The sequence below is a fragment of the Chlamydotis macqueenii genome, chromosome 3 (genome assembly GCF_036417535.1).
Source record: "Chlamydotis macqueenii isolate bChlMac1 chromosome 3, bChlMac1.mat, whole genome shotgun sequence".
In the NCBI taxonomy this organism is placed as follows: Eukaryota; Metazoa; Chordata; class Aves; order Otidiformes; family Otididae; genus Chlamydotis; species Chlamydotis macqueenii.
Genome location: NC_141558.1, coordinates 116,738,424 through 117,309,829, shown reverse-complemented (window position 1 = coordinate 117,309,829; position 571,406 = coordinate 116,738,424). Strand labels below are relative to the sequence as shown.

The 571,406-nt window shown below is 45.3% G+C and overlaps 11 protein-coding genes and 1 long non-coding RNA gene across 30 annotated transcripts; 5 read left to right on the top strand and 7 right to left on the bottom strand.

Moving 5' to 3' along the window:
* Positions 1 to 5,060: 5,060 nt before the first annotated feature.
* Positions 5,061 to 25,026, top strand: DHX57 (DExH-box helicase 57). 2 transcript variants are annotated; one of them, XM_086743920.1, is made up of 24 exons: positions 5,061 to 5,093; positions 6,464 to 6,678; positions 7,350 to 7,502; positions 7,785 to 7,955; positions 8,712 to 9,523; positions 10,983 to 11,176; positions 11,317 to 11,438; positions 11,694 to 11,889; positions 12,649 to 12,773; positions 13,937 to 14,070; positions 14,744 to 14,798; positions 15,510 to 15,712; positions 16,755 to 16,871; positions 17,252 to 17,348; positions 18,651 to 18,824; positions 19,096 to 19,296; positions 19,661 to 19,937; positions 21,086 to 21,181; positions 21,279 to 21,362; positions 21,496 to 21,633; positions 22,408 to 22,482; positions 22,922 to 23,056; positions 24,505 to 24,705; positions 24,822 to 25,026. In XM_086743920.1, the coding sequence occupies exons 2-24, from the start codon at positions 6,473 to 6,475 to the stop codon at positions 24,963 to 24,965; spliced, it is 4,110 nt and encodes a 1,369-aa protein (XP_086600046.1). In that variant the 5' UTR covers positions 5,061 to 5,093; positions 6,464 to 6,472; the 3' UTR covers positions 24,966 to 25,026. The 2 variants fall into 2 exon arrangements, with proteins under 2 accessions (XP_086600046.1, XP_086600047.1); XM_086743921.1 differs by lacking the exons at positions 5,061 to 5,093; positions 6,464 to 6,678; positions 7,350 to 7,502 and having other exon boundaries at positions 7,842 to 7,955; positions 8,800 to 9,523.
* A 3,529-nt stretch (positions 25,027 to 28,555) lies between these two features.
* On the bottom strand, positions 28,556 to 36,286 carry LOC104486130 (serine/arginine-rich splicing factor 7). 2 transcript variants are annotated; one of them, XM_086744866.1, is made up of 9 exons: positions 36,183 to 36,286; positions 35,562 to 35,742; positions 35,243 to 35,419; positions 34,178 to 34,252; positions 33,952 to 34,053; positions 33,401 to 33,454; positions 30,889 to 30,933; positions 30,220 to 30,255; positions 28,556 to 29,371 (listed from the first exon to the last, which is right to left on the bottom strand). In XM_086744866.1, exons 1-9 carry the CDS (start codon positions 36,202 to 36,204, stop codon positions 29,347 to 29,349), a joined length of 717 nt encoding a protein of 238 aa, XP_086600992.1. In that variant the 5' UTR covers positions 36,205 to 36,286; the 3' UTR covers positions 28,556 to 29,346. The 2 variants fall into 2 exon arrangements, with proteins under 2 accessions (XP_086600992.1, XP_086600993.1); XM_086744867.1 differs by lacking the exon at positions 30,889 to 30,933.
* Positions 36,287 to 36,837: 551 nt separating this feature from the next.
* On the bottom strand, positions 36,838 to 42,597 carry GEMIN6 (gem nuclear organelle associated protein 6). 4 transcript variants are annotated; one of them, XM_086743598.1, is made up of 3 exons: positions 42,468 to 42,597; positions 39,755 to 39,900; positions 36,838 to 38,148 (listed from the first exon to the last, which is right to left on the bottom strand). In XM_086743598.1, the coding sequence occupies exons 1-3, from the start codon at positions 42,555 to 42,557 to the stop codon at positions 37,773 to 37,775; spliced, it is 612 nt and encodes a 203-aa protein (XP_086599724.1). In that variant the 5' UTR covers positions 42,558 to 42,597; the 3' UTR covers positions 36,838 to 37,772. The 4 variants fall into 4 exon arrangements, with proteins under 4 accessions (XP_086599724.1, XP_086599726.1, XP_086599725.1 ...); XM_086743600.1 differs by lacking the exon at positions 42,468 to 42,597 and adding an exon at positions 40,446 to 40,548; XM_086743599.1 differs by lacking the exon at positions 42,468 to 42,597 and adding an exon at positions 40,453 to 40,527.
* On the top strand, positions 40,697 to 49,841 carry SRSF7 (serine and arginine rich splicing factor 7). Of its 4 annotated transcripts, none has more exons than XR_015258019.1 (9): positions 40,707 to 40,930; positions 42,720 to 42,900; positions 43,051 to 43,227; positions 44,114 to 44,188; positions 44,278 to 44,379; positions 44,750 to 44,803; positions 46,992 to 47,036; positions 48,265 to 48,411; positions 49,422 to 49,841. XR_015258019.1 is itself a non-coding variant. In XM_086743594.1 (9 exons), the coding sequence occupies exons 1-9, from the start codon at positions 40,900 to 40,902 to the stop codon at positions 49,474 to 49,476; spliced, it is 756 nt and encodes a 251-aa protein (XP_086599720.1). In that variant the 5' UTR covers positions 40,721 to 40,899; the 3' UTR covers positions 49,477 to 49,841. The 4 variants fall into 4 exon arrangements, 3 of the variants coding, with proteins under 3 accessions (XP_086599722.1, XP_086599720.1, XP_086599721.1); XM_086743594.1 differs by having other exon boundaries at positions 40,721 to 40,930; positions 48,265 to 48,300; XM_086743595.1 differs by lacking the exon at positions 40,707 to 40,930 and adding an exon at positions 42,110 to 42,372 and having other exon boundaries at positions 48,265 to 48,300.
* On the bottom strand, positions 49,280 to 63,318 carry GALM (galactose mutarotase). The gene is made up of 8 exons (XM_010118770.2): positions 63,028 to 63,318; positions 62,389 to 62,543; positions 59,558 to 59,764; positions 58,040 to 58,121; positions 54,486 to 54,627; positions 54,223 to 54,397; positions 53,659 to 53,770; positions 49,280 to 49,459 (listed from the first exon to the last, which is right to left on the bottom strand). The coding sequence occupies exons 1-7, from the start codon at positions 63,221 to 63,223 to the stop codon at positions 53,693 to 53,695; spliced, it is 1,035 nt and encodes a 344-aa protein (XP_010117072.1). The 5' UTR covers positions 63,224 to 63,318; the 3' UTR covers positions 49,280 to 49,459; positions 53,659 to 53,692.
* An 8,683-nt stretch (positions 63,319 to 72,001) lies between these two features.
* LOC147601450 (uncharacterized) lies at positions 72,002 to 81,367 on the bottom strand. The gene is made up of 3 exons (XR_015258262.1): positions 81,041 to 81,367; positions 74,177 to 74,251; positions 72,002 to 72,171 (listed from the first exon to the last, which is right to left on the bottom strand). It is a non-coding gene; the product is annotated as an uncharacterized LOC147601450 (long non-coding RNA).
* Positions 81,368 to 81,745: 378 nt separating this feature from the next.
* Positions 81,746 to 111,169, top strand: HNRNPLL (heterogeneous nuclear ribonucleoprotein L like). Its single transcript, XM_086745231.1, has 13 exons — positions 81,746 to 82,054; positions 88,928 to 89,046; positions 90,291 to 90,528; positions 94,869 to 94,954; positions 97,644 to 97,740; positions 97,829 to 97,901; positions 101,962 to 102,033; positions 103,763 to 103,980; positions 104,136 to 104,257; positions 104,660 to 104,861; positions 105,921 to 105,978; positions 106,097 to 106,195; positions 107,949 to 111,169. Exons 1-13 carry the CDS (start codon positions 81,857 to 81,859, stop codon positions 108,002 to 108,004), a joined length of 1,638 nt encoding a protein of 545 aa, XP_086601357.1. The 5' UTR covers positions 81,746 to 81,856; the 3' UTR covers positions 108,005 to 111,169.
* A 25,783-nt stretch (positions 111,170 to 136,952) lies between these two features.
* ATL2 (atlastin GTPase 2) lies at positions 136,953 to 177,175 on the top strand. 4 transcript variants are annotated; one of them, XM_086743575.1, is made up of 15 exons: positions 136,953 to 137,068; positions 153,544 to 153,824; positions 158,649 to 158,783; positions 160,212 to 160,316; positions 161,456 to 161,506; positions 163,631 to 163,687; positions 164,723 to 164,815; positions 165,085 to 165,223; positions 166,374 to 166,501; positions 168,688 to 168,744; positions 169,951 to 170,022; positions 172,644 to 173,075; positions 174,560 to 174,574; positions 174,676 to 174,786; positions 175,222 to 175,342. In XM_086743575.1, the coding sequence occupies exons 1-14, from the start codon at positions 137,008 to 137,010 to the stop codon at positions 174,781 to 174,783; spliced, it is 1,734 nt and encodes a 577-aa protein (XP_086599701.1). In that variant the 5' UTR covers positions 136,953 to 137,007; the 3' UTR covers positions 174,784 to 174,786; positions 175,222 to 175,342. The 4 variants fall into 4 exon arrangements, 3 of the variants coding, with proteins under 3 accessions (XP_086599701.1, XP_086599699.1, XP_086599700.1); XR_015258018.1 differs by lacking the exons at positions 174,560 to 174,574; positions 174,676 to 174,786 and adding an exon at positions 173,421 to 174,065 and having other exon boundaries at positions 175,222 to 175,332; XM_086743573.1 differs by lacking the exons at positions 174,560 to 174,574; positions 174,676 to 174,786 and having other exon boundaries at positions 175,222 to 177,175.
* Positions 177,176 to 178,558: 1,383 nt separating this feature from the next.
* Positions 178,559 to 186,469, bottom strand: EIF4A3 (eukaryotic translation initiation factor 4A3). The gene is made up of 12 exons (XM_086743569.1): positions 186,166 to 186,469; positions 185,913 to 185,985; positions 185,027 to 185,093; positions 183,929 to 183,991; positions 183,212 to 183,344; positions 182,022 to 182,102; positions 181,465 to 181,606; positions 180,509 to 180,647; positions 179,896 to 180,011; positions 179,225 to 179,332; positions 179,011 to 179,138; positions 178,559 to 178,771 (listed from the first exon to the last, which is right to left on the bottom strand). The coding sequence occupies exons 1-12, from the start codon at positions 186,335 to 186,337 to the stop codon at positions 178,755 to 178,757; spliced, it is 1,239 nt and encodes a 412-aa protein (XP_086599695.1). The 5' UTR covers positions 186,338 to 186,469; the 3' UTR covers positions 178,559 to 178,754.
* A 14-nt stretch (positions 186,470 to 186,483) lies between these two features.
* On the top strand, positions 186,484 to 209,396 carry NINL (ninein like). 2 transcript variants are annotated; one of them, XM_086743566.1, is made up of 18 exons: positions 186,484 to 186,545; positions 188,605 to 188,729; positions 189,956 to 190,061; positions 191,912 to 192,048; positions 192,132 to 192,269; positions 192,545 to 192,683; positions 193,362 to 193,472; positions 194,111 to 194,200; positions 196,380 to 196,476; positions 196,975 to 197,117; positions 198,678 to 199,003; positions 199,528 to 199,557; positions 204,335 to 204,409; positions 205,089 to 205,158; positions 206,249 to 206,497; positions 207,481 to 207,693; positions 208,526 to 208,642; positions 208,736 to 209,396. In XM_086743566.1, the coding sequence occupies exons 4-18, from the start codon at positions 191,939 to 191,941 to the stop codon at positions 208,922 to 208,924; spliced, it is 2,097 nt and encodes a 698-aa protein (XP_086599692.1). In that variant the 5' UTR covers positions 186,484 to 186,545; positions 188,605 to 188,729; positions 189,956 to 190,061; positions 191,912 to 191,938; the 3' UTR covers positions 208,925 to 209,396. The 2 variants fall into 2 exon arrangements, with proteins under 2 accessions (XP_086599692.1, XP_086599694.1); XM_086743568.1 differs by lacking the exons at positions 186,484 to 186,545; positions 188,605 to 188,729; positions 189,956 to 190,061; ... (2 more) ...; positions 204,335 to 204,409; positions 205,089 to 205,158 and having other exon boundaries at positions 191,946 to 192,048.
* A 367-nt stretch (positions 209,397 to 209,763) lies between these two features.
* GINS1 (GINS complex subunit 1) lies at positions 209,764 to 214,600 on the bottom strand. 3 transcript variants are annotated; one of them, XM_086743571.1, is made up of 7 exons: positions 214,138 to 214,238; positions 213,984 to 214,048; positions 213,791 to 213,886; positions 213,362 to 213,452; positions 212,720 to 212,836; positions 211,823 to 211,897; positions 209,764 to 211,545 (listed from the first exon to the last, which is right to left on the bottom strand). In XM_086743571.1, the coding sequence occupies exons 1-7, from the start codon at positions 214,210 to 214,212 to the stop codon at positions 211,477 to 211,479; spliced, it is 588 nt and encodes a 195-aa protein (XP_086599697.1). In that variant the 5' UTR covers positions 214,213 to 214,238; the 3' UTR covers positions 209,764 to 211,476. The 3 variants fall into 3 exon arrangements, with proteins under 3 accessions (XP_086599697.1, XP_086599698.1, XP_086599696.1); XM_086743572.1 differs by lacking the exons at positions 209,764 to 211,545; positions 214,138 to 214,238 and adding an exon at positions 214,473 to 214,600 and having other exon boundaries at positions 211,568 to 211,897; XM_086743570.1 differs by lacking the exon at positions 209,764 to 211,545 and having other exon boundaries at positions 211,568 to 211,897.
* A 1,763-nt stretch (positions 214,601 to 216,363) lies between these two features.
* On the bottom strand, positions 216,364 to 365,126 carry SLC8A1 (solute carrier family 8 member A1). 5 transcript variants are annotated; one of them, XM_086743768.1, is made up of 12 exons: positions 365,041 to 365,126; positions 350,194 to 350,296; positions 336,144 to 337,979; positions 244,777 to 244,883; positions 242,138 to 242,158; positions 241,305 to 241,322; positions 241,180 to 241,194; positions 240,416 to 240,484; positions 239,426 to 239,556; positions 238,150 to 238,249; positions 231,898 to 232,173; positions 216,364 to 229,279 (listed from the first exon to the last, which is right to left on the bottom strand). In XM_086743768.1, the coding sequence occupies exons 3-12, from the start codon at positions 337,940 to 337,942 to the stop codon at positions 228,903 to 228,905; spliced, it is 2,913 nt and encodes a 970-aa protein (XP_086599894.1). In that variant the 5' UTR covers positions 337,943 to 337,979; positions 350,194 to 350,296; positions 365,041 to 365,126; the 3' UTR covers positions 216,364 to 228,902. The 5 variants fall into 5 exon arrangements, with proteins under 5 accessions (XP_086599894.1, XP_086599895.1, XP_086599896.1 ...); XM_086743769.1 differs by lacking the exons at positions 240,416 to 240,484; positions 241,180 to 241,194; positions 244,777 to 244,883; positions 350,194 to 350,296; positions 365,041 to 365,126 and adding exons at positions 244,338 to 244,441; positions 347,953 to 348,170; XM_086743770.1 differs by lacking the exons at positions 240,416 to 240,484; positions 241,180 to 241,194; positions 242,138 to 242,158; positions 350,194 to 350,296; positions 365,041 to 365,126 and adding an exon at positions 347,953 to 348,170.
* Positions 365,127 to 571,406: the final 206,280 nt, after the last annotated feature.

Genomic DNA, 571,406 nt, shown 5'->3' with positions numbered 1-571,406 from the left:
GTCCCCTCTGCGCATCATGCAACGGATGCTACATGGAGCAAGTGGGTTGCACTACTTACACAGTGGGCCCGAATAGGAAACCCCAATCGCCCAGGAATATTAGAAGTAATTACAGACTGGCCAGAAGGCAAAGATTTTGGAAAGCCACCAGAGGAAGAGGTGACGCATGCTGAAGAGGCCCCACCATATAACAACCTCCCAGAAAATGAGAAGCAGTATGCCCTATTTACTGATGGGTCCTGTCGTATTGTAGGAAAACATGGAAAGTGGAAAGCTGCTGTGTGGAGTCCTACACGACGAGTTGCAGAAGCTGCTGAAGGCCAAGGTGAATCGAGTCAGTTTGCAGAGGTGAAGGCCATCCAGCTGGCTTTAGACATTGCTGAATGGGAAAAATGGCCTGTGCTCTATCTCTACACTGACTCATGGATGGTGGCAAACGCTCTGTGGGGATGGTTAAAGCAATGGAAGCAGAGCAACTGGCAGCGTAGGGGCAAACCTATCTGGGCTGCCACTCTGTGGCAAGATATTGCTGCCCCGTTAGAGCATCTGGTTGTAAAAGTACGTCACGTAGATGCCCACGTACCCAAGAGTCGGGCCACTGAAGAACATCAAAACAACCAGCAAGTGGATCAAGCTGCTAAAATTGAAGTGGCTCAGGTGGATCTGGACTGGCAGCATAAGGGTGAACTATTTTTAGCTCGATGGGCCCATGATACCTCAGGCCATCAGGGGAGAGATGCAACATACAAATGGGCTCGTGATCAAGGGGTGGATTTAACCATGGACACTATTGCACAGGTTATCCTTGAATGTGAAATATGTGCTGCAATCAAACAAGCCAAGCAGTTAAAGCCTCTGTGGTATGGAGGACAATGGCTGAAGTATAAATATGGAGAGGCCTGGCAAACTGATTACATTACACTCCCACAAACTCACCAAGGCAAGCGCTATGCGCGTACAATGGTGGAAGCAACCACTGGATGGCTGGAAACATATCCTGTACCCCATGCCACTGCCCAAAACACCATCCTGGGCCTTGAGAAACAAGTCTTATGGCGACATGGCACTCCAGAAAGAATTGAATCAGACAATGGTACCCACTTCCGAAACAATCTCATAGATACCTGGGCCAAAGAGCATGGCATCGAGTGGGTATACCACATCCCCTATCATGCACCAGCCTCTGGAAAAATTGAAAGGTATAATGGGCTGCTGAAAACAACTCTGAAAGCAATGGGTGGTGGAACCTTCAAAAATTGGGATAAACATTTAGCAAAAGCCACTTGGCTAGTCAACACTCGGGGGTCCACCAATCGAGCTGGCCCTGCCCAATCTGAACTTCTACGTACTGTAGAAGGGGATAAAGTCCCTGTGGTGCACGTAAGGAATATACTGGGGAAGACAGTCTGGGTTATTTCTCCCTGGGCAAAGGCAAACCCATGCATGGGATTGCTTTTGCTCAAGGACCTGGGTATACTTGGTGGGTAATGCAGGAGGATGGGAAAGTCCGATGTGTACCTCAAGGAGATCTAATTTTAGGTGAAAAGAGACAATAATTTGAAGTGCTTGATGTTGGTTACTATACAGTACTGTATGTCATTATCTAGCTATTATGTGTCCCTCCTTGCTTCTTCCTGCTCCACGCCCTGAGAGACTTATGTTGTGTCAAAAGTATTATAGTAAAATCATTTATACCAACAAAGAATGAACTTTAATAAAATAGGAAAAATTGCAGCAGTGATGCAACCAGAACTGGCTCTTGCTACTAGCACCTACCAACAGATCTTCAGTCTGCAGACTATGAACTTGCTAAGTCACTTGCACCAGACAGACTACCTGAGGAAACACTGCATCATCTGTCCTATGCTGAGAGACTGTTATGACAGATGGAGCCCAAAGTTATGGACTGGATAAACTCAACAGACCTTTTGAAAGGATGGACCATGGACTAAGAGAGTTACATCTGTGTGTCTGCATACAAGTAGATAAAAGGAAGAAAAAGTTGATGATTAATTGGAAAGTATAGGATCTGGGCATGATGTAGATGGTATGGAATAAGGGGTGGATAATGTCCTGGTTCTGGCCAGGATAGAGTTAATATTTACCTGAGCTGGGTGGAGAACTGAAGCTGGTAGCCCCTATGGCTGGGATAGTTAACTAATTAGCTAACAGCTGGGCTTAATTTACCCAAATCAGCCAAAGGGCTATTCCATCCCATCTGACATGTTCAGTATATAAGTGAGGAGGGTGCTGAGGGGAGTCTCCCTGCTACTTGGAAGAGACTGGATGTGGAGATCTGTTGTGAGCTATTGTACTGTATTTGTATTCCATCACTGTCTTGTTTTCTTCTGTCATTACTGTTAAATTTACTTTTTGTTCAATCTCAACCCATGTGTTTGGTTTTTTTTTTTCTGGTTTTCTTTTGTTTGTCAAATCTCCTCCTATTCTCTCGGAGAGTGGGGGGAGTGAGAGAGAGACTGCGTAGTCTGGTCCCTGTTGGGGCTGAACTACGACACATGACTAGAGCCCTTATCGGTGAAGACTGAGGCAAAAAAGTCATTGAGCACCTCAGCCTCCTCTGTGTCTCGGGTAATCAGGTAATCCGTTTCCTTCTAGATAGGGCCTACATACTCCCTGGACCTCATTTTGTCCCCAGCTTACCTGTAGAAGCTTTTCTTGTTGCCCTTGACATCCCTGTACAGATTCAATTCCGTGATGAAGGATTAAAAAAATGGTTAATGTTTATGCTTACAGTATTATTTTCTTTCATTACAATATCCTTTCAGATTGCTGCCTTTGAGTCTGCTATCATATTCAGATATTATAATGGAGAGGAAAGTGACTATTTGAGATTTAGACAGGTTCCTCCTTCTACAAGGAAGAGCAAGGAAGAGCTTCTTCAGGTAAGAGCTTAGAACATTTTGGCCAGCCACAGTGTCCAATAAACACCTCTGCTGGTAGTCTCAAACGATCTTAACAATTTAGGCAGCATGGAACTGCTGTTCCCACCCCTGCAAATAACACATCTGCCCTGACAGTCTGAGGGGTTAATTGAATTTTCTGGAATGTCTTTCTGTGGATCAAGGCAGAGCAAATCTTTCATTTCTTCAGTCTAGCCATGCCTAGGGATTTAAATTTGTGCTGTAAAGCACTTCTGTGCCATAATCTTAACTCTTATCATTGCACCAATATTTTTGTAAGAGACTGAAAAAAAAAAAAAGGGGCAAACTAGGTCTAATAAAGCCACAAGATGCTGTTTCCTAATTGCAGACCCTTTTTTTTGTCTCATTTCAAGGACTGTCTCCTCTTCAGCATTAACAAAACAAGCAATTTTCCTATAGTTACTAATTAATTCATGGGCAACTCAGTAACAAAGGGCAGCCAAACAATGTCGATGGCCAGACCTCCCTTATTTCATTGCACGATGTGTGTGTGGTGTATATACATGTGCAGGAGGCCATACCTAGCCCACTGTGTGTGCACAGCCCATTCAAGCAGGGCTTTCAGAGTGGCTGTGCCATGCTGGGCACCACTGGTGCCATACTGGAGGGGTGTTTCACTAGGGCCTGACAGCAATGTCCAATGTGTTTGCAAGAGCCTCAAAAGGCAGCAGGATATCTGAAGACTCTAAGTGTCTCAACTCTTCAGACTGGGCTGTGACAAGATTCCCAGGTAGGAGAAGAGCCTGCAGCATTGGTCTGATCTTTCTCAGCATATGACTTTCCTTTCTGTGTCTTTTAAGGGTGGATAAAGTGAAATAATAAGATAAGGTGGATAATGCTCCATTCCAAACCCAGAGAAAGTGTAAAATTAAGAAATACTTAAAATTACCTTGTCATTTTGCCAGCTGCCGACATATGTAGTTCTGTTGGTGCCGGTGTGAACTCTCCAGCACCGATCGTTCCTCTCCAGCACCAATCATTCCTCTCAAGGACCGATCCTTCCTCTCAAGTACACCCTCAGGGGTCCTTTTGCACTCCCCCTGTAGAAAACAAGAGTGGTGAAAGCCAGGTATTTTAACTTCAAGACAGAGAGCATCTAGGAGGCAAAAAAATTATGAGTGTGCAATGCATTTCTTCTCTGCACAGAGCAATTTCTCCCAGATCTGACTCTCCGTCTCCTGTGGACAGGCTGCTCCCAGAGATGGGTCCTTGGAGCACGCCAGCCCCACTGGAGCAGGAGCCTTTGGATGTCACACACAATGTGGAGCCACTAACAGTCACATTAACTGTTCTTCCACCACTGCTGAGCCCCACTGTGGGGTGGTGGGGAGCTGGTGTGGGCAGAGCAGACCCCAGTGGAGCATCAGGGTGGTGGCTGTGGCTGTGGCTGTCTGCAGGAGGACCCTGAGGAAACCCTCACGTGTCAGCTTGTGTGTGCCTGGGGGTGGTTCTTACACAGCCAAAGCAGTGTGTTACTTGCGTAATAGTCTAATTTTGCTGGTAAGTTTTTTTGCTTTAAACTCCAGCCTGGCACATTTTGCCCAGAGGGGTTGTGGTGTCCCTGTCCATGGAGATATTCAAGAAGCAGTGGGATGCGGTTCAGGGCAGCCATCGTTGAGGGCCCTGCATGCGCAGGGGACCGAGGATCTCCAGAGGGGCCTCCCCACCTCAGCTGCGCAGTTTTGGTGTCACTTGTCACCGAGGAAACCATCACCCTCAACCTGGTATAGATTTTCTCCATTTTAATCCTACACACTCAATTTTGCAAAAGGAATCAGCACCTACCAATATTTTCTTACCATACTTGCCTTTGTTTGGGAATGTGAAAGACACATTAAAAACTGCAGCATCTGTCGAGAAAGAACAACCGCTATCACTGTTACAACTGTTGGCTGAAATTCAAATACATATTCAATACATATATATTCAATATATATATTCAAATACACAGCAGCTTGACCCGCACATAATTACCCCCTGCCGGAGGGGTACCGGGTGAGGGGAGCGGGGTGGCCGAGGCCAAGAAACGTCACCGGCCATGGTTGCCAGGCGGAAGTGTCAGCCGTTGCTAGGGAGGCCGACGGCCCGGAAGGGGAAGGCGGGCTCTTCCGGGTCAGGGGGCGCTGCGCCGGGCCGACGGGGAGCGGAGAGGTGGGAGCTGGGGCAGGGTGCGGGCGTCCCTGCGGGTGGGGTTCCGTCCCCAGCGGGGCGTGATGGCGGCGTGGGGAGCGGCGGGGCCGTGAAGGAGGCTGAAGGGAGGGCGGGCGGGCAGGTAATGGAGTCTGGGGAACATGGGCAGGAGGAGGGGACGGGGACGCTGCGGTGAGGAAGGGGCAGGGCGAGGAGAGGAGGTTTGAGGGTCTCAGAGTGCGGGGTGCTGGTGACCGGACACCCCTAGGAGTCGGCAGGGAAGCGGCCCAGGGGAGCGGAGCTGTTCTGTGCCGGGGGCTTCGCGCTGTGTGCGGAGGCTCCTCGGGAACGGGTGCAGGTGTCTGTTCGGCTGCCGTGCTCACCCTCTCAGCCTCCGTCACTTGTGCCGGGCTGCTCTGAGCGGGGTCAGCTTGTCTGTTAGATGCTGTCCAGTCCTCGTGGAGTTCCTACGACAAAAAGGGAAGTTTGCTTCTTTCCAAGCGCCAGGCTATTGGCGTTCTCCAAGCCATTGTTTGGACTGTAACTCATGCATGGCCACATCAGTTCTCATCCTGGCTCTGGAGGTGCCAGTGCAAAGATCTAGGTAGTAAGCTCCTGCCAGACTGTCCACAGCTGCTCACCTGTCCCTGCAATAGCTTTCCATTTGCAGGAGCATGATGCTGTGGCATGTATTAATGTTGGGCCATTCTGTCGCTGACAACAACTGATTAATGTTAATGGGCTTGTTGTGTTAGAGCTGGTGAAGATCCGTCTGTGAGAAGGAGAGGAGTGCTTCTGTTTTCCAAGACAGGTCCCTTATTATTCCCCTGCCCAGGCTCCACAGAGTGCTCAACTGTCTGGGCAGCTTCTTGCGGAAGGGAATGTGTCAGGAGCAGGTTATTTTGGAAACAAACTGTATCTTTGGCTTCAGCTCCCCTTCAGCCTTTTACTCTCGGCTTTGCAAACTCCTGAGTCAGGAAGTGGCAACGCACAGGCTGCTTTGCGCTGTGAAAGTTCCCCTGAAGTTTTGTCCTTTGGGCTCCCATGTCCAAGAAAATTCCATCAGAGTAGCAGAACTGGAGCCCTCAGCCGAAGCAGCACTGCTGGTAGGCTTGTCTTCTTGCCAGAGATCCTGCACTTTTTGAAGAGCTGTGAGAAATATTACTTTTATTTTCTAAAGCCACAAAATTTGCTTAACAGTGTTCTAGAATAAAGTGCTTTGCTTTGCTTCAAGTACATACAAATACACCAAAATACAGGTAATTAACTGCAGTTTGAGAGGGTATCTTCTCTTGTCACATGGAAAAACAAATAATGTCATATGTGCCCGGACATTTGCAGTGTACTAAATCATCTTCATAACTAACAGCTATTTTTTTTCCCTTCCTCAGCAAGAAACCATGAGTTCAGCAGGGAGGAAAAGAGGAAAGCCCAACAGAGGAGGAGGAAGAGGGAAAGGAGGAGGAGGAAGAGGAAGAGTGAGAGGAGGCGGCACCAGTGGCCATTCAAACAAGTCTCAACTTGGTGGAAATAGGAAATGTTCAACCAAAATTTGGGATGATGGAGATGATTTTTGTCTCTTCGAAGAACCAAGGCTGGAATCCAGGTCTTTCTGTTAATTTAGAGAGATTTGACATAGAGATGTTTGGGATACTTTGGGGCTGTTTTTTGGACATCTTTGATTATACAGAAGAGTGAAACAGTGATTAAGCTGTTTCAGTATGAAGCAGTTTTTACATTTCTTTTTTGATTAACGTTTTTAACATTTTATAGCTAGGAAAGTTTCTTTTTAAACATAGTAGGACCTCTGATATTCTTCTTTAGTCATAAAGTAATTTCAGAACGTCTTTGATCAGAAAGCGCTAATAAACACAGGATATTCATTTTTGTGTGTTACAAAACAGAAGCTGGGCCATGGGAAATAATCAGTTTGGAATGAATTTAGTATCCTGAATGTATTGTGACTGATCTAGCTTAGAAATTCGTGGTTTTACTGTAGTCTGAGAACAGCTTTACCTAGCAAAGTGTTTATTAAATCACTTTGGATTTGACATAGGGTAAATACATATATGCCTGCCTGTGTGTGTGCAGATGTAGACACACACATCCTGATCATGTAAGAATGAACCCAACTGAATAATCCTTAGGTGATGGACTTTTCTTATTTTGGTTTTCCTGTTTTGAATTACAACATTGAGTCCTAACATATCCCAATTTGGTTCAAGATCATTTGAGCTAGGCAAATAAGTAATTGTCATGTTCTATTTCAATTTTTAGATCAAATGCCCCTGCTAGAAGAGGAGGGCAAACAAAACAGAGACCTGAAGCAAGAATGCCTCTGCAGACCATACACATGACATCGGAGAATCAGAGAAGAGTGAAAGAACTTCTTCAGGAGCTTCAAGGGCAGGAGCTGGCTCCTCAATCAGAGTTAGTTTAAACAGGAGCACTACTTCTAGCTCTTCTAGATGAGCACGCTTTAATAGGCACACTGATAGAAATGAAAACAGTATTCTTTTTTGCTTTAACTTTTAATTTGATGTCAAATCCTGTGCTTTTAATTCTGCTTTATTCTTCTACAATATTAACTGTGGGAAAGGGGTAGCAGAATGCTCCATTGAAATGGAGGATTTAAAACAGCAGAGGCAGAGTTTTGTGTCTATTCAACAGTATAATTTTGTTTCATTTTAATTTGATAACTCTTTTTATCAGAGTAGACGGATCTGATGAAGATGATGACGAGCCTGATTACTTTGATGATGAACAGTACTGCTCAAAAGATCAGGACATTTCTGACATAATATCAAAGTCATCTGCTGAGCCAGCTGAACAGAGCATTGTGGAAAGTGAAGTGTCTTCATTTGCTGTGCACAAACTCTCCAGGTGATACTTTTCAGTGAATAATTAGTATCCTGAAGAGATAAATCACTAGTCTTGATACTGTAAACACTCAGTGCTTGAACTTCCTTTTGACTCCAGGGAAGTTCTGTATGCAGAACTGATTAATTCGTATCTGCTGCAAATTTAATCCTCAACTAGATGAATTTAAAATTAAAATTAAAATTAATAGTTTTGATGAAAGTAGATCACTCCAACCCTTCTTCGGTGAAGTTCTCAGTTCTTTCTCCAAGACAATGAAACATATTTTGGGAAAGCTCAGGGAGCATTGCTATTTTATGTATGTTTCTTCCAGGTAGGTAATGTTTCAAAATCTTGTAAGTGTTCTTCATCCATTTTGCTCAGACATGGCTATCCACTATTTTTGCTTTATTTAGGAGTGTTTTATATGTGAGAGGACTCAGCTTTTTCTGAAGAGTTTAACTTATGTAGTTCAACTGGGAAATCTAATCCTGTAACTATTGCGTTCTGCATTCTGAGATGTGAGATAGTTGCTACATAAACTAATTTGTCACCTTATAAACAACAGACTTCACAGACACCAAATTACTGCCTGCCACTGTCATTTAAAATAGCATAAATATTTTGGTGTAGGATTTTTTTCCCCCCAATAGTGGTTATAGTATCTCATGCCATACATACTTCCTTACTGTAAGCCTAATCAAGCAGATCTGTGATTATTTTGCTTCATACAAGTTTCTGTCACTTACTTGTTCCCATGTTGTCTCTGTTTTGTTATAGGTATGGTTTTGACAGTGAGCGTTGTAGGACAGTACTGAGATCCTGCAATGGTAGTATTGGGGAATCATTGGAGTATTTGCTATTGCAGTGCTTTACTGAAAGATATGGAGAGAAGATGCAAGTTTCTGCAACAGCTGCTGAAGCCAGTCAAGAAGAGTGTTTAGAACAGAGACAAGAAGAGGCTTTTGCCCTCAGGTCAATCTATGGAGAAAAATTTGTAGAAAGAATTCAAAACCGAGTTTGGATTTTTAGTTTGGAATTGGAGTACCTAACAAACAGGTTCAGCAAAACTAAACAAAGGTGTGATTGTACTAGGGACACAGCAAAGCAGACTTCAAAGGAAATATGTAAATTTTATCTCCAAGGAGGCTGCAAGTTTGGTTCAAAATGCAGATTTGGACATGAATTCCCTCCAGACCACCCACTAAAACCAGCCAGGACCTCTGTAGATGATGCTCATCTCAGACCTAACAGTGATGGTGCTGTATATGAACTTGAAGTAAGATTTCCTGAAGAAAACAAGTATCCACTCCAGGCACCTCTTGTGGCATTTTATTCCACCAATGAGAATCTGCCTCTTGCTTGTCGTTTACACATTGCTGAATTCCTCTTTAGAAAGGCCTTGGTAGCTGCGGAGTCTAATGAACCAGTCGTGTACACCTTAGTGACTTGCTTAGAAGATGAATCTGAAATAAGCAAGTTACTTAAAAATACTCACCACAAGTATAGCGTTCCTCCTGTGTCCCTGCTGGCAACACCTTTAGTAAAGCTACAGACAGAGAGTACATCTGGTTCAGATCGACTGTCCAAAGGTACACCAAATTTCCTTCTGTGGTTTCTGGGCTAAGAAGAGTCCAAAAGATTTTTTTAAAAAAAAAAAAAAAAAAAAAAGAGAGAAGGCAGAGAGCCCAATTCAGGCATCTGTTCCAGATCTATTTCTGGAGATTAAGGACACGTGGTGAGTCAGATCCATAATCTGTGCCTCAGGAAATCCCTTCCATAATAAAGCTGCAGCAGAGAGGTTTTCTGCTGTCGAGAACTGAGTTAAAGCAGCACAGACCTAATGCGTTTGGACTGGCAGAGTGAATGATGCCTATTCCCACACAATCAATAAAAAGACATTGAGAGATATGGTGTAAGGTCACCAAAATGGACCAGAGAAGTGTGCTTGGAAGGGAACAGGGAAGGTTGTTTGCAAGCTTTGGTGCGTTTGCTACTCATCAATTCAGAAACATCTTTTAAATAAAAATAAAAATAAAAATTATGAGCCTGTCCTCAAAATTAGTTTTGTAATGGTGGATTTAAGACTAAGTAAATGTTGCAAGTGGTTCTAGAATGTTGTTGGAGGTATCATCACTTTTTTGCATGCAAGTGCAAATATGTTGATTTCACAGAGGGAGAGTTGGGCTGGGCTGCATCACTTATGGCAGGGTGACAGCAACTGTGTGGTTTAGATGGCATGCAAGCTCTCCATTTCAAAACTTTTTTATTTAAGGCAAACTTTCTTCAAGAGAGTTTTCAAGAACCACTGCATCATCCTGTTTTAGAGCATCTAAATCATGGCAACCTATTTTTTTGTTACAGTGAAACAAATTATTCCACTTTTCATAGCTCCACAGAAAGACAGCTTTGTTCCAAAAATTGAAATCAGAGATTCCAAATAATCTTCCTTATGTTACAAAATCTTCCTTATGTTGTGAAATACTTTGTTTAGATAAATGTAGCCTTACAACTTTCAAGTACTGGCTTACTGTCTGAGCAAGTCCCACTTCAATTGATTGGCAGTAGGCACCAAAGTACCTAATCTAGTTTCAGCCTTGGTTTAAAAGTACTTGGCAGTCGCCTAACACTTAATGTTATGGTGTAGTTTTAATTAACTTAAGCTGGTGCTGACATTACAGTCCTGTGTACCATAGAAGTGGCTGAGTGGCAAATTGGAGAGGGGAGCTGAGACACATGAAAAATGTTTAGGAAGGCAAACCAGTTACCGGTCCGGTTCACCACGTGGCCACCCAGAGCATGGCATTGCACAGCTGATGTAAGTGACAAGTGGATTGGACCTGGAGAAGTTGTGGTTTGTTTGAAGGAGTGAGGGGAGGTTTGCTGGTAATGTTGAATGGTATGTCAAAAAACAGTCCTGCAGACCCTCAGCTCCAGTCTGATGAGGTTCTTTGTTGAGAATGCTCTTCACATGTGTCTCTTTTGTGCAGTGCTAATGGGATCCTGTTTCTCAATAACAAGAATACCTAACTGTACATTCTCTGTCTCAAGCTTCAACAGTGTCAGAGCCTGAGGAAGCAGAGAAGGTAGCAGAAGAGGAGGGGGAATATGAGCCTGAACAAGTTGTTGTGGAAAATGAGAATTATGTGAACCTCAAGAAAAAGCTTTCCAAAAAGCGTGATGTGCAAGCAAAGTCTCTGTATAATGAAAATATTAAAATCTGTGCACAATTTCGGCTGAAAAAGGTATAATGTACAGAATAGAATATCTGTTCTCATGCTTACTTTAGGGAAAGAAATATTTAAGCCACAAGCTACTGTTTCAAATAGTTGTGTTCCACTCCAGCAGTGTTCTTACTGCCGTGCTGTCTGTTTTTGTGCATCAGTCTTCTAGGCACTTCCAGTCTATGCTGTGTGAAAGACAGAAGCTCCCTGCATGGCAAGAGAGAGAAACCATTCTTGATTTGCTGAAGAGCCACCAAGTTCTTGTTGTGAGCGGCTTGACAGGGTAAGAGTGTGATTGCACAGAGGGGCTTTATGTATAAAAGTGCATACAGAAGAATGTGAAATATGTATCCATGTCATGAAAAGGTTAGGGTCATGGTCCGTCTGTGACCAGTGACAGCAGTCCTAGGTGAACTTAATATAAGGATGGCACTAATGAAATTTCAAGTGGAATGCAGTCATCTTAATTTATATGGATGGAAGGAGTTGGGTTTGTGGATTTTTTTTTTTTTTATTAATCCCTGATTTTGTTGTGCAGATGTGGGAAAACCACTCAGATTCCTCAGTTTATTTTGGATGCTTCATTGCAAGGATCTCCAAGCAGAGTTGCAAACATCATCTGCACTCAGCCTCGCAGGATCTCTGCCATTTCTGTGGCTGAACGTGTAGCCAAAGAGAGAACAGAAAAGATTGGACTCACTGTTGGATATCAGATCCGTCTAGAAAGTGTAAAGGTATATATGCTTTGCTTGTTGGTTTTCCTTTAGCTCTATAGAAATGTGCTCAGTGCTTCTGTAGCATGCAGAATCTCTGCCCTATATCTGTCATATAGTGAGATAAGTAAGTCTGTATCACCTATATTTTATATTATATTATGAAATATATTCTGTATTTTATTTCATCTCAAGTTACACAGTCCACTTCACAGAATGAGAGTGCAGTACTATTGTTTTGCTTTCTGTTGAGACATGTGAAGGAGTCTGAGAGTCTGAGTATACTTCTATCCTCTGGAAGGCATTTCCAGGCATTTGCACTTGTCTCCATTTCCATTTATCTCCCAAGTGAAGATTGAAGCATACAGCTTCGGTCAGCCAGAAGCAAGGGTTGAATTCAAACTGCTGTCTTGGAAGTGAAATTTTGTCTCAGTTGCAGCCGATTGTTTTTTCCAAGAACTATGTTAAAGAAGAGATTCACTAAATCTTCCTAGGGACGAGATCAGAGTTGTTTATCAGCAACCAATTTCCACAGGAAAAGCAGTTCAGATTTTTTGTTTACCCCTTATAGTTAGCAATGCCTCTTGGTAATAAGCAGATGCTCTTAAGTTTTAATCAAGAAAGAAAAATCATTGAGCCTGTCTCCAGCAGGGGTTCCTTGTTCTCTTTCTGTCAAACCTGGCACTCAGCTGAAACTGAATGCTTTACAGCAACACGTACTCTCTTGGCACTGTGTTAAGTTGCACAAAGTCAACTGAATGCTTTGTCTTACTGTTCAAGTCCTCAGCTACCAGACTCTTGTACTGCACTACTGGTGTGCTGTTGAGAAGGCTGGAAGGAGATCTTTCTTTGAATGGAGTCACACATGTTATTGTTGATGAAGTTCACGAAAGAACAGAAGAAAGGTAAATAATCTCTTATCCCGTGAGTAAAATGAAGAAACATAGTTAGAAGGATAAAGGTGACTAAGGTGCAAGTAACTGAAGTAGGACTTGTTGATCCTGTGGCAGTAATGTGGGATGGTGGAAGGAGTCTGATTTTAGGTCCTTGTCTTTGGGCAGTAGGAAGTTATGTAGCAGCAGCTTGCAAAGAAAGCAAGTCTCTTTAATCTGTATTGCTCCAATCTACCATCACATTGCAATGGTGTTGAAAAGAGGTTTTATATGGGGCTGGAGGGTTAAGTAACTTTTTAGCAACAGTTTTCTTGTTCTTATTCTTCCCTTGTTCCAGCTTTTACCAAATACCCTAATTCTTCACATGCCCTTTTGGGAATAAGTTCTCCTGATGCAGGCTTCAGCAGAGCACCTGAAAGGGACAAGCTCTCACCGTCCAGTCTATAGATTTTACTAGTCCTAGACAGTCTTATCCTATCCTGCTCCAGCCTCCTGCAGTTTTACCTGACTTTGCCAGGCAAAAGATAATGTCTATCAGTATCTCTGTAAACTAAATAGCAGGGATCCTTTGATGTTTTCCTTGTGAAACATTGCAATGCATTGGGTTTCTAGGAGGCTTTGACTGTGACCCATTATTCTACAGCTGAGATTATATTTTAGCCTCATAAAAGGGCTTATATCTCTCAAGGATTCTTCTTCCTTCTCATCTAAAAATCACTTCAAGCCAGTCTTCTGGGCATGCCGCAGAAGCTATAAATATGTAGGGGAGAATACTGTGAGCAAGGAAGAGTGGGTAAGTTTGAATAACTCTTCCAGTGAGGAAGAGGAGCAAAAAGGACTCATCTGTTGCTTTGAGTTAATTTGTTATCTAATATCCTTGTGTTGTGATTAATATAATTCATTTATAAGGTAGCTATAGCTTTTTGTTGCTTAAATGAATTTGACAAGTAATCCTGACACTCTAGTAAGGGACAGCCAAAAAGTAAGCAGATTGCCTTCCGTTAATTTACTGCATTATTAGCTTCCAGCCATTGTGAGAAGCTCATGCTTCTGTGATGGTATGGCTGTGCTATTGAAAAGACCAGGAAGGTGGACAGAATGGGGAGGGGAAAAAAAAGAGACACTGAAAGTTAAAACGGAAAAAATTCAGCTGTCTTTTTGCTTGTGTTCTTCAGTGACTTCTTGCTGCTGGTTTTGAAGGATATAATGGTTCAGAGACCAGACCTGCGCATTGTACTAATGAGTGCGACCTTGAATGCAGAGCTTTTTTCTCAGTACTTTCACTCCTGTCCAGTTATTAACATACCAGGTGAAAACAATTTATTTTTATTATCTTGTCACATTCATTGTTTTAAGGGTTTGTTTTCAGTATTTCTTCTTGACAAGTATTTCTCAATTCAAGTGCAAGGGGCTAATTTGCAAAGTGGCAAGATGAGGATTATACAAGAACTATGATTCCAAGGGCGTAGCAGGAAAGATCAATGAGATTTAGGAGAGAGAAGACTTGGAAATTGAGCCTTTTTTGTGCTGTCTCTATACCAGCAGAATTTTCTTCCCTAAAAGACAAAAATTACACTGCATGCACGACATGGTTCCCTGAGCTAGTTTCACCACAGCTGAGAACTCTTTGCTATCCTCGTAAAAAAGAAACAGTGAGAGGATCCAGCTGGATTTGTACACTTTTAGCCAAACGTGCCTTTTAAATTGCTAAGTTATTACATGGAGCATGACAGAAACACATAGCCTCATGGATATGTTCCTGTAAGTGCATCAGCCCTTGTCTCTGTAAGTGCATGTTACCAAACCATTCTTGGAAAATATTCACTGTTTGTCCTAGACAGAAATTGTGTTGAAGTATAGATGAGAGCTGTGAAGCCAGTGTATGACATAATAACCTGTGTGAAATGTTAACCGTCTGCTGTCTTTGTCCTCTTTTCTGCTTGTTGTGTGGCATGTAGATTTATTCTCATGTTTCCTTTTAGGTCAAACATTTCCTGTGGATCAGTTTTTTCTGGAAGATGTGATTGCAATGACGAGGTATGAAATTTCCGAACATTCTCAGATGTACTTGGCCTTTGAAGTTGCACTATTGACCTTGAGACTGCAATAGTTCTGGGCATAAATTTTAAAATTAAAACCCTTCAAATCTTCCCCATCACTGTACTGACTTTAAGCCATACTTCTTATACGGGAGTGGGTTCTAGGATCTCATGCCAAAACAAGCCTTTTTGTATTAGATAAGTACTCAAGAAAAAGTAAGCTTTGCCATGAAGAGTTTATTGGTGCTTGTGCTTTACTTGTTTCAGTGGTGGCTAGACATTGGCAAGCAAAAGAAATTTGAAGGCAGATTTCAGTACTGAAGGTGAAAAATGCAGGATACCAAACGATTCTTTTTTGTAAGCTCTACCTTGCAGTTCAGGTATCAGAGTCCTGTTACCATTTGTAGTTACTGCTGAGTCATGGTCAGCTGTTGTAAATTACTGTCAGATTGTTGCTCTGAGCTACCCACTTAGCTGTCCAGGTCAAGTTTGCATCTGAGTCTTTTGCATCACAGCTTTTAAAAGACTAACATCCCAATATAGAAGGATACCTTGACCTTGATAGTGTCTATGGTTTTGCAACCCACTTATACAAAGTTTCTCTCAGATTTATATATAAATACTTTTGATATCGTATCTATGTAGTTGATTATTAGAAGGAGACTGTTGGGATTCTTTCCATGCCACTGAATGTTCTGCTGCTGTTCAGGTATGTTTTAGAGGACAGTAGTCCCTACAGGCGCAAGACAAAGCAAGAAAACAAACAGAATGGAAGACACAAAAGAACTGCATTTGAAGAAGTAGAGGAGGACCTGAGACGTGCTGGCATTCTGGAAGGCCCTGACACAGTTGTCAGGGATTCAGACCCAGACCAAAAATTAACTCTGAAGCAGCTCCTCATACGATATAAAGGTGAGTGCCTTCTTAAATCTAATAAATTGGCATATAACATTTGCCAGCCAACATGGTATGCTAGCATATAATACTGTATGCTGGATGTATGTATATAATTCAGAGTTTTGTATTTGTGAAGTGAGCAGGTCACTACTTCTAGATGAGATCAGAAAACCCCTGCCAGCTTAAAAAAAAAAAAAAAAAAAAAAAAAAAAGAGTGAGAGAACCCATTGTTTTCTTAAACTAGAACAAACATCTTGGCTGAAAACAGTTCTTAGCTTCTGAAAATTTGCAGTTTTCAGCTACTATCTATTTTCATCCCTTTTCAGATGCCTTTTTAATTCCATCTTCTTCTCTGTACCTGTTCTTGCTGGAGCAGCTTTACCTAAAGCGCAGAATGTATCTGTCCACTTCAAGGAGGTCACTTCAGCATGACAAGCCTTCCTTGAGAAATTCAGTCACTCTGTGAATGGTTTTATAAGAGAGACAGACTTTCCATGAACTTCTCACTGTCATCATCAAAATCCTCCTTGTGCTTGGTCCTGAAGTGTCCCTCCCTGCACACCCTTATGATGATCTCCGGAGTGGTATTGAATGAGAGCCATTGCTTAAAAGCTTCAGATTCCTGCTAGACAGTTACCATCTCAGAAGAGTAAGGGAATCTGAGTGTCTTTTTGAGTTGGTGTAAGAAATGTTGGAAGAGAGAAGAGAGAGCTTGATATTGTAGTCCTGTAAGTGGCCATATAAAGGCTTGCAGCTCCTCTTACTGGTAGTATGTGCATATGTTGTTCTGCTAGTCTGGTCTAGACTGCGCACAGGGCAGGTGTGAGCCTCAGTAAGGCATGAGAAAGGGAAGGAAGAGCTGAAACAGAGGAAAGCATGGAAAGGGGAATGTGACGCATTGACTCAACTTACAGAGCTACCTCTGTTTGGTCGAAGCCAGATGCTGTTTAAAACAAGGTGTGGTTGGTTGTGTAGCCACTCTGGTTCAATGCATCCAACAGATATTTTTTTTTTATGAGAGATGGACTTACTGTGTGTCTTATTTCTTTTTCCCCAGGGGTTAACAAGACAGTGTTGAAAGCAATGTCTGACATGGACTTGGACAAAGTTAATCTGGAATTAATTGAAGCTTTGCTGGAGTGGATAGTTGCTGGCAGACATTCGTACCCCCCAGGTAATTTCGTTGTCCTTGAGAGATAAACAGAAGTAGGTTGATGGAGGCTGTGCACTTATAGACAGCCCAAAGTTGGTGTTTTGCATGCGGAGTTTCTGTAGTTACTGACTATTTTTGAAAAAAAAATGAAATTCTAGCTGAGTAACAAAGCCCCTGATACACATGGGATGGGAGAGGTAAGAGAATTGTCTACTTTTGTCTACAATTGTCTTTGGTGAGGGACTGCTGCAGCCTGTGTGCTTTTTGTACAATAATTGCAAAACAGAGCTGGAGTTTTGACATGGGCCTTCTGCACATTGATAAAATATCATGCTGTCCTTTCTGTTGAGTGATTTCATTTATTTTTTTTTAATTTTTTTTTTTTAAATCTACATGTATAGGTGCTGTGTTGATATTTTTGCCTGGTCTAGCAGAAATCAAGATGCTTTATGAGCAGCTCCAGTCTAATGCTCTCTTTAATAACAGGCATAGCAAAAGGTAAGGCAGAAAAGCTCCTAAACTACTTGTCTTTACCCTTAAGTAAAGTGTATCTTGCTGCACAAAGCCTGCTTTTATCCAGGGATAAGTAAGTGTTGTTAAATTTGTGAGACGGCTTGTGATATGAAGGTCCTGACTCCAGTCAGGGTAATTTCTTTTCTACTGTCTTATTGGCTTGCTGGTTTTGGATTTTTTTCCTCCTCAACATAAGAAGGTTAGTTTTTGAGTCTCAGAGACTCTAGTGGATGAGTGTTCTCCATTTTGTGTTCTGCATGATCAAGACTGTTGAGAACTTCACCTCAGCCCTTGTTCTGTTTCAGAATATTTACTGAGACACATTCAGTTGTGGTTGTGTTTGGCCTTAGGTTGTTACATGCGATCTCCTTGACTAAACAATTTTTACACAGATGTCTGTGGCAAGGTTAGCTGGAGTGATTTCTTCCAGTCTGGCATTATCAATGGCAGATTCTAGACAGAGGCAGAATTTTTGCTCAGCTGTATTCTGAGACCTATCCCTTCTGTAAACTTCTCCACCTTGCATTAGAACATGTATCAGAAGTAGTGTGTCCAGCAGGACTAGGGAAGTTATGTCCCTTTGTACTCAGCTCTGGTGAGTCGGCACCTCGAATATTGTCTTCAGTTTTGGGCTCCTCACTACAAGAAAGACATTGAGGTACTGGAGTGTGTCCAAAGAAGAGCAACAAAGCTGGTGAAGGGTTTAGAGAACAAGTCTTATGAGGAGCAGCTGAGGGAACTGGGGTTGTTTAGTATGGAGAAAAGGAGGCTGAGAGGAGACCTTATTGCTCTCTACAGCTACCTGAAAGGAGGTTGTAATGAGGTGGGTGTTGGTTTCTTCTCCCAAGTAACAAATGATAGAACAAGAGGAAATGGCCTCAAGCTGCGCCAGGGGAGGTTTAGATTGGATTTTTGGAAAAAATTTCTTCACCAAAAGGGTTATCAAGCATTGGAATAGGCTGTCAGGGAAATGGTTGAGTCGCCATCCCTGGAAAGTATTTAAAAGACATGTAGGTGTGGCACGTAGGGACATGGTTTAGCGGTGGACTTGGCAGTGTTAGGTTAACAGTTGTACTCAATGATCTTAAGAGTCTTTTCCAATTGAAATGATTCTATGATTCTGTGACTTAAAGGTGATATGGCAGAGAGATTTGCTGGTTTTATATTGCTTTGAATGGCTGTGGGCGGTATCTAGTACTAGTGAGGCAAAAGTTTGTGTAGGCAGATTGTTCCCAAGAGGGAAAAGGCTGGAGATGCACTGAGCATGCTGTCATATTGTCTTTCCAGGTGTGTTGTTTATCCACTTCATTCTTCACTGTCTAGTGAAGAACAGCAGTCTGTGTTCCTCAGGCCTCCTGCGGGAGTTACCAAAATCATCATCTCTACAAACATTGCAGAAACATCTGTCACCATTGATGATGTGGTCTATGTGGTTGATTCTGGAAAAATGAAAGAGAAAAGGTACTGGGATTCATTCCTCAGGGCTTTGTGATCTGGGAAACTGCTCTGTGCCTTGAGCTGCATACTTTAGCTTTCCAAAGAGCTGTGAAAAATTTGAAGGAACTTGATCTGCAGAAACCTGCTGCAAGGTGGAGGGAGCCAGTCTAGACTCAGATCAAACTGCAGGGGTGGGAATTGTGTCCATACAGAAGTTGGCAGCGTCTACCTACTTGACCTCCAGTCTGTTCACTCTGCATTTGTGAATATAAGCCTGTTTCTTGCTCTCCTGTAGATATGACCCAAGCAAAGGAATGGAAAGTCTGGAAGACACATTTGTGTCCAAGGCCAATGCTCTGCAAAGGAAAGGGCGAGCAGGCCGTCTAGCCTCAGGTGTCTGCTTTCATCTTTTCAGTAGCCATCACTATAACCATCAGCTTATAGAACAGCAGTTACCAGAAATACAAAGAGTGCCCTTGGAACAGCTTTGTCTAAGGTAAGCTGTTGTTCCTGTATTGCACACTGTGCAACCCTTTGTACAAAAAGGAAACAACACAATTTATTTTTTTTTACAACGAAACCTTCATTTTAAACCCAAGTGTGCTAAATAAGAATCTGTTCTTACAGACTGTGTGAGGTTGGATGAGGTACATTGCCACCCAGCTATTATTTCACATTGCTTCCTGACCTGAAATACACATTAACAGGTCCTCCTCTAGGAAGCGTGTTCTTCAAAGCATATTTTCTGTTGGATTTTTTGTTTGTTTTGTTTTTATAGAAGCTTGTTTTATTGTCCTGTGTATGGAACTAAGCTGCTTTTTTTTTTTTTTTCTTTGTAATTTTTTTTCCCCTTCCATAAGAATTAAGATTCTGGAGATGTTTTCTACACAGAATCTTCACGCTGTCTTATCGCGACTAATTGAGCCCCCTAGAACTGAGTCTTTGCGGGCATCAAAACTGCGACTACAAGACTTAGGAGCACTAACTCCAGATGAAAAGCTCACCCCTCTGGGATATCACTTGGCTTCTCTGCCTGTGGATGTCAGGATTGGCAAGCTAATGCTGTTTGGCACCATCTTCCGCTGCCTGGATCCTGCACTAACTATAGCAGCCAGTCTGGCCTTTAAGTCGCCTTTTGTAAGTATTCTTAACTGTGTATCCCACTTTGAAAGTGGTATGTTTTCATGTAGCAGCAAAACGATGTTGTAACTTGCAATGTACTACACTTGAGTATTTTAATTCTCCTTTTTAATCGGTTAACCTATACGTTAATGCAGTGCTCATTTCAAAAGTCCAGTTGTAAGCAGAAAACCAAAACTATACAGCAATAACAAAAGTGTTATTTATATTATGAATGAGCAGTAGAAACAGAGTGGATATTAGTTTTAATTTTAATTAAGAGGTACAGACAATCCATTTAGTCCAAATTTGCTGTAAAAATTGAAAAAGAATAGTAACAGAAGTAGTTAAAAATAATTATGAAACAGTGGTAATGATGAAGTTGACATGTCTGAGCTGTGAATGTTCAGTTCAGATCTCAGTTTGTGTGTTCACTTTCACTTTGGCTTTTTTGAATCAGCTGCTGTACTTACACGTGCTCCTTCTGTTGTTTAATTTCTACTGCAATGTACAAACTTGCATGAAAAGTCAGACTTCCTTTAAGTTTTGATTGCTGTTATTACTAGTGCAAATAGTTTGTATTGAGGATAGTTGTGAAAGAATTGGAAATATATTGTTCTAGTCATTTAATTGCGTATTGCTTACCATATTTTCTACAGGATTTTGACTTCAGATGTTGTAAGTTTCTGTATGCTGATGTAGAATAACTTAAATTCAGCTTTCTCAATGTCCTGAGTTACTGTTGCCTTCTTTCTCTCTCAGACCCAAGTGGATTTTAGACTTGCTGTGCTATTCTCTATTATAGGCATTCTCATTTGAACTTCAGCTCTGTTAACTTGCTAAGATTTGTCAGATGATATTTTTAATAGATCTTGGCATTCTGCAGCTGCAGAGGTCTGCCCAAAATGAAATATTTACTGTGAGCTGATCAACCACAAATTTACCTTTGGATCTCTTATGGTTAGTTAGGGCAAAGGGCTTAGGTGCTCTGTGGTTGACTAGGCATTTTTTAATGCCTCGTGTTTTCTGTTATCAATGGAGAAAATTTGTGTTCTAACCTGTGAGCTGCTGTGAAAATACCAAAGATTATGTGCCACACAGCTCTTGCAATGGCTTGTCTAAGTCGTGAGAGGAAGAACACACTTAATCTGTTACTGCCTGTCTAGGTGTCACCATGGGATAAAAGGGAAGAAGCAAACAGAAAGAAGTTGGAGTTTGCAGTGGGAAACAGTGACTATCTGGCTCTCCTCCAGGCCTATAAGGTGAGCCAAAATTCAGTAGCCTCTCAAAGGTATGTGATGTGCTTGAAATTCAAGCTGAAATATTTTATTAAAGGTTACATCTTATCCTCTCAATTAGGGATGGTGTTTAAGTATCAAAGAGGGTGCTCAGGCAAGCTATGACTACTGCAGGGAGAACTTTTTGTCAGGAAGAGTACTTCAGGTAAGTCAGTTTTTGTGACCTTGGCTAGGGACTAGTTGAGACACTGTCAGAGTCCTAGTGATGAAAATAAGCTACTGGAGAAGACTGTCCTTGCTTTGTGCAGCACCCATCTCAGCCCTTTGTTTGTTTGTAGGAAATTGCCAGTCTGAAACGGCAATTCACAGAGCTGCTGTCAGACATTGGGTTTGTGAAGGAGGGATTAAGAGCGAGGGACATTGAGAAGAAGTGGTCCCAAGGAGGCGATGGTGTGTTGGATGCCACAGGAGAAGAGGTAATTCACAGCATTTCAGTGCTCCATAAAGATGCTGCAGTTTTTCATTCAACTTGGGTGCCAGGTGGGCTCTAGACTGGTGGACTTCTTGCCACAGTGTGGCTTTGTAATCTCACACTGGCGCAATAGTTGCCTCCCAGCTGCTCTGTTCATCCTCCCTGTGCATCATACATGCTGGTACTGGCCTCGATTGCATGAAGACTTATGTGCCCAGGAAGAACAGGCCTAGATGTGGAACTGAGCTGAAACTTGCTCCTTTGAGACAGTGAAACACTGCTGACTTGACACATTAGAAATCAGCAAGTGGAAAGGCATGGATCTGACTCATGACCTGGCCTGAATGTTGGAGTTAGTGCCAGCCTTATTTTGGGAACAGAGTTACTTTACAGAGCAGGCAGTGAAATATTTCAGCATTGCGTACAATCTTCAGAAAGCAGTACCTCTGGGGCCAGAAATCTCCTAGAGCTGCACGATGAGGTAGTTGTAGAGTCTCACTGTGCACATTGGGACAACTTGTCCTTGCTTTCTCTGTAGCCAGACATTAGGGAACAATTAGGTTTGGCACTAAATGCATCAAGGTAGTTGGTGGCCACTTTCCTCCATTGATAGCAGCGATAACAGAACCTAGGAGACCTTAGGAGCAGTAACTGGTCCTCCCCTATAAAGCACAGCAGTGCAGCTATAGAAGTTCCAGGAATTCAGTAATTCCAGAAGCAGGGCTTTACCTTTATTGGCTTACCTGGAGAATATCTAATGTATGCGTTAATTTCACAGGCAAATTCGAATGCAGAGAACATCAAGCTGATCTCAGCTATGTTGTGTGCTGCACTGTATCCCAATGTTGTCCAGGTAAAAGAATGGTTTTTTTTTTGTTTTGTTTTCCCTTCTGCTATGTAGCATATCCACATAGCCTGCCTTCAATCTGGGCTGATTGTGGCAGCCTTGAGCCTGGCTTAGGTTGCCAAAGCTTGCTGCTTTGTGTTAGAGCCAGGCAGCTGAGCTCAAGTTTGTATTGCTTGAGACTGCTGCTGTTCCTAGAGGTTGATTTTAGTGTCACACAGAAGCCAGCAGCAAATGTTCTTAAGAAGCTACTTTAAATTACATTTTTTTAGAAGTCTGAGGTTACAAATCAACAGTCAAGGTTAGACAGCACCTGGAGTGTAATATCTGTCTCTAGTGATTTGACATGTTACTACTTGAAAACTTCTATTTTTGATAAAATTAAAACATAAGTTGAAGAAGTTTTCTGGTACTGCAGATTTTTATTACTTTTTATCTTACCATACAGGTGAAAAAGCCAGAGGGCAAATACCAGAAGACCAGTACAGGAGCAGTTAAAATGCAACCAAAAGCAGAAGAGCTGAAGTTTGTTACCAAAAATGATGGTTATGTTCACATTCACCCTTCGTCTGTGAATTACCAGGTCAGGATTCTTTTTTTTTTTTTTTGCAAAGCATACACTTTTGTTTGTTTGTTTTTGTTTTATAAAAGAAATCACCTTTGCTTGAGCAGTTGAGATTATAGTGAGGGTCCCTACTGGTTTAAAAAAATAAAAATCTTCATGATTGAACAATCCCCTGTTAGAATTGTAAATAGTGTTGCGTTCCCGAGTTAAGAGTGTTCTCTTGGACATAGTTAGACTCCACCCTCTGGAGTGGAATTAGCAGATCCAGTAACCCCTCAGTTCATGTTTTCTTAAGCTGCATCTGCAAAGCTGCAGGGAAAAATATTGCAGTTGCAATGCTCCCCTGGCTTCTTCTCAGTACTGACTGAGATTGCATGCATGTGGAACCTTAATACATGTAGATGACTTCTCCTCACTGCCCTTCGCCAGACTTTGTCTCTTCAGCTGAAATATTATTTATTGGTAAATATTTCAGGGACATACTCTGGTTTATTTCTTCATGGGTCCTCAAACTCTGAAGTTAATTTCCTTTCCAGCTTAATAGCTCATACTTAGATAAGAGCTCTTCTCTCTCTGCTGTGATGTATGGTAGTATTTATCTCATGAAGTCTGTCTCCATATCTGATGATTCATTGGTTTTCCAGGATATAAGTTGCTTAGAATAGTTAGGGTTGGAAGGGACCTTCAAAGGTCATCTAGTCCAACCCCCCTGCAAGGAGCAGGGACATCTGCAACCAGATCAGGTTGCTCAGAGACCTGTCCAACCTGGCCTTGAATGTTTCCAGGGATGGGGCATCCACCACCTCTCTGGGCACCTGTTCCAGTGTTCTACAACCCTCATTGTAAAATATTTTTTCCTAATATCCAATCTAAATCTACCTCCCTCTATCTTAAAACCATTACCCCTTGTCCTATCACAATGGTCCTTGCTAAAGATTTTCCCTCCATCTTTCCTAGAAGCCCCCTTTAGGTACTGGAAGGCCACTATAAGGTCCCCCTGGAGCCTTCTCTTCTCTCAGCCTGTCCTTGTAAGAGAGGTGCTCCAGCCCTCTGATAATTTAAATAGTGGGTTTTTAATCATTAGCCACATATTTGGGTTATAAAGGCTTTGAACTGTTCATTGCTCTTGCTTTGAAAGAGCATAACAAGCACACACATGAACGTGTCCTTAGCATGACATGGAGAACTTGGGGCCTCGAGGTAACATTGATGAATTAGCTGGTTTCTCACGAGCTTGCTGCAAAGCAGGAAGGAGCAAGGGATAACTGGCAAAGTTATTGGCAGCTCTTACATGTCAGAGACAGTCTGCTAGTCATGCAGGTGCATTTTAGGCACATTTGCTGTTCTTTGCAGCTGAAGAAGAGGCAGGGGAGGCCTGTGTGGAAGAGGCAGGCAGGGCGATATCTGCCTGAGCAGATAGGAAGAGATGTGGCATTTCTAACAAGGATGTGGTGTACATGTTCCAGACCAGGCACTTTGAAAGCCCGTACCTGGTGTATCACGAGAAAATCAAGACCAGCCGCGTGTTTATCCGGGACTGCAGTATGGTGTCAGTGTACCCACTGGTCCTGCTTGGAGGTGGGCAGGTTCACGTGCAGCTGCAGAAGGGAGAATTTGTCATTTCTCTTGATGATGGATGGATACGGTTTGTAGCTGCCTCTCACCAGGTGAGGAAAAAGCGGGATAATCTTAGGAGTGCTGCAGAGCTGTGCTTGTGTTTAGAATGCAGGGAATGCGTTTCATGAGCCTTACACTTGCCTCTGTGTTTTACCATGTGTGTTAGGTGGCTGAGCTGGTGAAAGAGCTGCGCTGTGAACTCGACCAGCTGCTGCAGGATAAAATCAAGAATCCTAGCATGGATTTATGCATGTGCCCCCGTGGGTCCCGGATCATCAGTATGATTGTAAAGCTTGTGACCACGCAGTAATGCAAGTACAGCTTTCTATAAAGACTCACTGCTTGTTACTGCCTGAGACCAGACCAAGTAACATCAGTGTCTTGATCTATTTGTTTCCCAAAACACAGCGCTAATCTCTGGAAGACCAAATTGGCAACCTGTACTACTGACAGGTTTTGGGGGTTTGGCATCGTTGTTGTCGTCTTCCCACCCCACCCACCCCCCGCCTTTTTTTTCTTTTTTTTTTTTGAGAAAGCTTACTTGTTGAAAGGTGGCTTACAGTATGCTCTGGGTAATGGGATAATGGCACATCTCCCAGGAAGAGAAGAAGCCTCCAAGTAAGAAAGCAAAGTCTATTTTTCATGAGGCATACACTGGCAATTGTGTTTTCTGGTCACAAAAATACCTGCTACCTAGCTGCTTCTTGCAATAGTCATGTTTGGAGGCAGCATGTGCGTCATAAGCTACTCCCAAATTGGTTTAAACTCACTTTTACATTTTGGCCAAGACTCTACTGAGTAGACCAGGAATCAATTTGCTTATGGTTCAACCCAAAGCCCTTAGAAAGCTGAGCGCCTTTTGATTCATGTCAAGGGGTTCTGAAATTGATTTAGAGAGTGTCCTCCAGTGAGGAGGCTGTACCTGATGAGTTGGATCAGTTCAGACTGTTCTGGTTACTGTGTAAAACTGCAGAAGAGCGTGGACACTTCCTCTGAAAGCCAGGCTTTTCCAGCCCTGCCCTGTGCTGTGAAAAAGTAGCACAAATGCAACGGACTGCTGTAGTGCATCAAAAATGGATCCCTGGGTGGCTGGTATTGCTGTTAGCTTCCTCTGGTAGGTGTTAGCCCTCCTGCTACCCTGCACAGCTGGAAGAAAGTCCCAGTTCCAGAAACTTTTAGCCAAACTCCTGCTCTGGGGACCGGACTGCTACAGAAGAGTGTGGTGAAATGCTGCAATAATAATGAACTATTGCTTCTTCCCTTCAATGTTGCTTAATTGCAGTGCTAAGCATTGCTACAGCTGTGCTGCTTGATGTACTAGTAATTACAAATAATAGCAAGTGCCTTAAGTGAGATAACTTTGCTGTCATCTGTAATAGTAAAATGAGAGTAAACACTGTTCCACCACCAGCCCTGCTTAGAAATAGCTTTCAGGCTGAGGAATGGTGAGGGAAGGGAGGCAGATTGTTGGCTCACTAGTTCAATTTAAAAAAACAAAAAAAAACCACAAACCTACTCTTGAATGTTTCTAGAAGCACCTTCACAGCAACGCGCCCTTGCCTGAGGAAGAAGACAGGTGCACCAAGACCATCATACCAGTGCAGTAGAATGCTCTCTGCAAGTATCTTCCCATAGCTTAACTTTGGTCAACAGTAGCACCATACTCCTCTGACTGCTCACCTGGATGCTTCAGGAGGGGGTTTCTGAGGTTTAGTGAAGAGTTGTTAAAGTCTGAGAATCCTGGGGTGGAGTATTAATGCTGTGCCAGTAACGGTAGGCAAATACTGTTTCTGTTCAGATTGGCTGTGGAATGAACTAGGAAGAGATTCTAATTTTTTTCACCTCACGTTGCCATAGACTTGTGAAGTGGTATCCTCTTGAGTAAATGACTTCTCAGCAATCAGGGCGAGCTGTGTGCTCCAGCAGGGTCTGTAGGAATCCCCAAGTACATGCTAACTGCCACCTGAGCTATCCCAACATGAAAATGAGGGCAAGGACAGCCAGAGATGTAGCAGGTGCTAACTGGCACCATCCACCCTGCTGTGTGAGGACCTGTGAACCATCCCAGGGCTGTGCCTTGCCCTGGTGGCAGAATGGGCAAGTCTGGGAAGGGAACAATCTATAAATCAGTAGCTACAATTAAGAGGACAGTGACTAACTGAACCACACATACACCCCCTCACGTCTCACCTCTTGAGCTGCAGTGCCAGCTGTTACTTTAGGAGGATTTCTATGTAATAGTGCCAAACAGGCCCACTTCACAGAAGTCGCATATACACCAGGGAGGCAGTGGTGGGGTTTTTTTTGTTTGGTTGTGGTTTTGGTGTTTTGGGGTTGTTTTTTTTTTTTTTAACTTGCCTTCTTCAGCAGATACACTTAGCCCCTGAACCCAGTGCCAGCCTGTGCCGCAGCTCCATTTCCCCACTTCCCTTTACCTTTAAGGGTAAAGGAAGTCCAACACCCACCCCCTGCAAGGCAGAGCTGCAGCTAAGCTACTTTGCTCCTCAGGAGGAGCCTGCAAGCCCTCCCTGCAGAGACAGAACCAGAACTGCTTTTGAAACAGCAGTGAGACCCATGTTAAGTACAAACTGCCCACAGGCCAAGCTCTAAGAGCCACCCCACCTTCAGCAGCAGCTGAAGAGCAGTTCCTTCTCCCACCTCCCACTGGTGCTGCCTTCCTAGACTGCTGACCAAAGCCTGGCCCTAGTAACCCTCCTCCCAGCCTCCCTCTACCCCCAAGCACACGGATGCAGCCCTAACCTACCCCCTTTCTTGCACTACTCGGATACTCATATGGGTGGAAGGACTGAAGAAGAAAGGTATCATTAAATGAGTTTTCATCTACAGGTTTATTGTGGAGTCAGCTTGTTTCACCAGTACAGAGTTTTTAAAAAAAAAAAAAAAAAAAAAAACCCCACAAAACTACACCCCGCCCCTTTAAAGCACTGTTACACTGGGGTAGTTTTACCATTTATGCTGTAAACTGCAGTGGGGCAGGAGAAAGGGAATCCAATAAACGCTGTCCCCAGCAATGTTTAGCAATGGCTTTTGCGTCACCCTAGTTTAAATGCTCTTGTTTCCAGCTCTCTCTTCTGCAGCTTATAACGGACTACGGTTGTAATAAAGTGTTAATCGCAGCATCATCAGCAAGGAAAGCCACTTATCCTACCAAGCACCAATACACTGAAATGTACAAACATGGGGAAGAGAGAGGAGGGTCAAGACAAAACAGATGCTGTCACACACAGCAAGAGGCTTTGTGAAGTCAAGTCTTATAACTTTTTTAATACCTGGACATCTTGTAAAGCAACACTGACCAAAGTCCATTTGAAAACCTGGGTCCGGGTGCTCATGCACAGCTGCAGTGCTCTACTCTAACAGCAGAGTATCAGCCCACTGCTGACAAATTAGAAGCCCCAAGAGAACTATTGTTCCTCACTGGCCTGTAAAACAGCAGCAGAGGCCAGAGCACAATACAAGGAAGATTTTTATGTCAAAATCATCTGGCACATCAGTTTCCTTACAAGTCTGATAACCGCCATTATCAGCTGCAAAGCCAAATCAAACTGGCAAATACCTTGCACTGGTTTGTCATACTAGCACTATCCTTTGGTGACTTTTCTGTGGTGAGATGGGGACCATCAGTACAGAGGCAGCTAGAGTCCAGCTTCCCCCAGCATCAACCAGGCCCTTGGTTACACTTCGCTGCCCAAGGAGACGTGACCAGGCCGATCAGGTCAGACAGGTGTAACATGAGCATGATTCCCCGAATGTACTGCTAAAGGTTCTGCTTGTGACCTTCAGTCCGTAAGAAGAATATCTAAATGTATTATCTTCTCCACCGGCACTGCCAGTTTATCCTAACTATCACAAAGTAGTATTGTTTGGACAACCAGGAAGTAAAACAAGATTTCTAAAAATATTTACTTCAATAGTTTACATTCCAGAAGTATTCCAAATACTTTCAAGTGAGAAGTTCATTGGTCCTTTACTCAACGGGACAGACAGACCATTCACCCATTCCTTGTTTCTTCCATCTGTAACACCCTTTGCAGACATTTTTCTAAGTCAAATCATCAAGCATACAGGCACCTCCAGACAGGTTTTCAGCTTCACTGAACTTTGAGGAGGTGCAAATAAAAAACACAAGGTACACATCACTGTAACATTCAAGACTGAATAACAAGGATGACAGCTGGTACTAGAAACCCCTCCCTCTCATCAGTGCTCTGTAGGAATAAAGCCCTCCAGCAGGCACACCCTCACAGGGCAGCCCCTGACTGGCTGCTGCACTGCGCTCAATTTGCAAGCGCCTGTAACAGCCTGCCTCCTGCTTTCCACCATAGCAGGAGGTGACCTGCTTCAGCGACCCAAATACTAAGAGAAACAGTAGGGTTATCACAAATTATTTCTTAGTTAGAAACGCACAGTTTATTTCAGTGTGCCAATAAAAAAGCCCCAAATTTCCAGACCACAGAACATTAACACAACAAAAGAGTTTTGCATTAGTCTACTAGTAAGACTTAAAAGATCCAGATTCATGCCAATTGTTAGTCAAGAGAAACAGCCTTCTAGGACTAAGCCCTTACATTTATAAAGACACCACAAAATCCCTTATAATAATGTAAACAAAATAAATTTTCTTCTTAAACTTTTAAGTTTGAATCCATCCTTTCAGGACCTGCACTCCTTCAAGGGCTTCCTGATGGTGAATGACTGAAAGGAAAGAAAAAAGATTAAGAGAAATTCCTACAGCAAAACCAATAGAAACGGCATGCTACTCCATGTTTCCTCTGCTCAGGAGCCCTCCCCCTGCTTCATAATGCCCCTCCCCACACTGTTTTCATTTACAATTCATGAAAAATGAGAAAAGTGTTACATTTTTACACCTTTTTAAGTAACAACTGCTTTAAGCTTGAAGAGGCAGGCAAAATAAAGAGACGTCAGCTGCAACAGCCAGGTGAGACATTGAGCCTGCTCAGAAAGCACCTTGGAGCCTGCACTCCAGCTGTGCAGAAAAACAACTGCGTAACACTCTGCCATAACCTACATGGTTCCAGTTTAGAGCTAGCCATAAGGAGCTATCTAAAACTACGTAAATTCCAGCACATACTTCTCTGGTTACATAGGAGAACTTGCTTCTTACTTCACAGTGCACAGCAAAACTTGGTAGCTCTGCAGCTGAGTGAGAGCCAGCTGTGAAAAGCGACCAGCAGGAATTTAATCCTACCACGTATTCATCGTTTGCTCCATACCTTACATTACTCCCTTCTTCCCCAGATTTTAAGTTCCCCAGGAACTTTGAGATACTTCTCACTTGCCCCCATTTTCTCTTGTCCTTTAAAATTTCATTGAAGTAGGTTACCTTAGAGTTATGATCATAAAGTTCTGACTACCAGCAGTAGGAAGTGCCTGTAACAATTCATCTTTTCATAGTTCACAAATTAAGACAAGTAAAAAGCTTTCAAGCTTTTATCATTGCACAAGCTCACTTCTATAGCAACCACTCCAGATACTAGTTCTATGTAACTGTATGGCACACTCTGGTTTTAAGATATTCCTACCTTCTCTTTGGAGATGGTGATCTGGACTTTGAGCGACTGTTAAAAAAAAAAAAAAAAAAAAATCAGTGTGGTAAGCTTGTGTACACTCAATCACCACTTTTGACCGTTTAAAACAGCAAGAACAGTTTGATGTTATTAAATACATTATAAGACACCACCCTTAACACTGCTGATAGCAAGTACACCCAATTCCTTTAAGCAGGAAGCTGCAGTTGAGAAAGGAAACTGCTGAAAGCCAGAGCCCTCAAGAAAAGAGCAACACGCAGCTTCAATGCAGCTATAGAACAATCACAGTAATCCTGCAAAGCAGGAGCAGTGAATCAAGTAGAAGAGAGTCAGGAAGACTGAGAACTACAGACAGTTGAGAACAAAGGTAGGGAAAGATATCCTCAAAACTTGCCAAAAACACTCTTTGTCACAGTCATGTGTTAAAACAAAAACCTGTGTCCACAATCCTTCTGGAAGAATTGCTTACTGTCCCACAAAAATCAGCTATTAAAAAAATACATAAAAATAAATGTATGAAAAATATTTTTAAGAAATATGCTATTGAAAAAACCAAAAACCAAACCCCTCTTCCACATGCAACTGAAATACTGGTCCAAGTAGAGGTTTTTTAATCATGACCAAAAAAACCCAAAAGAGTGCTACTTGTATTTATACGCTCACCTTTTAGCAGGTAAGCCAGATTTAGATCTACCATGGGACCCAGACCTACAACAGGAGAAAAATAAAGCTCAGCAAAGCAGCCAGTGACATGCACATACAATGAAAGTTAGCTAAACCAGCAACAGCAAATTCATACTACACAGCATCACAAACCAGAGAGGAAGGCTCTGGTGCTGCAGGCTTTTCTCATGACACTTCAGGAGAATCTTTTAGCTCTTATTCCAGAGAACCCACTTATCAGAAGACAAGAGTACTTATCAGAAGACAAGAGTAGGTGCAAGTAGCTCCCCAGCAAAGCTCCAGCTACCACTTTCACAAAACAGAAGACCTCATACCAGGCTCCCAGACTTTTCCCCTCTGGCTGCAAGTACGGCTCCCGTAAAAGGGAAGAATGTTTCAAAGCGTCATCTGAGAAAAATCTTTTAATAGCACACTAGCAGCTTGGAATCAGCCACAGGTAAGCATGTGTGCTGAAAAGTTGACACATTCTTCAGCACAAGTTCCCAGTGCCACTTTTATTCAAGTATAACACAGTTTTTTCACCAGTTATCCCAATGAAAACAGCACTTTAGTAGCTAGACACTGAAGAGAAAACTGATCTGTAGACTATTCCCAGTTCATCTTATGAATTAAAACGTACTCAAACAGTGAGACTTTCCTCCCACATTTATCACACTACTTTACAAACTCAAGTATTTGCTGTTACTTAGAAAATATTTGTCCTCCTAGAGTATCAGAATTCAGGTATGTGGTATTACTGAACATCAGAAAGCCCAGTGTTCAAGATAGTTGCTTAATAGACTTGGCCAAAAAAGACAGACACTTATTTCTGCTCAGAACTGTTTTTAAAGGGTAATCAAGATTCACTTTTACCTGGCCTATTATAGAAACTTACAGAAATACCACGTGGGCACTGTTGATTTAAGTTAGATGAAGAGCTACGTGCCGCTGCTTTGAAACCCTCCTGGTAACTATGCTAAGCCATCATCCACCACAGTTCCTAACACTAAAACCAGTAATTTTGTTACTGTATCACAGTTACACAGGATGGAGTTGCTCACAACTGCCCAGAACTTGTATTCTGTAGCATGAGCATGACTTCCTTTGGTAAAATTACTTCCTTTGGTAAAAGATACAGTAAGGCAGCACACAAGAGCATCATCTTACTACAAAAACAGTTGGCAAATAAATCCTCTTTCTGAGACGCACAGCAACAAAGCAAGACTGCAGATCAAACGCTCTAGAAGCGGCACCAGCTATGTACAGTGTTTTACTGTATTAGTAGAGGACCAGCACCGGCTAATACAGAAAAGAGTTTTCACCGTGCTTCCACAACTCAGTACAGAACTAACACTTCTCACCTCACAGGTCTGCAATTGCAGACCTATGCAAAGTCACCATTGCTCAGAAACTTCAATAGAAGTATCAAGTCTTTCACACAGGACCATGACTGCCTCAGAACTAGAAGTCACCAAGCAACATTAGCAGTATCCAGACTCTTCCACAGGAGCAGCAGGCAATTTGAGCCTGGCTAGTCATCTCCTGCATTACAGGCCTGTGTAAGTCAGGAAAGCTCCAATCATCATCATCATCCTCCCTTTAAAGCCTTAATGTGCAAGTCCTAAAGTAGCAGGCAGACCTCTAAGAATCATTTTTCTTCCCCTATTCTAATGCAAAACAAAGGACAACTTCTTCCAACTAACTAGCTCTCACGTCCATCACATTTTTATCCTACTCTTCCACTCTTCTTCCAACTAGGACTTATGATAGAGGAAAACAATGCAGGAGAATTCACTCTATATCCATTTTCCTCAACTTCCATTTCAGCATGCAAAACATCCAGATCTACAAAACCAGGGTACATGTCAGAGAAGTCCTTCAAAACACTACCTGTGGCATTAATACTCACAGACCTGTTAATTCAGCCCTCCCAAACCTCTGAAGTCAAGCATCGTACCTTACGTGATGCAGTTCTTAGCACTACAGCAATTTAATTTCATCTAACTCAAAACTGGAACTGACAAAACTGAAAAGCAAGAGGGAGGGAAAACCTTCTCGGCAACCTTCTTGCGTTTTTTTTTTTCCCTCCCAGCATTCTGGATTTAGAAAAAAAAAAAAAAAAACCAAACATGCCTGGAAAAACCTAAGCAGTATTTCCTGCATGACACAAGGTCAAGTGTTCCCTACATGCACAGGCTTTGAAAACTAGCTCTGAAACTAGCTTTGAAAACTTCTCTCTCTCTCATCTATATGCCTTGTTTATGGCTACATATACATAGACTATATATAGTAGCCACAGACCAAAATAAACTCATGTTTATTACAAGAAATCAACTACTACTTTAGTCTATGAAAAGGCATAAACTATTATGTGCAAACACCGCTATGCTGCACAACCTTCTAGCCTCCTCCAGCCAAAGTTCCCCTGGGAAAAAAAGAAAAATAAAATCAAACAAACAAACTCAAACAACCCCCAGACTATTACTGGTTTGAATTAAAACAAGTATCCTACCTGCTTCGAGGCCATACAACAGACCGGGACCTTGAGCGTGATCTGGACCTAGATCTAGAAAAAAAGCAGCGAAAGTTTAACCACTACTACATCATTCATACAGCTGCGATAGCATCTTTGACTTTTATGATACCGACCTCCGATAATTTTGTTGGAACTACTGGTTTTGCAGAACTTTTATTATTAAAAAGCTGTAGTACATTTGGCCGGTACTACCACACGCATAAAAAAAACCCACTGCCCTAGTCAAATAGGCATCATTACTCCCCATATCCTTGAAGCAGAAGTAGGAAGCCTTACGGTTAAGGTTATCTAACTTATTAAGGTTATCTAACTTCGGTAGACTTAAAAAAAAAAATATTCAAAAATAGCTGTTCCAAAATAATATGCTTAAGTTCTTAACTTCAAAGAAAGCATTTAGTTTATCTCTCAGGGATGTAACACCACGAAGGTTCCAGCAAACACATGGACTGCAAAATATAAAGTTAACTCCCAACAGTTACGTTCCCTTCAACAACACTGTTGGTGTTGGCTTAACAGAAAACACGTACCTTGATCTCCTTAAAGAACCAGACCGAGACCTGCGAGGTGAAAATGATCTATATCTGCGAGGAGAGATTGACCTGGACCTGCGGTAGGAAGCTGACCTTGATCTACAAAACAAAAGGAAGAAACAACCAAAATTACTGAAACGTACTTTTCACAAAGACTACAGAAAGGAGTGGAACAGAGGGAGCAGTAAGAAAAAGAATTGAAACACAGCAACCAGAACGCTACCTCCTACCGCGACTCCGACTGCGGGACCGAGAATACCTCCTTCCTCGGGACCTTGAACGGGATCTAGACCGGGACCTGGTTTTAGGTTAGAGAAAACAGGTATTAGGAAACAGCTGCAGCAATCAGTGCATGTGAGGCCCTGCTGAAGTCAAAACTGATTTCAGACAACTAAAAAGAAAAAAAAAAGAAAAAAAAAAGAAGAAAAAAAGAAGAAAAAAAAAACAACACACACATAAATAACCACAAAAAACCAACCAAAACAAAACAAAAACAACAAAACCACAACACTAGCATCTGTCAGTTGGAAAAATGTCTGGGCCTACTTGTCTTGAGCATTTTACTACCTAGAAAAATGTTAAAAGCTGAATTACATTGCAGAATTACATTAGAATAGAAAACACTGTAATGCGTATTTAAAATAAACCTTGCAAGTTTGCAGGTCGACCCTCTTTGGCCCAAGGTCTAGCAGATCTAGACGATCTAGAAGTATCTATAGCCGATCGCTGCATCTAGGTGTTCTCTTCAATCTAACGACGATCAAACTGACAGCCCAATGAGCCAGGGTGAGGCTTGATTGACGCAAGAAGATTTTTCTAGGTGGGAATGTGGTCAATCTGGTGTTCCTCTTTCTAAACCGGAGGGGGGCCCCAATTGAAAGCCAAATTTACTGTTACGGCGATCACCGTCTCAAATTTTCTGCCCTTAAAGAATAAGGTGAAGCTACGTGTAGATGGCTCGAGGGGATCTGGCCTCTTATGCTGATCACCTCAAGGTCTAGGAGGATCTTAAGTGTCGGATTTGCAAGGCGCCTCAGCATGAAATCTTAAGGCTCGTGACATTCTGAATCAAGGCGACTGACTCAAACGAAGAAACCTGAAAGGTTTTGACCAGGTTGATTATTAAGATATTAACATTTGATATGTATTAGCAAAAAAAAAAAAAAATTGTGATATACACCTGTTGACTTACAACATTAAAACTGGCGTAACATTCTGTTCTTTGCTAACAAGAGCTACGCAGAAGTGAACTGGCGAAGCAACCCAGCCACTGTGGCCCCACACATACCTGCTCCTCCTTCGGCGACTATAGCGGTGACAATCATAAGCATAGTGGCCTTTCTCACCACACTCATAGCATCTGTCATTGGGGTCAAAGGGGCGCCGTGCAGGAGGCCTGTCGTAACGGGAGCGACGAGGCATCCCTGTTGACACTTCCACTCTAACCCTGGAGCCACATATTATCCTGCAAGATACAGTACGTATTAATCACATGAATACTCTTCTCCCCGTGCTTCTTACACACAGAACTGATATTGACAAGCAGTGCGGGCTGACGACAGAAACTACAGACAGAGCAGTCAAGAAGGTTTCAGGCATGCACGTACTTCCCATCGAGGCCAAGAACAGCATCTTCAGCATCCCTCGGGTCTTCAAACTCCACGAAGGCAAACCCTGGCGGGTTCCTAGCGATCCACACGGTTCTCAGGGGCCCGTAGTAGCTGAACGCTCTCTCCAGCTCGCCCTTGCCCGCGCCCGTGCCCAGGTTGCCCACGTACACCTTGGTCTCTGCCGGGAGGGACGCCATGTCAGAGCCGGCGCACTGCCACGCACAGCGCCCGCGGCGCGCAGGCGCGAAGCTGGAGATGGGGACGCGCGCGCGGGACTATCGCCGCCATCGCCCCTCCCCCCTCCGCCGGCGCCGCCATCTTTAACACCGCCTCCATTTTGATGCGCTCCCGCGGAGGCCGTGCTCTCCCTCCCTCAACCCTCAGGGCCCGTTCTTCGACAGACCCACGGTCCTGGCCCCGCGGCGGCGACCGCCCGCCTCCAGAGTCTCCCTCCTCGGCCCCGCAGCGCCATCTTCTCTCAGCTGGCCGCCCGAAGGAACAGCCACCTTCTTCCACCCTCAGCGCGGCAGCGAACGACGCCGCTCCTGGTCTGGTCTGCCCCGCTAACGGCAGCCCCAACTCATTCCACACAGCCCCCGGCTCCCTATTCCACCTCACCGTAACGTCCGTAGCGCGACATCTCCCCAGCTACAGCCCGAGCACCGAGCACGACCCTCCTATGGCGGGAGCCGCCGCTGTGACTGCGCGCCGCCCCCTGCTGTCCTCACGGGGGGCGTGTCTCTGGTCGCTTGGCAACGCGGGGCGGGAGAAGTCTGCTCCTCGGGAACGGACAAGTCTCGCGAGAACGGCGGCGGGCCGGGTGCGCATGCGCATTGCGGCGCGGAGGGTGGGAGATACGCTGGGGCGGTGCAGAGTAGGGGCGGGAAATGGCTGTTATCCCGTTATCATCCCTCCCAGAGACCGGTAGCTCGGCTCACGGCGAAGGAGCCTCCCAGCTACTGATACCCTGGCGAGGAGGTAGGAGGCATTGCCTTCTGGGTAACAAGGCGTTCTCCAGCTCTTCCGAAATCTCTTGAGCTGAGTTTGGCCTGATGGCAGCTCTCAAGCCAAACAGATCCCAAGTAGCCTTGGGTGCCCCGGAGTTCCAGCACTGGTCGATCCCCTCATCCAGACAGGCAGCTGAAACACTCCTGTGTTGGCATCTACAAGCCTTTTCAGGGAGACACACACAAACACAAGTGCAGTAGAGGATTTTTAAGAAAAAGCAACATGAACCTGATGGATCCAAAGTAATTTTAAGCAAACCACAGCAAAAATGAGGAGGGCCTTTTATTAACAAGGGTTACACAGACTTTTCAAATGCATTTGAGCACACTATCATGTGGTGCTATCTCACAATAAGACAGAACAAATCAGTACACTAAGATAAATGCAGGCTCTAAAGGCTCCTGACTGGATAATCAATCTCAGGAATAATCACATAATGACTCTTGCACTATGTGTTGCCACAAGCTAGAAAAAAAACATTACAAAACACAAACTTACTGAATTGCAAGAAACTCTCTTTCTAAGGAATAAAGGTATTCCAATCACTGATGCTCTAAAACAACAAATATAGACAGGAAATGTTTTTAAAACCTGCTACTTGCCTGCTAACTTTCCCTAATAATTTTAAAATCTTGGACCTACATTATAATTCATGTTCTAAACCAGGATAACAGTTGTGGGAAGGAAAAAAAAAAAAAAACACACCAAAAAAAAGCTTTCTGAACAACTTTCTCCTCTGATTTGGGAAGTCCAAGTATCACAATTTTTTCTGAAAAAAATACATTCTGGTAAGCAGTTCAAATAAACATGCCTATACAACTAGATAATTAATTCATTTTAAAGGCAGAGGAAAACACAGTTTAAATTTATCATATATCATCTTTCACAAGACTGTTACAAAAATACTTCTTAAACTGATCTATCAGCTTAATACCAATATAGTAAACTGATACATCAGTTTAATACATCATCATTATCCAATAGCTTGCTTTTAATAAAAAAAAAAAACATGCGTGGAAAATACTTTGTGCTTTTAGTTTATACTGCTTGCTTTATCCCTTTCTTAACGTACAAAAACCAGACGAAGGTATCTAAACCCAGCATTTTTGCAAATAGTGCATATTAATAGCCAGGACAGTTCCTACCCTAAAAATGGGCAGGTAGACCATTCCTAAAGACAACTGCTTTAAACAGCAGACATCACTGCTGCTTTTCAAGATAGCCCTGTATCAAGCCTTGAACCCGAGACAGAATAATCTCATTGGAGCTGCTGCACTCTTCTGGGCCGTATGGTGGGTCAATAGTTAATACCCCTGCCACACACAGCGTTCTTCCCGATAGACCTTGCTCAGTTACAGGAATGTGGTTTGTTTCTAGCCAAGTCTTCAAGTTACTCTTCCTCTTTTCAAGTTCCTCTGGGCTGTAGGTTTTGCTTTCTTCAGGCACAAATATGCAAGAAAGCCGTTGCTTCATTTCATCATCCCCTTCTTTCAGTATTTCGACCTTCTGGACAGCGTGGCCCAAGACAACTGATATGGACACTTTTTCATTCTCCAGGAATGTTGCGAGGACAATACTGCCAAGGAAAGAAGGATGTATGAGTCACTCTACTTAACTGAAGCCTGAGAAACAGAGGCCAAGATTCTTGGAGATAAGTGCTCATTAGCATCAGGGTAACCCAGGTGTTTAGGCAATATAGAGTACCTAGCATTTTTCTTGAAAAGCATGCTGCTGTACCATAAAATACTGAAATGTGGGGCTTTGCAGGTAACTTCTGGCCCTGAATTTGGAACTACACTAGATACTACCAAAAAAGCGAAGTGTACATTAAAATCAGGGCTAGGAATAATTTCGTGCAGCATTCCTTGCTAAAGAACCTTAAGTCTTCCAACATTCCACAACATTGATACTTTCATATATTTACCCCTTTGAATGCTGAAGGCAATGGTGGCAGCTAACAACATCAGAACCTTTTAATGATAAATTATTAATACTTAATATTTGATCACTACTAAAACAGTACTTTTTAAACTGAAAACTACAGCTTCAGTGTTACAATAGGAACACATCAGAGCAGGTTCAGGCTCATGTTGTAACAGCCTGGTCTTTTCCCAAAGGCAGTTACATCCCAGAAGTAATAAAATACAGGTAGGAAGGCAGCTTGTTATACTTCTAGGATGTCTTCCACAGATACCAACAAAGAGGACCAGAAACCACTTTCTTCCTCTTGTGGTAGGAAAAATTCCAGAATTTTGATGCCAGCACTTTGCCAATCTACTGCTACCACCATTAGTAGAAGTAATGACTTTTTGAGACATGTGCAATGAAACATGCCTTGATTTTAGCCTGGGCCACCCCCAGAATCACTCACAGCTACACAGACCTTTTCTACCAAAATTATAAGCAACTCCAAGAGAAAACTGGAGTTTTGGAGCTATTCCAGAGTTAAAGCAATAACCAATTCTTCTGAAACACATAAGAAGCTGGATGTTTTAGTCTCTAGCCTCCATTTTGTGCTCATGTGGGACAAGCTCACAACCAAAAAGGTATGAAAAAGCTCTGGCAGCAAGAAGCCAAATTTCCGCCTATTCCCTGGTGTGTTCTGCCTTTCAAACTCTGTTTTCAAGTTACTCACTTGAGATACTAGAGACCTGTGGTACCACTTTCTGTCCAGTGCCCTTGCTGATTTTTCCCTGCTTCCTCTCCAAAGCAGCCACTATACCCTCATGGGTGTCTGGCTAGAGGGCAAAGAAGGGCATTGATGTGAGAACTTTGGACAGAGAATAAGGATTTCAGCACCTAAAGCATTAGAACCATTCCTGCACTCCTGCTCTTCTTTGTGAAGCAGGACTTGATATGTTATTAAAAGTAGTCCTAAACATGTTACTATCATTTAAAGTACTAACCTCAGGTCCACAATAAAGTCAGCATGAACCCAGATATTATCCCCAAACTTATTGGTCCTTTGAATGAGATTAAAGTGGATTTAGGTCAACTGGCCTAATCAATTACAATAACTCATCAACTGCTTTCTCTTAGGCCTTGCGAATTAAAAAGCAGGACACAGAGCTGCAACATGCAGGTTTTGCTCCAAATAAGTTTGCTGCAGTCTTGAGATCCTTTCTCTTCCTGAAAAACTTGTTTTCTCTTAGCTTTGCAGAAACAAAAGCTTTGGTACTTACCTGGCAAAAATTGGATCAACTGTTAAGACCCATCCTTCATATTCATGTTTCTCAAGTGCAACAACTCTCACCATTTTGTTCACATACGTTTCCCAGTCTAGAGGGCTTTTCCTCTGCCAGTCATTCATGTTTCCTACATCCAGAACCTAGAAAACAGACAAAGCAATTAGCAGAAGCAATGGACTGTCTTTCTGCCCCTCGCACCAGAACGGAGTTTGCCCTCGGGCAAGGATCTTCCATTCATCTCAAGGACAACTTGCTTTTTTAAAAAGCAAACATTCACAAAAGTGGTTTGCATATTGCTGCAGTTCTATAATATCCCACTCAGTTCACTTGTTTAAAAAACACAGCCTCAAAAATTACTGTTCTGCTAACTTCAGACTTTCCCGTTGCATTAAATATTCCATTTATTGCTCTGCCCTCTTACCAAACCTTGCGGATCTCTGTCCCTTGAGGGCAGAAGTCTACTGCCCGTGCTTTGAGTACTGGCACATCCCTTGTGTCCACGCCCTTCCACTGCCTGTGGATGAGCGTTATCCACCCGCATCCCGGCTCTAGCCTCATCCCCTACGGCGGGGCGAGCGGCAAGCGCGGCTCCGCTTTCCCCCGTACGCGTTGCGCTACCGCTAACGACAGCAAAGCCGCCTCTGTCTCCGCCTAGGCCCGCACAAGCGTTTGTCTCCCCCCGCGCCCCGTACCCCTCCGCCAAAGGCGCTGGCGAGGCGCGGCGCAGCAGCACAAAGGGCCGCAGGAAGCTCCCGCCTTTGCCAGGCTCCCGCGCTCCCCAGCGGGACCGCCGCTTCCTGTTGAGACCGAACACCCTCCCCCGGCAGCGGGGGGGGGGGGGGGGTTTAAGCAAGAAAATGGAGGCTTCAGAAGCAGGAAAATGCTCAGATCTGGAGTGCTTTATAAACAAGGGTGTGCATATAAATTATATATAGGTTTATTTCTACATATGAGGCCAGATCGCAAAACAAGGAGGTGTGGTGTGCAGCACTTAAAATACAGGCGGGGTTCTGTCTTCTGCCTCGCTGAAATTAAGTTGGGTTTGCCGATGCTCCTGCTAGTGCTGTGCGATTGCTAACGTGAGAACACAAAATCATGGCTCAAGCTTCTTCGAGCAATGTGTGCATAAATCGGTATAGATGCATGCTGTATCTCCTCCACAAAAACAAGGTAATTTTGCTCCCTGGTTTTGAGTTTTCTTTACAAGCTTTCCAGTTGCAGCTGTGAAGATGAGAAACTTGATTTCCCCCCGAGAAAGCGGCTCTATTTTAACACTACTAATGAAAAGCTTCCTATGGATGAAGCCAACAAGCTGCCATCACTTCAGTAATGTAAGTGAAAGCAAGCATGCAATGATTTTGTGAGCATAACAGAAAAAAAATATCAAGGGTATAAAATGACATGGTCTTATTCCGCAAGCTTAAGGAGGTAATTTCCTTTATTTTTTTTCCCCGTGAACTTTCAACTTCCACAGTGCCATGCAGATTATTTATGAATGGCTTACACCACTGTATTCAGCTACTGGGTTTTTTTCAGAGTTATAGTTTATTAGAAAGCAGGGATTAGCAAATCTAATTGTTTTCACTGTAAGAGCAAGCAACACAATAGGAAATCAGCTTCTGCTTGAAAGAAAAGAGGTGGAAAGAAGGAATATGGTTTGGTTTTATATATTTATACACATCACACATTTTAGTTGTTTACAGTCTAAATAGCTTCCTAACTGGTCCCCTTCTGGACCACAGCCTGGAGGGCTGTTGGCTCAAAATCCCTTTTGAGCCAAATACACCAAGCATCTTCGATTTTAATTCTTGCGGGTATCAGTACCTACTGGATTGTTGTTGGGTTTTGGTTTTGTTTTGTTTTTTTCTCCCTTTGTTGCCTGTGTAGTTATTTAATGGTTCTGAACCACAAAGCCCTTAAGTATTTTTTTATCCTGTCATCTAAGCCCTATCGTATGGTGGCAGGTCACTATCGTGGGTAGTGACTACAGCTCTCCCACGGTAATTTTAACCTTAATCAGGGTCACAAAGAGGTGTAACTCTCCCAACTCAAGCAACTGCACTAGAGGAAGGTCCTGGCGCAAATCAAGTCATAAAAACGCAATTAGGGAGACAAGAGCCGCTTTTATGATGAGCACGGCTCTGCTGCACCGTTTTCCCAAGCCTGCAGCGCCCTTTCGGGAGGATCGGCACCAGCCCGAGGCGGCGGCGGCAGGCCCCGGGGAACGGTGCCCCTCAGCTGGCTCCGGAGCTGCCTTCCCGCCGCCGTCCCGCCCGCTCATCACGTGGCTCCGCCGCCGGCGGACGCTCCCCTGGGTGGCGCAGCGGGTACCGGGAGGCCCCTGGGGCCGCGATGGGCGCCTGAGCCCACTCGGGGCTGCCGTCTCCCTCAGACGCCACCCACCGCTCCCTGCCGTCGCCGCAGCAACCGGCGCCCCACTGGGGCCCCACGCCTCACCCCGCGCGCATGCGTGCCGCCTCACTCCGCAGCACCGCGCCGCCCGGGGGGAGGAGGGAGGGGGAGGGCAGGGCAGGCGCGCGCGGTGGCGCGTGCGCGCGGAGAAGTGGTTGGTGAAGCCGTTAGGATGTCGCGTTACGGCCGCTATGGAGGCGGTGAGTTCCTGCGGCGTCGCGGAGCGGGGCGGCTGCGCGGAGGGGAGGGGAGGGTGAGGGTGAGGGGGAGGGAGGTTTGCGGAAGGGATGATTACCGCGAGGAGCGGAGCGGCCAGCGGTCGGTGACGGCGGGGAATGGAAGGCGAGGCGGCCATTGCTGCCGTTGTCGCCGCCGCCGCCGCCATTTTGCGTCAGCGGCCCTGGGGGTAGGGGTGCTCCCGCGCGTGCCGCCGCTCGTGGTGAAGGCGGGAACGGGCCGCGCAAACAAGATGGCGGCGCCCGAGAGAGGCGAGGCAGGCGTCTGCTCGTTCTCGCTCCGGCACTGAAACCTGCTTCGCTCCCGGCAGAGACCAAGGTGTACGTGGGCAACCTGGGCACGGGCGCGGGCAAGGGCGAGCTGGAGAGAGCGTTCAGCTACTACGGGCCCCTGAGAACCGTGTGGATCGCTAGGAACCCGCCAGGGTTTGCCTTCGTGGAGTTTGAAGACCCGAGGGATGCTGAAGATGCTGTCCGTGGACTCGATGGGAAGTACGTGTGCCTTTCAGATGTTTGCAGGAGCTACAGCCGATTTTAAGCCTAGAGAGAGAGAATCGGGGTTTTTACTCTGATTTTTCTCCTTTTTGTAGTTCTGCCATAAACAGTAACGATTAACTTAAAGTCATCATGGACTTGTTGCAGGGTGATATGTGGCTCCAGGGTTAGAGTGGAAGTGTCAACAGGGATGCCTCGTCGCTCCCGTTACGACAGGCCTCCTGCACGGCGCCCCTTTGACCCCAATGACAGATGCTATGAGTGTGGTGAGAAAGGCCACTATGCTTATGATTGTCACCGCTATAGTCGCCGAAGGAGGAGCAGGTATGTGTGGGGCCACAGTGGCTGGGTTGCTTCGCCAGTTCACTTTTGCGTAGCTCTTGTTAGCAAAGAACAAATGTTACGCCAGTTTTCTTTAAACTTTAATGGTAGAATAAATGTATAGGTGTATATTACAATTTGTTGCTATTTCTATCAAATGTTAATATCTTAATAATCAACCTGGTCAAAACCTTTCAGGTTTCTTCGTTTGAGTCAGTCGCCTTGATTCAGAATGTCACGAGCCTTAAGATTTCATGCTGAGGCGCCTTGCAAATCCGACACTTAAGATCCTCCTAGACCTTGAGGTGATCAGCATAAGAGGCCAGATCCCCTCGAGCCATCTACACGTAGCTTCACCTTATTCTTTAAGGGCAGAAAATTTGAGACGGTGATCGCCGTAACAGTAAATTTGGCTTTCAATTGGGGCCCCCCTCCGGTTTAGAAAGAGGAACACCAGATTGACCACATTCCCACCTAGAAAAATCTTCTTGCGTCAATCAAGCCTCACCCTGGCTCATTGGGCTGTCAGTTTGATCGTCGTTAGATTGAAGAGAACACCTAGATGCAGCGATCGGCTATAGATACTTCTAGATCGTCTAGATCTGCTAGACCTTGGGCCAAAGAGGGTCGACCTGCAAACTTGCAAGGTTTATTTTAAATACGCATTACAGTGTTTTCTATTCTAATGTAATTCTGCAATGTAATTCAGCTTTTAACATTTTTCTAGGTAGTAAAATGCTCAAGACAAGTAGGCCCAGACATTTTTCCAACTGACAGATGCTAGTTCTTTAGTTGTCTGAAATCAGTTTTGACTTCAGCAGGGCCTCACATGCACTGATTGCTTGCTGCAGCTGTTTCCTAATACCTGTTTTCTCTAACCTAAAACCAGGTCCCGGTCTAGATCCCGTTCAAGGTCCCGAGGAAGGAGGTATTCTCGGTCCCGCAGTCGGAGCCGTGGTAGGAGGTGTGCTTACGTTTGTCTTTTATTTGTGTTTGCTTCTTTTGCTTAGAAAGAGCTATCCTTGTACAACTCTTTAATTGACTTATTTGCAGGTCCAGGTCAGCTTCCTATCGTAGATCCAGGTCCGTGTCTCCTCGTAGGTCTAGGTCTGTGTCTCCCCGCCGGTCCCGATCAGGTTCCTTGAAGAGATCAAGGTAATTAGTAGTAATTTTTAATAGATTGTGTGCTTTACTTTTGGGGTTTTTTTTTGTTTTACTTAAGGGATTCAAAAAGGTATTGGATAGCAGACTTCAGAAGGTGTTGACCTCTCGAAATTAATATTTAGCATGCTTTTAAAAATTTCTGATAATCCTACTTGAATTTACAGGCATGGTACTAAGATTAGTTTTGAGACCTTACACAGCTGCATGTCCTGTGTATTTTGATGTCTAAAACATCTAATGATCATGTAGGTTTTAAGTTCAACACTTAGACATTAATCTAATTAATGCTGTAATTGTCATCACTTCTGGTTGAATTAACTTCTTTGATTTTGTTTTAATTTGTTTTAATTTTTTATTTCAGGTCTAGATCAAGATCCAGATCTAGGTCTAGATCTGTTACATGGCCTCGAAGCAGGTAGGTTCTCTTCTGTGGCTGCAGATACTTAGTAAAAATTGCTTAAAAGTCTGTTCAGGCTTTCTAACAGCTGTTAACTTTTTCAGAAAAAAAAAAGGCTGTATTTTCTCTCCACTTATTTAGGGGTCTGTAGTTTTAAAAAGCAGTGCAGGGGATTGTTCTTTCTCTTTTTATTGTGTTCTATATCACTGATATCCAGGTCCCAATAGTTCTCACAAGTACTGTTTTGATCAGGTTACTTCAACAACTACCATAGCATGGAAATTTAGAATTAAGATTTTTTTTTTCTTTTTGTTTGTGTAGCACACAGGATTGTGGATTCTTCCCATTATTTGTCAGAGAAAGCAAGATGCCCTTCCAGTAGCATATTAAGCATTACTGCTTATCACTAGGCAAGCTGTGAAGGGCTTGCTAGCGCTGTGAGTGTTAGAGCTGTTTCCAGCTCTGTTGAACAACAAAGTGTCAGTCTGCAGGAGCTGAATTAAAATTGAGGTACACACCTGTCAGAATTATTTTGTACCAACAAATGTGCTGCAAGTGACGATCAAATTTTAAAGGAACACAAGATGTCATTCCTTCTCTTTAAGTTGTAGTTTAATCCTTCCATAGTAAGTGAATGCAGTGTGTGCTTTGTGCAACCTTGTGCAGGCAGTGTGGCTGACTTAGGTTGATGGGATGTCCTTGGTGAGCTGTCTTAGGAGAACAAGAGTAAACGGAAGTTCTGCTCTTAAGGAGATGGTACTGCTCTTGCCTCAGACCATTCCCAGGCCTACTGTTCTGGTTTGATGGCTGCTCTTTGAAATAAATAACACAACAGTCAACCATGAAGAAACACACAACAAAAAGGGAAGCTTTAGCTGAAGAGAGTAAGTGGAAAAACCTGTGGCTGAAGATGGGAGATTCAGTGCTGAAAGGTGGTGGTGACGTTTTCTGAGAGTGGAACAGCAAGCAATGACACGAGTTTTTAGGGAGTGGAGAGATGAAGGCCATAAGATGGCATGTTAAGAGCAGAAACTCACGCAAGCAGTCCAGAAGCTATTAAAAAGGGAAGGGAAATTCCTTGAGGCAGTAGAGCAGTGCCTTTCACTGATGAGGTACACTTTCTTTACCTGTTCCTAAAATAAGTTGAATTTTAATACCAGTTATTCCAATGTGATTTAGTCATGGCTCATCACTGTTCGCTGTCAGCGCTGAGCATAAAACAGTCAACAGGCTCTCAAAGAGAAAAACATCTTGATTTTACCACCATTGTTTTTTTTTTTTTTAGTACCAGGATGGTTTTCTGCAGTGTAAAGGATGCTTTTAGAGAAATTTCCAGACTCTATTGTGTGACACCTTTCATTATAAGTAGAGATTAAGTCACTGGGGCCGAGGAAATTTCAGAGAAGTACAAGTACAGAGAAGTGGTAAAATATTGGTGCTTAACTCTAATGAAGTCACTCTTAAACTTCCACATGTGGCAGCTGAAAGATGGTTTCTTTACAGAGGAATCAAAGGAATGCATGGCACCGAGAGACAGGCTCTTGATTCGTAAGGAAGACAGACTGAATAAGTACTATATGGTGTTTGGTGGTTTAACTGTGAAAGTGTACATCTGGAAGATGTGGAAAGGAGAACACTTCCTTTGTGAACCTAAAAATTTCAGTTATTCTTTTAGGCAGCTAGTTTAGTTTTCTTAATGTGCAGCAGTCTTATCTCAAAAACTGACATTCTTTTCAGTCTTCACAAGGGTTAAGTACAGACAGATTTAAATAAATATTTAGAGCAAGTGCATATATAAGATGGAGTGTACTGAGGAGAAGATAACTGTAGGAGCATGCTACCTGCAGCCAGTTTCAACTATAGTGGTAGATGTCACTCAAACCTAATAAAACTAGCAAGTTTGGAGCATGACTTCTTATTAGCTTTGTGAAAATATTAGTCAGAATTCAAGTTGTTCATCTGTTCCTGCCACCTGCATCAGCAAACACCAGTCATCAGCCAGGGACCAAAGTACAGAGCAACATGTGCAGCATCCATGTGAAAAACTTTCTTCTGAAACTTACCAGGAAAAGCCCTGGAAACTGGCAGGATTCTGTCTGTTCAACATGACAGTTCACTTGACATACAGTGTGAGTCTTTCTGTTTCAAATGTGGGAACATGCATGCTACCAGCTTCCCTGCTGAGCTGTGTTTTTTCTTGTTGTAGGTCTAGGTCTCATGGCAGATCAAAATCTGGCTCACCGGCTAAGAGGTATGCATGCAGAGATAGAGCCTGCAGTAATATCTAGAATTCAGTACTGGGTTTAAATAATGAACAGATCCTGGTCCTTTAGAAAAAAATTCTCCAAACATGAGTGCTCAGCTAATCTGTTTGCGATATGACTGAGATTATAAAATTTCCTCTGCAGCTATTGGAATATGTTCCTTACCCATCTCTGTTTTCATTGACTCTTTGTAGTTTCCAATATAATACTGATTTTTTTGTGTGTGTGTCTTTGTGCTCAGTTAATGTTTTCTGTCCACCAGATAAAGGGCTTCGGCTTCATTAATGCCATTAATAAAACCAGGAATCCATGATGATGATTCTTTTCTCAAAGCCTCACCTCAGTACTACTCCTTGTTTTTCTGTTAACTGAAGACAGTTGCTTAAAATTAATCATAGAATAGTTAAGGTTGGAAGGGACCTTTTAAAGGCCGTCTAGTCCAACCCCCCTGCAAGGAGCAGAGCCAGCTCCAACCACATCAGATTGCTCAGAGCCCTGTCCAACCTGGCCTTGAACGTTTCCAGGGATGGGGCATCCACCACCTCTCTGGGCAACCTGTTCCAGTGTTCCACCACCCTCACTGTAAAAAAATGTTTTCCTTATATCTAGTCTAAATCTACCCTCTTTTAGTTTAAAACCGTTACTCCTTGTCCTGTTGGTGCAGGCCCTGTTAAAAAGTCTCCCCATCTTTCTTATGGGCTCCCTTTAGGTACTGGAAGGCCACTGTAAGGTCTCCCTGGAGCCTTCTCTTCTCCAGGCTGAACAGCCCCAACTCTCTCAGCCTGTCCTCATAGGTGAGGTGCTCCAGCCCTCTGATCATCTTCGTGGCCTCCTCTGGACCCTCTCCAATTGGTCCCTGTCCTTCTTATGTTGGGGGCTCCAGAACTGGACACAGTACTCCACGTGGGGTCTCACCAGAGCAGCATAGAGGGGCAGAATCATCTCCCTCAACCTGCTGGCCACGCTCCCAGGATGTGGTTGGCCGCCTGGGCTGCAAGCACGCATTGTCAGCTCGTGTTGGGCTTCTCATCTAATCTCCATGCTAAGTGAATTGAGAATCCCTGTCAGAGTAAAAGTTTATTTGAAAACTTTGCCATTTTAAAGAGCTTCTGGCTAGATTCCCGTAATAACTCAGTTGCTAAGATGTTTATTTTTTTGAGTATAAAAATTTCAATTTGACATTTAAGCTGCATTGATGATATTCTGTTTTGACAGTCGGTCAAAGTCCCGATCACCATCTCCAAAGAGAAGGTATGTTGATCTCCCTACTAATAATGTAGACTCCGTAGAGCTGGCATTTTAGTATCTGCAGTGATCTCTGCTGAGGAGTTTGACTGCTGCTTGTAGGAAAATACTGGAAAGGTATTTTGCCTAGATCTCTTCAACGGAAATAATGTTGTGATTGTTGTTTTATATATGGTAATATACATGTGGTAATAATTCCTTGAGATACTGGTTACGTAGCAGTGTTACGTCTTGCCTTTGTCTGCTGCTCTGTTCATTTCAGTTCACTAACAATTTTATTGCACAGAGACTTTCTACGGGTGAGCTTAAAGCACAGAATAAATGTGGGAGTCAGCTTTGAGTCTCATTAAAAGCTACAGTGACATTGGGGAAGATAGAGTGGAGTAACCTGGCATAGCAGTCAGGAATGGAAGATCGACCCTGTTATGTTTACTGCTATTACTCAGATTTTTATTTATTTTTTTTTTTACCAATAAGTTGGTAAATAATTTTGTGTGTGTGTGGTGACAGAATCAGCAGAATTTTAAAATTTCTTAATAGTTCATTTTTACAACTTCTTTGTTCAGGATTTGTGGGGAGGGCATATATCCTGGTAATAATAGCTGTAGAACTGCCAGGGTGTGTCCCTTGTGTTGGTGATCTTTCTGCCCTGCAAGTTTTTTTTACATACTTTTAGAACTTCCACACTTAGGGGTTCCCTTCCTTTAAAAATGTGGCTGTATGTAGTCTAACCTCACAAAAGAGACTCGAGTAAACGCTCATAAATGCTGAGTGATCACCATTCAGAGGTTTTCACAAGCTGCTGTATCAGAACTGTGAAGAAGTATCCTGCCTCCATGAAGGTTGCTCTTAGTAGTAGCCTTTAGATGACTCTACAATTACCATATTTAAATTGTATTATAAAAATAACAGTAGAGAAATGCAAAAATGTGAAAGTAAAAAAATAAATGTTTTATGTCTAACATCAAATCATCAACCCATTAACTGTCAATAGTGATTGGTTATTTTATTAAAACTGAGTGCTTAAGAGGTGCTGGAGTAGTCTAGGTATCCTCCTGTTGCTTTTTCCTGTATTTGTGACTCCCAGATGACTACTGGAATGTTAACTGTGGCTCTTTTCCTTTCAGTCGTTCACCATCAGGAAGCCCTCAAAGAAGTGCAAGTCCTGAAAGAATGGATTAAAGTTATGAAGTTAATCTTTTAGGAAGAAAGTTATTTTGCTTACATTATTATAAGGGATTTTGTGGTGTCTTTGTAAATGTTAAGAATGTAGATAGAAGAGTATATCAACTAAAATTTGGCATGATCTGGGTCTTCTGAGTTAGTCACACCAGTAGACTATCACAGTCTCTTTTTATTGTATGAATTAACTTCCTGTGATATGAAAATGTGGGACTTTTTTATTGGCATATTGAAATAAAATGTGTATTTTTAACTAAAACTTCTCTGTAGTAACCCTGTTGCTTCTGTTAACGTTTAGGTAATTTTAGCTGTGTGCCATGTAATGTGGATAAAAAAAAGTCTAAAATGGGAATGACTAATGCTGATGTCCTCTCAAACTAGTCACATTTATTGTTGAATGGTCTTTGGTGAAAGGGTCAGTTTCTGCTTTCTTTGAAATGGAATTTAAAATCCATCTCTGTAGATGGCTAAAAATCTGCATATGCTCTTTTATTCCTTTACAATACTGAGTGAGTATTCATTTTTCTCCCTTATCTGTTCAGCAAAGCTTACTGTCTGGTGCTTGACTAGTTGTGATACCAGATGCCCAAAAACTTAAGGGTGAGCTTTTATTCAAAATAGTGACATGTTTCAAATGAATAATATCTGTAGAAACCTCTAAACGTAATAGAAATCATTAATAACTTGATTGCTGCTTTCACTTGTTGCATTTTTTAGTTCTTTAGGCTAGTACTACAAAGAGAACTTCTTAAAAGGTCCTAAGGAATGTTTTCCTTTTTTGAGGAAAGACGTAGGGTCTTCTCATATTCTTTCTAAAGGACCTTAGGAAAATGTGTTTGAGAGGCAAAAGAAAGCTGTTATTATTATTTCTGAAGGTCACTCAGACTTTCCTCCTTAAAGTGGAAGATTCTCACAGCTGACCTCAGGAATTCTAACCTGCTTAACAGAAGTTGGTATGGTTTTAAAGTTTCCCAGATCCTGGATTTTGTGGAATTAAGCTAATTTTGTACAGCAAATACACACCTGCCAGATTAATTATTTGTGTATATGTATGTCAAACACTCTCCTCATTCTGTAGTCAAGAATTGCGTGATAAGGCACTTTGTTGACAGATCACAGCAAAAGGCTGGAAGCATGTTAGACTGTGAACAAACAAACTGGTAGGCAGAGGGGAAAAAAGCAAGCATTTTTTTTTACTGCAATGGGATATCCAGCAGAAATAAAGGCCCGTTTTGGCAGTAAACAAGCACTGAAATGGAAAGTGAGCCCGGTGTGGGCTTCTTATGAAATCTGTCATGGCAGCTTGCTTCCAATGTGTAAACCACAGCAGACCATCTTAAATGAAAAAAAAATTGCAAGATTAACTTTGGTCACACCTTGGGTAAGCCATTAACAATGACTTCATGGAGTTTTTTAAGTGTATGAGTAAACAGTCCAGATTGTGAACGTGCTGTCCTGCTGCAGTGGTGTCTGGCTGTGATGCCTGGCCCTGCCTGGTGGTGCTTTGTGTCTGGGCACTCCCTCGGTGCTCCGCCATGGGGATTACTGTTTTATTTGCCGGGTGCAATGATATAAACCCATGAAATTCCACCATTGCTGCAATGGGAGGGTGGGGGGTGACACAAACATTGCCCTGCAGTGATTTAGCAGTAATGCCCAAAGCCTGTGGCTTGTATTTGGAATGTTTATCGGTTGTGCGTTGCCTGCCCAGTTCATAGCATAGCTGGCAAGAGGCACATGTACACTGCTGCTCTGGAATTGGATCAGCTTTTTTCTCTTCTGTTCTTCTTTTAAGGTAAACCTACTCCACAATAACCCTGCAGACTAGCATGGCAGCTGTACCGGTACCTGTTTTTCAGTAGCTGGAGATGCTGTGGAAGGTGGAGTGGAGGAGCCCAGGTTTCTGCAGGGGACTGGGGTTCCTCTAAACCCAGTCTTAGCAGGGAGAACCTGAGCGAGGAGGCAGAGCTGTGCTGGCGGGGGCGAGGCCAACCAGCACTTTGGAGGCGCAAAGAGGGAGCAGTGGCAAATCTGGTGTCGGCACTTCTGTGTACTTGTGACCAAAACTGAGGGTGGCTGTGCTGCCTCCCTCAGCTCCAGGTGTCCTTGGACCAGGCTGCACAGCTCCAGCTCTCGCCTGACTTTGGCAGGATCTCACCAAAAATTCCACGCAGTCTTGTTTCTGAGCTCTTGGAAAAGATGCCCAGAGTGGGGTGTGTTTGTGTGACCGCTGCTGCTGTCATCCTGGGCCCTGCATCTCTGGGTGCGGTGTGCGCACCCTGCACAGCCTGGCTGGGGATGGGGGGCCAAGGGGATGTGTACCCGAGGTCTCCAGTGTGGTAGACAATCCCTACTCTCCTAGGGGTGATGGTGTTTCCACCCCTGGTTTGCAACCTAGCGTTTCCTGGGCTTGGATCAGCTGGGCTTTATTCTCCAAATTATACCAGCCCTTAAACAGTATGAACTGCAGCCACATCACGTGTGACCACTGTGCCTGTCTGTGCACTCGGAGCACGGCAGGAGAGTAGCAGGGTGCTTGTTTTGGGGCTCAAGGTGGCAGAACTGACCATGACAGGTCTGCCACAGTGGTGAGCCCAATGGCCAGCGTGGGAAAATAATAGAAGATTGGTGAGGAGGATTGTAAATATGTTCAAGCGATTTGCAGCTGGGGTGTTGAAAAACATAATCATACTAATTGTTGTTTAGTCTTGTGTACTTGACAAATAGAACATCTGTGTTTCGGTAACACAGGCCTGTGATAGACTGAGAGGCACCCTATCAAACATGTTTGAGATTCCTGCCCTGCCGTGAGAAAGATCCAAGCATGGTGGTAAACTGCACATGTATGAATCCCTGATACACAGCAGGTTCGGTAACTCTCACTCTAATTCTCTTTAACTCGCTAGCAAGTACCGAGCTCTGCAGTGCCTGCATCCTTGCTTGCATGCCTCTGCCCAGGTGCTGCTACCGAGATCTCCCAGTTCGCGAGGTAACAAGAATAAATTTACTCTTTGCATTTCATCCATGGTTTTGTGGTTGTTCCTGCATCCTGCCTGTGTTGGCTCACACAGCCAGGCACTTCCACTGGGGGCAAGCTCATTCCCACAGCTTTGCAGCGGAGGAAGCACGCTGGAGCGCTGCGGGCCCCAGCCACAACCTGCCAGCAGGAGCCGGGACTTATGCGGCCCCTTTGGCAGCACCAAGGCAGGAGGAGGTGGGAGTCAGCCTGCAGTGCCTCACACAGGGTGACTGGCCCAAGGGCTGGCTACCTCTGCGTCCCTGGGCAGAGAGGTGCCAGCTCCCTAATATGGCGGCACTGCCACCCCTGGCTTGTGCCAGTTTTTTGTGAAACCTCAGAAACGTGGAGGTTTTCATCAGACAGGCCCTTTTTACAGGATTTTGGGGATGATCCATATTTCATGTGGAAACACAACATTAAGATGATGGTTTTCCTCTTGTAGTGGTATATTCAGGAGTAGAGATGGATACACCTGCTTCACTTCAGCAGCCAAGGCGTAGCGTGGAAGATGCTCTCGTGCAGCTGTTGCTGTTGGCTTCAAAATAGGAGTTAACCAAAGGAGCCAGGGTGGCCAGCCAGGATAATCCCAGCACACCGTCCTCCACAAAGCTATATTCTGCATGACCACTGTCTACCCGTGCCATTGCAATGCTGCTGTCAGAACTGGCAGCTCCAGCCACGAGGGCTGCCCTGTTGCCCAGCATGGATCATAGAATCATAGAATCATGGAGAGGGCAGGGCACCCTTTGACATCGAGCTGTGGGGCAGGTCAGTGGCAGGGAGAGAGCAGCAGCCAGCACAGCTCAGAGCACTTCACTGGGAGTAGCCGATGTAATGAACAACTACAACTTTATCAGACTTCCTACATGCTCCACATGAACATCACCAGATAGTCCCCTGTTGCAGTTTGAGCTGTGACAGCCATATCCCTAAACAAGGTGTTTTGAGTGCTTTTTTACTGTGAAACAAAACCTAATGCCCAGGGTGAGAGCTTTGCACAGGCAGCAGAAGTGGTGACAGCAGTTAAAACCAGCAGAAGAAGCCATGGGTGAAAACCACAGAAGAGGAAAGAAGTTCCCAAATGGCATGCAACACCCAGGGTAGCTTGAAAGTGCAGTTCAGCACCTGGCGGGATTTCTGGCTAATGTACTGGAGGCACTCACCCCTCTTGGTGGTAGGAGTCAGCATCCTCTTTCCTTAAGCGGTGTTGAACACGAGCCACGTGGTGTGGTTGTATTCCTCACCCGGCTGGAGTAGGACGTTGGGGAAGTGGGGCTGGGGAGAAGCAGCAGCATGTTGGTGATTGTGAGCACACACCGCGGGACCAGAAAGGGCCATGAGGGCACAGCCACATCCCCTTGGCCTTCCTGGGGTGGCATCCCATGGCCTCCCCCAGGCTTTTCCAGTAGCAGTGTGTAGCTGCCCGTTTCTTGCTGGCTGGCTGAGTGGGCGAGTCCTCCCCTGGTTGAATTCTGGGAAGACATGATAAGGCCCCGGTGGGGTCTTCTGCTCTAGACCCTGCTTCCTTGCTGGACCCTTGCTGGGCTGCGAGGGGCTGGTCCCCACTGTGCTGGCTGAACCCTGCCTAACATGGCAGGATGCTGTGACCTGTGCCTGCCTCAGTTCTGGTGTCTACAAAGCATCCCCTCAACAAACAGACTAGAGGTGGTGGTATGGTCCCCTGCTGCAGAACCTCAGCAACTCCCAGGGATGGGGAGATGGTTCACCTTGTTGACAGCATCGGGCCAGTTCTGAGTTTCCAGGCAGAAAGCTGAGTGCTTGGGGTACCCGATGCCACCTTTGCCCTTCAGGGAGCCATCCAGGTTGTTCCCGGTGTAAAACTGGATGCCAGGCTGGGTGGTGTGAACTTCCATGGTCCTGCCGGTGGGAGGGTGGCAAGCCCTGGAGAGACACCAGTGGAGGATGCCAAGGGGCTGGCCAAAGGGGCACCCTGCAGCTACAGGGGTGAGGGAGCCCTGCCAGGGCTTACCTGGCCACGAGGCGTCGAGCCTGCACCTGCTGCAGACAGAAGTTGTGGTCGAAGCCATCCAGGCGAAACTTCTGCAAGTGCTTCCCCAGCTCCACGGGCTGGCGGAGATCGAAGCTGGTGCCCTGCACGGCAGCCACCTCCCCTGGGGAAGGAGAACAGCAGTGTCAGCTGCTCACCCACACGCCAGCAAACACCCCAGCTGGCCCCTGCACAGGGCTGAGATCTCTCAATTTAGCGAGATGAGGGTTTTAAGCTGTTTGTCATCCTTGTCTCGCTGCGGTGCCCCGCTTTGAGCAAGCGTGTCTTGTGGCCAGTGACTCAGGCTGGGACACTGCCACTTTGTCCCCCAGCAGAGCTGGCAGCCCCGGGGAAACTGCTGTGCTTAGCTGGGACAAAGCAAAGCCAAGGAGACAGAAAACAAGAGGGGAGGGCTTGTGTATGTAACTATACAAGCTAATTAATATGAACCCAAAACTAACTAGCTATTAATATTTATATATGCATAAGATTTATATACATATACTATATCTCTAAATAAATAAATAAATGAATCCTCCCAGATCTCTGAACAAACATCCACAAGACGGCCATGAAAGTGACCCACCTGCTGGGATGGTTAATATGGGCTGTATAGTGCGGCAAGTCCCCTCCTCCGTCAGGGCATTGCTTCAGGAAAAAAAACCCCGTTTAAGACCATAAAACCAGCATTTTCTCTCAAGTCTTTTTTTAAGGCCTGCTGAGGGGATGCAGCACCCTGTGATAAAGGTCTTGCAGTAAGAATAACCCTGAGACATCCTAAACACGTTGCAAAACACAGCCATCCCAACCCAAAGGCAAGGGGTTTTGCACAGGGGAGGTGAGAGAGGAAGGGCAGGGGAGGGGAATTTTCCCTAAAGTCGAATTTTTCTACCCCTCTCTAAAGGGAGAGGTTTCCAAGGGTCAGCAGGTAGCTGCCAGTGTTAGGGATGGCGGATGGCAGCGCATGGGAATCCCGGCCCCGCTGCCGGCCCCATGTGCTGTGCTCTGCTCACAGCATTCACACGCCCAGCTCAGCTGCAGCTCTGCACCACTTCTGCTCTGCAAACCTTGAGAAACATCAGACTCCACCTGACAAACAGCACACTTCTGTGGCTTCTGATCCTATCTAAAAAGAGCATATTTACTGAATTCAGCTGTTGGGGCAGAAAAACACCTTGAAAAAAAAAATAAACCATTTTGATTTAGGCACTTACACAAAATACAGCAGCCATTGCACACAAGCGGTCTGCCTTTAATAGTTGCACAAATCTCATCTTCACCCCAGGACTAAGACTATACCCAGCTTCAAAGGCTGATTTACCCAAAACACCAAGAGGGAACTGCAAAGAGCAGAGGCAGCAAGCTGACCGCAATTAAGATGTGAAACAGCTCCATGGTGAAAGCAGTGAGGAGAAGCAGGGCAGTGGGTTTGGTATGGCCTTAAACTCTTCCCTGGCTTGAGTCCAGGCGTGACACACTGAGCTGAGCAAAAGCCGCCGGGACGGGAGACCCACTCCTCGAGGTGCAAACTGATCCATGCACGCACAGTAGTTTTGGTTCATGAACACAAACATAACTCCGGTTTTAGCAGACACTTGAGCTAAAAAGCTTTCTTGCTTTTTTTTTTTTTTTTTTTTTTTTTAAAGCCTCTCTCCCTCTTCTTCCTGAAGTCAGAAGGTGCACTCAGCAAAGCTGCCCTGCAAGAGCATCAGGGAAACACACCCTGCCATTTCCAGCAGAGCTCAGCCAGCCTACGCTTATCAGAAACTGACCTGCAGGTTCATGCAGCCCTCAGGCACACATCTCGCCCCACACCCAGTTTCTCTTCCGTTCTGCTCAGGAGCACAGCCTTCCCAGCACTTATGCCCCAGACCTCCTGCTCAGTGCTGTCACTACTGTGTCCTCTGGAGACCTCTGGCATGACATGGCACCTTGCCACCGCCCTCACCTGCCATGGCTGAGCATCTGCACTCCAACGGCCTCCATTCCTTTAGAGGCTTAGGCCAGTCAGGCTGGCTGAAAAGCCATCACTTAGGAGCAAATCTAGAAGTCTGCTTTTTTATTATCTTAATCTTATCTTAATTTTTCAAAAATTAAGCCAAATGCAGCTTGTTTTTTAAATGCTTTTCATTCTTAAAACCAACAAAATTTGGTATCAGATTAATTTTGCAATTAGATCACTCTTACTGTAACTCAGCACAGTCACTTTTGCTAAACGAAAAGTGGATGTTGGAGCAGCGCAGTGGGAGGGTTGGAGTCAAGCCACCCAAAGCAAGGTGCCCCCTTGTTAGCAGTGAGACCATTGCCAAGTGCACGTGCTCAGTGCTGGCACTCTTGTGGGTATGGGGAATCTGTTCCCTGTCCCAGCTTGTTCAGATTATTTAACCTAGCAGCTCAGTCATTTAGGGGGAGGAATAGAGTGGAAGTGATGAGAAAAAAAAGAAGAAGAAAACTAGAAACCCTGTTTTCTCCTTTTTTACCCCCTGAATCAAGACCAGGTGTAAGAGGCTGCCAGTTTGCTTCTTCACACTGAGGCTGGAGACAGCAGCAATAGCACCTTTGTTTAATTAACCTGCTTAGCACGCGAAACATGCTGTTTTCCTGAAGTGACTTTCCTCTTTTAGCCATGCAGGACATTAAAGTCAGGAAAGAAAAGTATTGGGTTTGTGTCCAGCTTCCCAGTCAGTAGCACCAGCTCTCTTTTCCCAATGAGAGGACTGGTTACTCAGCTCTTGCAGGGAAGGACGACGCTGGCCTCCTGAGCACCAGAGATCTCAGCAGCTCTAGATGTCAGTGCTGGGCCTGAGAGCTGCCCTCCAGATCAGGGAGTCTGACCAAGTCCTGGTGTGCATTGCATTTATCAACAGCAGCCTGGAACATGTTGCTTGCATCTCCTACTTTTTACTAAGGCTTAAGAAACTAATTCTCCTGCTTTCTCTGGACTTTGAGCATGAGCTGATCTCATGGAAATAAGACCTTGACATCACGTGGAAAATCCCAGTAGAGAAGTATGATAAAGCCAAACACTGCTGGAGGAAGCAAAGCAGGCAAACCCCAGCCCAATCCCAGTTCTCAAAGTGCTGAGTGACCCTCTCTGGTGGCCCCACTGGTCCTGGGAACAATGGATTGGCCTGCAGGAAAATGCTGCCCAAAGAGGTCTGGAGGGACGTGTTTTGGTCCTGTGTCACAGGCAGCTTGGACCTGGATGGTCCTGGATGGGCCCCTTGGACCCACATTGCAGCCTCCCATCTCACTCGCCTCTTTCCTGCTGCTCCTGCCTGCACCCCCTGGTCGGACCTTGGTCCACCCCCTTCTCCAGGTCTGGGGCTGGTGATGGACCCTGTTAACAGCACCTAGCTCTGCCCACTCTGCTCAGGTGCTGCAGGACTGTGCCCATGGGTGAGGGCCCTGCTGTACCTGGGGTCCCCTGGGCCATGGTGTGTCCCCCTTTGTTGGGCAGTGCTGCTCCCCAATACCCACAAACACTCATCTGTAAAACCCTCTCCACCATGTGCCGTGGGTGTCGCACCACCTACCAGTGGGGATCTTGGTGTCATCCACAGGCAGGTAGGAATCTGCCTCAACAGAAATCTCGTGGTCATAGATATCCTGTGAGCCCTGTGGAAGGATAGTAAATACTGGGATTCCTGCTGCAGCCCTTCCACCATTCGAGCAGCCCTAAGCACACTCGGGGAGTGACTGCCCACGGTGGTGCTACAGTTGATCTGGTAGTGCCTGGGGGACTTCTTGGCCATCATCCCACCTTGAACCTGGGCACAGGACGAAGGTACCAGCACAGGCAAAAATCTGCATGGGACCTGGGAGCTGTAAATCCTGCAGGGCTGAGACTTGTACATCACCAAGCACTACCACTCTGCATATCGACTAGCCAAAACATGCTGGTTGCTGAGCACACAGTGGCAGGCAAAAGGAGGAGGAAGCAAATATGGGGAAGCACAATCCATCCTCTTGGTTCGTCTCCTGCAGGACACGGGGTTGTGCTCCTCTTCCGCAGGCTCGGGGATGCTGGCAGGGAACCTGCTGGGCTGGAAGGGGAGCAGGATCAAAGCTGAGACTGCATGTCACTGTCTAATCTGATCAGAAATTTCATGACCAAAGGTCCCCGTTCCTCTGGAAACACACCTGAGTTGCATGCTGTAGGTGTTGACATTACTGTATCGCTGGGATGACGAATGGAGGGTAAACTAACAACTGCGCAGCCATTATTAGGGCAGTAGCCTGAGCAGATCTCCTGCGTGAAGGGGCTGGGATGTCTCTCACTAACACTTTTATGGGTCTTTGTCTAATGTCCAAACGTGACTGCACTGTCCCATCCTATTGCTCTGCCCAGCAACATTTTATTTCCCAGACCCTTTTCCTTCAAGCCCAGTTATAAACATGGTGAGACTAAAATGCAGCTGCAATACAGTGCCCATCTAGTTGTCAGGACCTTGAACTGGTGTGTAGGAGCCCTCTGCACCCTGCTACTGCCCTGCTCTGCAACCTTGGCCACCTCACATCCCCTTTCCATGATGTTTTTCCTCCTCATTTTGACCTGGGTATTTCAATGCTGCGCTGACCCTGGCTGGCACTACAGGCTCTGATCTCAGCTGCACCACCCCCGCAAGGGTTCAGTACATTGTCTCAGAGGCACCAACAGAAGACAGCTAAGAAATGCCAGTCCATGACTAGAGTATGCCTTCTGTACCTCCTCTGTAGTCTTCCTGAGAGACCGGGAAAGACTGAAACTCCCCAGTTACACACCAAAGAAGAGTTAATATTCATAATGGGATGTCTCTGTTCATGATGCACTGGGATAATGCATCCTCAGTTGAGTTCTGTGTGATTCAGTCCTGTCCCAGCTCGTAGGCTGCATGCAGCCCACGATGCATAGAGACAACCCCCATCGCTGTGTCCCCAGAAGCATGCTGTGTCCCCAGATCAGCATGTTGGTTCCAGCGATCCCATGGGAAGCCCATGGATTATCCCATGGCTCCCCAGGCTTTCTTCCCCCTCACAGTGTCCTTCCACGGGGCTCATCTCCCCATGCTTACCTGCCCTGCGAGGTTGAAGTATGCATGATTTGTCAGGTTGACGGGTGTCGTCTTGCTGGTCTGGGCTCGATAGTTGATGGCTAGCTCCCTGCCACTGAGCGTGTAGGTCACCCAGACTTTCAAGTCACCAGGGTAGCCTTCCTCACCATCAGGGCTGAGCCGGAAGAAGCAGATGCCATTCGGGAGGACCTGGGGGGTCCAGAGAACCTGCAAGGAGAGTACCGTTGGTGGGACAGTCATGGGAAATAGAGTGCCCAAACAATCTTTTTCTCCCTATGAAAGACTAAAAATCTATATCCCCTTTTTGAAAAAGAAAAAGGCAAGTGGGAGAAAACACAAGCACCAACCCACTCTTGGTCAGCCAGGGCCAGCAGCAGGGAGTAAGTTTTCAAATGAGCAGCCAAACGAGGAAGTTTGCTCTGACGGGGGTCTGTTCCAGTCTGTGTTACTCCATGCCTAATCACCTCAACAAGCTGCTGCCCTTCCCTCAGCTAACTTGGGGCTGGCTGCTAGGACAATGTAAATATATGCTGGGAGCTCCTGTTTAGGGGCTGGCATTGGGTTAAATAGTACCAGATGTATTGCCAGATACATGCACACATCAGTGCTGATCCAAAGAACTGAGACCTCTCCATTTGTTGCCCCAGCCAAAGACCAGGGCTCTGCTTGGAGCTGAACTTGTAAATTTACTGCCCAGATAGCCTGTTTGACCCTGACTATGGACCTGATGCTAAGCAGATGTCTCAGCCGCTTGCAGGACAGATGTGCGACAAGAGGCAGCTTTCTACCTACCTAAGGAATAGTTACTGTCTAATCAAAGAGGACAGATCTAGGGGCAGGGGCCAGATAATACTTTTGAGATGACCCTTTTCATGTCCTATGCAGAGATCATAAACTCAGGGCACTTGTCAAAAGCCAACGTTTTCACCAAACATGGGAAATAAGAGTGCCAAATGCAATAACCAGGCTGCAAAGCAGGTCCTGCACGGAGTGCAGTTCATCTGCAGCTCTCACTGCTGTGGGAGTCTGTGGTTTTATATATGAGTTTCTATTTAAGTTATTTGAAGAAAAAGCTATCAAAGGCTAGTAAGCATACTGGTATCACTATTTTTTAAAGCTAAGAGGGTTATTTTCTAAAGTCCTCCAGTCCCCGAGCAGCACGGTTAGACATTGCCGCCACCTAAGCTTGTCCGCAAGCTTCTTTTCAACAGACCACGCACTGACCACAGCACTGAGATCTGCAAGCTCAGGAAAAACTGATCAGATGGCCAAGGCAGTCACAGCCAAGAGCCGGTGTGTCTGGTTTTCGTTAGGGCTGACCACAGGTCTCTGCACAGTGACCATTACCTGGTCTTGAGCAGGTGCCCAAGCACACCCCATGGACCAGAGGACACAAAGCCCTGTCTGGGAGGTGTTGCTGACTCATCCCTACCAAGTTGGCATGCCTTCAGCAAGCAAGGGGAAGAGACAAGAGAAGAGACCACATGCCCTACCTACAGAAGACAGCCTGGGTGCAAAGAAGTGCATGTTTTCAGCCCCAGCTCACAAGGGGTCCGGGCGTATAAAGAAACTTTAAATCAAATTGTCCTTTTTGGGAGTACAACAGCTAAGTCACCTCAGTACCCCCTTTTTTCTAAGGCTGCTGAGGAGTGTTTCATCCTGGTCTGATGCCAGTTCACACTGCGCTGCCCAGAAGTGAGTTTTTTTCCAGGCACTCTGACTTTTGCCCTGTCAGCCTGGATGTCCTTTCACAAAACAAAACATTAACCCAGGAAAGCAGCTGCACCAGCACATTCACATGAGTTCCCCTGGGGAAATGGATCAGCTACTTGCTGGTTACAAATGCATTTGATCCGACAAAGTCCAAGGCTTCAGGAAAGCAGAGTTCTGAGCCTCCTATGCAACCAGCGGGGTTATCAGCAAGGCTTTCAAGACAGGAGATGCTCTGCTGCTCTTACTACTTGTAGCACATGAATGGTATCTGGACTTCAGCAGCAGCTCTTGGGAGAAGGGAGGAAGGGCTGAGCACCCTGGGGCCAGGGAAAGGTTATTTTATCTCAGGAGGTCACAGGGAAGGGCACGGGAGGAGTCACAGAGATGGTGAGGCATTTTGCAGGCCTAATCTAGTCACCTGCTGCTGTGAGTCAGAGTGAGAGCCCAGGTATGCCGTCACTGAGATGAAAGGAGCACCAAAGAGGGTAAGGCAATAACCGCATTAAACTCACAGCAGCATCCTGCTCTCCTCATACCTGGAAGTGCTGTCAAAAGCAAGCAGCAATGATATTCAGTTTCTGCAAACCCAGGACCTTCTGACTCTGGGAGGAGCTATGGGCAAATAACAGCCTTGAAGCTGCAGGTGCAACGAGTCTGTGTGGATCACTGTTCCACAGCAAACTTTATTTGGGCACTAGGACAACTATAGCACACACTCCGTGTGGCTGGCGCCTCAGGACCCTCCATTGTGCGTGAGGCTGGGTCCTCACTGACACGTCCCAATTCAAGCTCTGCAGGAGCGGGACCTCATCCCAGGACAACCCTGTCAGAACTGGGCTCAGGGCTGCAGTAACAGAGGAAGCACAGCAGCCCTCTGCGTGGCATCCAAGGATGACATACCTGAGCCCTGCTAGGCCACTCGGGCAAAGACAAGCTAACCCAGCAGCTCACAGGGTGTGCCCCCTGTTTCTGCACTCACAGCACTTTCTGGGAGCTAATTCAATTCAATAACCACCAGAAAACTTTACAGGATCGGGAGTGAAGACATCATCTCCTCTTGCCACAATCCCACAGACTGTGTGCCAGCGGACAGCGGGATTCGCCAGCCTGATTTTCACCTTGTCAAATCCCCTGGCTCCTCCGTGCAGGCTGTTGGGCCCATTGTTGAGAAACAGCTGATACTCCTTCCCGTTCACAGTAAACCTCCCCTTCGCAATCCTGTTGGCAACACGCCCCACGACGGCACCAAAGAAAGGGTGCTTCCTTGTGTAACCTGGCCGGAAAAACAGTGCATGGTTAAACAGAAGGGTTGAGACAGGACAGGGGTCTCCAGCTGTGCTTACAGGCTCAGAAGTGTCTCTCTGCTTCCCCTCAGTACTACATAAGTTACTGCAGCCTGGGTGTTTCAGAGGACACACAGCTCACTAGTAATGCACATCTTTGATTAAAATAGCCCAATGGGATCTTGTATTCTTTGCAGATTTGCAGAAAAGACCTCTGCCACTGCCAGTCAAAGCACGACACAGAGCTACCTCCTTAGAGGGGCGCACTGCAACCTGGAGCCACCAGTGTCCCACTTCCCCGACCCCCACTGAGCTCAGGACAGGCAGCAGGAGCTGCATTTACTCAGCCTGTGATTTGCAGGGGAGTCTTAGAAGCAGATCAAGCAGCGTGGCAATAAACCAGAAAACATTGCTTAAATTGCCTGATTGGTTTTTTTTAACAATTTTTTTTTAAAGAAACAGATTTAGACCCACCTTCCAAAGTGTCAAAGCCTAGGACAACATCTGAAAACTTCCCGTCTCTGCCTTTCGTCTCCAGAGCAGCGATTATGCACCCCAAGGACAGGATCTCCACTTTCACGCTGTCTGACTTTAACACAAACTTTTCCACTACTCCTCCTCCTTCCTCCGTGGGCATCTGCCCGAACACCTCTCTCTTAACTTCTGTCATTGCTCCCCAAAACCTGGTCCCTGATGCTGCCAGCAGGAGCTGCAGCTCTGCCAGGGAAGGACACTGAGGAGGAAGCAATGGTGGCTGGGAGCGGAGCAAACACAGCTCTAGAGAGCAGTCATAAAAATCACATGATGGCCTTCCAGTGCTGGGAGGAGTTATGCTGTGCATTGACTCTTCCCCGTTACGTTACCCTGGCTCGGCAGCCAACAGGCCGGCAAGCAGCCAAGCAGTCACTGAGGGATGCAGCTGGAGTGTAGAGAGGTGCAGAGGGCTTTCCCCTGAGGGCAGCAGCCCTCTGGGTCTGGTCGGCTGGAGGTGATAGAGGAGAGAGGGAAGGATGCCGACAAGAGGGAGCAAGGCTGTGGATGGCCAGGCAGCACGGCTGCCAGCCTGCATGTTTGGGCTTTCAGGGGACAGAGCATCACCACCCCAAGAAGAAAAATGGGGTTCTTCTCTCCCACTTTCGTTACACCGCCACAGTTTTCAGGGCCCTTGCAAAGTACAGCATGACAAAATGCTGGTTTCTCCCTTTATGCCCCAACCCTCCTTACCCCCTCCACAAAAGACACAGGGCAGGTCTAGCACCTGCTGACAGAGCTGTAAATCAAGCTCAGGGCATTTGCTGGACAGGTGTCATTCTCAAAGTCACATTCACGTGGCCCTGACCTTGGTTCCATTAAAAATCATCATCTTAGAACCATAGAATAGTTTGGGTTGGAAGGGACCTTTAAAGGCCAACTTGTTAAACCCCCCTGCAAGAAGCAGGGACATCCCCGACTAGATCAGGTTGCTCAGAGCCTCATCCAACCTGGCCTTGAATGTTTCCAGGGATGGGGCATCCACCACCTCTCTGGGCAACCTGTTCCAGTGTTCTACAACCCTCATTGTAAAATATTTTTTCCTAATATCTAATCTAAATCTACCTCCCTCTATTTTAAAACCATTACCCCTCGTCCTGTCACAACAGGCCCTGCTGAAGAGTTTCTCTCCGTCTTTCCTGATGGCCCCCTTGAGGTACTGGAAGGCCTCTATAAAGGTCTCCCCGGAGCCTTCTCTTCTGCAGGCTGAACAGCCCCAACTCTCTCAGTCTGTCTTCATAGGAAAGGTGCTCCAGCCCTCTTATCATCTTCGTGGCCCTCCTCTGGATCCTCTCCAACTGGACCATGTCCTGCTTATGTTGGGGGCACCAGAACTGGACACAGAATTCCAGGTGGGGTGTCATGAGAGCAACGCAGAGGGGCAGAATCACCTCCCTTGACCTGCTGGTCATCCTCCTCTTGATGTAGCCCAAGCCAATGCCTTCTGGGCCGCAAGGGCGCATTGTCGTCTCATGTTAAGCTTCTCATCCACCAGCACTTCCAAGACCTCAGGGCTGGTCTCGATCCATTCTCCACCCAGCCTGTATTTGTGCCTGGGATTGCCATGACCCACGTACAGGACCTTGCACTTGGCCTGGTTGAACTTCATGAGGTTGGCACAGGCCCACCTCTCCAGCCTGTCAAGGTCCCTCCGGATCACATCCCTTCCCTCCAGCATGTCCATGGCACCACACAGCTTGGTGTCATCGGCGAACTTACTGAGGGTGCACTCTATCCCACTGTCCATGTCGCCAACAAAGATGTTGGTCAGGGCTGGGCCCAACACAGACCCCTGAGGAATGCCACTTATCACCAGTCTCCACTTGTACATTGAGCCCAGCTGCTCACAGTAAATAATTCCTAAAAATAAATTATGTTGGCTATTGCTCCCATACCAGCACTGAAAGCTCTTGCTGCTCTTCACCAGCTCTTGCTAGTGCATCTATAAGCCCACAAACATTGGGGCTCTGGGCTTTCCTGGATGACCGGCACTCCAACATTTACCATCACATCGGCCCAGACGCTCACAGGAAAAACGCCTAAAAATAGCAAACATCGGATGATTGCTCCCACACCAAAATGCCAGCTCTTGCTCCTCCTCATTGGCCCTTACCAGCGCATCTATAGGCCCACAAACATATGGGCTCTGGGCTTTCCTGGACAACCAGTGCTATGATGTTTATAATCACCTCAGCCCAGTCGGTCACCTGAAAATAGACCTCAAAATGGCAAACATTGGACAATTCCTCCAACACCAAAAGGGCCAGCACTGAAAACTCTTACTTCTCCTCACTGGCCCTTGCCAGCATATCTGAACAGCTACAAACATTGAGGCTCTGGGCTTTCTGGATGACCAGTACTTTGACTTTTTCCATTAACTTGGCCCGGCTGCCCACAAAAAAAAAAAAATCATAAAAATAAAGAACGTTGCATTATTACTCCCACACCAAATGTGCCAGCACTGAAAGGTCTTGCTGCTCCTCACCAGTCCTTGCCAGCACATCTACAGGCCCACAAACACTGGGGCTCTGGGCTTTCCTGGACAACTAGTGCTCCGATGTCTACCACCACCTCGGCCCATATGCCCATAGGAAATACCTTCTAAAAGTATGGTACGTTGGATGATTGGTCCTACACCAAAAGTGCAAGCACTGAAAACTCTTGCTGCTCCTCACCTGTTTCTTTTGAAATACCGACTTCCCCTGTCCATCTCAGGTCTTTGCAGGCAATTTCAGTCTGTGGGAAAACCCTAGCAACATTTAAATAATGTATGTGCACATTTTTGACATCTCTTGGCACTTGGCTCAAGTGCAAGGTGAAAGACCTTCATTGCAATTTGATATTGTTATATTTTTATGAGGGCCCATTTTCAGAATTTGCTCAAAGAACCAATAATTCAAAGAACTGCCACCGGAAAACCTCAATAAAACAACGAGTGGTTGCTAAATATTAATTTCCAACACAGCAAACACCTTTAGACAAGCCAAACTACAGATTCCAAGCTGGCACAGAAACAAACCCCCCCCACCCAAGGCTGAGCAGAGGTGGTTGTGAAGCTGCACTACTTTGTTAACGATGTCCTCATGTTTGCAGTGCAACACAAAGGGCTGTTCCTGCATTTCCTTCTGCACCTTCACAACTAGTGCTCTCTATCTGAAAATAACACTGCAAGTAAACATGCTTTTTACTGCTCATCAATATCACCTCCCATTTGAAACGGGCCAGGGAGCAGCACAAACTTTGTTTGAAGTGAGGAAGGCTCCTGGCAGGTGGAAGAGAGGGCAGCCAAGTTTATAACCTATTCATGGAGTGTTTTCACGTGCAAAGCATTCCCAGAAGCGCACTGCTTAGCACCTTGGCTCCCTCAACACCTCTATCTTAATGTGCTTCTTCAGACATAGGAACCATTTCTGCTTCATAAAGACAGGTTTTCATTAAGGTGTGGGGTTTTTTTAATACGTCAGGAGCTGCCATTTTGATTTACTTCTCTGATTTACACCAGAGAAGATCCAGATCCAATTCTTTGTCTGATATAATAGTCACGCACATGCTTTCATTTTCTCACATGCCTTTAGAGAGGCAAGATCACTCAAGCTCCAGAGACATCTAAGACTGTGGAGGTGCAAAAGCAATACCACAGACAAATCCGTTCACAAACCATCCACCCAATTTTCAAGCTGACACACAAACCAGAAAAGAAACCAGCTTGCACAAGAATGAATCTTGCATGAAACAGTAAGGGCAGTGGAGCAATGTCAGCTTCAGGATTTGAGCAAGGTATTTCAAGAGTCCTGCTTCATTACCTAGAGGATTTCTCATAGTTCGCCTTAGCGTGTGTCCTACCTGTCTACCTCTGTTGAATGGGGGAGGCAGACAAGGGGAAGAGGCAGGGTACAAGCAAGTTGTGTTCAGCATCTCACTGCACTGGATTTTCTTTTTGGGCATTCCTATTTTTAAGAGAGTTTGTTTCAGGCCTTATTCACTGTGGCACTGAGTTTTGCTTACAGTGAGGGTGAAATACCAGCTCCTTGCATTTTTCTCCTCTTTCCTCTCAGAATAAAACCACAGTACTGGCCTGAACATGCCTGACATTGGCAGCAGGGCACTTCCACAGCTGGTAAGTGTTCAGAAAAGCTTCCTGCACATCTCCAAGACTTTGGTTTCACTTCTCTTCCTTGCAGCTCGGTACAAGTAGCTAGGCAGTGCACTAGCTCTCTTCTCCATATCTCCCCTTGCTCTCACTGAAAAGGTACTGCAGCAGCCTTCTGCAATGCAAACCCCAAAATGTTTGTGAGGAACAAGGATTTATTCTCAATCACAGCCAGTGATCCTGCAGGTTTAGCAGAGGCATGGCATGAAGGCAGGTTACTTGCTGCTCAGAAGCCTGGCCCCAGCTCCTCTAAATCAGGCAAGAGATTTCTGTTCAGTAGCAAAGGTGAACTTTGAAGTCAGCCTGTGAGTGAATGATCCTGCCTTTCTCTCACCAAAAAGTTAATAAAAAGGCACACTGTGAAAAAGAACAGTTTGAGTTTGTTTGTTTTCTTCTTCTTCTTTTTTTTTTTTTTTGAGAGGGACCCATTTAATGCACTGTCAACTACTGTCAGAAAATAAACTTGTTATGAGAAAAATTAGAGGAGAATTTATTTCGTTGAGATCAGCAGCTTGGAAATTGCAGGTGCCTGCAGGGCAGCAACCATTTTGCAAGGCAGAAGTGAGGCAACAGATTTTACACATGCATGTGCTATTTTCTTACGGATACAATATTTTTGTGCTTTTTACAGATGTTTTTTCTTTAATCCAAAATAAAGTGACTTTGCTTGAAAGGCTACAGTCAACTAAAACCCTCTGTCGTTCAGTACCTGCTGTCACAAGATCCTTTTTCGGTTGGTCCTAAAGCACTTCTGTAATAAACTACATCACTATATGTTCTTCCTTAATTTTGACTTTATTTTAAACCCAGCTGTGATTTTGAGTTTATTCTGGACCCAGAGCAAGACTTTAGGACTCAACTGATGAAAAAAAAAAACAAAGGACAATTCAGGTTTGTGAAATGATGTATTGTGCTCATTTATAGGATCCAACTCTGTTCTAAGTTACTCAGATCCATAGCCTCCATTTTCAGCAGAGCTGCCTTGTGTAAGGGAACAGGAGTGTGATGTTAACACCCGTCACCACCTTTGATATAGGCAACATCTCTGTATCTGCACTGTGGGGAATCTTTGGACAGTACTCCTGGGACAGGCTGCTTTGACCAGGTTCCTTGTTTTGGGGAGCCTAAGGTGTTTGTCTCAGCACCATGAAGTGGTGCAGCTTTGCACGCAGAGGCTGTTATTACACTAGCAACATTTTGATTTGAAAGTGACAGAGATACTCAAAATGCTTTAATACTTCAGCAACGGCCAATGATTACAGTTTGCTATTGTCCAAGAAGCTTCCTTATTCACTGATAGCAACAGTAATGTACCCAGCACTGCAGCTGGAGACAGGGTCTGTTGGTGCTGGTTGCTGCACTGACACGGAAAAGAATGCTGACATCACTTGTTACTCTCTCCAGCATGACAAGGCTGTAATTAAATCCCCTTTTTCCAACACACTTCCTGTAAGCCCAAGGGGACAAGCCGACACAAAAGCCTGCAGGGAGTTTGCATCAGAACACAGAACAAAAGGGGAGACCTTCCCCCCACCATTTTATGGTTTGTTTATTGAATGTATCTTCAGCTCTGCTGGGTACTTCCAGCACACAGGCTTAAAATGGAGCCTGCACTTTTTTTTTTTCTTCATCTCTTCAGGGGCAAATACATGAGCCATTGATTAGGTTATTTTAGGATCATGGCATGGTACAATTGCTTGCTGTTATTCCAGCAGTCATTTATCAGGAGCTAATTACACGCATTTTATAAAGCTCTTCAAAAAACACAGCTACCCGAGAACACTTTACACAGCACGTTTCAGATGTGCCTTTGTGCACAAGTTGTTTGTGTCTCAGTAGCAGTCAAAGAGCCATTCGGATGTGTTGGTTGCTATAGCAATTACTTTCCTTGGGAGCTAAAATAATAGCTTACAGCTCCTGCAGCTCACTGTTGTGTAGGCTGCCTTGAACCAGACACTTCCATTTAATTTCGGAGGAGGCTGGGGACTATACTTTAACATATACTGAGAGATAGACTTTCCTTTCTGTGCTTATGCAGCTAATTTTGAATCTAACCCTAGTAGAGGATGTCACCTTTAGGGTTCAAAAATAAAGGCAGCATATGAAATGGTAGGACAGCCTTGCAGCTGAGGTTTCTGATGGGGTGAAGATTTCGATTTCGTTTCCATTTCTGTTACTGAAAACTGGTAGGAATGGGACTGAGGGTCATGCTGAGATTGATTTTTAGTGCTGAGAACCCTACAAGCAATGGGTGGGGAGCTCATAGGGGTTTCAAAAGCACCTAAACAAATCAAGCAGGAACATGACAAGGAGGACAGCTCTGCATCACCATTCATTATTTTTTTGACTGGTGATGGCACTGGTGAAGTAACTGCTGTATGGACCTGCAGCTCTGGAGAGGGTAAGGAGTCTCACTACGGAAAAAAAGAGCCTTTCAGAGGAATCCTACAGCTGGCAGATGCCACCTCCTCCCTCCATTTGCAGGCACAGAACATTTCTGAGTGACATTTTAAATTGTAGTGCTGTCGGCTGTGGGACTTGCACTTGAAAGGGCACTGTGCAGAAACATTTTTCAGCAGCAGGACAAAACCTGTGCTCACCACTCTGCCTGGTCATGAAGGAGGCACTGAACAGGAAGGTCTGTAAGTCATTCTGGGCTCCTGACCTGACAGCATGGGACTTCTGGTATCTGCCAAGGAAGCAGAAGAGAGGTAGGGGCAAGTGGCACAAAAAATGATCAGACTACTTACCCTCCTGCATCAAGAAGCATCTGCAAGACTACTGCAGCTCAGGATTCGTGACCCACAGGGGTTGATCTACATAGAGTCTCAGCACCAGCAACAAGTACTAGTTTGGTTTTGCAGACAGAGACCAGCAAAAAGTGAGTAAGATATGAAAAGGGCTCAGAGAAGGGGGCAGGAGGAAGTAGGATGAAAGGAGAGAGAAAACAAATAGGGAAAGTGTTTTGCCTCACAACGTTGTCCTAGAAAATTTGCTCTCAGATGTGTACACGGCTGCATCAGTAACTGGCAGGGAGATACCAAAGGGAGATAAAAGAGGTGCATCATCTGCTAAGGGCTGTGAACACTAACAGTTCCGGTTTGAGTAACAGCAACATACAAAGATGCAGACAGTGGGTGTTTGGGGAAATCACAGGACAAAACTGGGCCTTTGGATCTGAGAGGGTGGGCTTGCAGATCTCCCCCTCCCCACCAAATTTAGGCATAGTGTACACACAGGTTTTGTGCCTACACAGCTTTGCTGCTGAAGTGTAGTGCTTTACCAACAGAGTTAAAGCAGCCTAGCAGGGAGTTATATAAGCATCTCCCTTCTCCCCAGGCAATGCTGGATAAACTACCCTTTGGCGTGCCCGCATGTTTCTGTATGAGGCTTGTATCTAACGACACTTGTGCAGCTAAAGCCAAGTGACTTTTTTTATGGAGTGGTAGCGCTGGAAAGCCAAGGGTGATGCTGACCTTGCAGTGAACGACAGTCCAGGATTGCTCTGACAACCAAGCCTTGGCCCCTGCATTTGGAAGTGTGCTCCAGAGCGCCGTGGAGGCAGGCAGAGCCTGTGTAGGCTGGGCTCAGTATGCTCACCTGTCCCTCCAGCCCAGGGCAAACACGTTGCGCCCAGTCTGTAGCGGACACCAGGCTGCTTGGAAGTCAAGAGGACATGGTTTTGGTGTTCCCAGGCCCTCTTACCCTCACAGTGTGGAAATAGCCAAGATTACTTGTGTAGTGCCTCTAAGGTCAATGCCTCAAGATCAAGGAAATCCCAGGGTAAGACAGGATGACAGACTCCGTCAAGGAAACATTGGAAAAAAATGATACTGGAAATCTGGAAATCCTTCATTGCAAGGACTCATAGCTCTTTATTTTCTTTTTTTTTTTTTTTCTATGATTAGAGAGCCAAACTTTTAATTCACAACAGTCCAATTGTGCAGGCTTCAGCTATGAGAACATTTAAAGTGTCTGTTCTGTATTAAACTTGTTGTGATGTTTCCATTTTTTTTTATCTGAGAATTTCCTATAGCCTTTTTATAAATCTCTTGGGCTAAGTTTTCTGCTATTGTATCAGAAAATTTGGCTGCATTTTTAGCCCTGGTGGATTGTGGTGTACCAAAATCTTAAAATTGTCACTGAGGCACTCCGGTAGAAACAATATTTAAGATGTAAAATCCTAAATCCAAGGGAGAAAAGAGTATTTCTCTGGCAAGAAGCTTTAAGAGGCAAAAAAAAGTAAACTGAAAGGCATAGGAAGATAAAATTTCACAATTACCTGATCCTATTGATTATTGGCTGTCTTTGAAATGTACCACCTGTATTCACTGTGGCCAACCACCTGCAGTTTTAGCAGAGTATCCAAATTTGTTTCTTTACCCAAAATGGAATCAGGTGCAGGAGAATCTTGGCTTTCCATAAACATGAAATCTGCAGCCTTCAAGGGGACTTAAAATAATAATTAAAAACATGATTCAAGTATGAGATACCATCTCAAGTTACCATAAGGTGAACAAAATAATTCAGACTGTTTCTTTTAACCACAAAAATATTACTTCTGATTTTTAAGCCATGGTTTGGAGGGAGCAGGACAGATCTAATTAATTACTTTTGATTTTTAGAATGGTCAGTACTGGTCTAATGAATGATTAATAAGAGTATTTCTGGACCCCTGGATTTTTCTTTGGGTTAATTTGGGAGTAAATTTTGTTATTAATTATTTAATATTTGAAATTTGTAATGATCTGCTAACGACTCAGAACATGCACTTTAGGAAGCCTTGTTATATTAAAAGCAAAAGCTGCAGCTACATTAAAAACTCGGGCAAGGCTGCAAAATACTTCCTCTACAGGAGAACTAGTTTGTGCCAGATAAGTATCCTTGCTGGCATAATTATTTCTTCTCAGCAGCAACTCTTCTTCAGCACAGACATCCTAAAATGAAAAAACTGAAAATATTGAAAGTTTGCTCAAACATATCATTAAAATGAATTATCTTACATCAATGTATGGTCAGTAGCCTGTCTAAATGTATCGCTCAACTGGACAATGCATGAATGCTCCTGTGAAGTGGAGTGTGAAAATACTAAGTGTGTCACCCAAGAAAGTGTATCGATGACGCCTTAAGGATACGCTTCATGAGGTGCAGCTTCCTAGCCAAGTCACTGGAGCTCTTAAAGAGTCAGCAACAATACTCCACAGATCTCATTCATATAAACAGCATTTCCTCAGGCAGTAAGAGTGTGCCAGCCAAAGAAGTAGTCGTGGAGTCGCTCAGGTGGTGAATTGTATTGCAGTTGCATAACAGAAAGGTGACTGCATATAGATACCTTACCGTAGATTCGCTGAGCCTGATTCCTCCACCCCTGCCACAATTTTGTTGTACTTGGCTGCCAGCAGCTGTAGCAGCCACCATTTAATTAGAATCATAGAATGGTTTGGGTTGGAAGGGACCTTTAAAAGTCATCTAGTCCAACCCCCCTGCAAGAAGCAGGGACATCTTCAACAAGATCAGGTTGCTCAGAGCCTCATCCAACCTGGCCTTGAACATTTCCAGGGATGGGGCATCCACCACCTCTCTGGGCAACCTGTTCCAGTGTTCTACCATCCTCATTGTAAAAATTTTTTTCCTAATACCTAATCTGAATCTACCTCACTCTATTTTGAAACCATTACCCCTTGTCCTGTCACAACAGGCCCTGCTGAAGAGTTTTTCCCTGTCTTTCCTGTAGGCCCCTGTCGTAGTTCAGCCCCAATCGGGACCAGACTATGCAGTCTCTCTCTCACTCCCCTCCACCCTCCAAGAGAACAGGGGGAGAACTGGTAAACAAAAGAAAACCAGGAAAAAAAACACGTGGATTGAGATTGAACAAAAAGTAAATTTAACAGCAATAACAGAAGAAAACAAAACAGCAGTGGAATACAAATACAGTATAATAGCTTACAACAAATCTCCACACACAGTCTCTTCCAAGTAGCAGGAGACTCCCCTCAGCACCCTCCTCACTTATATACTGAGCATGACGTCAGATGGGATGGAATAGCCCTTTGGCTAATTTGGGTAAATTAACCCCAGCTGTTAGCTGATTAGTTAACTATCCCAGCCATAGGGGCTACCAGCTTCAGTTCTCCACCCAGCTCAGGTGAGTATTAACTCTATCCTGGCCAGAACCAGGACAGCCCCCTTTAGGCACTGGAAGGCCACTATAAGGCCTCCCTGGAGCCTTCTCTTCTCCAGGCGGAACAGTCCAGATGCTCTCAGCCTGTCCTCATAGGAGAGGTGCTCCAGTCCTCTGATCATCTTTGTGGCCTCCTCTGGACCTTCTCCAACAGGTCCACGTCCTTCTTATGCTGGGGGCTCCAGAACTGGATGCAGTACTGCACGTTTGTCACAGGTTTAGATGCTGTCAGTTAGGGCACAGTGAAAGTGGAATTTTTTTTTTTTTATTCTTTTTCCTCCTTGTGAAAGTAATTGAAGCAATACTTGGGAACTTGCCCCTTTGTTGCAGTCAAAATTCTTGTGCTGCTGCCCTGCTTGGTGAGTCCGGGAAGGTGGCAAAAGTTATGCTATAGGGAAATTACAAGGATTTATGTAAAGGCTATTGCAGCTGACTAGGTGAAATGTTACAAAATGTTTGGATTTAGCCAGCAGAACATTCTTTGTAATGGGCAAAAGTAAGTGGAGACAACATTTTAATGATAATAAATAAAACTACTCTTCATGTACCGCATACAGCACAAGGACATTAGTAAGCAGAACTGCTTTGAGCTTACAAAGTGTTTGTGCTGTACAATGTACATTAAACCACTCTGAGAGCCCAAGCAAAGATATCTGTAAGACGCTGGTTCGTGCTCTAGGGAGGCAGCATCTCCAGCCAGCACGAGGGTGGGGAAACCTCTGCACTGCACTCAGTCTCACCCTGTAGACATTCTTGCTTACCAGTCAGTTCAAAATCCATCACCAATTTGCATTCCTGCCACAGCAAGCAAAGTAGTCCAGCAGCGCTGCTCCATCCTGGATGGAAAGAGACAAAGGAGATCAAGATTAGAAATAAAATACAGAATTGTGACCCATTCCTCTTTGGGAGATGCAACACACAGGAACAAAAAACGCTTCCAAAATCTCTGTATTTAAAATGGAGCAGCTATTTTAAGAGAGAGAGAGGACAGTCCTGGTGTCTGCATAACTATGCCCAGAGATGGCAGTTCACGTTGTAAGCAAGACTCAGCAGAGCTGGCTAAGGGCATGATTTGTGTCCATGGGATGGGAAAGCTGTCTAACTCCTCAGCAGGAGAAGCTGCCCCAGGATTATTTTGTGTGAGCAGCCCTGAGAGCGCTATACTGACAGGAAACCAGGGCCTCTAACCCTAGCAGGCCATGTTGGTCAGGCCTCTTTCCTCTCAGCACGCTAAGGAGACCCAATGTCCTGCTCACCCCTCATGATTCTGTGTCCGCACTTCCTGAGCTAGGCAGGACAAGGAAGGTGCCTGGGTTTCTTTCAGAGCAGTTTGCTATGCACAGAGCACAACCAATGTGCATGCAAATGAACTGTGGGTACGCTGCAAAGTCCTTGATTTAATGGGACCAGGGATGTGTGTAGCAGGTGCAGAACGCAAAGGTAATTTTCTAGGACAGCTAGGCAGCCATGGCTCTGCTGCTCATTTCACCTACACCAGAGCCCTGGAGAGATAAGCTAGCCCTGCTGCCAAGAGGGGGTGTGGAATGGCTGCTTTGAGATGCAAACAAAGCACTTCTGAGTGGCACCTCTATATGGCACTGGAGTTGTCCACCTTTTCTGGACTTTCTTACAGACCAGCAAAAGGAAGAAATTTCAGAACTGCAGTTATTTTATGCTACAGCCCAGAAGAAGCAAAACCAGCCCTGGATGAGGATGTGAAAGTACCATTACAGTGTCTGGAAGAACAAATGGTGTCTAGTATTTATGCAGAGAAAAGTGATCTGAACCTGAGAGAGGAAGTACTGACTGTACAGATATATTATGCTGTTCATCCAAGAAAGAATGTTGGTAACCAAACAAAAGATAAAGGTAAAAAACCAAACACCACCACCACCCAGCCCCCAAGGGCCCCATACATGGATAAGAGTGGTGACACTGGGATTTTTATCTCTGCTGTGGATGCACTAGTGCAAACAAGTGTAATGGCTCTTGTCTGCTGTTGCACCTCTGCTGTACTCAGGTCTTAAAAATACCACAGGATGACCTGTCAGGTTGGCTTTTTATCCTTTTAACAGAGGGAAAACACACATACTGTAGATTACAAAGAAAAAGAATTAAGCATGCAAAGTCAAAAAAATACATAATGGAAAATGCCAAAATTAAAATTGCAAATGCGGGCTGATTTTGCCCCCTCGTGCCTAACTTGTTGTGATAAGGACTTTAATTTTACAGCTGTTGGTTCATTTGCTCATGGGGCCTCAACCTCACTTGGTGTACTGGACAGGCTGTGCTCAGGTTGCAAGCAAGTGCTCAATCTCTGCTTTCCTCCCACTCGCGCAGGGAGCCCAGGCTGTGCCCAGAGCACGCTCCTCAGCTCTTCCGCTCGTAAAAGAATGACTTGTTTTCTTCTGAGTATTTTGCACTACTGTAGGGAAGTGCATCACTGCCATATGAGGTAAGCAGGTGCTATACTCTGCTGCAGAGATAGAGGACTGATGTGTAGACAGCTTTTGGCCAGGTGTATTCTTAATACTTTTCAAGGGACCCTTTGAAATGCTTCAGGCCTGATTCCACAGATAATGCAATTTTATTTCACACTCAGTTCTGAAAATTCACTCCGAGGTTGTCTGCTCAGGTGTAATAAAATGAGGAAAAAAACCATGACTGATTGTAAGCAATTGCTTTAAGCGACTTGCCTAGTATTACATTGGTCTGAGGAGAAAGAGAGCAGCATCATGGCTTCTAAACTCTGTGTGTGTGTGCACTGACTGTATATACAGAAGATCAATGATAATAAACTCAAACATGAAAACTTTGTGTCAGGACAGCCAAAAGAAAACTTAAGATTTGCTTGTGAGATTTTATGAATCATGTACTTGAATTGACTACAGTTGGGTTGCTCCTATTTTTCAGTTGCAATCAAAGGAATTAAAATATTTTTTTTCAGAAGTACTCTAAGTTTACTTAGAGCATTAAACTTGGAGTTACTTGGAGTCTGATGCTTTAATAAACAATAAGTACCACAAGATTTGTGATCCTTTTGAAAGTGCTGGTAATAGTGCAAGGCTTGGAAATTCTGCTATGTTAGGCAATGATTTTAAGTCTTTACTGGTCAGTGAATCTGACGTCTACCACAGCTGTTTATCGACCTAAGCGCACACCAATTTAGGTATTCAAGCCAATGTCAAACATCTGAGCAGTCTTAGTTTCTCTTGACAATAACTAATGTATTGCATGCTTAGTACTTCTGGTTTTTTTGATTCAGAAGTCTTGTAATGAGCACCTAAATGTAGGGGTCTATGAACTGCTGGTGGATTGAAAAGAGTAGCAAGTAGCTGTAAGTGCTGTCCAGCATAGAGGAGAGCATGGATAAACCCAAATCAAAATAACAAAAAATAAGAACTGAGAAAAAAAATCTATTTCAGTTTGTCCATGTATGTTGGTATTTCACCGTCCCTCTGCAGCTGAGGTAGTGGAAACTTCCAGCAGGAGGGTGGTCAGAGCACTAATTTCTTAGGCTGTTGAGACTAAATTCAAAAAAGGAACAAAAAACCTGCACAACTGTGCTGCAGCTGTAGATAACAAACACCAATGTAACTGCCCTTCGCATTGCTACATGCCAGACTTCACCTTAAACTTGCATGCTAAGTGTTACTTTGTGATTTCACTGACTGTTGGTGGGCTCCTGAGATTTTGGTAAAAGGAGATGAGTCAAAATTATGAATGTGGGAAAGCCACACTAATCACTGCTGTTGGAAGGGAAGCCTTAAGCCTTCAACATGCAAACTCCAGCAATGCAAAACTTCCCAAAAGCTGTTGCCCTCCCCTCCCAGTCAAGGCCCCATTCTTGCTCAGAAAAGCTGAGTTTTGGTGAGCAAGAACTACAGAATGAAACCCTGCAGCAGCAGAGCTTCCCTTGCCACCACTGTACATTTACATGAGCCACTGAGGCATCTTTACCGGTAGGGCTTAGGAGGTTGTGCTCCTCCCATCTTATCCTGCCAGCATCCCCCTCTGGTATGCCTTCTGCATTGTGCTATGGCAGAGCTGTGCAGAACTCTCGATTTATACTGATCTAGTCCTGTGATGAAATTACTTTTTCCTCAAAATGGCATTTTCTTGGCTTCAGTCCTTGGCTGAGGCTTCTGCAGTTGCATGCCCTCAGCTGCAACAGCTTGTGAGAGCAGCAGACACAACATGCCAGAGGGCGAGAACTGTGGCTAACAGCCCTCATGTTGGTGTGTTGAGAAATGTGCTGACATTTTCCCCACAAGCTGCATCTCTACTCGTGATTCTCCTCAAGCTCCAAGAAGGTCCCTGGCCTTGGTTTCCATCAAATGTGCATGTGAAAACATGCAACCTGGACGTGAGATATAATGACATCAGAAAACTGATCACTATAGGAGAAATTTTATGGGAGCAAAAAGTATAAAGGGGTGGGGGTGGGGAACAGATTAGGCAAGAGCCAGCTTAAGGCTATTAAACAGAAAGGTACAGAATTGGCTTCTGACTCAAAAGATCCTTAAAACTGCTGATGGCTGGAAACTGGAAAGTATACCTGGGAATGCTCACTCCGTGCATTCCATTTTTTACATGTTGCTATATGCACCCACTGTTGGGAGCTCTCCAGTATAAGATCCCTTGACACCTTTGGTCTGACCCATTTTTATGTCACCTCTTGTTGACTCAACTGAAAAGGTCAGATGAGGTCTTAGTGCAATATCACCCCTAACACACTCGGCACAATGACGTGTGATGGGTAAAGGACTAGTTTCACCTCACATTTGAAAGTCCAGACCATTTTTAGGTATCACCTTCTTGTTAACATCCTACTGTGAATGCCGTTACTGGATCAACTCATGCTAATTATTTTTCCCTTACAGCCAAGTGAACTAAAATTTTTCCCCATTTTTATTCTGTTACCTGCATTCCTATGGTATCTAAATACACTGGTCTTAGCACTGGAAGTGTAATGTGTTAGCATGGTAAGAAACATTCCCTGCTACAATGAGCTAATAGCTTAATGTAATATAAATTACAGTGAAGGATGTAAGAAATACAAGGCAGGAACAGAAAAGGAGAGAAAATTGTACTGGTAACAACATGTACTTCCAAATTATGTGCATAATTAGGTGGTTTAAATTTCTACTGGGTTTGGGGATTTTTCTCCATGTCATTGTTCTGCTCTTTATGTAATTACGTGGTTGTACTTGACTGCACAGTGGTAAGTAAATAACACTAATTGCTTTTCTTATTGGAGGGTAGTGGACTGAAAACGTGACTCCTGTTTATCAGCTCCAGGTAATAAAAACTGTATTAAAAGAACTATTTCAGGCAGTATTAGCACCTTTCATCTCTCTCTTTTGTATAAAAGTAGGTCTGACAAACAATGTAACAGTGAAATCCTTCTGCTGAGTCAGATGCTCAGTTTCAAACTTACATAACTGGGAATTATTTCCATATTCCCTCCCTCCTTTCATATGCACGAAGCACAGACAGAAAGAGTGATGCCTCCAAGGCTGCTCACAGTAGGATACCGTGGAAGCCTCACTGTCACAACTTAAGTATGAAAAATATCGTAACATCTCCACTGTGGAATAATTAAATACTGCATGAAGTCAGCAAAGCAGGGTCTGCTACCAAGTGACACTGGAGTCCATATGCTGCACAGAAGCATGCTGAAACTCTTCTGCTTCTTGGAACACTCAATAAATAAGAATTTTGTCAAACAGCAAGTTATTTCCTTATTTTCAGAAAAGTAATTTTAAATACATGGGGGGAAAGAAAATTTAATTATTGCAGAAAATCTAATTATTGCAGCATTTCAATGCCATTTTCTGACTATAACTCTGGTATGTTCTGTGATTTCTCAGGCTGTTATTTTTTGCAACAGTATAGTGTTAATGTATGCTAAAATTCCAGAGCTCTAGCATATAAAACTAATGTACTAGAAACTTCATCTGGCAAGTAAGCATTTATGTCCATAGCAGAAATATCAGTACTGTATTTAGAAATAAGTCAAGTACCAAGAAAAGTAAGTTTAATGTTCACAGATGGCATGTTCCTCATTGACTATTCAAACCTACAACAGATGTATGTACAGCTTCAGCCCTGTGGACTGTACACTCTCAAAGTTGTAATGAATTTCTGTTAAAAATGAAAAATATGTACAAGAAATACTGAAAGAAAAACATACATTAAGAAACAAAGACCAAAGAGAAAACCAGAAGGTGAGGAACACAGAAAGTTAAGTTAAAGCAAATGTATGTGTTTGTAGATAAGACAATTAGATTAGCTACGTGAGAGATGCAAATTAAAATAATGTCAGGCAGAATGGGAAACTGAATCTCCTCCCACTTCTTGGAGGAGTGCCTTTACCACTGGGTTTCAGGATAACAGAAAATGTTTAAACAGCAAACCATTTACTTTCTTTTCTAGCTTACTAGTACCGTTTCAGGTTAAACAACATGTTTTGTTTGATACTAGTGTAGGGTTTTGGGTCCTGCCCCCATCCCAAACCAAGAAGAAAAGAACATTTATTTTGGCTGTCTTCTGAAATACTTCCCTCCCTCTTATTTGGCTGCTCAACTGAAAAAGCAATTACTCGTACTATAGCCATTCTCCATTGACCTACTTTCAGCAGGATTCCACTCCACATCCACCTGGGTTCAGCAGCCACAGCAGCAGAAAGCATGAAGTTTAACAAAAACAAGTGCAAAGTCCTATAAGCAAAGAGCTCACTACAGGCTGGGAGCTGTGTGGCTGGGGAGCAGCCTTGCTGAAAGGGCCCTGAGGTTCCTGGTGGACAAAAAGCTGAACACGAATCAGCAGTGAGCTGCTGCAGCAACAAAGGCAAATCAGATCCTCGGTTGCATCTACAGGGGTATTACTAGCGGCGATAGAGACATGATCATCCCACCCTATTCAGCATTTGTTAGACCACAAATGGAGGAGTAATGTGTCCCCATATTTCAAGAAATACATGGACAGCCTGGAGAGGGTCCAAAGGAGGGCCACGAAGATGATCAAAGGGCAGGGCAACCTGCCCTATGAGGAAAGACTGAAGGAGTTAGGTCTTATCTTCCTGGAGAAGGCTTGGGAGAGGGGCTTCATCACAGCATTCCAGTAGTTAAAGAGTGGCTACAAAGAAGATGGAGGCTCTCACTTCACAAGAAGCCACATGGAGATGAGGGGCAACATGATTTTTTTTCAAGTGAGAACAACCAATCACTTGAACCCAGAGACATGGTAGAGTCCCATCATGGGAGGTTTTCAAGATGCAACTCGACCAGGTGCTAGATAATCTCATCTAAGCTCCCTCCCACAAAAGGTTGGACCAGATGACCTTTCCAGCTCCCTTCCAGCCTGGGCTCGATGGTTCTATGATTCTATGCAGACAGGCATGGGCTCCAAGAGCCACCTTCAGCAACACGTCCCTGAAGAAGGAACCCTGAGCAAACTCACCTACCATTTGCATTGCCAGCAAACAGACCCGTATACAACGCTGTGCAGTCCTACGAGCATATTTTAACACTGTTCCAAACCACCACGCCACTAACACAGCCCTGGGCAACTCTCCATGCTCATCCAGCTCGTAAGGACCGTGCTTAGTGAGGTATTCTCACCCGACGAACACTGGACCCCGTCGACCCACATGAAGAGCTTCCCACACCAGCTTCCTCTTCTTGGGTCAAGGGGCTACGGGCTAGGTTCGCAGCTAACGGCTCTCCGTGAGGAGGTGCCTCAGTAGCGGCCCCACGGCTCCCGGAGGGCCCTGTGACCTTGGCAACTCACGGCTGGGAGACGGCACACGCCAGCCCGGCCGCTCCTGTCGGCCCACACTGCCGGGGCCCGCACCTCGGCGCCCCCGCTCCCCGCCGCTTATATAAGCCGGCGGCGCGGGGAAGGAGACAAAGGCGGTGGGGGCCGCGGAGGGAGGCGGTCGGCGAGGAAAAGGCGCCCGGGCCGGGCCCTCAGGGGCCCTTGGCGAGGGGGGTGCCCTCCCGTGGACGCGCGCCCTCGCCGTCCGTCGCGCCGTGCGGCCGCCTCCCGCCGCCGCCTCCGCGTTCCCGAGCTCTCGGACATCAAAGAGGGAGGGAAGAGAGGCCCGTCAGCGCGCCCGGCGGTGCCCAGGCGGCCTCGCGGTGCGGTGACGGGCACGCTGACCGGCCAGTCCGCGCGCCGGCAGCGCCGGATGGGCATGCCTGCTGGCCCATCGCCTCGGCGCCTGCGCCCCCTCCCCGACTCGGAGCCAATCGCGGCGTCGGTGGCCGGCGGGGAGGCGTGACCCACTCCCGGCGCGGGGAGGGGTGTGTGCGGGGGGAGGGGGCGCAGAGCATCTTTCGGGCTCGCCGCCGCCGGGCTCAGTCGTCGCTCCCTCGTCGCCTCCCCCCGCCGGGCCGTTCCTTCCCTTCCCTTCTCTTCCCTCCCCTCCCGCGGCCATGTCGTCGTCGCCGTCGTCTGGAGAGCGGTACGAGGAGGAGGAGGAGGAGGAGGACGGCGCCTATGAGAGTCAGGCCAAGAGGCTGAAGCCCAGCGCCGCTGCCGAGGAAGGCGAGATCGAGTACAGCGGCGCGGAGGAGAGCGAGAGCCGGCGGGACAAGCCCCCCGCGACCCGCGGAGGGGGCTTCTCGGGCGGGGTGAGGGATGCGGCGGCCGCCGGGGTGGGGGCGGGGGGGCCTTCCGTCAGGCTGCCGGCGGGGAGAGGGGGCGGGCGGCTAGCTGGCCCCCTCCCCCGTCCCTCCTTCCCCCGTGGGGCGAAGCTCGTGATGCACCCCTCCCCCGTTTACCGGGGAGCGGGGGGAGGGCTCTCTCCCCGCGGGAGGTGGGCTTCCCGCTGGGGTGGGAGCCCCGGCCGCGCTGCCTGGCCGCGGCTGGAGCCCCCTGGCCGCCTCCCCCCGGGCAGGGAGGCTCTTCCGGTGTGGGTGGGCTGCTCCGCCGGCGTGGTCGGGGGGCGGGAAGCGGGCCCGGTCCTGTCCCCCTCTCCTCTGTCCCCGCGGCGGGTGTGCGCGGGTCGTTGTTTCTGACCGTGATTGCCTGGGGAAAGGGAGCGAGCTTGCAGCCTGCGAGGTGTGCGCCGTCGGGATTTTGCAGCTCTGGGATTGTCTCTGTTCCGTGGGCAGCTTGTTGCCGTTTGGGATATTGCCATTGCAAGTTTTGTGCTTGCCTTGTTGTTGAGGGTAACTATAGAAACGCAGAGCGGAGGAAGAAAGCGAGGCAGAGAGTTTCTTTTATCCTTCTGTTTTACCTTTGTGACTGGCAGCTTACGGCTGATCATAAACGATTGCCTCCTAGTTCTTTCTGGTTTCTTTTTTTCCTTCATTCTGTTGTCTAATTGTCTTCATGTTGACCTCAGTTTATCCCAGTTAATGTGTAGGACACACTGCCTTGCTGCTTTAGGTAACAAGAGCATGGAGTATGACTGTAACTTTACATTTTGGATTTTAAGAATGGCATGTGCTGAGTCTTGTGAGTAAAGAAACTGAAACAAACGTGTGGCAAGTCAAGAACATGAGGATTTTGGGGAAACTTGTGTCAGTTGCAGTGTGCCTCAAGGAGATGTGTGGTCACTGACTCTGATTTATTGGCAAAGCTATATTCACAGGTCTGCTGCTGGAGAGACAGAAGTTGTCTTGATAATAGAGATCAAACTAGTTTGTTAAGAAAAAAAACTATAACATCAAGCCCACATGTGAAAAATGGATGACTGGGCACTTTTGTTAGTAATTTTATGTGGGGCTTTTAATAGCAAAATACCAGCATCTATTCATTAGAGTTAGTTAATGTGAATTTTATTTTTTTTCCTCTAATAGTTTAGAAAAATATGCAGGAAACTTATTCTGTGACATATCTTATTCATTTTTCTCCAAGGAAAGGTTCTTAGCTTATAAAAGTTGTATGTGGTTTGGGACAAAGACATATAAGATGAAGGTAGGCTGAGAGGAGGGAACAAATGTAAGTATTCTGAGTTGCTCAGAAGAGAGCAGAAAAAGAGTAAGTGAAGATGAAGTAGGAGGACTATAGGCAGTGGGGAATTAGAAGGAGAAATGGGAAAATGGATGACTAGAATAAAAAGAGTGGTAGGAGTCTGGTAGGCTCATGGGTGCAGGTTTTTTGGTTTTTTTGTTTTGTTTTTGTTTTCTCGCAATGTGTGTCCTACAATGTAGGTGAACTGTACACTCATATAGATTATATGCTCTCTTTGTATAAAAACGGTGGTTTTGGTAGGACCCTGCTATCGAGTTGGTGGGGTCTCCTTGCTGGGCTATATTTATTGTGGCATTTTCCTGTTCCTCTGGGATTGTTTCATTTGGTTCAGTAAGCCATTTTTTCAATGGCTTATTCAATTTTCTAAACACTAATTTTTTTTTTCAAATGAGTGCCTAGAAAGTCTATATGGGAGATCCAGATGGAGAAAACCAATATTTATTTTGTTCTTCTTTTTCCTCTGTTTCCCACTTACGTGGACACTCCTGAGGTGTACCTCTTTGTTGTGGCTCATCTCAAGGCTGAGGAGCACGGAGAGCCTGGAACAGAACAGAATTTTGACTGGGCGAGTAGAGGAAGTGGTCTTGCAGAAGTGTTCTGTGGGGGAGAGTACAATTTGGAAGAATTCCTTTTACAGAGGCAATGTTGAGTGGTGGTGAAGCTTTGACAGAGAAGTCAGAATTGCAGTGTAGCAAAGGGTCAGGACACTGGGAGAATGTGGATTAAGAGCTGCATTTGAGGGTGTTTGGAGGGCCTTTCAGCTGCATCGCCTCTCCCTCCCTTGAATTTCAGTTTCGTTGATTAATGTTGTATTTATACAACCTGTATTTTCTGTAGCATCCACCTGCCTCACTGTCTCTGACATACCTATTCTAAAATATTTCTATGAAGTAAGGAAGATTATCCTGTTCTTACAGTTGCAGAAGTGAGATGTGGTGTCTAAATACACAAACATAACTACAAGCTACCGCAAGGTAAGATAGGGATGTGAACTTGCAGCTTCTCAGCTACTCCGCTGTAACTTCTTATGTGCGTCTTTTGTGCTTTGTGGTAAATGAAGAGCAGCTCACTTCACAGCTCAGTTGCTCCGTGTCTGTCACAGGCAGTTGTGGTAACAGTAGCTAGATGGCAATGAGTTCAGATCTTGACCTGTTTTGCAGAGACTTGTTCATTTATCAATTTCTTAAATGAAATACATGCTAAAAATTGTTTATGGAGTAAGTGTAAGTCATCCTCCCTTCTTTGTCCTCACTCAGAAAAAGTAACCATTACCTTCAGGCTAGTTCTCCTTCCAACACTTCAGGTTGAATCTCCTAATGATGCTGTGTGGTGTGTGGGGTTTTGTTTTGGGTGTTGTTTGCTTGTTTTATTTAAGGGATATTTGGATTGTGCTGAACAAAGATGAAAATAAATTCATGTATTTCAGTTGGAAGGGACCTACAACGATCATCTAGTCCAACTGCTAATTCTGAATCTGCTCTCATTCAAGGCAGATCCAGAATTAGCAGAAGGGGCCATAGGGCAGGTATTCTTTTCTGTAGCAGTTGTAATCATTGAAAGGACACAGTGGTAGAGAGTGCTAGGAAGAGAGATACATTAAACAAAAGAAACGATACCCCAAACTCCACATCCAAAACAAAACTAAATTGCCAGGTAGCCTTCCAGAATACGGGGTGTGATTAACCTTAAACCCCTTCTCCTGCCTATCCCCTCACCAGCCCTTAAACCCAACCAATAACAACAACAAAAAACCAGAATATAAAAAACCTGGTATATTCTTCTACTGTTGTGGAACTTCAACTTTGTCTTGTTTGCTTGGTTCTCCTGAGATGCTGTCTTACTTCACTGTGTATTGGAAATACTGTTGTCACTGCAAAGCTACAGGAATTCCAGGTGTCACAGAGAGAGGTATCTCCTGTATCTCTGTAGGGAAGAGACAGAACTGCTCAAGTCGGGCAGATGTGATCAGCAGGGATGGTGTACAACAGACTAAACAGCTTTAAGTAATGCCATCATCATGTAGTACAACTGTCAGTCAAAGAGTGTGCATGAACTGCTGCGTATCTGCTTGTGAAAGCCCTTCCTCATCAAACCATCTGCAGTGGGCAGAACTGAGATTTTGGGGGAATGTAATGTGTACCTTCACCTTGCCTTTATAGTGTGGTAATTTTAGTTACCCTTAACATCCTGCAAGGCAGTTGGATGCAGATCAGTCCATAGTTAGGCATTAATGAAGCCTCAGGCACTTATATGCCTAATAAGCAACCTTTGGGGGCGTTCCCCCTTGGTTCTTCATATTTATAAAAGCAATTTCAGAGCATTTAAGAGGGATGCAGCAAGAGGAAAAGGTTGAGAATGAATAAGATAATCTGAACAGTGAGAAATAAAATAACAGTATATTTAGGTACTTGGGGGAGAGAATATGAAGGAGGAGTGTCATCCTTTTGCACTAAGGAGAAAAAGAGAGATGGAGGAGGTATGGAGAGAAATGGTAAAGGAGCAGATGGTCCAAAAAAGACAGTACAGACTAATACAACTAAGGGGACTATACTGATTGGGAAATGTCTGGAGAAAGGATAAATGTGACATTTGTGTGCAAACAGTTGGTAAAAAAATCTCTAATCTGGAATTGGTGAGCAAGAGAGACATCATCCTAGAGCCCATGATGACTTTCTTCCTTTTTAGAATGGCAGATCATAATTTGTTATCAAGAAATCAATGATATATTTAAAGTGTTGTCTAGATTATGTAGGTCGCCAAAGAACGGATGTTACAATGCTACAGCTGTTCTTTGAAGCTGCTTCTGTTGCAGTCCTATGTATGTGAAGTAACTTGTTTGTGCTTCATCTGCTTGGTTATGTCAGCACTTCCCTTTGTGCCTCAGCTCTCAACAGGAGCTCAGTTTCAATGTTAAGTATTTCTATGTTCCTAGCTTCTTTCTTGAGGGAAACCTTTTCTGTCCTTGTTACTGGTCTTGAGCAGTTAGAAAGGAAGTCTGTTTCCATTTTCTATTTAATACTTGCATTTTCTGTCCAGCTAATGATTCTTCAATAAATTGTTATTGAACTTTCAAAACCCTGAAGCCATATATATTAATGGGTACAGCAGTAACGTTAGGTAATCTGTTCTCCCGGCATTGGTGGAGTGCAAGTGTTGTATTGGAGTTTTGCATGGGGCTTTTGTGCCATTGTGGGAGTTGGAGTTACTGAAAGACTCCTTTTGTAAGCAGAGAAATACTGGTGGTGGTTAATCTGTATGTGAGCAGATGCTTTGTTGTAACCTTTGTCTGTGTGCCAACTGTAGCACGTGCAGTTTTCAAGATCCAGTGACCATGAGATCTTGGTCAAAATCCTGTGTTTTTCATCCCCGGGAAGAAATTATAGTAGCAGTTGGAAGAGTTGTATACGTTCTGACCTTAGCTGTGGATATGCTTTACACTGACAGACGCATTTGATTTTTTTTTTTTTTTTAATGTGGTTTTATTTCTCCTTCTTTTAGAGGAAATCAAGGTTCATTCTAGATTTGCTTGATATTGCAGCTTGGTAGCTGCAAAACTTGTTTGATGATAATATGTATGTCTACCCTTCGTGAAGATTTTCTTGCACTCAAACATATGCCTGTGGCACATGTTCATGTCTTTCACCAGTATGCTCTGTGAATGTTAGTTTGCGGCTTCCTGGCTGAGGACTGACTTACGCTCGCTTCTTGTGCTGCTGCTTACTGCTGTTGGTTAGAAACTATTTTGATTAAAGCAGAGGCCCTCTGATTTGGCCATTTATAGCCTCCATGGTTTTATCTGTATAAATTGGGTTCTGAAATGCTATGTAGATAAGTCTTTTTAATTTCATGGCAAGCGACTGAGATCTCACTGTTCTGTGAGGGTTGGTGTGTGTGTTTTTTTTTTTTTTTTTATTCTACGCTTTTTGAGCTTCCGTGCAAGTTACTACAATAGCAGTAGTGCTATGACTTTTGATTCTTGCTAAATCTACTATACAACACCTTACTAAAGAATGCTTTCCATATGGTGTTATGGGAGAAGGAAATTTGGGTTGGAAAGCCAAACGTTTCTTTAGTTACAAAATAAAGCAAATTTTTTATTTGCTGAGGGTTCTGAGAATAATTGCAGCTGCAGAAGTGCAGACACCTGTATATGCGCATGTAACTTATGTAAAATGGATTTGAAGTAAGTATAAGTCTTAATTTTTCAGAGTTTCTACTATTAGAAAGATTTGTATCTTCAGTAGGGAAGCTTAAATGGACTGCTAATAAAGAAAAATACAAAGGCATATGCATGACAGAGAAACACAAACTGAAACTGTAACAGAAGATTGAACTTGCAAGAGGAGGGAGAGAGAAATACCATTCCGTTATGGTCCACTCTCTGAAAAGCTTTACTTGAACATCTGTAGCAGTAGTAGCAATCATTGTGTTTACTTAATTACTGGAGCTGAATGCTCCAGTAATTAAAATGAGAATCTCTCTCTAGTTCCAGAAAATGCTATACTACTTCTTGTGAAAAATCAACAAGACTTGATCTGTTAGATCAAATGCATTGATATAGTTGCTAAATTGAATACATCAACTTTACACTGCCATTACACGTCGAAATTTGGGTGCTGGTAATTACAGTATATTTTAGCGTGCCCTTTATCTCTAATCTTTCTTTGATTATCTCCAATTATTGGCTTACATAGTTTCATTCTTTTTTTTACTCCTGTGTATTAGACTATATAAGGTGAATTTCAGCCCTAGTTCAGGCTTTGTGTGGAAATATGAGCTGATTCCAACCCAAGTTCTTCAGTCACACAGAACCGACGCTGTAGCTCTGAAAAATGTTCATAGTGGGAATTCTGTGTGCTAATGCGTGATGTCTGAATCTGTTAATGGTAGTCAGCATTGAGGTGAAAAGGGAGAGCACGCCCATGCGTACAGGAATTGCGCATTTTTAAAAAGGTGTATGAAGAGTGTTCAGAATTAGAAAGGAGGCTGGGTTTATTTCAAGTAAAGAGCTGGCATTTTCTTACATTGTGGGGCACAGATCTGTGTACATTAGAAAAATAATAAGTTTTAATTCCGTTTACTGTTGGCCCTTGCATGTTCTTGCTTTTTTATCCCCCTAGCCTATCTCAAAGAAATATTGACATTAACAAACAGGAAGAGTATCAGAAATATTTTAGCTATTGTGCATGTTGAAGTTGGTGTTTTGTTTTGGTTTTTTTTTTAATGTTTTTAACGAATAGGGTGGAAGACCTGCAATTCAAGCAAGTGTTACGTGGCTTTTTTTTATATTAGAAAAATTTTGCCTGTGCAAACATATGAATTAAATCTGCAAAGCATTTTAAGTAGACTTCAGCAACTGGACTTGGCAATCTGCTTGGAAAGAAAAGTTGAATTATTTAAAATATGCTTGGATTTAGATGGCTGCTTCTGGACCCAGTGTAATGTCTGCCAAATATTTAATTTTAGTTAATTATAGTGATATTCCTTGTTCTGTGTTGAATTCTAAAATGTCATTTCGTTGCTAGGATGCTGGGGGAAGTCATCACAAAGTCTCTGTTTCTCCTGTCGTCCATGTCCGAGGGCTGTGTGAATCAGTTGTGGAAGCAGATCTTGTGGAAGCTCTTGAAAAGTTTGGAACCATATGGTATGTCAAGAAGTGTAAAGTCATGTCTCTGGACAAGTTGGGAGCTTTATTTAAGTCTCTTGGACCTCTTCAAGTACATTGTGGTAGCCATTTGAAATCCAGAACTTAGTTAATAGTAAAGCATAAGGATTTTCTAGTTGTGTGAAGATTCTGTGTTTCTGTATATGGCAAGTCTGGTCAAGCAGAATTGTAGACTGTCTGCTATCAGACTTCAGTAGCATAGCTAGTCCTGGCCTTAATATGAGCTGTAGCTAAACTAAATTGCAGAACAGCACAAGGGTCGTTGTCTTCATATAAGTGAATATACCAAAAGTAAGGATGGGCCACAGAACAAATAATGCTTTTGCCTATGATTTCATATGGGAGGAGTGCTTGTGATATGGTTAGGACCTTCAGAATGAGATGGTTGTTCAGAAAAAGCCCCTTCAAAAGTCATATAGCCTAAAGATTCCTCATCTGTGAACAAAATAGTAAAGGTGAATGGGTAAAGCCAGCTTATTCTCAGTTTTAAGTGCTTCTTGGAAGCATGTATTTCTTTTCAAGTAAATGCATGTATGAAATCAAATAGTTTTATATGTAGTACAATAGCATTTTTCACTGCCTTAATAGTCAAATAATTGAATTATACTTGTACCAGTAACTTAAAATAAATTAATAAAATGAAGTGTCTATAAGCTTGTTCAGGAATACATATAGGTATTTTTACTTTTTTAAAACTTAGTCAGCTGACAAAGCTTCTTGAGTTTGTCTGTGTCTGAATTTGTTTAATTAGAATACTTCTGTTTATTTCCTCTAAGGTAAGTTTTGTCTTAAAAATAGTATTTTAAATTTCTTAGCAACAGCGAAGATGTTTAATATATCAATTTTGAATGTGTTTCATAATTTGCATTTACTTTGATCCTTTACCTCATAAATGGCTTTAGCAAATTTTTTGTAATATTAATTGCAGTTCTAATAAGTTAGTAGATGATTAACTGTTCATTGTATTGGTTGAAAGTTTTTATGCATTATTCTTTTTCAGGAAAACAACTGCTTATTACTTATTTATCTTATAGCTGCATTTCTTTGTTTCGTGCAAATGCTTTAGAAGTGTGGTGACCAGGTTTGGGAAGTGCAAGCAGGGAGACCTATGTTTCTTTTATATCCTTGTTTAGAAAAAACACATAATATATGACAGTTTTGGCAATTTGGAGTTGTTTTGAGTAAGCATACAGGAAAACTTACTGTAATGTTTCTCTCACCAGCTATGTCATGATGATGCCATTTAAGCGCCAGGCTCTGGTGGAGTTTGAAAATGTAGAAAGTGCAAAGAAATGTGTAACATTTGCAGCAGATGAACCTGTATACATTGCTGGACAGCAAGCCTTTTTCAACTACTCAACAAGTAAGAGGATTACTCGGCCAGGGAACACTGATGACCCATCTGGTGGAAATAAAGTTCTCCTGTTGTCAATTCAGAATCCTCTCTACCCAATTACAGTGGTATGAGTCTTCTTCTTTTTCTTTTTTAATGAAATAATAAAAGCCAGGGAGCAGCAATCTCTGTTAAAATTTTTCCATTGTACTATTATTTGTTAAAATTGTACACTGTTAATTTGAGTCAGGAATTAAATTCCTACCAAAGCTTTACACCATCTTCACATAAGTAACATACATGTTCTGGAAAAAAGTTTTTTTTGAGATGATCCACTCTCATTGTACGGATATTTTGCAATACACGTGAAGACTTCAGTGGTCAGGATTTTGAAATGTTTAAGTTGCTACATACTTCTGAAATATTTCCAAATGTGTTGCTGCAACAACAGGAATGTAATTGGCTTTTAGGCTCTGAGTGATGTAAGCTTAAATAGCAAGTAATTTTTCTAGTAGGAGGGATTATTCTATTTCATTCTTAAGTATTTACTTTGTGGAAAGTTGAAACCTTCATCTGTTGATAATCAGCTCCACTTTGGTGGAAACTTCCTCACTTTTATTTGGGCTGATACATTTTACTTTTCAGTATTTTAAGTCATAGCATATGTACACTTGCATCCTAATTTACTGCCATTTATTTATGGACATGTGCATGTCTTTTTAAACTATACAGATATTTTTTGCTATTATTTAAGAACACATGTTTTCTCATGCATTGAATACTTGTATTTTTCATAGGAATTTTATAGTACACATTAAATTGCACAAAAGTATTTCAGGAAAAAAATTTGAAAGTCTACTTTAAGCAGACTTGTAATAATATGATACAAGCATAAGTTACTTGTTCTTAGGTAAATTTATAGGATTGTGTTGATCAACCAAAGTGTTTGGGTTGTGTGGAACCATATAACTTAATGCGAGGACTAAGTCTTGTTTAATGTGCTGTATGTTATGTTAGCAAATTGATTGAAACACTTAATATTCCTGAAATTACTTCAATCGGTCAGTTCCGTATCATGCTTTTTGCTTCCCTGTATTGTGAATGTCGATAGGTTTTTGCCTGTTGATTCATTAGTGGATGATGGATTTTCTTTCTACTGTCAGTTTTCTTTGTAGAAAAGCATGGCAAGGTATGAGTTGCTTTTTCATCAGTGTTTAGAAATATACCTGCTTTTTGCTGTGTGAACAAATCCATTGACTAAGTTAAAGTATTCTTTGTATGTAACTATAATACAAATTTTGGAAACTATGTTTCATTCATGCATTTTAAATTTCACTTGCATAGGCAGCTGAGTTGAACATAGACGCTTAAGGAAATTGATAGCAGAAGCATGGTTCTGGGCTAGGAGAATTCTTCCTGCTGCTCCCAACTCTTTGTCTAGAGTATACCAATGAGCACTAGAAGCAGACAGATTTCCAAAATTACTTGCAAGCATCAGAGCTCGTTGAAGATAGTGTAAACTCCCAGTCAAAGCAACTGGGAAGAGCAGTTGTACCCATAACAGCTTAGGAATGTGATGAGAAAAATGAAAATTTTGCACTTGGGCAACTGGTTAAAGAAACACTTAGCTGAAGAATGTCTCATGCAAAGTCTGCGTTATTTAAAAAACCAAGCAAATAAACAAACCCAAAACAACCAAAAAACCACAAAGCCCACCAACACTTCTTCCTCTTCAACACTTTTCTCTCCTTAAATATGAAGTACAGATGATAGACAAATTAGATGAAAAATTGCAACCAATTTTAAGTGGCAAGTCTGAATAACTGCATCGAACTGTTATATAGTTCTTAAGAGCTTTTATTTGAAAACAAGATGCAGTTTTTGCAGAGAAATTGATCTGCTCAACGACATCTTGTTGAAGAAGCTAAATAGTTCTAAAATTTTATTGCAGCTTATTTCCTTCATTACAGTTGTGATGTGCTTCTTTTCTAGCAGAGTTTTTTTAGAGGGGCATATGGCAGTGGAGGGCAAGAAGGGCAAGTTAACTGCATTTAATTCTTAATTGCTTTTCACCTCTTTGTGATGAGGGTTTGGTGTTTTGAAAAAGTTCTGCCGAAGGTGTCATTTGAAGTTCTGTTTCCCAGTTTCCTTATCTGTGAGTAGAACTTTGTCCGTGATTTGTCTGTAAGAACAGACATATTTGTTCAAACAGACTTTCTCAATGTGACCGCTCCTGCTGCAGTCATTACTGTCTGCTCAGCTGTACCTCTGCTGTTGCCTCTTAGGTCTCACTTACCTTCTAAACCTTCTGTATGCGCACTAGGAAGGTGCAGTATGCCTTGGCAATTGAAATGTTTTAAACTTAACTGTCGGCAGCTTCTGAGATTAGGTTGCTGCACCTCCTTTTTATGATATTCTACTATGTATATAATGTTAGTATTAATTTTTTTATTTAAAATATTTCACTTGGTTGGTTTGGTAATCTAAAGTAGCTGAATTTAAAATAAAATTTAAAAATCTAGCTGTGTGTGTCCCTGCTGGCTAATGACACTGATGGCATTTTGGGTAGAGCTGACACAACTCTTTTATTTATTTATTTATTTTTAATAAACCAACACAATTCTTTTTTTTAAAAAATAAAAAACAGCTTTTTTTTTTTTTTTTCTTTCCTTTAAATTAAGTGGCTGTGAAGAAGTCATTTGAGCGATAAATTGTGAAGGGAAGTCATATGCCTGAAAATTAACATAACCTGGAGATGGAAAGTTTTCAGGACTCTTTTCTCTACAACGAGAAGAGATGGAGGGCAGCTGTTTGTGCATAGAAAATATACCTATAAATGATCTCAGAAATCTTGTTTGTCAGGGGTTCAGGCTATTTGAATCCTTTCTAAAAATGTCCATCTTCTGAAAAATGTTAAGGTTTACAGTCTCTGCTTGCTTCATTTAACTACGCAAAACACTCACTGCTGAAGCAAGGCCACTGAGTGAGCATAGACAACGTGTTTGGTTTGTTGTGGGTTTGTTTGTTTGTTTGTTTGTTTTCATTGTAATATGCCCATATATTAAATCTTATGGTATTTTATATAAGCCAGGAGTTACCCCACTGCAGCTGTAGCCAGCAATAAGACATCCTCTTTTTGCAACTTCTTGTTGGTGGAGCGGGAGAGGGTATGTGGAGGTGTGTGTTTGTTTTGTTTTTAAGAAATCCAGCATGCCCTCCACCTGTTTGCCTCTCAATTGCTCCACTTTCTGCAGAACATAATAATAAATACTGTAATTACTTCCTTTCCCTCTTCTTCCTCTTGTACCCCAAGTAAACCTGAGGATGTACACTAAGATCTTGGAATGAGCATTTTGGAAGTATTTGGTTTAGATATAAAGAAAGGAGGGGGTTATATATAAAGAAAAATTGTGGTAGAGTGTTTCACTGAGATGTCTGTCTTTGCCCGCTAGGTTTAGCGGTGAAAATGGTTGTCTAGTAAAGCTTATGTGCTTTTAGCTGTTTGAATGTCATGTAACAGGTGAATTGTTTCAAGAAATTGCAGTTGGCAGTTCCTGTTTGTTCAGGTTCTCAAGCCTGAGTCTTGGGAATTCTTGAGTATGGGTGTATAATCACTCTAAAATAAAGTTACTTTTCTTGGCCATGTTCATGCTGGAGACTAGTTTCTAGTACTATGGTGCCCGATTGTTATGTGTGATTAGCTGTAGTTTAAGATGCTCCTAGCACCACATCATAAGCCTGTCCTGATGTGAGGCGAGCTTTTCTCCTTACTGTTTAGTTCCCCTGCAAGCTGAAGATTGTCTTCAGTTTTATTGGCTTCTTGTAATATAGACAACTACTGGTGAAACCAGAGTGTTAACAGTGAGTTCGCATGAATCCAGTGTTTCCTGTCGGTTTTCTCTGCCTTAAGTGGAGAAGCATGGCAACCACTTGCAGTGTCTTTTGATTCAGGTGAATATGATTTAAATTCTCCTTTTGGTAAGCTACCTAAGATTACATCATGGACTACCCCGCTTACTCTTCTGAAAATGAACATGAACAATTAAAAAAAAACCCTCAGATGCTCATCTTATGAAACGAAATGTGCTATAACTACAGTGTTACTTTGTCTCTCTTTGCTTTGGTAGAACTGCTGCAGTGCATGCTTGAAAGGGAGCACAGCGTGAAGCATGGATGCAATTACTGGGTTTTAACACAGTTGAAGATAATTGTTAAACTAATGTTTGCATGAGTACTTCTTACAGAAGTTTTCTCCTGTTTTTCAGATTTGACTGCCTGTACTATATTAATCTATAAAAATGCTATTCATGAATGTAGAAATTGTATAGGGACAATTATAAATGAAAAGTTAGCAAGCCTTTTCTGCGATCTTTGGCATTTAAATGCCAATGCAAGAAAATGTTCTGTGGACCTAAAGTGTTTGAAATTTCACATCTGACTAAAATATTTTTTTTTTCTTCTTCCTTAGGATGTCTTGTATACTGTATGCAACCCTGTTGGGAAAGTTCAGCGCATTGTTATATTCAAGAGAAATGGAATACAAGCTATGGTTGAATATCCTTTTTGAGTGTGATTTTTTTTTTCTTTCTTTTTTTTTTTTTTTTCTGTAGGTTCTTGACTGCAGATGGTATTTAGCGTGAGAATGTTAGAAAAATACTGTATAATTTTGAGACCAAATTATTTTTTAATTTCTGTCTAAGACATGGTAATTTCTAATTTCTATACGTCTATAAGACAAAATAGGACTTGCACATTTCATCTCTATAGGAAAATGACATTGTCAACAATTGTCTTGATAACCATGTTTATAGGTGGCCCTAAGGCTAATAATTACAGGCATGGAATATGTTGTAGATTACACAGTGCTTTATACACAAAAGTTGCATGGCTTCTGTCTGTGTGGATATTCAAGAAATGGATAAGGGATTGCAGAGATACTGTTTGACTTCTTCTGACTCTTCTAAAATAGTTCAGATATATACTGCTTTTTTTACTAGTCTGACTTTAATAAAGCATGAGACCAACTTAGGCCTCCTTGATCTGTTTATCATGTGTTGAGGAAATTCCTTGCTCTGTTATCCTACTATTTACTGCATTTGTAGCATTAAGTTGTACGTGGAATGAATGTTCAGAGTTGTTAATGTGTAACTGTGGTTTGCAAAGTCCAAAGTCTGATGTGATTACACCTTAGTTTATAAAACTCTGATAGCCCTCTTCCTCGAGACTGATTACCCTCCATTTCTGAGCTGTTATCTGGACAAAATTGTATGAAAATCTCTAACTCTTTTGTGGTTTCAGATGCTACTGATCTGGCAAGTTTTATTAGTGTGTCACTTCTGTAATATATGACTTAACTGGTGGCTGCATTGATGATTTGCCAGGCAAAAAGAATTATCCTAACTTCCATAAAAGCAAACTAATTACTGTTTATCTATGTAGAAGACTTAAACTGTGTGTTCTTACAGACAGTAGTTTGACTGACTATAATAGTGTGTCATGTTTGTGGTAATCAGTGTTGTCTGGATCAGATGACTGGTACAGTTCGGGGTTATTCTGCATCTTGTGAAAGATTAGAGAAGTTGTGGGGAGGATCCTACATGTACTCGGAAGCTACCATACTTCTGTCCTTTGAGTTAAATTCTGCAACATGCCTTTTCTTAGAAACAAAACCAACCAGCAATTGAAAGAAAACTTAGAAATGTGAGCAGCCGCAGCATAGGTAAACAGTTTGGCGGGAGGGGGGAAAAAGTGAGCTTCAAGACAAGCCTTGTCTGAAAAGTTCAAAAACGAACTCAAATTTCAATGCTAATTGCAGTACCCACTACTTTTGCAGATGTGCTTCCACAGTTCCAGCCAGTGTCAATTTCTTAGAGGTCCGGGAAGCTTAAGTTTTCTCACTCTTAAATTCCACAGTGAACCTACATCACCTTGGAAGAAGTTGGGCTGCAGGCATGTGGTAAAACAGAAGGCATATGCTATTGATGCAGACTGCTTCCAGAATTTCACTAAATTATGTGAAAGAATGGTGCAAAATGTCTGGTCTGCTGCAAGATTCAGACTTTCTGACACCATAGGTTATTGAGTATGTCTGAGATCATGGACTGCCATGCGCCAAGGCTTAGGATTATTTTCCTGCTAGTCATAGAACTAATTTTGGAGTATGTAGAGGATATGAAATAACCTACATATTGGACCCTGGTGCATGCATCTGATTGACCAGTGGATTTAAAGTAATCTGTTGTATTTTTTGATGCAAGATGATTATGTGTTCATTCAAAGTATCTCGCTTAGTTCTGTGGTTTTATTTGGCTAGCAAGCTAAAAAGGGTGTACTGTTTCTTAGTTCTTTTTGCTGTAGAGTAACTACTGAGTTCATTTTCTCTCTATCCACAAGTCTCTAGTTAATGCTAGCTGTGAGAACAGATGCATTGTCTTAAGTCATGCCTTCTTGCCCTTGGGCTCTGATCCCTTCCCAAATGATGCAGCTTGAACTTTCCCTTCAAATATTCTCTGGACTTGCTGCTAACTTTCTTTGTCCTATAATGAAAAGTACTAAATCCACCAGAATATCTCCTTCCAAACAGTATAAGCTCAGAGCATAAACAAAGCTTGCATCTATATAATCCACTCTGAAGAATTTACTAATTTATGAATGATCTCATCTTGTGATGCTTTCATCTCAATAACAGTTGCTTAACATAAGTTGAACCCATATATACGTCTTGGTAATTTTATATTGAAGTCTGTATAGAGTTCTTGTAAGGTATAGAATCACAGAATAGTTAGGGTTGGAAGGGACCTTTAAAGGTCATCTAGCACAACCCACCTGCAAGGAGCAGGGACATCTCCAACCAGATCAGGTTGCTCATAGCCTGGTCCAACCTGGCCTTGAATGTTTCCAGGGATGGGGCTTCCACCACCTGTCTGGGCAACCTGTTCCAGTGTTCGACAACCCTCATGGAAAAAAAAAAAAAAACCAAAAAAAAACAACACAAAAAAAAAACCACCCACCCCACCAACTTTAACTTTTCCCTAATATCTAATCTGAATCTACCTCACTGTATTTTGAAACCATTAACCCTTGTCCTGTCACAACAGGCCCTGCTGAAGAGTTTCTCCCCATCTTTCCTGTAGGCCTGTATACCATAGTGAAATATCAGTGGGCTACAAAAATAAAGCTGTATCAGAAGAAAGGGACGTGAATGAGACACCTGGAGGAAAAAAATCCTTAACGTAATGTGTATGTTTGAATCAGTGTTTTGTGCCCAGAAGGCGAAGGCTGCACTCAATGGAGCAGATATCTATGCAGGATGCTGCACACTAAAAATTGAATATGCAAGGGTAATGCTTGGACCTTGTCTTTTAGTTTTACTAGAAAAATATATATAATCAAGACTTAATCTTTTTCACTTTTGCTTTATTTGAACAGCCAACTCGACTTAACGTCATTAGAAATGACAACGATAGTTGGGACTACACTAAACCATATCTGGGCCGACGAGGTAGGTTTTCATGTGTTATTGCTGTAGATGTTTGGCTATACTAATGACAATCCTTTTGTACGTGGTCAGGCTGTATCGCAGTAGTCATTTCAAAGCAAGCCAGTGCTGCTGAAGGCTGTGTTCACAAGCCAGGAAATTAACCCTGAGCCTTAGTGCCCCCTACTGCCGTGTGCTTGAGCCACTTAGTTCAACAAGGAGCCCACACCTGCAAGCACCTTCGCAGTTCTCAAGGACTTGCATTTCTCCAAGCAGCTCTCTCTCTTTGGAGGAGAGGAAACCTGGTACAGACTATTCCTTACAAACTACAAACTTGCACACTGCTTCTCCTTCGAAAGAACTCTTTTCCCCTATGTTGGACGAGGCATTAAGAAGGATAGAGGACTTCAGCAGGCTGACTCTACACTTCATCATGCACCACATCGGCATCAGCAAAAAAACCCAAACAAACAAACAAACAAAAAAACCCTCTGAAAAAACTCAGACTTGCAATTCACCTTGTCTGCATACTGCATGCACCACCACCACAAGTTTTTAAAGGAGGACACTTTCAGTACTTCAGATTTGTATGGGATGAATAAGATGATAGACTGTACCCATTCTGTTCAAGCTTGTATGTATGCTGGTCTTATTTCCCTTAAAATTACAGCTGAAAAATTGATAACCTCCAAAATTAAGAACCTCTCTTGTTGATATCATTGACATTGTAATCTTTCTATTATTTACTGTATGTGAGAGTTGCATTCAGTCTTAATAGTGTAAATATTGTATAGTAGTAGGGAAATTTAATACTTATCTGTAGATAGTTGGAACTGAGCAGCAATATCTGATAGGTCCCCTCAGTTATATTTAAGCATTAAAATAGGGAGATTCGTAATTGGTATAGGCATACTGTCTCTTAAGTACTCAGCTGTAAAAATTACCAGAGCTTAACTCATGTCAGTAGAAACTATGACTTTATATGTAAAGACAAACTGCTGTCTAGCCTAACTCCTGTAAAGTGTTTATTTAAAAAAAAAAAAATCTGTAACTATTGAGTGCAGTGTTCAGTAACTTATGTATAATAACGTGTGCAATGTAAAGTTAGAAAAGTGAAGACAATGTGTCCAAGATAAGTAGATACTCTATCAAAGGCTATATGAAGACCAGGGCTTTGGCTGTCTCAAGTGATAATGCACTTTCGAAGTAATTCTGCAGAAACTTGGGCTTGTAAAACTGTTGTATAACTAAAAACTTAGCACTTGAATTCTCCAAATGAAGTTCTTGTAAAAAGTTAACAAGGGAGCTACAGTATTGGTTGCAGCTTGTAGATTATTACTCTTTGTATCAGGATTCTTCTTTTTTTTCTTTTTTTTTTCCCCTCAAATCCCTGAGATAAAGAGAATTTTGAAGAAACGCAAGGGCAAGAAAAAAATCTGAAGGTTTGAATTTGAGAAATCTGAAGAATTCATTTGACCCTCATATCTTTTGATCATTGCGGTGTAACATTGTGTATCTAATTACATTATGTAATTGGTCTGCAGACAGATATGGCTGTATGAACTAAATGTTCACGAAACTAGATAAAACAGTGGAAAATGAAAAACTTAGGATATGTACAGCTTGCTCTTTCTCAAGAAGTCTCACTCTACTCTTTTGTTTTCCTTTTGTTACTTGACAGCTTGTCTCTATTTTCTGTACATCACTCTACTACACATAAGAGGAAAAGAATTAGACTTTTACTATATATCTGTATATCAAGCTATATTATATGTAGCATGATTTTTCATTTACTGTGTCCAGATCCATTTATCTAGAAAATGGGAATATAAATTGTTGAATGAACACTGAAATGTACATTACAAAGCAGACAACTAGAGCAGGTTTGCCCATAAGCTAATCCGGGACTCTGTTTTTTTTTTCTTTTTATTTGTGAGAGGGAGAATGGTTTCATATTTCTGCTTCACCTTACTCTTGCAGCAGTGTTATTTGGTTTTTGAACGTAATGTGACCCAAACTGTAGGGATCTGACTGCAGCAAACAAGATTGTAGCCCAAAGGAATTTAATTCTGAGGACTGGCATGCTAATATATCCTTTCAGAATTTGACACCCCACCCCCCCAAAAAAAAAAAATCTTAGGATGGAAATACATTTTGCTAATGACTTAAAAAAAAAAAACAAACAAACAAAAAAACCCCACAAAACAAACAAAAAAAAACCCCAACAAACAAACAAAACAAAACAAAAAAAAAAATAACCCAAACCACCTGTTGTTAGTTCTTTATGGTAACAAATTACAGATTTCCCCATACTATTTCTCTACTGAAGTAAACTTCCTAACAAGTGCCTGCTGCTATGAACCCATATTGCATTACATTGAACAAAAAAAACCTACCTGGCTTTTAGTATTCTCCTTGTTTTTAGACAGAAAGTTCAAACTGTAGTTTGAGCATTTATTTTGGTGGTAATATCAGCATAGGCAGTGACTCAAGGATGTAATTACAAACAAAACAAAAAAACAACAAACCCGAAACTTAAATTAGGTTGTAAATAATCTTTCCTTTCAGAATTATTTTTAACACAGATGAATTCTGTGCCTGTTTGCACAAGTATATGTACTGGCAGAGTTGAGGGCCTTTGTTCAAGGAAGGAACAAGTATGGGGCAAGAAGAGAGCAGTGGGCTACACCATCATGAGGAGGAAATATTTGTCAAAATATGTTCTCCTAGAATTCTTTACTTGAAGAGTATGGTCCTTTACTATGTACTGTGTGCAATTTCAAAGGATTTAGCTCCACTGACTGGAATTCTAAACTTGATTTTTCTGAAAGATGATTACTGCATACAGTTTTAAATACTCAAAATACTTGATATGACTGCCCATTTGCTTTCTAGGCCCAAGAACCAGAAATGTAACCCTGAAAAGGGAATGGAAAAACGAAACTTGACAAAAGAAGTCTTTCATCTCTGTATTTGAAGGCATTCAATACTGTTCTCTCTTTAGGCTTTATTGCCAAAGTGAATATCTGACTTAGAACCTGTCCTAAAAATCCTGAGCAGAAAGGGCACAAGTCTTTTCATCTCCCACTGTTGTGTTGTCTAATGCGAACAGTTCCTGTTTTTCAGGGGAAATACCTCCAGCTGCATTGGGCTGGAGTTGCCGTTTTCAGCAGTCATACTTAAATTTCCTGGGAGCTGTTGTGAACTGATAAATATCTTGCCCCATCTTTTCAACATGGCTTTTTTAATTGTAAGAAACCAATTGTTGCTTACCACAAAGAAATCTGAAAGTTTAGATTCTCTTTGTCATGCAGCATGGATCTGATTAGAAAATACAGCCTTGGCTGTGATGCACTACTTTCCTCCAGTAATGTAGACCCCTTGCTTAACTTTAAGTTCTAGAGAACTGGGTTTTCTTAAAGGATTGACCATTGTTTAAGTGCATTATTCAGTGATGTTTTTCTTCAGTTGAACTGTTATGTGCTGCTGATAATGCAATAATGTACAATCCTTTCAGCACACCCATAAAATCAGTAGGTGTTCTGTAAATATGTTTGTACACATATGTAATGCTCTCTGTTTACTGATTATGAAACCATGTAATACAGGTTGTTGTTGGCTTATGCTGAAACTTCTTGAAAGAAGCCCACTTTGAAAATGTGTTGCTGTTGAAGCAAATATTATGATTCAGGTACTGTCTTTCAAAAGTACTGCATTTCAAATTTGTTTTGAGACACATAGGTAAATCCTGCTGTATGGTGTTATCTATACTAATGTGTGGTGTCTGTTTAGGAAAACTGTTGGGTATTTCCATAAACTTAAAATGTCTGCATCTCCTCATTGGCCACTGCCCCAAATCGACTTAAGTGCAATTTGTTATACGGATGGCAGTCTTTTAATTTTGGTAACCCAGGGCTACAGCTTGTGGTTTTAGACATATAATGAATGAGAAATCATTTATAAAATTTAAAAGGACTCAAATTACCTTTTTTGCTTCTTAACTAGAAGCTTTGTGTCTTAACTGGAGAAATCGAGTGCATAGTTGTGCATACTAAACTGTTTTCTTTCCCTTCCCACATGTTAGACAGAGGGAAAGGCCGCCAGAGGCAAGCTATTTTGGGAGAGCACCCATCATCATTTAGACATGATGGTTATGGTAAGTAAAATAGGATGACAGGTGTTTATGATTTCTTTACATGTTATGTGGAATTCTAAATATTCAATCAATGCTTAATGGTGGACCCCTATGGCATGACTAGTTCACTATTGTACTGTATGTGCAGTGCTGTCAGTCCACATTCTGAAAATGCTAGTGATTCGCTGAAATCTATGTGCCTTTATTGCTATACCTCTTCCTTTCATGGAGAGCATCTGGCTCTACAAATTTATTCCTTGGAAGGATGTTTCCTTTCAGTTGCCATCACTCTAGCAAGGGACAGAAAATGAAATCTGTACTGGGAAAGCGTTTTTTTTTGTTTTTTTTGTTTTTTCTCCTAGAAAATGACAACATAGCTTGATCAATGGTTTGATGCAACACAGAGCTCTTTGTTCTTGCATGCAAAGCTATGAATTCTGGACTTTGTGTTTCTTCTAATTTAGCTAATTCTGAAAAGGTATTGCCGTGTGACTGTATAAGGATGTTTTGGAATTAATGCTATAAAGTGCTGCAGTTGTTACCAGTGCTATCTGTAAATTAAGATCTACCTGTCACTGTCATGTGTTGGACCAAGACCTCAGGGCTAAGAAACTGATGTCCCCAGTTAGATGTGACTTTTCTAGTTATTTACTGTCTTAATTGTCAGATGCAATGTGCTTTTTCTTGCTTCTTTCTTTGCAAATGTATTTATGGTATTGTACAATGTAGCTTGACCTCCTACTCACTGTTTCCAAAGGTTCTTCAAATCTCCAGAATTTCCAAGTTCCACCTTGTATTCACTGATACTCTTTTTTTCATTCTTCTGATATACCCTTCTACCTTAAGTAATATGGCTGTCTCCTCCTATACCACTGTCTCCCTCTCATTACTGCTTTTTGCTGGGGGGGGGGAAGGACAAAAGGTTCCTTTTATACTTTATGCTTATGAGAATTTCACATTATTTTTGTCTCAGAAGACCAAGATCCTCTCCTTGGTCTGTAATACTGATGTTTTCTCTAAAGAGAAGTTTCACATACTAGTAATGTCTCGTCATTAAAAAAAAAAAAAAAAGCCCAAAACCCAAAGAAACCACCCTTGTTTATTTCAATGAAACCTGTCACTTTACCTGTAGTGGAAAATAGGACAGCTTCATTTTGCATTAATGCAGGGATTTAAGTATTCGTATTTCTTTCAAATGAGCTGTTTCTAGAAAGGCAGTCTTCTGACTTAATCTCTTGTTTTTGGAAACGAGCTGTGTCATCTCCTCTCCTGACCTCTGGCTAAAAGTTTACTCCTTTTGGTTTGTTTCCTCTACTTTAATATTCTTTCTCGGTGTCACATAGCTCTATAAGTAGACATGGCAATATTGTTGAAGGTTTATTTTAAATACTTCTTCTGATAGGTTTATGTTCAAATATTTTGTATGGTGCAGGGAAGATATGCTTTTTATAATTACTGAAATTTGTTTTTTCACTTGAGTATAAAAACAATACCATGATACACCTCCTTCCTTCTTGTCTGGTAATGTAAGAAGAAACTTGAAACATTAAAGAGAATAGAGGGGTTTTTGTTTGTTTTTTTTTTAAATTTGTTTTGGGGTTTTTTAAATTGGAAAAAGAAGTAATGGAAACTGCTGTAATGTTGTTCCCCCCCTCCTTTAAGTATGCATTAGGTATATGGGCTTTAATGCATGATTAAGTAATGAAACTTGCTTCAAACAGTGTGAAAGCATGGTCTTTTATCTCTGTAGGATCACATGGTCCTTTGTTGCCCTTGCCCAGCCGGTACCGAATGGGATCTCGGGACACTCCAGAACTTGTTGCTTATCCGTTGCCCCAGGCATCCTCCTCTTACATGCACGGTGGAAATCCTTCTGGGTCAGTTGTCATGGTTAGTGGGTTGCATCAGCTAAAGATGAACTGTTCAAGGGTCTTCAACCTGTTCTGCTTGTATGGAAACATTGAGAAGGTAAGGCATAATTTATTAGAAACTGGGAAACTACTATAGTTATTTTAATTGTTTTGAAAAAAGCCTGGCTGACATGGTCTAAAAGTACTTCCTAATATCTTCTAGAACTCTTGGTTGAGCTGTTGCAATGTCACTTTTTCCCTTACCTATCTTAGGTGAAATTTATGAAGACTATTCCAGGCACAGCACTGGTTGAAATGGGTGATGAGTATGCTGTGGAAAGAGCTGTCACACATCTCAACAATGTCAAGTTATTTGGAAAAAGACTTAATGTCTGGTAAATGTGTTTTATTAGATTAATGGTCTAACAATGGGCAGATAGAATGAGGTTGCAAATGAATGATATCCCATTGTTCTGTTATGATTGTTGGAGTTATCATTTCCAATTTGCTACTATTATTTTTTACTTATTACTCTTTCTAGTTTTATTTATTATTATTTTTTCTATATTAATAATGCATGTTGGGACTACATGGATTGGCTGTTAAACTGTATTCCCTAATATATCTTATCCGTCCTTTGTATATTTTTTTAAGGAAGGCGTCAAATCCAACACATCTTGTTCTCCTTCTATTTCAAATTGTAAGGAAATGTCAGCTCTGTTCTGGTTAGATCAATAATCTGCATGCAAGTCTTAATTATTTAAGAAACTTTAACTATATATATCCTTAAATCCCAGTGTTTCCAAGCAGCATTCAGTAGTTCCAAGCCAGATATTTGAACTGGAGGATGGCACAAGTAGTTACAAGGATTTTGCAATGAGTAAGAATAATCGCTTCACCAGTGCTGGCCAAGCATCGAAGAACATCATCCAACCACCCTCTTGTGTGCTGCATTATTATAATGTTCCCCTGTGTGTAACTGAAGAAACATTTGTAAAGGTAGGCAGTTGAAATGATTGTAATATATAGTGCTTTGGGGCTCTATCCTAGCTTTACACTGTGCTACTTTTAAAAAGAAATAACTGAGATAGTTACAGCATAGCAATTGGAAAAGGACTTGTTTTTAAAATAGGCTTGTAGTCTCTCTATATAGAAGCTGCTATATTTTCACAATTGTGGTGTTATTATATTTTTTTTTTAACATGAGAAACAAGATCTTGGAAATGAAGTTGAGGAGCTTAATGTGGTTTTTTTTGTTTGTTTTTTTTTTTTTTTTTGGGTGGGGTTTTTTTTGTTGGGGTGTTTGGTTTTTTGGTGTTTTTCTCTTTTCTGTTGAGAAATGAGCAGAGACTCACACAAAGCCAAATACAGGGAAAGTTAGGATTACAGTTTGCAAAAGATATACTGACTCCCTGAGATAGTTACTCTAATGACTGGTAGGATGTTTTGGAGCAGAGAGAAGCATGCACCTGGAGCAGTTTGCACAGTTAAGTCCTAAATGAACTCTGGGTGCTTAAAACAAGCAATACTGGCCCTGTCAAGTGGAGGCGGTGGTAAAACTGATGAAGTTCAGCAAGTTCTTTTTCAGCTCAATACAGATTTTATTTTTATTTTTATTTTTTTTTCCCAAGCCCTGTGTGAAAGTTAACTCCATGACTGGTGTGCTTGTAGGTACAACTTGAGACCTACTGTATTGAAGTGAGAATGTGAAAAACAACTTGTTTTTACTTAAATGTGTTGCCTGAGGTAGTAGTAATATCTGTACTCTTACAATTTCTGTGCCTATAAGATCCTATCCATCATGGGACAGCACAGACATAGAAGCCTTGTTTTCCATACTATAGAATGGTATTCTAAAGAGTTACCAATCTAAACATTGGTTTAGATGTTGGTAAACATTTATTTTTAAAATAATAATTTACCATAAATCCTTGGCAGCTCTCGTAAAGAGTCAATATATTCCTTTTTGTGTGTCTCTTCCAGGAACTTGGAATTTTTGCTGATGTGTTTATCTGCATTTTTACTGAAGTTTTACCTCTTATTTTATTTTTGTGACAGTTATGTGAGGATCATGAAGTTCTCAGCTTCATTAAATACAAAGTGTTTGATCCAAAACGTAAGTAAACTTTGTGCTGTTTGGGGAGTTATTTGAATTCCAATTTTGATAAGAGCATACACTGTCAGGAGACATTACTAATTCCCCTTCTTCCCTTTTTTATTTCTGATTTTGACAGCTTCTGCCAAAACATTGTCTGGTCTGTTGGAATGGGAATGTAAGACAGATGCAGTGGAAGCTCTCACTGTACTTAATCACTACCAGATAAGAGTCCCAAGTAAGTCAGTTTTACTGATCTTACCACTATACTTCTCTTTTTTTCTTTTTTCTTTTTTTTTTTTTCCCCTCTTATTTTCTTTCATGTTGATACTGCCTTTGCAAAAGGTGAGGCTTCAGTAGGTCAGTCTGCAGCTAAAAACTATGTTGTTCTTTTCATATATATATATATATATGCTTTTTTTAAATATGTATAAGTATACTGTATTATATATATTACAGTATACAAATACTATATATATTACAGTATTTCTCTAGTTTGGGTTCCATTAGTTTCTATCTAAGTGACACATTAATTTTTATCTAAATGATGCTCTTTCTTCTTAGTTTTTGAGTCATCCTGTAGAACTCAAAATATGCTCTGCAACTTTGAAGTTAAGGAAAGATGGAAAAAAAATTTGACTTGGGATAAAAAGAAGGCAGGCAGGAAAAGCATTAAAATCCACTGTCATGAAAATCAAACCTGATAGATAATGTCTTACTGAAGCTTTTCTCTGCATTTATTGTGAAAGATGTAAAATCGGCAGTGTCATTGGGCAAAAGATCTTTAAGTTACACAGCTTACTGCTCTGAATTAACTGCTCCAGTAGCGGGTTCTCTTTCAAATTAGAAATCATGAGGCCAAGCTGAGTTTAGCTCCAGACTAGTAAGAATGGAGGGAGAGTTCACCTGCAAAACAAGTGCACAGCAGACTACATCTGCACTGGACAATTAAGATAGTTTACTGGATTAAACGTCTGTGAACACATAGAAAAATTATATGACTTTGAATCTAGCCCAGTGTCTAATATTATTTTAAACTACCTTCTCCATACTGTCATGAATTTGTCTCCCTGTCAAGTGTTAACAGTTTAAATCTTTCCTGTACTTCCCACCCCTCCCCCACCTTTTCTTCACCTTCTCAGTAATGGACTGAGATTACTTCAGAGGCAGAATATTTTTAAAGATATTATTGATAATTTACTGTTCACAATTTCAGATTTTTCTCAGTTTGGAGAGGTGAAAATAGCAGAACAACTTACTCTTTCAACATGAAAAAGACACACCCTAATGTATAATCAAATATAGCTATCACAGGAAAAGATGGTATTTTAAAACAGGGACTGCTAGTTAAGACTTGCTGTAATAAGATTGTCTGAGGTTGGCTGAACCAGGAGGACATATCTTCCATTACCTGAAAGGCAAATGCGTCCTGCCATCCATGGGTCTTGGCGACCTTTCCAAATAGAGAGGGTTTTGTTTTATGCTTTGCTTTCTGCAGAGGCCTGAAGGGTGTGCTGGACATCGTGCTATTCTTCTCTCAGTCAAACACATAGAAATACTGTCCAGCGCCACTTTGTCTCTGATAGAAATGCCACATTCTAAGTCTTGACTTCCTTCAATATCTATGCCTTTTGTCTTTGAAATTGGCTGTTAAATACTACGTTTATAAATAGTTCATCTGGGAGGAGAGGCAGTGACAATGGTAAAGTCTTTCTTGTGTGTAGTACAGCATTTGGAATTTCTATCTACATTCCCTTGCAACCAGATCGATCACTTTGGTGTTATGTCTGAAAAAATGCTGGTAGACTATCAGTAACACCTACTTACAGGTCATCTGGTTCTGCGGGCCACTGGTGGGGGTAGGTGGGGAGATGTGAGCCTTAAATCTACAGAATTGGTGAACTTGTCAGGTTATGCAAGATAATCTTGATCAGGAGGAGAGCTATGCTCAGTAAAATGCTCTGAGTATGTTATATGTTGTCTCCTGACAGATGGCTCCAACCCCTATACCTTGAAGCTTTGCTTCTCTACTTCATCCCATTTATAGAGAAGAGGACAGCATGTTAAGAGCTACGGTCACCTTGATTTGCAAGTTTAAAACTACACTTCGTTCACAAAGCTCTAAAGTGGTTGTTATAATGTTGCCTTGTTTCAACTTAATTCTAATATCTTTTATCTTGTTTTATAATAAATGGATGTTCCTTCATAAATAGAAAACAGATTTTTTTCTTTTTGCCTCTAAGAAATACATGTTGTAAGCTTACTACAAAGTTTGTATTTTGTTAGTGTAGTATCTTCAAATGTCTAAAGAAGCACCAGTAGTATAAACAAGATTGTTTTCTTCCAAAAATGAAATATATTTGCATTTTCGATTATATTAAAGATTAGCAAGTATTTTTCCATTTGTAGTCCTAACTGGCAGATAGAACTATTACATCAGAATTTTAAATGTAGAATTTGTTTTTCAGTATGTTAAGTAGTGAAGTATGTTGCAGTACTAAAAAGCTTGTATTTATTAAATGCTTTAATCAGGTTAATGTTGCACATACTGAATTTTTAGTAGTATAGACTTGATTTATAGTTCAAAGAAAGCTAATGTAGAAAATTATTAAGTATGTGCACGTGTATGGTGTGAATTCATACTTATTTAAAGTGGTTTTGTTTTTTTAAAAAACTATTTTCCATTTGCATTAGCATGATGCCATCTATAGCTAGTCCCACCGTAGGGGCCTTTTAAAAAAATTAAAATTGCAAGCCTGTACCAGTGTGTTCATCCTCATTTTCCATAATTTAAACTTAAATCTTTGGTGTTAAACATATCCTCTTGACTTTTTTTAAATAGTGGTTATGACATACTAAGTGGTAAAAGTTGGATATGTGAAAGATTCACTGCAGTAGAAACCAAGGTAGTAAAAACAGTTAAAACAAAAAGCAATTGTCCATACCTGCACAACTCATCTGATGTTTTGTTTTATCTGATTTATCTTATATGTCTGTTATGACTATGAAAGAATCCATAGGGTGAATAGACTTGGCTAGCCTCTCACTTAAACTGAGGTAATCTAGGTGGGATTCAGGTAATGTAACTAATTACATTATGTTAAATTAACGAGGCTTCCACTTTGTGGAACATTATTTGTTTTGTCCCAGTACTTTGAAACCTCTATTCTCTCTTGTAGAATTGGAGTTGTGTCTGTCTTGCGCTAAACCCCCAGAAAAGGGAATCCAGGCAGGGAGGTATGGGAGCTGTTGTCCTAGGCTCTCAATTTCTTCCCCTTTCTGAATTTGCAGCAAAGTGTTTAGGGCTTCTTTTAGTTCTGCTCTTAATGGTCAGAGAGAAGTTATTTTATCGGATACTTATCATAAAAGTTATTTTTTTCTGTCTCTACAGATTTTACCTGTATCCATCCTTTATGCAAGGTTATTTGTGCAGTATGCTTGTCCTTGAGAGCTTATGTTGCAGTATATTTACAGACTGCGCATTGCATATGTCTTTAAATACAGACTGGATTTTCCCCATTCTTAATTTCAAGGCAAATACACCTTACCATACAGGGGAAAATGTCAGCTGTCCTTCAGGTTTTCTCATCAACAGTGGTTCATTTTTGCCTTGTGTACCTCCATTTTATTCATGCTTCAGGTAATTAGTATTTCAGGTATAGGAATCGGGCTTCTAATATGTCTGAACTGGGAACTGAAAGACAGCTGCTCTTTGGCAGCTCTTTCTGCATAGGGTTTGGAATGATACCAGCCTCCTGTCTGCTAGGTGGCACACTGACTTGCATTTTAGGGGCACTGCTATACTCTTTCAGCCTCAGTGACTTTCCCTCAGAAATTGCTTCCAGAGAGCTCCAGTGCAGAAGGCTATGTGCCATGTCTTGCTACTTGCCAACAGAAATGCTGAGTACTAGTTAAATGTTCTGTGCTACCTAGTGTGTTAACTGTAAAAGGTCTCCCCCAATCATTCATTTATCTTCCATCAACTCAAACGTTCTGTGGAAACCTGTTTCTTCTGTCATAACTTTTATTGCTATTTGTATTAATGTAGTTTCAGAAGTTAGTATGTTTGTAGTTGAGCATTAAAAATAATATTTGGTCCAGTTTGAGGTGTAGGATGGATGACCTTTAAAGCATTCAGGTTTTACAAAAAAAAAAAAGCACTTTAATGTTTCAGTGTCCTCAGTGGATCACAGCATTCAGTGCCTAAGATGCTCAAGTGAAAGACATCTTTCCTGTGGCTGCCCAGATCAAACACAGGACAGACCAGTTTTAGGTGTATCTGAGAGGACTTGATACTAGCTGGAAGTCCCAAATCCAAAATGTGCCAGGTGGGGAAGAAAAGAGAGAAGACTGAAAAATTGTTCAAGCTTCTTTCTCCTTAAAATAATAATCTCATTGATGTAGAAGTTAAGAACAGGAAAGATTGGTGTTTTGCTGTAAAAAGAAAACAATGTCTTGGGCCTACAAGGATGAACGCTTGTCCTCAGGGAGAAATTAGCTTGGTCTCCTCCTCTCACAAATGAGATCTGCGTTCACCTATAATTTTGCTCTTTAGAATAGAGCCAAAACAGTGGGGCAGGTGAAGAGTTAGTTGCTCCAAGGGGAATGAAGTTTGTCTGTCATTTGGCATATATAATCTAACGAGTAGATTAAAATTAAACCATTAAGGTCTCTGCAGCTTTTTCTGTCTCTTTTGCGTAAGCCATACAAGTCAAATAGTGAACATTGCTGTGCATATTCCCTGCTTGTAAGCAGCTGGCATTCACAGTGTATTATCTTCATGTCTGCTCCACAGTTTCTTTGGGTCTTTTTTAAAAAAAACAAACAGGTTTATTTTTTCTAATTGATCACCTTTCATTGGAGGTAAATGATATATTGAGGTGGAAATCTGTTAGTCTTCTCTCATGATATTCTCTAATCTTTGTTTATATTTTTATATTTATTTTTCCTTATATGCAAGAAATGGGAATAGTTAGTTTTTGGCTTTCAATACCACCACAGCAAGATATAATGTATCGCTAGGGTGATATAAGAAAAGATTTAAAAGAAACCATTCAGGAAATGTTTTGGTCTCCTGCTTTATGAAAGGAATGATACAACTTAATGTGGTGTCACTAAGTCTGTCTTTTAGTAAGAGATAATGTTTGGGGTAAGCTGGCTTGTGACTGGCTGAAACCCTCTTTGTTGTAATTAAATGCAACTTGCTCCTTTTCTTGCTTTGTGTTTTCTTGTGAACAGCACTTGAACTTGTTTGAATGTTATGATGAGAGACATTCAGTCTCTTATCTTAAATAATATGTCGAAGTGTGGGAATGTGAACACGCTTGCTCAATTATCATTATTTATTTATTTTCCACTTCTGGAATGTGAATCTTTGGGATTTTTTTGTGTTCTCTTGAAAATACCTTGTAACCTCCCATCTGTAGGTACTAGTGGGTTTTTTTAGCCATTCCAGGTTTTCATGTCTACCCAGTCTCTTGGTTTATTCCCTTCTGGCAATTACAGAGGTGGTAATAATCTCAAAAATAATCTTGTTTGTATTGGCATGGCTTTGGCCAGAAATAGTGTGCAAGAAAGCATGGGAAAATAAAACACTAGTTATGGGCTCAGCTTCCTGTGAAGAGTTCTTAAAGCACTCAATACCATTCTTCTGATTTTGACCTAAACTAGATGCAACTGTGCTGTGGTTGAGAGCCTCCCACCTTCACATATCTGGTGTACAAATGGTAACTTAAGAGTCCTGCTGTAAAACTTGCCTTGCAAACTGGCATATGCAACCACTGCATGGTTGATGCTATGACCAAGCAACACTCTGGCATGTTGTCATAGAAGAGCTGATAGTGCCCTCTGAATATGTGGCAAAAATGTGTCAGCCTTAAAGAAACAAACCTTGTTGATTTTCGTCCCTGGTAGCAACAGTCCCAAAGAAAGGGAAAAGTGTAAAGGGAAAAGCAGTCTGGTGCTCCACAGAGTGCTTCCCGTGTACTGGTTAGCTGCGGCGTACTGTGGTGCTGTCCTACATCATAGGTTGTGTTGCTCTAAGACCAGTGAGAAATGCCTCACTGAATAACAGCACAAGAGGAGTATGTTGTATGACCTGATTTGTTGTTAAATCCAAGAGTGAATGGAAAAATCCAATCTAAGCAAGGGACAAGTGGTGCTGCAAGGCCAGCACTAAGGAACAAGGAGTAGACACAGTTCAGTAGACCTACATTTCTCTCCCAGACTGTGGGGCTGACAATGGTGAGAGGTGGACATTAAACTGCAGCTGGATTAAGTGGTCTGATATGCAGGATCTCACCTAAGGCCATCCTATCTTAGAAGTGAGGTGTTTTTAACTTCCTTAATTTCTTCTAGCTTGTGCTATTTTTGCTCTTAATTGTTAAGACCACATGTTTTAAATTAACCTAGGCTCTTCCCAGCCTACCTTTGCTTCCATAAGGAATGGTCTGGGAGTGGACTGGAACGTGAAAAATGTTAATAGTATTCACCAGGGAAGTCTGAGTTGAGAAATACTTGGCATCATTCTTAATCTGTAAAACAAGGGATTCCCGTTTTTTTTTCCCTCACTTGTTAAACCTTATGCATGCTAAGCGAGTAGTAAGACAGTATCTTCTCAGTTATGCCATTAAAATTGACACTTGTGGAGAGGGGTGATCAGATGTGCTCATGTGATAATATAATGTTGCTAGCATACTATTTTGTTCTCTGCAAAAGCTGGCAGGGGCATAGTCTGAGATGAAAATAAGATGAAAACAAATAGCTGTTCAGGGTTTTGGATGATAAGCCCCCCCAGGTTCTGCTGCTAAAGCATCTGATTTGATAAAGGGTGAAAGAGCTTCCATTTCTAGACAGTTGTGTCATCAAGTTAAAAGAACAAAATATTTGTGTTCCGTTAAGTCTCCTAATGTGTAATACTCTTTCCTTGTTAAAAAGAAAATATTTCTTTTTCCAAGGATTATAATTCCCACAGGATGTAGAGGAACCTAATGCAGCCAGATTACTTGTGCTGTGCTTTGACCATGTCCCTCTAAAGGAAATACCCTCAGTCTCTTTTCTTGTGTTCAGAAAGCTTTGGTATCTGTCCTGTGCCAAGCCTTCCTGTTCTGGCCTTTCACAGCCAGCTCCCTGGGCTAGAGCCACGCATTAATTCAGATAGATTCTCTGCTCTTCCTCTTGACTGTTGCAGCTGCTGATGTGAGGTCTTAATTTGTGGCTTGATGTATTTAACTTTGTCATTCTCTGGTGTGTATGGACCAGCTGCAGACTGAGTGAGTCTTCATGCAAGGGAATAAGTACTGCAGGAATGTGCCAGGAAGCCAACAGCTATTAAAAAGGCAGGATAATTAACCCTCTTTTCCAAAGCATCCGGGACCCAGGACTGCAAATGAGTCCTGGCAGGGGCAGTGTAGCAGTATTCAGAACAAAACACTGAAATGGGCTTGTAGCATGGGGGATGGCCGAGGTTGGCAGTTGCTGAGAATACAGGATGTAATTACTCAATTTCATTACCTGTTTGTTTATTTTCTCTTGCCACCTTTTCTTCTTTCCGTTTGTGGTCTCATCCTTCTTCAAGCTAGTAAGAAAATTAAATTGCAGATGTTTGTGCTCCACTCAACTTGAAGTGGGTAATAGTCAAATAAGCCCCCAGAAGTTATTAATTGGAGTCCTTGCTTACTAAAACTCTCTGCTTCTGAATTTTCTGTCACTTAGGCTGTTAGTACAGCAGATGTTTCAGGAAGCACAATTTGTATTAGTTGATGCTTTCTCTACCATTTAAGTGTAAACTTCTGGCCATTTTAATGGCATGGATGCAGAGATTTACATGTAATATAGATTATGCTTCTATTTCCTCTTCTGTTAACAACAGCACTAGAACTGCTAAATCAGATTAAATCAGTGGGCTTTAGATAAGCATCCTGTCGAAAAGCTTCAGAAGAGTGTCTAAGAAATAGCCTGGTCAGACAGTGACTCGGGTCATCTTTTTTGAAGTTACTGCGTGGTTCTGTCTGAAACATAGTAACCTAAAACTTCACTAGTTTAAGGTGGGAATCCCACTCACTGCACTTCTAATTCTCACCTATCTTCTTAGGGGACGCTTTAAATCCAAAACCAATCCCTGAGTTCTGAGGATAGAGCTCAAACTGGAATATTTTATTTATACTTAAATATGTTCCTCTTGCCCAATAATTCTGTGGAGGCTTTTAATCTTCTTGTTGCTATATAGACAAAGACTTGTCTGTGCCTTTTTAAGGATCTTTTTGTGCCTCTAACTCTTCCCTTTTGTGTCCTTTTAACATGAAGCAACGAGAACTAACCACAGGATTTCATATTAGGACTGTGCTATTGACTTATTTCAAAGCATTTCAGAGTAATATATTCCCTAGTCTTGCTTTTTTCCAGCTTATAGCTTTCATCTAGTTATAATCCCCCACACACCCTAATAGTCTAAAGGACAAGTTTCTCTCTGTGATGAGAAATAAGGTGATAATACTTCCCTATATATTTTAGGATAGGACCCCAAGTTCACTGCTAAGTGTGACCTTGCTCCTTCTGGTTTCTCCAGCATAGGCTAAAACACAACGTTTATGTTGCTTCAACCTGCCCCTAACATTACCTCCAGCATATGCATCTTTGATGACCCTGTCATTTAAAAAAAAAATAAATGGAGCTCTTCCTTTTTATCTCCCAGAGCTTCTAAACAAAGCTTGTTCATCTGTCCCTTTTCTGCACATTTTGAAACTTGCTAAGAAACAGAGCAGGGATATTCAGGGATGCAGGGACAACAGAAGATAATCTTGCTCTTTTAGACTGGCAGGAAGGACCTCCTGTCCTGAGATTGCCAGCACAACTTCCATTTCTTATTACTGAAAATGGACTCAGCTTTCCAGGAACTCTGCTTTGTAGACTTTTCCGGAGAACATCCTGCTAAGGATAAACCTCCTTTCATGCGGAGGACAGAGCAGTTCAGAAACTCTGATGGCATAAGTTCATGTACAGTATGTGTGTGGGGTCAGGCTTTATGTTCCAAGGGGACAGTTCCTTCTTTCTTGTAGCATGCTGCCATCCCAACAGCCTTGGCAGGAGACCTACCACCAATAAGCTGCTCATAGCTGACCAGTGTTTGAGAGAGGCTAGTCTTTAAACTGCTTTAGAAGCAGTCACTTTGCATGTGAAGCTGCTTTTAAGCCATTTTGCAAGCACTTAACGCTGCTTCTATCTTGTATGTCTCTTGAGGTGCTGATGTTCCCTGTTTCCCCAGTTACTGTGTGACTGCCTGTGCCCTGTATTGGCCTGGTTCCTGTTAAAGACTCTGAAGATCAGTGTTCCCAACAATGTCATCCTCTTCTGTACCTGCTTTGAGCTGTGTATGAGGTTTGAGCTTAGGTCTGCTAGCTGGGAGGTTAGCTCTGGAACCAAGGAGTGTGGGAGCTTGCCCTGACACAGCAAAGCCCTAAAGCAAATTGCTCAGACCTACTAGTTTTTCTAGTAGCTCAGAAACTTGTCCACACTTGTCCTTGCAGGTTGGTGAAGAGTCTATTTTATTCATCTTTTGCAAAACGTACTGCCGATAACCCTAAATCAGCTTTGTAGCTAGGGCTATGCAACACAGAGACCAAGCTGATGACCACTGCATTTTGTTTTGTGTTCTGTCCAAGTACAGACCAAGTTTCACTGCTGCGATCTGAGGAAACAGCCGTTGGAGAGGCCGACAGTGTGTTCACTTGGGAGATACCATTCTTATCTGCCCTGTTAACAGGGAGCTGACAAAAGGAGCAAGAGAAACACGACACACCTTTGGCTCCTGACCGTGCCAGCAGTACCAAGCAACCACAAATGCCTTTGCTGCTGGCCTGTGAAGCAGATAAGCTTTCAGAGCAAGGCTGGTGTTATCTACTCCCTGTCTCTTCTCATCTGTGCACATGCTGCATCTCCTTAGCCTCTGTTGCTCAAGGAATTCCAAATAAAATGCCTCCTTTGGCTCCTGCTACCTTTGTGCCAGTCTCTCCTTGGCTGGTGCTGCAGTGCTCTGGGTCTTGTATGGCCTTTCCCACTTGCCCTTGGGGCTTTTCCCTGCACCAGTTGCAGGGTAGATTGCCCCCCGCTTGTGCTTAAGCCTCTCTTGGGCTGCGTACGGAAGAGGCTCAAAACAACTTGTGGCTTCCCAGTGAGAGCAAATAGCCCTGGCTTGTGGCAGCTGGGAGTCAGCAAGCTTCCTTCTGCCAGGTAGAAAATCAGGGACAACTTGCTCAACTGTAGTTTTGGAGCATGTGACCAGGAGAATTAGGACACAGAAGCCACTCCTTTTGTTTCTCTGTTAGTGTCTCTGGGTGGACGAGGCAGGCTTCGGGTCCCTCTGCTGCTTGCTTTACAGAGAGTAGAGGCTGGGAGGGGGCAGTGGGTCCTGCTGTTTTCTCCCCCGGGTCCAGGCTGCTGGCTCCCTGGGGCAGTGTTGGCAGGGAGAGCTCAGCAGGGCCTGCCCTGCTGGCAGGGGACAGCAGGTGGCAGCAAGAAATTCAGGTCTTTTTGCCCTGAGTTCACTGCCAGGGACTGTGTGTTGACTTCTCCCTGCTACTTCACCTGAGAGCAGGAGTCTGCAGCCCAAGGCTGGCTGCTGAATTGGGGACAGTAGAATCTTAAACTCCCTATTAAGTATGTTTTACACTGCTTTTGGTTTGTGGTCACAGGCTGTTTGAGGTTATGGGATGCTCCCCCTGCAACATCTGCACTTTATCACCAAGGATGTACAAAGCTACATCTGCAGAAGGGCTCTTGGATACTTGAGTATGGACTCTCATTGACCAGGATGGCTGCTCTGGCTTGTGCAAGGCAAATTGCTGTGAGTGAGGAGAGAGACAATGAAGAAGGTGCCAAGGGCAGCAAGCACATATGTTGCTGAACACAGCTATGCTTTGGAGAGGATGGCATGTAAGGTTGTTTGTGCAGAAATTCATCCTTGCCTTGAGAATCTTCTCTGGGTTACCCATAAATGTCTGAGTTGGAAAACTGTCTGATTCTTTCCTGCAGCCTTGCCAGCTCTGGGGTGTAAGCCAAGACATCTTTGCAACCCCTCCCTTAAGACCAGCAGTGGCAAAAGAGCTCAACTTGATAACCTGGATTTGATTCCACTTGTGTAAGCAATTTAATCCATCAGGCAAGGGAGGCTATTTCATCCCTCTTCCTTGAGGGAGCTGATGTACTTTCAAACATGCGCAAATGCCCTTGGTACTTCAGTAATAATGGATAAACGTCAGCTTGACTTAGGAAGAACAGACCTTGCAAGCCAAATGTGTTTGCTTCTACTGGGAACAGAGCGGTGCCTACAGTGGCCTGGGACCTCCGAGGAGTATTTGTTAAATAAATGCAAAGAGGTGCAGTGAGAGGCACGAGAAAAATGGCTGTCACAGCGCCACAGGCAGAGCCCAGAAGAGATCAGGGTCCCTTGTGGGGCAAGACATCTGCCTTGAAGGGCTCACAAAAAGGACACAAGGAGCCTGCAGATGTACCTGGAAGGGGTGGGACTGGGTCCCATTCCCTTTCTCTCTGGTTTTGATCTGGGCTCTGCCTGTCCCACTTATTATGGCAGGAGCACCTGGGAAATAATGGCAGAGATGGAGTTGTGTCTGCCTCCCTAGCTCCTATGCTGCCTGTTGAGCCATGCCCCATGGGCTCCATCTGCAGCTCAAGCTCATGCAGGGAGCAGCAAGCCCTGCCTGCCTGATGAGCTCTCTGGTGGATTTTTTCATCATAATGATGGGCTGCAGAAGGAGGATGCGGATGAAGGAGAAGCATTAACACTGATGGAGACTTCCTTGGGCCAGAGCAAGAGCCTGGCAAAGGCTTGGTCCTGCCAGCTGTGTGCTGTCAACCTCTGGCTGTTCTCTAGATTTGCCAGCATTATCTTCACTCCTGGCCAAGAACAGGGCCAGCTTCAAACTTAGAGAAAGATTGCTTATATCCAATAGAAACCAGTTGGTTTGATACAAAATAAACCATGTTGGATATTTTGGGGAAATTTCCACCTTCTTTTTATTTCCCATCCTCATTACATGTAACAAAAATTGGTTTTAAACAGGGTTTCAGAAAAGAGTGGTGCATCAGTTGTACAGCAGCTGTGGAGTGCAGTGAATAATTGAGCCTGCTGGAAAGCTGTTCCTTTGCCTTCTCTCCTTGGCTTCAACCTGGGCTCACTCCTGCTCTGCTTTCCTTCTGGATTTGCTCTGGTTTGATTTTCCTTCTGTCTATGCTCCCTTCTTCCAGGCCAGGACATGTGTTTTCCAAGGGTCAGCCCAGAGCCAGAGGTCACAGTCTTCTGTGTTTAACCTTGGCCATGGATTTTGTAACTCTCAGGGGAAAAGAAGAACCAGCCTCAGTCTGGCATTTCTAGCAACCCTGTGCCTGCAGGCCATGAGAGTCTCTCGCTCTGTCTCTTGCACAAGGTGCCCAGGTGCTCTGGGGCTGCTCTCTGTACAGTCCTGGCTCTCTTACTGAGGACAGGAATAAACTGAAAGTGCAGGACAGCTGCCAGCATCCCTACTTCCCAGGCAGTTGTGCCAGGCAGGGAACACTGCAACATTTGTCCTGCTGGCCTGGGTGAGAGACAGGGCCTGGGGTCTCAATCTTTTCTGTGCCAGGACACCTCCAATACCCACGACTGGGTGAACACCCCCTGCCATGCCACGTAGCAGGTCATCCTTAGCAGTTAGAGCGTTGCTCGATCAGCATGTTCAGATGGCAAAAGCAACTGTGAGCTCCTGCCCTTCTGCTCAAAGAAACATCCACTGACAGACAGCCAAAGGAGCAGCCTGGTAAACACAGCCATGTGAATATGTGATAAGAGAGCACTTGCACCTGGACACATTCCTTGGGCAAATGTTTTGCCCAGAGCTGTTAAATACCCTGCCATATGGCAAGTGCCATCCCTAATAACCCCCAGCCTTCTGCGCTTGCAGTGTGACCCCAAGCTGCCTCCCTTGGGGCTTTGTTGCCAGCTCTGGTTTGCTATGGAGGCAAAGTGCAAAGGCATCTCTTGCATCACACCGGAGGGGGCGATGGCCAGGCAGGGGCTGTCCCTGCCAGAAGCACTGCAGGACCCAGGAGCTGATCGGGTGCCGCGGCACTGGCTCACTCGTGGTGAAACCAGGCATTAGCAATGGCAGCTTCAGCCACAGTGAGCACGTTCCTGTAACATTACTGCATTCAAACTGTGTCCTTGCTTAGCTTGGCTCTTTCAGAAGCTGATCTGAGCCAGAGACCTTGCTGCCCAGCTGGAGCTGGACACCCCAGGAAGACTCAGCAGCCCTCTGCACACCAGGGTACAGCCCAAGCCCGTTTTGCGCTGCAAAGCACCAGGCATCCACACGAGGCTTTTAAGATCCAAGGACCAACTCCAAAGCAATTCTCCATTGCCTGTAAATGAAGCAGACTAACTTTGCAAAATCAAAATATTCCTAGCAAGCCAGAGCTGCTTCCTCCAGTTGAGATTTGACTCACCCAATGGGTGGGCAGTTTGCCTTTGAAACAGCCAAAATGTTTTCTGCGTTAAAGACAGCTCACCTCTCAGTGAAAGCACTGACAGCTTGTGCTACCTATTTATAAGGCAGCTTTGGAGTTAATTGTTTATGTAACATATTAAAAATACATTAATTCATCCTTGTATTCTTTTCTTTCCTGCCAAAGAAATCAGTAAGACATGTTTTCAGGTGAGCTCCGATAGCTGGTTGCTGCTGCAGAGTGCAGAGGTGTCAGGCAGGGTGTCAGCTCACAGACTGAGCATCCCTCCGTGCCGCTCACTGAGCATTGCAGGACCATCCCTGTGCCTTGCTGCTTATTATTTCCCAGCGCTTGCACATGCAGATCTTGGGCTCACCCTGCTCCTTGGAGAGCGTCACACCTCTTTAGCCCCATGGTTAATGGTTAGGCTTTATTACATTGCAGCAGCTGGCTCCCCAGCCCAGCTGTGGAAAGAGTCACTGACTTGAAATATAGGATTTTCTGATCTTGCCCTTTGAACTTGTTTTTGCTGTGGCTGTTGGTAACCTGTGTGCTCGTAAGCTCAGGCAGCTGCAGAATCCTTTATGGACTGCTGCACCCCTGAGAAGGTACACCTTTGTAAGTTGTACAAGCACGGTGTTTGATGTAAGTTGGCACATACGGCTGAAGGCAGAAGGCTCATTTCAGTTCAGTCTGGTGTAGAATTGTCACCCAATTTATCATGGACTCATAAAAGTGCTGGTGGGAAGGGGACTGTGGAGGTCTCTGGTCCAACCTATCCTTGGAGCAGGACTGTTGCCCATGCTAGCTAAAGCTAAAAACTTCCATGGATGGAGATCCCTCCTCTCACATGTCCCAGGGCTGCACCACCCTTCTGGGGAAAGGAGTTTTTCCTAACACTGTACTTGAACTGGCCAGGCTGCAACCTCTGCCTCTTGCTTCATGTTATATTGTCTTGACCTACTGGAAAGACTTTGCTCCATCCTCCCTGTATCTGCCCTCTCAGTCACTGCTAAATCCCCCCAGCCTCCTCTCCTTCCCAACTAACCAAACCAGGCATCTCTACCTCTCCCTATAGGCAGCATCTCCTGACCTCAACCAGCCTGGTGGCCCTGCTGGGTCCTTTCCAGCTTCCCAGCAGATCCGTGTTCATCCTGGTGGCTGTTCACAGTCACCAACACCTGCTGAAAGGTGGTACTTAAAGCCAAGGCAGGCTGAAGTCAAGCTCAGAAACAAACTCCTCATTGTGTCTGCTTGAATAAGGCTTCAGGAGAACCTTGTTTTGTTTGATTTCTGAATGAGATGGATCTGCACCAGCTGGCAAGTGCCTGGCAACGATAAGCAAGGCCTGCCCATGCCTATCTCCTTCCAACATTGCAGTGTCCTTCTGACCACTGAGGGCTATGGGGCACTGCCCTGAACTATCTCCTGTCCTCAGCCATGTGAAGGAGCATCTTCCTAGGAGAAACAGTTTGGAGACATCACCAGCACAAGGCTGATGTGCCCCGAGCCCCAGACTGTCCAGAGCAGCAAGCCTCTCTCCACTGCCTCCTTGGGCAGGTCCAAGGGACTGAGCTGCTCCCAGACTCCAGAGGCAGTGTGCCTGCACCCCAGGTTTGCTGCTGGAGCTGGCTCGCCATGCCCAAGGCCATCTCATCTGTCTTCACCTTGCTGGCACAGCTCATCCTGACAGGGAGAGACAAGTGCAGTGCTTTATTTAGATGGATACCAGAGAGCAGGAGAGGCTTTACACGGTCAGCCTGGCCATTTCAGCAGGGTCTGGTCTCCACACTTGAGCCCTTGGTGGGGCATTAGACTTTCTCCTCTTCTCCCCTCTGTGCAACTGGGATGTGCTGGGCAGCCTGTTCCAGCCCAGAGCTACTGGGTCTCCACTGATCACTCCTCTCTGAAGGATGGTGTCAGATGCCCAAGGCTGCTCATCTGATGTTTGAAAGATTAGATTGGAAGTTTTCCGGGTGGGAGATGTCCCAGGGTTGAGGTCAGAGACAGAAATGTAACGTCCGCCCCACTCTGTTACACAATCTGCTGTTAATCACTCAGAGTCACTACGCCCACCAGGTGGCTGTGGCTGGCGGTGGGGCTGCCTGGAAAACAGGCTGGGGTTTGCAGGACTACCGTCCCTGGGACAAGAAGAAAAAGGAAAAGCAGTTAGATACTTTCAGGTAGTCCCATGCTCAGACCCTTCCCAGCCTTGGGGTTCCTTGTTGCAAGGTGATGGAGGCATCAGCCTTGCAAGGGCATAACCTGTTCGTAAAACCAGCGGCCTGATGTTCGCAGTGGGGAGGTGGCTTTGGCCGCTGAGAGAAAAGGCTGGTGTTTATCTGCAGGATGCTGTGGCTGTATGAGTGCAAGCAGGGACCCATGCCTGTTGCTGGGAAGCTGGGTCTCCATCGGGTCTGGGCAAGGTGCAGCAGGAGCTGACAGCCATCAGCTCCCGCTGCACCTTGCCCAGACAAAGTGGAAACCCAGAGTTGAACCAGCACGGTTCTCTGTCCCCCAGCCTCACAGCTGCTCTCTGCATTTCATAAAGCTGCAGTGGAGCAAAAGCTGGGGCTGAGCCCTCATGCAGTGGCTACCAGCATGTAGGGGCTGGGCCAGTACCACAGTCCACAGGCACTAATTTCAGGTGGTGCTGCCCTTCTGGGACTAACACCCATTTAACAGCACTGTATTAATTATTTCAAAGGTGCTGCAGAACAAAGTAGCCAAAATGGGCACGTGGAGGACATCAGGAAACCTAGCAGTAATCTGTGCTAGCTGCAAATGTGTAGTCGCTCGAGACAGCTGGATGATTCGTCCTAGGAAATACAGGCCAAGTCCAGGAAGAGAAACCACACTGGCAGAGAAAGCTCCCAAAAGCTCCCAAAGCAAGGCTTGGAAGCAGCCACACTATGCTCAGAGCCTTGCTGCCCTGGGGTTGCTGTCCTCAAGCACACATTTACAGCTAACTAGCCTATTTTTGCTGTATAAATTCTTCCTAATAAGGGTTTTTGGCAGGTGGCCGTGCTCTTCAGAGGGTGAGGGAGAGCAGTTCAATATGAGCAATAAACTGGTGCAGGACAGGGTGAGCTCCTGTTGTTTTCAACTCAGAGGGTAAGTGGGAAATAGAAACTCTGAGGGATGGCTGGATGGCACTGAGGAAGCTTGAGTGATCCCTTGTTTGTGTTTTGTCCCCTGGCAGAGCAGGGCACCAGCATGGCCCTGTGGTGGTGGAGGAAGGATGCTCCGGGCTTCTCAGTTTTGCTCTGCGTCTCCCTGCGCAGAGGTGAGGATACTGCAAGTAGCAGAGCCATGCCACGAACTGTCCTGGCAGCCAGAGGCCAGTGCTCAGAACACTGAGGGCCTGGGATGATGTGAAGCGTCTCGTGCACCTGCCAAATGTCCCTCTTCTGGAGTGACAGCCACATGGCAGCTCTGGCGGTCCTCTCCTCCCAAAATGTGGCTCACAAAGCCCCCAGGAGTCATAAGCCAGGTCACCTGTGGTCCCTTCTGCTCTATTCCTGAGGCTGCCCTGGGACAGTGGCAACCCTGACCTGCCCTTGCACCATGCCCAGAGAGCCCTGCATGGGACTGGTGAGGTCAGGGTGGGACACCGGTTCTGCCAGATCACTTGCACACATGCACAGCTCACCTGCCCCAGATGCCAAGTTGCCCTGCTCCTCCCCATAGAGTCAGTTGCTCAACGCTGCAGAGCTGTGGCACTGAGTGTGCTTGCCTGTCCCTGCTGGTAGGCTCTTCGGTGCCTGGCTTCCTGTCATCCGGGGAGGCATTCTAGCTTAATGCAGCTATTTTATTATTTAATCCTGCTTGATTTTCCTTAACACCTTTCCAAATGTTTTAAGCTATCCTTTGTGGTGCTCATCCACTATTTAATCTGAGATCAAATGATTGTATCTTAATCCCTGGATCTCAAATGAATTTGCCTTTGGTTTGGGCAGCTAACCCTCCAGCCCTCTGCTACAGCCAGGCTGCATTTATCCAGGGCAGGCAGAATCAGGAAAGGAAAAAAATGCCTTCTCCCTCTCTTTCTCTTGCTATTTCTCTCTTTCTCACAAGTTAACATTATGTGATGGTTTAGCCCAAATCACCACAGTTTCTCGCTTACTCTCCCCCTCCCCAGGGGGATGGGGGAGAGAATTGGGAAGGAAGGAGAACTCGTGGGTTGAGATGAAGACAATTTACTAAAATAAAAGGGAAAACTACAATAATAACAGAATATAAGGATATTAAAAATATACAAAGTGAACAATATGTGTTTTCTCACCACCCGATGTCCCAATGACCGATACAGCCCGTCCCGAGCAGCGATCACGGAAACAAACCCGAGCAGCAAGCAAAGGAGCAAAAGGGAGCCAGCAAGGTAGGGGGAACGATGCCAGCAAAAACAAGCAGGAAGGATGGATGCCAGGAAGGCAGATACCCACCCTCGCCTGCCCCCACTTATATACTGAGCATGACATTTATGGCATGGAATACTCTCTTTGGCCAGTTTGGATCAATTATGCTGTCTGTCTTTCTCCCAGCTTCCTGCATCTGCAAATTAGCGAGACTTGGAAAGCAGGACGGTGTCCTTGGTCTCATTCACAACAACTGGTATCATCAGGGTGTTTATGAACATTCTTCACACACAAAATCCAAAACATACCAGCTACTGAGAGGAAAAATTAACTCCATCCCTGCCAAAACCAGGACACATTACTTGAGCTGCACAAAATAAGTGACATCCCCCTGATTACTATTTCAAAATAATTTTATATTTTTTCCTTGTAATGAGCCGCTGGAGCCTTCTTTTGTCAAACCACCTAAATCTGATCAAAGCCAGTGCAATGCTGTGCTTTTTGTGGCTGTCTGGGTGCTCAGAGCAAGCTGACATGGAGTGAGTGTACAGGACAGCACCTGAATCCGTTGTAGAGTCTTCCTGGAGGAGCCAGCCATGCTCTTGATGAGCTTTTCCCAAAGGACATGTGCACTTCTCTTCAGTGGCATTGGAGCAGCCGCCTTTGTTTCAACACCTTTGCCTGGTGCATGGGAGTGCGTTTCTCAGTAAGGGGAGACCTGCAGTTGCTGAAACTCCTCTGGAGCCAGCAGAGCACCTCTGCAGTTCCTGTGGCAATGAGACGAATGTGGGGACCCTGTTGCCACAAGCCCTGCTGCCTCTCCAGTAAGCCTGGGAGCAGGGCTGGGGCTGGTATGTACTAGCCTCTGTGACCATGCCTCCTGTGACCCCATGGTCCTCGTCCTTTCCCATACTCTCCTCTGTCACACAGAGAGGTTTTGGGGCAGGAGAACCTCTGAATCAGACCAGCACAAATCCGAAGACAACAGGACGCTGATCTCAGCCTCATCCTCTGGATGCTGCTAAAACTTGACTTCTTGTTTCATTGTGATTGCTCATGGCCCCTGCTCAGATGCATAGAAAGAGGCTTGGAGAAAGATTGAACACAATTTTTCTAGAGCATGTTCTAGATTTTATTGAAAGTAGATTAAACCTAATTAAATTAACATGTTAATCTAGACAGATTAAATGGCACATTCTGCTTTATGTCCTTGTCTTGGTGAACCTGAAAACACAGACAGCAGAACTGGTCCAGTTCTTCATGTCTATACTCAGCTCCAGACTTTGATTTGATGCCAGAAATTGGATCCAGACAGTTTTGTCAGTGTGTTAAGGATCACGCCCCAGATCCAGGCCTGGTTCAGAGAAGGGCGTAGCAGTCATCCCGGCCCTGGAGGGTGCTGACACCTCAGGCACCCTGTTGTAAGCCCACAGTGCTGGCAGAGAAGCTCAGGTCCCCCCATCTGACCTGGCGTTTCCTATAGGTGCTGCCATCACTAGGTTTCATGACAGCTCCTGCTGACAGCTACCATGTCTTGGAGGTACCTGAGTCCTTGGCGAGGCAGCTGCGCTAGTCCAAAACTTCTGCCAAGCTGGGCAGCGTAGTCTGGGACTGCATGGCTAAATTGCCTCCAGACCCATCCTGATGAAAGTGATGGGCTGATGCAGCACATCCAAGGGTGTGTAGGGGACACTGTGTTGGAGGGAGTTTGTCTTCCAGGAAAGGACAATGAGAGCTGCAACTCAGCTTCTCTGGTGCTGTGGGTATTCACAGCAGAATCCCTCTTGTAAGCACAACTCATCTTTATGCAGCTAGTCTAGACTTGCATGGGAAGAAACCACATGAAACCCTGGGAATAAACCACCCTCCTCCTTGTGAGGACCTGTAAATCTTGCCCAGCATAGTCGGAGTCACGTATCTGCAAAGGATGCAAATGAACTCTGCTGTGTAACTAGCACCCTTTGTGTGCCAGGGCAATCATACTCAACCCCACATGCAACCAGGAGCCAGGTCTGCCTGTGCAGGGCTCAAAGCAAAATACCCTCCCCGAGTGTAAAGCTGCACCGCTTCACTCAAATCAGTATCACACAGTGATGCTTTGCCCCATAGAGGAAGAGTTGGTTTGTGATATGAAAGATCAGTTAAACTGCAAAGACAAATATCCTCTTCTAAAAGTTAGTGCCAGTGCTGATACGAGTGTTTCCTAACAAATACCTGCAGCACACTAAGCAACCTGTCTTATTTTGTTACATTAGAGAATAAAATGTCTGTTGGGGGAGATGAATATCAGAAGCCCTGGGATTGAAAAATAAGGGACTTTACACGTGTTGGGCCAATAGGAGTGTGCAGTACATCTTCTGTGGGAACATCCCAAGGAACAGCCACTATGGAATATAAAAATTTTCCTTCCCAAGTACGGAAATGGTAACAGTAGTCGGCTCTCTGCCTAGCTTGCAGTAGGGACTGAGACCATGACTGAGATTTTGCTCTACATGACTGAGATTTTGTTCTACACGACTGAGATTTTGCTCTGACAACTGGACTACAGTCTAACAACTGAACTACGCTGTAAACAACTGCGCACCAACAAATGTCTACACAGCATTTTTCCAAATGAGACCCTGAATTGACACTGGTGCCCCTGTGACGGTGGAGTACTTTCCCTAATCCCAAATTGTCTCTGGTAATCTGATTTTTGCACGCTGCACCATGCAGAAAAAGCACTAATAGTGTGAACTAAAATATGGTATCACCAATCGCATAGGCACCACTGGGGACTCCTCCTTCCTTGACCCAAGTGCCGTGCTGTTGATAACCCAAAGCAGACACAGTTGGAGAGAAGCTGTACAGGTTCAGTGGCTGGTGCTATTATCTCTGCAAGACAGAGATGGGCATCACAGTGACAGCTGGACCAATTCCTCTTCTTTTAGGACAAAAGGTTTGGGAACCAGAGTCTGGGAGTGTAAAAAAGTTATTTCTCTGTGGTGGCTTGTTGGGGACGACGAGTATCAGAAGCCATGAGAATGGGAAAAAAGAAGCCATGGGAATGAGAAACAAGGGACTTTCCGAGAGCAGGAAAACAAGATAAAGGACACCTGGTGGTGGTTGGACGATCGCAGGGTATAGAAGCACATAAGCTGTAACAATAAATGATTTTCGCTTAGCATGCAGCGGGAGTCCGTGACTACGTTCCCACACAAATGGAGCCCAAACAGGGACTTGTTAGAAGCAGTGAAGATTAGAAGATTGTGATTCCAGTGGGAACGCCCGGCCGATTGGTAGGAAGGCTGCGCAGCGAATTCGTTACCTCGTGGAAGGGAGGTAAGCAGCCGGGAATGAGGGGGAGCGCTGCTCCAAAAAGAGACCTAGCCGAACTGGGGAAGTCTGCGCAGTATCCGTTACCTCGACTAAGGGAGGTAATGCGGCTAGGAATGACGAGAAGCACTGCTTCAAAGGAACACAAATCAATTTTAATGATTCTAACAAAAGTGTTAGAGGAACAGAACTGTGCTGTTAGTAACACTGACCTGAAGAGTTTGTTGGTTTGGGTGTCCGCTCACGTATCAGACGCTAACACCTCTAACAGATAGACGGTGGGCACCTGGGACACCATAAGTCTTGAACTATGGGACTGTGCAACGTGGGGTGACCCTGCTGCTCAAAGGTTATTACCGGCGTGGCGTGTAATGTTTGAAGCCTTAAAGAATCACGTGCAGAAAGGGGATCCAACAGCACCCGTTACCCCGTCCACTCCTCCGCCTGTGGAAACAAAGACTAACAGCGAGCTGGAAAATCCCTTTGATCCAGGTCCCATAGATCCCGAAAAGGAGCCTTCAGTCTTTGGAGCTTTGTCGTTGTAGAGGTGGCGTGTTTGTGTGTGTGTCCTTTGTGCCGACGGTGTTGTGCTTTGTTGTGTGTGTTTGTGTGTCCTTTGTGTCAACGGTGTCATATTTTTGTTACTGCTCAGTGCTGGTCTGGACGTAAGCTTATTCCAGCTGATCGGTATGTGTGCTATAGCTGAGTGTCCTGGTGTGTGCGGTGTCGCAGGCCGACCCCGTTAGAACAAGTGATACATCCAGGTTGATATTGTTGCGTGCAAGGCGCAGCGTTAAGTTGTAAGATCTTTAAGTGGAAACGGACAGGCAGTGCAAACAGAGAAATAAACAGATTACAGTCCGGAGGAAAGTAAAAACTTTCCTAGACAGGTATAAGCAGTCTGTGTGTGTGTGCATATAAGCATGCAGTAAATGGTAGGAAATAAGGGGTGAGTACTGTCTTGGTTTTAGCAGGGATGGAGTTAATTTTCCTCTCAGTAGCTTTGGGTTTTGTATGTGAAGAACGTTGATAAAAACGCTCTGATGATCAGAGTTGTTGTTAATGAGACCAAGGACACTGTCTGGCTTTCCAAGTCTCGTTCACGTGCAGGTGCAGGAAGCTGGGCCAAAGACAGACAGAGTATTGGTCATTTGGACACCGAGCGGTGAGAAATTGTACATTGTTCATTTTCTATATATTCTTATATTTCGTTATTATTGTAGGTGTCCTAGCGACATGTGATGAACTGACCGTAACCCCCATTCCCTCTTCGTGCCCCCCCCGCCCTGTCCCGCGCGAGGCGGGGGAAGGAGGTGGAGATAGTGTGAAGCCTGGGAAGAGGGAGGGGTGGGGAGAGGTTATCTTGTTCTCTTTCTCATTATCCTGCTTTGGTTTTAGTAATAAATGAATAAGTTTCCCCAGGTCGAGTTTGTTTTGCCTGTAACGGTAGCTGTAAGGATCTCTCCCTGTTCTTGTCTCACACCTCAGGCCTTTTTTTTCCTTCTTCTTATGTGCCCGGGGCCACGGCCGCTGCCAGGGGCCCCGCTCATCCGGTGGGGCGGGGGCAGCTTACCCAAAAACGGACATGGTTAACAGATACTCCCATCTGAGTCGACCAGTGGCCTTTAGCAAGAGAAAGGCTGCAACATTTGAATGAGTTAGTTGACGAGCAATTACAACTTGGACACATACAGCCAACAGACAGTTCCTGGAATACACCTGGGTTTGTAATACAGAAAAAATCAGGTGAATGGCGACTCTTACAGGATTTAAGGGCAGTAAATTCTGTAACTGAGGACATGGGACCTTTGCAACAGGGGTTACCATCTCCTTCCATTATACCTCGAGATTGGAATATTATCGTTATTGATTTAAAAGATTGTTTTTTCACTATACCTTTACGTCCTGAGGATGCTCCACGAGTCGCATTTTCTGTGCCTTCTATCAATATGGGAGAATCCAATCAGCGATATCACTGGACGGTACTTCCGCAAGGTATGAAAAATAGTCCAACCATCTGCCAATGGTACGTCGCACAGGCCATAGCACCAGTAAGGCGCTTGCATAAGAATCGCCTCATTTATCATTATATGAATGATATCTTAATTGCGGCACCCAATGATTCTCCGGTGGACAGAGTTCTTAATGATATCACCGGTGCATTATCCTGATTTAAATTGGTTATTGCTCAAGAAAAAATTCAAAAGGTATGTCCCTAGGAGTATCTCGGCTGGCAAATTACGGAAAGAACAATTGCGCCGCAGAAGTTAAAAATCCCTCAAACAGTGTTTACCTTAAACGATGTGCAGAAATTGCTGGGAGCTGTCAACTGGGTACACCCAGTTCTAGGCCTCTCTACTGAATTGCTTTCTCCACCATTCCAAATACTTACAGGAGACTCAGATTTAACCTCTCCTAGGAGACTAACTCCAGAAGCACAAGCGGCATTGCAAACAGTTTTGGTACAGATTTCCATTCATTGGCTTAAGCAGCCCATGTTGCAGTTTTTAGGAGAATTACTGTTGTATCCAGCAACTCATCTAAGTCACACTCCCATAAAAAACGCCTTGACAATATTTACAGATGGATCAGGAAAAACGCACAAATCCGTGATTGTGTGGAAGAAAAATGATGAGTGGCATCACGGCGTACAATTGGTAGGAGGTTCAACCCAAACTGTAGAACTTGTGGCGGTGGTACGAGCTTTGTATAAGTGGAAAGATGAATCCCTCAGTACTGTCTCCAATTCTGCCTATGTGGTCAATGTAATACAACGTGCTGAATGGGCAATGTTAAAGGAAATTAATCCTTTGTTGTATGATCGGTTTCAACAGCTATTGTCGGTATTACATGTGCGGGAGCATCCTTACCTTACTGTACAGCTGAGAGCTCACACTTCGCTTCCAGGACCCGTCACAGAAGGTAACAGAAGAGCAGATGCTCTCACTAATGCGGCCCTCGTTTCAAACGCACTCATGCAGGCTAAGCTGTCCCACGAATGTTATCACCAAAACTCTACAGCCCTTCATCGACAATTTAAGCTGACATGGGAACAAGCTCGGGCAATTGTGCATTCCTATAGCAGTTGCCAGAACACAATTATGCCAGCTCTATGTGGGGTTAATCCACGCGGTTTGTGCTCTCAAGAATTATGGCAATCCGATATAACTCATGTCCCGTCATTTGGCCGACACAAATATGTACATGTAACTATTGATACCCATTCCAGCTTATTGTTTGCCTCTGCTCATACAGGAGAACGTGCTCGAGATGTTTGCCAACATTGGACGTCAGCGTTTGCTTTCATGGGGGTTCCCATGCATGTTATTAAAACAGATAACGGGCCAGCGTATGCTTCTCGCGCAGTCCAAACCATCCTTGCTCTCTGGGGCATCAAGCATGTTACCGGTATCCCGCAAAACGCCACTGGACAGACCATCAGTGAACATGCCCATGGTACACTTAAAAATATGCTGTTAAAACAAGAAGGGGGAATGGAAGGGAAACCTGCAAACGAAAAGTTAGCAAAGGCAATGTATGTACTCAATTTTCTAAATCCTTGGAGTGACAATTCTTCCCCAATACAGAAACATTTTGGATCATCTACTGTACATGACGCCATCAGAGGGCAAGCTCCAGTGATGGTTAAGAATCTGGAAAGAGGTAATTGGGAAGGACCATTCCCTCTTATGACGTGGGGAAAAGGATATGCTTGTGTCTCTACAGGAGCAGTGAACAAGTGGATCCCTGCACGATGGCTACGACCAGCGCTCCAAGCTGCCTTGCGTTTGTTGGATTGTTCACAAGCTGTGTGGCAGCTCCGTGGACATCAGTCACGGAAAGTACAAACGTGTGGGTAACTATGGCTAATGCCACAGGACAGGACACCACTTGTCTGTCTGTATCATCTGCAAATAAGCCTTTCAGAACACGCTTGGGCAATCTGCCAGATAACGGTAGGACGGCAACTCTGTGTAAAACAACAGCAGCTGCGAGTGCGGAGAGCTGAACTACAAGAGATGGAACTTTTGGGATCAGTGAAGATGGACTTCTGTCTATTTATTTATTTTTTTTTAACTATTCAGGAGCTAATGTTATTAGAGGGGTAACGACTGTAAATGCTTTCCGACCTATACATCGCATGGTGTAATCACGCGAGCACTAACATATCAAAATCCAGACAGCATAAAAGACCTAAACGAAGCATACACAGCTTTGAATCTGATTGCCAAAATAATATAGAGTTTTGGAAACCAAGTGAAATTATTGCTGCTGCAATCTTTGCACCTGGTGTGGCAAGTGCCCAGGCGTTAGCTACGCTAAATAAATTGGGCTATTGGCTTGCAAAGCAAATAAATACAACTGCATCGGCACTATTAACGCAGCTAACGGATGCAGAGTCTGTACGCTACGCTACATTACAAAACAGAACCGCTCTTAGCCTGCAGAGCACATATTTGACGGGCCTTGTTGCGTGCACTGGCCATGTGTTGGGGACAACGAGTATCAGAAGTCATGAGAATGGGAAACAAGAAGCCATGGGAATGAGAAACAAGGGTCTTTCCGAGAGAAGGAAAACAAGATAAAGGACACCTGGTGGTGGTTGGATGATCGGAGGGTATAGAAGCACATAAGCTGTAACAATAAATGATTTTTGCTTAGCATGCAGCGGGGGTCTGTGACTACGTTCCCACACAGTGGCCTTGATGGCCTAAGGAGCCATTGGGAAATGACACCAAGGGGACCTGAACCCCAGAGGTGCTTAGAGATGCCCAGGTCAGGTGAGAAAAAGCAGTTGAAAGCCTGTGTGGAAACATATTTCACCATACTGGCATTTAACATGTGTGTGCATACTCCCCAGCAGCAGCGCTGGTCTCATTTTTAGGCACGTCAAAAATCACTGCAGAGCAGGCAGTAGCAGGCAGACGTGTCCTCCAGATGAGGCTGGAGGCAGCGTGCTGGCTGTAGACAGAGCCATCTCTGCAGTGGGGCAGCCTGGGGGTTTGCAGGTGTACAGCACTGTGGGCTCCACCGGAGTCAGTATCTAGCCCAGGCTTTAGAAACAGCCTCATCTTGTTGTGCTTTTGCATAACAGTGAGATGGAAATTGCACTATGTTTATACAGGCCCAAATGATAGGAGCCCGTTTGAGCAAATGCTTGCACATGAAAGCTTCAGCTGGCTACAGAGCTTCATTTCCAGGAGCAGAAGAAAACCACTTAGCCATTTAATCCTTTGAAGACTTCAATCACCCTGATAGGGAAGACAGGGCAGGATGAAGGAGAAGGCTCCCATTTGCACCTGTGAGACTGCCACCTCCGTGGGCAGGCTGTGGACCACCACCCCGGGGAGCCCCCCTAACGTACCACGCAGGCAAGCGTGGCTCCCGAGTCTGCCCACTGCCCCTCCCCCAGCTGTGCCACAGCCCCTCGATTTAAACCCTTAATCCTGAGGAGGTGGCGCAATAGCTCCTTCAGGCTGAGAACGGATTACGCCCTGTTTCAAAGGTATTTGGCACTCGGGCTGCACTGGGAGAGCCCAGTAAACCCGCCCAGCCCTGCTGCGAAAGCACCTGCAGGCAATTCCTGCAGCTGGTGCCTAGCAACATGCTCTGAGCTGCTCTGACAACAGTTAAAATTCGATGTTATTTCATACTTCCTCCCCAGAGGAGCAGCTCTTGAGTCATCACTAGGGGAAAACGGGATGTGTCTCTCACTCGGCTTGCTATAAATGAGTGGTATGTGAGGGGCTGCTCTCTGTCTCTTGAGTGTGCCTGTGGCTGCCAGCTAAAAAGGCATCTCTTGGCACGTGGGACAGCTGTAGGTTCAGAAGATTTGGTAAATTGTTTTTTCCCCTCCTTCTTGACTTGCTTTCTGCTCCTAACAGTATCTCTGCTTCCTTAGAGCTCTCTGCAGGGAAGCCTGCAGGAAAACCAGGTTTGGATCCATGCTGAGTCCCAACTTGGCTTTGCTTGGGCAAGCCCCAGGTCACACAAACACAGACAGGTAGCTACAAGCTTGAGGCTGTGCTGGGCACTCTCTAGTGACAGATGGTAACTTTTAGATCACCTGTGTGACAGATGAAGGCACCCTTGAATCTGAGGGAGGTGCTCTTAGGGAATGGCAAACACCAAGAAAAAATGCATAGGAAACTAAACTTGCCTGTTATGAGATCACTGCAGAGGTGGTGAGGCAAACACCAGCCAGCCCAGGCAGGATCAAGCAGCGTGTTTCTGCAGGGATTGGTGATGGGAATAGGAGTCAACAGGAAGATCCACTGCAGAGAGGGCAAGGGCTCAGTGGGCAGTGCAGCCTCCAATGCCTGCTGGTGCTGTGCAGAGGGGAGGAGGGCTCCAGCTGGAAGAGGTGGGAAGCTGTGAGTAGAGGAAATCTATGAGTAGTGAGGCTGCGGGGCCACAGCCAGGGCGTTTCTCAGAGAAAAGCAGGATGAGGTGCCTTGCAGGGCTTTTCCAAACTCTGGGAGGGCATGTGTTTGCCACTGGGAGCAGCCTGAGATCCAGGCAGATTTCCCAGTGGCAGACTGTTAGGAAATCTCAGGCTTGCCTGAGTGACGCAGCTCCCAGGTGGTGTCTGGTGAGAGGGCAGCTGATCACTGCCTGCCCTGGCTGTTCCCACAGTTAGTACTGGTTCACCACTGCAGGGCTGACCCCTCCTCACCTCCCCAGTCTTCTCCCTTGGAAAGCCCTGGGTGTCCCTAGGGACTGCAGCCAAGGGGTCAGAGGTGCCTCATTGCTGTGGATGGTGGGGGCTGCCAGAAGAATCACCTTTATCTCAGGCTATCTGTCCTCCACTTGCAGCTGCCTGCAGTGCTGCATAGCCTGGAGGGAAGACTGAGGCTCACCTTGTCACTAGTTTGGACTCTACAGCCTGAAGCAGATGAGGAAAGGCATTGGTAAGTGTGGTATCGCCAACAGAGACCTCTTCAGCTCATCCCAGGACCCTCAGCCCTTCAGGATGGGAGATTGCTCTGTTCCCCAGCCCAGGAGTGGTGTTCAGCATGCTTCAGGTAGGTGTTTGACTCACAGATTTGCCATCATGCAGGTCACCTTAAGCAAATCCAGCAGCGTTGCACAAGTTATCTATCAGGGATAGAGAAGCATTTTATACAGAAAGGCATAAAGAATCTGAATCTGATCTGGCTCTGTCCCGTGGGAGCCTCTGCCTGCATGGGTCAGGAATTGTCCTCTGCTGTGCCATGCTGTCTGAAGGCCAGGAGACATTGTGGTGGATCTGTTTCCCTTCGAGCTGTGGGAGGGGACAGCTCTCCCAGCAGAGCAGCTGAGCAGCCCCTACCTTGGGCAGAGCTGGCTCATAGCAATGATGACACTGGCTGTGTCGACTGGCCCAAAGTGGGTTTGGGACAAGCTTGGGACAGCAGAGTTTTTTAAACCAGTATGGCCAAATCCAGGAGCAGATGCTGTCTGTAGCGCAAAACCGTGCCTTTGCTGGCTGAGGGGACTACTAGCCCAACCTGCACTTGCAGGTCAGACATGTCCTGCTCCAGCGGTTCCTTCCCATCACAGCCTGACAGTGGTTTGTGCAGTTGCTCCCAAGCTCCTTACAGGCCAAATCCACAGCTAGCTTAAGCAGTTTCAGTGCCAACTCCTTGCATAGCCTGGCTCAGAGGAAAGTGGCGCGGGGAGTGTGGTGGAGATGGGGACGTTTGCAGCCAGGAGATGACATGTTGATAGCAAAATCCTCAGCTCAGAGAACGTCTCCTTCCTTCCTGCAAACATAAAAGGACATAATTAAGGTTGAGCTTTCTGACCTCTGAGTTCTTGACTTCTGTTCTCACATTACAGCAGCAGCAAATCCTGTTGCATGGAGCAGAAATCTATCTGTCTGTATGTGTACTATGTCAAACTCTTCTCTGTGTACACTGTTCCAGACTTGATCAGAAACAAGGGTGTTTACTTACAACAGAACTGTGAAGCTTCTTCAGTATTGGTTCCTCCCCTCCTCTTGTTTTTTAGTTTTCATATTGAGCTGCTGAAGTTTGTCAGTTAAGTGTTTCATTGTGTTTTACTTCAGGGTATTTTCCTTTGCCTGATTTCCTGTGTATCTCTGAAATACCTCTGTACATAAGAGTGTGCTCTAGCTTCTTTCTGATGTCAGGAAAGGTTTTCTTCTTGACTTGGACTGAGGTTAGAAGGACAGGCAGTGACACACTCATTTTCCCAAAATAAGTAGAGGTTGCGAAAGGCCAATGGCAATGTTTTTTTCTAGCATTCATACCAACACTTCTGTACAAAGGGGTTGAATCCTGCTTGCATTTATGCTGATGTAAATCTAGAATAATAAAGTTATTGACAGTTTCACAGCATTGCATATTTTACTGTCACAAATATCATAATTAGAATTGAATATATGATATCTATTTGACCATTGTATCCTTCTGCAGTTCTCACTTGCTGTGATTACAGCATCTTTTAGACATTTTAATGTCTTTTTAATGTGTTTTAGACATTAAACTTTCTGAGGCAAGGACTGCTATTGTAAGCACAGCACTAAGTGTAATGGACCCCAACGTTAGGAAGACTCTTATGTGTGACCTTGGTAGTAAAGGACCGAAAGCGGGATTTGGAGAAGGTTTGGAAAGCACTTCCAGGTGCAAAGACAGCCTGTTGTTTTTTTCTTCAAAAATCTGTTCTGACCTTTCCCTCCACCTCTGTTTAGGCAGAACCAAACTCTGCTTGTTTTTTAGATTGCTGTCACTCAGAAGTTGCATCTCCAGAACCAAATAAGTTAGCATAGCTCAAGACTTTGAGAAAAATGGCTTCTACAGAGAGCATTACCATGGTGAGGTAGGTTTTTGTGAAGTTGTTGCCCACTTTACATGCTGATTTTTCAGACAAATGTGGTGTTGTAACAAGTGACAAGGTCACACTGACCAATTTAATTGTGAACGCTTACGTGACCTTTAGCAATAGGAAACCTCACCTAAAACCTTTGTGCAGTAAAGGCAGCTAGCTTTAACAGTTGGCCTTTTAAAATGATGCAGTAAGGTCTGTTTGGGTTTAGAGGAACAAGACTCTTACAAAACCCAGAAACAGCAGGAATGCTTGGTCCTGTGGGAACCTTGGTGCCTTGTTGTGATTCAGAGCTGTCCTTTGTCTATTTTCAGCCCAAATGCAGCATCAGTGCCACAGCGAGCAAGAACTCATGAGCTGGTGTTACTGCCAGAATTGCAGAGCTTTCCTGGCCACCCCCGTGCAGGTGGACGCCATCAGGTAGCCTTAAGGGTTGGGCCTGGAGGCTGGCTGGCCGGCCACATTTCCAACGCGAGCGACCTGTGGAGCAGCGGGTGAGGCCTCCCGGAGGGATGCTCCCCCTGAGGTGATCCGCGCGGCCCTGGGGCCTCCTCACCCGCCGTGCCACGGTCACCCCCCTCGAGGCCCCCCTCGCCCTACGCGCTGGAGCCTCGCATGCTCCGCCTTGTTTCCACGGCGGGGTTCAGGGCCGTGAGGGAGACAGCCCGCCCCTCGGGTCGGGGGCCAGACCAGGCAGCAGGCCCCGGTTGGGGGGGTGTCTCTGTGTGTCTCTCCCGCAGCACGGAGAGGCCCTCCCGCCTCAGGCGGAGCGCAGGCCTCTTCCCAGCGCAGGCGGGAACTTCCCTCGCCCGTCCCCGCCGCGCGGGGCCCTGCAGGGGGCGGTGACGTCGCCGCCGGGCGGGTGGGGAGAGACCGCGCACGCCCCGCCCCCACGAGCGTCAGGGCGCGGTCTGCGCATGCGGCGTCCCTCCCCTCCCCGGGCGGGCAGCCGCGGGCGCTAGGACCCGCCCTGCCCGCGCTGCCGCCGGCGGGCGATAAAGGTCTCGCGGCGGAGCTCTGACGTCACGGAGAGTTAATTTTAAACCCGGACAAGATGGCGGAAAGGGACGCGGCGCGGCGCGAGGGTCCAGCCCGCCAACGGCCCGACCCGGCAGGTAACGAGGGCCCCGGGGTGGGCGGCAGTGGCGGGCGCGGGCCGGCGGCGGGGCCGCCCGTGGGGTCCCCACGGGGCCCCCACGGGAGGCGCGGCGCTGGGCGGCGCGGCGCGGCAGGATGTGTCGGCGGGCGGCGCCGGGCGCCGGGGGGAGGCCTCGGTGGTCTCCCCCATCCTCAAAATGGCGGGGGCGGCCGCCAGCCCTGGCGCCTGCCCTCGAGGAGTGGTGGGGGAGCCGGTGCGGCGGCCCCCCTGCCTAGCCCGCTGCTTGCTCCCGAGCGGGGTCACCGCGCTCTCCCTGCGCGGGCGGCGGCCCGTACGGGAGCGGGGGTGGCCGTGACCGTGAGTGCGGCCCGGGGGCCGGCGGTCGGTGGTGACCTTATTTCCCGCTGCAGCGTGGCCGGGCCGCCCGTGTGTACATCACGTGAGGAGCGGGGAGTGCGGGCCCGAATGCGGCTGGTGCCGCCCGGTGGGGCTCCCGGGGCCGGGGCGAGGCAGCCCGGGGGGCGCCTGCTTCCTCGGAGCCACGTCCGGCTGCGAAGGGAGCAGCAGCGGGCAGCTCGGGGAAGGAGGTGGCTGATCTGTGTGGGCCCGTCCCCCGTACGGACCCCGTGCGATCCCCTGTCCGTGCTGTTCTTGCTCGTAATGTACTCTCTGATGGTGATAGACGTGTCTCTGGCTTGGTGTTTAGTCTCGGGTGTGCTGGAGTCTGCGCAGTATGGTTTTTAAAATAAGGTTATTTCTCAAGAGTAGCTTAAAAGCTGAGGGTTTGCAAATCTCTCTCAGCCATGCTCCGTGTGAGGGGGGGGACCTGGGACTTGCGAGGACTGTACTGACTTGAACGCTGAGTTGTATCGCATGAGGTTTTTAGCACTGCACTAGAATGCTGGACTATTTAAACAGCTTTGTTGTATAACTGTCACTTAATTTGGAAACAGAACGATTGGACTGGGCACGATTAAACAAAATCTAGCAGATGCCATGTGCAGCTACTGGTTTCAATTGCTTCATTTGCAAGCCAAATAGAAACTGGGAAATCTAGCTGCACTATAAACTGGCAGATGTGGAGTGGCTACTCTACTGACTTTTTTAATAGGGAGGAAAAGACAACAGTTCTGAGCATGTGGAAATGTCTGATTGTGTTTAGCAGCATTGTAATTTTAATGATTTAAAAGAGTCCAGAGATTGCAGTTGAGGATATGACACTGCTTTACTGATTTGGTACTGGTTTCTCCCCCTCAGCAACTGCTGAATTTTCTTTGATGATTCTCTCTGTCTTCAGCAGTATGTAGTTTAATAATCTCAAAGCATTAGATTATTGCATAGCTTACTCAGGGTCATAAAAACACCAGCACACCTGTAATAAATATCCTTTAAGATAGCTGTGTCATCATTAGTGATGGAAACATGCCCATGTCATTGTTAAGTTGCTTGCATACTTTTGGCATGGAGCAACTTAGTTGATGGGGTCTGCAATGTACAGCAATGGATGATCTGTGCCTGCCTGTGGAAGAGCTTTCTGTATGATTAAATAAAGCAGAGTGATAGATGGGAATAGTTACAATAAGAGAAATGTAACAGGAGAGGCCTATAACTCCTCCTGTACCATTAGTAAGTGTTGCTTAACAGCTATTATGTTCTAGCTTACGCTAAAGTCACTAGTGATGTTACAGTTTCTCCTCAGTTAATAGCAATAGTTCTGTGGTGTTTCAACTAGTATTCTTTTGAAAGGGGGGAGTGGGCTTGAGGAAGGCTGTATTCTTTCCTTTTCGTGTTCATCTACCTGCAACTTAAAGACCTTTCTGAAATAGTTCTAGCATAGAACGGTTTTACTTGAACTATCATAAAAACATTCCTTTAAATACAACAGTCTTTCCTAGTTTAGGAGACAAGCAGCTGTTGTTCATGTTGGACGGACAGCAATGCTTGAGCCAGGTCTTGCAGAAGTGCTGATACTTGTCAGGTACTTTGTGCTAAGTGCAGTCCCTGAGTTTTGGTTAAATATCAGTGATTAATGTTTACTTACTGACTATAGTAATAAAGTTCCACTAACTGGAGCAAGGTATTATGATAGGTGAGGAGTTGTTTTCTCTTCTTGTCCTGATATGAACAGGGGCACTACCTCAAGCTGGCTAAACTGGATAAGAGTGGGTCTGTTGGAGGGGAGGAGGGCTGGGGATTTTCCTTCGACGTAATAGAAGAGCACTTATGTCCTCATGGCAGTATCACATCCTCTCGGACTTTGAGTTTTGCCCAGCTGCAAAAACAGATGTAATAAGTAGACAGAAATGCAGGTAAATTAAATTCTGTGATGTTCTTGCTTTGGTAGTGAACTGCAGTGTTGTTAGGTCTCTGGTGCAAGCTGGATTGCAGGCTTCAATTCAGCACTATGATAAAACTAGTTTTAACTTTGTGCTTGTTTTTAGTAGACTGTTGTGCACCTTAGCACAGAATGTAAAAGTTTCTAACTGTTCCAAGGACATTCATAAGGAAAACTGCCAAGTTTCGGTTAAATCTGACTTTTCTGTGCAAGGTGGAGTTTGAAGTTACTTTGTTACTGCACTGCAGTCGTGAACAGGCCCTGTCCTGCCGATGACTATTGATATCCTGCCATGGCAGTCATTGATTGGGAAGTTTTAAGCTTTAAAATGAGACTAAATTGTTTCCTTGTTTGTACTGTTGCTGCATGCTGTGCCTACAACGTGATCTGCAAGCTGCCAGTTTGAGCACGGTTTTCCAACTTTTTACTAAATCCTGCATTAACTTCTCAAACTTACTATACCAATTGTTAGTATTCTGAGGTTCTGTTGCTAATCTCAACTAAGTTGAACAAGGTACAAAAATATTTTCTAGGCTTCTGCATAGGCAGGGCTGTTGTATTTGTCACTTGTAAACGACTGGAAGCTTTCAGAAGTAGTAATATACATTGGTTCTTAAGACTTTACTCTTACTGGAGAATGACTGAGTCTCTTTCTCAAAACACTTTTTCAGCAACCCAAACTTCTTGAGGTGTCCAGGAGGAAAGATGGAAGTAGCTTTCCTTGTTTTTTGAAGATTGTTCTTGACATGAAGAATATTATCTCATCCTGTAGCTGATTTTAAGGTCATAGTGCTGTGTATGTGGATTTGATTTACATTAATACGTATGTGCGTTTGGGATTTGTATCTGAAACACCAGAACAAACAGATGAGCATGTTTGACATATATGTGAGAACATTGCTCAGACTGATGTCTACTGTTTCAGTTAGCTGCAGAGAGATGACTGATATGAAATGAGTGATGTCTGTTAGGATAAAGATTATAATAAAATAATTTCTAGCAGCAAATTAATACGTAATGGTGACTAATATTCTGAGAGCATTGGTAGCTAACTTATCTGACCTTTAACTTCTGTTTATTTCTGAAATAAACAAATATATTTTGTGTAGTGTTTATTTGGAGGAAAGCAAGACTTTTACGTGCTTGCTAAGCATGCTATTTGATACTGATTCAATATAAAATCAGAGGAACTCAGTAGGCTTTTGAATTTGGAAGTTGATCCTCTGTCCACTTAAGAAACCTGGAATGAAATCTGAGGAATTTGAAGATCTCTCTTTCCTCCCCCACTATTAATTCTTATTTGAGTCAATTTATATCCTAAGACTTGAAGGAAACACCCATTGTATTCTGTAGCTGTACAAATGAGTTAATGGGAGGGAGAATGATATAGGGTGTAAATTAATAATAGGCAAGTAACTGTCTGTTGGTGTTTAACTGGAGTTCTCACTCTGCAGCAAAGCAAGAATCTTACTCTCCCCTTTTGTGTTTCGGAAGGAGTGTACGTATGCCATTATAGTACCATAGGTGGTAAATTGACTTAATGAATTACCTCCACAGCAGGTTGTTTGTGCACTTACGTATCCTAAAGCTATCTAGTTAGTCTTGCTGAGAATTCCAGAATATCCATGGGGACATTACTCCTTGAGGTAACAAGACTAGCTTGTATCTCATTCTAGCGTGAGAAGAGTGGATCTTTGTGGTCATTATGAACTATGAAGCTAAATAAATCTCTTCTCTCTTTCCCATTAACTAAACAGAAAAAAAATAGTTCTGATAATTTTACAGTATTTTGTAGCTGGCTCCTCTTTAAGGTTGGTAAAACTTAAAGTAGGCTGTCTGAGACCAAAGATGGCATTACTGAGCTGTATAGCATTCAAGGCAGCATGACAAAAGTTACCTGAGTGAATGCAGGTAAGCTCGGTGTTGGAATTCCTGTTTGGTACCAGCTTGATGAACTAAAGAGCAGGACTAATATGAAATCAAATATAATGTGAAAGAGAAGACCATCTGGGCTCTCCATAAATGATTTATGAAAGACCATCTTCTTTTAAAAGAATCACCCTGCTCTCCTCTATCCTGGAGGAATAGATAAGAGAACTGTCAAAGCTGTAAGACTGCACAAAGTGCGTTTTGGGAAAGGACTCAGCTTACAGCTTGGTCACTGGGCCTCTATTTATGGCTTGTGTATGGTATGAGGGATATTCTGATATGCTTTTGCTAGGAGGGAAGATGTCTCATCTAACTTTTTTTTTTTTTCCTTGTTCTAGATGTATTTCCAACCTTATTTTCAGAGCAGACAATGAGCAAATGATTGATTGCATTTTCAGCCCTACATACCAGTGATTTCTGCATGGCAAGGTGGAGTTTGTGTGCTACTGCAGGTCTTGGCAGGTTTCTCTTGAAAGACTGGAATAGAAGCCAAAACCTGGAAGGCAGCAGAGTTGAAGACCTGAACTAATGAAATTTTGTACAGATTACAGGCTGGAGTGTAGAATGTAATTTCCAGTAAATTGATATTTGAGGGTAAAGCTTAATTTGCTCTTACGCTGTTGTTGCTCAAGTGAGATCAGAATCAGGTTCCAGTCTATAGTTAGTGTCTAAATCATAGTACGTATTCTTTTTTTTTTTCACTACCACCTTAGATATAGTCATGTTGAATTTACAAGTTCTTACTGGTCTCAGTAAAATACTTGAAGTGCCTTTTGAGCAATGTGTTATGTAATAGTTCCAGGACAACAAGGCTTTTAAAGTTATTATTTGGATTGAAAATTATAGAAACCTGTTGGAGAACATGCATCAGCTGCTTGTGCTGACATGTTAGGGCTAATTCTTGAATGTTGTATGTACTTGGAAAAGTTTTTCTCACCTCTTAGCCTCTCAAACAGAGTGGTACTACTGAGTGGAACAAGAAGTGCAGTTATTTAAATGGTCTCTGTAAGCCCAGTCCTGTGATACTACTGCCTGCAAACTTGCATGCTATGTTTTATTCCCCTCCCCTCAACCCCTTCTGCATTTTCAGGTAAATGTAAGAAAGATCTTCTGGCTTTTGATTGTGGCTGTTCATTTATCTTAGTCTGTGTAGGGTGATCTACTTGGGAAACCTTAAACAATTGGGAAATGAAAGGTGCCATCTGTCAATCCTCTGCCTGATATGGAAGTCATCACAGTACTGATTTCAGGGGAGGAACAATAGCTCAAAGTACATGAACTGCTACTCATGAAGGCAGAAGCTTGGCTTCCTTTAATGTATTGCTTAGACATAGAATAGTAGTGAAAAATAACTGTTGTAGAAAATTAGGTTAAGGTTTGATATAACCAAATCACTTTAGTGAAACAGGACGTTGTCTTGCTTTTAAGAGAAATAATTTCTTAAATACTTTGTAATTCTGAACTAATACTAAGGAATTGTTCTTGTTAATGACAGCAGCGTTGTTCTAAACATGACCTTAAAGCTGTCCTCAAGGCAGTTACCACTTATCTTCCAAGCAACAAAGTCTTAAGCTTGTCATGGGGATAAGGGATGGAATGCAGTACAAAATACTTAAAAGGAGATCATTCTAAATGCTTGTATGTCAGACTTCTTAGTACAGAAATTGTTTGGAAAAGTGCAGTTAAGTAATGCTTTTGGGGATTGGGGCACAGAACTGGGATATTTTCTAGAGGTAATAGTACTGTAAATAGCTACTGAAAACTTACCACATTTTGTACCCTAAGATTTAAAAGGCAAAAAAAAAATTTCAAAATAAAACAATGGTAGAAGCATTAAAAAGTGCAACTCCTGCTATTAAGCTTACTTTTTCTATAGAAAAATGAACACACTATCCACTCTGAACATTTAGATAGCAGATGTGATTAAATACTTGTGGAGCCTTCGGATGCTACTAGGAATCCTGCTTATTTGAGAAGACCCTTAAAATGCAGTCTGGTGCTTCTAAAGAGGTTGGAAGTTGGCTCATGTGATAGACTGAGACTCTAAGAATAACAGTCTAACTACTTTGAGTTGCAGACATATCACTGTTTCATTAATCAAAGATCCAACTGAGCTGTTCTGTAGTCTAGACTGTTGTTGACTTCTTATTTCTGTAGTGCATTAGAACTGACTAGATGAAGCTTTTGTGAACTTTAAAGAACAGCACGCTGCTATCTATCTCTCTTGGTGTTCATCTGCTAAACACAGACCTCTCTCCCCAGTGTTTGTCCTCTATACGCTGCAAGGAAGGATTTCATGCATACACAGACTGAGGACAATAAATATAGTCTACAAAGACTAAACTGTTGATTGGAGGGAGATGTTAAACATGCAGTTTTATTTCCCTCTTCCTTCTCCACTCAAGTAGAAGATGGATATTAAACCATTTTTAGTCTCAACATAGGGTATGACGTGCTGTCCTGTAGAAAAGCAGTTAGGTTGGCTAGATGTATTCAGACTAGTCCGAGAACTTGGCATAAAGAGAAGTAGTAACCAGCTCCCCTTTTGTGTTTGTTCCTTTCAGGAGGGTGGTGTGGCTTGCCTTACCGCTGGGATTATTCTTTTTCCTCTCGCCACCAGGCTTGACTGGCCAGCAGACGTTAGTGTACACATAATAATGGCATTTGCTGTCCCAGGAACATGCTGTTTAAAAACCCAAAATGCTCCTGTTCTTAAGACCTTGTTTTGGTAGCAGTGGCTGAGGTCTCTGTGTTAACAAGTGTCACAAATGATGTTAAAGAAGCTTAGGTAAGTAGGTAAGTCTTGAGCCCTTTGAACTGATACAAAGGTGCTCGTTGCGTGGAACTAAGCTATTAAAGTGTAAGTATTTTACAGTGCCCTTGTGGACTTAACTGTGGTGATTTTGAAATCAAAGTTCTTCTAATCTACCCTTTGGTAGAGACAGCTCTTAGCAGGTACAGTGTATTCAGTAGGAACATTCAAGGGAATGCTCTTCTAGTGCAGGAAGGACTATGCCAAGCTCAAGGTCTTCCCACACACACACATCCTAGCTTAAGTTTTTTACAAAACTTAAAGTAGTGTTAACCATCATTTGCAAGGGAAGGAAACCTTGTTAAGTGAAGGTTAACAAATGTATTGGGTAGCTCAGCCTAAATCTGAACTATTTCAGTTCTAGACAAATCCTTGGCAACACACAGTACGATTCAGTTACAGCCCAGTTGTCTACCCATCTTTGCAGTGTCATCATATATCACTAAGTCAGTCTCCAAATGAAAATGCTTCTTAACTGTACTTGTGATTTCTGAGAGTCTGGAGAAGTTTTCCAGCTTAAATAGGTTGTAGTCACAAAACTGAATTTTTCTTTTGGCACCAGTACCCAATCAAGCAGCTTATGCCTCCCCTTCAGTTGTGGTGGTGCAGCTGTTTCAGAGGCTGTAGAGTGCATGGCACATCACCTATGTTTGTTCAAGGTAAGTTGGTGTCTGGATCTGGGACAGTGGTGCCAACACAGGGGGCAGCAGTCCTGTCCTGTTGATCAGTACAGCTGAACTGACCCTATTCCCTGCAGATGAAGCTGCATAGCTCTGCTTTTTGTCTGTCTTAGCTGTAGTGCTCATTGGACTCTTATTGAGGTGATACAGTTTGTAGAAAACTGTTTGTATTGGAGGGCTTTTTCTGCTGTTTTGTTTTATTTAGCTGACTTGACTCTCATCAGTGTTGGATATGTGGTGAAATTAGCAGGAAAAGCAAGGTGGTACTGTGTGGTGCTGGTAATGGGAAAGAGTGGGAGAGCCCTTGTGTAAGGGAGTGGTTAAGACTCAGCTGTGCTACTTAAACAGGCTTGAGGAGGCAACAGGGGAGGGAGGAGGAGGCAGTTGCTGTCTTTGTCCTGTTGGCAGAATAAATGTACTTTGAGCTGTCGCCTTAGCAAGAGGCTTTGGTGCAACAGCGGTGATGCCTGGCAGGGACTCAGGAATTCTGGAGAGTAGGTGTGGGGCTCTGAAGTATATGGACATGGTTAGGTGCTGTGTCAATTATTATGGGTTAATTGCACAAAAGTGATATGGCAGCCCAGGCCTCTTTGTCTATGTGCTTAGCAGCAGGGACCATAGTGAAAACTACTTTTGTTGCAGCTATGTGAGAAAAATCTCTTCGTCCAGTGGATATAAAGTGAACATGTGCAAAATGTGATTGTTTTTGTTTTGTTTCAATTCTCTTTAAATGTGACTTGTGGGGCTTTTTTTCCTGTTTCAATTAGCATTGCTGTTCTGGGTATTACTTGTCTTGGCATATGTATTTCCCCTGGTCACACTTCCCTTTCATTTGGCAGGTGTGTTAGTGATGCTACCAGGTTAAGAACAGTTGAGAAGGGAGAGGGAGGAGGAATTGAAATACTCCATGAAGGTGTCTGAAGGTAGTTACTGTGTCGGTTTTGATAGCTATGTGATCTAGAGAAGGCAGTTGCTTAAGGTAACTGAGTCTCTCCCTGTATTGTTCTTCATTCTTCGAAATGAAGTGTAGCACTTTTTAATAAAACAGGATTGTGGAGTTCAGAGCTGGAAAAGCTGAATGGGAGGCTGTCTCAGCTGCAGGAACTTGGGGGTGGGAAGCTAAGTGTAAGCTGGAGGTTGGGCTAAAACATCACTTGCTTAGAAGCTTCAGATTATTAAAAGCGTGGTTTGATCAAAAAGGAAAAATTAAAGCCTTTTTGGCTTGCTATGTTTCTTTAAACTCGTTAGTGTTCCTGACTGACGGCTTGTTTATCCTGGAAATGAGTATGAAAACTGGCTCTTTGGTGTATCTCCTTGTACAGCAAAAATGAGCACTTGCTTTGCTTGCTGCTGAGCTCCTCTGTGGCTGTGGTACAGATGCAGTTAGGTGACTAAACCTGTTCTGGCTGCTAATCTAAAGATCAGACGTGAGGTAGTTGCAATTGACATATCTCGCCCTACTCTTTTCTCCCTATCCTTCTTGCTCAATCTTGGTTTGGATTAGCTGATCATTGTTTAAATTATCAGCTGCTGAGATGAGAAATACATACAAGGTACATAAAATGCATTTATGGCTTAAACCTATTAGAAAATACTGACTGAATCTTCTTGGGTGAGCAACAACCTTAAATAAAATCTCTCTAAAATATAACCACCTGGAAATGGCCTGCAAGGATCCAGATAGCCCACGTGTTCCCGAAGAGCTTTCACTGGCCGTTTCCAGAGTCCATGGTGAACTAGGGCGTTGTCAGATCCGATGTATTCTCATTCCTATCCTCAAGAAACTGGGGGATGGGTAAGAAAGGGGAGAAAACGTGAGAAGGAGACCTTGTAGTGCTTTCATCTGCCTCAGTCTTAATATTCTAAAGGAGCATTCTTTAAGGGGGCTGGAAAAGTACTGATAAACCTTCCTGTGGGTGGAGATCCTGTTAGGTCCTTCAGTGAGTGTGCCAATAATAGTTACAGTTTTCAGGCAGAGTGGAAGAAAGATGAGAAGCATGCGTTGTCACAATCCTTACCCTCCAAGTTTTTACTTGTAGCTATGGAGAAACATCTTTCTTGCTAAGTTAATGATGTGCTTTGAGAAAAGCACTCCTTTTATATATATATATATTTGTTTTGTACTTACTAGGTTGTGTCAGGGTTTGTGCTTCTTCTGTCTTAGTCTCTGTTTATTTGGTAGTCTCTTGTATTGCATTTGCTGAAAATAGCTGAGTTAACATTTTTGCTTCACCTCTTCACTGCAATGAAGTTTCCCTCTACCTTTTCTGTCCCCTTAAATGGAGAAGACAAAATGCTAGTTTGTCAGTATTTTGCGCAGCTATGGGAGAGCTGTCTGCTCCTGCATGCATGCAGACCATTCAACAAAGAAGCAATTTAAAGCACTTAAGAGTAGACAGGCCTATTGTTTGGTTAATTACGATACTTCATAGGTATCTAGGTCATCAGAATATCTTCTTTTTCCCTTTTACCCTGGCAGAATTGCAGCTTCAGGTGCTTCTTGCTTCTGCTCACAGTTTATGTAACAGTTCTAGATCTGTCCCTTAACATGCCTTTGCCCTGAAGGAACAGCGAGAGTTAAATGTGTCTTCCCCCCTCCCCTACTCCTCTGTCAGTCTTATTGGATATCCAAATAAGTCTTTGGAACTTAGCTCGTCAGTCCTATTTATAAACTGAAATATTCAAAACATTTAATTATTTCTTGCCTTAAAATGAGCTACTTGGCAGTATGTGCTAGTTAGCAATAGGAAAGCAGTGATGCGTGAAAGTCTGTGGCAGCCCCATAGCTTTCATGTCAGTCTCACTGTGAGCTTATTGCATGGAGTAGGACTGCTGGAGAAGAGAGGACAATTTTGTAACTTAGAGTGATTTCCTCACACTCCCCCCCCCTCCCCCCCACTCCCCCCAGATGTGCCAGATTTTTTTTTACCTTGTCCAAATAAGGTTTGAAGGTTAACCTAATTTTTTTTTCTATGCTCTGGAACTCAGTTCACACATGCCTACGCTTTCCTCAGTTCACTACACCAAAACAAGAAGCATTTGAACAGTTTATATCCTTTTTCTCTAAGGAAAATTTCCTAGGTGAAGCTCTGAGAGAATGCATTATGCTTAAATGTAGTGCAGCAGTTTCCTTATGATAACTTATTTTAAGCTTCTGGTTCAAGCTGTGAACTCCCTCAGGCCGCAGAGGTAGAACAAGATTTCGAGCCAGATGGTTTGAGGTTAGTATAACCCACTTCAGCTTGCCATGCATCTGTATTGAACTATGAGGGAGAGATTTAGATCACTTTTGTATGGACACAAACATTGTATCTAGAGCACCAGGAAAAAGAGTTCAGGGATGCTGTGAGCTGAAATATCTAGGGGTACTGGAAGTTTTGATTTTAAAGTTGGACTTTTAGCAAGGTGCAGGTTTCTGAACAAACAAGATACTAAGACTACCACCTTGAAGATATACAGAGTGAAGTCTTTGTAACTCCTTGTGATAGAGCAAATGGACGGAGTACTGATGAAAGTGACTACTTTAGACTTTGTTCATAATCAAGTCTTAAGCCACTAAAAAGCAAATGGGATTTAAATTTATTTTAATGTTGTGCTGCTTCTGTGTGCCATTGTCTGTGTCCAACCCACCGTCCAGAGAAGCAATTACTAGCTGTCATTCAGTGCTTGATCAGAAACCTATACTATGTCTAAAACTAGCTGAGTTCAGCAATTAGTGTGTGCTTCTTTTTTAGTCATGAAAGAATGTGAATGATGTGTTTAATGAACTCAGGCTGTATTTGGATTGGAACTTAAATGTAACTATGTTGGTACTTTATTTCAATTAATGTGCTTAAAGGGAGGAACATGCATTTAAAGCAGGCTGTCTCTTATTTTCATAGCACGGAGGTTAAGCTGACTATTTTCACTCCCATGTTCTTATACTGCAGGACAAATAGGTCATCAGCTGCTAACTGTGTACTTAGGCAAGGCAGGAATTAGCTTTTCATTTTACCTCATACTTTAATAAACAGGTTATTTAGTTGAGTTTGTTCAGTTGAAATATTGTCTGTACATACACAAGAAGCTACTGTTCTCAAAATCTGGCTTAGTGTTTCAACAAATGGTACTTGTTCTGGGTACTTAGCTGATGAGTGTCAATAGTCCTGTTGTAGTTGTTACTGAGTGGAGTAAAGAGCTTATAGGGAAACTGGCTGGTAGTATCTTCTTTTGGTTATGTTTGCTTCCATTGAAGTTTGTCTGCTTCTGTGTCTTGCTGTACAGTATTGCTTCTCTTGTATCTCCTAGCCTGTTTGACCTGGGTTAGGAGGTGATTATGCACAGTCAGAATTGTGCATTAGCTCACGTGCTTCAAGTGAATTATTCAAGTTGAAAGAAGCCAAGATGGAGTAGGGAGTGATTAGCAAACAGCCATAGTAATAAGCCTGAATGAATGGCAGACTTCAGGGGCAAGTCCAGTTGATGATCTTTTTTTTTTTTTTTTTTTTTTTTTGCATTAGCTCCAGCCAGAGTGGTAGATACTGTAGTTCAGTAGTGCAGAAGCTTCAAAGGTCAGATGAACATTTTGAAATAAGAAAAATCTAGCTATGGCTTTCTGGGCCTGCAACGCTGTGCTACAAGCTCTAGTGCCATATGCTTTGACAGATGAGAGCTTTTCTGTGTGTACTAAAAACCTGAAGTCCAGTCTTCCATTCACTTTGGGATTTCCAACAGCGTTGAGACCAACTCCATGAGTGAGTTGGATGAATCCATCAGCCTGCCTTTAGTATCCTGACAGGAGGCAGCATTGCCTGGCTGTTCTGCATGCAGTGCAGGGAGCCATCAGCCATGCCTCTGAAACAACCGCCGAGTGTAAACGTGTGAGGTGGATGTACTGAGTCCATAACTCCATTACTAGGATGGAACTGGACTTCTCAAAGTGTTAAAGAGACACTATAAAAACAAAGAAACCACCTTATAACAAAGTGTGTTACTTTGGTTGCTTTTCTAGCAGTACTGAATGTGTTGTCATGAAGACCTATATAGGGAGGCTGCCATGTGCTTTGCAAGTCTAAATTACCGTCCCGTTGGCTAGAAACACTTCAATATATGACTGGTCATTGTGTGAACGCCACCTCTTCTACAGTTAGTCCCTTTGCTGGGACTGGACTATTGCAAGAACCTAGAGCATTTTGTGGTCCATAAACTTAGGACAAATCCACTTAAATTCTGAGCTTCAATTAGTATGCTATGACCATGCTGGGGGCAGGTGAGGAAAGGGAGGAGGAGGCAAGTAAGGAGTAGCGCTTCATGTTGTGAGTTTCACTAACTCCTGGCCTGACTTGACTTGGCAGTGCTATTGGCATGCTTGTTTTATGAACTACTTAGAGAACTTCCTACAATGCTTCTGCAGCTTTTGTGGAAAACTGGACTGTGAAGTGAGACTGCTTGTCCTGACCATTTTTTGAGACTGCTTTGAATGTGGTTCTTGGAAGTGGAATGTGGTCCTTCTGCTCAGGATGCTGAAGCCTTCTAGAAAGACTTCCAAAGTACTCCAGTACTACCTGAGATTGGCTAGCCAGAGTAATGGGGTAAGCAGCCAGAAGGTAGTATAAAGGATCAAAAAGGTTGTAACATCTGCCTAGGAGCACATGACAGGTTAGCATATGCTGATTATGCTGCTGGGATGAGCAGTAGCACTTGTTCTACAGTTAACATGCTTGACTTGTGCAACGTCTGTCCTGGGAATTGCAAAGTAGTAGTTCATCCTTCCCTTTAAGATATTTTAGTCTTGGCAACTTGAGCATGAAGTTATCAAACCAGCTTTTCTGGACAGATCAACTTTCCTTCACATCTGTTGACACTGCAGTTCTCCACCCTCTAAAGTGCTTAATTCATGGCAATTGTGGTCTTTTCTGTAGGTAGTTTGGGAGCTTTTAGATATGTTAGGCTGGCTAGTCAAAAAAAACCCAACAAACCAACCTGACCTAAACCAAACAAAAAACCCAACTTGTTGCTCTGAACTTGACTTTCCGGTTTCTGCTAGTAAGTGAAATCTAATAGGAGTTGAATAGGGCCTAAGATGAATCTTCACTTAGCTCAGACGTGACAGGAGAGAACTCCAGGAGTGCAGAATACTATTAACAAGATGTTGTGAACTTTAACAGGCATATTGCATGTAAGCTCTTGATAGTACTATCTACTTGTAATAGCAAGAATCTACTTGTTTAGAAATAACTAGTGATAAAAGACCACTCTACTTGTTTACTCTGAAAGCTTCTTGGCTTGAAGAGGCTTTAGGTGGCTATACTCATGGCACTGATGGAAGGATGCTGCTACAACTGTTGCTTTGAGGTCTGCTAAGGTTCTGGTGACTTTCAGGTAGGAAAAGATAGTTACTGTCACTCTCCAAGTGAATGAAGAGAAGCTGCAGATGTGGCTTCAGACTATAGTACAGTCTACCTTAGTGGACAAAACTGATACCTTACTACAGCTGAAGTGTAAAGTATGCGTTTAAATAAGAGTGTAAGGCTGTTTTAAGTGATCAAGTTAAACTTGTTGCCTGGGGAATATGTAGAAGCAAAGGCTTTGATACATTGTGTGAATATCTGTTTGCTAAAATGCAGGCATCTCTTCCTGGAGCTATACAATCTGAATGCTTTTATCAATAGAATTATTCCCTTTATGCTTCTAGACTGTGATGCTGAAGGCTGTCACAATCTAGAAACACAATCACAGATGCTGATTTCTGTCAAAATCTTTGTGCCTCATCTGGGCTACCCTCCCAAGTTTTCTGGCCTACAAAGGATGCTACTTATATGGGACAAAACCTGTTTTGTAAATTCTTCCAAAAAAGAGGGCTTGTTTATTTTCAAGGAATAGGAAAATTTTAGGCCAAAGGTGAAAGTTTTTATTCTGAAGAGTTGACCAATATTGTGTCAATGTAGCTTGTATATTTGATGTCCTGTTGACAGCTTTTCTGTTAAAGTTACTCCTTCAGTTGTCAGACCTGCTGGTGCAATTGAATTTTTCAGCCTACTTTGTCAACCATTTTGATTTAGAGTGATGCCACTGAGGCAGCACAGATTCAGTGCTTGGAAATGTCCTCTCTGATTTGCAATGAAATGGAATGTCAGAACTGGCTAAAAGAGACAGCCACTGGAAATACTCCAGGGTCACCATGTTACCAGTTTGTCAAGTTAATGGTAATAACTCAAATGTCTCATTACATACAAAAACCAGGGTGCATTGGAGCACTGTTCATAAGTCTCTGGCTGGTGATGGTATCTAGGATGCAAAGTCTGCCAGGAATGAGCTGGCAAGTCTTGTGGGTATTGACAGAGTCTCTGCCATGGATGAATTAAACTGTGGTGTGTTCCGTGGTGCCTCATGACATATCCTGCAAGAGAACACTGTTTCTGGTCTGCTTCCACAGGAAGCATGAGGGCCATGTAACATACCTGTACGCAGTGCGTTGAGTGACTAGAGGTGGCTACTTCTTCGTCTTCGTTAAAGGAATGCTTGGAAATGCAAGCATGACTAGCAGTCCAATGTACTGAAATTCATACAATGATGTTGCCATATAAAGAACTGCTAGGAAGGTGCCTCGGTCAGGTTTGTGCACGTGGGGTTCTGATAGAATATACCAAAACATAAGTCTGGAGTTGGAGGCAATTCTGTAAGCACAGAATCACTTACAGATGCTTGATAGGAAAAGTGGAATCAGGCCAGTAGTAGAGTTTTTCTGCTGTGGGACTGGCTTTAAAGTTGTGGTACTTGAACAAGAGAAGAAACTTCATCTTGGACAATTCTGATTATTTGGCTTTCTTTTAGGCCTCTAATCCAGTAACTCCTGAATTCTGGAAGTCAGGAAGATAGGATATTGGTGCTGTGTGTCCGAAGGGCTGTGTCACCTTAATTTATCATTCATCAATAACATAAGTCTCATCTGAGTTATGGTTCTTTCAGCAGCTGGTTGACTCTGAAAGGATATTGATTCTTAAATTGTGTATAAAATATTCTCTTAACTCTTTCAAAGAGTTGATACTTACTGTTGTTGAATCTTACTTAATAATATGTCATAGGAAGAGTGTGAAGCCAGAAACTACTTCCATGTTTTTTGTTTTTCTTATCCTGAAAGTGTTAGGCCTTGCACATGCTCAGGAGTTTATCCTCTTGCAAGCAGTGAATGGGCACTCTGAAGTCTGTGCTGTACTGAGAATTGAAACAGGTGTAATGTGTTGGAATTAGGGAGGATCTTAATCTGCTGATGTATGGGGTTATGTACTAGATATGGGATTACATACATATTACATGCTGGCAAGTGTTTTTGTTTTTTTTTTTTTTCTCCTGACAATAATATAAGAAGGTGGTGATCTAAAAATTACTTTTTTTTTGGTCCTTTTTGGAGCTTATTTTAAAATCACTTTTTTTTTTCCTAGATAAGAAAGAAAATATTAAATTTTTTTAATGGAAGTTATTGTTAAGAAGCCTTTAAAAAGAGTTTTGATGCTGAAAACTGGTTTTCTTTTGTGACTTCTTAAAACATAGAGAATGCTGGAGGTCTGAAATGTAGACTATGTGCAAAGCTGGTGAAAACAGAGCTGCTGTTGATCTTATTGTCTGCACGTGTGCGTTCCCAAGAACATCACTCTTGCTGCTGGGAATGAAAGCCCAGCTCAAGGCTTCACTTCAAAGAAATGTCTAGTGCCATAAGCTCTGACATCTAATGTACTGTAACCTGTCAATTTTTACAGGTAAGCATTATGAGGAAGAAGAGGAGGAGGATGCCCTACCTGACTCAGATGCCCTGCCAGACTCAGATGACGAGGTGGATTTGGATAAGCCGCGCCCCATACAGATTGTTCTTGCTCATGAAGATGATCATAACTTTGAATTAGATGAAGAAGCATTGGAAAAAATCTTGCTTCAGGAACACATCAAAGATCTTAACATAGTAGTTGTGTCTGTGGCAGGAGCTTTCCGCAAAGGAAAATCTTTTCTTCTGGACTTCATGCTTAGATACATGTATAACAGGGTGAGTAATTTGGATTTTCCCTGCAGGAAAAAAAGTAGTTTGGTATTTTAGTCACTTACCTTTTTATTTGTTGACTTGAGCACAAATATAGTAGGTCAAATTTTTCTAACTTGTTGAGGGGTGGGGAAGCCAGCTACTCTGTTTCTACTCTGTGAAGAAGTGTATTTAAGTGACAGTTTTTTCAATATAAATTTTCTTGCAGTTATCAAGGGAACCTACTGGTGTCTTGATGTAAATGGACATGAGAAGAACTTGAATGAGGGAGTGTAGTGGCCTTCTACTTGACTTTGGGGAGGGGCTTATCCAGGTGGTGGCTTGGAGGAATCTTGCTTTGACTTGATCTCCTGAAGTCATATTGTAGCACTAGCTTCCCCATTGTTGCAAAAAGAGTAGTCTTATCAGGTGCTATTGGAGACTAAATCTGCTTAAATCTGAGGTATGGCAAAAAGGCGAAAGTCTTCTGTTTGCTGCTTGGAATGTGTCTCTGAACCTAATCCAGGAACTTTTAAAATCCTTTTAAGCCATTGGTTAATGAATGCCTGATCCAAAATTTAATTTCTTCTCTTAGTTTGTAGCTTTTGGCTGGTGTTGTCTTGTTTCTATGATACTTTGAACTCTTGGCTGATATGGAGAAGGTGGGGTAGGGCCTCCTGTGAGCATACACATCTGCCTGTCACAGGTAGTGGTATGTTTCCTTTAATCTGCGTAGTGAATATTGACAATTCAGTGTTGTTTCTCTTTGAAGCTCTTAAAGGTCTTAAATGACCTTTTTCGGTCATTGTTCTTTGGAGTTGGAATTCGTGGTAGCAGAAACTAACCATGACTGCATCTGTTTTACCTTTGTGCTAGCTGGCTTGAGAAGAAATCAAGATAAACCCAGCAATTACAGGAAATATGGGAATATTACAAAGAAGCTACTCTTAGTTGGCAGATGAAGACTTCCTTTCTCTTGCTCTCAGTAGTACCTGCTGTTCAATTCCTCTCACTGATTTACCAAGAGCTCTGTAAGAAAGATACTGAGGATGTGGTAGGAGGAATACAGAGTAGCAAGCTGGGGCTACCAACTTCTTAAGACTCTTTTAACATATGGAGGCATAAAAGTTTCATTGATATAGCTGTTCAGTGGGTAACCTTTTCTGTGTGTGTATAAACACTCTCTAATGTCCTGTTTATATTGAAAACAGGGCAGAAAACCCTTCCAGACAAACCCCACAAACAAACAGTGAACTGTGTATAAACAGAGAAGTATAGCAATCTGAACTAGATGGTGACTGGGTAGAAGTAGTCCTAGTTCCTTCCAAAAATAGGAGGCGTGAGCTTTAAGCAAATACTCTTAACTTCCATATTGTGAAATAAAACTAAAGTTAATAAAACAAAATTGATTGAAACACTGTTTCAGCCTTGTGTTCTATCATGCCTCTCTGTTCCCTTTATTGTGCAATCACTTTTTTCAGTTTTCTATAGGTGTCCTTCAAAATACCATTTATTTCACTTAAACTGAAGACGAAGGCAAACTTGACCATCTGCTGTAACCACTATCCCTTTACCAAATGTGGAGAGGTCTTGCTCTCCACGTGCTGCTTCTGGCCAGACTTTTGCATTCTGAAGCTGTAATGCTTGCAGGCCTTTAGCTGAGCTGATCCAACTCAATGGTACATCAGAAGATGCTGGACTTCGCCAAATTGTTTTCCTGCCAGCTCAGTGATGTAAACTGGCTTAGCGAAAGAGTTTGACAAGCATCAGAGCTGCTGCAAACTGATTAATGAGAGTTGGGGACAAGAGGAAAGATAAGTGCAACGCCTCCTGTTTTGAGCATTGCTAAATTCTATTGGGTCAAATGGTGTCCTCAATGGTTATGCAAATTTCAATACAGGAGCCGGAAGCCTTGGTATAGTTTTATAGGACTCTTTAGTCTGATCACACTGTATTCAGTCAGGCTTAATTACAAGTCTTTATAGTCTGTGAACTAAATATTGGATCCTGCATGAAATACTAAAGTGTCTGCATTCAGTTTGTACACTAATCAAGCCATTTGGAAACATTCTCCCCTGTGGATATTAACATGTGTGATGAAAAACAAGTTACTTCAGAATCTTATCCTCTTGTCTTAAACCAAGAGCTGGAGGTCACGTGAAAAGTTACAGTTCTAAAAATCTCACTTTTGCCTGTTGAAGTCACAGGTAGGATTTCGGTATGGGTGAGGTTGGTCACTACCTTCAGGGCATCTAATTTCAAGCACTGATGCTTAGTGTTATGATTACTCATTTGAAATGGAACAGAATAACCTGTCAAAAACCAGGAGCAGTTATGTACTCAGGAAACTGCTGCAAGGATCCTGTGATCTTTCTTGCAGTTCAAGCTTTATTAAGAGTTGGATGCAGTAACACTAGTAAATTTAGATTTAAAAGCATTTTTTTTTTTCCCCAGGAGTGTGACCTTCTTAGCTTGTATTAATCTTCAAGGTGCACTATGTACTAATTACACTATACAAATAAAGCTGCATTGATTCTTTCCTTACTGTGGAATATATTTAGAGAGGGTATCTTTTAGGTGACTGATTGTAGTGCAACTTCTAGCTTGATATCATGCAGGAACAAAATATATTTTTTTTTTTTTTCTCCTCCAATCTCTTGAATAGCTTTCAAGCCAACGTGATGGATGGAGACTGTTAAAATACGAAGTTTTAACTAAGGAAAGACGGAGGTAACAAGCTAGGCGTGCTTCAAACTGATGCAAAGGTCAGTCAGAGACAGGCTTAAGTGCATCATCCACAAGATGAAGCAGCTTCAGCTGAAGTTGTGCCTGTTAAGACACCAAAGTCTCCTGTGACATGAATTAGATGAAATCAAATGTGGTCATATCTAGTGCTCATTGAGGCACTTGTCTAAACTTTTGTGCTGCTTTGGTCTGAATTGCTACAAATAAGGATAATTTCTGGGACCAAACTGGGAAAAGAGTAGTCTTGTAAAAATGACAAAGGGAATGTATTGTTGAATAATGTAACAGATTCTTTTGAAAAAGTGAAAAGCTGCAGTCCCTTGCCATATACCTGTGAAACATGATTCAGCATTGTGAGACTGTATCCTGATGTGTACTGAATCCCAAAGCAGATCTGGAGTTTTGATTCCTACAGTGGTCAGTGGATGCGTAAGTGTCTTCTGGGATAAAAAACTCCAGGGTAAAACTATTCAGGTTTTGGTTAGTTTCTCTGTAGAGGTTTATGTGCATGACAAAAAAATCTCAAACAGGCAAAAAAAAAAAAACCCTAACAACCTGCCTGTAAAAAGCTGTGGTTCTCTTTATTTGGACACCTGTGTTCATTTTCTGATTTTTTTTTTTTTTTTTTTTTAAATTTACTCATCTCATTTACTTTTGCCATGTCTGATTCAGATAGCAGAGCTGAATGGTGTGCACTTAGCATTTGGGATAATGCTGGTGCAGAACTGCTTGATTGCCTTTCCCTCTTAGTATGGTTTGCTCTGCATACAGCTAGGCATGAGGAATGTGTGCAGGTTTTTTTTTTTTTTTTTCCCCACCACCTTTTTGAAATAAGCAGTTTCACTTATAGTAAGTATTTTTTATTCTGTGTAGCCCCTGGGTGCTCATGCTGTTTTCTGACATGTGAAGAGATGTATCTTGAGCTGTTTTCTGAAAACTGCCAGTGCAAAATCAGCAAGGTAGAGACCATAGTCTAGTGAACTGAGAAGCCTCCCCTTTGACCTTCTCAAAGAGTACACTTTCCTGGCTGGTAATCATCTCTGGGCAGTCAGGCAAATTCATGAAATGTCTCTGTTCTGCCAGCATGCTGTGCTCTAGCCTGTGAAAGAAAGGTTTTTCTCTAAGCCCCCTCATCAGTTAAACTATTGTCTGCCTACCCTCTCTTGTAGGATTTTGGTGTATATAAACCTATCACAGTGAAACTTCCTCAGGGCACCTGTTCATACTCCTTACTTACCCAATACATAAACTGCATTTCTGGGTTAAATGTGTTCATATAATGGGATCTTCTATGTGAGCCACTGCTCTGTCTTGCCTGTCCTTGAGGACTGAAGACCTTGTTATAGCACTGTCAGCCAGAAGTGTTAGCTGCGAACTGTACTTGACTCTCTGATAGTCTCTTGCAAGGTGGACAACGTGCCAAAAACTTTTAATATGGATGGGTTGATTGACATGTATCAAACTCTCAACATGACTTATTCTCTTGAATTGTAATCACTTAGCAAAAGGTACTTTGTAACTGGGACAAGTATAGATTGTAAGTCTTCTGGTCCTTGCCTTTTTTCTTTGGCTTTTGCAAGCTGGTGTTGGGAGTCTTGTGCTGGCCTCTGTTAGTGCAGGTGTTTAGGTGCTTAGTTAGTTTCAGCAGATGACCTGTTTGTGAGAGGGAAAGGAGAGGAATAAGTCAAGATTAGGTTTTTTGTTCCTTGCAGAGGTTTAGCTGTTCCTGTGGTTAAAATACATGCTATTTACAGCTGTGTTTTGGAGAGAAGGGCTTGAGCGCAAAGTGGGATCAGTGTACAAAACCGAGCTGTTGTCATTAGCTCTGAGTGCTTGAGACTTGAAAGCTGTGCACATACTCTTTAGTGGCTGAAAAGTTGTCCAACTGCTGAAATACTTGAACAAAAAGACTTGAACAACATTCCTTTATGGATGATCCTTGAAACACAGTAGAGGAGCATTGTGTTTTAATGTTTTGTACAGTGTTGTCAGTTATAGCTCTGAGGAAAATGAGAGAACAATGTGGAAGTCTGCTAAAACATAACATTAAAAAAAAAGGTATCTCCTCTTGGTTTTAAATAAGCTTCTCCTCCTCTTGTTTTGTAGACTTCTCCTTGCTGGATAGGTGGAAACACCGAGCCATTGACGGGGTTTACATGGAGAGGTGGATGTGAACGGGAAACTACTGGCATTCAGATTTGGAGTGAAGTGTTTGTAATTGATAAACCCAATGGGACTAAGGTAAGTGCTTGTCTTAAATAGGTGCGTGTAAGGATTTTTTATTTTTTTTCTTTGCCTCTGTGTGTACCTTCAGTGGCGTGGGTTTCATGGAGACAGTTCAAACATCAGTTGCTTTCCTTTTGGAAGCCTTATATCAGTGCAAGTATGAATTTTCCTGTTGGATTGTAAGATTCAATCTGCAATAGTAGTCCAATTCTGAGGGTACTTTGTTTTGGCAAAGCCTATTGCGTCCAGGCTGATGAGTGGATTATCCTGTGGATATTGTAAAACTGTAATGGCTATAAATACCATATATAACAAATGCTGTGATAAGAATAGCTCTGTAACAAACACTATTTTTTGGGAAATGAGAATGTGTTCTAGCTTCTAGCTGTGTTCTAGTGAAATGTAATGCATGGCTATAAGTACTGGAAACAGCTTCAGTATCTGGAAGCTGATCCTTCCATATAGTTTAACAGGTAGTCTGTAAAAAAAGGACTAACAGTCTATCACCGAGTTAAAGGCACTAACTTTAATCAAAGCTGGTGCATTTTTTTAAACTCTCTAAATCAGTTTAACTACAAAGTTTGGTTGTAGATGTTTATCTTCATGATGAAACAAAGTGTTAATGGTGTTAATAAATATTTACTCCATGATACTGGTGGTGTATCTTGAACTACTCATATTCTCCTGAATCATAAGCTCTTGATTAATTAACTTTCGTACCCTTTGCATTTGCAAAGGAAATATCTGATGGCCAATTAGTATGGGACACTGATGTTAAATAGTTAGTGGCTTAGGGGTGTGCAGGAAGTTTAACTGAATTTCCTGGCTAACCAAACAGTTCTCTGGCTAAAAAACCAGTTAAGTTCTGAGGATCTCTTTGTGCTCTGGGGAAAAATGACTTGCTTGTTCTTGCTTATCAGTAATTTCTAATGGAAAGGGAAGGGAATTGTAGTAGATCTCAAAGATGGGAATTGGACAGATAGAGTTTTATTATTAAGATCACTTATTTCCTTGTCATTCCAGCGTGCAGTCAGTATCAATTACCTTGTTTTCTTCTGAAAGAAGACATATTTTTAAAAGGAACCATCTCACTCTTAGCTCTAATGAGCTATGCTGAGTCAGCTGAGACTGAAGTTATTCCAGTGAGTAAGAGCTGTCTGTTACTCTGTACTGTGCCCCTGCTGGGCTGAGGGAGCCTGTTTGTGCGAGAGAGGGTAACTACTGTAGCAAGGCCAAGGATTTAAGACTGATTATATGGCTCTGTAGTTGTTGCTTACTAAGCTGTAGGTGTGTATAGGCATGTGCACAGGGAGCTGGATGAGGTTTAATAAGTAGGTGCAGGGGCAGAGGCTTGCTCTACTTGAAATGAAATTTATCCCAATGGCCTGGAGTTTGAAAGTGTAACAATTTGGTTAACTGTTGCTGCTGTTTAAAACTCTCTAGGTTGCTGTACTACTCATGGATACCCAAGGTGCCTTTGATAGCCAATCCACTATCAAAGACTGTGCAACAGTTTTTGCTCTGAGCACCATGACAAGTTCTGTCCAGGTAAGAATACCTGTGTTGGCAAGTAATGGCAGCTATAGGAACCCTCTAGCTTCAACATGCAAAGAATATCTCCCTAGCCACAGTTTGAATGTTCATCCGCATATCTTCCTCCAACTGTGATTTTAGCTTTCATACTTATGTCCTATTTTCTATGTAATATACTACGTAAGTTTTTCTCTGTGGAATCAATGTTATCCAAGGCCAAGCTGAGTTAAATTGCTGACTGAACTGGTGAATCCCAAAAAAAGATGTCAAAGTAGCAACCTCTTCTGTACAGATGCGTTACAGAATCTTTTTTAATACTTTAGATACAAGTTGGGGTGAAATAGCACTGATCAGCTAAACTTACAATTGGTGCTACTGTTAAACTTCTGACAATAGCCTTGTTCTGTGCTCAGAACTGCTTTTAAGATTGTGCCTTAAATGTGCCTAAAGTGAGCAGGTTTTTGAGCAAGTGACCTTCAGACACGTTACAACAAGAAAGTAACAGGAGTTTGTAAAACACTACTTATGCTCTGTAGGGTTGTTTTTGGTGGGGTTTTGTTTGTTTGGCTCTTTTTATTTGTTTTTGTTTTATTCCTGTGGTTAGGGTAAGATGTGGATTATTACTGCCTTTGAATTTACTGGTGTTCAGTATTTGTGCTATTGAAAGAGTCACAAGTTCCTTGGGTAAAATCAGATTTCTCTGAGAAGATTTGAAAGCAAAAAAAAAAAACCAAACCTGATGAACTAAGTACCTGGTCATTTCTGTGTTGGAGATGCAGCTACTGGATCACTGAATCCTGAAGCATTTGGACTTAGGGATGGCAAATGGACATGCCCTTTTTAATCCTCCTGTCTCACACCTGTGTGGTGATTCGAAGCATTCAGCAATCTTCTCTGGTTCCTTTATGCCTTACTTACTTGGAAAGAAGCTATTCTAAGAAGGATTAGGGTAGTCAGCAGTGGTTTTGTCCCTAGTGCTTTGTATAAGGAAGCGACTTTTGAGATGCGTTGTGTAACACCTCTCTAGTTGCTGACTTTCAGGTAATTAGACTTTTCTGGAGTGGGTAAAAATATTCAAGATCTCTGGAAGAGACAACATAAATGTAAGATAATGGTTTCATGTTACAATGTAATTCTTTTACTGTCTCTTGCAGGTATACAACTTGTCCCAGAATATTCAGGAAGATGACCTTCAACATTTGCAGGTAAGAATATGCTGAATTTATATTAAGCTGCTTCTGAACTGATAGTTTTGACACTGTTCTTGAAGTTACTACTAATGCAACTGTGATTTGGGAGTTGCCTGCTGCTTCATATAAAGCATTGAAGCTGACCTGATGCTAAAACTAGCATTTACATTAAGACCTATAACAACATTATTTGCATCAACTCCATGATGCTGTGAGGTTTCTGCTGTACCAATGCAGAGGTGAAATAGTACAGGCTTCTGATCTGTCTAAATCTTAACTTTCTAAAGTCTGTTCTGTGTATGGTAAAGTTCTGAAATTCCTGAAAAGATGAGAAAGAAAGGGAAATGGTTAGTGGAAATAATGAGAAAATTCCAATGTTTCTCCTTTTCCCTAAACCAGGAAAATGGGTGATATTTCGTAACCACTTCCTAAGGAAATGTGGGAGCTTGGGTCAGGGCAGAAAGACTGTCTTCCACCTAGAAGCCGCCTCTGTGTTTTCAACTGAGAAAGTTCTACAGAGTTTTGTTTCTGCTTTGAAACAAAAGCAGGAAAGGGTTGTCCTCTCTTTACTATGGGGTTTTCATCCTCTAATGGAACATTGTGGTCAAAGGCCATTGAATTCTGGCTTCATGTGAATAGTGCAAGAATCTTATCTCCTTAACTTAAAATCTGTAGCTTTAAAGGCTAGCTTGCCTGTTAACAAATGCCTGCCTGTGCTCAGGCCGTGACCTTGACACAGCTTAAAACTGTTTTACGTGTCTTTTGATTGAAAGGACTTCTGTCTTGGTAAGTGCTGCAAAAGACTGGCTGCCAATACTGGAAGTAGAAGAGCACTAACTAAACATAGTCTTGTGATGCTGTTCTCAGTTAACAGAGTTGTATCACTGGGCCAACACCCCCCACCTCCCCAAAAAAAACCCAACCAAGCACTGCAAACAAAAAAGCCTTAGCTATTTGAAAGCCAGGCTTTTCTCATGACTTTAGTCTTTTCACAGCCTCAGTGCAATCTGAATAGAGCAATCCCTTTCTGTTAAAGGGTGAGATTTGTGGGAAGGAAGGGAAGAGAATGGTGATAAGTACAAGCAGTGGGTGGGGTGCCCCATGCACTTAAAGTTGGGGCAAGGAATTGGGGCCTAAGGGAAGGAAATTCTGAATTTCTGTTATAACAGGAATTTGTTATTCTGAAATACTGTTAGTCTCTGGCTGCCTTTTCCATGTAGCAGGGGAGTGAATGGGGTAGGGAGATAGGATCAAAGGAGCTAGTCTTATGTGGGTGCTTGGCCACTTCAGAGGTTCTTTTGCTCAGGTTGAGAAGGGCTTGAAAGTTCATTTGTGTTAAATTAGTCTTGTAAGTTCACAGATGCTCTTGTGATCAACACAGGGGGAACTGTTCTTTTAGCCATTAAATTTATCTGAAATGTTCCAGGAGTTAGTTTTAATGGAGAAGATCAGTCGCCTAGTACTAGAGGATACTGATGTGTTTCCTCCATCTTGACTTGTAAGGGAGCTAGCATGGATCAACACCTGTGCTGAAACAGCCCGTACAGTTTGTAATTTGTGTCCTCATGGGTTGTCTGCCCCAGTGAAGAATGCTGCTGCTGCTATTATGACGGTGAAAGGAACGAGAGGAAGACGGCTAACACTTGCCTTTATACTGGAAGGCAAGAACAATTGTCATTTACGGTTGTGGGCTGAAGTAGAGATCTTGGAAGCTGCTGAACTTGGCTTGTATTTAAATGTCTGATACAGTGGCTCTAGCCAAGTTCCTTGAGATTTTCAGGAATGGATCTTTTGTGGGAAGTAAGGGGCAAACGTTAGACAAGCTTACTGTCTTAGCCTAGGAAACAAGTATTAGAAGCTGGCTTGCTGAGAAACAGTCAGCTTTCCTCAGAGAATAGCCCACAGGCCACCCACTTAGAGCTGTGGTGTGTTGACAGTTATGGAATGGCACAGTGAAACCAATGCAAATCATGTCTCCTTCCTGAATTTTACTCAGGATTGATGTTCTTGAAGTGTATTGACAATTCTCAACCCATAATAGGACTTAAAATCAAATGCTTTATTTTCTAGTGACATAGAATATTTTACAGTAGAAAAACATGTTTATATGTGGCACCCTTACACTCTTCTTTCTATCAGTTGTTTACAGAATATGGAAGACTAGCTATGGAAGAAATTTACCAAAAGCCGTTTCAGGTAACTTTATATGTTAAATGGATCTTAAGCAATTGAATGTGTAGAAAATGAGCTCGGGATAACTTAGGAAGAGAAATTAGTTGGGCTTGAAGCTAGCCTGTTCTTTACACGACTGTTTTTCCTTCCCTGTCACCACATTTCTTGGCAAAAGCATAACGGAAAAATGCTGAAGAGGATTGCATTTTGGGCAAATATAGCTTTGTGCCTGAGTTATAAGGTGTAAAACAAATGAAAATGTCAAGTGATATGCAGATCTTAAGGAGAAAAGTTTTGTACTGCCTTCTTACTCATTACTCTTTTGACATATGGTTGGTCTTTGCTGGTGGGACGTGGTTCTGAGTAAAGGTCGTGTGGCCTCTAAGAAATGGCATTGAGGAGGGCCATGTTGTGTTTCATCTGCTTGAAGCATTACTGGCTTCAGCATTAACAGTCTGAAAATGGCTAGCATCTCTTGACTGTTGGCTAGGCCAGAGAAGGGTTTGAGACTTATTCCATTTAATGGAGACAAAGACTGAAGTCACTTCTGTCTTGAAGCATCCTCCTTAGCCTATAAGGGTACTATTAACTGCTGTTACTGGTGAGTTTTGAGACTCTTGTGTCTCTAGAATATTCAGCCTGCAAGTGTGAGTCCCCGGTGTTCTTGTGATTGACCCAGGCAAGATGCGTTCTTTGTAAAGCACTTTGATATAAGAGTAATGTCAAGGTTTGTTTTCTGTCTTCAGCTGATAGGAGAGAGGACAGTGTAATCCCTGTGGGATAGCAAAAAGCAAACCCATGGAACGGGGAAGCTATCTTTTTGAGACACTTGGGTACTTCCTTTCAGACAAGGAGTGAGTTGTATTTGTGTGTTTGGTGTGTGGGTTGGTTTGTTTTTTAAATAAGCAAACACTTGCATCACAAAACTACATGACTACTTCATTTAGAGCAGCCAGGCTTAGAAATTTTTTTTTTTTACTTAAAATAATCACGTGTAGTAGAGGTTTTGACCTTACGAATGAGGCAAGCCATTCATTGCTGTTATTCTTCCTGTTACAGACACTAATGTTCTTAATTAGAGACTGGAGTTATCCTTATGAACATGCATATGGCTTGGAAGGAGGAAAAAAGTTCCTAGAGAAAAGATTGCAGGTAATTATTTACAGTAGTTCTACTGTGGTCTTCTAACTTAAGTGTCAACTTACTTTAAAGATAATGATGCGTGATGAGCTAACTCTTTGTGCTAATAAAATATATTTGTGATGTTCCCAGTTGTGTGCAGAGTTTTGGGGTTTAGAACTTGATGTTTTTAGGTTCATGAATGAAAGCTTAAACATGCTTTTGTGCTCTTACTGCTTTTAGGCTGAATTGCAGTACTGCAAAACTATTAGCAGTTCTTACTACCCTTTTGTTTTCTTCAGGTAAAGCAAAACCAGCATGAAGAGCTACAGAATGTAAGGAAGCATATTCACTCCTGTTTCAGTAATCTTGGCTGTTTCCTATTGCCCCACCCTGGTCTTAAAGTTGCAACAAATCCAAATTTTGATGGGAGGTTGAATGGTACGAAGCTTTCCATTGTATGTTTCTTGATTACGATCACTGATTTTTTTCTTTTATAATGGAAGTTTAAACACTGAAATGGTTGGCTGTTGAAATGCTTGACTGGAAAATGTAGGACTGAAAGGTGAAACTATGGAATCTAGAAGTATGCATTGTATATATTTTCAGTGGTTTAAAGGTATGGGGAGAGGCTGTTCAGTAGGGCCTGTTGTGATAGGACGAGGAGTAATGGTTTTAAAACAGAAGGAGGTAGATTTAGATTGGATATTAGGAAAAAATATTTTACAATGAGGCTGGTGGAACACTGGCACAGGTTGCCCAGAGAGGTGGTGGAAGCCCCATCCCTGGAAATGTTCAAGGCTGGGCTGGATGAGGCTCTGAGCAACCTGATCTGGTTAGAGATGTCCCTGCTCCTTGCAGGGGGACTGGACTAGATGACCTTTGAAGGTCCCTTCCAACCCAAACCATTCTATGATTCTATGATTTAAGCAGGCAGAGGGAATTGATACCTTTGTGTCTAGCTGTTGATTTAATCTGATAACTTGAGACATACTTAAAGGTCATTAAATAAGGACTTTAAAGATAAATAAGGATTCCAGAGGGTAGAATTCACAAAATTGAAGACTTTACTTTCTTAAGATTGAAAGCTTTTCTGTAAGAACTTACTAAACCGAAGTTCAGTACTAGAATGACTTTAACATAAAAACTGTAGGCTTCTCCTACTGCAGAATGAGAGGCAGTCGGGATTCTTCCAGTTGCTGCTTGTCCCTCATCAGAGGGAATGTTTCAGAATGACAAAGGCTAAAAAAATGGGTTTGCAGTAGTGAGTTGCAAACAGCTTCTGTGCTGAGGGCACAGGCCTGTGGGACTATTATGCCAGATGTTGGTGTAATTGGGGAAGTGCACTTTAACTGTTACAAGGACTATGGAACCCTGTTTTCTCAGTCTGAATTTAAGCTTGAAGAGTCGGTAGAACTTACTAAAGCTATACTATGTATTTAAGCCTTTAAATACCTTAAAAATGTAATCACAAGTTGTGTTGCTATGGATTTTGAAGAGTCACGGGTTATCAATGTTCTTTTAGGAAACATAAGATTAAAAAAAAAACCTAATCACTTTTTTTTTTCTGAAATTGGTTGAATTTTACTAGATATAGATGAGGATTTTAAGAAAGAACTGCGGAATTTGGTACCATTACTGCTTGCCCCTGAAAACTTGGTAGAAAAAGAGATTAGTGGATCCAAGGTGACCTGTAGAGATCTTGTAGAATACTTCAAGGTAAGCAAACTCATACTAATTATTTCTGTTAATGGCTTAAAAGAAAGTATTCTAATTTTAGGGCATGTTGTTCCCAGAGAAGATAAGATATCTAGGCTGACTCTCACTGATCAGCTCACATTTATTTTCATTTCATTACTCTGACTTCCAGAACTGGCACAAAACTTCCTAACAGTATAGCTCTTAGCAAGCTACTATTGGCAAAATTGTGTTGTGTTTGGTTTTTTTTCTTTGTAAATAGACTGAAATACTGTATTAGAGATTTTCTTCCTACTTTAAAATCCTAGTTTACCTGGATGTGTTGTGCTTTTTTTTTTAAAAAAAAAAGAGGGGCTAAGTGCCGTCTCCATGTAGGTTGTACAGATAGAAAACCAGATTTTAAAATGCTAGGTATGCAGTGAAATGTTCCTCTCTGGATTTTTAACATGCAAGGAAGATGCTTTCTAAACACTTGCATGTGCAGTACCGCTGTGTGCTCTGAAATATTTGTGTGTGATACTTGCAGCTGTTAGACTCTTGAGCTGTTTTGGTATCATGGTGACACCAGCAGAAATGTGATAACATAATCCCCACATCACCGGGAATTGGTGTGTGTAACTTTTTAAAATTGGAATAATTTACACAGTTGACTTGGTAGGATAAAGTGGCACTCATTCCTAAATACACTAGTTTTGTGTTACTACTTTTGAGCACGCGTGTTAAAGGTAGAAGGAACTTGGGCTGATGTTAGCAAAGAAGCTATGCAAAGGAGGAATCAGAGGCCAGAACTCTTAACACTTGTAAAATTGAAGTAATTTTTTACAAAGGAAAGATGTTATATGGGATGCAGAAGTCATGACTACTCTGACAAGCATAAAATCAACACTCTGGTGCTCGTATGTTCACTCTCTGTATTTACACGGTTGCGTGCTGCTGCTTTTTTCAATTTTCTTCTTTAATAACACCTGAGCCTATACCGTGTAGGGAGTGTGCATGCAACAGCAATTTAGAAAGGCCTGCACCCTGAAAACTGAGTGTAAAACCTCTTCTATTGGAAAGCTGCCTGATCCATGTCCTGTATCCAGTCTGGGAGCAGCCACGCAGGGTGCTGTGGAAACACTGTGGTTACATAACTAAAGAGGACTGCTCCCTTGGGACTGTGCATCTAAAGCTGAGATTGTGAAGTCTAAGTTGGAAACTGGAGGGCTTTTACTTGGAAGAAATAGCTACAGAAGCAAAGAGGGTGTCAAGGGAACAGAGTCCTGTATAACTATACATTTTTGTAGGTTGTCCTGCAACCTAGAGCACTGGGTGTATAGGGACCCTGACAACCTTGTTTTCTTCTCCTTTACAGAGAAAAATCCTCAGGGCAGAGGCTTGTAGACAAGCTGGGGGTGGGGGGAGGCAGTAGTAGCTTGAAGAAGAATGTGTCCACCCTCTGAAGGCCTTTTTGGTGTAACTTGTACAGCTTCTCTGGGGTGCTGAAATGGCTACTGCTGCCTGCTATCCCCCTCCACTAGCTTGTCCCAAAGAGCTATGCCATGAGCCATCTTGTAGGCTAGGGAAGAAGATGACATGAAGGATGTGTTCTCTTTCAGCCTTCTGAAACCCTACTGAAAGAGAAGACACCTGAGGATTGGTGGGGTGGGGAACAGAGGGATAGGCTGGCTGCTTGCTTGTATTCCAGAAGTATTTTGGCAGCTCAGCTGTGTCTTCATTAGTGCTTTGATCTGCTTTTTTTCCTCCCACACTTCAAGGGATCAGGGCATATGTGGAAAGGTAAATGGTTCTCCCAGCATTGGGGTGTGTTTGGATAGATCTCTTGCCAGAAAGGCTGTGTGAAATAGTAATCTTCACTCTCTTGTTTTGCCTGAAGATTCCCTGCCTAGCAAAGACCACCTTATGTATCTGAGGGAGCAGAAACCTGCTGTTGAGCCTGTCACTTCTTGAAATAGTGGCCTTATCTCCTCAGGGTGCTCTGCTGCCCTGCTAGGCCCCAGCCTCAAATGCACAGGAAAGTAAAGGAGTTAACACACCAGGGATAACTGTGAGAATGCAAGACTTGTATGAAAAACTTGCTTAATTGAATATTTAGCATTATTCCTTTGTAATAATCTACAAACCCTATTTTTATATCACTCTCTTCTCTCTTTCTCCTCAATCATAATTGTTCAGGAAAAAGAAACCTTTCTTTTTCTCCCATTTAGGCGTATATTAAAATCTATCAAGGAGAGGAGCTACCTCATCCGAAATCTATGCTGCAGGTATTTTTCTTTCAAATAATCTGATAGATGATGTGTACTTTCAGTTCTTTGCAATTGAAGATCCTGACTGTTGCAGGTCTGAAGTTCCCACACACAGAGCTGTAGTTCTTGAAGGAGCTGTGTACTTTGAAAGCCATGTGAATGGCGTAGCCTGGGTACATGTTTGTGTCTTCTCTCGTTTCCATCTACCAAATGAAGCAAGAGTGTATCTGACTGGTTGGATTTTTTAGCTGCTTCAATTTGTGAGCATATGCTTCCTGTAACTTGCTATTTTGTCAGTATCTTTCAGACTGTGTTTGGAGGGCTTCTAGTGTCAAATGCAGCAGATAAAATGGAGAGGCAGTTTATCGTAATGCAGATATTACCACTGTCTTGCAGTGTTGGGCTACTCTACGTGGATCTGTTAGACTGGATAACTGCATTGAGATTTCTTTTCTGGGTTGATCCAAAGAGGATGTAATCAGCTTTAGAACGATCTGAACAGAAACTGATTGTATGAAACTGTATATTGAACCCTTGAATTGTTTCAGATTAAGAGCTTTCACCAAAGTGTGGACTTTAGGGCTGGGACAGTTTTAACCATTTTGTGTTTGTAAGACTTTTGACTGCTCTGGGTGTTTTCTTGTCCTTCAGGGAACTAATTCTTCAGACTTTTGGGGGAGTTCAGAAAACTCATCACAATGAAACAAAAGCTGCTGTCATTTCTTCTACTTAGCATGCCATAAATGTGGCTGGGAGAGACAGAAGATGACATCTTGCAGCATTAGCTAGAATAACTGTCCTTGACATGACACAGACTGAAAATAGTCAGAAGCTCTTACAAATTCTGAGACCAAAACTGCACGTATATAATGCAGAAGTAATATACCAGCTTGCTGCTTTCCTCACAGGTAGTGATGTATCAGGATTAACATTTAGTAGTCTAGTGATCCTTATTTGCTTATTAACAATAGGGCAGTTGGATGATGAAAAAGCCTGTACAAGCACGTGGGAGTTTGTCTGCAGCTGTACTAGAAAGCTGAAGAAAACGTTCTCCTAGTTAGTAATCTGTTTTAATGTATATTGCTAACCTTCACTTGTTTTTGTGGGGCGTTTTCCTAGGAATATCAAGCTTTGGAGGTTGTGGGGGTATATTGGGCAGTGTAACTACATGTACGTAACTAGCTGGTAATGCTGTGATGATACATGGTGCTTAATGTTTTCTAGGCAACAGCCGAGGCGAACAATCTTGCTGCTGTGGCAGGAGCAAAAGACTTGTACAGTAAAGGCATGGAGCAGGTATGATGACGCATCTTTTTTGAACTGGCTACGTGCGAATACAGGCCTTCAGTTTTAAAGTTGTACTCAGTGTTGGATGAGAGCACATTAATAGAGAAAAGTAGCTTAGAGCCAGTACTCCTGTGTTTTCTGCCCTCTGCTCTGAGGTTAGATGTCTGATGCAGCAAACCCAGGATTCTTTGAGGCAGAAATTACTGGGGAGGTATGGGAATGGGTGTGTTTGTAAGGTACCACCTGTTAATTCCCCCTGCTGCTCTTGACAGACATCTTAGTCCTGTAACATGAAATGGGCAAACAGGTGAGGGGACATTTGGGGGACCAGGGTCATGCAAGGGCAGAGTTCTAGTGTTTATAGTCTCATGCTTCTGAATTGTGGTCATTCATTAACTGTAAAATACAAGGATTATAATTATTGTAAGGTTTTAAGATAATTCTTTTATTTCAAGGGGTTTTTATCTAAAAAAGCTGGATATGTAATTTCTTACTTGCTGCTTCTCTTGAAGATAGTGGCTTACACCACTCCAATCTGAATGTCTGGATGGACTTCATACTTCAACGTAGTGTTACGCCAAGTTTTATCATAGGAAATTCTGGGAACAGTTACGTGTCTCGTAAAGCTTAACAGGACTGTGCTTATTGTGAAACTCTACAACAGGAAAAGAGCAGTAGGTGTGATAAGCTACAAACATAGTTCCCCATTAACTAGGCTAATTGTGGTCTTAATCGCAGAAGTAGCTTTCCATTTTGAAATCAGAGTAAGATGTAATGCTAGCGGCAGATTAGGCAGTTCCAGTCGTTAACAGGCTATTTTGAGAATGCTCTGGTGGTGTAGAAGGAATCCTTTGTTTGTTTCCATTTTGTAAAATGTCTTGAAATAGTAAATGGATTGTTTATAATAAATGCCAAGTCTGCCTTCCTACCTTGATCTTTAATGGCTGTTGAAATACTGTAGTTGTAAAGTTACTTAGTTGAGGCAAGGAATAAACAGGAACAGATGTTCTCTTAAATAGACTTTGTTTCCATAGTAATGTTCCCCAGTACTGTATATTTTTATATCACTGTAGAGAGACACACAAATGTCTTGAATTGTTTTTTTTTTTATCCAGATGTCTCAGATGTTCTTAATGTGACACAACTCTGAAGTGTCTATTTTTAGGAACAGAAGTGGGAACTCTTTGGATTTAAGATGATTATGTAAGGATAGTTCTTACTGTAGCTTCTGAGTTCTCCTCATGAACCAAAGCCCTCCTTTGCTGAGTGTGCATAACCAAAATACTGTCCCTCTAATGACCTTAAATGTAAGGAATAACAGGTGCAGGCATACAGAGTGTAAGAAACAGTAGCAGTTGTTTGTGTGGTGGTCTTGATGCATCAGCAACTCCTAGTGTTTAAGATTTTCTGGGCAATGTGAAAAGACCATTTCAGAGGATGAGGCTAGTAGCTGTTTTTCAGGGAGTTTTGCCAGATGTGGAGGATTTAGATATGGAAAAAAAACCCCAGAAAAGTGCTTGTTAAACTTGAGCAAGGGGTAGAGTAAGGGTGTCAGGATCTGGGTGGTGAGGTTTACCTTGAAGAAGCTAGCCAATGAAGCCATGCATCTTGTGAGGTACTCTAAGTGATCTGCTATGTGTCCTGCTGAAGGGGTAGCAGTGGGAGAAAGTTAGTTGTTACACCACTCAAGATATTAGATGACAAGCACTGTGATAAGACTACCTTGAGGTAGGAGAGGGAGGGCTGTTGTTTGACATCATATGGAAAGCATCTTCAGTTTTCAGACATAGTCTGATTTTCAGGGTCCAGAAGAATTGGAGCTGATCTGCCATGTGTATGTGTCTGATGGCCTAGGTAATCTCTAATCATGGTCCTCAAGAGGTCAGAAGTCAGTGTTAGAGTAGAAATCCTTGGAGTCTAACTGTTTTAATACCTGTCCTGATTCATGGAGATAGTGGGTGTCCACATCACAGGTATCCATCTGAGTCCTTGGTCTTGTCCCTTCAGCAGAAACATACTCTTGAAAATTGATCAGAATCAAGCTTATAGGGACTGTCTAGGGAAGAAAAGGCTAAAGATGTCAGCAGCTAGTTCTTGTTAATTCGTATCACCTGTCAAGTTCCATGGAGTCTGCTAGTGGCAGCAGTAAACAGGAACAAACTTGAGTGGGCAAAATCTACCCTGTTTGTCCAAGTTCTACACTGACCCTCTCATGAAGATGAGTGACCAGGAGTAAAAAGCTGAGGGGAGGGCTTATGGCCTTCAGAGTTCTCCTTAAGCCAAGCTTTCTCTGCCTCCTGGTGTTCCTTTCTTTCACATTTTCATCATAGAAATCTATGTGTGGCTGATGTCCTGCCCTTCCAGGCTTGCCCAAAGGGAACATTTGAAAGTATGAGCTCAGTGATGTGCTACAGCTCTGTGTGTGATTAGACAGATAAGGCTTTTGCTGTGCCATGATGCAAAGTATCTTTAGCTGCTTCACTTGAGACAGAATTCTAGAGCTTACAGAGCCAAGAAGTTTGCAGGAGGTACCCTAATACTTGAGAGTGAGGCAGTGAGGAGCAGATTTGTTTTCTGTACAGCAGAAGATACTTGGGGTGCGATGACCTTATCTGTGATTGCTCTAACAGGTTTGTGGGGGAGATAAGCCTTACATTGCCCCATCGGACCTTGAGCGGAAGCACCAGGATTTCAGAGAGTCAGCTGTCAGGCAGTTCTGCTCGGTGAAGAAGATGGGAGGGGACGAGTTCTGTCGGCGCTACCAGGAACAGCTTGAAGTGGAAATTGACGAGATCTATGCAAACTTTGTGAAGCACAACGACGGCAAAAACATCTTTTATGCTGCTCGTACCCCTGCCACTCTATTTGCAGTCATGTTTGCCATGTATATAACCTCAGGACTGACTGGGTTCCTTGGTATGAACTCCATAGCTACCCTGTGTAATCTTGTGCTGGGGATGGCTCTTCTATCGTTTTGTACTTGGGCATATGTTAAGTACTCTGGGGAATTCAGAGAAGTTGGAACAGCCATTGATCAGATCGCTGAAGCTATATGGGAACAGGTTGGTATCTGTTTTTAATACAAAATCTTCCTTTCTTGAGCAGACATATCAAACAGTTTCTGTTCGGTGTTGTGAGTGAAAAGCTAGTCTAGACCTAATGGAGAACGGTAGGGCTGCCAAAGGGAATATGAGCTCAGAAGTGTGACTGCTTTCTTCAGTAAGAGGTGTCACACACAAATAATGTTAAATAAGCTTATGATATTATAAAAAAAGGGTTACTTAAAGGCCTTACTGGGTGCTTGGATGGTAAACAGTGGCAGGACTCTTTAAAAATCTTGTTATTTTTTTCAGAGCAAGGAGTTCTGTTTTTAAAGGTATGTTTAAAGTGAAACTTTTTCTCTATAGATGAGGTGGATAAAATCTCAGGCGGTGCAAGAAATGGGGAAGGTGAGACACTGCTGCCCTCCCTCATCTCAACTGATGGTGTGACACTGGAGGGCTAATTAGACCTCAGAGAGAACTGGCTGATGACTTGCAGCAACCAGACTGCCTTGCAGCGACTACTACAAGAGAATGTACAGCAGGTTCCTTCCTTCCGGAAGGCTTGTGTTGTCTGTGACAACTTCAGTTGGTGCAACTACTGTTGCAAGAAGTACTTGACAGACAGACAAATTCCTGAAAGAAAAGATGATGTGAGTGTAAGAATACTAAAGCTGGAGGAGAAAGCCTTTTGTACAGGAGATTTTGCTGTCTGAATCCAGTTGACATAGCTGTGCCAGTAAAGCCAATTTAGAGAACGCCTGACCAACTCTTACAAGTAGTATCGGGGGCATTCTGAGTAGCTATGTCCAGTGCCAGCAGAAGGGAAACACTTTGGTACCATTGTTACTAGATATAAAGGGCTCCCTTAAGGTTAAAATGGGTCTTACACAGCACAAGCAAATAACTGACTGGAGATTTCTATACAGAGGCTTTCTTCTACATCTGAAAAATGACTCTGTTCAAGGCTCGTCATAGGCAGCAGTACACTTGACCTATCTGAGCAACCAGGTAAGGTTGAGTTACACTGGAGCAGAAAAAGTGGATTTCTAGTAATAGGGAAATGAATGTCAGGGTACTAAATTTTTTGTTATGCCCCCTAACTAGTGATTAAAATTAAGGCTGTCCTGTACCACTGTAGCTTCTTGCTTTGGAGCTTGGGCTGAAGAGCGCTGCAAGAAAAGTGAAAGGTGTCAGTTCTATGTGTAGTACTCACTTAGTGTAGCTACTACTGCAGGATACCTAGGGCACGTGAGGCTTGATTTGACTGCTGACCTTCCCTGAAATGGGGAGAACTTGGCTTATGCTAGCAGGAGCTTGCCTTTTGTGGGCTGGAGGAAGGTGATCTCCGAAAGAGCTTGCTGCTGGTGGTGTTACAGTTGTGCATCACCAATAATATGCAAAGCACCTATAGGTCCTGTCTGAATCACTCTGATTATATACCATGTTCTTGCTTTTGATTTTTTTCTGAATCTCTGCCTTTCTTTTCCCTCTTCTTGCTTCAGAGGAATCCCAAGAAGGTGAGAAGTTACTGGCAATTAGTTTCTTTTTGTGAACTTGATTGACTTTTTCTGCTGCCTTCGAAGAGCCATTCTTCCTAACAGCTGAATTCGTGTTTTAGGTGTTTTCCAAACTCTTTGAAGTCTTTAGACGCCGAACGATTCGCCATGCTCTTACATCAGTCCCACGACAGCGACTCTCGTCCAACAATAACAAGAAGAAAAACTAGCCAGTATTTTTAACTTTCTTTCTGTATCTGAAGTGTTCACACTTACACATATAGGACAATAAGCTGGACCGTCTGGGCCGGTCTGCATAAATGCTGTAACCATACCAGACTGATGCTGCATATAGGGTATGGAATTGCACATCCATCTTCTAGGAACTGTAAAGTGGTTTGAATTCAGTGAAGTACTGCTGTATAGGAGGGATATCACTTGTGTCCATAGCATGTGACTGATTTAACCTCATTACTGTAGCAGCAAAGCTCATTTCTCTTTCAGTTCATGTCGGTTTGTGTCAGACTTCAGCGTTCTAAGTTTTGTGTGTCTTTTTTTTTTTTTTTTCCCCCCTCATTATTTCAAGTCTCATCTCTTTGTGTTTTTATATTTCATTTTCCTTGGTTACCTCATTTTTTTGTTTCTTTCCCACGTTTCTCATTCCACAGGTTTTGAAGCCCATGAGTGATAATTTGATGGAGGATCATATGAGGCAGTCTGTAAAAAACTCTATCAAAGCAGGCCTGACCGAGCAGGTGACTCACCATGCCAGACTAAAGACAGACTGACAGTTCATCTCCTCTTCAACTCTGCCCTCTCATCCTAGACATGCTTGCTGTACCATGAGAACTCAATAATAAAAATAAATAAAAATAAACCAAAGTTTACAATCAACTGTAGAAGTAGTTTAGTGTGACTGGCTTTGCAGACTGCTGCCATCACCTGGGAGGAGTAAGTTTGTCAGTGCTCTGCTTTTAAGAAAAACTGGCGCCATGGAGACGGCTGGAGGTGGGAGGGAGAGTGTCTGTTTTACGTGTAGTCCTGTGAATCGTGCACGTGTGTGTTTGGGAGGTGTGGGGGGAGAGATCTTCCCCCCCGGTTGATGCAGTCTCTGGCTTACAGTGGGAATCTGTCCTCTGCAGGAGATAATTTCAGGGAAGTGTAAAGATCAGGCCCCCATGATGTGTGCTCTCACCAAATGCACCCAGCTCCACACCACCCCCTTACCATCTCTAACGAGTGTTTCTGTGTAGAGTGTACCAAGTCGGTGAAGCCATTAGGGCCACTACATTACAATATGTATCTTGCTTTATTGCCTTTTATACCAGTGTTACACACATGCATGTATTGGTTCCTCACGCCGCCGACGGCAGAACTGAGGTGTAAGCGAGGCAGCGGGTCAGAGCCTATGGTGTCTCGCCTTGAACTCGCAGACCTGGTCCCGAGGGAGGTGCATATCAGAACCGAGCTGTCTTTTTCTGCAGTTTAGCCTTCATGTATATAATATTGCCATTAATTCTACTGGGGGAGAAATTCCATCCAAAAATGTTGCCTACAGCTACCAAGCAATGAGTTAGGATTGTCTGTACAGTGTGTTTAGTTTTTATTTTTTAAGAAATCACAGATAGGGCATGTATATGAAATATAAATATATAAATACAATTTTGTATCAAAGTTTTGTAGTTTATGGCAAAACCTGGTTCTGTGGTAGCTAAGTGCAGTCCCTGTAAAGGAATGTTTGTGGCTCATGTAAATGTGTGAATGCATCAACAATTTGAAGTTTTTTGATATATTTGTGATATTTACCTGCCTTGAGCACTGCAATCTCTCACCCCCTTGGGAAAATCAATGGGAATGTTTGTTGTGAAACTCTTGTCTTCTGTTGCATTTTAAAGTTATTTCCTGTAATTTATTTTCAGTACATGATTAAAATCAGTTGTGTATATATGAAATGAAATTTGTGCTTATTTTTAAAAGATGTTCAAGTATGTATTCTACTACATAAACTATGTCAAATACCCTGACAATTATATGAACAAATTGTCTATTGTACTTCATAGCTTTCTATTGAAGCTGATGTTCCTTTCATGCTTGTCTCTGAAAGATGACATCTGTCTAGCTCATATCGCCTCTTTGCATAGGAAAACTTCCTGGTATTCTGAAGCACGCTTCTTGACTTGTGGAGTTGCTTGTCAGCTTCTGCCCTCCAACAACTGTATCATTCTGAAATCTTGTTACCAGCTCTATTCTCACTCTTGACTAAATCAGTATCAACTGTGTGGAGTGTAAAGGCAGCTAAGGAGATAACTGCTATAGTTTCAGCTGGAAATGGCTGTGTGCAATAGCTGGGTTTTTTGCATTCCTAAATGGTAACAATTTCCATCAACATTTGAGCTTCATCAGTCTCCCCTCTTGAGTGAGGGAAATAATCTGTCTAGGACTAAAGCAATTGCACTGTGACTTTTGTACCATAAAGAACTGCTGGGGAGCGGTGGTAATCTGCCCTCTGGAGAGGAGGGCTCAGCTCCAGGTGAATGATGCTGAAGATGAGGTAGGAATGTTGCATTTTATGCTATTTTCTCTCAAACTGTACAGATTAAATACTGTTATTTAAACAATTAATGCTTTGCTGATGAGTCTCTTTTCTTTGTTAGTCAGATGACTTAGAGTCATACAGCGGGCTTGGAGGGCTATGCTCGCCTTTGGTCTGGCATTCTCTGGGAAGGTCTGAGTTGGATTTGAGGCTGGGTCTTGCCCTGCAGTGATGGTGAGAGCAGAACTCTTCCCCAGCTTGTGGACAGTGAAGCTTGGAAGGCTTTATCCAGACTCTGTCCTTCTAGTAGAGGACCAAAATAGGGTGTATGGGGAAGAGTCCTGTCCTGTCCTGCCAAGAAGTTGCAGAATTTATACAAAAACTCCAACTTTGTGGGATGCAATGAAGGCAGGGAGTGTCCAAGGTGATTTTTGGGAGGAGTAAGTGTGGGAAATAAGTGATTAAGGGGATAAAAGGGGCTGATCATGTGGCAACAGGGTCCTGGTGAGAGTTCTGCTCTGGCTCTGTCCTGTTTGTTAACTCCATTTCTCACCTGCTTCTGGGAAGAGGGGACTCTATTCTGTGTGCATGGAGGTCTATGTGCTAGCAGCTGACGTGGGATCTTGGGTCCCAGGGCTGTATGTTTGGAGTGTCAGCACAGGAACAAATGGAAAGCAAGCACCAGCAGCTGCAGTGAGCTTGTGTATTAATACCAAGCCAGACAGCCAGCAAGTAGGATATGGGGCCTGGGAGCCCAGTACTGAGCAGCCCTAAGTCTGGGCTGAATATGCACCTGCTTCTGGATCAGGGCCTTCTGCTGCTTGAGTCTGGGATTCAGCTGAGGCCGATTTGTGTGTGTGTGTCTCCCTCTGTGGGAGGCAACGAGAAACAAAAGAGGCACCAAGGGCCAGTTACAGGACAGACTTGCATCTGCAGCAGGTCTGTGCAAGGGTGGACTGAACCAGCAACTGGAGTGGGGCTGTGACAAGACAAAAGCTAACTTACTCTTTCTGTTACTTCAGGAAATGGTGATTAGAATGTATTTCTCCAGCTAGCATCAAGTTCAAGAGGCACTGACCCTCACAAGCACCTGGTCAAGTCCCTGGGTTCACTGGGAAGGGAAGTACTCATCCAGAGCAACAAGTGACGTGATTTCTAGCTCCAGAAAGGCATAAACAACAGGAAATTTCTTTTCTGGCTATCTTGTAAGTCAAGTTTTCTTAGAGCAGCCTAGAGCCAGGCCACAGATTTTTTTTTTTTCCCACAGATGGCTAATCCTTAGAGTCAAGTTAAGGAAGCTAAAAAGTACAACAGGTACCATGGCACAGGGATAATAAAAGGGTGGCAAACAGGAAGCCCTGTATTTTATGACCTGGGATACACTGAGTGTCCAATGTGTTTTTGATTGTGCTAGCCAAGCACAGCAGTATCTCTAAACTCCCCACCTGTTACTATCTTGGGTTAAAGTAATTAAGGACAGGTTATGGTAAAACTACTTTTTTTAATTGAAAAACATGGGTAGGAGTAAAGACATTATTTACACAAGTTCCCAAGTGCAGCTCAACTCAAGAACATATGACCAGCAATATGATAAAAACATCTGGGTCCAAAACAGAGTTATGGAGGCTACCAAATAGTATGAGCACAACTCCCCGTAAACATGGTCCTTCAGATAAGATCAGCAACTGAAAGGAGAGAAAATGAGAGAACGTAAGTATGCATCCAGTGTGCAGAGAGCCACAACCCAGCAGTACAGGGCACCTACTGCTGTTCCCAAGTTCTTCCTCAGAGGAAGCAAAGATGTGTTGGGCTTGGGAGAGAGGCACGTGGCAAAACAAAGCATCTGCATTCCTCTTTCAGATGCAGCACACCACTTCCCACCTGGAGGAGGGCAGCAGCCTCACTGGTGCTAGCCTGCACTCACCATTCATGGGCATCTCATCTATCTGGGTGGAGTAGTACTGCTCGATGTCTCGAAGGATGCGGATGTCATCATTCTTCACAAAGTTGATCGCTACACCTTTTCGGCCGTATCTGCCTGACCGGCCAATTCTGTGGAGACAACAGGAAAGAAAGACTGGAGCCACCTTGGGGAAGGGTAATCCAGCCACACCCCTTTATGTGAAAGCCAAGCTTACCTGTGTATGTAGAGTTCTCTGTTGTTGGGTAAGTCGTAGTTAATGATCAGGGACACCTGAGGCACATCCAGGCCTCTAGCCCAAACATCTGTTGAAATAAGGACTCGGCTGCAAAGATAAGGAGACAGTTATGGCTGTTCCACACCACTCAGGTGAGTGTGAGAGCTGAGAAGTTGTAGTCTCCAGCACAGGGAATCCCCTGTTTTTCTGCGCTCCTCCCTCCCCACAGCACACTGGCAACACCCACACTTCTGCTGCAAGGAAAGCTGTTCCATGCAGCATCACCAAACTTCAGTGAAGACGGACAGTACCAAGACCACTTTCATCTTTCAGAAAGAATATGATGCTCCTAACAGTTTAAAATACAGGACAGAGCCCAAATATTTTTTTCCTTAATTTAAATGCAGCAACTCCTAACCTCTTCAGTGAAATAGAACAGACTAATTCTATGCCTGTAAGTATGAGCAGCCCTCCTTGGAAAGTGGTAATCTCGCAACCCTGTGACACCACAGGGGGACAGATGAGAACCAGAGCTCTTCCTAATTTGAGCTGAACAAGGCCTTCAGAGGGGAGAGGTTTTATGGGTTTCTGAGGCCCGTTCCCTTCAGACACTAGAAGAAATCCTACCCTGAGTTAGCAAAGCTGTAAGCAACGCTGTTTAAGGCATTTACCTTGCGCCAGATCTGAACTCTTTCATAATGGACTCTCTCTCCTTCTGTGGCATGTCCCCGTGCATGGATGAAACTGTGAAGTTGGCTTCTCTCATCTTCTCTGTGAGCCAGTCTACCTGTGCATACAGCCAAGCAGCCTGGGTTAGCTCTTTGCTCAGGACAGCCAAATGCACTAGTTGTGCTTGGAGAACGTTTGCAGAGACATATCCCGGTAAGGACTGAGAGACACTTTAACAAGCATTCTGGAGCTAAAGGATGTAAATAATCCTTATAAAGCATCACCTATATGATACAGGGCTCCACAAGCCCTGAAAATAAAGGAATTAAGGGCATTTATTCAGAAAGTATGGTTTTGGTTGGAGGATTATAAACAATTACAAGAATAAACACATTCTTAACTAATCAGTTCTACTTCTCTAAAAAGGCAAGGATATCAGGTCTGCCTATAACCACTTGTTTAAGCTAGGCACATCCCAAAGACAAATGTTTAATCTCTGTTCCTACTAAACTATTTCCAAATGGGAAACAGCCAGACCTCTTAACTAGGTTTGTCCTAGCATTTTCCTCTGAGCCACCCTCTGAAACTAACATGCCCATCCAATGGCTGCTGTACCTTTCTCTTGGTGTTACAGAAGATGACAGCCTGGGTGATGGTGAGTGTGTCGTAGAGATCACACAAGGTGTCAAACTTCCATTCTTCCCTCTCCACAGCCACGAAAAACTGCTTGATTCCTTCCAGGGTCAACTCATCACTGTGGGGAAGAAGAACAGCACAAGCCACCACAAGCAGGTGAATACACACAATGCAGTTAAAAGGGCTGGGTGTGCTTCAGCAGAGTTCCCACCTCTGCCCTGTGTGCTATGGGTTGCTGGGTTTATACACGAGTCCAGGTTGTTCTAGGAAGTCCTTGGAGAAGTCTGCCCTAAGGAGGGCCTCCAACATGACCCATGCAACAGAGACTTGTCAGCTCCAAGGGCACCCTCTCTGCTCCAGACAGACAGCTTCAAAGGGAAACATTTCTGTTCTCATTGTTTTTACATTCAACCTTCTTGATAAGAGAGGCTGAAGAAAGCTGAACGGGGCAGTCAGTGTAAGAGATCGGGCAAGAGGGAGGGTCCTCCTGTCAGGTTGCCTACACTTGACTCCTGCTGAGTTCCAGTGCATGAGGACCTGCGACACCACCAGACATATACTACACCTCAAAAGGCATTCAGGATCAGTTAGCTGAAGGCTTTTTTTGGCTTCCTGTATAATAGTAAATTAATGGAAGAGGCCTATAAAAATCCTCTGGAGCAGCACAGGAATTGGGTAGGTGTGAAAGACGGATTTCCAGAAGAAACATAGGGAGGATAAGGGGGTGGGGGGCACAATCAGGCTGAGCAGCAGGAAACAGAACTGGACAAGGATAAAGTCAGAGAGATGAGTCAGCCTCTGCTGGAAAAGAAGACATGATAAGACAAACTGCAATGGTGAGAACGAACCTGAGAGAGACTCTGCACATTTAGATGAGTTAATACTGTGAACTGCCCAGGGCTGGACCAACTCTCTTTCCAAGGAAATTCACTCACCGTTTTACCAAGATGCGAATGGGGTCTGTCATAAATTTGTTGGTCATCTCTAGAATTTCATGAGGCAAAGTGGCACTGATCAGAACCACCTGTGTAGCTGGAGGCAAGTATCTGTACACATCATAAATCTGCTCCTTAAAACCTGAAAAGCAAATCAAGTAGCACACGACAGTTAGCACATCTTTCTCCCGAATATCCTGCCCTTTCACAATTTGATCTGGAATTCAGAATTGGGCCTATGCTATGAGATGAACATTAATGAGTGAATCAGTAACTCAAAGCCAGTTATTGCTCATCTCCTCCTAGTTTTCCCAAACCCACTACAATGTGACTGTGGTACACAGTAAAGCATGAAAGGCAGTACTCCAGAAAACAACACTACAACTATATCAGACAAGGCATATTTAGTAGTTTAACCCGTTACAGCCTATAATTAATGATAATCACCTAACTTTGACAAAACCAATTGTTTTTAGAAGCAGGACTGCCAGCTGGGACACCCTGGAATCTCAAAGAGGTGAGAAGAAAGGAAGTAAAAGGGAGACAAATATTTTTACCTTTATTGAGCATTTCATCTGCTTCATCCAAAACCAGCATTTTGATGGCACGAGTCCTTAAACTTCGACGACGAATCATATCTGTAAGATTTCACTTTGTAAGATGAAAAGGCTCTGAAAGCAAGTGAGCCTACACTGCTCCCAGCCGCTGTCAGGGCATTTCGGTGGCGGAGGGACAAGCACTTCCCCCGTTGCCAACAGAGACTGGTGTTTGGTGATGGAAGGCACACCCAAGGGCCACAGCGTGTCCACTGCACCCTGCAGTCCAGGGGGATGTCTCTGCAGCCTGGCTAAGTGAGCACTGACTGCAGAGAAGCTCTGAGAGTCCAAGCCATGGGATGCTATTTGCTAACAGCACAGGACAGGTGACCCAGTCTCCCACAGTAACTGCAGCTGATGTGAGAAATGCAAAATGCTACATGAAATTTTTGTCAACAGACTGGGCAAATCCTCATCCTGTTTGAAAGAGCACAGGGCTTTGTGTAATCCCTTAATACTGTGATAGAAAAGTATTTGCTATCAGTGTGCTGTTCAAAGCCAGCCCAGGTCAGCAGCTGCTAATTTTCTGGATTTTTTTTTGCTTGCGGACTAGCTCTATATTCTTCCAGAGACAGAAGCTTGTGTAAGAAAGTGCTACCTGTTTCTCAGTGATCCAGGATACGTGAGCTTAAAGGCTAACACCATTACTGTGTTAACTGCCATGAACAGTACATACAAAAATCTTCATGCAATGAAACCAGAAAGTACCAGCTGCAAGTGCACCTGATTTAACAAAGAAAGAGCTATGGGCAGTACACAAGAAAATGTGGACCTAACTTTTACATTCAAATAGACCCAGCTTTAATCTCCTCCAAGATTCTGAAGTATTTCCTGGGACTGCAGTATTTTTCCTTAAAAAATACTCTTTGTTCGTTTGCCACCATGTAAAGAAAAACTTCAACAATGAAAAGCAAAATATAAACAGAGAAAATCCAAATACTATCCCCATCGATTTCTCTCTAGTCTTTTCCAGATACTACTACAGTAAATTTTTACCTTGTTGTACTTCACATTAGTGTTACATCAATGTTGTCATGATAAATGTAATTTTCATGCTATTCCAAATCTCAGTGTACGAAAGTTGCAGGAGGCTCCCATGGCTCAGCTCAGGTGTGAACCTGGAGGTGATGCAGCCTCCCACATCTCCTTACCAAACACGCGGCCTGGAGTGCCAGCAACAACATGCTGCCCGTAATCCAGTTTTCGGATATCTTCACCCACGTTGGTCCCTCCAATACAGGCATGACACTGGACATTCATATAGTCTCCCAGAGCAAGAAGACCCTGTGTTGACAAAAAGGACTGGCTCAATTAACTGAGCTCCCATTAAGTTGAGGCTCTGAGGAACCTGATCGAGTTGGGCATGTCCCTGCTCCTTGCAGGGGGGTTGGAATAGATGGCCTTTGAAGGTCCCTTCCAACCTTAACTATTCTATGATCCTAAGTTTGTATTTGTGAAGAGATGCAGGTCTGCACAGCCATACAGTGCTTTTTTTTTTTTTTTTTTTTAAAGAGATGCAAGCACATGCAGCTAGACAGATTTTTTAATACCTGTTCCCCAAACCTCCTCAACAGCAGGCTTTCAAACACTGGAAACTCAGTTACCCACGGATCGCAACTGCTTTAAAAGTGCTGTCCTTAAAAATTCAGTTAGGAATGTCTAAAATCTTGGACTGCTAGCCAGTCTGGTCATGTAAGCAAGAATGGGTACAATGCAGAAAAGCAAAACAACCCTTTATCAAAGTTTCTTATTCCTTTCAGGAATGGAAAGGAAAAGCAGAAGCTGTGGTTTGAACTCGGCTGGGGAACACCTGAGAATCAACCCCAGGCCTTGTGAGCGCTTTACAGACAGCAATTTAAATGCTCTACCTTCTGAATCTGTACAGCCAGTTCCCGAGTTGGTGCCAAGATCAATGCCTGGGTCTCGCGAACCTGATTAAAAGAGGTGATAACACGTCAGTTAATCAGAGGGCAGATATCATCCAAGCATAACAGAGATTATGGATTCCACAGTACTCTGAAATGTCGTATCTGAAGGATTAATCATAGAACTTCGTGCTAAAACCTAGTGTTCGCAAGGGTCAGTCCACCTAGAAAGCTGCTTTCACATTTAACAGCCTCTTAATGAAGTTACTTTTAACACAGCACTTACGCAGTTCTTCGATAGCTCATTTTTCATTGCAACCTAATTTCTGAAAACAATTATACAACTGTGTACTTTTCTTGCACAACAGAAACAAATTTAAATCACATCAATTTTGTATATTCAATTCAGATAAAAACCTGGCACTGAAACATTGCCTTGGAATCCTTGTGGAAAGTGCCATGTTTGAAAAATATTATAAGCACTTTACAGAAATGAAGCATAAAGTTGACCTTTTCATTTAGAACATGCAACATTTATTTTGATGTCTCCAGGCAGTGACAAGTGAATAACAATCCAAGCTTTATTTAAGAGGGTACTGGCCCATGGATAATCACCTTATTCAATAGCATCTACACATTCAAGTTATACTTAAAAAAAACTCAACTGGATGGACACGATACCCCTGACTAGAACAAAAGCAAACATTTGTCGGTCAAAAATCTAGGTCTGATTCTGTGCAATCAATGTGTGCCAACTGTTCAGACAAGTTGCTGATACTGTTAGGACTGTCTGAGGACAGTTCTGCCTGCTGAGAGATTAATTTAGCCCTCTAATAAGTATGTGACAGAGGTCAGCTGTTAAACCCAACTTTATAATTAAAAGACTTTATCTGAATTTATTTTTCCAAGGTGGGTTTAAGAGTTAAATCATTACAGAGTAGACTCTGGGGAAATTTTCAGTCAGAAATTTGGAGTTCACTGCTCATAATTAAAAGATTTCAATGTAAAGCTTCATTTATTCACTTCAAAAATGAAAGCTTTTATGATGAAGACTCTACTGATTTAGTTAGAAAACATTCTTAGCATGTTCTATGAAACTACCTGTATATCCAGGCACTGCAGAACAGAGATGGAGAACGTTGCTGTCTTCCCTGTTCCTGACTGTGACCTGAGAAACAGATGTTTGGTGAATATTCTGGATCTCTGGACAAACAAACAAGATGATAGGCAATTTCAATACATTCCATCCCTCTGCTCTTTGCCACTCCTGCATCACAAAGAAATCAATATTGCCAACAGTGTATCTGACAGAGTTTTGTTACAATCCCAGTGTAATCTGCAGACAAGCAGCTTTGAGAACTGCAATATCAGGGACAGAGCACTCCATTGCAGGGTCTCCAGCTCTTACATGCTTACTCCTTATTAGACCAGTACTTTAACATCCTGCAATTTGTCGTGCGTAACTTTTTTTTCTTTTAAAGTAAATGGTAGATAAGCCATTATAATTTGGAAGGCTAGCAATTCCCACTAGTGACCTAGAAAGGATTTTTTTTTTCCAGTGGGATGCACACCCTTCTTTGTCCCTAGAGACATAATAGATCTTCTTCTGTTTACTTTTTCCCTTGATTGAGACTGCAGTTATCTCTGTACTTCCCTGGCTTTGATGGAAAACATTCCCGAGCATCTCAGAGCCCTATTCACTGCGAATACATAATATCTTGGCAGAACCTTTATTACAGTGACATACCTAAACTTAACAAATTTTGACATTAACAACTGCTAGGAACACAGTCTATGTGCACGTTAGCCAATTTCACCCCGTATGACTTGTGATGTGATTTCCCTAATCCTGCCAAGCAGCAGCCGAGGACCACGGGTGACAGATGTGGCTTCCAGCTTCAGGCAGCGACTGTGACAGACACCCCTCTCCACCCTCGGGTCTACTCCTCTCCCACCCGCGAGCAGCCCGCGCCCCTGCCCCACTTACTGAGCGATCACGTCCCTCCCCTTGATGATCTGCTTGATGGCTCTCTGCTGAATGGCCGACGGCTTCTCAAAACCTGCGGAAGCGGCCGTTACCGTCAGTGGCACGGACACCCACAACCGAGTAGGCCGCGGCTTCAACGCGCAGGCGCGCCGCCCCACATCCGGGCACCACCACCGACCGCGAATTCCATCCCCCCCTCCCCCCTTTCCCCTTCTCCCTTCCCTCTCCCCCTCGCTGCCGCCTCGCCGCGCACCGTAGGCGTAGATGCCGCGCAGCAGGTCCTCCCGCAGCCCCATGGTGTCGAAAGTGGGCGTCACGTCCACCTCCTCGCTCGTCTCGAACTCCACCTTCGTCATGTCCTCCTCCTTCATCAGCCGCTTCCGCGCCGAGCCGGTCGTCCCGCCAGATCCCGCCGACCCCGACATGGCTGAAGGCTCTCCCACCGCCCAGCCCCTAACGCACCGGCAACGCCGCTGCCGCACGGCGAGAGACCGCCCCCTTACGCATGCGCAGAGGGGAACGCGGACGCGGCGTGCGGATACACGAGAGGCATGGGCGGGAAGGCGGACGCGGCGTGCGCGTGCGCAGGAGGAGTGGGCCGGAAGACGCGGCTTGCGCATGCGCGGCTTAGCGGTGAGTGAGGGCGGGGGTGGCGGGGCCGGTGCGGCCTGGGTTCCGGTCAGCACAGCCGGGCTGATACCGGCCCGAGCTGATACCGGCACTGTGCGGGCGCCCAGTAGCTGGGATCCAGTGTTCACAGAGCTAGATCTCTGAGTTTGCTTTTGAGGCAGAGGGTTTGGATGTAGGCATGCTCCACCCCCTTATCCTCCATTCCTATCTGTGGTTCAGCAGGACTTGGGTCTTCCATCTTTTCCCCTTTTTCTTCTCCTCCTAGGATGATTTTTCATGCTTGAACGGAGGGCAGATTTAACCCTCATCCTGACATGTGGACCTTGGGTATTTGTCAGATCTCTGAAAAAACCTTTAAACTTTTGTGGGAAAAGGCTCTCTTCCGCTTGGCAGGGCACTCTTGTGTGTGCTAAGCTAAAATGTTTGACGTGGTAAAATTTAGTTGTTACAAAACCACAAACGTTTCCAGCCCCAGCATGTCTGGGGAATAAGGGGAATAAGGAAGACTCGGGTTAACTACAGGCTGGTCAGCCTCACCTGTGTGCCTGGCAAGGTCATGGAGCAGATTGTCCTGGAAACCATGCTAAGGCACATGGAGAGCAAGGAGGTGGTTGGTGGCAGCCAACATGGCTTCACCAAGGGCAGATCGTGCCTGACCAATTTGGTGGCCTTCTACGACGGGGTGACGGCATCGGTGGACAAGGGACGAGCAACTGACATCATCTACCTGGACTTGTGCAAAGCTTTTGACACTGTCCTGCATGACATCCTTCTCTCTAAACTAGAGAGACATGGGTTTGATGGACGGACCACTCGGTGGGTAAGGAACTGGCTGGATGGCCGCACTCAGAGAGTGGTGGTCAACGGCTCAATGTCCACGTGGAGACCGGTCACGAGTGGCGTCCCTCAGGGGTCCGTGCTGGGCCCGGCCCTGTTCAACATCTTTGTCGGCGACATGGACAGTGGGATAGAGTGCACCCTCAGCAAGTTCGCCGACGACACCAAGTTGTGTGGTGCCGTTGACACGCTGGAAGGGAGGGATGCCATCCAGAGGGACCTTGACAGGCTGGAGAGGTGGGCCCGTGCCAACCTCATGAAGTTCACCAGGCCAAGTGCAAGGTCCTGCACCTGGGTCATGGCAATCCCAGGCACAAATACAGGCTGGGCGGGGAATGGATTGAGAGCAGCCCTGAGGAGAAGGACTTGGGCGTGCTGGTGGATGAGAAGCTTAACATGAGCAGGCAATGCACCCTTGCGGCCCAGAACGCCAGCCGCATCCTGGGCTGCATCAAGAGGAGCGTGGCCAGCAGGTCGAGGGAGGTGATTCTCCCCCTCTACTCTGCCCTGGTGAGACCCCACCTGGAGTACTGTGTCCAGTTCTGGAGCCCCCAACACAAGAAGGACATGGACCAGTTGGAGAAGGTCCAGAGGAGGGCCACGAAGATGATAAAAGGGCTGGAGCACCTTTCCTATGAGGACAGGCTGAGAGAGTTGGGGCTGTTCAGCCTGGGGAAAAGAAGGCTCCGGGGAGACCTGATAGCGGTCTTCCAGTACCTCAAGGGGGCCTACAAGAAAGATGGGGAAAGGCTGTTTAGTAGGGCCGGTTGCGATAGGACGAGAGGTAATGGTTTTAAAATAGAGGGGGGTAGATTTAGGTTAGAAATTAGGAAAAAATTGTTTACGATGCGAGTTAAAGAACACTGGAACAGGTTGCCCAGAAAGGTGGTGGAGGCCCCATCCCTGGAAACGTTCAAGGCCAGGCTGGATGAGGCTCTGAGCAACCTGATCTAGTTGGGGCTGTCCCTGCTCCTTGCAGGGGGGCTGGACTAGATGACCTTTGAAGGTCCCTTCCAACCCTAACCATTCTATGATTCTATGATTCTATGTCTGAGCGTGCCTGGGTGAGTCAGGCTGAGTGCTTCACATGAGTTGTTCCCATTCTGGTTGCGAGCCGCTGTGTCAGGAGCCGCATGTTTGAGCGGAACCAGCAGGTGTGGGGTGTGTGACCCCTGCCCTCTGGCAGATTGTGACTGATACTCTTTCCTCGTTTTTCTTATTACAGAGCCAGAATGCAAATAGAGAGCCTGAAAGTGATAAAGGCCATCATACCTTGCTGGAGGTGCAAGGTATGATGGCCTCCCTCCTCCCTATGTGCAATGTATTGGCAAGCCATCAGGAGAGCACATGGTACAGATCCTCTGGGATTTGTAGGGGAATGTAGGAGAGGGGCATGGTGCTAACGTGCCTGGATTGAGTCTGTGACAAGGGTGTCATGCTGCTTGGTCCTAATCATCCTTGTTGTGTCAGTAACATTGACTGTCCTCTTTCACTGTCCTAACAGAGATGAATAAAGATACAAGGAGCTTGGTCCTCACAGTATTGTTTCACAAATAGTTTTGGGGAGGCTGTTTTTAGGATGGCTGACGCGTGCTGGGTTTTCATCTGGAAGTCTGACCTAGCCTGCAGCTCCCAGTGGGTGCCCGTCCTTGAACGTGGCTGAGACTCATGTTGAGGCCTTCCCAGAGGAGGTAGGCACAGGAGGCAAGGCTTTCCTTGGCCAGCGTTTGGCTGAAGGAGTAGAGGAAGGAGGTGAGCAGGGAAAGGCTGGGAGCTGGCTTTTTGAGAGAGGGATGGGCAGTGAGTTCTGGGCTGTGAATATATACAGTCAAAGGAAGCGGCTGTCAGAAGTAAGCTTTGCCTTCTCTAGACTGGAGACAGTGGTCCTGAGCTGGCATACCCCAGCACTGCTGCATTTTCTTGGGGTCACAGATGGCTTCCCCTGGAGAGGAACTGATCTGTAGTGTCTGACTGAGGCAGGGTTAGGTGGAAAGCGAACTCTGGAGGCATCTGGGCTTAGTCCTCCTCACAGCAGGGCTGATTTTGAAGTTAGACCAAATTGCTCAGGGTTTATCCAGTCTAGATTCGAGTATCTTCCACCACGGAGACCCTACAGCTTCTCTGGGCCTGTCCCAGGACTGCAGTGCACTCAGGAGGAATAATTTTTTCCTTATGGCCAGTCGAGGTTTCTCTGGTTGGAGCTTGTATTTTGTTCTTTTTCTGTGTGTCTCTGCGAATAGCCTGACACTTCCAAAATGAAGCTACAGGGCGACTGCATCTCTTCAGAGTCCTAGAGTAAGCATGGGGCTTCTATCCCAAAACTGCAGCAGGATTGAAGTAGTTTTTATACCTGTCTGCATCTACTGCTGGTGCTGGTGCTTCAGACTTTGTGGAGACGATTTTGTTTCTTTGTGTGTGCATGGAAATAGAGCAGTGTTAATTTTCAAAAAGAGTTTTTAAATTGTGTTCCTTTTGCACTGTAAAACAGATGGGATTTATTTTAAGAAGCTATTTGGATGCTTCGAGCTATGTTCTTGCAGCTGGTGAGTTTCTCTTCTCTTTTACTGTTTTTTTAGGAATGCGAAGATTTATTCATTAAACTGGAGAAGGATGGAGATGGAAGGGGGAGCTTTCAGGAGCTGCAGTTTGACTTGTCCAGCCACATGACCACCTTTTTCCAAGGTATGTCAATGGCTCTCAAGCAGCCAAGACTGTCAGAACTTCATGGGGTGAGCTGAAAGGCAGAAAGATTTCTTTGTAAAAAGGATCCTGGTTGATGGCCTTGATCTGCAGCTCCTTGGAGGTGATTTGAATTAGCTTTGGATGAGGAACCATAAGTCATTGCTAGTTCCCTACACAGGACAATTCATTTGTGTTTGATGTTTCTACAACATCTTACAGGGAATCTAGACACAAATCCAGCCATCACACTTAGAAAGGTTTTGCCGTCCATTTCCCCACAAAAAAAGGAGGCTGAAGAATGGGTTCTAGTGAGAATAATTCAGACCAAGATGTTTTGTTTCACAAAGGAGTGATTTAATAGACATTAGCTGGGCATCTGAGCGTGGTGACTTGGGGAGAGTTTTCCACTTGTCAGTCGGTTTTTAGCTATGGTCCGGACTTCACCCACTATATGGTGGCCAAAAGGCTCCCTTGGGAGCTGCCTGAGTAGGAGCAAACCATGTGCAGGTGGAGTGGGATGGTAATACAGAACAACAGAGGGCTGTCTAGCCTCTTCTTTTTATGAGAGGGAGAGGGATGCATGTCCTAGCAGGGGGGAAAGATCACCCCAATTCATTGGCTTCAGAAGCACTGAGATCTCTGCACCTCTTGTGACTCAGGTTGTCCCCTTTTTAGTGCATGAAGCAAGCTTCATCCACATTTTCATTCTTTGACGTAAAATACTTCTTTCTCCTTACTGCCTTTAATGCCAAGGACTGACGAGGCATTTGCAAATATTTTTGAAGTAACTGCACTTTAACGCACTGAGGTAGAAATGAATAGCTGATTACCCTGACTGCCAGGACAGCTCCATCCAAGATCTTGAGCAAAACAGCTCAAAAGTAAATAATTGTTTCAGGTTCTTTTATCTCAAAGTCTTAAGCCAACAGTTCTCTGAGAATAGGCTTCCTCCAAACCTGGTAAGAAATCGGTGCTTTTGGAGATGTTGCCTGTTCTGTATCAGCTTTCTAGGTTCTGCTTTTTGGTTTAGCTTGGCTGAATCTCGTTTACCTTTGAAGCTGACCTCAACCCAATTTTAGCTTCTAGATCAAACAAAATGTTGGCTGGCTGTCCCCATCTGATGGTTTTCACAAGACCCTCTGATGCTATAAAACTTTCCCTGTTGGTCTTTCTGTGGATACTGAATTTTCATGGGTTAGCAGGGAGACTGAAGTGCATGGTCTGTGCCTGTCGCCCTGCTCCTTGTAGCTGTCTTAAGGGCAGCTCAGGATATCTCCCTCCTGGCACCTTGGGCTTGTTTTCAGAACATTCTCCAATATTGATGGAGTCCCTGAAGTTTCCTTCCAGTATTGAAAGCTGGCAGTTTTTCTCTGCTGATTTGGTTCCGTTGACTTACCTCTGCTGGTTTTTGCCTCAGCATCAGAGAGTGTGCAGGGAAGCAGTCCATCCTTCCCGCCAAGCTGCCTGGCTCCTCATCTCTTGTCCAGCATGGGCAACGGCACTGGATTTGCCAAACCTGAACTTGTCTTTGCTGGCTGAGCACTGGAAGAACTTGGAGGAGATCCTCAAGTTCTCTGATGCTGTCTTGTCCACTGGTGGTGGGTGAAGTGAACAGCAAGACTTTCAGGAAGCAGCTGTCTAGGGTGGAAGAAGTGGTTGCAGTCAGGGTCAAGATGGAGTGGCCACTGCAGGGCTGAGGAAAATCTGGGGTGAAAGTGATCTAAGCCCATCTGTGAGATGGGGACGGATCTCTGAAGGACTGATGGGTGGTCAGATGGTGTAACAACAGAAGTGTTGTTGGCACTGATAGAAGAGGGAGAAAGTGATTTCAGTCTGTGCTGTCCTTGCAGAGACTGAGTAGCAGCACAGAGGAGCAGATGAGCCAGGCAGAGCTGCCTGCAACTTTGGACAACACACTCATGATCCCCAGGAGGGGGCTTCATCATGCAGCCATCGCCTCCTATGGATACAAATTGCAGCGCCTCAGGTAAGGGTGCTGCTCCCTGTGAGGAGGGCCCTTCTGTGGGGTGCGTGAGATATCTCTTAATGCACTGCTCGCCATGCCTGCAGGATCCAGGTGAGGCAGATTGCCAGGGAGAGGGACAAGGCGAGGCTGGACTTGGAGGAAGTGGAGAGACGCTGCCTGCACCTTGGCAGGGAGTTGGACGAGCAGTACGTCGCTCTTGAGCACACCCAGAGCAAGCTCAGGTAGGAGAGATCCTTTTGGTGGGGCAGGGAAAATGTTTTTTCTGTGGGCGCCTCTCTGTCCTGTCCCAGTCTCCCTTTATGAGCCTCCCACTTGTTTTGCCATTGTGTCAGCGACAGAGAAGTCCCTGAAGACCCGCCCCCACGCTACAGTCTCAGCATCTCTCCAACCAAGCTCTCATCTCCTGCTTTGTGTGTGTTGAGAGGGGATGTCTGGACCTTGTGGCTATCTGAGAACATGCTCCACATGCCCCAGCCACGTTGCTTATTTTCCCCAGGGATGTTCAGGCAGAAATAGAGGCAAAAGAGCTGCTTTTGCAGCAAGCAGTCAATCACCAAGCAAAGCTGGAGGCTGATACGCAGTTCCTTCACAGCAAAGAGGTCAGCCTGCAAGGGAGACTGAACCACACGATGAAGGTAAGTAAAACTGCCCTGGATTAAACATCTTCACTTCTTCAGGGGAAAAGCAGAGGTGGTAACAAAGATGGATGGTTTATGTTGCTTTTACTGGGAAGGACAGGAGTTTTATGCAGAAACATCATCAGCCGCATCCATACTATTGAATTAAATACAGAGCTTGTTTCCTGGCTGTGACTTTATTAAACCCCCATATTGTCTGTTGGGAGTGGTTTGACCCTTGGTGACACCTAAACACCTGGTGACTGAGGCTAAAATTGTGCCAGAGACCATGCCAAAAGCAGAGACAATTATGTCTGCATGCCTGGGATTTTCACAGTGCTATTCAGTGTAGAAGTATAGACAGAGATGGCTCAGGACTTGCTGTCTTTGTTGGCTGTGAGGGAAACTGCAGTTTTGTGAAGCAGAGGTAGAGATTGAGCCTGTGGGTCTGTCTAGTTCTTATTCTGCAAAACCCACTCCTATGTCTGTCCTTTGGAGAGGTGAGCCAAACCCCAGCGCACGTGGTGTGTATCAGCAACGTGCTGTCCAAAGCAGGGTCTCCTGCGAGCTGTGCTGCGTTCGGCATGCTGATGTGCCAGTTGTTTTACAGCTTCCTGCTGAAGGCCTGTGGTTAATGAACCAGTCCTGTGATGTGAGAACCCGCAACATCAAGAGAATCTTCTCTCTTGTTTGCAGGAGAACACACAGCTGCAAAACAAGGTCATGGAGATGGCTGAGAAACTGGCAGTGTCTAAGAAGCTGGTGTTGGAGCTGCAGAAAGAACTCAACTGTGTTGTGAAGGACAAGGTAGTCTTTCTTTGTTGCAGTTAAATAGGAACTTTTCAGGAACTCATCAAAAGACTGATCCTTTTCTATGAAAACTTGTGTATTCTGAGTCAGTTGTTATGGTCTCCCCCTCTTTGAACTCTCGTGCACATTAATGATAACCTGAAAAAAAAATATTGGCTTTTAATTTAGGCCTTTTGAAGTTTAAAAAAAAAGGATGAGGAAAATTTGCAATTGTAGAAAATTCTACAAATCTGCAGTCTTCAAGAGAGAACTTTAGAGTATGGTTTCCAGAAAATTAAGGCTTTATTTTTCACAAGTCTTGAAGTAAAGGGTTACTTTTAGTGTCTTCCACTCCAGCAAGGCACCTGCTGTGATGGATCTCGGGAAAGAAATGAGTCTGTGATTTTGTTAGACAGTTTGGGAAAGCTAGCCTGCCTGTAGTCTGGTGTCTCTCACACATGAAGAAAAATATTTTTCCTCCTCTTTCTGCATCTGACGGATCCCACAGTTATTAATAGGAACCCTTCCACTGAGTCTATGGGTGTAGCACCATGACTTCAGTGATTGAGTAGAGCTTTTGCCTTTCCATTTGAAGAGGTGATAATTTTCTTTTTTGTTTTCTTTTCTTTTCTTTCTGTTTTCCTGTGCTTGTGCAGCTGGGCCAGATGGAGCCCCACAGCTTAGAGCTCCTGAACCAGAGTGAGCGCTTTGCAGAGATTGTCCTGGAGTATGAGCAGCAGTGCCAGGTATGGGTGGGCAGGTCTCCAGCAATGCTGTCATGAAAATACAACTCTCATGGTCACATCTGTTGGGCACTTTGGCCTGGGGGAGAGGAAGGAGGCAGCTCTAATCAAAGTGCAGAGTGAGGATCTCTCTTGCCTTGCTCAGAGTCCTTTGGCAGGAGGCAGGACACCCCTGTGCCTCCAGTGAAGCAGCCTGTCTCCTTGCCCTCTATAGGTTGCTGGGATACTGGCAGGGGGGAGTAGGGGTGGGTGGTAAGTTCCTCCCTTTGTGCTACACTGTAGCCACAGGCGGTTTTGTTTGAGAACCATGTAGCTCTGTGTATAAGGACAGACCATACTGGGCTCTAATACATTTCTTCTTGAATGCAAGGAGAAAGCTGTTCTTCTTTGGAAAGCATATTCTCAACTAAATTCTGCTATGTTTTTCGTTTTCCCTTCCTCCTTTTTGCCCCACTTTGACTTTTGCCCTACAACACTTGTTGCTGCTGGACTCTGCTAGAGAGTCAAGGTGAGCCTGTCCAGGTACCCGGTGTGTATGTGGTCCAGGCATTGGTGTTCTGTGTGTTCCATCTCCTGCAGGGAGCTGTACTCCTGCCCGGAGCTTTGGGCTCTCTGGGATGTGAGCACAGCCTCCATTTCCCTTCTCTCATTTTTAAGTGACTTGTGTGTCTTACATGTTGTGAGTTGCTGGGTGCTCTGCACCTTGGCTCCTGAGTTCAGTGCTTATTGCATTGCCCATTTGTTTTCAAGTGCTCTGTGTGACTGGGGAATACCACTGATTAGAGACAGTGACTTATCAAATCTCCACTAGCAGGGATTGAAATCTGCATTTTCAGCAGAGCCATTTCACAGATGCAGCAGACAGCCCCTCTTGAAGCTGTAATTAAAGGCAAATATGCTGGAGCAGTATTCAGCACAGCATTGCTCCAGGTGGCACCAGAGGGTTGAAGATGCTCGGTGCTGCAATTTTTCCTCCCATTGAGCAGCCCCTGAGTTGTCCATGAGAATGCTGATGCATGGAGAGGTTCAGCGTTCAGGTTTTGTGTGCCCCTGTGAAGGCGCCCACTCAGGTTTTCCTTTACCCTTGTTGAATGCTGTCAGCCTCCCTCCTCTGCTCTCCTCTTTAGCATGGAGATTGAACAAACTGGGTTTGCATTTATCTAGATCTGCTCAATAATATTTATTAATTTGGATATTTGAAACTATCCTAGTTCGTAGTTGCTTGCATCCCATCAGTTTCCTGGGTGGCAGCATATGGAATATAATTTGATGTCTACTCAAAGTGGACAGTCCAGAGGGAGGCAGGATGCCTTGTATGCTGTTGCTTCTGGTACAGGATGGAGACTGTGAAGTGAAACAAGCAGTTGCCCAGCTCTAGATACCCTCATGGAAGTGGCTCATTGTACTGATTTGGTGGTTCATAGTGTGGTGTTCAGCTGCGGGACTCCTTGCTGCAGGCTGATGTTGGCACTGAGACAGGACAGACTCCTGTGCTGGCCTCTGAAGGTGTCTCTGTGCTAAGCAGGCAGCAGGACGTGCCTCATGCTCTGTTTCCCATGGCATCAGCACCTTCTTGCATCACTTTATTCCTTCTACAACCTAGAAATGTTACCTTCCAGGGCCCTGTAGGATTTCCTTCACTGTAAATCCTGCTGTTGCTTTGTCTGAGTACAGTAGTGCCTGTTGGCTAGTCCACATGCCCACAGGAGTGTCTTGAGGATATAAATGCAAACCTCTGGGCTGTGTGAGGGATCCTACTGAGATCACGGTGTTTCTTGTGTGTTGGTCACTAGCAATGGTTTGTTAAGGTTAGGGAGGGGTCTCAGGAGGTCCAGCCCTCCAAGATGTCTGCAAAAGCCCCTGGTATTGTGTGCTTTTGCATGCAAGGGGAGTTACTTGTGGCTCTTCGTGCTTTGCAGTGTCTAATGATGGTTCTTGTAATAGTGATTGCAGTAATCTGGGCTTGCATGTCTTCTCTGGCTCTTCTGAAATCTCTCATCTCTGCCTGTTTGGGATAGAAGAAAATTGCTGTGCCTTATTCTCGGACTGTACTGGTGAGGGGTTCTGCTCGTCATGCTGGAAGAGACCCTGAGTGCACATGGCTGCTGGGAGCTGTGGGCACTTGACCCCCCAGCAGCCCTGGGGAGCTTTGTAATTGCATCGTAACCAGTCTCTGCTTCAGGTGCTGTGGGACCAGAATAGAGTGCTGCGGAGGGAGCTGGAAAGGCTGCATCTCCAGCTACGGGAGAGCCGGGCTGAGAGAGGGCTGCCAGCAGAAGGTAAAATGCAGGACAGTTCTTTGCCTCTTGATCTTCTCAGCAAGAACAAGATTCCCTCTGCACTGGAGTTTCCATGGGAGTGTGCAGTGGCATGTTGTGCCTGAGCTGCTGCTGCCAGTTCTGGCACTGAGCAGCCATGGGAGGGAAGAAGGTGGTGATGGGTGGTGAGGAGGAGGGAGATGAAGGGAAGGAGGCTTTTCCAACTGGAGAGCTAGTGGTGGTGACCTGTGAACTAGGCAGCTAGGATTGAACAGGCAGATTTTCATTCTTGAGGATATTGAGGAAATACAACATAATAAAGAGGAAGTAGCCCCAAACTGTGGGTTGGGATATTCAGATTGAGCACTAGGAAAAAACTTCTGGCCCAGAGGGGTGATGCAGCCCTGGGACTGGTTGCCAGGTAGATGGGGGATCTCCATCTTTTGAGGTTGTATGGACTTGACTCGATGAAACTGCAGCCATCCTGATCAGGACAGCCAGACCTGTCCTGTCTTGTAGGCCTGTCCTCACAGGGGTCCTTTCTGCCAGTGTGTTACTCTCCCAGCCCTCTGGTTCCGACTTCTGCGTGCACAGAGACGTCATTCTCAATGGAGCAGCTCCAGGAGCAGCTGCGGGACCTGAAGGTGCAGCTGGAAACCAAGGTAAGGGGGCTGGGAAGAGATGTCCTGACCTCTTGGCACAACTGCTTGGTAAGCACCCTGCTACAGCACGGCTGATGGGGCATCTGCTCCAGGAGGGTTGCTGGAGAGTTCAGGCAGGGGAGCAGGGTGTTTCCTCATCTCTGCTGGGATTATTGCATGTGCTTCCCCAGCTCACCTTCGGTGGTAGGAGGGCTTGGAGCCCTCACTGGCTGCCAAAGGCTTTAGGAAATCTGTCACCTTGCAAAATGTTTGTGTGGGTCTTGCCCCTTTTGGGGAACCAGAGGTTAACTTTAATCAGTGTTGCAGCCAGGTGTCTCCTGAGGGCATGGAGGGGGTATCAGAGCCCTGTCTCCCTGGGCTTGCAGCACACTCTTAACCTGCTTACCCTAAGGTGTCAGTGTGAGCCCAGCCCTCCCTTTATACAGCGGTGAGTGCTCATGTGAGAGACCTGTTTCCACCTTTGTTGTCCCAAAACCAGGCGTTCTTATACCCGGTATGCAAGAGCCAATCAACACACTGAGTCAAGATATTTGTATTTATTTCAATTCTGCAGAATTGAGTGCTAGGCATCTAACAGCCAGCACGCCTCTTAGAAATACAAGGGGTCTTTTATACAAAATAATAACAAGAAAGAAATTACAGTCCAATAACTGATTGTTACCCATGCTTTTCCCAATGCCCATGTTTAAGTATGTTCATGTTTCAAACATTTAGGGAGATAATCTTCATTAGCATACTCATTATTCATAAGGGGGTGTAATTTTTATCATTAAAATTACCCAAGGGCAGTTCAGGACATGAATTTTGGTTAGGGTCCAGTGTAGGCTTACATAACAAACCATAGATCACCTGCACACAATATACACTCGACAGATCTATGAACATACTGTCATCCTGACCAGGAGGCATATCCTGCTTGGTAGGGGGAGTTTCCATCTCCGTCTCCAAGGATACCTGGTCTTTCTAACCTTCATTTTGTTCCTGCCTACAACACCTTCACTTCTTTTGTGGCTGAACTGAGAGGTCAAGGATGCTTGCTGCGTTTCTATTGCAGCACTGCAAAAGTGAATCCTAAACTGCCACACAAACAGTTCAAGGAGCACAAATCCACTTGCAGATCTTCTGCCTGCTTCACAGTCCTACCTTTGTGCTCATAAAATTCTGGAGTTTCTAGCGTTTACGGGGAGCCATGGGGAGCAGCAGCTACTCACCACCACGTCTTGAAAAAGGGACCCCTCTGCAGGGTAGAGGAAGGATATGAGAAGCAGTGGCAGATTATGCCCTGGCATCTCCCTTCTCCTCTCTGGGGTCCCTTGCAAACAAGGAGAAAGGGGAGAACTGCGCTGCTTGCTAGGAAGAGCTGGTACCAACTGATACCTACTTTTTAGAGGGTATTACGCAAGACTGATTATTGCCCTAAGTTCAGTAGGGACCAGAACTGCCTGAAGAGTCTCCTTTGTTGAGAGGGACCAATAGACTGATCTCAGTCAGCTCTACTGGAGGAGAGGGAGGCTCTCAGGAGCATGATGCTAATATCCAAATCCTGTCTCCTCCCAACAGATAAACTATTACGAGGACAAAATCGAGTTAATGCGGAAAAAATTTGAGAGAGAGAGGAAGGACAGTGAGGAAAGCTTCAAGGCTGAGATTCACAAGATGGAAGACCAGAAAAGAGACCTGGAAGAAACAGTTGCAAGCTACTGGGCTGTAATTGATAGCCTGAAAAAGCAAAAATGTGTGTGGAGCCTGGAGCTGGAGGAGAGGTTTGAGATGGAGCAGGCCAGGACGGGGCAACAGCACGCCAAAGACACTTACCATCCAGGGCAGCAGCTGGACCAGGAGGGAGAAGAGCTGAGGATGCAGTGCAGGAATAGAGAGAGCCTGAGGTCTGGCACCGTTCTCTTTCTGGGGCTAAGGCAGAAGACTAGGGGCGCATGCTCTGCTCATACCAGAGCAGACTGGGCTGATTTCTCACAGGGCTGGAGAGCTGCTTTAATTTGGAAGAAAATCTGGGGAGTGTTGCAGGGCTGCAGCTGTTCAAAGTGAGATACCTAAACTCCACTTACATGAGTGCTTTTATTTCAAGACTTTAAGTTTCCCTGCATGTTCTAAAAGCTTGTGTCAGAGGCAGTGCCCAGCAAAGACTGTATCTTAAAACAGCCAGCAAGAGAAATACGAGCTTTCATTAGTTTTTTCTTATTATCTCTCTCTTTCTTGGTCCTTTTGTAGACCTGCCTCTACTTACTAATCATCACAACGTGCCATCTTAAAAGCAGAAAAAAAATGTCTTAAATTTCTCTATCTAGCCAAACCAGACTGGCTTATGGGAGAGTAAGGTTGTCACTAAATGGTTGGTCATCTTCCCTTCCTGTGCTTGTGGTGCCAGTTCTGCAACCTCCCCAGGGGCCAGAATGGCTTTGCAAAGGAGACTGGAGAGGAACTGGACAGGAAACTGTTGCCTATCCGTGCCTGCCCCCTCCTGCTTCCCAGCACACCCCACCACTGCTCCCAGGCTTTTCTTCTGCCTCTGCCCTGCTGTGCCTCCCTTCATTGCCTCTTGTCAGGAGCAGAGTCCCCTTCAGCAATATGAAAGCAGAGGATTTTGCTAGGTCATTATCTCAATTTTAGGGCTAAGGAGCTGAGATATGGGGTAGGTGTGGGAGGAAGGAGGTGACTTGGCTGAAGTCTGTGGCAGACCAGGGGAACAAACCCAAATAACAGGAATACAAAGCATTTGAGCTGTGTTACCACCATCAATGGTGAGTGGATTGGCTGTAGCGGGGAGCTTTTAGAGTTGTTGGAAAACATCTGATGGATGAGTCTTTGAGAGGTGGAAAATGATGTGGGAACTTTCTGTAATGTTTAAGTAATTGCTTTGACTTTGCAACCTAAGGAAAACTTTGCATTGCCTCTCCAGCAAAAGTACATTCTGAGGCTGGCTGAACTTTTCAAGCTGTGTTACCAAATCCAGGTCAGCAAAATGGTTTTTGTCTTTAGGAAAGATGAAGAGGTTGACCGTAATCAAGACTTGTCGTGGAGTGAACGCGAGTGTGAGGACTGCTGTAAGGCTTTGTTGCAGCAACATTGGTGTGAGAGGGGGTGATTTTCCAATGAAGTGCCTCTATGCCAACACATGGAGCATGGGGAACAAACAGGAGGAGGTAGAGATGTGCGCACACCTAGGGCTACAATCTTGTTGGCATCATGGAGATGTGGTAGGATGACTCCTATGACTGGAGCATTGGGATGGAGGGATATAGACTCGTCAGGAAGGCCAGGCAGGGGAGATGAGGAGGGGTGTCGCCCTCTATGTCAGTAATCAGCTGGAGTGCATGGAGCTCCGCCTACAGAGGATAGAAGCAAGGACAGGTAGCCTAGGAGGATTACAGAGAGGTTGTCCAAGTGGCCAGGGATCAGGTAAGGCAGGCTAAAGCCCTGATGGAGTTGAATGTGGCCAGGGATGTCACGGGCAACAAGAAAAGCTTCTATAGGTACGTCAGGAATAAAAGGAAGTCCAGGGAGAATGCAGGCCCTCTCCGGAAGGAAACAGGTGACCTGGTTACCCAAGACAAGGAGAAGGCTGAGGTGGTTAATGAATTTTTTTTGCCTCAGTCTTCACTGATAAGGGCTCTAGCCACATTGCCCAAGTTGCAGAAGGCAAAAGCAGGGACTGGGAGAATAAAGAACTACCCACTGTAGTGGAAGAGCAGGTTCGGGAACATCTGAGGAACCTGAAGGTGCACAAGTCCATGGGACCAGATGAGATGCATCTGCGGGTCCTGAGGGAACTGGTGGATGAAGTTGCCAAACCACTGTCCATCATATTTCAGAAGTCCTGGCAGTCTGGTGAGGTTCCTGATGACTGGAAAAGGGATAACATAACCCCCATTTTTAAAAAGGGGAACAAGGAGGACCTGGGCAACTACAGGCTGGTCAGTCTCACCTCTGTGCCTGGCAAGGTCATGGAGCAGATTCTCCTGGAAACCATGCTAAGGCACATGGAGAGCAAGGAGGTGATTGGTGAGAGCCAACATGGCTTCACTAAGGGCAAATAGTGCCTAACTAATTTGGTGGCCTTCTATGACGGGGTGACAGCATCGGTGGACAAGGGACAAGCAACTGATATCATCTACCTGGACTTGTGCAAGGCATTTGACACTGTCCCGCACGACATCCTTCTCTCTAAACTAGAAAGACATGGGTTTGACGGACAGACCACTTGGTGGATAAGGATTTGGCTGGATGGCCCCACTCAGAGAGTGGTGGTCAACAGCTCTATGTCCAAGTGGAGACTGGTGACGAGTGACGTGCCTCAGGGGTCCGTGTTGGGCTCAGCCCCGTTTAACATCTTTGTTGGCGACAACAGTGGGATAGAGTGGGATAGAGTGCACCCTCAATGAGTTTGCTGCCAACACCAAGCTGTGTGGTGCAGTCAACATGCAGGAGGGGACGGATGCCATCCAGAGGGACCTTGACAGGCTGGAGAGGTGGGCCCGTGCAAACCTCATGAAGTTCAACCAGGCCAAGTGCAAGGTCCTGCACATGGGTCGTGGCAATCCCAGGCACAAATACAGGCTGGGTGGAGAATGGATTGAGAGCAGCCCTGAGGAGAAGGACTTCTAGTGCTAGTGGACAAGAAGCTCAACATGAGCCGGCAATGCACGTTCGCATCCCAGAAAGCCAACCATATCCTGGGCTGCATCAAAAGAAGCATGGCCAGGAGGTCAAGGAAGGTGATTCTGCCCCTCTTACTCTGCTCTCGTGAGACCCCACCTACAGTATCGTGTCCAGCTCTGGAGCCCCCAGCGTAAGAAGGATATGGACCAGTTGGACCGAGTCCAGAGGAGGGCCATGAAGATGATCAGAGGGCTGGAGCTCCTCTCCTATGAGGACAGGCTGAGAGAGTTGGGGCTGTTCAGCCTGGAGAAGAGAAGGTTCCCAGGAGACCTTATAGGGGCCTTCCAATACTTAAAGGGGTCCTACAGGAAAGACAGGGAGAAACTCTTCAGCAGAGCCTGTTGTGATAGGATGAGGGGTAATGGTTGCAAAACAGAGGGAGGTAGATTCAGGTTAGATATTAGGAAATAAATTTTTACAATGAGGGTGGTGGAACACTGAAACAGGTTGCCCAGAGAGGTGGTTGATGCCCCATCCCTGGAAACATTCAAGGCCAGGTTGGACGGGGCTCTGAGCAACCTGATGTGGTTGAAGATGTCCCTGCTCCTTGCAGGGGGGTTGGACTGGATGGCCTTTAAAGGTCCCTTCCAACCCAAGCCATTCTTGATAAAGGCTCCAAGGGGAGACCTTCAAGAGCAACATGCCCAGAAGAGGCAGCAGTGGAAGTGGAAGGAAAAGGACATAGTCTCTGTGGAAGAAGAGGCAGCTAAAGGTGGAAGAGAAGGTTGATTAGGAGCAAGTCAAGATGTGTGACATGCTCTCTGTTGAGAAGAAAAAGAGAAAAAGAAGCACTAGGATGAAATGGCAATAGTGTAGAGACCATGGAGCTGAGGGCTCTGGTGTTGGAAGAGGCAAGGTGTCTGGAGAGCTGCCCTCAAGGGGGAAAGGAGCAGGTCCCCAAGACTCAGATGAGCAGGTAGACCAAAATCTGTTGCAACCTCAACATCGAAGGAACAGAGAAGAAATGAAAAATTGTGTGATGAATGGATCAGTGCAGACAGTGCAGATGTCTGTTGCAGTGAATGACCTGCTCAATCTAGAAGCTGGAGCCAAAGCTGAAAGCATTTGTCAAGGAGAAATGAAATCTTGATAGACAAGGGGATGTGCTTGTGAAGGAGGCAAAGAACACAAAGTTAAATGGTTTGCCTTCACACAGCAGACACAGCAGCATGTCACGACATAGGCAGACTTGATCTGGAGGACAAGAAGAGAAAAAAAAAAAGCCCTGGGAGATGGAATGGCACAACAGCGTAGGAGGAAACAATGACATTCAGGCTGTCAAAATGGAGCTGGAGAGAGAAAGGAATGGAATGAAACTGGAACTGGTGCAGCTCGAAGATGTCGTGCACTGGCTGGAAAATGAACCCAGAGTTGAAGAGAGTGGCAGGTTTGCAGAACACAGTGCTGCTGCTGAAAAAAAAAAGCAGATGCCTTGTGAAACACAAGGCAGCTTAACAACATGATGGTCCAAGACACTCTGACAGCAGCTGTGTTCTCTCTTGACACTCTATAACAGCAGCTATGTTCTGTCTTGCTGTTCCCCACGTCTTTTACTAACTGTGGGAGTGTGGTCAGAGAGCTGAGATGTCCTCACGTGGCTGTGGCTGACTATGCACTCCTCTCCTCTGCTTTGTACAGCTGTACGTGGGTGTTGGAATTGCCACAGGAAGTACAGCATATGAATCCTGATGTAAAACTGACTCAGAAAGCAGCTGCTGTGAGGACCAACCTGCCAAACAGGGGGAGCGAACGCCACACAGCCCATGTACTAGTCCTCTCGCTTGCTTGCTTGGAGAAGAGAGGAAGAACTTCTGTACTCACGTCCTCTGCCTCCCACAAGCAGTGCCACGAACTGCAATGCAGTCCTCCCTGCCAGGATGGAAAGTCAATTCTCCTGTGGTCTCCCCTGAGGAATTTGGGTTCTATGTGGACCTGGGGTTTAGCAGTAGCTGTTGGATACGACTGTCTGTTTAACACAAGGCTGTGCTTCCTTTCCCCAAGTGCCAGTATTCATGGCCTCATGGGAGACTGGGAATACCAGTAGGAGTGGAAAGATAATGAGGCAGAGAGGCTACCTTGGATTTGGGGTCATAGCTGTTGTGTCCAGCGTTGTAAAATCACAGAGGCCACACAAGCAAGCTGACTTCTCCAGATGTGGCTCTGTTGCAGCTGGGAGATTGGGCTCACCACCTGGTTATCCTGTAATGAAGTCTCAGTGTGTCTTGATGAGCCAAATCACTTTGTTTCCACTCCTTGTCAGGCCTGCAAAATAATTTCAACCAGCTGGAAGCCACACAAATTCAGGGTCTGATGCTATTTGTCCTTACTCCCCTTTATGTCTCTTCCCTTGAAGACCTCCTTCTTCTCTACCAATGTCTCTTGATTTTCCCCACATGTTTTGCATGAGTTATTGGATGGTAGTTTCTCAGATTTCTTTAGTTCTTGCTGTCCTTGCAAACCAAAAAGGGAATAGAGCAGGGACCAGTGTAGGATGTGAAAAGCAAACTGGGCTTTTGCATTGTTTTCTCACTCTACTGTCTCTCCCTGCTGAAAAGTCAACTTAGGAGACTCCAGCAAAAGCTGAGGCTAGGAAAGAGGGGCAGCAAACACGATGAGTAGGAGAGTAGCCAGCTGTGGGAGGCTGGCATATGTGTATAGCTAAAACAGCTACTCAGGTGCATTTTCTAGATTTCAGTTGGCTCAATGTGCTTTTTGTTTTCTCGTTTCTGAGCAAGTCAGCACTCTCACACCCTTCACTCCACACAAAAGCAGCCCATGCTGGGATGGGCTTGGCCAGCCAGAGGCTTGGGCAGGCCAGAGTACCGGGTCCAGAGCTGGGTTTGGGGAAGGCTGTGGGGATGGGTATGCTGAGGAAGGAAAGGATGGACTTCTTTGCTACAGGAGCCTTTTGGCCAGTGGCCTACTGCTGCCTTAGGAAGCTTGAGATAGGTACTGGGATCGCCTACACAGCCATAAATCCAAGGAGAGCTCGGTTTCTGGGGCAGATGGTCCTGAGAGTCTGCTAAGCTGGCTCTCCCAGTGTTCTTCAGCCACTGATTTTTAGGCCTCTGACAATGTTGCAGGACTTTGGATGTCCCCAGCTGTCTGTCCTGGGTTGGGCTGAGTCACCTGACCCACTCCTGAATCAGTTCAGGACCATATCCATTTTGGCCTGGCTTTGCTTCCTGCTACAGGCCAAAACCAGATGTGTGAATACCTGAAATGGGGCACTTCCCTGGGGGGCTCTGGTTTGCTGTTCTGGCCTGAAGCTGATCTTATCTCTCTCCCTGACAGGAAACATGTGAGCGAGTTGGGCAGAGAGAAGGTGGAGGAGCTGGCTGAAATAGCAGAGTTAGCAGTGCCGGTAAGAAGCCATTAACACTAATTGATAGGTTCTTGGCTGAAGGATTCAGGAGGACAAAAACTGCACATGCTTATAGAGGAGAATGGGAATGTTTGTTTCAAACATTCAGACCCAGTCTTGCTTTGAAGAACCAGCTTCATTTTATAGCTTGTCAAGTAGAGAAAATTTGTGTGACAAAAATTGCGAAGATCTTACAGAAGGGAAAGTGTTATTACAAAGTCTCTAATGAGGTTGATTTTACCTACTTGCACTCTGTCTCACAGAGATTTTTTTCACTCTCGGTCTCAAACCCACATGTTCACGAGCCCTTGGACTTGTGTGCACACAAGGCCTGGCCAGGATTGCTTGTGTGCAACATGGACAAGGGTTGCAGGCTGTTACTTCCTCACACTGTTCCTGGGATTCCTCATGACTGGGAACCAGAGCCTGCTACTTGAACTTGTCATTTGTAGTTTTCGGGGCCATCACCTGGAGCAGGGTGGGCTTTGCTGGCCCTTGCTGACTTCAGCTTCTGTTAACCTTCAGCCACAAACCTGCTGCCCATTGTCTGCTTTTCTTCCTTTGGAGGAGAGCTGTGTTGGTTGCTAGTTTTCCAGGGAGGCTAGCAGGGGAATGGGATGTGGTGTGTGTTGCTGCCCTGCTGTTAGATGCAGGCTTTCTGCTAATGTTATCTGTGCTGTGGTCTGGTCAGGGCGTGGGCCAGAAACTACACCTTGCTCAGCATTACTATTGGAGACGGTGTCCTAGGAACAATGTCTGGGGGATGGTGCGCTTTAGTGTCCATGCAGGCTGCTTTTGTAGCCCTTACTCTGCTCTTTCATCTTTCATCAAATATGCACACGGACATGTTTCCATTCATACTGTATTCTTACCAGTCTTCATATTTCTGTTACCCATCTGTACAGTCACCTCCCCAGCTTTCCCTAGTGACCTCCTCCAGGGCGATCATCTGTGTGGGCAAGGCCCTGCAGTGACAGCAGTGTTCCTGGGTGGGAACCCAGCAGGGACAGTGTGGGACAGGTTAAGTCTCTCTTGCCTCTCTTCCCACCTCAAGCTTCTGTGCTTGGTTTTTTTTCTCAACCTTTTCCAGAGTGAGAATAGCAAGGAGGAGGTCTCCCACCTTGACAAGATGCATCAGCTAAGCCATGAACTCACTGAGCACAAGGCCGGCCACAGTGCTGGCCCTGGCGCTGTCCAGCTGCAGAGTCAGAGGCTTGTGGAGGCTGAGCGGCTACGAGCAGCAGAGATGGCCGCAAGGCTGGAGCACCACCAGCAGCATGCAGCGTGTTGGATGGAGACAGAGCTGCTCCGACAGCAGCTAAAGGCCTCGCAGGAGAAGGTGGGTGTCATTCAGTTGGTGGCAGGGTGGCAGGCTGTGATGTTGGTATTGCCCTGCTGGGGGCTGTATTGCACACCTTCCCCAGGCAGAAAATACTGTCCTCTTCCTCTTTGTGAGGGACTTGCCCTCCTGCTCAGATCTGTCTGAAGCCAGTTCAGGTCCTTGCTCACAGCTGCCCCTGCAGCGTCCCCTCTGTCCTTGTCCTGTGCAAGCTAGGCAGAGGAGATGGAAGCTGAGTGGAGGTGGCTCACAGAGGAGTGCCAGGAGCTATGTTCCCCAGGGCTTAGCTGACAGAGGAGCTAGAGGAGTGGCAGGATCAGGTAGGGGCTGAGCAGGAATGACAGGGGTGAGGCAAGCCATGTCTGAGGGTAGAGAAACAAGGTGATCAGAGCAAGGGAAGAACCACCAGGACAGAGGAAAGCCAATGTGAGAAACGTCCAAATGTGTTAATATCCCTCTCCTGCCATCTACCCTGGGAACAGGCTCAGAGACTGACTTTCCAGAGTACAGCTTGCTCATGCCAGCCATCCCTAGGTAACTCTAGGGCAAAGCTGGACCAGATCTGCTTCCCAGTACCAGGTTTGCCCTTTGCTGGTGCAGGGAGCAGAGGACATGTAGTACAGGCAGGGATTGAAGCCTAGCTTGCTTGGTATGTATCTAAGAACAAACATGGCCATTGTGGCCCTTGGTGCTAGGACTGTCTTCCAGAGGATCCCTCTAGCAACTCCTACTCCTTGCTGCTCAGCAAGGGGAGCATGTTTCTCCTCCTGCAGCTCTCACTGCTCTCCATCCCTGGCTTTGGAGACTGCCCAGCAAGCACCATTCCTATGGTCCTGCTGCTCTGCTGTGGCCATGCTGGTGTGAGAGCCGAGGCAGGGTCTGAGGGTGCTTCCTAACCTTTTCCATCACCGGCAGCATACCCTGCTCCTGTCCTATTGCCGGCACAAAGCTGTAACCAGCTATCAGCCTTCCTGTGTTAACAGCTGTTAGAAGCCAAAGCAAGCCTCAGCCTGGCCCAGACTCATCACGCTCTGCAGTTGCAGCAGGCCAAGGCCCAGATGAACGACATGGTGCCAAAGAAACAGTTTGAGAAGCTGCAAACCAGCTTGAGAGAGGAACAGTGCAAGGCTCAGCAGCTCCAGGAAAACCTCCACCGGCAGGCTGAACAGGCATGCAGGCAGCTGGTCAGGACCCAGGTGAGCAGGGAACTGCGGGAACTCAGTCAAGGGTACCACGGAAGGAGAACTATTAGCCTGGAAGACGGCTGTGGTAGAAGCCACCAGAGGTTTGCATGGAGGATGCTATATCAAAAGCCCATGTGGAAAATGCACTTATCTTCACATTCAGCTGCAATTTTAATTCCTCCTGAGTCCAGTCACCACCGTGCACTCAAAACAGGAGCCCTCCCCACTCTAATCCACTTACCTCAGACTAGATACCTTGTGCCTAGCGGAGCAGGAGTTATCCAGAGAGACACTCTGTGTTAGCTCTGGCTGAGGAAGAAAGCTTGAGCCCTCTGCCTGGAGATGTAGCCTGCACAGAGTGGGGGTGGTTTTATCTCTAGGGCACTGGGCAACAAGGTGTTGAGTTTTTGTGAATTAGTCCTTTGTTTCAGGACACTGTGATTCAATTGAACAAAGCTAGGCAAAGACAGAGCAAATGATAACCTAAGGAATGAAAATGAGCAGATACAAAAACTGCATCTCAGGAAACTAGGTCTCTCCCTGGGCTTTTCTGGACACGGCTGACAGAGGGGAGGCCTTGGCTTGTTTTTATAGAAAACATTGCTGGGAAATCTGTGCCTTGTCTTAAAACCTGTTGATGCTGACCTAGGGAAGGTTGTACTGTTCTAGACACTTGTCTCAATGCTCTTTGTGTCCTGCACCACCTCCACTGATCCCCCCATGCTCTCCTTCAGGGAGTGTGAAGGTCTGTGAGCAGGGTCCCTGGGGAAATGCATGCTTCAGGATTGCCGGGGGCCAAGTGAGTGCTGGACAACCCGACATTAGGCTTTGTTGCCCGCTGCAGGAGGAACATGAGCATCTGCTGCAGGCAGCTGTGGAGCAGGCAGAGGGACTGGAGAACAATCTGAGGAGTGCTGAAGCTGTGCTGGCAGAGAGGGCAGCTCAGCTCAAAGATGCCCAGGTGAGTGCAAAAGGGGTTAGTGCTGTGTGTCCCTGCCTGGCTGGGACCCCTGCATGGGGATGCTGAACCTTAAGCCTCCTGTCCCTGCTGTAGGCCCAACTCTCCAGGAACAAACTGCTGATCAAAGACCTCCGTGAGGAGAACAGGGGGTTTGCAATGGCCCTGCAGGCAGCTGAGCTGAAGCAGAAGAGTACTGAGGAGAAGAACCAGCTGTTGAAGGAGCAAGCCTCAGCTCTGAAGCAGCTCATCAGAAAAATCACACCAGCATCTCTGAGTGGGTGATGGGGCACCTGCTGTTAGCAGCCCTGCCCTGGTCCTGGCTGGGGTTTGTCAGGTGCAGAAGGGGAGGTATGGCTGGGTTGGGAAATCAGCCTTATTCTCCCTGCTCTTGCCAGGATTTTCCTGGGTAGAAAGCAGAAAATGGAGAAACCAGACAGAATCCTTTCAGGAAACTGGTCCTTTGGATAGTTGAATTTTCCTACTGAAAGCACCAACTTTGATGCCTTTCTCAGTGGCAGAGTGTGCTCTTCTAAGTCAGGTCTGTCTCAGGGCAGCTGTCCCACAAGAGCTGCCCGCACTCTGGCAGTGTGTTTGGTGGTGGTGCAGATGCTCCCTCTCTGTGGAGGGCTGCTGTTGGGGCCATGCTGTTACGGCTGGAAAGCCAGGGTAGGAGTGCTTGCAGGTTCCTATGTCTGGCTCACTCCGAGCAGGAAAACTTGTGTTGTGGCATTAAAATGTTTGCAATATTATAGCACCGCCTGCCATCTCCAGTCTGTTCTGTATTTCAGTAGCCTCCCTCAACTGCTGCTGAACTTTTATTCCCTACAGCTCCTCTTGGGCTCTAGGAGTCTGTGTCCCTCCTAAAGCCTGAGCCTAGGATCCAAACCAAACTGTTGCCAGATTGTTGCCTCTGTGGTTAACAGGGCAGAGAGGCTGAGGGAAGCACCTTCTTTCAGTTTGAGTCTCCAAGGCTTGGGGCAGGCTTGGTGACCCCCTACTCAGCACTGCACTTCTTTAAAAGAGACCAGGAGACATGGTAAGTGAACTGTATCATCTTGCCTTCCTTCTTGGCCTTCACACACTGGCAGTGAGTACTGCTCTTGGCAAAATAAGTTGTCTAAAAGACCACAAAGCCAAGCATTCACATGAGCCAATATTAAATTTATTGATCTGCTCAGGGCGTTACCCTCTGCATGGAGGACGCATTCTTATCGTGGCGCGCCTGCCTTGCTCTGTGCAGAGCAGAGGGTATTTATGGGGGCTGTGGTTGCCACTAGCTGTGAAAGGACTCCTAGGATTTTGGGGGCTATGGAGACTATTGTACACAAGAGACTAGACAAGCCTGACTGGATCAGGGTAGTAAACCAGAGGCTGGACAAAGTCAATACAAAAAAAAAAGAGGGCTTAAAAATAGCTCAGGCTGTTGTTTCAAGAACAAAAGTGGATAAATTGGCTGTGAGCTAAAACTCGGTCTCTGCTTTTTAAATCCCAGCCTGCTAGGGCAGAGGAGTTCCCTGGCCCTGAGACAGTGCCAGAAGATGGCTCGAGGCTGTGACTGGGGAGGCTTCCGTAGTCTAGGTGTGCTTTTTTTGCCCTAGTGGGTAACAACTAAGACTTCTCTCTTTCCCTTGGGGGCAGCCCTGGTTACAATGGCCGTGAGGGAAGCTGGGCCACTACAAGGAGGGAAGCACCACAGAGGCTGTGGGCCAGCTCAGGGAAGTTCCTTGGCTGGGGCTGGGAGAGCAATGCAGTAATGTCTGGGGCATTTATCCTGTTCCTGTATTCTTCCCTAAGTGTTTGCTTTTTGACTCCTGTCAGAGATGGGGGCTAGGCAAGCCTCTAGTCTCACCCAGGGCTTATGTTTTTGGAAGTGTTATCTCTCAGCCACTACTCAAGAGTGAGCAGCTCCATTAGAAAAACTAGACTGAGAGAGCAGCTTTTCAGCCTTGCTCTGGTTTTGTGCTAACTGGAATCCTTAAAACTCTCTGCTCCCTTTCCCACCCCTACTCCAAATAGTTCCTAGGCCCTGCCAGACCAGTGCTCTGTGGAAAGAGACTTTTCATAGAGGGACAGATGCACAGCCCAAACATGCTGGGAGAAACCTTGGCCCGGTCCATAATGCAGACTGCAGTGGTCATTCAGTCAGCACCTTAAAGAAAAACATTTATAGGCCTCTGACAGGAGACAGGGCTTCATGTCTAATCTTAAAAGAAGCTCACACAGCCTAATCTGACACTTGGAGGAGAAGCTCCAATGAGACACCTGAATAACCAGTTGAGCATCACTTTGCAGGGTCAGGATGGGTTAGGCCAGCATTTAAGTGTTGAGTTGAGTGTTTAATAAACACAATGTTAACTCTTGAAAAACACTAAATTGAAGATTGAAGCAGTTCTTTATTTTGCAGCTGTGGAGCCTTTCTGGCTTCTGGAGCCCAGCTGATTGGTCTCTTACTCCCACATACACAGTGTGAACAAAGGATTGCTCCAAACAAAAATGCATTCACAAATCCTGCTTGTAGCGTGGAGTTTGGATAACAACCCCTTCCCTCCCTTTCCCACCCACCCAACTCCCCTCCTATGCCACCTCCCACTATGCTGGATTCCCAGGATCACTACATTACCAGTATGCACCCTTTGGTCACGAAGAGCTGGCCCTGGTTTGCATCATTTATAAACTCAGTGCTGATCTTCATGCCAGGTATTAAAGGCTGTTAAGAGAAGTGGCAAGGTGCCCACTGCAGAAGTGCTGCAGTGCTTAAGTCTTGCACACACCAGAGTTCAGTCCCTCTTGTGCACAGGCCACCAAGCAAGGGTTGTCTCTCCTGTCTTGCATGCTCACGACAGAATGTGCTCGAGGACTCCTTGTCTGATTAACTGTTCGCACTTCCAGCGGGGTAAAAAGTGCTGCACAGAAACACAAAGTTTCCTTGAAACCCAGGCAGACTGGATTCATGGCTGCACACAACCAGCTCTTGTTTGTTGTGCTGTATGCCTGCTGCACCGTGGTACCAGATCAGGCAGAGCTGAACTGTACTCCCGGGCCATGCAGAGAGCTTGCAGCATGTGCAAGCAGCTGTGTGTGCAGGAACTATGATGTGCTGTGAAGCTGGGATAAGCAGGGGGGTGTCATGGGAGTGAAAGGGAAGGAAGAGAATGGACCACACTCTCTTGTTATGGGTACCTGGCTATTCTTCTTCAACAGGACGGTGGTACCGTCATCAATCTCAAATTCTCCATAGTCTCTTAAACACCGCACCTGCAAAGCGGAAACACAGCTCTCAGATCATCAGAAGACACATTCCTACCTGCCTTCTGGAGCCTCAATATAGAGCAGACCTGAAAATGCAAAACTGGACCCATCCCACAGTCTGTGGACTCTACCTGATGTTTTCTTCCTGCCTCTGCTTGGAGCAAGAAGCACCAGCGAGCACCAGCCCAGCACTCCACAGAGACTACAGGAAGAGCAGCACAAGAGACAGAGTCCAGGGAACAGAAACAGCATTTCCAGGAGAACCTCCCCACATAGATACCAGAACATGCCAATGTGTTAACAGTGAAACTGTCTTAAGGAGCAAGTTGATTGCCACTACATGTTCTTTCTAAGAGAAAATCAGAACAGAGCACTGACTCTGATTGCTCTTGCTTTGTTCTGTCAATTGTGTAAAATGATTTATAGTCTCATCTATCAGAGCCCATTTAAAATAACAACAAAGAAAACTAGGTAACAATCCTTAAGATAGGAACAAGGTTTCTAGTTGATCTGAGAGTTGGTTAAGTTTCTGCAAAATGCTGCAAAAAACTTCTCACTGGTATTGAGATCGCTCGCCCCAGCACACCAATTCCCCATGGACTAGAAATGCTACCTTTCAACATAGTTTGAGCCCTCAGTGGAGGAGGGAGTAAAACTCTGGTGGGCAGAGTGTAAAGAGTAAAAGGCAGCAGCCTGTGGAAGCTTTGGTGCTCCCAAAGGCTTTGCTCAATGACCTTCTGACTTGGGATGGGGGTGGAATTGTTTAGAAAAAAAGACGGTTGGGCAAAATATTTGGTGGTTTCTGTCTGTGAACAATCTTGCACTTACTTCGATGTACAGGCTTTTAGGAGGTTTTACGTCCTGTGTAAGGTCCAGCCCCTCCTCTCCTCCTACTGACCTCATGTAGGTAGCCAGAGACTTTTTGTACCGATTGAACCACTCCACCTGCGGACATTAACAGCAATCTCAGGCAAAGCTGAACAGCTAATGCTGAAAGACAGGTCCCTGATATGTGAGATCTAATTTATTTGTGCTGTCAGACCACTGTTCCAAGTGTGTTCATGCTAGCCAAAGGTGAATACAAGCTCTTCGAAAGGGAAAAACTGCCCCAGAGGCAGAGCAATCTGGATTCAGGGTACGACGCGTGCTGCTAAGGTTGGCAGCTCTGTATGTTTGCCTACAGATGGCATTTGAGAGCAGCATGTGAAGGCCTAGTTCTGCTGGCTGCAAGTCTGATCAAGTGAAGGCCACTCGATCCTTAAAAGTGCCAGGCTTCACCTGTACTCAGTATCCATTTGGAATTGTACCCATAGACAATAAATAAACAAATCGGTATTTATAGAAAGGCATGTTAAGTGTCACGTCTATAGTGGGGAGAGAAGTCCACCCTGTTTTGACTCTACTAAATAGATAATCCATCAGGGGGAATAAGTGGAAAGAGGTGCAGAGCTTAAGACAAGGCTGACTCACTTCCTCAGCTGACATGTGAAACTGGATGGTGTTTGGCAGGACGCTGCCGTACTCCCACCTCAGTGCTCGAATCCGCAGCAACCGGTCATACCTGGGGGAAGAATCAAGGGGCAAACCCAGCATCTTCATAGCCCCGGGCAACACTCACGCCCCAGTCTGCCCTCCCAGCAGAGAGCAAAAACTTGGGCCATTCCACCCACCTCCGTAAAAAGGTGTGATTTTTGGCCTACGCAATAACTAAAACTTTTAGAGAGCGGGAGGAAAAGGCGCCTTCTCTTTGTGCTAGCGTTTGGGGGTACCAGCAGCGAGCACAAAGACAGACGGCCCTGCAGGCACCTCGCGGAGAAACCACTCGCCCGGCCCGGGAGGCGATGAACCCACGCCCCGTGCCCGCAACGGGCGGCGACAGCCCCCCCGCGCCGCACTCACAGGTAGGCCAGGACACAGCGCTGGTTTCGCAGCAGGCAGCAGTGCCGAAACCGGATGAGGAAAATCAGGTCCGTCCGTCCCGACTTCGCTTCCGACCTGGAGGATGAACCGCGTTGGAGAGGTGCGAGCCGGCGGTGAGAGCACCGCCTGGGCGTTGCGGGACGCGCCGCCCCGCGCCGGGCGTGACACTCACACGTCCGCCTGGTTCCGCTCGTACAGCGCCCGCATCTCTTCCAGAGCCTGCCGCAGCCCCTCAGCCTGCAACACCGGGCGCACTCGGTGAGAGCGGGCCGCCGGCGGGGCCCCTCGGGGCCCCTCCCGGCCCCGCTCCCGAGGGCCCCGCTCACCCGGAAGGGCGGCAGGTGCCCGCCAGCGGCGCGGTGCAGCTCCCGCACCAGCCCTACCGCCCGCTCCCCCGCCATGCCGCCCCGCCGCGCGCGCGCGGGAAAACCGGCCGCGTCCCAGCCAATGGGGGGCGGGGGCGGGGCCCCCGCTTCCCGCGGGTTCCGCCCGCCGCCATTACGTGCAGCGAGTTGTGCGCGGTCTCGGGACGGGTGCTGCCGCAGGCTGGTGTGGGGCGGGGGCGGGGGCGGGAGTCTCACGCGACTGAGGGCTCCAAACTCGGGTGGCAGAGCTAGAGCAGCCCCCCGACCCCGGCCGAGGAGGGCCGCGGGGGGACCACCTCTGCTCGGCCCAGCACCTTAAACCAGAGGGAAGTGCCAACCCTGCGCTGGGGCAGGACAAGCCCAGCTCATCTGCGCCAGCAGAGCCGAGGACACGGCAGCTTAAAATGGGGGGATCCAGGGTGAGGGGCCAAGAGCCCACCGAAAGCCGTGGGGTCTCTTCCTCTCCTGCCAGCCGGGGCTCAGCCTGTGGCTTCTAGACGGTAACTTCCAGCAGCGATGAGAGCTGGGAATGATGGGGGGCGTTACCACAGACACTTCTGGAATCACACTGAGAGCCACCGGGCGGATAAGGCAAAAATTAACATTTTTACCCCTCACTTTAAAAGAAAGAAAGGAGGTGCCTGTAGCAAAATTGGTTTCACCATTCCTCTCTTTGGTCTTCCCTGGGGTGCTTCGCAGAGCCGGCTCTGTGACAACCTCCACCCTCTACAACTCCAGCCCTTTCCCGTGCATCTCCCTTTCGCCAACAGCATCCTTCAAACCTGAAGCTTGCCAAAATGAAAGGGAGGAAAATAAAAAAAATGTGAGGCGCGTTTCTGGATGGGACAGGAGATTTTACAGCACTCAAAGCCCTGGAAAGGGAATCAATAACCGAGGACCATGGCTTGTCCTGCTCCTGGAGTTTACTTCTGTGGTCATGTTTTTCTATGGTTACTAGATGTAAGAAATGAGCAGGGTTTCATAGTGCAGTTACGCAGCAACAGTCAAAAACTGGAGGAGTGGGGAGAGCACAATGGGGCTTTTACACCACAATTGAGACACCTCAGTATGACTTTGTATGCCTGAAACATTTCTGCTCCTTGTGTTTAGGATGCTGTGACACCTGTACAACTGAGCAGGAACTGTGGCTGCCTCTGGCAAGAGTGTTGTAATGCTCTCAACAACTGTTTTATTTGGCATTTTAGGCACGGAGGGAAAATGCCCAGAAATACTCGTCAGCTGAGTGCCAGAGATGGGCTTCTGGGGGTCTGTTTCCCAAACAGACCTGTTTCTGGGCCACACGGTGCTGCAGCCAAGAGACACAGCAATGTGTCTGGGAGGGGGTCAAGAGGGGTGGCACAGCAGAGCCGGTGAACCCTGCTGCTGAGGGTATTGGGTCACCTCTTGTTCTTGTGCTGCTGCTGAAATGGATTTGTGCACTGCTTCCTTCAACAGTGCTGCATGTTTTCCAAAGGATCTGACTATGGGGGCTATACTGGTGTCTAGATGGGGAGCACATTGCTGTTAGCCAGCTGTGGAGCAACGCAATCCCATGGCTGGAAATCAAAGCTAGGAAAAGAAACCCGTGCGCAGCTTTGGCAGATGCTGTAGGAGCAGCCTTCGTGGGGAATTTTGCACGACGCAGAGTCAGGACGGGATGTTGATCTTCAGAGATGTGCTGCAGCTGTGGGGTTAATGAATGGACAAGATGCAGTTTTGTTGCCAGGGTGTCATGCAAGAGGGCAGATGGCATGGTCTTGGGACGCCTTGTGTAAGGAGAAAAATCTCCTTGGAGCCACGATTAGGAAGCAGCAGCTCTCCCCTCCCTCCTCCCGGTTGTGGCAGGGACATCTACTGTCTCCCCACTCACCCCATGGCACAGTAGAGGTGTGGGGCCCAAAGAAGCCTGTAAAGCGCCTTGTCCCTCAAGGGCTGTTGCTACAGAAGAATCACACGTGGCTTGTCATTAATCATGGTGTCCTGCAGTGATAATGGCCCATCTGAGCCAGAAAAGATAATAGCAATAAATACACATCCCTAATTCCAATTGTAGCTGCTGAAAATTGTTGCTCTTGCCGAGGGATAGAAATGTAACTGAACCTTGACTAAAAAATTCAGAGGAAGCTGCCTTATCTTACTCCTTTGCCAGACTAAAAAAGCCTCATACATAAAAATAGACAAAATGAGTGAAGAATTTACAAACATCTATATTTTGTGTTAGGAAATGTGATAAAATTAGGAAAACAGCTGAAGACTGATTTATACAACTCTGACTGTTTCAGGCAATGAGAGGTTTACATATCACAGTTTAACAAGATAAAAGGTCTCCCACAGAATACATAGATGACAGACATCTCATCTGAATTTGACATAACACAGCATCAAGTACACATGTAATGTGATGAACAGTGCCAGGTCATTCCCCAGTTAGGTAACATACAACCTCTTGAATAAGGCAATTCAAATATGACTCTTAATTCAAATCACAACATACCCAGGCAGCATGCAGGGAAAAGTCATTTATTTTGTACATTGGAATGACACAACTTGCAACATGGTTCCATTTTATGTAGTTAGAGCAACAGGATATAAACCATTCAAATAATATATATATATATTTATATTTATATATCAAGTCAACAGTTGTCTTTACTGGAATAAAGATTATCTGTTTTTGGTAAAAATAAAACTATTTGAATTCACTAATTAACAAAATGCACAGTGATCAGAAACCCAATTCTTCTCACAATTGTCTTCCCTGGTTCGCTCGCATTTCCCTGTGGTGCAGCAGCTGTGTAACCCCGGATTCAGAGAGCTCATTGCACAGAGGAACAGAAATTCACCGGCACGTGGTTCCCGTGACCGCAGACTGTGCCGCCTGCCTTACCGTGCGGTCACGTGACAGCTGCACCTGGCAGGCGGCAGTGTCCCCGTCACACTCATGCACACCTTGCGGCTTGGAAATCGCATTTCATGTCTCCTTTTCTGGGCGCCTGTCCAGTAAAACATTTACTTACACACGTGCCTGACCTTTGGTGAGTCAAAAGTTGAATTGCACGTGGAAGCCCGTTCACTGGAACAGGGCCCTCATTTCTTTATTACCAATTACTTCCTCTGGATCTTTATGATCAAGAAATTTAAGAAACTGTGAATCTGCTCAGAAGCAAAAAAAACCACCTGAGCCAAAAATTTATCTGATCTGGTGGAGCCTAATGGATGTGGCTGAGGATGTATTTCCACTGCAACAGACTTGGGGATCACAGAAGGTAATGAAGGCTTTTCCTAGCATTGGAAAGTTCTTTCAAGAGGAAGAAATGAAGAAAGGAATTAAGATTTTTCCCTATTAAAAAAAAAAGATTTGTAGTTTCTGAACAGATTAGCGTGGGCAGCTTCTCCCTGATAAAGGGCCGTTCATCCCCCGTTTAACTGCATACCTGCAGGGACCAATGCTCTTGCTAAGGTGTCACGCCCGGTGGCAGCTGCATCTCCCCTGCCCCTGTCCCCGTGTGGAGAAGGAGACAGATCTGGGCATTCCTGCCGTTGCCCGGCCGGGGCTGCTGCAGGCAGTGGGTGCATTGCAGGAACGGCTTTGGAGAGGGCCAGACCTCGTCTGGCTGAAGCCCCACAAAGCCCTGAGCAAGGGTTATCCACGTGCCACAGGGCCTGAGGGCTGATAAAGGAATCGTGCTCATAAATAATGAAAAGACAGAAGTTACCCGTGATGGGGTCCAAGTGCCCCGAGCTTGCAAAGGGGTGGTGAAGAGATTTCTCTCCTTCAGGTGAGCTACACAGCAGCAACAGCAGCCACAGCCGAGACCTTCCTGCTAGAGAACTGTTCCATCTGTCCACAAGAGGAACTACAGGAGAAATAGATTTTTCAGAGTGACTGTTACTGGATCCTGTTTATCACCGTTCGAAAGTTGTCACGTGCCTCCCTACTACTCTATTTACTGCTCTGTTAAAAAAATCATTGGCGTATTTCTTTGCCCTTAAAGATACAAAAAAGCAAATCTTTAAAAGACAGTGGGGAAAAAGGTGCTTTCACAATGACATTCAGAGCAGAAAGAGAAAAACAACATTTTACAGATCATTAGAGAGTTATCTTTGGCAGAATATTTAAAATAAATTATGTTTACAAATATTTTCTGCAGTCATATATTTATTTTGAATAGTTCACTTTCAGCTATAGGGTTACTGGTTTGCTACTCTCTATTAATAGGAAAACACCACAAATATAAAAATATATGAGCTCAGCACAATTTTTAGGCTACCACAACTGTCTCCAATGGTTTCAAAAGTTGTATATCGATACCACAGAAAATATGAAACAGGTTTTCTAACAGCATGTGTCAGGTTAGAAGATCACAGCTGGTCGCTGTTGTAAAACGCACTGGGGAGGGCGGCTGGCGCCGTTGCACGGGATGAGTATGGAAACGAGTTGGAGGAGCCGGATGCTCAGAGCCAGTCTCTGCCGCTGCCGGACATCCCCCTGCGGGGAATCGTCTCTCTCTGACCATAAGGCTTAGAGATGTCGCGCTGGGTGGTGGCTGCAGGGTTTCCCCCCTGGGCAGGAGAGGAGGGAAGTGGGTGGGCAACGCCGGGCTCGCTGTGCTGAGAGTTCCCGACAAACAAAGCTGTACCCAGTCCTGTGGTTTACCCCTAGGAAGGAAATGAAGCACGACCACGGTCTCCTGCAAAGTCGCCTCCTTTCACCTTCACACGGGAAAAGCACCCAGGGAGCAGCAAGCTTCGCCCTCGCACTGTGGCTAGATCCTAGATCCTGCCTCAGGCTTTGGCCAGGACCCCAGTGGGACAGTGACTCTGCCAGGGACCTTGAGCCTGAGACGTGGTGGCCCAAGGAGAGGATTCACCCGGCCCCAACATCCCCTCCCAGCACGTGCCACTGAGTCCACCGAACATTTCAATTTAAATATTTTGCTTTGTTTATACAGCATGTACAGAATATACAGCATTGGATAATTATTTCCCAGTAGGCTACAAGTGTCTCCCAAGATGACCACTTTTATCAACAAATATATATAAATCGACAGTAATAAAAGAGTCGTACCAACAAATATTATGGCTTTTCAAATAGTGTAGCTGCATTGTGCCATTGAACTTATGAGGAACCACGAGAGAGACAGAGAGACTGGGGGTCTTCGGCTGCTGAGCCCAGGGGTGACCCTTGGCTTTGACCCACTGGCGCAGGGGCTTCGCATTGCCGGGGCAGTGCTGGCTCATGGCGCCAGGTGCAGCGCAAGTGGCAGAGGGAAGGTGGGGTTGAATTTATGACCTAGACTGTGGTTTCTGTCTCCAGGCAAGACAGTTCTTCTGCAAGCTCTCCTTTTAGCCCTGCTTTGGAAAAATTTGACTCTGGCCAGCTGGGGTCTGCCTCCCCTGTCCCTGGCAAGGGGACCAGGTGGCACATCGGGCTGTTGGAGATCTCTCTCTCTCTCTCTCGGTCAGGATTTGCACAAGACGTCTGTGTGCCCTAGAGTGCTCTGCGGCTGGGAGAGGGAGGACGCACAGGATGACAGGTGACACAGGACGTGGAGGGTGGCTGGCCGCCCAGGCACCGGCCAGCCTGACCCGTGCTTTGGGTGTGTCAGGAAGGGTGGTCGCAGCCTCCTCCCTACCTCGCTCCCCCGTGCTGCTCCTGGGGTGATGGGGAGCTCCCCTCAGGCTGCTGAGCAGGAGGACAGTGGCTGCTGTCAAAGGAGAGCAGGAAAGTGTGAGCCATAATTTTTGGAGCACATCATTACTGATGTGCTCCCGTACAAATACTGGAGGACAACCTTGCCTCGGCAGTGCCATCCCCAGCTGCCGTCCTGGCACAAGGTGCTCGTGAGGCAGGTTACCTGTGCCCCAGCACTGCACGCCTGCTGCTTGCCGTGCCTCACAGGGTGCACCTAGCCACTAGCCGTTCCCCTTGCTTTTTAGGGGCCATTTAGAGCTTTTTCTCTCCTGTGTCCAGCTGTTACAGGGGATCTGGGCTGCCTCTCCCATGAGGAGCATCCAGTATCCCCAGCACAGGCTGAGCAGGCAGGTGCCAGCTCCCTGAGTGTCCCCCCACTCCTGAGTGGGACAGTGGAAGCAGCTGCCGATTTGAATTACATCTCTGCCAGGACAGCTATGTTTCTGTGTCCTCTCCAAGCTCATTAGCAACAGACTGTTTTCTACTCTAGAAAGAGGAACAGTTGCTTTCCCCATGTTTCAAGCATGTAGAGAAGGCTTTTGAGAACTGGAATGGTCACTCAAGCATTGAGATAACTAGACCACTTTATTACGGGGGGAAATTAGTAACGGTTCTAAATTACTGCTACTGCTGATTTTTGACTTATTCCCATCTCATTTCCCTCTTCTTCAGAATATTATGACCACTCCCTGCAGGCATCTCTGGCTGAAATCAAGGCTGATGCTCACAAGAACAAGCTCTGCCTGCAGGATGCTGAGCTGTGAGCAGCTCTGCCTGCTGCACCAGTGATGTGGAGAGCAGCGTGGAGAGAGTCCCATGGGGCACCTGCTGTCTTTGAGACGTGGGAGCTTTCCTGGCGACAGCTTTGGTCCCTGGAATCCGACTGCTTTTTACTTGGAATATCCTGTGGGCTTGTTTGTTGGGGCAGGTGGGGAGGTAGCCCATGGTGTCCTCCATATACTTTTTGCTTGATTAGCGGTGACGTTTGCACCAGATGTACCAGAGACCTTTCCAGATATCCTAGGGATAGTGGTAGGTATTAAGATGTCCATCACTGCTGAGTGGTCTTCAGGAAGTCATGGTTTTGATTTTACAACCTCATGCCATGGCTCTTTGGCACAGAGACCCAGGGTACAGATGGCTGCGTGGTACCAAACTTGGCATTTTGTGGCTTTTATTAGCATGCATGTGTTTCTTCCAGCAGGAGCTAGGAAGCTTAGGAGAATTTACCAACTTCTCCCCTCCATCCCACAACTAAAGCCATTTTGCTGGATTGCTGAACAGTATCCTTAACAGATAGTCTTGAAAGCTGGGTTATTGGCAGAGCTGTGCCTCCTAATGCTTAATGCATTATGGAAAAAAGAAGCTAGCCAAGTGTTGTCAGAAGTTGAGTTGTCATCAGGAAAAAAATAAATAATGTTTTCTTTCTTGCTAGCATAGTGACTATAATGTAAAAGGTATTACTGCAATCTTTTGCTCTCTAGAGCTGCTAGAAGTAGTGCATGTTTCCTGATTAAGAGCAAGGCAAACAGATCTCCTGCATGGCTCACTGTGTGAGCACATTTTCTCAAGAGCTCAGAAGGTGAAGGAAGCTACATGGGGCAAACAATTGAAAACACAACAGGCATCGGTTCATTTTCATCGGTACAGGGGGAGTTCAGCCAAGGGGCATCTAATCACAGCTCTTATTGCGAGGCAACACCAGGGGAACACACAAGGTTCTAGCTGAAAGCAAGGGGTAGAGGAGCCATCTCAACATTACACTGAGCAAGGAGAAATCAGCACCTCCCTACACCCCCGGGAGTCACAAAGCCACTGGTTTGCGAAAGCTTTCATTAATGCTCCCAAATAAGCCCAATAGCAACCTGTGACACATTCATACCACCAGGATCCAATCTATCCTGCGCTAGTGCAGGAATTTTACAGTCGCTCAGCAACTCTCCACATTTCTAAGTATCTCTGCAAATCTCAGCAATTTTCATCAAGAAAACAGCGCAAGGCTGTCCTCTACACAGGTCTTGCCCTGCCATCATCTGTAAGGGACTCCTCTGAGTTAGAAATAAAGGAAAAGAAATAAATCCAGCCACAACAGAGAGGTTGGGAGGTGCAGGGAGAGAGCCTGGTGGCAGTCCTCCATGTCATGCAAGGGTTTAGGAGCTCTAGGTATGGATGAGCATCCTAAGCCATTGCAACTCACTTTACTTAAACTCTACCCATTTTAAGCAGGGGCAGGGAAGTTTTGTAGGCAGGTAGGTAAGTGTTAGTATATTTAGAGCACCAAGAACTGGCTCCATTTTGAAAGAAGGAAGTTGAGGTGGACCTTGAAACCCCAGCTGAAGCAATTAGTTTGCTCTGGAAGCATAGAGGCAGGGTTGGGGTGGGAGGTGGAGTTGGAGCATCTGTAGGACTTGATAATGGCAGAAATGTTTAGTCTGCCAAAACCTCATGAGCAAAGGACAGCAGCACAATAGAAACAGCCCCTGTGGGAAGTGGCTGTAACTGTGCCTGGGTGATGAGCAGGAAGGGCTCAGCAGGCTGACGTTTGCCCCTGCTCTGTGGAAACTTGCATGGTCCTTTGCTTGGAGAGGTTCACGTCCAAGACATCTTTTGGAGCTGTTAATCTTTGCACTGAGCTAGAGGCAGTAAGCCTGAGCTAACAAGGATTGCTGTTTGGTCCAGTGAGAGAGGAGACTCGTCCCACATGGGAAGCCCCTGGTTGTGGGGCAGGAGAGACAGAGAAGGAAGAGGGTATGCAAAGAGGCTCCACAGCAGGGATCAGTGCAGGGCCAGCCCCAAGCTGGATTATGACCATATGCAGACAGCCAGTCTGGGGCCTTGAGATGGCTCAAGGCAGATGCTGGAGGACTCTGACATCAGGTAGCATATGCTCCTGGTGCATTGCTTCCCACCACTACCTAGAACTGCACAGTGTTGGAGGTGGGGTATGTGTCCTGGGAGGGGCAGAGAGTTGTCGTAGTGCAGTACAACAGATCAAGGACTGTTTTGAATCAACTAGATAAAAATACTGCCTGGGGCTGGTGCCCACAGATAGCCAAAAAAGCTTGAGGCTGTGCTATAGCTGTGCAGAAATCAAGATGCGTGTCCATAGCCATGGCAGCTGGGGCAGGAAAACATGCTGTGGCAGTGCCTAAAGCAGTATTTCCAGGTCTGAGTGGGACCCCATGGCACTTCTCCCATCCCTATACCCTCTGATGCTGGACATCCCACCAGCAGCACCCGGCTCTACCTCCCAGCAGCGCTCCACAGTGCCTGCTTTGGGAACTGTGTGCACCCCAGTGCCCTCCTTCACACTTCTAGGGAGGGGAACCCCAGGCTTGTGCTCACCTTGGGAGGGTGGGAAGGAGCCCAGGGAGGATGCAGGGCCTGCAGGAGAGAGCGATGAGCCACCCTGAGGGCACTGGGTGCTCAGGGGCAGGGCTGGCTGTTCTCGGGATGCTCCAGAGAGACAGCAAGACTCTGCAGAGACCCCTGGGGTGCTCTCAGGGACGTGCCATAGACAGCAAATCCTGCTAGTAACAGCAATCTTCTGGCTATCTTTGCTGGTAACAGCTCCTGCTTGGCCAGATGAGCCCTTTTGCTTCTCAGCATCCTTTCCTTCTGCATGAGGGGTGTTGCTGGCTGGCGACAGCCTCTTGGCACCTCCAGATCCAAAAGGCTCAAGTCCTTAAAAGGTGAGGAATCTCACTGTATTTATTGTCCCTTGGTGCTTTTTTGCAAGAATACAGATGCCTCTGGATGCTTTCCTGCGCAAGTCAATTTTTTACAAGATAAACAGGCTTTTCTGCAACTGTGCTGTGCATGTGTATGTGCGTGTGTGGTCGATCATCGCATGCTCAGCGAGCCCAGAGAGGTTCCCAGTGCTTTGCAAACTTCCCCAGATCGACCTGGGTGCCAAAGCCTACAGAAAAGTAATGCAGGGGTTTCTCCCAGGATACCATCCTCTGGCATTAAGTTTTCCCTCTTTTCTCTCTCTCAGTCACTTTCTGGCTATGGCCAGCTCTACCCCTCCAGGAATGCAGCTGAGCCTCCTCCGTAGGTACGTATATGGCCCCCAATACCATTGCACTTGATTCTTACCCAGGCATTTAAAAATAGCTGTAACAATAACACACGGGCTCTGGTTCTCCCCTCCCTGCACTACACAGCAGAAATAACACAGTGAGTTTATAGACCGCATCCAGACTCGTGACCAGAAAGAGGTCAAAGCCTCCCTTTTCCCTTTTCTTCTTTAAGGAAGGGATGAAAGCAGGGAGGAAGATGCACAAATGACTCTTGCAATCTCCCCTCTCCCCAGAGCCACCGCAGGCTTCCTGGGAATGGGTGACACATGGGCAGGCATGTTGTTTGGAGACAAGGGATTCGCATCTCTGGAGCAAGCAATTCCCGTGCTGTCCTGGCACAGGTGCAGGCAGGCGGCAGTAATTTGGGTAGGCTCAGTTGTGAAGTACTGCAAGTTTGTGGCTCCCAAAAGCACCAGGGATCTGCAGAGGCTCTGGGTCTTTTGCACCTTTTCCGTATGTTCAGGTTGTAGCTGGGATTTGCCTCTTCGCCCCTGAAAAGCTGGGCATATGGTTTTGCTAGGATGCTCAGGGCTGTCACTGCTCTGTGCACTCCTTCCCTTTGTCCCAAAGCGCTTTGCAGTGGCCTGTTGAGTTATTTGGACGTAGGCTTCTGAACATCCTTTGCACTTGCACCCTTTTCCATGGAAAGGTTTGCCTTCAGCTAGTGGGGTGATGAGAGGGGTGAGAGCAGCCGGGGCAGGCAGATGGATGAATGCTCAGGATTTGAAGTGCTGTTTCTGGCAACCTTCCTGAGCCCAGGGCTTTATCAGAGATGCATGATGCCCTTCCCTTGCGAGGGGGGGCTGGGGAGGCTGGCAGGGATGAGGAGGAGATGGGAGAGTACTGGCAGCAGACTCGGGGCCCGGGGAGTGAGACTGCCCCACGGGTTGGGCGGGCGTGAGGGTAAAACATGCCCACATTGGGGGCTGTGTTCCCTCCTGCTGCCCCTGGCAGGGTGCCGCCAGGCATGGGTGTCTTGTGGAGGAGGGCACTTTGCATTTGCCTTTGGAGGGTTTGGCTTAAAGATAAGGTTGGTGCAGAAAAGCAGGCATTACACCCTCGTGAACACAGGTGTGTGAGTGGCTGGGGCTTGGTGGAGCGGTCCTTCCCCTCCTCAGCACGACAAGGTGGCAGCCAGATAGGCTTGCTGCTCATCCACAACCAACTGGGCAAATACATATCATGCTTTGCATAAGCTTGTTAAAAATGCCAAAAAGCACATGGCTGGCAGAGAATAATTGCATAAACGAGGCTGGTGTTTATGGTGTGATTTAGGCCTTGTCCTAAGCAAGCAATGCTCCATCATTCCCTTTGGAAAGCTCTGTGAGCAGAACAGTTATTTACTGCCTGTTAAACCAAGCTGCTACACAAGTCCTGTTCGACTTGTTAATGACTTCAGCGACTGCAATTCATTCTGAAGAAGCAAACGATGAGAGTTAAATACCAACATCACCTTTTGGTAGATGTAATTACTGGGTCAGGAGAGCTGCTTTGCTTTCATAATTCACTGCCTGGGAAAAGCACACAAACGTGACCGGCTGCATTTGCGTCGGGCTTGATGAGCGTGGAAGCTTGACCTGCACTTATCCTGCTGGGCACCTGCAGGGAGAGTGTGGCCAGTGGCATGCTGGCAAAAAACATCACAGGGTGTGGGGAAGAGCTAGGTTTGTGTGAGACCAGCCCAGAGATCATGTTAAATCTGCCAGGGTGCGTTACCTGCTCTGCCACACATGCCCTCACAACAGCAGATGGGAATTTTACTGCCTCTTGGCCTCTACAGACATAATCCTACTGCAACAAAATCAGCCACCTCCTACCTCTCTTTGCTTGGTGGCATGTTTCTAGCCTGGAGCTCAAAAGCCAGACACGGCTGTTGGTGCCAGTCTGATCAGTTGTGCCGCCCCTTCCTGACCATGCACAGAAGATGGGCAGGAACATCAGCAGAAGCATGATTGGGACCCCAGGCACATGCACCTCATTGGGAGGAGCAGGGAGAGCCCCATCAGAAGAAGGCAGTGCTTGCCTGGGACCTGTCTTGAGCTGGTGTTTGGTTTCAGCTGTCAGAGCAGGACCTAGGAAGCATTGTGGGGAGGGTTTATTTAGGGACAATTCAACAGATGCTGGATGAAACATAGGGAGGAACAACATCTGTGGGTACACAGAGACTTTTCTCCTCAGTGCTGGCTGAGCTCTGTCAAGCCACATGGGTCAGAAATGTCCCATGGCACATGGGCTGGGGCATGGACAGGCAGCTGCCCAGAGCAGCCCAAAGTCCTGGTTTGCTCAGCAACCTCATGGGGTGTCTCAGATCTGCTGTTGCACCCATGGACCCTTCCCTGGTAATGCACCTGTTGCTTTCCCACTTATTATTAGCTAGTGGCTTAACCTAGCACAGGTGACCGTGAGGCTGGAACAAGAGCAGGAGCAGTTCTATATAACTAGAGGACACAAGAACTGCCAAGTACCTTGGCACAGCTCTCCCTGAGTCTAGGGCAAGCCAGCACAAGAGCAGCTCCTGGCCCCTGCATTCCCCTCAGAGCTGAGTAGGCTGCGAGCCCCAGCTGTACCGCAGCACACTGAACCCGAGGAACAATGGAGATGGAGCAGGAGGAAGGCTGTGAGATGTGGCAAAAGCGGGCATGGAGGAACCGTTGCCCCCCCAGTCAGCAGCAGAAACACAGCAGAGCAAACCAATGAGTAAAGAAGAAATGGTTACAACATAAGGGGAGACAACAGGAGGGGAGGGAAGGGTTTTCCATAGAGAATATGCAGGAGCACTACTGTATCCATCAGGAATCATTACAAACTTTATTTGTCTGTGCATTGTGTACCATTGATAAGGATCATCACAATTAGTGGACTCACTGCCTATAGTGGTGGGCAATACACACAAAGAAAAATCAATGAAGCCAAACAGATGAAAATGAAATCATTGTACATAAAGGTAATCATAAACCTGAACAACCTGCACCTGTACTTGATTCTTCCCCCAAAACAACAAGAAACAAAAAGAAAACCCCCAAAACCCATCAAAAGTGAAAAAAAGGCTTCAAAAGACCCCTCCTCCCCAACCTCATACTCCTAGAGAAAATCTTACAGTAGGTTAATTAAAATTTCCAGATTGTTCAAAATGAGTACAATTACCCCCAGCCAATTGGTTATGGTACAAGTGTCAGATGTGGTTTCCAGTAGAGTGGGAAGAGCTCAGCAGTAGATATGCAGCCTGTGCGTTTGCCTGGCTGGGACATCAGGAAGCCTGGCAAAGGACACAGGGTAAGGAGACACCGCTCAGCACCAGTGAGTAATGTCATCCCTATGCTGTGCCCAGAGGAGCTCCGCATCCACACCTCCCCAGGCTCAGCTCCCTACCCCAGCCCACACTGCTGGAGTTGGGAGGTGATGCTGACTTACACCTCCCTGTCTCATCCTTTCCATTGAATTCAGAGTTGGACAGTGCAAAATGTGCTCTTTTTCCTTGGGGGATGCTTCCCAGTTATGCTTAGCAGCGTGGGAGATCTTGTTATGGCCCTTCAGCCCTTACGCTGAATTATTCTGCCTGCAAAAGGCTGTAGGAAAGGACCAGCTTTGGGGACTGATCCTGATGGCTTAACAATCAGAAACAGGGGCTGTCACTAGACCTCTGGGGACACAGGTAATGGCAGGGGGCCAAGGGGTTTTGAGGCAGCCACTGGTTATAAAGACAGAGGCAGGTGAGGTGCTGGGATCCAGCCGTGCTTGTCCCCCTTGGGCTCAGATGCTGCTCATCCCACTTGGGCTCCCTTGTGTAAAACCTCCTGTGAACGGTGGAGGCCTTCACGCCAGCTTCAGCATAACCTGGACTGGTCGCTATGGGGAGAACCCCAGCCAAGTAGGGGGATGGAGTCTGCAGGCTCTGGGCTATGGGTTTTCCTCCCCTGAAAACCTACATCTGTGTGGCTGTTATTGCTTCTCATGGACCCAGGCACAGAGCAATAAATGGGGACAGCTTTCCCTCCTTTTACCTCCACTAAGAGGAAACAAAAAAAACCCAGCAAAAACCTATGGCAAAACTAAACTAAAATAAATAAAACCCAGTGAAAAGAAAACACTTCTGCAATGCTCAACCCACATGACTGGAAGGACTACCGCTATAGGATGCTATATACAGATAGGGTTCATTTCATTCATGCAAATGTTACAAGTACCACGACAGCATGCCCGAAGAGGTGGACAAGGCAGGAGGAAAGCCCCCTGCCACTCCACACAGCCTCGGCTTAGGACACCAGACATGGAGTTGCGACTGCGCATCCCCGAAGCACAGAGAGGGAAAGGCAAGGGGTATGTGTGGGGGAAATGCTAGTTGTACACACGCCAAAACAACAAAAGAAAACCCAACTCCAAATCAATGATGAAAACGGTTTGTGTTCTATCCTTAGAGAGCTCCCAACTTCCCCTTGTCTTCAGTCCGGTCTCTCACTTCTCTCCAACAGGGCCAGAGGGGACGTTCCCAAGTGGTGAAGGCAGGCGGATGGTAGTCGGAGATCAGGACCCTTGCTTTCCTCTCCTTCCCTCACCCACTGCTCTGTTTCTCACCAGCTGCTCTGGCCTCCCCGTACCAACACACCCCAGTTGCCTTCACATCCATCCTCCTGGGGGGCCAGCGGGCAGGAGAGAGCGATGGGAAAGGGCTCAGTGGTTATCAGCCGCTCTTGTTGGTAGAGTTGCAGAGAGGCCCCTGCCGCCAAGCTCCTGGCCAGGGCCACTGCCCGGGGTCCTGCTGGCTTTGGGGTCCTGTCTAGTTCAAAGGATGCTCCAAAGCCGCTTTCCATCAGCAGGTGTGTGAACATGGCAAATCTCTTTTATTCTTTCTCTGTTCATTATACACAGCATTATATCTATATCTATACCTATATATCACTCTATATAGATACATATAGATATATATATATTTACTATCTCTGATTGTCCCTTTAGAAGCCTTTTATGTGGCAGTAGGCTTCCAGAGATGAGAAGAATATGTACAAGAGCCAGAGGAGGATAAAGAGTGAGGATGTGAGCAGCTTAGAAGTCCGCGGCCCGCCCAGCTCACCTCCAATCTCGGGTCTCCTCCGGTAGAGTAGTACGCCCACACTGATAAAAGCAAAAATGGTGAAGAGGGTGACGGAGAAGGCCAGGGTGCCAGGTGAGACTTGGAAAGCTTGTCCATGTGCCGCGTGGTAGATGGCCGCGATGGACCAGGCCACCCCGATGCCCAGGAAAACGTTCACAGCATTGCTCCCAGTGACATTCCCAATGGAGGCATCTGCATACTGGTCCTGCGTCGCTGCTACTTTGCTGGCAAATGTGTCTGCAAAGGAAAGGTGGAGAGAAATCCTCAGGAAACAGCCAAGTAAGGAGGGACAGCAGCAGGCAGCTTGGGGACAAATGTCAACAGCATCACTTAGGGAATGAAGATAGTGGGTAAGGAGACAGGGTACAGTCCCATCTATAGGCACATCTGGCCAGAGTCAGAGTGACAATCAGGGTCCAGAAATGCCCAGGAGGGAAATCTCAATGTCCAGAAATATGAGGCTTCCCCGAGTCTGGCTCCAGATGCCTCACAGTGCTTCATGCAAGACAACTTTCCAGTGCTACGCTGTATTGGCCCCTTCTCCCACATCCACTAATTTGTTGACTTGCAAAAGAACTGAAAAGGTTGGAAAAGCTTTGTGGGAGCCACAGTCGTTTGCGTCTATCCTTCAGGTCCCTTGAAGTTTTGTATTTGTGTTTCTGTGTTTGCTCTAATGATGTCTCTCCAAAATCTTTTGCCTCACTAAAGTCCAGTGTCTTGTGCAGGCTCTGACACTTTGGTAAACAAGTGGTATCTTCCACCCCTTGGGGAGAAAAAACATGCAAGTGGGCGTATGCTTGCCCAGGTGTTCCACCAGCTTTAATATTGGTGGCAAAACAGCTGTGATAAAACTTGGCTGGCCCTTTACATGGCAGATCTTGTGTTGAGTAGACCAGCAGGACGCTGCTTTGCATCATAGGGAAGTGCTGATTTTACATCCAAAGCCACTCTGGATCTGCAAGGGGATGAGCAGGAGTGGGGATTAGCATCTGGCTTTTGCCCAGATGAGCACTCTCAGCTAAGAATGAGAAGATGAATTCTTAACACTTCTGCATTCCCAGATCACCTTGAGTACAGCCAGCATGTACTGGCTGAGAAAAAGAAAATGGTGAGGTCAGATTTCAGGGTTTTTAATTTTACAGAGTTTCCTTTATGCTTCTTCCCAGTGGGGCTCCAAGGTGAGATGGTGAAGCACACCCTGGCATGAAGACTCAGTTTCATGTAACAGGAGGGGCTGGGCATCTATAAGCACAGCAAGTGGGGCCATTTGCAACAAAGAAATCAAAAGGCTGCTATATTTAAAAAAAAAAAAAAACTAACATAGAAATGCATCTGACTGCTGAGGGAAGGAAAAGGCCTTTCCCTTGTTCTCAGCCTTCGTCACAGTGGAGCAATGGGGTTGTTGGACTATGCTGATGCCCCTGTGGTGCTGCGGCTGCCACTGCGGGAGGAGGGATGGGGCACATCTGGGGCACATTGCCAGCACCAGCCAGAGCGGGGAAACAGCTCTGGTGCACTTCTGCAAGCTTGAGCTATGCTTTTAATGCAGGGGAAGGTCCTTATCCTTTCTACTGGAAATCCTGGAAAGCACCCTGGAAAGCACCCCGCGCCTCCCTGGTATGGAGGAGCCCAAAGCTACATGGTCTGGTAGCATCTGCCGCTTCAAACAAGAGTAGCCAAATATATCCTGAAAAGAACTTCTTAAATGCCACCTTTTGTCAGCAAAAGCAGGAGGGAAGATTTTAGCTGTCAAGGGTGTGAGACAGCTCTACAAACCTCACACCTAGAAGTGCCAGAGGCCTAAAAAATGCTGCTTCTGTTTCTTGCCCAAATCTACTCTTCCTTTTGGTTCTACTGCTTCTTTTTTGGGGCTCTGCTAGCATTAGGACAAGTTCAAGATCTTTGAGCACCTGAGTGCTGATTACTGAAAGTCTGGGGGTGATGAGGGAAAGTGTGACCAACACAGGGGGTGGTCGCGTTGGGTTAGAGCCCCTTGTCTGGGAACCAGGCCGTGCTTGGCCAGCACAGCCCATGGAAGGTGAGGGCACAGGCCCTCTCACACAAGCTGACATGGGACTTCCCAGAGCAACCATGTCACTGGGACCACCTTCTCCAGTGCACCAGTTCATCCCTGAGGGACCCTTTGCTGAGCCAGCAGAAAAGGAGGCTGGCTTGCAGCAAGTCAATGTGCACTGGGAGGACAAAGTGGCATGCAGGTACAGAAACTAGTGGGTTTTTTCTCTCCCTGCTCAGTCCTCAGTCTTGGCTGTCTTTCAAGGCTGGGAGACCACTTGATCAGAGACACGTTTCCAGACATTTGTGGGGCTAGGGCCTTCTAGAGGCTTCACAAGTTACATTTTGAGCAGCTTCCCCAGCTCAGCAACCTCACCTAGATCCATCTGAACCAAGGCTGAAACTGGTCTGACACAAAGGTGTCCACACCAGGCAGAGCACCCTGAATACAGACTAGCACCTGACTCACCAGGGAGCAAGGTTAATGGAGCAGATGCTCAGAAAGAAAATGCAGGAGTGCAACACAGGCAGTATTTTAATCAAAGACCAATTTCCTACTCTGAGAGTGGATGCCATGGAGGCTGTCCAGAAATAGATACTTCACAACTTTTGCAAGGGAAAGGTCTTTGAAATAATTTCCAGGGAACTGAATCTACATCCTGGTTCGATCCTCCAGGCCCATCTGAGACTGAAAAACAACTTCCACATACACTTCAAATCTGTCCTCGGGGGTCCTGCAGAGCACAGCTGAGGACCTCGCTGTGCCCAGCTTTCCCAGCCCAAACCCAAACCCAGGCTAGGCAGAGATGGACCTTTTTAACAAACCCTGCTGTTGTCCTTACCTGGAACTGATGTCCCTAGTGCGACAAACACAACTGCGGTGACCGAGTCCTTCAAGCCAATGGTGCAGCCGAAGTGGGATGCCAGGTCGCCTATGAAAGCTGTCAGGAGGCCTATCATGAGAATGGAGACGACAAAGCAGGCCCAGCCATTCCAGTAGTCTGTCGGGGGCACGAAGGCAAAAAGGACCTTCCAGAAGACAGTCAGAAAGTGCATCACATAGTCGAAGCAGGAGGGCAGCTTCTCCTCCCCACATTCATCGTCATCGTCGTCTTCCCCTGGAGAAAACCACCATTGCCTGATCAGACTCATCCATACTGGGGGAGGTTGGGCAAAGTTCCCGTGCATATTGCAGCCCCTCAAATGCTGTGTCTGATGATTTGGGCCCTAGAAAGCCTTGATTTACAAATACCTTATTTTCTGGGCAATCATCAGAGGGGCTCCATGGCCTTTCCTAGCCCCTTCCCATGGCACAGAGAGAACCTCCAGCCCTGCCTGGTTGTAAGAAGTGGAGAGGAGATGAGATGTGAAGAGAACCTGAGAGGTGTCTGCCTGCCTGTTGTGAAGAACTTTTGTTGTGAGAGGAATGGCTGCAGATGCCAAGGTCAGTGAAGAAGGAGGGGGAGGAGTAAAGCGGCTCCTGCCAGAGATTCCCCTGCAGCCTGTGGTGAAGACCATGGTGAAGCAAGCTGTCCCCCTGCAGCCCATGGAGGCCCACGGAGGAGCAGAGATTCACCTGCAGCCCGTGGAGGACCACACATCGGGGCAGGGGGTTGCCTGAAGGAGGCTGTGGCCCGTGGAGGGCCCGCTGGGGCAGCTGTTCTGGAGGGACTGCACCCCGTGGAAGAGATGACCCACACTGGAGCAGTTTCATGAAGGACTGTGGCCCTTGGGAGGGACCTCACGAAGGAGCAGGGGAGGAATGCGAGGAGTTCTTCCCCTAATGACGAAGCAGTGGCGTGAAACAACGTGTGATGAACTGACCATAACCCCCATTCCCTCTTCCCCCTTTGCTGCTTTGGGGCAAGGAAGGTAGTAGAGATAATGTTAAGCTTGGGAAGAGGGAGGGGTGGGGGGAGGTTGTCTTGTTCTCTTTCTCATTATCCTGCTTTGTTTTTAGCAATAAATGAATAGTTTTCCCCAAGTCGAGTCTGTTTTGCCCATAATGGCAACTTTAAGGATTTTCTCCCTGTCCTTATCTCAAACCTTGAGCTGTTTTTCTTATATCATCTCCCCCTATTCCCTCAGAGGGTGGGGGGAGTGAGAGAGAGAGACTGTGTAGTCTGGTCCCAATCGGGGCTGAACTACGACAACTTCAGAAAACACAGAGCCTCACACCAGCACCTCCACCTGGGTTTAACCACCAGATACTTTCTGGGACTCAGCCCCTGCTCAGCAGCCCTCTCCCCAGGAGACGTGGGAAATGACTGGCCTCAAGCTGGCTGGAGCGGGCGAACCCACCAAGAGCAACACGTACCTCACAGAGACTCCCCTAACAAAGCTCTTTTTGAGCTTCTTTTCACAAGTACCTGTGATTGCTTCCAGCTCTCTAGAAAGATGGCTGGTTTTGGTGGCTGCTGAGCTGCTAGCTCTGGCATTTTACCTTTTCTGCAAATCAGGATCCAGCCATGAAGAACAGTTGCCCTAAAACCTTCCTGGTCCATCACTTCTGACTGTCCTTCCTTGTTGTATTTCCCTGCCCCTTCATATGCCTCCCTACACGCTCTGGCTGCCCATTCCTTTCAATCCGGTCTGACCGAGGTCACACTCCTGCACATGAAAACGCTTTCCCATTTGCACTCCTTCCAGGGTAGCTGTCAAGCACCCCAGGCCATGAACCACCTATGGGGCATCACTTGTCACGGCAAAAATGCACTTTCTTTCTTTTTATTTTCTGTCCCTGATCCAGGTCAGTGCTTCACTTCTCACCAATCTGTTGTTAATGCCTTGCAGGGGTCATTTTCCCAGCATGAGCCTGCCAGCAGTCCTGGCCCCCTCTCTGCTCATTCCCTGCTCCAGGTGTTGGCAGCTAGCCTGTCTCCAAAGCCACTTGACATCCAGCCTCCAGGGAGTCCCCATCATGCAAGGCTGACCCCAGCAGTGAGCCCCTCAGGGCTGGTGACCTCCTGCCTGGCTCCAGCAGCTCTGATGAGGCACCTTGTGAGCTCTCCAGCCAGCCTGTTCTCTGGGCGAGCTGTGTGGTGAACATGGAGCTCCCCTAGCCTGGCACAGTGCACAAGGCCAGAGTTGAGTCAAAAACTCCTCCAGCTCTTGCTCAAACCACCCCTGGGAATGAAAAGGAGGTGATGCTTTCCCAGTGAAATCAGTGGGAGCCTCTTTCTGCCCTTAAGGAACAAGGATGGGTTTCTAAGTCACAGACGTTGGGGATTCCATTGTGAGTTGTGTTAAAGACATCCCTTGCATTCAAGTTGTTGATTTGTCATTGTCTTTGAGGCATTTTTTTTCCTTCCAAGGATGTGGACCACCAGATCTCCCTGCACGGCTGTTGGCAGAAGCTCCTTACCAAGGGGAGGACACCACGTGCAGTCCATCCCCATCAGACGGCAGGAGTGAGCCTGGCTCTCCTTCCCAGGAGGACACCTTGGGATGGTGGAAAAAAAGGGCCAAGTCCCAGAGCAGCCAAGAGCACCTGGTGAAACTTGAGCCTCTGCTCTGCTCCACTACAGTCGGCGAGAGGACAAGGTTGCACCTCACCAGACACTGGGTTTAAGGGGATGATGGCTCTGTGTCTGGGAAAAGCTGCTTCTCCCTGCAGCCACAGTACTGATAAGGTTAGCACAAGCTTGTGAATGACACCATGCTGTTTTTATCTGCCCCACTGCTGGCCAGGGTGAACATTCCTCCTTTCACATCTTCCTCCACATTGCAGGTGTCTGATTGAATAACAAAATGTATAAAGCCTCCCACAGGGAGAATAAAATGGTCTTGCTGTATGCTGTGTACCAATAAGTGGGTATCAATTAACCCCCTTGTTCAAATGGTGGCTCTGTGCCATGACAACAGAGTTACTGGGGGAAGTTGCTGGTGAGCTGCTTGCTCTGTTGCTGCTCATAACAATAATTGTTTTCTGCCTCATCAAAAAGGTGGCAATGAAAAGCCAATTGGAGGATCAAGACATGGCATCCTTCCTGGGAAAGTGGAAGCCAAACGCTGTGCAGTGAAGTTTCACCTTTTGGCTATTCCCCTTTGTGATCCCACAGAGAGCACGCGTAGCACACAGAGGCAAGAAAAGGAAAAGGTCCAGGAAAAGACCCAGATTGTGATCATCCTCAAGACATTTGGTAACCTATAAGAGGAGTCAACCTGCTCTTGGTCTGGCCCAGCTCCAGTATACGCAAACCTTGCACTCTGCTGGTGTCCTTGGGGCTCTCAGCAGAGATGCAGCTGCAGGGGAGAGGGTAGCCCATGAGAACAAGGCAAGAGGGAACCTCTAATGCCTAATCTGTCTGTGGACAGGGGATATGGTATCCCACTTGAGGGCTGGGGTGAAGCTTGAGGGGAGTCAGTGGGGCCACCAAGATGACTTGAGCCTGGAGGATGTTGCCTATGGGGAGAGGTGGAAGAAACTGGCTTGGTGAAATAGGAGGAGAGAAGGTTGGAGGGGACCAAGCAACAGCCTACTGTGACTTGGAGGGAATGTACGGAGAGGATGGAGCAAAACTCCTCTCTGCACTGACAAGTGATACAACAAGGGACAATGGCCACAAACTGCAGGTTGGATGGTTTCAGGAGAAACGTCTCCTCCAGCAGAGTGGTGCAGCCCTGGGACACATACCCTGACTGATGAACATAATCTTTGGAGGTTTTTAATATTTGTCTAAATAAAGCCATAACCAACCAGGGAAAAATCCTACTCAGCACTCTGTGAGGGTACAACTTTGCACACATTGTCTTCAAAGCACCTTTGCAGATCAAGATCAACATGTAAGATAGAGGCAGCAGGAAACTTGATGTCTCTACAATAACTTGATGGAAAACTATGTGTTGCTGGGCTTTAAAGCTTCAAACTCACTATGGCAGAAACAGTAGCTAATCAGTGGCATGGTGTTATTGTTTTGGCAGATATAAATACCCTATTCCTGTGCACTGTCATGAAGATAAGGAACAGTTTTTCAGCCTGGGAAGCCTATGCTGGCCTGTTTTCTTTTCATTGCACAAAGGCTGGTACTGGCAGGATACACTGTGCTGTGCTCGTGCTGTAATTTTGCAGCAGGTATTTTAATCCTCTCTCAAGCTGCATGACAGTAGGACTGTAATGGATCTAAATCTTTATGGAGATGATAAAAAAGACTGAAAAAATGAACATGACTGCCACTGTCATCACACTCATCCAGATCTGTCTATCATTTTGTTACGCAGCAATAATGTCTCTCTTTTGAAGAGCTGGCCAGATCCTGTGAAGGTGACTTGAAATGCAGAGTGAGGTCAGATGGTGACCCAGGGGTGCATTCAGGAACAGGCTCACAAACCCCAGGATGTTTTTGCTGTGGAAGAAACTTTATGGGCTGTTGGGTGCACACTGAAGGCAGCAGCTATGGGTGAGAGGCTCCAGCTCAGCCCCGCAGACAGCACAGGATGGCATGGCACAGGGTGGCACAGCCTTGTCTGCACCAGCACTGCCCTTCCACAGACCTGACCTCCATCGCTCAGACTATCCACCAACACTACTGCCAGTTGCTCATTGGGTGGGAAATGGGGTTTTAACGCTTTTTTTTTTTTCTCAGCTGGGATGTTTCATTTTGAAGTGGGAATGTGTGACTTTAACCTGCTCTTCATGGTGGGCTGCAGAGAAAAACTCAAACCCAGACTCCAGTGTTTCAGGCGTTTTAACTTGCTTGGCACAAAGCTTGAGGAGCTAAATCCTGGCAAAAAAAAAAAGTAGGTCCAGACCTCAGAGACAAACTACTGTTCCCTAACTGCAAGGGACAGCTCATGTCCACTGAAATACGGCACATTTATTAAATAATTGTTAATCATCCTGTTAGCACTGATGGCGGCATTGTATCCAAGACATTGTGGCAACAGAACTTTCACATAACTGCAGTTTTTACATGTGTCACAGAGATGGGATCCAAGTACCAGTGATTATCTTTGCTTTAATATGGAATACAATGGAATAATTGATTCTGGCATAGATTAGTTTAGCCATATTAGCTACAAAACCTGCAGCAAGGATTGTCTTGCATGATATGTTCATGCTGTATCTGAAATAATGGGAGGCTCTTGGCTGGAGGCTCTAAGAATAACTGTGCTAGAAGAAGAAGGATCACAATTTGAGAAGAGAGCTGCTGCACAATATCCTGTCCTCATTTTCAGAAGCGGAGGATAAATGGTATGGCCATCACTTTTAATTACTCTGAGCTGGACAGAGGTTACTCTGTACAGCAGAGCTCGAGGTAGGAAGTGTGAGTGTTTCCTCATGCATTTCAATGAACAATTAGCCAGATGAGCTCAAATTGCCTTCCCCAGTGATTTAATTTAAGCTGGTTGATTTTGCCCTACTGTGAGCACACATGCAGCCCAGGCTGGGCTGTGAGGTTGAAACATCCAGCCAGTGAGCTACAGTGTCTGCAGCTGTTAAAATTACATCTGGAGGAGGCCACCTTTCTTTCATCTTCCACACATGTGGAAGGCTAATATATCCTATACTGGGCATCCTGGTAAACATGGTACTGGTGCCTGTGAGAACAGCACACAGGGAAAGGCAATTCTCCAAGAGAAGGGAAGATATGATCAGATATGGTCTGATATGACCCATATTAAGTGCTGCTGCAGCTGTTGGGCTGCTGAGCCATAACCTCCAGCCACAGGTGGCTAGAGCAGCAGGAATTCCAAATTTTGGCCCAGAGAGGGACTCAGTGGCTGTCTTCAGGGCTTGGCATTACATTGTCCTCACTGCAACAGTATGTGAAGCACCAGGGATGGGGAGCACTGCTGCTTCGCACCAGCGTAATTTATACCACTGCATTCATCTCCCAAATCTATCTCACTGAAACGACTTTTCTCCTCTGCCATATGGTAATAGCCAGGGTGTCGCTCTGCTAGGTTCTACAGTCACACTTAATGCAGGAGGTTTCCTACACATCAGGCCAGGTGATCTCACAAAAGGGTTTAATCAGCTGTCTTATTTATGCAGACACTGTAAATAACTCCACCACCGGTTCTGCCTCCTGCTGCTCCAAGACATGAACGAGGTTGATCGTAATTCACCTGGAGCTGTGGTCCAAACTCACCTGCGCTGACAGTAATAGCCTCAATAAACTGCTCCCTCCAGCTATTTGTGCCAACCACCAGGGCCAGGTTCGTCTTCTTAATGAGCTTGTCCACCGTGTTCTGTGGATGCAGATGTAGAGGACAGAATTAGGGGCTATTGGGCTGGAGATAGTGGGTAAAACCCACCAGCGCTAGTGCTTACAGCTGTGCATATGGAAATAGCTTAGTAGATTTTAAGCTCAGGTCAAGAGTCCCAGCAGTGAAAGCAAATCTAAGTATTTGCAATTGCCCTCACTGCCACTCAAAAAGACCTTTTGAAACCTGCTAATGCTGGGAGTTTGAACAATCTCAGTGGAGGTTTAACAGCAAATAGTGCTGAGATGCCACAGCTCCTGTTGCTCCCAACGCCTTGAGAAGAATTTTTACTGGGCTGCTTCAAATCATTAACTGAGACTTGACAAAGGCCCATTTGTGGAGCTGGGCCCTACCTCTCTGTGCTGCTCAGGAGCTGGAACTCAGCACCAGCAGGGAAGGTGCTGCAGCAGCAGCGGGTAGGAGATGCTCCTGGGTAGGAAGCCTGAGGCCTTCCCACACACTGTTATGCTTCAGACGGACACTGATGTCGGGCAGCAAAGTCATGGGAGGAAGGCAGCCACTGCTGCAACACAGTAAGGGTGGTCTGTTATTTTTTATACTACCGAACAATGGAAAAGCTAATGAAATGGCCAGTTTTCTGCTCTTGGTATGGCACATGCATTCACGGCAGCTTAGCTTCACAATCATTTCTTGCATTTAGAGTATTAGCCCTTTGCACTGGGAGCCCCAGGCTCGGGGCTCACTCAAGACTGCCTGTAAGTAGGACCTGGGTGTAGCACATCATTGTGAGACAAGGTAATATTTCAAAGCAACCTGCAGTATTTTGAAGCCCAGTCAGCTCTTAGGCTCACCAGACTGATGTGCTTGTATAATAATAACCACAAACAGCCTGTGAGTGGGATAGAAAGTTTGGGATCATCCCCCAAGGACCATGGCTGTAGTCTAATGGTCAGAGTGAAGATGCAGAGGGTATTTTAACGCACTGCCATCTCACTGGACTGACCCTCACTGTTTCATCATGCCTTGGCTCAGCTACCTTTCAAAGTGTTCCTTGGTCCTGCTCGGAGACCTTATGATGCCAGGAGTTGCCTCGCTTTGCTGCTATGCCATTAACATGTGCTGACCAATGCTGTGCAAACCCAGAAGAAGGGTCCCCAGCTGGAGGGGAAGAAGAACAGGGACAGGTGAAACAGACAGTACCTTGAACTCGTAGGATTCCTCAATGATGATTTCAAGCTTGGTGTGTTCCCCCAGGACTGGGCGCCCCATCTCTGCGATTCGACGCTCTTCCTCCTCCTTGCTGGTAAGTGGCTGCTTTTCTTCATTCTCCTCTGCAAAGCAAAGAGCCCGTCGGTGAGCCAGGCCTGGCTGGTCACTCTCTGGAGCTGGATTCCCACCAGAGGGGGAGGTCATGAAGCTTCCAGGTGGAAGCATGAGTGACAGAGCAGCTGAGGAGGAGGAGATCATGGAGCGATAGACAAGGTAGTTTTGCTGTGAAATGCTAGCAAGAGGTCTGCAGGTCGTCCAGCCTCAAAAGGAGTCCAGTTCACCCTCAGGGCTGGGGAATAGCTTATCAACTGGTACCTGCTGCCTCTCCCACAGAAATGTTGAAAGGGGAGAGATGATCACTAAGGCTGCTCCGTTTCCCAGCTCACCAGGTCTGCACTGGGGCATGGTCAGGACGTTTCCATCAGCCTGTTACAACCAGAGAATGCTGCCAGCAGCACTAGGGCTGAGATGGGTACAAAATGAGAATGATGGCTCTGCCTCCTTCTGAGCAGGGCTTTACCTTGGGAAGGGGCTGGCAGCCAGAGAGCATGAAACTCTTGCTATGATGGTGGGGCTGGAGGAAATAGTGCTGGGCCATACAGGTGTGAGGAGCCATCCACAGGGCATGACCTGACCCCAAACCGTGAGAGAGGAGGCAAGAGCAATGGAGTAGGTCTGCACCTTCACTGGCATTTGTGCAACCTTTGGGGCACAGAGACCCCAGGCAGCATGGCTTTTGTCACTGTCCCTGCGCAGAACCTCACTGAGCTCTCTTCCAGTCCACTCCAGGGATGAGCAGAAGGACACCAGGGCTAAAAAGGGCTGGATTCACTGGAGACAGGAGTTAAACTGTCAGTAGGCAAATAACCCAGTCAGGCCATGTTAGATTGCCATGGCCTTTGGGTGTCACGCTGTGGGTACCTTGTATGGTGATCACGGTGCAAGGAAGAGGATGATCTCTAGCCTGGACCTTCCTGAAGACAGGTTTGCCTATCAAAGCGATCAGCAGGAGATGAGCAGGAGGGGCTGTACACCTCATGCAAACTACGTGCAGTTAGTAAACTCTGCTCCTACTTCACACAGGGTTAGCGTTGCTCCCTTGCCCACTGCCCATCTGCACAGGCAACACCGCGCTGTGGGAAAGCCCTTCACCTACTGGTCAAAGGGATTGGCCTCCTGGCCAGAACCTCATTAGTCTGAGTTATTGTTTCCAGGGCTCCTGAGAGGCTGCTCTGCAACGTGTGGAACCCAGAACCTTCTCCTGCTGCACTGCTTGGCCTAATGACAGCTGCCCAGCTGGCTAATGATGGATGAGCAAACCCTAATGCTGGGTCTTGCTAGTGGGAAGGGCAGGGGCTGCGTGCCTGAAGCAGCCATGGGGTCCCGCACCTCCTGCAATGCTCGGGCACCCTGGTTGCTGCCTGGGGACTGAGGACAGGCTCCCCATGCTGCGCAGAGCCCTGTGCACACCTCCTGGGTGGGCAGCAGGGAGTCGAAGGCTGGACCAAGCGGAGAAGCCCACTCTGCTCCAAGAGATGGAGGGACGCTGCCTGTCACTTCAGGGTGACAGCTCACCCTCCCCGAGGTGAGAGTTAGCATGTGCAGCAGGCAGAGCACTCTGTGAGAGGACACGGTGTTAGGGTGACCGGCCAGGGCAGTGGGGCCACAGCACGGTGCCTTCTTACCCTTCCAGAGTTTCCCTCCAGGATAGAACAAAAACAAAGAGGAAACCAAGAGGAAAAGAGTGAGGTGAGCATATGGCCATTAAAAGGAGGGAAGGAGAGGGTGGGGGAAGAGCAGAAATCCATACCTGTGATGGTGAAGCCACCTAGATGAAACCAAAAATGAGAGAGAGAGAGAGAGAGAGAGAGAGAGGGAGAGAGAGAGACAGGATTAGCATCAGCACAGCAACATGGACACCCTGCAGCCCGCAAGGATGTAGTGGTCCTTCCCTACCCCATGGCCAGGGACTGTGGACATGGCGGGGCTGCTCCCCGACACACACCCCAGGGTTAATGTGGGGAGACCTGAACACAGGTTTCTCAACCCACATCTGCAAGCTGCCACCCGCCCCAGTATCTAATAAATGCTGCAGAGTGTGACCCTGCCCTGGGGCTGGGGGTGCTTTGGGGAATGAGGGTGGCTTTGCTTTCCTCCCCAGCCACCCTATCCTGGGGATGGCCACCAAGGAAACTCAGAGGTTGAATGGGCTCTAAATCTCCCCAAGGCTGGAGGCAAAGTTTGCACCGTCTCTTCAAAAACGATTGGCCAACTTTCCTGTCCAGCCACAAACATCCCTAAGTTACCAGGCAATCCTGTTTCTGCCACGCCTGTGTAAGAGGCAATGGGTTAATTTGCACAGCGCAGGCTTGTAACTCAGGGTGTCGGCAGGTTTACTATGGCTGTAATAATGCCAGTCCCAAAAACTGCTCCTCACCACAGTGGGTTACCGCTCATTAACATTAGTGAATTTAGGGCTCTGCTCCATGATGTAGCATTAGATATCTGATCTTACTTAAATAGTGCTGAGCACCCTAAAAGAGAATGTCGTGAGCAAAGAAAAGTGTCAAACAAAATGAATTGTCTTCCGAAAATACGCAGACGAACTGGAAAAATGGAAAAGAAAAACGAATGCGCGCTTACCAAGCTCATTCAACAACAGGGCTGTGAAGGAGACAGACAGAGACAAACACAGAAGAAGAAAAGTAAATGAATAATGAAATCAAAAGAGATATTCACAGAAAGACTCCAGATCCCAGGGCAGAAATTTCAGATCTGTAAAGCCACAGGATACCGTTAGTGTTGAGAGAAAGGCACTAAAAATAAAGGAACAGAAACATTCCATGGGATTGTGGATTTAAAATAAAAACTATTGCAAACGTGGGGCGGATATGTGATTAAAAGGTACACTCAAAAAATTCATTTTTCCCCTTTGAATTGTATGTGCAAGATCTTCCATTGGTCTCGGAGGCAGTTCTGCCCCGGGGGAGGACATAAGACATCCCATGTGCAGTGGCTACTGGCTTTGACCTCCTCCAGCTGCCTAATGGGGAGCAATAGCTCCAGCAAGCAGCTGTGCTTCTGGCATATACAACAAAAGAATAAAAGTCTGTGGCAAGGCTTGGCTCAAGGATCTTGTCACTCAATATTTTAGGTCTCCAAATCAAAAGAAAAAGCCTCTCCCTTAGTGCACCTGGTCCCTGAGGCACAGATCCCACCTCAGCTACATGGCCCAAGGGCGATATTTCAGAGATGCTCTTGTCTCCAGGGCGCCAAGCACACAGCTCGCCCCGCCTCACTGCCTCTCATAGAAAACCAAGCACAGAAAACTGGGTTAAAAAAAAAAAATCATTGCATGGCCAAAGCAGCAAATAGCATCCTTTAAAATTTTGACTTCTTGCCTTCTTGGAGATTGGACTAGATGGCCTTTAAAGGTCCCTTCAAGCCAAACCATTCTATGATTCTATGATCTTTGTGATCAGAAAAATGAGGAACTTACTTTCCTTTTTATTTTTAATTAAAAATTTCAGTTGGGATCGCATGACTTGTTACCACGATTCTCAGACCTGGGGCCTGGAAAGCATGTGAGTCCTTGCTGGACTCACAAGGCTAAGCCCATGTTGATTCCTGTAAAGCTGGGCAAAACAAGAGTCACTGAGTTGAGTTGTCCATGTGTTACTTTATCCTGGCAACGCTGGCTATGCTCTGTAGATGCTGTCGGCACCATTCAACGATGAAAATACCACGTGCAGAGCCTGGGCCATGCCAGTGTGTCTGATTTCTTAGCCCTGCTTCTGCTAGCTAGTCACTTAAACCAGCAGGAAATCTGATGGAGGGGGTGATGCAGCTGACCTAGACAGCACCTGCACTGAAGGGGAATGTGTCATCATTGCCAGATATGTTTTTAGCAGCATGTCCCCACTTAGCGTGGGGACTGCTGGGGGCCCTCTCTGTCCTGAAGAAATATTACCACCCCGTGTCTGCTGAAGCAGATCCAAGGCAGACAGACCAAATGTTGCTGCCAAGTTTTTACAAAGGCTTTAATAACAGTCTGTTGTAGGGCAACTAATTATTGTAAGAAATTCTACAACTGCTTCTTGCTCAGCCACCAATAGTTCGCAGAATTAGCCGTTGCCATTATTTTTCACTTAATTTCATAGCAGAAAAAAAATGCACAGAAAAATAAGTGAACTGTGTATATTTGGGAAGGTTTGCAGTTGGTTTAGAAATGTGATGAAAGAGGAAATTGTTTTTATTATTCCTATGAGAAGCTATTATCCAGTGCAGAGCCATGAAACTTTATTTGAGTATAACCTGATTTCTCCTAGATTGATTGCATCTTATGGTATTACCTGCTTGTGCTCTGATTCTCAGCTATTTTCAGATCCTGGTGCCAGTATAAAAAGGCTAAAATTACTGCTCTGGCCATGCGTTTTATTTCAAGCGAAGGCTATTTTATCTTCCAATAAAAATGATGCAGCATTACCTTTTACTTCTCTAGAATTTTCGACTCGATTAAATGAAGGTGTAGCTGCAACATGGCAGGGCAGTGCTCTCAAAATATCTCTAGGGGCTGGCAAAGCTTATTGTCCCCTGCCTGGGTGCTCTGGAGCCCTCCCGGGAGCATCCCTTGCTCCTGGGGGGCCCTCATGAGCAAGACGGAGTCCTCCCAAAATGAAAGAGGAAAGAAAACAGAGCAAAAAGGTGCAGTGGCCAAGCTTCAAAGGAGGGAGGGCAAAACGGCCGGGAGCCAAAGTGCGAGGAGAAAGGAGTGTGAGAGTAGGGAGACACAGAGAAAGCGGACGGCAGCGTCTCGAGAACTGGTCTGGTTTTACTCTCACACCTTTCACTCCTCGTCGTAGCCACACTGGGTCCCCAAGCACAAGGAAGAAACTGCACTCTTTCTCATACTCCTCACGGTCAAGTATTCTAAGGGTAATGAATTTCCTGTGGGAACACAAGACAAAGGCAAACACATGATTGGCATAACACACGCATGCAGTTCATGTCCGCCTCGGTGCCGGAGATGGTCGGGTGGGGGGAAGCGGCTGCACATCCTTCCTGGGGCGTATGGGGAAGGGCAGGAGCATCCTCACCACCCGTCCAGGGTCAGACCTTGTTGGGCTGGGGAAAGTCTGAGTTCAGGGGAGGTGGGAAGTGTCCTTGCTCCTGCCCTTTTCCATAGGCATTTGGGATGTGAGGTCGGTGTTGCAGGTGCCAGGCATGAGTGAACCAGACAGGGACACACAGGCTGGGCTTCAGCCCTGGACCACGTCCCCCACCTTTCTTCTCACTCATCTCCACCAGCCGGGGCTCCCCGATCTCTAGGTAGAAGGTCTTGTTTTTCTCATACTCCTCATCATCTATCACCTTGATTGATATCATTTTGCTGGAACAGAGAAGAAGAAATAGAGATTCAAGAGTAAGGGGGGGAAAAGGGAGGAAGGGAGACAGGGAGAGGAGGAGGAGGAAGAGGAGGAGGGTGGAAATGGCAGGAGAAGGGGGCTGCAGACAGAAAACAGTGGGCTTGGTAGCACAGGCTGGAGGGGCAGCACAGCCGAAAGCAAAGGGCAGGAGCCAATGGGCCGAGCTTGCCTCAGGATGAGTACGGATGAAAGGGTCAGAGCACCAGCAGCTCACAGGGTGCCACCCTCCCTTGCACGGCCAGAGGCCACGGCTGGACTGACACAGCCTGGACCAGCCTCCCCCAGAGGTGCCTTGGCCTGGGGGCAGCAAGACACTAAAATCCATGATGCAGAACAGCCCCTTGACAGCTTGCACACACCACATAGGCTTCCAGGGGCACAAGCACTGGGAACCAGCACAGACCAATCCCCTGAAAGTGCGATGCCCTGCTTAAACCAGCCCCTGTGCATGGAAGAGGCTCTGTCTTGCCAGGCACAGCCATTCCATGTGCAACATCATGATCAGCTGCTCAGTTTGGGCTTTGGAGGCTCCAATTTACATGCTTACAAGGAATGCTGGAGTTAGGACTTTTTCTGTGGAGGCAACATAAGGGAAAGACAGTCCTTCTGGTTAGGACAGGGTGAAGGAAAGCTTCACTGATGCTGAGATTTGACTTTTTTATGTCCCTTTGAAAGAAGCACATCCTTCCCCAAGTCCCGAAGGTTTAGCTCTCTGAGCTGTGCAGCAAGTCTCTCTTCTCACATGGCCTGGGGTTGCTGAATTTGCCCCTGTGGCATCAGCAGGGCAGGTCTGAAGGCAGAGCCTCTGCTGAGAACACAGCCACAAAACATGCACTATGAAAAGTGAAAGCGTTGCAGGAGGCTGTGGTCACCAGCAGAGAGATCTACTCCTTGGGGCACCCAATAGAGCAAAAAGTGAGTGAACGAATTGCTTTACCAGGGGAAAAAATTAACACAGAAGAGGTTTTCTAGTTCTTTTCTGGGACTCATGTAAGTAGCCTAGAAACACTTAGCCGAAAGCTGCTTACCAGAAGGTGACAGTTCTGGGGACTGTCTGGGGTACAAGGGGCTAGTGCATCAGGGGGAACTACTGTGGTCTCTCCTACAGTGCAAAGCCCTTGCAAAGACAAGATGGGGGGCAGAAATCCAGCAGCCCCTGCTCCTGCCTAGAGCACCCTGGTCACTGTCATGCACGTGTGGCATTGCTGCCAGGACAGGACCTCCTCCTGGCTCTGACCTTGTCCCAGGCAAGAAATAAGGCAGCAATAAAAACAAGAAATAAAAAAGGAATGCAGTGACTGTCTGCAGCCCTCTGCTTGGTGCCAACCTCCTGGCTGGGTTTTCTTTTTCTCCATTCTTGACAGCACTGCCCTTCTATAAATGCTCTTGCTTAAGCAAGCTTCCCTGTCACTCTCCCCCTGACCAAGCCTGTCTGCCCCATCCTTCGAGGAAATGCCTCTTGTCCCATCCCTGGCTCCTCTGCACTTTCCACGGGCAGCCAGCACAAGTTGGAGCAGTCCCGAGGCTGCTCTAATATATGATCAAGGAGGATCTGCTGTTCCTGGCAGGTCCCAGCACTGAAAACCCATAAACATGGAAAAAAGCCACACTCTAGGGGAGTGAAATTCAGGCCACACGGCTGTAATTTCTGGCTTTCTCCCCTCCTTGCACGTCTGTACTGCCACCGAGAGCTCCTCTGTTAAGCTGACAAGTATTTGGCGGCAGAGTCAACATTTTATTCTCATTCAGAGCAAATACCGCCAAGCACTTGGAGGAACAGCCAGGATGATTCCTTGTGCTGTTTGCTATGAGTCAGAAGTGTAGTAAGTTTGCCCTTCATGCTTATAATGAAACTATTTACTCAAGAGCAAGCGATGGCTATGAAAAGCGTAACAATGCAGCATGGCTCAGTGTAATTGTATTTTATAATAAATATCTGTAATAATTTGTTCTGTTTATAATTATTGCTGCAATAGGTTTGTACACAGGAAAAATGTTTACCAAGCATGCAGCCAATCTTGCTTTGCCTTGATGAGTAGGGGAAATTATTGTGTATTAAAAAGCTAATGAAGGATGCAAAAATGCTCTCAGCCAAGCTATCAAAGAGAACCTGACAGAATTAACAGAATGGCACAATTTCAAAAACATTACTAACAAAATCAATAATTTTCCTGACAACTCCCATTAAAATGTACACTGCACCCTGCCCCCATTTGTGAAAAAAAAAAAAAAAAAGCCTTTCTCAGGAAGTTAATTAAAAAAGCTGCCTTCATCAATTCTGAGGGCAGCAGAGGTATCAAGATGTAAGCCTCCTATGGGTGTGCTCTGTCTTGCCATATATGGCATTCCTCAAGGCCCCACAAAATAATTCTCTCTCACAAAAAAAGAAACCTGGATGTCAATTAAAAAAAAAGCTGTTCCTGATGCTTAGACCCAACACCAATAGGACTTCCTTGAACAATGTGGCCTCAGGGCTTAAAGTGCCACTGCCAGCAGGTGCTGCTAACATGCAATTTTCCCAGTGATCTTTCTCGGGTGCGGGCAAGAGCTCTGTGCTGGGTAGACATGTGCACCGCTGCTGCTTCTGCTGTACAAGGTTGTTGGGAAAAAGGGTGGGAGGAACAAACGGCAGACCCACTCTCTGGATGTATCTCCAATCAGCAAGAACTGCTGAGGCAAATTTGTCCCTTAGATGAGACTGCAATACCAGAAAAAAGAATTTCCTCCAAACGTTGTTTGAGATCACATCTGTTTGAGAAACTGCAAGTATGTGAGAATAACTCAAGCTATTCTTAGAGCATGCCTGCTCTCCATCACACTGCCCTTTGCCTGCAGCAAAGCCCCTCTGCAGGGTCCTGCATGCGTGTGGCCTTGCGGCAGGGTTTGATCAGTGGAGAAGGAGGAAGATTAGGCAACTGCACAATTTAACTTGTAATAGAGTAAGGACTGCCTTCTACAGTAGTCTAGGAGGTGCACTGATGACACCCTGCTCTTGCTGGACCCTCTGACATGGTGTCTGCCTCTCACTCCTCTCCCAGGCAGAGATTTTCTTGGATAGTGCAGGCTCTGACAATATGAGCAGCATCGAGCTGGGATGGGGCTGCCCGTGCAGGCTGTGGATTGCAGCCCATGTTCCTGGTAGCCTCACCTATACCTGCGCTCCTGCTATATTCCATGTCCAGTTTTGCAAGCCTGTTGCTTGCAGTCCTCTTTTTCAGAGGTCCGTGTTGCTGTGCAAAGCTGATTTTCTTGCATTACAACACATGGCGCGAATGAGACAGACTAGGAGCACCTGGCAGACCCAGGACAGCTTGCTAAAGCTCACAGAGCGATGTGGGCTGCAGTGCTGAGTGTGGCAGCTGAGATGTCTACCCCCTGGTTTCCCTAGGTGGACACATTGGGATGAAGCACGCTGAGACCAAAAGTCCCAACAGTGCAGGTACGTCCTGAAATTTGCATTTAAAATCTCCCTCTCCTGTGGCTCAGGGCTTCTTTCAGCACAAGCCATGGTACTGCTTGTGTAAACAGAAAGGAAAAGGGACACTGTATAGCACCCTAAAATCCCCACTGCTGAGTAACTGCAGGGCCAGAAACCAGGAGTCCCAAATCCACGAGACAGAGGGGAAAAACCAGAAGATTAAAACAACCTCTAAACCATTACACATTTTCTTTACCTTTGTTGAATCTGGGGTGAATCTAGATGGTGTTCCCAAGCTGTTCCTCAAATCCTCACAGAGGTCTAGGATCAGCTTTGATTTGTGGACAAAAGTGCTGTTTCTGCCATAATCTAACATCTCCAGGAGCTGGGTATTTAAGCCAAACACTCAAGATCCTGTGAGTGTGCAACACCACAGCCCTTGAAAAAGCTGGAATATTTTTTTCTGCCTTGTCTCTCTGTCACACTGCAGGTGGGAAAGAGCAATTTCTGGAGCATCTCCCCAACAGATTTGGGTGCATGGGGCTAGAGGTCCCTCTGCTGAGCTAGACTGTGTGCTGGCCAAAAACACCAGGCTTGGCACACCTCCTGCCTTCCTCCCTACTCGCTGCAGGGAGCCTCAGTGACACCATGGGGCAAGTTTGCAGCAAACCACCGCTGCTGCTGGGGTTTTCCTTCCATTAGTGTTAAGTTCATGGGCTAAACACCCCTGCTGTGGCATGAAGGCTGAAGGCATCCATGGTGCATCCAACTGTCTGCATTTCTTTACCAGAAGTTCCTCTTCTCTGAGTCTGTAGCCAAGGCAATTGCTGAGGGAATGAGTTTCATCTCATTTCCATGTACCAGAAATCAAAGAATAAAACAAATCTTGCAGAATTGCAGCTCCAGCTCTTCTCCTCTTGCTGACACTCAGCAGCAACAAGAGAAGGATAGTGTCTTTGTGAACATGGCATACAAATCTCTGCCCTCACTCCAAGCCCAACGCTCTCCATCAGGATATAGGTTTTTTTTTTCAAACCATGCTATTTCATTTGAACTGTAAAGATCTTTTAACAGAGCATTCCCACACAACTCTTAGTTACAATAGCCCATGGAAAACTCCTCATGGCTGGGATGCTGTAAGGGTGGCACACCGAGGGAAAAACTGTTATACCTAATCAGACCCAATAGCCATCCAGCACAGCCTCTTCTTCTCATGACTGTCAAGAGCACCTTGGAGTAGGAGGACATAAGAGCAGGATGGGCATATAGACAGTATTTCCAGTTGATGCTCTCCTAACCCCCAGATATTTGTGTCTCAAGGGTTCCCCAACCAGATCAGGTTTCTATGTATTCAGCTATGCTTTGCAGATTTCTCCCGTTTCCCTTTGATCTTGGGTATGCTTTTGGCATTTGCAGTATCCCATGTGCCAGGGCGAGCAATGTGATTGCTAATGCCAGCTCAGTGTCACAGACAGAAAATAGCTGCTCTTAGCAGGTGATGTGTGCGTGTCAGCCCATTTGCATTTTCTGGGCACATCTCTGGAAAGGGCAAGAGAGAGCACCCATATGCCTGCCTGCAAGTGACCCCAGCATTGACATGGCACTAGCAGGACAGGGCTGAACATCCCCTCTCAATGGGCAAGCAAGTTGGCTTTATACAATGGCAAAGGCAGGGCAAGAAGACTGCTAATGCTTAGAGAAAAACACCAGCTGGGGAAGGCACCTTGTGAACAATCTCATGCATGTGCAGGGACAGGTACATGTGTAACGAGTTAGCACAGTCTAGCACAGGGTGACAGGAGGAGAACAGAGACCAACAGGGGACTATTTCTCTACAAGTGTTTTTTTTTGTCCAAGGCCACATGAGAAGCTGGGCAAAGCATTGGGCAGAAGTGTAAGGAGCTAGGACTCCCAGGTCTCCTATCTTCTGCTTAGATTCAGCAGGGTGAAAGGTGATTTTCATTGCTGCCCAACATAGCTCTCTTTCAGAACTGTAGTCATGCCTTTTTAACACTGTTTTCCTTTTCTTTTTTTTTTTGAGTGAGAGAATGAGGCCAGCTACCTGAGAAACTTGCTTTAGCTTTGAAGTTGGCCCTCTGAGAACAGGTTGGACCAGAGACCTTCTAATCCAGACACCTTCTAATCCAGAGACCTTGCCCACCTCAATCCTGCTGTGCATCTAGATCAGAGAACTTGCAGCTAGGAAAGCATCATTGTGCCCAGATCATCCACAAGCTGGAGTTGGAATAGCTAGGAAATACTGCAGGTAGTCAGTAATGGTATTTCCAGTGGGCCAGGAAAATTATCATCTCTAAACACACACCCACCAGCTGCTATAGCAGTCGGTAACTAAATTGCTTATGAGAACATGGCATGCTGTTGCTGCCTGGACAGACAGACAGACACTTACTCCTGAATCAACAGAGGGAACAATGCACTTATGCAGCTTGTCACCCATCCAGCTTCCACTGATCACCCAGGAGAACTACATGAATAGCTTGGAGGACTTTCAGCTGCAGATTCACAGTTAGAACATCCAGGGCAGGCAGTTGGGAGTGGAGTCCTGTTGCCTCAGCCTGGTGCTGCCAGCCCTGACACCCCAAAAGCCAAGCAGTTCCCACCCAGAGGGTCAGCAATCATGGCGAGAGAATACCCATGAGGCATGCACATTCTTGACGTGACATTTCAAATCCACATCCATTGGTGCTGCTCATTCCAGCATGCATTCTCAGACTCCCGCAGAAAGATGCTACATTGATTTCTCATACATCTGCTTGTCAGCCAGTCACTTAATTAGCTGAAGTTAAAGCCATGAGAGACGGACGCATGGCTTGGGAGACTCCCTGCCTCCTGCAGCTCATATGAGCGCTGGGCACTGGGCAGTGCCTGTGCAGAGGGGCAAGCAGGCTACTGTAGGGGACCAGGTGCTGTGATTGAGAAAGCTCCCAAATCAGGGAAAGCTCCCCATCAGGGCTGGGCACCACCAGAGCCAGTGGCCAGGGCCACGCAAACTGATCGTGGCCACAGTGAGGAGCCTGGACCAAACTCCAGGGCACAGCTGGGGCCAACCCCCAAGATCAAGGCAGCTCTTTCTCCCCATCCCTGCCTTCACTATGCTTTGCTCTCCATCTCCCTGACTGTCCTTATCTGCTTGGTGAGCCTCCCTGGAGGCTGCACGAGCTCAAGGCCCTGTCTGTACTGCTAGAGATGCAAAGAGACCTAGCTGCTCCCATGTCCATCTCTGCAGCACACAACTCTTCCAACTGGGACACCACGGAGTGCTTTTATGCACTTATCAGCTTCATTGCTCAAATTTCTGACAGCTACTGGAAGAGGGAAGTCATCTTGTTGCTGGGTTGGAAAAGGAGCAGATCAGGCTTTTCTTCCACCAGTTGACAACAAAATTGGTGAGGAGGCAACAGCCTCGCATGCAGAGAGACACTCAGGTATGTGGTGGAGGCGTTTGTCCCAGCCGCAGGGAAGGTGTGCCTGGCAGGGGACATGCGAGAGGGCAACACAACATCTGCTCAGCCAGCACAGGGACACACCTTCCTGGGGGACAGAAGATGTACAGAAATGGACATATAAGTGACCTTGTGTCACATTATTTTAGCTGTTACCCAGTGGTCTCTGACAGACAAGAGGGTTCATTAGGGTTTCTGTCCCTGCTGATGAGATCTCATCTTTGTAAGATGTCCCATTAATCACCCATGCAGGGTCCTTTGCAGAACCAAGGCTTGCTGACATGAAATGTCTGTACTTAATGAAAATTTTGCCTGAAGCGTGCTGCAAACATAACATGGAGGGCAAAGGAAAACCTGCCTGAAGCTAAGCCTGATGCATGCTTTGGGAAGTGTGGATGTGAGTTGATCTGATGTGGCAGCTTGGTTTGCTGGTCCAGCAGCCCAGATCTGCATGGGGCTGCACAGTTCAATGCCTACCAAAACCATGATCGAGCACACTAGCCTGGGCACTGCAAAAAAAGGGAGGGGGAACTGGTTCCTCTACCCCCACCCCCTTCACCTCTGGAGCCAAAATTCCTCTAGGTGCTCTTATTTTCTAGTTTGCCCTCCACCTCTTTCTCCAAGGCCTGCTGAATCAATCTTTGTAAGATCACAGGGCTGTGTTATAATTTCCATGGATGCATAAACCAACTGCTTCCCTGGCCTCAGGATGCATTGAGTATAAATGACAACATAGGGCTCAAATACATAATGCTGGCCTGATTCAGAGCATCACTATGAGGAAAATCCTGGAAGAGGATCCAACCTGCTCTTCCTTGGCCTTGCAGAGATACAAGACGTGGGAGGTGGTTTGCAGAGACAGGAAGACTAAGAGCTGTTGCTGCTTGAATCGATGGGAGATGACAGGCACAGCTGAGGCTCAGGGCTGCAGAAAACACTTTCCAGGAGCGACAATTGTCAGGTAGGATGATTTCACATGCTAGACTGAATGCTGCTTGACTCTCTTCTAAGGAAGACCATATTGGGCAGGATTTGTCAGACCAGAAGTGCTCTTCTGGGGAATCTTTGATGTTTGCTCTGTTGTGACTGTGAATTTTTCACGCTGGCTCATGCACTCCTTCATTCGTCTGCCAATGTCACATTTTGCAAGGGGCCAGCTATGCAAAGATGCATGGCACTCTTGATCTATCTCAAAGCCCTTGGTCGTGCTTAAATGTTTCACTGCCTCTCCTGGTTTTATTTAGTGAGAGGGGGTTACAGGGGTAGCTTCTGTAAGAAGCTGCTAGAAGTTGCTCCCCTTTGTTCAGTGGACTTGGCCGAGCCTAGGGCGGACCTGCTGCTGGCCAGGGTCAAGCCAATTGGTAGCAGAATGTTCTGTGATAATGCCTCTGCGATAACGTATTTAAGAAGGGGAAAACAGAAAAAAAAAAAGGAAAAAGAAGATGTGAAGACCTTGAGTGGGGGCAGAGAAGGGGAGGCGCGAGCCTTGTGGGCCTTGCGGCCCTCACCCTCTGGCCTCCCGCCGGGCGGCCGACTGGGCCCATCTCAGCCCAGCCTGGCTGCAAGAGGAGATGAGAAGAGAACCTGAGAGGTGTCTGCCAGCCTGTTGTGAAGAATTTATTGTGAGAGAAACGGCTGCAGATGCCAAGGTCAGTGAAGAAGGAGGGGGAGGAGTAATGTGGCTCCTGCCAGAGATTCCTCTGCAGCCTGTGGTGATGACCATGGTGGAGCAGGTTGTCCCCATGTAGCCCATGGAGGTCCATGGAGGAGCAGAGATCCACCCGCCCATGGAGGACCCCACATTGGGGCAGGCAGATGCCTGAAGGAGGCTGTGGACCATCGAGGGCCTGTGCTGGGGCAGCCGTTCTGGACGGACTGCAGCCCGTGGAAAAATGACCCACGCCTGAGCAGTTTCATGAAGGACTGTGGCCTATGGGAGGGACCTCACAAAGGAGCAGGGGAGGAATGTGAGTTCTTCCCCTGATGACGAAGCAGTGGCATAAAGCAATGTGTGATGAACTGACCACGACCCCCATTCCCTCTTCCTCCCTGTGCTGCTCTGGGGGGGTGCGGGGAGAAGGTAGAGATAATGTTAAGCCCTGGAGGAGGGAGGAATGGGGGGAGGTTATCTTGTTCTCTTTATCATAATCCTGCTTTGTTTTTAATAGTAAACAAATAGTTTTCCCCAAGTCGAGTCTATTTTGCCCATAACGGTAACTTTAAGGATTTCTCCCTGTCCTTATCTCAAACCTCGAGCCTTTTTTCTTATATAATCTCTCCCTATTCCTTCGGAGGGTGGGGAGAGTGAGAGAGAGACTGTGTAGTTTGTTCCCGAGTGGGGCTAAACCACGACACTGTCCTAGGACAACTGAAGGTCTGGCCTCCTCCTCCCCGTGGCTCTGGATGTGGTAACACCAGGACAAAACAGTGCTTTGCTGTTCTTTCCCAATCCTATTTTCATGCATGTCTAGCGATGGTGTTCCACAGTCCTTAAAGATCCCAGAGTGCCTGCTGGAGACAGGATCACTGGGGGATCAAACAAAAGAGACTCCATCTAGATCAATATCTGGATCTCCAAGGACAGCATGCACAAACAGTGCAATACAAGTGACAACAACTAGGAGGGAAAACACATTTGATGTGAATTTGATCAAAACCATCCCCGGCAGCAATTGCTTAAGGCGCCTGGGAGAGCTGACAGAGTAGAAATAACTTCTCCCCTGGCTTTGCACAACCCTGCCCATGCCAGCAAAAATCCACCATTAGTCCCTAAAAATTCAGCCCTGCACTGCAAGCAAAGGATTGACTGTCCAAGGCTCAGTTCAGCCCAACATCCTTGCTCAGTATAAAACCCTGCAAAATCCCATTTCTAAGCCTGCAGGGTTCAGAGCCAAAATCTGGCATTTCCCTTCATTCCAGTTGGACCAGTTGGAGAAGGTCCAGAGGAGGGCCACGAAGATGATCAGAGGGCTGGAGCACCTCTCCTCTGAAGACAGGCTGAGAGAGTTGGGGCTGTTCAGCCTGAAGAAGAGGAGGCTCCAGGGAGACCTTCCAGTACCTCAATGGGGCCTACAGGAAAGATGGGGAGAGGCTGTTCAGTAGGGTCTGTTGTGATAGGATGAGGGGTAATGGTTTTAAAATAGAGGAAGGTAGACTTAGATTGGATATTAGGAAAAAAATTTTTACAATGCAAGTTGTAGAACACTGGAACAGGTTGCCCAGAGAGGTGGTGGAAGCCCCATCCCTGGAAACGTTCAAGGCCAGGCTGGATGAGGCTCTGAGCAACCTGATCTAGTCGGGGATGTCCCTGCTCCTTGCAGGGGGGTTGGACTAGATGACCTTTAAGGTCCCTTCCAACTCTAACCATTCTATGATTCTATGATTCTATGATTCATTCTGCCTTTCTGGGATATTCTCCTCTTGCCTGCCTGGTCATTCACATCTGTAGGTAATGAAGGCAGGTAACGAGGGTGACAGAAACTTGGCTCCAATGTTTCGTCATGCTTCATCAGCAAGATTTGCCTCAGTTCACAGAGATCTGGGTGGTGGGTGGTGTGTTGCAAGGAAGATACGTGTGCTGAGCTGAGAAGGGGTCAAGGCTGGATTTGAAATACCTGCTGGAAAACTTGAAGTGAAAACAAGCATGGTGAAGAATAAAATTGTGAAGGGGTTTGGGTGGGAGAGGACCTCTGAGTCAAACCCCCATCCCTTTTCATGATTGCCCTCATACACGTTTTCCCTAAGGAAAGCAACTGGAAAGTCAGACAAGTGCTTCTTGCTTCCAAACATGCATGTGGCTTTTCTTCACAGCCAGGTCCCCCCTTACAACAATAATTGCTCTAACCTTTCAAATAAATACGAGTTGCTCTGCCCTGTGTGCACCTGGCATAGTTGCCATGACAATGCTCCTCAAACAGGAGACATCACTCCTGTTGAAATGACTTTGGCGCTCCCCAGAATGAATTTCATCAAGGAACTGCCCCCAGAGAGGATATTTCTGCAGCCCTGTAAATCATTTAGCAAACTGTGCTGAGTTAAAGCTGACTAAACAAAACAGTGGGGACCATGCAAAGTAATAGGTCCATGTCTAATAGCATGGTTTCAGCATCAGGAATCAGGATTCAAGGAAGCCCAAAATATGTCTGCTGTGCATCAGCTGCTCCTGTGTCACCGCTGCAGCAAGATTTTTTTATCAGCCATAGCAGTCCTTCCCTCCCAGGGCAGGCACATTTCAAATCCCGCTTGCCTGGGTTTCAGGGCAAGGGAGAATTTCCCTTGTTGTTTGGGAAGACACTGGACGAAGGGTCTTCATTGCACCATGCCACTCTGCCAGAGCTGCTGACAGGTAGCTCTGCTGCTGGAAAAGCAGCTGCACATGGGAAAAGAAGGAGAGGACAACGGGATGCTCAGTGACAGCAGAGGGCATGCCACAGAAATTCAACAGGCAAACATCAATGTCGAACGCACAGGAGCAGTATCCAGCTTCATTTTAACTCCATGCTTAGTCAGGGATTCATCTGACTCCTCTTATTTGCTGTCTGGCCCCAAATATCAGCCCCCTCTTTTGAAGATACTCCCCCAAACTCTTGGAGTGGTGACCCGAATGCAGGATCAAGGCCTCCTGATGGTGTTGCAGAAATAAGCACTTCACCATCACTACATTTATCATCCTTTGCCTAGCGACACAAGTGACAGACTCCAAGCACCATAAAGTATTGTGACTGAACCATTTTGTGCTGTGCTGCTCACACCAGCATGCCCTGCTGCTCTCAACAGCTTCTCTGCCAACTTAGCAAAACATGTCTGCACGCACACAGACGTGCACACAGGTTGCAGTCAAACTGCTGAACAAAACGACACCTGCCTCAACATGCCATGTGTGTATGTGTGCAGATGTGATCTGTATTTGCAAGCACAGCACACAGCAAACATCCTACCTGCTCTCCCTGCTGGGGTCCTGCTGATGCTAACGGACTCCTAAGCCTTTTGATCTTTTATGAGCTTGTCATTGAACTTTTATTAGAAGAAATTGTAAGTAATCTTTTGTCAAGGGAGGCTCAAGTGCAACGCTTGCATTTTACCAATCTAAATGACTGGCTGCAGAGTTCATTCCTAGTCCAGACTCCCTTTGGCAAGTCACCCATGCTGGACCAGTATCGGGAGTTACCTGACTGTATAAAAGACATGAAGCCTTTGGGTACCAGCATATGAAATGCTGCTGTTACACAGGCTTGAAGTATCAGAGATGCTCATTTCTGAAGACCATAAACCAGGCCATGAGCTACATCACAGCGCCATGCAATGCCATTGCTATGCCACAAGGCAAGCTCTGCAAGAGAGGTGATGCAGAGCTACCGAGGGTAAGGCCAGCAAACTCAGAACAGGCACCGTATAGTACTCCCCAGCCACCTCCAGAAAGCAGCTGCTGCTATGACGATGCTGCCTTAAACAGTGACAATGTTTGGAGCGTTAAGTCAACAAATGATCCCAAAATCTCATCTCTAAGTTCTGCACTAAAGGTGCTGCTTGGTGTTGTCACAGTGTTTCAATCCTTTGGGGGTGGCTCTGGCCAAGAAAGAGCACATGCTGGGGTTGAGCACCAACAGTGGGGTTCCTCTCTGCCCCGAGCCCAGGCAGACATTCCAGGGACGGGACAAACTTGGCCCTAGGGCTTGGCCCTGAACACCACAGAGCAATGGAGAAAGCTGGTCTGCCTTTGAAATCTGTGTCTCTGGACATCACTTGTTTTCAGAAAAAGGGAGTAAGTGCAGGAGTTGATTTTACCTCCCCTAGCTGCAATCACAGCCAAGCCTTCAGGCAGTTTGGGACCTGCTTTCATTTTATTTTTTTCTTTCCCTCTTCCTTTCCAACTAGTTGCCTCTCCAGAGGGCAGAGGTAAAAAGTGTGCCAGCTGAGAGCTGAGATAGGGTTTTTTCCTTGCCTTTTCAAACACATTCAGGTCTTTAGAAGCTGCTAGTGATTAATTCCCATCCCCTTACAGAGACCTTTCTGACACTGCCCCAAGAAGATCAGAGGGCCATGACGTCCCTGGGCTGCTGTGTCCCGGCTGAGGCAGACGCTAGAAGATGTACGGGGCTGTGGTACTCAGGTGGAGGGTGCTGCCACAGCAAGGAGCCGTTCCCCATGCCTGCCAAAGGGTTTTGCCACTCCAGTGGCTGCAGCATCCCAAGAAGGGCCACTTTAGTAGGGTTTCCCTGCTACTGGACACACTCAAGGTTGGGAGCATGTGGGCAATTTCAAGAGCCACCGTTCACAGTGCGTGACTAACACATCATCTGTTTACTGCCAAATAAATTAAACTGTGAAATACAGCCCTCTCAACTGAAACTCTGTATAAAAACGCTTTGAAAGAGACAGCAGGTCTCCCCAGTTATACATGGAATTAAAGCCTGTGGTGGGAGCACAAAAGCAAATGCATATTTGCTAAGGATCCCTCCCAGTGCTGAGATAGGCATGAGAACCCTATGAGAAGGATGAAAAAATTCTGCTTCTGTCTCCAGTTACCAAGGAGATTGTTTAAACAAAGCTAAAATAAAGTGGAACCGAGCAGCCAAGAGAAACGTGAATGTGGAAGAGCACTTGAGTGCTTTGTGACAGCTTGCTGCCTTTACAAGCAAGTCCCTGCAGTGGGCTCGAGCTTGATCAGCAGCTCTTCCCCTTTTCCTGGGAGAAAAAGTCCATGTTTCAGCACCTGGGTGAAAATGGCAAGGAGCATTTAAAAATGGCAATACAGAAAAGTCCCTGTCCACAGAGGCCTCAGCCACGTGTCAGTCCCATTTAGGGCAATCATGGCAGTAGGACACAGTGTTTGATGTCCTCAGCCTAGACCTGTCTGATGGCCTGAACACACAGGGACTCAAGAGGGTTATGAAAAGCCCCATCATCTTCACCACTGAAGATTCAGCTTTGGGAAAAAAAAAAAAAAAGCTGCTTTGCCCATGCAAACTTTTTTTTTTTTTTCAAACATCATATTGAGTAATTCTCTCTTCCTTGTGCTTTGCTGCAGAGGATGAAACTTAGCAGAAGGATCTCTCTAGTGCTTAGGATATGCCAATCCCATAAAAACTCACTTAAATTAGACCAAGTTCTAAGACTCTAAAAGCTTGCAAAATGTGTAGGCTTCTTTGAAATGGCAGCTCAAGGTCTTGGAAGATTTCATCTGCTCTGGAAATGCTCCATCCTCTCCCAGTGCCAAGCCTGCCTTTGCACAGGCTGTGCCCGTAGCAGGGCTTTCCCTGTGCTTGGGAGCTGCTGGGGAGCTGGGAGCTCTGGTTGTGATGGGGAAACTGGCCAGCCTGGGTGCCCATGGCAGGGGCAGCTGCAGGGCCTGGGGAAATCCCATTTCCGTGCCTCCCCTACTCTTCCTTACTACTGGTCTCTGAGCTATTAATGTCTCCAAACACATGGACTCCTGCTTGGTGCGAGGACAGGCTTCTCCACAGTAATTCTGGTAGCCCTCCTCATCAGCTTGTGCTAGTTAAGCATTGATGCTTGCTGGGGCATCTGCATCTGTACCCTCATGCTCAGCCTGAGACCTGTGAGGGATGATTATCTTTTTTTTGGCTGTCCTGATTCTGACCTCGACTTAGTGAGTCAGGGATGCTAGGGAAAGTCAGAGGGAAAGGGATGGAGTTTAACTCTGGGTCAAAGTGCTTGGCTTGGTTGTACCACACCCCAACCTGCTCGTGGTTGGCTGCAAATGGAGTGATGCTACAAAAAAAAACTGCTGCTCCTGAGAAGAGCAATTTAAAAGCAGAAGCCTCAGAAGCATTTAAAGCACAAAGAGATAGAAACACATGTAAGTATTGTGCTTGGGACTTTCTCCCTTGCCTGGGTCTGGTGGGAACCACAGGGATAGTCTAGGAGCTGTTCGGTGGAAGGAGGGCAGGAGGGAGGTCAAGGGAACAAGGGCTGCCCAGAGAGTCCTCCCAGTGCAAAGCCTGGGAGGGGAAGAAAGAGAGAGAAAAACAAAGCTAGCATTAACTGTCTTCGGCTCCAGAAAGCCAGTTGGTGATGGTAATCACAGCGTTAAGAAAAAAGGGTGCTTTTAAGAAGTGTTCCAAAGACGTTATCTGTCAGGATTCAAGGAAACTGTAGCAAAGTGTAGTAAGAGGAAAACAAATTGACTGAAACAACCAGCCAGGAAATAAAGACTCCCTTTTGTATTCGGCCCCTTTTTCCTCTCTGAAACTCATTAGCTTTTCCTTCAAGCATGGATAGGTCCTGTTGTGGGCTATTAGTGCCTCAGAGAAGAGAATGAATCTCAGCAGGAGACTCCATTCAAAGAGCCTGTTTCTAACAGGCTGGGGTACCCTTCCAAATGCCCCATGATGCAGCCCCCACTGCTGTCGTTCATCACACCTATTCAGACCATCTCATCACGATACCTATTTTTTGAAAATCAGGATGCCCAACTGACCGCGAGCCTGTTTGTTTATTACAGCCAGGCAGGGATCCTCTAGTAGCCACATGCAGTTGCTGTGCTATTTTCTCACCAGTGCTCACATTTTTAAAGCTATTTAGGTGTTTAATGTTAATTTAAACCCTAACCACAACCTCTGTATCAGAGCTCAAGCACGGCCAGGGTTTCTGGCCATGAGCCTGCAGTCGCCAGCCTGAGCCTGACTGGTCTGACGCTACAAGCAGCACACCCGTGGCAGCACAGTCCCAAAGACTCAGCTGACGCATCGTGTGCAGGAAAATGCGTGGGGATCCAGACCAAATCTGGACAAAAGGGCCCTGAGGCTGCTCAGTAGAGTAAAATTTGGCCCCCTGCAGTTTTCAGGGGGCCTGAAAACCCTGCATGTTTGGACTGCATTTCAAAATGAATTGGGAAAATGTAGGCAGCAAGCAGTGAATGAGCCTCCAGCAGCACTCAGAGGATGCAGCACAAGGAGATGCGGGGTGAGTCCCAGCTCAAGGGGCACGAGGCTCATACGTTTGGCCGAGCCAAAGTGCCTGGGCGCAGCTGCTGCAGCCTTGGACTTGGGAGCCGTCTGCAGAGGTGAACATTTGCTTACAGTTGCCGTTTCCCCAGAGGAACCTTTGCAGAGCACATTAGCAAAAGTCTCTAATTTTATTGGCACTACTCAGGGAAGATGTCAGGGCATGGAAAAAGAAAAAAAAAAGCGTAGGAATTTGGAACGGTGCTGCATGCATTTGCTCAGAGAGATTTTTAATTTGCTGCCTCCTTTTCTGAGAGCTACACAATGTATTGTGTAGCATTTTTTTTTTTAAAGAACCCTCTAGTAATGGTCTTTATTGTTTTCCAATTCATAGCTGCCAGAGAGCCTGGAGGATTATTCTGCACAGAGCTATAAATGGTGCCCCATGTTAATGATTGCTTTCACTGATCTTTGGAGGAAAATTCCAGGGTGAGTTGTGAAGATGAGATTTCAATTTCTATATCTCAAATAAACAACTTCATGTCAAAATCCTAGCAGACAGGCAGAAAAGTGTGCTTCCAAGATCCCAGAAACCCAGATAAAAATGCCCAAGGTGTATTCCAAGTGGATTACAATTTACCTGCAATGGGCCCTGCCAGAAAAGCAGTGAACAAAAACGATCTCCAGCTGAAGAGCAAAGATGACCCTGCACCACGTCCTTGGGCTAGGCAGCATGCTCAGGCATGAGGGAAGACCATAGTTTTTCCTGGGGCCAGAAAATGCCGTTGTTTCCAAACTGAAACAGTTGTGCCATAAAAAAAAATCAGAGGGAGGCTGGTTTGAAAGCTGAAGATAATACAGATTGACGTCCAGTTCACACAAGATCTAGGTATAGGCACCAATTCCTCTGCATTTCCTAAGAGGCAGAGCAAGTCACACGTCAGCTCGGTTACTTCCCTGGTACACATATGGTGTCCCACAAATAGCAGGGCCATGTATATTTAATAGGGACTGGCACACACACGCATGCATGGCCTAGAGGCATGCAGGCAGAGCTGCAGCAGCCTCAGACACTTGCAGTCTCCATGCTGGTTTGTGTTGGTTTTGCCTTTTAAAGTCCAGAGCAGCCCCGTTCCTGTCTGCTACTCCTGTTGCCCATCATCAGCCAGGTAAGGGTTTGTTTTCCAGCTGATAGTCACACACAAAGGCTGTAAACATAGTGTGTGGAGAAGGGAAGGTAGCACCGCAAGTAGCACAAACCTGTTTGCTGACATGATGGGAGTTATATTCACCACTAATTGTGTCATTTATTAGGCCTCCTGTATTCGCTGTTATTCATGAATCTAGCCTTATTTCCTCAAACTGCAGGGGAAGCCATGAGCTAATCGGGATGAATAATTTTGGGGCTGGCACCCTTCACCTGCCAGCACCCCACGGGGATGCACCCGGTGCCAGGGGAGCCAAGATTTCCATTCCAGGGCTGTTATGAGCACTAGGAAAATAAGCAATATCCGGGCAAATCAAGACCAGCTGCGAAAGTCACTGCAGCCGTTGGGAAAAATCTGACCAGCCCTTAGGGTTTCCCTTTTTCTAGCATGTTGATAGCTACAGGAAACAGATACTTTTAAAAGTTTTCGCAACTGGGTTTCAGGAGGACTCGCCAGCCTTATTAAATATAATATTTCACTCTGCAAGGCCTTATTTATTTATTTATCTTGGCCCTGCCATCCCCACAAAGCTGCCTGGAAGGGAGGAAACATGGCCTCACTGAATTTCAGGCTGAAGCAACGCTCTGGGTTTGCAAGCCAAAGAAGAGGAGCCAAGTTAAAAATAGGCATGCATATATATGTATCTATATTTGCAATTATTCTTTATGGCAAGGGTTTGGGAATTTGTTTTGTTGCTTTCATTGTGTTTATAAGCCTTCTTTCCAAATCTGATACTTACAGAAACATACTTTGTTACTATATCCAGCAACCATTATGGCATTTTTATTTGCAATGTGACAGGCTATTCCACAAACAGGACTCCAGCCAGGCCTCTGGTAAACAAGAAAAACAAGGCTTGGAAGCAAGGTATATGGAAGGCTTGTTTGTGTGGTTTGTAGCTGTTTATTTAATAAATATCTTTGCAAAAGCTGGATTCCAGGTATCAATGCAACCAAAACAGATGCTGCTCAGTAAGAGCATCCAGGCGGTGGTTGATTTTTCCCACTCTCTCTGCGCTGTTTGCTCCAGCTGTGTGCTCAGATCACAAGTGGGTTCATCCTGTTTCTCTGTGTGGATACTAAAAGAGCCCAAATGCCTCAGAGGAAATGAAAGTGCCCGACTTTTGAGCTGGCTGTGCACACCAGCCATTTGCACCAATTTGCATATGATTTACATTTCATCACTAACCACTGCATAAATGTGCAGAAAATACCATTTTAATCAGCTGACTGTGGGCAAACAAAGTATTCTCTCTCACAGTTTGGAGATGGCAATCTCCTGTCAGGGCATCAGAAGTGATGTAAACTGACGCTCAAATGGCCTGGGCTTTTCCCAGGCAAGCCAAGGTGCCAGCCCACATCTATCAGGACACCCTGGTGTGCTTGTCCACTCTTCTCTGGTTCCCTCTCCCTGGCAGTGACAATTTCTTCTAGGAAAGTGCTACACGCTGCCCTGTGCTACCCATGCAGTTGTTACCATCTGGCATGTACCAGCATCTCAAAGCTCACGCCTGCAAGAAGAGGCTGGAGGCACCAAGGCAAAGGACTCATCCCAGCGCTGCCAAAACCAATGGACTGGCTCTCACCAACCTCCTCCATCACTGGACAGACAGGTATCTCCAGGGGACACCATTCAGGCTATCGGGAAGTCATACATCGCAGAGAAACCTGCTTTTACACCTGGGGATGGGCAGCTCACCAGCAGTGGGCTCTGTGGCAGCACCAGCAGCTTCTCCTCCTGACCCATTGGTTTTCCCATCTTTGCTTTGCGCTTCAGTTCTTTCTAAAGTCTGCATGTGGCTTTCAAAAGATGCCATATAAAAACCTGGGCTGCTCACAAAGTGATGTGCCCTTCAACAGGCATGGAAAAGGGAACCGTGGCTGCAGAGACCTTCTCTAGGAGGATAAAGTCGGGTGCTCATCACCAAATGGGCAGTGAATTGCAGTGATTTCAGGGGGGGTAACTGGGCCTGTCTGTCAAACTGCAGAGGACATACATGCCCCTTACAAAGCTAGCTACTTTTTGGATAGGTATTTTAAAAGTTTTCTTACCAGAAAGAAATAATCTAGCAGTGATTTACACCTCTCTTCCTGTTGCTTGGCACTGTGGGAAAGATTTCCCTTCTGCTACAGCAGTAAGAGGTGGAGCAAAGTCAGGAGAGATGGCTTTTGCCGATGCTGGGTGATCTCAGACACAGAGCCAGGACCTGCTGCAGCCCCTCTCACCAGCCCGGCTCTGCCCCTGCACCCTCAGAGGAAACAATGCTCCAGAACCTGCACCGCTGACCTGGGGGACCGTGGGGTGTTCCAGGGGGGATCGTAGTCTACTGCTGGAAGGGTGAGGCTTACAGGATCACCAAAGCACACTCCTTTCTCTGCCCTGCCTCCCTCCCCTCCCTCTCCTTGGGAAGTCCATGATTGCATGGACATTTTCAGACAGATTCAAAAACGCATTTTGGCATAGTGTGCTTATTAGACATTAGAAAGTTATAGCCTGCCTGCTGGCTTTCTGCTGCTAACCATGTGCAAACTCCACATGCAGTGTTTTCTGCAGCAGGGTCACACCTGATGTATTGCTCCTGTGTGATTTTTCAAGTATCTGATACAAAGTTGAACTACTCCAGCCTCCATAATTTACTTGAGACATCAGTCAGCCATGGGCAAACCAAGTCTCATCAATAAGTGGAATCACAGACCAAGCCTCATTCGTGCCAGCACATGCAGAACGGCTGGTTTTCCTTCCTGAATCTCTCAAAAACAGACAAACCTATTCAATTCACCTTTTAAAGGTTTGCTTATGGGTCAAGACAGAAAATGGGATGTTCTGACCAAAAGAGGAAATTTCTGGGCAAGTCTGGTGTGACTGGGTTTCCTATGGACAGAAGTGAGCCTGGGGCTGAGATAGTCAGCAGAGAAATCCCAGCTCTACTTGTGACCCACTGTATGAAGTCTCAGGAGTATGAGCCAGGCCAACATTTCGGCACAGCCTTTGGAGGATGATACTGAAGTCACCCAGTCAAACTGGCCCAGTGCCCAGTGGCCAGTGTCACCCCAGTGGGCAACAGGCCAGTTCGGCAGCTCTGTAAATACAGCCTTTTTAATGAAAGTACTGAACTGACTCTGGATGTCTGGCCTTAACAAACCCAGATTAACCAAGGACTGACCCACTCTGCTGCTATTTTTAGCTTCCAAAAACAGTCTGACCACGTGCCACCCTACACCCTCTGCCTGTGAACCCTTTCAACTTGATTTGACTCAGAAACTGATTCGACATAAGTGTTCCTGTATCTGTTACTCATCTCCAACATCCCTGTGGTGCTCATCTTCCACCTCTTTCCACGTCACGCCCGCTTTGGGCTGTATTTCGATCCATGCGAACAAGTGGGTGTCTGCAAGCGTTGGTGGACCAGTTCCCCAGGAGCTGCCTCGGAGCAACCAGGCTGCCAAGTTCAGTGGGTTGCTTCCCAGCAAAGCTACCTGAACATGCACACAGTGTCTCCTCTGAGCCTCGGGTGCTTTGCTAATCTCACAAACTGATACATGCACTGCTTCTCAGGTTTGTTTTGCCATTGACAAAACACATCTCTGGGAGCAGCAGCTGTTTAGGCTCATGCATCAAAACCACTCAGCAGCTTTAAGGAAGGGAGATCCGATGTGCCCAAACTGGCCATGAGGCAGAAATGGCTTAGCTACATTGGATTTGATCAAGCAGCCTTGGTAGGTGCCAGCTGAAATGTCCCAGCCAGCTGGAGGCACGGGGAGGTCTGCTTGTGCATCAGAATGTGCAGATCTGCTTGGAGCGTGCTGGAAAAGTGATGTCCTGCTGGGTCGAAGCCAAACTGATATGGCCCCAGTTGCCTTTCTCTCAACACCTCCAGGGCTGAGTGCCAGCACTCTGGGCAGAAATGCCATCATGTGCCTCTTCCCAGATAGGTAAAGCACTGCACAGGCAGAAACTTGCTGATATGGAGGTGTGAAATCCAGCACTGAGCTCATGCTTAAAAATGGAGGTCCTCCAGGACTTCTTATCTCTCCTGCTCCATGAAACGCAGTCAGACAAAGCTCTGGAAAAGGTCACATGTTTTTTCCCCCTACTTGTAATTCGCAGAGGAAGACAGAGGTCTTTAAAAGCATAGGCAATTGTTAGTGGTCTGGCTCTATTGTTTCCCAAATATCAGACCACCAAAAGAGGACAATTAAGTTTGGATCTGGAAGTCAAAATTTAGTTGAAAAATATACACTCAACCCGACCCCAAACCCCTTCAATGTGAGCTACAAATCCTGCTGGACTTGGAGCTGCTTCTTACTAACTAACTAACTAACTTACTAACTAATAGAGATTTTCTGCGTGGAAGGAGAAAGTTTTTTCCACTGCAATTCAGCAGGGATTTCTTTTTTTTTCCTTCTTTTTCTTTTGTCAGAAAGTATAAGATGAAAATTTATTAAAGGTAAGTATTTCCTGGAATACAGATAGGACTCTGTTGTGCAGCTGTGAGCGTTAAGCCTTATCTGCATCACAGTTTCCAGGAAGCTGCTCGCTTTAACTCCCCAATCAGCAGAAACACACAGGCCACACCTCACACATGGACACATCTGGTCTCGCCTTGCTGACGACTGTGGTCACCAGCAGGCCATCCACAAGCAATGGCAGGGAGGGCAGCTGCATGCAGAGAAGCTCAGCTCTGGCCCCAGCTCAGCCTGACAGAGGATGGCATCACCTGCCACCGGCTCTGAGGGGTTTGGTAGCACAAGTGAGAATGTCCCTTCTGACACTGGAGGCTGGACTGGCTCTGTAACCTCTGCCATCCTCAAAACTTCCTCGCTGAAGGAACAAGATGCTGAAGGGGGGGAGTTCACCACAGACCCATTTCTCAAATATTCTCTTTATGACCCAAAATGAGTAGTTTCCATCTTTGTTAAAAATGATGCATTGCTCTATGACCTAGGATCCATTTAGTGTACCTTATGCTATTGGTTAAATGCCGATTAATTTACGATCTTACTTTCTACATTCCTAACATAAGGGTCACAGTGCCCCTACAAGCACCCTCATCAGATCCTTGTCAAAATGGCTGAAACGCTCGCTTGTTGTACGAAAGCAACCTCACCGTCCTAAATCAAGATATCCTTACCTCCTCATTTAAACACACACCAGTGTAACAGACCAGCAGATGACAAAAGCTCTTTGGCTTCCTGGCCCAAATCACAACACTCACGTGCTTTTCCCCATGTCAAAGGCAAACCATGGGACTCCCATTTGTGTTGCACCACTCATCACAGTTTCCAAGCAGACGGGGCCCAACTCCATCCCACTTACATCACTCCAGCTAACCACAGATGGACTTAGCAATCCCATCCAACAGACATCATGAAATGAACTCCATGATATGACCAATCCTCTAAAAATACTGCTGTTTTACAAGGGGGAGGGCCTGGATGGGAAAGGGTCAGCATTTCTGCTCTGGCACATTCTAATCTGGCTCTGCTCGGTTTTCAGCCTGTTCAACATTACGAAACAGCAATCTCACATTGCACAATTAAACAGAAACCTCTCCTTCCTGCATGGATCCCCTCCATGCTTGCCATCTCCAAGGAACCTACAAAAAGACTTTGCAAATCCCTTTTTCTTCCCTGAGTAGCCATTCCTGTCTGATTTCTGCTAACAACCCAGCTTTTATGTGGGAGGACAGAGAATTGTACTCGGGAGGTTTGGGGAGATTGGGTAGAAATTTCCGTGCCCCTGTGAAACCAGTGCAAAATGTGCTGCTGGTGTCAGGCGTGGCAGCGCTTCATCCCCCTGCCTGTCCTTTCTAAATCCTTCCTCACACCCTCTTTCCGTCAAACGCACCCATGCTGTTTGGCTCTTCATTTAACCTCAAAAGCAGTCGGACTGAGGCTGCTGTCCCTGTCCTCACACTGCGTTCCTGCCCCAGGGGCGCACTCTCTCTCCAGCCAGGGCTGTGGGCAGCGTGGAACACCCATGGGGATCAGACCTCAGCAGACCTGGGCATGTTTTTCCCCCTGAGCATGCATGATCAGTCATCTTACAGAATGCCCATCTCCTTGATTAAAACATCTGTTTGTTATTCCTTTCTGAAGCCTGTAATTCATGCAGGGAGCAGTGCCACTTGCCAGGTATCATTGAGTAAAAAGCCCCCAGGGGCAGCGTAGCCCCATTTGACGCGTGTCCTGCCCCAGCATGTTCACTGTTGAGACCCGGGAGCTGGGGCTGCATGCACCCCTGCTCCCTGGCACTTCTCCCTTCCCAGAAGTAGGGGCTGCGGGACAGCCCTGACACTCATCCTGGGGGGGATGCTGAATTACGCCGCAGTCAGCAGTGAGAGTCGTCTCCTCGGTTCATCCCTGAGTCTTGATGTGCCAAGACAAACCAGGCCGGTCACAGAGGGCTCCTGGCAGCGTGCCCAGGGGTTCCTCTCACTTAAGTGCATTTCCTCTGAGTGCACGCCTAGTAGAAATGGAATTAAGGGAGACCATTGCTGCCCCTTCCCTCTCTCAAGGAGCCAGGTACTTCTCACGTGCTGGCCTGTCATAGAAAGGATTACGAGCTGTAATTAACACCTGGCCCACTTCCCAGGATTGTCTCTTCCTTCTTGGGAGGAAAGGGAGTTGTGCGGTTGCGTCGGCTCCGCCAGCATGATGAAAATGCCCTGGTGCAGCCGAGCCTGTGGACATTCCCGAAGTTCAGCATCAGGCAGAGGCACAGCTCCAGCCCAGGCTAGGGGAGCAGAGAGCAGCACTTGCCCCCAGCCTGCATCTCCTGCTTGACTGCAATATCAGGGAGCACCCTGAAACATGCACTGGGAGATGCAGTTCCTCTGCCCCAGCCCTTCCCCCTTGATTTTGGGGAATGTGCAACATCACTGGGGGAGTGGAAACATCTGGCTGGCAGGAGCTCTTTGGGCAAGAATGCCAAGGAGTAGAGAAGTTGTTGGGAATCAGTAGGAGGTACTCCTGCAGTGAAGGTGGACAGTGCTCAGGGACATGTAGAGGACTGCCGTAAGGAAGATGGCAGGGCATGCAACTTTTCTTCCAAGCTTGACCTGAATGCTGCATTCATGACATGATACCTTTGGAAAGATGAAGGTGACCTTGAGATGTGTTGGAGGTTGTTTAAAAAGCTCAGGAGGGACCAGCTGTGGAAGAGGAGTTTTCCTGAGAAAAACTCCGAGTATCAGGGCAAAAACACCCTATATGTTGGGCAGGGGGAGCGGTGGCACTGGTGGCACAGAGACAGGTCAGGTGGGTTGGCAGGGAAAATCCATGGCAGCACAGGCTGGAGACCACGCCACAGCCTGTGCCGCTCCCCGGGAACACTTGGAGCTACTCCTCGCCAGATCTCACAGCTTTCCTCCCTATTTTCCCCTCATTTCTCTATGCTTTTTTGCAGTGAGGGAAACCTCTTCTTCGCCTGCATCAGCTGTCAGCTGCCCTGTGACCGAAATGAGGCCAGAATGGGGTCTGTGGTGCCGGGAGGTTTTGGCACAGCAAAACCTGGGAGGGAACAAGCACACCACATCCCAGCCCCGAGGAGGGGATTATAATGTGCCTGTTGCACGTGGGACTTGACGTCCAACAGAGTTAATGCCTTCTTAATCACTCATAAGCCACTCTGCTCTGGAAGAGTAATAATAATGATAAAAAAAAAACCCTCTTCAGTCTCTTTGCTTTCTATTTTCCTGTGTGTAAATCCCAAGGCCTCCAACAAAACACCGTCACTGCTGAGTGAACTTAACCGTTAACCTACAAAGAGCCACCGATGATTATGCCTCTGAAAATAGATTTTATCCATTCCCTCCACTCCTCTTTACTGATCTAGACACAAATGCTTAGTGATTGTTACTTGGCAACCATGGTAAAAATGTACCGAGCCACAAGTGGCTACAAAGGATGAAATCACTGTCATGAAATTTCCAAAATAAGTACTGTAATACCAGAACTCTTATGCCTAAAAGGAACAAATAAATCTCTCTCTTCCTTATATATTTTTTTTAAAAGAATTTTTTTTTTTTATTTGCAAGGTACAATTTTTGTTCTTGCTTCTTTGTGAAGTTTCTTTGTGACTTGATTCAGCTTCTTTTGCTACAGTGAGTATCCCATACATTCCTGTGCGTATATAGGCACACAGCCTTTGGGAAAACACGTATACCCTCTCCCACAGTCTGGTCAGAAATACACAGTTGTAGAAGGGTTCAGGTGGGCTGGAACCTCTGGCAGTCTTCGGTCAAAGCAAGGCCAGCCTCAAAGCTAGGGCAGGGTGCTCGTGTGTGTCTCTGTATAGATGCGTGCATGTGCACACAAACCATCTGGGACACTTTCCGGACTCTTAGAAGCAAACCCAGAGCACATAATAAAAGATTAATCCATCTGAGACTGCTTTAAACTAGATATCACTAGCACAATGAAAAACTGGGATGGATACCAGTTATTGATTAATCAACTGCCTGAACCTACAGCTGTCAAATGTCCAACTCACATCTTCATAAATCCACTCTTCTATGGCTCAGCTCCTGTATTCAATGCTATGTAGCCTGAGGGATTACCAAAAAAAGGATGCAACTTGTAGGGAGATACTTTTCTAGATAACGAATATCTAAGCTTTAATCTTTGATAAAATCTTTCACAGTAAGAAAATGTTTGTGTTTTGGCTTTCATATGGAAAACTCCATGCTTTCATATCTCATTGAAAGCTATCCTCGGTATCCTGTGACTAATAAATGTTTCTCTGTTGGTCTCGCAATAAAGTGGGGAAGAAATTAATGTTCTCATGTTTTGCTCAAAGGTCCGGAGGCTGGCCAGCTTCTGGTCAGACTCAAGTCCACACAATCAGAGAGATCTAAAACCAACGTACACCAAGCTGAATTTTTCAAACAGGAGCCTCTTAAAGTTGTCTAACTTCTCACCAGGGAAATATTTAATTCCAGAGATTAAACACTCTATCTGGAGACTCAGAGGCAAAATCTAATACTGATTAGCATTTGTCTCAAAGCCTGATTATTCACACTGTTCCTCTTTTAGGGAACATACTTCTTTCAAGCTCGCATATAAATTTGTGCCCACAGATCTGCTTTCTCCTCTGATCAATACCCATTAGTTGCAACTTTTCCTCAATCTGAGTAGCAAGGGCATCTGTTCCTCTCCAGACCAGTGCTAGGTGGGATCTTAAATCAGATTCACCCCAGTTTTCAATCCAGCCCAGCACCAGAGCCCTGCATGCTGCACTGATGCTTCGGATGAGGACAAGAAGCACTAGGAGGTGCTCGTCCATCTCTGCCACGCTCCCGCTGGCAGCAGGAAAAGCTATAAGGGGGTTTCAGCTCCTGCAGTGGGAGTATCTGCTCAGCTCTCTTCTGCCTCAGGATGGAATTTTATTGGCAGTGAAGAAACCCACACCATCTCTTCCCGCAAGAAAGGGCTTAGGGAGTAGGGTCTGTCACTTCTCTAGGATACTTCCAGGCTGATGCAGGCATTCCAGCATTTTTGTAGTGTATGGTGGCTTGAATGCCCTGCTTTGCAACACAATAAGTCTTCCCTGCTCTGCTGCTGCAAAGGAATGAAAAATCCCGGTGGCAAAAACCATGCCATGAGCCCCACACCTGGTCCAGCATGGCTACCTGTTGAGGATGCTCTCCGTGCAAATGCAGCAGTGCTTGTTCAGCCAGTCACAGCTGGTGCTCTCTGCCCGAACCTGCCAGCATTCCTGGCCTCTTCCATGGCCAAGATCAGGCCACTCTCAGCCCTGCCTTGGTGCTATGGCCTGAGCAAGGAAACCCGTGAGTCCTGGATGGACCATAGTCCCTTGCTGACATCTCTGATCCACTCTCAAATGTTATTTTCCTATTTTGGCTCCTGGCTACAGTGCAAGCACAAGTCTGAAAAAGACATCTGCATCTCCCCAGCCTTCCCTCTGCAAGGGTTTGGGACTAGCACCCAGAAATCTCTGGGAGGCCCTTGCAGACAGTGAAATAGCAGAAACAGCTTAACCCTGTGAAATTAGATGATGCCAAACAAATACGTTCTTTCCTCTTCTCTGAATGCATTTTCCCCACAAACCTACCTCCCCCTTACGCCTGGGTTTGGGCTTCTGGGCCAGGCAGGCTGTGGGACAGGGCTGCTCTGATGGTCACAGTGCCTGTGTCTGGCCCACCTCGCTGAGATTTTGTTCTAGGCAAAGCCAAGTTCAAGACTCCCCAACTCCCTGTGGTTATTTCATGCTTCCTCCCCAAAGCCTTTGAAAAGTCACTGCCAGAAATACCATGGGCACAGGGAATAGCTCTGGGGCTCCCTAGCTTGGAGGGAGATCCTTTCATCTGTAAAGTAGCATGAAACAACACTGAGAAGGTAAGAGATCCACACAAACAGGGTGAGTTTTTGACTAACCTGCTCAGCCCAGTAACACAAAGGTAGCCTTAGGAAAAAATGTACTACAAAACCGTACACAGTATTTTGCATCTGTTTCCTGAAGCCTCTGTTCAGCCTCTAAACTCCCCCAGGAAATATTTCTGCTTCCTACTAACACTTTAGAAATGAGTTTGGACAGAGGCTTTCTAACCAGTGAGAACTGATGAGCCATATCAAATTTCCCATACTTAAAAGTTGATTTTTCATAAGTGCACTTTTAAAAGATTCTTTCAAAAAGTCCTCTGGCCTGCTAAATAGCATCTGCTTCCTAAACGTACAGTGCGGACATGTAGAGCTATGGGTGACTAATAGGTATTTAAGCTAGCTATTATTTTCTTCTGCAAACAGTGGCAAACCACAAATGCTAATCATACGGGATTTCATTATCTCACCTGTTGAAGACTTAGCACTCCAAATAGCTGATGCGTAGGGAGAAATTAAAACACTGCATCTCAAAAATGCAAGTTCTAAACGAGCTGGATTGGAGACTGATGACCCAAACCCACCTCAGCAGCTCTTCTGCGAGGTCAACTTGTTAGCATCGACTTGGCAAATTCCCAGCATGAGCCGTTTGTGGGTATTTAATGCCTTGACTGCAAAACAGCTGCCCTGCAGTAGGGAGAGGTGACCATACAGAGACACAACACCATCCCTGACCCCATGGCATTCTGAAGTTCTGTCTTGTCTCAAGCAAGAGCCCTTACAATTTCACACCGTATTCTCAGTGGCTTGGCAGTAGCTGCATTGCACTGAGAAGACGTGCGCATGAAGAGCCACATGTGCCCAGAAATGCCTATGGGCAGGAAAGCAAAGATTGTCCATATAACTGTAACTCTGCAGAAATAAACATCATCATACGTCTGAAGTTCAGTGTTCACCTACTACATCTCCAGCAGCCAAACGTAATGGTACTGCCTCCGTAAGTTGCTCTGACCATTCAGGAACAGGGCCAACACGCACACCTGAGCACTCCTGAGAGGACACATGTGAAACATTCATTTAAAACCATTTCCACACCAAGCTGCCATCACTGGGAGTGTTCTGAGCTCAGCAGCACTTTCAAGACTAAGCCATAACTAAAACCCATTTCCTGGCTGACAGACAATCTTGGCATAAAAGCCAGGCCCTGCCTGCCCCTGCTCTGCACTCCAAGGCAGACACAGAGAAGGAGAAATGAGATATTCCTTCTGTCCTGCAGACAGCAAAAGGAGTTGTTTCTGTGAGATTTTAGAAGGCTGGGTTTTGTTTTGTTTTTGTTTTCCCCAACATCTGGAACAAAAAAAAAGGTTTCCTATTTTAATCCCCCAAAAGCTGATGACCTCCCTGCCTCAGGGTCAGCAAATTCCCCACCTGCCAGCAAGTGCAAGATTAAAACAGCCACCTTCACTGTGGTTCTCCAGTCTGGGAGCTTTTCGAATCAGGCTATTTGCCAACACACTTCTAGAGAAAACGTGGCTTTCAGCAGGGCAGGAGGACAGCCAGGGAAATGGCAGTCTCCCCTGCCTCTTGCACTGTGCTGGCAGCTGGTGGCTGGTCTGTATCACACCAGGGAGAGAGGCACAGCAAGAGGGATGCAGGAAAGGGGCGACCAAGGTACCAGTGCCCACAGGAGTCCTGTGTCCACCTTCTCCTTCCACCTCTCCATCCTGCTCCCATTTAGCTCCTCTCTGTCTGTCTCAGCTTCCAGCTCCCTTAGGGACCAGAATCCCAGCAAGACACCAGGACAAGCAGTGCAGCAGCAGCCACTGGCAGGAGGGGACATCTGCTCAGATTGGATAAATGAGGATCAAATCCCCTCAACAGCGGGGCATGGACACAGTAGCCTGTCCAAACACCCTTGTGCAGGTGCCTTTCTCCATTGCCCTGTTTCTCTCTCCCTACCTTTCCCTCTCTTCTGCCGCTGAAGAAAAGATCAGTCTGGACAGGGAGCTTAATACCTCTCCCCAGCCTACAATAAGCATAGGAACCCTTGAATAACTACTAGTTGTCCTGGTTCTGGCTAGGATAGAGTTAACATTCACCTGCGCTGGGAGAGCAGCTGGAGCTGGTGGCACCTGTGGCTGGGGCACCCAGCTGGGATAGGTCACTAATTAGCCACCAGCTGGGGAAAGTTTACCCAAATTAGCCAAAGGGCTGCTCCATACCCTGTGACATCACGCTCAGTGTATAAGTGAGGAGGGTGCTGAGGGGAACCTCCTACTACTTGGGAGGAAACTGGGCATTGGGATTTACTGTGAGCTATTGCACTGTATTTGTTTTCCATCTCTGCTTTGTTTTCTTCTGTTATTTCTCTTAAATTTATTTTTCATCTCAACCCATGAGTTTTGCCACCTTTTCTTTATCAATTCTCCTCTCTATCCCACTGGAGGGTGGGGGGAGTGAGCGAGAGACTGCGTAGCTTGGTCCTGAGCAGGGATAAACCACCACACTAATTAAGCCAAAAGAAGACTCCTCCAACCTCCCAACCAGCGAGAGTGGGGAGCAAAGAGCTGCTCCCCTGAGTGGGAGCTCCCGGCGGCGCAGGCAGTGTTGGGGCTGGCACCCCAAACCCTGTCCCCACTGCCACCTTACTGTGGCCAGGTGGAGAAGCACAGGGAGGCTAGCTGCACCATCAGTGTGCAGCAGTGTTTCAAACTGTGCCAGCTGCCAGAAGAAATCAATTACATTTTAATAGAGGTTATGATTCCCTCCTCTCTTTTAAGAGCCCAAGAGCAGTCCATCAGGCTCTGGCCAAGGCTACTTTAGCAATTTATCTTTGTGTTTGGGACAACATCCTACAACAGGTGATGAGTTGCCCCAACCTCCACAGGCATCCTGGGATGCACGTGGACACCAGACAAAAGGAGGTTGTCTCAATGACTCTAAAACTACTCAGAGATGAAGAAAGAGCTAAAGGCAGGAGGTGTTTGGAAGGCAGCAGCTGTCGGAGGAGCCAAGGGATGTATTAGTTTGCATAAATCATTCCCAGACTTCAAGGGGAGGCTCGGGAGCCAAGGTCTCGTCTTGCTGAAGTTGCTCTCCTCTGTGGGCGTGCAGCGGAGATGTGATCAATCACGGCCACTGCAGCTCCCCGGTGACATTTCTAAGTGCTCCGCTGAGTGGAGATGAATTAGAGATGGTCGTGGTGTAACTGTGGGGTGCCCAGGTCTCTCTCCTGGGCTCCTGCAGCCACTGAGCTCCATCCTCACTCTCCTCTCAACCACATTTCCTGAGACAGATGGGATCAAGGAGATAACTCTTGTACACAGCAGCACTGGTCCTGATAACATGCTATTAACAAGAGGCGTTTTCAGACTGTACTACTTTTAGTAGAAGACTGACAACTGCGGAGTAAATAACAAAACAGATAAAACCCAAGTGTTTGTCTGCATCAAGTGCTGCTCACAGCCACGGGGCAGTGCTCAGACTGCGTGCCACATGCTGGAAAACTCAGCCATGTGATCTGATCCAGCACACATCACCTCTGTCTCAGTATTTCTGTGCCTCAGTTTCCTCTGCCTGTGACCTAGAAATGCTGCATAGGATTCTAGATGTTACTGCAAATTGCTCACCTACTGCAGATTTATGCTGATGGCTTCCTTGGTTTAAGTATGAGACATGGACAGCAGCATGACCAGTTGGTATTTGGCCTTTGGATCCTAAACATGCTCTGGATTTCTTGTGTGACCACTTCAGCCCTGTCAGTATCAGCCACCCCTCTGTAAGCAAGGAGAAATCCTTTGCCAGGTTCATCCTTGTGCACAGTGCACTCCCCAGGGCTGCAGCTGCTCTTCGCTCTCTGCTTGTCGGACCGTCTTGATCTCAAGAAGCCCTGAGCTGTGACACATTCCCTCTCAGCTCTCTTTGGAGCCTCAGCTCCTGCAATGAAAAGACGGGGGAGTTGTGTGTGCCCTTTGCTCCCACCAAGGGCAAGAACCGTTCCATCCTGCAAGCGCCTGCTCGTGGCGTCACAGCCCCTGCCCGAAGGGATGCATCCCCTGTCAGGGCTGTGCTCAGCAGTGCCAGGCACAGCTCCCAGCTGCAGCTACTTTTTACTGGATTGCTATTTTTACTGGGTAATGCTTCTGCAGATCACAGGACCTTCCACTCTGCCTTTGCCCAAAGAGCCATCAATCTGCTGGGCAGCAGTTTCCACATCTGCAAAGGAAGAAAGGAGCCCTTGGGCTGAAGCAGCACTGGGTCAGCACAGTTTGAACATGGTGCCCTCTGTCACCTGCTACATCCGTTCCCTCAGGAGCTTGGGGGGGGCTTTATTTCTCAACAGCAATATCAGGGCCACAAATCTCCCACACAAGGTGCAGAGCAGCAGGCAGAAGCACCCAGGGAGTGCGTGGGAGCCCCTCCAGGGCACGAGGAAAGCAAAGGGGCAATTCGGAACCGGCAATGTGATGGCTGGATCCAGGCATGATCCCGCCTTGCCACCCTAGCTCATCAACTGCAGCTGAGGCAAAAGACATCCCACAACAATTTATGTGAAACCCTGAAGTTGCTAGGCTGAACCAGAGGATCAGTATGGCAGAGGTGAGCAAGAAAGCAGATGTAACCTCGAACCGCAGGACAAACACAAGCGTCTCTCGAAAGCTCGCTCCTGAAAGAGGAAACAAGGTGTGAATTAATGAATCCACTGAGCAAGGATAGAATGGCACTGTTCGTGCCAAGCGCTGTGGAGGCAGCTTGCAAATGGAGAGCAGCAGATGCGGTGGGAACAGGCAGCACCCAGGGAACCGAGAGCCCTGCTGCCGCGCAGACACCCGGCCCCGGCACTGAGAGCTAAAAATACACCGCTCTCAGCATGATGCCTGGGAAAGAGCGGGATTCCCATGGCATGGCCAAAAAAGCAGGGAGCATGCTGGGGAAAACGTGCAAGTCATTAGTGATTCCCATCCAGGGGACAACTGAAATGCATCAAAGGCAGGTCCAGCCCTGACAGTGCAGCTTGAGCTGATGCCTATGGTTTGAGCTTTTGTTTGCTTCCCATTGGAAGACCCTCCTTCTGTGGCCAAACTTCTACTACCGTGGCTGACATCTGTCCAGGCTCAGCATCAGCCCCATGTGGACCCTGTGGGGTCACTTGGCTTGAGCAGCACACCAGCTCTTCCCATGCACAGACATGGCACTGCACCACTGGCGACATGGAGCAGCTCCCCCACCCAGCTCTGCTGCCCACTCGAGGCCAGGCCGACGCGGATGGGGCATGCGGGCAACGGGGCAGTTGCTGTCTATAGTAAGTATGTTTTCTATAGGGCCTGTGAGGTGCACTGTGCATGAGATGGACAGGGATGAGGAAGGAGCCTTAGGGATGGCTCAGCTCAGCACTCCTGTGGAAAAGGACCCAGCAAAACCAGTAGCTCTGCTTTCAGCTCAGTTTGGAGGGCAAGTCATTGACAATCCCCAAAGCCACCCACCAAACAATGAATCTAAACAGATGACATCTATTAAACAGATGTAGGGGATGTTGCTTATCAGTACAGGGGGTGAGATCTAGTCTCTCCACTGGAAGAAGCACAGGTTTGAGTCACTGGTAGCGGCATTTCTGAGGTTGCTGATCTACCTGCTTGGGTTGGCACGAGGGCATGCGTGCTGGCTACGACTCACTTTGTTCAGGGGCTATGTTCTTACCAATGTCAGCAATACAGGATGATGTAAGTATATCACCCATTATTACTATTTTCATTCTTGACACATGGGAAAATTAATTTGCTTTTTAAAAATGATGTATGAAGAACCCAGATTTGCCTGAATAATATACGAACCTATAATCTGGCTGTTACCCTTTGTCTGAAGCATTAACATTAGCAGAAGGCAATTTAGGATGATTGCTTTTAAGTTGTAAAGCCAATGTTCAATTAGAGCATGAAATGAAAGACTTATCACTAGTACTGGCATAGAGATTTATTCTCAAAGTATTTCTTTTCAACCATAAAGATGCTGGTTTTGTTGAAAGTGACATGTTTAGAACAAGCTGCTTTTGTCTAATATTACTATGAAAAATGGTTTGGAATCAAACATTTTTCTATTTAGTATAATGACAGCGTTTTGTTAAAAAAATTCAACACCATATTTTGGATTTCAGTTACTGAGTTTGGTTTGAGATTTCCATTCCTCTGGCAGGTCCTGCTGCATCACGGGCTGTAGGTGATACTGTTCACCTTCTCTGATGCCTCTTTTGCTAGGGCAGTGGTAGTGAAAGCCGTGGTGATACCACAAGTGTTTTAATGATCAAACAGAGCTCCCAGCAGTGTCGCATAAGTCTGAAGCTTTGTGGGACCCCAAAATGAACTTTCTGGGAATCAACGCTTTGTGAAATGCTCAGGAGCTGTTGGCAGCAAAGAAATAACTGTAAGTTTGTGGCTTGTAAAAAGAAAAAAAAAAAGAAAAAAAAGGCAGGCCCAGATGGCCCTTGGCTGCACATGAGGAAAGGCACAGGAATGGGCAGCCAGGCTGAGCAGAGTGGGGAAGCCCAGGCTCTGCTTTGGTACCTGCCAGCGGTGCCTCCAGCATGGCAGGCACAGCTCACGAACCCCTGTCTGTATGCAAACCCTGGGGCCTTCAGGGTGCTTCAAAATGGTAATTCCCTTTTTGCTTGCACCTTTAGATGGCCAAGATACTAGGCTTTCTAGTGAGATCTCAAGAGATATATGGCAAGGGATGGCCTTGTGAAGATCCAGCAACTACAGCAGGAGAAACGGTGCACACAACACATGAGGTTTCACTAGGGAAATAAAAGAGAAAGCAGTGACAAACAGCCTGCTGGTATCCAACATCGCTACACAGCAGCCAGTCTACATGCTGCACAGTGCTCGTCAAGTGACTGCTTTGTCCCAGATGTAGATATTGCTGATTTTTTTTGCACGCAGTGCCATTTCTTTGCTGCATGCTCCCTGGGCCCCAGCGTCCATTCAGTCCCGTGCTTTCCAAAGCGAAGCAGAACATGGTCAACCACTGGCTGCAGACTGGGGGTTTGCGCTGGACTAGGCATGGAGAGCAACTGCTGCAGGAATAATAAAAAAAGGGCACTTTGCTGCTTGTTGTGCATTGGAAATATCTGGAGGGCACTGATGAGGGTGAGCAAGCCCCAAGCCACATGCAGGGGACAGGCATGGTCAAGGGGGCTCAGGCCACCCAGTGCTGGTGGTATGGGAATGGAGGAGGTGCACATTTGTGCAGCCTGCCTCTACCTGATTCCTCCCAAATCAAAGAGACTCCAAAAAGTGGAGCTTAGGGGACATTGGGGCTCCCAGAGCTATGAGAAAACAAGGCCACTGGGGCCTGCCTAGGAGAGGGAAGCCATCCCCTTTGCTGGCTCCCATGGGGGGCAGCCACGGTCTGCTTGGTCCCAGGGAAGCTTGCCAGTACGTCTTGTTCCCGCTCGGCACTATTAATTTGGCTAAGCGGTCAGAGCTGGAGACTCGCCTGCACAGAGTCCTGCACTGAATAATAAGCCCCGATGTCGAGACACAAGGTAGGGCCAGGACAGAGCAGCTAGCGAGCTCTGTGAGCTGCTCCTCTCAGTCTGGTACTGCCCACTGTGCCTGGGGGGTCTGGCACTACCATGCTTCTTGCCCCTCCAAAATGCATCGCTGTCTCCCAGTTTCTTCCCCGTTTACAAGCTGTGATCCAGGTGCCCTTGTGCCTGCTCTCAGCCTAGCATCACAGTACAGACCAGAGTTCAACTTCCTGAGACTGCAGCTCACCTCTTTCTTTGATCTCCTTGCAACATTCATGTAAACAATATGCATGCAAGCAACAACACACACAGCAGCTCTCTGCTGGTATAAAATGGTCAAATCACAATAAATGGAGAAGCACTGATTTCTGCAAGGCAAAGGTCTAGACCTGAACTGCCATCAGGACTTTTTCTTCTTGGTAGAAATGTTATCCAGCCATGCTTTCATATGCTCAGGTTGGCAGTTGTTTAGTTTAATGGTAGGATATGGCTAGTTAGAGCAAGACAACTGGGTATCTGCAATTAATCCGTGCCTGAAACAGAATGAAAACGAGCAGTAAGTCTGTTAGGGTCTTAGGGTGCTGATGTAGAAATCCCAGGGAAAAGATTAAAGGAGGAAAAGGACATAGTATCTCCAAGGGAAGTTTATTTCCACAAAAGAAATTCCTGGATTCATTTATACAAAGTTGTTTCTTAAGGCTGTAGCGATTATCACTTTGCTGAGATGTTTTCCAGCCACACTTTGCAGAGGTCTGGATGGATCAGAATTACACCTTGGTTCTGGGCAGCCTCTGGCAAAAGTTTATATAGCATCAAGAAATGGAAAAAAAAAGTACTAGAAAGTTTCTTGCAGTGAGATCATTTGTCACTGAGATGTTTCACGGAATAAACCCTGGGCATGGGACCAAGAGAAGTAATTGGACTGGCCATGCTCCATGTTTAAGGTACTTGTCTTGGGCTTTTCAAATGTGAAAAGAACATCAGGTCTTTCTTCCAGAGAGCAAGGAAGAGAGGTGTTGATAGCATTTGTTTTTCGGTCTCACATATCCTTTTGGCCTTTACCCTAAAGCCATACTTCTTGGTGAGACCCCACCTGGAGTACTGTGTCCAGTTCTGGAGCCCCCAACACAAGAAGGACATGGACCAGTTGGAGAAGGTCCAGAGGAGGGCCACGAAGATGATAAAAGGGCTGGAGCACCTCTCTTATGAGGACAGGCTGAGAGAGTTGGGGCTGTTCAGCCTGAAGAAGAGGAGGCTCCAGGGAGACCTGATAGCGGTCTTCCAGTACCTCAAGGGGGCCTACAAGAAAGATGGGGAAAGGCTGTTTAGTAGGGCCTGTTGCAGTAGGACAAGGGGTAATGGTTTTAAAATAGAGGGGGGTAGATTTAGATTGGAAATTAGGAAAAAATTTTTTACGATGCGAGTTATAGAACACTGGAACAGGTTGCCCAGAAAGGTGGTGGAGGCCCCATCCCTGGAAACGTTCAAGGCCAGGCTGGATGAGGCTCTGAGCAACCTGATCTAGTCAGGGATGTCCCTGCTCCTTGCAGGGGGGTTGGACTAGATGACCTTTGAAGGTCCCTTCCAACCCTAACCATTCTATGATTCTATGATTCTTTGTCCCCTGAAATCCTGCCAGCATGAAAACCTGCTGTTTTTTGCTGTCCTGAAAGCCTTGCAACACACCAAGCTGCCTGCACAGTGCTGTCGGAGTGGGCAGGAGCAGGCAGAAGCACTCCCACATGGGAGCACTCCACATGGGAGTGTGTTGCACATACTGTTGCTGCAGCACACAGTGAAATTAGCCCTGGAGTTGTGCAAGGACAGTGTCTCCAGAGAGGCACCTCCACCACATGCCTATGGCTCAGGAGAGCCAACAGAGATGCTTTCACTACGCCTTTTGCTGGCAGCTCACCCAGGCCGTCCATCTGCCACCTTGGTCCCAAGGATGCCTCCAGACTGCCAAGGAGCAGAGAAACCCCAGCCCTTTGTGCACAACCTCCTGTCCCTCCCTCCCCAAATTCCTGATGGCTGAGAAAGGGAGGGAAGAAACACAATTTGAACACTGACAGGGTAGTGAAGACTATGGCCAGAGCTACCACCATGTATCTGGAGATAAGGAGATCACAGCTGGATCTAAAGGATGTGGGGACAACAAGCCAGCTCTGCACAAGGAGAAGCTAGCTTGTAAATGCCTCTGCTTCTCAACTCTGTGCTGCAGATCAAGCATTTGGGCTGGCACATGCAACGGACCCTGCTGCCTGCTGAGCTGAGCACCTACCCATCTCATTTCAGGAATGACTCCTGTGAGAAGCTTGAGCTACAGAGATGGGCCCAGCAAGAGGCTGAGAGGGAGCTGGGGGAGAGGGGGAAGGGGGCAGGAAAGCAGAACCACAGCTTTGGAGTTCACCTGGGACAGCCCCAAATTTATTCTTGTGCAGGCAGCCCTTGGTCTGCTGGGCTTGCGGCAGATTTTGGGGATCCAGCTCCTGTTGCAGGGGTGAGGTAGCCTAGGGAGTAAGGGGTGGCATCCACCTGGGAAATTTGGGGTTCTGTGGGTGTGTTTGGAAAGACTGAGTGTGGCTTGTCTAGGCAGTAGGGGAGAGACTGTGCTGACTGCATGCAGCCCAGCCTGGACTTGGACACTGCTTCTCAAGTGCGCTAGTCCCTCAACCCAGCAACTCCCCAGGCTCCTCTGGCATCACACCACCTTTCTCAGCAGGGATCTGTTGATTTGGGTGTTTTTTTTTTAACTAATCTTCCTTACTAATATGCGCCTGGCAGGTTTTGAGGTAAAATAACAGCAATCGGAGCCACCAGTCATGCAAGCAGTACCAGCCCTGCGATTACAGGACCTGCTGCAGTCCCCGCTGAGATTGCCCATGCTTCTTAGGGATGTTGTAAGGATCAGCATATTAAAGACTGCAGCGAGCTGATGCTGTATCAGGTAGGAAAGTACTCAAGCATAGATTAACTGCTAGCTTCAGGAGGTAATTAAAGGGACTCTGAGCCCCCCTTCCATCCCAGGCAACACAGACCACACATCTCAGCCCATGTGGCTGCAAGTGCACAAACCCTCTACCTCCTGAACTGTGGCAGCAGCTGAGACAGATAGGTTTACACAATATTTGTTTGCCAACAGGCGATCCACCATCAATATTTAAAGCTGAATGAGTCTCAAGAGGGGGATGAAGAGCCCTTCATAAGGCAGTATCTATCATTTTGGTTTTTAATTTTGCACTTGCTCACTTGCTGCACAGCATTATATGCACATCGGGTAAATGAATAACGGATAAATAATTCACCAAATTACTCAACATCTTGATTCTCCCGATCATCATGGAGATGCCGAGTGCCCAGCACAGGGATTGTGGAAGTACCAAGTGCAGGGAGATGGGTTTTGGAGGGTAGTACCACATCGACGCATTACTCAACACTTCTGAAATCCCTCAGCTAACAGCTGTAACACCACAGCTGCCCACCTGGCTCCACAGAGGGACATCAGTGCCTGTTGTCCTCCCAACACTGCTCAGGAGCTCTCCAGAGTCTCAGCAGTCCCTGAACCATGTCTCTGCTTGCTCTGCCCATACAGTGAGCACCAGACTCCCATCTCTGCCATTCCCAGTGTGCTGCAGGGATGGCAGCAGCGCCATGGGCAAGTGCCCAGGGCTTTTTGCTCCATCATCTTCATGCTCCAAGGACAGACAGAGAAATCATGAAGCCTGTGCTGAAACTCTGCTGTCCAGGCAAGCAGAAATGTCAGCCTCTGCCGCCACTGCTGAATGGGGAGGCTGGGCTTTTGTTACCCCTCTGGGTTGTTAGGCACAAGGGCCTTGGACACTGCACTTCACAGCCCTCATCAGCACCTTTTAAAGTGTCTCTTTCCCACGCGGAGAGTAAAAGGGAGAATGCTGTCAGTGCCTGCTCTAGGAAAGGCAATGAAACCAAGGGTACAATGATGCTGGGAAGCTCTTGCCGCACCCTCTTGTGAGGCTACAAGCTAGCAGCACCCCACTCCACAGCCATAACACGTTTATTCCTCCTATCCCTTCTGTGTACCAGGATGCTACCTAAGGTTTGGCAGGTCCGTACTGCTCTAACGCAGCTCTCTGCTCACCTTTCACTTCCCAGAAACAATGTTGAGGTCTGCAGGCCATGTATGCCTGCTTCAAATGCTACAGGATCATTTGCTGGAGCACCCAGAAGCCTTATCTGCAAGAAATGCTAACAAATGTGTAGCTGGATGGTAAGAGCATGGGAGTAAGAGGGGCTTTGCAGCAGGGATTTACCATGTGCAACTTTTCTGTCAAGCTTCTCTGGTGACCAGATATTCATCCTCACCAGCCAGCCCCCAGTCACACTGACATCGTTCAAGAGACCATCATCTGCTTCCACCCTGTCTCACCCACACAGCAATAACGTCTCCCAGTGCTCAGCTCTGCACAGCTGCCATTGGACTGGAACGTCTTGATCTCCGATGATGAACAATCACAGCCTAACCCCAGGGCTGGGCCACCCAAACAGGCCCTACAAGCTGCCCGTAGACAAAAGCAGAGCTACACAAAACCCCCGGAGCCCCGATGCCATGGCTGGAAAGGCTCCATTTACCCATGTTTGCTGGGTGCTGCTGTACTTGCAGCAGGGACTACTGCCACATCACTGCCCCTTTGCAAGGCTGGCACGGCCAGCACAGCATGCACCTCTGTTTTGAGATCTTAGCCATAGCCTTGGCCAGACTTCCCAGTGCACCACCAGAGAAACTCAGCTCTGCTGGAAGAGTCCCTCAGGACACTGGGGGAGAGTAAATCTGCCAGAAGTGCTGGAAAGCTTCCCTGGTCCAGCTTCTCCTTCTGGCCACCAGATATACAACTGAGCTGTCTGGGACAACCTTGATCTCCAGTCCTGCGCTGGGACCTGTCTTAATTTATGGCGGCAAATAGAAAACCAACTCCATATGTTTGGTGCAAAGGGCTCAGCAGTTCCTGTTGGAGGATGCTATATGCACAGGAGCTGATTTTCATCCAGCAGTGATCAACAGGCTCTGAACCTCTGTAAAGCAGTTTGCCTTGTGCCGAAAGCTTTACAGCTACACCAGGACTTCTGCAACCTCTGGTCTCAGCAGGATGTGTCACCTGCTCTAGAGCAATCTCAGCCCCTCTCTGCTGGCAGAAGTGCTGATCTGACAGCATGATCCTGGTTTGCTCTGGCTTCAGACTTGGTTTGTGAAATAGTTGCCTCCTCATAGCTTCGTGCATTTCTCGGTCTACAGATGAGATGTTGGAGCTTACCAGCTCCACCTGGTCAGAGTGAGCCAGTAGGATACACAGCGTGTCTCAAAGTTTAGCAACCAGGTTGTGAAAACATGAATCCTGAAACATGGAAAACAGCTCTGTTTTTTTTCTGCAACATGGTTGCAGTAAACAGTCATTTCCCAATCTTAAGCCACTTCAGCATACCCACAGCACCACTTAGCTGTGCTGGTGAACCTATTTTCAGACTGCAGACCACCAACATAACAAAGCCCATGTACAAACCTGGATCGCAAGTACCCTGTAAGATGAGTCAGAGCAAGGGATGCACAGAAATGATTTTGGCTTCCCTGAGCTTTCAGCTCCTCTCCACATCTCTTGTGTTTCTCCCAGTTGCAGTTGTCACACAGACATGCATGGAAACTCATTGCGGCAGTAAATGTGTTGCTCAGCTTCAACAGGAAATACGCACAGGAAATCCCTGGGAAGTCAGGTGCACCCAAGCCATAGCAGGGGCTAGGAGAAAGCCTTTTCAAACCAGCTCACCAGGAAAAGCCATGACCTTGCTGCGCTGCTGCAGTTTCAGCAGTAGGCATTACAGGGCACGCAGGGGTGAAATACGCAGTAAGGCGAGGAGCAAGCCATTGTTGTGGCAAGAGGGTATCTCTCAAGCTCCAGTACAGTCTGGCAGTAAAATCTGACATTTTGTGGGGGCAGTTTTTATTATCCTGTTGTTTGTTTGTTTGTTCGTTTTTTTTAAACAACAGCAAAAGGCAGGTGCATGGAGCTGTTCTGTGCCATGAACAATGGTTCAGCATGTGTGGTAGCTGAGTTCATGAGCAAGTAGAGTGATGGCTTTCATACACTCCATGGATACCTCTTTTAATGGGAAAATTCATGGAGGTGCAAATGAGCAGAGAGCAGAAGGCAGTGGTGTAAGAGACTCCTCGCCAGCCCCTGTGGACAGGGTTCTAGCAGTGACAATCAGGCCCAGGTCTCTTGCCAGCACTGTGCCCAGGGCTTTTGTTTTGTACACATGGGTACAAGCGGAGAGGAAGCAGTTCACTGCTATTCCTTCCCCCGACCGCAACCCAAGGAAGTGAAACAAGAGCCCACCATCAAAGCAAAAGGTGACCAAATCCCTCTGCCTCCTTGGTTCATTTTGTGCTGACCTTTAATAATTGCAGAAGGGGAAATGGGCCGGTCAGTTTGCATTAGAAATTCACTGAAGTGTCTGATGCTTTCTCCTGCTTATCAAATCCAAGCCGCTTGGATGAGCCCAGTGAGCAATTAGTCCTACAACCAGAAATTTTAGAAGTCCATTTGCATATAGTTAGGAAAGAAAATGTTGATTAATCTGTTCTGATACACTCCAGAAAAAGCTGTTCAAACAGCGTCAGGGAGCTCAGGCAGATTATAAATTGCTTTGCTCAAGACTGTAAATATTGCATCTGTGCCTCCCTATGTGTTTTAAAGACATCTTCATGGGCTGTGCCTGTGTGGAAGAGATTTGTTTTAATATTTTACCAAGGAATCCATATTTCATCTGTGTGGTGCTTGCGAGGAAGGGATTTTTTTTTTTTTTATTTTGAAAAGCTTCTTCAGCTGCGAGGAGCGCCAGTGTGGACGATACACAGACATGCAACTGCAATAAGCCAGGACGCTGCAGCTGCTGTGAGATGTGATTAAAAATGCACGGGGCAGGAGTAGAAAAAGAGAAAAAAGGAGAGCAAGACAAATGGAGCAGGCAATGCCTCAGCAATGAGGGAAACAAGGCACAAAGCATGGCGCTAAGCCTTGAGCCTCTCATCACCGCAACCGCGAGCGTGCCAGGGGCCAACCGAGTCCAGGCAGAGAAGGACCTTTAAACAGCGGCTGCAGTTAATTCAAGGCAAGCGCCTCTCGCCATCAATATCCAGGCATTTACTGATCAGGGCTGAGATGGCATTAACATCAAGGGATAGTCAACAAAATGTGTTGAGCCCTCCAATGCAGGATGATAAGGCTTTAAAGCACTTAGACCTGCTGATGGCCTCTCGTGCAAAATTAGCAACTGATACCACATTTTCTTTTTTCCTCTAAGGCAGAAGCTTCAAAGTTCAAACAACTTTTTGACCATGAGGGTAACAGATTCAAGCTCCCTGGCCTTGTGAAGCAGTCTTCACAGACCTGTTAGAGGTCACCCGTAGTCCCTCACAAGTTAAAAGCAATGGTTCTCAGCGCAGGGTGTTGCCCAGAATGTGCAGGTCCCCATTTCTAATGGGCAGTGCTACAGCGAGTGTTTGTTTGCAGAGCTCTGTGCTGTGCCAGCTGATGCTCTCCCAAAGGTCTGGTCTCCTTGAGCCTGGGGTCTATGGGAAAATCTACATTTTTCTTCAAATGTAGCTAAGTTTCACCCTACACACTTGCAGAGGAAAAACTGAAAGTGTGAACTAGGTACAACCTCGCAGCTCCCATGGCCAATACAATTCAGGGGTGCTCTGATCCAGGAGGTTTCTTGCAGCATCAGGGCTGCCTGAGTTGATACTCCTGCACCAGGCTGTGAAAGCTGGCTCCCCTGCAAAGTTTCTGCCTCCTGCAGCTCCTTGCTGCAGCGGGCTGTCACTACAGGTGCTCAGCAGCGTGCACAACCAGGTCCCAGTAAGATATTTGCTGGGGGAAGCAATGAGAATGGACTCTGATGCGTCTGAAGACCAGAAAGTAACTCCTCTGCCTTACCGGAGCCAAGTATCTACCTGAACAGAGGGCTCCCCTTCTCAAATAGACAGCAAAAATGTCTCTGGGCCCTGCCCTCCTGGTGAGATCATCACACTCATGCTGGAGCGTGACAAAACCCCCAACAGTGACAGCTCCAAATGCCAGCAAAGCTGCAGACATCCACTGCAGGACTGGGAGAAAGCAAGGCCCATTCTGTGCAACCGACAGCTTTTTAGGGAGAAAGTTAAGAAGATAGACTGGAAGAGCTGCCTTTTAAAGAGTTGCTAACATTTAAAGGATGCCTTGAAGAATTTTGTCTATTTTTGTGCTGTGAGCTGAGCTCTGCCGATCTAAATCCAGATCAGTTGTACTTCACGAACACGGCAGTTCTGAGTTCAGCCTGGTTAGCTCTGACCTTTTATTCTTGGGAAACATGGCCCACTCCAAAGATGGGAGGCAGCACATAGAAGAGAACAACGCTATGAAAAACGTCAGGAGTTCAGTCCTTGAAGCCAAAGAAACAGACATGTGCTTGCAGGGGGTAAAATCCACGTGCAGCTATCTGCAGTTATGCTGAGACACTGCAAGCAAATGGCTAATTCAGCAGCCAGCCCATCCATCCAAGGCAGTGGAAAGACCTAATAGAAATTATACTGCAGCTCACTCACAATGCTACCAGGGATGGATTCAGCTTGGATGTTGATACAATTTGCCAATGTGCCTCTAACAGAAAGATGCAGAACATGCTGAAGACATAGGTCAAAATGGGGCCCCATTGCTCTTCTGAGACTGCTCCAGCTTCCAGCAGCTGATTGCCTCTGGCCTTGCTGGTGATATCCGTGCAGGGTGCAGAGACGCTTGCAAGCCCTCTGTGAACTAGGCTTTGCAGAGGATGCCTGCCACGCATCACGGCAGTCGCTTGGCCAGGGTGATGACTGTGCTGCAGGATCTTTGCAGAAAACCAAATCTGAGGGCTGGGATAATACAGGCAGAGGAGGCAGAGTTCCCTTGCCAGGCTGCCAGTGGGCAGGTGGGGAACACACAGCCCTGTTCACACCGGTACCCAATCTCTGTTGAGTGCACCTTCAGCAAATTTGCAGACGACACCAACCTGAGTGGTGCGGTCAATACGCCTGAGGGACAGGATGCCATTGAGAGGGACCTGGACAAGCTCATGAAGTGGGCCCATGCGAACCTCATGAGGTTCAACCAGGCCAAGTGCAAGGTCCTGCTTATGGGTCAGGCCAACCCCTAGTATCAATACAGGATGGGGGATGAAGGGATTGAGTGCAGCCCTGCTGAAAAAGACTTGGGGATACTGGTGGATGAAAAGCTGGACATGAGGCAGCAATGCATGCTTGCAGCCCCAAAACCCAACCACATCCTGGGCTACATCAAAAGAAGCATGGCCAGCAGGTCAAGGAAGGTGATTCACTGTCTCTACTCTGCTCTCATGAGACCCCAGTACTGTGTCCAGCTCTGGACCCCTCAGCAGAGGAAAGATATGGACTTGTTTGACTGACCCCAGAGGAGGGCCATGAAGATGATCAGAGCGCTGGAGCACCTCTCCTATGAGGACAGTCTGAGAGAGCTGGGGTTGTTGAGCCTGGAGAAGAAAAGGCTCCTCTGGTGAGACCATATAGGGGCCTTTCAGTACCTAAAAGAGGCTTAACAGGAAAGATGAGAAAATCTCTTTAGCAGGGCCTCTTTAGCAGGAAAATCTCTTTAGCAGGACAAGGGGTGATGGTTTTAAACTAAGAGGGTAGATTTAGATGAGATATAAGGAAGAAATTTTTTACACTGAGGGTGGTAGAACACTGGAACAGGTTGCCCAGAGAGGTGATTGATGCCCCATTCCTGGAAACATTCAAGGCCAGGTTGGACGGGGCTCTGAGCCACCTGATGTGGTTGAAGATGTTCCTGCTCCTTGCAGGGGGGTTGGACTAGATGACCTTTAAAGGTCCCTTCCAACTCAAACTATTCTATGATTCTATGATTAAGGCATTCAGTTTGGCTGTGCCAGGCACTGGCAAGGTTTCAGAGCAGCATGGACACCAAGCAAAGCCTGTATGCAGCTGGCAAGAGCCCAGCACATTGCTCCTTGGTGCTTATCCAAGCCTTTCACTGAAACCCCTCCATGTCTTTATTGCACACCGCTGTAAGGTGGAGCAATGCTGTTATACAGAGGAGACATGAGACACAGCCAACATTTGTCTTCTGCAGGAGTCATGACAGACCTCAACATCCTCAGAGCTCACTTCTAACACAGCCTCACACACATCCGTCATGGCCGAGCTGGTGGCCTGCCTTTCAATTCTTTGATTTCAACCACAGATCATTAAAGCAAGGCAGAGCATTGCTCCATGTTGGAGCATCTCTAGGCTTGGATCAGTATTCACTGAAAACCACTGACTTGGATACTCAACTGCACCTAAAATCAACTGTTTTTATTAAGTGGTGCCACAAGACCTGCAGCTGCGTTCTCAGGAGCAGTGGGAGAAGGAAAGGTCTTCTGCTCCTACACAGCAGCTGTCCTGCAGTGTGTCTTCCAGGTACTGACAGCTTGGCACAATCTGCCCAAAATTGTCCGCATTCATCACTTTTGGCATGGTATTTGAGTGCCTCACAATCTTTACCAGCTCTCTGCGATACAGGGAGCTGCTGCTACCTGCTGGGAGCTGGTGGGGAAATGATGGGGATGGCATGCATGAGTCCTTGGAGTGGGAGATGTCCCCCCTTAACCCCTCCCTGCCAGGCTGCCCAAACCTTACTCTCCTCCACCTGTGACAGCTGGCTCCAGAGCACGACCATCTCTACCCCAGGGTAAGCAGCAAGGACAAGGAGCTTGGTTTCTGCTCCTCTTTTCTCCTAGTGTTCTCCCTAGTGTTTTAAAAGCTCCTGCTTCAATCTCCTCTCCTTGGCTGCCAGCAGAAAGCCTGCAGGGCACAGAAGGGGCAGCGGGCAAGTGCCCACAGGCACCCACTTGCAGCCTTTGGGGGACACCCATGATCCCCCCAGCTGCTGGCCATCATCAGTAGGCCCCCAGGCCCATTGAACATTGTCAATGGGCAGGCTTGCTGCTTTCTCTGCTGAACGCGGCTGGTCCCAAGCTGTGCTACCATAGCTCTCTTTTTCTATGAGAAACTGCGTGCGGCACCTGGCTACAGATGTCTGGGTGGCCACACGCCCTCCCTGGCCTCCAGCAGCCAGACCCCAAGGGGAAAGTCGAATTTCTCTCCCAAACACATAACCTTGTGCCTGGATGCACAAGGGAGGTCTCCAGCAAAGGCCAGGCACCGCGGGCAGGGCGCTGCAGTGACCTAATATTTAGTTGTGGCATCTGCCTCTGGTTTCATCCCTGTCAAGTGGGATAAACAATCAAATCAACATTAATACGGGAATTTGGTGGAGGCTTTTAGGTTCTTATCTCGCTTTTAATGATTCATTCAGCTTCCCTTGGCTCTTGCAACCCAAGCCCTCTCCATCTCTTCCTTCCTGAACCAAACCTGCTGGGAGCCACCCCAGGCTCTCTCAGCACTGTCCGGAGAAATTAAAGGGTCTTGGGCTACATACCAGCTGCGGGGACTAAAGGACTCATAAGGGGAGGATGGTTTCTCTATAGGGCCACACAGAAAACTACCGTGTTCACTTGAGCTCATTATTCTTAACTAGCAGCTCCACAGACTGGAGTAACCAAGATACTCAGCTACACTGTGTTTCATGATGGCATTCTGGCATCATCCTCGCCAGCCCCAACTCCCTCCCGCCACAAAACAGGGACGTGCCACTGCACTGTGGCCCTGCGGCCAGGCTGGTGCTCTGCTGATGTGGTAGCCACCATGGAGCGGACAGGGGAGCACAGGAGGGAGGTTTTTTTCCTGTGCTGCCCCCTCCATTCTCTTTTCTCCACCGAGTCCAGGTGGCACAGGGGCAGGAATGTCCCCATGTCTGGGGGGAAGGAGTCAGGGCACACCCCTCACTTCTCTGCCGACTGCCTGACCCAGTGGGAGGGAGTGACCTTCACCTCTGCATTGTGTCAGCCTGAGTGGCTCTCATCCCAGTTCATCTGGAGCGGAGAAACCCTCTAGTGCATTCTGCATCTGTCAGGCAGCTCTCCCTGCTCCTTGACACTGATTTATGGTCTTCTTGTCCAGCTGCCAGAGGAACCCTTTATACCAGATAGCTTTTATCTCAAAATAAGCCCTGAAAAAATACCACAGGCTTTATTTGTCATTCGCTCTGGGAAAGTTTTGAGCTAATAAATAAAGTGAAGTTATTTTAAAGGGCAGCAGCTTTCCTGAAAACTTAAACTCAGGGCTCTGACAGAAACAACAATAGCTCCATTGCCTAAATACCCATAACCTCAGCTCCTGCAAAATTAGGTTTCTCAGGCTGCAAAGAACAAAACTTTGCAAATCAAATTGCTTCACAGTCATGTAATTAGCAATTATCTCCCTGGCGGAAAATGATTCCCCCACACAATATTTGGGTGAATCATACACAAGCTAGGGTTTTTTTTAACTTGTTTTTTTGCATGTGCACACACATACAAATACAGAGGCACATCAGGATCTTGGCCAAGTTCTCCCTTTTAATCTGCCGTTCACTTCAGTGCCATTTTTCTTCAGTGAAAAAAAAGTCAAGTATGGGTCAAGGATGTGGTCTTGCTCCCTAATGTGGTCAGGTCTGGACTCCTGAGGACAGATGAAGAGCTCCTCCACAGTTTTGCGGAGCTGTTACAGTGCTTGGGCAAAGAGGTGGGAGCTTTAACTCCCCCGTGGAGGTGCGGACATGCAGGAGCCACAGCATCATGCATCACGTTGAAGGACCCTTCACCATGAGCTGGGTTTTGCACCTTCGTTTTCACAGAATAGATCAGGGCTATCACATCCTCTGCCAGGACTTGCTTTTGCCTAAAGCTCATTGGAGCAGCAGCCTTGTGAGACATTCCTCCAGGAACAACCATATTTCTCCTTATTCTCCTAGTCTTGTGGAAGCAGACATGGCCTTTCATAACTTTCCCTGCTGGAAAAGTTGGCAGGGTGATGGAAAAAAATGAATGGACCTTAGTAAATTCTCCCAGTGATGTTGGCCAAGATTAATTGAGTCCCCCTGCTCAGGACACTATTGCAACAATAAACACTCAACACAGCCATTAGAGCAATGTATATCCACACGTGTATCTATATTTTGATGGCAACTCATGAAAAACTGGGCTTCAAAGCCATTTAAACTCTTGAATTGGTTCAGCTCCCAAATCAGAAAGAAAAACACAAAGAACTAGACCACATGCTAGCATGAAGCAGCACTGCCTCCACCATTCTCTGAAAAACACAGCCTTAGGGCTTTGCCCTGATAGATAGAGTTTATATACACTTTGGATCTAATCCAGGAGTCCTTAGTCATCTCTCAAAGGCAAAATTCCTGTGGCCCTGCAAAGCAGCATGGCATTTGTACCCATGAGAGAAATGCAGAATGGGAACCACAGGAGAGTTTGTGCTTTCTTTTTAGACTGGCTGAGACAGGGACCTGTGGGAGTAATGGAAAGCCAACTGCACCTAACGGAGAAAGTAAATACAGCTCTGGCAGGCAGGGCTGGAGGGTGCTTGGAGCAGGATCACATTACATGCAGAGCTCCCCAGACATCACTTGTCAGCAGCCTGCACTGGCCCTCACCTCTATTATTTCAATACGCAGCCTGACAAGGACTGCTCCCTTTAGGTTGCCGTTGGCATCTCTGTTCGCAAAGTGAATGGTTCATGGGGTACCTAGTGCTTTTTTGTTGGGACTGATTTCCCAGTTTGAAGGGAAAGGGAAAAGTGACTTTATTGAAATGTGAGAATTCTGAATTCCACGCCCAATGCACACAGTGCAATGTCGCTCTGGGATAAAAAAACCTCATAGTCTGTTTTTATGTTCTCTTTCCCCGCTCTACTGTTTAACACTGTTTCACAACAACTCAGTAACAGCATGCATGGTACACTCCTTTTCTCCCAGCATGATGAACCAGAATTTTATATATAATACTATTTCGAGAGCAGCTCCTCTGTGCTGAATGAGACACGAGATCTCGCTAGAGCAAAACACTCCCCCTTTGGCTTGTCATTGGGTAATTTGTCACAAAGGCACTCACTGAACATGAAGTTAGCTGCATTTTATTTTTTTTTTAACTTCATAAAATGAAGGAATCTGGCTGCCCTCAAGGTGGGTCTGAAGTTGAAAGGCTACAACACAAGGCAAGCAATGCAGCAGCCTTCATCATGTTCCCCAAAGAGGATACCACTCATCTTATTTCAGGACACAGAGTGGCCAGATATCCCCACTGCTTTACATAAAACTTCTTGTGTTTTTCCTGGCCTCCTTGAGGATTCCCAAAGATGCTGTCCACGGTCCTCTGCTGACACAGGCTGTTTGGATTTGCAGTGGTGGTGTCACTTCACGGCCCACCTGGAAAACGCAGAGTCTAGCCCAGACCCTCCACAGACAGCTTTATCATCTTCAGCAGGCAGTGGTGATTTACACTCCATGAGGAGCTGGCTGTTTGCTCCCGGGTGGATTCCTAGAGAGGAATCAGATCTGATTGCATGCTTGCTTATTTGAGTTTCAGTGCATCAAGCGGGGCAGTTGCTCTGTGGGATGGGCAGCCGATAAGATGCGGGGTGGTGCAGCTCTGAGCCCTGGACCTGCTCAGCTTCATTAGTTTGCTGGCAGAGCAATAACAGGCCTTCAACACTTTGGCTTCCTCTCCTGCCCCCAGATCACATGTGACACAAAAAAATTTCCAACTTTTTTTTCAGTGTACAGAGTGGCTTTGTGCATTAACCAGATTAAATTTGGAGAGAAAGTGAGCCATCAACTGGAGGCGTCTGATGTCAGAGCAGGAAATTTGAGGATAAGCATCTAAGCGCACTCTGTGCAGCACTAACTTGTACGTAGTTCTGTTGGCTTCAGCCTGGTCCAGGCCTCATGAAAGGATGATAATGAAAGACAGTGATGAGTAGCTAAGAGATCTGAGAGAGGTTGCAGCTTTGAAAATAGCCCAGAAGTGAAAAACAAGGAGGAAGAATAAATGATCAATTTTCAAGAGAAAAAGTTCACCAGCGGGGTGCCATACAGTTGCATAGGAGGATATACAGGGCTTCATAAATTCTTTAACAGTCTGAGTAAAAAGCCCATACACGCACACACACACACACACATCTTTCCATATATGTATACGATTACAAATATGCATATATACATGTATATGCATATTTGACTCAAGCTCAGAGAGAACTGCGGGAATCTTCAAAGGCACTTGAGAAGGGTGAGGGAGTGGGAAGATGAAGTCTGAAGAAATTAATGCAAAGCAATGCACACGTCGATGGGAACAAACCCAAACTACTCCTACACACCCTACATCGTAAATCAGCTGTAGAGGCTGGTGGAAAGGACTTTGCAGCAGTCAGCTTGGTGAAGAACTCTGCTCTGATACCAAGAAAACAAAAGAAACCCTTGGATATGCAAATAGTAGATTGAAAAAAATACTATCAAACCAGCACTATGACATTCAGTAAACCTGCAGTGAGGGCACATACACGGTTTCTGTCACTCCACTTTAGAATGGGAGGACGTCAAGTAACAGGGTGACAACTGATAAAGAGGTGCTGAGATTTCCATAGTAAGCCACGCTGCGCACAGTGGACTTGCTTAGATTAAAGATAAAGCAAAGTATATAAAAGGTCTGCCTGACACTTCTCATTTATCCTTCCTTGACATAAGAACAAGTAATCTCTTGGTGAAATTAAAAAGCAATGGATTTAAAAGAAACAAAAGAATTTTTATGTTCTCACATAAAGCATGCCAGATTGTGGCACTAACTGACAAAGTATTTTTGAGGTCAGGAGATTAGTATGATTAAAGACAGAATCAGCTGTTTAGGTGGAAAATACAGTTATTTTAAATGAAAGCTTAGAAAAAAAGCTTGCAAGCCCCTGTGTTTTTATCAACAATATGCTTTCTCATTCAGCCCAGGTCAAGCAACTAGGAATAAAGAACTGGTCCAAAGGAGCTGGAGGGTTTGTACCCCCAAAGCAGTGACCCTGGAAATGGTGCAGCTCTCCCACCATGCCACTGCGAGTCCTGAACTGGGTGCATTGAAAGGGAGATGCTGGCTTATGGCAGGGAGTCAGGAACACGACAGCCCAGCACCAATGAGACCATTACTGCACTATCTTCCAACTCACATGTCCCCCTTTCAGTTTGGTTTCTGGAGGGCCTGATAAAGGCTGAAAACCGGTTGACATCTGGAAAGCTCACCTGGCAGAGTGGACCCAGGGCACCCTTCTGCTCATTTGGGAGAGACTGATCTAACCTGAATGGCCAACAGTGCAACTTGTGCTAAGAGGAGCCTGGGCAATCCAGATGGTTATTGAAACATGTCTAAAGGCATGCAAATAAGAAAGATGAACAGAAAAAATTGCCATGTCTGTGGATACAAAAAAGGGCTGAATTTACTGGAATAGAGGACCAGTTTAACTCCCTTTTCTCTGGACCATGTAAGACTCAAGCATAACCCCCACGAGGAGGGTTTCCCCAGGCTCCCAGCAGATAGGATTTCATCCATCAGCTGTTTTTATCCTACGGCAGCCTTACTTCCCCATCCTCCCTCCCTAGCTTGACTCCTCTCAACCTTGTGCTTCACGGCTGTGTGCTTTGGCCAGAAGAGATGGGTTTGGAAATGAAATTACTGCAAGATGCAGAGGGCAAGCAGGCAGCACAGGGTGCGCTTCCAGAGGTCACGTCCTCCTGGCCTTTCCTATGGGAAAGTGCTCTCTAAACCTGCTCGCACGCTTCTCCAGCAGGTTCAGAGCCTGAAGCTGACCATCTTGTTACATACTTGTGATGCCTTTCTCCAGCTGGGTTACCGTTCTGCTGCAGGAAGCAAAAGGCTTTTTCCTTTCTCCTCACTGAGACCCTGATGGTATTGCTCAGAGTCAGAAAGCAACTATCCCTGGGCAAATACAAGCAAGGTGGTTGCTCCATGTCCGTGGTGGGGATACAGAAAGGGACAAGATCAGCTCAGCTTTATGGAGGGAACAGGACTCCAGTTCCTGGCTGCTGTGAGGCGGAATCTGCAGACCGAGTCCAAGCAAACCACTCACCATGGTGGGAGGATGCTTGCAGAGTGAAATAGCTTCATTTCTTAGCTTCACGCAACCTTGGGTACATCAATATTTTCCTTTTGTGCCACAGAAGCATCAACAGACTTCATATGGAGCAGTTCTGGGATGACAGAAAGGCAAGGAGCAGCATCGCAGAAACACATGACCCTGCCAAGGTCCTGCTGTCACTCAGCACCTGCAGGACTGAGTCTGCTGGCTCTGCCCACCAGGCCATGATACCTCCTTGCTGCAAAGTCCCAAGTGTGCTTTCCAGCAAGAACAACAGTGACTGCAGCTGGGTCAGGACTTCCCAGTCACAGCAGCAAAACTGAGTTTTGCCATGGCCTAGGCAAGGTGATGCCTGCAGGAGAAGAAGGGGTGCAGAGAGGCCTGCTGGTCACTTAAGTTGGTTACTAGATCCCTTTCAATGGTCCCACTAAGGGGAAAAAGACCATAATGCTGTTCCCAGCCCCTGCCCTGAACTTGGTAACCCTGGTGGGCCATCATCTGTGGTCCTCTTCTGTTTCCTATGGGGTGACGCAAAAAGATGGGTGACAAATAAAGTCAGCTTTCTCCTGGGACTGCTCGAGCACATGTGCCTGCAGGAAATCTCCATTGCAGATCTCCCTTTGGCCTCTTTATACTCAGAGAAGAGTGGAGTGATAGCATCTATGCACAGTTTTCAGCTTCTGCTTTGTTTTCAAAGGCAGCGTGGTTCATGTGGTTCACCAGATGGAGGAGATCTGCACTTGCCCCAGCTCTCTGCAACGTGGTTGGTTTGTGGGAGAATCAGCACAGTCACCCATCATAGTTACACCATGACCCTGTGGTTTACGGACTATCGCACAGGGGACCCGTGAAAGGTGATGGAACAGGCATGTGGTGCCTTCCTGCATTGGTGCATGGGGTACCACACATCTGACGTTGCTCACCTTTACAAATAGCTTTGCTAACCATGCCTGAGCCTGAAAGTCCCAGTGCACGTGTTTCCTTCTGCTCATCCTCGCCATCCACAGCTCCTGTGGGCAGGTGCGGGGCAGCCCGGCAGGACAGTACACTGGCTGCACCTGACAGACCACAGCCATTTACTTCGGCAAAAGGCTTTTCAGCACTGCTGAAAACAAAATAACTATGCAAACCAGAGCTGGAGGGGAAAGTGAGTGGCTCCTGGTCCTCTCAAGCTACTGCTCCTCCAGTGCCACAGCCCAGGTTCCCCAACAGAGGTGGGCAATGTCTGGAGGGAAGGGGGAGCTTGCACATCCTTGATTTCTTCCCGTTGGACTCTCTTCACCTTCTTCACCATCAACAGGCTTAAACTGGCTTTCAGACAACTAGTTTGTAATTTTTTTCCAAAGGCATCCCCTGGAAAATGTTTAGAGGTCTTCAGCTCCAAAGCAGTTGCCAAACACTACTACAGAGGGGCTGGGGGTTTCCTTCCTTGTCCCCCTTCAGGGCTATTTCAACAAGGGACAGCGGGAAAGCCTCCAGGCCTCCTCACTCACCTTGCATTTTTCCTGAGAGACAAACATCCCCCCCTCGATATGGGAGCAGTTTCACCGTTGGCCACGTGAGTGGAATCATGCTGGGCCAAGACTCGGTTCCACCACTGCACCCGGCACAGGGTGAACAGCTGCAACATGTCCCTGTGTAAGTTAATGGGCCCTGGAGGGGCCTCCTAGTCCCTGGAGGATCCAAAGGGAGAGACAGGGCATGATTCATGGTAAAGGAAAACTCAGGGCTGGAACACCACTGAGAAAGAAAAAAGGCTCTGAGTTTTGCATGGACAGAGAGGAGATGCACAGACATGCATAAGAGGAGGCGAGCCAGACAGTCACACATCTAAGAATAAGCAGAGAAATCATTGCCACCAGTGGCTGTACGGTCCTCCCCATCCCATAAAACTCTGTCAGAAAAGCAGGGAAAGGATGGGGCAGCAGCAGATAAGAGGAAGGTCCCAGAGCTGAGAGTCCAAGACACTCATCTGGGATGCATGGAAGTGCAGCTGATCCTGTCTCTGGCACATCCCCAGCAATTCCCCCAAAGCTAGGGATCAGACAGACTTAAATATAAGGTATCTTGATCTTTATACAAGCTCTAACCCTACCTGGAGTCCTTTGGGAAAAAAAAAACCAACAACCACAAATCCCTTCCCTTAGGAGTAGGAGCTATGGTTTTGCATTCCTAAGCATGTCAACACACATTGGACATGCTCTCCTACAGCCCCAGCTACTATTTCTGTCCCAGTCTTTCTGCAGCTTCTTCCAGAAATGCTGGTGTGGTGTCCAATTAACTCATCAGTCACAGCTCCAGGAGCTTTGCTGGGTGCAAACTCTCAACTACATAAATAATAAATAGGAAAATTAACATCTTGTCTCTGTTTCTCTGCTCCCTTCAATTGCAAATGGATCTGATGTAGGCACCTTAATGTATACACATGCGCACACACACACATGCCTATGCACAGGCATACGGAGAAGCTAAGTGCCTGCACTCCAGTTTGATTAATTCTGCATTTGGTAATGAGTTCAGTTTGTGGCAAGGCTGTACACACAACTAGAAAATAACACTGGCTTTAATAGACCTAATTTTCATTAATCTTGCTGCTTCTCTCTCTGCCTCACCAAAGAAAGAAACTGAGGTTAATCAGAAAAAAAGGAGTCTCCTTCGCAGAGCTGGTGGGAGTTCACAACAAGACTGTGTTGGTTATTTTCCATATTCCCCTGAGGCCCATGTAGGAACAGACATTTAGTCCAAACTATATTACTTGGCTAACAAGATTTACAAGCAGTTTGAGATAATGCAATCATTTCCAAAATGAAGGAAAGGCATTCTCTAAAAAGTAAAGCTGGAAGGAGGGAGTCGAGGGCTCATTTTCTCAAAACCCATTATGTGCAGCCTGGGTTTTGCGTGTGTGTTGCTTTCAGACTATGAAGACTGAATTAAAGGCCAACTCTGTATATTCACCGCTAGCCTTTATCTGCAGCATCATTTCTCATCTTCATCTGGATTTTTTCCCTCCCTCTGCCTCCCATGAATCTTACACAAACAAACAACGAAATCTAATCAGGCTGCCCAACCTCGCCTCATTGCCACTGCGTGTTACTCCACGCATCCTTCGCTTGTCAGCAGCAGTGCAAGAGCAGAGCATGTATCAATACAAACAGGAATGCTTAGCTAATGCAATAACGCTCTCACAGACGGATGCCTGCTTTGTGGTGTGTCAGATCCCCAGAGATTGTGCCTGCTCCTTATTCACCTTAAACTGTGGAGTAATGTGATTAGCTCTCCAAAATGGCTGATGGTCATTGAATCACAGGAATCAGAGACGGAAAAACCAACTGCATCATACTACTGTCCACCACCTCTCCTATGTATGCATCCATGCATATACATGCAAGCTTCCTGTTGCTGATACAGGATCTCTCCTTAGGGCTGAGTACAGTTAGGTTTTAAATTACACCAGTGATGGGGTTTCCAGCATCTCCCTGGGAGTCTGTGAGCTAACCAGGCAGATGTCACCCACTGTACTGATAGTCCTTCCTCCTCAAATGACTAATTTTCACTTGCTCCATCTCCTTGCTATGCATCCTTCTGAGTTGCCTGCCAGAAAGCAAGAGAGCAAGGGAGCAAACCTTGCTCCTCCTAAAAATTGAAGGCAGCAAATGACATTCGAGAAATCCTTTATAGCTTTAAAGATAAACTACCTTCATGCACTTCATTTTCCAGGTTTCACGTGAGCAACAAGGTCTGGTAAGTCCACAGCTTGTTTAATATTAAATATACTATTTATTATTTACGCAGCAAAAAGTGCATGCTAAGGAGCTCTTCCAAGGCAGACGCGTCGAGCCTGGCCCCAAAAAACCTCCCTCACTCCTCCCAGTAAGGCCAAGAGGAACAAACTCTTTAAAAGTCTGGGAATCCATCCATGGGCAGCACGGGTGTATGTAGGTCATGGCGATGCAGCAGAGCCTGGGGCTGTGGCCACGCTGCCTCGGACCAGCGCGGTGGCTGGGCTTCTTCCCCCAACCTCTTTCAGCAAACCAGGGTGGTTTCCCTCTGTGCCATCCCTCCTGAGCTGCATTGTGGGGGAGTTGTCCTGCCCTTGGTATTTTCTGGTTGCTGACAAGGGGAAGGCAGCAAGGGGAAAAATAAACCATTTTGAAACAGGACAATGCTGTACATCCACTAATAAAAGGTAAAATCCAGGGTGCGAGTGCAAGGAGAGTTTCTTTGAGGGTCTGGACATGAGTGCGGGGGGATGGGACTGCAAGGAGGGATTCTTTCCGGAGACGGTGGGAAAAGCTCCAGGTCTCTTTGGAAATCCCTCTCATTTGAAGTGGTTACACAAGAGCGCTGGGCTGCCAATTAAATATAAGAGACGTTAAAGCTAAAGATACCTCAAAAAGCCTTAGATCAAACCCCAGGCAATGTCTCTTTGAAACAAAAAAGTGTATTTCTCCTAACTGGTTAATAGTTTAGACTCTGGCTAAATTTGTAGCAGCCTACAGTAAACCTGGGGCTCAGCTAAGGTCACAGCCTGCCCGCCATCCTCGTGCAGCTGCTGGGAGCACGGGACAGCCCCTTCCTCCTGCAACAGCTTTGTCCTGAGGGTGCCAGCTGCGCCTGAAGCCCCAAACCCAGCTCCATTGTGTCCAAAAACACACTGCAGCTCAGGGCCAGGCAGGCAGGCTGCCCCTCCTATACCCTTAAAAGTCCTGAGTGCTTTATTTTGGAGATGTTGATAGCAGGAGTTATCTTCCAAAGCAAAGACTGGGCTCCTGGATTAGGCCACCAGCAAGCCTTTTCTCCAGGCATGCCAACAAGACGGCTGTGACATAAACGATCGCGATGGCTTCGAGGGGGATTCGTGCTGATGCATTCAGAGTACCTCACCCCTGCCTGCCTCCCAGACACAGGAGCCATTTAGGAGGCATGATTTTTTAAAGAAAGCAGCTGTGATATTTTCCACTTGCACAGAGCAGTTTCTGGCAACTTCTAAAGTGAAAAAATTAGCAGCAACAGCCGGCACACAGTGTAACAGACTTTCAGATTACACCCTTATCCTCCCCAGTGATGAGCTGAAGTTTGGCACTTTCATGACTTCTCCCATGTAGCTTCCATCAGACTCTTCTCCAGCACTTCAGTGCTTTTCATTCCTGCACAGGCTTGTATTTGTTGATGAGAAAATGGAAATCACAGCTCCAGTAAACACATGTAAAGTCCTATTGCACCCAAACACCTAGCAGATCAGACAGAGAATGTGCCTCATGACCAACACATGTGTGCTTAGCCCCAGAACACAGAGAGATAGCTGGGGAAAATTGGTTATCCAAATCCCACTGTGTTGAAAATATATACATATATATGATGGAAGCCCACACCCTTTAGCTTCCAGATACCCAGTGGTTTGTACAATGCATCTCAAGACTGCTCACTGCTCATCCGCAGGGCTGTGATGTGCTGGGCCAGCAGAAGCTGCCTAATAAACTAAAGCAACCCAAAGTGCAAAGTGATGGAAGAAGTAGCAGGCAAAACACCGTAACTCATCAGATAATGTAAGATATCATAAGTAATAAACAGCAGCAGCAGTCTACAAAGTAGTTTATAAAGGGCTTGATGAGTAGCTCAGCTGAGCCTCTGGATTACATACAAGACAAATAATTTCATTTCTGTCCTTATGCAGTAGCCCATCTGCAGTGTGCAAGGAAACCACCCCTGCTCCTCACATCTCAGGGGCTTTAGATAAAAGGGTGAGAATAGCTGCTAAAACCAGGCAACACAAGACAAATTTTTCACTCAGTCTTGAAATAGATGAGTGATTCTGCATGCCTGATCTCTATAAGTGGGGGGAATACTTGATATGCACAGATGTGCAAAGCCCTAAATGGACACACAACCCTAAGAAGTTCAAGAAGTGGGCCATGCTGGCTGATAGCTGTTCCCAAATTCAAAACCAGATTTGGCTGGAGGCCCTAACTTACACAAGTTATATATATAAAGATGCACTGATTTCTGCCCTATGCAATACTGTTGCAATTCAGGGAACAAAACATCTGCAAGGGAGATCCATGGTGAACCTGCATACTGTCAGATGTAGAAGCTACAAGCACCCACTTTTCTGACCCCATCCAGCCACCACCTCTAATGCATCAGTCCTCCTTCCTCGACACAGCCTCTCTGGCTGTCTGCCCAGGGGGATCCTACTGCTTCAGCTTCCCTAATCCCCCATGATTTTTCCCCAAGCTATCTCCATTCTGGCTTCTCATGAAGGGTCCTCAAGTAACATACTCCCTACTTTGAATTGCATGAATCATGCTGAGACATGGACAAGCCAACAAAGAACTTGCCTTATTCTTCTGAGGGATTTGGGTCAGCATCTCTGAAGTGTTTCCTCTACTTGCAACAAGGAAACTTCTGCTGCACATACATCTCAGTCACCTGCTTCCTTGCAGGTTCATCTGCAAATGCACAGCAAGGTTGATGTGGCCAAAAGGCACTTGCCTCCCTGCAGAGTACTCGTACAGTCAGACGGATAGTGAGCTGTGTGCTCTCACCCAGGACTGACAGGCCTCTGGGAGTTCAGCCCCAATAGCCCTCCTCCTCTGCTTGCACAGAGACAGCGTATTGTGCAGGTCCTCTCCGGGGAGCAGCAGATTCCTGCAGTCTGAGCCTAGCGCCTGGCTAAGAGACAACTGAGGGTGAAGATGAACCCCTATTGGAAATGGCATCTGTGGTTTCAGAGTCAGAGAGACCAAGCACTTGGAGTGTAACCACCCCCAAACGGTGCTCATCAAAGCAACATTAATTAACTAATTGCATTTGCAATAAAACATACAGGGGGTAGATCTTGCCAGGGGAACTGGGACATTCCTGGACAGTGTTGAGTTTGGCATACATGTGCAGCTCACTCTCTGGTGATGCCCTTCCTTTCCCCCTTGCATGATCGGTGGGCAAGCAGCTCCCGTCCCCAGGCATGGACTCTGCAGCAAGCCAAGCTGCCAGGTGGAGGAGCCTGGGGCTGTGGGTGCAGCCCAGCACGGGTCGGTTCATCCCAGTGCTCCCTGTGCGGCGAGTCCTGCTAGCTGTTGTTAAGCGACAACACACTTCTGGGGTCTTGCCAGGTGAGATGGCTTCACATCAAATGGAAAGATATCAGGAGGTAACATCTTCAAAATGCTTTGGATCACTGCCTTGCATTTCAGTCCACTGTGCAGAGGCAGGGTCACCCCAGCTGCCCTCCGCCCTGCAGCCCTGTGTGCCACAGCCTGAGAAAGCCCCCAGTTGGGCTTTGATATCTCTGATATGCCTCAGGCATGGGGAGGGTGGGTGCCAGCTCACCCAAATGAGAGCTATTCCCCAAAACTGATCTCTCTCTCACATAGTGCTCTGCTGCTCGATGTGGCATAAACAACATCCTTTGGCCTCCATAAGCTCACTTGGCTCATGCTTGGCAGCAGCAGGCAGGCTTTCGGCTGCAGATTTCACCAGCAGCCCCAAAGTGGAGCTCTCCATACTATGCTGTTTCAAGGCAGCCCTCCTGCTCCAGCATCTCTTGCTCTAGATGGTTCAGCATTACCCAGAGCTGATTTTAAGCCTTAAAGGGCTGTTTTTCACCATGCCACTAAGAGCCATATACCTGGCACCCTGAGAATCATCTAGTTGCTAGAGGAGAATGGTTTGTTATGTAGGAGGAAAGGAGTGCCTGGGAGCTTCTGGTAGAAAAGTAACTTAAAAAACCTCACAACAATCAAATAATTAATGCTGGTTTTCTACACCCTGGGCTGACATTTCTCCTGGCTGGTTGCAGGTAGGAGCCCCTGCAGCAGCTGGGTGTCTGGTCCTGCTGGAGCGTGGGGTGCAGGAGAGGACTAGGCAGAGCTTGTGCCATAGCTGACATTTCCAAGCACTGTTGCATCAGCAAGGCTGGCCAGCTGTGAGACCAGGAGAACACCAAATCTAGGAAGCAGTGTGGCTTCCTAAAGCAAGGCAAAATAACAGCACAGTCCAGTCATTCCTCCAAACTCATGGCCATGAGACATCTGCTTTTTGCTGCCTTTGTCTATCTGCTTCAAAACAAAGACATCTCTGATGGCGAAGAACAAGGTGCAAACATTTCCCTTTCACCTGAAAAGCCCAAAACTGTCCGGGGAAGTGTGCAAACCCCACTTTCTCCCACTCTACAGCTGGTGGCTTGTCAGTAAGGCAAGGGGAATAAACCCCTTCTGGCTGAAAGATGGCTTCCAAGAGGGCTGAAGCAAAGGAGTATGTTTCTATTCAGAGCCACATCTCCCAAGGTCTCCAGTGCCAAGCTGCTTTCGCAGAACTTGCTTTAATTTCTCAGGAATGAAGAGAGGGAGGGGCAGGCCACAGAGACCCCCTTTCCAGGGGGCTGCCTTTTGGCACGGTGACAGTGGCCTTTTAGCTTTGAGACAGTCATAGGGAGCCAGAGTCATGGGCTCTGCTGGTTGCTCAGTTAGGTACACCTAATCCTGCACCACCAAACATCAAACATGTCAGGCTCTCCAGTTCTCTTTATTTCCTAATTTATTCTCCTAGGCAAAGATGATGGCTGGTTTGTTCCGGTGTATCTCGTCTCCAAGGCAGGTTCGGAGACTATCCCAGCTTCTGCCAGTTGGGTAATAAACCAGGAAAATAATGCATTTCAATTAGCAGAGGGGAAGGAAAGCAGAGAGAGGGAACAAGCATGAATGAGAGCTGGCGTGAACCACCATGTCTGTGGTGATTTATTTTCAATTTCACTTATTAAAATCGCTCTGGGTACAGATTGCCTTTCCCCACTTCGTCTTCATTATTGCTCCACCTGCCTTGAGACTGGGTGACACAGGCATTTTGATCAACTAACTGGAAGCCTGGCTAATTTCCCTGGTGCTTCCTCTGCGGTGTGATGAAATCACTGCTCCAGAGAGCTGCGGCAGCCATGCCCAGCAAAGCCCTTGCTTTTCCTGAGGCAGGTCTGTGCTGCAGTGCCCTGAAGCACAACTGTGTCTCCACCCTTGAGGCAATCCCTGTTTGCAATGGAATCCAAAGGCCAAGAAAACAGCAGGGAAACACATTTCTCCTCTCTCCAGATGTCCTGTCATCAGGAACAGAGGACAGGAGGATACAAGTCAGTCCCTCTGACTTGCTCCTTCAGGTACGGCCTAGGAGGCTGCCAGAGCCATGGAGAAATCAGGCTCCAAAAGAGACCTCTGCCCAAGAAAGTGCCCAACCAGGAGCAAACCCACACTGTCTCTTGAAAGGCTTCACCCTGACTGAGAAGCTGGTGCCGGCATGGACCCAGGGTCAGCAGGACTGCCTGTTCTCATGGACGCAAAAAAGTCCCAAGGTGGTTACTCCAGGCTAATGGCTTGAGACATTACAGTCCTCATGTGAGCTGAGGGTTGATATAGCACACATTTTTGCTCCATATAAGATCTCCATTTCAGTACTGCAGAAGAAAGAAGCTTTTGCTACAGTCCATAACCACCACTCCTCCCAGCTTGTGGGACCTCTTCAGAGTAGGATATGAGATGCTCAGTACAACATCTCCTACCAGTCCCGGTCATACCCTGGTCTTCAGCATTTCCTTGAGTCATACTCAGCAGGCACCAGGGCTTGCTGTGTGCTGGAGGAAGTTGAAGGCAAGGATGCTTTGCAGCACCAGAAGTTACGGTGGTCAAAGCTATCTTTCCCATAGAAAATCAGGCTGTTTCAGAGAGGCACATCTCAATCCCTCACCAGTGGAGTATCTGCACACCAGCCGGCGTGGGATCTGTTTGTGTGGGAAGCAAAAAGCAAACAGGGAGTTTCTCTCTCTTGCACTGATGGAGACCATGAGTATCTTCCTTGCAGATGGCAAGCTGCCAATGACTCCCAAACATGCTGTGGTCTGGACCATGCTCAAGAAACCATCCCATCATATTAATAGCTTCATCAGTTATCAATCAGCTTTTTTTATCCCCTGCCTTTACGTCATGAAAGTGTTAAGGGCTGGTGCTGCTCCAAAGGGATTGACTTGCTTCCACAACAGTTTTGGATTCATCTCTTCTCCCCAACTTGCTTGTCTTCCACATCCCCAAGGATTTGTGAGACCTAATCAGCCAATTCAAAGCTGTTCATGGCCAGATCCAGCAGCACTTGCCATCCTGCATTTTGGACTCTGAGCAGGACATACTGCAGCAAAACCAAATAAATGACCAACTTTACAAGTCAAAGGCTTCTTTGGAGCAATAGAAAAACATCTATTTCTCATGCTAAACTAGGATTTGTGCATCTGTCTTCAGTGCCTCACACAAGGAATTATGGCTGCCTCATCAGCAGGATTTAGAGCTGCAGTCAGCTCAGAAAGATCATGAGGCTGTATTTACTTTCTGACAGATGTATAGGTTTATCACATCCTCTCCCTTGAATATACATATGCCCTTGAATATGCGTACACCCAAGGTGTCTTTGGGCAGAACTCTGAGAATACGATTGAGAGAAGATCCTGGCCTTTTCCTGGGCAGTTAAGCTTCCTGTCCAAGCACAGCAGGACTGATAGCACAAGGCATGCCGGAGAATGGGTTTCTTCACTTGTGCAGCTTACCAGTTTGGGTCTAATTTGTCCTGGCTGCCAGTTACTAATATGACAAATACTTTAACCAGACATGTTCTTAGACTGCTCCCCTTGCTCATGCGCGCTGGGTTATATGCACACTGTGATTGTGCATCTAAAATTATGGTAGCTGATAAACGGAAGGCAGAAAAGGAAGTTAGAGCTCAAGCAAAAGTCTGCCAAGTTTCTAATAAAATTCAAAACACAGCAATATTTAAGAGCGTATATGAAGCCAACATTTGTCTGTGTTTCAGTCTGCCTTGAAATCCCTCGAGCAATCAACCCACGTGGAAGCAGCTTAAGGAATGGAAAAATCAGCCAGTCACTTCTATTTCTCATGTCTTTTTTAGTCTGCAAAGTACAATATGCAGTGGGAAAATGAGATCCAAAGCACTTACTCGGCAACAAAAGCAATTTTGGTTGTTTTCAACTTGAGAAAACCAATGATACCTCTTCCTAAGGCCTGTAATGATGGAAGGCTATGGATGCTTGACCAATCACCTATCCTCAAATATGAAAGTTTCTCAAAAGAGTGCAGTTGTTCACTACTTCCCCAAATGATCCTTTAGTTCCATTGTCCATGGGCACATGTGTTACAATCCAAGAGGCTTGTTCACAAGTCTAAGTAACAAAAAAATCACTTCCTTCCACCATGACTACTACAGTTCTAGATATTTAGTGCAGCACTCCCAAGCACAGTTTTTTAGTCAGTTCTTGTTAAATATCCAAAAGGGAAGAGGCTTCTTGTCATTTTTGCTGGGTCTGCGGTTGTGTTCTCCATCTTGTACAGACAAGGCCTGGGAGATCCCAGCTGCCAAGGTCCTTGTTCCCCCCAGTCTTGCAATGAAAACAGTTCCTCTAGTGGTGGGAGATACACACAGATACCCTGAATGAGTCAGGAGGAAGGTGAAGGTCACATTCATCTCTTGCATATCACTCTGTGTCAGCATATCCATGTGCTCTGAGCTAAGCCTGAAAGGAGAGTGCAAATGTGATTCCCTAATGGTTTCCCATCCTGGAAATTCTAGTTGTTATTCTCTGGGTGAAAGAAGGTAATAAGGTGTTCGTATCAGTCCCTACCTCGGTAACGTGCAGAACAGAGTACAAGGACTAGGCTACAGATAGCTTCCCTAGGTGGAAGGAAAAGCTTCTTGCAAATTCTTCATCCCATCTCTAATTAGATTACAGCTATAAGGAGGTCCACTCTACAACATGGGGTACAAGCTCCAGTCCCAAGACAAGGTAGGACATTGCAGTTGATAACAACCTAATATTGGGGTCAAAGGAGACTCAATTGTGGCAGCGGAGGTTTAGGTTGGATATCAGGAAACACTTCTTTACTGAAAGAGTGATCAGGCACTGGAACAGGCTGCCCAAGGAATTGGTGGAGTTGCCGTCCCTGAAGGTGTTCAAAGAACGTGTAGATGTGGCACTTTAGGACATGATTTAGTAGGCATGGTGGTGTTAGGTTGACGGTTGGACTTGATGATCTTGGAGGTGTCTTCCAACCTTAAGATTCTATGATTCTATGATTCAAGTCTCCTAAGCAACCTAATCTAGATCAAGGTAAATATTTGGTGGGTGGAGAGGGACAGCCCTGTGGCTGTAGAGAAGTAGGAACTTGGAAAGAGGCAGATAGGGCTAGAGTCATCCATGGCTGTGTAGAGACCCTTTGTTTCCCTTTCCATCTTAGGCAAGCTCTTTGCTGACTTTTTGACTCATATCAACATGTTTGCACTTTTCTCTCTTCTTGGAAAAGAGAGGAAAACAGCTCAGTTGCAAAAACAAGTGCCTCTCAGAGACCTTATTCAGGGCAAGGTGGATAGTTAGAGAAATCCTCATGAAAGCTTTCACTAAACAAGATGCTAGTGGCCCTGAGTTGCAGCTGGTATTTCCTGAGCTCTGATGATCTTAACGTTCATCCTGGCATTTGGTACAACCCCTTAAAATCACCACTTTGTGCAGTAAGACCAGTTTCCTGAATACCATAGCTCACATTTCAGCTGCTTGTTCTATCTATCAACTGTAATACCAGCTCACATTATATGAGAAGTAGTGCCCTACAATCAGAAATACCTTTGCTTGTGATAGTTTTGGCTCTAAATTTAATCTCTGAAATACGGATTGACCTTTTGGTGGGAGTTCTTCCCAGTTTTCCTTTTTGATATAAGGGATCTCAGATCCTTAAACAAGGCACTGCATTTGAGTAGAGGCCACTTGCTGCTCTGGCTTAAAGAACATTTATTTATTTCCTCTAAATCTCCACAATTCTCTTTAAAGGAATAATATTTACTATCAGAGATGTAAAAAAAATTTCTCATTAAAAGATTTTTTTACACCAAAAAACTTATCTTGTAATTATTTTCTGAAAATTTCAAGCCCTCTATCCTCCAAACAAAATGTCTGAATATCACATTTCCCCTGCCTATTTTTATAATATTATTTTAATACTATTATTATATTTCTTTTATTCATTGTTCTGTTTTTACTTAGTAGGGGGGGCTACGGTGGTAGCTTCTGTAAGAAGCTACTAGAAGTTGTTTCCCCTTTGTTCAGTTCTGGATAGGCTGGATCACTGGGCTGAGCTGAATGGCATGAGGTTCAACAAGGCCAAGTGTCGGGTCCTGCACTTTGGCCGCAATAACCCCATGCAGCGCTATAGGCTCGGAGCTGAGTGGCTGGAGGACTGTGAAGAGGAAAGGGACCTGGGGGTGTTGGTTGATGCTCAGCTGAACATGAGCCGACAGTGTGCCCAGGTGGCCAAGAGGGCCAACGGCATCCTGGCCTGCATTAGAAATAGTGTGGCCAGCAGGAGCAGGGAGGTAGTCATCCCCCTGTATTCGGCGCTGGTGAGGCCGCACCTTGAGTATTGTGTTCAGTTTTGGGCCCCTCACTACAAGAAAGACATTGAAGCCCTGGAACGTGTCCAGAGAAGGGCAACAAAGCTGGTGAGGGGTCTGGAGCACAAGTTTTATGAGGAGCGGCTGAGAGAGTTGGGATTGTTTAGTCTGAAGAAGAGGAGGCTCAGGGGAGACCTCATTGCACTCTATAACTTCCTGAAGGCAGGTTGTGATGAACAGGGGTTAGGCCTCTTCTTCCAGGCAACAAGCAGGACCCGAGGAAATGGCCACAAGTTGTACCAGAGGAGGTTTAGATTGGACTTGAGGAAAAACTTTTTCTCTCAAAGAGTGGTAAGGCACTGGAACGGCCTGCCCAGGGAGGTGGTGGAGTCTCCGTCCCTGGCAGTGTTCAAGAGGCGGCTTGATGAGAAGCTACAGGATATGGTTTAGTAGCTGTGGCAGCAATGGTAGTGGGAAGACGGTTGGACTAGATGATCTTATAGGTCCCATCCAACCATGTGATTCTATGATTCTATGATTCAGTGGACTCTGCTGGGCCTAGGGCGGACCCGCTGCTGGCCAGGGCTGAGCCAATTGGTAGCAGAATGTTCCCTGATAATGCTTCTGCGATAATGTATTTAAGAAGGGGAAAAATTTAAAAAAAAAAAAAAAAAAAAAGAGGAACGGCTGCAGACACCAAGGTCAGTGAAGAAGGAGGGGGGAGGAGTGATGCAGCTCCTGGCGAAGATTCCCCTGCAGCCTGTGGTGATGACCATGGTGGAGCAGGTTGTCCCCCTGCAGCCCATGGAGGCCCACAGAGGAGCAGAGATTCACCTGCAGCCCATGGAGGACCCCACGCCGGAGCAGGTGGAGGCCTGAAGAAGGCTGTGGCCCGTGGAGGGCCCACTGGGACAGCCGTTCTGGAGGGACTGCACCCCGTGGAAGAAATGACCCACGCCAGAGCAGTTTCACGAAGGACTGTGGCCCATGGGAGGGACCCCACGCTGCAGCAGGGGAGGAATGTGAGGAGTTCTTCCCCCGGCAAGGAAGCAGCGGCATAAAACAATGTGTGATGGACTGACCATAACCCCCATTTCCTCTTCCCTGCTGTGCTGCTCTGGGTGGGGGGAGGAGATAGAGATAATGTTAAGCCCGGGAAGAGGGAGGGGTGGGGGAGGTTATCTTGTTCACGGTCTCATTATCCTGCTTTCGTTTTAATAATGAACAAATAGTTTTCCCCAAGTCGAGTCTGTTTTTCCCGTAACAGTAACTTTAAGGATTTCTCCCTGTCCTTATCTCAAACGTCGAGCCTTTCCCTTATATTATCTCTCCCTATTCTCTCGAAGGGTGGGGGGAGTGAGAGAGAGACTGTGTAGTCTGGTCCTGATTGAGGCTGAACTATGATGACATTAATAAATTTATTATTATTATATAATAGGAAATATGTATTTCCCTGCCATTTCTTTAAGGTCTCACTGTTGCTGTTTTCTACCCATTTCTTTACTTTCCTTCCAGCATTTCATTAATTTTTCACAACTGTCAAAAAATGGGGGGAAAAGGAAAAACTGCACTCTCAGTTCTTTTTGCTAAACAGACTTTCTAAAGCTGATGAAATTCTGAAATGCTACAAAGTTACCACAGCATGGTTTTACTTTTCATTTGTCATATCAGAGATTTCTTCCCATAAATCCAAGGAATTCTGGAAAAGATGGTGATTTGAAAAGGAGAGAAGTTTAAGAAAGAAAGAAAGTAAATAATTTCTTCCCCAGTCCTCCCCATGTCTTGACAGTCCTGTTTGGAAAGATGGAATAAGAGGCAGAAAGAAAAATAAAAGTGAAGATTCTAGGTGTTGGGTTAGTTTAGGGATTTTTCCTGGGTTAATCTAGCATTTTCTTATTTCAACACTGTGAGGTTTTGCACTTTTTCAATTAAATTTCTTTTCCCCCTTCTTCAATCAGCTCTACCCTTCAGACTATGTAATAATTTTTCCTGTTTAATATTTCTCTAGTTCATCTTGCATTTGCTTCCAAAAACAGGGCTCAGCACTAATCATTTCTGGTTCTGGGAATAATTAACTCAGACAAGAGCCCTCCACATACACAACCTGCATCGCTCCCTCCTACACAGTGCATTGTGTCTGCATTTATCACATCCAAACACAGTTCCGTAATTCTTTGTGCAAGGAAAATTGTAAGACACAGGGCACCATACCCTGCCCTGCTATTTTGGTTTCCCTCTGTGCAAGATAGACCCCAAAGCCTCTGTTGCAGTGAACTGCTGTCCCTCAGGACACACTACCTCCAGGATGTCTAGGGGCGGGCAGTTTCCTAGTTACAAGGTATTTGTCTTCCGCCCCAAGTATCCGTTTACCGCTGGTGAGATATGGAGAAAGAAAGCTCTGGGGCATTATCAGCCTAAGTCAACACATAATATTAATAATCATTACTTCTGCACTGCATACTGCTTGGCACCCTCAGCAAGATTAGCTCTGCTTTTTGCATCACAACTGTACACATGCTTATTATCACACAGTTTACAACCAATGCAATTACTTGGGTGATTACTAAAAACTACAGATACAGCAGAAAGACTTTTTTTTAATCTCATGAACCATCAGAAAACCTCTAGGCCTAAAAAAACCCAACAATAAATTGATTGTCACAGGGATTAAATTATTTTTTCCCCATACCCCCTGAAGTATTTGCTGTTTTTTCTGCTTTATGTGCAGAACTGCCCTAATCATTCTGGCAGTATCATTGCCAGGCCCCATTCCTTACAGTGAGCAGAGAAGCAGGAGAGCATGAGCCTGGGAGAAGATCCTCCCCACGGCTGCAGTCAAGCTGGTGGAAAGCTCGGGGCAAGACAGGTGAGAGGTGCAGCTCAGACAGGGACATAGGGAATTGCTACCCCATAATTGCAAATTTCTGGCTATTTTCAGAGCACAACAGAATACATCAGGTCATTGTGTTACCATTGTGGCATGGCAGGGCCCTGCTTTTGGCCCCTGGATGTGGAAATACTGCTCCGTCACATGAAGGAATAAGATGCTGTGGGTGCTGGGAGAGAGCAAACGGAGAGATGGTGTACAGGAGGGAGCATGCTGCAAAATTTGGGGAGGGGGGACAAAAGCACGTGGCCCGCATGGTGACGGGTAGAGGCACAGCTGTGAGGCTGCAGAAGAGGTGAAGGACAGCAGAGATAACACGATGGTAACCTCTGTGACCTGGGTGCTCTCAGGAGCCCACGTAGTGGTGAAACTACCCAAGGGCAGCCAACAACACACTGCGTATAGAGGATCCTGCATGCACCAAGAGGACTGGCAAGCACGGGGTTCCCAGCAGAGACAGGAGGATTACACAGCGAGGAGAGTCAGGCTGGGCTGGATAAAGCTGGACTAGCACAGGAACACAAGCAGGAGCAGGCTGCTTCTTCCTGCATGTTGCCTGTGCTGGAGGACAGTAGCTGAGTGGGACACTTTTGGGGCAGCAGCTCCCCACACACGTGGGTTCCCATTCACGGAGTCTCAGGCAAACAGGAGATGCTGGATGCTGGCTCCAGCCAGATTTTCCTCACTGCCCTGAGACATCTATTTTGAAACTATTGCATATGTTTCCTTTCATTACCAGTCATACTCATTTGCTTTGAAAGGAGGTTACAAATAAGGAGAAAACCCCTGGTGAGCTAAGTGCCTGGATGGGCTCATGCCTTTGGCTGAAGTGATTTATTGCCTCCTCCTTCTCTTAGCAGCCACACAGGCTTAAAGGCTGCACAAGGAAGAGGTGCTCAGCTCTTGTTTGGAAATGAATTGGGTGAAGATCAATGCAGGGAGATGGGATTGACCCCAGTCATTGGCCACCTGTATTTTAACCTCTAGAAAACTCTTTGGAAGGGAAGTCCCCAAAAAGGGGACTGATCACAGGTCAAAACCTGCCCCCTGCTCTGCTGGCACTGTGTTTGGTGTCTGAAGCATCAAAATGCACTCCTGCTTAACATTTCTGAAAGGTGTACATACACACCAGATAAATGGACAGAGATTTCCTAAAAATCTCATTGACAGGTATTTCCCCATGTACAGAAATACCCCTACTCTCTGCTAACCCAGAGGGCAACTTGTGCCATCCTTAAAGCTAGTCCCAGCAAACAATTTATCAGGCAGGTTTCTGGCTGCCTTCAGAGAGAAGGCCAGAAAGTACCACTGGAAATTGGGCCTCCCTGGGTGATGAGAGAGGGAGGAAAAAGATTTAAAAGGCTTAAAGGAAAGGAAAAAAAAAAGGTATAAGGAATAATATAATGGAAAGAAGGAGGGAAAAAATATGAGGAAGAGGAAACAAAGTTCAGAACAAGCTTCAACAGCCATCAGGGAAGCAGAAAATAAAATGAACCTCTGTCCTCCAACAAGGTGTTCAAATGGCTCAGTTCTGTGTATCAAAAGAAGAGCTCAAACAGGCAAACCAGAAAGATGTTGTTTGGAGCAGCTTGCTGGCTTTCCCTAGAGTTTAATAATAGCAACTGTATTTATACAACTAAAATGTTTTTGTTAAAAGGCTAAGTACTGGTATGTCACGCTAGTCACTTTAATTTAAAATAAATTCTAAAAGTTCTCACTGGAAAGGCTTGCAGCTAACTATAAATATATGCAATATGCAGATGGATTTTTTTGAAAGCAGATTTATTCTTCTTCAGAGGCACTAAATTGTACAACAGTGCAGCATTTCTGTGGCACAAATTTCCAGAGGCCCCGGGAGCCAGGATTTCTAACTGATCTTGCTGCACTTTTTTTTTAGCCCTTCTGTACAGAGCAGCAGCTCTGGCTGGTTTGGTGTGGGGTTTTTGATGTGTGAAGAGATTCTAAAAGAAGAAAGAAAGGAAAAAATGAAAAAGGAAGAGCCTTGTGCAGGGTTACAGCCCTCATCCTCCCTGTTACTCTGAGCATTTGGAGGAAAAACCTGGTCCATCAACCTGTGAGCGAAAGCAGCTACCCAGACTCCAGTCCCGGGGCTTCTCTAGGTGAGTGACAATGTCCCCAAATGCTCTCTGCATTCATGACTTTTCCCTAAATGGAAATCGCAGAAAGTTTCCTCCAGGAGTGTTCAGCCCATGCCCTCCGCTGGCTGCACTCACGGCGAGAGGTTATCCCATGCATCAGGGACAGCCGGATGGCGGGCAGCATGTGGATGGCGGGCGGCATGCCGGATGGCGCACTGGACGGCACTTCCTTCCTTCCCAGACACAGGGAGCTCTTTGCTGGTGGCCAGCAGAGAACTGAGCCCAGGTGAATCCCTTGATTCCCACAATGTGAACACCCAGCCCCACCTCCCATCGCCTGTGTGGCTACACCAGGAGAAACTGCAGGAGGATGCAGGTGGCTCTTTTTATTGAACAATTCCATCTCCTTTGCAAGCCTCAGGATGGGGAAAAGGAGGTTCATCTACATTTCAGACCCCAGCTCCTGCCAACCGGCCCAGCCCTGGCCACTCTACCAGCCCCTCATCCAGACTCTGGCCAGCAGCACCCTGCCAGGAAGGGAAAAGCAGCCAGGTAGGTGCGAGCCTGCAAAGGGAACAGCAGCTTCTCCTCTTTTTGTGCTTGCAGAGAGCCTAAAAACATCCCTGATGGTCTTTGCACGTGCTTTCTTTGGCTTGTAAATGTTGCCGGAGCGTGTGACATCATACATTTGCGTTGCCCTAGCAGCGGTCCCACAGCAAAGCAACAGAGCTGCAGCATTGGGTGCAGACGCCAGCAGCACTGCAGCAGGCTTTGCAGCAGAGCTCGGCCCTCTCCTGAGGCTTCGGCCCTGAGTGCGCCCTCCAAAATGTCGTGCAGCCCCGTCTCAGCGGGCCAGCCGGAGGGCATACTCCATTCATGGGCCTTTGCCAGGAGCAAAGTTTTCATTGCAGCTGTTACAAAGGATAATTACGGTGAATTCCTTAGAAGGGACTGAAGTCAGCCTGCTACCAGATAGCGGGAAATATTTATAACAATCACTTCCAACCGCAGCCTTTCATCTAAAATCTAAACAGAAAGCTGAAATCCCCAGGCCTGTAAGTTGATACCTTGGCTATATATGGTCAAAGAACTACTCGGGGGAGAAAAAGATGCTAAGTCCCTAGCAATCCTCCTACACGTGGCACATACGAGATCCATTAACCTCTATAAAATTAACAAGCCCGTCTTGTCAATCAGCTTTGAAGTACGATTGTCATGCTGTTGCATTAAAAGCTCTGCTCTCCCAGGGATGCCTCAGCGTGCCACACTCACGGGCGTGTGTATGACAGTGCGCAACACGCCGGAAAAGCAGAGCCGTCCCCTGGCCTCACGTGCCTGCAACAGCAGTTCTGGACTACAAAACACTATTAACTATTGCAAAATCACTGGGTGACCCACTATGCTGTTGAAGTAGAGCACCGCCAAGCAGAGGCAGGGCACTTTACAATACGCTCACTGGCGAAGAGGAGAATGGTGTTTTCTGGTACCCAGGCTTACAGAAATTAAGAGAAAACCAACTCCTTCATGAAAATGGACATAGAAAATCGCAAGGCATTGAAACACTTTGCTTCAGACACTAGTAGTGACAACAACTTACCCTTTGTGAAAAAGTTCTTTTGATAGCAAAAGTGCACATTTTCCACTAAAATTTCAATTTTTTTTTTTTAAGAATCCCCCACGTGTGCTTCCACAGCAGTGGGAAATGAGCTTCACAGATTTACTCAGAGAGGTTCTTCATGTGTGACATGTGTTCCTGCAGCTGCCTGGCCCCCCTGGACTGGAGCAACAGCACAGGGGTGCTCAAGCCCCTGGTGTGGGGCACGCAGCCTGGGATTAACAAACTGGAGCGTGTCTGGGACAGTGGTGTTTTCTTGTCACCCTGCTCTGCTTTTAGCTGTGGGTTTGCTAACCTAATACCACAGATGTCAACTCTGTCCTCTCTTCTCCTTCGCCTTGCCTACATGCTCTTGAAAACCAGCATGGCAGGTTTTCCTTCCAGGGGTGAAGAACAGGTAGGTTCATAACCTCTGAAGAATCAGCAGCTTTGGCCCTGTGATATTAAGTGCTTTCTCTCTCCAAGACACTGCTGTGCACATGCACTCTACCACGGAGATGGTCTCAAAAGCAAAGAGCTGGCACTCCTGCTCTCAGTCTGCTGCATGTAGGCTTTTAACAGCTCACCCGTAAAATTAATCACAAACCAGTCAAGTGAATTCGCCAACATACATAAGCCTTGAGCTGGAGCCCACAACGCTTGGTCCTCATCAGATCAGCCTCTGCACAGGACATCTCACAAAGCAGCCTGACAGGCAGATGAACCCACGTGCCTTTGGGGTAGACGGTTTCTTTTTCATTGCAGCTGAATGCCTCCCTGCCCACCCTCAATTCATTACTTACAACTCAGTTTCAAGAAAACAGCAGTGAACATCTGAATTTTAAAAATAGAGATTATAAAAGTCATGTTTCCTTTTGTGAGATATAACATACTGTCTCAACCTGCTTATTGTTACTAGGCAAACAGCAGCAAATACATTTCTGCACATGTCCCTGCCATATGTGGTGACAAAACCATGAGAACCATTTCTATTTAAATGCAAACCCTCTTTTGTGTCTCTTTCTGTCACTCATTCTGTATCTCAGCAGGACATGGTCACAAAACCACCAACCAAACAAATTTTGAGATCAGTCCATGACAAAGCAGCAGTAATGCCAGCTAGCTACAGCATAGCAAATGGCGAGTTCACAGGACAGAAACAACCAACCTCTTTGCAGTGATGTCAAGGAAGAAGATGCAGGCTTGAGAACTGCAGTTTGAAATACAAACCGCAATAGCTTTTGCTGGTAGTTATTATGTGGGCTGTATCACAGTGCATATTTGGCATATCTAACCAGTGCCGGTGCATTCACAGCAGGAGCTCATCCTGCATCATGCACGTACACCACCACACATCCTGGTACAGCCTGGGGCATGTGCCCAAAGGGCACTGAGCCATCCTGATTTAGATCCCAGTAAAACAGCTAATTTATAAATTTTTGACACTTGAGGACCAAGCCCACAGTTCTTTCTGCAGGGAGCCTGCGAGGCCAAACCAGGAGCAGCATTATGCCTGTGTAGGCACCCACAGCACATTTTGGGGCAGAATGACCTAGGCCCGCCTGGTTTGAGGCAGGGTACAACTCTTCTTCCCCTGAGCCCATGACACTTAAAAGATGAGCACAGGAAACTGGAGTGGCAGAACAGAGGGGAGGCTGGGGTGGAAACAGGGACAGTTCGAGGAAAGACAAGAGGTCTCTGTGGGAAGAAGGAGTTTTCCAACTCCTGCGGAGGACTAGGTGTGGTGAGGAGAGACCTGGGTGCCTGCTGACCCTTCCCAGCTTCCTCATGTGCTCCAGAGCCACTTTGCTGTCAGTCTTCCTTCTGCACGCCTCAGAAGCCTGGTTACCTCTGAACACTGGCCCTCTCTGCTCCCTCCACACGCCACAACCAAACATATGGTGCTCGCAAACACCAGATAGGAAATGTGGAAGGACAGACCTGAGAAGGAAGGTGCATCTGCTAGATGTGCCCAGCCACAAGGTTGGAAAGGAAAAGAACCAAACCCCCAAACAGAGCAGCAATATTTGCATTTAGACTCACGCAGCTGCAACCCAGTCCATTACACTCAGTAGCCGACAGGCAAGAGCCATACACAACTCTTTTGGGTGAGTACGCAGGCTCCTCAGTAGAAACCTGAGTGTTACAAATATTTGTTGGGTCTTCACTCAACAGTTTCAACAGATATAACCCAGGTGTTTAGCTACTGAGGAAAACTCTTCAGGTTTATCTGCAGTCTTTTACCCTCCTCTTGGCTTTAAAAATGCGCTGCCTTTGTCTGCAGCCAATAGCTTTGAGATTTGAAAAGAGCTCCTCTTCCAAAAGAGCAGCTGTGGAGCCTACCAACAGAAGTGGCTAGATGATTAATGCTCCTGCTTCAAGGCATTTTCAGCCACTGCAGTGGCTGAGCTGGCTTCCCTCTACTAGGCTGCAGCCACCCTTGCAACTCTTCTAGCAGAAAGGGGAATTATTCTCTCTTCACATGGCAGGAGCTGCTCCTGAGGCCTCAGTGCCCACATCCACAGGGCAAAACCAAAACGGCCTTGTGTTCCCTGTCAATACATTCTTCCTCCACTCAGCAGAGTCAGTGCAAAGAAATCTCCCAAGATAATGGAAAGGAAAAAGTACAAGCCTGAAAAACAGATCTCTGATGGGAGCATTTCAAAAGGCAGCCAGCTTCCAGAGGCAAGAACTATTCTCCACCGCATCAACTATCCACAGAGATGTGAGAAGCTGGTTGACAATGAGAAATTAGAAATTAGATAATAAAAGCTCTGATTTAACTCATTAAGGTTTCTGTTATGGCTGCAGGTATGCATAGTCCCATTGAGTGCTGAATTTTATTTACGCCTGCATTGCAATCACCTTTGGAGAGCACTGCTAAGGGCACAGAGTGAGAGAACAAGAAATTGAAGGTAATTTTGTTCTGCAGCTCAGGAAATGTGAGCCATTTCCACTGTCACTGTATGCAAGCAGATCTCCACCTCCCTCATAACTGAACCTCAACCAATGTCACTGCACCTCTACAGCAGGATCATGGCCCAGGGCCTTCCCAGCACAGTAAATCTCTGCAGGTCACTCAGTGTTAGTGTTGCGATATGGATTTCTGTCATCAAAGACTGAAGTAGGCAAGTTTTGTCCTAAGTGTCTTTTCTACAAAACAAGCCAACCTCCCCTCTAAATCTATACAGTTTTTCCTCCTTCAGCTTTTAAAATGAAAAACAGGTACGCTTTCGTGGAGTTTCCAGTTCTGCTCATTTTCACTGAGAGGAGAAAAGTGAGGTACTTCTGGGGAAAAACCCTCAAACACTTCCCCAATTCCAAGTGTTGTAGGAAGGACAACAAACAAGGCTGTACAACCTCTGCACACAGGGAGATAAGCCAAATGACCTTCACAGGCCATCTCCAGCAGCTTTGATGTACATAGCTATGTTGTATTTGTAGTTTAGATTGGTGTTAGATGAAGCCTTTCTTTACAGCCTATCATTTATGTTTAAAAATTGATGTCCTCTATCTCAACCAAAATCTTCTGGCAGCCAACAGAGAGATCCTACACAGCAGTGAAGAAAACCTCACTCAAATGTTAAGGTCACTTGAGTGGCTTGGAAACACCAGTAGGCAGAGAAGATCCTCAGGAGATATGAGCTGGGTTTTCCTGGGAGAGTTTTACCCTCCTGGGTTTTGCTTCTCCTGGCAAAACTTGGAGAGAAATCTTTATGTCGGTTCCCTCTTACTGGTAAGTGCTGTGGCCGCGTGACCTGTTTTGTAATGGAACTGATGGAGAATCCAAGGGAGGAACAGGAGAGAGCAATGCTTGTGCTGGCATGTCTCCAGATGCACTGTGCTCACCCTGCAGCACGTCCCCATCCTCAGGAGGATGTCTGGGTCGGAAAGGCTTCCCCTGATGGGTCAGCAAATATTTTGGCTTCCAGCTTCCCAAGGGTTTAAACTTAACCACTTAGTCCCAGGTTTGTTACAAGCTTATCATAAACTACTGTGTCTCAGCCTTTCCTTCTCATGTCGTAGCTTCCAACCACCCTACTGCGTTAATGACACACTGTTCTTTCTGCATTAGAAATCATTAGTGCAGTGGTGTTGGGGAGATAACTGCTGCCAAATTAAGGGCCCTGCTCACAGTAACTGGTGCAAAGAGAATATAATTTTACTTCATTTTTAATGACCCAAATGCAAGCCTAAAGCTACCCGTGTTCAAATGTGTTAGCAGAGCTCACTAGTTCTCCTCTAATTAGTACATGTGCCTAAGCTCAAAAAGAAATAAATGAATAAAACTCATGCCACAAATCAAAGGGTGTTTTACCCCAGCAAGGCACTAGGCCCCACTCCCCACAGTTGTTGGTGGAGATCACCATCACGCTGAGCTCTGGGTCCAAAGCCTACATGTGGCTTTGCAATTCCACCTGCTCCTTTTTTCCACCACATAACTAGGGTGCTAGAACCAAATCCTCACTTGCAAAGAGCAGTTGCACAAGTTGCATGACTTGATATATACCTTCTCAATGTACTGGCTTTCACAAAGAAATTGAGATGCAGAAGTGTTGTTACTTCACCTGCTGAAACAGTTGCTGTTAGCAGGCGTTTTCAAAACACTTGGCCTGAAATCCATCCCCTACTTAAGTTTCCAGAGTTAATGAGTTAATGAAGGAAAGTTTGGTTCAAAATGCAACTTGAATTTTCTGTGAAGCAATAAAAAAACCAACCAACCACACAACCCCAAACTTAAATTAATTTCTTCAGACTTCCAAACTAATTATGATTCTAATTTATTCAATGGCAACTTTCCTGAAAGGTAAAGTTTTCTTCCCTAATTAAATAATGTTCATATAGATCCGTATATTTTCCCTCATGCCCAGCAAAGGAATTTTAACCCTCTGCTCCAGCTGGGAGGCAAGGGTTTAACACAATATTAAACGTGGAGCTCTTCATGTTACCTTTTTTCTTTCCCTCTCTCACATGCATGTACCCATCCACACAGAGTGTGACAACCTTGGCACCAACATGCTGACCAATAGCAGCAAAATTCAGATCAATTTAGTTCTCCCTTTCTCATGTGCAGTGATTTTTCTTGGCAAGGCCAGAGGAATTCTCTTTTCCTCATTGATTTTACTTTGCTGCCTAGTGCTAAGCCAGGGCTCTCCCTGCAAGCACACTGAAGCTGAAACTTGTGCATATCAGCTCAATGCACTTAAGACATGGATGTCAAACTCATTCTATAGCAAGAGTCAAACAGCTTTTTCCAACTAGCTGTTTTGCAAACTTGAGCAGTCCAACCTTGCTCTAAGCTTTGATGGGACTAGGAGCCTCTGAGCATGACCATGAGCACGTTGCAGCTCTGGAAGTGCTCACCAGTAGCTGAGAGGAAGTACTGATATGAACCACAGTGATTTTGGCCCCTCTTTCATTTTTCCTTCCACTCCTCCTTTTCCAATTTTCATCATGCATTCACCTCTCTCTTACTTTACCTCGCCTCATCCCCATAGATGCACTTCGTTGGTTGGTCTTTCACCTACTCTGATTGCTGAGGCATAGGCATATGCAACCCTTAGGTATATGGGCACCTTGAGGTATATGCATTCCATTTGGAGATGGCTACAGTTGCTGCGTGAGTAAGTCCATCTACTCACACCAAGAGGAAAGGGCAGTGGTGTGAATTAGCTTTGCAGCTGAGCTGCAAAATAGCTGCTTCAATAGCTGAAGGCAACAAAAGCACTGTGCCCATGAAGCAGAGCAGTGGCTGAGCAGTGCCACGCTCCCTTTGACGTATAGGTTTAAGTACTTGGTTTTTAAACCCTGAGAGTCTGACTGTATTTTCCAGAAGATCTCTGTTTTACATCATGTGTGTGGCTGTGTTAAAGCAGGCTGCTACGTCTCTCCCTTCTCACTGGGTTGGACTCTGCTCTCCTCTTCCACACTTCACACCTGAGATCTGTGACCCCAGCACGATATCAGCATGCCTATAGCCCAGCCACGAGATTACAGTGACTGGGGTGGAAATCAGCACCTCTCGCGCACCACCTGCATGGCCTGGCTGCCTTTCCCCTTTGCAAGCCGCACCCGTGCTTGCGCTCATGGAGGCGATGGACGTTCCTTCTCACAGGTTTCCTCCCAGCACAGCTGAGCCTCTTGCCCTGCATCACAGCCAGCAGCTAACAGCTTCCCAGCATCTCCACTAAAAATGCACTACTTTAGGAGTGTAATGAGCTCCCCAGGTTGAGTCTTTTACTGACTCCTCACAAATCACTGAAAGGGCAAACTGCTGTTTTGGTTCATTAGCAAGCACTTTGTAGAAATCTGTCTGTATGTTTGCAAGAGACCAACATGCTCATTCATATTAGGTCTAGGAAGACTTGACTAGAAGCAACTTAAACCTTCCACTTTCCCTTCCAGCTCTGTAGGATTAACAAAGAGCAATTCTCCCCACAAAGCAAAGTAAATTCTCAGCACACACACCAAGGGCCAGAAAGGGCACTCTGGATGCTAGTCAGCGTTTTTCTTAAAACCCCAACTCTTGGAGCTCTGGATTCAACAAGAAATTTAATTTTCACCTAAAACACAAGAAGTGAAGAATGACCTGAGGCTTTAGCTCTTGTCATGGCAGAGGAAAACATCACCAGAAAGGCATAGGCAAATAAAATGAACCTCAATGGCATCAGTATCACTTTCAGGTCTTGTAACATTTTAAGCAGCTGAATCACCAGGGAAGCTGTCTGTGACAACATCACAGATGTGACTCATGGGTTCTGCATGTGGACCTATAAGAAAGTGAGGGTAAAGACCAGGCAAAAGAGGAATACCAGGAGACAAGGATGCAGGAAAAGGAGCTCTAGCCATCTGCTTGTCCTTTTCAAAGTTACTGCCTTCAGGAGGTAGAAGCCCTCTGACACTTCATATTTACAAATTAAACCAGGTACTAGCTCCTTTGCCACTCAAGGCTGAACTAAAGCCTTCCTTTAGGGTTTGAAGTTGCTGAGGAAGAGGAATTTTGGAAAACTTCAGGCTGGTTCTGCGGTTCTACTCTGCCAGATTATATGAATCCATTCAAGCTTTCCCTCATCGTGGTTTTACTACATTAACACCCAGAAGCTGCTGTGGGAAAAAAGCTACTGCTGCAGTCCACAAAGCTTGCTGGCTCAGTTTGCAGAGTGCAACAATGAATGTTTGAACATAAGGCAGGCACTTTACAGGGAAATTAAACTGCCCTCCTAGCTTGGAGAGGGCAAGCTAAAGGATCAGAAGTCAGGGGCTATATACGTGCTGTGGCAAAGGAGCAGAGAGGGGAAGTAGCTGCTTCAGTGGCTAGAAAAAACTTGTGGGAAAATAACCTAAGATAACTTTGCAGGATTATGGAGCAAAGGGGAGCATCGCCATGGTGCTCCCTGGAGATTCCAGGAAGCCTCTGGCTGGCAGGCACAGGGGCAGGAGGCTTGTCTCCTGCACACTGGGAGAGAAGAGCACAAAGACTGTTTCTCTTTTTCTGGTCACATATGTACAACCCTCTCCAATTTCCCCTACGTTTTCAAGATAGCCTCTCCTTGCGCAGGTGTGTGCAATTGGCTGTGCCCAGCTGCATGGAAAAGCAGAGCAATCTCCCTTTCAATGCCAGAGCTTTGGGTTCCTATTATCTGCTCTCAAAGAGCGAGGACACCACACAGAAATAAGGAGTCGGTGGTCCAAGGGAATTTTCCTAGCTCTTCTCTTCAGGTGTGTTTCCCAGGTGAATCTTAATAAGCACAGCCCCTAGCCCACGACTCCCTTAAGTTCCGTTCATTAGCACCTTTGTGAGGGCTTTCCAAGACTGTCAGTTCTCAGGGGACTGAGATGCAGTGTTTTAATTGTATATAATTAAATACTGCTCCCTTATCTAGATTTCAACGTTTACTGTTGGGGCTTTAGTACCAATGCGCTCTTCCCCTCTAATTAGCTTCCTTAATCTGTGCAGCCTTGCTTCTTCCCCCATGGGGACAGGGCTCTCCTGCAGGGAAGCTTGGATTGCATCTAATTATTAGCAAAGGAGACAGACCGCAGGCGAGCACTAGCCCTGTCCCAGATATCCATTGTGAGCAAAGAGCCCAGATTGGGTGGCCACAGGGAAGCTCTGAAGGTTGCATGTGTGTGCACACATTTTGTCTTTCTGCTCCATCTGTAGGTTGCTTTGCATGTTACCCCACTACACATTTGTGGCAGAAGACCACACAGGACAGAGGCCACCTGGCTGAAGTGCAACTCACATGGTGAACACTTTTGCCTGGCTAGCACATAACAACAGGAGAGGAAGAGTTCCCAAGGTCTCATCTGACTCAATCCTGTTGTAAAAGAGACAATACACCTGATATCTGCAGTAAATTTTTGAACAGTGTCTCTAAGCTGTCCTCTGCTGTTGGCAAGAGGTCACCCACTCCTTCAAGCTACTCCTGAGTGGACCCATCTGTACTAGGAGGAAATTTTCCCTCCTGTCTAACCTGAATTACCTCTGTTCCTTCTTCAACACGCAGACACTGAGAATATGTTACTGCTCTTTATACAACTCAAGGCTCAGACCTTTCCTATGCCTCTGTCTTTCTAAATTAAACAGCTCCAGTTCTCGCAGTCTCTCACCTTGGGTCACATTTCTCATACCACCAGTCATTTTCTGTGCTTTCCGTTGGACTCTTCCCAATTTCTTCTGGAGTAGAGTGCTCAGAGTTGGACACAGCTGGGCAGAGAGAGCCTAAGTATGGCTGCACTCCTTGTGAATATCTTCAGGATGACGTCTGTCTCATTCATTGCAAGAGCATGACGCGAACTCTGATTTGGCTGCTGGGTCATAATGGCACCCCCTGATTCAGTCAGTCCCCTCCCACTTGAATTTGTGCTTGGGACTATTCTTGCACAAGCACTTTACCTTGCTTCTGCTCAGGCTATTTGCCAGCCCATCTCTGTAAATCCCCATCCTACCTTTGATAATGCTTCCAGCCTCTTCACTCTTTCTATCTGCAAGATTAAACACAAAACACCTCTTTTCCATGCCCAATAAGATCCAGTTCAGGACGAGCACCTGCTGAACACCTCTTCACCCCCAATCAATGCCACGTTTCTCTTTCCAGACAGGTTTGACCCCATCACCTCAGTGGCCCATTTAGCCAGTGCTTCCTTACAACAGTACTGAACCAGGCAACATTAAAAGCCCTACTGAAGCTGAGTGATATGACAACCACTGCTTCTCCCTTACCCAAAACGCTGAGATAAAAGGAAATTAGGTTGGCTTGATAAGATTTGTTCTTGACAAATATATGCTGGATGTTATTCATCTCCTCGTTATCTTTGAGGTACTTACAAATAACATGTTGATTTATTCTCTGCTCTTTTAGGTACAGAAGCAGACCTAATCTGGCTGAGTTGCTTTTGAAGGCAGCTCCTGAGCTTGCCGCAGATCTCACCTATTGCACAGGAAGCCTTCCAGGGGGACTGCTAGCAGCTCTAAGAGCCCCACAGGCATTCCCCTAACAACATGAGGCTGGATTTCGGTGTGCTCGCTGGGTCTGAGGGCACCATATCTGTCTGACACCTGCAGGCCTCATAAACACAGATGTCCGCACAGGGACCTGCTTCTTGGTGGAATCTGTTGTTCAGCTCTCTTCCCCTTCTTTTCTGCACTGTTAAGACATCAACAGGACATCTCCTTTCCCTCTAATTCTCATCCAGTTTATACTCGGCCTGACTCTGACCCAACACTCCCACACTGCTCTGTTACAATCCCCTCTACCAAACTGACCCATTTTCAGGTTTTCGCGTGATTCTTTCTGAGTTCCAGGTCACTGGAGAGCTCATGAGTCAAGTAAATCTCCTGTAACACTTCCCTCCTTTTTCCCCTGTGGTAGGATCATTTGTGCTTGGGGCATTAATACTGACTTTGTTTATATTATTTTTACCCTATGTAAGAGTGATACCTTATCCCCCTTAGTCCGATCACATATCCAGTTGCAGAAGAGGAAAATAAATTTCAATAACCAAACCTAAAGTGTGAATGCAAATCTGAACTAAGCAAGTACGAAGCCCTGTGCAGACTCTGGTGCCAGGTAAAACCTAGTCCCCACCTGCTCGAGCCAAAGCAATAGGTTTCATCTCAGATCCAGCCTCCCTTTCTCAATGAAACCCGTGCACCTCTCCCCGGCTCATCGCAGCTCTATTTATTCCAGACTCCCTGCAGAACAGACTTTTTTTTTCCTGCCTCATATGCTGTGACAGGGCTGCGTACTCATGTGAGAGCTGTGCAGTATTAAGGCAGCACAGCCTGGGCTGCAGAACGGTGTTGCCGGGAGGGAGAGGAGGGCTGCAGTCGAGGACACATGGCTCCTCAGAGCACAACGTCCGCAGTCTCCAGGCAGGAGTGCTTCTTGCCCATATCTCAAGGCATGCCAGAGTAAGTCGTCTGTCATAGCGCTGGTGAAAGGACCACTCAGGCTGCACGGGTAATGTTGTGGGTCAGAGGACGGCAGAGCCAAGGCCACATGAGCAGCACCGAGATGGGAGGGCAAGCGCGGGGAGAAGGGGCAGGCAGGGGCAACGCCTGCACAGGCTGAGGGGCTGAGCCATCAGCACTGTAAAGCTCAGAGCCTGCCTTCACAGTTTGAGGGGCTGTTGAGTGCTTTAACAGATCGATATATTTCTAGTCCAAATGGTTTGCAAAGGCCCAATGCATAACTATTATTTCATTCCCTGGAAGCATGCAACAGAGTTTGGAAAAGGACTCAGAACAAATAAACCTTTTGTTTTGTTTTGTTTTGTTCTGGACCCAGTAAGAAACTTCATGTCCTTCTCATGTCTCAGTCAGTGAGACAACAGCTTTGTCACCTGGTGACGGTGCACCTGGCCTCTGGGACAAGGCTCTCCTCAGGGCGTATTGGGCCTGCAGTTAATTTAGAGTCACATCGCATGACCCCAAAATAGCATAATGTGGGAGTACCACACACCAGTGCTGTAACAGGAGCAAATAACCAGAGGAATCACTCAAGTACTCCAAAGAGCAAAGAAGCTTCCAGACGACAATGTCATAAAATTTAAACCACTTCTAGAAAAACCCAGAGGTAGTATCTCTGCACTGGACTCCACTCAGCCCATCTCCATCCCTGTCCTCAGCCATCTGAGAGCATCTGCACTCAGAGAACCTTCCCCTGGAAAGGACTTTGCTCTGATAGGGCAGGCGTATGCCATCAGCTCCATCTCTCTCCTTCCAGCACCCAGTTCACTGGGGTCCAGCCTGTGCCCCCGTTCTTTGTTATTGCTTTGTTTCTCATTGCCAGACACATTTGATTGTTACTTTGATTGTGTAGCAGGGAGTCCAGACACTATGGAAATGGAACCATATAGGGGCTGGATGGTGGAGGCACATGCCGGTCATCCTCTTACTTGCACAGCAGTGGGAATATTTTCTCCCTTACGCTAAGATATTTTTAAAACAGAGAATGTCGTTATTATTTGTTGTCACCAAGATCCAGCATTGCCTTTCTTGGAAACCAGCGCAACACCTCCAGTGTCAGTGTCAGAAACATTATTAGTAGAGTTTTGATATCTCCCAAGATGTCCTCAGTCTAAATGGCATTTATGACTTGGAGAGGGCTGACCTTAACTCCAACCATGCTTGAGACTGCAAAGCAGAGAACAAACCCACCAATATCAGGGCAGCTAGGCAATACACCTGGCCGTCACAAACACTGTAGCTGTGAAAGACTAACTTTTAATCAAAGCTCATCATCTGAGAGTACTGTAGAAATAGAGGTGGTTCAACAAGACCAGATTGCGAAGGTTAAGCTAACACAGTTGTTCTATGGTACTGGAGAGTAGGGGAAGGAGTAGAGACAACGGACAGCACAGGTGTCTTTCCCCTTGCATGGCGGCGATGTGCACGTTCTGCTAGTTAACACGCAATTTTGGTGTGAGCAAAGCCAGTAAGGACACATACAAGGCAGACCCAGACGTGGAAGATTGTGTATCACCTCTGGTCTGCTTGCCTGCCAAGGGCAGAGCGACATCACATCCTCCAGTCTGGCCGATAGCACTCCATCCACCCGCAGCACGTGAGATTATGCCTCCGGGCTTAGCCTCTCCCCCCAGGGAGGGTCTGTTTCTGACTCAGCCAGTTGTCTGCCAGGTCCAGCTTCTCCTCTCTGTTCGGCTTTGGAAGACAGCAGATGTTTCTCTGCCCATCTGTACAGATGCTTGGATGCCGGCTGTGGTCAGCTGTCTGCTTTTTGTTGTCACTCTCTGCTAAGCCCACAAATGCAGCCCCGCTGCTCGACGAAAGCTACTGAGTGCCATCGACCGAAGTCAAACCTGGGGGCAAAGTAGCAGAGGAAAGAAGCCTATCCCCGAGGCAGATGCACAACTTGAACCCAGAATTTGCATCGAGCTCCTGTGTACCAACTATTTACCTCTTCCTGCTCAAGGATTTGCCACAGTACAGGATCCCATGTGCACAGGAGGGAAAGGGACAGATCTCTGCTCTGTGGACAAGACCTGTGCATCACAGCTGGTGCTAATGCTGCTGCCAGCAGTGCTCAAGCACATGCCAGAGAAATAAGAGAGTCTGCAAAGGGCGACAGGGCTTCTTCTATCCCCCACTCTCATCTCCCCAGCAAGGAGCTGCAGAGTAGCGCTTCACTCCAAGAGAAGTCTTTCCCACACCAACAAACTTTGCTAGAGTTGCTGCTTTAATTCCTTAAAACAAGCCTAGATCCTCTGTTTTATAAATTGCTACAATGCATTTAATAGGTAGCCTTTTCATAAAGGAACACAGTGGATGTGTACACAGGCCCTGATGAAGCTAATAACTGCCTCTCAATGGCTTTCAGAGAGTTATTACATATTTAAGATCCAAGCTCCCTTAATCAACCACAGAGATGCAGCTGGCAGCAGTAAATTGCCAACAACAGTTCATTACAAATAAGGAAACATTGGTTTTTCAAGGACAAAAACTATGTCAGTTCTTCAGCGAAAGCTAACCACTCTTGTCCTCACCCTTCTCCCCCCCACTCCCCTCAGTGATGTGCAGGCACAACTTGCTTCATCCAGTAACACAACCTCATCACCTAATCCCCTCCACAGGGGACATAATCAAATCAAGTTCCTAGATTTCATGACTTATTTGGGCAAACAGCACGGACTGCATGCTGTGCTCACCCTCCCCAAGCAAGCTGCGGGCAGGTCTTGTCCCACAACACCATGACGACATGGCAGAGGAGCACACCTCCTGGCCATACCCTGGGGAGGAGAGGACCAGGTCAGGCCATATGGTTGCGAGTATGTGCTTTGCAGGCGCGAGACCTGACATGGCACTTGGGAATGATTTTTTCAGTACACACCATGCCAGTGTCACTCGGTGCCCAGTCAGTGTGATATACAACAGCTTTTATGAAATTTTCCATTAAGCAAGGACAATTGGATATCTTGTGAGACAGAATCTGGCTTGAGCTAGGAAAGTTACTTTGTACAGTTACAAAGTTGGTATAGTTACAAGACATACCCTTTTGTACAGTTACAAAGTTTGTAAAGTTAGCAGGCATATCCTACTAGCAACTATACCCTTGAAGAAGAACTGAAAGACTGACAAAAAGGAAACATCCTGCCCCAGAAGGCATAGAAAGCTTGGTGGTTATCCAAGGAGAACAAAGTCAGCGAGAATCTGCAGTAACTGGGGGAAAGGTAAAGGTGGCAGGGGGAGATTGTGACCACTGTCTCAATTCAGGACCAAAAAAACTTGCCCCCCCACCCGTAAGGAGCATGTGTGCCAATTTACATAGCAAGCTAGGCTAATTCAAATACAGCTGACCAATAACAGATAGAATGGTAATTACTAACCAATGAGCATAAATTTAGGCAGGTTTTTACTAATTATGTAAAATGTTAAATATGCTGTAATTCCTTTGTGTGGTGCGCTCCCTTTGTGGAAATCCACTTAGCGCCCGACTTTGAGCAATTTCAAAATAAATTGGTATCTCGGCTCTGTGTGTGAGATTGGTGTATTGCACACCAGGTGACGAACTGCATTTGTGAGACAAGTGCGCACAGGACAACAGCAAGCATCTGCAGGCGCGTGGGTGCAGGAGAAAGGGGAAAGTCTGTGAACACCACAAGCGGCCTCATTTCCTTGCTGCCTCCTAAGAGAAATGTGGGGGCTGTCCAGTGCAACCTGGGAGATGTTAAGGCTAACATTTTAGGAGTGTTCAGGAAAGACTAAACATTGTGTGAACAAAGAGGAGAAAAAGAAAAAACAGCTCACCCTGTTATAGCTGTATCTTCCCCCCTCAAGAGGGGACGATTGGCTTTTGTCCTTCAGGACCCAAAGCAATGACACATTTCAGCTCCAGGGAATTTATTCTCCCCCAAACTCCGCTGGAAAGGGCAACAAGCCCCCATGCCAAGACCCAGTCTGGTGCGAAACACATGCTCAGCTCCCTGCCATGGGCCACGGCCAGGGCCACCTCCCATAAGATGGACACTGGGCACTGGATGCTCCTGCCAAGGACCCAAACCCTGAATCCGGGTGGCTATGTTTGAACTGCCTGCAAGTCCCACTGGGCCGGGAGAGACTGCCAGTGGCGAGGGGAAAGCATGCTTTAAAACCCAAGCTGGGGGCTGGAAGCAGGCCGAATAAGAGTTTAATCTTTGTTTGGTCTGTTTCAATTATCTCCCACCATGCCTCCAGACATTAACCCTGCGCAAGCCAGGGCTTGTGAGGGAGGGGATGCACACTGACCTGGCAAACAAAGTGGGATGGACAAAGAGAGAGATAATGTGTTCAACAATGAAACGTGAAGAGGGGAATGTTTGCTTGCTTCACCTTCAGCCTGGCTTACAGTGGTCTTGCTGCCACATCAGAAGACTCTCTGCTCTTTGACTGTGACCTACTGCAAGGCTGGCCACACTGAAGGTTTCATTTTTTTCTCTGAAGCTGCAGGCCACAGATGCAAAACTGAGCTAGAGAGGTCCATGGGCTGAGTCAGGATTTTATTTTTCCTGTTTCTTTAGAAATATCTCACCCAATTTATTTTGGAACAGAAAAGAGGAACTTAAAAAAGCAGTACCACTTGGTTCTCCCTGCCCCCCCCCCCCTCCCCAATCCATATTTATTGACATTGACATTCTTAAAGGGCCCTCGGGAGCGAGGCTATGTGGTCTCTGGGGACACCTTCCCTAAAATATCAGAAGATTTAGCTGATGTTTGTGTCACTCTTAGCATTTGGCTTCTAGATTTATGCTTCCAGAGAAATGCCAAAGCTGGCTTGGACAAGTCAAATTCAATGGGTTACTTCCTAAACCTGCAGCAGACACCTTTTATAAAAATAGCTAAACTATATATTATGAACAGCAAGATCCATTGACATAAAATCTAAAATCCTCCATGCACTCACAAGTGTAACTGCATAGGTGAAATACCAGTTTAATCAGTCATCCATATAGTTGTGTGTGCCATCTTCCTCACTGACTTATTAATGCAGTAAAAACTCTTATTTTAGAGGGTGTGGGTGCAGACATCTGGATCTCTAGTTGCAATGTTATCACTAGAAAAACTACTGTTTTTTTAACATGAAAACACACAGTTTTCGCATAGCTTTGCAGTCACATCTGGAAGAGGTACCCCTCCTGACATTTCAAGAGGACAAGGAGAAGAGATCACATCAGCTGGGGGAAGGATTGCTTCCTCCTCTAAGACAGGAGGCTGGACTTCTTTTCAATTATTTGGCATTCCATCAGGAGATAAAAATACACTGGGTAGACGAACCACAGCTGTGGTAGATGGGTGGGCAGGAAGAGCCTACAACTACACACTTCTCCATGTTCTCATTAAGAAAGCTTTAATCATTTATGGAGATGGAAGACAGGGCTGGAGTTGCCTTGCTGAGGATGGCCACAGAGGGAAGCCTCTCTCCTGCACTTTAAATCATAGCACCCTTAGCACGCCTGTGTCTCAGAGCCCCAGGTACCTGTGCAGCATCACTGAGGCTGACTTTCCTGAGACCCAAGTCTTTCCCACACAGCTGGGAACAATCTGTGGTGCAAACCCAGCTAACCCCTTTGCAAACACATTTAAATGCTGTTTCTTTCACTTGCCAACATGCACCCATTGAATGCATGAGCTGTGCTTCAGGAGCAAGGAGCAGAAAAGCATCACTCCAGGAGGCTACCAGGCAGTGCTGGGACAAAATGTTCCATAGGAAGACCAATATCTTCTCCATTATACATCTTTTTTTTTGGTAGTATCGGAATGTGATCTTTGTTTAAATGGCTTCAGCAGCTACACAGCTATTTCCCCTTCTGGAGAAGGGGACACCAACAGATTGCAAAATGAGAAAGTCTCTCGATGCTGCAAACAAACATGTTACATAATTGGGCCTTTTGGGAACCAGAGGAAGGTCTCCAGAAGATCAGGGCCCTCTCAGCGCTTTCTAATTTTACAGGGACCTACCAGCAAGCCAGTCCTCTAATAACAGAGGCTTGCACACAGTTTTCTTTCATCCTCATGTCCCCCTGCACTGCCCCACCTTTGTCATTAGAAAGGGCAACAAAGTAATCTCTTGGCCACCAGAGAATGGGAAAATCTGAAGTTTTAGAACCTTATTGACTGAAATGTTCTGGGGAATTGCACCGTTCTGCATAGCTATGATTTAGCTGAAGCACAGCACTAACAAGCAATGACATAGCAAACAGGCTTTAGCTCTAGAATCCACACACTCTGCTAAGCACATCTTCTTTTTTTTTTCCCATTAGAGCAAATTCTTCCAAGGGAAGATGCCTGTAAGCAGCACCTCATCTTCAGGATCACATCGCCCTTGTGCTGCGGGGCTGTCCTAAACTTGTGCCCAGGCAAACACAAATCTGTAGAAAACCTTCTGCAAGTCAGATGATACCATCCAACGCCTGAACATGAACTGTAGCAGCTAAGAACATGGACTAAGCAGTTTTAGACTAATACCTGCTGCCTTTCAGGCACAGGAAGAGATCGCAATTTGTATAATCAGTTTCATCCTTCTCCCATCTGAATGGAGCAAGCCCCTTGGTCAACACACAGTCCTGCAGTCACCACCTGGTCCCACCTCACTCCCAAGCCCTCATCTGTGCCAGGCTGCAAACTCCTAAGGTGGTGCTTCCCACGTGCCATCCCTCCCTGCGATTCCAGGGAGAGACAGTTTAAAGGCAATAGGGATATGATGGCAATGCCCTGCCATCTGTACAGAAAAACACACTCAGGTTTCTAAGAAAGCTGTTTCCCCCATCTCTTTCTTGCTGTGCATGTGCTGACAGCCAGTGAGAAAAGGAAGGAGAAGGCTTGCTGCCATGAGAAGGGCACACCAGCATGCTCCAGAAGGCCAGGCAGTAGCTCCGACAGGATGCGGTCACCCTGTTTCCAGCACATCCCTTGATTAACGGGCTGTTGGCAAAGGTCTGCAGTGAACAGGTCAGTGGAGGAAAGGCCACTAGCAGAGACAGTAGGCACAGCACAGCGGGTGCCAGCGCAACATGGGGGAGAAGGCACCGCCGTCTCACTGCAAAACCCCACCTCACAGACTGAGCACCAACAGGTGGCACACACGCAGGTGACACTACCTGTCTGTGATGAAGGACAACACAGAGATCCTGGAAAGAGTGATGGATTCAAGGCAAGGGGGAAGCCCAAGCCGCTCTGAGCACAGTTGCAGAGCCTGCGGCCATGTGTTTGGCTTGCCATGTAAACGTGTCACATCCCCGGCGAACTGAGATCAAATGTCAAAGTCTTCCTGCCAGTAGCCCAGTTTTACTAGTGCTGAGTGACCTGGTTAAAAAGTAAAGAGCCTTTGGGGGATATCCTTATAGCCTAGTTCATTGCATCTCTGCAGACAACTCCCTGCTTCTCACAAAACGAAAAAAAAAAAGCAGAAAACTGCATTTCTCTCTACTACAGCTATCATTCAGGAGCAGGAACAATGGCATATTGTGTGCTCCCAACCCTTGTGCAAGCAACATGCATGTTCTGGTCTCCAGATTGCTGGAGTTGTGAAGTTCTTGTTCAGTTTTTCCTGAGAAGTCAAAACCTCAACTGGTCTAATATCCTGCCTGAGAACTACAAATCACTTTTTTCTTTCCCTCTGCTTCAAGAATTTTCATGATTCCCCCCTTTATTTCATTCTCTCTGTGCACACGGAGCAGATACAAGTAACAGACAGAACATAAGATCCACCCTCGGTACTCATCATGGGTCTGTCTCCGCTCCTAAGAAAACAGTTGTATGATATGCAACACCTAAACAAACAATTAGCTCTCTCTTGACACAGCAGTGCCTTTTATCAATGACTGCTTCAAGTTCTACCCAGTGGTTTTGTGCTACAGAGTCTACTGCCAGCAGGGACTGATCAACAGACACAAACTTCGCTGTAGGAAGAGCCTGAGGCTGGAACAACACAACTCCCAATACTTGCTCCTCCCACAGCCCCAACTGGGCAAGGAAATATCTTCATGACATATCCAAGGACAGACGTTTTCTACCATGATTTACTGGGCTAATTTGTATTCTTCACATAATATACTAAACAAGGCTACAGCACTAGTAATTTTTCCACCATCCATCCAGCAACACTCAGGAGTAGCCTCCAACAGCTTTCAGCCTCTTTTTTATTTGCAAGTAGCCAAATGTGGCTGCAGTCACATCTTAACCACGAGGCTCCTCTGCATGACAATACTTTTTCAGGACATGCATTGGACAAAGACCCCGATCTGCAGCCTCTAGAAGAGGAGAAGGTGAAGTGACCTTCACCAAAGCCCTGAGCAGAGCATCAGTGGAACAGGCTGTAGCCCAGTCCCCGATGACCCCCTCAACAGGCAAGGGGAAGTAGGTACCACAATTCATACACTCAGTTTAGGTCCTTTGCAATACAGGTCCTTGTGATTGGGTGGTAACAGCAAGTTCGGTTTTGATTTCCACTCCACTGTAGAGCGGACACTATAGAGATCTGCTCAGCGCATGGCTACGGTGTGGGAGGCTGGATTCACAAACCAGTCCTACCTCCCTGCTGCTGGAAGGGTGGAGTGCCCTTCATGAATGCAGGCATCACTCTCTGGTCTGTTAGCAAAGTAGAAATGCAGCATTTCAGGCTCCCCAAAGCACATAGCGCCATTCATCGCTTACTGCAATGCGCTGGCACCCAAACACCTCCAGTGCACCTCTGGGAGCCATGTGCATTTAATTTCAGGAGAAACAGAGACAGTAAGTAACAAATAAAACCTTCACTTACACTATCTCATCATTCTGGAACTCCAGCTCCCCGCAAGTGTCTTCAAAGTCCTCTCCTCCACCTTTGGCCGAGCCTTCAATGGTTTTGTAGGGCACAATAACATTTCCTCGTGCACCTGAGGTTCGCAACACTTTAACTTCCATGGTCCCCACACTTTCACTGACGTGTGTTACTGGTTCCTCAAAGGTGAAGATGCCAGCATGGTCATCATCAAAGATGGTAACAGTGGCAGTAGATGGTGATCCCAGGCAGGCAAGAGTTGAAACACGACTGGCCTCAAGAATGCCCTCATCTGAGGCCTCAGTGCTCACACGAACATTGCTGAGATGGACCAGGAAGTTCTCGTCCTCCTCAAATATGTCATCATCGATTATGCCAACACGGATTTCCTTCTGGGTCTCTCCAGGCTTGAAGACCACTGTCCCTTCAGTGAACTCGTAGTCAGAGCCGGCATTGGCTGTTCCATCCTCTGTCCGGAAGTCAACGTACACCGTGTTGGTCAAATCGCCTCCCCGGCGAATGATGGTCAGGGCGACAGTGCCACAGTTCTCCAGACACTGGTAGGTACCCTGCTCAAAGTAGAGCTTGCTGATGGGATCATTTTCTGCCACCTCACTGTTGACCTCATGCATGCTGACAGCTTTGCGGGCCTGGTCTGCAGCATGTCTCTTCAAGATGTTGCCTGCTCCGGTCATGAGCCGAGTGGCCTGAATGCGGTAAAAGGCCCTGCTCTTCTGCTGCTGGCTCAGAACCTGATAGTTGGCCAACTCTATAAGCTGTTCAATTTCCTTGTCGGGGTGCTTTTGTTTCAGCTCCTTCAGGATCCGAGCCATTTCCCTCCTGGCTTCCTCATCATCCTGGTCTTTCTCATCCACCTCCAACACCAGTGTCCCATCCAAAAAGTTCTCCACATGAGAATTAGCAACCTTTCCATCCATCTCAATATCAGCTTTGGAGGAGGGTCGGTCACCCTCATGCTCAATGATCATGCCTCTCTGCTTGCCAGCTCGGTATTTCTTGTAGACGTACTTGTAAAATAAAAGCCTCCTGTCAGCTATCCAGGCAAACACCACACAAATGGGGAAGAAGAAGAAGGTGAGCAAGCCTTCCCAAACCTCCACAATCCCAGGAGAAGACACAGATAAAATAATGTAAAGCCAAGTGTAGGCAAAGATGCTCCAGGCCGCTGTAACAAAAAACACTCGCAAGTGCTTGATCTTCCTTATCTCTCCATCTGGAACAACGTAAACACAGATCGCAATGATGACAAACATGTTAAATGCAGCGCTCCCCACAATTGTGCTTGGCCCCAAGTCCCCTGCTGTGAAGCCATGGCCACACACTTCAATAACAGATAGGAGGATCTCGGGGGCAGATGAGCCCAAGGCCATCAGTGTGAGGTTGGAAACGGTTTCGTTCCAGATCCTCACTGTGGTTTTGCTGGTCTCACCATTGGGCTTCTTGATGGTTATTTCCCGCTCTTGTGATGTAATGACTTCAATGGAGGACATGAAGCGGTCAGCTATGATAGATACTCCCAGGAACATGTACACCATGGCTACAAAATACACTGTTGCCCGAGCAATTTTGTCACCAAATGAGGGGTCTTGGGGTTCCCATATTGGTAAAATCACACCCTTTTTGCAGATGTATGAGCCAGTGCACTCCTCGGTGTCATTCACAGGCAATTCACTGGGGTTTTCTGCATGTATGCCGTCTGCATGGAAGAGCAACACCAGCACAATGCTCAGGAATTGGAAGCTCACTGGGAAGGTGGGTGGGTGAGTGGCTCGCGACATGGTCGCTTGCACCAAACAGGTCCCAGACCTCCTCAACCTGCAGAGACCAAAGGAAAGATACATTAAGTGAGGCCGACTAGAAAGAATAGATTTTCTTCTATATCCTGTTTATTTCCCATCTTTCCCAAACATATAATCAAGTTATCCTGTTACTCAAGAAGATCCATCTAGTGAGTCCATTTGTGTTATGATTACTGTAGTTTTCCATGTACAGATCACCTACTTCAGTTATCTGAACTAGGATGGATTCAGATGCTATCAGAGGGCAAGCACCTACCCGCTTTAGCTACTATGATGTTTAAATGCCACTTTCTTTTTCTTCGCTGAAAGCCTATTTATTCAATTGCATTTTCTTGTTTCTCATCTAATTAAAGCCCATCATTCTGCTTCGCAGCTGGCAGAAGTGTTTCCCCTTTCAAAATTACAGTGCACTCACCCACTGGCGTTCAGGGTAAGAGCAGGAACAGACAGGGAAATCTACTATCCCCCTACCATTTTTAAGAAATACTTGCCATTTTTAATCGCTGTAAGCTATGTATTTCACAGCCTTTTCTTACTCACAGTCTTCCCGAGCATCTACTCTACATCAGAAATCTCTATGAAGTGAGCTCAAGCCCTGGCAAAACCTTAGTCTTAACAGTAACTTGGTCATAAGGTGCACCAGAAGGGCAGTCTTTAATTAATGATTTTGGAGCCAATCCTTCCACAGTGCATCACTTTGCACCTTCCCAAAACTGGAAAGAGCCCCATATGCATCCAAGCCTGCCTCTCTTGGCATGCTTTGAGAGGAAACCTGTCCCTACACTCTTTTCCCACTAGGTCAGCTTTGACGGCTTCCCCTTCAAGGGCCTTTCTCACTCCATTTACAATATCAGTCATCAGGCATGACAGCAGTACTTGCCCTTATCCTGCCTCAGGATTTTCCAGCAGTGTAGAGGAGCTTTTAAAGAGGTTTGCAGTTAGTTAACAGTGCATAAACCAAAAGAACAGCTGCCTTTAAGTACATAGAGATGCTTAGTGCAAAATCCCGAGCATGATCAGTGTTACATTCTCAATTTTACTCGTCAATAAAAGCCAGATTCCTAGTTATTAAAGCTACATTTTCTCCTCAAGGAGAGCCTTTGCCATACTACGCTTCTCTATTCCAAGTTAATTTAATCACATGGTACTCAAAAATGTTTCTATGAAGAGAGGAAAATGAATATGTCAATACCTTTAGTTTGCTGGAGGATACAAAATGTTGAACTGGTTTTGCTCATAAAAACCCACACCTCAGAAGGATGGTGTTCCTGGGCCCATATCAGAGACAGGACACAAGCAGGAGATCCAGTCAACACCTCCCAAAGTCCATCCTCCACAATGCCTGGCAGGTCTCACCCTACTGTTCACCATTTGCCTGGTCTGCAGTAAACACAAGGCCAGGTCTGCCCGCCCCACAGCTGCATGGGCTGGCAGACACACACCAACCCATCCACACTAAAGGCTGCACCCAGTGACAGCATCCCAGCTATCACCTGGGCCCAGTCATAGCGAATGTGAGACAACTAGGATGGCTAAGCATACCTCCCCTCTTCCTCCTGAAAGAGGGTTTGTTTCACAGCACAGCTGGGAATCAGGCTGGCTCTACAGCCACACAGCAGGCTACACATGCTGCATTGCTGACTGCAAAGTACAGCCAGGCAGGTGATCCTGGGGAGACGTGTTTACCATCCTGAACAGGGACATAAAACGCCTCCTTGAAAAAAAGCATCTGGTCACCACCACCAATCTCCTTATCCCCCATGACACAGAAATCCCTGCTCCTCATGAGGGCAGGGGCATATTACACAGGGACAAGGCTGTGTGCAAGTGAAGGACTGGCTGGAGGAAGCAATGGGTATCATCCTGCACCCACATTACGAGATCTGCTCCACAAAGATATATTGTAATGAGGAACCAAAGTCTTCTTCTCCACTTGCTTTTATTTAAGGATGCTGTAGTAGGATTATTGGGCTGGAAGAATAATACTGGGAATTTATTGATACAGTTTTACATAAATGGCATTTCCTCACCAGGAACTGTTGGTCTGCCTCCCCTCTCCCTTCCCAATTTTCTAATTAAGAAAAGAAAACGATACACAGAGCAGGACGTGATCAAGTCAGAGAGCTGAGTGATAAGAATAGATAAGATGAACAAGAAAAAGCAAGTCTCGTATATAAAGACAGATTTAAAAGAAAGGAGTTGTTTGTGCTGGAAATCCTGGTAATGCTACAAAAAAAGCTCTTACTGCTGCAGTCAGAAGGTCCCCTGATCACAGTCCCTGCGTACATTCTGCTTCCCAGAATGCAGGCTGTAGCCACCACTTACAAATCCAAAGTAAAAAATTGAAAACACGATGTTTGTAAGGAAGAGCATCTTTTCGCAGGCCATTTGGCGGATAGCTAAGTTGAAACAGATGTGTGTTCATGGTCACTGAAGTTTAGCCAGAGCATGAATTTGTCACCCAACATCTGTACTCCTGTGTTTCATGCTGCTCCAAACCAAGTCTCAGAGACATTTGATAAAGGGGCTGTGAAAACACAGGCTGACTTGATATCTACTCTGTTTATCTCAGATAGCTCCTAAGTGTAGTTTTGGGTTTTTTTTAAATATGTAGGTTTAAAAAAAAATTTTAGTGTGGGCTTAAAATATTACTCAGCTGCATGGTTCTTCACTGTCTCTTTCTAAAGGGTAGTAGTTTCAACAGAAAACTCAGGAGCATCCACCTGCCTGTGTTCAGTTAATTTTCTCCCTGTGGCAAGTCATATACTTGCACACATACAATTATTCAAAGCAACCAGGCATTGTGAAATCCCCTTGGCAAGAAGAGGAAACAGATGGTTCTAGAGAAAATATTATGCTTTGGGTCACTGATTTAGGTCATAAAGAACAGGAGAGTCCCATCACACTTTGGACCAACTCTGCAGTCTCAAAAGGATTTGAGCACTAGAAGTCTCAGCCAGAAGACAGACACCCACTAAATCAGATAAATAAGTAACTTTAATTTTATTTGCCACATGCTTCCATTTCAAACATTCTAATATAAGTTGGTTTTGGTTTGTTGTTGGATTTGTTTGTGTTTTTTTTTTTCTTTCAAGACCCATATTACATTAAACAGGAGGAAAAAAGTCTTAGAGGCTTGCACCTGAGCAATCCATGTTTCTGGCCTTCCCATCCAGCTCTCCATGTACAAACAACATGTTTCCCTCAGATGGTAGTAGATAAGAAACATGGAACTTTTCTGGAGAGTTCAGATGGGTGGGGAAAGGTTGGAGCTTTGGAAGAAAAACCCACTGGCCTTGGCAATGTGCCAGGACCCTTCTTTGAGCGGCAGCAGCATCCCCCAATTCTATGTTGGACTTTCTCCAGCATTTTGTGGTGCAGTAATCAAGCAAGATGCACATACTTTCACCAGCTTTCCTACTTGAACCAATTCACAATGAGCATTATTAACACCAGACTCAGGAATTATGGAGGGCTAGAATACAGCTGGCCACAATACGCTGGTTACACACACACACAATCAGAGCCTGACACTCAAAATATTTCTGAGAAGCAGCTGCTATAAAATTAGCAGCATTTCTTTATTCATACAATCCAAAATAAACAGCGTGGTCCCCAGAGACCCTCTTACTCAGCATTTGCACAGGGTCTCAGCCCATGGTCAGCACACTGCTGCAGGCGCAGTGGTAGGAATATTCCCAGACATATCATTCACATGATTCTCTAACGAGAAGCAAGGCTACCAGAATGCCAGCCCTCCCTCCAAACCCAACTTTGTTAGCTTTTCATTAAGGTGTCTCAATTGCATTTCCCATCCTGGCCATCAACAATAAAAGCAAATGCAGTAGCTGATTCACAGCATGCCAGGCTAGCAGCCCCGGCAAACCTCGCCTGCCGTGGTGCTCATGGCCTCGGCGTCACTCCCTCAACACCTCTCGGGTCAGATTTACCACAGCAGTGCTGGGCAGGGTTGCAGAGATATTTGCCTCCCTACTAGACATGGGAGCTCTGGGTTTTACAAATTGGTAAGAGAGAGCTCCTGCTGCCAGCTTGTGCTTCAGCCCCACAGCTCAGGAGCTGCCAGATGGGGAGAAAACTGCCTTTTAGACTCTGCTCTGACCTTTCTCCAGCAGCAACACTCCTTCAGGCTCGCTGGTTGCTACATGCAAGGTGAGCCTGAAAGCTGCTTTCCGTTTCAACAATTTGCAGCTTTTCCTTTGCAGCAGCCTCCCAAAAGTCCCATCTCCATTTGGGCACTTTGCCCTTGAAATATCCACGGTAAGACCCTTCCTACGCCTTTGTATGATACACAGGTTTATGATCATCTGCAACAATCTGGTAGCACCATTATTTTTCAGACTACTGAGAAATATTGTTACCCCAGACACTTTCACTACAGAAGAAGGATTCGGCAAGGAAGGAAGTGGCTTGCGTTCACGAGGAATGAGTGGCCACACAACGAGAGTGACTTTCCACGGAGAATGTTTTTCGCAGCATCCAACAGAAAACCTGTACAGAGCAGATGTAACACAGCAGCGTTCACACCATCACAGCCACCACCGATGATACCCAATGGTGCCTACCCCACTGTGACATCAGCTTCATAATAAACACCATTACTCTGAATTTACCACCAGCTTATGGGAGAGGGTGTCCCCACAGCCATGTCACTGGTGTATGGGCGTGGGAGCAGCACCCTCTCCCCATAGGGTGATTGATCGCTTGCTGGGAGGCAGTAGGAGGTTTGCTCTTCACAAGAGAGCGGCTGCTTTCCGACATGCTGTGGCGACACGGCCAGGAACATGTTGCAACACCACAGGGACTCCCAGCCAGCCCTTTCCCATCTCATAGTCAGAGCTGGACAGAGAGAAGCTTTTCCTAGTGAGACTTCACTGGTGCAGGGGGACAGGGAAGGCAGCTTAAGACCCCCTTTGCTGGCATCAGGGACAGGAGAGAGATGGTCTCTCTTCAGCCAGAGGGGCCAAAAACTTTGACAAAGAAGTAGCTAGTAGCTCCAGCAAGGCACAGCTAGCCTGCAAGCTAGAGAAATAGAGCCTCAAAGCAAACCAGCTACTCACTCTCCTGCCAGTGTCCCTGGTGAAAAGACAGCAACCCCCAAAAAGGCCCCAAGTGAGAGGACAGGGTCTCCTAGCCATCAAGTGCCTCCCTCCCCGGCAAAAATGGCTGTTTCAATTTACGTGCCCTATGCTTGTACCACAAGGTCAGACCTGAAGTCTCCAAGTCATAGCATCCCTTTCCCAGTTTCTCTTGCAGGCAAGTAGCACCTAAGAGTCTACTGCAAGCAATAACCAGCCTTCCCTGGGGAATGCACTGCACAGCTCACCTCCATGGGTGGGACTCATACTCACTGCTCCATCTCTGGAGGATGAGCAAACCTCTCCTCTCCTGCTAAACCTTCCTGGCCATGCTGAAGCCTGTACACCTGTGCCTCACTGAAACCAGCAATCTGCTTCACAGCAGGACAGCTTGAGCAAAGCCTGTATTGGGAAAAGACACAACCGTAGGGAAAAAAAAAAGCCCAAACAAATTGACAAGTCTCTGACTATCAATCAGTAAATCAGTCAAGAGCCTAGGTCCAGCTTCCTACAGCCGAGGGACACAAAACGGATACCAACAGCCCTGGAAGGTACAGGGTGCTTGGAGATTTGTTTAGGCAGCCACAGGCTCCGCTGGCTTCACTTCTGATCTTGACACTGACCTGTGGCACAGCTTTGGTTAAAAGTAGCTCCTGCCACCTGTGATTTTTACTCATCAAAGCAGGAGAAGGGCCCTACTGCCACGCTGGCTGTATGTCCGGACTTGTGGAGGAAAGCTGCTATGTCAAAATACCGTGTTGCCACTCAGGGCTGCACAGCGTGACAGCACTTTAAACACAGCTTGGAAAACCCTTGGTTCACAGCTCTGCCTGGCTCCTTCTCCCTTCCACCCAGCTCTGCCACTCCAAAACAGGCACAGCCTGTTGGCATCTCCTGCCCATGACCTTCCAGATCAGGAAAACGATTTCCAGGCCATCAGCATCCTGATTGCATCAGTACAAAAAACCATCCAAACCTCTCCAAATATAGTCAGATGCACAAGCCCTTCATGAAGCCAATCAAGTAAAATACATATCAGGCCACCCTGTTTTCTATAAATGACATTAAAAAGCTAGAACGATTATCAGTCTGCAACTGATTTTTCCAAGTATCCTATCTCTTATATGAAGCATCTGATCTCCTCCCACAATCTCCCCAGCAACTTTCCAAAATAAACAGATAAATAGAGAAAATAAAACATCCCCAATATAAAATTTCAATCAGGTTGGATGAATTTGGGGGCAGCTTGTAGAGACTGAGATTGGAAGTGTTTGCCAGGGAGATTCCAGCCTTGCTTTTTAATGCATGGAGACTCACTGGCAAGTCGTCCCTTTTGCCCATGATTCAAGATACCAGCAAGGAAAATGCCAGGAAATGAGAAGCAAGGGAGAAATACTACATGTCTTTCAGGGTTGGGTTTTTTTTTTGGTTTTTTTTTTTTTTCTTCACATCTCCCCTCCTGCTCTTTGCTGTCTCTAGATCAGTTCTCTATCCCTACTACTTGCTTTTGATCTCTTCTTTATCAAGCAGCATCAGGCTCTTCCCCATTACTTCTCCTGGGCTGTTAATGCCTTCCTCTGCCTGTGGATCTCCCTTGCTGGTGGTGCTATCTGCCTGGTCTCCATGAGCTGGCTTTGAGGCTGCCTTGCTGACAAACTCCCTCTGTGATCTCAGGGGCAGCCCTGCATCTCCCTGTGCCCTGTGTCTCTGCAAAATGGGAAGAGCACCTCCCCTTGAGTGTCGGGACAAGAAAACACTGCTAATAAGCCTGAAGCTCCTGGGTAGCCTGGGGAGGAAGCATCTGCCCAGAGATGCCCTGTAGGACCCAGGAGTGAGGAATTAGCAGGCCAGTTGCTCTGTCTGCCTGTCTCAGCTCTTCCCTCCAGGCCCATTTTTGCACTGGGTTTGTAGCTGTATGTGGGTCCCCGCTGCAGTGGGATGCTCTCCTGGGCTCTGTGGGAGGAAGGAGCAGAAAGCTTCAAGGGAGCAGAGACAAATCCCTGGCTCCAGCTCCCTGTGCCCATCCAGGGACAAAGAGGTGGGAGACATCCCTAGGAATGCGTGTGGGGAAAGGCTGAGGTGACTGCAAGTTGTGGACCCGGACAATCTGGACATGGTCCTAGACAGGAGCTGGGCAGGTTAGTTGGGACTGGAGGCCCACCTTGGCACGTCCGTCCATCCGCCTAGGCCCTGGCTGGTGAAGGGTGGTAGCACCTCCCAAGAGAATCACCGTCCAGAGGCACAGCTCTGGAACAGCTGACTCTAGAGGGAGCTGGACTCTAATGCTGATCAGATGCCCAAGTTTTAGACCACCAGACCTCAGGAAAGGAAGACTTAAGTCTAAGTGTGTGCTGGGCCTTAGTTGCCTATCTCAAAAGCGAGGTTAAGTACCCCTCCCTCCTCCCCAGTCTCCCCCACCTTCTCTATCTCCCCAGGAGCTCTTTGCAGCAGCAAATCTCACTTCTATTTGTAGCCAGGTTTCCTTAGGAAGCCAGGCATATGAAATCACAGTTTCCATGTCTGTCTGTCTATTCACATTGCTCCCTCCCTCTCAATTTCAACTAAAATCACCAGAGGAATAGAGATAGCAGAGAAAGCCAACTTCCTACAAGCTTCCTGAACACAGCTGGAGAGATACCACTCACACCCTTGGCAAGGGAAAGACCAGTGAGTGAGCTCAGCCCATATTGGATGCCAGAGTCAGGATGGCACAGCACCCTGAGCACCCTGCAGCAGACCCAGGTGCAGCCAGGATTTGCACAGCTGCAGGTGCCAATGTCCATGAGCTGGGAGCACATGCAGATCATGGCACCCTGAGCTTGAACAGAGCTCCAGGTTGTTCACTGTGCCAGTCACTAGGAGAGCCAGTATTGCATGCCATTTGTGTTGCCTTTGACCAACCTGTTGGTTGGTTGTCCAGTGATGCTCGTGCCTTGGGGGACACTGGATTTTATTATAGGATCGGAGTTTCATGAGCATGCTGGAGAACAGTGGCTTTTCCCTGGTAAGCCAGCAGGACTGTATATCCCCCAAAAAAACACAACAGAAAACCAAATTGTCTCCTAGATATGCAGTGTCAGAAAATTGCAACCCTGGCAGCCCCGAGAAGATCAGGACACCACCAAAGGCCCAAACAGGCATAGGCATCTTGCAAGGTGCTGTGAAGACTCTCAAGAGCAAGGACATAAGCCAAGTTCGTGCTGTGCCATGTACAGTGGTGCCAGGAGAGCAAACTAGGTGCAGCCTTGGCAGCTGCAGGAGAATGAGTATTTAAATCTCAGGAGCAATTCACAGCCAAAAGATCACAAAAAGCTTAGTGAAAGTGTGGGAGAGAGAAGCAAGCAAAGTTTTATCAGCTTAAAACTTGGTGTTGGCATTCAGGGACACTAGGTATAAAGAGCACATCTTATCTCCTCAAATATCTTGAACACAAACCCTGGTACAGAGCAAGCTTTGAGCAACGCGATCTTTTGGCTGTGAATTGCTCCAATCACACTGGCTTAGGAGTTGTTTATGCCTCCAGAGAAATAGAGCTGGTGGGATATAAGAGGAGTCAGGCAATGCATCAACTTTCCTGGGGAGAAGGTGGTGGGCGTTCATGGCTTGGTTGGTAGGTTATGGCTCTAGAAATGCTAGATTATTTCCCTATTTGGGCTAAATGCCTCTGCTGGAAAAGGGGCAAAGCTGCTACTGAAGAACTAATTGGAAGGAAAAGGGGAGAAACAAACATTCATCAAATGCACCCAAGGGAACACAAATGCCTGTCTTTGGTGATGTCCACTGCCCCAGCTGAAGCCATGCATCACAGCTCTTTTTTTTTCCCAGCCGCCATCATCACATCAACATGCAAGTGTCCCAGCTTCCCTTTTCTAAATAAAAGTGCAGCTCTTCTCTTTGTGGTGGTGAGAAAAAGCAGATGAATGCCTAGGCAGGTGTCAGGAGAGCGTACAGAGAACCCCAGGCTCTCTCAGCCCCCGTTTCCATTGCCTGACTTGTGGATTTCCAGCATCTCGGGCTGGGGGAACTGCTTCCTGCGAAGCACAAGCAAAGAGTAGCCCTGAAATCAAACACTTGCACCCACACGCCTGTGACCTTGTGGTTTTACTACAGCTTTCATTTTTAGACTCCAATTCTCCCCAGTGCTTGCTGCATTTATACGATATTTTAGCAGTTTGCTTTCACCCTGGAGACAGAGCCGAGTGCGGGGTTGCTTGGAATGGCTCGGTGGGGAGGGAAGCAACAAGGCTACGATTAAAGAATTAAACTCGAGATGACGGAAGAGCCCCAGCCATGCTTCCACCTAGACAAAGCCTACGTGATGAGCGTTGCTTAATGCCAGCCCTCAATCACACATGCTTGATCGAGGCGAAAAACGGGAATTTCATCGTGGCTGCAGGTGCCTCCGACCACTCACCTCGGAAACCGTTTCACGGCAGAAATCCCCGGGGCTGGAGGAAAGAGCAGCCCTGCCCGAACGCACGAAAACCCGCGCCGGGCGGAGGCATCGCACCCCCGCCGCCGCGCACGGGGGGAGATGACCGTCAGCCCCCCGGGGCGGGGGGGGGGGGGCGGGTTGCTCCGGCCCCACCTGCCCAGTTCTTGGGGTAGGGGGGAGGCAATCCCTGCGCCGCAACATGTCGCGATTGGTCGGTCGGGGGGGTGGGGGGGTGGCGAGCCCTATCGCCTGTCTGAACATGCCGTGGCTGGGTTGCACAAAGCATTCCCGGAGGAGCATCCTACCCCCGCTTCCCCATCGGGTCCTACACGACTCCCCCATCCCGCTTCCCCCATCCTCCTCCGGTGTAGAAACCGGCGTGTCGGCTCGCCGGGGGGCTGGCCGGGCGCTGGGCCAGGGTTGGGGCCGGGGCGGGGGTCGGTCGGTTGCGATCCTACCTGGCGGGGTGGGGGGGGCAGGAGTGGAGTCCGCCGGGGGCGGCTCAGCAGCGGTCGGGCATCGCGGCGGGGCGGGCGGCGGAGCCCCGGTGCGCGGCTGCGGCGCGGCGGCGGGCGGGAGGGAGAAGGGAGGGAGGGATGGAGGGAGGGAGAGATGGAGGGAGCGCGCACACAGAGAGGCACAGGCAGCGCCCCGGGGATGCGCTCAGCCGGCCCGCCCCGCAGGCAGCCCCCCCTCCCGCTGCATCCCTCCGCCGCGCTGCGCGGGCAAGGAGAAACCCGCCGTCCCTCCTCCGCGGTGGCCGCTTCAGCCGCCCTCCTCCTCCTCCTGCTGCTGCTGCTGCTAGAAATATTTCCCGATTTCCTCCTCGGAGCGAGGGACTTTGAAAGGCAGGGCTGGTTGCGGACCCACCCCCAGCAGCCCTGCCCTGCCCTGCCCGGGGCAGCCCCCATCCCAGCCCTGCCTGACCCCACCACTGCCTGCCCTGCCCGGGACAGTCCCCATCCATCCTCTCTCTGCCCCCAGCCCTGCCCTGCTCGTCGCATCCCACCGTGCAGCCTGCCAGGGCAAGCCAGGAATTTGCACCCTGCGGGAGGGAGCGAGCCCTGGGAGAGATGGCAAAAAAAGGAAGCAGGAGGCGGGTGGGGTGTGTGCAAGGAGCGCCTTGCTGTGTCTGTCACCGTGCCCCACAACGTTGCCCATGGCTGCCATGGGGAGGCCAGCAGCATCCCAAGGGGCTCTGGGCTGAGGTTCACTCCCCTCTCACATCACCAATGGTGTTTGCAGACAGCAACACGGGCCGTGGCTGACAGGCAAGGGGGCATATGGGTCATCTAGGGCCCTCCTGGGAACTGCCTCCCCTGTCCAGGCCAGCCACTGAACCCACAGAGCCTCCTGTCCCCACGGGAGTGTCATCGGGGTTGGGGAGGTCCTGCAGGAGGCCACCAGCCTGGCACAGAAGGACTTGCTGCACCTCAGGCTGGCCCCAGTGTCCTTCCTGTGGGCAATTCCCCTTTCACCATGCCTGAACGACTCCTCCACCCTCTGCTGGCTCCAGCAAGGAGCAGATGAACCCATTGTCCCACCCTCCAGGCAAAACTCTGTGGCTTTAGGAACTTAAAATAGGACCAAAGCTAATAACTTACACAGTGGTAGTTGCAAGTACCCAGCGACCTTGAGTAGCCCTCTATGCCCAGATCCTCAGGTGCAACAAGAATCGTGGAGAAGCAGAGCCATTATTCTAGCTCCTGTGCTCTCTTACACCTTCTCCCTCTTATCTTGTCGACTGTGCCTGTAATTTTTGTCACCACTGGCAAGACAGCAAACCAGAATTTTACCTTTGGATTTGGTGCGGTTTTTTTTTTTTTTTTTACATCACCATGTCCTTCAGCAGATATAGAAAACTAAATTTCTCTGTTCAGGATGAGGTATAAGACATGGAGGACTTCATGTGAGGTATAAGACATCACAGGACTTCTTTGTAAAGCACTGTGGGATGAACTGACCAGCCAACAAACCAGCCACTCATTATTCGTGTTGCCGCTGTTATTGATATTACTTAGTTTTGGTTTCACTTTAAGAGCTCATTTGCTACACATCAAATGAATGGCATTTCCAAATAAGAATTTGGTTTAGAAAAAAACCATGGTTTTGTGTCCAGTAGCTACCTCTGATTGTCTGTCTCACATCTTTTGATTTAAAACTCTTCAAAGGAGGGATAAGGTTGCATCTGTCCATGTGTGGTACTTTGATGGCACTCAGTTCTCCCAGCAAGGCCGTTGATATAAAATGAGCACAACTAAATGTGTACAGCATACACAGTGCTTTGCTCTGATCAGGACCTGAGTGGAGCAGTGGTTGTGTACCAGTGGCATTTGCCTTGGCAGTAGCTGCAGGATGCAAGGTGCTGCACAAGCTGGCATGGCAAATGGATAGTGTGAACAGAAAAAATTGGCATGGTTGCAGCAAACACAATCCCTACTGTTGCTTTTCACCCTGCACACTGAAATCTAATCATTGCAACAGTAAGCAGTGGAACTCAAATTTTAATTAGCTGTCAGCCATGAAGTTCTCCCTAAAGCTCTCCGTTTCCCTTGGTTATGTTGCTGACCTACTTCCCAGCTCTTTCACTGAATATGGTACACAATTCCTCCGGAGCACCAAGACATTAACTCTGCTAATGGGGATCCACTGGTGAGTTGCTCTCTGAAGAGCCAGGCATGTCCCCAGTTCCTTCCCACCTTTTTCTGCAGCTTGCAGTGTTTTCCAGTCTCCCAGTGCCTCCTGCTGAGACCCTCAGAAAGGTTGCTTCAGCTGAGGGGGTTTTGTGACATTTGAGGGGAGCTGAAGAAAACAAGAGTTTGTCAGTGTTTGTGGGGATGCTCATTACTCCATGCAAATGAACCCTTTTTATCACCCAGCCTGGGACCCAGCCTGGCACTGGGACAGAAGCAGTGAAGCAGAGATGCAGCATTATCCCACCTGCACCTGAGAGCAACTTTCATCTCCAACTTTCATCTGCTTGAAAAGTTACTGGAGGGATATGAGGCTGGGAGATGTCCCCTACTCCCTAGTCCCTCACACACCCCAATTAAGACCTTCATCTTTCACAGTCTCCAAGAGAAAGGTGGAGTTGGGCGAAAGGTGGAGTTGGGCTCTGAAAGAAAGAGTGGAAGTCAGGGAGTAGGGGACACAGTGAGCCCAAAAGATGAGAGGACACACTGTTCCATAGGACTGCTCCACACTTGCAGTGGCTATAGTTCACACAGCTTTTTCTCAGCCAAGCTAGCTGAAGCAGTAGCTGTAAAAGCACAGAGCTCTGCATGGGCTGTGAAATCTGCTGGACAAGCTGAGCAAATCCTCCTGTATTCTGCCTTGTGCTCCAGGCAAAAATGCAACAAGACTGTTCACATTCTGACACAGCAAGTTTGTCATGATGTGGGCACATTCATGCTTCGTCACGATTGTAGCCTGGGCTGTGCTGGCAGAGGCAGCGGTTTGCTCCAGCTACCTTTTCTTCTTTGTCTCTCTTTTCAGTCATACAAGCGAACACCTACCATCGCAAACACGCTTACAACCACTAATTAGTAGTCTCAAAAATCATGGAGATTCTTATGCCAATGCTAACGAATGGTTCATTCATTCATTCGTTCATGCACACCCACAGGTCTCTCCGACAGCAGCCTGCATCTCTCTGCAGTTGCTGAAGGAGGTGTCCTGGTATTGTCTACATACACAAAGCAGAAGGAGAATTCTTCCCTGCAAAGAATGGGGTTAGTGGACTGTGGAGTCTTGAGCACAGGACAGAAAGGTGCAGGCCATTCCTCCACTCAATGCCTTGTGAAAAAAAAGACATCTGAGTTCCTGCACATTTTAGAGGAGGGAGACACAAACCCTCAGGTATTTCTTGCTTGAAAAATTGCTGCCTTATATTCCCTGTAAAAGAGACAAGCGGTCAGGGCAAGGTCAGTCCTCAGCTCAGCCACAGCATGCTCACCTCTGAGCAGCTCTCCTACCAGCCTTTCTTGGCCCTGTCTGGAACATCTCCTCAGTGGGATGCTTTGGTCTCTGATACAGCTTTTGTGGATTCAGATAATGCTGGAGGATAACCAGTGAGTCCTCATTGGTTAGTTATCTCTGGTCATGGTTTTCCTTGAGTCTCTCAGGAGACGCCAGAGAGATCCCGCAGGAGCAGATGGGATGTCACCTCTGGCTTGCCATCCATCTGCTTCTCACTGCAGCAGACTTGAGTGTGCGCCCACTGAACCTTCTCTGGCTCTCCTCTGCATGTTCTTGGCAGAGACCCGGAGATCCCTGAGAGTGATGTTTCTTAAAAAGATGCTCAGAAACATAGTTTCCAGCAATTTGAGAATTCACTTTCACTGTCACCTTCAAACCTGCTTTTGCTGTTAGGAGGGTAAATCAGGTATTTAGAAATGTGGCGGATGGAGTGGGACACAGCAGTGAATTGGAAGGACAATTCTGTATGCTGGACATCATACACTTATTTTTGAGCTCTCTAGGCAGTGGCCTCCTTGGCTGTTTCCAAGTAGCTGGTACAGTCTGAGTCCTGATGACACCAGGGATGTCTGAGTGCATGACAGTTGTCCATTGACTAGTCAGAGGTCTTGGATGTGAAAGGTGTCTTCTACCACTGGAAAACTGACAGCAAAGACTACACCCCAGGGAGAAGGCAGTGCTCAATGAGATGTTTTGGCACGCCTGTGAAAAATTGGCAGCCGATGGTTTGGTCTCACTGCCATGCTTTGGGAGCCCTCAGAGTTAACTGGAGAAACGACACTTCTGTGCCGCTTTCAAGCTTCCCCCCAAGTACTTGATCTATGCTGTGTTTTATGCAGGTTTAAAAAATAAATCCAGAGCACTGATTGATGAGCATAGCATTTAACAGCTTGGAGAGAGTTTTCCTGGAAGAAGCATTGGCTGGCCAAATTTCGCAGAGCACTGCTTGTGTGTGGCAGACACAAAAGAGTATTTGCACTGGAAAACACCTGCTGCGTGGGGGTTGAAAGCAGAACTAGTTATATAGACTGGGCATGAATTTAGGGAGCTTGTAAATGGGGAGAGCTGCATGTATTTTGCAAGCATCTAGTCCACAAAACAAGCCATACACTCTTCTCTTCAAATTCTACTTCAGAATCTCAGTTTTCTTTTTGAAAAAAAAACCTGCTTTCTGGTCATTAGAGATATACAGGAAAAAAATCAATATGTGCCCAGAATGACTTCAGTGCCTGGGCTTAATGTAAGAGATGTACAAGGTGCAAACTGTCTCCTTACTCTTCTCAAAGGAGTAGAAACTCAAAAGCCTTCTGACAGCTGTCACTTGCCTCAACAGCAGTGCATGCTAATACTAGCATCTCACTCCTGTCCCCTTTTCACAGGCAAAAACCAGTTCCTAGCTTGAGTCACTGGAAAATGAAGGACCAGAGGTCTCCTGCTGAACTGCCTGTCCCTTAGCATCTTTTTCGCACAAAAAAAAAAAAAAACCGAGGCTTTGTTTTGCTGTTACAAAACTGCAGAATACAGGAACTAAAAATGCAGATGGAAGGTCAATTGAAATGGTTTTCCCAGAGAAACCAATAGTCTAGGGACTTCGCTGCCTCAAGAGGAGTGTCCTGCAAGGGGCCCCTGAGCTGCAGTGTGCCAGCCCCCAGGTAGCACTACAACTGAGCAGGCTCTAGCACTCTCCACTTGATGCTCCAGCTCTTTTCACCACCATCCCAAGGCTGCCCTGGTCTGGAAAAGAATTTGTCTGAAGGAAAAAATCCCCTCAAACTTAGAATTAAAAAAGCAACAAATGTTGTGTTCTCTGGATTTGTATTCTGCTTAGAGATTTTACGTTTTCCAATTTACTTCATAACCAGAAGTAAGTTAAAAAATAGGAGAGATGAAATAGTGATATGTAGTCACATGACTCCAGGAGCTGTGACTTTAAGAAAAAACAAAAGTGCAAATACTGTGATAATGTGGCAAGATCTAGGAGCTGTGTGCTGCAAACTGAGGACTGTGATGCTTCCTCAGCAGTGCTGGTGTCACATGAGGCCATATCCCTCATTTAATCTGTGTGCAAGGTTCCCATTGCTATCAGTGGGAGATGCAGGGTGAATCGGATGTAGTGCATGACTCTGGCTGTGGACCCTGGTTGTGAAGATGATTTGGCCTCCTCTGTACCATCTGTTTGCCAGCTCTGAGTGAGGCTGGGTATTCCAGGGAAAACAGACTTTTTTTTTATTAAAAGTGAGAAGTGACTGACCTCAGCTGCATAAAGCACCGTATTTATATTTTATTTATATATTCCAGGTCAAGAAAGCTGCTGGTACACCTTGCAAAAACCAAGCCCATTAGGCAAGAGGATGTGAAATGACTTATCTTAAAGGGAAACTTGTTTTCCCTATAATGGGCTCTGGTCTGTCCTGTCCTTGCAGAGTGGTCAAAAATCTTCCTTGCCTCTTTGATGCTTTGACTTTACCAACCTCTGCCTCATTTCACCTCCAAGTGGCCTTGCATGGCTAGGTCTCTGTGAAGCACTGACCAGCTGCCCCCAAGTCCGAGGGATAGAGTGGAGCTGGGGAACATGCTCTCTGCTGTTATCAACATACAGCAGTCAATTTTAGGCCACAAGGACCAATGGGACTGGGAATTTCTGTGCTCCTCAGTCTTCCCCAAGGCACCTTGGAGAAGGCTCCTGGCTGACTCAGTCCCTGGCACAGCTAAAGCAGCAGCATGGTTCTTATCTCCCCACAGCTTCGATGTGACTCTGATGGACAGGGACTCCCACTGGTGCATGCACAGATCTTGCTATTTTGGCACAGTTTGCTCTATTTGCATTTCTGAAGATGTACAGACCAAAAATGCTTGTCTTCTCTGTGCTGCACACTCAAGCAGTGGTGATGCAGTAACCAATGCTGCGTGTCCTAAACATAGGAATTGAAGCCCTGCAGGTGAAGAGCATTTAACCAAAAAAGAGAGAAACATAAGAAAACCAAATGTAACTTCCAGATTACTTAACAGTTATGGGTTTGGTTTTTTGTTGGAGATTTTGGAGAAATGAAACTGCACCATCTGTGAGACTGGATTCTCCTTTCAAATTCCCCGTGCTGTCACGTGCCAGTCCATCCCCCACCTAGAATTTCAAACATGGCCTGTTCGAAAGCTGCTCTGAGCTCAATGGCTTTTTCATTACTTTCTGTATTGTGATGATGCTTTTGAGCAATTGAAGATGCTCCTTTGCCACCTGCCTCGTGGTTAGAAGAGACTTGCTCCAAGTCTTTTATAAAAATCTTCTGCTCTTATGGGAAGCTGTTCCCAGCTTCTGGCAAAACTGTTTAGGTTCTGAGGATGTATCCCTGTGTTTGTATGTGCAGGAGGGACATGGATGTGTGTGCGTGTGCACGCACGCAGATGTTTCCTAATGCAGATTGTGCAAGCTCTGACTTCTTCCCTCTGTGTTTCTTCTTATTCAGATGAACTCCTGCTCTTCTGCGAGTGCTCCCATCTCTTCAGTGGGTGAGACAATTTCCTGAGTGTAGCTATCAGTCCAGGAAGACAGGCTGCTGTGGTGTTTATATGTGTGTAGGCTGGAGGTCAGGGAGACAGGGCAGAGCAGGGACTTGGGGATTCAAGCATCCCCTGGCTGCTGTGCACCTCCTGCTCTAGCAGTGAAAACAGTGCAGTGGCAGGTATGGAGGGAATAGCAGGAATGGGAAGGCATGACTGTCTGGGGAGAGAGCAGAGATCTGGCAGTAGAACCAGTCCACTTGAGTGTGGGCAGCTGTACGTTTAGTAAACCAGTATCTTAGCAGGGCTGGTGGGAATACAGGCTTTCCTCATTTATTCAGGTCCCTTCCATGTGCACCTCAGTCACTAAGAAAGTTTCTGGCCCCTGCACCTCAAGACACAGTGTGATATTTTGGTATTTGTGCCAGGGCTGTTAAGAGTATCTGGCCTTTTATTTACCATCAGTAGACTCCAGAGTTAACAGCTGTATTTACATGAAGAGTGGCATCAGGAAGGGAGGCAACAGCTGCAGAGCCACCAATAGGAAGAATCGTAGAATGGTTTGGGTTGGAGGCGACCGATAAAGGATACCTGGTCCAACCCGCCTGCAAGGAGCAGGGACATCTCCAACTAGATCAGGTTGCTCAGAGCCCTGTCCAACCTGGTGTTGAATGTTTCCAGCGATGGGGGATCCACCACATCTCTGGGCAACCTGTTCCAGTGTTCCACCACCCTCAGTGTAAAAAAATTTCTTCCTTCTGTCCAGTCTGAATCTACCTCCTTCTATTTTAAAACCATTACCCCTTGTCCTATTGCAACAGGCCCTGCTGAGGAGTTTCTCCCCATTCTTTCTTTAAGTACTGGAAGGCCACTAGAAGGTCTTTCCAGATCTCCAGGCTGAACAGCCCAAACTCTTTCAGCCTGTGCTCATAGGAGAGGTGCTCCAGCCCTGTGATCATCTTCATGCCCCTCCTCTGGACTCGCTCCAACAGGTCCATGAGAAGCGAGAGGTCTAGAAGACATGATTCAAGAGGAAACATTGCAGGAATGCAGACTGTCAAGTCAAGAGAAGACATGTCTCTGGTTAACCCTGACTGATGGCTATGTAAGATCCAACATGAAGGGTATGAGAAGCTACCAGAACCTGCAGATCATGTGAAGAGGAATAATGTATATGCAGCTGACCATCCCTGACCGGTAGTCACACTAACTACATAGCAGCATGAAAAATGGTAGAAAAGAGAAACATTGCATACAACAAAAGCAGGATACTAGCTTAATTGCTGACTGAGGTAGAAATTACCAAGGCAACCATATCGTGAGTACCAAATAAGTGTATTAAGTCAGGAAACCTGGGGCCAGGAAGGGAAAAGTAAATATAGGTGGATGGGTTGTCTGAGAGGAGAGAGATTCGGTAAAGAAGCGGAACCTGGGAAAAATAAAAGGGATAAAATCAGAATATAAGGTAAAGCAAGTGACATACTCGGGACTAATTGGGGGCTGTTGGTTAGCCCTGTGCTTAATTGTGACAGTTTGAAGCAGGGCAATAAACCTACTGTTTCCACCTTTCTTGTGTCCAGCTTGCCTTCATGGTCAGGACTTGGTGTGCTGTGGGATTAATGAGAGCTGTCTCCTTACAACTGGCGAGGAAAACCCCTGAAGGGTACAGCCTAATCCCACTGCCCTTCCCTTCCTTGACAGCCTGACTCTGTCTTTCAAGTCCCCATTTCTCCTGACTGACCTTACAGAGGATCTTAAGTGTAGACTTTGGCAATGTAGGAGTTTAACAGCTGAAGACTGATACAGGGAACCACGTGACAAATGGGCTACACATGCACGTGGCTGCACCTAAAGTCAATCGGGCCACACACATCCGCCACGTTCAGCACACCTCCAGCTCTTCAAAGAGCCCAACTCACTGCAGTGCCTTCCTGCAGATGGTTTTGGAGGGAAAGAACTAGCTAAAGTGAAGCCTCTGCACAAGTCACAGCCACAAAAGAAAGGACATATGTCAAATAAAATCCACCTCAAAGACAAGAAATGAAATTACAACTCAGGATGAAGGCAGGGAGTTTGTGCTGGCAAAACATCAGCTTTATTAAGGTTAGAGTCTTCAAACTTGTCTTGTTCTGTAATTTTCTGTAGGCTGCATATATCAAGGCACGTTTCAAGATAATCAGACTGTCTGTTTCAAAGAGAAGAATGTTAAAATCGGGTATGTTTTTATCAACAGGGACAGAAAATGTCTAGAAAATATGAGTAGTGGCACAGCTTGTAATGCTTACAAACTTGTCCTGTTTTGTAGCATTCCTCTAGGTCTGTGCATCAAAGCATGCTTAAAAATTGTCTGCCTGGTTATTTTTAAGGGAAGAATATTGAAATTAAGGGTCAAGGGGCAAAAGTTTTTTAGTGCGTTATTGTGGAGGTACATCTTCAGGCATTTTAACACATTAAGACACTTTCCAGGCACACATGAAGCAAAGTGCACACCTAGAGAGGCTTGCCCCAGCCTTTAAAAATGCAAGAACTGTCACTGAGTTATGGATCTTCAGGTGGGTCTTTGGTGATTTATAATGGAGATTCTCAAGTGTCTAGAAAGAGACTGACTAATTTTTCTAAAATACTCATTATTTGTCCTGAATCTTACCCAATAATTGGTAGCTGAATAGACAAATCATTGCCCACTAAGCTGATTTTCAATGGCAGGCAGTACAAAGTTTTCTCCGATAATAAAATGTGCATGCTCTGTACACACTGTTCCCCTCCAGAGGATCACAGAGATCCTCATACGCACTCACAGCAGAAAACCTTCAAGATTAACTTGTTTGTCTAGGTTAAGTTGGAGATATGTCACACTTCAGAGGAAGGATGAGGTTATCGTCAAGGCTCTAAAATGCTCTAAGTGTCGGTTACTCTTGTTCTCAGAAATTCACTTCAGATCAAATCAACTCAAGCCAAAAGGCAAATCTCTTAGCTATTGAGAAATATGCTTGTCAGAGCATCTCTTTTCCATAACCAGTGGCAAAAAGTATTTCAAAATAAGAGAAACTTTTTCATGCATTTGTTTTTTAAGCTGTGCTGTAGACTGGGCCTAGTACAGAACATGTCAGGAACACAAGTGCAGGACATCACACAAGAGTCCACTGTGGTGCGGGAGCTCATTGTGTTAAACCTCTGAGTAATGTACTCAGAGAGTGCAATGAAGACACCTTTCACAGCTGCATATCTCTATTTATGAGTTAACACTACCAAGACTTGGAAAACCTGCTAGAAGGTTTCCACAAAGATTTGGCTCATCAGCAACTTGGAAAACCACGCATGGCAGGTAAATGCTGGAAGTTAAACTTATATTAGCTTCTTGGTCAGGATATGGCTTCTGCCTTGTACCAGAACATTGGTATAATATGTTGCTTACATCAGAAAGGTGCCACAGCAGGCAGCAGACAAGCAGATTCAATAACATCACTATTCTGGACAGTCAATAAAAATGGAGACCAACTTATCCAGCTAAAGATAGGGCAATGCAGAACATCTGTCTTGCTCCTGAACTGGGCATTTATCCTGGGCAGGAGATGCTTTCATAGCCTTCCTTCAAATAGCTGTGCTTTGAAAAGCAGGCTAAATCCAAATCCAGGAGGTCTTTTTGAAATAACAGCTGGCAGGCCAAAGTGACTTAACATTTAACATGCTTTAAAGGACCATATGGAATAAGTTACACTAGAGTAAAACAAACACTTGTCTTTCACATCCAGTGTTATTGTTAGCAACTTATTTGACTGTGTGTATTTCTCAGCAGCGACAATGACTCACTAAATAACAGGATAATACCACGGATCACTAGCATCTTGTGGTCTATGGCCACAGGAAGGGTTTACTTTTACTGTGTACATGTTGGTAGTCTCAACACACTAGCAGCAAATCCAAATGTTTATTGCTGCATCTAGGGCAGAAGCACAAGATCTCCGCTTGAAGCCTTTCTGTAAGCCAAAAAGATAGCATGGGGTATTTCTAATATCATGCTTGCCAAACTGCAGCAAAAGCAATGAGCTGAGAATTAGATGCTGGGGAAGTAGATGTCACCTTGGTTTTGCTTCCTTGTTCCAGTGCGTGGATATGGCAAATGCTGATGCTGGGAATCGGCATGGGAGGGGGCTGTTTCAAAGAGACCCTGTTCCCATGCTAAAGCCTATAGCTTGATGCATAGTTGCTGCTTTTGGAAACAGACATGAAAGCTAGCTCATTTGGAAAGGTGAAGAGGCTGTTGGGCAATATATAAAACTGGTCCATCAAGCCCTAGGACCCTGCAAAAATCCTGAGAGAGATGAGAGCTGCCTCAAGTGGATAAGCGTGTACCCTCGGCTGCTTTAGGACTCTCTTAGGCTTCTGCCTGAGGCCTGACATGCTGAAGCTCTGCACAAATCACTGCGGGCCAGGCCTCTCCATCACCTACACTAAACTCATGTCCTGTACCTTGCTTCCTAATGCTTGTTGAACATTACAGATAAAACCCATCATCTCGGTGAGGTCTCTCTGTAGCCTGGGAGACCTAGCTGCCTGGAGGAGCATTTTCAGGTAGATAGCATCAAAGGATCACAGCCTATGTCCCAGTGGGTTAGGTTACAGGTAGCCCAGGATGGCAGCATGCCATTTGTCTCCTTGCACATTGCTCTCCAGGCGGTCTCCAGGGACCCATCTGGCTGACAACGAGGAGACCACAACCACATTCTAGCCATGTTGCAACAGAAGGGTGTCTGATACAGCTCAAGGTAGACAAGAAAGCGAAAAAAAGAGGAACATTTCATGTGCAGAAGTTTCCAACAGGGACTTAAGGAAGCCTTGGTGGGGGGATAGAAAGGCAGCAATAGTTTTGCAGGCCACATTTCTGCACTTCCCGTGTTTTGTTATTTTTTCATTTTCACATTTTCCTCTAGTTTCTTTCCTGCTTTTGCTTATATAAGAGGAAAAGAAAAGCCAGTTTGATGTTCCAATGAAAGGAAGAACAACTCTCTGGAAGAGCAGGAAGTGGTGTGCGGTGGTGTCATGTGGGATTAGTCTGTGACCTCCAGGGCACGCTGTGGTCTGTGGGATAACCTGGGAGACATCCCAGGGACAAAACTTCTAGTGAAACTCATGTTGCACAGGATGAGGGGCTGGAAAGCACTGGGAGACTGAGGATAGGAAAAAGGCTTTACACACTGTTCAATATAGTGTATTCCCATAGGAAGTAAAACAACCCAAGCACTAAATCTCCCAGCCTTGTAGGGGAAAATCCATACCTGAACAGCACTCCTTGGCAGAAGTTCCCAAGCATTTGTCCTCTTTGGGTATTTACAGACATGTCATTGTTAAGCTGAGTGGAACCCAAACTAGTCTGGGGAATATGTCTTCCCACTGTACCTTTACCCAAATCCTGACGTTTTCCAGAATCCTACTTCTCTGAGTATCATTCTTCTACCTATGCCCACCTTTCTGCATAAGTAAACTGATGTGGAATTTTCCAGAGTGAAATATATCCCTTCCCCCTCTTTCCCTCTCCCTCTCTTTTCCCCTCCCCTCCCCTCCCTTCCCCTCCCCTCCCCTCCTCTTCCTCGCCTCGCCTCACCTTGCCTCACCTCGCCTTGCCTCTCCATCTCACATCTCTGGAAGAGGCTCAGCTAAAGAGATCACAAACTGAAACCTGCATTTTATGTTAGCAACATCAGAGTTCAGCATTCCAAAGATTTGGGAAAGATCCTAAAAACAAACATCCCAAACTCAGGAGGAAGTTCAGCATTAAATATAAAAGAAATCCAAATATGTTGAAGTATGGAAACCAAAACAACTTCAGCTTTGCCCTGCAGTGACCCCATGCAATAAGAATACATTTATGATTAGATCACAGTGACGGTTGGAGCCCTAGATAAGAATAAACTCAGCTTTGAAGACTTCCAGATTTACTAAATTGTTGCTATGTTTTTTCCCCCATGTGTTGCCAGAATAATACTGAGTTTCTTAAAGGATCAACTCCAAAATGAATGTCAACTGATAAATCACCTGCTTTACCTGTAAATTGGCAGTAAACACCACCACTGCTTAAAGCTGTCATGTTGTTCCCTCCTTCCATAGCAGCACAGATCAGCAGATTGTGGGTCGGAAGAATGAGGCTCATGGCTGAAGTCCATCTGAAGCACACTGGAATAGCAGATCTCTGCAGCTTTGTCCCTAGCCACCCTGCTCGCAAATCTTGCCAATCGCTTAGAGAAATCAGTCTGGGCACTTCTAAAACTGAGCTTTTTAGCTCAGGGGCAAGCAACTTTGAATTCAGATTATTTTTTTCCTGCATTTGTAAAAGGCTTTCTCAATTTGTTGAATGCCCTATCTACAAATCCCAGCACCAGGATTTCTCCCATGCAAGCACAATTGAGCAATACTATGGTTCAGTTTGCTGGTGAGATGCTGAGTACCTGAAAACTTTGTATTATCCAGAGCTATTTTGTAAGAGCTAGACTCCAGTATGACATTCAAGGCAACCTTTATCATGGGATGGAAATTTAGGAGTAGTTCCTGTCTGTAAGTGACCAAATATGACAGCTGGATTTAGACCAGCTGAGGCCATTGAGGGTTATTTACTCATATTTGCATGCTGTGCAGTCAGTTATTATACACAGAAGTTTTACAGAGAAGAAAAAGTTTGTGATGCTGAATGGCCCAGAACTTAACACAGTGATGGCACAGTTTCTCTAAGACACAGGCTATTTTCACTTCCCATCTGAAGTTCTACTCTTCTTCAAAAAGATAATGGCCACATGTGCATAGAAGATACTGGACATATTGTTCTGCTACACATGAGATGGCAAGCAGTGAGCGCCATGGTACATGCGCATAAATACACATGTATTTATGTGTCGTACTTGCAGTTTGCAAACACAAATATTTCCTGAAATGCCACTCCTTATAGAAAACTGCCTGTCTTTGTGACTCCTCTGGTGAAATCCTCCCCAGATAGATTGTTGTCCCTTACCCTGAAGGAAGAGAGACAAGAACAGGAAGATGATGTTTTTAGAGCAAGAAAACCAAAGAAGGCAGCTGCCCATTTTCAGACTTTTTTGGAACATCATATTCTTCAGGCCTCAATTCCTTGGGCAAACCGGATTTGAATTGGCAAATGGATTTGCAGGTTTCTAGACTGGGAACAGGCAGGGCCATCACATAAAGCTAATTTCCCTAGAACATAGGCAATAAAATGTACCTGGCCAGAGAAGTGGATCAGTCTGTCAACGGGTCCCCATAATCTCTTCCAACCTTCTGACTTACTAGAGAAAAGAAAGAGATGGTGTCCAAACACCATCCTTCAAGAATCACCATGAAAATATTGACGTTTTCTGAAGGAGGAGAATATACAGTGGGCTTACGTCAAGCCAGAGCCAGTTTGCGAGTCTGAATTCAGGGAGCAGTTGCAGATGTCTGGTGCAAAGACTTTTTCAGACCTGATGTCTGAAAATTGTGTTGGGTTTTTTTTTGAAAGCCACTAAGATTTAGGAACATGAACCACTAATGTGTCTAGAAGTCCTGTGTGCCTTTGGCTCCTTGCACGAGACACACAACATGGTCTTGCTTGCTTCAAGTGTCACCAGGGCCAGGGCAGCTTTACCCTTGTCCATGGCTAGCAATAATAAGCACAGAGCTCAGCTTTGCCCTTGTTACTCATCTCCTGAGTTTTATGCCGCCCAGACTCAGCTCGACAGACTTGCTCTGTCTGATTGTGAGAAAGAGCAGAGCTCCCCCTTCCCCCTCTCCTTGCTGCACTCTGGCAAAGAACGGTGCGTGGGAGGACCTTGTGGCGGATGCTCGGAGACTGCAGCACTCATAATGACTAGTCGCTTATAAAAGACATGTTAGTGATACTATCGCTAACACTTTATTTCACTATTTGTGTTCATGTCTAGGGTCTCTGAATGAGATCCCATCAGCTTTGCACAAGGGACCAAACAAACACTAGCAATACCCATGACTAATCAATAGTAAATATTAATAATAGCTAGTACACTGATAATAATAGTAAACATTAGTGATAATACAGCCTGCCTGAAAATACTTCTGATAGAGTGAGGTAAGGAGGGAGGGACAGAGGACGGGGTCATTCACAAGGACCCTGGGCAGGTCTGCCCCCGGGATTGGGAACTGAGTGATAATTCCTGCTGTCAGGGCTCTGTCTACTGGGCCATGCTGCCCCAGCCCCTAGGCCAAATGTGAAAATCAAATTAAATGGGTCCCAACTTTTCCAGCTCCATCCTGCCATCCTCTTCCCAACCTGCCAAGCATAACTACTGGGAAACACTTTGCTCAGGGACCACACACATCAGCTAGTCTTTGTCTCTGGGACAAGAGGAGTGCATAGACTCCAAGAGATGGGGGAAAAAAAAAAGGGAAAAAAATGGCGAAAAGCTTTTATCTGTCAGCAGGCTCACAGACTCTATGAAACAGAACCATATCCAACAGAAAATGGAAGCAATCTGAGTAAGTGTGACATGCAGAAGTGTTCTTCACTAGCAATAAGAGCAAAAAGGCTTATTTGTTAATGAGTCAATAGCAATTAAAAAGCTATCTATCGACCCCAATTATGTAAAGATTAATTTCTGTGCTAGCATTTCTGTAGACAGATGATAAATATTTAAATGGTACCCGTCAAAAAAAAAAAAAAGTTTGCTTGGCACAGACAAATTTCAGCTGCAGATTAATTTTGAGTATTTTCTTTTTGGCACTTGAGAAGAAACCAGACTAAGAGAAGATTTGTATTTCATGAGTATAAAAATGAGGAATGTGGGAATATCCATGGAAATATTAGCTGAGTAAGGGGAAACAAGGACAGTACACATGGGCCCTGCATGACTCTACTACAGAGTTACAAGCAAACACTTCCATTATGTTCTTCTTATGTAATGACAAGGGAAAGCATTTTCATTCATGAATGGAAATGTTTATGACATTTGTGGTCTAGTACTTTCTCTTTACAATCATCCTTCATCATACCTCTGGAAATATCCTACAATTTTGGTCATATTCCTGATATTATTTTCATTTCTTTCTGTATAATTTCACTTCACCTGCTCTAATGTTTTTCCAGTCTATTAACCACCTGAAAAATGAGAAAAAAAGCTTTACTTAGCCCTTTGCAGGAGGAGTATGAATAGTGTATTATAACACCTGAAAGCACATGAACTGTTACCCAAATGCCATCCTGTAGCACTTAAAGAAAAATCTCACGTTTAACTGTACCACTGCAAACCTACAAGTTTTTAAGCCAAGGCTACAAAAAGCTTTCTTTGTGTTCTTTAAAAAAAAAAAAAACAAACTTCCGTGGAGAAAGCCTTTCTGCCAAGGGTATACTCTGTTTTTTTTGACAGTGCCCAGTTCACAGAGCTAACACATTTCAGTGCTAGTTTGAAGGAGAGCTATTACTTCAGTGCTTTGGAAATACTCACAACAGCACACAGCTGTTTTTGCTGGGGTCGACTTTCACAACACTGTAATGGCAGTTAAAACTGTACCAAAAATCCTTGCACAGGATGTAATCAACCTCAAATCTACAGAGAAACATTGAGAAATTGCCTTCAAGTGCCAAGAAAAACAACAGTCATTTACAACAAGCTCTTCCTAACGTCCAGTCAGCTCAACCCAAATGAGACATGTTTCTCAAAACGAAAGTAGGACATACCAAAGAAGAAAAAATCCTTGACTCTTTTAATGAATTTTTCTAAATAGAAACATACCAAGACTCAGACATTGGAAACCACCACCGATCCCTCCTGTCCCTCTGCCCACCACAGCTCTAACAGCAGACAGTCTGTAAATCCAGTTTGAGTGATAAAACGCCTGTTTTCCAACATTTTTCTCTTGCCTCTTTCAGAAACTTGGAAAGTTTCTGTCCCTCCAGCGGCAAAGCTGTTATATGTCATGTTCCTTACTCAGACAGCTTAACTGCTATCAAGCTACTGGAGTCATCCCATAGTCCCAGATTTACAGCTTTCTCAGGATGTCGGTCTAACCAAATACCTAGGTGTTCCCAAGAAATGCTTGAATCGCTTTTCACTTACCCCAGCCGAGTCTCAGCAGATGTGGGTAAAGCAGAATGGAAATAAGCCCTCATATGATAGTGTCTCTAAATTTACCAGAAAGAAAGGAGCCGGAGGGCTTGTCCTTTAAGTGTCTCTAAAGATGGTTTGCATAGCTGGATCTCAGCTTATCTATGCTTTTCTGCTTTTGCTTCCATACATGGATCTGTTCCCAACAGTAACTTCAAGCTGTCGAAAAGAAGCTATCTGGCAGCTTTCAGCTTCATCTGACACATAAATGAGGGAAAATAAATAAATAATGATATTTTCTGCCTACTCTCTTTTTTTTTATTTGCACCTCAGAACGCCTGTTATTTTTTTTTTTCTTTCTCCCCAGAGTAACATTTAGCTATTTTTTTTTTTTTAAGTAATTCCTAGGTGACAGCAAACAGAAATGACCAAGGCAGATTTCTCTTCTCCCTTTCCTGCAGGGTCACATAATTTTATTCTCAAAAATAGATTTATTTTTTTTCCCTTTGCTTTGCTTATATGTCAAGGTTTTGCATTTTTGCTACTTGGAAGCATGTCAAGGCAATATACATCATGTCTGTAGCGAGGGAAGGTTAAGAGTCAAATTTTTTTTGAGAGAGAGATTATAGAAGAGCCACGTGACTGCTCCCAGATTAGCAGCAGTAGCAGGAGTAAGCATTCCTCTGATATTACAGTAGCCACCGTGGGACATGCCTGAAACACTGAAGAGTGGAAGCTGCAGTTTGGAAGCTCCTTGCAGACGTATTTATGAATAAATTGCTCCTCATTCTCCTTCCTACCTTCTATACTTCTTAGGCTTCTATTTCAGAAAGGGCTGGTAAAGGACAAAAATGTGCACAGGGAGCTGCACAGGGAGCTCTGTGTCACAGGCCAGGAAAGTAGTCGTACAATTAACCTTAACTCTGCCCTTTGTTAACTCTGCTGAGCAAATGGGAACGTTAAAGGCTCCAATGAAAGGGCAAGACTAACTATATGTCATTATTATTGTATGTTGGTGTTGTAGAGCAGCAACTGGGAGTAAAGAAGGTATTAGGAACCTAATCGATTGCTTCAGGCTGGGCTCCCTGGATGCAAGAAAACTGGTGAAAGACATATTCAGGCATTTAGATATCAAAGGTTGAATGTAGGTGTCCATACTGGGGCTATTTGCATTGAAAATGTCGTCCTAAAACTTGGTGGTTTTGATTCATTGCAGGAGAAGGAAATTCCTTGTATATTCCCACACACAAATGACCTTGACTGTTGAGATTTTTCCTAAACATCTGCTGAACACTTGGCAGAAAAAAAAAGTTTTTTTAAGGGCTCAGCAGCTCCACTTCTACAATTAATGATAAACTATATTATTTCATTATGTTACAAATTTCCCAATTAGAGATACCGCTTCAAATGGCATATTTGACTCCTGCTGTTTGGTGTCTCAGGAATTGGAGGGGATGTGTGTGTATGTGTATAGTAGGGGATCCTGGGAGGTCTCCAGCATATACTCAGCATCCAGAACAAAGACAGCAGTCCTGGAAGCACAATCCTGCATCCCAGAGCAAGCAGAAGGCTCACAGAAGCATGAAACAGGCAGCAAAAGGAATCACTTGCAAAAGATGATTAAGCATGAAGGGGACCCTCTGGTTTCTAGCACGCCAGCCAAATCATCCGTGCCTGTCATTTGGGGTGGTGGGAAGTAATAGGAGGAAAAAGAATCTCTTCTGGAAATCTGTCCTGGGGTTTCTCCAGCTTTTCAAGAGCAGGAGCCAAGCTCTTCCTAGGAGAGTGCTTGAATGGGAATATATACTGCTATTGCCTGTCAGACAGGCTTGGTGACTCAGGAGGTCTATGCTGTAGTACAAATAAGAAAATGATTCAGCAAACCATTTAAAATCCTGCTTTATTTTAAATATTGAATAATACTTTTGACTTTCTTGGGGTTATTAATGTGATTTTATTTCTATGCTTTACTAGATTATCCAGATATGGACATGAAGCTGACACAAAGCAGCATAAAAAACAAACAAGATTTGGCACTAACATGTGAGTGTATTTGTGTTTCACAGGTCTCTTGACTTCCATGTATTGCTCCTAAGAAGTTTTAGAGCTAACCAAAATGGGCTAAGGAATGCAAGACTGTTGCTTCAATTCATTGCATGTGTCCTCCTTTCCATGAAGGAAATGTTGAAAACCACAAGTGTGCGTAACTGAAGGAAAACATACGTGACTTTGAGAATAACATGGTAGTGTTGCACTCAAAGTTTTGGTAGCCACAGGCCAACAGTGTAGGCTATTTTCTGACTTTGATCAGTCCTTCTGCCCAGCCGTCGCGTGTCACCCTCCAGGTGAGTGACACCACCCTCCTTAAACTCCACTTCCTACACAGAGTGGCCAAAGAGCTTCTCATATTTTCCATTGAGAGCTTTTCCACTTGTCCCTGCTGGGAGAGGTGAAGTTTGTATCAGGGCATGTGGGTGATAAGGTGAAAGACATTTTCCTAAAGCAAAAGAAAACATAGGCAGCAGTGTTGCCAAGCACTGAGTGGGCCACAGGGAGATGGAAATAAAACACCATTTACCTTCGTGCCTAGTGATTGGTCTCTTCCTCCCCGAAACAAGCAGGACAGAGGGAGAAAGTTCATCTTTGGTGGTGAGACACATGGAGGGCATCAGCATCTCTGCTTAGCCTGGCACCAGACAGATTTGCCGAAGCGCTGGTGCGCACAGGCCTAGGATTAGGACTGGTGCCTGTACCAGACAAGGGTGGTGGGCTTTGTCCACTGAGGCCTGGTCGTCCTGCTGAGATCCCCTCATCCACCCTGGTTCACCCCCAGGGCTGCACACCCTCCTGGGGAAAATCCTCCCCAGCTTTTCACTCAGCAACCAGGCACTGCATCTCCAGGATTTTGTTCTAGGAGGTTGGGGTTTTTTGTGCTGCCCGTCCTCTGCCTGTCACAGTAGACGCTGTAGCCTTGAGACGAAATAGAGCCTTGGTCTTCAGAGCCACTAGTGCTCTTTCCCATGCTATGTGCTGCAGTTTCAAGCCACCAAAGAGGTGTTGAAGTGTCTTTTATGAATATCAATGTGAATTTCGCAAGAGTGATTTAAATATAGCTGCCTGCTTTCCTGGGAGACCCTGTAGCTGTATTCTCACTGCAGCAAAAGCTGCGCCATATGCCCAGCATTCGCAGCCGTTTCCTAAAGACCGCCAGGGACTTGTTATTTTGCATTTGGCTTGTACAAGGTTCCAAAATAAAGGCTTGCTGGGGAGAAAGGGTGGAGGGGCAGACTGCAGCTGATGCCTTCCAACACGTTCAGATGTGCTGCTCAGGTGCATTTATGTAGCAGTATGCGCTATGAAAACTGGACGCAGCTCTGAGCAACCTGATCTAACGTGGAAGTCAGCCCAGCTTTGAGCAGGGGCTGGACTTCCGGAGGTCACTCACAACCTAAATTATCCCGTGATTCAGTAAGAAACTCAGTTTAGGATACAGTCATATGGCAGAGGAATAGCAAGGAAATATGACCTCCTAGGGCACCTGGATAATTTTCTGTCTTCCTGTTGTTTTTTGTAACTATCTTACAAACTTTTTGAGCATAGTCCGTCTCTCATTCCTTGTACATGGCTTGTCTCCAATACTGCTTGAACCTTATTGCACTGCAAGTGAAAATCCACTATTTCCCCCTTGTTTTTAAAGCAAAGGAATTAAAATGCAGTTGGGCCTGGTCCCAGGTAAAGCAGAAGCAAGTCAGGCAGCTGTTCCTTCCTTGTGTTAAGTATGTAAAGATTTGCAAGAGAAAAAGACTTTTTCTGTTTAGGGTAAGCAAATACTTCTCAAACCTGGGGAATGTCCAATTCTTAGTGATCATTAAGTGATTGTTTATTTCACCAAGGCATAAATTACTGTGCCTTCAGGACAAAGCTGATAGAAAAAATGCTAATTAGTGCTGGTCAGAAATTTTCCAGTGGAACATTTTGCTGTCAGAAACTCTCCCGATTAGTCAAAGTTCCAGAAGAACGTGTTGATTTTGCTGAATCTCCAATACCACACGATGGGCTGAGGTGTGGTGGGAGTAAGGAAAGAGGGAATACATCAAAACCCTCTTGCTGCTCCCCTGACGATTTATCTGCTTGGCTTCAGGCCTTGTGGCAATGCTAGGGATTGGAGTATGGGGCAATCTGCCATGCAGGCAACATGCTGGTGGACAAGTCTTGAAAATTCCTGGTTCCTGGAGGGGACTAGTAAATATAGAAGTCAGGGACCCTGCCTTGTCTCCCCTGCTCCCTTTCACTGGGCACCAGTCTGGGAACATGTGTGCAAAATTGCATATCAACATTTCCAAATGAGATACTTCAGTCAGCTAAATCGGACCCTTTCCTTGGCTTCCAAGAGAGAAGACTTGAATTTTGTTCTGGCATTTCTGCTGGAAGGGAAGAAAGAGCTAGTCTGATACTAGCTGTGTTCATTTGGACTTGGGTTTCTGCAGGTGTAGTTTCTTGATCCTTGACATGTAAAATCTGCATGCAGTGTTTTTTTTTATCTCAAACTTTCCTGCCTTCTGACGGAGCTGCCTCTGAAGCTGAAGAGATGAGGATCACAGCAGCCTGGTCCCTGTGATACTGCTAAATTCAGAACCAGCCACACAGACTCCGATTTGCATATAACTTGAGACACTTGAGGGCTCTATGGCCAGACTGGAACTGAAAAGCCCACAAGCACTGGGCTTCTGTGGCAGTGACTGGAGAAATCTGCTGATATAGGTCACCCTGGACCTGCACTGCAGGGCTTGGAGATCACATATGCGATCAGCAGCATGCTTAGATGGTGCATGCAGCATTGTACGTTTGGTCTTGGCTCTGCTTGTGCCTGCTAACTCCTTTGCTCCACTCCTGCTAAAACTGTCCTAGCTCTTTGGACTTCCACATTTCCCTCCCTCAAAGAACATCTGTAGAGCAGAGCACTCATGGGGGCGGTTGACATGACCCTTCCACCCTAGTACCACCGTTAGTACCACCTCTTCAGATCCTAGAGCTAGCAGAACATGGCTCTAATGCTGATCAGAATACTGCAGTAACCAGGACTAAGGATACTCTGAATTGCCAAGCATTAATATTTGATGCATTTCAATATTTAAAGAGCTTGATAAGATAATTTAAGAAACGCTGTTGCTTTTTAAATTATTTGTAGACAATTTATAATGGAGCAAATCCACTTTGAACGAACAATATTTTGGCTAGGGTAGATATATGGCTCAGGCATCTACCTACATTTACTTAGAACATCAGAGAGATGACAATTTTTAAATTCTCTGTCAGAAACCTCAGGTCTCAACAGGCCAGACTCACAGGCAGCAGAAGCAAGTAGAGGATCCAGGTGGTGTCTTAACAGTGGTTAGAATTCTGTTGAAGGAAAGTTTTGCCTTTGAAAATAAAGTAAAAGAGACAGAGGGTTTCCCTGAAAGTTTTGTTTTCATTGAAAATATTTGGGTTGTCATCTAAAACTTGAAAACCACAGCTGGAAAAAAAAAAGGAACTGCTGATTACCAAGAAAGAAGAAAAAACTCTGCTGCCTTTTTTTCTTGGTTTATTTGTTTTCCTGGAAAAATCCCGGTGTGAGTGGCTGTAGCAGTTTACACCTGGTCAGGATTAGGCCCAAAGCTGATAGCAGTGCCACTTGCTTGATAAAAGCCATATGAGTCTGCACAGGGTTCACCGTGGCAGTCCCATCTCTCATACATATCACATAGCTGCTGTGTGCCTGAAGCAGAGGGCAGGGAGGCGATGGTACAATTCATGCGATGTTAAAATGAGCTGCTTTATGTAACACAATATGCTTCAAACGCACCCAATGCACCATGGAAACTATGCAAGGGAAGCCAAGAAACCTCTGTACAATAGCACAAACAGAGACAAACAGGCTGTAAAGGACAGCACTCTTGGTTACCAGTGAGGGAACATTCTGCATAAAACATCCCCTTTGTTTCTGATTTTCCCATCATCAAGGGAGATCTCCAACATACCATCAAAAGACAAGCCTAGGAGCAAAAATTCGTACCTGCAGTGGATCCTGGAAAACAGGTGGTGCTGGTTTTACAATGCATAGGAATTTTCTCCAGCCCTCAGTGATCCAGAGACAATCACCACACTTTATTTTCTTCCCTAATCACCACTGGGGTCTAAGCCATTTCTTCATCTCCTTTCCCTCTGATACTCTTGTCTGCTGCCCACACAGCACCCTGTTCTCTCAAATTATATGAGTCTGGGTAATTAAAGAAATAATTCTCAACTTGCACTTTATGCAAAAGTAGAAAATGGAAAGTTCCCTCTTGCGTGGCTTTTCCTGCTGCATTGCTAGCTTACTTCAATTCACTGCCTCTGCCTACAAACCATGCCTTGCTTACAGCCTCAGTTCTTTGTCAATCCTGCAGACCAGTTGCTTTAACCAGCCAGCACACCAGGGCAGTGCAGGGAGAGGATTACTCTGTGGTGGTGCTGACTGTTTCCTATGAAAACCAACCCAGTGCCCCACTGATTCCTGGGCCAGGTACATTAGCAAAAGGAAGGCTGGTTTACAAGCAGAAACTGCGTATCTCATTTGACCTTTCTCTGTTCTGGTTAATTTCCGTGCAAACAGAAATGATAAGACTCTGTTTCCACTGTTGTGTCTCTTTGGATTTAGGGGGCAAATTCTATCTGTTACTAGGGGTACAGAGGGACTTAGAACAGAAAGATCCTATTCTACTAGGTTTCTAGATACAGCTATAATGCAGTTAGGAAAAGCAACTCTTTTTTTTTTTTTTTTTTCCCACCAGTGAAGCAGGTGGCACATGCAACAACTGCTATGGCAAAAAAAACCCATCTGCCCAGAAAACATAAGCAAACATGACAGAAGTGTAGCAATGCAACAGTTGAAGGTTTCAAAATGTTCACAGTCTTATGCTGGATGAAGGGAAGAGAGAGCTGGAAATAATGGAGTTGCACACTTCCAATCATGGCAAACCACCTAGGAGCAGGCACCCAAGGGCAGGTTTTGTTCAGCCATGACTGAATGTCACTAGCACAGGTCTCCCAATCATTCTGCAGCCAGAGGGGATTTTGGAGCCTTGAATGGTTGAATATTGTGAACTTCAGAAATTTCTCTGCTCTACACTTTGCTTATGGCCTGATACCTCTTTGTCCTGAATAGACAGGTGACCTCATCTTTTGGTTTCTTTGTAACCACAACCAGATCCACCCAGGCCAGCGGAGCTTCCAGGATAAAAGTGGTGCTTTATCTGAAGAAAGCTTTGTCACAGAATTTTGCCTGAAGGTGTCCGTCGTCCTGGGAATCCCAGAGGTCATTTTTAGCCCTCTGGGATTAAGAAGGAGTTTTTCATCCTGTGGGAGGAGGAGTGTGGCTCAGAGGCTCCCTTGCTTCTGCAGTGATGTCAAGGTGATGGGATATTGACAACTTTTCGCCAGAGTGTTTTTGTTTCTGTTCATCAGCTTGTTGGTGTGATAACATTAATCAGCACTTCTGTGGAAACAGTTCTTTTGGAGACGAACATTGTAATCAGGATGAAGAGACACTGATGAGTACTGCTAAAATTAAAGAGTCTAAATTCAGCAAAATTGTTTTCAGTGGGAAAACGTATTTTGATCCACAGCCACTGTTATCCACTAGCTCCATGCTAGCTTGACGAACCCAAACATGCATGCAGTTGGAGGGGGTGGCACCTCTGTGAGAGCCCCAGCAAAGATGTTCATCACATCTCACATTTTCCCAGTGGCACTCAGTGTGTCAGTGATCTCCCTCTTATGTGTCATCCAGCCAGATACTTGCAGCAAGCAGTTTTGGGTCCCAGAGGGAAGACAGTTCAGAAGCAGAAAACGTGGGCCATGCTTGTGCCTGAAGAACTGGCAGCTGCCCACTGCTCGCTGCTGTGCCTGTCGTTCCAGACACTGTTGCCTGTTGAAGAGATCCGCAGTTTGCCTCCGGTGTTGTCAACCTTGTATGGTCCACAGATGTACCAGGGCTCTCTGTGACAGTGTCCCACCTGCAGAGTAGGGAGAGAAGTCTCAGGGTGACACCCGAATGCCCTTGAGACAAGAGATGCCATGTGCACTTGGTCTTGCTATCTGATGTCTTACCACCACTAGAGATGCATGCTATTAACCCCTTAGTGGAGGAAAGGCTTTTCCTAAGGCAGCCTGAGTCATTCTTTGATCTCTGACAGCCTCTCAGAGAGTGCCTGCCCCCTGTTCATCATGCCCAGTGTATATCTCAGCTATTTGTAGGCATGACTGTCTCACTATAGAAAAGCAGCCATGCTGGACATGCCACGTGGTCCTGCTCCTCATCCCCTTGAACTCTCTGGACTGCTCACTGCTCTGCTGACCCTTCACCACACATCCCAGCAGCCTCATGCCCCACTCCATTCAGGGAAGGATAGTGTAAGACACTCTCTCAGCTTTGTTCGTTTACCTTTTACTTTAGTAAAAAAATGTCCCAATTTGGCATGCTGGTGACTTGCAGTATGTGACTGACCGAAATGAGACCATGCACGCATTTGAAGACAAAGTGCAAAACAGAAATCCCCTATTAATGCTTTCCTTTTGGAGGCTTCAAAGGTGGAAGGAGATGTCTCTGTTTTCCCTCTGGCCGCTCTGTGCTTCAGGCTCTGTTTTCTTGTGAATGTGTGTAAGTCTTGCTGGAGGCAGCAGCTACAGCTATGGGAGCTGGAAAAAGGCAGTTCTTTGCACTTCCCTGTTGCAATAGTACAAACTGGAGTAGATAGATATTCAAATCCAGAGAGTGATGCAAGGGTGTAATGTCAGTGTGAGTGTGACTAGGATCGGATATTTAGTCACATGCATGCACGTGACTTTTAAAGGCCATCTACTCGAATTCCCCTGCAAGGAGCAGGGACATCTCCAACCAGATCAGGTTGCTCAGAACCCCATCCAACCTGTCCTTGCATGTTTCCAGGGATGGGGCATCCACCACCTCTCTGGAAAACCTGCTCTGGTGCTTCACCACCCTCATTGTAAAAAAAAAATTCCTTATATTTAATCTGAATCTATCTCCTTCTAGTTTAAAACCATTACCCCTTGTCCTATCACAACCAGCCCTGCTAAAGCGTTTCTCCCAAGACTAAAGGAAGATCTCTATTTGCCCATAAACCTGTTGAGGGTGAAGCATTTCAGAAGTATTTCATAGTCTATAAAACTGAAATACAAAGCCTAAAAGTACCACTTCCTACTGCAAAGCATGAAATGGCTCACATTGCCAATGTTGGAGCCATAAAGCTGCAAGTGCACAGCTCTGGGTCATTCCAAGCCTCTGTTTTCCTACTCCTGCTTAGGAGAAGTGAGAATTGCTTCAGCCTCCATGAGTGGCTTCCTGCTTTACCATCTGTCTGGAAAGAGTGAGGAAAGCAGAGGAGAAAACAGCATTTCTTACTGCTGGGTATTACTGCTTAAACTTCACACATTGCCACTTAATATTGTTAACGCAGTTCATACAACACAGGACAGATTTAATATGCAATTAATGTAATTACTAGGTAATCATAAATGATTTCCTACATGTTCTCAGGGGTCTGAAAGCAAGCCCCAGGCTGGCAGAGCAGCAGTCCTACCCAGCATGTCCGATCAATGACTACTAATTTTTTTCCCTTCATCAAGACTATCTGCACAGAATATTTGCTTCAGTCTTGGAGGGCAGAAAGGGGAAGAAGTGAGCTGATTTTGCCTGCTGCTTCCTTTTGTACAGTCAAAAACACGCCTCAGCCACTTCTTTTTTTTTTTTGTAAGTTGATTAAATGGTGGCCTCTGGGCGCTCAGAAGTGAAAGAGTGCCTGGCCTTGGGTTAAGAAGTGGCTCTCCCCACGCACCATGAATTATGCATTTGTGGGTGGGAAGATGTTGCTCAAGAGAGGACATTTCAGGAGCATCTCAGGCATCAGAGACAACTCCACTGCTAATCAGTTATGATAGCCAGAAGACCCCTGCCATGTGAGGCACAGCACTGGCCTTCACCACATCAGCACTGCCCCCAATATCCCCACTCTTTTCTCGAGACATAAAAAAGAGAATGATATCAGTAGCCAGAGAAAAACAAGAAGATATCCTAGGAAATCTTTCTTCCCCATGAGGGTGGCCAAACATGGGCATGGAAGCCCAGAGAGGTTGTGGGATCTTCATGCTTGGAACCATTCAGACCTCAGCTGGACATGGCCCCGAGCAACATCATCCAAGCCTGACAACAATACTTTCCCACCTCAGTTATTCTGTGATTCTCTGTATTTCCAAGATCCAAAGGTTTGACAGAGAAAGTTTCTGGAAATGATGACTGTCGCTTACCCACCAGCAGGTACAGGGCAGAGGCACAGAGTCAAGTGTTTCTTTCATGGGAGCGGGATTTACCCCCATGACAGACAGCCTAATCTTTGCACTATGTTTTGTCTTTTGCTAGTTTAATATTCAGGATTTGAAGGCAGTGGATATAGAGATTGATCACTTGATACTTTAGCAGTGATTATTATGAATTCATTAATTTAAACTAATTTGGAATTTATTTTTCTTGCTTTTGAAGACTACCTTTTGATAATTTAATAACATTACTTCTAATGACTGCAAAAATAAATATCTGACAGCTCTAGTTCAGCAATATGTCATCTGTATGGATGTTTTCTGATGTATAATAATAAGTACATACTTGTTAGGAATATATGGTCTGTAAATCAAAATTTCCAAGGTCTTTGATTAATCTTTGTGAGTGGTGTAAGGAAGATTGCTTTCACTCTGTCACAAGCAATCTCTGTTCTGGGCTCTAATAGCAACCACTGGCACTGAGGTCACAAACCAGTTTCTATTCAATTCCTTTTGTTTTCATTTCCCTATAACTTTCTGAGACATTCACCTCTGGGGCTAAAATTTTCCACACTGAGCCTCTGCCTGAGGAGGGCTTTAGATAGATGTATTTTGGGAGGGAGAGTGCAGAGGGCAGTAAGAAGCATTATTTTCCCCTCCCTCCTATGGCAAGGACAGTGGGATAACATTTGCAAAGAGGCATGGAAGTCCTCCTTCTCCCCAAAGACATGGATACAACACACAGCTGGAAGGAGCTGGCAGAGACAGGCTTACAAGCACATGAAAAATATTTTATCAGGCATCAACTCAAAGGAGTCGCATGGGAAGTGGTGTGGTATAGCCCCAGACTCCATCCCTGCACAGGCAACACCTATTCTCATTTGTGGGTTGCTCCACTCCCCAGGCATATCCCCAGGATGGGGATGGGGCAGGGGTCTGTGACATCTCCAAGGGAGCATAAAAGTCTCAGAAAAAAATGCCAGGACGTCCCTGATACGAATAGGTTTTCTGTTTCTGTTTTAGTATAGACCATGAGTATCCATGCCCCGTTCACAGTGCTTGAAAAACCTTTTAACTGGAGCTTTTGGAGCAGTGAGTTTCCTGGAAGGAAGAAGTAGTGTCTGTAGACCTGTCACTCCCTGCCTGGTTGTCTGCATGTTAAAATGGATGGGACAGGGGTGTGAAGGGAAGACATGGTGCTTTCCAAAGCTATATTTGCTTGGTGCCACACCACATGGCTTGTCTACTGTGTGGCAAGAGAAAGTGGGGGGTATAGGAAAGGGATCTTGTGCTGCAAATGTAGGTGCTGCTGCAGCACAAGAGGAGGAAATGAGCATATATCTCATGCAAGGCTGCCTGTGCATACAGATCAGGGCCGCAGCCTGGAGCTTTATCCAAACGAGCTCTTGTTCCAGTGTCCTGCCCTCCCTTCCCCTGGGTATGTTGTTTCCGCTAATGAAGGTGATGCTAATTAACAAAAGCTTTTTGTAAAAGCTAGTTCTTGGTTTAGAAATGGCCCACCATACTTCCCAAGAGCATTCATATCTTCAGAACGGCTTTAGACTTTTCTTTTTCCTTCTAACCTTGTTTTTGTGTCATGCTCTGAAAAAGCCTGGTCCAGCCTCAAAAAACCTGACTGGCAGAGATGGCATCTTTGCTGATACCCCTTCTCTCTGCTGGCAAAACAGTTGCAGTTTCATGTTTGTGTCCCTGCCTGTCCACTCCCCACAATTATCCCTGGTTAACAGTGCTGCCATGCTACAGCCTCCTTGGTGTCATCTCCTGACTTGGAGGAGATTAAATAGCACAAGCAGCTGAGGATGCATGGATCTGCACCAAAGAAGAAAAACGGAAAGATTTCGTTTTTATGGTTTATTAAGTACAGTTACATACTGAGGCCTGTCTAGAAAAGCTGGAGGAGCTGGCTTTTAGATAACTTCAGTAATTTTAAGGCCACTGTCTAGGTTTTGCAGTTTAGTAGCCTGTTTTAATTCTTGATGGTCTGTTGAGTGGGGGCCATTGGCTGCTCTGTTGTGTAGCATCACGTTGTTGGTCCAGGTGGATTCCTGGATATGCTGGTAGGAAGGCACTTGTGGTATCTCTAGTCAAATGGGTGCCTTAGGGAGGAGTTCGACTACATATACAAAGTGTATGTGATTCCTGAGTCTATCCATTTCTAGCATTTATGGCTACCTGTATGGTGCAAGAACTGCAGCAGTTTCAGTTGCAGTCCATTGTAACATGTATCTGATGAGCAGTCATCTCTTAGGGAGACCTCCTGATTCAGTGCCATATAGGCAGATTGGGTTAAAGAGTAGGTACTAAAAAACTTCCAGTGGTGCCCAGCGTGTTTACGACCACGGGTTAGTTCACCTGGAAACCTGAGTGACCACATAGTACATTTTCTTCTACAGCACTAGGTTTGTCAGTTCAGATGAGAAGATGTGATATCTTCAGACATGGATTCAGCAAGACAATAAAAAAATCTGCATAAAATCCTACACTTTTTGCAATGGAATTATGCTTTTAGCTAAACTCTAGCCTTAGCTCAGAGTGTAGGAAGGTATTCTGGATTAAGCTTGTCTTCTCAAGCCCATATAGTTATTCTCAGTGGTCTAAGCTCTTAAGGTTGCCAGAAGTGTAAGTGTTCTGGTTTAAAAACATCCAAGCGATTTTATGTCTGAGCTTCCAGTGTATCTGGAAGCAGCAACAGATTCTTAATAACTTCAACTCTGTTGCAGAGCTAAACTGCAGTGTGATCCTGCTAAAGCTTCCTATCTGCCTGGAAATGAGTCAACTGGTGCTATAACAAGCATGGGAGCAGCCGGTGTGTTGTTGGCGTCAGCTGGGGTGTCTCTACAGAACGAACATATGTTCTCCCGTGCATCCACTTCATTCGCTGTTCCCTTGTTAACTTTTATGGTATGTTTTTTTTTTTCATTCTTAATTAAGAACTTTGACGTTTTGAGAAGTTTTAAGATTTTCCCTTATCTGTGAGGGTGGGGAAGGGCAGATGCTAGGAGACAGAAGCTTTCACTGATGAAACTAATGAGATTTTTCATGTCCTACCTAAGAAGGAAATTGGAATAAAGACACTAATAACTCAAGCAATGTTCTGAAAGATCTTAATGATTGGCAGGTTATTAAATTTGCATCCCTGCTATCTGGTAAAGAGGGAGGAAAATTAGCTGGAGTTACATTAGGCTGGTGAATAAACCTCTAAAGAGTCTTCAGTTTAGCTCAGAAATGGTCGGGAAGGTTGCTGGTGGCACTGGGTATTGCAGGGGACTAGATCTACCAGGCATATTACTAAGAAATCATAATAAAGAACAGAATTAGAGTGACATGGCACTCATTTCATACTGAAATGTAGTAGTGATGAAACTAGAAGGAAAGCATATTAATAAGTGTCTTAAAAGGTAAAGAAGGAATAAATGCTTATTTTCTGCACAGGGAGAGCTTGCCTGTGGAATCTCTTGCATGTCTTTGAAAGGGATCTAGGAGAAGGTGGCCAAGATTGCTGCTGATACAGACCTGCTCTGGATGGTCCAAACTGACTGAGGAGCTGCAGAATGATCTTGCAAATAAAATTCACTTTATTTAATTGCAAAATGATGTTTGTGCGTGGGGGGGGGGAGGCCTTCATTATGCTTATGTGCTCTTTGTCTCTTAATTATAATGTACCATTTACATAGAGGATCCAAGGATTTGTGCGACATTGTGTATAGCGCTCTGAAAACATCAATTCATAGCTCAGCATGGCCAAAACGGCAAATGGGATGTGAGTAATTATTAGGAAAGATATCCAGAGAAAAATAGACAACATTGTTATCCTGCTGTATAAACCCCACATGTGCCTCAGACTTGCAAATGGCATAAATCTTTGTGCACTCTGTCTCAGAGATTATCATTGTCATGGGAGCAATGAAGGGACAGGAAGAGGGGATCTGGGAACCAAGGTATGAGTGAATGCTCTTTAAGAAGAGTTTAAATATGACTGGCAAGGAAACAACTGAACAGGCTGTGATCAAGTCCTCCATGTTCATGAATAAGAGGGAGAGCAGGGAAACAGTAGATGTTGCTTCTCATAACTGAAAAATGTTCAAAGATTTTTTAGAAAGCAATATTAAAACAGATTGAAGGAAGGATCCTTTTGGATGGATCCTTCAGTGCATAATGAAGCTGTGGAGCTCCCTGCCAGAAGATGCTGAACAGACTAAAAATCTAAATGCGAGAAAGCTTAAAAAAAGAAAAATTAGAAAACTCTTCCAGAGTTGATCTGTCAAAGGCTGTTTAACACGATGATAGCTACTATGGCCTACACTGTGGGCTAAGATGATGGGCGAATATAGCAAGTAAGAGGTGAGGTGTCTCCCTGTCAATTTAGCCCTGACAGCATGTGACCACATGAAGTGCAGACAGATGTATAATGACTATGTCTGCTCTGTATACCTGCTGAAAGAATAACTTTGCTCCCTGGGTATTTTCCTTCCTGCTATTGAGTTTTCAGGCTGTTTAGAGAGGGGCCATGTCACTATATGAATTTACAGAAATAAGCATGTTCGAACTCTGTTTTGGTTGGACTCTCCATTTTAATTCTTCCAAAGGATAATGACGATGTAGCATACAAGGACAGGTGACAGTCAGATATTTGCAGTATATTTGAGACAATAAAATCTATTTTGTTCTACATAATCCCAAGAGCCTAAGTACAAGATGTCTTGCAAGTCAGCATTTTCCATGTGCCCCTGAATGACTTGGAACAAGAATGTGAAATGTGATTTAACAGTTTCAATGCTTGTCCTCAAAAGTGGAGGAATTTTGGTGGCGTGGGATCCCATAGCGTGTATTTTTTTCTGAGCCTGGGTATCTTCCAGAGTGAAAGCACTTTGCACATTGTAAGTTACTCTAGCAGTGATTGCTTTCACTGCTAGAGTGAAAGTGTGAAAATTTATTTTTATTTCTACTTGCTAATCCTGTTTTGGCTGGTGCAGCCCCTGCAAAGAGCTCTCTCCATGGGATGTGTTACTCAGAAATGATCCCTACTATTGCTGAGATTCAGGAAGCGCTTTGATCTGTTTTATTAAGTGCTTCACTTGCAAAGCAAACCTGGTGAGCATTTACTGTCTGCCAATTTGTTGGAAAGGAGGAAAAACTTAGCTTTTTTTATTTTATCCCTTTGCCTGACATCGACAATTTTGCCACTTGTATATTTACTAGTCTTCAACCTGAGAAGTTTTATAAGTTGGTATTTCTTAGTACTAGCTAAACTCCCATGGCTCAGCATCAGGTGAATATATTTGAGATGCCTCCCAGACTGTCCCTGCTCTCTGTGGTGGATGGCAGGTGAGCCAAGAGTGTGTATAGAGATCAAATGCATTATTTGACTGTTTAAAGAGGAATTTGGGAGAAGGATGGAGCTGGCTGGTGAGCTCACAAATGAACAGCATAGAAGTTGTTGTATCATTCAGTGCCCACCACCAACTTCTTCAAAAGGAAGGTCGAGTTTGCAACTGTGGACTCCAGCAACTTCCTCAGTCTGGGAGAAGTTGAGTTTGGGGGAGGGTTTTCAAAAGATCGAGACTTGTGTACCTCTGAGGGAAGAAATTGCGCTTTTAATCCCTTGGATGGGCAGCAGTTGAAATCAGATTGCTTAGTGCTTTCTGCTGTAAGGTTGTCCCTGACTCTGTGGTTCAAGGAATTTAGGAATTTTAAGGAATTAGCCTGGTTTCTCCAGGCTACCTGTCATCTTTTGGATGTGTGATTGTATTCACTGGTCTCCATGTAGCACAGGATTACTCTGTCATGGAAGAGTTCAGCCCTGTTTCTGGAGCAAGACAGACAGTGGTGGTGGCTTGTCCAAACTTGGCCTGGTAACTCTGTAGTCCAGGCAGGGCAGTTTAGCAGCTCTGCTACTATCTGTGGTCACCTGCCCCGTGTTCTGGCTCCCATAAGCATGACTGTTGTAAAGGCAATGAGCCTGGGGCCCAGGATGTGGAAGACAATCCCAGGGAGGGTAGAAGATATGTGGACTTGGTTTTCTGAGAAACAGGAAGACCAGGAATGCTAGGAGTAAGCCAACTGGTGGACTGGGTCTTTATTTGCTGTCCCCTTTCCTCCTATATGCTGTGTACTGTCTACTGTGAAAAAAAAAATCCATAGATAGATAAATCTTATAAAAAACAAAAACCAAATCCTAAGATAGATACTGCGGTAGTTGGCTAGGGTGGCAGGTAGCATGTCTTATTACTGAACATGAGTGTGGGCATTGGTGGCAGGGGTAACAAAGTCCTGGCAAACCCTCAGAGAAAGGGAGGCTGTTTGTACTGCAGAAGGTGGGGAGACAGAATAGGCTGGGAAAGGATGAGAAGATTTTGAGTGGGAAGCAAAGGAAGGGTCTGGCTTTGAGGTGAAGGCGAGGAGAGAGACCTGGGAAAAGGGTATATGGGTAGAGGAAGAGACTGTTTTACCCAGGCTAGTTGGGAGGAAGGCTAGAATGGCTTGAGAAAAGAGACTGAATCAAAGTATCACAGACAGAGATCAAATCACAGGAGACAAGCCATGTGGAGGTGAGGGTAGGTGAGCCTCTGCCACTTCAAATGTATTTTTTCTCCCCTTAAACCTGAAAGGGAATCCCTCTTTCATTCTCTAGAGCTGAATACCTATTATAGCTTCCATTTGATAAAATGGGAATAATATCACCTTAGTTAGTAGTGGTGTGGTGAAAATAGGTGCATTTGTGTGGTGAAGGAGTGTAATGACAAGCTCTAGAGCTAGGGGAAACAAGCAAATTTGCCTGCAAAGTAGGCTTTGCACTGTGTGCTAAGTAGCATCTAAAACTGTGGATGATGCAGAATGTTGAATTTTAGAATAGGTGAGAGACCTTCATCTGTCTGGTCTGAACAAGACAAAAATCTTGTAGACAAAAGAAATGTTTTCTTTAACAAAAACCTTCAAACCATCTAATACACACAGGAGGTGGCAACTTGGTGATGGACAGACTTGCAGATTTGTTTTGGGGGACTTTTTTAGTTGTACTTTGAACTGGGAGAGACGCCAAGAATCATAGGACCTCTTTCCATAAGCTCTGTTAGAAATTTAACTTATAATATGTTTTAGACATGAGAAAGGTTAAACACTTTTAGAATATCTAAATATCTCTTTTCTTCATGGTACAATAATTTATTATCAAGTCCTGTGCCTGGAGACAGAGGAACAAATTGTGCTATTTCTGCTTTTCTGTTGATGGACTCCAATTTCTATCTGGTAGCTGTTCCATATGGCTTATTACTTTTACTACCTTTTCCATATTAATAACTTCCTTGCTTTTCTGACATATATTTCTTATGAGAGCTGTCAATTCCTTTTATCTTCATCAGTGAACAAGTCTGGCAAACATGTTTATGCACTGGATCAGATGCCAGTCCTCCAGAGCAAAATGAAACTGAAGTTACCACAGCTGGTGTCTAAATCTGCTGACACTGCATTCCCTTGGGAGCAAACTGATTTACTCAGTCTGTATAGAGCTTTGTGAAGCAGAGAGCTGAGCCCAGGTCAGGAAGTGGACGTGGTAGGACCAAAGCACTATGCTGTGTGGGAGGTAGAAAAAAGACTTTAAATGAGAGCCCAATCTTACTAGCATGGAGGAAAGGATTCTTCAGATCCCCTTTGGAGTTAATGGATGAAAAGTACCCAAGGGCAAAGGCAGTTACTCCCAGACGCATTTGGAATTTAGACTACTCTTACACTTGGTTAATGTTCTAGGCTCTTTCTAGCACTGAATTGTGAAATTTTTGCAGACATAACTCTAATAGAGTTTCTTTACAGTACAGCAATTATGGTGATTGATATGGACAAATGTGACCTTGAAAGAGCAATAACGAGACAATATAGCTCGGTACTAAAGAAAATGCATTTTGAAAATCAATTTTTGAAATGAGAATTGCAAGAAAAATCGTGCAAGTGTGTGTCTTTGTGCCTGGCTCTCTCATTTTTGTCTAGCTTTTGTTCTACAAAACTTATAGCAGTGACCTCAACCACACTGACATGGGTTACCACTCTCTCAGAAGGCTGTACTGTGACAGATGTGCTTACCTGCTTATACCAGAAGGCTAGAAGTCAAAGTATATTTTGCTGTCTAGTATCTTTTTAGAGGAAGTGAAAATGTTCTGGAACACGCTTATCAGTATCAAGAGGAAAATGTGAATCCGTGATGGAGACATAGATAAAAACAGCTCAATAAAAGTTTGTGTGAGCAAAAGAGTAGAGAGCAGAAAGTAAAATGAGTAGAGTTAGACTGAACTGTGGATCTGACCCAGCAAATGTGTTTGCAAACACATTTTCCTCTTGGTGCTATAGACAACCAGTGCAGAAGAGAAATATGTGACCAGTTCTTTGTAGATCTTTGCAGATCAGCAGGGAACTGATCTGTAGCAATTTTTTCATTTATCACCAGCTTCTTTCCAAACTTCACTACCTCTGAAAGTTTGCTAACCTCAGACTGCTTTTCCTCCAGTGCTGAGTTACATGAAAAGGAATGTGGTGTTTTTTACTGATCTTTGCGCAAGATGAAATCATCGTTTGGTGAAAATGTCAAGCTCTTCCCTTCTCCTGGAGTTTCTGGCAGCTCCTGCTCTACAGGCTGCACTCCCCTCTGCTGGAGGGAAACTCTGTGCTCAGCAGGCGAGGTGCCTTGGTTTGCCAGTGGAAGACAGAACCATGCTCTTCAGTGAGGGAGGTTTTCCTTCCACTGACTTACGAAAGGGTCAATGTGAGATGGAAGATGCTGTGTCCTGTCCCTGGCAATGTGTGTATACGGCTTAACAATTGTATCTTGCTGGCATGGATTTCTTACTCTTGTCACTGTAAGATTTTTCTCTCTCAAATACTATATTTAACCTGATGCTTTGTCATGCTGCTGTCTCTGAACAACAAGAATACATCTTTAGTGAGCTAGCTGCAGTATTTCCCAGATCTATGCCATTTTGTAACCTTACTAGATTTTTCTTGCTTGTATGTATTATTGTACCTTTATCCAAATCATGGAAAGAAGATTTTATACGATTTCCATCTCTTTAATGCATCTGGATATGTTTGGAGCTGCAGTGCTCCAGGGCTTGAACTAGCATGAATCAGTGGTGATGTAGAAGACAGAGGCATACTCAGGGAATAGGAGTACTTCTTTTATTTAAATTCTCAATAAACTCATGTGTACACCAGGAAAAAGCGATGCAACATGGGGCACCAAAATTTACCCTGTTGCCAGATAATAGGCTTGCAACAGGTCTGTCTGACTCCAGCAAGACACGCTAGGTATTTTTGAAGGTGCCAAATACTGTAGATTTGTCCATTGCTCTGATTGTACTCACTATAATTGCCAGGGAGAAAAAAAATAGCAAAAAAAGACAGCATCAGTTTCTAGTTTTCTGCTCACAGAAGGATGTTTAGCCTGCTGGAAGAAAGAGCACATTAGTACTCGCTGTTTTCTGGTGATGGTACCTCAAGCTAGCAAGGGTGGGGAACACTTCACATACACTGTCTTTCCTGATGCATCCAGGTTTCTAGGAGCATCCATCACAATTACTGATTCATCATTTGCTGTGTCCAGTTTCCTTTTCTGTGATTAAAGCTCATCACTGAATGTCTAAGCATGGCAATCTTGCACAAGGACTAATGCTAAGGGAGGAAATGCTAAACTTTAGCCACTCATGCTAAAGCCACACTTTCTTTTGATTCAGATCAGAAGGCTCTATCTCTTTCCTGTGGAATAATAAGGGAAAGTCACAGTAGGACAGTGTATTTGGGATTTGGCACAGAAGACTGAGTCAGGAGAATGTGGCCTTAATTATCAGGTTTCTTGCTTTCATTGGTACAGCTCTAACCATCTGATTTATTTTAATGATGGTGTTTTTCATTAATGGTATGCCACACTCAGCAAAGCAAACTGTGCTGGAATCACCTCTCTGAGTTCAGGTGTTGGAACGGACAGACACTACAATAGGAAAATGGTGTCTTTTCACCAGAGAGATGTGCATTAGCCTGACTTAGAGACTTCCTGGAGCTTTCCTTAGTGCACTGCAAAAAAAAAATCTGTGGCACTGAAATATTTGTTTAGGAATTTCTTTAACCCATGTTTTTCTGATGTTGGAAACTCACCTGGCACATATTGAATTACATTGGAGTATTGCCATTACTTTACCGAAACTGGATTGGACTTCTTTTTCATAACATCCATTTTGATAATCTTAAACAGTCTTAGAAATTAAGAAATGACAGCACTATGTGATGAATTACAAATGAATCAGCACTTTTTACAGGGTCAGTAAGATGGCAGTAAGAAAAACCCTTCAACTGCCTGTTCTGCCTGCTTGCACTGTATTAGTGAGGAACTCCAGCATTCAAACAAAACAATGGGGAAAAGCACAAAGAGAGGAAAACAGTAATCATTTGGTATTTTCAAAACTTGGCTGGACGAGGGCATAATAAACCTGGTCTATTTTGAGGTTGCCTTGCTTTGAGCAGAGAGTTGAGCCATGGACTCTTGAAGCCAAGTTACTCAATGATTCTGCAAATTTTCCTGAGTAACTTCTCAAGCTAGAGTTGATTTTTTTTTTCCTAAAAAAAATTTCATGGCATTTGGTTGCATTGGATAGTGGAAGGAGTGAAGCAGAAGGCCAGGAGCTGTCTCTGATAGCCAGGTTTAGCTCAGTTCTAGGCTGAGGAAATCATAAGCCTGGACATGATGCACATAATCCTCCTTCTTCAGCGAAAGAGAATATGGACCTTTGGCCATGAAGGATGGCAGAATCCATGGTCGGAATGAAAACAGGAGCACTCCTGCTTCCAAGTGATCCACAGATCTTGTGTGCAAAGAATATTCCAGCCTTAATAGCAAACATTATTCAGCTGTATGTCAGCAGAATTACATCTGATAATGGAATTGTCAAAGCTAAATCAAAATTGGTCCCAAGAGAGAATTATTTCTAGGCTTTCCAAGATAGGAAAAGAAATGAAGCCATAAACATTCACTTACATAAATTTTGACTTGGACATCAAAAGTCATCTTTCATAAACATCCAACAAATACTTCTTAATAGTTCTTCATATCTGTTGGAGGTTGCACAGGGCATCTGTAAAATGCCTGAGAGCAGATCTCAGAGGATGCGTGCCACACAACGTGCTGCTTTACTATTCTTTCAGTTTTTTGCCTTCTAAACTCTCCCAACACTCCGCAGTTTTGAAGACTATCTACAGGAAGGGAAGGCTGAGCTATATTCTAGGGTTTTGGTGACACTGATGTCTTCAGGAGCTTTAATGGACTTCTCTCAGCAGGTGTAGGAGCTTGCTAGCACATTGAAGTACTTTTGTTTGCCTAATTTACTTCTTAGCATTTCCAATATTATTTTTAATGGGGAAAACATAAGATTATGGAGTCCAAATACAATGTAGTGTTGAAGTCTGACATGGGACCAAAAGACAGAGGATGTGCTCCAAAGATTAAAACCAGTGAGCATTCACTGAAGTCAATGTTGGGCCATCTGCATAGTCCATAGGGCTGAGTAGAAAGGGGTAAGAGGTCACTTGCTCCTCAGGAGAGCATTTCGAGGTGGAGAGTAAAGGCATAAGAGTGCAGCCTGTCCGGATAGATTTACAGGCCTAAGGATATATTTATACCAGCTTAACAATCAAGATGTGTGAGTTCATTTTAAGGCAGGATGTACCTTGAAATGTCAGCAGTTCTTTCTGAATACATTCAAGTGCAGGAAAGGGCTTGGATGCCTTTGAAGTGGACCATGCTTTTGAAACAGCTTGAGCCCAGCCAAAATGTGATGTCTAGGGGACTAAAAGAGGACAGCAGTGCAGTAAAAGGCACTGGCTGAAGTCTGGTCAGCTGTGCGAGTTTGGAAATGCTCTGTTTGGGGTGTGAAAGTGAAAGTTGAGCCACGCCTGATCCCTCAAAGCCATGCAGAATAATGAGAAGGCAGTAGCCTCCGAACATTAGGGAACAATTCCTCCTGCTGCATTCTCAGACCTTTCACATTTACTTTGTTTCCTCCTTCTCTGAAAACCAGTCACCTCTGTTTTCCTGTGCGGCTTCTCTGCTCACGTCAGGAAGTTAAATGAGCAAAAGCGCAACTTTTTCAAAAAAGTTAATCCTAAATAAACTCAGATTCCAAGTCATGCTGTATAAAAATGAGCACTTCTCTAATTTGCTTTAAAATTTGAGCTTATTCCCTGTAAAGGGAAAAGGGCTTTCAAATTATTGAATAATCTGGATTGGTTTATTTATTTCCTCCTGCCATTTCAAAGGGCTTAAAGTAGGCTTGTGTTGTGGATTTTTTTTCTTGGCACCCTTCTTGGGAGCTATTATGGAAATACTTTATGTACTAAGTATCAGTCTTATCTTTTTATGGTAGTCTGCAGGTTATTTGCACATCTCCTTTCCCAACTCTTTGTGCACACCACACCGTTTCCCAGAGCAGAGACCCGGGATGTTTTCCTGTCTGCCCTTCCTCTGCTGTCTTCTTCAAGGGATTTTACTGGGGCTTGCAAAGTTAACACAATGGAGTGTCCTGTCCTCAAATTCCTATGTTCCTGTAGCTGACATAATTCTCTTGAATTTTGCCTAGAATCACTCAAGCAGTTCCCAAAATAAAATCTTGATGAAAGTTTTTTGAAAGGCTTCCCTCCTATGTAGGAAGCTGACTGTACCAAATTATCAGGTCTAGAAGAGATCTTCAGAGGCTGTGCCAAAATATGAAAATGTGTCACCACCTGTAGTATCTGCACTTCAAAATTAGTATCTGTACTTCAGACAGGACTACTGCTAGTTTGGTGACAAGTTCTCTAGAGTTGCATTCATAGTACTTCGCTCCTGAGCCTTTTTCCTGATATTGCCTTGCAAGGAGTTACTTTGAGGAAGATAGCAAATTGAATTAATCCTATGAGGAAACTACATTTGGAGTGTTCGTTCACTTATTAAAGCAGAGCTAGTGTTTAACTTCTCTTCAACACAGTATTAGAGGAAAGTGAATGAATTATTGAATGAACTATCTTCAAAAGTTCCCTGAGGCTTATGTCATCCTGCACTTAACCAAAAGTATGATGCCTGCTGTGCTCAGATAATCCATTTACAAAGCTTTTAAAAATATTTAAGGGTGTACTTTGTAGGCTTCCTATTTCCACTAAACAAAACGTTGACTTCTTTTAGAAAAGCCTTTAAGAAGCACAAAATCTCATTGTTTAAAATAATTATGGAAACCGATTCCCAATTCCCAACACCCCTCTTTATTCTTTGAACTGTTTTTTTTTTTCTATAGTGTTATTTTGAATAAGTCCGTTTATCTTGAGTTTGCCATCTCTGATTACCTCATGTTGTTCAGGATGCAGTGTATACCTAGAGATCCTGTGACTCAAGTTGTGCTGAAATTGCTGGTTGCTGGAAGGTGTGTGGGGTGCTAAGGAAAGGAATTTTTCCCATGCTTTAAGGACTCCCAGCAGTGCTGATGGGAAGAATTGCTGGAGATCTGTAATCTAACCTCCTATCACCAACACTAGATCAGAGTGGCTGCAGCTTTGTCACAACTCAGCAATAAAACCTCCAATGGTGAAGATTCTCCCCATCCAACCTCTCTGGTGACCCAGATCCTGAGGAAGCCATTTCTCTGAAAGCCCAGCCTGAACCTGCCAGGCTGCAGCTTTCCATTGTTGCTCCTTGTTGCATAGTATTCCAAGACTGTGGCTCATTGTTGCTGTAAGTACCCTTCATGTAGCTATTAGACGTCTCCTATGCCGCTTCACTGACTGCTAAAGAGCAGCTTGCAGTGCTTTTCAAAACTATGTGCTGCTTGGCCACCACTATGGATAGGGTGGTGAATGTTGCCTCCTTCAGAAGTTTTTGTTCTTTTCCTGTAACTGTTGAATTTCAGACTTCTATCCCAAAATTAACAATAAGATTTAGCTCTAAGTCTCAAACTGTGTAACCAAACACTCTGCACATGCAGTTTTAGGACCCAATGATCTAGACTAGATGTTGCTCCTCGGTGAAATCTGAAGTCAATTATGTGACAGTGAATGAAAAATGTCAGTGATTTCATTAATACTAGTTTAAAACAGACATAAAGCTTACTGATTGATCCTGGATTTTTCTTTAAGCTGGATATGTTTCAAAATTATTGCAATTTGTTTTTTTAATTGATTCAAGCCTTTTCCCCCTTTTTGCCCTGTTCCCACAGAATGAGCTGTAAATATTTGAAAGTGCAAAATGTGAACTGCTTTGCTAGAAAGGTTGAAAATTTGGTCCTGCAGGTTCATCTACAGCGGCTGTTGAACTATCCAATGCGAACTTTTGGCTTAATGTCCTAAGATTTTTTGCTGTTCTAGTGCATGATAGAGGCTGTGATTAATCCGTGCTGCTGCAGAGGCAGTGGACACAAGGAAACACCTTCTCCTATACAGTAGTATGCTGCTCAATGAGGCGGTAACCAAGTTTCTTGTGTCAACATGCTACTTGCATATGCTGGGACTGCTCTCTTCTGTAGCAGGACAAGCAGCACATGTCTGTTAAGGAAAACAAAAGATGTTCTTACAGCAGAGTGAGCAACACTGATATTAGAGTGTGTGGAATTAAGCTAAAGGTAAACGTGACTTTTAAGAGGCTCTAAGTTATCCCAGTTCCCGAGGGCAAATGACTAAATGACTGCATGACTAATAAATAATTTTCAACCTAAATTGAATAATAAATCCCATGACATAAAATCTAATTTTTTGTTCTATATATATTCTGCAGTCACTCCAGTCCCTGCTATGGTCCATCAAGTTGAAAAGACGTCCAATAAAAACAACTAAGAGTAATTTGCCTTGATTTAGGATTTTCATCTGCTGCACAAACTGCAAAATTAATTGGAATGGGTGTTCACACTTCAGGGGAAGCAGATCTGATATGACTGAGACACACAACAACTTCCAATTTGTAAAGAGCACTCTGAAGATGACTATGGCTTTTGGTGTCTCAAGAGAGCAGCCCAATCCCATTTCCACGGACTCTGTTTAATATATTTTGCTCCTGGGAACAGTGGAGAAATGGAAAAATGGTGCTTCATACACAGGGATTTTTCAGTGCTTTTGGGCACTGTTGTTATTTGATTTCTAAAGGAATAGAATTAATGAGTTCTGAAGGTGAATAGGATCAGAAAAATCTATGGGAAGGTCTTCAACGCCTCTGTTAATTCTGGAAGCATCCATGACAGTGTGATGGATGCTCAGGTCTTCTCAGATTCTGGTTCTGCTTGTGAGCACACAGGTTTGGCAGTCCTGCAGATGCTTGGATGTCAGTCAGCTCCTTTCAAAACTCCTGAGGCTGTTGACATTGCAGTCACCAAAGATCCTGAGGTAAAACTGCAAAGGGAATAGATCTCCACAAGGCAGGCGATAAAGTTGATTTGCTGATGGGGAAAAGATGAGTCTTGCAATGCCATGATGATTGTGTTGCATGGGACCAGAAAACGTGTTTGTACCTTGAGATATCAAAAGTGTGCTTCAGAGGAAGAAGGTGGAAAGAAGTGCATGGTAGATCATGTGGATACCTTTGGATACACGAAAAACCTCACCACATAGGATACTGCTTTCTCACATAAGGTTGTTGAGTGGATACAACTGGAACTGGCTGCCCTACTCAAGCAGAAAAACCTGCTGAGGAGGTATAAAACATCACAATTTGTTACACTCTGGCTGGCATAAGCCATTCCAATTGTCTTCCTTTTGGGGTTCAGAAGGTCATGGTTTAATATAAAGTCACAGTACCACCTATCCAAAACAATTATTGCTAATCTTTGGCTCTCCATTTAGCTTTTGGATATTAGACTTTGGCTTTGGATGAAGACTTGATATGTCTAGTGGAAATTAGACCTTTTTTTTGCAAAACACCATTTAACTGAAAATGCAACTTTTCAGTGCAAATAGTACTTAATACTTGACTGTGCCCAGCTACGCACTTCTGATGTCTCACTATGCCTGTTTCATTTGTGACCCACAGGGTTCCTCAGCAGGCTGAATAGCTTCTGAGTTTTTCACATCCACCTGAGATTTGCAAAGCCAACCGGAAGTATCCACAGATATTTTGCAAATAAAACAATAAAACTCACTCCAAGGAGACCACAGACACTCTGTAAACTCCCTGTCAACTTTTGGGTAGTGAGGAATGTTAATTGAAAGCAAAACCACCACTGTCGCTCAAGACATCTATTCTGGAAGATTTTTCAGTTGTAATATGAAGGTGTAAGGAAGGCAGTGCTAACAGTGAAGTACAGACAATAAAACTCTCACAGCAAACAACTGCAAAAGTGCCAATTAATCTGAGCAGCAGGGGTGATGAGGTAGAGAATTCAAATGTGTTCACAAGTCTTCTTGCAACTCACCAACCCCATGGCACTTGGGAAAGGAACATCCATACCCCAGTAGGAGAAAGGAGTGCTGGGAGGTGATAAACTGTTGATAAACAGTGATTTTCCAGGACAATTATCATCTGCATTGCCTGAAAAAAGGGGCTGATATGTTGTTGCAAGTCCTCTGTTAGAGGCTGTCAAAGCTAGTGTCCCTCAGGGGTTATCAGAGGATGAGGCACAGCAATGCTAATATGAAACTAGGCATCAGGCTCCACGTATTTTTCCTGTCCAGGATCAGTTTTTTCTTAACAGCTCCCATTTCACACTTTTTTTCCTACTGTTCATCATGTTCTGGATCTGCTTTTGTCCACCTAGACTTGCATCCCTCTGGCCATTGCCCTTGCATCTCTTTCTTTTTACTGGTCTGACCCAGGTCCTCTCACAGTCTTGTTAGTTTGACCTGTCACAGACATGCCGTGTCTCTCTTGAAGGCAGACTGTTCTTCTGTTGGCCTTAGTGTCATCAGAGTTTTACCTGTGGGTAAAACTCTGCTCATTTCTGAGAGGAATTTCCCATTAAATAATCGGTAGGATCCAGGTAATGCAACAGAGTATTGCTAGTATCAAGTGGGAGTTGGGCTGGAGACCTCCAGCAGTCCATCCCTACCTCAGGGCTGTAACTTGCTGCTGTAATAGTCGAGTCCATCACAAGAAAAGAATAAGCTTTCTGCCTTTGGATAGAAAGTCAGATATCTGCTCCTGATAAGTAAGTTTGGAGCTATACATTACAAATGAGATTCTGTGATGACTCTATTTGCTCTTATGGAGTACTTTACCAGATCTGGCAATGCTAAAGGAAGCAGCGAACTGAACATATCTGTGCTGACTGAGACTGTTTTGAATTAACTTTCTATTTCTTTTTTATTTCCCTGAGGCAAAGTCACCTGAAGGTATTGGAAAATTTCAAGGCAAAGAAACTCAACACCTTAAACTTTGTATAAAATAGAGTTTTATAGGTATGAAACTGTAGGATATTTGGCAATGTGGCTTATCTCTAAGCAATAACTAAGGTTTTAAATGCTTTCTCAGAAAATCTAAAGGATTTAATTCTGGCAAAATGATGTCAACACACTGTTGGTTGCTTCTTGGTAGGTAATTACAGAGAGCAATAAATTTTTTTGAACTCCTAACAAGGGGAGAAGGATAAAGCATTGAAGTTGTTAAAGGCAATCCATCTCCTGACTTGGAAAGATATGAATCTGGCAGACACTTCAGCTGCTAGATCACGTATTAGCACAGGCATCCAAGAAGCTATAAGATTTGTGCAAATAGCTTGCCTGCACATTGTGAAGCTCAAGTGGTTTGGCTAAAGTCAGGGAAGGGACTCAACATTTGTCATGTTGAGCTATGTCCTCTTGCAGCTCCTCTGCACCTTGCCTTGTGGAGTGAATGAGTTATAAAGCTACAGTTGAGAGAGCTGTTTAGAAGAAGACAAAATGGAACTTTTCACTAAAACACCTGTGTAAGTGTAATAATACAGTGCTATGGTCATAAATATTCACCTTGAATTAGATGGAAATCAAGGCACTCCATGTGGTGTAATGGAGAAGACAGCACTGTGCAGAGACTGTTTTTTAATTTGAGAAGCGCTGTAGTCACATTTAAGATATACTTTTGCTTTTATATATGATAATACCACTTTTTCATGACACATACAGAAGGCTTAATAAATCTGGGAGAGGGATTGTTGGCCTTTCTAAGCACTATTTTAAATTTTTAGCATGGTTTGTGGTGGGGGTAGCAAGAGGACATAATGTCATTTTTTTTCCTGTTCACTTGTTTGCTTGCAGGCTCAAGGTTTCGAATCCATTTGCCAAATTCAATGAGAACTGACCAAAGGGAAGAGATCTCAAAGGTGTCAACTTAAATTATATTGCAGTTACCTCCTAGCTACTACATTACTTTCTGTATGCTTAATGAAAATTGGCATTTACATGGAGGTAATAGCTCCTTTTGGGTTCATATTCAGTTGAAAAAAGGCTAAGAGCAGTGCTTGCCCCTCCCACACAATCCGATTCATCTGTCCTATAGAAGCTATTCAAAATATTTTTTCTGAATAATAAGTTTTTTCAGCCTTGGAAATTTCTAAACTAGCTTTTGTAACTCACTAGTATTAATCATAGATGGGACTATTCCACCCTGATGGCATGAGAAGAAAGAAAGACCTTTATTTGGCTAAATGCTAATTTTTTTCTTTTTCAAGAACTGCATTTGTTGTGGGTATCATGTACTGTCAGAAACGTAAGCTAGAGAAATAGTCACACAAGAAAACAGTGAGCAAAAAAGGAATGGAAAACAATGTTGCCAGGGCAACTTTCTCATGGTTTCCAAAGATTTTTTTTTTTTTTTAAATCCCTGAAAAGGTCAGTCATACTTTTTTTATACATTATTTTTATCTGTTAATTTGGAGTTTGCTTTGCCATCGGGTGGAATGCATGGAGGTAGTAGATGACTTTTCTAGAAGGAGAGCTGATTTGTCAGTGAGTACTCAGGGTTGGGTTTGCGGTTAGCCAGGACTCCAGCAGCGTGATGTGCCTGTAAGGAACATGCTGAAGCTGTGTGGACTGACACATTGTTATGCACCAGGAGGTGCTGCTTCGTTATGATACCAGTAAGAAACGCATTCAGATGCTATGAAGGATAATTTAAATGCTGTTTATTAAAGCTAGGACTGTAAAGGAAAGGATAGTAGAATAATGCTGTGTCACTTCGGATACTGGGAACCCTTAGCTGTGTGGTGCAGCGTGCCATGCAGACCCCAGCCATGGAGAGGTTCCACCAGTTCAGACATTTGAGCTATTATATGATTTTCTTACAAGAAAACTCCATGCATCATTTCTACCATCAAACAGAAAGGGTGTTGCCATGAGAGCTTCTTGCTGCACTTTTGGGTAAGTGCAAGGCCACAAAGGTGTGTAGCTGCTGGTACCACGTGGGAGCTAGCAGCAAGCTCCTCCACCACTGTGAACAGGCGAAGGTTGTCCTGTGGCTGAGGGCCACGCACAGCACATCCTGGAGGCTACACTGGCCATGCAGCACAGCACAAGCTGTGCTCACCAGGGCCAGCTGTGATGAGGATCGCTCGCTCCTCAGTGTGCAGGGGTTTCCAAGTCAGGACCATGACATGTGCATCCCTGTAATGACGGCTGCGGGAACTCATTGCAGAGGGTATGTGAGACAGGCCCTTCTTTCACTGTTGCACTCCAGGGAGACTCTGCAAACCAGAACTGTTAATTTTCATGCTGAAAACTGTCCAGAATGTGCCATTCAGAGATATCTTTGCACTCTGGTTTTGCAAAAGAAGCTGTGATAGTTTTCGTAACTGCACAGTTACTGCAATAAAGCTGTACCAGTTATTAATTTATTTTCCTCCCAGATACTTAATCAAAAGCATTTCCAGCATACCTCACAAGAAGAGCAATATTTGTTGATGAAAGTTTTTATCTTATCCTAACATGGTTAAGCACGCTTTAGAAATCACCATTGTTCCTTCTAGGGCTGTGAGATTTTTTTTTTTCCCAAACATGGAGATTCTAAAGCAAAAATAATACTTTCATCAGTAAAATGAGATTTTCTGCTCTGATAGCAAGTGATTTCTTTACTTGAAACAATTAGCTTGCCGGAAAAATATAAGAAATTTTTTTTCTGACTGAACAGATTTAATCCTGAAAATGCAGAGAAGGGAGTTTGGCATTTATCTGAATTATGTAACCAATCCCTCAGTGGAACTGACAAGATTTTCAGGAGCACGCATGTCAGTCCCCGAATTCATTGCAAATCTTCATGCCATGTGTAAGGCCACAGAGATTTTCAAAACCGCTGAAAATTATATGTGCCCTTTCCCTCCGAAGTGCACTCGCTGTCTTTCCGCTTTGACCTGTAGATGTTCACATTTCTCTTCACACCAGTGTCTTGAGGAGTCTGTGGTGACAGAAACCCAGGCTGTCACAGATGAGAGCAAATGCAGTCAGTATATTGCAACAGGAAGTGTGCTTCCTCATCTCTCTGATTCACTCCACCTTGAATGCCAAGCTTGTTACATTCCAAGCCCACTTGAAATGTAGAAATATGGAGTCAAACTAGCTACTAGCTCGGAGTAGCAAAGCAGCTTGCTCAAGAGTCTTACCTCCAAATTTTGACCATTAATCTCCTAACAAGAGCCAGGCATAGTCAAGAAAAGATGCTGAAAATGGGAAGATTTGCAGTAGTGATGGAGACAATTCCTAGGCTAAACTGTGCATGTGCAAAAGCACTCCAAGGTACAGAGCGCCAGGAACTGAAGGCAGAGCCTGCAAAGGATTTCAGAGTGGAAAAGGAAGACAAGATTGCCGCACAGTTGCTTTGCAGAACAGTAGCTAGAATTACTTGTGAAATGAAAGGAGGAATAGCTTGCAAATTGACCTCTTGCTCACAGTATTTTTGAAATCAAAATTTATGTGCTCCTTGCAAATCCTGTTGTGCACAAAGCAAGCCCTGGTGATTCAGGGTTGCCAGCTGTCCAGTGCTACATGTGCTTGCTTTGAAGTAGTGGTGGTTTCAGGTTCCATGTCCTGCAAGGAAGAAAGTGTGTATGGGCCACTGAACCAGTGTAAAGTTGACTTTCCTGCTCTGAAATGGAAACTGCTAACGTAGGACCTTTGTGTGGCCTCAGTATCTGCTCTTAATGGTGCTTGCACAGAAAACACTTCCAAAAATCAACTGAACTGAGACACAACAGTTCCCATACATATCCTTTAGCTTTTCCCAAAGTATATCCAAAACTTTGAAAGCACATGATATGTTGAGAGCACAGTAGGAATAAAATGTTCAGCCAACCAATTGTCAGGTTTTCTGTAGGCTTTGGAGTGGTGGGCTTCAGAAATAATATTACTGGCATGTATGGTCCCTTCCAGGGCTGACATGTTCCTCCTGCAGGAGTGAACCTGACTTGTTTGTTTGCTGAATGAATTTATTTGCTGAATGGTTTGGAGAACTCATTTTGTGACTGTGAGTGTTCAGCCAGTCGTTTGCATCCTGGCTGCTGGTTACCTGAGCTGCGTGACATTATCCCTGCTCACTGCTTGGAGGGTGGCAAAGAATAATTGGTGAGGTGTGCGTCAGGTAAACAACTATGACTAGAAGTCACGAGCTTTTGCTAGGTACATAGACACTTATAATGATCCATAGGATAAACTATGACTCATGATGTCGGACTGAGTACATGTAGTCATAAAAGTCATCCAGGAGCAAGTCCTACAGTTCATCTGTTTATTTTTACATTGTTAAGTTACAAGATCTTATCTCATGAAATTATGAATAATGGAAACATGAGCAAACTTGGAATGTGGCTTCAGGAATTTATTCCTTGCAACAGCTTCCTAGACCCATTGGCTGTAAAAATCCCGTAATGTGGCTGATGTGCAGGGAAATGCACAGGCAGGTAACAGCCAGAGTGTGCCTGACATGGTCAGGACGTTTGACATCATCAGTCCTTCTGAGTTTTTTTAGAGAAATGTTGGCAGAATAGAATAAAATATTTCAGCTAGAAGGGACCTACAATGAGGAGTCGGAGTCGCACGATCCGCAGCGGCGCAGCGCAGCGAGGGGATTCCCGAACCGGGGAAGCTCGGTGGGCAGCCGAGCGAGGGGCCAGGAGCCCGCAGGTCGCGCGAGAGCGGCTGAGGAGCCCTGGGCGGAGCCAGGGGGCACGGGCGTTCCGGCCTCTGTGCAGGCATAAAGCAAACAGGGCGTGGCGCGTCGGCAAGGGTGTGGCGCGGCAGCTCGCGAGGCAGTTCGCGAGGCAGTTCGCGAGGACAGGGCGCGTCAGAGAGGGTGCCAACCCAGGGCATTTGCCGTTCCCTGTTGCTGACTCTCAGGGCAACATGGGAAACATCTGCCTGAGAGCAGAGCCTGTAGCTCCGTCCGGGAGGCCGGCACCGGCTACCCCGGCGCTGGTCGATGCCTCCGTGCAGACGGAGGAGCCCAAGGGAGAGGCTGCGGTGCAGACCTCGGGCTGCAGCCAGTGCCTGGCCCCTACTCCTGGGGCAGGGGCAGGCGGCAGCCCTGGCTGCAGGTGTGCCCAGCTGGAGGAGCTCCTGCAGCAGGTGGCTGAGCTGCAGGAGGAGGTCAAGTGGCTGCAGGTGATCAGGAAGGCTGAGAGGAAGCTGGCTACTTGGTTCCAGGCGGAGTCTGCACTGGAACCACAGCAGCGAGTCACCCAGCCAGAAACCCCCCAAGTGACACGTGAGGTAAGTAAGCAGGCAGAAGATCATAGAATGGTTAGGGTTGGAAGGGACCTTCAAAGCCCACCCAGTCCAACCCCCCTGCAAGAAGCAGGGACATGCCCAACTAGATCAGGTTGCTCAGAGCCTCATCTAACCTGGCCTTGAACGTTTCTAGGGATGGGGCATCCACCACCTCTCTGGGCAACCTGTTCCAGTGTTCTACAACTCGCATTGTAAAAAATTTTTTCCTAATATCTAATTTAAATCTACCTCCCTCTATTTTAAAACCATTACCCCTCGTCCTATCACAACAGGACCTACTGAACAGCCTCTCCCCATCTTTCCTGATGGCCCCCTTGAGGTACTGGAAGACCGCTATCAGGTCTCCCTGGAGCCCCAACTCTCTCAGTCTGTCTTCAGGAAAGGTGCTCCAGCCCTCTGATCATCTTCGTGGCCCTCTAGGGGCTCCAGAACTGGACACAGTACTCCAGGTGGGGTCTCACCAGGTTAGAGTAGAGGGGGAGAATCACTTCCCTTCTCAAATACAATGGCTATCGGCTTCCTCCATGCACTCCAGCTGGTTGCTGACATAGAAGGTGACACCTCCTCCTCGTGTCCCCGGCCTGTGCTTCCTAAAGAGTCTATATTCCTCCATCCCAATGCTCCAGTCATAGGAGTCATCCCACCACACCTCTGTGATGCCAACAAGATCGTAGCCCTGCATGTGTGCACACATCTCTAGCTCTTCCTGTTTGTTTCCCATGCTCCATGCGTTGGCATATATGAACCACAGCTCTAATCTTCCTGTGAAGTCTGACCTTGATTCATGCAATTTCTTTTTCCACTTGAGCTCCACAAGCAGTTCCCTGTGCAGCCAAGTTGTTGTTCTGCCTCTCTTGCTGGACTTACAACACAATGGAACTGCCTTCTGCTGTGCTTCTAAAAGGTGGTTCTTAAAAACTGGCCAGCCCTTGTGGACTTCTAAGCCCTCAAAAGTAGATTTCCAGGGTACTCTGCTAAATAGTTCCCTGAATACCTTAAAGTTTGCTCTCCTGAAGTCAAGGGTAGCAATTCTGCTGGCTTTTTTTCTCATTACACTGAAAATTTTAAACTTAACCATTCCGTAATCACTGTGGCCAAGATGGCCACCTACCATCACATCCCCCAGGAGTCCTTCTCTATTCACAAATAGGGAAAGTCTAGGAGGGCGTCTTTCCTAGTTGGCTCACCGAGTACTTGTACTTGTGACAAGAAGATATCTCCTACAAGTTTCAAGAATTTCCAAGACCTGCTCTTCACAGCAGTATGGTATCCCCAGTTGATGTCTAGGAAGTTGAAATCTCCCATAAATACAAGGGCTACCAATCCAGAAATTTCTCCTAATTGCTTATAGAATAACTCATTGGTGCTTACATCCTGGCTGTGAGATCAGTAGTAGACACCCACTAAAACCTTTCTTTTCCACCCATTTCTTTTCCACTCCCCTAATCCTCACATCATTAGTGCCCATGTGAGAGAGCAGGAATGGATAATAGTCTGAAGGTCAGTCTTGCAATGATATCCCTAACTTGGGCCCAAGGGAGGCAGCAAACTTCCCTGGAAGGAGCATCCAGTCTGCAAATGCGTGCTTCCATCCCATACAGGAGGGAATCACCAGTCACCATAACTTGCCATTGTTTCTTCTTGGCACCGGTCTTAATGGAGGTTTTGTTGTGAGGGGTTGGTCTCTCTGACCTTGGCAAGACTGCTAGCGCAGGCTCCTCCTCTGTCTCATCATGCGCTTCATCTGCTGTGCCCAGGGCCTCATACTCATAATGGAGGACGGGGTGGTCACGTGCCTGAATAGGAGCTCTCTCTGCTTAGCTGAGTTGGTTCTAGCAAGTGCTCGAAGCTCGGGAGAAGCAGAGGACACTGCTTTTTGCTGGGTTATCACCATGCTGCCCACTGGGAAACATACTGCTCGGCCCTCCACTGCAATCTGCTGGGCTTCGCAGAGTACTGTCCCTTGCTGTCTCACCCGATCAGTGGGTTGGTTGCTGAGGGAACACCTCCCCTGCCCTGGTCGGGTAGATCTCCTGACGCTCAAAGACCTGCTTTGGGTCCGCTGTTAGTCAGCCATCTTGAGAAGGTGCTATTGGTGAAGGGCCGCAGGGAGTGGGGACAGCCAAGCAGCAGGCTGTGGGAGACCTGCCAGCCCCACGAGGAAGGAAACTGGTTCGGGACATCAGCTGTGCGCTGCCAGCTTTAATCTGAGAGAGGCCTTACTTCAGAGATAAATTTGTTGAACTGAGCAATTTGTTAAGCCCAGTACTGGATTTGAAGAAGAGTAGTCACAAAACTTACACAGCTCTTGGTGAAACCTGTCAGGCTTCAACAACAACAATGTGGGTTTGTGATTAATCCAGTCCCAACATGCCTTCTTGATTCTCTTATTTTGGACAAAGAGGCTTGGGGTGGTCAGGACACTTGCTGAGCCAAGGCTTGGCCAAGTACCTGGTGAGGGGAGCAGCCTTCCTCACCTTGAGGAGCATTGGGTTAGCGTGTAGGGGCCTTCAGGAGAGGCTGTCTCTGACTTGGAGACTTTGCAAATTGAACAGTGGTGAACTAGAGGAAAAGTGAGGAAGAAATGCTATGCCCAGGGCTCAAGTGCTGAGCAAAGCCGAGAAAATAGATCTGCACAGTCTGACTTGCTGCACCAAGTTTTGCTGCTTCCTCAGCTGGCTAAAGTGATGCAGTGCCCAGACCTTGTCTCTATGCTTCCACACCTTCCTCATCCTCCACCCTGCCACTGCTTTTGTTTGTGCTGTCCTAGTGATGTAGAATTTATCCTACAGCAGAAAGTCTTGTCCAGGTAGTCCTTGTTTATGCCCCCTGGTGCCCTGGCACTAGGAGTACTACAGGGAGCTTTCACAAAGTGCTGTGAAATAGAAAACTGCTAGGTAAGAACGAAGCAAGTACACTTTCTTGGCAGTTTCTGGACTCAGGTGGCTTTGTCTCTTACAGCCCTTGCTACAGAATTCACAACTGCAGTACTTTTGGAGTATGAAATCGAACTATTCATGGACTCAAGCGTCTTCCTTAAATAGAGGGCAAATCCCCAGACCAGCTCTAATGTGATGTACGCAATGGCAGGAGGAATTTCTCCTCTCCCTACAGCAGGAGACAGACAAAGCATGGGGTAGCAGACTTCTGTGTGTGCACACGCATGGTGCAGGGCACAGGAGCAGCGAAACATGGGGAAGGAAGGTGGTGGAAGGATGTTATGGGGGCAAATGTTGCCTCAGACAGGTGAAGTGTATTAATTCATTCATAATCTGATTTGAGCAATACTACATCTGTCTGGGAATATCTGATTTAGGAAAGAAAGCTATTTCAGCGCTTTTCTACACACAGCTGCTGGTCCCAGAGTGAAATGGATTTAGTTAAACTGTCAAGGTATAGCCACAGCTCAGCCTTGTTTTATTCATGGATAGTTTGGCGTATCAGAAACTGAAAGAGATCCTGTGTTGTCTCATTTCTCTCTGGGAGATTGATGCTGAGTTTAAATTTAACTTAAGATGAAAACATCTGTTATTCTTCAGAGTAAATATGCTATGCTATCTTCCAATTGACTGAGAATCAGACAGTTCAGAAAACAGAAACTGAAGGCATTTTAAGACATGACTGTTTATACTTGGAGAAGAAGTAACTTGTTTGCTCCTTTTATGAGTTGTGACTAGAGGTAATAAAGACTCCTTCAGAATGTGATGATGATTGAAAATGAGTTGTAAATGTTCATACCTTTTTAGCACAAAACTAAGAAAAGGATGCTACAGACTGGCAGGATTGTTATGATCTTATGAAAAATTCACATTTGCCATATTAGCTGACTAGAGCCTAAAGCACTGTCTGTAATTGCTATTGTTATGCTAATTGATTATTTACATCACAGTTGTGCCTGGAGATCTTAAGCATGCATTTGGGTCTTACTGTGTTAGGTGCAGGCACATGGGAAATAATACAGTGAAATGCCATCTCACAACTTGTTTCACTTTCTCTGCTCCCCAGCTGAGAAGGGAGGGCAAAGGGTTGGCTATCCCTCTGACAGTCAGTTGGATGCTCCTGGTCTTGGCTTTTGGGAATTAAATTGTGGGGGTGGGTGCCACATGAGGGGCTGGGTGCCATATGCATCTTTTCTGTAAAAGGTAGCTTTGTTTGAGTCATCACTGAAGTGCTCACAGTGGTCTTGCTGGGCTGGTTGCCTAAACCCAGGGCTGATGTGAATCAAAGCTAGGGCAGCACTGCCTGCTTAAGCCAGCTTAATGCCTGGTTGTCAATGCAAAGAGATTTTTTCTTAAACATAAAATTTGAAGACTTTTTCCTGTTGCCTTACTTTCTTATGGCAATTAAATCCTCCCCTTTCCTCTCCAAGGTGTGATTTGCTGACTCTGTGTTTCCTTCTCCCTCTGTTTGTTTTCTGTCATGATCAGGTAGTTTTTGACCTTTGGAAAATCTGCAAGAGCTGAGAGGAGACTTGAATGCAGCATCGTTGAATATGGTAGGACAAAACTTTGCCATTGTGGCACAAGCACAGCTTTTGCTCTTGTTAAAGCTTCCTCTCTTTCTTCTGCCAGCTCTCCCATTTGGCGATGTCTTGATTCAGAATAATTTGTTTGCACTTTTGTTCTATTGGCAAATTTTATTCATTAGATATTATGAATACATTTATTTTTAATATGGATAATACAAATATAGTCTACAGAGATGGCTTTTGCACTGTAGAGCCCTCTATCTGTAATAATTCATATAAGGGGTGAATCTAAATTCCTGTGGCACTGAATGAGTTCAGACTTCAGTAACTAAAAGGAAGTCAACAGCGCAGTTGGCTGGTTACTATATGCACTGAAATGAGGTGAGACTAGTTTCAGAACTACTCCTTACAAAGGCTGGTGTCTCAGCTGTCCTTCCAAACCATTATTACACTTAACTAAAATGTTCCCAAATCCCAAACTTTGTTTGGTTTCAGTTCCAGTTCCCCCTCACATTTTGCAAACTTGACTTATTGTAAAAGGGTGCCAGCTCAGTCACAGTGCTGAGCAGGCCTGCGAAGCTTTTCAAGTGGAGAGGTGTAAATCCATAGTACATAACTATATGCCCAACTTCAAATGTATATCAGAAACCTGCCATCTCCTCCAAAATGCCATCTCCTCCAAAATACAAATTTCAGGATACTAAGGGTCTAGCTTTCAAGACAGCCCAGGGTAATCTCATTCTCCCCTGCTCTGGTGGAAGAAGTGACCTAAGGACCTAACCTCCCTAACCCACTGTTTGAGGGGGGATAGTCCTGCTCCAGGCAGGAGCTGGGATGAAGGACTTTGGAGGTCCCTTCCCTGTGCTGTATGGTGGGGAGAGCAGAGCACCATTTATGCCTGGCAAGGTACAAGAGGATGGGCAGCTATCTTCTCAACATCTGGAGAAAGAACTTACTGTTTCCAACTGTCCCTGCTGCCCCATGGCTACATGGAGCAGATATGTAGTGTGCTTGGGTTGTCCATGCATCATTCCCATGCAGCAGGATCCCCTTGTCTGTCTATTGCTGGCAGGTGCCTATTGCAGTTCACTGGTTTGTTTTATGTGTGGCAAAGCCAGAGTCCTTCTGGGTCTTTTCAGCCCTTTCATCTGTGTCACTGGGGTGCAGTCCTGAGCCATCTGCACTCCACCAAGAGCTACGCTCAAGATGTAGCTCTGGCATCCATCTCCTGTGTCTCCTCTCTGGTTCCCTGCCTCCTCCCTGGTTTGTGTGCAACTCATGAATCTTCAGCTGTGTGTTTTGAGATCACTATCTTTTTTTTTTATCTAGTACAGTATTAGGCTGTTGATGGGCTTATTTTTTTAAGCCTTTTCTGATTTAATGAACCCCTCTGCTCTGCCTCACTGAAGGAGTTGCTAATAGATGGCTGGCATTTACTTTTCCATTTAAAAGTTTCAAAGCAATTGTGCTCCTTGAAGGGTTAGTGAGATGCCTAGGTGCCTCTGCTGTGGCTAGGTGTAACTGGTTCCTAGGATTCCTATGCACAAAATTCAGTATTTTAAAAACACAACAGTAGTTATTGCTCTGTTATAGCCTCGCATAAGCAGTTACTAGCATAAGCAGTTACCAGTGTATTGTTTTCCCTTTGTGAGAGTCGTACCACCCCGACTACACAGAGACACCGCTGAGCAGGATGATGATCAGCAGGGTCAGAGCAGAGAAGGGAGGCAGGCGCAGCACCTTCAGGGCGTCCCCTGTTGTTCATAGAGTGTGCTCTGGGTTCTTTTTTCCCCTCTCTGCTCTGAGCTGCCTCTGTTTATACCCTCAGCAGATTCAGTGGCAGAGTACTGACCAGGTGTTGCTGCATGCGTGGCCAGCGCATGCAGCAAGGCCTGCCAAGTACATGCTCTGCTGGCTAACAGCGGTTCCTGGATTGCAACATCCTGCTCAATAACAACCCTCCTAGCTCCCCTCTCCGAGATAACAACCCTCCTAGCTCCCCTCTCCAAGGTCGCGTTCTCACAGCTGTGTGCAGCTTGTAATTTCCCACAGTGGCCCTACACAAATCATCATCTGAAATCCCTCACACACTAGGTTACTTGGTTGTGTTGCTGTTTCCCCTTCCACTAAGGTTTGGACATCCTTGCTGTGCTGTCCCTGCCAGAGGTAGCTCTGGCTTCTAGCAGTGTCTGATATTTCTACAGCCCTGTGGCAAGGGTGACCTTGCTTTGCATGCCCCACAGCCAAGATCGCGTGGAATAACACTTCTAACTGGAGCCTTTGCTCAGCCCATCAGGAATATAGTTCCATTCATTGGTCTGTGGCTAGTTTTGAGTTGACCTTGTAATGTTTCTGAGCATCAGCCCTGCCTGGCTTTTAGGGCAGTAGTGTTTGTGCCTCAGCAAGGGTTATGAGTTGCTTTGAATTATTAAACCATTATTGCTTGCTGGACCTGCATGGAGAAAAGGTCAAAAGCTTCTTTGTGGTGATGGTAGACGGTAGGTATACCTTTGTTCCTAAGAAAGATTAAACCGGTGTTATTCACCATGTGCAAAATCAATGTTCTGGCACATATGAAAAAAAAAAAGGGCAAATGAAGCAAGGTAGGTTTTTTCACCTAAAGCTGTAATACCTTCTGCCCCATTTATGGAAAGAAACAGATAATGTGTGCAGGGAAAAAATACACTCCTCCCACACTGGACCTGCACATTTTGAATCTCCACAGGTGAGATGTTAAGACTTTCTAGAGAAAATCTAAACACGTGGCAGACAAGTTTTTTGCTGCTCTGTAGAACGAGTAAGCGCTGGTGCTGTGACTCGTGCTTGCTTGTCTGATGGTCCCCTGAACTTATCATTATAAAGAGATCTTCACTGAAAGAGTTGCTGTTGTGTAGAGAACTGTGCACTCCTGACTGCACTGGTCTGATACAGTAGTAAGGAAGTCCATGCTGTCCCAAAATTCAATTTGGATGTGGATGGCTTGTTTTAGAGTATAGTATTTTGTGGGTGAATGCAGATATTTAATCCATTTTGGCTTCAGGGCCAAGGCACATTTGATTCTCTTGATGAGGTGCAACTTTGTCCCTTTTCATTTTTGAAATATGGCATGGGAGGAAATCTCTGACTGGGAATGCTTTGGAGCAAACAGGAAGATAAGGCATATCAAATACTTCTAAATCAGATGATGGAGTGGATCATAACTAAACATAGGTAGGTTTTCTGGCCAGCCACACCAAAGCCTTTGTTAGAAAGCAGATGTTTCACTGAGTGAAAAATATTTTTTAACATGGTATCTGCTTGCTTAGAGAAAATACTATCACCACTAGTTATTTCATGTGGTTTTGAATCCTTCCTGTGAATTTGCTCTGTTCCCTGTTTTGACCCATGGTTGGCACATTTACAGGTGATTACTTATTGGTGTATATTTTTTCAGTTTTGCCACTGAGACTATAGGGGTACAAACGAAGTGTGAAACACTTGCCCTGTAAGGGCAGTTGTGCTGCCGGAGACTCCTCCGATCTGTTTCACTCCAGGCAAGCACTAAAGTTCCTGTCTATGCAAATGTCTGGTCATCAGGGCTTTTATTGCAATAAGTAAGCTATTAAAAAGTCACATCCTTAACATATTACTCAATGAAAAGAACTCAACCAAATAAAATCTAGCCTCTGTACAGTCCTCATATTTACATTGTATACTTTCGATCTTTCAGGGAAAGACAGCGCCTTGGAAAACAAATAGTTGCTAGCTCTTTCCTTATTCCCTCATCAAAGGGTCATTACCCACTCTGCAGGAATTGGTCGCTAGAGGTGGGGATCACAGACTCACATTTGCACGCCATGTGTCTTATAATTGTATGTATTCCTCTTTTTCTGAATAGTGCTGTCTTATGCTCGAAGAACCATGAGACAGAACATACCACGAGGATTTCAATGTCCTACAGAATGAGCAGAAGACATAATTAAAACTCATTTCCTGCTTAAACCTGATTTCTGTCCTGTTTCCTTTATAGGCAGCTTCTGTTCTGTCATTGATGATGCCTGTAGGTAATGATGAACTACGTTCATGCTTGTTAGCCAGCCAGCACAGTTGTGCTGATGGGTCGCCAGCTGCTGTGAAGCACAGTTTATAACAGGCAGCAAGAACAATTTCTGGACTGCTTTCCTCTAGCCACACGACAATTTTCACAAAACCTGCAGGAATATAAAATCCTAGAAACATCAAGTGCTCAGTGAGATTGATTAGTGAGTTAAAATTTATTAGTGGAGGATTGAAAGACACATGAACATTCTGATCTCTTAAACAGCACGGATGTAAGGAATCAAGCCAAGAGGGAAGAGAGGCATATATTATATGTGCAATCAGGAGTGATTACTTGTGTCTTTATCCCCTTTTTCTCTCTATAGAAGATGTGATGTAACATAGTTTAAATTCCATAATCCTTTGATCAAGAATTGGAACATAATATTTTCACTTATTGCTTCTGCTGCAGAAAACATCTTAAATGCATGCTGTGCAAGAATTGCATAAGTTTATCTTGCTCTGAAGTTCTCTGAAATGCAAGTTTCATTTGTGAGTGACCTGCAGCACCTGCTAAAATAGTTATCTTACTTTATCGGGACAGCAAAGAACATGTTCTCTAGAGGATTAGAGAATATTATTTTTGTTAGTTAATAAAAATCTAGATTAAGAGTTACAATAAACTGTTGAGCCTAAGCTGCTGTGATTTAGTGTGTTGTATTTGCAGTGGTATTTAAAACTGACTACATAAAATATGCCTGCTCCTTTTAAAGGGTTGGATGGCAAATCCCTGGCCTCATATTGTGTTGTAATTGATGGGATTACTTTGTCTAAAGGCTTTTCCTCTGTGTAAGGAATTCATAACCTGATCCACTTGCATGTCATTGACTGTTCATGGGGCACATTTGCTTGCATGTAGCACCAAGTTTATGTGCCTGTTAGCCTCTGGACCAAAGCTAGTGACTTCTGGCCACCTTAGACAAGCTCTCTTCTGGCTCCTGTCCTGTCTTACATCACTTGATATATGTCCTGTACTATTAAAATTAGGTAGAGTCCAATGTTACAAAACTTTTCAAAGCTTGCATGCAGATCTTCAATCAAGTCCTTTTCAGGATACTCGAAGACAGGCTGCTTTCCTGACTTTGAATACACGTAAAAAGTTCCTTCTGAGTGTCATCATTCCCAAAACAGTTACAGCATCCCATGAGCACAGCACTCAGTCTCATCTTACTATCTTAGTTGTGTCTGGACAGCACTCCAAGATGTCCATTACTGTGACCTATCTGGGTTTGGCTAGTATTTGTTTTTCCCATCCATATTTTGAGACCTTAGAGGATATTCCTCTTCCTTCTAATAGTCTCAATGGAAAAGTTGTCTTTGATTTCAGGCAGACACGGCCTCTTGAAATGGCAGTGCCATTTGTTTTCTATAGCAAAATATCAGTGTTTGCAACCATTATAAGAATACTTTTCTATGCAAATTCCACTCAGAATACAGTATTAAGTGAGAATACAAACTGATTCAGAATGGCACTCTGCAGCCAGTCGCACTCCGATATGAATGGATGCCTCACAAGTTTCATATCCAAAATCCAGGGGTTTTTTTGAGTTTGTTTTTAAATTAATTTTGCACGTTGCTTGGTAGCTGCAAAATGTGCATGGAATGTGTTTATGGTCATGTCCAAGATTTTCAGAGAGCTTCATGCCAGTAGGCTGTGTTGATCAAAACCACAATGTGGAGTTGCACAAAACATTAAATCCTGAGTTAATGTATGTGATGTAGCAAGGAAGAAACCAGCAAAGCTAAACAATGAGCACTTTCATTTCTGTTTTGAATTACTGTAGGCTTCAAAACACATATTGTGCTTTGATTTCCACTGCAGTCTAGTCTAATAGCTAGAAATGTATTCAACACCTCGCTGTTCAGAGTAAACAAGGCAGTTTTTCAAGTTACCAACTTTTGTCTCCTTCTGTCTTCACAAACCTAGCTGAAAAACAGGTAAGTTTCTGCCAAGATGGAAGAGAAATTCTGGTTAGATTCTGTTTTTCTGGATAACACCAGAACCCTCTCCCTTTCCTGAAACCTTTGCAAGTACCTGTTCTTGTCTGGTTTAATTCTGAGTTTTCCTGAAGTTCCTGAAGTGTCTTTGGCTTCTCAGACCTTGCTTGTGGAGTCCAGCACACCCAACCCATTTCTCTTGCTTTATTAAAAAGCTAAACAAAACACCCTCCTTCCTCTGAGTAGGATTGTGTTTGAAATACATACTTTTCCAGTTTTATTTTGTAAACCAAGTGTACAAATACACTTGGTTGTCTTACAGAGTACCTTTGGGATGAAAGGGAAGAATATACCTATAATAGATGTTAAATTATGAAGAACTGTGTCCGCCCCTGAAGTGATTTTAGTGTCTAATTGCAACAGATTACGTCAAAACCACATTATTTTTACAAAAGTAAAAGGGTGATGTGAGAGCCCTCCTTATGTATGTAATGAAAATGCATAGTCATCTCTCTCTACCATTTCTGGAAAAAAAAAAAACCTGATTTTTTTTCTACTGAATTATTTCAAATGGCAAGCAAAATCTTCTTTTATTGTAAGCAGCTCAAATTATTAACCAGTGCCAGCCAGTGTGACAACTTCAGCCTTGATAAGAATCAAGAAGCACATGAGCTTTGTATCACATGATCCAGGGTATTGAGAAGGGTGAAAAGCCTCCTGCCAATCTGAATCATTATTCTGGCACCTGTAGCTGAATTGGGAAGCTCTCAGTTCAGGGTGTCCATCTCGTCTCAATAGAGGAAAAAAAAAGATATGTTTCAGTGCTATTGCTCAGATTTGCTTTATGACAAAGTTTTCACAGAGCTGGGAGATTCACTTCTGTGCTGATAAACCTAATATTGACAAAAACATCTCTAACTGTTTGCTTTATGGAACAGATATACAGGACAAATAATTTGAAAAGGTGGCAGCTTAACTTACGCAAGACAAATGTCTCTGTGCTCACTGAAAGTATTTCAAGCCTGAATTTGGAAAAGAAGAAAAAATACAAAAATTAGAGATATGCAACTTTCTGCTTTTGATTTGCTAAGGCAATGTATTGTTCTTTGCAGGAAAAAAAAAAAGTGATCCCTGAAAGACAGTGTGCCTGCTCAGCCTCTTTTAGATGGGGTTGACATGTCCTCTAAGATTAGACAACCATATATATTGTATATAATTATATAAGCAATTATGTACAGAATAAATATGAGGATTAAACACTCTGAGAGTGGCTGTCTTGTCGCAGCTTCCTTGCACTTTGAAGTGTCAGAGCAAAGGAACAGATACAGCTAAACCTTGTTGTTTTCTTCATTTTTATGATCCATCAAGGTCTGAGGTTGTTCCATTGACTTCGGGGGGTTTTGGATCAGACCCTTGCTTCCTCACAGTAGCAAGATCATGTATTTCCAGTGCAGCACTTAAAATATGCTCCTTATCTGCAGCCTGTGAACTGTGGCTGTTCTCAGCTGTCTTTGTTGCAACTCTGTCTCTCAGCTTAGAAACCCACTGCATAGCTCCTTGTAAGGTCAGCCTTTTCCTGGGCACTTTCACACAAGAATGTTTTTACGGATTGTGATGGTCAAACTTGTCTGGCCCTTTTGTGTCTCCTGGCAAAAATAGATTTAAGCCAGTAATATGCTGAAGCTGAGTGGTTGCAGAAAAGCTGCTGTCCGATGGCTTTTCTTCTGCCACAGCTGTGCCTGAATTGGCTTTGAAATGGCAAGTTCTTTCTCATGCTGGTACTAACATCAGGTTCATTTGGATGGGAGAAGAGGCAATCAGGGCCTTTTGGCACCAGTGTGGTACTCTGAGAGAGTGGTCTTGTGGTTTGTTGCTAATGGATGGAGCTTTTGGGGGCTACCATGCATGTACCAACTAAGCTGCCATCCCGTCCCTCTTAGCCCTCTTTCCTGCCAAGGCTCATTGCTATGCCTGTAAGGGAATGAGAGAGCAGTTTGAATGAACTTTGATCAGGAATCAGTTTTAAGATCTACAGTATTTATTTTCGGGTAGAATATACACACTTCTAGGAAATACATCTTTCTCATCATGCTCCAACGAATACCAGACCAGAAAAAAAAAAGAAACAGCTCTATTCAAACTGCTGCACTTCCCCTCTCTTGCAGTCCACTGCCAAGCGTAATAAACCTTGTTCTGGTATAGACTGAAGCATCACAGGCAAAACTTGATTTTATTATTACATTTCATTTGTTTTCTTGGCATTGTCTTGTTCCTGTCAGGCTCCCTGATAATCCATTTTTCTTTTCATTTTGCTGTTTTTTTCCATCCACTTATGTTTACATAGTGCCCAAATCAATCTCCTGTTACCAGTCATTCATCTCAAATCCTTCCACTTCATAGAGACTACAAATGACTTGGAAAAGTCACTTGTGTTTTATTTTTAAAGGTCATTTGCCAGTAACAATGCAACATCAAATCTGGTTTCATGCTTGGATGAAATCAACAAAATAGGCCATTTTTCTTCCCATAGATGAACTCTACACTTGCTTATTTAGACTTCAGTCTTTGGACTCCAGTGAATGGTATTTCCAAGTGCTCCAAAGGCACTTGGAGCAGCAAACTAAATGAGTAGCCTGATTTTTAGCTGTGTTTCTTCTTTTGTTTTGCTCTGGTTATGATAGTGGACGCATTCTGACAGAATTGCTTTAAATCAGAATGATCCTACTAACAGTAACTGACAGTTTAATTGATGTTTTGGCTTTCCTCTTCCTTGTTTTTGGCAGTGGCACACCTCCTACTGCACAGTGTCTAATCCAACACTCTTAATATACTAAGTTCAGCAGCACATACCTGCTATCCATTTCATTAAAAAAATGTGTATAAATGACCAAGCAATGGGATTTCTTTATGGAGTGGCCATTAGTTATTTATACAGCCAAACACATGCTCTTACAAGCGTCCAAGCTGAAAGAATGGCAGTAAGTCACTGGAAAGAAGGGGACAGTTATTATAATAGCATTATACATTTTAATGATAATTTTGAAGGGTTGCTACTTTCAGCCCCCTCTGAAGTTTTTTTAACTAATATTCCTACTGAGAAAAAGACTGAAGAAAAGATTCAGTCCTTATTAGACATCAGAGAATCTGTGCAAATACTCATTTATCTGCTCCCAGAACCACTAATTTTCTCAGACAACATCTTTCCTTTAAAAGACAGGAAATTGATGACACTGAAATATGAAATGAATACATTTTCAATATGATATATTGATTTGTGTATATTTTAGTTAGGTTTTCAAACATTTAGATTTTTAAATAGTCCTTTTGGAAGTCTGTCTCTGAAGTTGGTTGGGTTTTTTCCTTGGCCTTTATAAGGAGTTATTGACTGTGTTAATTTACTTCTCATTCTTTTCCCCTTCTCTCTCACGTCTAATTTGCAGCAGATACCTCAGCCCTTTTGAAAAGTTTTCTTTTACACCAAATTCAGCAGCATTAGCTCTTGTTTCTTCCGATGATTTCATCACGGTGTCCCTGACATTTCCCTGCTTTTGTATAAACTATTTATGTTTGAGATAAACCACTGTGGCTGTAGTAGTAAAAGTATGTTACAAAGTTTGTGGTCTGCTCAGTAATTCTTCTGGCTGCACGGAGAGGATAATTTTCTTTCATGTGGCCCACAGGTGAAACCATAAAGATGGCAAACACTGGGGAAAGAGATTTTACATGGAGCACTGTTTCCTCATTGTCCTTCTGGCTGATTTTATTTCCCATGTGAGGCAAACAAAGACAAAATCTGGAGTGTCTTCTCTCATGAGCAGTTTCAGCTGGGGATGCAGGATTAGGGGGTGTTTCTCAGAAATGAGAAAAACAGATGCTTCTGGAAGGACCCAGAGGCTGCGCCAGGCCTGCTGGCACTGTGTGATGATGTGCCATGAGCACTTCTCACTGTGAGTCCTGCTTTTTATTAAATTCTCTTATTTCTCCACAAAGAAGTAGTGATGTGAGAAAAAAACTCTCGGGAAAAGTGTTCATTTGGTCAAGACATGCAGAAAGAAATTGAGATCTCTGCTCTTTATGGCGAGCAGAATCAGGAACATGGACTCACAACACCTTTTAGATTGTATCTCCAAGAAGACACTTGGGGTGTTAATGCTGGCCCTGGATGATTGAGGGGAAATAGCATAGCTACTTCAATATCAATTCATCAGAAGTGGAAAATGTTGGTTGTAAGGAAACACCAAGCATGTATGCTGTGGGGTTGTCAGGCATGCAGGAGAGAATGGGAAACATCTGCTGAGATCTGAGCCGTGGCTTACATGCTGTTCACCATTGGAGCCCATGCTTGCTCCCTGGATTGGGGAAGTGGGCCCCTTTTCTGGTGTACAACACCACCTGAAAAGTGGATGCATGGCATGTGCTATGTGTCCAGCACCACCAGCAAACTCTGCCTGACAGCCCTGTCATGTGCCTGTGCCAGGAGAGCCTTGGGTGCTGCAGCGTGTGGTGCCTTAAGGGATCAGCAGGCAACGGCACAGGTTTTACCCGATCAGAACTTTCCTACCTCCTCTTTGCCAGCTGCTCTCTCTCAGCACCTTTATCAAAGTTCAAAATCCGAAGCTTGTGTTTCCCCGCTGGTCAGTGCTTGTGTTTGCAGATCCCAGGGGCTTGTGAGTGTTGGCTCCCTCCTCTGCCCTCGCAGATCCTGGTGGCTGTCCCACAGTCCTGGAAGAGCAGAGCTGCAAAACCCAGGGAGCAGCATTATAGCACCTTGGCACAGGGCAAGCTGGGAGGAAGAGTTACTTATGGATGAACATACCAGTGTCAGCCCACAACATCTACTCAGACTGCTGGGGCCCAGAAAGGTTATGAGAGAGAGAAATCGTATTACTCTGTGTCTCACTATTGTGCTGGAAGTTTTCCTTCCCGGCATGTTCCTGGCCTGGCTGAGGGGTGGTGAAAAAATATCCACCTTTGAAATCAGCCTGTATCAGCCCCCATTTCCATCAACTTACTTGCTGATTTTGTTCTGCTTGAGGGTTGAGGTAACAGGCAAACTTTTGTTGTGGACAAACTCATAGCAAATTTACCTTCCTGTGTTGCTGCTGTTTTGCACTGACTTTTATTTTAAAATGTGAGGTCAAGCTAATTGCTTTTCTTCCAGCATTTTGGGGTGAAAAAATCCACCTGTACTGGCAAAAAAAAAAAAAAAAAAAAAAAAGCATAAATTAGGGATATTTTGTTTAGGAAATGTAAAAGCAAAACAAACAAGAGTTTCAGGCTGCTACCGTTATCCCTCTCTGTACCAAAATGTCCTGTTGTATTTGCTGCTAGTTCCCTTTGCTGGGAATATTGGCAAATGTACTGCTTATTCAAACATTGCTTTCTACAAGGGGATTCCTGAACTAGCAGGCTGCAGGCGTGACTTATGTAGCTGAGCTGAAACAGCCCCAGGGACTTGCTCCTTCATGTGTCTTGTAGATGGAGATGGGAGAGGGGGAGGCACTGGGGACAAGCATGGTGAGTTTCTATGGATGATTTTTTGAGACGGTGTAGCATGGAGGGAGAGCTGTGCCCTGAATCATGGCGGTCTTCCTGGGAAGTGCTAGGTCACATGGGTAATCCGACTAACCAGGCAAAGAGCTGCCCACGGGCTTTAGAGATGGGCCACTGATCTCCAGGGTGGTGCAGCATCACGCTGTGAAAGGACATGATCCAGTTGCACCCCAGTGCCAGCTCTAACCCTAATTTGTGTTTTCAGCTGATTTTTTAGGTGACTTTCTGGCAGAGTCAACACAAATTGGCAGTTTCCTTCCTGAGGAAGAGCATATTTTGCAGAGATAGGTTTGAATCTCAGCTTGTTTCCCTCTCCTTGTGACACAGCTTGGGGGATCTTAGCAGAGAAACTTTGATCACTGGTAAACTAGCAGAGAAAAGGCATTTCGGGGAGATGGAAACTATTTGTGGGTTGAGTTTAGCAAGTGGTCGTGTCTGAGAAAATATTTTCCACAAGTTCTGAAACACTAACTTTCAGACAGAGCTTTAAGCAGGTTTCCTAAGTAGTGCCATGCAAAATCAGAGTGCACAGTGATTAAACCATAGACAGACTGTGGGAGGGATGATGAGTTTCACTACAAGAAAATCAAAAACCTCTTTTTTTTTGCTCCAGAGTGAAGTTGAAAATGGTTATAGGCACTTAGTAGGTTAGGATATTTTTAACGTCAGGTGTGCCTTTGCAGATTGATCCCCAGTGAGTAAGTTCCTCCTTGTGAACTATTTTGCTTTAGGCTATCTGCCGATGCTACAGGAGCACCAGACTGTGAGAATGAAGGACTTGAGAAGATTAACTGAATTCCTTTCCCCATTCTGTAGTTTCAGTTTCACAATTTTTTAATCCCATGACAAACACAGAGTATCTCAGAGCTCAGTATGTAAAGACAACTTCGATTTTGCCAGTTTTGTCCATTAGATATTTAAGTGCCATGACCATACGGTGCTCTCTCATTCATTCAGTTCCTGAGCTCTGTTTGCTTGCTCTCCTCAGCTGCTTACCTTACTCAGAGACTATTTTCTTTTATGTACAGGCTGTATTTAAAAAGCTCAAACAACTTTTCAGCTCCTTATTAAGAATTTATTTTTAAGCTATACATTTATAGCTTATGTTTTTCTTGTGCAAAGACACATCCATCACAGGATGCAAGGGTGTCATCAGTAAGAGTAAAACCATAATTTCTGACCTACAGGTTGGCAAAGTTGTAGTGTAGCTGTATGCCACAACCAAGTCTACAACATAGGTGTCCTAGAAAGCGTTGTTGTAATTTGCTATCCCACTCAATACCAACAGCTGCAATAGTTTATTCTGAGCTGTTGGCTACTGGAACAAAAAGTATGTTCACTTCTTGGGAGCTGCTAATTCTCTTGTGTTTGCGGAATTGAAGTAACTCTGCTGAGCAAAGAAGGAAGGGAGAAGTGACCTCCCTGTGCTGTTCCTGTGCTCAGCTCCGTGGCAATCTCCAGGGCAGGAGCAGGGGGAAGCTGATGTGGATGAAGAGTTGCTCACACATTTGGGGCTGCGGCAGATGGAGCCGTGCAAAGCTCCTGTGGGCATCGATGTGATCTCTATACTTATCTCTGTTTGACTTAGCATCCAGTGTTCCCTCTGGCAGATCAAATTCTGCTGCTCAGGTGGTTATTCTGTCTTCCTAAAAGCTGCTCATAATAGAGCTGGGCAGTTGTGCTGCTCACACTTTGAGCCTGACTAGCCAGCCAGTTTTCCACCTGTCTTGTGCCTAAGGTAGTATCTCAGTTGGATGGATGCACCTAATCAGGGGATGGGAGAAGCAGGGAAGGAAGAACAGGGAGAAGCAGGAAGAATATGGAGAAGCAGCATTGTCATCCTGCAGCTGCCAAGCTAGTTTTCCAGTACCAGGAACACCACTGCATCTGCCTGTGTCTTGCTTCTCTAAATTTAGCCCTGTTATTACCTCCTGGGTTAGCTCTGGTCTGTGTCTGTAGGCTGGGAGTGAGCCGAGGGCTGGAGGAGAGGATGGGATGCTGTGGGTCATAGCTCACACTTGTGTTCAGTGCCTAGCTGTCAGAGCCAAAGACCACTTCTCTCCTTACGTGGAAGAGAGGAGAAACTATGCCCACAATTAGAAAGATGTGTAGCTTGTTGGCTGTGAGTGGCAAGGTGAATGAACTCTCCCATTCCTGACAAGAAGGGGTGCAACAAAATCAGAGCTTCAATAGAGGGAATTAAGTATTTCATTCTTATACTTTTCCTGTCTTTCAGCACATTGCAAATAACAAAATGGTTAAAAATAAAGCTACCTTGATAAGCAAGCAGCTTAGGCTGGTGTTACGAAGAAGAGATCAATTAATTTCTATTCACAATAGAAAACAATCTTCAGCCCCCCTAGATCATGAGCTTCTTTGGGGACAGCATCATCATATCGGTATACATTTCTCTGGCTGGTAATCAGGATGTAGGTTTGTAGATGTGAGGATGCAAGCCTGGGAAATCCACTGTTTTGTGGTGGAAGGACAAGAATATGGTAATAAGGAATAGAAGTTATTTCCTTTTTTGTTTTTAAATGTATTTTATAGGCATGTGAAGTAGACCAAAAACTATCCACTTTCTCATTATAGTGAAAAATGACATTTATCAGCATGGCTGAGTGTTAGGAAAGCCTATTAATGGAAACAGTACAAAACTATAAGGAGATGATATTTAGTAACATGCACGTGAAGCTTTCCTTCCATTAAAATGCTGCTTCAGGCAAGAATATGTTGCTTGATTAGTTTTTTGGAGAGCAGATTTTCATTCATAATGAGAACACGCATCTCACCCACTGTTATTAATGTGAACATGTTCTAAAATGAAAATAGGAAGAAGCCAAAGCCAGGAAGCTGTTCTGACAGCTTAAAATGGTATCAGATCTTGACAAGGTGGGCTATCCAGTCTCATAATAATGTTTAGGTACCTTGGGAGGCACGTGGTGTGTGAGAGTCACTGATATCAGCAGAGCAGTCATTCACATACCAGGCAAATTGCATCATCCAGTGGTCCTGGTGCTTGTCTCCAGTGTTTCTCTACTGTCCTTGGCTTTTAGGATGTTGTGGACAGAATTGCGTGTTGCAACTTTCTAGGGGCTGTATGCCTGCTTCTCATCTGTTGGCTAAAGAGATGAGTGATTTTTCCAGAGCTTACTCAAACAGGGGGATCCTTACAGCAGTACCTTGCAAAGGGTTAGCCTTTGTTCTCCACATTGCAAATGCCTCTCTTGGTCAAGTGGAAGGTGAAATACAGAACTAAAACAGAACCCTCCTTCAGTCACTGAGTGGAAAAGGCCAACTTCAATTTATTTTTCTGTTCGTACAATCATCTGTGTTGCAGTATGTAAGACAGAGCCCATGAGTCCTGCTTTTCAGCATTGTCACTCCTCTGCTCAGTACAAAGCATGGTGATTTGCATCTAGGCACACGCACCATGCAGAGAGGAGAGCAAGCTAATTCTGTTCTGTTTGTGTGTTGCATCGGCTGTATGAATGCATCAGCTGTATGAATGCATCAGCAGCGGGAGATAACTAACATAACAGAAACTGGCAATGAAGTGAAATTGCAGTGTCTTCTGGAGAGAGGATTGTATGAAGGACTTGCTCTTCTCCTGTGGATATGAGGTTGGCAGGACAATTAGAGAGGATGAAGGCTAAACACGGATGGCAAGGAGTAAACGTAGTTTCCAGCAATGAAGGATGAAAACCCTCTGCTTCATGAGCATTGTAGGGCTGAAGTGGCATCTTTTGCAGCTGATGGGTGAGCTTGTGTCCTTCCCAATCTTCACTTTGGTTCTTCTCCCTCCTCAGTGAGTTAAGCCCTGAACAGCCAAGCAAGTCCTTCCCAGCCCCACACGGAAACTAAATCCTTTGAGTGCAGGAGCTTTGAGGCGCAGGGTTGAAGCTAAGATCAACAGGCTGGGGCTTACATGAGAAGTGAGAACCCAGATAAGAATAGTGAGCATGTCTGCCTGAACTAGCAGAGCTTCCAGCCCCTCTGCCCTACAGGGAAATACGCACTTGCTTATTAGAGGCACTAACTTTGAAATTGCTCTGCTGTCCTCCTGGAATCTGTTATTGCGGGTGCTCCCTTGAGATCTGATCTAAAAGCTCTGAGTGTTTGCATGGGGGACCGCGACTGCTCCCAAAGGTTCCTCTCTGATCGCCTCCCAGCCTGGCTGAGAAAGAAAAAAGACACCTCTCCCGCCACGCTCCCTGGCTAACAGTATGACTATGGCCAGGCTGACTAAACACAGCAGTTGAATAGTTTTTCCCTTAAAATCCTCCAGAGTTTTTTTTCCCTTTAATTATAGTATTTCTGCTACTGTATGAGTTTGGGGTCAGATAAATTGAAAATAATTAAAATTGGTACAAAAAAAAAAAGTAAAAATGAACTCTTGAGCTTAACAATGAATCTATGAATTACTGTTCTTTTCCCCTCTTGCATACTTCACTGCTTTTCCGTTTCCTTCTGACATGGAAATTTCTGTTATGGTTGCAGCCTTGCCAGGAACACTAAAAGCAGGAAATACTGCTGGATAACTTGTTCACAGGAGTTTTGTAGGCAAAGAGGTAAACTTACAGAAGTATCTTAAGGCTCAGACACATCTTGGAGCTGAATTAAGCTGCAGTTCCTCTGCTCAGCTTCGCTCATTCAGTCCTTTCCTGTGTTTAATGTGGTTGACAAAGTCTCACAAATTTAATGCAAGCTGCAGAATAATTGAAGTTTCTGCTGTTCATGTTTGCCATTTCTCCCAAAATACTGGAGGTACCAGCTCCTGTGCTTGATGTTCTCTCCCTGCTGTAACACGAGCTGCCTGACAGATTAATAGTGTGTATTTTTTTATCTGTCAATTTTTGTACTATGCTGTGAACCCTGGAAGTATTTTTATTGCCTGTTGTTTTCTCCAGAAAATGAGGGATTATTCGTACTTTTTTTCCTACCATGATAGTTCAGGTTAGTATTGACATTTCCTGGGACAATCTCTACATGTAAGCACCTCTCACAGCAATACTGGCTTGCTCAACTACAATTCTGGGGCTTTTTCATGTACTGGATCCTTTGATTCACAGGCAGAAATGTCACTCTACTCAAGCTGAGGAGGAAAAAGCAGTTCAGTCTGTCATCCATTTTCCAAACTGAAATTTTCACCCAAGTCTACAGCTCCAGCCTCAAGTCTGTCTTGCCCTCCAATATACTGTGACGTGTCTGTACTACACCTGAAATTGCACACATGTGTCTGCACAGGAAAATGAACTCATTAGGTAGAGGTCTGGAAGCGTTTAAATGCACAAGGTTGTTATCTCAAAAGACAGGAGCCCGAGAGAGCTTCCTCTGAGCTTTTGCCATGAACCAGCCATCTCCAGTTTAAAGTTTTATGGCAGCTCATGATCTCCAAGGCTTTGTGGTAGGAGCTCCTGGACTTCATCATGTAAAAAGATGTTCTGCTGGAGGGGAAAGAGGAGATATGAGGCATAAGCAGAAGCTGGTTTGGAAGAGGTTTCAATACCTGAGTGGAACATTAGCTGTTTTCCCAATTTCCTTTGAGGGTCTTCAGCTCCTTAGTGATTGTCAGAGTCAGTTCCCAACCATGTGGTGTGATTTACATCCCATTCCCCCATTTCCACCTCCACAAGACCAGGAGCTGGCTTGCAGCACATTTTAGTCTGAGACACGGGTGATAGTTGTATCTAGGGGAATGAGGCTCTGGATGGTGCAGAAGAGGAGACTCTTTAACCTAGTTCTTGCTTGTTTAGCCTCTTCTGGGCTGGATAGGCACCCAGATCTGGGGATAACACGGAATGGAACAAAGACAAAGAGAAGCTTCCAAAAGACCACCGGTTGCATTTATTACAGCATTGAAAAGGTCAGGAGCATTTTGTGAAATTGCAGGAAGGTATCAAGGTGCTATGCTGATTTAGTGTCTTAGAGAACAATGATCTGTACAAGAATTGCACAGAGGTGCACGGAGGCAGTTCAGTTTAGAAAAAAAGAAGACTGAAGAGGGATATGGTAAAAACCTTACATTCATAAAAAAGCTGCTCTTTCTCTGTAGAAGGGCCATTAATTGTTCTTTCTGTCTTCTTGGATAGGACAAGAAATCAGGAACATCATGTTTGATAAGGAGAGCTAGGGTTGCCTCACGGGCAGTTTGGCACTGGCCTAGCCAAAGACACTGCAGGATAATTTGAGTTTCACAGAGAAAAGCACTGAATGTGCTGAAAGCTCTTCAGCGTCCCATGGCTTTTGTGTTCAAGATCTGGCAAGTTTTCAAACCAAATTTGAAAAACTCTGTAGAAAAAAAAAAAAGTGAAGACAGACTGTGTACCTCAGGTGTTGTTCGTGTGGCTGTGCTCACCAGCTACTGTTTTGTGCAACTGCAAAGGCACCTGGAGTTTGATGAAGGGCTATTTCTTTTCTAAGGCCTGGGAAAATGAGATGTATGAGAGTGGTTACTGAATGTGCTCTTCAGGGAATCAGTTACCAAAACCAGACTGTTGCCTCAGGCATTCTTTCCATGTTATTAAAAACACCTGAGATCAACTCAAAACCTGAATCCTGTTTGTTATGTGTGGCCAGGGTGAAGGCAAGGCTGGTGGGAGCCACCATCAATGGCAGCTGGAGCACAGACTTTGGGAGGAGCGAGGTGCACACACACAGTCTTGCATATGGAGGTCTAAGGACGTCTCAGCCAGTGCGAGCTCTTGCGGTGACTTCAGTGTTCAGAAAATCAAATGCAAGGAAAAGAAAGCAAGTGATGAGGAGAAAAGCATGACGTGGAAGAGGGAACAAAGGGAGGGAACTGAAGACATGATAAAAAACCCAGAAATTCAAGTAAGCTGAATACTGAGATACTAGTTTTGGCCTGGACTGTTGAAGGTTGTGCACTGCTTGATTCTTAGACTTTTTTTTCCCTACTCCTGTCTCACTCTTTAATAGTTACTTGCACTGTTAAGACATCTGTTTGTACAAGGAGCTTATTCAGAGCTCAGAGCTGTGGTATTCCTAGGGTCTTGAACTCAGGACAGAAATACACACATCAAATTTAATTCTTCTAGTCAAACTGACACTCTGCAGACCACTAGGCTTAAAATATGGGCTTACAGTTTTCTTATGATTGAAAAATGAAAGTAAAATGCCTTCATTCTCATTCTTCCCCCTTCCAAAAAATACATCATATATTTAAGTATCTGTATCTACAGATATCTCTCTCTAGACACTATTCAAATAACACCCAGATATTCAAGCTTAACACATCAACGTGACTATATCAGAAAAGGGAAATGCCAAGATAAAGCGACCAGTGCTGCTTTCATATTTCTCGGCTAAAAGCAATGCCACAATGTTGGTCTTTTAACAGAAACAAAGTTGTATCCAGTGGTTTCCCCTCATTGAAACCCTCTGTCAGACTTTGAGAAAAATTTTCATCTCAACAGAAAAAAAACCAGTCTATTGCTTCTGTAGCATGGCGTAAAATCTGGGAAATCCATCCTCTGCATTCCTTGTGCCGGTTCCAACCTGCCACTCAGATCTCTGGAAAAAGGTACATATCTGCCTCTCCTTTTTTTTTTTGCTGAGGGATGTAAGAACAGCAGCAGTACGGGGCATAGCAACTTGAGACAAGGAATTAGCACAGCAACAACTTCAGGCATTTGGGGAACAATCAGCCCATTTGGAAAAAAAAATTACATAAGCTTGTTCTGGGTAACAACAGTGGAAAATAAATTACAGAGAAAAGAGAAGCTGATATAATTGTTGTAAACAAAGCCAAGTATACAATTAGAGCTACTCAAGGCTTTTATTATGAGAAAGCTAGTTAATCCAACAAAATCCTTGTTCAGCTCTTTTTTAAAAACAAACCCGAAAAATTCTGTTCCAGAGAAACAAACTCCACAGAGGAAATATGTCTTATCTACAATGAAATTTAGTAAGGGAGTATAGAGAAAAATTGGGGGTTTTTGGGGTGAGAACTTTTGTCAGGAGGAATAACTGAACATCAAATATTAACATCAAGCCTAAGAACAAGGAATCATAGAATCATAGAATGATTTGTGTTGGCAGAGACCTTTAAAGGTCATCTAGTCCAACCCGCCTGCAAGCAACCAGATCAGGTTGCTCAGAGCCCCATCCAACCTGGCCTTGAACGTTTCCAGGGATGGAGCATCTACCAGCTCTCTGGGCAACCCGTTCCAGTGCTTCACCACCCTCACTGTAAAAAAATTCTTTCTTGTATCAAGTCTGAATCTGTTTACTTCTATTTTAAAACCATTACCTCTCTTCTTATCACAACAGGCACTGCTAAAGAGTTTCTCCCCATCTTTCCTGTAGGCCCCCCCTTAGGTCCTGGAAGGCTGCTATCAGGTCTCCCTGGAGCCTCCTCTTCTCCAGGCTGAACAGCCCCAACTCTCTCAGCCTGTCCTCATAGGAGAGGTGCTCCAGCCCTCTGATCATCTTCGTGGCCCTCCTCTGGACCTTCTCCAACTGGTCCATGTCCTTCTTGTGTTGGGGACTCCAGAACTGGACACAGTACTCCAGGTGGGGTCTCACCAGAGCAGAGTAGAGGGGCAGAATCACCTCCCTCGAACTGCTGGCCATGCTTCTTTTGATGCAGCCCAGCACCTTTATAATTCTGCAGCCAGAGAAATAGCAATGTGTTTGCCACAGAAACCCGAGTGGTGAGGCAAATTCCTGGAATAAAAGCAACAGACATCCTGGACTATGATGTAATAGGTTTATAAGTAGGTGAGGTTACCTGGGTGGTTTTGCAGAGGAAAACAATGCAGTGAAACACAGCAGCACATACAATTTATGGTGTAGGGAGATGGGAATACATCCTGGATGGGCTGTTTGAGTCTGGTATTTGCAACGCCTGACTCTAAGCAGGACAGACATATTCATCTCCCATTAGGAATCATGGTCAGCTGCATCCAATTTGTAGGTCAGGAGAGATGGGCTAGTGCTGTCAGCACTGCCAGTGAGCCTGCTGTGCAGCCTGGCAATGGGTGAGGTGCTGTGGTGCCCAGAGAGCGCGCACCTTTTACCACTTCAGCACAAGGTGTGTGAGCGAGCCTGGGGAGCACCGGAGATGCACTGCAACACTATTCCAAACAGGTGGCTGATCCCAAATACATTGCAGGATGCCAGAAAATCCCAAGGACTGAAACGTCTTTGCCATCAGTCCCACAGTCCAGGGGTGAAACCCATCACTGTGAGTCCTTGGGAGCAGCTCTTCCAGATCACCTTTCACTGTAAAAGAGTGTGCATTACAGGATGCAAGGCAAGAGAGTTTTGGAATTGCACAGGACTTATTATGGGATGCTCAGAGGGGCAAACAAAGGGAGGAAAAGGGGGGAAGTGATCTGGGAAGGAACAAGAATGGGAAAATAGACAGGTAAGGGGATGCAAGGGCCAGTCGCATGTAAAGAGTTTGCTGGTCAGTACACCCCTCTGGCTGTGCTCTGCACCCCGTCAGCACGGTCTGTCTTATCTTTGTATTAAATTGTTTTCTAACCCTTTCCCGGGTTTCACACGTGCACTTAGTTGTGTGTAGGGAGATGTGAGCGCAGCAGCTGAAGTTGACCACAGGCTGGAGTGTGACTGGTGCAAGTGTGTAATCGCTAGCTGAGATCGAGCTGAACCAGCCAGTGAGCAGGTGACATGGCCTGGAAACAGGGGCAGGAGGGGCCTCTGAGAGCCAGCTCTGGGTGTGAGAGCACCTGTGTGTCTCTAGGGGCAAGAGCACAGAGGGGTTGGCTGTGGGACCAAGGGTGTCCTTGCCAGCTGCACATGTGTGATGGTCTGTACCAGCAGCTGCAGCAGGGCCGCAGCCTCGGGGACTCATATGGCCCCAGATGCCAGCAACTGGAGAGACTGGGATCTAGAGGCAGCTACAGGGCAGACTGGATGTCTAAGCCCAGGTACTGGAGGGATCCACCTTGTATATATCTGCATATATATTCTCACTAGGGGACCTTTATTCTGCTCAGCTAGAGACGGGATTGAGATGAGGGATGAGGCTGTAGGTACTGTTTGTGTTGATGAGAATGTCTGTCCACGAGCTGTGTGGTCAGCTATATATATATGGTATATAAACGTGCCCTGTCTGCGTGTGCCTACTGGGAAAACATTTTTAGGCTCACTACTGTTTGGACCTGGGGGTGTGGAGCTGCAGTAGCCTCACATCTCTCAGGCTGTTGAATCCAGCATACTGTATTTTCCTTGAACTGTACTAAGATTTCATCTTGGCTGGGGAATCTGTAAAAACTATGTAGTCCTTGCTGAACTTGCTTGAGCTGTTCTTTGAAGTCAACCCTATTTCTTGGGCTGACATGGGGGCAGGTTAACAAAGAAGACAGTTTTTAGAGCTGGCTGAGGTCCTTTGGAGGGGATCCCCTTTGGAGGGGATCCCTTTGGAGGGAGTTTGAGCCCTCTTCTCAGTCTGTAGATCCATCTTCCTTTCATGCAAGATACTCCAGGAAGCCTTGATGTGCTCATGATTTGCATTTTATGGAAAGCTGAGCAAAGTGTGCTTTGGCTTACAGTAAGCAATAATCAAGATACGAGTTTGTAGGGACTCTGAACTTCAATTTGAGAAGTAAAAAAAGAAAGATATTAAGTGTAAATGCAGTTCTGTGACTTACTGAGTGACAGCACAATTTCTGACACTTCTTACCATTTGTGTAATGAGGACATTTATACTCACAGCAGGAACTCTGTCATAGGATGAGTTTCCTTGATGCTTTCTCTAAAAAAAAACCTAGATGTGTAAGGAAAAGAGAATTTATTACAATTAGTACTGGCTGAGAACTTTTGGATGGTATCTTTACTGCCTGCGAATCTGTGGTTCATCAAAACTGAAATTTGGTGTGAACATGTTTTAGTGGTTCTTTCTCAAGGATGAATATGCCCTGCACATCCCAGACCAGCTAAGACCTTGTTGAAGTTTTCAGCTCCCTGCCGGACTTTGCTGGCACCTGCACTGTCAGGTTACAATTCTGCCACAGGCAAGACAGAGCTCCTGCTTTCCTGAAGGCCTCAGAGAAAATATAACAAATGTTTTGCCTTCTCCGACATCAGCTCACTGTCCTGATGCCCAGCAATGTCCCAAAAGCCAGCTTTTCTTAAGCCTTGCCACTCCTGAGTGCAATAGAGCTGGAAAAAAAGAGGAAGCAAAAAACCCAAGCAGGATAGTAGAGAAAGAAAGAGTGAAACAAAAACCCCAAACAGATTTCACAGTCTCCTCTGGCTGAGCAGACATCCTGGTAAATGGATAGGGTCATCCTTTATCCATTGTGCACTTCGCTTGTAGGTTGTCTCTGACATACGATTTACCATTAAATATCTGCTGCCTGTCCTTGAAGGGAACTTTATATTTCAAACAGTTTGAAAACATCCTGCTGAGGTAATCTTCTAGGCTATGCAGTGCAGCCAGCTGTATTACTGAATTGTATCTCTTAGGACCTTTTGATGTGGGGTTGTCTTAATTGTGAGCCAGTGTGTGATATATGCAGCTGCCTGCACTGGATACCTCTCAAGGAGGAAGGTGATGAGCTGCTACTGGAAAAGATCGGGTTTTTTTTGCAGGCCACAGCACCATATTTCCTTGTCCTGTAACAAGTAGTGTTGCAGCAGCTCTGAGGGCTGTTGCATCTTAAAAGGATTTTTAGATTTTTGGAAACTGAATAAGAAAACACCTGTGAAAAGCTCTTGGGGACATAAATTCTAAACCTTTGTCTGGACAGTAGGTCAAATGTCACTTTGGTACATTACTATTACTTCCAACACATATCTGGAAGAAAAATCATGGGCAATTTGACCTCAGATTTTCTGTGTGTCCAATGGCTGAAAGAAGGGACATGTCTAATCTACAACCTGTGTAGAGGAAGCTCTGCTATACTGATAAATAAAAGAAATGTCATCTCTTCAGAGGTGATGAAGAGCCCCATAACACTATCACAGGTGCCAAATAGCACAGATGCTACAATACTATATATGGCTTTCAGTTGACCTTACAAATGTTTAATTTGGTCTCTTCCATCTTGTTACTTTGGTTTGATTAATTTATGGGTAAGATTTTTAATTTTCATAAAGTTTCACTTGCAAAGATTTTCAGTAATGGAGTGAAACTGCTTTTTCTGTATTGCCTATCTGTCCGTCAGGAGAGTCTGCCATGCTTTACTGGCCTGAAGTCCTGTGAAAATCTGGCTTATGCTTAACTTTCTCCTTGAACACTGATCATTTCCTCTTAAACTTCCTCCTGGACCTGCCACTATCCCTTGCATGCAGTCATCTTTGAAGGACTCCTGAATAATTCAACAATACAAAGTGACTATTGGTACCCTTGGCTCAGTGCTGTCCAAAGAAGAGCCACACAGTGTCAAAGGCTCCACCACATCATCCTCACGTGTCCCTTCTGGGTCACATAAAACTCCTGGACCATTTCTTTCTCCATAAAAAGACCTCCAGCTTCTATTAATTGTACCTATATTCTGTATCAAGCAAGCAGTTAATTCCCAATGATTTCAGGCAGCAGCCACTTTCCCACAGTTGCCAAGCTGATGCCAAAGCTTGCAGTCAGCAGAGACAGCCCTGTGTATTGACATGAAGTATACATCCCTCTCCATCCTAGATATATGCTTATATATGCATATGCATGCCCTGTTGATAAGCATGTTTGCCTCTAAAACTCATTTTGTTGTTGTTGTGATAGGATCCTCAGAAACATTCAAAACCAGGTCGGACGGGGCCCTGAGCAACCTGATCTAGTTAAAGATGTCCCTGCTCCTTGCAGGGGGGTTGGACTAGATGACCTTTAAAGGTCCCTTCCAACCCAAACTATTCTATGATTCTGTGATTCCTCATTAAAAAATGCTCCTTCTTATAAAGCACTGCAAACTACCTGTGGGTACCATGAACTTATCGATGGAAGTTGCATACAACAGTTCTGGGACTGTTTTCACCACCAGCCTTACACAGTCACTGGGGCAAGGTGAAGGTTGAACACAGAAACACAACTACTAATCTGCTAACCAGGGCTCTGCACCACATCTTCTTTCCGAAACATTTCCAGAAAAATGCCCTTTGCTGACAACTAAAAAGGCTGACTCCAGCTTCCCCAGTGCACATCTTCCCCTGAGCACAGGCAAATTCCAGCATGATAGTGCTAGAAGCTAAGCTTCTAATAGGATTTTTGCTTACATGTCTTGTGCTGTGCAGTGAAGTTCTGGATGGCTGCAGAAGTCCCTGTGAAATACACTTTCACTGTGAAACATCCCATGGGGAAAACCAATCCCAACCTGCTGCGCTGAGCACAAGGGACTTCATGTGAACCCTGCCTGGAGTCTTGTATTGCTCCTGGCCCTTGCTCTCTTGTCTTGAAGGACAGCAGTTGATAGCAAGCATGCACACACACACACAGAGGTCTATATTCACATACACACATATTCACACGCAGAGCACAAATCAGGGAACCTGAGAATGATGCTACTTTATGTGTGTCCCTGAATCATTTACAAACTTTTTAAAATGGAGGGATTCCTCCTCCAGTATTCAGCATCACCTTCAGCAGGTTTGCCTGGAACTATGACAGAAATAGTGTAGCAGTTGTTAATTATCAGCAAAGGGAGAGGTTTATATATAAAAAACAATTATTTAAGAGAGATCTATATCTACAATATCTTATTCTTCCTGTAAGAATGATGAAATGGTTTGCAGGACAGGAAGGCAAATTCCCACATATACCTCTCCTGAATACATGAGCTGAATTTTGATCTTTGATTTGTTGGTGGTCACTAAAAATATGGATTTTACTGTATTGTAACTCAGACTTCTTCTAGCTTCTCTTCTGGCTTTTCGTTCTGCCCTGAAATTCAGTGTCTGGCTAACAGGCTTAAGCATGGCTGTCAGGACAGTAGCTGTAGTGAAAGAGAGAAAAAGCTCCAGTTTGCTTCTAGAATAGACTCTTCTGTCTATGGTAAGAAAAAAAAAAAAAAGATGGTTTGGTTTATAGCAAATGAGCCTTTCCAAATTAATTTTGCTGGGCATGCAATAGCACCTTCCTGTCACTTCAAAATAAATTCCCCCTGAAAAAAATCCCTTTTGATAAACAACTCTCAAAGTGACATTGTCAGGTCAGGATTTAAACAAGAAATCACCTGTCTGCAGCAGGCTAAAGTCAGGGAAAAATAATGATGGATTCTCTCAGCTATACGTAGCTGGTTTTTTCATCCTGGGTCCCCTTTCTTCACAGCGTGGTGTGCTTCCACGCCAGCCGCTCTGAGCACGCTTCATGGGCAGATGCTGCTGCTGCTGTGGTTAACGAAGCAGGAGGCAAAGAAAAGCTGTGTTGTGAGTGAATCATTAGAGCTGGGTCTCTGCGCTAGCTAAGCACGGCCCCTGGAAGAGCCACGTCCTTGGAGTCAGAGCAGATATCCTTTTCAAAGACATGCTTCAGTTTCTCTAGACTGGCCCACAGCTTGGCTGCTCCATGGGGAGGGGGCATCCCCTCTGCGTTAAGCGGGCTGTGTGAAATGCCACTCTCTGCTTGATACAGGATGACAAGACTTTGCAAGCTACAGCAAGACCTTTAGGCCGTCAGCAGAGGAGTCTCAGGTCTAGAAACAGGGCAGGCACCTCCTTGAGGACCAAGAGCTGCTTAGGCTAGAGCAGAATGAAGAGTGAGGGAGAGAGAGGGAGAGAGAGTGCGCAATCCCACAGTAAAACAGAAAATCTGAGTCTATGGAAACTGAGTGAATTGTTCATGAAATAATAAAACTTTTAAGGGATTTATGTGCTAATTAATAATGGAGTTAATTCTTATTAAATGGCAAATTCTCTGCTTATGCCACTCAGCACTACCATGATGAAAGCAGCTCTGCTTTCTCCAGCTCCAGGCTCTGCTAAAGGCTCTCAAGGATTATCCCCAGACGTCACACACAGAAAAACGTGCTTTCAGATTCCTTCCACACCTCTTTTCTTATCTGTACATTAATCTTAGCAGACAAGAAAGGTTAAGCTAGGAAATGTAGTGTGTTGCCCTGATGTGAAAAGTCCCAGCAACATGGCTACACGCAGTTCAAAAAGACAACAGTTTACCTCAGTTTGCCTAATAAAAAATTGTTTTTACCTTCACTTTCAAAATCTGGGGGCTGTAGAAGCTTACAGATATGGGAAGCATCTTGCAATATGAGTCTGCTCAAGTCACAGTGGAGGGTGCAAGAAATTAGCATTTTTTTGTTTTGAGATGAATAACTAGATATTGCAGTGACTTTCTTAGGAATGGAGAAGGTCTCTGTCACTTGAAATCTAGGATCAGACCTCACCTGAAGTGACATGCTTCAATTAAGAAAGAAGATGTCAAATTCAATCATATAGCCTTTAAATGGAAAGGAAAAGAAGTAATTCTTCCTGTTCTTTGATCAGACCGGAAGGTTATTGCAACTCCATGCTGGTTTTTTTTTGTCTATAAGCTGTTGGTTAACATGTTGAAGATATCCTAGGATGGACAGGTCTTTAGAGTCATAGAAAGAGATTGTTAAAGAGAGTAAATCAGTTTTTCTAGGGAAAGGAGATGTACCTAACTTCTTCTCAGAAGAAACAGACACAGTTTGAGGTGCACAAACCCTTCTTCAGAACTGAAAAGAAAACCAGCAACTTTCAAGAGAAGCTCAGGCTGGAGGTATCTGTTCTGAGGGTACAGTGTGTCACATTTTCTCTAGTGCTGAAGGTGCTTTCAGCTGCCTCCAGCTTGTTTGCAGGCAAAGCGTTTCCCAAGAGCAGTTGTACAGACGCAGCCAAGGGAGCAGTAAATTGCAAGGTGGGAAAGGAGCGTGTGAGTCAGCATTACTCCTCCCTGTCCTTCTTCACTGACCTTGGTGTCTGCAGGGCTGTTTCTCTCACATATTCTCACTCCTTTCTAGCAGCTGCTGTTGCTCAGCATTTTTTACCCTTTCTTAACTATGTTATCACAGAGGCGCTACCAGTGTCTCTGATTGGCTCAGCTTTGACGAGCAGCGAGTCCATATTGGAGCCGGCTGGAAGTGGCTCTGTCCGACATGGAGGCAGCTTCTGGCATCTTCTCACAAAAGCCACCCCTGCATCCGACCCACTACCAAAACCTTGCCATGTAAAACAAATATGTGGTGTTAGGCAGTTTTGGAGAAAGTGAATAAGGGCACCTGGGATTTAAATTTTACTCTTCAAGAATGAAATGATTTTGCTTTTTGACATTCTTGGTCAAGCAACTGACTAGTGCTAGTGAGCATCATGATCTCAAACTATTCCAAGGCCAACCGCATCCTGGGCTGCATCAAGAGAAGTGTGGCCAGCAGGTCAAGAGAGGTGATTCTCCCCCTCTGCTCTGCCCTGGTGAGACCCCACCTGGAGTACTGTGTCCAGTTCTGGAGCCCCCAACACAAGAAGGACATGGACCAGTTGGAGAAGGTCCAGAGGAGGGCCACGAAGATGATCAGAGGGCTGGAGCACCTCTCTTATGAGGACAGGCTGAGAGAGTTGGGGCTGTTCAGCCTGCAGAAGAGAAGGGTCTGGGGAGACCTTATAGTGGCCTTCCAGTACCTCAAGGGGGCCTACAAGAAAGATGGGGAGAGGCTGTTTAGCAGGGCGTGTTGCGATAGGACAAGGGGTAATGGTTTTAAAATAGAGGGGGGTAGATTTAGATTGGAAATTAGGAAAAAAAAATTTTACAATGCGAGTTGTAGAACACTGGAGCAGGTTGCCCAGAGAGGTGGTGGAAGCCCCATCCCTGGAAACATTCAAGGCCGGGTTGGATGAGTCTCTGAGCAACCTGATCTAGTTGGGGATGTCCCTGCTCCTTGCAGGGGGGTTGGACTAGATGACCTTTGAAGGTCCCTTCCAACCCTAACCATTCTATGATTCTATGATTCTATGATTCTATGATTCTATGATATTCTTGAAATGAAAGCAGCATTTTTACTGAAGTGATGAATATGCCATACCTCTGATTTTATCCACTCCAGAGTAGCTACAAGCCAGCAGCAGTAGACAGAGCTGTTTGCCTGCATCTTCTCCGCAAGTGTTTTGCAAAGGATAACCTATGTTCAGTTTTAAGTTTAAGTTAGCAATGAAGCTTTTGTTTCCTAGAACAAGAATGTGTAGAAAAGATCAATTGCTTTTGAAATTCATGGGCTCCTAATCCTTTTAACACCTCATAACCAGAGTGCACAGGAGATAGTAGGAGAATCTGGTAAAACAAATTAGCAAGAAACAATAATGAAGATTTTTAAAATGGAGCTCTGGTAAGCTCCTTAGAGGAGGACATTTACATCTTCCTTTTGAAGTTTTACATTCACAGATTTATATGCTATTACAAAACTAATCAGGATCCTGCAATGTTTAATATTACCTTTTGCGATTACTCATAGCTGCATAGCCTTTGACATGTGTCACATTCTGTTATTTTTCTTTATCAAGAGCTTCACTTTTTTTTTAATTTTCTGCAGTGCTTTTCTTTCCCACTTGAGTATTTCAAATTTATTCCATGTTTTATTCACCCACTAGTGAACTTCTTATTTCCTCTGAGGATCCTCTGCATTAAAAAAAAGCCTTTATTCATTTAACAGGGAGAGTCCAGATGTCTCCAGCTAAACTGATGCTGTATTTTGCACAAACCTATAAAATCAGGGCATTGAAAGACTCTAATCCGCTCCACCAAAAGGAATTATCTTAGTGTCGCAACAATGTAACCAGATTTGGGTTCTATCTCCTTGCTTCACTGAAGTTTTAAGTTCTCATTCAGATCAGTGGGCCTGGGAAAGTATTACTGGTTAAGGTACCAAAAGGAGTTAGGTACACAGCCCTCATTTCACTCTTATTCTATAGGGATAGGAAAGAGCTGTAGGACAGGCTTTCTTTAGAAAATCTCTGTCATAGTTTAGCCCCACTTGGGACGAGACTACGCAGTCTCTCTCTTTCACTCCTCTCACCCTCCGAGGGAATAGGGAGAAATAATATAAGGAAAAGGCTCGAGGTTTGAGATAAGGACAGGGAGAGATCTTTAAAGTTACCGTTATGGGCAAAACAGACTCTACTTGGGGAAAACTATTTGTTTATTATTAAAACCAAAGCAGGATAATGAGAGAACAAAATAACCTCCCCCCACCCCTCCCTCCTCCCGGGATTAACATTATCTCCATCTCCTTCCCCCGCCTTGAGCGGGACAGGGGGGAAGAGGGAATAGGGGTTACAGTCAGTTCATTACTTGTCACTTTACACTGCTGCTTCCTCCTCGGGAATTCCTCCTCACATTCCTCCCTGCTTCAGCATGGGGTCCCTCCCATGGGCTACAGTCCTTTATGAACTGTTCTAGCATGGGCCCTTTTTTATCACAAGGTGCAGTCCCTCCAGAACAGCTGCCCCAGTGAACCCTCCATGGGCCACAGCCTCCTTCAGGCCTCCAGCTACCCCAGCATGGGGTCCTTCATGGGCTGCAGGTGGATCTCTGCCCCTCCGTGGACCTCCATGGGCTGCAGGGGGACAACCTGCTCCACCATGGTCATCACCACAGGCCTCAGGGGAATCTTGGCCAGGAGCCTCCCCCTCCTTCTTCACTGACCTTGGCATCTGCAGCCGTTCCTCTCACAAGAAATTCTTCACAACAGGCTGACAGACGCCTCTCAGGTTCTCTTCACATCTCATCTCCTCTCCACTTCTTGTAGTCAGGCCGGGCCGAGATGGGCCCAGTCGGTTGCCGGGTGGGAGGCCAGAGGGTGAGGGCTGCAAGGCACACAAGGCTCGCGCCTCCCCCTCTCTGCGCCCGCTCAGCTGCTTCACATCTTCTTCTTTTTCCTTTTTTTTTTTTTCTATTTTTCCCCTTCTTAAATACATTTTCGCAGAGGCGTTATCCGGAAACATTCTGCTACCAATTGGCTTGGCCCTGGCCAGCAGTGCGTCCGCCCTGGGCCCGGCCGAGTCCACTGAACAAAGGGGAGCGACTTCTAGCAGTTTCCTACAGAAGCTGCCACCGTAGCACCGGCCCCCCCCCCCGCCCCACTAAACAAAACCAACACATCTTGGAATATTCTCACTATCCTCACAAGTATCCCATTTCACCTTCATGTTTGGGTTAAAATACATTGTTTATATTTTTTAAGTTGACACAGATCTCCAGGTTACAGTTGTTATATCCTAGAATAGACAACTTGTCTCTTTCTGCTTTAAAACTTCTCAGACTTTAATACATTTGGAAGTCAGAATTTGGAATTAACTATATCACTCTGACGCTAAGCCTAACGTGCATTAAAATACATTTATACATCAGATTTTCTATTTGCAGCACCAAAATTAACTTCCTACTGCTCCACAGTAACTATACCCTGATTTTCCCTACTTACTTTCCATCTTTCCTTACACAAACCTTTGCCTCCATAAAGATGCCAGTGAGCAAGATATACATGGAGCCATGAATCTCATCTCTGGACAGTGACCCAATTTATACATGTAGCTGTAGAATTGGTCTGTTTATGTGATTATGTATATAATCAGCAGTAAGTTAAATATACTGTTACTCGTGTGCCTACCTGCCCCTCAGCTTCAACAGTTAAAAAAACCAGAAGCTTTACAGAAGGCTCCTAAATCAATATGTGTCCACTTATTTTTCAAGTGTCTGTAAGTCACATGCACACCCCTGTGGCATAATTAATTGCTCAGAGTAAATTCTGTTTGCAGCATCAGTCTGAATAACCTTCACTTTCTCCTTTGCACATTCTAAAGATGGTGAGTAAGAACAAACATGCTGCTCCATTGGAGATGATGAAGCCTCCAGCTGGAATTCAGCACACCGCTTGGATTCATTCACAAAACCAGCAGGAGCCTGACCATCCACATGAGTTTTACAGTCTTTGAATGTAGGGCTTGAGTATTTGAGTCTCTACTGTTTTAGCTGCGCTCCATCTACATGGAGTGCAACAGCATGGCCTCTCTCTTCTTGCAGGGCCCTACAAACACCTGTCCTGTGGTCCTTCTTGCATAGGGCTGTAGCGTAGGAGAGGTGCTGTGGCCCTAGCCGCCAAAGCCATTTATTGAGACTTTGGGATCAAAAAGGCCCCACGAGAAGTCATCAGATACAGTCAGATACAGCCTTTCCTTGTGACTGCTTTCTACCATATAGCACAGGGTGTGAGACGTGTTTCTTGCCACATGGTCCAATGCTTGTACCTCAGACAAATGAGAGCTCTGGCTCCAGTGCATGGTAACACCCAACTTACTAACACTAATATCTGCAAATCTCCTTCCGTGGCCAAGAAGAGCCTCAGCTCTCTTGCAATACAACAGATTTTAAGAATGTGCCTTCAGCATTACAGTATTTGGGGCAACACTGTAAGCCTGAACAGCCACTCTCTGCTGACTTGAAACTTGAAGCTGCTTGATTTTTGATTGTTGAAAATGAGGCTGAGGTGGTACTGATGAATTGTTGCAGACAAAGGAGTCTCCTGACTGCTCCTGATGTGGCCTATGCATTTTGGAGGCAGTGCCTTAACATGCTGGGGTTTAGCATGGTTTCCTAGGACACAAGGCATGTGTGGTTGTACTGCCTGCCAGCCAGTTGCACCTCAGAGCACTTGAGTCTTTTGACCAATCTTAGCCAAAATTGACAGTGGTCTCACAGATACCAAGTCCCTTGAAATTTTGTGAAATGAGATGGACAGGGACAGAGCAGTCTTTATCATGGCGACAGTGAGAAAGACTGCACTGTTAGATCAGCCCCTGTGAGACATCAGAGGAGATGCACACTTGCTCTCAGGCACTCTGCTAGGCAGAACAAGCATTTTCAGAAGAAAAAAGCTTTTTGGGGAACAGTGCCATTTGTGACGTGAAACTATGCTCTGTCTTCCCCAGATCAGCTGGTAGTGGGGTACTCCAGACCTAAAAGAGGCTACAGCTTCTGAGAGCTTATGGCATCTCTAATAGCAAACAGTGGTGGAGATCCCCTGGGAGATGTCTGTGACTCTTGGGTGTGTGATGTAAATGGGAGCAGACAACTGGGCTCGCTTGTCCATCTGGGAACTAGTCACTTCAGAATATACTGTGATTTCTGCTTCATTCACTCACAGGAAGCTCTCTTTACTTATCCCACGTGTACAAAGAATATAATGTATGCAGCCTCAGAGTGGTTTTGGACAAGTCCCACGCACTGCCCCATCTACCTTGTCTCTAACTTTTGGATTCCTACCATCCAGGCACCCTCCCTCTGCATACAAAGTTGATATTGTTTGTTATGGCTTTTCTGGTCCATGTATGGTCCAACAACATATTGTAGATGCCATCTTCCCCTTGTTTCTGGGCTTTATTAGAACAGTGGCTTTGTTTTCTTTGGCAGGGAGAGTTCATATTAATGATCTGGTTTGAGTTTCATTTCTTTAATACAGCCAGCAGTCAACAGCATATGCTACCACTGTACCTGCTGACAGTGTAATTAGGTGTCTGTTTTCCCCAACAATGACCTCTCTTCCTCCCCCAAGTCCTGACCCAGATAAATAAAACAAGCCCTTTGGTTACCTCAAGACAGCTGCATGTCCCAGGTCCAGGTGGGAACGGTGTTGGTTCACTGCCCACCGTGCTTGGCACCGAGTGAGGGAGCACATCAGTGCTGAAGGAAGACAGAACTGGGGAGAAGTAGAAGAGCTCAGTGTGAAGGAAGTGGGGAGCGAGTCAAGCTGGTGGCAACTGCTGGGAGGCGGTGCAAGCTTTGGTGCAGGGTTGAGACAACAAGGCTTTCCCTGGATTTCCTGGTGCTGGATTTTGATCTGGAGGGAGGCACAGTGCAGGGAGTCCACCCTGAGCCAGGGGGACAGGATGTGGTTACAGGGCAAAGACACTCGCAATGCTGCTCTGTCTCCAGGGCACAGCATTTTGGAAATGTCCTACCTCCCACACCAGCGTGGCTGTGAACTGTGTTACTCAGGTGAAACCATGGACAGGAGTGTCATGGGCAGTATAGGAAAGCAGCACTGAGGCACCCACATGCTTCTCTGTGTGCAGATTTAGCTACCAGCCCTGTAACCATGCAAAAGCAAAATGACTGTAACGCTGGAGTACATGGCCAGCCACACCAGCTGTGCTCATCTTTAGTACACCTGTACTTCTCTAGGCACATTGCTAAACAGCCGAAGTATAGAGATGGAGTTCCTCTGGAATTTCTGTCAGATTTGGACAAAACTAAGGGCCTTGCTGTGAAAATACTTTAGGTCATGCTAATTGGTCACAGGTAATTTATTTCCCTCTGACTCTCATTCAGGCAGTGACTCTACCACAGAGTTCCTTGTGTTTTCCTTCATCAGACAGCTTTGTGGCAGGCCTGCAGATGTTAAGAAGGTTTTCTGTACAGCCACTTCCCAGTGAATTATGGACAACCAGCCCCGACTGTTCATTCTAATGCAACTTAGATGGAAAGATGGAAAAAAGCAGAGATAATTTTTCTTCCTTCTGTCTCCTAGGGGCTAAACCATAAGCACACATTGAGTGCATACCTGTAATTTATCTCTCTTTATAAGCTAAATGTTCCTTGTAGAAACTAATTTTGGAAAACAACTCTTGTTCCCAGGTTTTTTCCCCTAGGTTCTTTTTTATTGTTTCTCATTACAGAATAGATGGACTAACTGCTATTCTCACTCTTCTAGTGAATTATGTGGCTTACCTTAAAACTCCATAATACTCATCTCCTGTTGTTTTGTCTGGTGCCAGTTAACTGCTAAAATAATGATTTAGGGTGTGTTTTACTTCTTACAGTTTACTATCTTCTGTAAAACGCTCTCTCTAGAGATGAGTCATAAAACACTTTTCTCTCCCAGTTTTGCCTTCTGCTTGTGACAGGGGGCATGACAGCAAGGCCACGTGTCTCGCATGGGTTTGGAGGGCATCTCCTTAGACATGCATGACTCATGCAGAGTGAAACACCTCATTAACTTCATTCTAGAGAACTGATCAGGAGGGAAAATGTGTTTTAAACAGATATTTCCTGGGATGATTTTTGCAAACGTCAACTGCTTTGGAAATGAAAAGACTTGGAAACACCTCCATGACACATGGGTGTTCAAGTCTGGATGCCTTCGTTCTTTCACTCTGCTCTGCAGACAAGACTCTAGGATGAAGTGATGTGTCCTTCTATCTGATGTGTACCTGGAAGAGCTTGTTTGCCTCAAGAGAGGCGAATGGCCACATGAAAAATCTGTCCTCCATATGTGCATTTATGGGAAGTGTGTTCCCATAAAAGTTCCTGTGAGCTATTCCACACTGATAGGTTTAGGTTGGGGATGTTTTAGTAAAAAATAAAGTTTTGCATAAAGCAAAGTGATATAAAGAAGTGACTGAAAGCAAAATGTCAGAGGAAATGCAGGAGTTAGGAGAAAGGGGAGTACACCAGAGCTGATACTGCTATCTCCTCCAGCTTACCACACAGGTTTGATTGACAGGTAGAATAACCGCCCTGCTGTACTTTACAGCAATTTTGACCAACTGTCACAAGCATAGTGCAAAAATACTGCTGACAAACAGGCTGGGGGGACAGTAAGGAAAGATAAAAACTGAAGAAAATTTCAACTCATCAAAATTTTCCTGTGTACAGAGAAACTAGCCTATATAGTCACGTGAAACTCTGCCTAATGCCATATATGGGGAATTTGTTAAGGTCTTTATAGCCCTTAAATACCTGCTTAGCTTGAATTCACATAACGCTGAGTGTTTGCTTCATTTCTGTGCTGACTCAAAGTCAAAGGTATAAAGGCTAGAGGGGAATGTGTGTGTCCCAGTGAATTCTGTGAATTGCACCTTGAGCTTTTTAAAAGTGCTGAAAGAATGTTATGCCTATTGTCAGTTTGGATCGATCACTGAAAACTGTATGAAGAGACACCTGACGAAAGAGTCTCTATTTAGCCAACTACATAATACATCATATGCAGCTTCATGGAGAAAAATTGTGTTGCTTATATATTACAAACCTTTGTGTAATTTACTTTCTTTTCTTTCAAGTCCAATATAGGGGAGATGCAAAAGGATATGTCATTTAAGGAAGGTTTAAAAATATTTAAGAAAGATTTAAAAGGAGATGTATGGTGAGAACTACATGCACAAATATGTGTCTATATAAATATTTTTCTGTGTGTCTGTACATATGGAAACACATTTGCTTTAATCTCTGAAGAGTGTGGAACAGTGACTTGATACCTACATATTTTTACTTGTCTGCTGCTAGTACACGTGTCAAACCCTGCAATATGGCAGCTCTTCTGGGAAGTGCTACTGATAACATCATGTAGCCTTTAATTTTCATTTTTGAAGACTCAGGCATGCAAATGATTGACTGTATGATCTCTGAGTTATGATGTTTGAGGTTTTTTCCCTATGATACGTTAGCTGAGGAAATTACTCAATCAGTTGGAACCAAAGCAAGAGAGCCCGCTATTGATGCTGGTTTTGTTCACAGAGGCAAATGGTCCATCTGCAGTTGTTTTTAATTCCAGCCAGGATTTTTCTGTGAGGGGAAGATATGTTTTGTTCCTGTATGTAGGCACACAAAGCGATGGACTTCTTCCTGCTCACAAGTTGCACAATCAAGATCCTGGAAGCTATCTAATAGAAAAAGATGTTGATTTCTTATTGGAGCAGTAGTTGGGATTAGGAAAGACAGAAGAGGTAATTGGGAAACTGGATGCTCATCTGCAGGCTAGAGATACATAAAAAATGTGCTCCATTTGCAGTCATTCTCATTACAGGCCCTTTTCTCTTGTCTCTGTGACAGCTTCCAAGCTCAAATTTTTATCCAGAAGATGCTCACTGGGAAAATGTATCCAACAGAGTTAACAAGAACTGAAACTGCCTAACATCTCAAACACTTTATATTCCAGTAGTACTGGATTTCTCTTGTATATGTGTCCTCCTGACAGATATGCCTTCTCTTGCCAGATAGAAGCAATGTGCTCAGTGCATATGTGTTCCTCTGAAACACAACAAAAAATGAGGTTACTTTAGAAAAAGTCCTGTGCCGTGCCTGAATTAAAATATTGCTGATGTACGGTGTGCACAGCCAGCATGGACTAATGAGCTGGGCTGGGAGTTATGAGAATTCATTTGTAGTTGCTTTTGCGAATAAAAGGTTGGGCAGTACTCTTTAGCAGCTTTTCTGCCTCTCTTTCTATCTATCTGCTTGCTTTATTTAGGTCACACTACTTCCAGGACCACAGATGCCTATTATCAAACCTGTATTGCGGTGGGGTCCTGGAGCAATCAGATGATTGCTAAAAATGAAGAAATCATTAGAAGTATGATGTCTTTGGGCAAGTATACATTAGCTTTAACATTTCCCACTTGACTTCTTGTGGCAGCTAACCTTCCTCTTTCATTGTTTGGATAGAGTCCGGATTCATTGGCAGGTGACTGCATCCATCACTGCGAGTGTTCGGCAACACATGGGAATGTAGTGTAGGTCTGCAAGGTTGTGTTCAAGTGGCAGAGAAGCTGAGCGTGTCCTGACACTTGTCAGATTGTTTCTCAGAAAGACGGGCGTCAGGGCTGAGAGTCATGTAGGATGGCCCTGTGCCAGTTCTGAGGCACCTCGGGGGCTCAGGGTTTGCTCCAGGTGAGCAGAGATCTGCTGAGCAGGCTTCAGAAGAGAAGCATCTGTGGAGGAAAAAGCTGTCAGCAGAAGGATCTCTGTCTGATGTTTTGTATACTTTAAGCTGATCAACTCTCCAAGGGGGAATTTCAGTGCTTCACTTGCCTCATTTCCCAAGAAACCTCTAAAAAGAGGGAAAATGAGAGAGAGAGAAGCCAAAGCTTTTGACTAGTACCTACTCCCTCTGCTTTGGACCTTGTGAAATAACTGAAGGTGCTGGCACATCTGAGCTCTTATATATCCCATAAAGCCGAGTGCATTTCATTTATGTCTTACTTTTGAATATGCTCGCATGCACAATGAGCTGTGCTGTCTGCCAGTGGAGGAAACGGAATAAAAGCAGAGCTGGCCAGGATGGCATAAGGGCTGTTCCAAGAGCTAGCAAAGTCTGGCTGCATTTTCAGGAAGTTATTTAATCTCTTTGCTGTTTTATATTAAAAGGATAATGGTCACAGACAAGAACTGCTGACACTTGTCAGGTAATGATCAACTGGAGTGTCTTGTCAGGTCTGGCTGTAAGCCAAGATATGGCTTCCAGGAGTAGAGACCCCCAAATGTCTCACCTGCTTCTTCGGCAGGGCTCCAGTATGCTCCAGCTGTGCTTTTGATGGAGCTGCTGCCAACTGTCAGTCAGAGGAGAGTTCAGGACATTGCAGGCTGCACTTGAAAAATCCCATCGCAATGCATGGGAAAATAATTGTGTCCCTTTTGTGTTGATGTGGAGAAGCCATAGCTCATCTGAATGGCTGGGGTGACCAACAGCTTTTAAATTTGGGTATGGCGCAAAGACTGTTCACATCAGTATCTCACAAACTTCCCTGCAGTCAGGGAGCAGAGAGAGCTGGCTGTGCCCCAGGGGAGGGAAGCTGGGCCCAGTGTGATAAGGCGGCTGGCAGGACCTGTAAGCCAAGCAGTCTCCTGAGCTTTGCCGTATTTACCTTTAGGCTGCTGTTGTCCCCTCTTTCTGGCACAACACGCTCTTAGGCTAGACACCGAGTGGTATTTACAGACTGAAAGATACAGACAGATTTACTGGGACTGCAGAAGAAAAATGTATCCTTTGTGTTTAATTTCCTTGCTGGTGTCACATGCACTGATTGAATCCTGCTCCATGGCAGCCTCACACAACATGTACCTCTCACACCAAGGCAGGCACTTTTTTCTTCAAAATGCAAGATTAAACTAAATAAATTACTCAGAACTTTTTCAGCTAAGGCAAGATTTACCCCATGCTTTTCTCATACTTTTACTGCAGTGATAAGCAAAGGCACCCAGTAGCCTAGAGGGATATTCTGGATAATAATTTCCTGCCTTCGTAGTTGCGTGTTTTCAATTTTGCAGTGACTCTGGGATGCTCTCCTAGCATGGCACAGAAGGGAGCTCAGGCTGGATACAAGCATATTGTGCACAGTAAGGCAGTGCAGGATTGAAAGGCTACAGTATTGTTCATGCTAGCAAAGAACATGGCCCCGCCTGATGAGATATGCCTGATGCCTTGATTATTGCCCCTCTTTGGGTTGATTTACCACCTACACTGATTTAAAGGCTAGGTTGGCATCGGCCATCCTGCCCTGCTGCTATACAGTGAAACCGTGAGGTCCACAGCTTCAAAAGGAACTTTAAATGCCTTTTATACCAAAGAATCACAGCCAAGATTGCTTCTAAGAGAGCCAGTTAAATGGTTGGAGCAATGGAGCAATGTGAAGGGCTTCAAGAGTGCTGGGATACTCAATCAAGATGCTGAGATGATGAAATAGTACAAGGTGCAAAGAGAGAAAAGACTCTATACCTTTGATGAAATTAGCGGGTTTAGGAAATGTTGGGTGTATCCTGTCTCCCAAGGAGATCAGATTTTCTGAGAAAATAGGACAATTCTGGAAGAAACAGGAGATAAGGCTGATGGAAAAAGCTAGGGTTGTTTTCTAACCTCTTTACTTGTTTTGGTTCAGGTTAACCCAAGCACACTGATTCTCAGGCTTTGGTGATGCTCTGCTTTTTCATAGGAGAAGACTCTGCTCGGTAGGGCAGCCTTGCCTGAAGCAGAGACTCTGAAAACATCAGCTCTAGGGTGTATGCTTTTCTCACATACCTGTTTGCTGTGAAATAGCAGAGGCAGGGACAATAGCAAGGGCACAGCAGGTGTTCTAGGTGGTTAACCTTTGCTGTTTCTTTTTCCAAAAGTGAGGAGACAGTCCGAGTGGGAGAAGAAGGGAGCCTTCAGCAGAATGCTCACAGAGTTTTATTGCAACCTTCTGCAACTGCAGCAAGGGAAAACTGAAGCTTGTCTTTGGCTTTAAGTCCAAATTGTAGGACCCTGCAGGTCAGAGTCTGAGCTGGGAGGAGAACCTGGGAGTTGAGAAGTCTTGCTTGCTGTGAGTTTGGGCTTGTATTTCAGCTCCCCTGCTCTCGATTTCCCTTTAACACATGGGGGTCAGCCCAGCCTCCTTGCCATGGATAGTCTTTTTTTTTGTCATGAAAGTTCTTCATAACATTCCCTATATGCAGTACAATCCCTGTCTGTCACCTTCTCAATATCTCAGTACAGGTCTGGGGAGGTCTCTGGAGCAAAACCAATTATTTCCACCAGCTAATTCAGGTGGTTAAGTGATCATCAGTGTGTTTTGGATGTGTTTGATAAGGAAGGTCTGAAGCGGTAAAACCCCACTGATTCTGCTGTCCTCAACTGTACAGGATAAGACGAAGCCAATTTTTGTCCATCCCTATCTGAAGTAGAAGACAAAATGCAGTAAGGTAAAAAGCATTTTTTTTTTGTTGAAATCAGAGGAGCTGCCCACAACTGAATAGGGAGATTTTCAATACATGTTCAGAGGTGGCTGGCTGTGCCTCTGTGGGCAGCATACTGTGTAAGGAAATCTTTCTCCTCCCTGAGGTGGTTTCTTTAAGAAGAAAGCAGTCAGCAGTGGTCGCATTAAGGAGATCAGCTTTAGACCTCTGAGTAGAGATGAAAGAGGAGCATTTATTGTCTGCAAGACACTGCTTCTGATTTTCTGCAGAATCAGCCAAGTAGCTCTGCACCAGTTAAACTTATTTCAATGTCTGTGAGACTTTCTTCTTATGCAAAAGGGTTGCACAGTTCCTGTTGTCAAAGAAGAGATGAAGTTTCAGGAAAAGCAGCAGACAACATCAAACACCTTAGCAGAGGATCTGATGTCAGTCTTGTTTTCATGCTTTTCTTGTTTCAGAAGGAAAAAGGTACTGCAAATTTGAATAATTCCTAAGGAGGAGATTTATAACATCAAGCCTCCCCCTGCTTCCATCCCATCCCCAAAATGTGCAGTAGTTACTTCTGCTCAGATGATGCATCAGCTGTAAGATCAGCCACCTGTGGTTTTGGGGTGCTTTGCAATGTGGAACACTGCAAAGCATCAGGAATATGTGGTTGTAGCTGGTCCATGCTCTTTTGTTTCACTCTAGATCTGCTGAGCTTTCACTCTCAGCCAGGTTTCCACAAAGCCAAGGATTAAATATAGGAGTTTTGACGACTCCTGTCGTAAGACAAAATTGGTGTGTCATGTCAAGTTCTCCTGCTGCTACAATTTCGCAGGCAAATTAACCCATTAAGCTAGAACACAAGAAATTAACACCATACTCTGGTTTACAAAAAGCTACTGTGACAGAAAGGCATCCTTGTCCACAAAAGGGAGGCTCTTGTGGTATTTCAGCCTCAATCAGAGGTGCCTTCCCAGCAGGACATCCCACTTAGACCAATTAATATCTGGACTGGCCATGCCAAAGACCCAAGATGGTGCTGTCTCAGGTCTGGTGAGAACTGAAAATCCCACTGGACTCAGAGATAGTAGGGGAAAAGCTATCAACCCCTTTAACTGTGAGCAGAGAGGGGATTTGCGTAGTTATATACAGTGCAAACAGACACTACTCAACCTGACCTGCTAAAAGGTAGTGTCCATGGCTATTTCTCCCCATGGGACAAGTTCTCTTCTGCACCCTTAGTAGAAATGCAAGCTCAGGGCTTGCTTATTTTGTTGGGGTTTTTGTTTTGTTTTTTTCTTTCTTTTTTTTTTTTCTTTTTCTTTTTTTCTTGGTTTCCCATGCCTCACCACTTAACATCTACATTGCACTGTAATGCTTTGCAGGACCCAGGTGTAAAGTTTGTATTCAGTTCTTTAAGGACTGACTTCCACTTGAAGGTGGAGCTCAAATTCAACTTCCAGAGCATGTCAAGAGCTGTAGTGTGGTACCCACAGCAGGCAGTTGCCCTGTGGAGGATCACTCCAGAATGTGGCACTAGTTGCCCTGGTGCAGGAAACACAGAGAGATGACTCAATATCCTGCAGTATCCTGTCTTAAAACTCAAGGTGAAAAAGGAGCAAGAACTCAAGGCAGGCAGTAATTAAGGGAAGCAGTTGGCAAGGAACAGACAATTCTTCCAGCTCACACCTTTCAGCTGTCAACAGAACAAAATCCTAAATCAATACTATTGGTCCCCAGAGAGATTCAGTGGAGCTAAATTAACATAGCCTCATAAATGACAGGCTTTCCCATTCATCTCAGTCCCTAGCAAGAAACTATTCATTGCTGCTTCACTGCAGCAGTCCCCAGGAGCAGTCCCAGTCTTTCAGGTGCTCCCACACGACATGTAACACAAAACAGGGCTTCCAAGCTAACTCCAAAGCCTTTGTTCAAAGTCAAAACAATCTTCATCTCTTTATGTTTATAGAAAGGACAAAACATGCAAGAATATAACCATCTCTTTGCTTTCCTTATGACACCACCTTCAAGACCCTCCTTCTTCAGCAATGAAGATCCCTATTTGCAGAGCTGAAGGTGAGGATGGGCAAAAGTTGACTGCCATTAAATACCCTACCTGCAATAATGGGCACAGTTCTTTCCAGGCTTTTGTGCAATATGATATATAACACGTCTGTTTCTCCAGCAGAGCATATTGCCTTTCTTGCTCCACCCTTCCTCAGCGAGGACTTGTCCTCTGGCATTCTGGTGCTTTTTTCGCCTCCTGACATACAAACATGACATAATGTTGTGGGCTTTATCATGAGAAGCACGTCTTCCCTCCAGAAACAGCAAGGCCAATTGCCAATGGGATGAATGTAATCTCCGTGCCCTCATGTGTGACCTGCAATGCTCTGGTGCTCTTCTGTACTAGCATGCCAGCAGATGATCACCACTGATAGACTGACTATTGGAACCTGTAAAATAACGCATGAGCAATGTGCATTGTGATAGTTCCTGGAAACCCTGATCCCCACTCTGCTGGACACTGGAAAATTAAGTAGCCAAACAAGATGTCCTGGCCCAAAGTCTCCAGCCCTGGCTCTGCAAGGAGGCAAATTTGAACTGAAACTTCCATGTTTCAAAGACACATCTCACAGTGTGTTTGTCTCAGCGAACTCTGAGGAGGGAGATCACCTTCAGACTCTGTTTGCAGTGACTTGGTGTTCTGCACCAGAAGCATGAGAGACAGAGAGTGCAGGGCTCTTTCCAGATATCACTAAGAGGGGCTAACAACAAATGGTGGAATTAAATAGCTTTTTTTTTTAAATAAGATAGAACAAAAAGAGGAATAGAGATAGTGAGTAAATTTTACATCCCTTTGCTGGGAACCCCACGTTCATGCAGCATGGAACAGATCCCGGACGGATTTTCTTATGGCATACTGTGCAGATCCTGTTCATGAAGAGGCTCTGTCTCCCTCCCATGCCGTAATGCCTTTTATTTCACATAGCAAACAAAACCATGTACAGCTTGTCATAACACCTCTGTCATAACACCTATGAGTGCATGGCACAGGCTGGCAGGAGGCACTCCAGCAGTTTCCCTTGCAGCAGCTACTCATGCTAATGTATGAGCTGCTCAAGCCCTGCATACAACACCTGGTAGGGCAAACATGGACTGCTCATGATCTCTAATTCCTTAAATGAAATGTCTTCTGTGAGACGCCTGATACACCTGGGTCTGTGGCAGGGCAAAGAAGCGCAGTACTATCCAACTAGAACCCACACTGTACTGGGGAGAAGATTAATTCCCTTCAAAGGCAGCAGGCGATAATGAAAAACAGGCAATAATTTACAAATGCAAATAGCAAACATTTTTTTTTTATCCTGACGTTCAGAGGAAGGGCTGTTTTCCTCTAGAATATCACACAAGTTGGAGGAAGGGAGGTACACAAAAGCAGGGGAACAGAAACATGAGCTGTTTCAAAACCTGCATGGTTGAATGGGGAAACAGATACCATGGAAGTAGGATGCTGCTGGCACCCATGCGAAGTGGTCAGGCAAAGCTGCCTCTCTTCACAGTGCAGACTGCAGCAAATTCTGCCTCTGCTCCAGAGGCTCGGCTCGGCTGAACGGCTCTCTGTAACCCTGTCTGGCTTACACAGAGGTGCTGTATAAGAGAACCCTGGTTAATTGCATTAGCATTGTGCAAGACAGAAAGATCACAGAGAGCTTTCTCTTGAAGTTGTGCAGTCTGGAGGACATTTTGACCTGACTTGATGTGGCACTACCAGTTAGTTCTTTGAGCCTTTAGTTGGGGCTTTTTCTTGCTGCTGGTGTTGGAAGAAAAGATTTCAGTGAGAGTGTCAAATACATGACAGTCAGTGGAGAGTTCAAACAAACTGCAGGGATACAGAGCAGGCTGGGTAAGCTATTTTCCTCATTTGGAGCGGAAAAAGAGCTCTTTGTCTTCTCAAGAACTTTATTTATGGAAAGGTCTGAAGAGGAAAGGGAGGAGAACAGAACCACCTCAAGTTTGGGAAGAAAATTACTCTAGATGTGACCTACTTTTCTATGCTAGGAAATGCTGTTTATTACTTATCTGATGCTCTCACTTTTTAGTATGCATAATAGACACTTTGCTAATTTTGAACAAAGCCCCTCTAGATAAAGAACCAATTTGTATGTGCATAGAGCTTTTCAGACTTGAAGGTCTCAGGTATTTTCATTGTCTTTTTAAATATCTCAAGGTTATGAGGGTTGAATAAGCAAAACTGAATGGCATTTTTTTGTTCGTGGGAGTTCATAGTTTGCAGAGTAATTTTCTCCATTGGAGTTGGACTATTGCACCATGTAATACTGAATTAAAGATAGCCCACAGAATGAAAGCAAGGTGCATCTCCCTTACATTGTCAGGATTTTATAATAATAATCAGCCTGCTGAAAAATTGCATAATTTCTCTGATCTGGCTCACTTTTCTGTTTTTCCATTTTTCTGATTCTTGGAGGGAGGGTTTGATTTGGTTTTCTTAGTTTGTAGTGCGCTTGCGTGAAAGAGAGACAGAAGAAAACTCTGTTTCTTAACTTTACAACAAGATTCTGTTACCTGCTTGGCCTTCACATGCAATGCAGGATGACTGCATGCTGCAAATAGTCTCTCAAGCATCATTTCTATATTGGTCACTCTGGTCTTCGCTACCAGGATGGGTTCGGTGGTCGTAGGCCTCTCCTGATGCAGCTATGCCATCAGCCACATTGGTGTGCACTATTTCTCCCCTATTCCTTGGTTGTCTCTACTTGTTATTTCATTTGCACAGTCCAGACCGTGAACCTAGAGACCAGTCACAGAACAGAGGAGAGTTTAGGGATGAAGAAAGGGATCCAGAGAAGACATCTCTTCCATGGCACAGCATTGTCCTCCTTCCCTCACAACTGCTCCAGAAGCCCAGGGAAGAGGGCTGAGACTGGCAGTGTCTCCCTTGTCTGTCTTTTGTTACTGCCTTGCGTCTTCCAGGAAGAGTCTTTCCAGTCAGTGCCCAGGTGACAGAAAAGAAGGACTTTGACTATTTTTGTCTTATAAGGGTAAACAGGTTGCTAGGAAGAACTCGAGCACCTTGCCAGCCACACATCTTCTCCACATTTAGGAGTGTGATCTCCCACCCTGAACCATCTCTGAGCAGTCCTTCTGGGACATGCTGTGTTCAGGTAGAAGTCTACCTCAGACAGAGGTGGAAACTTTGACCATGGGGTGCAGGAGGCTGGGGTAAGCATCCCCCACCAAGCCCCTTGGGAGCAGATATCAGGACAGCTAAAGCAGTAGGGCCTCCCAGGGAGAAGGGCATTGCAGTACAGACCTACAGACAGGAGGAAAAATGGGCAGAGGATCTGACAGATCTAGCCTGGTGAGGGCATGGAGCGCGGGGACGATGTGGCATATGCCAGGAGGCAGACCAGTACTCTGACCCTGCAGAGGCTGAGCCCTCAGCCAACAACAAAAAGCCACCCTATCCTCATCTCAAAAACCTTTGAATTGTTGAAGAGAGAGATAGCTGGGGACTGTCATGAACCTTTGGGACAAAAATGGCCACAGCGGATTTTACCATGTCTTTGTTTTAAAAACTGATTTTATTTCTGCAGTAAAAAGATACTTTAAAAATGCCAAGAAGGAACACAGAGCTCAGCTGGAAGAAAAATGAAACACTGGTACAAAGCAAAGAGCCCAGATGATACCTGGATCCAAAGGAATCAGTCTTGAATGACTGCATAGCACTTCTTGGGTAGAAAACTGGTGACTGGCTTATTGTTAGAACAGTCCATATTTCTCGTGGGAAGTAACCATGTAGAGTAGTAACACTAATGTAAATAGAATTTTTCTCCTGAAATTATTTCTGAGAATGTCAACAGTGTTAAAATAGTTGCTTGCTCTCCCCAAATAGACACCACTGAACTTGCAAATTGTTGTAATTCCAGTAATGAGCCTGTACCTTTCTTCAGCAGTCATGTTGTTGATTTATGGGGTAAGAAACAAATATTCAGATCTAAAACAATAGGGCACGTAGGGTTGGATTTTGCTTTCCAAAAGATGAGATGTCATGGCCAGGCATTCCTGCTACCAGGGAAGGTTTGGGAGAGTAGACAAAAGAAGGAAAGATAGGGTTTAGGCAGAGAATGCAGATTGCTGCTACTAGAAAATGTTGGGGAGATTACAAGAAAGTCCACATACGCTTTTAAAACTTTTTTTTTCTTTTAATCTTTGCATAACCTTTACTTTTACTGTAAGTAAAGGACATTTAAGGTTTCTGAGTGGAGTTCAATTCCTTCTTTGCAATAAGGATTTTTGTTTGTATGTGTTTCCTCAAATGTCACTAACTCAAAAGCCAAAGCACCATTACAATTACTAACTTGCAACTTAGTTCATATCCTTAAGAACGAATCAATTTTGCAGAAGATCTTTCAGACTCTGACTCCTCTTTGAGTATTTTCATTAAGACATAGTTGTTTTAAAACGAGCCAGTTTTCAAACAGTTGCTCATCAGCCTATCTCAAACGTACAAAGAACTAGATAATTGATTAGCAATGTTGCTAATGAGTGCTTTCCTTGTGTTTCCCATGAGAGTCATGATTTCCATCTCTACCTTCTCTTCCACTGTACACCAGAGCTGAACAGAGTGACTTTTTTGCTCTGTGGTCCTGCAGAGTGACACAGTGGGGCTCTCAGGAACTAGCCTGAAATCTCACTGAGCCTTCCCCAGGCACTGAGAACTGGCTATTTCTAGGTGGGTCATGACTGAGGGATAGTAAAGGTGAGCACCAGTGGTCATCCCTTTCTGAGTCAGCTCTGCTGAGATCAGGGTCTGGGCTGGACTTTCAGCACAAAAAATTTCCCAAGTGTTTCATGAAAGCTGACAATTAACACAGCTAAACTGTTCTTTGAAGGGGATGGACGTAGTGTGGCTCAGGACAAACTGACCTATCAATAAATCATACCTAGATATTCCTTTCCATATGACTTTTTAGGCTTTTAGTTTAAATAAACTTTCCTCCACTTTATACCAACAACTTTGTGATGAAGTATCTAATCTGGATTATTTCATTTTACACCTGGCTTCCACTTTATAATAATAGTATTTTATGCATTTAAATTTAAGAGGAAGCTAAACAGAAGGCAGTGTAGCAAAGCAAATCTCGCAGACTCATTTATCAGTGTCACTTAAGGTGATGCTGCCTCTCCCCTGCTGAGTCAGAAAGCTGCCCATTGATTTATGACTGTTGTTTGGAGGAAGCTTTCCTCAAGTTACGGAGTCTAAGGCCTAAAGAGACTGTCCAATTACCTGCTGTGACTATACACCTGCTTCAGGCTGTCACATATTCCCTTGGGACCCTGAACCTTCTTTGGTTAGAAAGAAAATGCCCAGAAGTTGATCCAATGGGACAAGGGATTCCACCTTCATTGGAAAATGCAGCTTGTAGCCATTGGTTCTAGCAATGTGTCTGTTGGACTAAGATCGCTCCAGTACCTTCTGTTTCTTTTATTCCATGCAACTGAAAAATAGCAGTCGGATAACTGGTAACCCACTGGGATTTTAGGAAATTACTTATTATTAAATTACTCTTATTAAATGATAAAAGGCTTATAGGCAGTCTGTGATGTAGTTTTCCAGTATTATTCTGGGCAGGCTTGTGTGCACATGCAGTGCAGTGCAATGGTTCTGGTGGGACCTCCTACCTGCAAGGTGGGACCTTACAAGGCTGTTTCCTGGGTTGTTAGTGCCAGGCGGCATCTTGAAAGAGTCCCAAGCTTGACATCACTTTTAAGCTTTCATCTGTGTTAGTAATATGACTGACTTCAGTATCCTTCTATCCAGTTGAGAATAATTTATTTTTGGAGACAAAGAAGTCATGGCGGCTTTTGCTGAAGATTAAACGGGCAAGAGAAGATACACTGCAGCTGTCTGAGGCTAGAATTCACCCAATGATCAGACAGGAGTAAATGGGAGAGGGAACACTGAGAAGGGGGTACGACTACGTGGGTTTGGTGATTTTAGACTGGGAGATGGCTGATCTCTCCTCGACTACTGTATTTTCTGGGGGAAAGAAGCAGCCCTTTAGTACACTGCAAACAGTAAACAGGGAGACAGCTAGAGCTGGGATGCTTTTATCTATGAGAGGAGAGCTGGGGCTGGAGCTCTTGCAGTGTTGTGGTGTTGATTGATGCAACAAGCCAGCAAGCCAGCAACATAGCCTGGCTGTATTTGTTGGACTCAGCTTTGTTGTGCCTGCTAACAAAGCTTTTGTGGGGTGTGTGTAGGCAGTGTTAATCTCTTCTGCTCAGAGTCCGGCAAAGCAAAACTATTTCCTTTCAAGGTCATCTATAGGATGCTGCTGAATTTCCAGGCTTGATGGTAACTAAGATTTGTTCAAAGCAAAGCTCTAGTTAACTTCATCCAGCCCTTTTTGGCTTCCAATAGGCTTTGGTAGAAACAGACATCCAGAAAATAATTTTGTTGAAAGATACCTCTGCTCTTAGTTATGCTGGGAACAAGAGACTGACTTTTCTGGGAAGGCAGTTGCCCAGGTTAGTAAAATCAGGAACACTTTTCTGAGATTTAAGTTTCTTGTCTCACCAAGGGTCACTTCTACACAGTTATTCACTTAGAGATATCAATTTGCCAAAATAGAGGTGGATTTGAGCCAGATGCTAAGAACTAACCCCTGCTCATGTGGTTTATTGACTGTAGTAGAGAGCTTGTTGATTTACAGGAGTGTAGTTAGAAGGAGATCCAGGTCTTAATGAGATGCTTTAAAGCAAGGAGTTGTTTATGAGGCTCTCATGAGTTGAGAGTGAGGGTGCAGACTCCAGGTAACTAAGAATAGATAAATAGTTGAAATAAGCTCTGGAATCAGTGGCTTAGTGAGGCACTTGCTCATGCTGGTCTGGTCTGGCTCTACAGGCTTCACTGGGACTGGGATCAGCTGGTCCCAGACTGAGTGTTTTGCTGGAGACAAGCCTGCCTGGGGGGCCAAGGAAGTCTTAGCACCTGCCCACCCTCCGCCCCTCACCACCCTACCACCTCCCTCCCGCCCCACTTGTTTTGCTGATGTTTTGACAATCAGGTTAATATCAACATAATATCAACAAACAGTTTTGCCTGCCCTGGCTTTGAGGGGTATGGAAGGATGCTTTCAGAGTGGAAATCCTGTAGGGAAGAGTGCTGCTGTTTTTCACCTGCCCTGGTAAACTGTTCAAGGCTGAAATTGGACTGAGCATCTGGATGTTGGGCTATTTATTCAAAATGGAAATCCACAAAGAAAACTGTATGTATGATTTCCAAGCTGACATTATCAGTCCAGCAACATTATTCATGTTTGCTTCTGTTCTGTTGTCTTCCAGTCAACAAAATGGGGTGTTGTACACTTCCAGTGTAAGATCCAGTCACTGCTCCCAATAATTTACCATTTGGACAGGCAATTTTTCAAATACTTCCAATTTCTGGAATGCTGAATCTCTCCCAGAAGAGAACCAGACCACTTAGCAGTATTTGGATCCATGTAGACTCTATCTTTATTAGTCAGTGCTTTGTTAGTTACCACGTCCAGTCCTCAGAAATCCATGAATCCTTGGGCTGGGGTTCAAAACCACTACCCCAGATAGAGATAGAGAAGCAATTTGCTTGTGTAATCCAGCTGGGGAGTGGCAAAGTTGCTGGAATGATATTGTCTATTGAGAAAACTGAACCTTGTGCCATCTGTCAAATGGTTATTTTCTGTTATGGTGATTTCTAAATAAGCTTGCTTCATAGGTCAGAATTTTGTGCTGAACTCTCAAATGTGCTTATTTTTGTTCATTTATGTGAGATTACATGGTTTCTTTGTCTCTCTTCTGTCATGTCATGGATGGGCACTGTAAACAGTACTAATGAGGCTGTCTCTGTTATCTTGTAGTACATAGGATTAAGCTCCACCAAGTAAAATTAAGATAGGCTTCGTTTCATTTTTAACCTTCTGAATATTTTGAAACTGTGTAAGTGATTTAATTAAGAATGTAGATGAGCTGGGACACTTGTATTTGCTTTCATGGTATATTCAGATTTGGAAATGGTGTACCTTTTTGTTAGGGCCACTAAATGGTTGCAGGAATATAAGGAAACAGACAGTGGAGGCTGAGATTGACTCTTCTGAGTGCTGTGTTGCATCTGCAAGCTGGAAAAGCATTCCCATTGCATATTGAAATGGCAGGGAGTACTTGGAGCAGTGCTGTTACCTATATTGACAGGCTTGCTTTTGAGGGTGTGACTGTTGAATAAGGCTTGCTATCCACAAAAAGTCTTATCTGCACAGAGGTGACGGCCTCCCTGTAGTATCAGATGAGCTTTCCTAGGGACCTTGCTCCTGGACTTAGGTGCTTAAGGGTCAGTCTTGACCCAAATTTGATGGGAGGCTAGACTTGCTGTTGCATTGAATACTCTCCTGTAGCTTTCATCTCCTGTCCAGCCCCTGGTGAAAAGGAAAAGGTTGCTCCAAACTTGTTCGTCAAACCATGAGACCTTCCCATGCCTTTCTGGAAGCAGGAAAGCCCTGTGATTAATGACAAATAGCAGATGTAGTGGATGCTTGATGTCTTACTGTTTTCACTTCTCAAGAAACCCATCTTAGGCCTTTCTGATGAATTTTATTTAATCTCCAGGAGGCCTATATAGCTCTGAGGAACTGCAGTGCATCACTTCATAACGCCAGTAAGAAGGATTTTTTTTTTCTTATTTTATTTCATAATAATTGATTGACCAAACTCAGGTTTGCTAGAGAAACTTTTTTTCTTCTTGCTTTGGATCCTAAATTTACTCCTACAGTGTGTTAGAAATATATTATGCAGAGGAAAATCAATGGAAATACTTTAGTGACAGATTTATAATAAAGAAATAGGCCACTGTTATATTTTTTTCCAGTCTTCCTCTGGAATGAGTGTCATATTTCCTGAAAACTAAATATAGTGATGTGCATTGAATGCTAATAGGCAGATTTCTCTAAGTAAAAATGTTATAGACATTGCTTCAGAAAGTCTGTGGAGGTTCAGTAAGGATTTAAAGATAACTTGTTGATCACATCTAAAATATTGCAGACCAGTTAAGGAAAGTAGTCAGAAGTAGCCTATGCATCTTGTATTCTGTGAATATTTTAAAGGATAAGGAGTCAGAATGTTTACATGGAAAGTGTCTTGCTTGGGATAGTGTGGAATATCCCACTGAAGAAAGAATTTATGACTTAAATATCCCTGTCTTTCCCAAAAATGCTGTTATCAGGAACTCGCTTTGATTCTCTGTGCTTTATGGGTTTGCAGGAATGACTGAGATATTATTAGCTCTTGAGATGGGAGACCCAGTTCTTTTCTACAATGCTATTGTTCTTCATCTCTGCTCTCTTAACGAGCAGTATTCAGCTAAATACAGCCGCAGTGGTGCCCAGCCTGAGGGGTTTAACAACCAGACCATGAGCTAATGTTGCAAAGGAGCAATCCTACCCTAAGTTACATTAGCCAATGTGCATGGAGGAAGTGGTGGGGATTATGTGGGTAAGCCTGGGGAAATATATGCCTTGGGATACATTAGGAAAGAGGTGGTTTGAGTTGCCCATCCTCTGTCAGGGAATAGGAGTCTGTGAGAAGCTCCTATGAGAGGGAACTTCTCCAACATGACTTGTAGGGGGACAGGGTCTGCTATGTTATTTCGACGGGCAGGTGAAGCTCTAGTCAAGCTTAGACTGAGCCCAGCAGCTGTTTCCCTGTCCAGTGCTGCATGGAGGCGATTCAGCCCAGCCTTGCCAGGCAAGCTAGAGAGGGAGAGCAATTGCTCTGTGGGACAGCAGGCTTGCTTCAGCCCTGCTTGGCTTACTTGTTCCTCTGAGGCAGGCAATCAGCTCTAAGACATCTACCTGTACTACAGCCCCAGCTGTATCGCACCTCTGCAGACAGCTTCTCTAACAAGAGCCAGTTTTACAGTTGTGCAAAGGAGGGACTGCACAAACTATTCAGACTGGGCTCTATAAACTTGTAGTAGCCTAATCCAGAGACAACCTGCAAGGAAGGGATGTAAGCAGACCCTGCCACTCAGACAGCTGCTGACATTTTTGGAAGTTGCCAAGCACACCTTTGAAAACAAAGCCTAGGGAGGAAGGCATGAGCTTTTGGTAGGCTTTAGTGAGCTTGTTAGCTGCATCATGAATATCTCTGGTTCAGGCACAGAACAAGGATCCTGAGTGAAGGCAATTCTGACGCAGCTTTAAATATAGTCGCACAAAGCCTGACACTGAAATATTGCAGGCTTTGGCTTATTTTGCAGCCTCTGATGTGTGATATAATTTGTAGTAAATCTGTACCTACGTGGCTGCTAAATCTACATGTAGTTGACTAGAAACAAGCTGAAAGCTCTTTCTTAAGCCTAATCATACTATAGGGACAGTGCTATCAAGATCGTACTCCCATGTGTATGCTAGGTTTGTTATCTTGTGCTAGTGAGAAAACTCAGATCCCTAATGCTTTCAGTTAGCAAGTAGCTAAGCTTGTTGTATATCATCCAGCCAGGCCTGATTAAAATGGCTCTTTCCTGCCTGTCCCCAGAAGGGCATAAATAAAAGTAAATTCAGATATGTTTCTTGCTCTGGGATATGTCCTTGCAAGATGTAGGATTTTTTTTTTTTTCCTCCTCAGCTCCGCTGATTGAATTCTTCAGCCTCAACACTTTTTTCAGGTTGGGGAGGGGGGCAGGTAAACAATTGGTCCTGTTCTATTGGCAGCACAGAGAAAGCTTGGGAGGGAAAGAAGTCCTGTCTTTTGGCAGTGCTTGGGTTTCATGGGGAGCAGCAGGATTTTCTGCCAGCAGGAATAGGGGTAGCCCTTCTCCCTGACATCTAGGAGGTGGAGCGATGTAGTACTTTGGGAAGGACAGGCCAGTGACTAGGCTTTGGGGGATTTAGAAACCTGCAAATTACTCAGAGTTGATCCACCAGAGACTGTGGCTGACCAGCTGCTTCTCCAGGCAAGGAAGCCAAGAACTAAAATATCCCACTCCCCATTTTTTGTTGTTTTGTTTTTGTTGTCGTTTTTTTTTTTTTTCTCCCATCACTGAAATTCATCTGGTGCCCAGCTGTTTGCTGACAGCAGTACATAGAAGTGCCCAGTAAACAGGAATGGCCAGGGTGCAGAGTGTCCACAGGCTATCAAGGCAAAGGCTTGGCTCCATACTGACCAGGATCCCAGTGCCCCAGGGAAACTCTCAGTGAGCAGACCTGTTCCTCAGTCCCTTGTTCAATGGCTGTTTAAAATATCACTTTCCACTGGAATGAAGAGGGGTATCAGCTGCTCCTGAATCTTCAGGAGATGTCCTAGTATATGCACCACAATACCAATGAGGAGCTAGGGTAGTGCAGTATAGTCCATGCATTGGAGGTTGAGGTGAGGGCTAACAGGATCCCCTTGGCTCAGCTGTAACAAGATAAATCCTTGCTGCCCTTCCCAGAGGAACCCTTCTCAGCCTAGGTGTGCAGAGGAGAAGCACTACCCCTGTTCTCCTCTGAAGACCACCTCTTGCTCCTCTGGTCAATATCCCATCCTCTGCAAGGCTCTCCTCCCTCACAGACCAGCACAAGCACAGCAAGGGCAGGCTGCAGGCAAGGCAAGGAAGTGGTGCATGGGGAATGAGGAGCTTTCTAGCAGCTCAGAGCTAATGAGCTAGTCCTGTTAGCTCTCTCTTCAGAAAGCTCACGTTGGCAAAATTAGCTCTTGAAAAAAAGCAGGACAGCAATTTTAAGTGTCCTAAGAGACTTTTAAAAGCACAAGTCCTGTTTGCACATCCAAAGCCACAAATGCTTTTATGATTTCCAGATTAATTGAAGGATGTTTCAGTCTGATTTAATTTGTTCACTGCCCTCCTGACAAATTATGTATCTCTGTGATAGGGGTGGGTGCCTTTATGCACTTGATCCTAATTATTGATTAGATGTAAGCAGTAATAGTGCCTAGCCCTTACCTCAGGAGGACTGAGTGTTTTTAATCATCAGGACTTCATTGGCTGTGAATGGGGGTGAGAAGACCATGTTATTTTAGGGCTGGGAAAGCAGACTTCTTAGGGGATTTACCCTGTCAAAGGGCTGGGACTAAAGCTGCTTCCTGTCTATAAGCTTAATTGCCAGCTCATCAGTTCTGTGAAAAACAACCACAGAGCTGTTATGAAGCCAGGTCATTTTTGGGATCTGAGTGAGTGAGCAGCAGGGGTCCTTGTATGATTCTTATCTGAAATGCACTCTGTCAGGTACAACTGGCATCAGGCCAAACCTGGAATACAAACACAGGCATTGCAAACCCCTATGGACCAAAACAGCTGTTGTGCAGTGCAACAGCTTCTTCTGTGCAGTTCTGCAGAAAGGATACTTTTAAAGCATGTTTGTCCTCTAATATTCCCAAACTCTACATGACCCCTTAGGGGACTTACTGAGAACAGGGGTTTTAGGAAGGTTGTAGAAAGAACCTTTGGAAGTGGAAGGTAATATAGGCTAGTTCAATGTCTTTAGTCGGAGGCTTTGAAATGGTGTGAAAGTTCTCTGCTCTGAGGAAAGCTTGTTCCTGTCACAGCTCTCTGCTCCTTCTGATGCTCCCTTCTGTGCGGATGTTTAGCATGAGCCTGGGAAAGCTGTGGTGTGGTACGTAATCATAGAATCATGGAATCTTTAAGGTTGGAAAAGAACTCCATGATCATCAAGTCCAACCATCAACCTAACATCACCATGTCCAATAAACCATGTCCTGAAGTGCCATGTCTACACGTTTTTTGAACACCTCCAGGGATGGTGATTCCATTGCTTCCTTTTGCATTTGTAATTTTGTTTCCAGTTCTGGCTGCCCTTTTCTCAAATCAGGCTGATGGTAATCAGAGCAACTGCATGTTCAGGTTCCTGAGGAGGGTTTATAAAAAAAAAAGATGCTAATGTTAGGCAGTTGCATATTCTTAATACAAAACTATCCTTCTAGGCAGTCTTCCAGAAGTTAGATAATTTCTTAACAAGAATTTTGTCACTTCACAATGCTGTGTGAACCTAGCATGTATCAGAATACGTAATACTCATTCCAGCCACAGGGCACTATGGTGATAAGGAATATTATGAATTAAAAAAAAAAATAATCCTTGATTAAAAAATAACACTTATTGCAAGATCAAGAGTTTAAGTGCTGGAATGCCAGAAGGAGATCAGGCCTTGCCCTTTGTTGAACTACCTAATTAACCTAATGCTTCAACAGTCTGCCAGTTTTTCCAACGTGATGGAAAATGTTTTGCGAACTTGAAGGGTTATGGAAGTGGAAATACTGGGTTTTCCAATCTAGTTCTGTAATAGGGACAAATAATGAAGGAGAAGCAGAAATGAATGCTGTGGAATTTGTGCATAAGAATTAGCCAGGCTTGGCCCCTTTCTCAAATTTGTTGCAATTGCATTAAATAGTTGAAGATGAAAAATGAGGTTGTCAGCCAGGACCCAACTGCCCTGTCACATTTTAACTGTTAAAATAGGTAAATAAACTTTTTATTAAATATGAAAGTGCAATTTAACAGAGGACAGGAATACTCTGACAGCTGGACCAAAGCTCCTGACAAAGGAATTGCTCATTTCTATTTTAATTGCATTGTTATTATTCCCCACAGTAAAATGTACATGTATATTTCTGATGTTTTCAGCTGGAGTGTCACTACATGAAGCCCCAGATGAACATGCTGAAGGAGACAATACTGGAGAGGGGGAAGCTGTGTGTCTCAACTACAGTTCTTCCTGGGTCATAGAACTGTAGAATCACAGAATGGTTTGGGCTGGAAGGGACCTTAAAGATCATCTAGTTCCAACTGCCCTGCCATGGCCAGGGATACCTTCCACTACGTCAGGTTGCTCAAAGCCTCATCTAACCTGGGCTTGAACACTTCCAGGGATGGGATATCCACAACTTCTCTGGGCAACGTATACCAGTGCCTCACCACCCTCACAGTAAAGAATTTCTTCCTAATATCTAATCTAAATTGACCCCCTTTCAGTTTAAAACCATTACCCTTTGTCCTATCACTACCCTCCCTGATAAAGAGTCTCTCCCCATCTTTCCTGTAGGCCCCCTTTAAGTACTGGAAGGCTGCTATAAGGTCTCCCTAGAGCTAAACAACCCCAGCTCTCTCAGCCTGTCATCATACGAGAGGTGCTCCAGCCCCCTGATCGTTTTCTTGGCCCTCTTCTGGCCCCGCTCGAGGAGTTCCATGTCTTTCTTATGCTAGGGCCCCCAGAGCTGGATGCAATACTCCAGGTGGGGTCTCACCAGAGTGGAGCAGAGGGGGAGAATCACCTCCCTTGACCTGCTGGCCACGCTTCTTTTGATGCAGCCCAGGATGCGGTTGGCTTTCTGTGCCGCTAGCACACATTGCACGTTCTGTTTTTCATCCACCAGTACCCTTGAGTCCTTCTCTGCAGCGCTGCTCTCAGTCCTCTCATTGCCCAGCCTGTGTCCATGTTTGAGATTGCCCTAACCCAAATGCAGGACCTTGCACTTGGCCTTGTTGAACTTCATGAGGTTGGCACAGGCCCACCTCTCCAGCCTGTCAAGATCCCTCTGGATGGCATCCTTCTCTCTAGAGTATCAGCCATACCATTCATCTGCAGATTTGCTGAGGGTACACTCAATTCCACTTCCCATGTCCCAGACAAAGATGTTAAATAATATTCATGCCAGTATGGACCCCTGAGGGAATCCACTCATCACCTCTGTCCACCTGGACATCGAGCTGTTGGCCTCAACTCTTTTGAGTGTGACCATCCAACCAAGACCTTATTTACCAAGTGGTCCACCCATCAAATCCATGTCTCCCCATTTTAGAGACAAGGATGTTGTGCGGGACAGTATCAAATGCTTTGCACAAGTCCAAGTAGATTATGTCAGTCACTCTTCCATTATTCACCCCATGGTCATGGTGGACTAGGCTGTAGCAGCATCACGTCTAGAGTTGCAGGCAAACACCATAACCCTTAGAGAGCACTGCCTTTCTAGGGTCTCCTCCACAAGGAAAGCTTGCAATAGCTCTCCTTCTCTTCATTTCCAGCTTTTCCTTGCTCTGGCTGCAGTGCTGAGAAGAAAGATGTGCATAAGTTCACTGGGGGTGGGGGTTTCCAAGCCTACTGAGAGAAGCAGAGCTTTCTGAGGATGTTTTGTGCCCCCTAGATATTGCTGTGCGGCAGCACATCGTACAAAGTCCATGGGGTAGGTCTGGAGCTCCTCAAAATGCAGAGCTGTAACAGCTGCCAATACAGCTCCTGGTGCTCTGTGGGTCTGTAGAGCGTTATCAGCTGCCATGTTGGTTGCAATGAGCGTGGCTGGGGAAGGGGACCAAAGGGAGACAGCAGGAGGTCAGAAGAGTTAGCATTACATACATCTATCTTGAGCCTCCTTGAATTCCCAGTATTTTTGCTCTGCAAAGGCTCCATCAGGAGATGGATCCAGAGCCTATCCTAGCTCTCTCACCCAGGGACACATTCCCTCCTTTTCCAAGGGTAAAGAAGGAGTCATTGTTCTCTAATAATGGATAAAAGCCTACTTATGCCTAGAGTGGCTGAGGAGAGCATTGCCTCAGTTACAGCTATGGCACAAGGGCCTCTGGCCTTCCAGTTGCCTCTGCAAGGAAGGGGGAGGTGCTCTGGCAATTTAGGGAAATTTTTCAGAACTGAATTTTCAGTGAAAATCCTAAAACCCCCTGAAATCTGTTCTACTTTGGGAGAACAGCAAAGAAAATATCTTCTTTATGAAAACCTGTAATTGACCATCTCTGGTAGCTAGAAATGCTTCTAATTAGGATGATGAGGGAAAACTGAACAGTGACAATTTGGGGACAATGAACAATGGCTTTTCCATCTCCATATTCCTTCTGTCTGTTGCTTTGTGGAAGGATTTAAACCCAGGGTGCAAGATCACCACATTAGCTGTGGATATGTGTCTATTGTGGAGTGTATGTCCTTGCAATAGGCAACTCAAGCTAGACTGGTTTGAGAGGGTGTTTGGTAACTTGTCTACTGCTGCATCTTTTCTTTTTTTCTTCTGTTTTTAAATGTTTTTAAATTTCAAGTCTGCTTGGCAGGGTGACAAGACTGATAGCAAGGAGAGGTATGAGTGGGTACTTCACCGCTCTCCCAACTTGAATAAATTTACTGATTGTGCTGTAATTTACACACTGGGCGAAGGATTGCTGAGTCACGTACTCAGGGGTACCCATGCCAGCACATTGCTAGAAGCGAGCCTTGTGTTTTCCAGCAGCCATCTAGAGGAGTTATGAGGATTAATGGGCTACTGTTAATTAGCACAGCTCCCCAGCTTTACCGGTACTGTGTCTGAGACTGGTTCCCTAAAAAAAATAAGGCTTGCACAATCATTATGTCTTTCTGGTCTTTATTCCACTCCCAATAATTCCTGACCCTGGCTGATGAATTTGATCAATCTGATGAATGAGCAGAGTTCCCAGAGTTAATGGATTTCCTTCAAATACTGGGAAAATTACTGGCCAAAGAAAGAGTCCGGACTGATTCAGAAGTTTAGTGCTGTGTTAGGTCAGCTGGCAGTTGGCCCAGATCAGCATCAAGGAAAGCTACAGGCTGTGCCCTCTCCAAGTACAAGGGGAGATCAGCAACAAATGTCTTGTGAGACACAGAGAGAAGCTGGGAGTACTGCAGTGGGGAAAAGTAGAAAATAAAAAGTTAAAAGATGCAAATGTGCTGGAATTAATTCCACTAGTTGGCAAAATGGCTTGTTAAGGAACTAGAAAAGGAAGGAGAATTCGCTATAAAAGTTTGTATCTTTCCTGTTGCTGCATTATCCAAATACTTTCTAGTTCTATGTGAAGTTGTGCAGCTAGCCTCTGTCTTGTATGAATAGTTCTTTCTCCAAGTATGTCCTCTCCACCTGCTGTCTCAGGCCAGCCTGCTGCCTATGTTCCTGGTGTACGAGCTGAAAAAAAGCTAATGCCCATATCAGATGGCCTGGAGGGAGAAAGATGAAGCCATGGTGGCAGCACGTGCAGTCCAGAAATGTGGCTGCACAACTTTAACTTGGTGCATTGCCTTGGAGATGGTTGAAGCTTGGCTTGTTCAGAGGCTCTGAGTCGTGCATCCAGCTTGAGTGGAGCTTCTCCTTTGCAACTATCAGTTCACACCAGGACACATGCCTAGTGTCACCAGAGATCATACAAACACAATAGAACCCTGGACCTATAGAAGAGCGAACCTGTGCTATCAATTTTGTTGTGGCTATTCTTGCTCTTTCACAGCATATCCCAATTCTGTCAAAATGAACTTGTGCTGAAGGAGTATGCCCTGAAAGAAGGGTCTGAAGAGGTGGTCTGGTGATGTCTGTCAGGATCAGTGAAGCCCTGTTGGGACAAAGATGCAGATGTTCTAGATGTGTGAAGGGCTCTGTGTGCCCTAAAAAGGGATGTCTGCTAGGCAGTGATTATCAGCAGTGAGACAGAGCTTGGATCCACATGATTTGAATGGCCACAGAGCTCCAGATAAGACAGACACACTGCAGGCCCCTCTGGGGCAAACACAGCAGCTGCTTGATGCATGGAGTCTTGGCACAGTCATCTTTGCTGTCCCCAATAAGTATATACATGTATGTAGTGAGAAGGATGTTGGGAGGCTGCCCAGAGCTGAACTTGGACTGGTTACCCAACGTAAGGTAGAACATAGCCAAGAGGGCAGTGGGAATTTACCCAGCTGTAAGGGCTCAGGTCCTTGGGACCTATACTTGGGCAGAACTGGAGAGGACGATGAATGCATCGTTAAACTCAGGAGGGTAATATCTCTTCTGAGGGTCCTCTCCCAGCAGGAGATACAGACTAAGGGGCATATGATAACAGTAAGATGTGCTTGAGTGGTCATATAGAATAAGAAGTGACACAGCAACTGGGAGAGATGTGGCTGGAAATGCAAAGTTAGCACGAGGCATGGGGGTGAATCTGCTTCATTGCTGCTCAAACCCTGGTGACTTCTGTTGCTTTGTTGTTGTGGGATGCAGCAGGAGTTTGCCAGCCTTGGGGCACCGTGGAGTAGAAGGACGACTGTCGTAGTTTAGCCCTGCTTGAGACCAGACTATGCAGTCTCTCTCTCACTCCCCCCACCCTCCGAGAGAATAGGGAGAGATAATATAAGAAAAAAGGCTCGAGGTTTGAGATAAGGACAGAAAGAAATCCTTAAAGTTACCGTTATGGGCAAAACAGACCAACCTGGGGAAAACTATGAATGTATTACTAAAACCAAAGCAAGATAGTGAGATAGAAAACAAGTTAAAGTCCCCCCAGCCCTCCCTCTTCCCGGGCTTAACATTATCCCTACCACCTTTCCCCCCAAGCAGCACAGGGAAGAGGGAATGGGGGTTACGGTCAGTTCATCACACATCGCTTTACGCCACTGCTTCCTCATTGGGGGAAGAACTCCTCACATTCCTCCCCTGCTCCAGCGTAGGGTCCCAACGAAGAGCTACACTCCTTTGTAAAACTGCTCCAGCATGGGTCATTTCTTCCATGGGGTGCAGCCCCTCCAGAATGGCTGCCCCAGCAGGCCCTCCATGGGCCACAGCCTCCTTCAGGCCTTCACCTGCTCCGGCGTGGGGTCCTCCACAGGCTGCAGGTGAATCTCTGCCCCTCCGTGGACCTCCATGGGCTGCAGGGGGACAACCTGCTCCACCATGATCATCACCACAGGTTGCAGGGGAATCTCTGCCTGGAGCAACTTTACTCCTTCCCCTCCTTCTTCACTGACCTTGGCGTCTGCAGCCGTTCCTCTCACAATAAATTCTTCACAACAGGCTGGCAGATGCCTCTCAGGTTCTCTTCACATCTCATCTCCATCTCCTCTCCACTTCTTGCAGCCAGGCCGGGCCAAGTTGGGCCCAGTCGGCTGCCTGGCGGGAGGCCAGAGGGTGAGGGCTGCAAGGCACACAAGGCTCGCGCCTGCCCCTCTCTGCCCCGGCTCAGCGTCTTCACTTTTTCTCCTCTTTTTTTTTCCATTTTTCCCCTTCTTAAATACATTGTCACAGAGGCGTTATCAGGGAACATTCTGCTACCAATTGGCTCGGCCCTGGCCAGCAGTGGGTCTGTCCTAGGCCTGGCCGGGTCCACCGAACAAAGGGGAGAAACTTCTAGCAGTTTCCTACAGAAGCTGCCACCGTAGCACCCCCCTCAATAAATAAAACCAGAACAATGACTTATACCTAAAGTGTGACCAGGTTTTGAGTTAAAAATTTAAGTCACAGCTTGACATTTGAATTAAAAAAAAAAATAATCTTTTTCAAAACTATCTCTGAAGGAAGATACACTAAGAGATACCCCTAGCTACTCTGTGACTTAATATTGATTGTAACTGTTTGAATCTGTAACTTTCTAACTGTGGCTGGCTTAACCTACCACTTTTGGTGCGAGCGAGCTGGCCAACATAGTGGATCAGCTCAGACCTCCTCTGCAAGGGTGATTTAGCTCTTCCTCTCGATCAGCTCTACTCAATCTATTATTCCAGTCAAGCAACTCCTAACCTTTTTGAAAAAAATCACTACACCCAGTCACAAGTACTAACATATTTAGTGACAACATGGGGTTATGTGTACAAGAGGGAGGGATGCTGAGTGGTTACTTTGTTGCTTGTCCTCTCTCTCAGGTACCTTCATCTAACCTCCCAGAAGCCTACAGGGTGCTATCATTTGCGTTATCACTTCCAGGTCTAGAATAAACCTGGTTTGGAGGGGAAATTGCCTGTCCTTAGGGTCTTGGGCATGCACCCTTCTGCAGAAATAGCGCTTTCCAAGTGCTATTGGAGTTGAGGTGAATGCTCTCCGATGATTTGAGCAGGTCTAAGCTGTCCGTCTGAGTCTTGGAGCAGTTGCAGGGATGAGTGTAACTGCTTGTTTGGGCTCTGTTACCCAGGTGTTCAGTTTGAAGCTCAAACTCCAAAGCACTGCTGCTTACTCACACTCACAGCACGGGTGCTTTTGCTTTGAGGGATTAAGTGAAATGTCATTTCTAGAAACTGTGGGGAGGAGAGTGTTAAATGTCTCTCTAAGGCATCAGTCATTTGAGGCCTGTTGTTACCAGAGTAGGTGGGTGTGGTATATTAGTATTGACAGGGGCTCCTAAGATGCTTCTGTGCCCAGCTAATTGTCACTCTACGCTTGCTCTTAAGACTATTATTGTACAAGACTCATAATGCTTAGACTGATTTTTAAACAAAACAGCTGGATGTTACACATAGGGAACAAATTCCTTAAAATTATTGCTGCAATTATGGTGGAGTTGCTGCTTGCACACTGAATATATCCCTCTTGCTCGGAATGATTTGTGCCAGAGCACTGGAGCTGAAGTTGCAGTTGCTGCCTCCCTTCTCTTTGTTTCTTGGGGTGGGCTGGGAAAGGAGGGCATCCTGCGTTAAGCAGAATGCTTTTTTGTGTGTGCTTCTCAGTCTGGATGATTTCCTAGTGACGCTCCTTCAGCTCAAAGCTGTATCTCCTGATCGTTCTGCAAAGTTTCTTATGGTAACTAAATTTACCTTGGTGCATCAAAGCAATGAACTCTATCTGAATCCTTCAACCAGCCTGCACCTTTGATAGGGAGAATTACATTCAAGCTGCCTTGTGCAGTGTTCAGGAGTGAGGCATTGTTCTCAAAATAGGGATATGGAATTAAAGTTGAGCAAGGCTGTATTTCAAAAGATTGTGCTGTCAGCAGTGCAGCAGGCTTTCTTGCTTCACACAGTGGCAATGCAGCAATAAGTATTTTTTTTCTTATTATGCGCAGTGGGTTAGCTTTGCTGTTATTCATTGCTCACTAATTCTGTTGGTTTATTTTCCTCATCTATTGGAGGTGGGATATTTGGAAAAGAAGCTAACATCTCCCTAAATGTTCATATCCCCAGGTGCCTGGATGGCACCTCTTGCCATACAAAAAGCAAATGATGTTTTGGAGGGTATCTGTGTTAAAGGAGGGAGAAATCTCAAGCCCTCTGGCAATCTCTGCTGTTGCAGTGAAGCACCTTGCTATTATCTGAGCACAACCAATGTTCTGCCCTCTCTTCTAATGCTGTCTCCCATCTACCTTAATTATTTGCTCTTTGTTTGAGATGCCCTTAGAACTCTGCTTCTTGGTTTCCATGCCTGCCGCCATGCTGCTTCCCATTCTGTTCTCTCGTTGCTCCTCTGGTGTCTAGTATGGCAAGTATGGAGGATATTTCTGTCTCTTCTTTCCCATGCCCTTTAACTGTTTCCCTCTTTTACTTTTCCTCTTACACCTCTGTCTGTGCCTCTGTTGATGAAGATCCATCTAGACCTGTCCTGTACATCTCTTTCTCTCTAGGTGACCATCTTCTCCTTCAGTCTGTTCTCCCCAGCTGTCTCCTATATGCTTTCAATCTGTTGACCCTTATTTGACACACATTCCCATTCTTCCCATTTAAAATATATATTAATTCCAACCAGTTCTTGCATGAGACCCCTCCACAAGCATCTCCAAAGCTACTTCAGTGGCTTCCACCAGACTGCTCCAGTGAACATCTCAGTCACAGCAGCTACAGAAAAACCTTGACCTTGGTCTGTGGCTGTTTTGCTTGCTCCTATTGAAGAAGAAATGAACAGCTTGCAGGAGTCTGTGTGTTTGTCGTAGTTCAGCCCTGATTGGGACCAGACTACGCAGTCTCTCTCTCACTCCCCCCACCCTCCAAGAGAATAGGGGGAGATGATATAAGAAAAATGGCTCGAGGTTTGAGATAAGGACAGGGAGAAAATCCTTAAAGTTACTGTCACGGGCAAAACAGACTTGACTTGGGGAAAAATACTCATTTATTTCTAAAATTAGCAGGAGAATGAGACAGGAAACAAGATAACCTCCCCCCATCCCTCCCTCTTCCCAGGCTTAACATTATGTCTACTACCTTCCTCCCACCCTGAGCAGCATGGCGGGGCGGGGAAGGGGGAGGGAGGGAATGGGGGTCACGGTCAGTTCACCACGCATTGTTTTATGCCACTGCTTCCTCCTTAGGGGAAGAACTCCTCGCATTCCTCCCCTGCTCCAGCATGGGATCCCTCCCACGGGCCACAATCCTTTGTGAAACTGCTCCAGCGTGGGTCATCTCTTCCACGGGGTGCAGGCCCTCCAGAACGGCTGTCCCAGCAGGCCCTCCATGGGCCACAGCCTCCTTCAGGCCTCCACCTGCCCTGGTGTGGGGTCCTCCACGGGCTGCAGGTGAATCTCTGCCCCTCCGTGGACCTCCATGGGCTGCAGGGGGACAACCTCCTCCACCATGGTCGTCACCACAGGCTGCAGGGGAATCTTGGCCAGGAGCCGTATTACTCCTCCCCCTCCTTCTTCACTGACCTTGGCGTCTGCAGCCGTTCCTCACAACAGGCTGGCAGATGCCTCTCAGGATCCTTTTTACATCTTATTCACATCTCATCTCCTCTCCACTTCTTGCGGTCAGGCTGGGCCGAGTTGGGCCCAGTCGGCTGCCTGGCGGGAGGCCAGAGGGTGAGGCCTGCAAGGCCCACAAGGCTTGTGCCTCCCCCTCTCTGCCCCCGCTCAGCTGCTTCACATCTTCTCTCTTTTTTTTTCCTCGTTTTCCCCTTCTTAAATACATTATCGCAGAGGCATTATCAGGGAACATTCTGCTACCAATTGGCTTGGCCTTGGCCAGCAGCGGGTCCGCCCTAGGCCACTGAACAAAGTGGAGCGACTTCTAGCAGTTTCCTACAGAAGCTGCCACCTTAGGCCCCCCTTACTAAACAAAGCCAGAACAGTGTTATGCAACGTGCGAGGTATTAATGGAGTATTTAGTAAGTGTCAAAAGACTTGAGTTGAGGCTCAGAAGTTTCTCAGGATCTACATGGGTTGTCAATACATGAATCAAAATGCTGTCTACAAGCTAGTTTAACCCTAAGCATTACAAGGATATATATGTGAACCCAAAGGGGAGAAGAGTGGGGCGTTGTTACAAGCTGAACATACCATGTAAGCATGTACTAAATACATTTCAGAGAACTGCGGTGTATGTTTTAGGTAGCTAACAGTCTTGTCACCATCTATAGGATAGCTATATCAGCTCTAATACTGTTTGATCAGCAAAATATTGCCACTTCTTAGGTTCCCCAAATAAAAAGAAATCTGCAGGACAGCTCTACAGTCTGATAGGCTCAGGCCTTAAATTCTTTGTGTTTGGGACTGCTTCTCTGAACTGATTAGCTCTCAGCACTATAGAGCTCTGGATTCCCTCTTGCCTAGTTAGAGAGACTTGCGCCTAGGTCTTTGCCACTCACTTCTTGTTTGAGATGAGAAGGTCTCTCTTGTTCTTCCTCAGCTCAATACAACTCTTCTCTCCTCATGGATGTTCTAGCAATGCAAATAATCCATGTTGTCATGGGCTGCAGAGTAGAAAAGCCTTTAGAGAAACCCCATCAAACAACATGGCAATTGTTAATTAGGGTCATTAAACAGCTCATACACTGTAGAAGCCAGCTGGACATGCCTCTTGGCACAGTCTGTGCAAAAATATTAAGCCACCTAGAATCATGGGCAGCTGCAGAATGATATGAAAATATGACTGATGTGTCAGTTCTGGTATTAACCTGGACAGTGTAATGCAGTATTTTGCCACCTCCTGCTGTCGTTATTCAACTTTACTATGAAAGTTCAGTATTCTCCTTTGTAAAACACCGCAACTCACCAGCTACCTTAACAAAGATGATCCTTATTCTGCTGTCTGATTCTACAGCTCTCTCAAGAGAAACTCCAAGGGGGAGTTCAAACAAATGCATCTACAGGAGATCATATTACTAGAGTTTTGTTTTAGCAATTGAATTTTCAGCTTCTTTTAATCCAGAAATGAATATGTCAGAAACCCCAAAAATTTAAGTGTAAGTTTTGCAGGGAGAAATTCTAGATCTGCATGTTTATTTAAAGGAAAGAAGAAACATTTTCCTTTCAGATCCCTGTTAGGGTTTTCTTTGGTACCAAAAGAAAAAATAATTTTATGAAGGGTGAGTGTGTTGTCATTGTGTGGAGCTTTTGTTTTGTTTTATTTTTTAATTGTTGTTGTTCCTGCATTAAAAGGACAACAGGCATAGTAGAATATGCATTTGATAATCTATAATCACGTAACAGCAATCCTATCTGGCCTGGTAGAGACAGAGCTTCTGGTGCCTCAATTAAGCTTGGTGTATGCAGTTTCACTTTCTTCATAGAGGGAAAGATCCCTGCATATCTTAAAGGATTATCATCAAGAAACGTTAAATACTTGTTATCCACTGGTGTTGACAGCACTGCAGCTGGGGGGGGGATTAGGCCAACCAAACAGAAGTGTAACATGTTCTGCTCTGAATACCTGTGACAGAGGCACAGATCATGCAAAACACTTGTGCATGAGTTAAGCCTGTGAACAAGGCCATCTTTCTCTGGTCAGTCAGTGGCAAACCTTTGCTGTAGAACCTGAGTGTGCCCAGGTTCACAGATAACGTCATTTTGCCTGGTCCTAACATGGCCTTACCTCAGTACAAAGCAGCCCAGGTCCTTTGACTTGGCCCAGATCTGAAAGTAGTTGTGCTCTCACTCTTCAAAACTTGTGCTGAAATTGCTCTGAGATGAGGACTGTGGTGGGTTGACCCTGGCTGGATGCCAGGTGCCCACCAAAGCCACTCTGTCACTCCCCTCCTCAGCTGGACAGGGGAGAAAAAAATACAACAAAAGGCTTGTGGGTCGAGATAAGGACAGGGAGATCACTCACCAATTACCGTCAAGAGCAAAACAGACTTGACTTGGGGAAAATTAATTTAATTTATTACCAGTCAAATCAGACTATGATAATGAGAAACAAAAAACCCAAATCTTAAAACACCTTCCCCTGACCCCTCCCTTCTTCCTGGGCTCTACTTCACTCCCAGTTTTTTCTACCTCCTCCCCCTGAGCAGCAGCAGCAGTCCCTTCCAACTGAAATATCCTCTTCTAGCCTGTTCTAGTCTGTTCTCCTGTCTCTGTCATATCTCCTTTTCTCTTCTCCCCATCCTTTTACTCCTTTTACTGAGGAGTGCTGTGAGTCCTTTGTCTTATCCCTGCTGGAGTTAGTTGTTAAAGGCTCACAGGGGGCTAATCTAGAGGTCACTGCTGTTAAGAAGTCATTTACTAAAGACACTGGACATATTCAGTATCCAAATATCAGTGAATCTGGAGTACCTACATAGGTAAAAAGATATTTGTGCTCCTTGTGTCTCCGACCAAGACAAAGGCTTTGACTTGTTCCTTGTCATGATAAAAAGTATGCAGAGCAGGAAGGGAAACTAAGGCACATGGCAAATTTTAAAATATAATGATATATTCTCAGTCATTTCTCCAGCAAGCTTCAGAGATACCCTTTGAGAACACATGCCCTCAATTACAGCTATGTTCAACATATCCTTTTTCTAAAAATAAATAAAAAACCCTACCCATTTTCTTAAATCAATCTTAATAGTTTGATTACAGTTAAGCAACTTGATTTTTAAGGAAGTTTTTTTTTACAATTGGGAATGTGTTCGACTCTGATTTTCTGTTCAGGATTATTTGAATTAGCTTTTTAAAACTACTGATAACTTCTTTACTATTTCTTGGCCTTCTTGGCCTTTTAAAAAAATCTCTCTCTTAATTCCCCTCCCATCAGGATAGATAAAACACATCATCACCAAATGAGTCAGTTGTTTCCATCTTCTGAAGTTTGAAGTTCAAAGGCCTAATGTTTTCATTCAGTGGCATTTTCCAAAAGGAAGAAATTACTTTTTGTAAAGATTGAACGGCAACATTTGGAAAACATGTCAGTGAGGGGTAAGTCTGTCTCTTTTTGTTTGCTTTTATTTCTAGCTGGCTCCTGCCATCTTTCAGAACTGCCACTCTGTGCTCTGAGAGCTTTGAACAGCTCTGTTCCAGGATAGTACTGTGCCTTGATAACAACTGGGAAAGGAGCTGAGAGGAGGCAAGAAAGCTGTCTTGGTACAGGAAAGACAAGGGACTCTTGTATTCTGCATAGAGAAGTCTCATCCCACCAAAAACTTTAGTTTTGTAGTTCTTGACAGAGCCAGATTGCTCTTGGAGACACATGGTAAAAGAACAGCATGAGTAGTAGGAAGGAAATTTCCAACTGGACATGAGAGGGAGGGAAAATTTACCCCTTGGGAGCAGTGCACTGCTGGGACAAGCCCAGAGGGCCTGTGGAGTCTCCATCCTTGCAAATATGCAAAGCTTGAGGTGATGAGCAGCCTGACCTAACATCACAGTTGGTCCTACTGTGAGCAGGAGGTTGGACCACAGACCTCCAGATGTCCCTGCTCACCTAAACCCTTCTATGATGTTATATCATCCATGCTTAATATGGGAGATCATATATGTATTAATACTTTTTGAGGCAAATAAGAAGTAGATCTATGTGACAAGGAGCTTCCCAGGTAAGGAGGGGAACAAGGAGCCGGGGAGAGAATTAACAAGTAAATGTTACTCTGTAGTGACCGGTGGTTTAAGCATCAGTCTTCTCCAGTGCCTGCTTTCCTAGCATGCGGTTATCCATTAACAGTTTAATATTGCAGTTACAACAAGAAGTAGACTCAGAACAGTGAAGCAGCATGGGATGCCTGGCAGGCAGTGAGGAGCCAACAAGTCCCACTCCTGCTTCATATCCATCACTTCAGCTCACTAATCAAAGTCTACAAGGCCAGTGTAAACAGACATGTACACTTTGGAAATGCAGCAGCTTAGGGTAAAACCTGCCTGTGGCTAGACTTCTATGGATACAGGAAGAAAAAAACCCAGTTTTTAACGGAGAAAAAGCCAGCGCCATGCTCTACTAGGGCTCTTTCTCCTCATGTAAAATTTCCGAGGGGAACCTTTTTTCAAGCTAGAGACACTCTGCTTGTGGGGTTTTTTTTTTCTGCTTTTATTAGTTAAATGTAAAGATGTAAAGTTTTGTTTGTTTCATTTTGCTTTGCTTTTCCCTTTGTCTTATGTGGAAGTAGTTTCCTGTGATTTTGTTTTGGTTTTTTTTTTTTTTTTTTTTTTCCAGGGCAGTAGGAATAATGAAAGTTCCAGTTTTAAAAAAAGGTGTGGGAAAAAGCTTGTGGAAAAAGTAATGCATTGCAGGAGGAGAGTCACTGAGAGAGTAAAAGTGACTCAGGAAGAGAGATGGTGTGAGACAGAACAGTGTTAGTGCCTGATCCAAATCCACTGGGACTACTGGGGACTGGGACATTGTGCCTGGAGAAACTAGGGAAAGGCAAGCTCTGAAAGAGGAAAGCACAGAAAGCCAAGCAGCATATAGATTCTCTGGGAGGCCATGAAAGTAGGATGTCAGTCCAGGAGACAAACACAACCCAGACAGACTAATTACTTAAAAGCTATTTTGGAAGGAGAGATTCTTCTTCATCATGGCTCCCTCCAAAGCTGGGACTGCTTTGCCCAATCCTTGTGGTAGTCCTGCTTCTAGTGGAAGATTGGAGTGGAGATATCCAGTTTTTCTTGAAGTAGTGCTTCCATGAGTCTTACCTGTCAGATTTATCAGAGAAAAGTATTAACGGGATTTTGTTCCTGCCCTTGGGGTTTTAAAGAGAATGAATTTGCCTGCTGGTGAAAGAAGGTGGGATGTGCCCCAGACAGATGTGCTCGCAGAAACCACCATCCTGGCCTTGGGCAGATGTGGAAACTCCATCTCTCTACCTAGCCAGTCATGCTAGGCAGAGATTTTTGTTTTCTGGAACTTCCCCAGTCTTGCTTGTATCCCTTGGCCAGAGCATGGGAGTGACAGTAAAGCAGGTCTATGGCTGGAGAGTCAGGAAAGAAAGGAAAGGAAGCAGAGGGGCATATGCTAGCATCTCCTTCAGACACCATGCCAACGCAGGGAATCACTGAGCAGAGCACCTCAACTGTGAAACTTGTCTCTACTTGTTGGTCTTGTCTTGCCCAAGATCAGCAGCAGTGGTTGCTCCAGGGGCTCAGGTGAGCAGCGTACCAGGGCTACCAAGGAGTAGAGGCTGTGTGAGCTCTCTCTATTGTCGCTGCACTATCTCAGAAGAAAACCCTTCTTAAACTCCAGTAGGTGGGCAAGAATCCTTCTACTTAGGGGTTGCAGAAGTCCTTCAATGGTGGGCTCTTTTCCCAACTGCTTTCACCTTGATGGGTCCTTGCAACCCCAAACTTGGGAGTCTGAGTGACAACACTTAGGGTCTTAACATGACTCTTGTTGCTGTGACAATTTCTTCTGTGAATCTCACACGCTGACATCCTCTGTTGGCTGTCAGAAATGGAGAACTCTATCCAGGCTGAAGATACTCTATGGAAAAATGTGTAAAGAGGCTTTCTCCTTCACCCTCACTCTTTCCCACTCAGAGCTTCCTTAAATTTTTGCTTTATCTCTTTTCCTTGTCCTCTTATATTTAGACAAGCATCACTTGCACCCTCTCCCAGAAGGAGATTTTCCATGTGCTGCAGTTTCCCCTCTCACCAGGGCAGTCGCTTATCTGGGAGCTCTGGTGGCCCTGGCTTCCCTTTGTTCCCCAAATACACCCGCCTGTCACCTTTTGCAATAAGCAGAGGACTCTTAGAGGGGGTGGGTACAACTATTAGATGTAAGTGTTTGCTGTCATTATTAGAAGCTGTTCTCAAATGGAGAGACATTTCCACAGATATTTGGTTGACTACAATGCAAGAGTTTCCAGTATCTTCTTTAACAGCAGCATATTTAGTTTTGCAATACTGCCTTGAGACCGGGGGTGTTCTTCTTTTTCCTCTTTCCTTAAATCTGTTCCTGATTTTTGTTTCTGTTTAGCTATTTTGCCATTTGCTTGGGGAAGGAATTACAACTGTAGAATGTTTGCCATTTCTTGTACAGCCCTGTGAGGTTTTCAGTTCTGTCTGAGAAGGGTTTGTCCTGCAGTATGCAAATACTTCATACTGGGAAGTCCACAGGGAAGGCATGTCTCTGTAATTTAATCCAGGAGCCAGGAGGAGAGTGTGCCACTCAGTGAACTCATGCTGGACCAGAAAACACACTCACTTGTTACACACAGCCCTACAAATGCTGGCAGCCAGAGCATGGAAGATTTAGGAAGCTGTACCCAGGATGGGCAAACATGCTGAGCTAACATCTGTAAAGGGGGTTTCAAGACTCAAAAATCCCATTCAACCACAGCACATTTGTGGAGGCAACCTATTTCCATCTTTGAAGTTGGATTCACAGATATCTCTAGATTCTAGAGTTTCTCTCAATGTAGAAGTTGTGAAGCTCGAGTTTGTTGTTTTTTTTTTTTTAAAAAAAGTTTCTTCTTTAGCATGCGTAAATTGTCTAAAGCAATTTAAGAAAAAAATTTAATTGTCACGTGTCTCTGCAGACCTGCCTTGTTCCATGTCCAAATGCTGCTTTCCAAATGTCACTGCTCTGTATCTACACTATCTACCATGTCCCTGGGCAGCAGCTATGTGCTGAACTGTTGCCATTGGGATGTCAAGGATCGGTGCTTATTGGAGTACTTTGGGAAGCTTGCTTGAACAGTTACAGTGTCTCCATCCCCATGTGTGAGCTTTGTTCTCACTATCTGCTGCAAACTGGGTTTATAACAGTAAATAAAACTTCAGGGACCTGAATTCTGGTGATGCCAGTATTTGTAACTACTTGACTACCCTGAGGACATGCCCATGGGTGAATTTATCAGGCAAGATACCTAGAAAAGTGCCTAGTCACTTTTGTGATGTGCTTTACAAAGGTAAATGTAATCTTTTATGCAGGTTTTCAACATTTCTACACATCAACATGTCTTTTATTCCCCAAAGCACAACATGAGATCTTTTTAGAGTAGAAAATTCTGTTTAATATGTTTCACAATGTATTTGAAGTCCAGCACAAAAACTTTTTCCTCGTGCTCAGCGCTGGTGAAATCTGCTTTGGTTTCTCAGGAGAAAGGCTTGCTAGGAAGGAGAGCACTCTGAGATCTCCTTTGATGTACTGACGAAATCATTGCTGCATTTTGTATTCCAGCAGGCATGCCACTGTGCTTTATTTATATTTTTAATACAATGCCATTTTATATGTATCAAAACTGGCAATGAAATTAATATACAGTATATAAATACATTCTAGAAAAAGAACTCTGGCAGCTGCTTTAGAGAAGTGATTAAAATTTAAAAGGCAATTTGACAGTAGGAGAAAACAAAATAAACTCATTATTTACCACGGCTACATCCCTAATGGAGTGTGGAAATTATTTTATTAATGGGTTTTTTTTTTTGTATTTCAGAGGGATTTTTTTTTGTCTTGACAACTACAAAAGATCTGCTTCTTTACAGGAAAGATGATTGCTCCAAAAGTTAACACTTTCTGTGGCAAACCCATCCAGAAGATAATCTTCAAGAAATAATTATTTCCCTTCATTTACAACATACTTGTAAGTCAAGTTGGCTTACTCCTTTAGATGGGTTTCTTCTAGAGAGAAATCTGTGCAGAGGTGTTGGTCCACCAGGTCATTGGAGCTTTGCAAGAAGGGCACAGCAAAGGCCTTGGCTAATGTCTAAAAAAGGTCCTTGGACTTAAAGTCTGGAAGGTACCAATATCATAAGCAGCAGAAAAGAGGAAGATCTTTTCCAAAGTCATGGTGGAAAAGGCACAGGGATGGGGCATAAAACTGTTCACAAAGCATCTAGATCTGTGACCTGGCCCTTCTCAGCCAGACCCTTATATCCCTCAGTCATTTTCTTACCAGGCTGAAAGCTAGGACTTCCCTGTGCAACTCTTGTAAGGCCATTTTCTATAAGTCCCACTCCCTAAAACCAAGAATTTTGCTGAAGCCACTAATCTCTCTATTTCAGAGACTTTTTTGAGACTTCTAGAGCTTTATTTGTAACTACTTTCCTAGCACAAGTTTGCTTACCTAAAGTTACCCTTTTAAATCAACTGGGCTGCAGAGCACCTCACACTCTATGATGTTGACCTGATAAAGATCATCTGGCACCTCAGGCAGCAGGGAGAAACTGTACCCTTGACAGCTTTGACTACCTGTTAATTTTTTTTTTTTTTAATTGACTTAGCACAAAGGGAAATAGCAGCCATTTTCTTCTGACAAAGAAATAACCTTTAGGTTTTGTTAATTGGATAGCAAGGAAATAAACACTTGAGATGTGTTGATTGGTTGTGTTGAGATGTCTATTGACTGAGCAATTAGGATGTCATTGCAAGAGGATGCTTTCGCAAGGTGGTTGTTGGGCTGGACTGTTTTCATGTAGAGATTCTGGAGCCTTTTACTTGTTCAGGTAACTGTTGCCTGAATAAGGTAAGTGGAAATGTTGAAACAGCGCAATGCCCTGAATAGCCCTTGGGCTATACGGATATATCTCTGCTGTATGTTAAGTGTACGCATGAATAAGAAGAATCTCACTTCATTTTGGCTAGCTGTCTGTTTTACTTATTGCAAAAGACTGTGAGTACAAAAGGGATAATAAGGTCTTGTGTTGTAAGAACAGTTCTTTAATCTTGCTAATCAAAGGAGATTAGTGATGCCTTCCGCTTTTGCATATGACTCTTTGTAATAATCTTAGTAGAGCTAAAACCACAACTGTAGCCAGGTCTTATCTCTTCACGATAAACTGACTGTCAGCAAAGGTATCTTATAATTAAATACTACTTTAGTCTGTTCTAGTGTCTAGGTTTATTCCTTCAAGGCTTGGAACTAATTACATTCAGGTTTAACCTTAGCCTGGGCAACTTTATCTGATAGACCTTGAAAGTGCTAAACTCCAGAGGCTGACCTTTACTTTTTCTGACAGTCTGGATACAAATTTGTAAGGTACGATTGCAGGTACTACTTCTGAGAAAGTTTAACTACTGCTTTCCTTTTAAATTTAAAGACATGCTGTGAGCTAAGGAAGTAAAAAATGTTTAGCCAACTTAGTGGAGCACAATGCAGTGAAACAGTGTAATTTGAATAAAAAAATCGGATGCTTACTGGGCCCTTGCCGACTATTTGGCTTGGTCCCCTTGGGTCTGGGGTTCCTGCAGTGAGAACCTGGGCCCATCTATCTGGGCCAGAAAACTGTCACAGTTCTTTACATGGCAGCTATAGCAACCTAGGGAGTATTGTAGTTAGTCTACTTTACTACTAGGATACTAGGAGTATCCTACTAGCCTACTCCTGTCTCTGCACTAAGTGGGTCTTGAGTGCTGGGTGTTTGCCGCGTCCCTTCCTAGGGCAGAGAAGATGCCTGCCAATCTCCTTTTGCCCCCAAGTCTGAGCAAATGGAGGGTCTCTCTAAGGGAACTGCTGCTCAGGGTGGGAGGTTCAGGAAAGCTCTGCACACTGGGACTGAGTCTTCTTGAAAGTCTTGAGAGTCTCCTTTGGCTGAAAGGCCTTGCCATGTTTGGCACCTTTCAGAAGTGCAACATATTTTGTTGGTAGCTTTTGAGTTTGAGTAATTGACTTTTTTTTTAGTCAAGGTTTTTTTTTTTTTTAAATGTATTTGTTTGCTTGTTTCTTTTTGTTTGTTTGGTTGATTTTTCTGGTTTGTTGTATGGGGGAGGATTCTGAAAAAACCTGCTCAGCCTAGCAGTTCCTTGGTCATGCCCCTGCCCTCCTGTAACATACCAGAGAATTTGATAAGCCACCTGGGCAATTTCACCTGCTCTCAATATTAGTAATCCCTGCCTATGCTCTATGACAGGACTATAATTATTTGCCTCTAAGCAGCCCATGTTCTTTACCAACGTGCCTCTCATTCATAGGTATGAAATAAAGAGGTACTGTTTCACAGCTAGGAAAGTTGGACTGCAGAGACTTTTTGGGCCCGTGTCTTCAGGTGCCCTCAGGTACCCTTGGTCTCCTGTTTCTAGTCCATCTGACTTGTCCAGGATCACAGATATACCAGGCTAGCTTTCACTTGCAAAACCAGGAGATGGCAGAGTGATTTTTGACAGTGGCTGAATTCTTAGGTACCGCCTGATACCAACAACTGAAGGACAAGGGCTGACTGTGAGGAAATGCTTGCAGGGCAGCCTATTTCCCCTGACCTGTGACTGCCCTGGCCATACCACAACAGCCACTTGAAATATGCTAAGTACAGTTTGGTCAGATAGGAATCTCTCTTCCAAGGAGAGATTACTCAGGGGGTGAGCTGCTCAGGACAAATTAACATTATAGAAATAATAAAGCAAGTTTAAACCTGTTTCTGTTCATCTGGCAAGTGCTTTCAGGCTAGTAATGGAAAAGGTAGCAGTATTATGTAGTAATGGGCCTCCTTTCCGTTGTTCTGTGAAACTGTACTTCATTAAATTGCAACCTTTCTCCTGTCCATAAATAGTAAACATAGCAGTAGCAATATAAAAGCACTTCAGTATTTTATGCAGCTAAGGCTGCCTGCTATCTATAATTACAGTCAATACTTGGACTGGAGAGAAATGCCTTAATTTTCTTAATGTTTTGTGCATGGAAAAACAATCAGGCTTCTCCTGTATTTCTAATTGCATTGGCTGGCTCTAGATGAGCGTGCTTTTCCAAATTATTACCACACCCTGGCAAAAGTAGCACTGAAGTAAAACCTTCTTGCCACTAAATACCAGTCCTTGTTGCAGCCTACTTGTGCAAGCCTCTGTCCCAAGTCCCATTTAGCTTTGGGACCCCTCGTTCCACATTCATTGACCTTAAACCTTGATTAAATTCTGCCTGGAAAGCAATGAGCCTGGGAGCTCTCTGTGCCCTGAGGAGTGGCAGCTGTGTGTTGTGCCATCCCCTGCACCCCTGTGGTCCTGCTGGGAAAGGAAAGTGGACGCCCAAGATATTCGATGGAGAGAAACTTTGCTCAGCTAATGCATTACAGGTATAAGAGAAGAGAGCAAGACAGGAGCCATAAGTTGCAGGGATCTCTCTGTTCTCCCATGGGTTGCCTTGCTGGTCCTTGGGAAAGGAGCGTCAGGGCTATGACACCTCAGGCCACAGTCTTGAAGGAAGGGAGTTCAGCTTGCTCACGTGTGTATGGAGGACCAACACTCAAGTGGTGCAGTCCCTGTCCTTGGAATAGGGATGAGAGATCCCACCAAGATCAGGTGTAAGATAGCAGGAGGTTTTGGTACTGAAAGGACAAATAAGTGAGAGGCGGAGAGCATTTTCTGGCTGATGCTGCTTGGATGAGGGGAGTTGAAACAAAGGCACTGTGGGCTATAACTGTCTCTCTTTCTTAGTTCTATCCCCAAAAGGCCCATCAGAAACGTAGGTAACATCAGTTGCAGGTCCTTTCCAAGCCATCTGGGCAGGTCTACTGCTTGGCTTTCCCAAAGAGATACCCAGTCCACAAAAACCCGCACTTGCATTGTCATAAACCAAATGCTTTTGGCTGTGTGCTATAGAGAAACTACATCTGCAGACACTGTCCTCTGTTGATGTTCCCACCATCTCTCTCCTAAAGGCTAGAAGATGTATGTTCCAGGCATCCTCTGTCTTTGTGCTTAAGTTTGCTTCCAACTGACACAGCCTCAATTTGGGCTGTGGAGTCCAAGGTTGTGAGGTATGGATATGTCCACACTGATCCATTGTGCACAACTGGCTAGAAAGATGTGGCATCTTCTACAGCCTGTGGGCTGCCTGGACACCAAAGGACCCATCACTTGAACCATGTGCTTGTGCATGACAGTGCAGAACGTCTGACACTTGCACTGAAAAGACATGCTTGCAAATAGGTATTGTGCCAAAATGCATGAGACTTGCCTTCAAGAAAGTTTGTTCATTTGTTTGTTCATTGCTGTAATTACTATGTCCCCGTGACACTGGTTGAGAAGTCAAATGAGGAGAGATGATTTATGCGTTGCTGATACTCTTAACTGCAAGCACTGACAAAGCACCAATAGCACTGCTGAATCCTTGCTATAAGTCTAATTTGGTTAACATGCATGAGCACAATCCAGAACAGAAATTTCCTCATCACTCACTCACATGCATGGTGAACTTAACACACTCTTGTGTTACTGCTGGTTGCCACTGTGCACCTGCAGTGTAGGCTATGTAGGTTTGTTACCAGCTTGTTGGAATTAAACCACAGTTGATATGAAAACTTTGATGGTAAGCAAAGATGAGGTGTTGACCTGAGAAAGAAGTTCTTGCCAGAAATACAATCCCAGTTAAGATCTATGATGTATTAGCCATGTGTGTATATGGAACTTAATGGAGCTAATGCACAGGTAGCCCTGACAGTGGTGACTGTGGACTCTGAGCTGTGTGGTCTATCAGGACTACGACACTGTAGGGCAGAGTTTTCCACTGTTGAAGATATGTGCTTGTTGTTACTGGAGCAGCAGCAGATTCACGGTGTGCTGGCAAAGAGGATGATCGAAGAAAGTGCTTGCTGCCTGCAAGCCTTTGACAAAAGCTTGGCAGCTCTATTCCCTATGCTGGCAGCAGTGAATGTCAAGGCAGAGGCTGGAAGAGGAAACCCTGCCCCGCTAGCTGAAGGAAAGGCTCTGCAGAGAGAAGGAGCTTCTCTGGTGGGGATCTGGGGATGGGCAAGGCAAGCAGTACCTTTCCATGTAGGCCATGGCTCATCAGCAGGTCTGATCTGCTCCCTGCAGTTGCTGTGTTTTTGCCCACAAGGCCTTTTCGTATCTCCTTTTCTTTCACAGGAACGCATGGCAACACCTCAGCATTATTAAATAACAGTCACATCCTACATACAGCTCCTGATGATCTTTGCAAACGGCACATTGCTTGATGCAATGCATGTGGGTGCTTGACTATGGACCAGAGCGCTGGGGTGCTCCAGGGCTAGCCACTGAATCCTCTCCATATGCTACTCTCCTGTCCCCTTTTCAAAAAACCAGAAAGACTTTATTTCCTCTGGGGCAGACCCATCTTATCTCCTGCCCATGCTTAGGAGATATTTCATGGCCAATAAACATAGCCATTTTTTTCTAGTTTGCTTCCAAGTGAACACATTGGGTCTTTTGAGGCCTCGTTCTAGAGAACGTGGCTTTCACAGCTCTCTACCTGACTGTTCTGAACACCAGTTGGGTTAAGTACTGATTCCAGCCCAAATGTTTATGAGGGAAGGGCATCTCTGTTTAGGCCATTACAAATATCCCAGGGATTTGTGGTGCCCATCACTGTAGATTCAGCAATGAGGACGACTGCTACCTATGGGATCTCCCTACTTATACAGTTGGATTATCCACTGGTTATACTCGATACTCTGTGTATTTCCATCTAAAATATTGCATCTTAATTTTATGCCCCAGTCCTTTAGAGGCTGGTGGGAGTTTCCATCTTCGAGGGAGCTGGATTTACAGCTAGATAAGTAGTGTCACTCGGATCTTAATAACTTTTGCCTTGTGTTTCTTTAGTTATTGAGGGGGGAAGTGTTTGCTTTTGGGTTTGTTTGTTTGTTTGGGGTTTTGGTTGTTGTTTATTATTTATTACATAAAGTGTCAGATCTTAGGCAAGAGTCTTTTTCTGGAGAAGCCATTATAGTCTTGGTAGGTTGCTCAGGATGCTGTGCCCCAGTGTACCTGTGGTTTGAACTGGTGCCCTGAGCCTCACAGAAGAGGTGTCCCAAGAAACACAAAGACAGAACTACTAGAAAAGGAAAAAATAAATTAAAAACCCACAACTCTGCTGTCAGACAAATTGCTACTAAGTAAAGATGTCATATTTGAATAAGATGAGTGCCAGCAGCCTAGACAGGGAAAGGAACTCCATGTTCTGGCAAGAATTCTCACTTGTATGAGCTAAAACCCTGCAACAAGCATGGTCCCGTGTTATAATTTGGCTGTAGTGTGATTAGCACTAAAGCGAATCCAAGTGGCACTCAGGGCAGAAAAAATAAAAAAGAGGAAAAAGAAAATCAAAGCTCTTAATCCAGCATCTTTCTACACTGTTTGAAGTGGAGCCCAATAGCACTTAGGTTAAATTATCCTAGAGAAACACAGTTGTCTAATCACTTACATGGCATTTTGAGATTGATGATAATGCCAGTTGTGTCAGCCTCCCTCACAGGAAATGTTGCATACCTGTCTACTTTCATCTTCCTTGACAGTCAGGTCATATTTGATAATTCCTTCTCTAAACCAGTGTCTCTTTAGACAATGAGAGTTTATAGTGTGTCTGTGTTAAATAGAAGCCATTGTCTCTCTCACAACCCTTAGCTCCATTTTGGTCTTTTTCTGTAACAAAAGACTTTATTGAAGCTGAAATATGTACTTTTACAAACTCCTACACAACTATAAAGCACACAGATACTCATTGTATCTGATTTACACAACAAAGCCACAAACAGCACTAAACTGGTTAGGTGGAACAAAGCCTTAGTGGTAGTGGTGATCAGGACGGGGAAAGAGTTTTGTGCTGGGAGGTGCCTGAGCAGTGTACTTTGAACCAGACCACAAAGTCATTTGTTTTTATCTGCCTCGGTTGCATAATCACTGCTAGGATAACATAGTCAGCTGGAAAAGCCCTTCCCCATCATAGCTGCCTGCATGAGTCTTGGCCACTGGTGGTAACAAGGATGTGCGCCTTGCAGCTCTCCAGGCCCTACTGAACAGGAGATGAAAAACCACTGGACAGGGTCACCAGTGATGCCATTTAATGTGGAGATAGACTCCTAAAGCAAGTGATGCTGCTGTGTGAGCCGCTTTTCTGGAGGAAGACTGATCCCTGATGCCCACGGCCATGTTTCTGTCCTGGGTGGGGACTTCATGCCTACCTCTGCTGCAAGACAGGAGGGGTTGCTCCCACTTGTTAGAAGGAGGTGTGGTGGGGCTAGTGCCCCTGAACTGGTCACCTCCATGATGGTAACAAATACTCTTCCCCTTTCCTAGGACTGTGGGCAGAAGGGCCTTTTGTGTGCAACTCTCTTAAATAAGAAATATTCTTCTCAAATGAAAAGGTTTGATGGGGAGGGGGAGACATTCTTTGACAATTTTTTTGCTTTAAATACAGACAGCTAAGAGAGAATAGCTAAATTATTTTTAAAGGCCAAATAATGATTCCAGTTTTCAGCCAGCCATAGGAGAGGTAAACTTATATATATATATATACACATATATTTATTTTGAGGGTAAGGAAAAACCCTAAGCTCTTCACCAATGATTTTACAATCTTTTCCTAGTTTAAGACCATCTGTGATACGTGCTGAAGATTTGACCCCATATCATTTACACACAAATGACAGTGTGCCAACCACTGAAGCTGGGGCAGGAAGCGGTGCCAGCGCAAGGACTGCATTCAGCCTAGCCAAAGTCACTTTAATTTGCAGAATACCCTAGATTTCATCCTGAAAGTCTTCCCACTTCTCACCTCCTCATTTCAGTTACTGAGTCAAAGAATCAGTTATTTGAAAACTTCTGTTTTTCCTCTGCAGTTTGGCTTAGGATCTTGCTGTTGCATTCAGGTTCCCTTTTTCCTTCCTTCCTTCACATTTAATTCCAAGCAAAAGCAAATTTTATGCTCATCTAAGTGTTTAGGACCCCCTTCCAGAGAAAAAAAACACATCTGTGAGTAAAATTAGCCCTTCTTCAAATTCATTACAAAAACTGAGAAGGGGTTTCAAGTATTCTTCTGAAATAGAAAAACTAGAATTTTCTTTCAGTTGCTTGAGGAAAAAAACACTTTGAGCAAGTATTCCTTTAATATTTTTTCTTGTTCTTGGAAGAGGTTTTGTACAAATGTGAAAATTAATTAGGATGCAGAATGTAGGATCTTGTTTATGTGAACATGTTTGTTGAAAGTTTATGAGGGCTGAGTATTGCAGTAATTGATGCGTGCTTGTATTTCAATTTCTTGTGGATGCCATCTGGTCCAGTTAAATTGCTCTGTTGTTTTATACGTTGTGTTGTGGTGTTTTTTCTTTTTTTTTCTTTCTTATGATTTTGTGCTTACTGTTGATGGGAGGGCGAGGGAGTGGGAGAGAGGCAAGTGTGGGCAAGTTGGAGAAAGGATGAAATATCTGTGAAAGCATGAGCGCAGGATCGATTCTGATTAATTCAGTTTGTATACGTGCTTTACATTAGAGACTGGCAGTGTGTGTCTAGAAGGATGGATACATCTCACCCAGATTTTTGAGCAGTAGTTGGCTAATGTCAGGAATGAGAGAGAACATCTGCTGAGCTGTTAGTGAAAAATATGCATCTTTTTATCTCCTTTAAAAAATGGACAATTTTGTAAATGGTTGTAAAAACTGTAAATTTTCATAGCTGCCAATAGTATGTCTGGTGGAGGAATTGAATTCTTCCTGGAAGGGCCACATCTGGACAATGCAACTACTCTACTGAATCTTCTGCATGCTCATACTTGCCATCCCTCAGCAAGCAATGTATTTGTAAGTAGTGACATTTCTATCTGTTATCCCTTGTCCTCGTGTAAAAGAGGAGGAACCCACTACCTGAAACACAAATCAAGCAGCTCCAGATCTTCTGTGCCCAAGGTATTGTCTTTCCATCCTGTGGACTCAGTCCCCTTCCTGCTAGCAAGGGACTCTTCCTTCATGACACAGATCTCCTTTAGACCAGCAGAGACCTGGCTGCCCATGGGCAACTCTGTGTTTGTACACGGTGATCTGGATCCTGTTTCTGTGCTGCTCCTTTGCTGACCGGCCACCATCCTTTCCCAGCTGCCAGCCCAGGACTCTGCTGTCAGAGTGGTTTTTATCTCCTTGGTCACAGATTTTTCCCTCTGCCTCCCAGGTCCTCATTAGTGAGTGTTAACCCCACCTTTGGGCCATCCATTCTCATCTCACTCCACATGGGCAGCAGCAGATCTATTGCAAAACTGGTTTCTATTCCACACAATTAACTTCTCTCCCCATTGTGGCCTCAGGGAGAGCTGTGCTAGTGCAGAGACAGCCAGGGCTAGTCCAGGACTGGCCACGTGCTAAATGGCCAGCCACTCCATACGTGCTGATTGGCTGACTGGCTGCCATTTCCAAGCGAATAAACCAGGTGATGATGACATGCCTATCTCCCAGTGGGGACCTTGTAGAGTATTTTCTCTCTGCAGTCTGGCCAATGATTTTTAGTATACACATAGGCGATTAATTTTTCTTTCAGGTGTCTCTGTCAAATTGGGCTGAAATCAGCTAATGGACTTTAGATGATCAGAGGGGACTGAAATGACAGTGCTTACTATAAAGCCAGGTGAAGAGCAGCATTTCAGGCAAGGTGTAAATGGTTGCAGCTTGCTCACATGATAGCGTTTTACTGAATGTCCTTTTCCCCTATATCTTTATATTTAAGGCTCCAAAATGCTTTGGAGAAGGTCTTTTCTTTGCAGATGAGAAGAAAAAGGTTTCTTAGTCAAGATATTAAGGTGTCATTAGTAGGCTTGTGTACATAATGTAGCAAAAATGTGTATGTGTAGAGGGCTGTGTATTGCTTTGGACAGACAAAAATTATTTAGTAAAGTTTAAAATCTCTGGGGTTTTTATGACACTTCTAGATATTAGAGCCCTTTTAGCCCCCCACATTTGCATAATAAAGTAAGAGATGTTTTAAATTGATTAGAAAGAGGCAAAGCTTTGATAGATAAACCCAGGTGGAAAGGGTATAGGGCCATAAATTCTACTCTGAGCAGAGCTGGTTTGGAATAGCTCAGCCGTCTTGGGGGATGGAAACTGCTATCTCTTCTGAAAGCCAGTATTTCCTACAGGATATTTCTGTTTTGCCAAAAAGTAGAAAATTAAGGTAGAGCAATAATATTCTTTTCTCTGGGCTGGGCTCACTCACCAAGCAGTATTTCTCATGATGTCTTGTCTCTGATTAGAAGGATGTGATATATCCTGGACTACTATCCTGGACTTAGGACAAAACTAATTTTTAAAATATTGGAGTGATCTCAAGAATAGAAAGTCCTTTTTTTTTTTTTTTTTTTTTTTCCAAAACAGAAGACCTAGAGGAAATGACTGAAGAGAGAAACAACACTTTCCTCTCATAAGTGACGTTGAGTCATTTCTCTGTTGGATGATGAGGCAGAAACTCAATTACGGCAGAAGATAAACTGTGTGAGGTTTATCTATCAGCACAATTATCTTTCATATTTGGAGAGACAAGATCCAAGTACAGATTGGACTGGAAACTGAATTTTAAATGGGGTCTTCCCATCCAGGTTATCCCAGTGTCTCAGTGTCTCAGTAAGATTCATATGGTAATTTACCAGTGTTCTGCTTTGCGTGAAACAAATCTTTTTTTCTCTGCTCATTCTTGGCTGTTCGGTTGGCTTCAAAGTGTTCTGCCAAATGTAGGAACTGCACTGTCCATTTTGCTGCCCAAGCAGCAGTACACAGGCATAGAAGGCATACACAGGCTTAATGGCTCAGACAGTGCTATCTTTTGTGTTTTCTTGTCATTGTGTTGGCCGCAAAGGCCATGCAATCAACCCTGCTCTGTTCTATAGCAGAGTCAGTGTGTCCTTCAATGATGTTCTGATGAACCACTGTGCTCAGGACTGTGGTACTTTCCAAAGTGCCTGCACAGGATGAAACTTGTTGCATTAATCCTTTTGCATGAAAGTCTAGCCTTGGTTGTATATCTAAGCATATCTGTTGGTCTTAGCTTTCTTTTCTTGTACCAGGAGAGTCCCATGTGTTTTCTCCCATGTCTCCATCACCCTAGGCTCAGCATGGTCTTGGCTGTAGCTTCTTAACCCTTCCATACTATTAAATGTCAAGAAGAGCAAAAAGCAGTAACTCTTCTCTCAGATGTTTAATCCCCCTTAACCGCTAAGGGAAAGACCACTGTAGTTGCTTCCTGCATTTGTTAAATAAATAGCTTCCATGGCTGTTTTGGGCAGACAGGTTTGCCACAATGTCCTGTCCTGCACTCAGCCCTGCCTGCTAAATGAGAGTCTGGTCTCCTTCTGCTACATGACACAAACTTTGAAAATTAAATATCAATATGAGGTGATTCTTGCTAACTGTACAACTGTAGTCACATAGGTTAAATTTTATATGAAATCTATTTGTCCTTAGAGGGAATGGGAATCTTAGAGATATTATAATACCTCGTTTGTTAGAAGTTAGTCTAGCATGTTTGGGGTAGTTAAGAGGAGTGGTAGAACAATGGTAGGCCCCAAACACCACCTGTAGAAAATAGGCCCTGAGCCATCACTTTGGAGCCAGAATACTCAAGCACAACGTGACCTTATGCTCAAGACCATATATGGAGATTTTAAGGAGGGGTTCGACCAGCGAATTCGAGGAGGGGGTGCTCTGACGACCCCCAAGACGGCCAGAAGACCCTCAACTCAAAAGACTGAGCAAGCGCAAGTGGGAGGAGGAGTATTATAATGACTTCCAAGAAAGTCAATGTTTATGTATAATATTTCTCGGAAATCTAGTGAATATGTATAATGGGTGTGTATTTAACCTGCACGGTTGATTGAACAGGCGTGCACGCTAGGTGGAGTGATCCCCCGTGCGCCCAGCGCTGCAATAAAGGAGTGCCTGCTTCTTAACTTCTCATTGCTGTTAAGGAATCACATAGAATCACATGGTTGGATGGGACCTATAAGATCATCTAGTCCAACCATCTTCCCACTACCATTGCTGCCACAGCTACTAAACCATATCTTGTAGCTTCTCATCAAGCCGAGGAGTTTTATTCCGGATTTCGGTAACAGCAGGAGACAGCTTTCTGAAGCATTTCTGTTACTCCTTGAAAAAAGGGAGACCAGAAATCAAATTCATCGATCAACTTGCAGGGTTTTAGGAAAAACCTTACATGAGAATTTTATTGGGTTTCAGCAATGACTTATCTGCTCAGCTTTTGCCAAATGCTCAAGCTCGTTGTTTAGTAGCCTGTGTTTACAAATAAAATGCATATGTAATTGCTTTGCTAAATCAAAGCTCTGAAGGCTTCAATCTTTAATCTTCTCGTGAGACCCCACCTGGAGTACTGCATCCAGCTATGAAGCCCCAAACATAAGTAGGACATGGACCAGTTGGAATGAGTCCAGAGGAGGCCATGAAGATGATCAGAGGGCTGGAGCACCTCTCCTATGAGGACAGGCTGAGAGAGTTGGGGCTGTTGAGCCTGGAGAAGAGAAGGCTCTGGGGAGACTTTATAGCAGCCTTCCAGGACCTAAGGGGGGCCTACAGGAAAGATGGGGAGAACCTCATCAGTAGGGCCTGTTGTGATAGGACGAGGGGTAATGGTTTTAAAATAGAGGGAGGTAGATTTAGATTAGATATTAGGAAAAATTTTTTTACACTGAGGGTGGTGGAACACTGGAACAGGTGAGGTGGATGCCCCATCCCTGGAAACATTCAGGGCCAGGTTGGACAGGTCTCTGAAAACCTGATCTGGTTGGAGATGTCCCTGCTCCTTGCAAGGGGGGGTGGGAGACCTTATTGTAGCCTTTCAATATACAAAGAGGGCTGAGAGAGACTTTTTACAGGGGCATGTAGTGATAGGACAACAGTAATGGATTTAAACTGGAAAAGGGTTGATTTAGATTAGATATAAGGAAGAAATTCTTCACTCTGAGGACAGTGAGACACTGGAACAGGTTGCCCAGAGAAGCTGTGGATGCTCCATCCCTGGAAGTGTTCAAGGCCAGATTGGATGGGACTTTGAATTACCTAGTCTACTGGAAGGTGTCCTTGCATCCTGGCAGGATGCTGGAACTACATGATCTTTAAGGTCCCTTCCAACTCAAACCATTCTGTGATTCTGTGATCTTTCATATAATGATAATTAGCTGCATTCCTGACCCTCAGGATACATGGAACATACAGGTGATGACAGTCTCTACCTTGTTCAAAATGCTTTTCTGATGGAGGTATCTCTATGACAAGATGATATGTTTGGAGTAAATTCACAGCTTGGGGTTGAAGCTTATGGCAGTGTGCCTGGCTGACAACTGATGCAGCTAAAGGAGTAACCTCACTGTTCCTATGGCAAAGGGCTGGGGCACACAACTAGGGACACAGGAGGTCCTTTGACCATAGCAGATTAAACCAAAAAAGGATCATGAGTCAAAGCCCTTGGACACTAATACAACAGTAATGTAAATTTAATTGGAGTACTGTGCAACTTGGCCTTTACCTGACAGGACTCCTGAATGGGACACACTTGTACAAGGCATATGTTGCTCTTCTTTAACAGCAACTTTGGAAAGAACAGGGCACATTTCTGGAAAAAAAAAGATACTTTGCAGTAATTCTTAAAGAGCGCAGTCTGGTTTTTGATAAGAAGATCAAAAAGTAGCTTGATTGCAGAACTTCATAGGGAGAAAATAGCAGGTACCAAGGGCCTTATTAATCTAGTGGAGAAAACCTGAACAAAAACCAATGTCTGGAAATGAAAGGCAGGAAAGTTCATATGAGAAACAAAACCAAGAGGAGGACCAGCCACTGGTGTGAGCTCCTAGTGGGCATAACAAATTCTCCTTTTGTGAGCACATTCAAGTCCAGATTCAGGGCTATTTGGGGGAGATGCTTTAGGCAGGTGTGATTAGCTGAGCTATATGTTAAAACGACTGGCCTAAGCATCATAGCTGGTATTATGCAAAGGTCAGGACTAAAATGGTGTGTCTTTCCTCAGAGGGGGCACTCAGGAAGAGTCATCTCCCATCCCTGGCATAGCTTTTTTGCGTGCCATTGGTCAAGTTACCCTTGGAGGGTTCCCCTCCACTGCATCATGGTATGGTGCTGAGAGTCCTCTGGGGCCAGAGACAGTCTGTTGGGCTCTAGGCTGCAGAAAAAGACCATGATTTTGTGTCCATGGTGCCATAAATCCGGACCCCAGAAAAGCTGTATTTGACTTATGTTAGCTTTAGGGCATTCAGTTCATTCTCATAGAGATTGTACTGGGTTAAGGGATTATACTGGTTTAGAAACAAATAATTGAAGCCCTAAACCATGCTCATTTTAAACTTTCTCTATGTAGATGAGTTAGTAAAGGAAGCTAGGGAAAATGTACATCTCTCAGTGTAAGTAGACGGGAGCTGTCATGTCAACCCCATCCTTGGAGTGGGGTGGGGGAAGGTGGTGTATGATGTCTGGAAAACCGCTCTCATCCCATGCTCTGTTGCTAACAGCTCACTCTACACAGGCAGTCTCATGAGTGGGAGGAAATGGTAATTCTTCTAATGGAAAGCATCTCCTCACTCCAAGAACAGATTGCACTCGTTCTGGTAACACCTGCCAGAGCCAAATAAAACCTGCTGGAGTAACACAGCCATTGCTGAACCATGTGCCATGTTCCAGCTTTCAGAAAGCAGCCATTGCCCACAGAAAAGAAACTCTTTGTCCTGCTGACTTTGCTGTCTGGAGGTGCTGGCATGGCCAAACAGACGTGTTCCTAGGATTTAAGTGGCCCTGGAAGAAGGAGCTCATCTTGCTCAGCACTTGGAAAGGTCCCCCTAGAAACTCCCCAACTTCCTCCTGCCTCTGTCATATGGCTTCTGCCCTAGAGCTAGGAGGGCTCATGCCTTTACTTTGAGAATTGGTTTTAGGGGTTTTGTAGCTCTTAAAGTCTACATCATTTGCATAAAATAAACTGTCATTTTAAAAAAAATGTAATTATTAATCTAGAAATCTTCACCACTTTTAAAAAAAATCGTCTTGTAACTATTGGAAACACAGACATAGCCATACTGCAGCCAGCTAATTTTTTCCATTGCTTTTGAGAAAAATAATGAGCTAATTAAGCAATCTCCCCTTTGGCCATGACATTACTGTTTTACAGCATGAACCTCTTTCTGGTACATACGATATGATATTTCTAGTGAAATCTGTTAAACTCAAAGCATACTCATTTATGAGACTGGCCTTTAAATTAGTAAAATAATTGGACAGGTGTGCTCAGTTTTCGACAGCCAAACTTCTTGGTCTGAGTCACCAAGAAACAGAGATGCTACAGAAAGACATCTAGGACTCTGTGTGTTTTTTTTCTTGTAACAATGATCTCTGAGCTTTTCTTCAAACCTTTTCTCTCTTTTTCTTCCCTTGCCCCTCCCCCAATACAGTTTTTCAGTAGTCTAGCTGCCACTAAAGAATTTCTTCATTTCTTTGAATATTTCTTTCAAAGAAGCCCTAGGAAGATTACCAGAGGTATTGTATTCAGTTACAATCACCTGTCAATTCTTCCCATAGAGAAGACATGTTTGCAAAAAAATCTCCGGTGTCCATTAAAAAGCAATGTTTTGCTTTCCCATCTCTTGGGCTACTTATCCATTGGGCTATTCCATGAAAAATTAAGGAGGAATTCACTGGAGTATATTGACATGTATCCTAATCTCTAAGAGATTTATTTGTTTAGGGATCTCTCATTTTTAGCCTTTTTAGGGTACAGTCACTTTTATCTTCATTGAGTCTTGTTTGAAAATTGTGTTAGATGTTTACAGAAGCTGTAGTACTTGGTGAGGTGCTGGGTTGTCCAGTCTTGGAAGGTTTCAAGATTTGGCTAGACAAAACTGTGATAGATCTGATCCAGTGTTTGCAATGATTCTGCTACAAAGGCAAGGTAGGTCTGGAAGCCTCCAGATATCCCTTCCAGCCCAGATACAGGCAAAAAGTTTTATGACATCAGCAGTGGGGATTTAAGGGTGGATGCTAGCATCAAACTGAGTGGTTGTTCTCCAGCCCTCATCAGATCATACATTGGAAAACAGACTAAAAAGAGTTGTTCCTTATCACCTTCAGCATCTACAGCTTAAAAAGTCTTTTGAGAATGCTTATAGGACCAGCTGCTAAGTCCGCCTTAGACAATATACCCAGACCTTTTTTTCTATCTACTATTCAACAGTGAATCAAAATGGTAAAATTCTGGGTTTTGACAGCATGTCTGTAGGTTGCTGGGTGAGCCAATTTTCCTCTCAAGTTAACCCAAGCTCTTTTCCTTACTGCTTATCCTCAGGCTGTCCAGGCTGTGTTGTCTGGGCTATAGATAACAGCTATGTAATTTGCAGCAGCCAGGAGAGACCATGGCTGGATTAAATACATTACATTTCTGGTCAAATAGATTCAAATAAGCATTACAATTAGGAAACAAACACAAAAGCAGAATCCTGGTGAAGGAAAAGGTGACAGAACATATACTGATATTTTTACCTTACAGTTTCTCAGACTTTCTCGCTAGGAGGACCACCTCTCTTTACTTTTGTTTTTCTGCCTGTTTGATTTTTTTTTGTTTGTTTTGTTTGCCTGAATGGATGGAAATCTCTCCGTGTTTTTTTTTTTAGATATATGTTTCGTCTCCCTGAGATACCCTTCCAATGACTTACAGACCAACAGTGGGGCACAGGTGTATGTGGGGGATAACTGACAGTAGAGGAGCTCAGATCTGTAACACCCTTTCCGATGTCTTTTTTCTTCAGTTCATGGTTAAGAATCAAGCATATTTTGAAATGTCTTAAAATATTAATACAGCGTAAGCGAGAACTGAGTAGGTGGGGACTGAATTTTTCCAATGCCACCAAGTAAAATAAAACAGATTAACTCTAAGGATTTGTCAGAAAAGTATCAACTTTTCTATGTTTTCCTGTTAGTGCATAAAAAAAGTAAATGTGGAAGCAAGATTCTCTCTTCCTTAGTGCTTGACAGAAAAGCCTGTCAGGCCGTTTAAATGAAAGGGCAGCTCAGCTTCTTGAAAAAAAAAAGTCTCCTGCAGTGCTACTCCAAGAGTTTTAATTTACAGATAAAAATTGGGCAGCACTTTGAATGGGCATTTCCTACTTTTATTTTCTCTTCTATAGATTTTGTTTGTATGACGGGCAAGGATGGGCAAGCCCTGAGCGTGCTGGAGATAGCCACCTCTGAACATCAGGACAGACGAGATCTTGCAAGCTCAGCAGAGAGCAGGTGCCTTTTCTTGCCCTGGGATGTTGTGGGATGGGCAGGTTGGGATAAAGCTTCTCTCCTCCTCGCCTCTTTGCTCCTCTCCCCTGGGTTTTGTCGTCCAGCAGAGCAGCTGGGGCTTTGCTGCAAGGATGCCCTGGGTCAGTGGGTGCCGTGCTGCCATAGGCTGCTGGAAAGCCTGGGCATCGGGCAGCTCTCCGGGCAATCATCATGCCTTTGGGGGCTGCCATTTCCCCCTTGCCCTCTGCCTCCCTAAGGAAAAGGCCTCCCCAGGGGATGAACAAACACAGCTTCATCTGGGGAAAACCTCAACAGGAGGTAAACTTGGAAAACAAGCCTGGGACCAGGGTGTGCTCAGGGGGCAGCTGTGCTGCAGGCGGTGGGAGAGGCCAGGAATGACGCTGTCTGCTCAGGGTGCTACGCATCGGAAGAACACCGTGGGTTTGGGGTGCTTCTTCCAGTTTTATTAAGAATTTTGATTTATCTTCTGAGAAAGAGGCACCACTGCCTGGCTTAGCAGCGCCAGCAGCAGAGCGCTTGTGGAGTGCGTCCTGATGTTTGTTGCACCCTTTGGGAGCTCAGGATGAGGATGGTCTGAGTTGCCAGGGAAAAGACAGAGATTTCACTGTCTTTCTTCAAGGTCTGAAGGGCTGTGACAGAGAGACACAGAGCTGAGATGAACCCCTGAGTCTCCAGACACCCCCAGGCATCCCCTCCAGACCATGCTGTCTACTCACCCCTGCAGATCTCCAACACCTTCACCCGGCTTTGGTCCCTCAGGGTGCGAGCGGCAAGCCCTAGGCACAGAGCTTCGTCAGAGCTCCCGCTCCCCAGCGTGCTCCCCGCAGCACAGTCCCCAGCCCTGCCAGCTGGGCTGCACGGCCTCCTCCCCCTCGTCAGGGCTGACCCCAGGGAAGACCACTACCCAAGGGGGCCTGGAGCGAGCAAGGCAGCCACCAAGCCCACCTGCGTGGGCAGGGCTGGGAGAGGGAGGCCAAGGGGCTGCACGGGGCCGCCGGGGCTCTGGCAGACACAGGGCTGCTTCTTGCTGCCGGTGCAGCAGCAGGGACTGGGGCCAGGCTGCCAAAAGAGGCACATTGAAATAAACACACAATTATACACACAATACATTCATGCCTGCACTCTGAAGTTCTCGGTCACTGGTAAAGAATGGAACTCTTGCCAAGAAAACCAGTCTTGTAGGGCCAAGAAAAGGGACATAACTGTTCATACTGTGCATACTGAGATTATGTTCTTTGTTTTGAAGTGTCTGATGAGAAGGGTTATATGTACGTTCAGAGTCATGGTAGATGAGACTGCTTTCAACTGGCGTTAGGCGAGTTTATAGGCAATGGTCCTGAGTAGACATCAGGCTCATAGAGCTTGTCAGGCTCAACAGCTTGAAATTCAGTGGCGGTTACTTGAAAATGATGTTTCTGAGAGGGTCAGTATTTGGGCTGATACTATTTAACATCTTTATTGATGCTTTGGATGATGGGACAGATTGCGCCCTAAAGCATGATGATACCCAGTAGGGAGGTGCAAATGCTGGAGGACAGGACCACTACTCAGAGATACCTGGACAGGATGGGAATTGGGCTGGCGGGAACTTTAGGAAGTTCAACGAAAGCAAATGCCAAGTCCTGCAGCTGGAACCCAGCCACCCCAGGAAGCAGGACAAACTGAGCCTAACAGATTAGAAAGCAGCTTTGCAGAAGAAGAGATGAGGATCCTGGTGTACGAGTTGCACGCTGGCAAGGCCACATCTGGATGCTGCTCTCAGCATTGGGCTGCCTAGTAGAGGACCAGCATTGATGTACGGTATCAAGTCCAATAGAGATGGTTGGGGCTGAAGCACTCAGTGTGAGAGGAGAGGTGGAGGGAACTGAGGTTGTTCAGAGAGGGGAGGGGAAGCTCCTAGTGCCTGTTACTACTAACAGGAGAGTACAGGGGAAACAGATCTGCACTCTTTCTGGAGGTACACAGAGAAAGAATAGTAAGCCTTGGGCACACTTTGCCAGTAGCGGAACTCCTATTAGATTCCAGATGGTCTTGGGTTGCCCTTGTTCTAGTCACAGTCAAGGGGTAGAGAATAACCTGCTGAAGGCAGCAGATGAGAATTTGAACTCCTAGTTCAGCATGGGCTCTCCCACAGCATTTGAGCTGCCTCAAGCAAATGGCTCAGTCTCTGTGCCTTAAGTTCCTGTTCTGGGGGTGGGCTGGTGAAACAGCGCTGTCGTCTCTGCATTTTGTGAGGCTTCTGTAAGAAAGACAGAGACTGAAGAAGCAAGTAAGAGGAAGATGAGCATCTCTTCTGGCTCACAGCGGTGGCTAGACATTCTTCTAAAATGCACCATCAAGAAGCTTTTGGTCCAGTCACACATTCATCACATCTTTGGGCTACCTCCTGAAGAGCATTAATAGTTTTCCCTCCTCCTCATACGGAGCAACGGCACTTTTAGCAGTCCAATATCCAGGTGATCAAAGGATATTGCTGCTTTTGCTATTTAGTCTGCCACTGAGGTCACTTGGGTTTAGGATCAAAACTCCTCAGGTAAATTGTGTGCAATATTAGTCTTCCATGGGAACTAATGGGTCCAGGGAGCCTGATGTTAATAAAACCCTGCCAACGACCTGACTTCTGGCACTAAAAAAACTTCAGGATTTGAATAAGCTCTTTTTTGATCAGTGTAAATTAGAGAAAAACTTATTTTGTAAGTACAGAACTGTGCACAGTAGAAGGAGAGTAACAATTAATACTTTAATATCTGATGTTCACAGAGCAGTAACATTCTTGCCACTCTAAAAATGCTTCAAAGACTTTGTAAGTTAGAGGGATGCCAGTATTTAGATCCAGCCCCCTGGCAAGCACAGGGAAAGCTGAGAAGCCAAACACTCTCACTCTGGCCAATTTTACAACATGCCAAATAAAAGCCTTCTGTAAATTTAATAGCTGCTACTTCATGCCATGAATGTGGACTCAGAGGAGTTGGATCCTGGCTTGGACTGTGATGGGAGGGCAGATTTTCAGGATTATCCTTGTGTGGGGAGGCACACAGCCAAATTGCTGGAGATCAGGGTTAAAGTAAGGAAGTTAGCTCCTATTTACTGTAGGCTTGCAGGTGTGCACAGGGCAGCTTTCCTACAAGTCTGTTGATGGCTGGAAACTCACAGAGCTGCTAGGACCCCACTGTGGGGACCTGCCAGTATGAGGTTCATGGAAAACCACTCTAAGTACCACGGGGGAGGTGAGGCGATGGCAGCATATACTGTGCCCAGGGAAAAGCTCCTGCTTCTGCTCTCTACCTGCACTTAATAGTACCTTCGAGAAACGCAAACATAAGGTTCCTGTTTTGGCACTTATAACAGGAGGAAATGTTATTAATGCATTAAATGTTTTATATATATTGAATTATTTGATCCTATTCAAATAAGCAAATATGCATGTTGACTGTCTGTGTCACTGTATATTCAGTAACAGCAATGACGGATTCTTGTTTGTGCAGAATCAATTCCGTAGGACCATTTCTGAGGAGAAAATGTGGAGCTGTGCACTGTACATGCAGTGGCGCAGCACTGTACATAACTTACCTGCAAAATTTTCATTTAGTCTGTTGCTTTTAGGACATGTAAGAATATCTCCATTTGGCTCTGTTCTCAAAAAGTATACTTTGTCAGGGAGTTTCTAGTAGTACCTTAATGCATTTTCATGGAAGAATATCTTCATGAATCAAAGATTTCCATGCATTTTTTTTCATATCTTTAAACTTTCTGGTTTCTTTATAATTATTATTTTCAAAACAGTATTTCTCTTACCTTCCTTCTTTCTTTCCTTCCCCTGCAGTTTCTCTTCCATTTTCTTTTCCCTTCTGCACTAGTAAATGGAAAAGAAGAGAAACTTCATGGTGAATTCTCTTCCAAACACCTTCCAGTTATTATGGTTTGAACTGATGATCAGCTGATGGTTGTCCACTATCTGCATCCTGTTTCTGCCTTTGTCTCTTGTTACATGGTAAGTATTTGTTGTGAGTCAGCTGAGGCAGTACAGACAGGGCTTTCAAAAGTAATAGGTCCTAGTCTTTGGTTTAGTAAGAAACAAAGCATTCAGGGCCTGGGGAGCTAGTGCTAATAAGAGAATTCCCTCTGCACAGGGAGTTGAAAACACCATATGTCATCTCACTGTATTTATCCTAGTATTTATTTCTTCAGGTTTTTGTTTTTGTTTTTTTTCAGCAGCTAGAAAGGCCTGTAATATTACTAGGTAATTGAATTACTGGGAAATTGTCAGCTTGTTTATACAATGAGTCTAATGAAGTGTATTCCACCTAGTGTGATTTATGTAAAAAAGAAAACCAGAAAATATATGGAAAAGAACAGCAACAACAATGCACAAACCTGCATCCTGTAATGGTCAGGTCCAAACTAGAGATCTGTTGTTTGGAAGTGGCTTCATGGGAAACTCTAGCCCGTAGTCTGTAACTCATGGAGCAAGTTTTATATATGATGGAAACAGCTTCTTCTGGCCATATTGCTAATGGAAAGCTCTCTTCACTAGGCATGGCACAAAATGGGAGCACTGGTTTGCAGCTGTAATAAGGCACGGAAATGGGAGAAGAAAAGAAAGTGTCCTGGATACCTGGAGGAACTTGGACAAAACCATGGGCCACGCAGAAGTTAAGCAGATCCGAACACTACTGTCATTCTGTATTAGGTCCTAGTTCCCGCAAAAAATCAATAGTGTAATTAAAAATTTTTAAAAAGAGTCAGCTTTAAATGAGACGAAGGTGCCTTGTCTTTCCTCAAGGTCTGCAAGTTTTCTTTCTGTTTTAAGATGAAGAAGAAGGTCCAATTCAATGCAGGAGTTCCTTTCCCCCCAAATTTGTCAGATTTCCAAGCTTAGCAAAGTTGCTTGAGCAGTTTCTGCTACTCTTTTCTCCTGTTGTCCTCGACAGCACAGTTTGTTCCCCCAACCTTTCCCACGTGGCAGATTTCCAGGTGATGTCTACTTCATTTCCTCTGCAGGCAAATGGCTGCACATCTGATCTTTGTGCTGAAAACCAGGGGACTGGGGCATCCCACACTAGAACGGAGAAATGCCTTTAATACTCAGCACCTTAATGCATGCATTCACTGCTGTGGCCAGTGTTACAGCAGTGATGAGGTGCCTCAGACCCAAGTGCTCTGTGAGCTCAGCTATAGCAGCCCTCAGACCTCAGAGATTGTGATGCTGAGGTACTTAGCTACCCAAATAGCGCCATCTCCACCCACAAGTTTGCCGTCAATGTCACTTTTGGTTTTCCTTTCTCATCTCAAACCTGAAACTCTGCCAGAGATTATTTGTGAGATGAGATAATTAGAAGACAATGCTTCTTATTTATTAATGTGATTCTGCTGTGCTTGGTCTGATCTCCACCATCACTTAATGACTGAATCAAGGGTGGCTCTGCAAGGCCAGTCCATCCCTCTGGGTAAAGCTGGTTGCAGCTGGCCTGTTTTTCAGCTTCCAGCTTCATGCTAGTCCTTGTATGCCTGCTCCAGAGATAGCTCTTACGAGCTCTGACCTTTGCTCTTGGCTTTCTTGCTGACAATACATGTGCACTAGTAATAGTCAGAGCAATCTTTTCTTCCAATTTATAATGATTTGGTTCTTTTGTAGCTACCTCAGAGTTAACTGGGTTTTGTACCAGAGGCTATAGACTCAAACGACAACCCCTTTGGACACTGGAGTTAGTTTGAAAAGAGCCTTTTCAAAGGGTAGATTGTTTAAGACAAAATAATTGCCAAAAAAAAATTGGAATTGAAATGAGTGTTGCTATTTCAATTTTGCTTTTGAAAGTTATCAACATCTGATTTCTTCCTGCTGAACTTTGTTAGAAGATGGATGATCCTGGAGTAGGATTTTCCTCTTTTTTTCCCTCTCTGCAAGCTTTTACAATATCCTCAACTTAAAAAAAAAAATAGAGATCAGAAGAGAAAGCAACTTAGCTTCTTTCTTCCTCTGACAAAGAAGATAGCAAGCAAATAAACAAGCAACCCTCCAAAACCCTCAAACTTGAAGATGGAGGAAAATGAGGAAAACTTTTTATAAGTCCCTCAAACATGTACATTTAGTCTTGAGCGATCAAAAGTGGAGAAAATGATTATTCATACTCTTGAAGGTGTACTACCTGGAAGATTTGGAAAATGTGATCTTTTCTTGCTTTGAATTCTGCAAAAGGATAAAGAAATGAAAATTCATAACCTTACTGGGCATGTTTTACAATTTCAACATGCTTTTTTTTTTCATATTGGCATTGTGCATTTCTTCTGCTGTGCTTAGTCTCAGCACCTACGTGGTAATTCTACAGGTTTCTCTGGTGTTGGTTATTATGGTGAAGTACCTCGTTATCTCTATCCTTATTCATTCTGCTCCTGGGGAGTCCAAGCCTAGGAGCAGCTACTGATTCTTGAAAGGATTTTACAGAAAGGATGGTTGTGACAGACATTATAACAAGGGGTTAACTGTGTTTCTGGAAGTTCAGGTTTGGCAGTAAGAAACAATCCTGCCCCAGGGTGGTGCAGCAACCCAGAGATATAGGAGATGTCTACCCTTGGATGTCCAAAGACTCTTGGCCACCAGTGTGTCATACTGTGGGTCAGAGGGATGGGATAAGGCAATGTAGGCCAGGACTATGCAGCAGGATTTGCAGCGATGGAAACACAGCCATCCATGCAAGGTTGAGCTGTTGATGGCAAATTTGTTGTATTCTGCCACTGATAAATTGCTCAGGCATCGCTGAAGACTGAACAGTCTCCCTCTGTTCCCTGCACACACTGGAAGGCTTTCCCAAAGCTGCACTCCTCCCTGAGCTGGTACTTTCTAGACTAATGTAGATGGTGACAGCAGGTCCTCCTCATCTCTGTTTTGCTAGGCTGCGTGCACCAAGCTCTTCCTGTCTCCTTTGTGCAATAGGCTTCCTCTCTCCATGCATACCAGCAACTTGCTCTTTACTGGATGCCTGATGAGGGCTATAAGCAGTGTTGCCTGTCTGTGTGCAGGGACACTACTAGGTGTGTATGGAAAATAGCTAGCTTGATCCACTCACCCTTTTCATTAGAAAACATGCATCTGACTAATACAGCCAGACTTCCCTTCTCTGCTTCCTCCAGGCACTGAGCTCCCTTCTGGTAGGAGTTGTGCTAATTAGTACCTGAAAACAGAGCCTTGCAATTTGTGCCACTGAACTCCCTCCTCTTCTCCCAGTTTTTATCACTGCAAGCTTTGAAGTCATTGTGATCTTTCTGCTTTCCATCCAATGCGTTGTAGAACCCTCCAACTTTGTATCATCATTAGTTGATCGCAGCAGCTTGCGGGCCAAGATCAGTAATGACTAATAAGCTGTCTTGTGACATCAGCTCAAATGTTTCTCTCCTTCATCTTGGCTTATGTTTGCAGTTGCTCTGAGACTCATCATTCACCAGGGAGCTTCCTGCTGTGGAGTGGGGGACAAAAGGGAAGAATGACAGGGGATTTGCAGACAGCTAGCACTGGCTCATGCCCTTGCTGGCTTGCTTGCTGTCTTGAGCAAGTAAAATGCAGGTGCAACACAAGCTTTATGGATGTGCAATGCGGGATGAAGCACTGTCCATGCCACCCAAGTGTGAGCACTGAGTCAGTCAGCCCCACAGCCTTTTGTCCCATGATAACTGAGTACAGAAGCTGAAAGCACCTGCAAATTTGAGGTGGAGGACAGAGGACAGATAGGAGTAGCGGAAGTAAAACCCCCCTGTTTTTCTACAAATCATCTGATCAGAGCAGCATTATGCATTCAAATCAAAACCAAATCTAGTTGCTGTTTGGGAGTTGTTTCCAGCTACTAACATCCTTGATGAGTAGCAGATCATTAGCATTCTACAAGGTTAATGGCCTCTGCTGCTCCCTGAGCTGTCAATTCCCTGTACTGTTCCCCGTACCCTGGAAAATGGCCCCATCTCCACTGAAGTAAGGCAAGTGAGGTGAATAAGAAACCTTAGATCCCACTTGGGCACAGGTCTAAGAGTGATAAACTGAGGCAAGCCTAACACCAGTTCCTTCTGCAGCACTGGAAATGCATGCAGTCCTTCTCAGAGAAATCCAGCTTTGCTCACTCCATGGACGTCAGAGTAGCTTGTGATCACAGATGGGACTAGCAAGGGCATTGATGCCACCTCTACATTGACTGCTTTGTGGTATTAAACCCATTCATAGGTAGAGTAAGCTGGAAAGATGTGTCCACACATCAAGGAAGAGGAAATTCAAGAGCTCCAACATCTCTTAGTCTTTCTCCACCAATGGCTATGATGATCTTTTGTCCATGGGTTAAAGGAATAAAATGCAGCAGAAAGGTCATTCTGATCTTTTTTTTTAAAGAACTTTTATGTTGGAAGGCAGACTAGCAAAGAGTCAAAGCAGTGATGTTAATGCTCAGATATCTGAGCCCCAGGTGAGGCTACAAGCGTTATAATGGTATTCTGTACTCAGCTTTGCAAAGAGGGTTGGTTTGTGAGTAGATGGGGTTGTACTACTGCTTCAGAATGCTCTGCTTCCATATTTGCCAGAAGGTCTGGCAGCTGCTTGGAGAAATCAGATGGGCAGCAACACCCCTGTGACCAGGACTTCCCTGGGACAGGGCAGGAGTCCATCCTCTGCACTCCCGTTCTTTTTCCTGCTGCACAGTGGAATTTTGGAGCAGCAGTGCCCCACATTTCAAAACCCACAACATACGCTACTTTTTGCCTTCTACCTAAGATGGGTACCTTCTGGGTCTATGCAACCCTGGTGGTGTTCTGGTTTCTTTAGACCAGGATTTAAATTTTAAAAGAAAGAAAAACAAACAAACAAAACAAAAACAAAACCAAAACAAAACAAAAAAAAGCTTGGGGCTTGGGTGTAATTTGCAACTAATTGGATCTTCTCAAATGCCAAGTTAATAAACAAAGGATCAGAGAAAGCAGAGCTTGCTTCTTGTGTAATAACAAGAACCTTTGTGGGATAACACAGTCCTCTCCTGGTCCAAACGATGACTTAGCCCTGTTTTGGCACAAATCCTCTGCATCCTTCACTGGCAATTAATTTGCCTCTTAAAGAGGGTGGCTGACCCCAGCTATTGTGGAGCACAAGTTCTGGGTCCCTCTGCGTCTTGCAAGCACAGAAGGAATAGGCACATGACTCATCTGTCTGCCTGGCAGCTATTTGTTATCCCTTGGAGTGGGAAGACAGCATGGAGGTGCCTGGCAGAGCTGGTAATGTCAACAAGGATCACTTTGCCATAGTCAGTTACTCTGCACAGCAAATCAGTTGAACCACCAGCTGAACTTTGAGCAAGGAGGGCAGCACTTGAGTTTTGCTGTCAGGCTAATTATGATGGCTGCTTCCTTTTAAGTGGTGTTCATACAGCCAGATTTCCAGTCTTGTGCTTCTCCTGTGTGTGCTCTGCATATTTAAATAAGCCTTGCTGGAGCCCTCTGTGAGACTGCTGACAAACTCGCTGCTCGCTCTCCCTTGAAAACTGGTGCAGAGATGGGCATCCTGTGATCCCTCTTTGCCTGTGACACGCAGGCACGAGTCATGGTGAGAATGAATAAGTTCTTGAGCAGATGAGACCACAGGTTTTCAGGAAGATAAAAAAAAAGCTGTGATTTTTCCCCATGTGGTTCCATTACAACACAGAACAGCAGAGGACTTCTGCTCTGTGGTGACTTACTGTGGTATCTGTATAAAAGGCTTTATCTAGTCTTCTGTCCTCTCTAGACTCAACCACTAAGTAAAGTATCTGTGTGTGGGCTTAAGTCATGTGAGTGATCTCTGTCCTTGGAGGTTTCCAAGGCAAAGACACAACCAACCTGACTTAGTGCTGGAGATAGTCCTGCTCTGAGCAAGAGATTGGACTGGAGACCTGCAGAGATCACTTCCCACCAGTACATCTGTAACTGCTATGAAGTAGCATGCTCCATTGCCAATTTTTGCAAACTTAGCCTCATCAGCGTTGGCAGGGGTATCACTGGGCTGCAAGCCAGCTCCTTACACCATCCAGGGGCTGGAAGGGATAGGACCCCCCTATCCAGCCTAGTGCAAGCTCACAGCAAAAGGAAAAGCTCCCTTCACTCTCAGGAGCAAGAGGGAGCCACAGCCAGCTGTGAGCACATATGTCAGGGGCAGCTGAGTCAGCAGTGCCATTGCCAATGCAGCCAGGCCAGCAAATCAGTTTCCTTTGTGCTCTTCTGCTCTACTTCATTTCTGTCTACAGAACACTCACATCTAAACATGGCCCCTGCCATTTCCAGCCACAGAAATAGTTTCTGACCAGAGGTACCAACATTTTGCCTTTTTTTTTTTTTTCCTTTGCATTATTTTTGCTAGATCACATATCTATGGTGGTGCTCTCAGTTCTGCTCTGGGAAATACAGTTTTGTGCTCTTGTTCAGGATATGAGTCCTTCCAGGTGTGGTGGAAATGTGAACATTCTAGATGTGGGAAAGAAAAAACATGGTAAGGGGATGCAAGAGCTGAGAGGTTTATTTCCCAAGCAGTTAATGGTCCGTCAAAGAAAGTGTTATTTTTGACTTGGTAAGCAGGAGAAATACCAAGCTTGGATCACATGAGCTGATCAAATTAAATGGAGGAATGAGTAAGGACTAGTTGAATTGGAGGATGCAGGAAGCTGGTTGAGTAAGCTGGCTTGTCTGAAGGGGCCAAGGACACAAATGCAGAGTTGTTTTGCAGTCTCCTGTTGTTTGGGATGGGAATCACTATAGAACAGGAGTCCCAAGCAAGAGGAGTTCTTACAGGGAAAGTTTAGGTGAAAATCCTCCTGGAAAGGATGCTGAGAAATAATCAAAGAGGACACAGAAACTATTATCTCCCTGGGCTCATAAAATACAGATAGGAAGTGAGATGTGCCAAAAGGCCTTTTAAATTGACTGGAAACTAGAATTTCCACTAACTGGTACTGAACTGAAACATTGATACATACCATGAAAACATGGTATGCCACACGCCCTGTGTTTTGGGCAGCTTCCCATGCCTGCCCACAAAATACAAAGTTTGTGGCACTCCTTGTTTTCTCTGCTGATACAATGAAGATGGCAGCAGCGTGTTTATTAATTACTTTTCTATGCTTCTAGCCCTTGGTTCATTGCTGTTAACACTGGTCCACTTCTTACCGAAGGGATTAAGAGTATCCAGTGGGCTTCTCTGGAAGGAAGTGTTTGAATTGATGGTAGCCTGTTTCCCACATTATTATCATTGTTGTTGTTGTTTTTTACGGGGACATTTCAAGAAGGCAGACTTCGGCCTCTTCAGGGACCTGATGGGCCAAGTGCCATGGGAGGTGGCCCTGGAAGGAAGAGGGGCCCAGGAAAGTTGGTCCATATTCTCAAGGAGCACCTCCTCCAAGCTCAGCAGAGGTGCATCCCGATGAAGAACAAGTCAGGCAAAAAGGCCAGGAGGCCTGTGTGGATGAGCAAGGAGCTCCTGGACCAACTGAAAGCAAAGAAGGAAGCCTATAGAGGGTGGAAGCAGAGACAGGTAGCCTGGGAGGACTACAAAGAAGCTGTGCGAGTGTCCAGGGATCAGGTGAGGAAGGCCAAAGCCCTGACAGAACTGAATCTGGCCAGGGATATAAAAAGCAACAAGAAGAGCTTCTATAGGTATGTAGGGGACAAAAGAAAGTCCAAGGAAAATATAGGTCCCCTCCGGAAGGAAACTGGTGTCCTGGTTACCTGGGAGATGGAGAAGGCTGAGGTACTCAATGACTTTTTTGTCTCAGTCTTCACCGATAAGGGCTCTTGTCTCGCCACCCAAGCTGTAGAAGGCACAAGCAGGGACTGGGAGGATGACGAACCGCCCATTGTACTCAAAGAGCAGGTTCAGGATCATCTGAGGCACTTAAAGGTGCACAAGTCCATGGGACCTGATGAGATCCATCCGCGGGTCCTCAGGGAACTGGTGGATGAAGTTGCCAAGCCACTGGCCATCATATTTGAGAAGTCGTGGTGGTCTGGTGAGGTCCCCAATGACTGGAAGAGAGGGAACATAACCCCAGTTTTTAAAAAGGGGAATAAGGAAGACCCAGGTAAGTACAGGCCGGTCAGCCTCACCTCTGTGCCTGGCAAGGTCATGGAGCAGATTCTTCTGGAAACCATGCTAAGGCACATGGAGAGCAAGGAAGTGGTTGGTGACAGCCAACATGGCTTCACCAAGGGCTGACCAATTTGGTGGCCTTCTATGACGGGGTGACAGCATCGGTGGACAAGGGACAAGCAACTGACATCATCTGCCTGGACTTGTGCAAAGCTTTTGACACTGTCCCACACGACATCCGTCTCTCTAAACTAGAGAGACATGGGTTTGATGGACGGACGACTTGGTGAATAAAGAGTTGTCTGGATGGCCACACTCAGAGAGTGGTGGTTAACGGCTCAATGTCCATGTGGAGACTGGTCACAAGTGGTGTCCCTCAGGGGTCCGTGTTGGGCCCGGCCCTGTTCAACATCTTTGTCGGCAACATGGACAGTGGGATACAGTGCACCCTCAGCAAGTTTGCCGACGACACCAAGTTGTGTGGTGCTGTTGACACGCTGGAAGGGAGGGATGCCATCCAGAGGGACCTTGACAGGCTGGAGAGGTGGGCCCGTGCCAACCTCATGAAGTTCAACCAGGCCAAGTGCAAGGTCCTGCACGTGGGTCATGGCAATCCCAGGCACAAATACAGGCTGAGCGGGGAATGGATTGAGAGCAGCCCTGAGGAGAAGGGCTTGGGAGTGCTGGTGGATGAGAAGCTTAACATGAGCCAGCAATGTGCCTTTGCGGCCCAGAAGGCCAACCGCATCCTGGATTGCATCAAGAAATGCGTGGCCAGCAGGTCGAGGGAGGTGATTCTCCCCCTCTACTCTGCCCTGGTGAGACCCCACCTGGAGTACTGTGTCCAGTTTTGGAGCCCCCAAAATAAGAAAGACATGGACCAGTTGGAGAAGGTCCAGAGGAGGGCCACAAAGATGATAAAAGGGCTGGAGCACCTCTCCTATGACAACAGGCTGAGAGAGTTGGAGCTGTTCAGCCTGGAGAACAGGAGGCTCTGGGGAGACCTGATAGCGGTCTTCCAGTACCTCAGGGGGGCCTACAGGAAAGACGGGGAGAGGCTGTTTAGTAGGGCCTGTTGCAATAGGACAAGGAGTAATGGTTTTAAAATAGAGGGGGGTAGATTTAGATTGGATATTAGGAAAAAATGTTTTACAATGAGGGTTGTAGAACACTGGAATAGGTTGCCCAGAGAGGTGGTTGAAGCCCCATCCCTGGAAATGTTCAAGGCCAGGCTGGATGAGGCTCTGAGCAATCTGATCTAGTCAGGGATGTCCCTGCTCCTTGCAGGGGGGTTGGACTAGATGACCTTTGAAGGTCCCTTCCAACTCTAACCATTCTATGATTCTATGATTTCACTGAAAATGTGATAGTGTTCCATCTGGCTCTGTGGCTGGTTGAAAGCCAAAACCAGATATGGAGTTTTTATTTGAGAAATAATGTTCTCAGAATTTTAGATATAAAAAAAAATAAATTTCAGAAAATGTGAGAAGCTCTTTCTGCCAGAGTTGGGTCAGGTCCCACCTTTCTTCTAGCAGCTTAGAGACTATACCAGTGGTGTGATCAAGGTGGAACTCTCAATCCCAAGTTTTGCTCCATCACTGTGTGCTTTGCGAAGTCCTGCACTTCTCCAGAGCAAATTGATTGACCTGTTTTCCACCGGCAGCTAGATATTCTTAAACGATGCACAAAATGTAACTGAGGTATAGCCAACCTACCTCCTGGCTTTGCATATTTACAAAGATGATTTAATTAAAAGACTCTGTGTGTGTGTGTGTGTGTGTGTCTTTTTTAACTAATATTGGGTCTTTGAACACAGTGACAGCTCTAGTTAATTACAAATGATTAGTGATCCTTAAATATGTCCTTACTTTTGTATCATCTTGCCAATTCCCGGCTGTTTTCAGAAATGTTACAGCTTGTGTTACAGCTGAGAAAGGCTGGTTGCTTGGAACCTCTTGAAATGAAATGTATTTTAAAAATTAATGTGAAAGCGTTTCAGCAGCAGATGTTCATTTTCAGCTTAGCATTTAAAAACACAGGAGCCCAGGGCTTCCAGCAAGTTCTGCCTTAAGACCACCACTGCTTTCCCTCTGACCATAAGCAGCCTATTGAAATGCGGAGTTTAAATCAGCAGAGAAAAAACTTATCAAAAGAAAATGCAAAGAGTCTTAATGGTCCCTACAGTTATCTGAAATGAAGATGAAAAATTGTCTCCAACTCCCGTGCGGATGGATGTGTTTTATAACTGATGCTAATCTTCAGCTCAAACCAATCTGCATTCCTCTCCAGAGAAAGAAAGAAAGTTGTTTTTTTTTCTAAAAAGTTTACACATTGCTACAGCTTGATGTATTATGGTTACGGTGGCATAGACAGGATGGACTTTCAGATTATGAAGTCCTATGACTCATCATGGCAAGCTGGTATTTCCCTTCCCAATAACTGTCCTAGCAGCAGAAAAAGTGAGCAAGTAATTTTGAGTACTGGTTGAAAGGACTTCCTGAAGCAACCAGGGAAGGAAAAAATAACAGGGTGGGTTTTTTTCCATTCAAATGAATGTCTTTCAATAAGAAGTTTCAACATTTCTTCTGCAAGTGAGTCTAAAATCCAAGGCTGGAGGGAAAAAAAGTATTCATCTTTGGACCCAGGTTGGTATATTTAATAGACATGAAACATGAGGGTTTCCTATGGGAAGCGTTTTCTGAATTTGGCCAAGCTCTACTTTCTTGCCTCATTTCTTTGATGCCTGCAATGACTAAAAGATAGTGGAATACAATATATTTATCTCTTGTTCTCCTACTAGGATTTTCTGGCTCAGCTTTCCTGGCAGAGTGACTGATGCTCTGCTCCCCAGATGCCTCAACTCTGGGCATTTGCTCAGCTGCATGGGGCTTTACTGGGGAGGGGTAGGGTTATCTGCACCCACTCTGTGCCTGCACACATGTGGTGGGATGCAGAGATGAATAGTCCCCTGCCCTTCCCTTCTGGAGCAGGCTGCAGGGACCACTTGGAGCACTGTGCTTGTGTCCCCATCATCTCCTTCGCTGCTCAGCTCTCCTGTATAGGACTGCCTGAGCAAGGAACAGAAATGCATGGCTTCTGTTGCAATTCAGTACAAAAGCCTCTAATTAGGTACTCAGCATTTTTGGAGGCTGACACATACTTTATAAGTGCTGATTTTTAAATAGCTTACCAAGCAGATTATGTGTCCAACAAGGAGTTTTCAAAGGGATTTTTACCCCCTTACATAACATCTTCTTCCACCTTGCGAAAATTGGATTTTTCTAATGTATTTCTATAAAATGTGAGGGCTTCTTTGTTTTGTTGTGTTATTCATCATTGTGGAAATCTTGGCTGAAGCAGCTTTTTTTCCAGCTAATAAGACAGAAATCCTGCCTGCCTAGGAGAACTAACAAAGCAACCAGCGAAGGCCTCTTATGAAGACAGAAGAAACAACCATGGAGGACAAAATCTCTCTGAGTAGTATTTTTCCAATAAGCTGCTCCATTTTGCCTAAGCTTTTCGGAGAAGTGATGGGTGTTTCAGTTTGGGACTCAGGAGACAGGGAGATGAGGAAAAGCAAGACAGAAAGTTAACCTCAAAGAGGAAGGAGAAAAGACCCTCCCAGATGGAGTGGGATGAACCCCTCCACTTCATGCGGTGCAGAGTGCCATGACAAAGGCTTGTGCACACGAGTGTGTATATCTGGAAAGACTGCACTGAAAAGGAGACTCCCAAGGGAAATTCTGCCTGATGTTTGTAGCGATAACCAAGACAGTTGTCACAGGCTTTCAGCTGACTTGCATCTCAAGGCACAGATGAACTCTGGTTTGTTTGCTAGTGGTTGGAACTTACTACCTGTCCAGGCTTTTGGAAGCCCTTTGCAATTATGACTGGCTGCTCTGAGGAATCAGTCTGCAGGCTTGGGAAGGAATAGAGTGAAAAAGAGGAACAGACATTGCCCTCAAAGCTTATTCCCATAAGATCGTTTGGATCCCAGGAACAAGAGTCTTGCTAGTCTTGATATTGCCTACCAGTTGTGGTGAGGCTTTTGACCTTTCCCGGCTCGCTCTTCTCTTCTGAAAAGGGAAGTTATAAATGTGTCACATGTAGAAAAAGTTCTTGCAAGAGAAAACAGTGCTGCCATATAAACTCAGAGCAGTTATTTGGGGAAATTACTACATTCCCCTGCTAATGTAATAGGGAGTTGGTGGTGGCCTCTGCTTTCTCCAGTGCATATATGTGGAGGAACAATCTCGGTGATTGTGAGTGTGAAGCATGTGAAGCAGTGCCATAATCTGACTTGATAAAGTTCAACAACATGTCATTCAACAAGTTGTGTTGAATTCAGCACCTTGGAACAGTGCAACAGGTACAATCCTTCATGGCTCTTTCATGGACATATGGCTACAACACTGGTTTCCAGGGAGGACAATGCATCTGCTGAACACTGGGTGTGGAAGGCTGCCTGTGCCTGAAATGGGAAATGTGGCTGGCAGGCCAAGGCATCCTCTAATTTTCCACTTAGATGCAAATTCAAGTGGATGGTGAGAGCTCCAAAATATATATAGTGCAAATTAAAATGAGATGAGAATAAACAAAATTATTTCTAAACAAACAAGTAAATGAAGAACATAATTTATCCAGACCATACTTTCTTTGCAGTGGTACTCAGGCTAGATGAATAGTGATTCATATTTCTGGCATGAACAGTTCTGGGGAGGGAGATGCCATCTTCTTTATAACTCTGTTTATGTTTTATGCATTTTTTATTGTTTTTTTTTTAATGTCCTAACTTAGGTTCTTTTAAAACCAGAGTAGCATTTCTCATTCTTCCTCCAGTAGAGCAAATCGTTTTTAGCAGGAAGGTTTTCTGATGCATCCTGGTCCAAAACTACTAAGAGATCCACTCGGCAAGTGGATCCTGGGCAAGTAGAAAGCACTGAGCAGAGTCCAGAAGTGGTGGAGGAACAGCCAAAGGCTGAGGAAGAGTGAAAAGCAGCCACCCAGGGAAACATTCAGGTAGGGCCATTCCCATCTATTTTTTCCAAGTAAATATTTTCTTCTTCATTCCTTCAGCTAAGTACTATTCTGCTCAAGGACATCAACCACAGCTTTCTGAAACATGGGTGTAAAATACTGCTATGTGAAAAGCTTTGCTCGGACTTGCAGGGGAGTTTATGGTACTGGCTCCTGTGAGGTGGTATTGTAAATCCAGCATCAGAGCTGGTGACTCACATGCAGGCTGGCCTTTCCTGCTTGCCAGACTGAAAGCTCTGGCAATTCAGCACACACAGTGACTCACAGGAGACACTTAGCTTCCTGCCAGGTAGTGATCCTCACCTTGCAGTCTGACTCCTGTCATTTATCCCATTTCCACAGAGGCTTCTCTAAAGGCTCTGTCAAGTACTTTAACTTCTGCTGCAAAGAAAATATATAAACGAGCAGTGTAGCTAAATCAGTCTGACGTTCACAAGTGCGCAATGAAGTGACATCTACCTGAAATCAAAGCAGTTCTGAATGGCTAATCGATGGTAAGTGAATCTGCATTAAAATGGGTGAGAGCACTGTGCTGCTGTGCTCCAGTTTCAACAGACTTAAGATTTCATGCAGTGAGAGAGAGACTCTGCAACAGTTAGGAGACAGAGGCAACATTTCCTCACTCGGTGACTCCAGATTGTCAGAACAGAGACCTGTTCCCATCTCCCACTCTCTGATCTTAACCCTTTCCATCCAAATGTCAATCTGCAAGTTTTCCTCTGATTGCAAGGCAGAACAATATCTCTCGCCAAAACCAGCATCTCTAGGTTGTATTCATGAATCATTTATTGTTTCTGTGTTTCAATACAAAAAGGATTTGCATGAAATCCCAGAGCCTGTAATAGATGTGTCATTACGGGAACAGTCTTTGAATGACCTGTAAACCCTGTCTGCCAGGACAGAACAGGCCATGATGTAAAAACGCTCAACACCCAGCATGGGGTTTTGCCCTTGGCTTTGGAACAGTAAAGTTAGGATAAAACCCCACAACTGGAATCTCATCCCATCCCGCTTTTCTCAAAAGTCCCCAGTTGGCACACTAATGCAGGGACCTTGTGTGAAGGGTATAACAGCCATTTTTTTTTTCTACTTTCCCTCCTATAGGCATTGTTCACTGGAGTATGTGGCTGGCTATGAGCTCTCTGCTACCTTCCTGGCAGCTGGGACCCCCACCGCCATGGAGTTTACTCTGAGCCCAGTTATTACAGGCTCCCAGATGGATGTTACTCTCACCCCAGGTTACTTTGCTCTTTGCAGAAGTCCTTTCCAGTCTTGAGCTCAACACTTGGATCCGTGTTCTTTGGCAGGACACTAGAGTAAAGCCAAGGTTGTGTAAATCAGTCATGATGGTGAATACAAGGAGGCAGGCACATGTCCCTCCAGCTCTGAAGACATGCTGTGCATGCAGAAAGATAGTGGGGCTCAGCTTTGATCATAAAAGAGGAAAAAAAATCTCTATGCTGAGAGTTCAGCAACTTCCTCCTCCTGTCTACTGTGACATGATCCTTGGTTGAATGGTAGATGAGCATATCTGCATCCCAAAGTCACTGGAGTCTGTTGTGCATGGAGAGACACCAAGGACATGACGACAGCAGGACAGATCTAGCTGGCTCCTCCTTCTCAGAGCCTTATAAGGAATCTGTCTTTCCTTCCATATAACAAACGAAAGCTCCCCTGCCCATCTTCCCTTCTCCCCATCGCATTTCACCTGCTCTTGCTCTTATTTGCAAGTGGAGGAGGCTGGGAGCAGGATAGTGTGAATGGGAAGCCCGCTCCTGCAGCTTGCTTCTCCTCTGAACTTAGGGGTTGCAATTTCAAGGCAATTTATGTATTCTCAGTCCTCAAATTCGTGTACTGTGATGAGAGCTGAGGTCCCAGATCTCTTAGGTGCCCTGAAAAATTTCATCCTGTGTTTAACACCGCCCTTTAGAACTGTACATCTGCTGAAGCAGTACAGACCGAACTGACACACCACTCTCTTCCTCAGCTTGTAGATGTATCACTGCGTAATTCAAGCTGACTGCATTTCCTCTAAACCCGCATGGGATCACGTGAGTCACTGTGCAAACTACAAGGAGCGGGTAAGAGCCTCTCCAGAGAGGTTTCTGGAAGCTTTATGACAACCAGGAAATCTCCTGGCAGTTTCTGAGATCAGTTCTCCCAGTAACCTTTGAAGAGTCTCTCATTTATGTGCTTTAACCTTGTTTATTCAGAGAGTCAAGGTCACGCAGGAGAAGGCTTGCACAGAGCAACAGCCCATTAAAAAAAAAAAAAAGGCAGAAAAGACAGGCAGGATGACTCTATCTTGAGCTTTTATTAACATTTCCAGTGATAGACCTTCAAGCAATCTCTATACATAGCAATAATTCAAACTTTAGAGTTAACTGACGTGACTCCAAACTGCATCAGACAATCAAGCCTTCAGGTAAGAGTGCAGCAGTCACAAGCATGACATGGATGCTTTTGAATAGAAATACTCAGATCTTTCTGTAAATTATTGCCCCATTTTCTCACCAGCCTCCCAGCTGACTGAGAGTGTTGCTGCAGTGATATTAGCTAAGCCTGTATGCATTTCTTTCACAAACCCTGCACGGCCAGCAGCAGAACAGGTAGAGCTCTCCAATCACACAAGTGAGTTTTGACTCAGTGGCAGGACTAGAGTTGGCTCTCCTCAAATATTTGCTGGTAAACAAGCAAAATAACTGAAATAATTCTGTTTATTTTCCTTGCTATTTACTGCCAATTAGAGATTAATAAATACTTGCTATCTTTAATGAGATGGTGACTATGAGTGATACTGCTGGTGAGCTTTTGATGGCAGACTATAAAGGGAAGACCATACACGTGTGCTGGACAAATTGTGCTATCACAAACCTAGGAAATGAAGAGACCTGTAGGTTTATAATTCATAAGCTGTGAAGAGTGGCCCTGAGAAGTGCTTAGCAGATCCTGCTCCATGTGGTCATCAAGACACTGCATAGCCAAGTCTAAGCAGGGACCCTCCGTCCCAGCAGTGACTGGAACTGCTTTCCTGTCTCCATTAGGGCTGCAGGTACAGCTTCCTAGTTTGATGGGAGAAGTGGCTGCACAGATAGATTTCTTCAATAGCAGTAATACTTCCACAGTTTTGACTGAAGGACTTGTGCCTAAAGGAGCAGACTGTTTTAACTACACTTTTGGGCATCTGAACACAATTAAGACTCATTAGCTGTGCCCCGAAAGGAACAGCTGCATGCATCCAGCTATTCAGGACAAAGAGGACAGAGGACTAGATCTGCAGGGGCTAACCTATGGCTAATACATTGCCTCAGCATGGCAGGGAATCACCCTGAATTATTCATCAGTCTTCAAGCTGGCAAAAAAAAAATTTTTTTTTTTTAACATATTATTCTGAACCTCCTAAACTGAGCTCATTGTAGGTGAATGTCACCAATTTCTGGTAAGATAAAACAATGGTACTGGGGTGGGAAGGGGGCTGTGGAAGAAAGAAAGATCATGGATTGAGTAAGATAACTTAAATAATTTCCTGTTCTACTTGCAATACAGAGACATTTTGAAGGAAAGTTTCTGCAGCATTGAAAAGCTAGTGTTGAAAACATAAACACTTTTATTCTAATGTTTAGGCAGCAGGGGATCTGTGGGGGCTGCCTGGTCCAACTCAAAGCAGGATCAGCTTCAAAAGTAGCTCAGGAAAGAAAGGCACCTGGAATCCCACCACCATCAGGTCAAGAGTATGCTGCTTTTAGTGGAGGGAAGCCTTTTACATAAAAGCAGTATGACTACAAATTTCTATCAAGCATGTTCTCATTTAGCCCATGCAACTATTTCCACTAACTTAAGCAGGCAATTAGGTAGCTGGAATATGTTTTCAGGATAGAGCTGCCTGGCTGCTCCTCTGCACTTTGCAGAGTAAATGACAGGGAACATGAGGGGCATAGGAGACAGCTACATTCTTACCTTCGTAAAAGGGAAAAGTGATACTCCTATTTCTCTTTCTTCTTCTCCCCATCTGCTGAGCAGTTCTTGGTCAAGAACTGAACACATTTGGGAAGATGAGAGCCTTGATATGTTCCACCCATGAGATGAGAGGGTAAGGGAGACAGCCTGAGGGTCAGAAGAAATAAACCTGTAGCGATCCCTTTTCAGTAAGCTTATACATTACCTTTGCAAATAGGCTATTTGAAAACTAGTTGCCATCTGCAGTTGCTTTCCTCTAAGTTATCAGCATTGATATAGTATGTACAGACCCTGTCTGATGATCAGAAGGGTTGAAGGCAGACCTAAATTGAACCCAGCTCTTTGGCTTCCTCCTTTGGGAGAATAGTGTTCCTGATATCACAGGCCAGGGTTTTAACCCATGGTGAGAAAAGCAAAACAAGAACCTTAAGGCAGAATTGTCACACTTGTGGAAAGGATTACAGACTATGTGCTATATGCACTGGGTGAAATGTCCCAACTCTGTGCTTAATGGACAGCACTGATGAGCCTGAGCTCCAGGTCTTACTCATTATTATTAATTTTTATTTTTACAGAAGGAAGAGGGAAACATTTCCCACACTGGCTCCCTATCATGATGCAGCTCTGACCTATCATGTTCTGCAGCAAGCATGCTAAGACTGGGAGAGTCCTTCTGTTTGCTTCCTCTCCTCTGCCTGTGGGTGGGCTCCCAAGAGCACTGGGGATGCAGCAGCTGCTCAGCTACCCCAGTGCTGTGCTGACAAACTCACTGTTGCAACTTTCTGTCAAAGGTTGCTCTGGAGGGACGTACTTTTAGCATCTGGGTTCAATCCTCTGTAGTTTGAAACAGGTTTGTCTAGCCTGATTTGATTTGTTTGGTCCAAACAGCCAAGACACAGGTGCCTTTGACCGAGGAGTGTTCTTGGTGGCCATGTGGTTCCCACCAGCTGTTGGAGGCAGCCTAAGAGACATTTGGATCTTTCACTCTGAAAACATCTTGCAGCTCAGAGCAGCCTCCCCTGCCACCCTGTTTTCACACTGCGCTCCTGCACAATGGCACTGAGAATGTCCGAGCTGAAGGCACTGCAGAAGAGGGCAGCTTCTGTGTGCTGGGTGTGGGAGGCACAAGGAGCCAGGGACATGGATGGTTTCCCTGATGAGCACATCAGGCTGCAATGGCTGGTGGTGCAAACCTGCCACCCTAGGTATTCCCAGTCTGGTCTGAGGAGCTGGACAATGGTCCCTTGACTTGTCTTCTGAGACTTATGCTAGACAATCTTTTTCTGAAGACAGGTAATAACCTGACAAGAGTGTGGTTACAAATCAAGGTGTCACTGTTTGCTTAGTTTAAAAGTTGGGGAATGGGAAGATGGAAGCCTCCTGGGCTGGGCTGGGGAACAGAATCAGGAGCAGACACAGGCCTTCCAGAGCCTGGGTAGTGTCCACTGCTCTGGACCTGGCTGCCTCTTCTCCCTGAGATGTCACAAGGACAGAAGAGGCACTCCTGCCTCACTGGTGTTGGGTAAACCTGCTGTGAACAGGGTCCAGTTTGAGACATTTATCCAGCGAACCTGTGAGATTTCCCCTGTGAGTTTCTCCTCTTCACCCTTGGTGCAATAGGTCCTGTTGCTGCATCCGTGCGTGAGATGGAATAAGGCCGGACCAGTGGTTCAGATGTTGCTATTGGAGATCCTAGCTAGACTCTTTGCAGCTCCCCATCTGTCGTAGTTCAGCCCCAATCGGGACCAGACTACGCAGTTTCTCTCTCACTCCCCCCACCCTCTGAGAGAATAGGGAGAGATAATATAAGAAAAACGGCTCGAGGTTTGAGATAAGGACGGGGAGAAATCTTCCCAGGCTTAACATTATCTCTGCCACCTTCCCCCCTGAGCAGCACAGGGGAGAAGAGGGAATGGGGGTCGCGGTCAGTTCATCACACGTTGTTTTACACCACTACTTCGTCATCGGGGGAAGAACTCCTCACATTCCTCCCCTGCTGCAGCGTGGGGTCCCTCCCATGGGCCAGAGTCCTTTGTAAAACTGCTCTGGCGTGGGTCATCTCTTTACACAGGGTGCAGTCCCTCCAGAACAGCTGCCCCAGCAGGCCCTCCATGGGCCACAGCCTCCTTCAGGCCTCCATCTCCCCCACTGTGGGGTCCTCCACGGGCTGCAGGTGGATCTCTGCCCCTCCGTGGGCCTCCATGGGCTGCAGGGGGACAGCCTGCTCCACCATGGTCATCACCACAGGCTGCACGGGAATCTCTGGCAGGAGCCACATTAATCCTCCCCCTCCTTCTTCACCGACCTTGGCATCTGCAGCCATTCCTCACAAGAAAAACTCTTCACAACAGGCTGGCAGATGTCTCTCAGGATCCTTTTTACATCTTATTCACATCTCATCTCCTCTCCACTTCTTGCAGCCAGGCCAGGCCAAGTTGGGCCCAGTCAGCCACCCAGCGGGAGGCCAGAGGGTGAGGCCTGCAAAGCCCATAAGGCTCACACCTCCCCCTCTCTGCCCCCGCTCAGCTGCTTCACATCTTCTCTCCCTACTTTTTTTTTCCCGTTTTTCCCCTTCTTAAATACATTATCGCAGAGGCGTTATCACGGGACATTCTGCTACCAATCGGCTCGGCCTTGGCCAGCAGTGGGTAGGCCCTAGGCCTGGCCGAGTCCACTGAACAAAGGGGAGCGACTTCTAGCAGGTTCCTACAGAAGCTGCCACCTTAGGCCCCCCCCTCACTAAACAAAACCAGAACACCATCACACACACGTGCACACATACACACTTTTTGGGTATGCAAGAATGCATTTGCAGCGAATACCCATGTTTACTTGTGCACCTATCCACAGTAAATTTCAGTACATTCGCTAGATTCCCTCTCACACCTACCCCACCCGTATGGTGCTGACCGCTTATAACGAAGCAACACAGCTGAAGCATGGAACAGATAGCAGTGTTCCACTGACCCCTAAATCTACACCTGAATAAATTGCCTGAATATGACTGTCAGACACCATAAAGTGTTCAGATGTTGGGCAGAGAGGTGCATTCATCAAATAAGTTGCTAGAAGAACCACCCCCTCCCCCCCGCCCCCCGGAACTTGTTCAGCCCTAATATGAATACTAAAATGTTGGTATTTGTACTGCTTTCCAAAGAGTTCAAATCGTCTGGTTTTGCACACAAGAAATCCTCTGCAAGCGATTTCTACCACAGGCTACAACCAGCTGTAACCCAGCCTTATTTTCTTTTCAAGCTTTAATCAGCAAAGAGTGGAACCAATCCATTTAGTGCTTCTGGTAACATAATTAGTTAACTGAGGTCCTTTGTCTCCTTAAATTAAAAAATGTTACACTTCCCTTCCCAAGCCCTTAAATGGATACAAAATTAAGTTATCTTTGGGAGCTGTTCTGATGTTGGCATGCTGGATTTTTCCAAAAGCTTATCTGCAGCAGGAGGACAATCTGCCACTTAAAATGCAACAGCGGGGATATTTTATTTTCTCATGCTTGATCTGAAATCAGAGGTGTTCTTAATTAATTTTTAAAATGCTCTTTTAAAAGACTCTAAAGTAATTAAAAGACTGACAGGAGATGTGGTATATTACCAGTGCCAAATGTGATTCAGACAAACTGTCACTAGAAAATGTCTCTGACAATTCAAAGTCCTCCAAAATCTATTATTAAAGCTGTTTGGGCTTTTTCTTTTTTTTTCCCCTGTCAGCCACAGTGCTAAACATAATCTCATATCTAGCAAAAATACGAATTACTGTGGAGGGCTCTTCTCTGGCATTAGGAACTTCTGGGGTATATGGGTTGTAGCCAGTGTCAGCAGTCACAAAGCAGCACGATTGCTGGGCGATCAGTTTCTTCTAGCATGGCTGCTCTAAATGAGTGTATGAATCTTCCCCCTGCTCTCTCCTATTTCTGTTTCCAGTTTGCAGAGTGATATAATAACAGAGGGCTTTTCAGCTAGTCCAACATCTCATTGCTCTCAGCTCTGGCATCAGCCGCATCAGTCCGGAGCCTCATCCAGGTGAGTCTGGAAAATTGCTTGTCTTCTGAAACTTTTGAAACTGTGGTTTCCAAAGGCCATTTTGGATGTTGCAGAAAAAAAATCTCCATAACCCCAAAATTAAGGAAAAAAAAATGTTTTAGTGTAACACAAAGAAAATGTACATTTTTCTTTCAGGCTTTTCTTGATTTCGGGGAGTGTCCTTGTTCCAAACCTGTGCATTCAGAGTTATTCTGGTCTGCAGCCCCCTCTCATAACCTTGGGCCCTGGGACTATTTTCAGACTATGCCTGGAACAAACAAGTCTATTTCCATCCTACGAACTCCTCCTACAAATTTTCTTCTTTTTTGGCTGGCATTCTACAAATAACCTCCTACCGCTGCTTCCATCATCTCTCAGCTCTCCCTTCAGTTAAGTTCATGCTAATAAACAGAAAAACAAGTGGAGATTGTGGATCATAGGATGTGATGTGATCTTTGCTCAGCTGTTCTGTAGTGACTGGGTTTTAATTGCTCTGGGTCACCTTTTGGTTTCTATCCCCAGGCCAGGAGTCACAGCAGTTTTAATGTAGGGCGCATGTAGACTGCATGTTTTCCATCCACACATGTCCTTTCCCCTTTACAAGTTCTGACACCAGCTGAGATTTCCACACATCCCCAACTTCCAGTCAGAGAGGATGCAACTGCTAGCATACTGCCCCAGTAAAGCTCATACAGCAACGGCGAGGAAACACAATCGTGGCCTGGCCCAAGCTACAGCCAACTTATGCTAGGGTCTGCCAGGCTCTGCCTTTTGCAAGCTGGAGGGCCACAGTGAGCTAGCACCCAGGTGGGCTAGAGCATGGCTTTATACAAAACCCTCCTGCCTTGGTTTGCTTAGATTTTGCCAGGGACGGACCCAGGGTCTTGGTACGCCTGGTTTTGTTAAAATATGCAATGTAAAAATAGCACCTTAACTGTAAATACTGCATTCTCCCAGATTTAGCTTTTGATGGCTGAACACTGCAGTAATTTGATGACTTTCTGGCAGCAGGGGCTTTATTCCTTTGACAGCGCCTCCAGGAGCCAGTGCCACTTTTGTGTCACCAGCTTGCTGAGCACATGTGGCACAGCCAGACCAGGGAAAGGCTATTACTGGTGGACTTCGTGTTTCGTACTTGGGTCTTTCTCAGGGAGCTTACTCCCGCCTTTCATCACCTCAGTGTCATATAGATGTGTGGTTGCCTTCAGCCCAGGAAAAGCAGATGTCTTCTTGGAATACTGGAAGTTGCTGCTGCTCACTGTCTGCACATGTAGATTTTCCCATGAGCCTGTCCCATGGGGAAGGGTAAGAAATAAGCTTATGAGAGAGTTAGAGAGAAGTCTGTCCTAAAAATAGATAAGGCATGGAAAGGGGAAGCACAAGGGTGGAGAAGAAGTGTTGAGAGCCCTGGAGGGAGAGAATTGGAGGAGAGTTGCGTGCAGCAGTCCAGGTGGCTGCAGGATGTGAAAAACCTCCCACTCCTCAGATTTGCCTAGCAACTCTTTTCTTGGCTGCCAGTGTTGCTGGTGTTTTGCCATACAAATGCAGCTGCCATCTGATAGGGAAGAGAGGACAAGGAGGTTTTAGGAACGCATCCCCACTCTTGGGAGATCTGTGCCCGGTGCCTTTGCAAAGAGCTGCAGTGAAGGTACTGACTCAATGGTTGCCCCTGGCTGCTCATGGCCCTGGTATGGTGTCTGCCACCTTGTAAGTGAAGGCTCTTTTACAATCCTGCAATGCTCAGAAGCAAGTGTTAGTCAGGAGCCCAGATTTATATTCTAACAGTGCCCTTCACCACTGTGAACACAGAGATATGGCAGAGTGTCATCTGCATAGTTTTCTCTAATTATAAACACAAACAGGGAAAACTACTAGCCATAGAAAAGTGCTGGTGGAAATAAACTGTTTTGACCTTGTTTTATCTCTGGGCACAGTAGGGTCAAAATCTTGGTTTTGACCTACTTGCAGATCTTCAGCTCTTCTCGGAGAAAGTCAAATATATAAGACCCACTCTGAGAGAGAGAGTCTTATCTTCCAGTCCAATGGCACAAATCCGCCAGTTTTTGTGCCTCATGAGTAACAGATTGTGTTATTAAGTATTTCAGAGCCCTCTCAGAGATTGAATTGTCCCCATGCTAGATGAGAAAAAGTCCTGAATCAGAGGCAAATCTCTTTGGCAGCAATGGTGATAGAAAAGGATGCTGACATCAGACCTCGAGGTTGGTATTCAAAGACAGCTGTGGGGTAGGTCTAAGAAATAAGGAAAGGCAGCTTCTGGGAAGGGGAAGAGAAGGTCTGGGAATGTATGCCAGGGCCTGGGGTGGAGTGAAGTCTGGCTTACGGGGCTGATGAGGTGCAAAGTGGGACAGAAAAGGTTTGAAAGGGACCCCAGGCCAAGCAGTGTGGTTCATAAACAACAGGACATCACAGAAAGCAGCAATGTAGGTGGCTTTGTGTAGGATGAAAGTTTCCATGGGATGTGTTGGAGGGAATTTGTACCCGGAGTTTCTGGTTCTCTCTTCCCTCTTCAGTTGTGGTTCACTGGAGGTAACAGTGCTTCCATCACAGCCCCAGGCCCTTTCAGTATCTCCTCTTCTCTCCCATGGTCTGCTTTGCCTGGAGAGCTTTTCCTTCAGCTTGCAATATGTCAAATTGTGCTCCTTGGTCTGTGGTGAATTCGCCGCAAGTCCCAGTGAAATCCATTCAGGCATGGTGGGTATCTTTTCTGACGGTGCAGCATTTGCCAGCAGATGCACCATTTGCAAGAGGCAAGCTGAGGAGGCGTTTCAAATCAACAAAGAGAGAAGAATGTCAATATCAAGGCTGCTAAGCAGCCTCTCCACACAGAGGAATGTGAAGAGGTCTCTCCATCCTGGTCACTTCTATGGCCCATGTGATGGGCCTAGCTTCATGGACTCCCAGAGCCGGTGGGAAGGGACCTCCAGTGGTCTCCAGGCCAATCTCTCTCTTGGAGCAGAAATATTACAAAGGTATAAAGCTGCTGATGATTTTGCTCTTCAGGCTCCATAAACAAAGCAATAAGCAGTGAAGGACAGCACCTTACCAGAGTTCCATGCTACATGGACTTCAGTACTTTCCCTGGGAGGAAGGTGTGTGAGAAGCAGCACAGACCAGCACTTGTGATTTCCCCTAGGAAGAGGGCAGAAGAAAAGGTGTTTGGAGTCGGACGCTTTCTCTTCAACTTCCATGCAGTATTCTGCACACACACAGAGTATTCAAGGCAAAGCTGCTGTGAGTTTAAAGAGACCACCAAGCCTCTTTTTCTGAAGTGCAACTTTCATCCTTTCACAGGACTGTGATTTCTTTAACAGAGCAGGGACATTTGACACGTCTCACCAGGAGGCCATAGTTTTGAAAATATGCCAAGCTTTCTGCGAGAAGCCTCCTCACACGCCCACTCTGTTCTGAAGGCCTTCACCCACATAGTATTTTGGACTGAGGACAGAATTTGTGACCTACAGACCACAGCTCAGTCAATGAAGGGATCAAAGGAGACACATCTAAGTGGAGCTCATCACAGCAGCATGATCTACCCTCCAAAATAGTGTCCATTACTAAGAAGGGAAAGGAACATCAACAATCCTGCCCTGGTGAGACCCCACCTGGAGTACTGTGTCCAGTTCTGGAGCCCCCAACACAAGAAGGACATGGACCAGTCGGAGAAGGTCCAGAGGAGGGCCACAAAGATGATAAAAGGGCTGGAGCACCTCTCCTATGACAACAGGCTGAGAGAGTTGGGGCTGTTCAGCCTGGAGAAGAGAAGGCTCCGGGGAGACCTGATAGCGGTCTTCCGGTACTTCAAGGGGGCCTATAAGAAAGATGGGGAGAGGCTGTTTAGCAGGGCCTGTTGCAATAGGACAAGGAGTAATGGTTTTAAAGTAGTGGGGAGTAGATTTAGATTGGAAATTAGGAAAAAATTTTTTACAATGCGAGTTATAGAACACTGGAACAGGTTGCCCAGAAAGGTGGTGGAGGCCCCATCCCTGGAAACGTTCAAGTTTAGGCTGGATGAGGGTCTGAGCAGCCTGATCTAGTTGGGGATGTCCCTGCTCCTTGCAGGGGGGTTGGACTAGATGACCTTTGAAGGTCCCTTCCAACCCTAACCATTCTATGATTCTAATCAAGTATTTTTCTCTCAGCAGCTTAGCAGTAGATATGTTGAGACATGGATCTTCTCCAGACATAAAGCGTCTTTGCAGTCATGATTGAATCGCAACCCCTCAAGTTGGTGAAATCAACCAAAAAGTTGAAAAAAACGTACTTAACTGTTATTCAGCAGAGTTAGCTTCAGCCTAGCAAAGAGTCCCTGTGCACTGGCTGAAGGCTCTCCTTGGAGTGCACCATTGGTTACACAAATGCTCTCGGGGAAGCTTTGAAACTTATCTGAATCCTTCTGTCACAAGAATAAGGTGGGCTGAAATTTAAATGTTGACATCTACTTGGAGACAGTAATGCTCCTCCGGTGGCCAAGCCAAAGTTACACACACAAGGAGATTATTTTCTTGAAAAAGAAGGAGAAAAAAACCCAGGAAGTTGAGAGAATCAGCCAAGAATTGGAAAACCTGGTCTGGAAAGACACTGAGAAAATGTGCCTTTAACCCAGGAAGGAGGTGAGGGGAGGAAAACATGACCTCCTCATGAGGAACACCAAGAGCAGTGAGACTTGCTTGTGGGCCGAAGTTGCAATGCAGACGTTGGCTTTTCCCAAAAGGGAGGGAATTCTATAAAGACATCAAGACTTAGTGTTTAGACAACTGGAGCTTTCAAAGGAGTATCAGACTTCATTCCTTCAGAATATACTGCAAGACAGTCCAAACTCATTTTGCCTTGCTTTATATTCCTGACTGGAACACCATGCAAATACAATTCCCAAAGTAATTAATCTTGAAGACAGTATTGAAAAGGCAATTTTGTAGTAAAATTATATTTTAGGTTAAGGTTTCCCTTCTCAGGGAAACACAATGTTCCTGAGTACTACCAAAATTATCTAAGAAGCTCTGATAAAATTTTAAATTAAAGGTTGATGCATGTAGCTTCTATATCATACAGATCTGAAACAGATCTGTGAAAAAGTCTGCTTATATTACAAGGAAAGCCTGGCCAAGTATACTGCAACAAAGAGACATTTGGATGTAGTGAAGATCATCTTCACCCCACAATGCATGTCTGTCAAAATAGCACTGAAGAATTTTACTAAATAGTAAAAACTTTTAAATTTAGTGATCTGGTCTTGAGGAAGCTTATGTGTGCTTTCTATCCAGAAGATTTGTAGCAATAAGTCTTGTCTTGATTTTGGCATTTATTGGCAGCCCTACAACGTGACAAATTGAGTAACAGTGAGCCTGCAAAATCTTTCAGTGCATTGCAGCTTTTTCTAGGAAATTGGCCCATTGGTGTTTCTCTATCTTCACGTAGCAGGAAATAGGAAAATTCACTGCAGCTTCTCTCCCCTTTCATCTGTCCAGGGAACCAGACCTCCAAGCAAATAACCTCCAGTGCTGAGGCAGTTTGAAGCACTTCACAAAGCCATTGCACAAAGAAACTGGGTAAGAGAATTGAGGAGTGAAAATTTTGCCATGTGTTTAAAAACCTGCTTGTGAAAGGGACTAGAAATACAGCATGAACAACTCTTTACAGTGGTTTAATTATCAAAGGGTTTCTATCACTACAATAAGTTTTAAACATCAAAGAAAGGAAAGAAATTATAGAAGGCCCCTCTGAGTTAGTCTGTTCTCTTTTGCTGAAACCAGACTATAGCTAAGAGTTGTGGATCCCTGTTTTTTCACTTAAAATGTCACCATTTACACTGTTTTTCCATTTGCTATGTACTGTGACTGTTCATGGTGCTCTGTGTGATAACATGTTATGGCTATTAATAGCCACCAAACACAATAAATCCCTATTACCTGCTGTTACAGGGAGGCAGAGAACTTTTTCATGTAATGAAAAATACTGAAAAAAAACCACATAGTGCACAGTTCTGAGAGTATTTCAAAAAGGTTTAAGACAGCAGGAAGATTTTGTTTAAGGATTTAGCTTTATCTGACAACCAAGCTGTAATATTAAAACCTCCTGAAATCTGCCATAAAAAAATTCAAGGCTAGTTATTATTAGAAGCGCTAGTCTTGGCACTTGTTGAGAGAGATATGGAAGTTTGACATCTTGCTCTGTCTAGGGGAAAGATATTAATATACAGCTAGGCTAAGGAGCAGGGGAAGTTGTTCTGGTTAACACCATGTGATATGCATCGTGACCTGAAGAGAAAGCAAGCCTTTTTCCATCTAAAAAGCCTGCAGGCAGCCAAAACCTGCTTGTGTGCAGTTAAATTCAAGGAGTTAAAGGCAAAAATCCAACAATAACGGTGCAGGGTTTTTCTCTTTTGGTTCTTAGATTAATTCTAAGTCAAATTGTTTCTTTGTGAAGGGCCATGTTCATTGGAAAGCACATCTGTAAAGTCATTGCCAATCTACAGGAGACTGAGGTCTGGGTTATGATTTGCACCATTTGTTTCTTGATTCTTCCTACAACAGGGTTTGCACTCGTACTGGCCAGTCCCTAGGGAGCCAAGGAGAACTCATCCAACAGTCATTGCCTGAATCAAGGTGCAGCTGGGTTTAAAGAGAAAGGCTTGGAAGAGAAGGAGCAAAGGAGAGGCAGCAATGTTCCCTTTCACCTGCAAGCTGGACCAAACAGTGTTCTTGCTCTCTGGATAGTCAGCGTACAGGAATTTTTTTATTTGCTAAGGAAGTAAGTACATGGTGAGGTGACCAGACTTACATGTCCTAATGTGGCAGATCTTGGTGCAGGGCCGTGTCTGCCCACGGGAACAGCATGTGCTCCGGGGCCTTGGGTGCTGTCCTTGCCCTGCTTGTCTCCTGAGGCACATAGCTTTGAGCTCATCTGTTCCTCCCAAAGCCATAATGTTGTCCCAAAACTTGGGTCCGTCACCCAGTGTGCAAAGAGCCAATTCACACACAGCATGGAGGTATTTTCTTTTATTGCATACATGTGCAGGTATGGGTGCCTGTCCCAAGACAGCACACCAAAGCTCCAAATCGCCTATTATTTATACACAAAACATCAACATATTCAACTTTCTAATACTTACAGATTGTTATTTTATTAAATGATTGGTCAGAGTCTCTTTGCCTAGCATGTAAATTAGTACACATGCTCAGTCCTATTACTCTGCCTACTTCTTTTGAGTTGGTGGTATGATTTGGGTAGAGGGTAATTCCCTGCCGGAATTAGCATTCCCCTAGTTTCTTCAGTAGTTTGGCAAACCTAAGCAGTTCTTCATGGGGTGCTGAAGAAGCTAGCATTTCATTATTTTATGCTTCTTTCTTTTAGACAGGTCAGACAAAGGCACGTTGCTTAAAACCCTAGTTCTCCAGTTTCCATAAGTCTAGTAGATTTAACTTTTAGTATTTCAACATCAGTAATACATCCCAAAGCACATCCAAAGGTCTACATGACCCTGATTTTCCTGTGTGTCCATGCGCTGCTTACCATCAGTAGCTGCTGTGGCAAGATGAAAGCCGTAAGAAGCTCAGCAAGCCTGTTGGGCCACTGCCCCATTCCTCCCTGTTATTTTTCTCTCTCTGCCCAGCCTTTCATGAGGATGCAGGCCCCAGTCTGCTCCTCTACCTGATGCTTATTTCCCCCACTCCTTTACAGAGCCCTTTTTACAGTTGAGCACTGTGATCTCTTCTCACTTAACAACGTGGCTCAGAAAGCTGTCTCTGTGGGGCTTGTCAGCTAGCTGGCACAGCTGCTAGTGGAAGCTGGGCTTGCTTATTCACACTGCTGTGCTTGCCTATCAGCCTGAGTAAGACTGATGGGAGAAGCAAAACCCAGTAATCCCACGGCAGATGAGATTAAAAACATCTCTAACTCCTTTCCACAGCAAGGGCTTTCTCTGTATCACTTTAACGCAATAGCTCTTGATTGTATGATTGTAAGGCGTTCAGTCCACTATCTCATACTAAAAAACAAAAAAAAAAGCAGACTGTACTGCTGGGTTTTAATTGCTTAAACAGTTTCAGCAGTCAGACCTGGACTTGACAGAACTCTTGCTCTGCTTGTGTAGGACCTTCCCACTCTACAGTCATTTCTCATCTCGATTATTTAATGTACCCTTTTTGCTTGTAGTAGATTCTATTATCCCAATCCCGCCATAAGAGAAAAATGCTCTTCCTCAGAGTGTTAAGTAGCAGCCATGGTTGGCTGTTCCCGGCAGAGTGAAACTTCCTTTGTCTGCAAAAGTCTTAAAACAGTGGAGAAAGTGAAATACTATGTGTTAAAAAGCTGCAAATTTGCCATGTTGGATTCTCCACCTCTCTGTGTCTAGCAGGAAGAGTTTCTGATTGCAGCGGAAAAAAACATTTCTGGTGGACATTCCTTGATGTTGCTTTGTTCCATGGGTTTGCAATGTGGTTTGCAATGGAGGGCCTGCTGGATGGCAACACGTGGGAAATGTGAAGGGATTATCCATTTGTGGCTCCAGTGAGATGTGAACACCAGCAGGAGGGAGCTGGTGTCTCCCATCGAGGAAAGCTCTCCCATGCACCTGACAGACACTACTTTTGCCACCTTCTTTAATGCATCTCCACAGAGAAGCAGCGCTCAAGGTCCTGTCCTACCAGAACAAGCCAGAAAAGAGGTTAAACACAGTTTCCTATGGAAAATAAACTAATTGGGATGCTGAAATCTGAGACTTTGTAAGGACACGATGGCTTCAGTGACAACCAAGCTTGTCAATTCCCTCCATGGGGTGATACAGACAGGCTTATATGTCACAACAGCAACTCAAACTAGGGTTGTATCTGAAACAATTGTGTTTGTACTTTGTCTGTTATAATCCTCAGTCTCTAAAATTAAGCTTGATTGTTTGGTTTTGGGGTTGTTTTTAGTATACCATTGTCAAGATATAAGGAAAAAAATTTTTACACTGAGAGTGGTGGAACACTGAAACAGGTTGCCCAGAGAGGTGGTGGCTGCCCCATTCCTGGAAACGTTCAAGGCCAGGTTGGAGGGAGATCTGAGCAACCTGATCTGGTTGAAGATGTCCCTGCTCTTGGCAGGTAGGTTGGACTAGATGACCTTTAAAGGTCCCTTCCAAGCCAAACCATTCTATGATTCTAAGTCAGCTAACACAATCCACATGAGAGGGAGCACTTTAAAGGCCATTCTCATTGCTGCCACATCTCATTAATAACTAGCTGCCCCGCTATTGCAACTCAAATTTCACAGCTCCCATTTACACCCTCTCTGGTTAATCACCACCATTTTTAGCTTGCTGATGTTAATTGGTAATTTATTGTGGCTCTATCCATTTGATGGACACTGATTTCATCTCCCCATCAATGCCTCTACCCCACTGCCACTCTGCGATCGACTGGTATAACTAAAATCAATGACAATTAAGTTTGAAGCTGGTTTGAAATCAAAATCATTGCTGTAATTGATTCACTTTAATTGTGGTGTCTCAGCCTCCTGAAATCAGTGCTTCCATTCACTGTTACCACCTTGAAGGATGCACAAGGGTGTCCTGCCGCGGCTCTATGGCAGCTACACCTGAGAGACCAAAGTAGCACAGAGATGCAGTCTCCAGGACAGCAACTGCCTGTTGCTGACCCACCTGTGTCTATCACCAGCAGAGGCTGCAAGAGGATGCCTAGAGAGAATAAAGAGACAGCAGGGAGCTGTGCTGCTCTCTCTCCCTCCATAGTGAAACACAACCTGTCCACATCAGAGTTCAGGACTATCAGTGACTATAACAAATGTGCTTACTCCCAGAAAACACATGTCTGTGGCCGGCATCCAAGGGGGTAGCAGGCTCTACTACACCTGGAAGCACAAAGAAAAGTGTCATGGCTGTGTGGTTGCAGCTGCGGGCTTGATCATGAGGCTTTGTACAGACAACTAATATCTTCTATTAGCTTCAGTGACATTGTTGGGGAAAAGACCTTGCATTAGCCACTGATGAGCACCTTTTATGCACCTGCAGGTGGCCCTGGAAGCCAGCACACTTGCTTGTCCCCAGCAAAGTTACAGCAGAAAACAGCAGGCCATGGCCCTAGAATCACAGAATCATAGAATCATTTAGATCTTTAAGATCATCGAGTCCAGCCATTAACCTAACACTGCCAACCAAGTCCATCACTAAACCATGTCCCTGAGTGCCGCATCTACACCTTTTTTAAATACCTCTAGGGAAGGTGACTCAACCACTTCCCTGGGCAGCCTGTTCCAATGCTTGACAATCTGTTTGATGAAGAAATTTTTCCTAATACCCAATCTAAACCCTCCCTGGTGCAACTTGAGGCTGTTTCCTCTTGTGATGTCCTCATTTGTTGCTTGAGAGAAAAGACCGACACCCACCTCACTACAACCTGATCAGAACATGGTTTAGTAGGCATGGTGGTGTTAGGCTGACAGCTGGACTTGATGATCTTGGAGGTCTCTTCCAACCTTGAGATTCTATGAACCTCCTTTCAAGTAGTTGTAGAGAGCAATAAGGTCTCCTCTGAGCCTCCTTTTCTCCAGGCTAAACACATCCAGTTCCCTCAGCTGCTCCTCACAGGATCATAGAATCATAGAATCATAGAATGGTTAGGGTTGGAAGGGACCTTCAAAGGTCATCTAGTCCAACCCCCCTGCAAGAAGCAGGGACATCCCTGACTAGATCAGGTTGCTCAGAGCCTCATCCAGCCTAAACTTGAACGTTTCCAGGGATGGGGCCTCCTCCACAGGGCAATCTGTTCCAGTGTTCTATAACTCACATCGTAAAAAATTTTTTCCTAATTTCCAATCTAAATCTACCCCCCTCTATTTTAAAACCATTACCTCTCGTCCTATTGCAACAGGCCCTACTAAACAGCCTTTCCCCATCTTTCTTATAGGCCACCTTGAAGTACCGGAAGACCGCTATCAGGTCTCCCCAGAGCCTCCTGTTCTCCAGGCTGAACAGCCCCAACTCTCTCAGCCTGTTGTCATAGGAGAGGTGCTCCAGCCCTTTTATCGTCTTTATGGCCCTCCTCTGGACCTTCTCCAACTGGTCCATGTCCTTCTTGTGTTGGGGGCTCCAGAACTGGACACAGTACTCCAGGTGGGGTCTCACCAGGGCAGAGTAGAGGGGGAGAATCACCTCCCTCGACCTGCTGGCCACGCTCCTCTTGATGCAGCCCAGGATGCGGTTGGCCTTCTGGGCCGCAAGGGCACATTGCCAGCTCATGTTAAGCTTCTCGTCCACCAGCACTCCCAAGTCCTTCTCCTCAGGGCTGCTCTCAATCCATTCCCCGCCCAGCCTGTATTTGTGCCTGGGATTGCCATGACCCACGTGCAGGACCTTGCACTTGGCCTGGTTGAACTTCATGAGGTTGGCACGGGCCCACCTCTCCAGCCTGTCAAGGTCCCTCTGGATGGCATCCCTCCCTTCCAGCGTGTCAACAGCACCACACAACTTGGTGTCATCGGCGAACTTGCTGAGGGTGCACTGTATCCCACTGTCCATGTCGCCGACAAAGATGTTGAACAGGGCCGGGCCCAGCACGGACCCCTGAGGGACGCCACTCGTGACCAGTCTCCACATGGACATTGAGCTGTTGACCACCACTCTCTGAGTGCGGCCATCCAGCCAACTCCTTATCCACCGAGTGGTCCGTCCATCAAACCCATGTCTCTCTAGTTTAGAGAGAAGGATGTCGTGCAGGACAGTGTCAAAAGCTTTGCACAAGTCCAGGTAGATGATGTCAGTTGCTCGTCCCTTGTCCACCGATGCTGTCACCCCGTCATAGAAGGCCACCAAATTGGTCAGGCACAATCTGCCCTTGGTGAAGCCATGTTGGCTGCCACCAACCACCTCCTTGCTCTCCATGTGCCTTAGCATAGTTTCCAGAAGAATCTGCTCCATGACCTTGCCAGGATTTGTTCTGTAGACCTTTCACTAGCATTGTTGGCTAGTTCTTTGGACACACTCCTGCGGGGCGGGGGCGGGGGGGGGGTTGGACTAGATGGCCTTTAAAGGTCCCTTCCAACCCTTCAACTTCGATGACTCTAAGATACTGCCCTGGAAGAACACTATGTAAACAAACCTTTCAGCCCCAGATCAAGCCTTCTGTGACCCTGCAGTTGCATATGCATCTGTGTGAGAGAGCTCTGGGATATGTTCCATGTACCTTGGAGATCTGAGTAGGGACCTGAGGGTTTCTAGGGAGATGCAATAGTTATCCTTTGCTCATTATCCCACTTCCTTTGGCCACCCAAGGCCCCTTGCCTGCATGCTGAGTCCCAGATGATTCCTGCATCCTCAGTGTTTGTAGGTCTGAGAGCATCACTCTTATGCATTTTCTGTAGATGGAAAATTGCTTTTTGTTTGGCAGACTCAGGGGACTTCTTGGATTATACCACTGCATATGAGTTTTGCACTCTGTCAAATATGCAATTGGGAAATTAATACAAAATTTAGTTGTCATTTGCAAGAGGAATTTGCATGGGCTCAATCAGCTCCAAGGAGAGCAAGACTGAAGCCAGTGGCTTAGAGCAAGAGATGATCTACAATCCTTGCCTACAAAGAATGTATACCAGATTCTTCTAGCTCTGACGAGTTGGCAAGCGTCTCCTGCATTGACACCATGATTTCAAAACAGCACACTCAATTTGCTGTAGCTGTGTACATTACAGAGTTAGTGTTTGCAGCTCAGCAAAGATGCACTGAGGTGACTTCCATCTAACTCCTAGATGCTCAGCCAAGTGCTTACCAGGAGTAAAATTGCAGGCTGGATGCTGACAATAAATCAGAGTTAAATTGCACCTCTGGAGTCTCAGAAGAGCAACTGGTTGTTTTATGCTGTTGGGTTTTGCTTGGTATTCAGTGCTGCAAGAGCCCAAAATAATAATTACTGTCATAATTACATATATAAAAACAATAATTATAATAATATCAAGACCTAGGTGATAACATTAACTTGTTGCTGGTAGAATACTTACTAGGCCAAAAGGAAAGGAACTGGTACCTGTATTTACCACTGTAAGATCCAGGCTTAAAACATAAAGGAGAATGGATGTAGCAATAAAGATCGTCTGAGTTTCCAACTCAGAAATGCAATTCAGTTAAATTACAGTTTCAGCCCCTTGTCCTTCCTGGAGATACTCCACTGGGAGAACTAAAAAATCAGCATCTTCATCCCTGTGTGCAGAAGAATAGCTCCAACAGATGGTGAGCCTGCAGACAGAGAGTGAAAATGCCAGGGAGCCTGGAGAAGGAGGGAAGCAAACGACTCGAGGTGAGATGAACTGGGAATGCAATCTGCTGCTGCACTGGCTAGTTACAGGACAAGCCTAGTTATTGCAGTACATTTATCCTCTTGGAGTGAAGGCATGCAGCTTCCTGCTGCCCAGGAACTTGAGCTTTCTTTTGGATGAGTTGAGCTGGCAGCCTGAAGGAGCTACCCCCATCCCATGCTCCTGTGCAGCCACAAGCTGGTGGTTTTCTCATACACGAGATGGTCAGATCCTGCTACAGGGATCTGCAGCAGTCTGGGCCCATTATGTTATTTTCCCACTGTTTTCCACAGGAAATAAAGAAAATGAGCAAATCTCACATGGTTTTGTCTCAGCTGGAAATGTTTCTCACTCAAAAGCATTTCCAAGAGAGAGAGACTAACGCAGGACCTCTGTCAGTGAATCAGAAAATTAATATCTTCCCCTCTATATATCTTAAGTATTCATCTTAGCATTTTGCTGCTAGCATTTTTCCATGTTGACAGCTATGTTGCTGGAACACTTCTAGCAGATACCTAAGCACTTTGGAAAAACCCTCCTGGCCACATAGCTCTTAAAATATGTCCAAGTTTTCTAACTAGTGGAGTAGTTTGTTAAAGTGGACGGAGAACTACTTTAAAGAGCAGAGAAGGAAATAATAATAATAGGGGAAAAATTCTTGGAGTGTGCCAAGGTCAGGCCATAATGACCTGATCAAATCTGACCCTGGATAAGAAACAGAAATATCAGGTATTATAGAAATAATAGAGTTCAAATAGCTGGGGCAAATCTTGTTATACCTTTCCTGTAGTTCCCCCTAAGAATGGAAAAAATTTATGAACCTGAGTTACCTGACACTTAATTTCAAAGTATGCTGAAATCCAGGGCAATCTAGCTGCCTTCTTAAATAGCCTGATATATTACTCTTGACAAAGCAGTAATTACAATGCACAGGTGGCTACTCATCCATGCATAGGGTAGGCTATGCCCAGAGCTCAGGGGCTTTTGGAGCAGAAATTATTCAAATGCTCCTGGAGCCACTGGAAATGCATTCGGTATGGAAAGTCAATTAAATTTGTTTCCTGAATCTTTTGGTCGCCCAGAAGCAGCCCTAAACTTTAGTAATATGGAACTTTACAGTCTATGTCATATCCTCTAAGCAAGGTAGCTTCAGTCTGTCAGCCTTATGGTCACACGCATGGGGCAGAGTTCTTGTGCCTCCAGCACAACGTAAGCTTATGTGTGCTCAGCTTCAATATGAGCTATTCCTATCATGTATAAAATGCACCCCGACAGTGGAAAGTCTACTGAGATAGATTTTAGATGTCTTGCCCATGGAGCAAGTACCTGCCCATCACTACGACGTGTACTCCCATGTAATACATAGTGATCTAGATGTGGCTATGCATCAGGCCATCCTGAGTGCGTCTGTGGCTGTCCAGAGCCTCACTGAGAACCTAAGAAGCTGAGTTGCTCCCTTTGGTTAGGAGAAGCAGTGCTGGACCGTTGTCAGCAGCCAGAAGAGCCAAATGACCTATAGTTGACCAGTAAACACTTCTGCACATCACAGCCTACTTGCAGATATTGGCCATGACTATTTCCAATGAGATGCCGTCTGGAAGAAGAACAGGTAACTTCAAGCATGTATTTGAGTATTCAGAGGAGTTTAGAAAGCAGAGAGAAATGTGGAAGTTTATGTTCCAATATTTCCCAAGCTCGTATACCTAGAAGCCAAATGCTCCAGCTAAACAGATTGTGCTCTATTAAATCAAAACAGTGCACTGACAAAAGCTTACCCCACAAGACGTCACCTGGATCATTGATACACAGCAGTGTATCCATTGGCTATGGATATTCTCCCTGCATTCTTAATAAAAACATTAATGCCTTGCTACCTTCCTTGCCCATCCCAACCACATTTCAAGGGAAGAGGGATTAGTTTTGTAGGAGAACAAACAGTGCATTGAGACGCCAGGCTCTTTGCATTCAGAGTGGTTTTCAGCCCTGGGGTGCTTCTGTGCTCACACAACACCAAACACAGTGGTGTCCTCATCCACCTCTGGATAACCTGAAAAAAATAGAATCATAGAATCGTAGAGTAGTTTGGGTTGGAAGGGACATTTAAAGATCATGTAGTCCAACGCTTCTGCAAGGAGCAGGGACATCTTCAACCAGATCAGGTTGCTCAGAGCCACGTCCAACCTGGCCTTGAATGTTTCCAGGGGGCATCCATCACCTCTCTGGGCAATCTGTTTCAGTGTTCCATCACCCTCAGTGTAAAAAATTTATTCCTTATATCCAGTCTGAATTTCCTTCCTTCTATTTTAAAACCATTACCCCTTGCCCTATCACAACAGGCCTTGCTGAACAGTCTCTCCCCATCTTTCCTGTAGGCCCCCTTTAGGTTCTGGAAGGCCGCTATAAGGTCTCCCTGGAGCCTCCTGTTCTCCAGGCTGAACAGCCCCACCTCTCTCAGCCTGTCCTCATAGGAGAGGTGTTCCAGTCCTCTGATCATCTTCGTGGCCTCCTCTGGACTCGCTCGAACAGATCCACATCCTTCTTATGTTGGGAGGCCCCAGAATTGGATGCAGTACTGCTAGTGAGGTCTCACAAGAGTGGAATAGAGGGGCAGAATGACCTCCCTCGACCTTCTGGCCATGCTTCTTTTGATGCAGCCCAGGATGCGGTTGGCTTTCTGGGCTGCAAGTTATCATAAAACTATGATAATCTACCAGCTCTTTGAAAACAGGTATGTAAGATAAAGTCAAAAATCTATTAACATGATTCTCAGGCAGAATAAAGCCATTTTAAGTTACTATGGTAATGAAAAAAAAGGCTTCATAATCACAGCAAATTATATTTATAGTCGCTTCAGGGAAATGTTCTTAGACCTTTCTTCCTCCAGTTAATTGGTGGACATTTAACTTAAGATACTAAACACCATTGCAACAACTACAGTAGATTTTCCTTCCTTGTATATTCAGAGCGGAGAAATAAGCAGACATCTAGTTTTCTCAATTTGTAGTCCCTGAGACATTTTTTCCAGTGCAAGTACATTTAAGCTTCCTCGCAATGGACTTGCCACTTCTTGCAGACTTTTCAGAGCTGCCTGGTGCTTACAGGCAGCAAAACACTGCTTTGGTGCAAAAGGTGGCAAGTCTTGTTCAGAGAGAAAGGCTAAAGAACATAAGCTTTTCAAGAACACCTTGCATAGCAGAGGAACATGGTTTTGGTCTGTTTATCCAAATTTATAATGTGCTTGTTGGTACGGTGTCTAAGCATTACATAATGGATTTAAAACAACAGCAGCGTCCTGGGGCTGTCATTTAAACTTATTTAGATTTTGAAGGCTGAGGCAGAATGAGGGAGACAGAAAAGCGCACAAAGATTTAGAAATTGCATTAAAGAATCAAGGAGACACTTCTAAGTCATTCACAGCCAGATGCTGCCCCTCTTTTGCCAACACCAGATTTCCTTGCCACATGCAGTACCAAGTGGTCCCCCTCTCAAATCTCTAACTCAGTACAATAGGTCTGGCCCTTAATGAGCAGTGCCAGGAAGAGATAGTCACAAACTGGGATGTATTTTCATGGGAACACAGGTGGGAAATTCCTTATCCCCAATCCCCACTCCAAGTACTCCATGGCAATTCAGGATTTGTCAACACAAGCAAACCAATCTAGGCCTCCTTCTACTAAGTTAAAAGAATGGGAAAATAAAAATCAAAGCCTATTCATGATGGTTTATGGTGCTGCTGTTCCAGGTGAAGAGATGTTTGCATGTATCTAAGGTAAGAGGCTGCCTCCCAGACAGGGACCTCCAGCACCCCAGCCAGAATAGGTACAAAAGCACAGTGCATCAGTCATGCCTGAAGAAGGTATTTTTCTGAGGGAATTTAGATCTAGAAACATGGGCTGGCAGCCCCAGATGTAAATGCTCTGCTTTTCTGGGGCTTACGTTGCAGCTACCTCTTGGAGGCCTGCAAAAATGGCTTCTGTGCAGAGTCCTGGCGTAGGTCTCTTGGTCTTGGCATTGCTCACCACTGCCTCTGGGTGTCCTGTGTTTGGAGGGAGGGGGCAAACACTACCATGGTGAGGCACAGTGCCATTAGCTCCCTTCACCAGTCTTCCACCACCCAGCTTGCCTCTTAATGGGTCTCTCTCCACTTCCTAGGTCTCCAGTTCTGGTCCTCTTCCACAGCTGGGGCATAGGGCATCATGCAGTGGGACTTGCTTTTCCCACAGCACTTGGCCAGCCAAACGCATCTGCATTACTCATTCCCTTTGCACTGGTCTCAAGAATCTGCTATTGGGTAAAGCAGTCCCAAGACGCTACTGGAAACATTAGCCTTTTCTTCCCCCATTCAGTTAAAAAAAAACCCTTTCAACATTTGTATCCCCTGAAGGTTGCATGCACTAAATCCAGTCGCCTCATGCTCCTCTTCTCAATAATTGGAGCAGAACAAGCTCTTTTTCCTCATGAAGTATCACCTCCAGCTGCTGGACAAGTTTATTGTGCTTTTCTGGATTTTCTTCAGCTTTTCAGCAGCCTTCAAAGAAGCACAGATCTGAGCCTGGCTCACAAGCTGCTTAGGGCCAGGCCCCTGAGCACAGCTGGTGCTCTACTACTGCTCCCTGGCACAGGCAAAGGTGGCAATGTCCCTCTTGACCACAGCATCCCAGGAATGCTCCCTCATCCTTCCTGGTTCTGCATCCCTCACTAGCAGAGAGGCCTGGAAATCAGGCCAAAGTTTTTTCCAGTTTGCAAATGCCTGTGGATCAAAACTACACAGAAAAAGACTTGGAACCAGAGAAAACAGAACATTTCTATGTGACAGAGATTTAAAGCAAGAAGTAGCTCCCCCTCCCCCAATTCCTCCGCCTTTCTCCTTTCACATAAATAGAGTTATATGTGATCCTTTGATTAATCTGAGTTTGATATGACTAAAGCAATACATTATTTTCTTTGCTGGGACTAATGTATTCCATAATCAACACTCCATTACATTGTTTAGGCGGTAATATCACAACGTGACTTTTGCATATCTGCATCTTCAAGGCAGTTGAAAGAATTTGGGTGGGAGGGGGAATTAATCTTCCAGAAGCGATGCTGAAATGTTACCTTTTCTTTCCACTTCATAATTAAATTAAGTATTGAAGCATTAGTATTTCCTGCATGGTGGAAATTGTCTGTCCAGCATTAATTAAAATACACTTCTTTGAATGGGATATACTTACTGTGTAAGTTAACTAAATGGTCCATTGTTTTTATTATGTACTCTGTTATACATTTATTATACATACATGTATCTAGTTATATGTAGCTCCTTGTAGTCTCCTGTTCATCTGAAATTGTTATCAGCATTGATAACACCACTAACCAGCAGTGAGTTATACTCGTCACATAGCCAGGTAGTAATCCTTTTAGCATGGTCTTTGTGCTTTGTCCTAAACCCACTCTGCACCAAAGTCTCACAGGCTACAGCACTGCCCACAGCTCCGCCAGCAGGCACCTAGCCGTTTTGAATTTTGGGGTGCGAGTTATTTGTGCCTGCTGGGCGGTGTCTGGGGATAGCAAGGACATTGTCGCACCCCCGTCCTGCTGAGCAGTGGCCATATGGCTTCCAGGAGCTTGAAGAGAAAAATATTACAGAGTTGAAAAACCTGCCTGAGTAACAAAAAAGTAATGTACTTCAATTGCCAAGTATGGGTGCCTCTCCTAAGTGATGCAGCCAAGTGCAAAGCCTCTGAGTGCTGGCTGTGGCTTTTGCAATAGTAATAAAATAATTTGGTGGTATTAATAAAAATTTTTGACAATAGCAGAGGTTTCTCAAGTGTTAATGAACTTTTCTGGAGGAATCTCCTCTGTTCAAAGGTAGAGATGGAGCTTGCTCTTCTTCCTGCCTCTGGTTCAGCCTCCTGGTCATTCCTAGCTGAATGGGATTTGTGACCCTGGGGATGTTGCAGTGAGGGCTCTGGCAGGAGTGTCCCCACAAGCTTACTGCAGGGAGGACTCCGTCTTTGCCCTGCAACATCACCATATTTGATGTCACATAGGGAAATGTTTTTCTTTTGCTTCACTTTTTGCAGAAATTAGTTTGTCGAGCTCCAAGGGAAACAGTTGCATTTAATATGGTCAGCCTCAGAAAGTGGAGCAGTCTTGGGAAATAGGCTCATACTGGGCTTAAATCTCAGCTCTTCCTTGAGAGCCTCTTTAAAAGTCAGCACTGCATTTCAGCCCTCTCTCCTGCTCCCCGTCCTGTGGTTCAGTTTTGCAGGGCCCTTCCACAGCACAGTGTCACATCTAGGCATGTGCTACAGGGTCTGAGCAAGCCCAAGGCATCCTCATGACAGAGTTTGCCCCATGCTTGCCACCCCTCTCCCACTCCAATAACATGGTGCCCCAGGGGCCTTATGCTGCTGGGATAGACACTTCCATGGTCACTCTCTCCAGAGGAGAAAAACTTTTTCCGTTCTAGTGAGATCTCACCTCAGCCTGGCTTTTTGGCCTCCCTCAGGCAGGAGGAAGGGATGTGGAGCACCCTCAAAAAGCCAAAGCCCTGGGCTCGTGGAAGAAAATGCCACTGCCCCTCCATAACCCAGCAGCACGAGGCACGCCATACCTTCTCCATTCCTCGGTCTCTTCTGCCCTTGTCCTCCACCCAGCTTAGATCCACAGCATCCTGTCTGGCACCACTGTGAAGGGCAGAACTGTGCTTACTGCTTTTGGCTGCGTTGCCTGGTGGAAGTGATTTAACTCGAAGATCGTTTGTTTGTGCTCCTCCTAGGTGATGTTTGGGATCACAATCAAAAGTGTAGGACTAACACCAGGGCAGGGGGCAATCAACCAGCAGCATTTCAAAATTACGGGTTTTTTTCCATTTTATTGTTCACATCAGAGTTTTGCTCTGAACCTCCACATCTGTTCTACTGTGAATACTACTCAGTTTTAATATGAAGGATCAGTTATAGCAAAGCTCTGCTAAAGAAAATATCTCCGCATAGGCAGCAATTCTTCAATCTTAATTAAGTCTTGCGCAGAAAAGCTATTCCCCTCTGCCCAGCCAAGAGCAGGGAGGCAGAGATGAATTTTGGATTGCAAGCCCTGGTAAACTGGACTTTCCTACATTCATTCCTGGATCAGGCAGGTACATGGATGTAGCTAATGGGCTTTCATCAATCCATACTGGAGAAAAGTAAAATCCCTACTGGAGAAAGCCTGGAGAAAAGTCCTTGGATCCCAACACAGATATTACTTCTACCCCTGAATAGATCTTCGTTGAACATGTTACAATTGTGTTGAAGACTCATAGCTGGGCAGTAACATCCGCTTTGTGCTCAGTGCTGTCTAGACACAGAAGAGAGATGAGTCTTGCCTCAAAGGGACTGGGGTCTTTGTAGGTACTTTCGTAGTAGGATGTTGCCCAAGTATAACATGTTCAGAAGGGGTATAGATCTCATGAAAAAAAAAATGTTCAGGGTCTTTTGGAGAGCACTCATTATATTCTGAGGGCTGACAGACCCAGGCAAGAAATCCATAAATAGAAAACCAGTGTTTTCCTCCTTCTTCTCCACTGCTCTTGCTAGTAGAGACTACTGCATCCCTATACCTACACCAGGGCTGCTTCCAGGATCAGTGCTGGGGAGAGGGCCCTGTAGTTTGTGCAGTGGGCAGCTCTTTTCCACCAAGAGGAAAAATGCTGATGTGCACAATACTCCAGATGCAGCCTGAATAGTATCAAATGCAGAGGAATAATCAGTTTCCTTGATGTTTTGGCTAATGTACCCCAGTATGTACTTGGCCTTTATCAGCACAAGGGCATACTGCTGGCTTGTAGTGTGGCCTGGTGTTATTACACACACAGAGTACAGGGCTTTGCAAGAGCAAAGCTAACCCAAGATACAATGTCAAGTGCAGGTTTCCCTCTCCTTAGCCAAAATAATAACAGTACCTGTCCTGCATATTAATGAAACTGCACCAACAAGAACGGTGTGTGACAGCAGTGAAATGGGATGGCTGATTGGAATTAGTTTTTCTGCTTTGATTGGAAAAACTTGTTTTCAGTCTTCAAGACAGAGAACAGATGGAGAATTGAGCAGAGCAAACTTCCAGTTTCCTAAATTCAGTGTTGCATTCTCATTTGGGCTCTCATGTCATATGAGGAGCAGCTAAGATCTCTGGGTTGTTCTAGTTTGGAGAAAAGGCGGCTGGGGGCGACCTCATTGTTCTCTGCAGCTTCCTGAGGCAGGGAAGTGATGAGGGAGGTACTGAGCTCTCCTCCCTGATATCCAGTGATAGGATCCATGGGAATGGTTCAAAGCTGTGCCAGGGGAGATTCTGACTTGACATTAGGAAGCATTTCTTTACCAAGAGTATGATCAAACACTGGAACAGGCTTCCTAGAGAGATGGTTGATGCCTTGTGCCTGCCAGTATTTAAGAGGCATTTGGACAAAGCCCTCAATAACACGCTTTAACTTTTGGTCAGCCCTATCTTGGTCAGGCAGTTGGACTAGATAATTGTTTTAGGTTCCTTCCAACTGAAATTTCTATTCTATTGTGATAAGGCTTTGCAGACAGGAGAAGCATGTCTGCTGCAAAGACCTAGCTGTGGCTGCTAATTAGCACCTCATAGGTCTGCAAGGAAGATAGTTTTTTCTTTTGTGAAGAAATTGGGTTAATATGATCTTTTATGAGGAAAAGGGGAGCATTAAATAATTGAGATGAGAAACGATTGCAGCATGGACAGGTCTGAAGAGAGCAGAAAAGTGTGGGAGTCACGTGGAGTGAGTTTCTTCGTGCAGTTCGAAACACAGAAAAGAAGGAAGAAGAGATAAGCAGCCCTGGTTTCTCTCTGAGCTAAAGAAGTTATTGGTTCAGATAGTACCATGGCCTAAATTAAAGAGATGACTCACCCCTCTTAGTAGTTTTAAAGTATCATTGGGGATTTTTTTTTTTTAGAAACCAGATTATCAGCTGTGCGTAGCAGGGAATTGAGTGAGCTGTGAGATGAACGTTGCTAAGAAATTCATGCACTAGGTGGAATGAAATCACTGCAGAGAGAAGAAATAAAATAGCTATCCATGAATACTGCACAGCAAAGAGCAGCACATGGTTTCAGGCACTCACACCTTCAATGGACACATTTTGAAAAGCTCAGTCAGATGGAAAGACTTAATGTTTTCTTTGTTCTCACCAAGTCACAGTGACAAACTGAATTATCACTTCTAGGGGCAGCAGATGAAAAATCACCCTGATTATTTTTTCTATCTTTGCTTTTGAAACCACTGGAAGCTGGAAATTCCATTTTCTACTGGTCTACAAGGGGGCCTTAATGCCCCATTTGACCTGAGAGAATGTAGCTTCTCTTCCTGTCAAAAGGAGCTGTGTGTAATTTCCTAACCTTTGCTCTTAACCACATGGCCATGGGGTAAAACTGAGAAATAGGAAGCCTCTAGAAAAAAGGCAGGCGTGGGAGGGGATTGCTGTTTGGATAACGGTGGATCACTGTAGTAGTTTATCCCTGCTCAGGACCAAGCTACGCAGTCTCTCGCTCACTCCCCCCATCTTCCAGTGGGATAGAGAGGAGAATTGATAAAGAAAAGGTGGCAAAACTCATGGGTTGAGATGAAAAATAAATTTAAGAGAAATAACAGAAGAAAACAAAGCAGAGATGGAAAACAAATACAGTGCAATAGCTCACAGTAAATCCCAATGCCCAGTTTCCTCTCAAGTAGCAAGAGGTTCCCCTCAGCACCCTCCTCACTTATACACTGAGCGTGGTGTCACAGGGTATGGAGCAGCCCTTTGGCTAATTTGGGTAAACTTTCCCCAGCTGGTGGCTAATTAGTGACCTATCCCAGCTGGGTGCCCCAGCCACAGGTGCCACCAGCTCCAGCTCCTCTCCCAGCTCTATCCTAGGCAGAACCAGGACACAAGGCAAGGATGCAGAGGATGAGCTGACATGGCAGGAGCTAGGGTCTCACCACTGCCAACAATGGGAGCAGGCACTGTAAGAAGAGCAGAGACTGATAGTGAGGTGCCACCTGAGGCACCGTGCCTTGAGCTATGCCATTTGGGAAGTGTGTGCTCCCCAGCTTGCCTCTGCAGAGGCTCCCCTGTGATTCTATGTGTTGGTTTTATTTAGTGAAGAGGGGCTATGGGGGCAGCTTCTGTAAGAAGCTGCTGGAAGTTTTTTCCCCTTTGTCTGGTGGACCTGGGCAGGCCTAGGGTGGATGCTCTGGTGGCCAGGGCCGAGCTAATTGGTAGCAGAATGTTCCTGGATAACGCCTCTGCAATAATGTATTTAAGAAGGGGAAAAATGAAATAATAAAAAAAAAGATGTTAAGAAGTTGGGGGGGGGCAGAGAGGGGGAGGCACGAGTCTTGTGGGCCTTACAGGCCTCACCCTCTGGCCTCCTTCCAGGCGGCCGACTGGGCCCAACTTGGCCCAGCCCGGCTACAAAAAGTGGAGAGGAAAAGAGAAGAGAACCTGAGAGGCATCTGCCAGCCTGTTGTGAAGAATTTATTGTGAGAAGAACAGCTGCAGATGCCAAGGTCAGTGAAGAAGGAGGGGGAGGAGTGGCAGCCTGTGGTGACGACCATGGTGGAGCGGGTTGTCCCCCTGCAGCCTATGGAGGTCCACGGAGGAGCAGAGATCCACTTGGAGCCTGTGAAGGACCCCACTCCGGAGCAGGTGGAGGCCTGAAGGAGGCTGTGGCCCGTGGAGGGCCTGCACTGGGACAGCTGTTCTGGAGGGACTGCACCCTGTGGAAAAATGACCCACGCCGGAGCAGTTTCACGAAGGACTGTGGCCCGTGGGAGGGACCCCACACTGCAGCAGGGGAGGAATGCGATGAGTTCTTCCCCCGAGGAGGAAGGAGCGCTGTAACGTGACAAGTGATGAACTGACCATAACCCCCATTCCCTTTTCTCAAGCGGAAGGAGGTGGAGATAATGTTAAGCCAGGGAGGAGGGAGGGGTGGGAGAAAGTTACTTTGTTCTCTTCCGCTTATTCTGCTTCAGTTTTAATAATAAATAAATAAATAGTTTTCCCCAAGTAGAGTCTGTTTTGCCCATAACGGTAACTTTAAGGATTTCTCCCTGTCCTTATCTCAAACCTCAAGCCTTTTTTCTTACATTATCTCTCCCTATTCCCTTGGAGGGTGCAGGCAGTGAGTGAGAGACTCGCTTGGTCCCGTGAGGGGCTAAACTATGACACTTTAAGGCGGCCAAACTGGAAGAAGTGGCTTGTTTTTTTGGCTAAGGGATATTTTGTACACCTGCATCTTGGCCAGGTAATCATCTCTTCTTGCTGTCAGCTGAAATGATCTTCTGGTTCTCCAAGAGTTCTGTTCCCCATGGGAAAAGCCAGGATGGAGACAAAGGAGGGAACTCTCTTCTGTGCTCCTTGTGATAGAAGCAGGAATGGGTTATCCTTTGCACCAATAGCCTGAAAACAGCCATTTCAGGGTATGGCTGCATCTTCACTGGGAAGGAGAGGTGTCCTTCTGTTTAGTTACAGCCTCCCAGCAGTGCTGGTGGGAAGGGACTATGAGGTCTTGCAGTCCAGTCCCCTGCTATCACCAGCACTAGGTCTAGACAAAGTCTGAAAACCTCCAGGGATGGAGATATCCCCGTCTCTGATGAGCTGTCCCAGGGCTGAATTAAAAATTCAAGGGCAAAGCAGGACTATCCAGTTCTTACCTATATCCCAGGGCTGGTTTTAGGTAAGTGTACCGAGAGTGGAAAACGCCCACCTGTTCTGTCCAGCAGGACTCGTTATTAAGATATTTTGGATATTAGCTGTCATAGCCTAAAAAACTCAAGCACTCTGTGTCTGCCATCGGCTAGGGTTGACACTGCAGTTCTGGCAGGTTTTACTTGCAGCCAACTTCAGACTAAATTCCAGGTCTCTGTCTACCCTAAGAGCAAAGTAATGCTTAGATGCTGGAATGGATGATGTGAGATTTGAGGTTGCAATTTTATGCTGATTTTAACAGAGTGTGGATGCAGCTGAACTTGAGGGCATTGTGTCAGCTTAGTACAGCCAGCCCCGCTTGAACCTGCTGGCTCTGTCGGGAACCTTTCTCCCCAGAAACTGAGACTGCTCCTTCTTGCTTGTGGTTTGTGTTGCCCCAAAAGCAGGTAGAAGACAGCAGTTCTTACAGAGATCCTGGTCCCCTTTGCCTGGGAAAACAGGGCAGTGTCCCTCTGGGTGTGAACCTCTGGTTGTCACCCAACCATGGACTAGATCACTTTTGTTGGAAAATCACATGGGTGTTTCGGGTTCTGGGAGAGGCTGGGGACGGGATGGTTTCAGCATGCTGACTGCTGTATCACCATTTTTCTGACAGTAAAGTGCTCCTGCTAGGCACAGCCAGCCATGTCTCTCTCAGCTTTCCACAGGGACAGAGGGTTTGCTGGTCTGTGCAGAACATTTTTAAAAATTTTTATTATTGTGGTGCCTAAAGCTGAGCCAATGAGGCAGGAAAGCTCCTGACTTATTTGAGGGAACCTGTCAAACAAACATTTCTCTATCTGGGAGTGAAACCAGTATGGAAGCTTATCAGCCCATGTGTTCAAAGTGGGGCTCTCTGCACTTCAAACTTCATGGTGTGGGGAACGCTCTGAGCTCCACAGCTCCAGAATACACCTCTGGCTCGCTTGATAAGATGTGACAGGCAATGTTCTATCCCTAGCTGCTGCTTGGTGTGTAGCACTCATCCCAGCCTCCTGGGAAAACGCAACATGTTGATGGCCAAGCAGCAGCTGCCAGCCTTGCTGCATTTTTCAATGCACATGTGGAGGTGGAGCCAAACAGTTCTGCACATCCCTGCCCAAATTGTGAAATGCTCTGTGTCTCCCCAGTGTTGGTGGGAGGCATCTGGCTGCCTCAGGGGCTCGTTTATAGAGTGTTATCTGACAACCATTACTACTTGCAGGTTGGTTTGTAGGATAGAGGCCAGTGGGGAGGGGGCATTAAAACATTCTGATAGATGCTAAACTGTGCTGAGGTAAGTGTGGCCAGCTAGGACCGGCTCACCCTCCCTACCAAGCAAAGATAGAAGTTGCTGAAGTAGCTGGGAACTGGCAGTGTTGTTTTTATAACTGACCTCCCAACTAAGAAGGGCAAGCTGGGGAAAAACGTATTTCTATTCATTCGGGCAGCACTGAATATATTGAAGGAAGTGCAGTCTGTTCATGGCTTTTGTCAGCTGGGAAAGAGGTTGAATTCATGCCACAAATTATTCAGAAGAAATTGTTTGCCAGACTTTCATTACGAGCTCTACAGAACAGAGGAGCTGAAACATCAGATACAATTAACTTCATGTTATAAAACCCTTTTGGGATGTAAAGACTACACCCTGTCAGCCCTACTGTACTGTAAGGGCCTGGCTGCTGATGATTTTAATAGGAACCTATGTCTATTTAGCCTGTGTATGTCTGCATGTAGGAAAATCTATGAAAATCCCATGAGATGTTGTCCAGGGTATGTCTAGGAACAAAACAACACCCCAGGTCAACGCAAGCAGAATTCATGTGTGAGCTTTGAGTAGGAATAAGCATTCCTCAAATAGTGAAATATCAAGTTCATAAGTACTAGCACTGAAAAGGATTTTCAAAATGTGTTGCAACTGAGGGCAAAGCTAGACCAACACCAGTCTTCTTTCCTAACTGGATCCTTAATTACAAGGTCTTTCTTCAGTGCAGTTAAAAAATCTCTTCAAGACAAGACACTGTGAGAATATGCATTCTGCTCAGCACAACATGGGGTCTGTGGCCAGAGCAGCGGTCCACAGTCTGTACAGTGAAGAAAGTACAATTGGTTCATAAGCATGGGAAAGCAAGAAATCAGATTCAGCTGACAGGAAAATGTCCTACAGAGTCTATGCCATTTCACCAGATTGCTCACAGCAGCTCAGAAAATGTTGATCTTGCCTTTTTTAATGCACTATGTTGGACTTTCTATGCAAATTTATGTTCTTGTCAACTTCCATCTTTTAGTCCTGTTCCAGCTAAACTTCATTGGACAATGTGAAATGTATTTTTAACTTTTAGGGACCTCAGTTAAAAACAAAAATAGTAATGGAAAATATTTCTTTTTCTTAACTGCCAGGGAACTAAAAAATCAAGTAGTTGCACAGCTCTGGATAGAAGCAATGGAAGAACAAAGGGAGAATGAGTCCAGCAGCTGAGTAGGAAGCATTTCTTGAAACAGTTTGGAAGGTAAAGTTCATCATAAATGCTCAGAGGCAAATATTGTGTATTATTAAGGAAAATATATGTTGGTGTTGTGGTTTGGCCCTAGTCACCACACAGTTTCTTGCTTACCCTCACCCTCCCCAGCGGGATGGCGGAGAGAATTGGGAAGAAATGAAAACTCCTGGGTTGAGATGAAGACAGTTTACTAAAATAGCAAAGGAAAACTACAATGATAACAGAATATAAGGACATCAAAATACACAAAATGAACAATATACATTTTCTCACCACCCGATGTCCTAATGACCCATACAGCCCGTCCTGAGCAGCGATCACAGAAACAAAACCAAGCAGCAAACAAAGGAGCAAAAGGGAACCAGGAAGGTAGAGGGAACAATGTCAGTGAGCAAGAGAGAGGGGATGGATGCCAGGAAGGCAGATACCACCCTCACGCAACCAACCCCCACTTATATGCTGAGCATGATGTTTATGACATGGAATACTCTCTTCGGCCAGTTTGGGTCAATTATTCTGTCTGTCTTTCTCCCAGCTTCCTGCATCTGCACATTAGCAAGACTTGGAAAGCTGGACAGTGTCCTTGGTCTCATTAACAACAATTCATACCACTGGTGTTTTTATCAACATTCTTCACATCCCAAATCCAAAACACACAGGCTACTGAGAGGAACATTAACTCCATCCCTGCCGAAACCACAACAGTTGGGTATTTCCAGTATTTATAGCTATAATTTATTCAGAAATAAGTTTTTAGTGCTTTTAAGATAAATGTTGATCTTAGAATAATTCCATTTAATGAATCAAACCCAAAACAATGTTTGCGTTAGCAACTAGCAAAACAGAGACTCAAATCACAGTGATTATTCCCTGAAAACTCACACAAAGGAAACCTAATAACATCAGCTAGAAAAGAAAAAAGCATTAAAGGAAAAAACCAAGAGATAAATGCCTTAAGCATATTTCCTCTAGACTTATTTTCTTTTTTCTAAAACAGCAACTGTGATGGTGACCCTTAGAATAACCTACAGTGATGATTCAATTGCACAGCTTGTAAACAGCAGGGATCAGATTTACTTCACTTCTACACACATTGCAATGTGGGACAAATGCTCTGTAAAACTCCACTTATAACTACTGTTAATAAACAGCCATAATTTTTTGCTTTCAGTGCAGGGCTTGTTAAAGAAATAGCTGAGACCATGGCTGTGATGTAACTGCACCCAACAGCCTTAGGAAAAGGAAGATTCCAAAAGGTATTGCTTTGTTTTCTCAAGTATCAGAAGTACCCAACATAGGCAACTCATGTGGAAGTAAGAAGAAATAAGAAGTGAAGGAGCAAGCTAAAATAAGGAGGAGGTCAGGGTGGCTGGGACCAACTGGTGCATCCCCAAGATCTAATGGGATTTAGAAATAAAATTAGCTGTTAAGAACAGTCCAGTTCATGCAGCTTTTTACAAATGCAAACTAGATTTTGCAATCAAGAACACTGGGATCAGGGCAGCAAAAAGACTATGCAATTGTCAAACCTAAATTACTTGCACAGCGTAAAAGCAAAGAATGTAACAGTCTTCTTACACTGGACAGGCTGAATGTGGAACTGGGGTTGTCACTTTTCTTGGGGACCAGAGTTCTCCTAAGAAGCTCCTGTGGTTGTGCATGTGGGCTGGTGTATGTGTGCTGTGTTTGGGCAGATATTGAAAAGAAAGCAGAAATGCAAGTACTGAAATCCACATTAAGAGGCAGAAGTAGTTTTGGAGCATGGTCAAAGTGAATGGAAAGGGAAAAAAGAAAGACTCCGTGATAGCTGGAGAACTTGAGAGTAGCAAATGTCACGAATTAGGCTTTTTTCCTTAATCTCACTGAGATGCCCTTTTCCCTGTGGGAAGTCATTATGATACTTTTAAAGAGAGGTAGGAGGGCAAGGGCATGGAAACTGAGTGACTTCCAATGAGATGCCCTTGTGATGGCAGCTATTTCCTGGGCCACCTCCTTTCATGATGGCTCTGCTACGTTTTAGTTGAGTACAAGCCTACTAGGGTCAGGCAAATGAGCAGACCAAGGTAACAGACGCAATCATTCTTATAGAAGTGCCTGGTTTCAGGCACACATTAAAATCAGCAGGACATTTGCTTTAACATCTTCAGAAGTCTTAACTATCACTGCCAATTGAATCCAGAGATTTGTTTAATTAAACTGAGCAGATTAATGCAGAGATCTACAGAAGAAAGTTGTTCCTTGGCCTTAACAAGTGAGAAGTGAGGTAAGGACTTCTATGCAGGTGAGACAGTGGCTGATGAGTTAGTGCATGTCCCAAGAATCTCACTGGTGCTCTTGCAGGATTTGAGGTCCAGCACTTGGCTCCTCAACATTTGTAGTTCTCTGGATGGAGCCAGATGCCCATACCCCCACCTGACGTATAAACCTGCCATCAGGTTTTTAAACTGCTACAATTAAAATGGAAGTTTTAAATTATAGATCAAACAGGCATGCTTTCCAGCCTTTTCCAATCTGTCATAGGGGAAATAACCACAGGAGATGGGATCTGTAGAGATTTGGCCTGAGTTGAACACTGGCTCAGTAAAATACATAACAGGAGACAACATTAAAGGAAAAGTATTGCCACTTCAAAAACCAAGTACTTAGGATTTAGCAGGTAAAAGATTCAATGCTGCCTGTGTGAACTTTATTCTACCGCTCCCTCCCATAACAGTTGTTGCTTGCAATGTCATGAACTGCTTTTTTCTACAATGCTAATGTCTCTTTCATGGAGGAAATTTGATTTTTTAAATTGCATGACATTAAACTGTAATACATTGTTAATGTGAATTCCTGCCAGGCAGCCTGGATGACAAATGCTGAGAACTTGAAAGTGGCTGTGTAACATTATTTGTGACACTCAAACTGCAAAGATTTGTGTGCTGTTTAATTTTTCTTTGGATGTAGCAGAAAACAGTAAAGAGTATTTGCAATACACAGTACATGGTACATGGTGTTATTAAGAGAGAGAGGACTAATTCTAGACTAGACGCTATTGAGATCAGTGCCTCCAAGAAGAGAGTCTGCAAAGGACTAAAATGTGACACTGTATCATGATATTTCATGCAGCCTTCATACAGGGCCCCCCACGGGATGGGTGCCCATGAGAGAGGGGGGTCGGGCAGCTTGGTGGCAGCAGGCAGAGGGGCAGTGCAGTGCAGGCAGCTGCTTCCATCTTCTGCATCAAGCCCTGGAAGCATGTGGGCTCCCAAGTGACCAGCACTGGGGCCCAGCAGAAAAGGGGATGTCAAGGTCAATATATTGAAGCACTCAGGAAAATTGAAAATTTATCTCAACGGTGTGACACTGAGTGTTACTTGCAGGGCACTTAGCTCCTCTCTCCAGTCCTGCGCTCACATCTGTCACACATATGTTGGGTGGATTCCCAGCTGGCTTTGCTTGGTACACCACTATTCATATTTGTGAAATTGGGTGGATTTTACACCAACCATGGACCCAGCCTCACCTGTGGGCAGGAGTAATGGAGCCAGGTGCATTTTGTTTGGTCGAGGCAGTAATACACAGTTGTTATGAGCTCAGTGATTAGTTGCTGTTCATCACAGGATTTGCTGGTTGGAAGCCAGGTGGTTTGTGCATTTATGTTGGTTACATTGCATTATCTAGTATGAATGTGTGCGTGTATTGTACATACTAAATTGCACAAATCCACAATTGCAATAATATAATAATATATATTATACCTTTGTTTATGTATATCGTCTTAGCTACTTGAGAGTTAGTGGAATCTGAGAAGAAACTGCTTTTCCAATAAAACATGAACAAAGAGGAAGTAGAAACTGTTTGAGGGTTACTAAATCTGAAGTTAATGAATGGCATTAGGGGCACCTGAAGTCACAATTAGCTCTTTGGACTGGGCAAAAGCACTTAGATCCAGAGTAATGCCTCTTAGCTGGTGCCATGTAGGCCACACTGTAAATATTCACTTAAAAGGAGGTTGCCTCTAACATGAAAGAATGGGAACATGTGGTGATCTGCCTGCAAAAGCAAAGAATCCTGTTTGGATCTATGGAGAAAGCAACTGGGAAAAGCAGAGGCGGGGAAGCCGATGCTGCCATCAGTCCCTGCTGTGTGTCTTCCAGCAACACTGTGAAGTTTCAGCCTGGATTGCATCGTTACAGTGCTGCAAGAGTAGGCCAGGCCCAGGGAGGACAAATCCTTCAGGTCTCACTTCAAACTGGAGCTGTTTGATGTTAAATTGAAAAAAAAAAAAAAAAGTTTTTATTAAAAGGAAGACCAAATGACCCAGCCACTCTCTTGCCATATGAGACAGTGCCATGGAATATTTTTAGTTTTTCAAAATTTAATATCTTACACTTCATACTTTTCTGTGGAGAAGAGAGTGAAATGGAGAAAAAAATCTTTCTTAGATTTAATTCCCCTGTGCTGTAGCAAGCCTCTTCTCATCCCTTACATCACAGAATACAGAATAATGGAGGTCGGCTGTGAAAAGCTCGAGTTCAACTCCCTGCCCTGAGCATGTCCAATTACATGGGTTTGCTCAGGGCCATGTTCAGCTGAGGTTTGAATACCTGCAAGGATGGTGATCCCACAGTCACTCTGATCCCTATTCGAATATGCATTGTAAAAAATGAATTTCCCTATAAAACGGAGAGTCTCAGAAATACAGATTTTCAACCATGGCATTTTCCCATAATAAGACTGAATCCATTTTTTTTTTCCACAATGTCAGAACATTAAAAACAAAATCAGGAAGTAATAATATATGAGGCAAAGTATTTCAAAATGAAGTGAAAAACATTTTCACTGTTATGTGTTTTGTCAGAACCACGCAGTTCTCACACGGGTTTTCTGCTTTGGCAGAAAGGAATGTTCTTAGGATTTACTGCTGAGTCTAAACATTTTCAGTTAGCTATAACTACGACTTTGGTCAGTGTTACTGTGTGATGGGGTCCTGGCATACAGCCCAGTGCCATACTTCTAACTGGGGCTCCAGAATAAGAGCTTGCGATGATGTGTTTGACTCTTTAACCCCTGTACTGGCTTCTCTGTTGCCATTGAAATGTCTCTAACCAAAACACACTGATCTGCAAATGCCAGGACTGGGGATTGCTCTATCCACTGTGTGGTTTTGTTTGTTTGTTTTGCCAGATACACTTTTATGTGCAATGGTGCTGTTTACAGCTGGATATATTCGTCTGGCATTGCTTTCTTCCTTCGAACACTGTTACTAACTGATTTTAGGGACTGGATGAAGTTTTGCATTTTGCTTTCATTGTTTCTAGGTCTTTCAAAGCATTTTGGTCTTGATTAAAAGATGTGTAAATTACTCAAAGGTTTTTTAAAGACCTAAGCCCGGATATGAAGCACTGAGCTCCCATCAGCACTAGTGGAGTTATGTGGTAAAACAGTTGTGGCAGATATGAATCCAATTGTGCAGAGGACTTTACAGAGGTTGAGGGGAAGGAAGATGCTTCACCTAGGCATTTTGCAGATTGTCCCCATATCTGAATATTTTTGGGCTCAGGAAGAGCAAATCAGTAGATGTTAGGGACTCTGACCATCCTTTGGCCAATAATCATAGAATCATAGAATGGTTAGGGTTGGAAGGGACCTTCAAAGGTCATCTAGTCCAACCCCCCTGCAAGGAGCAGGGACATCTCCAACCAGATCAGGTTGCTCAGAGCCCTGTCCAGCCTGGTCTTGAATGTTTCCAGGGATGGGGCATCAACCACCTCTCTGGGCAACCTGTTCCAGTGTTCTACCACCCTCAGTGTAAAAAGTTTCTTCCTTATATCTAGTCTAAATCTACCTCCCTCTATTTTAAAACCATTACCCCTATGTAAGCCTACATTTTCTTTTAACAGCCTACCAAAAGCTTCTCTTATGCTGGGCAGAACAAAGTGCATTTCAGAGGCTATGGGGGCTGAAGCACATCTCACCACTTATCTTCCCCCTAATCTTGGCAAGCTTTAATACAGTAAGGTGTCAGAGGGAGAAACCCACTGGAAGGGCAGGGTGGGAATTGCTTTTAGAGGCAGGGAAATCTACCAACCCTCTGCATGCAGAACTTCTGAGCCTTGCTGCTGAAAGCTGGGATATTTAAATCCTTACATGAATAGAGATTCCTTCTGCTCTGCCTCCTGGTCCTGAACCAGAAATGAGCATTCATTTCACAGTTGCAAGCCTTTTCACTCCATTTCATTAAAGGAGAAGGAGAAAGAGAAGGAGGACAAGAATTGCACAAGCTGAGATTCTGGTCCTCCAGAGAATCAGTTAATTTCTGTGTGTGAGTATGTGTACATGCCTGTATGTATACATACATATAGATATACAAATGCAGACATATACATACATAAGGAAAAAAATTTTTACAATGAAGGTGGTGGAACACTGGAACAGGTTGCCCAGAGAGGTGGTGGATGCCCCATCCCTGGAAACATTCAAGGCCAGGTTGGATGGGGCTCTGAGCAACCTCATCTAGCAGAAGATGTCCCTGCTCCTTGCAGAGGGATTGGACTAGATGACCTCTAAAGGTCCCTTCCAACTCAAACTGTTCTATGATTCTATGTATATAGGTAGGTATATATATACACATATATATATGTGCAGCATATATATATCTCCGATATCTCCAAGAACAGCTGTCCATTTTTAAATGTTCTATTTTCACAGAGCATCTACGGTACATTTCCAACACCTGACTTTCTGAGCACAGATGCTTGCTTTACAGATGAAGGAGCTGGCTCAATCACGAGTTTTGTCCTGGAGCTGAGAATAATTCTACATTTTGCAAGTTCCCTTCCAGGGTATTTTTTCTGCTGCTCAGCTCTGCCTCCTGGTGTGCTGTTGCTCTGACTTGGAAGAACAAAATGATACCAGCATTCTTCTACATGGGAAATAGCCATGTTGATGGCTATCGGCCCCAGAGCACTTGTGCAGAGGGAGATGCCAAAGCAAATCAATCAAGTTTTCCATCTTTTCTCCTTCATGCCATAGATGCTTGGTTTGCTGCAACCTCCCTGAGCCACCTGCTTATAATTCTCTGTCAGTGTGGAGATGACAGCAGGTGGTCAGCTCCAACCTGCCCAAAACAGAGTGCCCTGGTCTCCCTGGACCTTACCTCGGCACTGACCAGGATGCAAAATTCACCTCATTTTTTTTTTAGAAGCAGAGACTGTAGAGGCTACAAGACCCAGCTATGTGGGCGTTTATAGGTATGCATGCATGTGTGGGGTTATGAGGTTACAACAGGCAGGAAATCTTGTGTGAATATTCTTAAACAGGTTCTCCCTTTACCTGGGGTTGTGTTTGCCTGCCACTGGGACTAGCTCAGGTGTCAGGCCAGAACACAGTGTTCTAGGCCATTCCTGGGAGCCTGTATCTACCTGAGCTCACTTCAGGCATCTAGGAATTAGACAGCTGCCCTGAAATTTTCTCTTAGGCTCTTCTATAGTCAGCAGAGAGAGATGATTACCTCCAGATGACTGGCCAGCTTATCTGAAAACAGATGTGAGTGGGATGCTCTGGGCCAGCTGAGGTCAGGGGTGGGGGGGGGGGTGTCTCAAGCCTGATCATCAGCCAACCTCTGGCAGTACTGCTGCACAGCATGTTTGAAAGCCAATTGAGCTCTTCCCATTTCCAAAATGCCCTCAGTAATGAAGAAAACTTGAAACATCCTTGGTGACTGTAAAGATACTTAATGCCTCATTTGTCCCCACTTGCTTAGAAACAAAAAGCAGAATATATTTAGACCTCAAGTTCTGGGAAAACACTGATGCTGAGAACATCATCCATTTCCAGCTGCATTTCCAGCTCCATAATGCAGGTGGGTCTTAGAAGGCAGCACTGTCTTCTGATAAAACCTCTTCTGTCAAAAGTGAGTGACCAGTATAAAACCAAAAGAAATGTATAGATTATTTTAAAATGCAGTGATGCTCATTCCACTCTGCTTTAGGTTGATTAAAGGAGATAGCCACTCATATGCAGCCAAACTGAACCACAGGCATTTCTGTTGCTAGTTGGAAGCAAACAGGTTTGTGCATTAAGTCCTTCTCTATTGTCATGGGAGTGATTCAAGGGTACAGAACACTGTCTAGGTTTTCATCACTGTCCCAGTTCATTCAGTTCCTGCAACGTACTGACCAACAGCACATCATGTAGGTAACTCCTGGATGCACTAGGAAGTTTGTGTTCTGCCTCCTTGCTACAGTCATGCAAGTTCTAGACAATGCCAGTGCTATTCTTTCCATAGAAAATGTTCTTAGGATAGATCCCAAACCATGAATCTTCTGGCCACAGAGCAAAACAGTTCAGTTTTCTCATGGTGCTCAGTGTTTTACAGGCAAAGGAGACTGACAGTCCCATATTCACATTCTCTTCTTAGAGTGCTTGGACTCTGCTTGGACTACACAGCCTGTGTTACCTCTGCTCCCCTGTGTGCATGAGGGCACACAGGAAACACCACACAGTAGTGAAGAGGCAGGTCCTTGCAAAACAAGAGCTCCCTGAGTTGTTGTGTAGGCATTCCCAACCTGAAATTTGGACTTGGGGATAAAATGTTTGGCTGGCAAGACTATTTTTTTTTACAGGTGATTTTTGAGGGGGCTGGATGTGAAAGCACATTGATCTGTGAATATATGTCTATCCATGGCAAATCTAAGTGGTATTTTCTTGTACAAGATATAACTTGATGTTGCAAAGATTGGGAGAGCTCTGTGTACAAGTGTATTACAAATACGATGCACATCTTTTACTCACGTGAACTTTTCCTACCAATGATGAAAAGCAGGAATGCATCACTTAATGGTTTTACCTACATTATTGTCCTTTGCAGTTGTTTGTTACCCTTTTTTTTTTTCTAGGATATGAAAAATAAGCAATCTGTTCAGATGGAGTTGGCCTTGAACTGCTTTCAGCATTTGTTAGACACAAGTCCCTGGAGAGAAAGAGCTTAAAACTGCCAAATGCAGCTGTTAATGCAACTGGTAACCAAGGAAGATGCAGGTCACCTCCTATAAACGCTTGAATGGCTACACAAACGAGAAGAGCACGAAGAAGCAAAACTACAGAGTATCTAGGAATAAAGGTAGTGCAGTAGCTATCCTGTATTATTAATGCAATTTACAGTCTCCAAACAACATCTGGTGGATAGTTTTGAGCAGTTATAGAGCCATCTTAGACTCCTAGAAGAACTGGTTAATACGGCCCTGTGGAGTCTCCAGTCCTGGACTTACGCCAGGACAAGATTAGGTGGGCCATGGCTTTGGCTGTGTGTTGGCAGCCTCCGTGGCTGGCAGTCCCCACCTCTGTGAAGACCTGTGGTTTGGGAAGATGCCAAACTAATAATCTCAAATGCAAGAGCTGGCACTTTGGTCAACTCCTGTTGTCAGAAGGGGAACTTCTCCCCAAGGGCTAGCAGGCAAAGAGAGAGAGGTGGAGAGAGCATAGACCTGTGGCAAAACTCAGAGTGAGACTGTGTAGAAGGGGAAGACCAAGTTCATTTTAAACAAGACACATTTCAGTTGCTCCCCCATTCTTCAACACTTGCAAGCACCTAGACATGTCTGACCAGGATTTCTGGTGGTGATACAGAGGAATACAAACAACAGATTGAGTCCTCATCTTGTCTCCTGATACTGCACATGTTACTGTGTGACTGTTAGCTTTATAACTCAACCCAGCCCTGACTTTGCTTCAGCAACAGAAGGAGAAGCCACACCACTGGTGCTCCAGCACCAGCGTGTACCCAGCGCTCCTCCCAGTGCCACCTAGTGCCAGTTCCCAGGAATTATCTATATTCCATCCTGGATGGAATGCATTCTGCTCTTCCACATACAAACAACTATTAAGTTCCCTTTGCAAATCTCTACAGAGCTGGAATGTTTTACTTACTGTCACCGAAAAAGGCAGTTCCTCTCTTCAATAAAAACAAGGGAGTCTGAGACAGTAAAATCAGTGCATGAATCCAGCTGACCTGCAGAAACCTGTATAAAATGATGATCCTAGAGAGTGTCACTAGCCAGCTCCTCTCTGCTCTGTTGGTGTGTGTTGCATGCCTGGGCAGAGCAAAGGAAACAAGACCTCTGCATTGGGCATGAGGGATGGGAACAACTTGTTGTTACTTAGTGGTGCTATGTACTCTTTGTCAGTTGATGAGTGCCATGAAAGTCCAAGTCCTGGGCTTGTAGGGGCTGGAGAGATCAAGGTTGATGCGGTGAGGGGCGGTCCATGCTTCTCATGGTTTTTCTCTGTGCTTATTGCAGGGGACTGTTGCCTGCTGTAGTAACAGCACTGGAAGAAATCAGAAAAATGAGATGAAGAACTCCCATCTGCCCCAGCATCACTCCAAGGGATGCCAGGGCTGCCTGTGCAACTGTTCTGCAGTCAGAACAGAGTCACCTCAGCCTTTCTACTTTCTCTTGTGGAAAACAGCTGATGGTTGAGTTATATAGCTCCATTGATGAAATGGTTTGTCAATCGAAAGGTAGTTTTTTATGCCCAAAGCTTTGATGATCCCATAACAACAATTCCCTCACCTACTATCAAGATCTCATCCTTTTTTAAGGTGTTCAGTGCAATGCCTGAAGGTGTTCCTTTCCACGGCAGCCAAGTACCTGATCCCCTTGCTTGGGAGTTTTCTTGCCTTGATGTTGCTGCTTCTTTTTCCTCTAATTTTGATTCAAGCAGTTCCTCCCAGCTCTCAGAGTTGCACTGGATTTGCTCTGCACTGGTTGCACAGGCCAAACAAAGAAATAGCTCACAGAAACCTAACTGGTACACCAGTCCATTTTGCAGTGCCTTAAGTACTCAATTCCACATGTACAAAACAAACACTTTGAAAACAGAGACAATGTCCAGGTTAAACACTAGTCTGAATGATCTTGGAAAAGAGGACTTCTGCATTATAGACTGCATCCTCAGCAAGTTCGCAGATGACACAAAGCTGTGTGGTGCCGTCGACACGCTGGAGGGGAGGGATGCCGTCCAGAGGGACCTTGACAGGCTGGAGAGGTGGGCCCGTGCAAACCTCATGAAGTTCAACCAGGCCAAGTGCAAGGTCCTGCACCTGGGTCGTGGCAATCCCAAGCACAAATACAAGCTGGGCGGGGAATGGATTGAGAGCAGCCCTGAGGAGAAAGACTTGGGAGTGCTTGTGGACGAGAAGCTCAACATGAGCAGGCAATGTGTGCTTGGCAGTCCAGAAAGCCAACGGCATCCTGGGCTGCATCAAAAGAAGTGTTGCCAGCAGGTCGAATGAGGTACTCTGGTGAGACCCCCCCACCTGGGTACTGCATCCAGCTCTGGAGCCCCAAAGATAAGAAGGACATGAACCTGTTGGAGCCAGTCCAGAGGAGGGCCACGAAGATGATCAGAGGGCTGAAGCATCTTTCCTATGAAGACAGGCTGAGAGAGTTGGGGCTGTTCAGCCTGGAGAAGAGAAGGCTCCAGGGAGACCTCACTGTGGCCCCCCTCAAGGCTACAGGAAGGACGGGGAGAAACTCTTCAGTAGGGCCTGTTGCAATAGGACGAGGGGTAATGGTTTTAAAATAGAGGGAGGTAGATTCAGATTAGATATTAGGAAAAAAAAGTTTTACAATGAGGGTGGTGGAACACTGGAACAAGTTGCCTAGAGAGGTGGTTGATGCCCCATCCCTGCAAACATTCAAGGCCAGGTTGGACAGGGCTCTGAGCAACCTTATCTAGTTGGAGATGTTCCTGCTTCTTGCAGGAGGGTTGGACTAGATGATTTTTAAGGGTCCCTTGCAACCCTAATGATTCTATGATTGCCTGGCTCATTTATGCCAAGAGAAGGCCTCTTTACAGCCACTGTAGTCCGTGTTGCTGGGCAGGCAGAAGCAGCAATGAAGCGGTCTTTGGATACACAGATGTTAACCATGATGGCACCACATGCATAAGTTCAGTGCTGCCTCTGCTTGTGCAGAGAACACCGTCAAGAGTTTGTCTTACGTGTAACAGCAAAATCAGCTTTGCAGAAAAGACCACTTTTGTTTGTGAGCCTCCTAACACACAACTTAGTGTAATATACATATTGAAGCTGAACACGCTGAGGCATGTCTGATAGCTTGTTTGGCACTGTATGTGTTATGCCCTCAGTCGAGGGGTCTGTTGTGGAGTTAAGGAGCCCTGCATTGTGCGTGTAGCTGCTGACTCACACTACGCTGTGGGGTGCAGAGCCACTCCACCTCTCCCTGGCTCTTCTCTCCATGTCACTAATTAGGGACACATTCTTATCCCTAATCTCCTTCCAGGTTACTCTGCTCTTGAAAAAGATTTGGCTGGCTTCAGTTTTTGCTGGTTTGACTTCTTCTCCAGCCCATCTCTTCCTTTTTTTTAAAAAGACAAGTGAAATCGAGTTGTTATGGAGGGAAGCTGTGCCCAGAAGGCAAAATGCTTCAATAAGAGAAAAAAGGGAGAGAAAAATACTATTCTGTTTAGCCTGGCAGTAGCCAGGAAGAGCTGTAAGTCTCCTGGGAGGTCTTGTTACTGAAGATCAAAGAGGCTCAGTGAAGTCTTGCCTGCTTTGGAAAAAATCTCCATAAAGCTCTTAGCCCCATCCACAAGCCATTTCCTCCCATCCAGTAACTTAGCCAGTAAAATATCTTGTGAGCCTCCTTTAAAGCAGTGAACTAAAAAGTGCAGGGTATGAAGTGGGATTTTATGGCCCCATGTATATTTCCAAATTATGTTTACACTCTTTACGGAGACTCAGCATGGAATTTTAATGCAGAGAGTGGACGATGTAAAAGGCAAGATGGGGACACTTCTGGCCTGGATGGAAAATGCTGAACTCAATCTATATTCTCTGCTTTTAAGAAGAGAGAGCTGGTGCTGAGCAGGTTGTATTTCTGGGGCCAGAGATCTTGCAGGGCAGAGGAAGGGGCACCCAGTGAAACAAGGTGTTAGCATTTAAGCGTGGACATTCAAAGCGTTTACTCACAGGTGAGCTGTAGAAAGCCGAGCAGAGAGCCATAAACCTGAACTACCTCATAAGAAGAATGTTTCTCAAGAGATGGAGCCAACAGGCCTCGCCACTGTTGCTGAGCAAGCCAAGTCAGGATTTCCCTGGCACACAGGTGCTTTATTTCTTTTTCAGCATAATTCTGCAATAAAAGCTCTTTTTCCCCTAGGCATTAGTGGCAGATGACAGACCGTAAGTGTAATTGCATAGGTAAGACATAGCTCTTGCTGCAGCTATTGATTTCTTTTCTCTATAAATGATGCAGGCAAGAATGTTTGCACTTGGACCTTCTCAAGTATTCTGAAAATCAGAAAAGACTAAAACATTTCCTGAGCTCAAAATAGAATAATTTATATTCAGAGCATTGGTACTTTATTCTGAATGAGCCAACAAATAGCAGGCAGACTGAGTATCCATCAGGCTGATCATGTGCTCAGAAGGAAGTGCTTCTGACTGTGTTTGTAATGCATGGCAGTCACTACGTCACCACAGGCAAAATATTTGGCTTGGTTTATAGATGTTGAAAACATCTCTGAAACTTATCTTCCCAGATGGCTAGGTGTTTCAGGTTGTCTCAACTCATCACAATACAGAAAGTCACTCTGAGGCAGCAGGAGACTCCTGGGGCAAGTTTTCAGAAAAATACTGTCAGTATGTTGCCCCTCTTCACCTCACAGCTGGGCCCATAAATCAAGACTGCCTCAAATACAGGGAGGTACAGGACCAAGACTGGAGACCATCTTTAAAACTTAAGTCACCCAACCCATGCTCTGGTGGCTGCAGGATTGTCTGACCATCTGTGTAGGTACATCATAGGCATACCAGTGCAACATTTGGGAACCTCCAAATCTGGAAAGGGATGAGGCGATGGTGGACAGCATGATGAGGGAGATTCTTGTACTTTCCCTTTTACACCAGCACTGGGAACCTGTCAAGTGTGTGAACGTGAATGCACATAACATGGGAAGCCAATGGATAGCACTTAGGAAGCAATAGTGCATCTAATAAAAGTGAACCCATTCTTGCCATGGTAGAGGAGCATGTCCCAGAAGGACTGTGGTCAGCAGCTGCTGCTTTGAAGGAGGCAGCAATAATCTCTCTTGTGAGAACTTTGAGGCTAATGGCCTGCCTCTGCACTGCTCGTTTTCCCATTTCAGCCTGGAGAAGAGGAGGCTCCAGGGAGACCTGATAGCGGTCTTCCAGTACCTCAAGGGGGCCTACAAGAAAGATGGGGAAAGGCTGTTTAGTAGGGCCTGTTGCGATAGGACGAGAGGTAATGGTTTTAAAATAGAGGGGGGTAGATTTAGATTAGAAATTAGGAAAAAATTTTTTACAATGTGAGTTATAGAACACTGGAACAGGTTGCCCAGAAAGGTGGTGGAGGCCCCATCTCTGGAAACGTTCAAGTTTAGGCTGGATGAGGTTCTGAGCAACCTGACCTAGTCAGGGATGTCCCTGCTCCTTGCAGGGGGGTTGGACTAGATGACCTTTGAAGGTCCCTTCCAAACCTAACCATTCTATGATTCTATGATTCTATGATTTCCTGAGACCATATAGAAGGTACAGCTTGGTTATGAAACAACACGGAAGTCAGGATGAGATAATCAGCGTATGTACCAGTTCATACAACCCACAAAAGTTGGTATGACCTTCTACACTGCAAAGAAGATTTGCTGGGTCTACTAGACTCGTTTAACATCCAGCCTGATGGATTCTGGCTTATGGTAGGACTTCTGAGAAACCAGTCTGGCTTTTGTTCTGAATTATGTAGACTTTTCTAGTTCACAACTTTCATTTGTGCCTTATTCTTTTTTCTCAAACTATAAGAGCAGAAGTACAAGGTAGCAGCTCTAGGAAGTTACTCTTGACAAATTGGAGATGCAGCTGAATGCAGGTAAGTGAAGGGCTGTACTTGGGTAGGAGTTACGTGCAAGCCTGACCTTGACTTTGAGAGCTACTGCAGTGACCTGAGCCACAGTCAATCACAAGCCAAACAGGAGGCAACTGTGATGTCATGGAGAAGGCACACCTCATACTGGGATGTATCACGGGCAGTTGTTCTCCTTACATGTGTATAGTCAACTGTTTTTTGCTGCTTGCTATAGGTCAGCTGTGGGCTGGAGAGCTGTGTCTGAGCAAGGGCATTCATCATGGAAGCGATGTAGGCCTTCTAGAGACAGTTCCAGCGAAAGCGCAAGGTGGTTTCCAGATCTGAGCCCTAGGAAATATGCACTATGACAAAAAGCAAAAAGAAGTAGGAGTTGACTTTATTTAACCTATCCTAGAATTGCCTTCTCTGTCACCAGCACAGCTGGGCTTGCAGTCTACCCTGAAGGCTGCACACTAGTGATAAGCATAAATATTTTAATATTTCATATTAGTGAAATTGACTACCATGTGCCCTAAAGATAGTAGCCATCGAGCTGTCACTCAGAACATTTTAGGTGTGAACAGATGCATTTTCCCCTGCAGCAATTTTCCTCTGTGAGAACAGTGATATTACTAAAGTTTGCCCAGAGAGCATTTCAGCAGCTCATTAAACACAGCTGCGTATTTTGTGTAGCATTAAAGCAATTCACTTAGTAATTAACTACATGTATGATAAGACATTTTAACTAGTATTGCTTTTCTCATGCAAGTGATTTTCATTTATCTCAATGTAGTGTCCTCCTAGCTGAAAGCATGGCAGGGGAGGATTGACTGCCATCCACAGCGTGGGCAGTCCGTGAAGCCACTGCATGGCCATGACAGGTTTTTCATCTGAGCATGTCAGGTCCTCCTCCAAAGCAACCATCCACCTCTGCACTGGACTTGCCAGCCTTCTCCCTCTTGTCTCCATCCTGCTTCTTCTAAATAGCAATCTTGACATTTATCCACATTTTGCCCTCCTCTTTTGAACTTCTGTGTTTCTCCTCCTATGTCCATAGATACCATGTATTTTCTCTCTTCACGTTGCTGCTGCTTCTCTCTTCATCAAGGGCTGTTTGGGTAGTTTTGCAGCCCTATGATTTCACTGGTGTCCCACAGTGACTCTCCCAGGTGCCTTTGCCTCCTGGGACTGTTAGATGGAAGAGCCAGTGCTGCTCTCTGCTGTGCAATGGCATCAGGCCCAGGGAAGTTTTGTTGAGCCAGGACCCCTGCATACTGGGCACCCTTGCTCCTCCATTCATTGCCCTGCTCCGCTGCTGTGCTCAGCTCCTTGAATCCCAGTATTGCAAATGCAATTGCAATGGCCCAGCCATCACATGCACATGCATGGCACAGCACAGGGAAATGTTTCTTCAGTTTCCAGCTCACAGGGATTGCTGCAGTGGTCACCAAGACCTCCATCGAGAAAAGCAATAGTCAAAAAGTTTTCTGCCGTTATATGTGAGCAGGTGTGTTCTGAAGTGTTCCTAAGGCTGGGATGGGGTCAGAGAGTCCCCACCTGTCTCCATCACTGGAATCTTTGTAGGTCTTGCTTAGTGCATATCAGGTTTCTGTGCCACCTGGATCCTGTCATCCAGCACCAGGGAGGAGCTCCTGTGTGCTTGAGGGAGTGCTCTGCACCACTCTTCCTCCCTGAGCCAGCATCTGGCCAGACAAGCATTGTAGTGGCTCTTCCAGGGTGGCTATGGCATTCATTTTGCACCTTGAGACAGAGTGACCCCGGAGACACCTCAGGGCTCTCAGGGCAGGTCCTGGTGGTGGGCAGCAAAGCAGCACCACAGCTCCTATGGAAACGAGGAGTAGCAGGTATGCTGCAAGTAGGCAGCTCTGCGATAGTCCCTTGTGAGGCCAGCAGCTTGCAGGCAGTCTATGAGGACACAGAACCATGGACTGTGGGATGAGCTACGTGTCAAGCAGAAAGGTAGATGGATAGGGAGGGCCCAGGCCATTCCTGCAGGTAGGTTTTTGCTGAGCAGCCAGATCTCAGGTGACCTCTTTGCTCAGCACATGGGAAAAATCTGTAGCAGATTAAGGGAGGTGCTATATAAGCAGAGTTTGCATCCTTGCCCTAGACGGAAAAAATAAAAAAAAAAAAGGATTCAGCATTATCTGCAAAGCAGCCACCATGCATCAAGGTAATAATTTTACTTCTGTTGTTCATAAATGGTGATATGATTTTGTTTTTCCTAACAAGTAGTATGACATATGGCATCCACTGAAAAAATTGAGTACTTTATTACACCACAATGTCCAACATTGCTAAAGATACCTGAGATACTCCCTAAACTTAAAATGCACCCCCTCAACCTCAAGACAGAACTGAGTATAATATGAATATTGTTTTTAGCAGCTTCCCTGGATGTTGCTTTGTAACCAGAGAATGAAAATTAAGTGGTGCATTTTACACATGTGCAGACAGTGAGTGGAATGACATCGTAAGTCTCATCAGATACAGCAAAAATAATGGAGAGACAAAGAGGAGACTGGAGCAATGTAGATGAGATTAATAATTAATGGCTATCAACAGAGTCTTCTTGGAACCAGGTTTGACCTGGATTTTATTTTTATGAGAGGCGACGGCTTTGCTTGGCAACTGCAGGCATTTGCATGGACCACTCCTACTTTGGCACTGGGAGCACAGTGAAGTTCTCTGCAGCATTTCTGCGAGTCGGCGTGTGTAAGCCAGCCTGTGCTGCACACTCCTTGTGTGGGTGAAGTGACAGAGTGAGGAGAGGCCTCAATGCAGACTGAATGAGAGTTACTCCCTGCTTACCCTGAAGCATTTACATCGCTGAACAGCTGATTCAAGTCAATCTCACATAGCTGCTGAGAGATCCACAGCTTAAACAAAACCCTGAGGCAAAATAGGGAACCTCTAGAGGTTGCCAGGGATCTTGTACTGACCATTTGCTGCTTTCAGGCAGGAACCTGTTCCCATCTGAATATGGTTGTGATCACCCCAAGTGCTTCCAGAGCCATATGAGGCCAGCACTAGGTGGATGTATGCCCCATCTCTGCCTTAGAGATCATCTAGTAAGGAGTGCTTAAACTCAAGCAAAAGACCTGATGTTAAGATTGGACTTTATGATCTTAAAGATCTTTTCTAACCTAAATGATTCTATGATTCTATGTCGATTTCAAAGTAGCATCATGAGATACAATATCTGAGATCCTCATGAGTTCACAGAAATGCCCTTACCTTTTGCTGACTCTGGCTCCAGTTGCTTCCTGTGGCAACAGTTTCCATTTCATCAGCTAGTTCAAACGATTTTAGGAGGGGAGTGGGATGCTCTATTTTCGTTATGATGCTTTCACTGTTCATCCCTGCAAGGTCATGGTTTTTCCCATGGTTTTTCTGGGTTTTCACCAGCACTAGAAATGCTTTGCCCGTTCTGCATGGGAGGCCTATAGTTCAAGAACTTCTTGTGGACCTGCTACAGGTCAACACCTGCCATTCTCACAATGTCTGGAGCAGTTTGTGCTAGCAGATTGGATAACTCATTTTTTGACTCCTTTGTTGTTCCTGGCTGGTCTGATGATTAAACCAGCCTTATAAAATGCATTATTTTCAGGATAAATTTAAACAGGGCAACGGTTTAACTTCTCAGCAGTGTTCTTTTTTTTTGTATTTCACTCATGGTGATATAGCAGAAGGCCTACTGGCTTTGATGCTAGCAATATATTTAAATAACCCTTTGAGTCTTTAAGATTTTAAGTCTCCAGCATTAACTTATTTTCGTGGTGTCATTTTCTGTGCTGCAATGGATGTCTAGGACTGTCTCACAGGAAGCAGAGGAAGATTCTCAAAACAAATTTTTCTTTTGTTTTTTACTGATGGTCAATAGGGCTGGGGCATCTGGTTCCTTATAAGGCCTTTGAGATCTCCATAATCAATCCTGACCTCCATCTCCTGATAATGTTTGCCAGGGAAAGACTTGGTCTAAGGGTTTATTCTTTCCTACCCTGATAGGGAACAGATAGTCCTCCATGTGCCTTTAATTGACACACTGAAGACAACATATCAGGCAAACAAAAAACAAGCAAACAAACAAACCTCAGCTTTTGCTCTTGGCTTTCCAAAAGCAAAAAACCCCCAGTTCATTTCTGTTGTCAAGGAATTGCTAGTTTCTAAAGTCAAAGTGTTCAGCTTCATAGCCTTACAAAGATATATATGCAAGGGACTTTTGACAAGGGCATGTAGTGATAGCACAAGCGGTAATGGCTTTAAACTGAAAAAGGGTAGATTTAGATTAGATATAAGGAAGAAATTCTTTACTCTGAGGGTGGTGAGGCACTGGAACAGGTTGCCCAGAGAGGTGGTAGATGCCCCATCCCTGGAAGTGCTCAAGGCGAAGTTGGATGAGCCTTTGAGTGATCTGGTCTAGTGGAAGGTGTCCCTGCCCACCGCAGGGGAATTGGAACTAGAAGATCTTTAAGGTCCCTTCTAACCCAAAACATTCTATGATTCTATGATGTACGATAACAACATTTTCTCAATGGCCGTCCAAAAAAAAAGAGAACAAAACTCCCTGTTTGCTTCTGGAGCACGATCATGCAATGACTAGGACTTTTTTCCATGGTGGTTGTTTCTTCTGGGAATCTTTTCAAATGGCCTGAAGATAGAGATTAAACAAAGATCTCTGCACAAATTTGCTATTGCTTGGAAATAGGATGCTTGAGGACACGATGTGCCTTCATCAAGGAAGACCTCTATTTTTTGCTAAATGACAAACAGTCACACCATAGGCCGTCTGGCCTAAGGACCATATTTTCTTGCCAGGGTTTTGATCCGGTACTTCAAGCTCTGAAGCTCCCAAAATGTTAGCTCCAGTTAATGGTCTTTAACTACTCCATGGCACGTATGCCATGGGACTCCTTACTGTTCTTTCCCTTGTAAAATTGAGGCATTTGCAGACCTTCGAGTGGTTGCAAAGACCTGCATTGACTGCAGACCATGGACTTGATATATTATACTTGATTTGGTTATTAGTAACCTTGACTTTTTCCCCTCTGAGGCTTAAGTATCATTTGTTGTACAAACCAGACAGGGTTTCCCTAAGGCAGGAGGGAGGCGAAGCAGTGTGGTCAATGTAATCTGTGGGGTTAACGGGGCTATGCCATTTTCCATCAGTGGAAGATTTGGCCTTTTGTGCTAATAGCAATCCATGAGCAGTGTCCTAGAGCAGGGCACCCCAAACACGCTGTTGAAAAACATTTCTTTCAATTACTTACAAATGCTCAAGCAACTTTCTATGTGGTATTTTTAAAATTGTGAACTGTACCTAATTTAAATTGCATTGCTTTACTTGCTGTGGAGTAGAAGGGGAAGGAAAAGCTACTGTAAGTAGTTATTTTAGTATTGGCTATAGAGACTGCAAAAAAAAAAAAAGTATTACTTTAACTGAAGTTGGAGTTCCAGTGAAATTTCTCAACATGGAAATTAAAACTCTTTCTTAGCAGACTGTAGCTTCTCTTCTTTGGGCTTCCAAAAACTCTTCATTTATTTCCCAAAGCCCCGTACAAATATAAAACTTCTGCCTTATAGTTTGGCTGTTTTTCAGAAAGAAAGCATTGGCTTCAGCAGTGATGTCTTTGTGGGCATGCTTCCAGCTGTGCCTTTAGGAGGTGCTGCTGTTAGTTCAGCTGCCTGGACAGCATTGTCCACAACTAAGCCAGACATCGCCTTGGCCTTCGGGCCCTCATCAGTGGGTTGGATATTTCATAGGTCAGAGTCTGTCTCATGAATGTTGAGGAGCAGAAAAAGACTTAACTTCAGGAAAATCCAGTGGCTCACATGCTTTGCGTTCTTCTCCTTAAGCGTGTTATCTCAGGCTGCTGCTGAAATCTCCATTTGTTAATGGAATATTTCAACAGCTTCTTTAGAAGGATGCCAAGCAAGCAGAAAATCAAAGCATGCATTATGTATGTGAAGGTACTAGTTCTCAATTTTTGTACAATTGCTTAGATCAAATTTTGACAGGATGTGGCTGTGAAGTTGTTCCACTGATTCCAGTCAGCCTCTAATTGCCTAGAGGTCCCAGCCTGTGAAAACACATCACAGCATCAGCCAAGGTCCCTCCAGTACTACTACCTCATGTTGTGGGTAAACCAGCATTAGAGATAAAAAGTGGAAAACACACATAAATAGGGAGCAATAAGGAACACATCAGCAGACTGTGTTAGAAATGTTTCAGCTTTCTGGCCCTGCTGTGAATCTTCCCCAGAACATTAATTGCAGAGATAGATGCCTCACGGGAGCCCGTTCTCACCAGATGCCAGGCTTTTTGGCAGTTCTCATCCACAGCTGTGTTTGATGGTGGGGATGTAAGTGTGCCTCTTGTGTGCCTGGACTATGACTTGGAACTATTTCCTAGCCACATGTCCCAGGCTGCACCCAGCCCTGCTGAATGGACCGTGGCTGATTGCCAGGTGCCACCAAGCTGCTCTACCACTCCCCCTCCTCAGCAGGTTAAGCAGAGAAAATTACAATTAAAAGCTCGTGGGTCAAGATAAGGACAGGGACATCACTTACCAAATGCCTTCACAGGCAAGACAGACTCAACTTGGGGAAATGAATTTAATTTATTGCCAATGAATAACAAAGTAGGATAATAAGAAATAAGAACAAATCCAAAAACACCTTCTCCCCACCCCTACCTTCTTCCTGGGCTCAACTTCACTCCCAGCTTCTCTACTTCCTCCCCCTGAGTGGTGCAGGGGGATGGGGAAAGGAGGTTGCAGTCAGTTCATAGCACTTTGTTTCTGCTGCTCCTCCCTCCTCTTGCTTTTCCCCTGCTCTAGTGTGTAACCCATGGGATACAGTTCTTCACAACCTTCTCCAATGTAGGTCCTTCACACAGGCTGCAGTTCCTCATGAACTGCTCCAGCGTGGATCCCTCACAGGGCCACAGGTCCTGCCAGAAGCCTGCTCCAGCATGTGCTCTCCACAAGGAGAAGCTCTTCACAGCTTTCTTCAGGACATATCTGCCTGCCCTGACATGGGGTCCTCCATGGGCTGCAGGTGGATCTCTGCTCCTCCATGGGCCTCCATGGGCTGCAGCAGGAGAGCCTGCTTCACCATGGGCTGCACCACAGGCTGCAGGGGAATCTCTGCTCCAGCATCTGAAGCACCTCCTCCCCCTCCCTCTTCACTGACTTTGGTGTCTGCAGGGCTATTTTGCTCACATTTTCTCACTCCTCTCTACCAGATGCTGTTGTGCACCATTTTTTGTCCTTTCTTAACTATGTTATCACAGACACGCTACCACCGTTGCTGATTGGCTCAGCTTTGGCCAGCAGATGGAACTGGCTCTGTCCAGTATGGGGGCAGCTTCTAATGTCTTCTCATAGGAGCCACCCCTGCCTCCCTCCCCTACCAAAACCTTGCCTACCTTATGATAGCTCCAATTAGGACTGCTACAATGCCTGCACAAGATGAGGATGAGTCTATGGTAAAGCAACTCAAGTCCAGAAAATGGCTGTGGAGATTTAGGGATCCAAAGGGTTTGCTGGAAGGACTGGTAGTAAAGCAATGTTTCTCACCATCCTTCTCAGAAGTCATTGCAAATGACTATATTCCCAGTGTCAAAAGCCAAGAAGGCATGGATGCTACTCCGTGAAAAGTAATTTTTAAATTCAAGGTAGATATGGAGCATGGGCAATGTGCTACCTTTCTCAGCTCAGTGCTAGTTTTAGATTTGGTTGGGGTTTTTTTTTTTTCATTTTGTTTTATCAATGTTTGTAGATAATACAGCCTGCTAGTCCACATTTTCCAACATATTTGAATATCCAAGTATAGATAAAAGGATATATAGCATTCACTGCAAAGCCTTTCAGATATGTATTTATATTTTTTTGTACCTTAACATAACTAATTATGATACCTAGCAGAAGCAGCATGGCTCAGGAGCAGCAAGTTGCCCTAAAACAGCAGCAGGGTACATGTGACTCAGCTGTCAACAGATGATACGCAGTTTCATGCAGAACTTATCACCATATTGCTGCCCACTGCTGAGCATGGGTCAGTATTATATTTTGAATTCAAGATGGAGCAGACTGGGGTTCCCATCAGATTCCAAGCAGTAGATTCTAACTGAGTGTTTCACAAGTGAGCTGTAACTTGAGGAGAATAATCACAGCTTCCTCACTCAACCACCAGTCTTGATAAGTTTGATGAAGCACCTTCTCTTATCTTTCTCATGATACAACACACTGAATTATGATGACAACAAAGATCATAGAATCTTAGAATGGTTTCCGTTGGAAGGGACCTTTAAAGGTCATCCAGTCCAACTCCCTTGCAAGAAGCAGGGACATCTCCAACCAGATCAGGCTGCTCAGAGCCTCATCCAACCTGGCCTTAATGTTTCCAGGGATGGGGCATCCACCAGCTCTCTAGGCAACCTGTTCCAGTGTTCCACCACCCTCACTGTAAAAAATTTCTTCCTTATATCCAGTTTGAATCTACCCTCTTTTAATTTAAAACAATTACCCCTTGTCTTATCACAACAGGCCCTGACAAAAAGTTTCTCCCCATCTTTTTTATAAGCCGTTTAAGTACTGGAAGTCTGCTATAAGGTCTCCCCGGAGCCTTCTCTTCTCCAGGTTCAACAACCCCAACTCTCTCAGTCTTTCTTCATGGGAAGGCTGAGAGGTATCTTTGAGCAGCCTTCTGGGCCTGCCAAACACTATTTTACTTATACGTTTATTGCTCTTTATAACTGATTCACTAGTTTTCCAATTGCATAGCCTTCAAAACAGGTGCCTGGCAGTAACCATCTGTTTCAAGAGGCATGTAGGTTATCTTCTGTCCTGCCTGGAATTCAGTACACCTTAACAGAGCTGGCCACAGGAAAGCTTCAACTTATTTCCAGCTTTCACTTTGGCAGATTATTGACGTGTAGCTTGTAACACTGTGCCTCACTCAGCAACACTAGAGAAATTATGGCAGTAGTTACATCAACCTTTCCAATCAGCTACATGCTGGTTTCACATTGCTCTGCTAAAAGCCTGGCAGTGGCTTTTGGGACTCACAGATGCCATCTCAAAACAACTAAATACCAAAGAACATAATTGCTGAAAGACTTATAACAGCAATGGCAGAAATACCCAGGCAACTTCAGAACTGCAAGTCTATTTACAACCTTTCTTTCGGCTTCATTAGCAATACCGCTGTGCAATTGCATGTTGACTGTTATGAATGGCCAGTCCACCTGCTCATTTCCCTGCTTGACTCGGAGCACAACCAGCAGTTGCAAGGCCTGTGCTGACCACCTACATATAAAAATTGAAAGAGTAACCAGGCAGAACAAGCTGTAATTGCTCTAGATACCTATGTTGGTATAATTTTATATTGAGAAGAAGCAAGGGTTTCACCTGGTGCCACATCACCCAATGTTGTTAGATGCAGCATCACTACAGCTGCTATAACTCTGCCATGCATATTCCTGATAATGTGACACCTGGGATTCACGTGTTGCCTCCTCCATAAAACTGAAGTTTATGCCCAAATAATAAGAAAAATTCAAGCACACAGAACTCTTGAAGAAAACAAGTAATCCCACCTGGAGTACTGTGTCCAGTTCTGGAGCCCCCAACACAAGAAGGACATGGACCAGTTGGAGAAGGTCCAGAGGAGGGCCACGGAGATGATAAAAGGGCTGGAGCACCTCTCCTATGACAACAGGCTGAGAGAGTTGGGGCTGTTCAGCCTGGAGAACAGGAGGCTCTGGGGAGACCTGATAGCGGTCTTCCAGTACCTCAAGGGGGCCTACAAGAAAGATGGGGAGAGGCTGTTCAGTAGGGCCTGTTGCGATAGGACAAGGGGTAATGGTTTTAAAATAGAGGGGGGTAGATTTAGATTAGATATTAGGAAGAAATTTTTTACACTGAGGGTGGTGGAACACTGGCACAGGTTGCCCAGAGAGGTGGTGGAAGCCCCATCCCTGGAAACGTTCAAGGCCAGGCTGGATGAGGCTCTGAGCAACCTGATCTAGTTGGGGATGTCCCTGCTCCTTGCAGGGGCTTGGACTAGATGACCTTTGAAGGTCCCTTCCAACTCTAACCATTCTATGATTGTATGATCAGCCAAGTGTGAAACCCATGGACTTAAAAAAAGTGAGAGAGAGGCGAAGAGAGAATGCTGACCAGGCCAGGAATGTTTCTCACTGCAATTCGGTGAGCAGGTATATTAAACACCCATTGAAGATTTCAGATTCCTGAAAGCTGTCTGATTTCAGCAGCTGTCCATCATCTCTAAATTAGCAAAGAGCTGTATTGTCTTTGCCACTCTTGTTGGAAGCTGATCTTTGGTCCCAGAGATACGCTTCTGCAGCGATACTGGAGTTTTACATCAGGGGAGCTCCATAGCCTGGCAGAGCAGAGGAAGAAATGAAATACCATGCAAACTGTAGGCAGGAGCAAAAGGGTAGCATTTGCAAAGGGAATAGCTGATTTTGCTGGCACAGAGCAAAGAAGTGACCACCTGGGAGATGGTGTGCCACAGTTACTCCTGACTGGCTGAGGAGAAACATGAGATTTTGGCAGAAACCCTACAAACAGTCTGGGAGTAAAAGGCAGCAGCAATCTGGCAGGTATGCCCTCATGGATACTGCTGATGGCCTTCCTCTGGCATTTTTAACGACACCCTCCTGAAACAGGATCCTTGACGTGCTCATCGGTCCCCAACATGTACAAAAGCAAACCATTTAAGTGCAGGTTTCCATGGAGAACGTATTACGCTTTCTCCTGGCAACCCTTCCCTAGGCAACACTGACAACTGGCTATTGTGTTTGCAGAGGAGGGCTCATTTGTCCCTTAGCAAGCACGCTGGGAATGAGGCCTTTACCTGGTTTTGGCTGGGATGGAGCTAATTTTCTTCCCAGTAGCTGCTGTGTTTTGGATTTAGTATGGGATTTGGTATGTGAAGAATGCTGATAATACACTGATGTTAGTTGTTGTTGTTAAAGAGACCAAGGGCTTTTTCAGCTTCCCAGGTTTCACTAACGTGCAGATGCAAGAAGCTGGGAGGGTATAGCCAGTACAGCTGACCCAAACTGGCCAAAGAGAGCCCTGTGCCGTAAGCGTCACGCTCAGTACATAAGTGGGCTCTGGCTTGTTTTTGCTCTCACTGCTTGGAATCACTTCAGGGTCACTTTTTGTTTTCATTCGATGATCGCTGCTCGGGATGGGCTGTATTGGTTGTCAGGTGGTGAGAAATTGTGCATCATTTGTTTTGTATATTTTATTATCCCTATTTATTATTATTACTATTATTGCATATATATTATTATCTCTTCCTTTTTTACCCTGTTACCTCCCTTTTTTATCTCAACCCATGAGTTTTCTTTTCTTACCAATTCTCTTCTCCATCCCCTGAGGAGCAGGGGGGAGCAAGCGGCTGCGTGGTACTTTATTGCTGACTGGGGTTAAACCACAAGCGTCCTTCTTCATGTGCCACCAAGGCCTGGGATCAAGGTGGGAATCTGGGCTGAAAGCTCCCTGGTTTCTTACTCTCCAGTGGCCCAGGCAGGCAAGAAG

Coding starts and splice junctions, on each gene's coding strand:
- SRSF7 (XM_086743594.1), top strand. CDS start 40,900: ATGCATGCTGTATCTCCTCCACAAAAACAAG. Junction 44,380..44,749: donor GGTTCCTTGAAGAGATCAAG/GTAATTAGTAGT, acceptor TTTTTATTTCAG/GTCTAGATCAAGATCCAGAT. Junction 48,301..49,421: donor TCACCATCTCCAAAGAGAAG/GTATGTTGATCT, acceptor TTTTCCTTTCAG/TCGTTCACCATCAGGAAGCC.
- SLC8A1 (XM_086743768.1), bottom strand. CDS start 337,942: ATGTCGCGAGCCACTCACCCACCCACCTTCCCAGTGAGCTTCCAATTC. Junction 244,884..336,143: donor TTCCAGAATGATGAGATAGT/GTAAGTGAAGGT, acceptor TCTCTGTTCCAG/CAAAATGATATCAATCAAGG. Junction 238,250..239,425: donor AGGAATCCTACGAGTTCAAG/GTACTGTCTGTT, acceptor CTGCATCCACAG/AACACGGTGGACAAGCTCAT.
- LOC104486130 (XM_086744866.1), bottom strand. CDS start 36,204: ATGTCGCGCTACGGACGTTACG. Junction 34,253..35,242: donor AGTCGCCGAAGGAGGAGCAG/GTATGTGTGGGG, acceptor ACCTAAAACCAG/GTCCCGGTCTAGATCCCGTT. Junction 29,372..30,219: donor TCACCATCTCCAAAGAGAAG/GTAGGAATATCT, acceptor CTTTCCTTTCAG/TCATTCACCATCAGGAAGCC.
- GALM (XM_010118770.2), bottom strand. CDS start 63,223: ATGACAGAAGTTAAGAGAGAGGTGTTCGGGCAGATGCCCACGGAGGAA. Junction 62,544..63,027: donor AGGCTTTGACACTTTGGAAG/GTGGGTCTAAAT, acceptor TTTTCCGGCCAG/GTTACACAAGGAAGCACCCT. Junction 58,122..59,557: donor ACTTCAACCTCGCAGGGCAG/GTAAGCATGGGG, acceptor ATCCTTCCACAG/GGCTCACAGGATATCTATGA.
- ATL2 (XM_086743575.1), top strand. CDS start 137,008: ATGGCGGAAAGGGACGCGGCGCGGCGCGAGGGTCCAGCCCGCCAACGG. Junction 160,317..161,455: donor CCATGACAAGTTCTGTCCAG/GTAAGAATACCT, acceptor TGTCTCTTGCAG/GTATACAACTTGTCCCAGAA. Junction 163,688..164,722: donor TTTACCAAAAGCCGTTTCAG/GTAACTTTATAT, acceptor TTCCTGTTACAG/ACACTAATGTTCTTAATTAG.
- EIF4A3 (XM_086743569.1), bottom strand. CDS start 186,337: ATGTCGGGGTCGGCGGGATCTGGCGGGACGACCGGCTCGGCGCGGAAG. Junction 180,648..181,464: donor ATTCGCATCTTGGTAAAACG/GTGAGTGAATTT, acceptor TCTTCCCCACAG/TGATGAGTTGACCCTGGAAG. Junction 179,139..179,224: donor AGAGAACTCTACATACACAG/GTAAGCTTGGCT, acceptor TTGTCTCCACAG/AATTGGCCGGTCAGGCAGAT.
- GEMIN6 (XM_086743597.1), bottom strand. CDS start 40,301: ATGCGGGTGGATAACGCTCATCCACAGGCAGTGGAAGGGCGTGGACAC. Junction 39,901..40,181: donor ACAGAGATCCGCAAGGTTTG/GTAAGAGGGCAG, acceptor TCTGTTTTCTAG/GTTCTGGATGTAGGAAACAT. Junction 38,149..39,754: donor GTTGATCCAATTTTTGCCAG/GTAAGTACCAAA, acceptor TTTCCTTGGCAG/TATTGTCCTCGCAACATTCC.
- HNRNPLL (XM_086745231.1), top strand. CDS start 81,857: ATGTCGTCGTCGCCGTCGTCTGGAGAGCGGTACGAGGAGGAGGAGGAG. Junction 97,902..101,961: donor ACCATATCTGGGCCGACGAG/GTAGGTTTTCAT, acceptor CCCACATGTTAG/ACAGAGGGAAAGGCCGCCAG. Junction 104,862..105,920: donor CTGAAGAAACATTTGTAAAG/GTAGGCAGTTGA, acceptor TTTTTGTGACAG/TTATGTGAGGATCATGAAGT.
- NINL (XM_086743566.1), top strand. CDS start 191,939: ATGAGCCAGGCAGAGCTGCCTGCAACTTTGGACAACACACTCATGATC. Junction 197,118..198,677: donor AGGTGCAGCTGGAAACCAAG/GTAAGGGGGCTG, acceptor TCCTCCCAACAG/ATAAACTATTACGAGGACAA. Junction 208,643..208,735: donor CTCAGCTCAAAGATGCCCAG/GTGAGTGCAAAA, acceptor TCCCTGCTGTAG/GCCCAACTCTCCAGGAACAA.
- DHX57 (XM_086743920.1), top strand. CDS start 6,473: ATGAGTTCAGCAGGGAGGAAAAGAGGAAAGCCCAACAGAGGAGGAGGA. Junction 6,679..7,349: donor GAACCAAGGCTGGAATCCAG/GTCTTTCTGTTA, acceptor TTCAATTTTTAG/ATCAAATGCCCCTGCTAGAA. Junction 15,713..16,754: donor GCTCCTCATACGATATAAAG/GTGAGTGCCTTC, acceptor CTTTTTCCCCAG/GGGTTAACAAGACAGTGTTG.
- GINS1 (XM_086743570.1), bottom strand. CDS start 214,212: ATGGCGGGGGAGCGGGCGGTAGGGCTGGTGCGGGAGCTGCACCGCGCC. Junction 214,049..214,137: donor GGCACCTGCCGCCCTTCCGG/GTGAGCGGGGCC, acceptor CCGGTGTTGCAG/GCTGAGGGGCTGCGGCAGGC. Junction 212,837..213,361: donor TTCACATGTCAGCTGAGGAA/GTGAGTCAGCCT, acceptor TAATGTCCGCAG/GTGGAGTGGTTCAATCGGTA.